This window comes from Lutzomyia longipalpis, chromosome 2, assembly GCF_024334085.1.
Source record: "Lutzomyia longipalpis isolate SR_M1_2022 chromosome 2, ASM2433408v1".
NCBI lineage: Eukaryota > Metazoa > Arthropoda > Insecta > Diptera > Psychodidae > Lutzomyia > Lutzomyia longipalpis.
Genome location: NC_074708.1, coordinates 19,434,337 through 19,985,611, shown reverse-complemented (window position 1 = coordinate 19,985,611; position 551,275 = coordinate 19,434,337). Strand labels below are relative to the sequence as shown.

The 551,275-nt window shown below is 34.5% G+C and overlaps 43 protein-coding genes and 8 long non-coding RNA genes across 90 annotated transcripts in view; 29 read left to right on the top strand and 22 right to left on the bottom strand.

Moving 5' to 3' along the window:
* Nucleotides 1-4,523: 4,523 nt before the first annotated feature.
* LOC129789465 (uncharacterized) lies at nt 4,524-6,791 on the bottom strand. Its single transcript, XM_055826292.1, has 3 exons — nt 5,368-6,791; nt 5,139-5,277; nt 4,524-5,067 (listed from the first exon to the last, which is right to left on the bottom strand). Exons 1-3 carry the CDS (start codon nt 5,827-5,829, stop codon nt 5,015-5,017), a joined length of 654 nt encoding a protein of 217 aa, XP_055682267.1. The 5' UTR covers nt 5,830-6,791; the 3' UTR covers nt 4,524-5,014.
* On the top strand, nt 6,511-8,370 carry LOC129789476 (uncharacterized). 2 transcript variants are annotated; one of them, XR_008750446.1, is made up of 4 exons: nt 6,511-6,622; nt 6,715-6,970; nt 7,146-7,995; nt 8,088-8,370. XR_008750446.1 is itself a non-coding variant. In XM_055826304.1 (3 exons), exons 1-2 carry the CDS (start codon nt 6,864-6,866, stop codon nt 7,536-7,538), a joined length of 465 nt encoding a protein of 154 aa, XP_055682279.1. In that variant the 3' UTR covers nt 7,539-7,995; nt 8,088-8,370. The 2 variants fall into 2 exon arrangements, 1 of the variants encoding a protein (XP_055682279.1); XM_055826304.1 differs by lacking the exon at nt 6,511-6,622 and having other exon boundaries at nt 6,864-6,970; nt 7,181-7,995.
* A 2,901-nt stretch (nt 8,371-11,271) lies between these two features.
* LOC129789453 (proteasome subunit alpha type-7-1) lies at nt 11,272-12,284 on the top strand. The gene is made up of 2 exons (XM_055826274.1): nt 11,272-11,470; nt 11,556-12,284. The coding sequence occupies exons 1-2, from the start codon at nt 11,369-11,371 to the stop codon at nt 12,201-12,203; spliced, it is 750 nt and encodes a 249-aa protein (XP_055682249.1). The 5' UTR covers nt 11,272-11,368; the 3' UTR covers nt 12,204-12,284.
* Nucleotides 12,215-13,292, bottom strand: LOC129789430 (uncharacterized). The gene is made up of 2 exons (XM_055826244.1): nt 12,502-13,292; nt 12,215-12,431 (listed from the first exon to the last, which is right to left on the bottom strand). The coding sequence occupies exons 1-2, from the start codon at nt 13,280-13,282 to the stop codon at nt 12,295-12,297; spliced, it is 918 nt and encodes a 305-aa protein (XP_055682219.1). The 5' UTR covers nt 13,283-13,292; the 3' UTR covers nt 12,215-12,294.
* A 118-nt stretch (nt 13,293-13,410) lies between these two features.
* LOC129789314 (protein FAN-like) lies at nt 13,411-16,733 on the bottom strand. The gene is made up of 6 exons (XM_055826075.1): nt 16,653-16,733; nt 16,347-16,592; nt 15,645-16,280; nt 14,389-15,462; nt 14,189-14,317; nt 13,411-14,119 (listed from the first exon to the last, which is right to left on the bottom strand). Exons 1-6 carry the CDS (start codon nt 16,664-16,666, stop codon nt 13,495-13,497), a joined length of 2,724 nt encoding a protein of 907 aa, XP_055682050.1. The 5' UTR covers nt 16,667-16,733; the 3' UTR covers nt 13,411-13,494.
* A 77-nt stretch (nt 16,734-16,810) lies between these two features.
* LOC129789418 (uncharacterized) lies at nt 16,811-19,430 on the top strand. 2 transcript variants are annotated; one of them, XM_055826228.1, is made up of 4 exons: nt 16,811-17,860; nt 17,951-18,325; nt 18,386-18,611; nt 18,857-19,430. In XM_055826228.1, exons 1-4 carry the CDS (start codon nt 17,659-17,661, stop codon nt 18,969-18,971), a joined length of 918 nt encoding a protein of 305 aa, XP_055682203.1. In that variant the 5' UTR covers nt 16,811-17,658; the 3' UTR covers nt 18,972-19,430. The 2 variants fall into 2 exon arrangements, with proteins under 2 accessions (XP_055682203.1, XP_055682202.1); XM_055826227.1 differs by having other exon boundaries at nt 17,951-18,611.
* On the bottom strand, nt 19,022-20,857 carry LOC129789438 (serine--tRNA ligase, mitochondrial). The gene is made up of 2 exons (XM_055826256.1): nt 19,932-20,857; nt 19,022-19,863 (listed from the first exon to the last, which is right to left on the bottom strand). Exons 1-2 carry the CDS (start codon nt 20,804-20,806, stop codon nt 19,452-19,454), a joined length of 1,287 nt encoding a protein of 428 aa, XP_055682231.1. The 5' UTR covers nt 20,807-20,857; the 3' UTR covers nt 19,022-19,451.
* A 140-nt stretch (nt 20,858-20,997) lies between these two features.
* On the top strand, nt 20,998-22,264 carry LOC129789421 (osteopetrosis-associated transmembrane protein 1). The gene is made up of 2 exons (XM_055826232.1): nt 20,998-21,107; nt 21,260-22,264. The coding sequence occupies exons 1-2, from the start codon at nt 21,049-21,051 to the stop codon at nt 22,161-22,163; spliced, it is 963 nt and encodes a 320-aa protein (XP_055682207.1). The 5' UTR covers nt 20,998-21,048; the 3' UTR covers nt 22,164-22,264.
* LOC129789312 (sorting nexin-25) lies at nt 22,168-26,692 on the bottom strand. The gene is made up of 5 exons (XM_055826070.1): nt 26,269-26,692; nt 26,074-26,170; nt 23,834-25,712; nt 23,090-23,767; nt 22,168-23,026 (listed from the first exon to the last, which is right to left on the bottom strand). Exons 1-5 carry the CDS (start codon nt 26,387-26,389, stop codon nt 22,922-22,924), a joined length of 2,880 nt encoding a protein of 959 aa, XP_055682045.1. The 5' UTR covers nt 26,390-26,692; the 3' UTR covers nt 22,168-22,921.
* A 337-nt stretch (nt 26,693-27,029) lies between these two features.
* LOC129789419 (short-chain dehydrogenase/reductase family 16C member 6) lies at nt 27,030-33,821 on the bottom strand. Its single transcript, XM_055826229.1, has 4 exons — nt 33,437-33,821; nt 30,882-31,190; nt 27,847-28,207; nt 27,030-27,537 (listed from the first exon to the last, which is right to left on the bottom strand). The coding sequence occupies exons 1-4, from the start codon at nt 33,466-33,468 to the stop codon at nt 27,271-27,273; spliced, it is 969 nt and encodes a 322-aa protein (XP_055682204.1). The 5' UTR covers nt 33,469-33,821; the 3' UTR covers nt 27,030-27,270.
* Nucleotides 33,822-34,614: 793 nt separating this feature from the next.
* Nucleotides 34,615-43,991, bottom strand: LOC129789428 (calaxin-like). 2 transcript variants are annotated; one of them, XM_055826242.1, is made up of 4 exons: nt 43,907-43,991; nt 41,406-41,763; nt 40,505-40,628; nt 34,615-36,180 (listed from the first exon to the last, which is right to left on the bottom strand). In XM_055826242.1, exons 2-4 carry the CDS (start codon nt 41,723-41,725, stop codon nt 35,701-35,703), a joined length of 924 nt encoding a protein of 307 aa, XP_055682217.1. In that variant the 5' UTR covers nt 41,726-41,763; nt 43,907-43,991; the 3' UTR covers nt 34,615-35,700. The 2 variants fall into 2 exon arrangements, with proteins under 2 accessions (XP_055682217.1, XP_055682218.1); XM_055826243.1 differs by lacking the exon at nt 43,907-43,991 and having other exon boundaries at nt 41,406-41,940.
* An 81-nt stretch (nt 43,992-44,072) lies between these two features.
* LOC129789410 (uncharacterized) lies at nt 44,073-58,940 on the top strand. 2 transcript variants are annotated; one of them, XR_008750444.1, is made up of 4 exons: nt 44,073-44,793; nt 54,458-55,443; nt 55,511-55,757; nt 58,702-58,940. XR_008750444.1 is itself a non-coding variant. In XM_055826217.1 (3 exons), exons 2-3 carry the CDS (start codon nt 54,502-54,504, stop codon nt 55,619-55,621), a joined length of 1,053 nt encoding a protein of 350 aa, XP_055682192.1. In that variant the 5' UTR covers nt 44,073-44,793; nt 54,458-54,501; the 3' UTR covers nt 55,622-55,765. The 2 variants fall into 2 exon arrangements, 1 of the variants encoding a protein (XP_055682192.1); XM_055826217.1 differs by lacking the exon at nt 58,702-58,940 and having other exon boundaries at nt 55,511-55,765.
* A 141-nt stretch (nt 58,941-59,081) lies between these two features.
* Nucleotides 59,082-60,673, top strand: LOC129789451 (mediator of RNA polymerase II transcription subunit 4). The gene is made up of 5 exons (XM_055826272.1): nt 59,082-59,249; nt 59,313-59,827; nt 59,898-59,997; nt 60,082-60,170; nt 60,393-60,673. The coding sequence occupies exons 1-4, from the start codon at nt 59,182-59,184 to the stop codon at nt 60,161-60,163; spliced, it is 765 nt and encodes a 254-aa protein (XP_055682247.1). The 5' UTR covers nt 59,082-59,181; the 3' UTR covers nt 60,164-60,170; nt 60,393-60,673.
* Nucleotides 60,674-70,072: 9,399 nt separating this feature from the next.
* Nucleotides 70,073-103,931, top strand: LOC129789351 (uncharacterized). The gene is made up of 2 exons (XM_055826129.1): nt 70,073-70,745; nt 99,018-103,931. The coding sequence occupies exons 1-2, from the start codon at nt 70,728-70,730 to the stop codon at nt 100,728-100,730; spliced, it is 1,731 nt and encodes a 576-aa protein (XP_055682104.1). The 5' UTR covers nt 70,073-70,727; the 3' UTR covers nt 100,731-103,931.
* Nucleotides 88,583-91,191, bottom strand: LOC129789509 (uncharacterized). Its single transcript, XR_008750463.1, has 2 exons — nt 90,878-91,191; nt 88,583-90,818 (listed from the first exon to the last, which is right to left on the bottom strand). It is a non-coding gene; the product is annotated as an uncharacterized LOC129789509 (long non-coding RNA).
* Nucleotides 92,882-96,839, top strand: LOC129789512 (uncharacterized). Its single transcript, XR_008750466.1, has 2 exons — nt 92,882-92,985; nt 93,058-96,839. It is a non-coding gene; the product is annotated as an uncharacterized LOC129789512 (long non-coding RNA).
* Nucleotides 103,932-104,662: 731 nt separating the features above from the next.
* On the bottom strand, nt 104,663-112,629 carry LOC129789332 (enolase-phosphatase E1). The gene is made up of 4 exons (XM_055826109.1): nt 112,404-112,629; nt 108,719-109,017; nt 108,098-108,536; nt 104,663-107,405 (listed from the first exon to the last, which is right to left on the bottom strand). The coding sequence occupies exons 1-4, from the start codon at nt 112,485-112,487 to the stop codon at nt 106,146-106,148; spliced, it is 2,082 nt and encodes a 693-aa protein (XP_055682084.1). The 5' UTR covers nt 112,488-112,629; the 3' UTR covers nt 104,663-106,145.
* Nucleotides 112,630-121,605: 8,976 nt separating this feature from the next.
* LOC129789293 (uncharacterized) lies at nt 121,606-145,101 on the top strand. 9 transcript variants are annotated; one of them, XM_055825999.1, is made up of 6 exons: nt 121,606-121,918; nt 122,313-122,474; nt 138,089-139,191; nt 139,389-141,058; nt 141,132-141,486; nt 142,538-145,101. In XM_055825999.1, exons 3-6 carry the CDS (start codon nt 138,136-138,138, stop codon nt 144,065-144,067), a joined length of 4,611 nt encoding a protein of 1,536 aa, XP_055681974.1. In that variant the 5' UTR covers nt 121,606-121,918; nt 122,313-122,474; nt 138,089-138,135; the 3' UTR covers nt 144,068-145,101. The 9 variants fall into 9 exon arrangements, with proteins under 9 accessions (XP_055681974.1, XP_055681968.1, XP_055681971.1 ...); XM_055825993.1 differs by having other exon boundaries at nt 121,631-121,918; nt 122,039-122,474; XM_055825996.1 differs by having other exon boundaries at nt 121,631-121,989; nt 122,147-122,474.
* LOC129789508 (uncharacterized) lies at nt 133,365-137,342 on the bottom strand. Its single transcript, XR_008750462.1, has 2 exons — nt 137,181-137,342; nt 133,365-137,103 (listed from the first exon to the last, which is right to left on the bottom strand). It is a non-coding gene; the product is annotated as an uncharacterized LOC129789508 (long non-coding RNA).
* A 739-nt stretch (nt 145,102-145,840) lies between the features above and the next one.
* Nucleotides 145,841-147,734, top strand: LOC129789462 (chromobox protein homolog 1-like). Its single transcript, XM_055826288.1, has 4 exons — nt 145,841-145,985; nt 146,154-146,267; nt 146,329-146,496; nt 146,644-147,734. The coding sequence occupies exons 2-4, from the start codon at nt 146,169-146,171 to the stop codon at nt 147,055-147,057; spliced, it is 681 nt and encodes a 226-aa protein (XP_055682263.1). The 5' UTR covers nt 145,841-145,985; nt 146,154-146,168; the 3' UTR covers nt 147,058-147,734.
* A 416-nt stretch (nt 147,735-148,150) lies between these two features.
* On the top strand, nt 148,151-157,089 carry LOC129789498 (uncharacterized). Its single transcript, XR_008750449.1, has 3 exons — nt 148,151-148,375; nt 148,458-148,683; nt 156,265-157,089. It is a non-coding gene; the product is annotated as an uncharacterized LOC129789498 (long non-coding RNA).
* Nucleotides 157,081-172,077, bottom strand: LOC129789413 (inactive hydroxysteroid dehydrogenase-like protein 1). The gene is made up of 5 exons (XM_055826221.1): nt 171,453-172,077; nt 160,850-161,083; nt 158,899-159,119; nt 158,021-158,248; nt 157,081-157,327 (listed from the first exon to the last, which is right to left on the bottom strand). The coding sequence occupies exons 1-5, from the start codon at nt 171,655-171,657 to the stop codon at nt 157,190-157,192; spliced, it is 1,026 nt and encodes a 341-aa protein (XP_055682196.1). The 5' UTR covers nt 171,658-172,077; the 3' UTR covers nt 157,081-157,189.
* A 7,838-nt stretch (nt 172,078-179,915) lies between these two features.
* LOC129789507 (uncharacterized) lies at nt 179,916-181,136 on the top strand. Its single transcript, XR_008750461.1, has 2 exons — nt 179,916-180,388; nt 180,738-181,136. It is a non-coding gene; the product is annotated as an uncharacterized LOC129789507 (long non-coding RNA).
* A 3,144-nt stretch (nt 181,137-184,280) lies between these two features.
* LOC129789470 (U11/U12 small nuclear ribonucleoprotein 25 kDa protein-like) lies at nt 184,281-189,768 on the top strand. Its single transcript, XM_055826297.1, has 3 exons — nt 184,281-184,893; nt 185,147-185,218; nt 188,187-189,768. Exons 1-3 carry the CDS (start codon nt 184,699-184,701, stop codon nt 188,490-188,492), a joined length of 573 nt encoding a protein of 190 aa, XP_055682272.1. The 5' UTR covers nt 184,281-184,698; the 3' UTR covers nt 188,493-189,768.
* On the top strand, nt 188,502-189,768 carry LOC129789432 (carbohydrate sulfotransferase 11). Its single transcript, XM_055826247.1, has one exon. The coding sequence runs from the start codon at nt 188,502-188,504 to the stop codon at nt 189,480-189,482; it is 981 nt and encodes a 326-aa protein (XP_055682222.1). The 3' UTR covers nt 189,483-189,768.
* A 903-nt stretch (nt 189,769-190,671) lies between these two features.
* LOC129789375 (probable cytochrome P450 4s3) lies at nt 190,672-193,872 on the top strand. 2 transcript variants are annotated; one of them, XR_008750442.1, is made up of 6 exons: nt 190,672-190,983; nt 191,073-191,526; nt 192,178-192,512; nt 192,572-193,102; nt 193,514-193,614; nt 193,677-193,872. XR_008750442.1 is itself a non-coding variant. In XM_055826165.1 (5 exons), the coding sequence occupies exons 1-4, from the start codon at nt 190,827-190,829 to the stop codon at nt 193,099-193,101; spliced, it is 1,476 nt and encodes a 491-aa protein (XP_055682140.1). In that variant the 5' UTR covers nt 190,672-190,826; the 3' UTR covers nt 193,102; nt 193,514-193,872. The 2 variants fall into 2 exon arrangements, 1 of the variants encoding a protein (XP_055682140.1); XM_055826165.1 differs by having other exon boundaries at nt 193,514-193,872.
* On the bottom strand, nt 193,098-214,448 carry LOC129789282 (MAP kinase-activating death domain protein). 7 transcript variants are annotated; one of them, XM_055825954.1, is made up of 23 exons: nt 214,181-214,423; nt 211,464-211,628; nt 211,050-211,390; nt 210,484-210,813; nt 209,851-210,354; nt 209,249-209,375; nt 208,325-208,357; nt 207,446-207,534; nt 206,313-207,387; nt 206,024-206,242; nt 205,681-205,749; nt 205,074-205,446; nt 204,770-204,990; nt 204,524-204,682; nt 204,007-204,453; nt 203,312-203,440; nt 202,670-203,170; nt 202,306-202,578; nt 201,896-202,063; nt 198,756-198,764; nt 196,302-196,374; nt 196,192-196,238; nt 193,098-195,084 (listed from the first exon to the last, which is right to left on the bottom strand). In XM_055825954.1, the coding sequence occupies exons 2-23, from the start codon at nt 211,578-211,580 to the stop codon at nt 194,260-194,262; spliced, it is 6,129 nt and encodes a 2,042-aa protein (XP_055681929.1). In that variant the 5' UTR covers nt 211,581-211,628; nt 214,181-214,423; the 3' UTR covers nt 193,098-194,259. The 7 variants fall into 7 exon arrangements, 6 of the variants coding, with proteins under 6 accessions (XP_055681929.1, XP_055681927.1, XP_055681928.1 ...); XR_008750434.1 differs by lacking the exon at nt 198,756-198,764 and adding an exon at nt 195,788-195,973 and having other exon boundaries at nt 195,003-195,084; XM_055825952.1 differs by lacking the exon at nt 198,756-198,764 and having other exon boundaries at nt 214,181-214,448.
* A 467-nt stretch (nt 214,449-214,915) lies between these two features.
* LOC129789504 (uncharacterized) lies at nt 214,916-216,631 on the top strand. Its single transcript, XR_008750458.1, has 2 exons — nt 214,916-215,365; nt 215,458-216,631. It is a non-coding gene; the product is annotated as an uncharacterized LOC129789504 (long non-coding RNA).
* A 299-nt stretch (nt 216,632-216,930) lies between these two features.
* On the top strand, nt 216,931-224,435 carry LOC129789304 (polycomb protein Sfmbt). Of its 3 annotated transcripts, XM_055826024.1 has the most exons (8): nt 216,931-217,087; nt 217,573-217,760; nt 219,497-220,073; nt 221,034-222,333; nt 222,405-222,594; nt 222,765-223,026; nt 223,095-223,438; nt 223,529-224,435. In XM_055826024.1, the coding sequence occupies exons 1-8, from the start codon at nt 217,075-217,077 to the stop codon at nt 223,874-223,876; spliced, it is 3,222 nt and encodes a 1,073-aa protein (XP_055681999.1). In that variant the 5' UTR covers nt 216,931-217,074; the 3' UTR covers nt 223,877-224,435. The 3 variants fall into 3 exon arrangements, with proteins under 3 accessions (XP_055681999.1, XP_055682000.1, XP_055681998.1); XM_055826025.1 differs by lacking the exon at nt 217,573-217,760 and having other exon boundaries at nt 216,945-217,087; XM_055826023.1 differs by lacking the exon at nt 216,931-217,087 and having other exon boundaries at nt 217,392-217,760.
* A 1,013-nt stretch (nt 224,436-225,448) lies between these two features.
* On the top strand, nt 225,449-253,559 carry LOC129789363 (uncharacterized). The gene is made up of 3 exons (XM_055826144.1): nt 225,449-226,067; nt 231,882-232,065; nt 241,612-253,559. Exons 1-3 carry the CDS (start codon nt 225,994-225,996, stop codon nt 242,890-242,892), a joined length of 1,539 nt encoding a protein of 512 aa, XP_055682119.1. The 5' UTR covers nt 225,449-225,993; the 3' UTR covers nt 242,893-253,559.
* Nucleotides 253,560-255,622: 2,063 nt separating this feature from the next.
* Nucleotides 255,623-258,645, top strand: LOC129789334 (dolichyl-diphosphooligosaccharide--protein glycosyltransferase subunit STT3A). Its single transcript, XM_055826112.1, is given in 7 exon segments — nt 255,623-255,746; nt 255,906-256,015; nt 256,106-256,434; nt 256,494-257,276; nt 257,351-257,713; nt 258,061-258,289; nt 258,292-258,645. Coding segments are annotated over 6 exon segments (2,037 nt in total). The 5' UTR covers nt 255,623-255,746; nt 255,906-255,918; the 3' UTR covers nt 258,528-258,645.
* A 3,391-nt stretch (nt 258,646-262,036) lies between these two features.
* On the bottom strand, nt 262,037-268,180 carry LOC129789378 (uncharacterized). 2 transcript variants are annotated; one of them, XM_055826170.1, is made up of 5 exons: nt 264,995-268,180; nt 264,198-264,844; nt 262,561-263,821; nt 262,414-262,480; nt 262,037-262,315 (listed from the first exon to the last, which is right to left on the bottom strand). In XM_055826170.1, exons 2-5 carry the CDS (start codon nt 264,269-264,271, stop codon nt 262,272-262,274), a joined length of 1,446 nt encoding a protein of 481 aa, XP_055682145.1. In that variant the 5' UTR covers nt 264,272-264,844; nt 264,995-268,180; the 3' UTR covers nt 262,037-262,271. The 2 variants fall into 2 exon arrangements, with proteins under 2 accessions (XP_055682145.1, XP_055682144.1); XM_055826169.1 differs by having other exon boundaries at nt 268,020-268,180.
* A 621-nt stretch (nt 268,181-268,801) lies between these two features.
* On the top strand, nt 268,802-269,858 carry LOC129789461 (ras-related protein Rab-21). Its single transcript, XM_055826287.1, has 2 exons — nt 268,802-269,020; nt 269,200-269,858. Exons 1-2 carry the CDS (start codon nt 268,889-268,891, stop codon nt 269,749-269,751), a joined length of 684 nt encoding a protein of 227 aa, XP_055682262.1. The 5' UTR covers nt 268,802-268,888; the 3' UTR covers nt 269,752-269,858.
* Nucleotides 269,761-274,970, bottom strand: LOC129789303 (GPI inositol-deacylase). The gene is made up of 6 exons (XM_055826021.1): nt 274,744-274,970; nt 274,653-274,674; nt 273,746-273,892; nt 272,660-273,681; nt 272,438-272,588; nt 269,761-272,364 (listed from the first exon to the last, which is right to left on the bottom strand). Exons 1-6 carry the CDS (start codon nt 274,854-274,856, stop codon nt 270,559-270,561), a joined length of 3,261 nt encoding a protein of 1,086 aa, XP_055681996.1. The 5' UTR covers nt 274,857-274,970; the 3' UTR covers nt 269,761-270,558.
* A 23-nt stretch (nt 274,971-274,993) lies between these two features.
* Nucleotides 274,994-276,646, top strand: LOC129789444 (F-actin-capping protein subunit beta). The gene is made up of 3 exons (XM_055826263.1): nt 274,994-275,166; nt 275,337-275,921; nt 275,987-276,646. The coding sequence occupies exons 1-3, from the start codon at nt 275,164-275,166 to the stop codon at nt 276,221-276,223; spliced, it is 825 nt and encodes a 274-aa protein (XP_055682238.1). The 5' UTR covers nt 274,994-275,163; the 3' UTR covers nt 276,224-276,646.
* A 1,299-nt stretch (nt 276,647-277,945) lies between these two features.
* Nucleotides 277,946-286,885, top strand: LOC129789285 (disks large homolog 5). Of its 3 annotated transcripts, none has more exons than XM_055825963.1 (10): nt 277,946-278,312; nt 278,444-278,557; nt 279,029-279,308; nt 279,380-282,550; nt 283,828-284,327; nt 284,394-284,945; nt 285,020-285,245; nt 285,315-285,553; nt 285,628-286,077; nt 286,192-286,885. In XM_055825963.1, exons 2-10 carry the CDS (start codon nt 278,467-278,469, stop codon nt 286,305-286,307), a joined length of 5,625 nt encoding a protein of 1,874 aa, XP_055681938.1. In that variant the 5' UTR covers nt 277,946-278,312; nt 278,444-278,466; the 3' UTR covers nt 286,308-286,885. The 3 variants fall into 3 exon arrangements, with proteins under 3 accessions (XP_055681938.1, XP_055681941.1, XP_055681939.1); XM_055825966.1 differs by having other exon boundaries at nt 277,953-278,312; nt 278,487-278,557; XM_055825964.1 differs by having other exon boundaries at nt 277,953-278,312; nt 283,828-284,324.
* Nucleotides 286,695-291,626, bottom strand: LOC129789382 (protein spaetzle 4). The gene is made up of 3 exons (XM_055826174.1): nt 291,020-291,626; nt 287,812-288,764; nt 286,695-287,698 (listed from the first exon to the last, which is right to left on the bottom strand). Exons 1-3 carry the CDS (start codon nt 291,044-291,046, stop codon nt 287,257-287,259), a joined length of 1,422 nt encoding a protein of 473 aa, XP_055682149.1. The 5' UTR covers nt 291,047-291,626; the 3' UTR covers nt 286,695-287,256.
* A 1,264-nt stretch (nt 291,627-292,890) lies between these two features.
* Nucleotides 292,891-295,155, top strand: LOC129789355 (conserved oligomeric Golgi complex subunit 8). Its single transcript, XM_055826133.1, has 3 exons — nt 292,891-293,048; nt 293,112-293,581; nt 293,883-295,155. The coding sequence occupies exons 1-3, from the start codon at nt 292,994-292,996 to the stop codon at nt 294,993-294,995; spliced, it is 1,638 nt and encodes a 545-aa protein (XP_055682108.1). The 5' UTR covers nt 292,891-292,993; the 3' UTR covers nt 294,996-295,155.
* A 19,490-nt stretch (nt 295,156-314,645) lies between these two features.
* Nucleotides 314,646-315,342, top strand: LOC129789506 (uncharacterized). The gene is made up of 3 exons (XR_008750460.1): nt 314,646-314,867; nt 314,946-315,043; nt 315,151-315,342. It is a non-coding gene; the product is annotated as an uncharacterized LOC129789506 (long non-coding RNA).
* A 26,864-nt stretch (nt 315,343-342,206) lies between these two features.
* LOC129789442 (uncharacterized) overlaps nt 342,207-551,275 on the bottom strand; it is an 885,568-nt gene continuing 676,499 nt past the window's right edge. The window contains exon 7 of the transcript XR_008750445.1: nt 342,207-342,239. The gene's annotated coding sequence lies outside the window, so the exon portion shown is untranslated. The remainder of the gene's footprint in view (nt 342,240-551,275) is intronic.
* On the top strand, nt 348,223-349,588 carry LOC129789505 (uncharacterized). The gene is made up of 3 exons (XR_008750459.1): nt 348,223-348,390; nt 348,532-348,772; nt 349,096-349,588. It is a non-coding gene; the product is annotated as an uncharacterized LOC129789505 (long non-coding RNA).
* On the bottom strand, nt 395,181-455,247 carry LOC129789292 (homeotic protein spalt-major-like). 13 transcript variants are annotated; one of them, XM_055825979.1, is made up of 10 exons: nt 454,327-455,247; nt 407,830-408,679; nt 405,224-407,511; nt 403,996-404,022; nt 402,738-402,874; nt 399,810-399,851; nt 397,559-397,871; nt 396,714-397,150; nt 396,264-396,446; nt 395,181-396,083 (listed from the first exon to the last, which is right to left on the bottom strand). In XM_055825979.1, exons 1-10 carry the CDS (start codon nt 454,430-454,432, stop codon nt 395,697-395,699), a joined length of 4,770 nt encoding a protein of 1,589 aa, XP_055681954.1. In that variant the 5' UTR covers nt 454,433-455,247; the 3' UTR covers nt 395,181-395,696. The 13 variants fall into 13 exon arrangements, with proteins under 13 accessions (XP_055681954.1, XP_055681955.1, XP_055681957.1 ...); XM_055825980.1 differs by having other exon boundaries at nt 395,181-396,080; XM_055825982.1 differs by lacking the exon at nt 454,327-455,247 and adding an exon at nt 414,288-415,164.
* On the bottom strand, nt 515,662-517,488 carry LOC129789445 (uncharacterized). Its single transcript, XM_055826264.1, has 3 exons — nt 517,064-517,488; nt 516,703-516,988; nt 515,662-516,610 (listed from the first exon to the last, which is right to left on the bottom strand). The coding sequence occupies exons 1-3, from the start codon at nt 517,262-517,264 to the stop codon at nt 516,282-516,284; spliced, it is 816 nt and encodes a 271-aa protein (XP_055682239.1). The 5' UTR covers nt 517,265-517,488; the 3' UTR covers nt 515,662-516,281.
* The window catches only part of LOC129789347 (uncharacterized), a 69,046-nt gene continuing 38,321 nt past the window's right edge, over nt 520,551-551,275 (top strand). Inside the window, exon 1 of the mRNA XM_055826124.1 lies at nt 520,551-521,166. Coding sequence (XP_055682099.1) covers nt 521,079-521,166 — 88 coding nt within the window. The 5' untranslated portion in view covers nt 520,551-521,078. The remainder of the gene's footprint in view (nt 521,167-551,275) is intronic.
* Nucleotides 522,319-523,110, top strand: LOC129789455 (probable RNA methyltransferase CG11342). Its single transcript, XM_055826277.1, has one exon. The coding sequence runs from the start codon at nt 522,347-522,349 to the stop codon at nt 523,061-523,063; it is 717 nt and encodes a 238-aa protein (XP_055682252.1). The 5' UTR covers nt 522,319-522,346; the 3' UTR covers nt 523,064-523,110.
* On the bottom strand, nt 524,353-525,218 carry LOC129789474 (chromatin complexes subunit BAP18). Its single transcript, XM_055826302.1, has 4 exons — nt 525,059-525,218; nt 524,910-524,998; nt 524,733-524,834; nt 524,353-524,646 (listed from the first exon to the last, which is right to left on the bottom strand). Exons 1-4 carry the CDS (start codon nt 525,074-525,076, stop codon nt 524,376-524,378), a joined length of 480 nt encoding a protein of 159 aa, XP_055682277.1. The 5' UTR covers nt 525,077-525,218; the 3' UTR covers nt 524,353-524,375.
* Nucleotides 525,399-525,857, top strand: LOC129789480 (mediator of RNA polymerase II transcription subunit 11). The gene has a single exon (XM_055826307.1). The coding sequence runs from the start codon at nt 525,399-525,401 to the stop codon at nt 525,810-525,812; it is 414 nt and encodes a 137-aa protein (XP_055682282.1). The 3' UTR covers nt 525,813-525,857.
* LOC129789401 (FMR1-interacting protein NUFIP1) lies at nt 525,803-526,971 on the bottom strand. The gene has a single exon (XM_055826200.1). It carries the CDS (start codon nt 526,969-526,971, stop codon nt 525,841-525,843), a length of 1,131 nt encoding a protein of 376 aa, XP_055682175.1. The 3' UTR covers nt 525,803-525,840.
* Nucleotides 528,968-532,151, bottom strand: LOC129789436 (clavesin-2). Of its 3 annotated transcripts, none has more exons than XM_055826252.1 (4): nt 531,895-532,151; nt 531,546-531,803; nt 530,001-530,157; nt 528,968-529,926 (listed from the first exon to the last, which is right to left on the bottom strand). In XM_055826252.1, exons 2-4 carry the CDS (start codon nt 531,768-531,770, stop codon nt 529,433-529,435), a joined length of 876 nt encoding a protein of 291 aa, XP_055682227.1. In that variant the 5' UTR covers nt 531,771-531,803; nt 531,895-532,151; the 3' UTR covers nt 528,968-529,432. The 3 variants fall into 3 exon arrangements, with proteins under 3 accessions (XP_055682227.1, XP_055682226.1, XP_055682228.1); XM_055826251.1 differs by having other exon boundaries at nt 531,546-531,800; XM_055826253.1 differs by having other exon boundaries at nt 531,546-531,783.
* LOC129789452 (uncharacterized) lies at nt 535,510-540,363 on the bottom strand. Its single transcript, XM_055826273.1, has 4 exons — nt 540,124-540,363; nt 536,719-536,956; nt 536,515-536,648; nt 535,510-536,448 (listed from the first exon to the last, which is right to left on the bottom strand). Exons 1-4 carry the CDS (start codon nt 540,209-540,211, stop codon nt 536,144-536,146), a joined length of 765 nt encoding a protein of 254 aa, XP_055682248.1. The 5' UTR covers nt 540,212-540,363; the 3' UTR covers nt 535,510-536,143.
* LOC129789333 (glycerophosphocholine phosphodiesterase GPCPD1) overlaps nt 544,085-551,275 on the top strand; it is a 10,831-nt gene continuing 3,640 nt past the window's right edge. Inside the window, exons 1-7 of one of the 2 annotated variants that reach the window (XM_055826111.1) lie at nt 544,085-544,760; nt 544,840-545,086; nt 547,055-547,362; nt 548,390-548,812; nt 548,899-549,714; nt 549,988-550,134; nt 550,459-550,558. In XM_055826111.1, the coding sequence (XP_055682086.1) occupies nt 544,849-545,086; nt 547,055-547,362; nt 548,390-548,812; nt 548,899-549,714; nt 549,988-550,134; nt 550,459-550,530 (2,004 nt within the window). In that variant the 5' untranslated portion in view covers nt 544,085-544,760; nt 544,840-544,848 and the 3' untranslated portion in view covers nt 550,531-550,558. The remainder of the gene's footprint in view (nt 544,761-544,839; nt 545,087-547,054; nt 547,363-548,389; nt 548,813-548,898; nt 549,715-549,987; nt 550,135-550,458; nt 550,559-551,275) is intronic. The other variant, XM_055826110.1, reaches the window with a different exon arrangement.

Genomic DNA, 551,275 nt, shown 5'->3' with positions numbered 1-551,275 from the left:
ATTCTGTGTAACAAAGAGCCATTTCAAAAATCCTCCACTGAAGAAAGTGATCATGAGGAGGTCGATATTATTGCCAATTCATTCAAGGAAATTGATTGCAAGATGAGTGAAAATGATATTTCTCTCAATGAAACTTGTATTGAAGATCCTGAGTTAAACGAAAATATATTGAATACGTTCTGTGAAATTAATCATGAAAATGAAATGTTAACAGAGCCCAACAGTGAAAAGAATCCTGAAGAGGAAAATATAATGAAAAAACATCTCGGTGAAAAAAGTCCTGAGATTAATGAAATTATGTTGCAACCTGCTGAAATAAATATTAATGAAATTGGAAAAATTCTGGGTAACACAGAGCGATTTCAAAAATCCTCCACTGAAGAAAGTGGTCATGAAGTGGTTGATATTATTGCCAATTCATTCAAGAAAATTGATTGCAAAATGAGTGAAAATAATATTTCTCTCAATGAAACTTATATTGAAGATGCTGAGTTAAACGAAAATATATTATGTGAAATTATTAGTGAAAATGAAATTATAAATAGTAATAGTGATCCCGAAGAGAAAAATGAGAAACGTTCATTACGAAAATATTGTCAATACACAGAATACAAAAGAATTGAAATTGACTATCAACTAAAAGAGAAACTAAAAAATGATAGTCATATAAACATTCAGCTCCGGGAAATAATGACTAAAGAGAATATAAGTTGTTTCATAAAATTCAGACAAAAGAAAAAATTGTCCACAGAAGTGATATATTATGCTAAATGTGGGTATGATACACACAATTTTGCTTTTAAATTTGTAATTACAAATTCTGAAATAATTATATATGTCAGCGGAGACATTTTATATCAACATGATGAATCAGAAGTTTTTAAATATCGCCAAATCAGAGGCTCGGAAAGAGATGAATACAAATTACTTTTGAGAAAAGAATATGCCCAAAATGTATTTTTGGACAATAGCTCGAAACTTGATGCTGATCTTGCAAGACGGGGCAACCTAGGTCACGAAATAAAATTGCCAGTTTTACAAAAAATTAAATCTGAAGGTAGAGGAGATCGTGATCTCGTTAGAAATTGTGATATTGTGGATTTGTATAAAAAACAGGAAGAATATGAAGGAGAATTCATTAAAAAAGTAATAAGTCCACTAGAGGTGTATTTGTTTTCCCCAGAGAGATGCAAATTGATTAAAAAATCGGATCGAATATTGTACTTTGATTCTACCGGATCTATTATCCGAAAGCCAACATGTCACAAGGAACATTTGAAAATTAAAAGAGTGATGTATTATGCTGGCATAATTTCTTGTGCATCAAATTATTTGCTACCAGTGATGGAATATATTACCTGCGAAAATTCCGCAGAAGAAGTTGAAAGTTTTCTGAATCATTTTCAGAATTCTTGTGGTAGAAACTTGTTTAAAGTTGTTGTCGTTGATTATGCATTTGGAATGATTCATGCTGTGATAAATAGTTTTAATAACTTGACAATAACGCAATATTTGGATATGGCATATGAGTATGTCACATACCCAAAAAATGAAAATAATAGAGATATAATTCCAAAAAATATTACACTTTGTGGTGTATGTTGTTGTCATTTGATGCATTGCGTTAAGATGCAAATTGATTCTCGGTTTGATATTAAGAAAACTCCAAAAATTAAAACGTTCATTATGAATATAACAGCAGCAATACTCGAATCAACTGATTTGAATGAAATTAAAAAAATTTTTAGAAATATGGCTATCGTACTTCTTTCAAAAAAGAAAACTAATCAGGTAGAAAAAATTTTAAATAAATTTGATACTAAATTAGACGAATATGGGGAATTTGAAGAGATAGATATGAAAAGCGAAATCAGAATAGAAAAAGCTACACACTATTATAATAGCAAGTTCTATGTTGTATTTAATGATATTATTAATAATACGCAAACTCAACTAATCGTAAAAGACGATGAAATGGAAGATGAAACACTTGAAAACAATAACATGTGTAACAAAGATTTTCTTAAATTTTACACGAAGCAGTATATGGCATATTTGCCACTATGGAGTAAAATATTGCATGATATCTATTATTTGCCAAGAAGATTCAACAATTCAAAAGTTGAAAAATACTTTCAAGAAACGAAAGTTAGAATGCTAGATAATGATAGAAATTTGAAGATAGGTAGATTTATTGATCTAACCTATGAGTACAATAACAAAGTAATGAAAAACGCTGAATACTTTTTTGCAAAAAAGTTCCCTAAGGCAAGTCAAGAAGATCAAAATATAGAAGAAGAAGAAGAAACTCAGGGTACAAAATCTGTAACAGTCCGAAAAAAAATTAAAAAAACACAAATTGAAAAGAATATAATTAGTTCACAGAAAAACAAATATGCAGATAAAAAAGGTGCTAAATTGAAACAGCAGTCATCTAAATTAAAAAAGAAAGATTCTAAAACGAAATCAGTGAAACGGAAAGTTTTAGATGATGATTTTGAAGACGATCAATTTAATGTAGTATGGGGACCAAAAAAGAAAAGAAGTAAAACAACATATTTTAATACCAGTGAAAAAATTCTCAAAAAACAAAAGAAAAATGAATATTTAAATTCATTTGCATCACAAGAATTAGAAACACCTCAGATGTGTCAAGATAAAAATGAATATTTAAATTCATTTGCATCACAAGAATTAGAAACACCTCAGATGTGTCAAGATAAAAATGAATATTTAAATTCATTTGCATCACAAGAATTAGAAACACCTCAGATGTGTCAAGATAAAAATGAATATTTAAATTCATTTGCATCACAAGAATTAGAAACACCTCAGATGTGTCAAGATAAAAATGAATATTTAAATTCATTTGCATCACAAGAATTAGAAACACCTCAGATATGTGAGAATAGAAATTTAAAATTAAGTCAAAAGAAAAATTATATCGCTATGTTTGATATTATTTCTAAAATTAAAAGCAAATCTAGAAAAAATACTGCTGTTTCTTTTATAGTTTCACGATATGAGGGTATAAAGAAAAGACCTCTTATGTTTCAAGCGGAGGATTTTCGATATATGAAAAAACCAGAATGGCTTAATGATATTTGTATTCATACCATTATCATGCTTCTTATTAAAAAGAAGTCATCAAATAATAAATATGTCACAATAGATCCAGTAAATTTTAAACTATATTTGGATGATTGCCATACAACAGATGAGGATAAATTCGTACTCAATAAAATCGGTGAAATTAATTTACAAGCTTCTAAATACATATTTCTGCCATATTGTTACGCAAATTGTCATTGGGTGATTTATATAATTGATGTTGAAAATGAAAAATTGATTTTCATTAATCCTACAGTAGGTTATAATTACCCTTCTGAAAAACACATTAAGAAAATTAATTTTATGTTGGCGGCAAAAGCCAATAAAAGAATAACTGTACAACCTGTAGCAAAGGATAATAAATTAATTGTAATACAGAAGGATGGATATAACTGTGGAATTTATATTCTGAGTTATGTTTATCAATATATAGCAGCGGATAGTGAAACAATTCCGAATAAAAATATAGATGATTGGCGAATATTTTTTACTTGCCTGCTTCTAGAAGAATCTGTAAATTTAGATAATCTTTGCATACAATGTGGATATACAGAAAATGAAAATAAACAAAAAAATGTGAAATGTGTCACTTGCCAAAGATGGATACATATACCTTGTATAAAAGAGCACTACTCAACTTACATTGAAAATGAAAAGCCAAGAAAAACAATTGCATATAAGTGTTTCATATGTGAGAATGAAATGAAAGATATATAAAATATTTTAATTTTATTAGTAGCCTTAGTTTATCAGACTAAGGGGTGGAGGAGGGATACAATATAAAAAAGTATTTATTTTTATTTTATTTCAAATATGTAATGAATACAACTTTAAGTAGGAGTTACTAAAGGAAAATGGTGAACGAGAATGGGATCACTTAGAGAAGCCGTAAAAGCGTGAAAGTCAAATAGGTTATAAGAAAAGCTTTAGTGAGCTGTTTGTTGTGCAGCAAAGTCAAATGGACACACCCAAATTAGGTATGAACTATACCAAAATTAAGCCGACCAATGAGCTTGCGGGTCAAATTTGTGAATCTTGAGAGAGGAAACTACACAGAAAACCACACCCATTGAGAAAGAACTTCACATTAATTTATAGGCCTAAAACTACTGAATTTTCAAAATTTTGTTTATAAAAAAAATAAAAAGAATCCCTAAATTGACATAATAACTTCTGTTTTGTTAGCTTCTCTCTTTGTTGTCTTTATGGTTCTTATTTAACAGGATGATTCACTATAAATTATGATGCTGTAAAATGATCTTTTAAGGAGCATTCTGAAGTGCATGAGGGTTGAGGAGATCCCCTGAAACCATGCGTGGCTTCATTTCAATTGCGTTCTAAAATTTCATTGATCCAAAGGATGACATCATGTGTATTTTCGTACGAACAAATTACAAAAAAAAACTCTTAAGTATTATACAGAATTTTTTATTTCACTTTAAACTTCTTTTACTTTACTTTAAACTTCTTTTATTTAACTTTAAACTTTTTTTACTTCACTTTGTGTTAACACAACAAATTGGCAAAATTTTTGTATAAGAAAAATTCAAAATTGAGAGAAAAAAACATCTACGTTTAGCATTATTTTCCATTTATAAAAAAAGAAAGAAAGAAATATTTTACTTCACTTTGTGTTAACACAACAAATTGGCAAAATTTTTGTATAAGAAAAATTCAAAATTGAGAGAAAAAAACATCTACGTTTAGCATTATTTTCCATTTATAAAAAAAGAAAGAAAGAAATATTTTACTTCACTTTGTGTTAACACAAGAAATTGACAAAATTTTTGTATAAGAAAAATTTAAATTTGAGAGAAAAAAACATCTACGTTTAGCATTATTTTCCATTTATAAAAAAAGAAAGAAAGAAATAAATGGAGTATTTGTTGATTGCAAGGCGACTTTACTCTTCATCATCAGCGAATAAGTCCATGTCGGAGTGAATGCGTGACTTTTCTGAAAAATAAATAAGGAATAATAAAAAAAAAATTTCAGTCATTGAAATTGCAAACGAGCCGATCACCTACCTGCACGTGTAAGAGACAATTTGTTCGCTTGATTTAAAATCATGCGACGTGTTTCGATCAGTTCCCTTACTTCTTTTATGCAGCTCCCGTACTTTCGCCTAAACATTCTCGCCTGATCCTTCCACGCATCAGTAGCAGCCTGAAAGTTAATAAAAAAAAAACTTTTCATTCTCAAAAAAATAAAAGAATAAAAAAGATTTTTGCCAGAATATGTCCCAAAAAAATTTACCCGGATTTTGGAGGCTTCGTCACGATTTGGCAGTGCCGGCCATTTCAGGGCTGAGGAGTAATACGGCTTTCCCCTCTGTGGCCGTGACTCCCCGCGGGAGCTGCCTTGGATAAGCTCCTGTATCTCCAGTTTAAATGAGCTAACTCTCTTTTCTGGAATCGGATTGGGTGCTTTTGCTTCCTTCTCACAGGATTCTTCATCAAGGAACTTTCTCAGCTCCGCAATTTCCTTTTGGGCATTGAGAATTTTCTGCTCCTTGAGCATCTTCCGGAGGGCTTCATTTTCCGTTTGGAGAGTCTCCACTTTCTTGCACAACTCTTCGCGTTTGTCCTCCGCCGCCATTTTTCCTTCAGTCTGATTTAACTCCACTCCTTGGGCTTTCATTTTACGTTTCTCCTCAATTAGTTTAAGCAATTCTTCCTTTTCATTCTCAAGGCACTTTAGTTCATTTTCTTCCTCCATTTTTTCTCAAAAAACTCACTTTTTTTTTTGCAAAAACGCGACAGCAGCAAAACTTGTTCAACGTGAAAAATTGCTCCACACTAAAGTTTTGACAAATTGTTTTTTTTTGACAAATTGAATTTTTGACAAGTTGAGTTGTTGACAAGTTTGGAAATATCAACAAAAAAAATTTCATGCCCAAAAATATCATCAGAAGCTACAGAAAGAGTCCCATTTAAAGCGGTAAAAGATGGTAAGGATGGAAAGCGTTGGAGGAAGTACGAACGATCACGTGTTCGTAGTGCTGATAAGTATGATAGGGCATATCGGAAGTCATCGAATAAGAACGCCACTCATTCACGGACTCATGGACGAGACGCGCAATGTGATCAAAGACTACGTCGTCGAGATCTTCAATGTGTACAGGGAAATAAAGAATATTGAATTCCCCCTTGAGAGGACCAACAATACCAGCCGGAGATTCTGCTATGTGGAATACAACAGCCTCGCTGATGTAAAGAATGTCATGAAGCTCAAGGATGAGGGGCAAATTGACGGGCAGGAGACTACAGCTGTTCACGTGATTGTGCCCACACAGAGACTCTCATTGAGACGTTCATCACCAATTCGCAACAATCGCGGTGGAGGTCCACGATGGCGCAAAAAATTCCCCGATGCGCTTTTGTCGTCATTCCCCCATACGTCGGAGCCCCCGTCGTCGTCGTAGCTTCATTCCATCAACGCAGGCACAGCAACATTTCCGGAAATTCTCTCTAATTGCATCAGCAAATCATCTCCCGGCGCAGAAATAAAGGTAAGAACACAGATGTCCTTTGAATGTGAGATTAAAAATTCAATGTGCTTCCAGTATAATCAAATTGACACATTTTTCTCTCAATCCTCCAGCTAGACGAGCAACGCATGAATGTGGTGAAACATCAAAAAAAAATACCACAAGTCGACCAGGGAAGTGTGATCCAATTGACCAGGATGCAACAAGATGTACTCGAGATAAAATTCCCCAAAATGTCGTTGTGAATTTTGGCTTGGAGAAGATGAAATCCAAAGTGGAGACAAGAGCCATCAAGTATATTGCTGCTGCTAGTGCTGCAGTTGCTGAAGTAATGAGAAAGGAAGAGAATGGCAATAATAAAGCAGATGGGTGAGTTATTTTTTTTTATTTCAAAGTGTTCTAAAACTTCTGTTTTTTTTTGACATTATATTTTTTATTTACAATAATATTTAATTATTTTTGTGAAAAATTTTGAAAAAAAAATTGTTAAGCACATGTGACATTAGCTCATTTAATTGACGATTTTGGTATCTAAAAACTTCAGGGTGGTAAAAATGTTTTGTTTGCCAATAAAAAAAGGTACAGCGCAATGGACGCGACAAGGAATGCAAGAAACGTGGCTGTCTGTCCAGAAGCAGCAAAATTAGTGGTATGTGAATCTCCATTTATCGTGTTGATGAGCTCATCAAGTGACTCCTCGTCAGGCTCCAGCAAGGGAATTGAGCGAAGCCCAAAAATATCACCAGAATCTTCCTACAGAAAGAATCTCATTAAGACGGCAAAAGATGGTAAGGATGGAAAGCGTTCGAGGAAGTGTGAACGATCACGTCGTCGTAGTGTTGATAAGGATGATAGGGCATACAGGAAGTCACCGGATAAGCCATCACGTGATGCACGCAATTGCTCACGCTCGGGATCGCCTCGCAGTAAGCATTGAAAGCCATGAACGACACTCATTCACATTGGACGAGTCACGCGCAATCTAATCAAAGACCACGTCGTGGAGATCTTCAATGTGTACAGGGGGGATATTGAATTCCCTCTTGAGAGGACCATAACACCAGCCGGAGATTCTTCTCTGTGGAATACAACAGCCTCGCTGATGCTACGAATGCCATGGATGAGGGGTAAATTGACGGGCAGGAGATTACAGCTGCTCACGTGCTTGTGCCCACGCAGACTCCCACCTCAGATCATCACCAATTCGCAACAATCGCGGTGGAGGTCCACGATGACGCAAAAAATGCCCCGATGCGCTTCTGTCGTCATTCCCTCATACGTCGGATCCCCCGTCGTCGTCGTCGTAGCTCCATTCCATCGACGCAGGCATAGCAACATTTCCTGAAATTCTCGCTAATTGCATCAGCAAATCATCTCCCGGCGCAGAAATAAAGGTAAGAACACAGATGTCCTTTGTATGTGAGACTAAAAGTCCAGTCTGCTTCCAGTATAATTAAATTGACACATTTTTCTCTCAATTCTCCAGCTAGACGAGCAACAGAAAGATTAGCAATCATTGAAATCTCGAGAACGTCAATGAGGAACTTGTGGATCAATACTTCGATAAGACTGATAACATTTGGAGCATGGAGAATAAGTTCGTGAGCTGGACAGTAAGATCAACGACAAAATGCCCATGGAGAGTTCGGTACTGTCGAAATTGCAGCCTCAGGTGCAGGATCTGATAAAGCTTATCTTATATATTAATTCCATGAAAAAAATGTATGCTAAAAGTTTAAAAAGATTAAATAAAAATGTTCTTTCAATTATTTTATTTATTTATCAATTCCTTCCCCTATTATATTTCTGCCTGTGCTGATAGCTCTACTTAATCTTTCTAACAAAGAGCCTGAAAGATAGCACAACTTCCGGGAAGCTTATTTTACTGTCCGGAAAAGCCCATTCAATGTGCCCCAATATTCCTTAAATGCGATTCAAGGATCAGCCGGATGTTGCAGAGGAAGTTCCTGAGATCCCTTAGAAGCTTCCTGGTGCTATATTTCTGACCATAGCACAACATCCGGCAAGTTTATACTTCCGTCCGGGAAGCTAATTTTGCTGTCCGGAAAGCATTTTTGTTTCTTGTCCGGGAAGCTAATTCTTCTATTCGGGAAGCTCATTACTCCTTGAATACAATTCAAGGATCAGCCGGATGTGGTAAAGGAGGTTCCTATGATCCCATAGAAGCTTCGTGGTGCTTCATCTTTGATGTTAGCACAACTTCCGGCAAGTTTATATTTCCGTCCGGGAAGGTGATTTTGCTGTCCGGGAAGAATTTATATTGCTTGTCCGGGAAGCTCATAATTCCTTGAATACAATTCAAGGATCAGCCGGATGTGGTAAAGGAGGTTCCTATGATCCCATAGAAGCTTCCTGGTGCTTCATCTTTGATTATAGCACAACTTCCGGCAAGTTTATATTTCCGTCCGGGAAGGTAATTTTGCTGTCCGGGAAGAATTTATTTTTCTTGTCCGGGAAGCTCATTACTCCTTGAATACAATTCAAGGATCAGCCGGATGTGGTAAAGGAGGTTCCTATGATCCCATAGAAGCTTCCTGGTGCTTCATCTTTGATGATAGCACAACTTCCGGCAAGTTTATATTTCCGTCCGGGAAGGTAATTTTGCTGTCCGGGAAGAATTTATTTTTCTTGTCCGGGAAGCTCATTACTCCTTGAATACAATTCAAGGATCAGCCGGATGTGGTAAAGGAGGTTCCTATGATCCCATAGAAGCTTCCTGGTGCTTCATCTTTGATGATAGCACAACTTCCGGCAAGTTTATATTTCCGTCCGGGAAGGTAATTTTGCTGTCCGGGAAGAATTTATTTTTCTTGTCCGGGAAGCTCATAATTCCTTGAATACAATTCAAGGATCAGCCGGATGTGGTAAAGGAGGTTCCTATGATCCCATAGAAGCTTCCTGGTGCTTCATCTTTGATGATAGCACAACTTCCGGCAAGTTTATATTTCCGTCCGGGAAGGTAATTTTGCTGTCCGGGAAGAATTTATTTTTCTTGTCCGGGAAGCTCATTACTCCTTGAATACAATTCAGGGATCGGCCGGAAGTGGTAAAAAAGGTTCCTATGATCCCATAGAAGCTTCCTGGTGCTTCATCTTTGATGATAGCACAACTTCCGGCAAGTTTATATTTCCGTCCGGGAAGGTAATTTTGCTGTCCGGGAAGAATTTATTTTTCTTGTCCGGGAAGCTCATTACTCCTTGAATACAATTCAAGGATCAGCCGGATGTGGTAAAGGAGGTTCCTATGATCCCATAGAAGCTTCCTGGTGCTTCATCTTTGATGATAGCACAACTTCCGGCAAGTTTATATTTCCGTCCGGGAAGGTAATTTTGCTGTCCGGGAAGAATTTATTTTTCTTGTCCGGGAAGCTCATTACTCCTTGAATACAATTCAAGGATCAGCCGGATGTGGTAAAGGAGGTTCCTATGATCCCATAGAAGCTTCCTGGTGCTTCATCTTTGATGATAGCACAACTTCCGGCAAGTTTATATTTCCGTCCGGGAAGGTAATTTTGCTGTCCGGGAAGAATTTATTTTTCTTGTCCGGGAAGCTCATTACTCCTTGAATACAATTCAAGGATCAGCCGGATGTGGTAAAGGAGGTTCCTATGATCCCATAGAAGCTTCCTGGTGCTTCATCTTTGATGATAGCACAACTTCCGGCAAGTTTATATTTCCGTCCGGGAAGGTGGTTTGCTGTCCGGAAAGCATTTATATTTCTTGTCCGGGAAGCTAATTTTTCTGTCCGGGAAGCTCATTCTTCTTTGAATACAATTCAGGGAGCAACCGGATGTTGTAAAGGAAGTTCCTGAGATTCATTAGAAGCTTCCTGGTGCCATATCTTTTGCCCAAGAGGAAATCTTAATCCCTGATGTGAACCTAAAGGCTAAAAAATCTCTAAGAATTTTTGACCTGAAAAACATGAATTTCATATTTTCAGCACTCTCAGGCACTTTTGCACATCCCATGAGCTTCACTGTGATCACAAACCTGATCAGGATGGCTCAGGAAGTCAAAAAATGCGCGTCGAAACATTAATTAAAATATTTTGACAAACCGTTTTTTTCAGTGTATCCGGGAAGAAAAGTGTGCTGAAAAAGTGTACAAACTTCAAGTTGCTAGTCGAACCCGATGTTAAAATATTAGTTCCAAAAGCTTCCACTGCTATTTGTTAGCACTGTTTGTTGAGGAGAAAATGAGACGGATGCAGGTGTTATTTCACCTCATTCTCTCTCTCTCTCGCACGTCACTATATATTACTGTTTCACTCACACGGAAAGTTTTTTGCAATTTTCTCGCGTTTTCCACCGAATTTTCCGGCGAAATCGCCTTTTTTGTGACCAGGAAGCGATGCCGCGTAGATTGGCATCGTCAGTTCAAAACACTCAAAATGCGCGCCAAAAAGTGTCGTGCAAAATCCGGAAAAAAATCCGGCGAGTCGCGCCCCCAAATTTTTACTGAAGCTCCCCGGGGGTCCCCTAAGCATTCCCGGTAACTTTTGAAGCCCCAAAAAAGTGTTTTTCTTTAAATAATCGAATTTTTCGAAAAGGGAAAAATCTCCGGATAATTAGAATCTTCCGACGGAATTCGAAAGATTATTGGTAAACCACGAAGTGGAACACCAACGACAAAAGTAATTTCGAATATTTTGTGAAAAAAACTTCAACTTGGTAAATTATTGCCTACTTACATTATTCCGGACTGTTTATTTGTCGCCTTCGGTGGAAATAAGAGAAATACTTAGAAAATGTCCTCACGCTACGACCGTGCTGTGACTGTGTTCTCCCCAGATGGTCATTTGTTGCAGGTGGAGTACGCCCAGGAGGCTGTACGGAAAGGATCAACAGCGGTAAGTGAATCTAACCTCAAATTCCATACAAATTTGCTGGTCATTTTTAGGCAAGTCATACAATCCTTTCCTTGATACCTTCCAGGTTGGAGTCCGTGGAAAGGATGTTGTGGTGCTGGGGGTAGAAAAGAAATCCGTGGCAAAACTACAGGAGGAGCGCACTGTGAGAAAGATATGCCTATTGGATAGTCATGTAGTAATGGCATTTGCGGGACTCACAGCTGATGCTAGGATTCTCATCAATCGTGCTCAGGTAGAGTGTCAGAGCCACAAGCTGAATGTGGAGGATCCAGTGACGCTGGAATACATTACTCGGTACATTGCGGGCTTGAAGCAAAAGTACACACAGAGCAATGGGCGGCGTCCTTTTGGTATCTCTTGCTTGATTGGGGGATTTGACTACGATGGTGTACCCCACCTGTATCAGACGGAACCGTCGGGTATTTATTACGAATGGAAGGCTAATGCAACTGGAAGAGCTGCTAAGACAGTTCGGGAGTTTCTGGAGAAGTACTACAAAGATGAGGAAGTTGAGACAGAGGCTGGAGCTGTAAAATTGGCCATAAAGGCACTCCTCGAAGTAGTGCAATCTGGTCAGAAGACTCTTGAAATAGCGGTGATGCGTCGAAATGAGCCCCTACAGATGTTGGACGTAGCTACAATCGAAAAGTACGTCACGGCAATTGAGAAGGAGAAGGAAGAGGAAGCAGAGAAGAAAAAGCAGAAAAAGTAGCTGCAGTAACTCTTTTCTACAATAATGGATATAATTTTTGCATTAATTTTGATTTCAAACAATAAAATTAAAACACAGAAACTCGACATAATTAATAGTTGTTCAGAACATCAAAGGTCTCCTGCAGGTTCAGTGAAAGATCTGAGTTCTCTGTCTTTGTTTCTGGCACCTCAATGATTCCTGAAGATACTTCAGAAGTTGACTGCTCTTCTGGACAGATTCCATCTGCTGTATATATTATATATGTTGTTGTCTTTTTAGTAAGTATTGAACTCTCAAAGGCAAACTGGGAACTTACCATTTTCAGCAGAAACCACTTCCTTTGGATAATCCACTTGTGATGCCCCGATCAGTGATGCAAATCGCTCTGGTACAGAACTTGATATGAAAATTTCAGAATTCACAATAACATACGTTGGAATGCAGCTTCCAAAGAACTCCTTTAACTTGTTCGTATCCACAATCCCGTATGATCCTGCTATATCCCCAATGTACACGCTATTTTCATTCCCGGTATTTTCTGACTCAACAGCTCCATTCCATGGCATGCTTCCCATTGAGAAGTTAATTATCTTCTTCCTCTGCACCTGAATCTGTAGGTTTTTACGCTGCTTTTCAAAATCCATCACCGTTTGTAAATTATTAAGTTCTCTTTCCATTCGTGGTACATTATGGACAATGCAAAAGCATAGATCTTTATCTCTCATGTGGCTCACGAAATTCTTCTTTAAAAAAATCATCGAATTTTTCTCCATGCGTTGTGTTGGGGCAATTAGCGTCAAAAGATTGGGATTATTGCGCTTGAAGAATTTATGAGTGAAGATCTCACGTGGATTAATTTCCATGCACTTATTTTCATTTAGCTTTGACCAACCAGTCCGCCGAAAGCCCCAATTCAGGAGTTCCATAGCAAAATCAGTTTGATTTTGAGCAGAGAAAATTGACTCACCCGACTGCAGGTAGTTGTCCAGTTTATCGAAGTCAATCGAGAACTTGGTGCCTGACTTCTCCCATGACACAGGGGAGCCTTTTTCGTTGACCAGGGCCCAAAGGTGTATGACAAAGTTTTCTTCTTCCATCTTTTACGGGCTAGATTGGTTTTTTCACTACTTTGTCGTCTTAGCGATTGTTTCACAGTTCATAGCCTCCTATGATTGTTTGATCACTTTTTAATTTTTCGCGATTTATTTGAACAAAAACAAATTAATTTGAGTAGGTATATTTTTAAGTCTTAATATTTATTAATCGCTCACATTAGCAGAAACTCATCCATGAAGATTGAGTTACACTACTATAAAGGAGATTTACTGTAGCTCGCTTGCCAGATTTTGATGCATGTATCCCGGGGAGAATCACAACCGGCTGTGATAATCTGAGATCTATCTGGTGTTCGTGTGATGCACCAAACGGGTCCACTGTGGGTTTCACATTCTAGAGACATTTTTCCAATGTGAACATCCCAGACGTAAATGAGCCCCCGAGTATCGCCAACGAGTACTTGCGTTTCACTGAGTGTCCAATTGAGACATGTAAAAGTACTGGCGAGCTCCTTCTGGAAGATCACTGTGCCCATTTGATGCTCAGATATGTAGATAACCCGGAAAATGCCTGCCACGTCACAGCTTGCTACTTTCGTTCCATTCCCATTGAAAGCAATCCCACTTAGTGGGGATTTTGTGGAGAGTATCACAGATTGTGCAGAACTTTCATTGGGGTCTGGAGATTTTCTCCCAATCGACGCATCCAGTGTCCACAGAATTATTTCACCTACATTATTTCCAATCACCACGATTATTTTTGAATCTCTGAATTGAGCATCCAAGCATTCGACCTTGTCCTCTAGTGACAAATATGCCTTCATTGATTCGGATATTCGGAATGTTGACAAAGAGTCCTTATCAAAGCCTTTCCAGATCCTTCAGACAAAAAAAAAATATCAAGTTTAATTCGTTGTTTGAGTTTTGCAGTATTGTTTGTAACTTTACTTGACACTGCAATCCCAACTTCCGGACACCACTAATCCCAAAGTCTTCAAATAGGCTAAGCAAGAAACTGCATCATCATGCGCTGTAATAACATTGGTTGGTCTGCCATAGTCTAAATCATAAGATATGCTGTAAAATTAAATATTTTAAGAAAAAATTAAAAAATAGACCGTAAAATGATTAGGAATTGAAAATCTTACATTGAATTGTCCCAAGATCCCACGACAACGACATTGACACCAGGAAGTTTGATGCAAGAACTGATTGGCATGGACGTGACTGGAACGCTTCTTAATTGTTTTTGCTTTTTGTAGTCATAGCATTTAAGCACACCATCCTTTCCCGTTGAGATTATGCAATTCCCATCGATGGCAATTGACGTAATGACATCCTTGTGCGCTGAATATTTGATGTCCAGTGAGAGTTGCGTGAGAAGAGGCTGCAGCTCATCTTCGTGGGACATGGGAGTACTAGGCGACGAGCATGGTACATTTGTGACAACTCGCGGAACATGCGGTCGCGTAAATAGTTGCTTGGGGATTTGTCCAAATTCAGATATCTGCACCTCAAGAGCATGTCTATCTGCCATGTCCGTTACACCGTCCAGATCTACGGCTCCCTCATAGCAGAGATGGTAGAATAAATTGTTGGCCTTTACGGCCTCCTCACCACGTTGTTTATAGCCGAATATTAAGTCAATCCAGTGGTGGAGATTCTGTGAAACGTACTCCGACTCAAGAGCTTCCCGAAGAGTTCGTACAAACATCTCTGGACTATCTTTTGCCCAAGGTGGCAGGATGACGTGATTAACCACCGTCCCGTCAGCGCGACATCCAAAATTTATCTTGGAGGAATTCACCAAAAAATCTCCCTTTGAATCCGTGTCGTAAAATTCGGGGATAAGTTCCTTAAAATCGCTCATGTTGTTCAAGCAATTATTAAAAACTTCCTGGACTTTGTTGAACATTCTATCAGGGTGATCGAATTTCCCATAGCAGAGGCATAGCATGAGTTTCGGATATTTCCGAACAAGGTAGAAGAGAACAAAACCGGGTGTTGAATAATGAGAACCGTAGAGAAATTTGGGTTCAGCCATCTCCTCAAAGCGCTCAATAAGCCTCTCCAGACGTTCATCATTTAAGGCTCCTATTGGTTTCGTTAGATCTCTGTAGATTTTCGGATTGCTCAAGTCTAGATGATCAGATTTATAGTCGCTGATTACCCAAGGAAATACAGGATATTGCGTTAAGTCCTGAAATGTGCGATCGGCCAAGCTGTAATTAATAAAGGGCAATAGGATTGATCAGATGAATGAAATCAAATTGCAGATTGCGATTAAGTCTTTTATACTTCTAAATTTAATGAAAACAAAGACTGGCATTAAGTTTGATTTATGTCTGGAGAATTGGGTGAATCACCTTTATACACTGTGAGTCATGAGTTTGCGTGCACTCACCTGTTGAGGTAGAGAAGATAATCGTAATTGGATATGAGTCCATTTTGCCATTTGAGAATCATGCTTTCTGGCTCTGGGTCTGTGTAAGAAAACTCATTCTGCTTTCGAGTGACATCGTAGAAGGATTCCCGGTCACTTTCACGTCGAAAAGAAACGTACAAGTGTTCATCACGTTCTTGATTTCGCCATTGAATGTCCAAGCCAACTTGCCGAAGAAGAAATCTACGCTTCAGGAAGCCATTAATCTGTGACAATTTGATTTTTTTGACAAAGTATGGATGAATGTTGTTATAGGGCTGGAAATATATTGCTTTACTGGAGAGCAGCAATCGTCCGGGATTCACCACAAGAGGTGTTATTTCATCCACTTGGAAGTCCGTGATTACCTCCTCGTAGACATCCTCAAGCCACAGAAGATCAAATTTGAGACGATTGTGCCTTGAATAAACTATTGTGGCAATCATACTATTCTGCTCGCATGGCTGTAAACTGGAAGCTCTGTACAGCTGACTGATTTTCGTCAAGCAATCATCCACCCCCACGTAGTTGAATTCAAAGAGGAATTCCATAGGTTGCGCACAGAATTTGTATGGTGCGATTGTGTTATTCTCCAGCATTTCAATGTATTGATTGCATCTGTAAAGCAAAATGAGAAATAATGATGTCACTGGAGTGTGTGAGGGAAAAAATCCCCGTCAGAACCTTATAATGAGTACGTTAGTTTCACATTTCTGAAGGTTTCCTGGCGGACAACTGATGTCACTGCATTCCCTGAAGGGAATCTTTATGATGGGCTGGGATATATCTCGAGGGTCGTACACCAGAGATTTGGAGCAAAGTTTGAGGCGCCCTGTCCGACGATTCTCATCCACGATGACCGGCTTCAGAATGTTCACAGAAAAGTCCTCAAAATAGACCTCTCCTGGTTCCAAAAGGAGCAAGGAAAACCTGTATTGAATTACAAAATGTTAGCTTTTGAGAATTATAACTGCAAATCCGGATGGGTACCTTTCTCTATCCATTTATGTTTTGTGTACTTTCTATAGTTGTCGTCGCGTATTGACATCAACCCCTTTGGAAGTCCCAAATATATCGCTTAATTCGATACATTCGATATGCGAAATCTTGGGATTCCCCTTTGAAGTTTTATTTGGGACACCTTACTAACCCAAAATACCGCCAAAATTATAAAATTTATTTAAATTTCTTTCATCACGGCAAGACAATGCGAACGTTATTGAATAACAAAAAAATCTGTAAAATCGCCCAAAAAAAGAAGCCTAATTTTATTCAATTAACTCAATTCCCATAATTTCTTCTACACACTTAATGGTCAATCTTGTTATTGACGAATTCTCCAAAAATCGACATTAATTAAATTCTCAACAATGGATCATTAAAATTAAAACCATACTGTGGGCTGAGACACCAAAACTAGGTGTTTGATAAAAATTTCTTGACAATTAAAAAATAAAATGCCAAGTGTTCAGATAACTTGCAAGTGCGATGGTTTGGGAATAAGATCAATGCTGGATCAATTTAAATGTGTTTCAATTTACGGATTAGTATTTCGCGCTACATAAACTATGATCTTGGAAGCAATTGAGCAAAATTAAAACGCCTCTTTAGACTCCTAAATTCTCTGTGACAGACAACAAATCATCATTGTTGGATAATTACTTGAGAATACCATTTATAGGATTTCGCTAAGAAGGAAATCAACCGAAGATAATGTGGTATTGTTTTCCATGCCAGCAGTCATAAAACATTTCGCACAAACTTAAAATGTGTGAACCCAAGTGATTGGGGTTCCACGTCGGTATGGTTTCATCGTTTCCAGGGGGATCCGGGGGATGGTCCTATAAAAGAAACTCAGCAGCATGAGGAGTTCTCAGTTCTCGTTGGATTCTCCTTTGTGTGCGCGGAAAAGCTCAGAGTGTGGAAGGAAAATTAAGAAAAGTGCTGGTGCGTTGTAGTTCTTTGGATTTTATCTAAGAGTGGGTGCACGCGAAAAATGTCGTACATTGGAAATGCCTCGGATGTGGAGCAGGAGAAAAATATCCCGGAATTTCGACGGAATCGGAGCAATACCAATTTAGTCACAAAGACAATCGGTAGCCCTAAAATATCCGATGTTATGTGGAATGATAAGCGCGATAAAAGTGAAGATTCCGATGACTCTGAAATCTCAGATTCACAAAATTTCCTCGCGAAAGGTAATGAGATCATAACAGAATTCTCTATTTTTATTTAATTTTTAGAGGTCAAAAGAATTTTTTTACGAAACTTCTTTCTTTGGTGTTCAGGTGCCTTCCTTCTCACGCCATCTCACGAATTGTCTATGGAGCGGGCGGCTCTAATTTGTGAAAAAATGAACTTCAAGGGATGCTTTAGTTTAACAAAGACAGCAACAGGAATCCTCTTTAAATTCTCTAGTCCGGAAGACTACCAAGCTGTCTTCAAGAAGGGCTTTCACAAAGTCACAGGGGCTAGATTTTATAAAAAAGTAGCAATTCCTTGTCGCCCCCAGAAAACATTCACACTCTTTGTGCTGGATGTGCCAGACGATCTCCCTGTGGATGATATACGGCACTCCCTTTACCGATTTAATTCTGTCGTCGAAGTGGTGAGACTTGTTATTCAGTACCCATCATCAGATAAATCCGGGCAACCAGTGGAAGGTAAAGGCTTTCTCAGAAAAAAAATTTATATAATTCTAAAAAAAATATTAAAATTGGCAGGAACATCAACGCCAAAACCACAAATTCCAAAGCCGCCTGTTAAGGATGAACAGGATGTGGCCAATACTAAAGATTCACCGCCCCCTCCAATTAGGATCACACTCGCGTCTCTTGAGGAGTTTAATACACTCCTCCAGAATGGATTGGATTTCTATGGGGCAACATTTTTCCCCACGGAAGCTAATTTGCCACTGAATGGGGCCAGAATCGCAACCAAAAGAGGACGGTGAGTATTCTTAATATTTTACATTTGTTTCAAAAAAATTATATATTAACAAGATGACCTTGTAAAATAGTAAAAGCATAAGGTAATGAAAAAGAGAGTAGTTTGTGCTAACCCATTAGAATATTGAATTCTGCACATAATCATGCCCATGTTCTGATAGAGAAACTAATTTAATACAAAAAAAAAGTATCTGAACAAGAGAAATTAAAAAGAAACCTAATTCGTGTGCAAATATCTCTCTACAGCATGCTTGATGGAAGTATACCAGGGCGTGTTCGTGAATTGCTTCCGGTATTTGATGCTGCTGGATTTTGTAAGATACCACCACCGGCTAGCAAAACAATAAAGCCTCGCCCATAATTTGATGATCGCGATCATAGAGATTGCCCCAAATGGATGAAAAAGAATCATCGTTTTAACAAATCTTTAATGCCTTGAATTCTCAATTTAATTTTTTGCAATTTTCTTTACCATATGACTCTCTTTATATTATATACTTTTTTTTTATATAATTGTAATTGCGCGAAATGATTCTCAGGAGAGACTTCCTGAATATATTGTATCATCGTATGACAAAACAATAGTTCCTCCACGAGACAGTATGTAGATCAGCAAAATATTACTTTTTTTTACTATTATTATCTTGCCATGATTATTTATAATCTTTATATTTTTTGCCCCGGGGACGCCGACTGACATAAGCTATTTTATTTTATAATGACAAGATTTATTTCATAATGAGTTTTATTTTCATGGATCAACTAACAAAAGAATTCTATTTCATTTCTTAATAAATCTATCGACAAATTGTTTACTGTGTTCGTGTCTTTTGGCCTCGGACTATCCCACAAAATTGGGATTATCAATCTTCTTTACAAGTTTTGTTTGTGGGATTGTCTTTCGGCGTGACATTTTTTCAAAACTTACATAAGGTCGCAAAGCATCAGGCACACAGATTGTTCCATCGGCATTTTGAAATGATTCAAGTATGGCAATCAACATTCGAGGTACTGCACAAGCTGTCCCATTGACTGTATGAGGGAACTCCCCGGAAGATGTCTTGATGGCTAGACGACGAGCTTGGTAGTCAGTGCAGTTACTGCAACTGGAAATTTCACCATAGTTCCCGCGACTTGCTAAAAGGGCTTCTATGTCATATTTCCTGTAGGCTGGTGCTCCCAATTCCACTGGGGGCATATCAAGTATTTGAAAATGAAGACCTAACTCCTTGAACAATTCCATTTGAATATGTCTATAAAAATGAAAAAAAATAATTCTATAAAAAAATAATTGAAAAAGAAATGTATAATAGGTACCTACCTAAATTCTTCAAGAAGTTCACTAGATTTGATAGGTTGAGCAACTCCAAACATTTCCACCTTACTAAATTGATGCACTCTATAGATCCCACGCTCTTCCTGCAAGCCAGATACTTCAGCTCTGTAGCATCTGGATACAGCCATGACCTTAATCGGAAGTGATTCTATGGGTAAGGATTTTCCGGCAAAATATGCAGCGAGGGACATTTCCGCCGTTCCCGATAGACACAGTGGAGATTGATCGAGTTTGTAAACTTGATTTCTCTCACCTGTGGTGCTGAAACCACATCCTTCAATAATTTGTGAGGGAACAATGTCAGGAACAGAGATCAATTCAAAGTTGTAATTTGAGAGGCGGTCCACAGTGAATTGCAGAAGCGCTTGCTCGAACTCTGCTAGATCTCCAAGCAAATAATAGCTTTTGTGTCCTGAAAAATTTCCTAAATTCTCCATACGCAAGAGATTATTCTTCCGACAGAGCTCCGCAAATTGCAGCGCCTTAAATGGAAAGGATCTCTTTTCATTTACAAACTGAACGATCTTTGGTTCATCTCCGTAGTTGATAACATCTGGATGGGTATCATTAGGAATTTTATAAAGTTCCTCTTCCAATTGTTTTTTTGTGGTTGATTCTTCTGCTGTACCATGAGACAATTTCCTGGCCAACTCGTGAACTTTTTCAATGTCACCAACATTTTTACGTCGAGCAATATTTTCTGCAATTTTTTGGGTATTCTCTGGATTCAGAAGATAGGAAAGATTGAATTCCGGAACTATATTACTGATTTTTACAGCACTTCCATGAAACGTTGTAAAGTATCTTTGTAATTGATAATATAAGTTTGGTAAGATTAAGCACTTGTTTATTAATTGCATTTTAAAACAAAATATTTTTACAATATTTTTGTAGAACTTTTTACCACATAAATATGTTTTTACCCGGCTTTTATCTTTTTCTTTAGCAATCCGAACTAACCACAAACTTTTTGTTTTTCATAACATAACCTCATACAGAATTGCAGAGCTCCAATACCAAAATTTTTTCTAATAAATAAATCTTTCTTTTTTGTATTTTTAACATATTTCTTAGTAATAAATTTATTTTCATTTTACCCAACATGAAAGAAAAATACATGTTTGTGATTTCCTGGGTAATTATCTTTCACCTGTCCTTTTGGTAAGTAAAAAAAAAACAAACAATTTCCTTGCGCTGATGAATCATGAAATGAGTTTCCGGAGTTTCCACTCGCGTTTTATCCCTTTCCTTTATCATAAAAACTATTTTAAAGATAATTCAATTAAAAGATGATTTTTTCATTATCATTCAAGTCAATGTGCAAAAAGTGAAATCATAGAGATTTACAAGAATCACATCAGCTGTGAAACCCTTAAGCATGAATTTCAAGATGCTGCTAAGGATTTCACCACAAAAATTCTTAATAATGCTGTTCCTGTGACCTACTGCAATAAATCAGTTGGGATGTACCTGAGGTTTGAAGAAACCTATAAGAACCTAACTACACACATAGATGCGAATAATGTCAGCTGCAAGTATCAATACTTTAACGTGGATCGACTAGGGGTAGTTGAGACGATGTACAATCAACTCCACAGTATGTGGGAGATGGGATTTTGCGATGATTGCTATGCTAATACAACTTCCGCCACTCCTTCAAATACCACGGGGGACTTTTACATCTATTGGGAACACATTCATCAGTGTATAGAAAATACTAGCCGGTCAGGTGATCCCTGCCTCATGTGCATGGGTCAGTATCAGAAGTTAAATGATTTTTACGATGGGATAAAAAGTGAGAAGAACGACAGGATATGCTTCGATTTGCAAGATGCAATGAATCGTACAAGAATCCTTTGGTCAGTGAAGCTCAATTGTTGCCGGGACAGAAACAGCTCCATGCTAACTGCATATATTATAGCTGGAGTTGTCTCATTTTTACCGTCTTTATTCTATGTATTTATCTATTTCAACAAGCGATACCATGAACGTTATGATTTCCTTTCGGATGGGCACGAAACACCTCCGGAGGAAGTTGAAAATACAGCTAATGCAAGAGATCACCAAGATCATGCAGATATACAAGCTGGACCATCGAGAGTTACTGCAGAAATGCCTCACAAAGTAAAAGAGTTGCTCAAGGAGAGAAGACACGATGACGATGAAGAACTCCTTTCTAGTACTCCTAAGAAAAGTGAAATACATAGCCAAAAGTAAATTATTTATACAAGCCAAGAGACTTTATTTTCTCTCATTTATATTTCTGTATTATTTTGAACACAGCGAAATAAAAAGTGAAGAAAAATTTCTAAAAATATTTCCATTTTCGTATAATAATTTGAATTCACATTGATTCCCATCAATATCATAGACAAGTTTATCAATCAAATACATATGACTAGATATGTTAATATAACATTCACTTTTCTTCCTTACTGCATAGCCTTTGTATGTAATTCTTTTACATATAAGATTTCCTTATATGGATTTTATTTATAATTCTTTCATCTGGCATGATTTGAAACAAATTGCTGCGGAATCATTTGGAGAAATTGTAACAAAAGAAGAGAATTACAGGTGAAGTGCTAAAGGACTTTCTTTTGTTATTTCTTTCTTGAATTAGTTTTGATAAAAAAAATCAAAAAAAAATCTAAGCAGTAATTTTAAAGGAAATTGAAAAACATTTGATTTAAAATTCTAAATACTCTTGGAATTTTTAAAGAATCGATTGATTCCGTCGCAATTTTTCATAATTATTATAATTCATAATTAAACCAAAATATAATTAATGTCATGTTTTTAGTGGTAGTTTGTATAGTTAAAGGTCTTCTCTTTTTTTACTAGGTGGATAATTTTTGGAATATGTAATTTATATGTTCACAGTTCACAAAGATATTCTAAAAGGAATACACGTTACATTCTTTTTGTTTCTAAAACGAGAAATCATGCCATTACTTAAAAAAAGGTACATTATATTAGTAGATTTTTGGTGGATTGATATTATTGGAATGTTTATTGTAGCTGGGTTTTAGCTGCCTGATCTCTGGAAAGAGTTCCAGCATCACAATCTCCAGCATTTCCTGTTGGGAAAAGAGATGCGCATGATAATTAACTTGATTTCAATTTTTTTTTGTAAAACTTACATAGAAAAGTTGCTTGTTGTAGGTGACATTCTGAATTGTCTCAAAGATCTTTATTGTACCAATTTTTGCCGTTTGAGCACCAACTAAGTTGCACAGCACTTCAGGAATGTTGTCGATTAAGAGAGATTTTGCAGCATTAGCTGTCATATCTCGCATGTCGTCAGTTCTTTCTGGGTATGCAGATGCAAGAATGCCGCCTGGCCAGAAAGACTTGAGAGCTGTTGAAGCGTAATGATGAAGCATGGTTTCCTCAAAAAGATAGTTGACCGTATCACGAATTTGGCGATTTATAGTACGTCCATATGTGATTTGCACGAAAGAAATAAGACTTTTTCTGACCCATTTGAAGACACCACCCATGTCGAATATCTCCCCCAGGAGGGCATACATGGGTTCAGCTATGGAATCCTTCCCACTTTCACAGTCGCCTTTATGAACATCACTATCTGTATTGTTTGCACCTTCGAGGTATGACGACATCTCATCTTCTCCACTATCTCTTGGGCAGCCCCAAAATGCATCTGATTTAGAATCCACGGGATTTCCTTTAAATAATGTTGATAAGGAAAATTTGGACTTCTTAGGAGACGGCGTTACTTGCTTTAGGTGGTCCGAACTGGGACTTAGAAATCCATAGAGAGCCTCACTTTGGTTCAGGTGATCATCAGCAAGTATAAACTGAAAATAAAAGTGTTTTGAGTGATCTTCAATGTTGTTGTTTACTACTATTATTGATTAACTTACATTGAGATACTTTTGTATCTGCCCTTTAGCTTTATCTAGAGAGCTTTTATCGTTCTTCTGAAAGAATAATTTGAATGTCATTGAGGGAAGTTCGAGATTACGAATTTCCCGACATAGTGGACGCAGTTTACGATGGAGTTCTTGAAAGTGGTTAAGAGATCGCAGGACAACCCATCCAGTGGACACATTGTCGCCACCATTCTCTTCACAATCCTCACTACACTGCCCATTGGTTTCATCAGTCTGAACCAAGATCATAAATTGCAGAGAATCCTTTTCTTCGTTAACATCAACACTCTGCACGGTAGCTTTCCATTGACCAAGATTTTCTGCCCAAATATCTGTTCGCATCAAATGTGCTTCTAGTTGGTGCCTTTCTCCCTTTAGCCAATCTACTTCTTTTTCCAAAATTGATAAAATCTTCGATTCGGGCTTTAGGGAGCATCTTAATGCTTGTAGGGCTTGATTTTTGTTGTTTAGTTTCTCTTGTAGCTGCTCAAGTTTTGTCCTAGCATATGTTGAGTGGTTAGCGAGATCAAGGACTATGTCACTTCCTTCACTGGTGGCACTACTGCTCTCATCAGTTGAATCTCCATAGTTACTGAGGGAAATGTCTTTTATATCATCCGATGTAAGTGCATTTCGTAAGTCCAGGTACTGCTGACTTTGTAAAAATGGTGGGTAATATTTTTCTTCGAGTGTCTGAAGGACAAATTTTTGAGCCTCGTAAAAAACTTCTGGCCCTATGTCCCCTAGGAGAAAAGCCTCCATTTTTTTCCGCATATTTTTATCAATGACAATTCCAGACTGTGGAGCACGAATGTAGGTGTAGAAAATCTCAGCTCCCACTTGATGTTCAGACGTTTTTAGAGAATGTTTTAGTTCCTCAACAGATGTATAGAAGCCAACTAAGGAGCTCACGTGTAGCGGTTCAAGGAAAAGTGTTAAATATCTTCGACCCACAACTGTTGACATAATATCAAGCATTGAGAGATTCAAGTCTCCGGTATTGAAATTTCCATCCCATCCCAATTTATTAAGATTCTTTTCCGTCTGGGCACGAGCAAGTGAGAGTTGTTGAATGTATTTCTTTAATTTCAAAGATGTTTTGGAAAGTGTACCTTCATCCCCATCGGGGTCCAATCCTTTAGCTCTTCGCAAATTTTGCATTGTTGTAGCCTGCATAATATCATTAACAATACTTGATCGCATCATTAATAACTCATCAACGCTCTGAGAATTGTTGATTATCTTCAAAAAGTCTTCAAAACTTGCTGCATATTCATAACTTCTCTTACTTATGGCAGCTGCAGCTAGACGCGATTCCATGTACTGGACAATCTTTTGATTAAGATAGTCCGGAGATGTAAGCATTTTAATTAGTGGATAAAATATTTTGTAAGAGAGTATTTCGCTAATTAGATTCTTTAGGGGTGACAGTGAATAGCCTCGTGGTAAAAGAAAGATCACCATGATTTCACTAATCTTTCTTAGAAATTCCAATTCTTTTTCCTCTGACTCCAAGTATGATGCCGTTGCAAAGGTAGGAGCACCTCCTCCATCGTTTAGTCTCGCCTGGTAGATCCTGATCTTTTCCAGGTGAACTGTAACACGTACTACCATATCCACGGCAAACATCTTTGGTCCATCTATCTTCACAGCCCTGTCCCTCAGTTTCTGAATTGCATTCCATAAATCTTCCCGCACAACATCCATAAGTGTCTTTGGCTTTCTGACAACATGCCCCAGCCAAGGTGAGATAAAATCCCGGATTGTGTATTCAATAATCTGTTGAAGGAGTCCATCCACTGTGCGCCCAAATATTACTGGCAAACTCGAAGCATTTTTTATGGGTTTTGGGGAATCGAAGATATTTGATCTGAAATGTAACAGTTAATTTTTTATAACATTAATAGATAGCTAAGTTTTGTTATTATAAATTGAAGAGAGCATTGTATTGACTGTTTTAAGCATAAGGACGATTAAAGATCATTATAAAATCTAGAGTGTAGCGATGGATTACTTTCAGAATTTACTACAATTTCTTCGATTTTGTTGCTTTAGAAAGGTTTATGGAAAATAATTTTAACTCTTATATCGTAATTAAAAATTGTATTTGAAGCTGAAGGGGGATTTTAAAAGTAAATTTTAGATAAGGGATCATTGGACTATCCCTACCTATACCCTAATAATGCTAGGAGCTACATGATAGGAGACATATGAGAGTTCCAGTTACTGACCTCGTCGCATTGTATAACACATTCGTTGGCAAATGACTAGCTTGAGGTTGGCTCTTCGATGATAGTAGACAGTGGATATAAATTGTTGCAGCAATCGCTATAAAAAAAGAGGAGGAAGATAATAAAATGGAATGTTGTTGGAAAATCGAGAGAAAAATGGAAGGCAAAATATTATGATAAGCATATTAGACTCACATAAAATTACAAGAGTGGCTGAATACAGCACAAAGAGGAAAACGTAGAAAAATGTGGGATAGTAGAAAATAATTGCCGTCAGCAGAGTCACTATTCCAGCGGTCCAGTAAAGTAGATTCATAATTTTCCGATGGATCTTTTATGCAAAATGCTTTTTTTATATGTAAGTATATAGTTCTGTCCAGACGTCTGCTTCGCATAAGAATACATGCAATGCAACTGATGTGAACCACACACAGACTTCACTTATTTTGCATGTTGCACCAACATTCTGCACATTATTTGATTTTTTCACACCACACAAATTATTGAATATTTATTATTTTGATATATCATTTAAAATACCTTTTGCCAAATTCTCAAAGATTCAATGTGTGTTTTGCGTGCTGAGATTATATATCCCGAAATACCAATGACAGTTGAGTCGGAAAGTCTCCGGCACAACGTTCAGATCAGCGCAGAACAGAAGCGTAGTTGGGAGTAGATGTACGAGGGCCCCTAAGTCATAACTATGATTTAGTAAAAAATTGTTTTTTTTATCTTATTTATTTTTCTAAAAACTGTTCATAATCTTCACAATGCATGAACAATTTTAGATCATTACCTATATACATAAAAAGAAATCCCAGATTATTTCATCATCAATTTTAAAATAGTTTCCAAATTGTTCTAAATCAGATAATAAATCAACAAAGACCATTAAATCAAGGTTATCAAGCACAGAAAGAAGGTGGAAAAAATCTTAAAGTCCATTAAAAAACTTTTTTTTAGGATATAACATTGTTTATTTATGAAGAATTCTTTAGGAAAACATCTTATTTTATTAGAAATTTATATTTTTTTATGTATACGTACATACATACATATGTATATATCGAAAAATTTACAATTATAAATAGAATACCCCGTAATTTGTAAACCAAGATCAAAAAGTAATGCTTTTATCGCTTTTATCACCCAAGCTTTCTAGAGTTTGTGACATGTAACCTATATAACGTATTTTTATTCAGTCAGGTCAGAATGTACGCCACTGTTGAAAAAGTCCTTTAGAAGGACACCGCATTTAACTGGGAATAGGCGCGTGAATCCATTAAGGTAGAGCAGATATTTAGGAATAGATGCTTCTATGAGTCCTTGTCTTTGTGCGGATATAATAGCAGCAGCCGCTTCATCTGGCCGAATGAGTTTCATGAGGTTTTTGAATCTCATATAGGGCTTTTTACATAGACCTGTGTCAACCATGTAGGGATAAATTGTAGTAAACTTTATCTGAAAGAAAAAAGGAAAGAATAATGTGCTTAATTATGGTGAAACAATAATTTTACTTTGAAGAAAGTGTTTTACTACATTTTAAGTATTTCCACGAAATTTGACTTCAAAATCATCTAAAGCAAATTCTGAAACAAAATTCTAATTTTGTGAAAATAATTTTTTTATGCTACATAATTCTTCTGTTCTTTTAACAAATTTTTTTTTGTCGAATATACTATGGGCAAATCTGAGTTAGTATTATGTAGGTACATACAATACAAATGTACATACAATACAAATGTACATAGTACGCAAATTCATACGCACCTGTTCCACTATTCCCTGCATGCGAATTTCTTCATTAATTGCCTCAGTAAGTCCACGAACAGCAAACTTAGAGCCGCAGTATGGCACGAGATTTTGGAGTCCAACAACACCCGCCATCGATGACAGTGAAACGATGTGGCCGTGATGCTTGGCAATCATATCGGGTAGGAAGGCCTGCATCATCCAAAAGTGCGCCAATACATTGATATCAAAGATCTTTCGAATTTCCGCCTCGGTATGTTGCAAGAATGGATGGCACGGCATAATGCCGGCGTTGTTCACTAAGATCGTAACTGTTCCTACTTCCGCCTTTACTTTCTTGGCCACATCGATAATTTGCTCGCGGCTTGATACGTCACACCTTCAGATAAACATCCAAAAAAAATAAAAGGTCATAATGCATACATTTTTTTTATCATTTCAAAAACCTCTCAAAAGCTCTATGTGCATCAATAATAATCAATAATGGAACCACCTAACTACAATTTTTTTGGTACATATCCGGCAATTTAGTGATTATTATTATTGTTATTAGCACAACTTGCACCTTCATAGTTGCTGACCTTCCGTTCGACGTGCGATTAACGCAATCTTTTCATTAAATTTTCGTCGCAGGTGTATTGATCTTGTGGACGGAGCTGCAATGAGGGAGTGCAATTCCTTTCTAAAAAGTTGTGATAGCTTTACTCTTAAAATAAAAGGTAAGATGAATTTGAAGGGAAAAATTCTCTTTCATGCTCAAGTGGAAATCATTGAAAACACCTTCTCATGGTTTATGAACAAAAAATGTTTCTACTATGCGTCGCCAGCAAGGTTCATCTTGCCTCACATAAACATTTTTTTTATATTTACATATTGGGCTTCATCTGTACCCACAATCTTCTAAGTTTTTATCTCTGTAGGTAATCAGTTTTTTTATCAGTAAAATATAATGAGCAGATGAAAATATACGAGACTTTCTCGCGAGGAGCCTTAAAAAAGAAAGAATCACAGCTAAAAGGAAAGGAATCTTTCACACGAATGAAAAATCATATTTTTTCATCTTTTATCAGTTTTCTGCAGGGGGTAGACAAAGTCCTTTTTGACCCGAACACAGCAAATAATGGCGGACGGTTTGCAGAGAAATTAAAGGGAGAAAATGACGTCACTTTATTTCCAAAAAGTGCATCAAAATTTTTAAAATCAGTTTTAGTGCATTAATCTTCGTGAGACACCCCTCAAAAGCTATCAATCGATAGAATATTAAATTATCTATCCAGTGGTGGTGGATTTTTTCAGATTGAAGCATTTTCCTGGGTGTCTCAGCGAGTGAGCAGTAAATTCCTATGGAAATAGAGTCTTTGTCTACCCCCTGGTTTTCTGATAATCAACTTAATTAAATCATTTTTATACAAGTGCATATAGGTCGGGTATTATACATGTGTACATATACATATACTTAAGTGAATGAGTTGGTTTCCCGTATTATATACATTTCAAATATATCTTATCAATAAGCCCCACATTATGTGTGTTACATATCTTTGACAAATGAACTTTAATATTTTTTGTTATTAAATATTTGAACTTTGATATGAGAAGCTTTAAGAAAAATCATTAAAAAAAATTTTAGAAAAAGAATAATATAAACTCTTTTTTACAATTGTTATCATCAGTAATAAGTGGAGATAAATTCTCACAACCTGGTCTCACTAATCAACTGAAATGCATCGTAAATATAAATCATGCGATAAAATAATGGACTATGAACTTAGCACCGTGTTTATGGATTATTGTCTCAAACACCCGCAATACGATATACACTTATTTCAGTACCATCATTCTGCACTTGTTACCGACTTGATTTTTTCCCACCGAATTAAAGGTCACTTTTAGTGCGTTCCTTGAATATTACTTTCAATTGATGACATGACATTCAGGCACTTTATGGAATATTTAATTGAATATTAACCAAATTTAATCAACAACATCAACTGATAAAATTTACATATAAAATAAAATCTATATACTTGCATAGTAAAAGGAAAAAAATGAGATTTAACGGAAAACAAAGTTTAAATAACACATTTTAACATCTTAGTAATGAATCATTTTCCAAAAAAATATTCTTTAGTTATCTTCTTTTTAACAATAAAAAAATCTGGAATTCTTCTGAGTTGGTTTTTACGCGAACTCAAGAACATACTTGTCTTTCCTCGTTAGCTCTATTGGAAAAATAATATGAGTATATGTGAGTGTTTAGTGTAAAAGAGAAAATAGACAAAAAATGGATGCAATCCGGCATGATTAATTGGTAATTATACTTTTGGAGGTCCACAATAATTTTGAATATCTAACTTGAAGTTTATTATAAATCATTTATAGTTCAATGCAAAACCATGCTCTTTACATTTTTTCTTAGAAATCCGTAAACTTCACCTTTTTTGCATTTAATTTGTGTCTTCCGATATTATTTATCATTCAAAGTAGCAACTTTGATGATTACTGAACATTTCAGCATTTTTTTTTGTTTCGTAATTTTTTTCTTACACTAAAGTTCTCAAAAAATAACTGTAGGTATAAATCGGGGCATAATGTCATGATTTCGAATACATTTCTTGGCGAGATATAATATTATGTGGAACTTGACCAAGTTCATTGAATATACAACAATATTTACATTTTATGATTTGCTTCTGATTAGAATGTAATATTATGTGATCATTCAATAATAATAATCTTTATTATCCTCGCTACAAACGAGTGTATATGGAGGATGTGATCATTCATGTTATGGTGTCAATTAAAGAAGGAAATAAAAATTCTCTGTAGTGTAATTTGGGAGATCAAACATATATATTTTAACCTACATATTGCTTCTATTCGACTTCAGAGTACATGTAATAAAGAATTATAAAAATATATCCTAGTATGGAATATTTAGTGAAAGTAATTAATTAAAATTATTTTTAAAAACCTTAAAAATTAAAAAAAACTTTTGTCTCACGATTGAATCATATTAATGGCAGAGTTTAGAATAATTGTTAATTACTTACACATATGCACGTGCTTTGCCGTTGCGTGCCTCAATTTCTTTCACGGTTTCCTTATTTCCTGCCTCGTTGATGTCCCAGCATACAACGGTAGCTCCCAAGGCAGAATACTGTAGGGCCAATTCCCTACCAATTCCATGTCCAGTTCCTGTAATTAAGACTATCTCCCCAACCACAGATTTTTCCTCAGGTGGTTTGAAAAGCTGGTAGATGCCCTCAAGAACAAAATAGGTCCATTGAGCATAAATCACTATTAAGTCAAAAATTAGTACAATTGCTGAATAAACACGTGCTCCAGCGTTTCTGGGTTGTCTGCAGGAAAAAAAATGAAAAAAAAATAAAGTTTTTTCAAACGTTTTAAATACCTACTATTACAAATCATATCCCTAAACTTTTCAATTTAAAAAAAAACCTGAGCTCCCTTCTGTCTTATGTCAAGATATCTCCCCTAAATTGGTACTTTTTAATTACTTAGTCGCCAGAAAACGGTCTCTATTATACCTACTAAAAGTTTTTTTTTATTAATTTTATTTTGACCTACTAAAAGTATTTTGGAATAATCTACCCTGACTACTTTCTTCTCAAGCTCTAAGAGGATGAATTCAAATGAAATTTGTTCAAAACGCTCACAATTGATTGCAGGCTCGTGTACTTAAAGCAGGTAGGTAGGGGAAGACGGGGTAATTTGGCCACTTTGGCAAAGTCATTAATGGGAATATCTCAAGTATGGTAAATGCTAGAAAATCCATTTCTCCACAGTTTATACTCCCCATAGAGATAATCAATCGTACCAAGTTTGAGGAAAATCCGATCATTAGATTTTCTTTTATTTGATAAAAATCATTTTTTTACTTTTTCAAGTGCTTTTGGCATTTTGAATGTACGCCATTTTCGAAAAATTTTTAACACTTAAAAATTAACTTTTAAGCCATTAAGGGTCATTGATCCATCATAAACACGATAGTGACATCCATTTTCCGATATCTCAAACAGATTTTCCTGTGGAAATGGTTTTATCCAGAAAATTGGAGTGGGGTAATTTGGCCACTTGAGTTTTTCCAGCACATTTTCCGACGCACATTTAAGATATTTATTGTGGTTGTGCCTTTTAATGTTTTCTTACAGATTATAAGCAAAGTAGGATAAAAAATTTTATCTAAAAAAAGAAATTTACGATAATTTGAAAAATGGCCTTTTTTAGACTTTGCCCGTTTATGGTTCAGAAAATGTTAAAGTTTGAGGCTCTGTTAAATAATTTTATCTGGCAAATTACTGGAAATGAATCTTAGATAAATAACCTATCTTCCAAAAAAATAATTGAAAAAATAAAATTTTTTTATTGTTCAAAAATTTTCATGTTTAATAATTTGTGCGCCAAAGTGTCCAAATTACCCGTGCTCGGGGTAATTTGGACACTAAGCTAAGGGTCCAGGAAAATGGAAAATTCACTCATTTCTCATCGAGATAGAGAAAAGTGTTATATGGGAAAGTTGTAGGCCGGAAAATTTCCTACAAAATAGGGCTATTTGGTTTTCTTCATACTACCATACTTGCTTGATATATCTCAAAAACCGCCAAAGTGGCCAAATTACCCCGTCCTCCCCTAGGTATGCAATATTTCCTTATTCAATAAAATGAATGTTTTCCTTGTACGTATATAATTCTCGGAATTTGCATTTCTCGCATTTCTTCACCTTGTTGTGCATTTTATACATAAATGAATATACTATGTACATAATGTTAGAAATATTCATCAAAGGTTGCGTTTTCATAAATTGAAGACTGTATTTATCATGTTTATTTTTTAGAGATATTGATGAAAATGTTTACTTTGAGAACTTACAATATATGTATATACAACAATCACAAAAGACATTTTTTGTCTAAATAAATTTCTAAACTTGAAGGCTAAAAGTTAAGTAACCATATTACGTTTCTAAACACATACTTATAATAGATTTAGAAAATACAGCAAGAAAGTACCATTTTTTTTATATAAATTCTAATATGTATTCTCTAATTAATTAGTTTTCTAAAAATAACCTTGCCCTCTTGTATGTAATTATGAAAGTGAATTCTTATAGAAAGTATCTTAAAAGTTCTTCTAATTATTTAATTTTAACATAGTACATATTATAATTTTATATAAAGTTTTGAAAGCTTGTAACAGAACTTTATGATTTTTTAAATCCTTGGTTCTACGTAGGTCTTATTCTAAAGATCCTAAAGAAAAAAGGAAATAGTATAACCACAAAAAATTCAAAAAATCTCTAATTTATGTTACAATAAGAGAAATACTTATTTACTGATCCACCAGTCTACAACACACTTTTGTAAAGAAAAAACTTTTGAATATACTCCAAACATTTCTTTTTTTTTATCGAAGCGCCATGTTACATATTGCATTAGATATTTCACAAATAAAAGATATATCTTATTTTTCCGGTCGGGTGTAAAAGAAAACATTTCCAAATTAGAACAGAGTGAGAGAGCGAGAGCGAGAAAAAATACGAAGAGGATTCTAAAATTAATTAACATGTTTTTTTCACTGAACTTACACTCCCACATGATTTTGTGAGTTTTGATCCATTTTTGTGTGTGTTTTTGTGCACTATTTATTACTTGTTCTTTTCCTTTCAATTTCAATCCTGTATTAAAGACACTGTTTGCACGGTTATTTATTTGGGTATATTGGAATCAAGAGTTGTGACTTAATCTAGAGTTTTATCACGAAAACTTTCTTATCGCATGGCATAAATACTTCACTGATAAGATATTTCAGAGAGCGGTAGTGTAATAACGCGATAATGAAGAAGAGTCCTCTAAAAATAAACTCAATTCACCGGCAAACGATGAGGAATAGCACAAAGCGATCCGCTGAGGGCAAGTTGAGTCTGTAAACTGAAAAGAGCCGCACAAACCGACTGCGAGAACTCCGCAGCTGAATCTTTTTTTTTTAATTCATCGCTCTATAGAACTGTGCAGTGGGACTTGTATGACGCATAGTGACCATCACCAAAGAAACAACATAGCCAATACACAGGCATATTGCTTGTAATGCCGAAAAGCTGCTACTTTGTATAATTTTTTCTAGCTTCCCAAATGGGTGTATGAAGATGAAATAATTATAAAGTACCTAAACACTATCGCAACGCGTTGGAGATAGCTCTGAAATTACTTAAATTCTAAATGAGTCATAAGTATAAAGAATGTTTCTATAAAATATGCAGGACAAAGTTGTTGTTAAGTATTGATTTTTTTTGCAAACACACAACTAGTACATACAAAAGCAGGGCTAAAAAAAAAGATACATTCTAAAGAGTTCTACAGTAGAAGCAACTATTTTCTACAAAAGAATTTCCATGGCCACAAAAGCTGTGAGGGTGTATCAATTTGACGCGTTTTGGTCACACTACATAATTTTTCCGTATGTCATGCGCTGGTACGTTCGACACAGAGAGAAGCTCCATAATCTACAGCAAATGACTGTTATTTATTACCGTGACAGTACAAAAAGTTTAAAGATTTTAACTAGACAATTCAAACAATTACACCGTGGGATTTTTTTAATAAAAGAAAAAAATAACTTTCTTTGACAAAAATTTAAAAAAAAATTTACTGAATTGTTTTTTTTTTACAAGAAAATTCTAATATTTTTAATGGCGTCAGAAAGGGGGGGGGGGGGCTTCATTTCAAATTGATAAAAATTCACAAAAGATTCCAAATACCTTTATAAACTTTTTCATTCCAATTTTATTTTATCTTCTCTTTATCACAAAAGCACGAAGAAATAAAATGCAAATTACTTAAAATGTATGCGGAAATAAGGAAGATTCCCAGTATTGTGCTTTACTTTTCTTACTTGTTTAACGAGTTACTTAGCGAACAGATTTCCCATGCAGTAGGTGGATTATTGTGAAAATTGTCCATCAACTTAAATAACCTTGATTCTTGAAGTTGAAACACTATATGATATTTTTTTTAAATAGTGGTACACATACAAAATTGTTCACCTTCAGATTACACGTTTGCTGGATTGTTTATACAACATGTTCGATAATTTTTTAATTCAACTCTTTTTTGGGAAAATATAAGCCGATTTAGGGAACAATACATATACATTTCTTTTTTTCGGATGTTTTATGTACGTACATAAATATAAAAACATATTTTTTAGTTAAAATTTATACAAATTGTACTATTATATAAGGAAAAATTGTGCAACTTTCCTCCAATGTTAAAAGTTGATGATCGATTCAGAATGCATTCATTAATTTATAATTTGAGTGAGACAGGCGTGTTGGTGTCACTATAAAATGTGGAACAAATTTTTTTATTACATAAATTTATTCTGAATGAGTATCATGAAATCTGTTTCTTTTTTATCCTTCCGTAATTTTAGTCATAATTCAAAAGGTTTTTTTATTCACGTCTAATGTGATTATCATGAAGATGAGCTTCTACATTTGGATGTAATTGATGCAGGAAATATTCTTTAAATGCCATTTCGGAGAAATTACATTGAGCACTTGACATTGAACATTTTAATAACTGGCTGGCTTACAAATATTTATCGTCATCATTGTATGTATGGGTTTAAATCAATATATGATGAGTTTTTCCTGTACGGATTTGCGTTTCTCAACAATAACAATTTCCATAATTAAACATTGTCTTTCAAATTATGCCTTATATACAAGATATATTCTTTTTATCGCAATGATCTGTTGAATTTATTAATTATGAACCATTTTTTTCTACTCAACATCGGTATTTCAATAAATTCGCCCAGAGATAGACTAAATCTTATTTTAACTAATGTTCATGCTTGAAGTGTGGACAAGAAGGATATCGTGGCACTCTCTGATGGAAGGCACTGTCCGAAAGCTTCCAGCAGAAGTGGCTCTTCTGTAACCGCGGTGGAAAAGTCCTGAAAGCTCACTTTTCCATCTTTATCATGATCAAACTTTCTCAGGGCTATTTCTACTAAATCACGTACACCCTCATCCGGATCTTCATCTTGCGGTTGCTTGATTAGACAATTTCGGAGTAAAATGAACATTTCATCTCGTGTGATGAAGCCATCGCTGTTAAGATCATATACACGGAAGCAGAAAGCAACTTTTTCTGCCTGGGTGCCACGAAGAAAAATCGAGAGCCCAACAATCCATCCTTCGAGCCTTAGTGGCATTCCTTCGAAACCAATGTCCCATGCACAAAAAATTCTTTCCATGAGAGTCTCTTCTGTCACAATGTCAAATGTGCTGTGAAGAAGTTCCCTGAACACTGCACGATCAATTCCCTAAATAAAAATAGAAAATATTCTTTAATGTAATTTTTTATGTTACTTTTCTTATACTGTGAGCTATGATTTTTTTCTCAAATACTTTTCTTTAAACGAAAAGTCTTCATTTATTCTCACATTATGTATATTGAAAGCTCAGGTAAACTGGGTAAAATAGTCAACAATGTCCTGATAGAATAAAATTAAAACTTTTGCTTACCAACATCAAAAATTTGTTAGTTACATATATTATTTTACTTTAAATTTTTCTGACATGGAAATCATTTTTCTCTAAAGTTTTAAAACTGCGCCCTACACATTACGTTATAGTTAAGGCCTTAATCTAACGAGTAAGAAGTTATGTTTTTATGTAGGATCGTTTAACAAATTTTTATCATCATAGACTTCATTCATAGAACATAATGCTCTGTATAGAAACCTACAAAATAAAATAGATTAAACTGAACACTGATTTTCACTGAAGATGTAAAAAAAATAAAACTTTCACGAGTAGTAGTGTACATTACAAGATGTCTTTTGGTATCGAAATGTACCTGTTGGCAAATATAATAGGTTACAATGCATTCGTTTTTGCATTGGAATATTTAATAAAGAAATCAAAAAGCGATAAGAAATAACTAGTATAAGTAAATTTGCATTTCTGGATGAATGATTGCGTGATGAGGGGACATAACGAATTGTACAACTTGGTATAACTTTGAATGCCGTCAGAAAGTAAGGGATGATTGTTTTCATTTAAATCTTATGTAATACACATTTGTAACATTAATATGTATTCTAACTCCCTCCTACAGCTTTAGATTGTATCAAGTATATGAATTTATACCTACTATCTATATAATAAAGAAAGGTCTGTTTGTTGGTAATCTTCCGTCGTGTTCGGCTATACAAATCCACACCGTTTGACCGATCGTGATGAAATTTGGTACAGAGGCTCCTTATAACAGGCGGTTTCGAGTGGCCGTATTCATTTTCCCCCCAAAGCCCCCCTTCAGGTAGCCCCCATATAACAGTCATGCTTTTTTTGCGAATTTTTGAATTTGGCGCCGGAAATGTTGTATGAAAATGATTTCTTCCCTTTGAATTTTTTTTTGAGATTGATGAGAGCTCTCCATCTATATAATAAAGAAAGGTCTGTTTGTTGGTAATCTTCCGTCGTGTTCGGCTATACAAATCCACACCGTTTGACCGATCGTGATGAAATTTGGTACAGAGGCTCCTTATAACAGGCGGTTTCGAGTGGCCGTATTCATTTTCCCCCCAAAGCCCCCCTTCAGGTAGCCCCCATATAACAGTCATGCTTTTTTTGCGAATTTTTGAATTTGGCGCCTGAAATGTTGTATGAAAATGATTTCTTCTCTTTGCAATTTTTTTTTGAGATTGATGAGAACTCTCCATCTATATAATAAAGAAAGGTCTGTTTGTTGGTAATCTTCCGTCGTGTTCGGCTATACAAATCTACACCGTTTGACCGATCGCGATGAAATTTGGCACAGAGGCTCCTTATAACAGGCGGTTTCGAGTGGCCGTATCCATTTTCCCCCCGAAGCCCCCCTTCAGGTAGCCCCCATATAACAGTCATGCTTTTTTTGCGAATTTTTGAATTTGGCGCCTGAAATGTTGTATGAAAATGATTTCTTCTCTTTGCAATTTTTTTTTGAGATTGATGAGAACTCTCCATCTTCTATATAATAAAGAAAGGTCTGTTTGTTGGTAATCTTCCGTCGTGTTCGGCTATACAAATCTACACCGTTTGACCGATCGCGATGAAATTTGGCACAGAGGCTCCTTATAACAGGCGGTTTCGAGTGGCCGTATCCATTTTCCCCCCGAAGCCCCCCTTCAGGTAGCCCCCATATAACTCTCATGCAGTTTTTGCGAATTTTTGAATTTGGCGCCGGAAATGTTGTATGGAAATGATTTCTTCTCTTTGCAATTTTTTTTTCTTTGGGTTTGATGAATGCTCTCCATCTCTATATAATAAAGAAAGGTCTGTTTGTTGGTAATCTTCCGTCGTGTTCGGCTATACAAATCTACACCGTTTGACCGATCGCGATGAAATTTGGCACAGAGGCTCCTTATAACAGGCGGTTTCGAGTGGCCGTATCCATTTTCCCCCCAAAGCCCCCCTTCAGGTAGCCCCCATATAACTCTCATGCAGTTTTTGCGAATTTTTGAATTTGGCGCCTGAAATGTTGTATGAAAATGATTTCTTCTCTTTGCAATTTTTTTTTGAGATTGATGAGAACTCTCCATCTATATAATAAAGAAAGGTCTGTTTGTTGGTAATCTTCCGTCGTGTTCGGCTATACAAATCTACACCGTTTGACCGATCGCGATGAAATTTGGCACAGAGGCTCCTTATAACAGGCGGTTTCGAGTGGCCGTATCCATTTTCCCCCCGAAGCCCCCCTTCAGGTAGCCCCCATATAACAGTCATGCTTTTTTTGCGAATTTTTGAATTTGGCGCCAGAAATGTTGTATGAAAATGATTTTTTCTCTTTGATTTTTTTTTTCTTTTTCGTTCGATGAGAGCTCTCCATCTATATAATAAAGAAAGGTCTGTTTGTTGGTAATCTTCCGTCGTGTTCGGCTATACAAATCTACACCGTTTGACCGATCGCGATGAAATTTGGCACAGAGGCTCCTTATAACAGGCGGTTTCGAGTGGCCGTATCCATTTTCCCCCCGAAGCCCCCCTTCAGGTAGCCCCCATATAACAGTCATGCTTTTTTTGCGAATTTTTGAATTTGGCGCCTGAAATGTTGTATGAAAATGATTTCTTCTCTTTGCAATTTTTTTTTGAGATTGATGAGAACTCTCCATCTATATAATAAAGAAAGGTCTGTTTGTTGGTAATCTTCCGTCGTGTTCGGCTATACAAATCTACACCGTTTGACCGATCGCGATGAAATTTGGCACAGAGGCTCCTTATAACAGGCGGTTTCGAGTGGCCGTATCCATTTCCCCCCCGAAGCCCCCCTTCAGGTAGCCTCCATATAACTCTCATGCAGTTTTTGCGAATTTTTGAATTTGGCGCCGGAAATGTTGTATGAAAATGATTTCTTCTCTTTGCAAATTTTTCTTTGGGATTGATAGGTGTGCCCAATCATACTTATAAATCATCACAATTTTTTCTCTCTAAAATTTGCGCGAAGCGCAAAACCCCCCGCGAAGCGGGGCGAGGAAAATTGGAGCGAAGCGACAATTTACCTCGTTTTATCATAAATTGTTCATTTAAATTAAATTTATAACATTACAATCACATTTTGTATGGTGTGGTATCGTAATCGAAAAAGGAATAAATTTCGTACCATATTGTTTGCTTTGCGTGGTGTTTCCTCATGAATGGGAACTCGTGTGAATGGCATGGCGTTTTCTGTGTTATTTAATTAGTTCCCTAAATTCATCACTCATCATTGATTGCCGCATTACCACAAGTTGAAAAGCAAATTGATGCCCTTTTCCACACCTTTCTTCAAGCAACTAAAGAAATTACTATGCCTCGATGAAGGCGCAGGATCCCAACTATTCTTTCATATTCATTTTTTTTCTGACGACAAAAAGGCGTGCGACATGAAATATCGTAAAAAATGTGGACAAAATGAATGGGAGTGATTTATGTAAAAAAAAATGTTTCGTCAATTTTCTATAGCATTTCGATACGTTGTTTATTTGATTATTCAATGAAGGCACAAAATGTTAAACTCCAACCCCTTTCTATTGCTATAACATAACACTGTTCACAACAACAAAAAATACCAGAAGATTCGATTTTGTTGTTTCTGGCAACAATACATACTGTGAGTCGTATAAAAATGTATCCATATATTAAACTATTTTATATAATCTCTAGGCAGATGTTAGCGAATATTTCGAAATTTCGACTGGAATATAAAGGAGGGAAATGCTGGACCAAATCCTTCCGGAAGCGTCAATCAAGGATATGGTGGATCAGTCCAAACGAATCCTTAATATTTCGGAAAAAATACATATCCATATCCTTGACTGACGCTTTCGGAAGGATTTTGTCCAGCAGTTCTCTATTAAGAATTCTCGTCATTTTCTATATAAGGCAATGCCAGATTTATCTGACTGACTACACCAAAATTTAATATAAGTAATTACAAATGCACACTTTCATTTATACTATCTATCTATAATAATATAGGTAATGCTGATACCATGGGAGTTGTTATGGTGTATGCAAATAAAACAAGGTCGTAAAATAGCATAAAATATTGATAAAATCAGATATCATATTGTGTTTTTGTGAATTCATTAGAAAAAAAAGAATTTCACTGCTTTAGTGAGAACTCACCTCAATCGTGGCATGAGGCTTTGCAATTATCGACCCCGGATTATTGGCTGCCAAAACTCTCGATGTAACGTGACAATTTGTAACTAGCTTTTTGTAAATACGACACAGCGCCTCCAATTCAACTCTATTGCAAGAAAATGAAAGAAATTATTTTTGAAACCAGTGTGACCCAAAATGTTTTTTCCCAAAACTACTTCTAATTTATATGAATCTATAAATTTTGATTAGTAGGTACATTATTTCAGGTCTATTTCATGATTAAAACTGATGACCATGCTTATTTAATTGGTGTTCAATAATTACATACATAGGTACACAGGTATTTTTACATAGAGAATATAACAGAAACTGCTCCAATTAGAATTAGCAAAGGGCGAAGAAAACTTTAGTGAATTACCTGTGCATGTTCAGAAAGTCATTTTTTAATCGAGTCTAAATGCAATACAATATGTGTGGCAATTACAAACTATCACTTATCTCCATAACTTACCCCAATAGGGGCAGATTCGGGTATCTATATTATTCATAACATAGATATTGTCTGTAAATTAAATTATCGAAATTGTAAAAAAAAATATTTAATAGTTCCACTGTTCAAATCAATCTTTTGGTTATTATGTAATTCTCAAAAATATTTACTTTCAATTATGTATTATCAGAATACACGAACAGAACATATGTATATTCAAGGTATGGGGTGGCATATAAAAGTGCACTAAAGGTGCCAATTTCACTTGCTCTTTTTCGCGTGGCTGTGTAAAACGAAAGAATAGCATCTATAATACACCTATCAATCACTTCTTGTTACACTAAATTGCACAAAACAAACATACATATGTACACTATATACAATATGTGTGATAAATTGCACATCGAAACAATAGGAAACTGTTAAATTTACTTTGAGAAATGCGTCTTTTTCTTCAATGATTCCACAAGTTTGGGATTTATCTTTCCAGACGCGTCCTCCATTGGTGGTTTGGGCTTCTTCCTCCTCTTCTTCGTGGGGTCCGCACTTGTAGATGCTCCACTCTGACTAGTAGAAAGAGTTCCTCTCTCTGTAGCACCTGCAGCCTTGCTGTTGTTTGAGGCACGTCTGCCACTCGCCAGGAAAATAGAAACACTCTTCATGATCATCGCCCCACTGGCTGCTCCACTTCGTGCCCCAGGCAATTGATTAGAGGCGCGCGCACCATCCAAAACTTTTCCCCACTTTGCCATCGCGATGCTCCCCGAGTTTCTGACCTACCCAAGGAGTGCTGGAACAATGCGAAAGACAGCCCATATGAGGAAAGATTATACCGTGCCACGGCATTATTCAATTTAACAAAAACGATGTTATTTTGTGTATCTCTGTGTGGGGTGTACCGAAAAAGGGCAAACAAACTTTTTTATAAGAAAAGTGCTCAGAGGTAGAGAAAAGTGCTATTTTGGGCCACTTTCAGTGCATATTTTTTCGTGAATAGATTTCTTGTGAGTTTGATCAATTTCACAAAAAAAGAATGATGTCTTTTGCAATGTCTGCAAAGAAGATGGAGGAAATCAAACCCACCATTGCATTGGGTCTTACGGTGAGTTATTTAATATTTCCGTAGAATCAACATTTGAAATTACAAAAAAAAACATTTCTCTTGGAATTGTGTTAATCTTGGGTATACAATTAATTTTTAAATTCTTGTTCCGTCTTTTTCTCTTTTTAGATTTCCCAAATTTCATAATCCTGTAAAAGATCCTGTAAATCTCAATAAAACATTTTTAAATTATTTTAAATTCAAATGTAGAAGATAAGAAAGATTTTTTTTATACCATATATCTAATGATAAAGTCAAATTTGTCAAAAAATTGTTCCTCCATATCATGTTTTCATAATAATATAGTGCAGCAAAAAATCAATAAGAAGTATAATAAATAAAACTTTCAAACTATTAGGTATAACATATAACCACATCCTTTTTGCAATCATAATTTAAACTTCAGACGGAAAGTTCTTATGCAACAATTTCAATTTTCCGAGAATTATAAAACTTTTTCGAGTAAAATAAAATATGTGTTTTGTGGAATGCCAAATTTTTATTCTCCCCCTCAACTTAAAAATTTCAAAGTTTTCATTTTTCTTAAAGAATTTGCTATTTATATCCATGTATTGCATTTTATTATGTATGATTTTAAACTTAGAATCAACCAGGTGCTCAAATAGATAGTGACACTCTAAAAATTGCCCAACTAACCTCAATATGACTTTCACCTCTTGAGGATGCCCTTTACACCGCTTTTCCTATTGTAGCCACACTGGAAAAGTTGCTACGTAATAACGAACAAAAGGTGATTTTCCCGCAAAGTATAAAAATGTGGAAGAGACTCACGAGCGTGGGACTAACACACGCGTAAAAGTTCACTCCTATTCACGTATTTTGGTGCACCAATATCCCGAGGAGTTTTCTTTTTTCTGGGTTACTCGCACAATTTTTTGCCCTTCTACCTAAGAAGACCATGTTGATTTTGGTCACCATGGAAAAGAAGAAATCGGAACTATTGACTGTGTATTGTTATTAGAACATCTTACATTTAAAGAAAAGTAAGGCTAACTTCATTGAAGAGCTTTTCAGTAAGTGGATATATTGCAATCCATTCTAACTATTGCAATCAAACTTGTAGTATAAACTTTTCATTTAGAATAAAAAAAACGTTATTTGACCCTTTAGCAAAAGGGGTCAACTTTGATTTTCTTTGTTTTTAAACCTTCAGGATCAATGAGACGTTTTCGCCTCATAGTTCATTTTTTAAAATACCTAATTTTTTTTATTATTACGGGTTCCATAATACCTAATTTTGACAAGTTAATTTTTATTTATTAAGCCCAGAATTAATGCAGGACTATGTCTTTGATCCCTGGACATTTTAATATCATAGGATAGGGAGGATCTGAAGAACGAAAATTCGATAATTTCGAAATTAGTATTTTTTGTTAAAAATATCTTATTTGAACTCCAAGAAATGTCCTCTGTGAGAACATTCATAAAAAAATATCATGATAAAAAGTGTACGTACATTATTATTTGTTTCACGTGGACACGAATAAACTTTTTTTTTTGAGCCACATGTAGGAAAATTTCTTTTGAAGCTGTAATATGGTGGCATACAGTTTTTGAAGTTATAAAAAACAGATAACAGAATTTTATTTTGATAGTTGCAGTCGTTACCTAGGAGTCTATAGATGCCAATTATAGATACAGATATAAATATCATTAATCATTTAAATTTTAAACAACAACAATGCATACCTTCTTTATAAAATACGTAAAGTCTCTTTCATAAATATCGTTTTTAAGTTTATGTGAGAAGTATTTCAAATTGCACTTAATCATACAATATTTCCACACGATGTGGAATATAAATTCTCACCTGTGCTAGCAAAATGCTATGCTCTCTGTCTCTCTTTTAACTCTATTTCATTCGAAAGAGTATGTCTCACATCCAGGGAACATTATCTCTTTCCAACACATATATTTTCCCACTATACGAATTTTATGAATGTACCTCTGAACAATACGAAAATCTCCAACGGCGCACAGTGTTTGCGCGATGTTGGTTAGAGAAGGAGTGCGATTCGTTGCTGTAGCTTCATTATGACTTCTCAACATTTTCCACTCACTATCGATTGAACATTGATTGTGTGAGCCAATTGACAGTGATATTGATGTTGGATTGCAAAAGTTTTGAATGAGTTGAGTCAATTTTGTTCATTAAATTTCACATCGTTAATTGTGAGGTCTGTGAGGTGAACAAAGAACAACGAATTTTTCTGTGTGGACTTTTCAAATTGCGTTCACCATTGGAATCCATGACAAAAAGCCATTCCACTTGTGACTGTATTCGTGACTTTGGAGTATTGTTTTTTTTTTTACTTTGGTGCACAGAACTTGGGCTAGAAACTTACCTGGTTTAGCTCGCCTCACATTTTCTGAGGATCTGGCACTGGGCCGACTTCCAAATGGTGGGAACCATGTACAAAATTCCTACAATTTAATAGTATACTGTTTAGCATTGTGAAATAATCTTATCCAAGTGACACAGAAAAAAAGCACGACACCGTCTGGACACGGTGTGTGTTGTGTTCAAAAGTGTGAAATGTGAAAAAGGTACATTTTTTCACTTTCAGACTTTTTGTGCTTTAGTTTTTTAATTGTTATTCAAAAGTTGCATCCCCCAAAATGGAACAAACTCTTTAAGTGTTGTGTTACAGTTCTGTAGAAAAGAAAACCTTCTTCACCTTTGACAAATCTTAAATGGTAAAGGAATTAGTTGACTACCTAATAGTTTTCTTTTCATTCAAGTTTTTCATCATCACCACATTCGTTTATTGGGTTTATTGAAAGTATTTTTTTTGTATTTTATGACATCATCATTTTTAACACTCACATTAATGTTACTAATAATTTTGAAACTATTTTCTTCAAATCCAAATCACGATACAAATAACGATATAACACAATGAAATTTTTCATACAAAATATCTTTAATATTGCATTACAAGCTAATACCTATCTAAAAGGTTCTTTATTAGCGTTGCTCAAAAGGTTGTTTTTTTTTTATAACAGAAGAAAAACTAACTTTCGAAATCTACATCGACACCTATTCAATTGATTCAATTGAGTTTATCTCTCATGAGAACATATTGCATTACTGGAGTCTAAAAGCTCAAAGTTGCAACAATAGAGCATAGCCCAGCATAGTGTACTTGTGTTTTTGCTCAATTTGCACCACATGCTTTCATAACATCCGGGGCTGTGTGGGGGAGAGACACTGTCATCCATTGGAAAACTATACTCACAGAGAAAGAGAGAGATTGTTGTTACAATTTTTCTTATCTCACCGCCATGATCTATCAGCAAACTTTTATATGTTTATACTTCCTCTAATGAAATTTCACAATATTTTCTCGTCTCTACAGGTAAATAAGGTGTACCTACAATAAAAAAAAACTAGATTAAGACACTTTTCTCATCATCTTTTAGCTAAACTTGTATGCAAGTATATTTATAGGTTTTTCATTTCAATATAAAGAAAGATTTCCGTTTGCAATAAAAAAATCTATAAACTTAAACATCTGTGGAAGATATAGAAAAGAGAATCCATAATATATTGCTGTACATATTAGTTTGTGAAATTATTTTTTGTTGTTGAAAATCTACATTAATTCATATACATATTATGCACTACATCTGGAGAATAAATTATGGTCTCTCTAATATGTATACTGACTCAAAAGAATTTTATTTAATTCACCATGAGTAATGCAACCAGAAAACCAAACAAACTTATTATTTTCCACTAAAATCACCTGGGCCTACAAAGATTTAGTAATTCACTAGCAACACTCTCGCAAAAAAAAGAGTTACAAGCAAAAGACAAATAAAATTAAAGAGTTTCGCACAGATTTACTGAAGGCTATTAAAAAATCGGTTAGATCAATGTTTTAAACTACAGGAAGTTTTGAAGAAAGAAAGATATGAACCTTTTTAAAACTGATTCAATCCTTAAGATCGAAGACCCAAAACCAGGGTAATGAGACTTTATATTAGTGAAAATTCGCTTTAAAATACATAATTACTTTTTGTTCTTGAGTGCAGAAATAATGAATAATAGAAATTAGCTCACATCTAAGAACTAGACTGTTTGAACACAGAACTGGTAGGCAGGCCTTTTTATCGCCAATATGCAAAATAGTTCACGTTTCATCGATAAGTAGATATTAATATGTACTCTCAATTTACATCCAACAAAAGTTCCCTCAAATTACATCCAACAGTTGAAAGGTTTCCACGATTAGTATCTAGGTAGCCATCCGTTACTTACACTTAAGGATCAGTAATTACATCAGGATTATACCATATATTGATATTAGTATTTCTGAACCACAGCTACAATATATTTTTCCCTTGTCCAAATATTTTTTACGGGTAGTGTACGTATATACACATACATTATATGTGAAAAAGAATAACTTATGGTTTCCGTTCTGTTTGTTATGTATCACAGGAAAACCAAAGGCACATGTGAAAATTTTTTGGATTGGTTAGTGAATTCGCTGAATATTTACTGTAATCCTGTTCCATATTATTATAATAACAATCTTTGAGGAAATCAAAAGATATTAAATTAAATTCATGCATCAGACCATTATTTCCATTGAAATTTATATACATAGGTACAATTTAATAATACAATACTTACTTTAAAAGAACATAAACATTAAAATCATTGACTTGTCTCACCCTGTAAGAAGTCATTTATTAATTTTAACAATTTTTCTTATGGTTTTGCGAATCTAATAGGTACTCCCCCATTATTACACACACAACAATTTGTTTAGCCACTTTAATAATAACTTTAATTATACTGACGTGTTAAATTTGCCTTTATTCCTGGCTTTATGTTATGGGGCTTATTAATTTTTTTTTGCTCTGGATATATACAATACATATATGTACTGGTTCAAGACAATATTCTTTTCCTTCATTATATTCTTTTATATAGGTACGTCAACAATATTTAAGAACACAAACTAACATAGCAGTTAGAAAACCATAACGGTTAGAGCATGCGATAAAGTACTGAGAGTTGTAAAAAAAATCATTGAATATTAATTATACATACATTCGCGATTTTTACTTTAACTGTCATTATAGACTGAAAAGATGTTCAATTACTATAGGCTACACAATATAAATTTTGCACACACAACCTAAGTTCAGAATTCATTTTCTGTAAACTCCAAGCATAAGTATATCATAAAACAGAAAATGTCATGGTGGAGCAATTAAATTTCTTTACGAGTCATGATGATTTTTTTTGAGAAAAATTATTGTAACTTTCATTTACTCAATTTACAGAGCAAGTAGTAACAGAGTGAGAGAAAAATGTTATAATTTCTGTAATTTCGTTTGTTAAAAAGGTAGTTAGAAAAGTTCGTACGGGGGAAATCATCTGAATTGATGGAACCCGTATTAATAAAAAAAAAAAAAAAAAAAAGTTCGTACGTTATACTTTACCTATCTCTACGTACTGTACCGTAATTATGTTAGTACAATAAAACACTTTTAATAGCCGTTTAATAAACGAATCTATCAATTAGTTGAATTAGTTATATTGATAAATAGTGGGAGGGGGAGTGGTGAGTGTCTTAAGTAATGAATGGTTACTAATATATAAGTATACTAATATTCGATTGTAAATAATAGAATATTACCTTTTGTTGGATTATTTTTTACTTTCATAATAATTGATCCCACAAATTTTTCGAGCAACCCTTTTTTTTTTCTTTAAATTTTATTCATCATTACAGTGCCTTTCTTTTATTAATTAAGACACATTTCGCAGACGAGTCTGAATAATTTCCCTTTGCTCAATGACAAAATAGTTAATAATAAGAAAGTAAAGTAAAAGTTTCTTTTAATAAAGAAAATATTTAATTTCATGGCCTAAAATTGTACGATTTTTCTTATCTTTGACCTGCAATGGATTGCTGTATATCGTTTAGATCTAAAAAAAAATATGTTTTTAATTCTATTTGCGAGTTGTGTTTTCGTCATTTCTGAAGACTTACATCGTTATTCATAGGTAACATTTCTATGCTTCAGAGAATTTAAAAAGCATTCTTCTTGTTGATTGATGCGATTAGACCATTTACAGTCGTTCATAATTATGTTCTTGTTTTATATGCATACTAGGTTTTCCTTCCGGATTTCCTAATTATAAATATGATATTATTAGAACATTGCTGATATTGCTACAAAAATTACATTTTATTTAGAATTTTTAGGTATTATAGTGGTTGAATTTACAGAATAGTTATAAAAAAAAATGGATGTGAACCTATTTCACTAAAATAAGTGTAGGAACTTACTAAAATATTCGACCTCATAATTCTCTTTAAAATAGAAGTTTTTTTTTAATACCTATAGGTCCCGGAAGCAGAAAAAACACTGCCAAAGAACATAATATATATGTATATGTATAACATAAGTATATGTATTGAAATAAAAAGTTCTTAAAAAGAGTGTTTTCAATTTAAATTCCTTATACTCTTAGATGCTGTGATATAAATATATGATTTTTCATGTTAACCCATGCTAACGAGGTCATAGATCTGCTGTAGCTAGGACCTTCATTTTCTAGAATTTGACTAATAAGCCTAAAAGAAATATAATTCCTGAAAATAAAATTTGTAGGCCCCATGGGGGCGTCGGTAGACACCGTATGATATATCATACGTTTAACGAAAGGGGGTTGAAAAAATCCAATTTTTTCTCAGTGTTGAAACAACGTCTTTAATTAATATAAAAGCATAAATTACATAATTTATGTTGAAATTAAGTATTTTGGCTAGATTTTGGACCACAATTAATTAATCGATCCAATAGAACACCAATCCTTGGGTTTCACAATCAACTCACCGCGTTCTTGTAGAGTTCTAGCTCTAAGAATATAGAAACTGAACTTGTCCTGAATCCCACAGTTATCCTCATCGCAAACAGTTGCGGAGCCAGGAAGTAAAATAACCATCTCATGTTGCATGGTTTGCTCTAGGACGGAGACTTCTGGTGAATGTGCTGACAAGTCTCCGGACAGAGCCGGATGTACTATCCTTCTTCGTTCTCAAACCTACCAAAATCACGATTTTTGCTATAATTTTTATATTTCCTGGTATTAGGTACTTATTAATACTTACGATGTACCTGATTTCGCACTTCCTGGCATTCCTTTTCACTGCAATTTATATTTTCACTCCCAAATCCTTACACCTTCCATCGCAGAAATAAACTCGCACTATAACTTAAAAAGTACCTCAATTCAACCAACGTATGATATATCATACGCAGATGTTTATCGCACAAAATAATTAAATAAATTGCTGCCGGAGACGGATATTTTGGTTAATTCACAAAGTTTTATTAATAAATAAGAGATTTTGCACAAAATATTGTAGACGAGGTAAATTGTCGCTTCGCTCCAATTTTCCTCGCCCCGCTTCGCGGGGGGTTTTGCGCTTCGCGCAAATTTTAGAGAAAAAAAATTGTGATGATTTATACGTTGATTGGAGCCACTCATCAACCCAAAAAAATTGCAAAGAGAAGAAATCATTTTCATACAACATTTCAGGCGCGAAATTCAAAAATTCGCAAAAAATGCATGACTGTTATATGGGGGCTACCCGAAGGGGGGCTTTGGGGGGAAAATGAATACGGCCACTCGAAACCGCCTGATATAAGGAGCCTCTGTACCAAATTTCATCGCGATCGGTCAAACGGTGTAGATTTGTATAGCCGAACACGACGGAAGATTACCAACAAACAGACCTTTCTTTATTATATAGAAGATGGAGAGCTCTCATCAATCTAAAAAAAAGAAAAATTCAAAGAGAAGAAATCATTTCCATACAACATTTCCGGCGCCAAATTCAAAAATTCGCAAAAACTGCATGACTGTTATATGGGGGCTACCCGAAGGGGGGCTTTGGGGGGAAAATGAATACGGCCACTCGAAACCGCCTGATATAAGGAGCCTCTGTACCAAATTTCATCGCGATCGGTCAAACGGTGTAGATTTGTATAGCCGAACACGACGGAAGATTACCAACAAACAGACCTTTCTTTATTATATAGAAGATGGAGAGCTCTCATCAATCTAAAAAAAAGAAAAATTCAAAGAGAAGAAATCATTTCCATACAACATTTCCGGCGCCAAATTCAAAAATTCGCAAAAAATGCATGACTGTTATATGGGGGCTACCCGAAGGGGGGCTTTGGGGGGAAAATGAATACGGCCACTCGAAACCGCCTGATATAAGGAGCCTCTGTACCAAATTTCATCGCGATCGGTCAAACGGTGTAGATTTGTATAGCCGAACACGACGGAAGATTACCAACAAACAGACCTTTCTTTATTATATAGAAGATGGAGAGCTCTCATCAATCTAAAAAAAAGAAAAATTCAAAGAGAAGAAATCATTTCCATACAACATTTCCGGCGCCAAATTCAAAAATTCGCAAAAACTGCATGACTGTTATATGGGGGCTACCCGAAGGGGGGCTTTGGGGGGAAAATGAATACGGCCACTCGAAACCGCCTGATATAAGGAGCCTCTGTACCAAATTTCATCGCGATCGGTCAAACGGTGTAGATTTGTATAGCCGAACACGACGGAAGATTACCAACAAACAGACCTTTCTTTATTATATTGTAGATAAAAGGGGAATTGTCACTTAAAAAACACACTTTTTGGTTCCCGGACAACATTGCAATTGGATACACTTAGATTTTTGTCAAAAAATAACATTATTTTATGTTTTTGACACCCAGGAAAATTAATATAAAGAGTTAAGGGTTTATAAAAGTGGAAAACACTAACCCGGAAGGAAATTTTTGCGAATTCGCGTCACAAAAATTAATCAAAAACCACCAATTTTGCGTATGATATATCATACAAAAAGTGAGGATGGGTTAAACATCATTACATTTTACTACACCAATATGATGGATGGCGTTCGTTTAAAAAAATACATTTCAATTAATAATTCGTATTTTTATAGAAATTATATAAGTTTTTAAAAGAATTTAATAGTTTTAGGAAGTAATTAATATCTGTCCAAAGACAATTTACTTCCTTTATTATATAAATATATTAAAATATATATTATAATATATAAATATATATGTATATTATAATATTATCGAATTCATAGAGTGTTTGAATCGAATATAAGAGGATTCATTTTTATTTAATTATGAATAAAAGTGTAGAATGCACTAATTTGCTAATTTTCACTATATCAAAGATTAGACATTTTTTTTTCTTAGATTTTTATCATTCTTAAAATTTGTTTGTACAAACTTTTCAAATATCAGAATTAAGTGCAATGCCACCTCCGCGTGTTAATTGTTTATTAACATTGCAAAAGATAAAAAAAAATAAAATGTTAGCTATGCAGATCAATGGAAAGAAAAACACTAAAATCGTTTATATTTCAATCACCTCTACCTCTCAAATCATCTCAATCCCCGTTAAGCTTCATTAAATCGCCGTGACTATTCACTGGGATTTGTTAATGCGAACTTTCTGTGTTACATAAAGCTATGTTTGCAATTTGTTTCCCATAGAGCGTAAATGGAATTCTCTTTCATTTATTTTAGATTGAAAATATCGAAAATGAGATAGCTGTGTGAAAAAAAAACTAATAAGAAAATACGGAAATGCAAGGAAATTGCAAAAAAAATTGAATATTATTCCCTACTATTACGTTCTTTTGATACATTTTAACTATATATACCTTATTCTGCGCCTTTATTTATATTTATTCGCCTGTAATGCTATCTATAAAAAAAATGAACACAAACATATCATTCTTAAGATTATGTAATAAATATGAGAATGAATGAATTAACTAATTTTTCGCCTAAAAGGATATCAAATATTATTTATTTTTAATTAATAACTGAAGTTCTTAATCTGTTTTCTTTATACATAATTTAAATCTTCTAAAAACATATATTATCTTGTATTTTATTATTATGATCATGCTAAAGAATTTCTACAAACAGTTTCAAGTCTATCTATTTTTCAGACAACTTTACTTTCTATTCATAAAAAAACTTAAATAATGGAGCAGACTTAATAACAAAAACGTTTAAATATTGAGAGTGAGCTGATATGCTGTCAAAGGTGTTCTTAATAATTGTTTGAAATATCCAGTCTCAATATAATGTTTGTTTACTTTTGAAACACCTGATTAAGCATGACGTACAAAATTTATCAACTGAAACATCTACATTCTTACATTTTTTTAACACATTTTAACTCTTCTATCGAATTAAACACCTTGCGTTGTTTTTTTTTTAATTCTTTGTCGAAATTTTAATCTTTAAATATTAGGCATACTTAAAAATTGTATTTATTATATTTACAATTTATGGACTTTATTGATGAAATCTATTTCATGAAAAAGTAATTTCTCTGAATTTGCATGCGAATTTAATTTATAATTTCAGTATTATGTGTATAAGTGCAGCACTTACGTTAACATCTAATGAGAATTTCATTTTCTCAAAAGTGGAACTAAATTACATTTTTTAAGAAGACAACTATATGCGCAATAAGTGCGTAAAAGTCATTGACATGGAGCATAATAGTTCAAAGAAAGATATTGTATTTTTTTTGCTAAAAAAAAAAAGAAAAAGCCAAAAATAATTTTATACTTTACGGTTAATTTAATGCCATCAATGTACCTAATGTTTATACGATGAAGTGTTATTTTTTTTTACTTTAAATTAAATTGCAAAACTGCGCGGAGAAATTGATGGGGGTTCGTGAGAGACGTAGCTCGATTAACATTAAATTGAAATAGAGAAAAAATAATACATATAATATGTATACGTATACCTAATATATGTTGCTATAGGCTTCCGGTGTTCGTCAGAGGAAAATTCCCGCTCACCCAAGGAAGCCTATAGCAACATAAAAAATCAATACGTCAGAATAAGAAAGGAAATATACCTAATATAATTTATTTTTCGATTGAATGAAAAAAAAAGTAAGAAAGAAAAAAAAACGCGGATTATTCATGGAGACTGAAGAGAGCCATTCTATTCGACACCCTTTCAAATCAATTGTATTTAATTCAATTTAAAATCTGTGTAGGTACGTACCAATATTATGTCTTGTGAACACAGCGATATATTCAAGTATGAAGCATCAGTTCCATCATCAACCACGAGAATATTTTGCTCAACAGCAGTGCTTTTGCCAACACTTTTTATATTGCTTCTCCCATTGTGAATTGAGTGAATGACCGCAAAATCATCATCCAGCCTCCGCGATCGTTGTTTCCATAAAAGCAGCAATTGTTGCTCAATCAGAAGGCGTCTCATACAATTTTTAACTCTTTTAATATTTTTGAAGATTTACAGTTTGTTTTATCTTGAGGTGCTATCTCTTAAAAATGACGCCATATTGCGTGAGTCATTTGACTAATCTGTTTTCTGTCTGTAAACGAAAAAAAAATCAACAAGTCAACACTTCGTTGGGAGGCCACGCAACAAATTTTTGCACTATTTCACACTTTAAGCTGTAAAATTTGCTAAGAAATATTCTTTTTGTTTTCTTCTTATCAATGTTATTTCTGAGCAGTATTTTACAAAAGAAAGTGGGGCAACTTGTTAAATGAGTTTTTTTTATGAAAAAAAAAATAAAAGTAATCTTGAAATACTTGCACATTATGGAAAACACTTAGTTCTTACCAACTTTAACGATTAGAATCTTTTGAAAGAGAAAAAGAATGATATTTTGAACATTTTTTTTTGTTCCTATTTAAATGGTCCCAACTCATGCTTTGTAATCAAGTTTGTTTGTTTCTGTTTTGTTTCGTTTTGTTCGGTTAGACCAGAATTTGAATGAAAAAGACAAATAAATTGTTTGGGAATCCATGAAATTAAGTATTTTTTCAACGTTAATTTAGAAAATAGGTAGGTGAATTTAAAAGAAATTCAAGTTTAAAATATATAGTGTGAACAAGTTCATTCTTGTATAATTTAAAAATTAATCCGAAAATTATCAGTTTGATAAATAGAAGAGAATTGGATAAATAAGTAAAAGATATTTTACTTCAGTAATAAATTGAGGATTATTAATTAAAAAAAAACAACTAGATATGTACTAATATTGTAAGAATTATTCTTGTATTTATTTCATAAGTTCCCTTGTAAAGAAAATCATTTTTTTGCTAGTTATTGATTTTTTTTAAGCTTGAGATAACATTTTATGTGAACTTTAAAATTCATGCTCTTGATAAAGCGCTAAATCTATCAAATGATTTTTTTAACTGATAAAATAGTTGATCTTATACGATCTTACCGCTTTGCAATAAAGGAAATGAAATATATATTTTTTGTTTCTAGACTGAAAGTATCCCTGGTGATCGTATCGTTGGTCCTGCTTCATTATGACTTGGCACTGGTGGAGTCATTGGTTCTGGATTACATTAACCCTTGGGACGGTCTTACATGCCCTACCCATGAGCTCTGTTACAAGTGACACACACTTGGGGCAGCTCAAGATACTCGAGGCACGTGAGAAGATTTACAGCAAACGAGAGCCCCTCAAGTTTCCAATTGCAGCTCAAACAGATGGGGATGATGAGGTGTTTGGTGTGGATAGAGCATTTGCTGCTGTCGAAGTTTCCGATGGTGGACGTCTCAATTGGATTTCTTCGCATCATTCCGAAAAGGAGAAGTCAATTAAGCGTACAGAAAATTCTACATTTGAGATAAGCTTGATAGACAACAATTTCACCCACTCGGATGCCAATCTTCACCGAAAGGCCAACATCACAGATAAGAATCCAGTAGATATGTCGAACAAAACTTATGAGGATCAAGCACGAAATTCAACAGAGTTTGTTGAAGCCGAAAGACAGCCAGATCAGACGGAGGAAAATAAAACGGAGAGTGATACTGTACGTCCTGAAATCAGTGTAATTCAGAATGATACAGTAGATATGGAAGTAGAGCTGCAAGAGAACGATACAATCGAGGTGGATCGTCAAGGGCGAAAGTCCAAGGTGCTCACTGAGTATACCGATGATCTCAGGATAGCTAATCTGACGACGGAAACAAAAAATTTACTTGCGCGATCCGCTGCATCCTCTGTGACTTCCGTTAATGATGATGAATTGGGCAGCGAATTATCCGTGCACGCTTTCTCAGCTCAGCACACCTCGTCCCTAAATGCTGGCGCAATTTCCGGCATTTGTTTGGCTGTTATATTCATATTTGTTGGTGCTGGGCTTACAGGGATGATTCTGTACCGAAGGCGCTACATCAACAAACCTCAAACTCTCAGTGAACCAGATTCAAGTGGATACATAGACGACAGTACAATAAGAGTTAGTTATTCTTTATATATATATTTTTTAAATAATATTTAATGACTAAAAAAAATGTTTTTTTCAGGATAATTCTGACGAAATGTACAGCTTGGACAATGATTCCTTCCTGAATTCTCTGGAGGCGATGACAATTCAAAATTATTGGACAGATAATGTGAAGCATACAAAATTGTAAATCATTCGATCTTGATACATATACGACATGTGTAGTTTTAGAAACTCAATGTTAGGAAAAATGATCTTAATATTCACCTAATTGTTAGGATTCAACGGAATTAAGTACAAGTTGATAACATTAAATTTTCTGTAGCGTCCATTATGGTGCTATGCAGGAAAAGAATGTCAAGAAATATGATCATGACATTTTTTCCTGACATTTTTTGTCATTCCCTCTCACTCCCACTAATGTATTTTCCTATCTTTCGTCTTTCTCCCACGCATGGTGACGACATTTTTTTTTTCATGGCATGCTTTTTTTCTTGCGCACAACATGTTTTTATTTCCTTGAATTTTCTCAACACTTGGGGATATTTTCCTCAAAGAAAAGTGGGAAATGCTTAGCTAAAGATTCCACAGTGCCAGGAAAACAGTAAAAAATGGAAATTTACTGTAATTTATGGGCCAAATATGTAAAAATGTGCGAAGTAAAAATCAAAACATTCTTTCCTTGACCAATTTTTATGGGATATTTTTCTGGATTTTCACCACACAAATCACTTCCTGCGGGCTTTATGGACCTTCCTACAGGTCATCTGCATAGGAAAGGTCTGCCTGAGGTCAGGGAATTGCTTCCTGGATCGTACAAAAAACTCCTGAACACAGAAAAACTGGTCCGGGAGTGAATGTTTTGCTGTAGAAACTGCACAGTTTTCACTTATTTGGCCGATAAATACATACGATTTTCCACTTTTCACATTTTCACAAGCACTTAGAACACTTCCACAAGTCGCTTTTCACTTTTCCCGAGCTAAAATATCACAATTTACACAGAAAATTGACGAAAACTAAGAAACGTGTTGACTTCGCAAGAGCTTGAAAAAGAATGTCGCAGGAAGATGTTTTTTTCTGACATTCTTTTTCCAGCTCTTGTGAAGTCAACGTGTTTGTTAGTTTTCTCTGCAATTTTCTCTGTAAATTGTGATATTTTAGCTCCGGAAAAGTGAAAAGCGACTTGTGGAAGTGTTCTAAGTGCCCGTGAAGGTGTGAAAAGTGGAAAATCGGGGGTATTTATTAGCCAAATAAGTGAAAACTGTGCAGTTTCTATAGCAAAACATTCACTCCCGGACCAATTTTTTCCGCGTTTAGGTGGGATTCCACCACCCAGGAAGCATTTTCCTACCCCCACACAGACCTTCCTTGTTGCAGATGACCTGTGGGAAAGTCCAAAAAACCTGCAGGAAGTGATTTGTGTCGTGAAAATACAGAAAAATATCCCGTAAAAATTGGTCAGGGAAAGAATGTTTTGATTTTTCACTTCGCGCATTTTCACATATTTGGCCGCTAAATGACCACAAATTTCCACTTTTCACGGCTTTCCTGGCACTGAGAACACTTCAGCAAAGCCCATTTTCACTTTTTCATGGAAAAATATCCCCAAATACTGAGAAAATACGAAATGAAAAACATGTTGAGTGCACAGAAAAGAATGATGAAAATGTCGGAAACATGCGTCAGAGAAAGACGAAAGATAGGAAAATACATTGGTGGGAGTGAGAGGGAATGACAAAAAATGTCAGGAAAAAATGTCATGATCATTTTCTCTTGACATTCTTTTCCTGCATAGCACCATTATGGTGCTATGCAGGAAAAGAATGTCAAGAAAAAATGATCATGACATTTTTTCCTGACATTTTTTGTCATTCTATCTCACTCCCACTAATGTATTTTCCTATCTTTCGTCTTTTTCTCACGCATGTTTCCGACATCTTTTTTCGTGGCATGCTTTTTTTCTTGCGCACAACATGTTTTTATTTCCTTGAATTTTCTCAACATTTGGGGGTATTTTCCCCAAAGAAAAGTGGAAAATGCTTAGCTAAAGAGCCCACAGTGCCAGGAAAACAGTGGAAAATGGAAATTTACGGTCATTTAGCGGCCAAATATGTGAAAATGCGCGAAGTGAAAAATCAAAACATTCTTTCCCTGACCAATTTTTACGGGATTCTTTTCTAGATTTTGACCACACAAATCACTTCTTGCGGGCTTTTTGTATCTTCCTACAGGTCATCTGCATAGGGAAGGTCGGCCTGGGGTCAGGGAAATGCTTCCTGGGTGGTGGAATCCCACCTGAACGCGAAAAACTGGTCCGGGAGTGAATGTTTTGCTGTCGAACTTCACTGTTTTCACTTATTTGGCCGATAAATACCCACGATTTTCCACTTTTCACACTTTCACAGGCACTAAGAACACTTCCACAAGCCGCTTTTCACTTTTCCCGAGATAAAATATCACAATTCACAGAGAAAATTGACGAAAAATAAGAAACGTGTTGACTACGCAAGAGCTTGAAAAAGAATGTCGCAGGAACATGTTTTTTTCTGTCATTCTTTTTCCAGCTCTTGTGAAGTCAACGTATTTGTTAGTTTTCTGCAATTTTCTCTGTAAATTGTGATATTTTAGCTTGGGAAAAGTGAAAAGCGGCTTGTGGAAGTGTTCTTAGTGCCTGTGAAAGTGTGAAAAGTGGAAAATCGGGGGTATTTATTGGCCAAATAAGTGAAAACTGTGCAGTTTCTATAGCAAAACATTCACTCCCGGACCAATTTTTTCCGCGTTCAGGTGGGATTCCACCACCCAGGAAGCATTTTCCTGCCCCCCACACAGACCTTCCGTGTTGCAGATGACCTGTGGGAAAGTCCAAAAAACCTGCACGAAGTGATTTGTGTCGTGAAAATACAGAAAAATATCCCGTAAAAATTGGTCAGGGCTAGAATGTTTTGATTTTTCACTTCGCGCATTTTCACATATTTGGCCGCTAAATGACCATAAATTTCCACTTTTCACGGCTTTCCTGGCACTGAGAACACTTCAGCAAAGCCCATTTTCACTTTTTCATGGAAAAATATCCCCAAATACTGAGAAAATAATACGAAATGAAAAACATGTTGAGTGCACAGAAAAGAATGATGAAAATGTCGGAAGCATGCGTCAGAGAATGACGAAAGATACAGAAATACATTAGTGGGAGTGAGAGGGAATGACAAAAAAATGTCAGGAAAAAATGTCATGATCATTTTCTCTTGACATTCTTTTCCTGCATAGCACCATTAATCATTATAATTTAAGTTTATTCCGCAGTGTACGCAAAGTAGAATTTTTCGAGAAATTGTGATAAATGTTTCCATGAAGATGTCAACATCTTATTATATTTATAAATAGAATTACATTCGCTATAACCGTCCTCTACTTATAATTCACACTTCCATGAACTTAAGCAGTTGTAGTATAAGTTATAATTGTAAAATGAATAAAATTATAAAAATAAATGTGCAACAACCGTTTTTTTCGTCTTTTCGTTTTATCTTTCGAATTCGAATACAAAAGTCGAACCTAAAATGCTTTTGTGGCTTTGGTGGGTGTCTTTGCTGAAAGAGCTTTTGAGCAACTAAACTTGACAGACGATAGGATCGATAAGTTTTCTAAACTAAACAACAAAAATCATCATTTTACCTCAAGTGAAAGACCTCATCTGTTCATTTGTTTATTTTCGCATTTATCTCAAAAATTAAACTCGACAAAACAATGTCCTTTCACTTAAGTACAAAGGAGAGACTACTTGCAATTGTAGATGATATCGAAATAATAGCTAAGTAAGTGTTTATTTCATAATTTTCCTCAAAAACATATGATCATAACCTTACATTCTTTGACAGAGAATTGATTGAGAATACAATCGCCCCAAAACATCAGAAAGTCTCAAGCACAGAGCATGCCCTCCTAGTGGATCTTCTTGTCTCGAAAGATACTGAACTTAAGGCAGTTCTGCAACTTGCAAGCGACCAGACAAAGATTGAGCAAAAGATGACTGCTCTTAGGGCTCAAGTAGAGCTTCAGGATCAAGAAATAAATCAGCTACAGAAGCAACTAAAGGAAGCTGAACAAGTACTATCTACAGCTCTTTTTCAAGCCAGACAGAAACTAATTAGTATTTCACGGGCAAATAAAAAGCCAGTCCCATCGGAGGAGCTCATAAAGTATGCTCACAGAATCAGTGCATCTCACGCAATTTCAGCTCCTCTTACATGGCAACAGGGTGATTTGAGACGTCCCTATCCCACCGATATTGAGATGCGTCTAGGTTTTCTTGGAAAGTCAGATCTCAACATTAATGGGCATAGTTTACAGCACCACAGCAGTCTAAATGAGATGCATCGGAATACGACAGGAGGTAAGTACAGACATTTGTTGGAATACTAATCCCAGAAAAAATTCTTTACTTATAAAATCTTTTATTAAAGAAATTCCAGCGTCGGCTCAAAACCAGTTCGCTTGGCATCCTTCCGGAGAACTTCACATGTCCGTTCTGGCATCAGGTGGATCTATCTTACTCGACACACGGTTCGATCAACTACATACTAAATTTCATTTAAATAACGTTAATTGTATATTAATAATAACTTCATTCCTATAATTTTTCCATAGTGCTCGTAAAAATGCCTCTCAAGTTGAGGTGGAGGTGATGTCTACAGAATCATCAAGTTCTAGTTCAAGCGATTCTCAATAGTAGGAAGGTAAGTTTGATCAAAAGCTCGAACCACCATAATTTATCATCCAATTGGAAAAGTAATGAGAAAAAAAATTTTTTATTTTGTCAAAATACACTTTATGGAAAATCTTTAAAAAGTCCTTGTTAGAAAAATCTTCACATTATTTAGAAGCTTTCCAATCATGCTATATTCTTCAAATTATTTGTGCTTTGCCAAAGAAATATATTTTTTTTCTTTTTGTTATAGCTCATCTCATTTTGTACTTCACCATTCCCCACGTACTCTCTCTCTCTCTGAACTGTTTTCAACACTTCGTATTTAATGCAGTATATAATGTATAGCAGAAGAATATAGTGTGCTATTCAGGAACGATGGCAACGCCAACATCAAGTAAAGACTTTTTAGTTCATCAGAGCTTCTCAAAGTTATTCAACAGCTTTCAGAAATAATAAAATAAACTTAGGATGAAAAATTACAAAAAGAAATCAACAATAAAAATTCTCACGTTGTATACATAAATATCCTGATAGCCGCCTATTTTACTTCTTCGAAACTACATCAGCGAGTATACATTATATTTCCGGATCATAAAATTAATTTATTTTTTAAGTAGTTTATTTTAAATAATTTTCGCAAAACAGTTGTAGCACAATCAGTTTACAGATTTTTCTCGTCGAAATCAGCAATATATAAAACATACACTTCAACACCTTCAACATGACGTCATCCACATATTTTATAGTACATAATTGAAATCTACAGTACTAAAGATGGAAAGTCTGTCTGTGACACATAAACCCCCCCGAAACGGCTGTGCCGATTTTGATGAAATTTGGTATGGAGGTAGAGGATGTCAATACCAGTTGCAAGCGCTATGTGGGATTCCGCCCCCTCCCTCCTTTATAGCGCCCCCACAGAAAAACAGTTTTTTTCCCTTCCCTTACTAATATACGCTCCTCTATTAATAAAGCTTTAAATGGATTTTTTTCACATGTGATTGGGAGCTCGAGTTGACTAGTCATGTATTTATGTTCGTACTGTGCTGAAATGTTACAATATCACATTGTCAGGATTTAGTTATTTGCTGATTTTCCTCGTAGTAAATCTCATATCTATGTTACAATATTTTTACGTAGGAATTCCTTCTGACTTGCCAACGCAGAGATTTTGGATTTTAAGGTATTATCCTAAGTTTTCTGATATTTTATATATTTTTTTCCGGTTACATGATAATTAAGAAAAACTGATTTTCAGTGTACAGAATAAAAAAAAAATTTTTACTCGATTACGATGTGATACTTATTATAAAAATAAATAATTAAACAATAATAATCTGAAAAAAATATGAACCGATAACCAAGTTTAGGAACCAGTGGTTGTAGCACATACAAAAATGTTCGTCAACCATTTCTACCATTCCAAAAAAGTCTTGATTCTCTCTTCACACTGACTGTGATTTGGCTCAGGCTGGAAATACAGAGTGTGCTTTACCTACATACATTGCTCAACATGAGCAAGTCGATACTGAAGCAAAGAGAAGAAAAATTTTTGACTCAACTCAACCTTCCATAACGTTATACAACAAAACGATTTTACGAATGTTGCAGAATTTTTTTTTTTAAATAGTTTTCAAAAAGTTTAAATATGCATAGAAATAGGGAACTCAGAGCATGTTGATATACTGGAAAATATCTCGAAAGCTTTTATCTTAAATTTAAAAAAAATATGAAAGGAAGAAAGCTCAATTTTTATACTCTAAAGTTTTATAAATACGAATACATTGATACGTATTTTGTAGTACATTGCGGTTCCAATGCAATGAACAAAATTTGATACGAAAGTTCATATAACGATGAAAAGTTTACATACATACATATATTCTCCATCATAGCATACATGTAGTGGCTAGAATGAGTTGAGAAAGCTTTTTAAATTGGGTCTAAATATTTTTCAGAGGTTTTGCCAAAATTTCATCGAAATAAGCACAAAGGAAATTTTTCAATACAATTAAAAATCCCTCCTTTATGTTCTCCGCAACGAACTACGTTTAAAACGATCGTTTCTTCACTCTCATGGCCAGCATGGCGCAGTAGCGAACGTCATCCGCACAGGGTGGCGTCTGAGTGCCTGAATGTGTAGGCAAAAAATTCATTTAGCAAATGGTTAAGAGAATTTTCCTCACACCCTGTTGGGAGAGAAGTCGATTTGATATTGTGCCCGAGGAATTCGAACCTGAGTCAGAGTATACGAACAGTCCGAATGAGTGTGCGTTTGTAGAGAGTAGATGTGTCAGGTATACCAAACAATGATACGCGGACTAATTCAAAATTTTTATCAACGAAAAATCAATACTATTCCAGGAATTTTCTAGGGATTGGTTTTCATTAAAAATTTAAAATGTTTTAATTGTCAATGGCTTGTAAAAGATAAAGCGAATAGAAATAGGTACCTAAGTTTTAAAAAAAATTAATCGTTTTATTATTATTATTTTATTATTTCATTATCTTAATATTTTTTAAAGGCAGCCTTACAAAATATTTTTTAATTGCAAGGATATAGTGGATTTTACAGGATGTTGTAGAATTTTTGATGGAATCTGGTTTTCTAGTCAAATTAAGGACCTTAACACAAAACTCATAGTCTATGAACGCAAAATTATAAATTCTTTCTCGAAATCAGGACTTTACTATACATTATATCGAGTACTGTGAGTTAATGTTATAGTTCGAAGATAAATGTGAGACAGTTGCAAAAATTTAGTAGAATATTAATTTTAAAATCTTACTGCTTCAGATTTATTTTAAATTTAAAACATCCACTAGTCGGTAATTTGTTAATATTTTATTTTAAATTAAATACTGTTCAATGAAGCTAAATTATTTGATTTCCGAAGCCCAATTGTGTTAAATCCCTGGCTTTCCTATGTAAGGTGCCTCACAAAACTTTGTGTACTGGGGATGGAAAATTCGCAGATGAATGGTTGGAATTTTCCATCTCAAGTAACTAGAACGAGCAAAGAGAAAAAAGTTTCATTTGCCATAAAGATTTTCTATCGTGTAATAAAAATTTCAAAAACAAAATTTATATCTGCAAAGATATTCGTTATTCAAAATCCCGCCATTTTGCTAAATATTTAATTCTTTAACATGTTGAGCGGCAAGCACAAGAATATTCTTTTAGAAACAAATACACGGGCAACACGGACTGTTGATAAATCGTGCTTTTCTGTGGCTAAACATTCTTTTTATAAAAGCCTCGATGATATTGTGAGGTCGCCACCATCGCCTTTGTAGCTTTTCTATAATATTTTTCCGTCTCAATGTTCAATTTATGTAAGAGTCTCTTGATGAGCATCCATAAAGCTTTGTGCTTTGCGCGATTATATGTAATGTAAACTTAATATTGGTAAATAGGTATGTGATAGTAATATTATTATTAATAATATTAATATTACCTACTTAGTATTTAAAATATAAAAGCATTTTATAAAAAAAAATATAGGGGAGGGCGGGGCTAATAAAGTCACTTAAGGGTTTGGAAAAAGCTTAAAATATCATATTTCCTAGCTAGATAGAACAAAATGATCTGAGAAAGAGTTGTAGGGCAGTAAATTTCCTAAAGAAATGAGCTATGGTGCTATGCAGGAAAAGAATGTCAAGAAAAAATGATCATGACATTTTTTCCTGACATTTTTTTTCATTCCCTCTCACTCCCACTAATGTATTTTCCTATCTTTCGTCTTTCTCCCACGCATGATGACGACATTTATTTTTCATGGCATACTTTTTTTCTTGCGCACAACATGTTTTTATTTCCTTGAATTTTCCCAACATTTGGGGGTATTTTCCCCAAAGAAAAGTGGAAAATGCTTAGCTAAAGAGCCCGCAGTGCCAGGAAAGCAGTGAAAAGTGGAAATTTATGGTCATTTAGCGGTCAAATATGTGAAAATGCGCGAAGTGAAAAATCAAAACATTCTTTCCCTGACCAATTTTTACGGGATACTTTTCTGTATTTCGACCACACAAATCACTTCCTGCAGTTTTTTGGACCTTGCTACAGGTCATCTGCATACGGAAAGTCTGCCAGAGGTCAGGGAATCGCTTCCTGGATCGTACAAAAACTCCTGAACACGGAAAAACTTTGTCCGGGAGTGAATGTTTTGCTGTCGAACTTCACTGTTTTCACTTATTTTGCCGATAAATACCCACGATTTTCCACTTTTCACGTTTTCACAGGCACTTAGAACACTTCCACAAGCCACTTTTCACTTTTCCCGAGATAAAATATCACAATTCACAGAGAAAATTGAAGAAAAATAAGAAACGTGTTGACTACGCAAGAGCTTGAAAAAGAATGTCGCAGGAAGATGTTTTTTTCTGACATTCTTTTTCCAGCTCTTGTGAAGTCAACGTATTTGTTAGTTTTCTGCAATTTTCTCTGTAAATTGTGATATTTTAGCTCGGGAAAAGTGAAAAGCGACTTGTGGAAGTGTTCTTAGTGCCTGTGAAAGTGTGAAAAGTGGAAAATCGTGGGTATTTATCGGCCAAATAAGTGAAAACAGTGAAGTTCGACAGCAAAACATTCACTCCCGGACAAAGTTTTTCCGTGTTCAGGAGTTTTTGTACGATCCAGGAAGCGATTCCCTGACCTCTGGCAGACTTTCCGTATGCAGATGACCTGTAGCAAGGTCCAAAAAACTGCAGGAAGTGATTTGTGTGGTCGAAATACAGAAAAGTATCCCGTAAAAATTAATCCGGAAAAGAATGTTTTGATTTTTCACTTCGCACATTTTCACATATTTGGCCCAAAAATGATCGTAAATTTCCATTTTTCATTGTTTTCCTGGCACTGTGGACTCTTTAGCTAAGCGTTTTCCACTTTTGTTTGAGGAAAATATCCCCAAATATTGAGAAAATTCAAGGAAATAAAAACAGTTGTGCGCAAGAAAAAAAGCATGCCATGAAAAAAAAAGATGTCGGAAACATGCGTGAGAGAAAGACGAAAGATAGGAAAATACATTAGTGGGAGTGAGATGGAATGACAAAAAATGTCAGGAAAAAATGTCATGATCATTTTTTCTTGACATTCTTTTCCTGCATAGCACCACTATACATTTCGTTTTATCTTTCTGGGAAATATGATATTTTGAGCTCTTTCTAAACCCTTAAGTGACTTTTTTAACCCCGCTCTCCCCTACTCTCTTAAATAAAAGAAAGTTTGTAGCTAATGAATTTTTATAATACAGTTAGATCGATCCTAATAAAATGGTATGGGTATAGGGATAAGGCTATTTCAAATTTTAAGCACTATATAGGAATCTGCCTTTTTTTTCTTCCATGAGCTCTCCTGTCTGTGTCTGAGGAAATTCTCCGAAAGCTTTGGTAAAAATAGTGTTTTCATCCTTGGATTGATGCACAACCTTGACGCCCCCGGAAGGAGCACTATAGCCCTACCAAAAGCCCATCTAATGATTTGAGCTTGCAGTTTTAGATAGCTTAAAATAAGTGTTAACCTTTTCGCGTTCTTTGTGTCATACGTGTAGACCCAAACGCGAAACATTTTATTTTCCCAAATTTTCAAGAATTTAATGATTTTGCCAAATTATAAATGCATCAAATTCACAAATAAAAATAGAGGCCAAAAAAGACGTACAAAGTAAAAAAAATGATGGATTAGAGAAGTACCTCTTTTTCAAGGAAAACTGATGGATTTTTGGAAATTTGTCGATCATAGCTCAATTAATAAATAATAAAATTTTTCACTGAAAAACTCTCTGTTTGCTTAAAACTTTTTATTCCAATTTCATTGAATGTTGTATGAAGCTTTACATTACACAATGTTTTTATCGAACCAAGTCCTTTTTGAAGGCGCATCTCCTTAGTATTACTCAATGAATACGCAATTCATGGCATTTCACATATTATTGACTAGCAGTGGAAGAAGTGCTTCATTTTTATGTGAATGAAAATTCCCTTATCGATGGCGAAACAAGAAAAAAACCATAAGTCCCGCCTAAAGGACTTACGACTTTTTCTTGTTTCGTCACCGATTGCCAACTTACCCAAACCGTAAAACAGTGGGTGCATTGATGTAAAAATAAATTTTGGGATTTCTTTAAGCCCGACATTTTCGGCAAAAAATCCCAACTTTGAAATTTTCAGTTTTTCGTACTTCTTGGACCCACTAGTCGTTTAATGTCTCCTTTTGCGATCTCAAAATATTCAGTGGTCTATAACACATATGTAGTCCTGCAAAGGTTTATCTCAATAAATAAGAAATAACCATCCACAATTAAGAACTTAAAAAAACGAATTATGGGATGGAAACGTCCTATCGGTTACTTAAGTTAGTGAGTTAAGTTTAACTATAATTTTTCGTTTGCGAATTCGCGAGAAAGTTACAATATTTAGTTAGGAATAATTCTTTTTGTCGGTAGTTTTGGCAAAACGGTCGGTAATTTTGGCAAAAGTGGCGGTAGATTTGGTAAAAGTGTCGGTTATTTTGGACAAAAAAAGCGGTAATTTTGGCCAAATTGTAGGTAATTTTGGCAAAAGTGTCGGTAGTTTTGGCAAAAGTGTCGGTAATTTTGGCAAAAGTGTAGGTAACTTTGGCAAAAGTGTAGGTAATATTGACAAAAGTGTAGGTAATAAAAGCAAAAGTGTCGGTAATTTTGGCAAAAGTGTAGGTAACTTTGGCAAAAGTGTAGGTAAGTTTGGTCAAATTGTCGGTAAAGGCTCCAACAGATGGACGAGAAATTCCTCGTGCGGTGCGGTGCGGCGAGGTTTTCAGCCAATCAGAAGCGAGAGATGGCTCACACACTCTCACCGCACCGTGCGAGAACGTTTTTCGGCCAATCCGAAGCGACGAAGGGCCACGAATTCCTCGCCGCGCCGCACCGCACGAGGAATTTCTCGTCCATCTGTTGGAGCCTTAAGTTTGGTCAAACTGAAGGTAATATTTGGAAAAATAAAATCAGAAAATAAAAAAAAACATTTTACATTTATTATAGAAAATTATTTTTAGATTTCGGTTCTAGGTTTGTTCGAAGGACATGGAAAAATTATTCTAATGTATGTAGATAAAAATATTATTTCCCTAAGAACTTTTATTTTATTTGAAAACATTTTTATATGCACAAGAAATTATACAAAAATCTTGGAACTTCCAAGTTGAATGAAGAAACGTTCTTACGCCGTTACCAGCTTTATTTTTCAATAATTTATATTGGATTATATTTACTTAAAAAAAGCATCCAAAATTTTGAAAAGGACATGTACATTTTTTTAATATTATTATATTTCCCCAAGGGGATGGTATAACCTCTATTCTGTGAAGAAAAGTCACTTTTTGTTGAACAAAATGTATGAAGAATTCTCGAATCTCGATCAATCTCGACCGATTCCGAGAAACACTTTAACTTTTTTTTTATATTAATAAGTCATTTCGATGATGTGATATGGATTAATATAATTTTTACAAGTTTTTTTCTTTTATCATTGAATTTTTTTATAGATACATATATTGTCCAATAATTGTTTTGAGGTAAATGTGAGCGTAAATATAATCTTCGTTGTATCACTGTATTCGCGTCATCGTTGTTTCTATGTGGCATAAGAACAGCATGCTGCTACATTGAGGGTTTTTATATCTGAGTACGAGATGTTCGCTGAATTATATTATAATGGAAAAGGTTATCGAGAGAGGTGGCAATGTTTCTTCCCCAAATGTACAATACTCAGCAGTCGTAGTCGTAGAGTCTGTAGAAGCTTTAGAGATCTTGGTGCTACGAACGCTTGCCTTTCTGTCCATATAATGTGGTTTAGGTTTTCGATGAATAAATAACGTCTTTTTCTAGTATTTTATTTATAACATTTCGAAGAAAATTATTCAATCACAAATAAACTAAAGGGAAATAAAAACTAAAAAGTAATAATAATAAATTTCCTTACAGCTAGAAATGAGGCTAGGATCAATCAAAATAATTTCAGTACCTTACATAGCCAACAATTTTCTATTTCGTTTGTTTGATGTTTGAATGTATACATTTGTACGTACATAGTCTTGTACAGTGGGACCCCAGTACAACGACTACTCGGAATTACTCTTCACACTCATTATTTTCAATGCGCGAGAGTAACTTAACCAAGTGGTCGTTATACTGAGTCCCACTGTGTTGGTTACAATCATATCGGACAAACAATTAGTGAAAAAAGGCATTACGACACACTTTGAGGGCTTGGTATAACCTAACCACATTCTTTGCTCAACATTTTTGGTGGCAGCACGCCATTTTTGATTCTGTGAAAATTTCCAATTTTACTTTTTTTTTTATTTAAGAAACGTCTCCATAAGAACGTCTCCAAAAGCGAACAGGATCAGGGAGGATGAAATGCAAAAAAAAATATAGCCAAGATTGGTAACCAAAAATTTCTTATTATAATTGAAAGAAACCCCAAAATATTATTTTTAATGCATTTAATCCGCTGGATTCTTTACGGCCTTTGAAGGGTTAAAATATCTAGATTGATATAGTGATCAATCTGAAGATTTAGTCTACCTAATCAAAATTTTTCACGTTAAATTATTTGTTAGAAGATGACAAACAGTGGAGCGTTATCTATCGCTTCAACTGAAGCGCAGAACTAAATTGATAAAGCTTCAGAAGTGAAGAGGAGCGAAAAATGTAAGAGGGAGAGGTTAAAAAGCAGAAAGAGAAAAAAAAAGCTAAAATTCCATGGTCACAAAGTACGGAACGCTGTCGTTTTGCTGTGTATATTCCTCAATGTTCCCAACCAAATGTATGTGGAACGTACAGAAGAGGGTTTCACAGAGTTTTCTGTCGGTTGTGCTGTTATATTCATCTCTCTGGCAATCGCTTTTTGCTATATTGTATATATGGTATATATACTATATGTATGTATGTATATAAAACCTCCTATATTGTTCATGTATGTACATTCACAGACAGACACTACCCACGAAGTTTGATTCAGTGCTGACTATGGGAGTTGATATGTTTCGTGGAAAAGCTGGTTACAATGCGGCATAGCATGCACTGTATAGGTTGAATACCACAAACTCAGCAGAGTAGAGCGCAAATGAGCGAAAGAGCCTTCTAAAAACACTGAACCTCACTTCGTGGATATTACCCGAAGTTACCCGAGAAAGAAACGACTGAGGTTTTCGTCGACTTTTGCTCACAAAGAGAATACCCGCCCGAAGGTGGTATTTGAGCAGAGGAAAATTGATCCATGACACTATTTTGAAAATTTCGGATGTTAGAACGTTTGAAGAAAAATCAGTACATGCCCAGAAAATTAATATAAATTTTCATTACAATTTTGTTTTTAAATTGATAATAAAATTGATTTTTCTTGCGCATGTTTTCAATGGTAGATTTATAAGTTTTATATAAATACAGTACATGTTTATTTATACATATTATATATTATATGTATTAAGAATATAAGAGGAATGAAAAATTTCACAAATTATTCGTTATTAAAATTGACGAAGATATTGTTAAAGATTAAGAAATTATGTTTAATAGAGGCAAAAATTAGATAAAACTTGATAATTCTAAAAGAACGGATAACCTCAAATTTGAATTTTGAATTATTGAATCGTTTCAATAAAGTGCAGTGAAACTTCTCTCTGATGCTTGACGTATGAACAAAAAGGCTAACATGGAGCGTGGTGTGTCTGTTTAGCCTCTATCTAGAGAGGCAAAACGTATACATATGTATATTATACGTTCGTATAGTGAGAGAGCAATATAAATGATAGTCAGGCAAAAATATCTATATGAGCTGGCTGTATGCATGGGTGTACCTATATAGTCGAGCATTCGTCGAGGCTAAATGTAGAGTGCGCTGCTTGTAGTTGAAGAAATGTGCCCGATGAACACAAACTCAACTCTTCGGGTATGGCAGACAACAGCGGCTATACGGTGGGTCGGAAAGCAATGGAGAATCAGTAAGACCTGTGCATTACATGGCATAGGTTGAGTTGAGAGAACGATGATACTTCAACGTAACTCGTACTAAAGCTGTGCATGTTCACTCGATTTTAAAGAAATTCAAGTTTTACGGAAATTTTGGAGGAAGACATTGTAATACATCAACATTAAATTCTTCAATAATTAATATAAATATAATGACAAATTGTGACAATTTGTATATTTTGAGGAAAAAATCAATTTGGATTTCTTCCCAAACTATCAGCCCCAAAGTTTAAGATATTCTTACAAGAGGGAATGGTTTCAAATGATTACTACCCTTTTGTGTGCCAGTTGTTTAGTGAGTGTAATTAAAAGACAAAAACTGCAGGTGATTTTTGGGTGAAGTAGTAAATTGATAAAATTAAAACATCATAGAGACAAACTAAAGAAACTTTCTGATGATTAAAAAAGCATTGCAACGAATATATATGTATATATAGAATACAATAAAATATAGTTGATCAATTGTAAAGTATTAGAGTGAAATTTAAAGTGAAGAAAACAAAAAAGCTAAACAAACGAAAAATGACTGGAAGAGCAGAGACTATACTTTTAAATGCAATAGACAGCGTCCAAAATTAATGTGGACAGATATACAGGTGAGTTAATCTGTATAAGAGAAGCTGGAAGGTTATTTTAAAATTTCACGTGCTCTGTGTGCCCCGAAGGACCGACCGACTGGTTAGGAAGACGCAAAACTTTTGACATCGCGCTCTTTTTGACAGTTCGCGAATAGCAAGAACTCCTACAGAGTGGTCGCCGAAGTGTGTATAGTGTGTAAAATTAATTACACCGCACTTGTTTACAAAGAGTGAACAGCGGCGAGGGTCTCGGTTCTCTGTTTGTCTCTATACCTCTTGCGAGAGTATTCCAACTTATCTCTCAAATCACTTGCTATACTACTGTATGTTGCAAAAATTGACACATTATTCTGATTACTCTTTTTGAGTAATTATTTATAAATTCGTCTTATTTTATTTTATAGTTTAAAAAAAGACACATACTATTAAGAGTACAAGTATAAGAAATTGATATATTTTAGTTAAAGTAAATATTAATAATAGTTGTACTTTACAAATAGTATTTACTATCAAGAATTTTTTTCACATTATTTTTTTTTTATATTTATGATCAAAGTTAATTGAAAAAGAAGCTAGTTTTTGTAAAATTCATACATCGGAAGTTAGAAGGTAGAAATCTTTCTGTACTTAAGGTGCCACAATAAAAATTAAAAAAAAAAAAGAAATATTCAGATCATCAGAAAATTCTTAGTATTATTACTGCATCAATTCATTCAAAATTATGTTATGTATATTGATTTAGGTGACAAAAGACACAACTGTCAAATTGAAGTCGTGATATGGATGAAAAATCTCTAAGAAAATAGTTGTAGATGTGGTAGTTAAATAGTTTTCTTGATTACATACTTGCTATAATCGAACATTATAAAAATACTCATCGTAGCAATTATCATGTTAGTCGAGTCTTGGCATGCGACAGACTCACATTTATTGATTTGTCTAATTTTTAATTAAACTCTCATATTTGAATTATTTAATATGTGACCGAAAATATAAAGTACTAATAAGATGAATACTTCAATATTTTGTTGAAGATAGTCTTCCCCAAGTTATTTTGGCTAGGGTATGATACACTAAAGAGAAGAAAAAAATACATTTTTCTTGCCGTGTGTGTGCGGATGTTTTTTTTCTTCTCGCCCTGTCTACAGAGAGAACTAAAGGAAAAAGTTCTAAAAAATATGATCTCCCGACTAAAAATCCCCTCCATCCCGACTGAAGAGCTCAAAGAGAGTGTGTGTTGGTGCTGTGTGAGAAACATACTTACGTAGCTCGAATGGAATATTTTTGAAGCCAACAAGCGATTGTATGGTACAAAACTCCGTGTCTTTTGTACATTTTATTTCACAAACGAATGAACGTATAGTGGAGAAACGAGCCAACATTCTGACGAAAAGTACATATGTATTTATACGTCTTATGTATATTATATTCACATAGCGGTCATGGAAAGTCCAGCAAGTTTTATTTTTTTTCCAATGAGACTGCCAACTAAAGACCTTTGGGTGTATGCATACATCTCTAGGGTAGATCGTCATTTACCTCTTACTATGGACTACATCTATATTGTCGCTGATCAGATTTCCAATATGAAGCAACCACTCTGGCAACCCTAAGCCATTCCATAATACTATGTACAGTACATATAGTGTACGAAGAATTCAATATGCAGTTGTATATTATATACTAGCTATTTACTACATAGAGGTCGGTATATGCTAAAAAAGTTATATAGCCTGGGTAGAGCATGTGCGAAAAAGATGCATTGATAGGTGTTGAGACTTGCTAGAGTAAGAGATATTGCAGGCGCCAATTTCTATTTGTTACAGTCTGATGCCGAGAGTGGGGGATATTGCTTTCAAAGCTTCATAGCATTCCTTCTCTCTCTGCTCTGTATAGAGCTTTGGGTCATATAGTGAAACCCAAACTCTTTAGTGTAGGGTAAAAGTAGAAGAGATGTTTCATAAAGCTTTCATACCAACCTTCACAATCTCTGTCTCACTCGCACTGATTGAAAGCTCAATGGCCCGGTTGCTAGGACTGCGGAGGTTTCCCCATAAGCTCTTCTATGTGCCATTCTAACCAGTGTATCCACATAACGTTACTATGGTGACAGAGTACATTTGTGGGCGTATCCAATACTTGGATTGTACATAGATGGTATTATCTATATATTGTATCCATTAGAATTTCATACAATTATATTGCTGGAATGGTGAATTTTCTATTAAAGCATCATTGTCTTCAGAATGATTTGGATCGGCCTAGCGATATGTTTTATTAGTTATTTCACATTAGTGAAATACAAACTATTTTTATTCATTATAAATTTAAAGCTCTTTCTTAATACAACGACTGATACCATATAATTACAATATGATCTCTGTTAGGAGTTAGAAGATTTGAAGTTATACTAGCTTTTCAAAAAAAAAAAAAAAAGAAAAGAAGACAAATTGCATGTTGATCCGGATGAGATCTTCCTCTGTCTGGACATTATTGAGAACTGAGAGGCATGTCGAAATTTCCGTATAAATAAGGTGTCACTTGAATTTTCCTTCAGTCATCCATATTCTCTCTTTCATTTTATATACCACCACCATAAACGTACATATGGTCTAACCACATCTCTTTCTTGCTAAATACACTGTATTTCGTTATCGAAACTTGAAACTTATGTAAGTTAGTGGTGTGTGCCTTGATGGAGCAAATACCTAGCATTACATTATGTTTGAAATCTACATGGTATGTGGTGGATATGGTATTTTGGCTGTATATGCTAAGAGATGCGATACAGCATCGTGAAGGGTATAGTGGTGGGATATATTTGCAATATTTTTTTTCAGAATGGCACAACATATGATGACGATGCTGTTAGGTGATAAAAGTATATAGAAGGGTGCTACGGGATACAGAAATGTATATTATAGCCACGGCATATGTGAGAGAATGTAAGCCTTATGGGTTGCACACAGAAAATACGCATTCCCCAAAATTGGAGGAGAATTTCTGGTGACGCTGGAGAGATGATGGACTATATACAACACATGAGAATGATTATATATTTTGCAAAAAGAGAGTTTATGGCACGCTAAAAAGCACATCAAAGACAGATACTATACAGTTGGTCTTGGACAGAGAGAGAGGGTAGACAAGGAAGCACAGGCAGACTGCGATATGCTTATAACTTGAAAGCAGCACGTGATTTCCTTGTTCCAGCTACTGCCACCAATGTCCATCTCGTGGCCAAACATTCTCGTGCGCTCATTCGTGGCGGAACCATCATATCGTCTGTGTCTCGACGAGATACTCGCAGATGAATATTCTGTCTGTCTATTCATTGTGCACTGACTATTATAAGGGCACCCAAAAATCCACAATATTTCTCGACGAACGTCGGTCACTAAGTAACCATAATGAAATCATAGTATGATGCTATTCTTTATCTGTAAATACATACATACTATCTCTTCTTATTAGTTTTTTTTTACAAAAAATAGATCACCAAATAACATTCTTTTCCGATATTCCAAAAAAATAAACTTATAACGAAGAGCGATGCAAAGATATTTGTTAACTAGTAATATTGTCACATTGCTAATTACAAACCGAAGCAACCTTTTATCCAAGCAACTATGTATATATCAAGAAGTTATACATTTTTTGTTGTATTTTTATATGTAAACGAGGTAAATTGTCGCTTCGCTCCAGTTTACCTTATCCCGTTTCGCAGGGATTTATTGCGAATTACGCAAATATTGTTAAAAGAAAATAATTATGATAGAACATAAATTTAATGGAACATTTATTAAAAATGTGAATGGAAATAATATCGCAAGAATATTAAATACGAGGTAAATTGTCGCTTCGCTCCAATTTTCCTCGCCCCGCTTCGCGGGGGGTTTTGCGCTTCGCGCAAATTTTAGAGAGAAAAAATTGTGATGGTTTATAAGTAGATTGGGGCCGCTCATCAAACACAAAAGAAAAATTTGCAAAGAGAAGAAATCATTTTCATACAACATTTCGGGCGCCAAATTCAAAAATTCGCAAAAATTGCATGAGAGTTATATGGGGGCTACCTGAAGGGGGGCTTTGGGGGGAAAATTAATACGGCCACTCGAAACCGCCTGTTATAAGGAGCCTCTGTACCAAATTTCATCGCGATCGGACAAACGGTGTAGATTTGTATAGCCGAACACGACGGAAGATTACCAACAAACAGACCTTTCTTTATTATATAGATGAATCCTAATTATGGAAGACCTTTATTTATTATATAGTTAATTTTTAAAGAAAATGACACGCCCAAAATTACATGATCCTGTTGAACTTTTACCGAAATCGGTTTAAAGTTAAACGGTCTTTTTTCAGATAAGTGAAAGAAACTGTAAGAATATCAGACTAATCATCAAATAGTTTATTGCAATTGTTAATAAAAATGTGTTTTTATGTTAATAATTATTCAAAAATAACTTAAATAACAACGAAAAGTTACAACAGATTTTCAAATCATTAATTGTACATATTTACATAAATGCATTTCGCTATTATATATACCTAATGTGTTTACATAGTATTTAGCAATATTACAAACATTTACAGCGATCATTTATTTTATCACTTACTTATATATCTTTCACATCACCCTCACACGGAAAAAACTGTAGTATGTGCAACAATACCTCCGGACGCACCTGACTTGGTAACAATTGCGGAAAAAGTCGATCACCCCTACATTTCGTACAGACGAATACAATCATTCTGTCTGAAGATGAACGTGTGTTTGTCTTTGAACCAAAAGAACTTTTGAGGATTGTAATAAAGTGTCTTAAATTATACAAGACAATTCATTATCTAAATAAAATGAAAATAATAATCTGTTAGTTGAAAAGTTTTAATGAAAACTTTCTACGTCATATACCTTAAAAATCATGGCCATTTCCTTTACGCAAATATAGACAAAAGATATTGATTTTATTTAGGATCTTCATCTATATTTATATTCGTGCATTCCCGATTATATTAATGCAATAATTAGTGTATTTTATCGTATGTATATTTTAAATCTCCTACTATATGATGACATGGTGATGTCCAAAGGATAATTGCAGTACCAAAGTACTTTACATCTTTTGGTTTGATTATATTACCAAATGAATCTTTTAAAAATAGTCAAATTTCCACTATATAATATTTTCATTGCGAGAGATTCGATGGATGCTGACTTTTCTTCACTTGTGTTGTATAATTGTATTAGTTTAGTATACGATCTCAATGGAGTGGAATTACATGATCGTTGAAGATGTATTGAACCGATATATGCATTCTTGAGTCTGGTTTTTTTTTCACCACATCCCATGTGAGCATGCTCGAGGGAACAAAAATAATATGTCCTTCTTGGTCGCAATGCTATTTGCGTCTGAAAGACCGAGTCTGGGGCGACTATGTTGGACTGGATAATATTGGGAGGGAGACAAAGAAGGAGCTTGCGAGTGACTCACGCCGACTAAAGCTTGGAAATATTGAACTGAAACGAACAGTTTAATACTGACATACCTACTGCATAGTAACGACCATGTAATTCATTTCCCCTTCACACAAATTCTTATGTGCACCTAGACGATATGTGTACATTCTCGCAGTGTATTAAGTCAATATGTACATACATATACATAAATGATATTCGTAAAAGAGACCAGTCGTCTTTAGTACAAAACAGTATAAGTCGTGCTGCGTATTCCTCGAGGGTGCACAGTGATGAATATTGTTCTATGTATATGCATCTATATACATACATGTATATAATACGATATATATAGGTGTTTATATAGATATTTCGAAATAGAAACTTTCACAACAATCGATGCCCAAATGGAATTGTTAGGTGTTCGACGTCTACAACTCAGCGCCGTCGTTTGCTATGAGAACGGAGACCCTATACGCCTGGAGAAATCCTCCACTTTTTTTTTCCTTTTTATCCTTGCCATTCGCCCCTCTCTTTTGCTTTACGGTAGGAGAGCTTCTTTAAGCATGGGATACATCAAGAAAAATCAAATGGAGGGAGAATTTGCGAGAACGACGGGAACAAGAATAAAAAGTAATATGTGACATTTTTTGCCTTTATCTCCTCTCCCTTTTCATCCCCTTTTTGCTAAAGGAAGACTGAGGAGAAACCAAAGGCCGAGAGCTGAGGGTGGAAATATTCTATACACCCCGTTAAACAATTGAGAACGGTTGTCGCGGGGAAGTTGGCGCTGAAAAAGAAAGTTTGTCCCTTTGCTGAGGACGGCAAGAGTATGTCTGAAAATAGAGTTGTTTAAGGTGGGAAATGCTGGGTGTACTGAAAGATCCGATCCGGCGCGTTGTCGTCAATACACTGAATAGCTTGGAAAACTCCATTATAATAGAGGGAGAGTGCGTGTGTGTGTGTAACTGTATAGAGAGAGAATATTTTCGGTTTCCTCTGATGAAAAAAAAAAGAATAATATGTAGTTAGTCGCTGTTACTCTGATCCGGGTATGTCCATCCACGCGAGAATAAGGAACGCGTGAGTGAGTGTATGCCATTTGGCGGCGGCGGCGCTCGATGAGATGCAAAGAACTGCTTTATAGTATGCGGGTGCTGGAACAACGACACCAAATTATGCTTGTGCCAAGATTTGCACCTTGGTGATGCTGGATGAGTAGTTTGGGAAACGATGACCTTACATTTCTCTCTCTTGTTTTAATTTTTGTTGAGGTTCGTGAAAGAATATTATCAGATATCAGAATTATTTATTTTTTAACTATGAAATTCTATTTTTTTTTTATCTAAGATCTTTATAATTCATGGATTTACGGTTAAATTAATATTTTATTAAATTCGATTTAAATTAATTTTGACGATTGTGTACTAGGAATGAATGGTTAGAAAGTTATGAAAGTTTTTCGAAAAATAACGAATTTGTATGAGGACTGAGGACCAACTCTCTAACCTCGGGTCTTTTATTTCGAGACAAGTATATTTTTATTAAAAGGAGATGTTAAAAGAATTAAAGAAAAGACACACTAATATCAATATTATTTTTTACCCTTTAAGGTCCGCGATCAATCTAGCGAGCTGATTGAACTAAAAATAATTTTTATGAGTTCCTTTGAGCTCAAATAAGACATTTTTGGCAAAAAATCCCAATTCAAAAATTTTCAGTTTTTCGTCCTTCCTGATGCTGTGAGTCCTTGGGGATGCCCTTCCGTGTTCATAAAATGATCAGGAATTATAAAGACATAATCTTGTACTAATTTGGACTTAATATTCATAAAATAACTATACAAAATGAAACATTTTCAAAATCGAGCCTTTGGGTCAGCGCATGACCCAAAGGACCGTTAAGGGTTAAATACATGGCTTAGTAAGACTAAGCGAAAAAAAACCTTACGTAATATGAATTATAAAAGTTTAAAGAGGATATAAGGTATATTATACATACACAGTCATTTTACCAAAAATTTCAAGCCCTAAAATTAGTCGATTTTTTTAGTTATTGATACATTAATATTAGAATAAATTCTTCTGAAATGCCTTTGCCCTGGCCTTAGCCGACAGATGAAATTCAATTTTGTATTTTTTATTAAAATGTGAAAAACCTAGGTATAGCATAATTTTAAAATTACTTAAATATGTTCTTTTTTATAACATTAGTACATACCTATACTAGTGAGACGATTTCTACTTTATGCTAATATTGTTAAATCTTTTCACCCCCCCCTCCTTTTCTATAAAATGGCACACTCATAAGAATCTTTTTTTTTATCTTCTATTCTTTCAATGAAAAGAGCAGCACAGTTTCTTTGTACCACTTTAAATTCAAAGTTGTCCAATCAGGCTCAAACTTTGTATGAGAATTTTACTAGAAGTTTAAAATTTTAACTCACTAAATGATAGAACTGGGATATTTTGAGGAATATGTTTATACAAACAATTAATTTTACTTCAGTCAATCTCTTACTCCCTTGCACTACTCAAAAACATTATATTAAAAAAACCTTTAGTTCTCAAATTTATAAGAGCATATTTTTTGATTGTTTTTTAAAAATAAATAAAAATGAAAAAATGTGTGCACATAATAATGCTTCAAATTAAATTTGATTAGGTATGTATAGTTTATTGATAGCTCCGAATACAACTTAACATTACTAGGTACCTTTCTAATGTAAACGATAACACTTTTTTAGGGATGATCAAATGATTTTAGAAATTCCACAGGAACAAGATATGAGAATTAAAAATTAAAAGTTATTTCCAAAAATGAAGATACTAAATTCTAATCAATATTTAGTCATACAAGATTTTTTTTTCATATCGGCTCGAAATTGTTTTAAAAATTCCTCGAGTTTCCAAAATAATTTTATAATCCATTAGGTATTAAAAACCTAACGAGAATTACTCGATATATGCAGTTCATACAGTTTTTCTTTTGAAGGAACTTGTAATATGTACTTAATTAAAATGATAATGATACCTATACATAATATTTTGCTACCTTTGACAACAAAAATCTTTAAAGATAAAATTTCCATCTATCGATATTTGCTTTTTCGTCCAACCATTTCTATTATTACCATGTGGATGATACAGTAGAACAAAAAAATAGTGCAATATGACTTTTATTTTTTTTTTCCTTCTGAAAAGTTGGTGCTGGTTCTACACATACATACATATTTCTACCACTACATTCAAAAAGGTATAGAGAATACCACGTCATGAATGACGCATTGACAGTGGAATGAGAATAGTCCACCCCCGCCTTGATTAAAATTTAAAACATTAACTTGACGATGGCAGAGTGGAGGAGAGAGAATGTGCGAGAGTCACTGTTCCCAGGATGGTGAACAGAATGGAATGAAAGAGGGAATGTGGAATACTGAACCCATACACCCGTGCACAATAGAATGAAAATCGGGTACGGTGGGTGGTGATGATGAGCAAGGGATGATGACGAGGCGGAGAGGGTGACGACATAGAGGGTGAGTCGGAGTTGTTCATGGCTGTAGCCAGGAAGGGTGGCTGAGTTGATGGAATATTCTGTGCGGATGAGAGGGAAAGACACCATCAGTTAGTTGGGGTGGTTGGGTAAATGTGGTTTGCAATCAACTCTCACGTACTGTAGATTATATATACATACTTTTGTATATACATTATGTATATATTTTTATATATAACACTGTATAGATATTCCCTCTGCAAGGATGAGTGGGAACAAAATGAGGCTACTCTGTGGATGAAAGAGATAGATTCTGTGCCACACCAACCATCATTGGTTAAACAGAGACAGAATACAACTTTTTCACTTTGGGGGGATGATATAGAAAATTCTACCAATGGCAAAAGAGTATTTCCAAGTCGCCCCCTTGTAACAGGACAGAAAAAAAGCTCAAAAGCGGGGGTGGCGCCCCCGACACGAAGCTCTCGTTTTATTAACGATTTCGAGCTTTTTCTACGAATTTCCTATCTATCGTTAGCACAAAAAATCATTCTCGCTATAGAGAATGTAGATCGTGCAAACTTCTGTGCTTTCTACTATTCTGTTCTTGTATCTGAGCATTGCATGGATGAATGCTACTTTTTGTGTGCACTACCTCACACCCCATAATGCTTTCCTGGCTTTTTCCGCCGTGAACTTCCCTCCTCGACGGCGTCGACACTGTCGACGGAGTTGTTAATGAAATTCTGTGGTAGCTTTCTGCGAAGAGGGTGGTAACTCATGAGTAGAAGGGTATATGTTACGAAAGAGATGAATGCATATATATAAAAAATATATGTATGTATATAGTTTCCTGACCTAAAGTTGCACTGCACTGCAATGCACTGTTCAATATTTTGTCTATGGTATTAGGCTATTAATTTTATATTTCTCAGTCAGAGTTTTATGATAGCGCACCTTTTTTCGATTTGTAACAAAAGTATTGACCTTGATGTTTTTTTTTTCATTTGCAATTCACTTTTCAGCATATCTATACCTACAGATCGTTAGTTTTTTTGGAAGCAGCGAAGATTTATCGACAGCTTGTTGAATGTTTAGGTTTTGAATGGGTCCGCCAAAAGAAAATTTGTACATCATAAGCTTGTCGCACAATGCGATTGTTTCAGAGGCACTTGATACTGTTTTCTGACAATCGGTATGATGCTCATCTCTCGCTTAACTGTTTGAGTTATGAAGAATCAATGTTCTGGAGAAAGCTTTCAGCTGATAACTTTTTAAATATCAATGAGTAGTTCCTGAACATACATTACTTTTTAATATACACAGAGCCAATCATAAAATAAGATATAATACATAAATTCATGTAAAAAAATTGAAATTTATTAAGAATATATTATTCTAATGATATTGATTGATCCATTAACCTCGACGAGTTTAAAAATAGTAGAGAAGACTATAGTTAACTCAAATAATATGGCTTATTTCGCAAATTTTACTTTCACTTAAAGAAAATATACTACTAAACATGTTAAGTTACTCTACTTGTCCATTCCAGTCTTTTATTTACAAGAAAAGATTTAAACATATCACTTATTTTCTAGCTCTAAGTAAACAGTTATTTTTAAAAATATTTTTTCATATCTTTACGGACAAAATTACAGGTGAAAATTAAATTTGCTCACATTGGTTGCTCGGGTTGCCTAGTGTACACTACTATTTTAATCTCAGAATTTATAAAGGACATGAAAGCAAATCCAATAACACACTAAACATTACTTCGAAGTCCAGTTCATATTTTGTGACTAAAGGTACATGGTGTAAAAACAATTCTTAGAAAAAAGTGGAAATTCGCGTCTTAAACTTAAATCTATTTGCTAAAACTACTATCTTACCTTTTTCTTGATACATTTAAAAAAAATCTGTCTTGTCTGTGTAAGGCAAATAAACTCCTCCGAAACGGCAGGGCTGATTGTAATGAAATGCTTTTTTGGAGGTAGAGGGGATCAATACGAGTTGCAAGTGCTATAAGGGACTTCGCCTTCTCACTCTATCATAACGCTCCCACATAAAAATAATTTTTTTCTCATTTCTTACGTGTTTATGGATCAAAAAACGCGTTTTATTCAAATGGCAATTTGCTGACACGTACTTGGGGGCACGGGTTGTATGGTATACGTATATTCGCTTAAATTAGACTACATATTTATTTAAATTTAAAAAAAGCGGAAATTATGTGTTTATTAAATAAAATAAAGCTATAACCATTATATTCCAGAAATGCTATAGGTAATTGTGTATTGTCAAACTATAATTGTACCGGGATATAATTTTTCTTAAGTTTTAAACAAATTAACGCTTTAGTAAGACATATTCCGTTTTGATTTTGATTTTTTAGTTATCAAAATATTAATACCGTATCTATATTTTTATCATAGAATATATAAATAATAATTCATCATAAAAAAGTAAACTAAATAATGCTTATAATTTGCTGGTAATATTGTTATCATGCATCTGGTGCATTTGGTTGATTTTGGAAAAGTCGAAAATTTTGCGATTACGGGTAGCAGATTCTTAGTGGGAAGTTTTGGCGCCAGTTTCCGGATGTCGCGCTTCTGTTAGAGCATAAATAAAAGACACGTCGTGCACATTGGAGCATACATATAGCATATATAAGTTCATTCAACAGGCGGTTGTTCTTAAGTAGGCAACTAATTGTGTTTTCTATATCTTCTTGCCATTGAGGGTGGGAGTTATAGTCGTTTATATGTTGTTTACACAATATTGGGTTTAGTTTTATTAAAGCGTGAGACTTTTTTTCTGTCATTTTTAACGCTTGGTGGTGTGCTCAGTTCACTGGTTAGCAAAGCACAATTATATAGGTGGTGAAGGGGTAAAAGCGTCAATGGTCCATGGTGTGTGGGTCAAGAACTCTGGGGAGAAGATGACCCCATAGGCATTCATTTGGCTAAGTTGTGTGAGAGAGATGGAGATTATTTCTTATATTTTAGCTAGGAGATGGTAAATATTTTATTCAAAACCGTGATACTGTGTAAATAATAAATCATTACGGTGTGGTGTTGCTTTTGGGCTACCCTGGAGCCAAACTCTACATAATGGTGTGGGAATACAGAAATCATTATCATGGCCCATCATCATCATCATCGTCATTCTACCAACCTACTGATTCTCGTCGCCTCATCCACCCCCATTCGGGTGAGCTTTCACATACCCAACTGAATATTCCACCCTCAATCCCACTGGTAAATTGTTGTTCTGGATACATAATGTATCCCCAACAACTCCCTAGACCCAGCATATATTCAAATACTTCATTCACATATTTCCATGGGTGGGGATGATTATGTATATATAATATTATATGTATGTACGTACATTTGTATACAGCTAGTACCTATATATGGGAAAACTTTCGTGCGCACACCCCATCTCAACCTTAGGTTCCTCTTTTTGTGTCGTCGTTTCCAGTGAGCTTTTCGAGTCTTCTATCCCCACACTACACCCCTCCCCACTCTTCGACCCAAAAAATTTTCCAATCTCACAAACCCCGTCTCACTTTGGTTGGTGCTGTTTAACCATTTACCAAATGAGGGGGTGTTTATGTACAAAGTATGATACGAACACTGTGCTAGCAACACGCTATGTTATGCGTCTCTATGGCAACCCTGACACGGCTGTACATCGCAGTAGGTTGTGGGTGGGTGGTTACTCTGTTCTAACCATGGTATGGGGTTGGCAGCTCAACTATGGATCTTATGTGTATATATACATATATACAGAGTTATATTGGGGTACATAGTGGAAACATTGCCATATAACGCCCGTGCTTCTACCTACAGTTTCATACAGTATAGAACATGGCAACAGAGAGTATTTCATGAGTTGTCTTTTGTGTATTTCGCTTGGGTGTATGGACGACGACGATGACGACGGCATGGAGATGGTGAGAGAGAGAAAAGAAGTGGGATTGGGCACCCAACCAGAGGTGGCCTCATTTTACGTTTGCCAACTTTTCTTCTCTCACAATTCCTCGCCACAAGAGATATATATACATACATTTTATATGATTTTTCTGTGAACTGAGATATTCACAGTATGTTTTAGAATATACAAAATGCGATGAAAGTACACTTTTGGCGCTCTAAATGCGTTGCAAAATTTTCCTGCATTGGTGGCGACACTGTCGAGACCGTCAATTCAAATTTTTTACTTGAAAACAGAGACATCCCACACTATAATAAATATATATCATATCATAGGTATATGTGATATAGGGTTAATTGAACATAGAGTAAGATTATACTTACAAAAAGAGAGAAATATCGAGTTTACTTCAAATGCCAAATATCTTATCGACTGACGTCGGCATTTCTGGGATTTGTATCCCCGCACAGCAAACGTAAAAAAAACCTTTACGTGATTTATCATATATTGATAAGTTCTAACATATAAATTGAATGTGGAACATTTTTTTCGATGGTAAGGGTGGGAAAAATGTAGACATAAAAAATGCCAAATGTTCTTGGAGAACGTGCTAGTTGGGTGACGCTGACGGGGATGTTGATTTCTCAGTGGCGCCGACATAGTGCTTCTATCGCTTCTATTGAGCGGTGCTTTTTCAGTACCTTACTCTTATGAAAAACCTCACAGCTTTAGTAACTGCAATGTCAAGCATTTATAAGGTACAGTTCCAAACTTTATGGAAGTTTAATATGATTTGGAATTATGTCTAAAATAAATTAAAATATTCAATGTATTTTTTTTTAGCTGTGATTCTTTCTTCAAAGAAGCACAGCTTCTGTGTACACTCAAAAATGCAAAGTCGTCAGATCGGGCTCAAACTTGGGATAAGCACGAATTAGGGTCCCCACATTCCAAAAAACGGTGGCGCCAAAAATCTTTCCGGCCGGCCGGCCGGCCGGAGTATAACGCTAAATTGCGCGAAAACGGTAATAGATAGAGACTTGCGGTCAACGGCAAAGTTAATATATCGGGTGGAAGAAATCCGATTATGAGGTCAAATTTTACCCCCCACCCCCCCGGCCGCCATTTTGAAGCACCCCTAAATTTTATTTTGGCTATATCTCAGCCCCTATTATAGCTAGAGGTCTGAAATTTTGATATGTTGTAGGAGCCATCAAGACCTTTCCAACAATACCTCATTTTTGAAAATCGGCCAAGCCGTTTAGCCAATATGGCCGCCACAATTTTTCATCGAAAATTGGCTATAACTCGAGAACGGCTTGACCGATTTTGATCAACTCGGGCTCAAATGAAAGATATTAACGAGCCCTACAACTGCTCGGAACATCGCAAGTTCAAAAAATGACCGCAAGTGGCGCTAAAATCGAAAACAAAATTTTCGATGAGTTTTCGATGAATATCTCGAGCACGGCTTTATAGAATTGCTTCATTTTTTGATATATTATAGTTGACTATAATATCTTTCATCATGCCAAAAATGAAGAAAATCTATGTAGCCGTTCCGGAGATATCGCGTTTTAAAGTTAACATGTCATATCTTGAGTTGCATAAGTCCAACGCCCCGCGAAGCGGGGCGTTTTATATATACATATATAAAAGTAAAGTAAAATATATATAAATGCATAGATATATACATTATATATACACACATATAAAAATGCAAAGATAAATATATAAACTGCAAAGATAAAAATTAAATATAACATGGATGGAACAGTATAAAGCGAAAGAACGGTAAGTAAAACTTACGGGCTGTGATTCTTTCTTTGTCAGTGAAATGTGAAGATGGCTGAAAATTGAGGATGGGCAAATTTTGAGGAAAGACTTACTCGTGAGCCGAATCACAGCCAACGCCCACCACGATTAAGGCTTTCTTCAAAATTTCTGCGCGTTGGCTGTGATTCGGCTCGCGAGTAAGTCTCTCCTCAAAATTTGCCCATCCTCAATTTTCAGCCATCTTCACATTTCACTGACAAAGAAAGAATCACAGCCCGTAAGTTTTACTTACCGTTCTTTCGCTTTATACTGTTCCATCCATGTTATATTTAATTTTTATCTTTGCAGTTTATTTTAATAATTTTAAACTAGAAAATGCGGTCCACATGTTTTATGGAGATATTAATACACTTCTATCAATAAAAGGTCTCTCATTTGTTATATCTAGATATCCGCTCAATACTTCTCTGCTAGCGAGATATTAACAGTAACACAGAAGGTTTGAGCAACAATATATTTTTTTTAATCTAGAAAAAAAAGTTTTGGAGAGAAAATCATAACATCTCCCAAAAAATCTTAAGCTCTATGGCTTTGTATTCTTATCATATTAGAATGAACCAAAAAATTGTATTTCTACAACCTGGCGAGATCTTTTTTTTTTTGAATAAGTTTTTTGTGAACAAAAACTTCTTTTTTCAATTTTTTTTCCTGTTATGCAGAAAGGTAGGTTAGTAACAAAGGTATCATAAGAATCAACGATACGATATTAATTCTAAGTTTACATCACATTTCCGTTTTCTTCCACATTGCCAAGTACATACTGTATTGCGTCCAAGTAATGAAAAATCGAGGTTGAAAGAAAAATGTATTAGAAGTCGACTAAGCAGTCAGCTACATGGGAGCTAGGTTTTGTTTAATCCATGAAATGGCATAGAACAACTTGGTAGGGGTCTACTAAGTATTGTCTAAAAATGAAATCATGAAGCTTATCTTATTCATCCTGGGAGATTTTAACTCTAGTATACAGTTTTTTTTTAAATTTAAATGTATTTTTGAACATATTTCCGTACTAAAATAAAATCCGATCCGAATGAAAGATCTATTACTCTAAAGCTATTTTGGAAGAATAATTTAAAATAGGATACTTATTTAGAACCAAGACTGATCTAACAAAGTGACTATGACCATCTTACGTGTTAGAATTAGTGGATAAGCATTTAAAAGTCGAATGTCTGATGTACATTCCTCTTGTACCTCTTGTGGTGCCCCCCTATTCAGGGCAATACAAATCTAAGATTTTGATACCTCTTCTCGAGGAGGCATCAAGCATGGAACTATCCTCCAAAACTGAACGGCATTGCCCAATCCATGAACATCCGGACATTGAGCGCAGCCGAATGGTAGAGGCATGAAACGAGTGGTCGATCGAATGGCATTTTATACAAAAGTGAGTTCTCAATACATTTTGAGTTTGTTGTGAGTGAAGGGAGGACAACTCATAAGGCATACTGAGAGCGATACAACAATGTGCTGAGCACAAAAATTTGATTAGGTGACTTCTCAGATTTTATTTCCTTTTGCTATGCAATGAGAATAAATTCTTACCCTCTAAAATCTAAGATTGGTAAAATAAAAGAAAATCTTTTACTCCAAAATGATATTTTCATTGAGACAGACTACATTTAGTATGTAGATAATTTTAATATAGCGTAATGTGTGTGGCGATGTTTTTAGAGACGTCAGAATTGTATTAGTTTCTTTATAAATATATTTTCCTCTATGTATGTATGTTCGTTGGTTCGTTCCCTTGCTTTTCGCTTGCTTGCGTCTGTTCTCTCTAAACGACTTGAATCGGCTGCTTTGTAATACGAGGAATTTGATCAGCGAACCCGATTCACCAGTGCCAGTATGTACCCGATGTGCCATCGTGTTGTGTCGTACACACTCAACAGCCATTCGGAATCGATGTTCGTGTATGATGAAATTCCAGCTTTCTACTGAGTGCGGGGAACAAAATACTTACGTATATTTTATTTTATGCGCAGAACAACGAATAGCTAGAGTTATGTAGAATAAAAGAATAAAGTCGGCGCATGTTTTTTTATTCACCTATTTTCTTTTGGTTTTAATTTTGTTTCTGAGTTTTGTTGTATTTTTACTCTTTACTTTTCTGAAGTTTCAAATGCAGCAACTTATGTCAAATTGGTTCTATCATGATATCACAGAGGGCAATAATATAATGATGGTCATTGAAGACAATTCGCACGTTGCGTGCAAGGAGCCGTGTACACGGTGGGTGATTTTCACTGCATTCACACTTTCGCTTATAGTGTTAAATCTTCAGTATAAAATATAACTTAAACGTAAACATTAAGGATGTTTCAGATATTTTTCAAAAAACTTTTTCTGACATTCATATCTTAAAAATAAAAAGGACCACCCTTCTAGTTTAGGTACATTTATAATTCATTATTATTGTCTCCTCTATATAATAAAATCTATTTAACCCGTGCCCCCAATCACATGTGAGCAAATTGCATACGAAGTTGTAATATGGAAAAATAATTTAGAAGGGGGTGAATAGATCGCGAAAATAGAACCTGTTATCCAGAACTTTGAAATTCGCTTGAAATCTTGAAATTTCAGTGCAAAATTCAAAGATTTCAAGGGTTTCTTGGTCGTTGAATTATTTATTAGGCAAAATATAATTTCAGAAAAATAGTTAATTTGTATGGGACCCATATTAGAGTGGGGTAGGGGATGTAAAATGTAACTATAGAAAAAATCTCAATGCATGCTTAAAATGAAAACAATACATTATCCTACTCTTCAGTAGATAAGAAGTGGGTAAAAATGATTATTATATGGGGTGATATAAAACGCTTACAATCCGTATACTTTCATACCGAATTTCATGACGATCGGCCCAGCAATTTCGGAGGAGTTCATTTGCCTCAAACAAACAAACATTTCTCCTATTAAGAAGATGCGCATTTCTTGGTCTTTGGTAATCGCTGTATCTGAATTTTAATGCCACGAAAAAAAGTCTCAATTTTACTTAGGCTCAATTCTCTGTATGAAGCACAAATAGCCCCAATGAAGCGGAACGAGGTAATTTGGAGCGAAGCGACAATTTATTTTGTGTACTTAAATTAAAAGAAAAAAACATCGTAAGCACCTACATAATATTTTATCAATATTCGGTCTATTGTAATATAATCATACAATTCGGATTTGACGGTGATATGCAATAGTTATGGATTGCAAATCTCATTTTTGGTCCATTATTGTAAACCTCTCTCACCTCTGCTATATCATCTCTTTCGCTCACATAATTCTGTCGAGTGTATTCGAAGCGATGACTTCAACCGGACGAAATCGTCGCTATACACTCACTCGTATCTATCTATACTCGCAGACTAATGTATTGATATAAATTCTATATTTTCTATACCGTATTTGTGCTTATTATATACAAGCACATAACCTATGTTCAGTCAGAGTTTATCCCAGAATTGTATTTGGGAATTTTGCCTTTTATTTAATTTGTAAATTATAAATAATATTAATCTGGCAAATAGTATCTATTCCAACTTTTAATATATACATATTTGTGTCGAAAACTCAGTGCTCAGTCAGTATAACTTATTTTTCTCTGGAAACTATGTCAATTAAGGGCTTTTTAGGCATCTCATTAATAAAACTATCAATTATATTTTTTTTTCTTGTTTCTTATATCGTGAGAAAGTTCCAATATTGAGTTAAAATAAAAATAAGAATGACATTAAGCATCGCTTTTACAAAATTAAACGTTACAACGCTCTTACAATTAAAATAAAATGCACGTATTTAAAAAAAAGTTTTATTTTAAATATGTAATTATTAACTTGTAGAAACTATTTATTAATTGGTGTTCCACTTCGTGGCCAACACCAATTTAATATAAAATTATTAAAGTTCTAAAACCTATAATAATATCTAAACTTGCACAAAAAAATATATATACAATATTTTTTATTGAATTTTAGTTCTTGTCTGAGTACAACCCTGGTAAAATTTAAGTATTTTCTGATACTGCACTATATATGTACACATATATAATTTCTAAGGATTGTGGGATTGTTTATTATATCACAGTAGGTATAGGTAATGCTTCCAAACCAATATGTATTTTATTTGTGATAAGACTATTATAATTTTGAGATCACTAGTAATGGAAAGATGGACATTTCATACTAATTTAGGATAATATTTAATGGACAACTTGCATTGCTGGTATTTTATATATAACATAAATTATTTTGGCTCATCCTTCCACTGTCTCCTTCCCAGAGAAGGAGATTAGTTGGTCTTACAGGTTAAAAAAAAAAAGTCTCTTGGTCAAAATGGTCATGATTGACCAAAGACCTACAGGGTAAAAAATAACATAAATTATTAGATACCTAATAAGGCATTATGTAAAAAAAATGAAGTGATACTATAAACTCTCGTAATAGTGTTTTCTTGCAAAAATACGAAGTATGGTAAGGGGTGGTTTATTAATTTGATGAAAATTGAAACAAGTTTAGCTAAGAACTAAAAAGCATCAATTCTAGAGCTATCGATGCTCATTGCATCTTCTTTAGTGGATGTGCAATAATATTTTCTTGAAAACTTAAAAAAAAACTGAAAATATAAAGATTCTTGCAAAACAAAACATGACAAGAAAACATTCATTGTCAGTGGAAGATGATGTAATTGAAGGAATGTAAATAATAGGATAGCTTTAAAACATAAGTTTTCTTTGATATCTATACGGAAAGTTTTTTCATACGATTTAAATAAAATTGGATCTTAATTCGTGGAGTAACAATAAACAAATAAGGACAAACATCCATTTTTTTTAACTTTACGTTTTTTTTTTTGGAAATATAGGGACCAAGTTTGAGCCCGAAAAAAAACACATCTAAATTTTTTGAAAAAAATATAATGCAAATCTTGAATTGTTATAGTAGTCTTTTTTTATTTTTACCTTTTTGCATTTTCTACACTTACAAATTAAAAAAAATATGACCGGTTTTTTTAGGAAAGCAATCCTATCATTATTATCCTACTGATTTTATGTATTTTTCGCTACTTCTGAGCTTATATAAAGATCATATTCCTATTAATGGTAATATGCATGAGGTTTCTTCTCAACAGGTGTCTATTGCAATAGTTAGGCAGCTCCTTTGCCGATTTTATTTGTTTTTTTTTCAATACATACACATTACACATACTAAATCCGTGATGTGGTTTTGTGTGAACATCCGCCAAAGTCGCCAACAGCATTTTAACGTAACTTGTCGGTGAGCTCTCTCAAATCAATGAGATAGAAGCATACGATTCAGTGAGGGTATACCATCAATATTGAATGAAATCGATTGTCTCCGAGAGTGCTGAGAAAGAGAGAGAGAGATTTTTATACGTGTATTGTAAAAAGATCTCAGATGAATACCGGAACCATGAATATTGAGACTTTTTTTCACTACAATCAGAAATATTTTTACTTTAAAAGCGAATGAAACGCTCTTACCCTAATCAGTTGAGAATGTACACTAAGACCTAAAGGCTCGTATGCCATTTATTTTCTGGTTAAATGTGGCTGTCGCTTCACCCTTTATACACTCGCCTTACATTTTACCCAATTGAGGTTCATATGTACATCTTAGCTGCGTGCATAAATGAGCAGATGTCTTACAGTGGGTCTTCTTACTTCCTGCCTACCATAAAGTATTGTTATCCAAAGCTCGAATTGATTTTGGAAAGAGACAGAAGACGCAAACCAAATTTTAGGATGATTTCAAAGGATACGCCTATGGTTTAAGGTTTTTTTTTCTATTTTGCTATCGCTTCCAAGTACTAAGAAGGGATCTTTTTTGTTAGAAAATTATTATGATTTCTTAACTTTGAATTTAATTATTTTACTTATTAAAAAAAAAAATATTACAAAAATTCGTATCGCTAAGAAGGACATCAAAGTAGAACTGTTTATTATTATTATTATTATTATTTTTAATGATTTTTATAATAAATTTCTTCTGCTTTTTAATTTTACTGTACGTACATACTTGGTTTTCTTACGGATCGATAAAGTCATTTGTATAAAATAACTTTTTCATATCATATTTTATACATATACCAACTTGAGCTCTTGGACCATTGGTCATGGAATCGTTTTCCGAAGACCTATGGGCGCTAAGGGGGGAAATAAAAAAACCAACTTGAGCTTCAATGAGTTTTTTAATATTCCGGAAGTTCCAGGGCTTAGTAATTTTTTTTTTGAAAAGGTACGTTTAGAAAATAATTTAAATTCGTTCGTTCTCAAAAGTCGATTTTTAAATTAAAAGGAAATATGAACGTATACTGAAAAAGCTCATTTAGTTGAAATGCGAACGAGAAAAATGTAGAAAGTGCACGAGAAGAGTTCTGTTAGAGTAAAGCTCTTAGTATTCTTGTATGTTCATTTCGTTCATCTTCCATACACCATTCTCATCGGCTCCGTTGCTATATAGAATATGCTATAGAAATATTTTCACCGAGTTCCCCAGGCTCATTTACCCCTTGCTCTTGCAAAGAACACTGAACAATTTGGTAAGGGTTGGTATACCCTTCATCCAACTTTCTGCAGCAGTGAGATTTCTCTCCATATATTCAATGTATTATATATAGAAGTAGGTAGAGGAACCCGACAACTACGCTGTACCACTTCAGAACTCCCCACACCGTACCGTTGATTTCGCAGTGGGAGTAGATGAGATGGTATATGTATGGGGTGGATGGTTTTAGAGAATGATGAAAATTTCTAGGGGTGACCGGAGCTAATCAGACAGGAATTTCGAAAAAGTTCAATAAGATAGAGCAAAGTCATTTAAGACAGTTTGGGAAAAGGCGACCTATTGAAAAAATATTTTTTCTCTCTAAATTCTGTAAACTTAAATTCATACAAAATCTTAATGAACCCTCGTCTCTCCTATACGGGTTGGATACGAGCAACGGTATGGGTATTGTAAGAATGATATGGAAGAATAGGTGGTGTAATATGTATAAATATATATATATATATATATATATGTGTACGTACATATATAATATACATTAAAATAAAATTTTTCTATAGACAAAAACTATATGAAACACAATAATGTTTTGTTATCAACACCTATCCTCGATGTCTCTAGAAATTAGAGAATTTTTAGGGATTCAAATTTGAAATTTCGTATTTCTTTGAATAATCAAAGAAATTTTCCTACACTTCAAGCTGTTGGCAATATGACTCAATGATAGATTATCAGGGCTCATAGATGCCTATAATAATAGATAAAGGTATGACAAATACACATATGTGTGGTGTAACGTGCGATTGTTGAATGGGTATTTTATATGTACTAGGAATCAGCTGATAGTTTTAGTTTTGTTTGATAATTAATATATTTAGTTTGCAATTTGATTTTTGTCTGCTTTTCCCTTATTTCGAAATATCCTAAAACAGCTATAAGCTCCCAAGAACTCAGCTCCCCATAGTTGTGGTCCGAAATTTTTTGGGACTTCGAATAGGAAAAACGAGTATGACTTTCTTTTAATATTAGTTTGCACTACTTACTAACTTGTGCCACCTTCCCATCCATTACCTTTTAGCTGTGATAAAGCAAAACCATGTGAGCCTCCATATATGCAAAGTCGTCAGATCGGGCTGAGACTTGGGATGAGCACAAATTAGCATAAGTAATTTTCAAAAAAATGAAATATGCTTCAAAATTTGGTTGTGTCATCCAACATGCATTCAGTATTTACTCATTGATCTTGTTGTTATTTCTCCATAAAAGTGCCTACAAGTTAAAGTATACCGAAAAGCAACGAAAGACTCATTCTATCACCTTTAGTTATTTTTAAACATTATAGTTAAAATGTCCACAAAATATTCCCTTAAACACTTATTGACCCACACACAACTGCGGCCCACATGCAAAGTTGCAATGAGATTTTGAGAAAAAGAGGAATAGGTATGTAGCAATGTGGTGCTGGTTGAATTTTCCCCATGTAAGCCTTATGGTGTTGCTGTGAAAAAGGAGGGTTCGAGGGTTTTCAGGGATTTTTTTGGGTTTCTATCCCCGATCCATTCCAACAACTGCCATAACCTTCCTACACTGGGACTGTTCATCTACCTAAATAAAAAGCAAGTTTTCCCTCTATGTACAGGCCCAAATTGGGAGCAGCATAGGGACTTTTCTTATACCTACTCACCCTCATTTAAGTATTTTTCGATAGAATATTCATTTTATTTAGGGACCTGATATAGGGTGCGCTAAAGAGGGTGAATGGGAAAAAGTGGTATGTGAATAAGGTTTTGAAGATGGTGAAACAGTGAAGAGTCGCATGGGAAATAAAACTCCAGTTTGCCTCTGGTGATAGAAATGTATGGGTGGTGTGTGAGGGGTACAACAAGCTGAGAGACGAAGGTATACGATGGGAGACAGAAAAAAAGGCAAGGGAAGGCAGAAAAAGATATGATTTTCATGGAAAAAGGACCAAAAAGGTTTCTCGGTCGGTCTATCCGTTATCCTTCGGCTTCCTTTCATACCTATTATGACCTGGACAGTGGATGAAGGGCAACCTACAGGATCACTTTATCCCTCACCACCCACGGCAAACCCTTACATGATTCACATAGTGATTTACTATATAGTTTCTCTGTAAACGCTATTGTACATGATTCCCTGTGCAATATATATTATATTTTATAATTTGTAGATTATTTTTTTGCTCACTGATAGTATGCCATCATTTTTATTGAATATGATTTTGGCAGCAATCTCTTTGCTATAGTTTTGGCGTTAAGAATAAGATAGATTTAGTCTGTAATGAGTGTAAACATAAACCGTTAGAATGGAACGAAGCTTGGACTAATCGCAGTATAAAGTGGCCAGCAACAACGGTTCAGAATGTTCTCATAGTGGAGTTCTTCTTCATGAAAAATATTCTTATTCCTGAGGCCTTCTTCTTTAACTTCTCCATGGGTGCTCTCAACTCAATTCTACCATCCGCTGTCGTAAGAGTTACTACAGGGTTACACAAAAAACAACATACAATTTAAAAAATATATATGAGTTCCGCTCTAGCTTAGGGGTTATATAGTCACTTATAAATTTAGAAAATTATAAAAAAAATCTATATTTAAGTATTTTTTTCATTTCATTTCATTAAAAAAAAACATAACAGAAATGGAACTAAACATAATTTAGCCCTTAAATTCCCTGCTTCTAAATAGTGTTATACATCCTATATTGATAAATATCGCGTAAATTAATAAATATTTTTTATGAAAGCTTAATATAGGATACAAAAAGCTACTTAAAAAAAAACAGTTTAGAGTAACCCTGTGCAAATAGCTGAGAGATCTCAACTCGCCATTGCCTTCAATGTTTTGTATCTCGCTATAGCTAACCATGGTATATGCTGTAAGTAATTTTGTGAATATTGTGACTGTGCCGATGGTAGAGAGAAACTCTTAGTTCAGAGCGTTGTCGCTTCTTTATTTCAGAAGGCACTTTGTGTTGGTTGGTTATAAAATGTTTGCTATAGCCATGGTCTCTTCAACTCAGAGAGTTTTATGTTGAAAATGCTAAAGCTGGCACACCGGCGTGTGGTGCTTGTGAGGAGAGTCGGCAGATCCGATGGTTGGGATGTGTGTGGAAAACAGAAAGACGAATATTTTGTGGTGTGTTCACTTTTTTGAGAATTGTATAGCTCTTTGGTTGCGCAGAGTGGTGGCTGGGAATGGAATGAAATTTGAAGAAGAGAAGACGATGAAATAGCTGATGGGTTGGAAGAGAGCAGAAAAAGTTCAGCGCACGGTGTTGCGTGTGCATTCATGAGAAAATATTAATATGATTATTACCATTATTATTGTTGTGTGTATTACAATGATGAGGATTTTGGTAAAAAAAAAGAAAACTAAAGTGCGAGAGAAGGCCCTTTTCTCCTCTCGCGAGAGTATGTCAGGAGATATTTGGCGGATTATGAGAGGTACAATGGAAAGAGAATGCTGAAAATTCAAATGAAAAGCATTACACGCTTCAAGTTCACTTCCTTTCACGTGGGTAGGTATGTTATTTCTCTTTTTTTTTTTGATAACTCCAGAGGAGAATTTAGAAATCACTTTGCTGTGGTTTACCCACGTGGAGAGAATATTGCAAGGAAAAAGAAGATAGATATTAATGTAGCATATGTATGCGAAAAGTATTGACCATAGAAAATTTTAAAAAAAAATAACTATTTACTAAAATATTTTAAACTGTTTTTACTGTATTACACCTCAATTAAGTAATCCTTAATTTTTTTTAATCCCGAAAAATAATTTTTAAGTTTGTAAAATATTTCGAAAATTAATATCGATAGAATATATTATGGGAAAATATTTCGCCGTTATTCGGGATATAGAATAATGTTGGAAAAGATGAAAATTAATAGTGGAATGCTAGATATGTCTCTAAAAATAAGGCGCGAAATCGGTCCGCCATAGGTTTGTATTCTCTTTTTAGAGAGTTTTGCGCCAATGATGTTGAGAATGCGAAGTCATCAACTTTATAAATAAATCCCAATACCGCCACTTCGTTCGAAATCACACTCTTGACTTCATGCGGATGTGGGAGGGCATTGAGGGATTTTTTTTTATCCTGCAGAATCTCTTGTTATTCCTTTTCTGTGATGTGGCATCACTCGTTCATGAGTATAACTCAAAATTACTTAAAATAATAATCAAGGAATTTTCAAAGACGACGATGACGACATATCGAGAGTGTTGAACAGAAATTCTCTCCGTCTTTTCTTTTGCTGTTGTCCCCTCATGCCACACGGGGGCCCTATAGATACAGAAGAGCTCTGCTGGATGGGAAGAGCATCAGCGAAAAAAAAAACAGAAATGAAGAGAAAAAGGCAAAGATAATCCAGATACATTACGAAGTGAAAGAGGTGGAGGGACGTAAAGAGGGAATGGGAAAACAGCGAGAGAAACTGACTGAGAGAGGTGAACAGAAATCGTGAAATGAACACGAAACTCCATGGCAATTGAGAAGCTCTCAAGAAAATACTGTCGAGTTGATGGGGGGACTTGGTAGCCAGCCTCCATTCTAATCCACACAAGCATTTTTGTATTTTCGAACTCAACAAAATGCGAGTGAGTGGCGAACATTGAGGTTATGAAACCGTTTCGCTGAAAAGTCATGCGGTAGAGTCACTAGCGGGGTAACAAAAAATAAGAAATACAATTTTCTGTACACTCCGCGCATTGGGCTCTTTCGCCTCTAATACCATTTTGCCACTTTCATACAATTTTCAGTTAAGCCGTTACATTTTCAACGTGAAAATGCGTGAAACTCACTACACAATGCAAAAAATAAAAAATAAAAACTTGACACAAAGGAAAGGCAGGAAGAAGAAAATGTCTGAAGATTCTTCGCTTTACCAAAAATCATTTATGGATGAAGAAATCAAAAACTAATTATTATGGATTTTCTTTAAAGATGGATTTTCGGTCTCACGCTCGGCTAATTAATTTTTATTTCTGGCCAACGTTTCGGACTATTTAAGTCCTTCCTCAGGGCCATCCATTCATCGCCTACGGTCGTCCCTTTACTAATTAATTATTATGAGTATACATAGATATTTTACTTAATTTATAAATTATTTTTCTTATTATGATCTCAAAGTTACATTTTTTTTTCAAAAGATATCGATTAGGTTTAATTGAAGCTTAAGATACAGGACACTGTGCAAAAAGATACATTAATTTAAATCGCCAAAAATTTTTGCTAAAAAGATTGGAATATTTGACGTATTATGTCCATGAATAATATAGATATTCATTGAATATTATTGCCCATTTAGAAATGTGTGTATAGGATGAATAGTGTGCGCTTAACTTTCGAAAATCTCATGAACTCTCTCAAAAACATGGTGAGGTGTTCATTGTAATTTAGGCGGTGTGTTGCCTTGTCAAAATTAGCCACTAAAAGAAGTGTTGTTGCAACACTGCGGTCTACACTGTTTGCTATTGTGAGGGATCTTCAAGGCTTGCAACTGTCCTTTCGAGATACTTTCTTTTAATATGTCCAACAAGTGTCCTTATTTTTTCTATCTTCCTATTTGCTTCATTTTTTCTTGTTGCTGAACGTTTTTTTTCTATATATTCAACACTGCGTACAATATTCATAATGTAAAAAAAAATATTTTAAAGAATCTCCCCCAAAAAACTTAAATTGATATGAAAACGTTTGTACATAGTATAGGTATGTGGAATGATTATTTAATTAAAAAAACTGATCTAATATCTATATTTTTAAGGCAAACTTTACGTTATTGGAAAAGCTCCATGATACAAAGTTAACTACCTTTGAAAGAATATGTATGACTATGTATTTTTACCCTAATCATGACTTTTTATATTTTTCGTTAACAAAAATGTTGTAGGTACCGAACAAATCATTTTCAAAATCATGCTTTCTGTCATTGTTATGGGAGATTTTTAACAAGAAATCAAGAATGGGCATTAAAACGATTAAGCGTCGTGCCGAGACTATTAATGTACACAGATTTGTACTATTTAAGATTTTTTTTTCTTACACACACATTGTTTACAATCGCTTAGGTAGAGTTCATTCATAATATTTTGGAAGTCATTATATGCGGCAAATTATTGCTCTATCCGATAGTACATAAATAACGTAATTATTGGTATTTTACTATACGGATTCCCTCTTATTCATCATTCATTCCCCCGGCACGACGTCGGTATGTCTCTTACAAACACACAAAACACCCATTGAGAATCAATGGAGTGACTTTAATTGATGTTTAGACAAGTTCTTTACCATCATTTGCCGATTTGTTATTAGTCAAATATTTTTTTTCCCTTTTATTTCATATTCCTAATACATCGTAAAAAAAACTGTATCCATTTATGTATTATGATATTTTATGCGTGTACGTTTTTGAATTAACAAGAACATTAATTTATCTAACTCTTATAACTCCTTTTAACACATGAAAACCTAAGTATTAAGTTCCCCCAAATATATAGCCTATAGCTTCTACTTTTTCGCAGGTGCTTGTATAAAATTGAATACGATATAACATCATAGACAAACTAAACAAATTGTCTTGGAATGTATTAATGCTATCAACCAGAGCACGTGTTGTGTATTCTTTTTTCCTGACCAGCGCAAATTTTTCTACCATCATTCTTGCGTTCATTGATAATTTTATACAATGAATCTGCTTCGTGAGGCGTGTATGTTTTATGGATTCGAAATGATCGCTTTTGTTATTAGATTTCATTCATTAGTAGAGTGTCTAAGTCGCTCACAATGTGTAGAGGTGTTTTGATAAGCACTACAGAACATTGGTATATTTTATACCTACATCATCTCTTCCTAAAATGATGTATAGGTATCTCTCATATTGATTGAATATCTCAATAGATCCTATAAAAAATTACATCAATACGTACTGATCATTTTAAAATCAGGCCATAAATTAATTTAATGGTTGTTTAAAGACTTTACGAGTTACTAAAAGTTGTACTTTTTCTACTTTTTCAGAATCCTTCTTCTTTAATGATGGGTCTCCAAGCGGCGGCCAGTAAACGAAAGTACGATGGTAGTGAGGGCGGCGAGGTCAGTGAACAGCAGGGAAGCTGCTCACCGGCCAAAACAAGCCGCTGGTCAGAAACGGGTGGTGTTTCAACTACACCTCCAACGATGACAACATCTGTGATCTCATCATCGGGGCTCGGTGAGGACAGCATTGCGCGTCTTGAAGCGGTCACTGTGCCCGGTGAGACGACATGGGCGGGTGAACCAATTGTGGATAGTATTTCCCGACTGCAGGCAGTAGCAGTACCGGGTGAGGGTACGTGGGGTGCCGATGGGGCAAGATCAGCATTGGCCACAACCCTCCTAGCAGCGGATGATCTCGAGGATGATGATGACGACTTCGAGGATGATTTTGATGAAGATGATACAGCCATTCCTAGCTACTTGCCGCTGAGATATCCATGTGCCCCACCACGGGGCTACGGACCACCGGGATCGTACTCACCACCTGCCAAAAATAGTTACTACACCGAATCCTATCCAGGGCTAACAACGTGTTCGCGTGGGATGTATGGTCGGGGACCAGGATATGCATCAGCTAGTGGTTGGATGGGTGGATACTACACCCCGCCAGAGGCGACGAGCCCCCAGCAAACAATCCGCTGTGCGGAAAATGGGAAGTCGTACCTGGAGTTAGGAAGTGCAAGCTATAGTTCGAATAATGGGATGTCAAATACTCGTTGTGGTATTAAACGGTGCTGTGATGGTAGAAATAATTGGTGCAATAGTAAACAATGTTACAAGGAAAGACGTTTAAAGATGATGAATCTCAGTATGTTTAAGTTATCACGCTTCCGTCAGGTGAGCGAACAGAGTCTCTATCGCTCAGTTCTCATTTGCAACACACTTAAATGCATTGAGCGAGAGATGGAGATGGAAAGTAAGGAGTTGGGAATGCATCAGCACCACGTGACAAGTCCACATCACAACCACCATCATCACATGCATCACCCCCAGCCACCACTACCACAACCACCGCATCCCGCTGAATACCATCCACAGTATCGGACACCGACCGTACACCATGGGAATCATGCATCTCCTGAGATACACTACGGTGGTCCTGAAGCACCTCCCTCTAGCTTCCAAGTTCCCTATAACGGACGTGCTGCAACACCAGCACCACCCAGTCTGCCATTCAATGACTCCTTACCGCCATATGATCACCACCCATTACGCGATGCTGCCCATAGCAGTGGCCGTGCCACACCCTTCCCTACAGCTGGTCTCCCAGACACGGACTCTGGGTATGGGGATGAGGATTGTACGCGACCTATAAACTGGGGATCTGTCCTAAGTCTGTCGTCACAGTCTGCCCTGGATCCGCTCAATAATAATGATCTCTTCGCTACATCATCAACCACCAGCACACTAGCTCTCAGTAGTAGTAACAGCAGCACCAGTAGTAGTAGCAGCAACAGTTGCTCCTTTGCTGCAGCTACTACTTTTTCCTTCGCCTCGGCTGCCTCGTGCACCGTTACAGCGACAACTAACTGGGATTATGGGTTGCTAGACATGGACCTCGGCTTAGGACCTGAACTCACTGAACTCCTGCCGAGTTGGAAACTGACACCACTCAGTGCAGACGATATACTCAAGTCAGTACCGGAACAGCAGGAAATGGACTCAGCTTTCACACACATCATGGTCGGGAGTTAGTAGTGTGAGGGACAAATAATTTACCCATCCCTCCATTTTCGATGAGTTTCCATTTTTTTTATAACCAAGACTCCTATCTTCATGTCGCAAAAAAGCGTATCAATATCACTCAGCTATATTACGATTATTTTGATTTTAAAATTGGTATTTTTATGGACAAAAATGTTAAAATTTTTTGCTTAGGCTCTGTGATCTGAATTTTGTTATATGTACGTCAAAATTGAATTTTTATCTACCCTAACTGAAAAATTGGAAGAACAATTAGCTTTATCAATTAATGAAATAAATACCGGAGATGATAAAATCATAAAAGGATCCAGAAAAAGACTCAAAATATTATATTTCCCAACTAGATGTAACGAAGTGGTTTGAGAAAAAGTTATAGGGTACCTATAGGTAATTTTCTTTATGAATAACATATTTGAAAATACTCAATCTTCAGAAATTCGTAAAAAAAGCAACTTAAATAGTTCCGATGCTTCCTATTTTGCTTGATACAGAACTTTAGACCCTTTAGTTTTATTTTACTTACATAATACATATTAAAACGATATATCAGTTACAGTAGAATAAATTATATTAGCCCTTTACATGCCATAGCAAGCTAATGCTTTGGAAGGTGTATCTGTCATCCCAAACTGATTTTTCTTTTTAACTCACATCGTGAATTTTTTTTATTTCTAAAAAAACCAGATCACAAAGACCGAAGCATTGTCCATAAAAAAAATTGAAATCAAACACACAAAATACGATTTTTTTTTTTGCATTAGATGTGCGACATAATACTACTTTTATAAATTGTCCCATTATACAGAAATACATTAAATAATCCATATAATATAGATGAAGACTCAAACATCTATGATAATTCTTCCATTTTTGTTTAAAAATTTACAAAAACTCAGTATTCTTTTTAAATAGCAAAAAATTATTAAAATGTATTTCTTTCAAATCATTATTTTTTTTTTTTAATGTAATTCATCTTACTTAAAACGGGTTAATCTTTTGACGCATTTTTTTAGAAAAAAGAAACGCTTAGTTTTACTTTATCCGACCATGATTCCTTAAACATACTTTTATGTTTAGAGTTTTTTGCTCAGGTTGTGAAGGCTGTGTCTACAAGCAAAAAAAAACTACAGAAATATGAAACGAAAATTGTAAGAAAAATGCAAAGAGAATTTTGTGACTCGCCATTTAATAAACAAAAAAATTACTGGATGTAAAACTTTTTTTTTTTCAAATTAATAATATGTAAATGTATCAATAGTTTTTTCCTACTTCTTATAAATATATATTAAAAAGAAATTAAAATACGTAACACAGCGAAGCGAAGATGGGAATGAAAATCAAAAATTCACGAAGTTGACAAAAAAAAGAACAGAATGTTTTTTTTTAATTTCATTTCTATATGAAGAAGTAAGAAAAAAATTATGTAAAGTGATAATTATCACGATGAAATAGTGAAGAAAAATCAAAGAAGTGAAGAAAATAAACCCCATAAAATAGTATACCTATTTATTCTAATGATGTACGTACACTTCCTTAATAAAATTTATTATTAAAAAGAATCATGTTCAAAAACAAAATACTTGAATTACATGAGACAAAAGCGAATTTTTTGGTAAATATGAAGTTTAAGAAAAAGAGAAAAATATCTGTTATACAGGATTATTTTTTCTTAATTTTTATTTCCATCCAGCCATTTTTTTTTAATACAACATTTTTTAACTTGTATACATTTTAAGCAATAGCTTCTTTTTGAAAAGCAATAATTGTGGTAAATTTTAATTCTTAAGCAATAAAATACATTTAATGTTTTTCACATTGAAAAAAAAAATTAAAAGAGCTTCTTCTTGATTTTTCCGTCTATTTTTAACAATTTTCTCATTGAGTATTTTCATTTCATTTTTTTTTTGACAAAAACATAAATTTTTTTTAAACTTGCAACCTAAGCGAAAAATCTCTTCGTGTGAAAACTATATAAATTATATACGAGGAAATGTGAAATTTAAAAGAAAACCCAGAAGAAAAAATGGAAACCAACACGCCAAGATAACAATTTGTAAATAATTTGCAAAATGTAAGAAAGAAGAAAGTACGAATTTGTAAAAAGAGAATCTAAAAATGTAATAGTTGAATTTTTTTTAATGTGTAAATAAAAAATATTTCCGCCACAATTGCTGAAATTTACTTATATTTAATGAAAATGAAAAAAATAGATAAAGTAAATAGAAAAAAAGTATTACAAAAAACGAAAAATATTTTCTTTTCTCATTTATGTGAAATTAAGCAAAGAAGTAAATATTCAAGTGAAGGAAATTGTGAAAAATCTATTTTCCTTTATTAATATGAGATGAAAATATTTAAGAAAAAAAAGAACATTAAAAAATACACTCAAGAGAAAATTTTAAAATTAAAAAGTAAAAAAAAATGAACAATCTAGTCCTACTTACCGATATATTATTATAAAATAAAAAATATATAACTAAAAATTATGATAAATTATAAGAGAATCTATTATATAAAAAAATCCAATAGCTGATAAGTTATATTATTATTAATTATTATTATTATCATTGAATAAAAAAGATTATGAAAAAAATTAACAAAAAAAAGAAAAAAAATTGCAAAAGGCATGCAAAATTACAGAAAGATTGCAAGAGATTATTTTTACGTCAATTACAAGGGCAAAAATCTTGAAAATTTCCCCTGAAAAAAAAAAAGAATTAAGTAACTAATTGAATATCCCACAAATCTCTCAAGCAACATAATTAGGAAAAATTTGACACACCAAATTAATAAAAAAAAACATGAAACAGAAATAAGGTTCTTTTACAAAAAAAAAACTAAAATCTCTTTATCAAACTTTTTATTGAAGAAAGATCTTCACAAAAATTTAGTGTATAAAAATTATTGAATAAAAATGCTAATAAAATTTGATGTTCAATAAATATGTACAATCCAGAGTAAAAAAAACATAAGGAATTAACTTTTGAAGTAAATTAAAAAAAAAAGAAAGAATCCATCGTTTCAGAAAGGTTGAAATAGTAAAAGAAAAGAATGGCTAAAAAAAATGTGGCGCAGTAATTGGATGCAAAAAATAAGCGGGAAAATTTCGAGAAAACAGAAAGCAATGTTTGACTTTTATGTTACTTTTGCAAAAAAAATAAAGAGAAATAATTGTTAAATTGAGAAAAAAAATCTTTCCTTCACATTTTTTTTGTAAATTTCTAAAGAACTTGGTAATAGAGTCACAATGGCGAACAGGTATAGGTAAGAGAATGAATTTAATATATCCCTCTCTAATAAAATAAAATCCAGTTTTAAAATATATTTTCCTTTACAGGTGGTTAGAATGAACTATAGAAAAGAATAACAAGCGATAGAAATATGTATTGAATATAAAAAAAAGATACATTCCTTGCCTTTGATCTTGAAAGTAATGCTTCTGATGATTTCCCCTTGCACATTATGGGTATTTTCTTATCTATTAAAATTGATTAAAAAAATTATTGTCATCATGACGATGATTACGGATTTTCAGAATCTTCCATGCTCAGCACATCACACAACATCCAAACTATTGTTAACATAATCGCACAATCAAAATTTGCCCATCGCCAATTTTCAGCCATAGCTTAACTGCAAAAGAAAAAATCAGAGCCTACTTAGCATTATTTGTTTACTAGTCAAAAATAAAAAAAAATTCACATAGAAAATCTATTTTGGATGAGAAAACTCTAGAAGTCTTGTGAAACACAAGAGGGCTGCCAAAAATTCCTACCTTTAGAAGTTAGTGTCGGAAAAGGTAGAAAAAATTCTGAAGAACACTACATCAAAATATCCATTAGACAAATATTTCTCAACAACAATCCGCAAACATACATATTTTTCCCATTTTTTTTTTAATAAAAAGAAGAGAAAAACAAACATTTTACTTTATTCGTATCGTTTATTTATACGTTCATATTTAAATATTTTTAATCATAATATAAAAATGGTATAGCAAAAACCATAAAGCAACATCTCATCGTAAAAAAAGAAACCATTTTTCAATTTCAAATAAGTTTTTTTTGACTGTCAATTTTTTTTTCATTTTCCTAATTTCGGAATGTCAACTTCTTACCAACTATTTTTTTCTTCATCTTAAAAAGAGGGCGCTACAAAATCTAATTCCGATGTAAAAAAAAGAATGTATTTAACATTCAACAAAAGATTATTATTATATAAAAAAAAATTGGGATAATGATTTGAAGTGACTACATAAAAAATTAAGTACTTATACAAAAAAATGTCTTACAATCTACTTACAGTTATATAATATTCATTTTTTTTTCTCTTGAGTCTAATATATCAGAAATTTCATTTTTTTAAAATCTTGTTTTCTATCTTATGCATGTTTTTTTTCTCATTTTTGGTGTTGAAATTTAGGATAATTTTCAAGGGATTTTCCTTTTTTTTGCTCATTCACATTCAGTCTGATCAGTTTCTGTGACTACAGGAGGATTTCATTGCGACCAGATTTTTTTCCATGGCAGTTATAAAACCCTAAATATTAGAAATGCGTTTTTTTGGCAATCAGTTTTTTTTTAATAAATAAAACACCAGTCTGTCTGCATATTTTTTGTGCAATGTTTTCCTCCGTGTCAGTGCAGTTTTTATTTATTTAATTTTTTTTTACTATTTTTAGTTAATAAAAACGAGGCCAAAAAATCAGTCAAAAATTTCATTCTTACGCTCAAGTTTAATATCTATTTTTTTTTATTTAAATACTACTTTTTTCATTTATTTTTCATCTCAAATATGATTTCTATTGTATTCGATTTTAATGATGGTCATGGAAATAGTCGAGAATAATTCGTAGTTCCTTTTTCTTTCATATTGTTCCTTCTCAACACATTAATATTACGTTTTTTTAATTATATAATTGTTTTCATATAAAAAAGATAAAAATTTAAATGACTTTTTTTTTCTAGAGAATAAATTTAAAAAAAAATTTTTTTTGAGCCTTGAAGATAAAACTGTTCACATTTTTTTTTGACAAATAATAATAAAAACATGAATGTTGTATTCTTCCAAATTATCTTGTGATCGATTAAAACAAAATAATATGATAAAAATTGTTACTTAAAATATTACATATTTATCACTCTTATCGAAGTTCATCTTAAATACTGATTTCAAATTCAATATCGTTCTAACTAATTATTTTTCCTTAGAAAAAGAACCATTTTGTATTAAATTCTTGTAAGAATGCGACATGAGAGAACATTTAAGGATTAGAGTAATAAATTTTAACACGGAAACAAATATTTACGGGCATTAAATAAAAACTACTATTTTTTTTTTTGAAATATCGTGTGAAGAGTGTGATTACGTGTTCAGCTGATTTTTTGCTGTTGTTGCGTCAAAACTTTACGATTCCGCCTCCACAGGCTGCGGGACGGGAGATTTGACCATCGGTTCCACGCATTTCTTTACAATGACCTCACTAACCTGATCGCTGCCAGTGGATGCATCCGGTGCGGCATCTTTTTCCCCATCTGCTGGTTCGGACACAGTGGCTTCTTTTTCAGCATTCTCATTGTGTCCATTCTTAATCTCACCATCCTTGCCATTTTCGGCCTTCTCTTCCTCTTTAATTCCTTTATCACCTTTGTCGCCGTTTACTCCGTCGGAAGTTGTACCCACGGCATCGAGAGCATCACCATTTATGCTTCCAGTTGCTTTCTCACCATCAAGTTCTTTAACGTTTTTCTTATCGTCAACTGCAGTTTCTTCTGTTATTACCTTGACTTCTTCTGGCGCATCTTTAGTTACTGCAAGCTCCTCAGTCACTTCTTCAGTGGGTTTCTCTTCTACTTTCCCATTGATTACTTCTTCTTCCTTCTTTTTCTCTACATTGACATTTGTCGTATCTGTGGCATCATTGGAGCATGTTTCATCTAATTTTGCCTCCTTTGGGATGGTGTTCTCCTGTACTGTGTCAGATATTTCGTCATTACTATTAGCGGGAGTTTTCACATTGTCCTCCTTTTTTGTAGAATCTGTTGCAGGAATTTCAGCAACAATCTCATCCACAGTTGGCATATCTGTCGCATCCTTTGAGCAAGAATCAGCCTTGACTTCAACAGATTCCGTCCCTGTTTCCTTCTCATCAACTTTCTCTTCAATAACCTTTGGCTCGGCTTCAGTTACTTTCTTATCAGCCTCTGCCTCCACATCTTTAGCTTCAGTAATGATCTCCCCAGACGGACTCGCAGCAGCAACTTTTTCTTCACCATCAACCTCCATCTTTTCCACGATATCTTCCTTTATCTCATCAGCGACCACAGATACTGCCTTTTTAGTTTCTTCCACAGCCAAATCTTTCTCTTCTCCCACGGGTACCTCTTCCACAGCCTTCACATCGTCAGATTCTTTCTTAGTCTCCTCAGTAATGATTTCTTCAGCTTGTTCCGTCTCCATTTTTTCATCCTCATCATTTTTCGGCTCAGTCTCTTTATCAGTTTTTGCAGCAGCAGCATCAGTCCTATCAGTTTCATTCTTTTCCTCAGCGGTAGTGTCACATTTGGGTTCATCGTCAGTCTTGTCTATTTTTTCAGTTACTTCTTCGTTCTTGTCAGATGCATCATTCATCTCTAGTTTAGCCAATTTTGCAGGTTTTGTAGATTCCTGAGACAAAAAACACATTAACATTCATATATTTGTATAAATTTAATTTTTTTTTTCAAATTAGAATACTAAGAATTATATTAATGCGGCTGTAGTTATTAAAATTAAATAGGCACAATAGAAGACAATTAAATGGATTTATACATTGTCAATAAGAATTTAATAAAACGGTAGGTATTTGTCTTTTTATAAATGAAATTAAATGTTCAATATACCTGTCATGATTAAATGATTATAAAATTAAAACTAAAATCATGATATTTTATATAAAATGATTTATATACAATAAATATATAAATTTAGGATGATTTTAAAACCATTCGTTCACTTTGGAAATACATTTTATTATATGAAATTTTATTTAAACACTTGATAGTAATTTTTTTTTCAATAAAATATAAGAAATTTTGTATTATGTTACGTAGATTCCGGATCATTCATTTTTTGAACACAATTGGTGAAATCTGGGAAATTATGGATTTTTCGTCTGTATAAAATTATGTAATAAGCAAACATGTAAATTATGCTTTTTAAAACTTTTGGTTTTTTTTATAATCCTTTTCCTTCACCCTAAGGTCTTTGGGATAACTTTTGGTGTTTCAATGTTAAAATTTCAGGTTTCCATTTTTTTTAATTAAAAAAAAAGACAATAATTTTATTCAGAGTTCTTCTTTTTTCTTTTTTAGATGTACCTGTTTATCCTCGACCTCTTCATCCAGAATCTTTCTTTTCCCCGTGACAACCTCCTCAAGGGTGATTCCCTCAAAGCTTTCCACTGTAGGGAATTCCTTTTTGTCCTCATCGGTGAGCGGTGCATTTCCTGGCCGAACAACAATCACAACATTCATTCCAGCCTCCTGGGCTGCCTTGGCTTCCTTCACAATGTCCGTGAGGAAGACAATCTCATTGGCAGCACATTCGATATTCTTGGCAATAGCCTCGTAACTTTCCTTTTCCTGCTTAGGCCCGATCTTCGTGTCAAAATACCCAGAAAGATGGACTTGAAGATCACCTGCGGATGTGTTACCGAAGAGCAATTTCTGCGCCATGACACTACCACTGGAGTAAATGTAGATCTTATGACCTGTCTTGGTCCAATTTTCAAATGATTTCGGGACATCATCATAAATGCTGTGAAAGCGGGAAGAAAAGCATATTAAGTGTTTAATGAAACATATTAAATGTCATGATGTTTCATTGAGGCATATAATAGTAAAACACGAAACAATTTTATGAACTAGCAAACAATTGAAAGGTTTTCCGCTAAAATAATATTTTGAATGCAAAAAATGTATAAAATGAAAACGACTTACTGGCCCTTGATTGATCCATCCTTATAACCACTCTCCCAAATCAATCCCTGCAACGTCTTCAGTGGCGTAACCTTTCGGTCATTTCCCATCAACCATTCGACATTTTTCACCACTGATTCAATGATCTTCGACTTTTCTTCGTCTTCTCCCAAGACAGGTACAGCTCCATCGACCTTTTCTTCGGTATCCTTTTCAGCGAGCTTCCGCAGTTCAATCACGCTCTCCTTCACATCATCCCTATCCCAGTTTTCCTGCAAGAACTTTTCCACATTCTTCAGGGCATACGGGAAGAGCGTTTCCTAGAAGAAAAAAAACGGATAGAAGTAGGTAAATATAATTAAACTTCTTTCTGAATATGATGAAAACATTTTTTTTTCTTTAATGTGCCTATTAGCGTTAAGGTATAGTATAAAATTCATTTGCATATAGCGCAGTTTTTGTAGCGTATTTTTGCGATTGTTCCCGTTGAATTGGCAGGAACTGTTTCTTTAGCTTGCATGTGTCTATTGTTAAAAACTTTTTTAGTCCTAATGAATGCCAATGAAGTATTGTTTTTTTTATAAGAATGTGGCATCAATATAATCTTTTAAGAAAAGATTTTCTAAAACACCTGTATCATATAAAACCTGTGTTATATATATGTATATGAAAAAAAAAAGATTTTGTTGGTTACGTTATTTGAATCAGCATAGTTTTCTAGTTACCAAATAAGAAAAAAAAACCTACACATGAAGCAAACAATTTGCTGAGCTCTTTGTTTTCTTTTACGGATTACAGATCAACAAATACCTTAAGTATTTTAAGATTAGCAAAGATTATTTTTCTTAATTTTTCAAATCCCTATAAAGAATCAAATTTGATTCTGATAAGGCCCGTTAATAAAGATAAAATAAGGATACAAACTGATTTCTTTTAAAAAAAATCTTTTTTTTTTGTTACGAGTAAATGTAAGTTTAACACATCCAGGACGGCTTGACGCACATCGGCGTCCACTGACAGTTCTCAATTCTATACGCTGTAACAATTTGCCACTCTTTTTGCGTTTGACATTTACCCGGTAGGAAAACTTCTCCAACATTTTTTCAGCCAATTTTGATTGCTGACTCGTGAGGTGTTCATATATGATTAATAAATTTTTATTTATTAAATTTCTGAAATGTGTTGGAATCAATTTGAAATGATTTGAGATTGATGTGACAAGAAAATGGAATATCTAGAATATTCTATTCTATTAATCTTGATATTGACAATAGAACGAATAGAACATTCTTAGATATTATTATCCTATAAAGATTATGAAAAATATCATGTCAGGAGAAATAAAATTTTCAAAAATTAAAAAAAAACAAGAAATAAGTAGAAGGATATTTAGAATATTCTAGTTTTTTTAATTGCTCTGTCACAGAGAAGATTTTAGCTTAGTACATGTATTATGAAGTTTTCAGAATTTTTAGAACAAAAAAATCAACCTGCTCGTTCACGTTATCATTACCATTTATTTTTAATATAAAATAATGTAAATGCTAGAAAATTCTCAAAATGGTTCAGAACGGATGGCGAAGCAATTTTTTTTTAACATATCTGGTATATTTTCTCGTTTCAACATAACCTAATTTTTATTCTGGTGCCCGAAAAAAGTGAGAATTATGGAATAAATTAGCAAAGAAAAGTTTCCAGAAGTTTCCCTTTAGGCTATAAAATAGTGTTCTAGCTGAAAATTCACATGGAAATTTATTTTTAAGTGTTTTGTAGCGGAAAATCTTCATCGCTTAAAACTTAAGGTGAGTTAGGTTATATATTTTGCGAAAAGAAAATTTTCCTCTTACATAACCTCAATTTAATTTTTGTGATAAAAAAATGCTACATAATGTTTAATAGCAAAAAGGAAACTCGTCTGAGAGATTTTCACTGAAATTATCCCATAAATCTGACTTTTTCCCACGTAAATATAAAAGTGCGGTTATGTTGGAATGAGAAAAAAATGCCAAATATGTCCAAAAAATTCTCTTCACCAATATCATACCATTTAAACTATTCCTCTGACTGTTCTGTGAGCTAGAATTTGATGTTCAACATACAACAGTTAGTGAAATCTTAAAGAAAGATTTTTGAAATTTAAATTGTATTTTAATTTGAATATTATTCTTTTTTTATTGTTTTGTTTTCGATTATTTTATATTAAAAGAATATTTGTGTTTCACTTAAGTGAGTATTCTCTCAAATAAATATTTTCTGATAACGTGCGAAGAACATAAGCACACTATGGTCCCACCGGGTAACATTTCTGGACGCCAGTGACTAATTGTTACATGTCGCGTAAAAAACTTTTGGGAAGTATTTTACCCGTCGTCAGTGTGTTAAAACAACTGAAATAGGTAGAAAAAGATTACTTTATCGGTCGATGTATGTGATTAAAGAACCATCAAATGGTTTCATGTGGATGCTTTGTGAAGATGTAGGTACATTTTTAATTTTTAGAGTGGAAAAATGAGCACTATCCTTTTTTTGGATTTCAGTTTTTCATATCAGAATGCATTTAAGAAAAAAAAGTAAAGAAAATAAAAAAAAACGCGAGGACGTTTTGCTTCTCTTCTCTATGTTTCTTTTTCTTTAAACACTATTTTTGTTGCCATTTTTTTTAAGTTTTGTGTTGCTCGTCTTTCTGGCCATATACGAAGAACGAGCAAATGCTCCGAGAATATGGGATTTATGCTCCACAAAAACAGGTTTTTTCGCAATTCACCAACAAAGATGCACCCAAAAGAGAATGGTGAATAACGCAGAATGGAAGGCAGAAAAAATACATTGAGAATATTATTCTCGACGTCTTGACCCAGGAATACATTACGAGGGCGACTTTATCAAATTGAATTCCACTTCAGCAGAGCTCTATGCTTTGTTGCTGGGCGGAAAAATGTGAATAAAAACCACAGAATCCGCCACCTCTTTTGCGCACTTCCTCATATTTTTTTTTCTTAGCAAGCAAAATATTATAATTGCGTGTCTCCAAATTGAAAAATCCGTGAGAATGAAGAGACTTTCTTTTTTCTCTACGACACCCCGAGTAGAAGTGGTCGGGTGTCCATGACCTGTCCCACGAACGGGATAGGTCGTGATTGCAGACACGCTATGCACGACGCTTCGGTTGCCCTTCCCACCTTTGCGATACCCCCATTTTAGCAACGTCCCCCTATGTACAAATCAATTTTCCAGCATCCCGACGACGAAATTTCAACAACTGACCCAACGCACGATTACACGACATTGGTTGGCCGAGGGATGATTACTGGAAATATCTGCATGAAATACGCGTATTAGGAGCAGCAGAAATACCACTCTATATTGAAATAAATGCGAAAAATAATTCATGAATTTACAGACACGAAATAGACAAAAAGTTCGACCATTTTGGATTGTGAACTACCACTAAACGCCACAGAGGTTTACATTGGGTAACTTTTCCATTGAATTTTCCAGCCTTTTCTACTGATAGTACATTAAGGAATCGCCCAAAAAGCTTCCTACTTTGATTTCTATCATTTTTAATATCATTTTAGCGTACATTCACCCTGATAAATGATATAAAATGCTATAAATGTAAGGAATGCCGGTCGCATGGTTGCTAGACCCAAGTTTTTTCATCACCTTTTGCAATACCCAGAGAATGTAAAATGATTGAACTTACTTTCACAAAGTCAATTGACGACGTAGTTCCTTCGATATCGCAGAGGATTGATTTGGAAGTCACAGTATTTCTATTCAGTTCCATATTGAGATGGAAATTTAGACAAACTTGGACGATTGAACCGCAGTTTTTTAGTTTTTTCTCCGAGAAAAGGTCTTTCTCCTGCGTCTTTAGAAGAATTTGACGTTTTCACCGTCTGCCATACACACGGTCCCACAAAGCTCGAATTCCTATAAGAATAACCCAGAAAGTGCATGAAAACGGAAAAAAAATTTATTTTAAATTTAATTTGACGGTTTTAATGTTTCATGCAACTTGTATTCATTTGCATAGTTCCTAAAATTATTATTAATAAATATTATATTCTGATGTAGGTATTATTTTCAAAGATAATTGATATTATTCCACCCAGAAAATAAAATTTAAAAGTTTAATCTGTGTTAAATTTGAAAGCCAACTACATACAACATATTTCATTTTTCGATACACTAGTCTAAAATCTGGTCTAAACTTAGCTTTCGAAATCGTATGTTAAAAGCCTCTTCTCGATTTGAAAGCTTTGCTATTTTATACATAGTAGTGCAAAAAAAAAGTACTTTAAAAAAATGTACAAAAAATAAGGAACTTGATAGGTGGAAATAGAACGGGTTTCCCATATAGGGTTTCACCTGTATACCACTTTGGTCTTATATTGTTTGAGTTTTTCATAAGTCCTTATCTATTTTTATTGGCACACCGTTCTTCCCTAAAAAAATTAATGATTCTGAAACAAAAGAAATCCCTAATTTATTTTCTTTTTGAACTCTACATCATGACAAGAATTAACTGTTGCTCGTTACAACCATCGATAATCAAAGGATTTTTTTTAAACACTTAAGTTTAATGAAAAAAGAAAGTAATGTTTATAAGGTGTTATAAAAAATTGGTGAAAACGAAATTTTTATGTTGCTATAACAACCCTTTTTTGTGTTTAGGGGATTGTATAGGAATTGCATAGTATAGTCACCATAGTAATCCATGTGCTATGCGTTACATAGCAAATACTACATAATATATGTAATATAAAGGCGTGCAAGCAAAGCGTGTGGAGTGAAGTTACTCACTCAGCTCAGTGTTTGTTTCACACATTGAAGAACTGAGACATGTCGGAAAAAAGACAACGGGTGACTCTCCACCGTCTGATGAAGATGGTGGGAGTGGGATAACAAATCTCTTGGGGGAAAATAAGTATGTAAAGTAATGCGCAATAGGGAGCGACTGGGAAAATCCCCCATAGATAAGAACTAGTGACAACTAGGAGACACAGCACCTAAACCGATGGTGCCAATCATGGGGTGAGTCTGAGAAAATATGGTTAAAACATAGACCATGGAAATTTATGAATTTTATCAATTACAATAATTGCAAGAATGTTTACGCGAAGGGTTAAACGAGGAATTTCCCTTTGATCTGTCGTAGCCTTAAGAAAATTTCTGGTCGATAAGGATATCACAAAGTATTGTATTAGTAGTTATATTAAAGATTTTATAAACTTAAGTTTCATATAAGATGTTTTGTAATTTCAATTGAGTAACCTAAAAGTGCTTGCAAGAAGTTTGAGTCGATTCTTGTGAATTACATTTTTCGACGATTATACTATATACCTAATGTATATAATATACTATTTACGGGGAATACCAACTAATAAGGAGTGACCATGAGGAAAGAAGATCTTGTTCATCTTGGCAAAGTACATCATCTAATTGAGTGATCCCATACGAGATTAATCGTAAATGGTAATCTTTGCTGATCTCTCATGCATTTGTACACACATGTAATTCGAAATACTCGAGGTAATCTACTCTATTTAAGAACTTATACATCAAAATAATATTTATCTCATTTATAAGACCAAGTGATGAACCAATTTTAAATTTGGTATATAAACACACTGGAAGTTCTATTTAGTACTAGCAACAAGAAGTGCTGGAGAGTGAAGATTGAGAGTACTTTTTTCCTCATGGGCGTCTCAATATTGTTCCACATTTTTTTGAGCTCTTACTGATTCAGGGTATTTTTGTGGGGTCGTTGTGGTCAGAAATCTAGGGGGAGAGAGAAAGAGAGAGAAAAAGAGAGTTATAAAATGCCCCTTGAAGCCATCAACGAAAAAACGCTGTTGATGCGATTTCTATTTGCCTTTTGCAAGAGAGTCGTCATCGTTAAGGCCACAGAGGAGCCACGTGATAAGCGATAAGCGTGCTCAATTCTTTTTCTGCGGGGCAACCACAGAGTGTCGTTGGGAGTACAGAATGTACGAAGTATATGATATATACATGATGTTTCTCTGCTTTTCTGTCGCTCTGTGGAGCTCACAGTCCACATCGCAGCCCCACCATCATCCTCACAGAGCCGTCATGTCCCTGAAAATTGTTGGCTGCCATATGTACATATGGCTAATTGTGGTGTTTGTGTGCCTTTCGTGGCAGATTCCGTGGCAATCAAAAGTAATGACTAAGTACAAAAACGTCGCACAGAGTTTAACTCATCATTATGTACAAGCAGCTTTTCTGAGATTGTATGTATATGCAATTTTCCTCAATTCTGGGTGTCCAAGCCTAGAAGACAACCATCACACAACATATTAAACTAAGCGAGATTATCGTCGAACTAAAAGAAAACATTTTTCTTCTTCTTTATCCTTCATTCTCCAATGCACATCATCTTATTGCCAACATAGACAGGAAAACTCTAGGAAATCTTCCAATTTCTCATATAGGGGAACGTGGTCCAGTTCCGGCACTTAAACCTTCAGTTAAGTGGAAGAAAAATAATGTTAAACAAAAATCAATATTTTTAAATTTGATACCCATTTGAAAGTTCATTAATTATCATTTTTATTCCCTTAACCCTTTACATTTGAAGTGTTACAATAAATGAATGGAATCGGAAATTTTATAAAACATTTTCACAAAAAAAATTTGGCCCATAGCTTTTTTAAATTTAATATTGGTCTCCGTCGAAAATGTATAGGCATAATGCTTATGCTATATGAGAGCTCATATATAAAAACTGCAAAGATAAAAATTAAATATAGCATGGATGGAACAGTATAAAGCGAAAGAACGGTAAGTAAAACTTACGGGCTGTGATTCTTTCTTTGTCAGTGAAATGTGAAATTGACTGAAAATTGAGGATGGTCAAATTTTGAGGAAGGCTTTCTCGCGTACCGAATCACAGCCAACGCGAAGAAATTATGTGAAAAGCCTTAATCGTGGGCGTTGGCTGTGATTCGGTACGCGCGAAAGCCTTCCTCAAAATTTGACCATCCTCAATTTTCAGTCAATTTCACATTTCACTGACAAAGAAAGAATCACAGCCCGTAAGTTTTACTTACCGTTCTTTCGCTTTATACTGTTCCATCCATGCTATATTTAATTTTTATCTTTGCAGTTTATATATATTTATCTTTGCATTTTTATATGTATACTATATAATGTATATATATGCATTTATATATATTTAACTTTACTTTTATATATGTATGTATATATAAAACGCCCCGCTTCGCGGGGCGTTGGACTTATGCAACTCAAGATATGACATGTTAACTTTAAAACGCGATATCTCCGGAACGGCTACATAGATTTTCTTCATTTTTGGCATGGTGTTAGATATTATAGCCAACTATAACATATTCTATAAAGCGGTGCTCAAGATATTCATCGAAAACTCATCGAAAATTTTGTTTTCGATTTTAGCGCCATTTGTGGTCATTTTTTGAACTTGCGATGTTCCGAGCAGTTGTAGGGCTCATTAATATCTTTCATTTGAGCCCAAGTTGATCAAAATCGATCAAGCCGTTCTCGAGTTATGACCGTTTTTCAATGAAAAATTGTGGCGACCATATTGGCTAAACGGCTTAGCCGATTTTCAAAAATTAGGTATTGTTGGAAAGGTCTTGATGGCTCCTACAACATATCAAAATTTCAGACCTCTAGCTATAATAGGGGCTGAGATATAACCAAAATAAAATTTAGTGGTGCTTCAGGGGGGGGGGGGGTGGGATTTGACTTTATAATCGGATGTCTTCCACCCGATATATGAACTTTGTCGTTGACCGCAAGTCTCTATCTATTACCGTTCTCTTGCAATATTGCGTGAAATTACGGCCGGACGGCCGGACGGACGGACGGACGAACGGAAAGATTTTTGGCGCCACCGCTTTTTGGAATGTGGGGACCCTAATTCGTGCTCATCATAAGTTTGGGCCCGATCTGACGACTTTGCATTTTTGAGTGTACACAGAAGCTGTGCTTCTTTGAAGAAAGAATCACAGCTAAAATAGTATAGGAAGTTTAAGTGAATTTTAGCTGTGTTTCTTTCAGACACAGCTTTTGTGTACCAAGCAAAATCGAAAGTCGTCAGATCGGGCTCAAACTTGGGATGAGCACGAATTAGGGTCCCCACATTCCAAAAAACGTATGCGCCAAAAAAAAATTTTTCCGGCCGGATCATAAACTTAAATTGCAAGAGAACCGTAATAGATAGAGACTTGCGGTAAACGGCAAAGTTTAAATATCGACCTGAAGAAATCCGATTATGAGGTCAAATCCACCCCCCCACTCCTCCGTCCGCCATTTTGAATAACCTCAAAATTTTGTTTTCGCTATATCTCAGCCCCTGTAATAGCTAAAAATCTGAAATTTTGATATGTTGTAGGGGCCATCAAGACCTTTCCAACGATACCTCATTTTCGAAAATCGGTCAAGCGGTTTAGTCAACATGGCCGCCACAATTTTTTATCGAAAATCGATCATAACTCGAAAACGGCTTGACCGATTTCGATCAACCCAGGCTCAAATGAAAGCTCTCAACATGCCCTACAACTCTCTAGAACATCCGAAGTTTCAAAAGTGACCGCTAGGGGGCCAAAAATCAAAAACAAATTTTTCGATGAGTTTTCGATGAATATCTCGAAAACGCCATTATCGATTTGCTTTATTTTTTGATATGTTATAGCTGACCATATTATCTAGCTCCATGCCAAAAATGAAGAAAATCTATGTCTCCGTTGTCGAGATATAACCTTCCAAAGTTGGCATGTCATATCTCGGGTTCTACAAGTCCGATTTTGATCAACTCAAGTGCAAATGAAAAGTTTCGTGAAGCCCTACAAATATCTAGAACATTGCAAGTTCGAGAAATGACCGCGAGAGGCGCTAAAGTCAAAATCAAAATTTTCGAAAATTTCGAACTCGAATATTTCGAAAGTGCCATTATCGATTTACTTCATATTTTAATATATTATAGTTGAGGTTAAGACCTTTCCAACGATAGCTCAAACTCGAAAATCTATGGAGCCGTTCCCAAGATATGGCGTTTTAAAGATTTTTTGGGGGATGACTTTTCTACTTTTCCCGACTTTGCGCGTATTTAAATTAATTCGCGTTCTAGTTTGCTCTCACAAAATTGGTACACTGAAAGAAACACAGCTCTCGTAAGCTTGGTCAGCTTACCCGTACATTTCCTATTTGTTTAGGCAAAGTGTTATTTATTTAGACATTTTTTTTTTAACAATTGAGCTTCCTTAAAAAAAAATCCACAATCCTTAATCAGTGTAACACAAAGATCCTTTCACTTATTCGTGAGTTTAGATAAACTATTTAATATATCTTGATAAATACGATAGAAAGGTTTCTATGAGAATATTTGCAAATAATTTCGCACTTGATGTATTCTGTTCTGAGAAGAAAATCACCTTGTTTTATTCTTCACCCACATTCGCTACACCGCTTGCAGTAATTTTGTTTTTGTAAATACCTATATATAGCGCTGCGCAGATGATAGAATTTCCTCGGCAAAATTTCCACGGAAATTGCCAACAATAGCCAGTGCACCATGGGAAAAGATACGGGGAATTGGCGATGATGGTATTTATCACGTTTTCTCAGCTCGTGCTCATTCAAATATATATGTACATGTGAGATTGCTGAATAAATTTTTCTCTACATGATTGAGTGGCCTTCAATACCTACCTCCCAGCAGAGACTTCCAATTTCTAAACGGATGTTCTTCTGCCCTAACATAATTTTCCAGAATTTCTTTGTTATGCTGTTCATTGCAGAAAATTGTTTACTAAAAAATTAGTTGATTCTACTGATATGTGGATTTCCCTACTCAAGTACTAATATGTAACTGCGATTCCTTTTAATCTTATTGTTTTGTTTTCAAATTAATTTAGCCTTTGCTGGAAAATAGTCTCCACACCAGTATGTAAAATAATTTAAAGAAATCATCAGTTTTATCGTTTTATCTAATTTAAATAATAAATAAATGGAAATTTTATATAATTTTTCAAAAACGATTCAAAATCTCAGAAATTATCTTAGCCCATAAAAAATCTATGAACTAAATTAAACAAAAAAAATTGTTCACTTAGGACAGTCAGAAAAATATATTTTTTTAAATTAGTTTTGGGTATTCTTGAAATCGTAATGAATCTCTCCCGAATAATACCAATTTTTTACCATCTGAATTTTGAGGAGCTTTAGACCATAGACTAATTCATATATGTTGTATATGTAGGTAAATACAAAAGTGTTAAGGCTTGCGCGCAAACTCATCTTTACGTGGGCGCGGGGGGGTGTATGGAAGTGAATAGCAATTTTCAATGGAGCATGCCGCTGAACGTTGTTTTTATGTAACAAATGCGCGAATCGCTTTTAATTGCCACAAATTTGTGTGGAAAATCGCGCGTTAATTTTCTTTTTATGTGTAGTGTTTGAAGGTCTCGTTGACTTCTTTTTTACTATCTTTCTCCTTCTCACTCACACTTTTCACCTTTCCATTTTACATGGGATTTCCACACAATGCATTAAAAAGTGCATCAATGATTGCCTTCTATTTCTATGAGATTCTCTATCAAGAACTTACAAATACATGGGGATACAGATCTTATAACTTGCAATTAGTTGGTATACCACAATCGTGGCATACCAAGTATTGTAATCGTCGGAAAAACCGACCACCTCGGATCGGGCTCAAACTTGGTATAAGCACGTTTTGGACATCCCACATTACGAAAATGGTGGTGGAAAATTTTTGATCCGGCCGGCCTGCCGGCCTGCCGTCCGGCCTGCCGTCCGGGACTCTAAACTTTGCCTTATAGCTTGAGAACGGTAACAGATAGAGACTTCCGGTTTGAAGTTTTCTATAGAAATGTGGGTGTAAATTTTCTTTTTTTCGCATTTTCGAAATCCAAGATGGCCGCCATCCGCCATTTTGAAACTTCGTCAACCAGTTCCCTTGTAGCTAGAGATCTGAAATTTTAGTATGATGTAGGGCTTAGTGAGACGTTTTCACCAACAATTCATACTTGAAAATCGGTCAAGCCGTTTAGCAAATATGGCGGTCTAAAGCAAAAAGTGTTTTTTCAATATAACTTGAGAACGGCTTGACCGATTTTGACCATCTTGGTATCAAATGAAAGGTATTGAGAAGCCCTACAACTGCTTAGAACATTTAAAGTTTCAAAAACATCCACAAGAGGCGCTAAAAACAAAAACAAAAATTGCCTAACTTTAAGGGGCAATATCTTCGAACCCCGATCATAGATTTCTTTTAAATTTTGATATGTTGTAGCCTGACTTAATATCTTTTATCAGTCCGAAAATGAAGAAAATCTATGTCGCCGTTTAGAAGATATAGCCATTTGAAAAATTCTTGAATTTGAAAAGTTCTAAGAGCCATATCTCTTGAACGGCTTGTCCGATTTGGCTCAACTTGGTATCAAATTAAAGGTTTTGCAAATCTCTACAACTTTCTAGAACATCAGAAACCTGTAGAACCATTCCATGAGGACAAAAAGTGCAAAAAAATGTTTTGGTCAAACAAATATCCGCCATTTTTGTTCTAGATGTGACCTTGAAAATTACTGATATATATGTCAACTTATAGCTTGTTTCAAGACCTTTCCAAAACTAGTCAAGAAATTTCTGTAGGTCTTATAGAACTTCAGATATGAGCATTTTTATCTTTCATATTGATGAATATCATAAAAAAAATCAACTTTGCCTACTAATTCTGCTCACAAATTAAATTACAACGCATAAACTGACCCATCCGCGTTGTGGTATACCAACTCTAATAACTGGACGCGTTATGATTGACTTTACAGTGGAGCGATGGAAAAAAAGGTTTATTTATAGTGCATGAAAAAAAGATTTTACATGTATTCAGCATTAAGTTCTTCATCTCTACAAATTCCACGTGATGCAGTCAGATCGAAAGGCTTCCAAAATACATATATTGTACATTTTACACACAAGTGTACATATTATTTAAAACGATTTTGACTATCCTCTTAATTAATCGTGAATTCTTATATAATTCTTTATTTTCCCCTAGCGTATTTAACATGGAAAAATATCGAATTTTCTTCTCAAAATGACTTACTTTTCCTAATAAATGTGACTGTGAAAAGGTATATGCTTTTGTTTTGTATAGTACATACTTCCCGAAGCGGGATAAGGCAAATTAAAGAGAAGCGATTTTCTTCGTAGCGTTCGTAGCATAGAGACAGGAATTTTCAGAAAATACGACATTGATGCTGTATTTTTTTTTTAAGTTCTTGAAACCCCTTATCAATTTGCAATTAATTTATTAGGTACTGGTTGCACAGCTAACATCATACTGAGAAGAAAATGTAATAATGGTAGTGCATTTGATGCATTCTAGAATTGAATACGTTTAGTTTGCCATTGAACTCCCACATGAAAATTCGTCAAATATAATTATCACTCAATACTGTGTAAGAGAATCTCCAAGTCTTTGTACCTAATCTTAAAAACAGAGTCAGTGGAGGTGGAATGGGTCAGAGAGGAAGTATTGTGTGCGATAAGGTCTTTTTCTCATATTCAGAATCTTTTCATGATAGTCTTAACTAATGATACTTCTAGTTGTTCATGGCTCCTAGATCAAGCTGCCTCCAGCCCATTGTGAAGCTAGTACCTACATTTATATATATATATATATATATATATATATATGTCATGAAGTTGAAAATAATATTATATTGGATTTTATATATAAGATGTGTGGTACCCGCAAGAATATATGGTTATGTGAATATATCATCCTCTGTGTGCTGGCTGCTGGCTTGATTGCTTGAATGTCTTCATCACTCGTGTGTCCAATGTTTGATGTTCCCTCAGTCTCACAGTCGTTTGAGAACCACCAAGGCGAGTACACGAAAAGCGCACTGTTTTCCACCATATCTACCAAAAAAAAAACATTCACTCTCACTCTGAGAGAACCTATTCTATATACAAAATCCTCTCTCTCTCTCTCACTCTCAGCACAGAACACTTCTGCGAAAGACACTTTTCTTGCATTTCCACACAACATCTCAGTGTTTCGTGTTGCAATCGCAAAGCAGTGCTGGACTCCTGACATCGAGATTGGAACCCCCAGGAAGTCTGTGTCAGGACTATTCTCCCCTTTATTATATTATTGCGAACATTTTTGTTTAACTCTTGGTAAATATAGTTTAAGTGTAGGGGAACATGGGGCAATTTGTTAATTTTAATTGAGAAGTATATTTTCCTTGGTATGTACTGAGAAAATATTTTAATTTTATAATGACGACTGTCTTATAGGAAATTTTCTGGGCTACAACTTTGTCTCACACGATTTCTTTCTATCTCAATGGGAAAATGCATTTTCAGTCCATTTTCCGAACCTTGCGATATAACATTTTGCCCCAGTTACCCCTATGCGCCTAGAGACCAAAGAAATATTTCTACATTGTTTACCCGCGATTGTGTGAAAGTGTGAAAAGAAAAGTGAGAATTCCGCTTAAATAAGTCTTTCTGGAAGAATTTATTAGTGACTTGTGTGCCTTTTTTCCGCTTAATTAACACACATACATAGAAGCTGCAGAGTGAAGAGGCCAGAAATTTTGTGCCATATTGCCTACGAAGACCCGTGTGCTCCCATGTGAAGCACACAAGAACAGCAGGAGCTCCACTTTGGCCATACACACGTGTGCTGCTCATCGCTACAACTCCCAGAAGATATTATTGGACGTAGAATGTGAGTTTTGAGAATCACTTTTCTATATAGCACTATATAGCTACAAGAAGCGACCTATTGAAGAGAAGAGTCCCAGTGTGAGAGAGATGGACTCTTCTAATAAAAATAATTAAATGAGCTCTCATAAACACTTCTGCACGTCGAATGTGGTGGCTTTTGAAATTGAGAGCAAGTTTCGTGAATTACCGACGTTTGGGTACATTACACGTCGCCTCATTGCGCGCTGTGAGATGTTCCTTTATTCCTTTCTTTTTCTTTTGAATTTTCCACTCAGAAATTCTTTTTTCTCCGCACCCAGTGGGTGATTAATATGTTCCCCCTTGACTTTCGCCACTGCTATCACTTAAGCATTCCGCGAATGTAGAGTGGATTTGGTGGCACCACAGCAAGTGTTGGTGTTTCTTTTTCAACGTTACAAAAGTCCGCAAGTACTGGACTCTCATAGTGCTCGTTATCACTAAAACCTCGACAATGTGTGAGTGTTAAGCTCGATTTGATGTGACTGATAAAAAGTCCCAAGACTGAACGGAAGGGGCATTTTTATATTCCTCATGTGCCACATAGTGCCTGTATGTGGCACACTTAGCTCTCATGTCGCCATCTCTTCAACTCGGGACACCAATCCAGCTACGGCGTAGATGGGCAACCTAGAAAAACCCAAGACCGGGAGAGAGGCACTGCTCTGCTTCGTTTTTCTCCTCCCAGCGCGCTTGTTTGTTCTCTGTTTAATCTTTTCTTGCACAACGGACGAACTGTGACTCTTTTGTATTTTATGAGTGTTCGTGCCCTGGATGATGTGATGAAGAGATTAGGCACTAAAATGGACTAGAAGATTCAACAGAAATTTTATAAAAAAAAATCTTTCTACATAATTTCCGGTCATACCCAGAAGAAAATTTAACACGTACATCTTATACATCGAATTCTAATAGGGTTCGCTATGATGGTACAGAGGAAAGACAATATGTACTCATAAATTAACCAAGAGAAAAAAAGAATCAACATAAACCACACTACACATATAGTATTTGAGATTCACGTGGTAGTTATTCATATATTTAAAATTACAATATTTTTGTAAAAAAAATAAGGTCATAATGTAGGTATCGAATCTATATCTATACTATTTTCGATATCCAATATATCTATCCTTCAGGTAGTTAAGGAAAGAATATCTTGTATTTTTTTTAAGTAGAGTGAACGTATAAGGGATCATTTAATCCTCAATAGCAACTATTTAGCTAACAGTAGCAGTGAAATGATGTCCATGGTAGTGCGTATATCGCAATATCTGTGACTTGTTGATAATGAATCTCCACTGTAAAGCAATAATATAGCAATGAAGACCACCGCACACTTAAGTAACCTTGGACTGAAAACCGCAGCCGACAAATACAATGCGATTACATCCGTTGCAAACGTTTATACAGAAAATTTTATTTGAGATTCAAGCTGGTGCAGTACCATGCTCCTCTTTTGTATGCAAGAGCCAAAAATTCATTTGTGGACATAATACTCTCTTCGATATCGACTGCCTTCGCGGCTCCCTCGTGCAGACGGGACAAAGTCCGCCATGGCAAAGATGGGAAAATTGCGCCTCTGCTGTAGGATGATGTAATACTCATTTCCAATGAGACCTCTCTCAGGCGATTTATTCTTGAGAAAGAATGTGCCATATAATCCTCTACAAGAGACCCATTTCTAAGAAACGTCACTTGCTCTTTGTAGCTGTGGCCGTAATGCCATTTATATAAAATTGATCAATTTACAGGACTTCAGATCTTTTAGGCAGAGACAGAATTATAAAGGTTTACCAGATTCTCCTCTCTATGTGCCTGTGATGTGTGCTGTGGTGTTGTGCATGTTTGTGTTTGGCAATTAATGTTAGTTGGCGGAGAAGCAGCAATATAATCGCGGAGTGTGTTGCGATGAGTCGCTGCTTCACAATTCTCGGTCGAGGCTCGCACACCATTGGGCATTGGGCAGGAGTTCATAACAGAGAGTTGGAAGACGCTGAAATGCTGAATAAGCACTAAGAGAGGTGCACACGGCGCACACAATTATTCAACTGATCGACGATTGTTGCCATAACTGACGTCTTTGCTAGGTGACCATGAATTAATGTTGTAAAAACATCACACCGAAGGCTATGGGTGCTCTGCAAGAAATTTTAACACAATTATGTCTGCTTCGCCATCGTTGACATTTGACCACCGGAGATCGCGAGGACCATCACAGACGAGGTTAAGTCAAGACCTTTCCAATGATAGTCTAACTGAAATCAAAGATGTAGGTACAGAACCAAAGAAAAACATCGCAATGTAAAAAACTGTTCCCGAAAAATTATCATAGACATTTATTGCAAAAATTTACTGAAAATTAAGTACAGTGGAGACCTTATAACATATACACTTCTCTAGCCTATTACAAATAATAAGTGTAAAGTTGATCGTGGCTATATGGATCCGGAAGGAATCCAACAGCCGTACAATTTAAAGTGCAGAAGAAGAAGAAAGTTGATCGTGCATTAATGTAAAAATCACACCTACTATATAATTTTATTATGCTACATAGCGATAAGCCAAACTTAAGGATCTCTAATTAATAGAGCACTAATTTTGTAAGAACACTACGAACACTATAATAAAAACTATTGATTACCTTTTCCCCATATTTTGCATACTCAGTAATTATTTATACTCAGAATTTGGGTACTCATAATTTTTCCCATCCTCATTATATATCTTTTACAATCAGAGTTAAGCTCTTATGGATTTTAAACTGATATAGAAGAAATGCCCTATGAGCAATTTTCACCCGTATATTCCCTTCATAGCATACGGTGCAATCTAATGTTCGTTTCTCTCGCAACTCTTCTTCATGGGCGTATGTAATGCCAGTGCGAGAGCAATGAGTGGCATCGAAATCGAAATTATGTCTCATTGAGAGAGAAAATATAGATGATACACCAGAAGAACACACAGCAACACAATGTGTTGGGTAAAAGAGTGGAGAACAAGTTTTGAACGAAAGCGAAATGCCAGTGGCCTAGTTTACATCATGCGCAGAGCGCGAAGTCGCGCGAAGATAATACTTTTCTGCTGTTGGGTCCGGGATGTTCTCTGTGAGCCGTGTGTGGAGGCCATACCATTTAAATCACTTTGGACGAGCGGGAAAACAGGCCGCCCGCCGGACACCCCGTGGCAGCCTCGATGAAATGGGAATTACACACAATACCGTAAGTGGAGAATAGCGCACAAAGCATCATCATCAATTACTCCTTCCTCCCATGATTCCCCGCTTCTTTCATGCGCGACACATCGGCGTGGTTCTTGGACTACTTCTTTGTACTCATCGCGTTGATCCTTGGTTTTTAAACTCTCACGTACAATAATTTGTTTAAATCATTATCAAATAAAATATTCAGGATAATTTTTAAGGTTAATACAACCCTGATTTATTTCTAAGAGAGACTTAGCACATGCAAGTAGGAAAGTTCTTAGCAGATATAACACTGAATAGAGTATAAATCCATCTAAGTTAGACGGAGATTTCATATGGCAATATTATGTTAGTCGTACCAAAATGTTAATTGTGTAGGGCTAAATAATAGGTAATTAAAAAAAAATATGAATTTCAAATTCACACTATCGAATAGTATTGATGTATATTACAACACCAAAAGTTTAAGACTGAACTGTGCAATAAATTCAATTTGAAAACAGCCAGAATTTGATTTGGGTTTTAAGTTTTAAATATTTTGATTTCGTGCAATAGTTACTAATCTGTGTGCTATCAGTGTTATCACTGGCTTCTCTTCTCCTTGTTGAGCTCAAAAAGATTTTTTTTAAACCTATGTTTCCTTCTTTCTTTTTGCTTTTACTTTCGCTATTGCAGACAATCTTCGACTGATAAGAACGCGTGGAAATTTTAGACAATACGATTTATGTACCAAAAATTCAGACAAGAACTCATGTCATTGAAAAGTTTTCACTTGTGCCATTAGCGTGTTATATTCTATTCAAAGCGAGGCTTAAGTATTAATTAAAGGTCTTTTTCTTATGTATGTAACATATTTAAAAAAAAAAAGTCTTAAGTACTAAACACCTACAAATTATATTATTTTTAGTACTCTTTATACTTACTACCCATTCGGGAGATTTATAATTCACAAATTTTATGTACAATAAGGCAAGAGAAAAGGCTTGGTATCATGATTAAGAATCTAGCTTCAAGGCAGCAACGTGATATTGTCACTTAGTTGCTTCTGCCGTCTTTTCACGAGGCGTGGTGCCATTTTGCAAAAAAAAACTTTATACCCACAAATGTTGTTGAACACCTCTTGAAGAGGCACTGACCAACAAAAAATATACCTACTTTCTAGGGAGGGGAGGAATACAAAGAGTCCGCGCGATCTATTGAAAAAAAAATCATCGTGAGCGAAGCTTCTTGACTTTATCGCAAACAAAAGTCTCTTATCATTGTTCCAACACGTGGGTCTCATATAACAAGGAATAAGTAAGTGAGTGGAGGATGTGGGGGGGGGGAGAAAAGTAAATGAATAATAAGAGTGGACCTGATGATCAAAGATTTTTCACGATTTATCATCTCTCTAGCGCTATTTTTTTCTTACCTATTGTATCATCATTTAGGTACAGATCGTATACATAGCGTTTCCCCCCAAATACAGCCCAACATCAGCCAGAAAATTTTATTATGTATTTAACCTTCTCACTGAAGGTGACTTCTTTGTCCATGAGGGCATGGGTATGATCGCTCTGAAGAGTGTTTAGAATATTGCTGAAAAGGCAATGAAGGAGAAGAGAAGGAAAATTTTTGAGATGTGAATCTTTGTTCGTCACACCATGGAATTTACTCTTTCGGCCACAGACTCCCTGAGACAATCAATCGGCAGAAAACGCAGATGTTGTGTACAAAACTCATATATGTACACGCTCTTATAAATTTGAATACGGAGCAGATATACGAGGGAAAGAGATATAAGGGGATATATTTTATAAATTGAAGCTGTGTCTCCTCTACGGACAGAGTTGAGGCGAGTGAACCAGAGAAAAAACAGAGCGCTCCATCGCTGACTCTATATATGTATACAATATATTTAAAATGTACACACAACAAGGAGCTCACAGACGATACTCAGCTGCGGAGATGTTCTACGCCAGAGTTCAATAAACCGCCAGCGATGCACTCTTGTGCCTCTGGCTTCACCACAGTTGACAACGGGAGCACTCAATTGAACACACATTATACAATATATGTATACCATATAGCAACTATAACCCAGAAAGATTCATTGCACACGCACCCACCGTCAATTGAGTCATACTAAGCCATTATGGAAGCAGGGAGAGTCCCATCTCAAATACTGTGATCCATATGGCTAAGAAATGGTGCCCGTTTGAATAGAATTGGCAAATCCAGAAAAACCAAAATTTATTACACGACGTATAATAATTAATACAATGCATACATAGGTGGTAAGTATCAACGTCTTTAACAGTACAACATATCGTATAACAAATAGAATATTTTTAACGATATAAATTGTAGTTTTACTGCAATTTACCTCACCCCGCATTGAGGTGATTTTTTGCCCTTTGTGCAAAGATAAATAATTAGGGATGATCAGATCATCCAAAGACATAAATTGTAAAATCAATAACTGATATTAATGGTATTAAAGAATGGCTATCATTGGCACGATGAAAAATTGTTGCAGATTGCAAGAATCATCCTTATTTAACGCTTGATATGTGTGACAGACGATACATCTGCAAAGAGGGTATTCCCTTGTGCACTGCTGGATTATGACTAACTTTTTGATGAGCATAAAAGTGAGAGGACCTCCAATTTTGTTATAATAATAATACTTTGCTAATTTATGAATGTGCTGATGCGGCAAGATTTGTATGGTGGTGCATCCCCTCGAGGATTCTAACGATAGACAACACTTTCATGCCCTATACAGATTCTTTTTAGTCTATTCGGCGACTTTGGGTAGATATCTATTGTATTTTCTTTTCGATGAGCATATCTGAAATAATTTTTGTGAGATACTCTCAATGTAAATCATTTATAAGGTCAATATTCATATGGTATTGGGCAGGCATATTCGAGGATTGGTGTCGAGGTTTAACATTCTTACTTGTCAACGCAGAGAAGAACCATCATATCCCAAACAGCTTTTATTGCACATATTATTGTTATTAATATTTTATTTATCTAAGAGACATCGCGCTGCGCAGCGCCATGGAATTAACCACAGCCCATGTCACATGATCCTCGCGGCATTTATTCTCACTATAGCTCTGCCGCTAGCAGAGGATGTCTGAAAATTGTGTGCATGTTGCTTTGGATTTGCGTTTTACTCTATGGTGGCAATATCTCAATGCTACAGATCAGTGGTGTGCAGCTTCTTGGTCAATCAGTGGAGCGCGATAATTGTCAAGTACATGTTGGTTTTTATGGACATTTGTTTGACTCTCTGTACGTGCCATTGTCATATGAAAATGTAAAATGATTCATACTAATTTATATTTTTCACATTTATTGGATTCCCTCTGCTCAAAACTCAAGATTATACAATACAAGACAATTCTTATTATAAAGTCTCATATGTGTGATTCATTGTTGCTTCGAACTCAAAGACATTACATATTATGTACAAACATATACATACCTATACAGCAAAAATTTTCTGGAAAAGTATGTAAAAGAACCATGATTTTTTTCTTGAGTTTGTGGTTCGAAGAACAGAGTATTACAGTGATAAGTTTTAAAGATCAAATCGATTATCGCGGAAAATCGTACCTACATAAATAGATTTTCTTATAAAATTGCATTTAAAATGAACTGCTCTTTATTTATCTATGAATTTTAAACAAACAAAAATTAAATTCCTTAATTTCTATAAAAGAAAAAAACATAATAATAATAATAATATACTTAGTCCGCGATCAGACAGTCTCATAAGAATATGTCTAAAAGGTCCAATATGAAAAAAGTGGCAAAGGATAGTGATAGATGTTCACTTATAGAGAATCAGTGTAAAAGTAATTTTGAAATTTATAGAGAAACTAGTCAACCCGAGCTCCCAATCACGTGTGAGCAATCACGATTTTAAGCTATAAAAGGGGGGCGTATATTAATAGGGGGGATGAATAATACGGTACCCCGAGAAATTCTAAAAATAAAAAAATCCCGTTATCTGACCCTTCAGCAGGTAGAAAATGGGAAAAAATCAATTTTTCTGTGGGGGCGCTATGTTGGGGGGAGGGGGCGGAATCCCATATAGCGCTTGCAACTCGTATTGACCCCCTCTACCCCCCTACCAAATTTCATCAAGATCGGCCCAGCCGTTTCGGAGGACTTCATGTGCCACAAACAAACTTTTCAGCTTTATATATTAAGATTTATTTCAAAACCATTGATAAGGTACAGATATTGGGCCTAATTCAGCGACCAAGAAACCCTTGAAATCTTTGAATTTTGTACTGAAATTTCAAGATTTCAAGCGAATTTCAAGGGTTTCTTGGTCGCTGAATAAGGCCCATTAGGGGATTTGGTTTATGCTGAAAGTGAGGATCGTGCAACCTCGTATTAGTATTTGCAATTTACTCTGGAATATGAGTTTGCCATGTAGAATTGAAATGCAAAGACATAAGCGACCTTAGACTCTTCGCGAGCAGCACATTATTAGTTAGTTCCTGCGTGTAGTGAGCAGAAATCTAAAGCTATAAAATAGTTCAAGACTTTGCGATGGCAACACGAATGTTATGTAAGAAATTTATATAGAAAGAAGAAATCTACATAAACATATGGATTGGTATAAAATGAGACACACGAAGGCATGATAATAACAACGTTAAACTTGAAAACAAACGTTTTTACTGTATATAGTAGAAAAAGATGAAAATGTTAATAGAATTGTCGACGACACATTTGCTGTTGGTAATATGCAATAGCTTGCAGAGTATCTTTTTGGCAGTGAGACATAAAGAATAATGGATGGTTAATGTATAGTTAAATTTTCAAAGTGTACGACGAATACCACATTTAAATACATACATATGTACAATGTGTTGCTATTGCTCAGGGGAGAAAAAATTGGAGGCGATAATTTATTTCTTTTAGCTCTTCTTGAAACCTTGAAGATTATCCGCGTCGTCGCCACAATCAAAAGTACCAATGGATACTTTTCATGAGGTGTTCACGCTGCTAAAATATAAAACCATTCAGAATTCTATTTGAATATTCAATTAGCGGTCGGTCGATGGATTTTTTGGAGTTCGCCATTGCGAAATACATGTCAATATTGTTATGTTTTTGCCTCAACTGAGGGACTTTCTGTGTCTCATATAGTACGTTAATGCACAAGAATTGATTGTCCTTGTAAAGCGTGGTCAAAAATGCCGTAGACTTAAATGATTCCACTCATAATTCACATCACAAGATAGCACAGCGAAGTGTCACAAATCGATAAGGCACTAAAGCTTATTTAGTGTTGTGTTTTAATTGTAGAAATTTAAACTGTAACATTTTTTTTAAATTACAGTCAGGTATTGATTAACGTCGCATGGGATATACTCTTTCCGCTCATTATTATTATTGGGTGGAAAGAGTATATCCCATGCGACGTTAACCAATACCTGACTTTATTCGTTTTACTAATACACTAATACTTAATATTCTGAGGATTTTCCTGAACATCGTGGCCAATTCGCTTTTAAAATCATCACAGATTAAAATTCATTTAAACTAATGTGAAGAAATTCTTCATTTTGTAGGGAATTTCCATTACCTACTTCAAGTTAGTCCAAAAATACGTTTTATTTTTGAGAGTAAATTGAAATCAAAGTTTTAGGATAAAACTATTAAAATTATTTTTTTTATTTATTTAGTTTTGTAAGACAGAATTTTATACAGACAGTAATTTACACAAAACGCGACCTTTCTCAGTTCGACTCCTTTATTCCACACAATCGTATTTTAGTGCGAGGGGGAAAATATTACATTTGTGGGTCTCTTAATAATCTAAAATATGTCTATAGCTTTGACCTTTTAGAAAATAGTTAATACTCTGCTTGCTTGTTGATAAGAGTACCCAAAGTCGTTGAAGCACAGCCACAGAGCTGATGTAGAGTTACATACATATATCGCCAGTGACTTGAATCCACCGACTATTGATGAAAATTGAAAAGTATTGATGTTGTACGAAAGTGGACGAGTATTGTTATCGTTATATGAGTGTCACAGAAAAGACTTAACATTCAGCCAAAGACACTTTTTAATATCATTCAGAAGGGTTTAATGAGCATTGATAAAATATTAAAATAATTCTTCATCAATAGAAAAAAAAGTTTTATACCATTTCAGTTAAATATTAACGTTAAGTACATTATAGAATGATTAAGGATTATTAAATCCCATATCATATGCATGTTATCAGTATATAGCTTTCCCTGAAGAATTCAAAATGTGTGAGTTTTATGTCTTCTCGGAGTGTGCCAGACATCGTGAATAAATTATACATTTGTGGTGCGCAGATCTCATGTTTCAGCATGTGATTGTCGCACTTTTTGCCGCTCGGGGCTGTTGCTCAATTTATTTACCATGGTGGAGTTATAGAGCTCGGTGGTCCAATTGTTTCCATAGAAGATTCTTCGCAACTTGTTTGCGTTACCTCTTCGCGTTTTTGTGAACCACATTCCGCCATCTTTACTCCCCGTACCTCTTCGCGACTGGGTGCCATCAATGGAATAATAAATGTTTTTCTTCTCCGCTAAATGTCGCCACAAATACGCCTCAAATTTAGCCGAACACATCTCTCGGAGATTATCTCAGTGAAGGTCGCATCAATGATGAAGATGACACACGCAAGTGATGGCCACGGTGCCACTAGGAATTTCCACACTCAATATCGTTAGACAGCCAAGAATGGTGTGGAGAAGAGAAGAAGCACACCTTGACGCTACTTAACTCAATGATTGTTGCATAGGCAAAGAGAATGGTCAGAGGAAGGTGGCAGAAGGTGATTTTGGGTAGGTGGAATGCGCACGGTCAGATGTTCTCTGTCTCATTCTAACAAGTACTTGTCTCATCCACATCTTAGACTTTGTGGGAAAAATTCTCAATTGTATTACAGGACATCTAAATCTTTGAAATAGGTACACAAATTTAATATTTTCCGGACTTATTGTTAGTTGGTATTTTGTTTAAAACATATTCATTAGTAAAAAAAATATTAAAGTTTAGCAGTAACAACATTTTAGGAGTATTTGTAATAATGAAAATCAAGTAGTTAAAACGACTTTTGTGCGAAATAGACTAGAATTTTTTTTAAACTTTGTTATCCAACCTAAGAGGCTATTGTAGAATTTTCGGAAGAATTGTTCAATTTACAAAGATATATTTTAAATGCATTAGTTTTACTAAATTTTGTTGACTTTGACAACAATTATTAGGTATCTACTTATTCTCTCCAAAATGGAACGAATAATTGTTTTAATTTAATAATTATAAAATGGAGAAAGAATTGTAATATATTGAGAGGTTTGCTGTACCCTTTTTCTTTGTACCTAATTTTTTTAAGTAAATTTGTTTCATAAAGCTTGTTAAATATTATTTTTTACCGAGACTAAAAATCCCAAAAATGTTTTCATAAATCAAAAAAAACTTAAGCTATACCAAATATATTATTATTAATCGTACGTATGTATAATCGATTTTTATCAAATCTCTCTTCAATTATACATAGAATACATTTTCGTTAAATCACGTTGACAAGAACTTTTATTAGACAAAAAAACCTATACAGCAAAATAAGTAATTAACTTAAATTTAAGATACTTTAATGGATAAAAAATTATATGAGGGTCGTAGCAGTGTTTATTAGTTATATATTTACAACCAAATAGCTATATACATACATAGGTATATACAGTGGTCGTGCTCTTGAATTACCTTTGCATTGATATGTTTAGAATTGAGCTCAATGAATTTATATGGTGCTCTTGCATTTACCGCATTATTTGGTTTTTCTTCTAAAAGATGTGGTCTAGAAAATTGAGCTTCTCAATGATTTTAAATACACATTCAATCGTCGTCTTACAGCGCAAGGAGACCTTGGCGAAAACTCCATAGCACCTTGAGAAAAACTCTTTGGCGAAGATGTCGGAGTTGCGCGCGACGCGATACAAATACAACACAAAATCATGTACTTGGCACATGAAAATTCAATGGCAGAAATAAACTCTTTTTATGGAAACGTGTGCGCGGAGAATAAAATGGTTTCTGCTGAGTGAGTAGATATTATGTAAATTCCCGGAAATCCCCAAAAAATTGGTTCTTCAGAGGCTGTTTTTCATCATCTGCCAGACTGCCGAGCATGATGTGTTTTCTGGGTGGTTTTACTGGCACTCTCTAGTACCACATATCACAAGTTTTACCTCGCCAATGTTCCATTACAATTGTATTGTGGAGTATAATAGTTATAGCTTAACAATTTTTATTTTATTGAGCTTACAGTTGTGTAAGAGTCTAACTATGCAAAACAAATAGAGTGACTTTGACGAGACCACGTCGAGGTCATGAAGCTGATGTTATGCTAAACATTTAAAGCCAAATACAACACACAATTTATAAATTTTAATTGCAACGATGATGAACACCATTGCATTGCATTAAGCAAAAATGCTTTTTGCATTTGATGCTTACATGTATGTATGTACAGTACATATTCCTATCTCTATCTTGGGAATCCTCAACCACAGGAGGAGCGAGATGATGTATTGTCTATCGCGGGTGGAGAGGTATTATTAAGAAAAAAAAAATGTGCATCTTCTAAGCGAAGGAAACAATAATAATTTCTGACTGTGCAATTTTCATTAATATATTTTTTTGCTCCGAAAGCTTCAACCATACAGCTTACAGTGAAAATGTACAAAGATATTTTTTTTGTGTGTGAATTTTCAATGTGAGCTTAGAACGTCATCTTCTTAGCACATTTTTCAAAGAAGTCCACCACACATGTGAGATATAATGCAAAACTAATGAAAAACACAAGTACAAGCTCAACTTATTCGATGCAATGCGTGCAAACTGCAAACGGTGCAAAGAGGCCGAGGTCAGAACACCAAAGCCGCAGTGTTTATGGCCATAAGTTGCAATTGTAGCTCTTCGTAGAGAGAGAGAAAAAAAAGTCCATAAAATGCAATTCGAGTGGGGAAGAAGTATTAGATCACCACGTAGAATCTCATAAAATTGTGGCAAATTCTACGAAGATTGTATATTCCAAAAGAACAAATCAAGGTTTTTGAAGTACAAAACCCATTCATATCTCCAAAATCATCAAGAAAAGAGCGTAAAAAGTGCGCGTGATTTAGAAATTCCGCCTGATGGTCCATTGATATGAGATTCTCATGCGATCGGATGCAAATTGATGGTTTTGCCAAGGTCAGCCTGCACATCGCACAGAGATAAGTCAAGTACATCTACATTGAATCACTCATATACTTGCATTCATAGAAATACTATATACATACATATCTCTCTTTCTATCTCGCGATCGTATGGCGTCAAAATGTAATGCTATTCTATGCACTCCATGCAGTGCATCTTCACTGCGTGCTACAATTTTTTATTCTTCCCACAGAAAGTGTGCAGCAATCGAGATAATTGATAGTAAAGTCTAAATTGATCTCTCACTATTGAATTCCATAGGAATTTTCTTTTAAAGCTCGCGCGATGCGTTTCCCCGAATGGCGTTCCAATTTATAGCTTTATTATTGTATGTCTGCCTAGGAGGATTGTGCTATGAAGGATTTTCTCATCCAAAAGACCTTCCTAAACACCAATGTTAAGGTGAAAATTTTTACATAGAACAAAATGGACAAGCAATATTGAAGATGAAGATGAGAAACATATTGTAGAGGAGGACGGCTCAATTCAGACCCTTCTTTTTTTTACATAAATAATTCTATTTCTTTTTATTTTAATACTAAGAAAGGGGTTCAGTAAACTATAATCTTAACACATAAACAGATTGGTATAACACGACACAAATTATAAAAAAAATTCTTTATCGTGTACCCACTTTATGAATGAATGAATGAATGAATTTATTTGGCATGCCCTATGGAACTACATTAGAACCTTAATGGACTATACAAAAAAATTTTACAATGTATTTGACTTACAAAACTAGGGGAGTTGCAATCGACCGGGGGACACGCTAACAGGGGAACTACGCCAAACTTTTCACAACATATTCCTTAAATTTACAAATATTTACACATTCTTTTACTTCTTCTTCTAACAGATTGTACTCTTTTATTGCTGTGTATTTTATGCTTTTTGATGCCATACTTCGTAGTTTTTGGCTTTATGTTGGCTATTACAGTTTTTTTTCTTGAATTGACATTTCTTTTAATTACAATGTTTGTTTGTGTATGTATTTCTTTTAGCACAATTTTATGCAAGTGCAAGAGACTATGCAATTTGATTAATTTATTTATTGGTAAGATATTAAACTAAGATATTATCATTTTTGGTTTTCGATATCATATTTATTTTCTATTAAAAAATCAGTGCATCGATCATTATTGTAGGTAAAATAGTTTAATAACAAACTATTTAAAAATTTTCTTTGTATTAAGAGAAGATTTTCTTTTTAAATTTTAATTAAATATCGCCAAAAATGTAGAAGAAATTAGAAATGGAGAAACATAAAACCTCAGAATTGGCTTTCAAGTTAATTTTAATTTAAATACTATATAATCCCCTTATATGTACATGGATAGTAAATTTTTCCCTTAATCTTTCTTAGGCTTTCCAGAGTTTTAGATATTAAATTTATTATTTTAGACTGAATTCATCTCAAAATTTGGGTAGCTACCAAAATATTTGTGAATAAATGAGTATATCTGCTAAAAACTCCTCTGTGATGGTTTCTTTCACTTATAAACCGCGAATTCGCTAGTCGTGGATTCAATGAGCACAGTGAGGCTATTTTGATCTCTTGGGAGAAAAGTGTTTTGATGTTTGGGAAGATCTCTATGTGTGTGCAAACTGCAAAATTATCTGCAATGCACATCGCTCTGCAACCCGATGATGGATGATGATGAGGAAGAGGATGTTTGTCGTTTAAGCTTATTTAACGTTACAATTTGTGTGACTGCGCTGTATTCTTTGTGTTACTCTTTAAACCACGTTGGTGAGATGGAAAATTCCTTAGGAGTGAATTGGAAAAAAAAATTGCAGGAGTGATTCTTTGAGTATTTTCACCCTCAGGTGTTAGGAACTATCGATTGAAATGAGCAGCGATAGTTAAAAATGGTGTCTCTCTCTCTTGTCGCAGCACTCTTCCACGAAATGCTGCTGATTCTGCCACCCTCGGAAGGTCTGTCGACTATTTATAGATCAAAAAGAGGACTGTGTGCGCGATAGGGAGCTACAGAGAGTGAGGTCGTCGACGTTGCTGATGGAACGTTTTTTTTCTTCTTCATTCGGCGGAATCACAAGAAGTGGCGTGAGAGGAGAAATTTTTCCTTCAACCCCACACGAAAGAACTGAAGAGCGTCGACGTAAACGAAGCATCAACAAGGTACTACTGTGGGTAGAGGGAGAGAGACATACAGAGGGGATTTTCCACATCGGAGGGTGAATTCAATTGGAAATCTCGGTCACCTTCTTAGTCCGAATTTCCATGAGTTACAGAGCAGACTACACGCGTTGGGATTTAAATGCACAACTGAAGAGGCCCCTTTCTGCCCCAATCTTAATACTCACGAGCTATTTTCGCGAAAATCTATTATTAATTCACCTGGCAAAGTGTTAGTTTTTCCGCACTCTTGTGCTCGTGTAGGTGTCGTGTGAATTTAAAATTTTATCGTAAATTGAAAATTGTCGCATTTCGAATAAATTTTCGAGTGCTTCTGTGAATTACCTATATTGCGTCCTTCAAAGACTATTTTCATTTACTCTGCAGTTCGCGAGCTGTGGCTTCGATAAGTTGATAAGCTATATAATATTGTCGCGGAGAACTTGAGAAGTTTTTTCTCTGAGCCACACTGAGCAACCGCAAAAGCGAGAACACAGAGCCATAAAAGTGCGATTGGTGAGGCAAAATAGCACAAGGAGCTCTCTTGGTGAAGAAATTGATGTGACGCGAGCATTTCCATTGCACCATTCTGTGCAAGTTGCAATCATAATCTCACAGTAATTTTCGCGTGCGAGAAACGTTATCAGTAATCGTCTAAGGGGGAGGTACCATACATTCATCATTAGTGCGATAAAACCCATAGAATATTTGCTCAACACTTTCGAGAAACATGGTATGTGTGGGTTGACAAAGAAAAATTTTCTTCAACAAAATCTTCGTATATATCTTTCCTTTTCGGTGCTCTTTCATTTTATTAATTTCCATTGTAAGATTTAGTGTGCCTTTCTTGAATGGATTATGTTTTTTTTCACGATTGATTAGTGAGGGGAATGCAAAAGAAAAAAAGAAGTTGGTTACAAGATGGTTTTCCTTCCTAATTTATCTCTGTGTAAGAAAAACTGCTTAAAGGTAATTTTCTTTTTGTATTTTCCAGGCGCATCAGCTAGTGTCGATAGCGGAATTATATGAAAAGCAAGGAAAATGGATGCCCCATCTATGGTGCAGCGCTCAGGGGATACTCTAATTGTACGGAGTGTCGTCAGTGGGGATCAATTGTTCCTGGAAAATGGTCTTGGTAACCCGCATACCCAAAGAGAGCTACCACTCCCCTTAAATTACACAGACGACTATCTTGGTGAGGCCATCGACGAAGAGAGTATTGAAGAGGACGGCGACGAACCACCTACAGACCTTGGCCAGGGCATCAAGGACGAAGAGCTACCACAGTGCAAAATTAAGAGAAACTATTCGTGCAACAGCTGCACCTACTTTACACAGAATCCACGACTATATCTCACTCATCTCCGGGATAAGCACGGCGAAAAGATCGTAATAAACGAGTGTAAGCACTGCTTGTACGCATCCAGGCACTACCAGAAGCTTGTCAGACACATGAAGATGGTGCACGGATCGACGGAAGGCCTAGAGGAGCATCATCAATCCCGCAAACGTGCACATCAGATAATAAGGGAGATCAAGAAGCGTCGTACAACATCTGATGATGCCATTCCACCCACCGAGTCTGAGGAATCAGCCACCTTCGGGACCAACACTATAACCCACAGTGTGGGTGAGCTCAATAAACTCCTCAAGTGCAGCGTTTGCGATTTTACCACACTCAGTCGAAGTCAGTTGACTGATCACGAAAGAAATGATCACATTAAGACGAAGTTCTTCAGGTGCAGCAAATGCAGCTACGTGACCCATATCAAGGCCCGCTTCAGCAAGCACGTGAAGTATCATTCTATGCCGATGATAAAGTGCGTCATGTGCGACTTCCGGACACCCTACAAGTGGAATCTTGACAGACATATGAAGAATCACGGCGGAACAGGACCTTTCAAGTGTGCAGCATGTAACTTTACAGCCGACATCAAGCAGAGTCTCACTGTGCACGAGATGAATCACCACGTGCCGCCGGTTGGACATGCTTCGGGGATGAGTATGCATCGACGAAAGAATAAAGTTGGAGGCACTGATATCCCAGATGATCCAACGGATGAGCTAATGTACCGCGAGAATGCTGACTCAGAAATGGTAAGTTATTTTTTTTTTTTTTTTTTTTTTTTTTTTTTTTTTTTTCTTATAACTTTACATTTGGCTATATGGATCCGGAAGGAATCCAACAGCCGTACAATTTAAAGTGCAGAAGAAGAAGAAGAACTTTACATTATATGATACTTTCCCTCTAAGAAATTGAATTTTTAACTTAATTAAAATAACTTTTTTTTCAGAATTTCGAAGAATCATTTCCGTTGGTAGCAAATAACAATAATAGGGATGTAAAACCTTACAGTACGGACGTTGTTACTGACTCTGGCTTTCTCTCGTCATCTCTGTCGGACCACACAGTATCCCCGCCGTCAAGTGCAAAGAAAGCACCGCGACCAATTCCCAATTTAATTCCCATCCAAAATGCATCAACCGCCCTCAATTTGAGCATAAGTCGAAAATCCGATGGTACATCGCAGTCAGGTAGCGATGCATGTGCTAATTCATCCACGAGTGCATTGAAGGATTTTGCGTCGCTCTTTGCGGGTGGAAAAGAGATGTTTACGGAAAGTTGTTTAATGAAAAGCGATGCACCTCCGCAAATGTCCCCGTCATCGTCCAACTCCTTTAAGAAGAAGCACGCGAGTTTCTTCGATAAGTTACGCGAAAAGTGCGTCACAAACTCTGGTGTTGGAACAAACATGACGTGCTCCTGTGGGCATGTTTCAAAGTGCCTCTCTGAAGCACTTATTCATCAAGACACGTGCAAGAAGCAGCATGAACATAGTCGCAAAAGCACCTCACCCATTAATCTTTGCATGAATGTTGGATCAACTAGATGCCAGATTTGTCGTCATCGGTGCAAATCTAGTGCTGATCTGATTGCCCACATGCAAACTTGCATTGAGCAGAAGAGCACTGGTGGGGACTTTTTGGAGGATTCAGTTTCAGAAATGGACAATTCTGATAAAGGGGAAGGACAGGACGAGGATATGGCTGACGATGTGTCGAGTGATAACCAGAAGGAACCCCATCCAATGGAGAATGTTGTATTTGTATGGAATAAAATTCCCGAACAACCAGATCAGTTCCTACAGCCCAAACAACAACATCCATCCCAAACATCAACGGGTAGCTCTGAAAATGAACCTATACCACGCGATGATCCCAACACCTATTGTGGAGTTGAAACAGCTCCAGGATATGGCGAAGTTACTAAAAAGATGCAAAAAATGGAGGAGCACACATCTCAAAATTCATGCCTAAAGAAGGTATTCAAATGCCCTCATTGCTCCTTCTGGGCTTCAACGGCTTCCCGATTCCACGTTCATATTGTTGGGCATCTCAATAAGAAACCTTTTGAATGTTCCCTGTGCTCATATCGTTCGAACTGGCGTTGGGATATCACAAAGCATATTCGACTAAAGACAATTCGTGATCCTTCACATAAGACAGCTCGTGTACTCATGAATGATGAGACAGGACGTAGGAACTATACGAAGTACAATAGATATATAACCCTGATGAAAGTTACAGACGAAGATGGAAATCTAAAGCTTATGAAATCCGGTGAGATGACTCCCAATCAGGAGGCAGCACTACAATCTCCCAATCTAAGTGCCACCGAAAAGACAAGCACAGATTTTATGATGTTGAAGAAAATCAATCAGAGTGAGAACATTCAGGTAGCTCCAGTATTGCAGGATGCACCTCCTTTCGTCACAATTGCTTTCAAGAATCTGGAGAAGAACAATCTCCTCTCAATTCAAGATCTCCCATTCATGATGACCACAGCTGGTGTCACGGGAGAAGGTACAACAACAGAATCTTTTGGAGCACATACAGCAAAGGCAGCTAATCAGGATACTGACTCCAAAAAAACTTTATTCAAGTGCAAGAAGTGCCAATTCAAGTAAGTACAATAATTTTTTTTAATTTTCGGCATAAAACGAGACTTTTTATGTATTTATTTATTTTTTTCTTAGGCATGCCAATCGTGAAACCGTGCTGGCCCACGTGAAAAGACACTACGAAGAAGCAGGCGTGTTGCTGGATAATGGTGCCTCAAGTGGGGACAATAAGTCAAGTTTAGGACTCTCGGATGACTTAAAACAATTGATGACCGGGCAGAAGTGCGAACCCCTCGTGGCGCCGCACATGCCAACAGCAGCAATGGTGCTGATTCCCAGCAATAACAATAATAATAATAATAATGAGAACGGTGAGCTGGATGAGGCAAGTTCTGGGGGTACTACGGTGATGCCTGGCTGGCGAGGTGCAACAGCAACCTATCGCTGTGGCCATTGTCACCAGGTTTCAAATTGGAAGCATGTCATCCAGGTATATACTAACCATATCATGCATTTAGTGAAGATCTGAACAAAAATACTTCCAAATTGGAGATTTTCTCTTTTCCTTTTTTCAGGATTTAAATATTATTTTAATAATTGCAAAAAAAAAAATCTTTTTTATATATAGTAAATTGTGGTGATTAAATAGGAAGTCTTCCATGGAAAGAGCGTCAAATCTTCACTGAAGTCAATCATTATTGCTTTTAACTAAACCAGAAGAGGGTTTTTTTCACGAAATATAACGATTTGATTTTATGATACAAAAGGTTTTCTCTCTAAAAGTAAAAAAGAAAAGAAAGTACCTTAAAAATTTTATTCTAATTTTGCAATTTTCTTTCTCTCTCATATGCACAAATTGATTGAGAGAGTATATATTAGCAAAACACTCTTGGTTCTGGGCTTTCTTTTAACTTATTATTTAACTATTTAGTTTGGATTTGATACATTCAGAGTGGGGTTCTAAAAAAATTGAGAAACTTTTTTAAAGGATTTCTCAAATATGAATAATTCTAAAGGAAAAAAAATAAAAGTTTCTTTAACATTACAAAAATTAACAAAACAATAAAAAGAAAAAAAATATCATTCAAAATTTAAGTTTAGGATGTTTAAAATAAAATTTCAACTAATAATATAGGCTTATCTTATCATTTTATAGCAAAGAAACTGATCTAGTTTTTTTTCCTTGAGATTTATTCCTTTTTTAGAACCCCACAAACAACATTTATTTCATCTTGGTCCTCATATTGCACAATTTGATATATTCTGGGTTTTTGGAAGCAACAATTTATTTGTTTAATTCAATTACTAATTTGGGTGCACCAACAATAAATTTTTGTTTATAGACTTTTAATAAATATGGGACTTATCGGAATAATTAACATAAATTGAAGAAAAAAAAGTCTCTAAAAAGAATTGATTTTTAAGTAAAGAAGGAAAATATTAGAGTAGGTTCTAATGCTTTTATTTTCTTTAATCTTTTTGGTTTTTCTCATTAGGTAAATTACTGAATGTTTTGCATCTTGGTTTCCTTCTCATTTCAGCGTCACTGTCGATTAAAGCACAATGGGGATATACAAATTGAATTGATGGAACCAAATGGGAAGGTAGCACTGCGGAAGATCACAAGTAGCACTCAAGTACCTGCACCGATACAAGATAGTCAAATGACGGAGAAGGAGAAAGCCCACCAGAGAGATGGAGAAAGCTCAGTGGAGGAACCCAATATTCTCAAGTGCCACACATACCCAAGTAGTGTACATTCTAAAGATAGTGGGGAAATTTATCAGGTTCACATGGTGAAACCCACTGAAGAATCTACATCTTCCAAGGCTAACGAAGCGAATGAAATTGCAGCAGTTCAAGTTCAAACCATAAAACCAGATCCGGATGAAGAGCCCAAAAAGATTGTTCCTCAGTCAATTGCCAAGGAAGCACAAGTTGTTGTCAAGAGCAAGAGATACAACTGTACAGCTTGTCCTTATGTCACAGATAGTAAATCCCAGTTTGTATACCACAAATCTTTCCACAAGCCACGCGGGGAACAATTTAAGTGTACCTACTGCACATACAACGTGACCAAAAAGCATCTATTGAACCAACATATAAAGCTACATCGCAACGAGGAGGTTTCAGCTGATAATGCCAATGATGTTCGTGCTACGGTTCAATATGATAATCCACAGACATTTGAGAATGTTGAAGCTAAAGCAAAGATCACTCTTCCAACTGGAAATGTTGAAATAATGGATGATCGACGATTTTTGCATTTCTGTGACAAATGCCCAATGAGATTTCTTTGCGATAAAGAATTGAGGAATCATGTGAAAATGCATGCAGCTGGAATGGCAATCCGATGTGCATTTTGTTCCTTTTCTGCACGCCAGGAAGCTCTCCTGCAAGCTCATGTGTTGGTTCACAATGATCAGTATCAAGTGGAAACGAAAGATCTCGAAGAAAAGTACAGAATATCCAGTGAGAATGGCAAGCCAATTTTGACTTCAAAAACCTTAAATTCGAATACTGTGTGGGTCGTGGAGAGTGCACAGGTAGCAAAGAGTAACCAGAATAGCACTGAGGAGGATCATGAAGCACAAAAGGAGCAAAAGATTACGCGTAATTGCCCAAATTGTCCGTTTGTGGTGATCCTTACGGCAGGGAATGAGGGGAATGGTGAGAAGCAACTTGAGGATCACATTCAACATCATCTTGGAACATCAAGTAGTGGAAAATATCGAGTTTTTTGCAATTTCTGTGACTTTGCCACTAATACGGAAAAAGCCCTAAAGGAACATACCAAGTGGCACTTTGCTGGGTCCAAGAAGAAGACTCACAATGTTGAATTTTTCACAAAATTCGACAATGTTCATATTTATGGTGAAACTAGTGAGAAGGAAGGCAGCAAAGCTGAAGACGATAAGAGTGGTACTATCAGCATTGATAATTCTAAGGTGATCTTTGCTGAAGCAAAAAATTCACTGGAAAATTCACGAATACCTCTGGCGGAGGAGAATAAGATTTTCATAAACTTAAAAACTGGTGAAATTGTCAAGAAACATGCTAGTAGATTCTAAAGAAGAAGAAAAATCCTTTTAGCTAATTATCAATTGCAAAAATTCTAGTTAAATAATTATTTTATTTTTTTTTCTTACCACACATTACATAATATCGCAAGATTTTGTGATGTAAAACTTTTTAATTTATCGTTGCAATATTTTTTTGTTCTAATAATGTAAATTTTTGAATTTCCATTGAGTTTATTCTATTCATTCTTGTGTTTAAGGAACATTTACAACACACAACACAAATAGGCCATTACCAATCATTTATAAAATAGGATATGTATACATATTTTGAAGAAATATTTTTTATTGGCATAGGGAAGGAGGCATTATAAATGGAAATAACTATGATAGTTTAGATTTTTAAACATTGTAACACTTCACCAAATCACACTTGAAGTCATTTTATTGTTAAATATTCAATAAATTAGTAATATTCTTTGTGTCATTGAAATAATGAAAATACCATTTTATTATTTAATTGAAAAAAAATATCATTATTTATAGAAGGATTATATAATATATACAAATTAAAATTTAAATATATATATTTTTTGTTTTCCATATATTAATTCAATTAATATCTCCTACCATAGAATACTTAAAAAAAACTTTTATATAAGTGATTAATAGTAAATTAGCAAAAGAAAAGCAAGGAAAGTGGATATTAGTGAACGTCGTGATTTAGTAAATGCTTTAACATTTAGGTGAATATTATATGTACCAGGAAAAAAAACAAATTCATCGAGAATTCACAGATACTAAAAAAAAACACGTATGGAACCAACTAAATAATGGAAATAGAATTTAGCAAAAATAAAATCAATTATATTGAGTGGATTTTGAGAACTAAATTTAGAGAAAAAAATAATGGATGAAATGTAGAATTAGTGAACACAAAATAAGATAAATTTTTACCAAAGCATTTTTGCCAAATGAATCCTAATGTAAGTGAAATATTTAATATAGTTATACTATAGAATTATGCAGGATATGTATATTTCAAATTATAAGCGGATGTTTGGTAAATAAACTCGCATCATATAGTTTCATTTTTCAATTGATTTTCAAAGATAAAATATTTTGCGATTTTTTATAGTTTTTTTTTTTTAACAAAAAAGAAAGGATTTCGTGTCTGTACAGCTATGCATTTCTATACCGTTAGTCCGATCGCGATGAAATTTGGTACAGAGACTCCCTATATCAGGCGCTTTCGAGTGGCCGTATACAATCACCCCCCAGAGCCCCCCTTCGTAGCGCCCCCATATAATTTTCACGCATTTTTTGCGATTATTGAATTTGGCGCCCAAATTGTAGTTCTAAAAGCAGCCACTAGCAATTTTGGGCATTGTTGGTTAAGGAGAAAATGAGACGGATGCATTTCACCGCTATCCGTCTCCCTCACACTTTCAGTTTTTCGCATTTTTCTCGCGTTTTTCGACAAATTTTCATGGGAAAATCAGTTTTTTGTGACCAGGAAGCGACGCCGCGTCAATTGGCATCGCCAGTTCAAAACTCTCAAAATCCGCGACAAAAAAAGCCGTGCAAACTCCACAAAAAAATCCGGGAAGTTGCGCCCCCAAATTTTTACTAAACGTACTTTGGGCCCCCCTGAGTCACCCGCCAACTTTTGACGCCCCAAAAATGAGTTTTTCCTGGAAAAATAAATATTTTAAAATTTTTCCGCACACCACAAAATTTGGCGGGAACTTTATCGTTTGCCACATCAGCATTCCTCTTATCTGTTTTGTAACTCGAGCGCCAAACTCGCTGATTTAGCTCATTTGCAGCATACTTCATCAATGTCGGCTGTCATATTACTGTCAAAAACAACAAAAATTTTTCTATAATTTGAGCGTGTTTCATCTGTGATTTGTGAAAAAATATCATTCTTAAATCGAAATATATCATTTTCCTGCTTCCTGAAGATGTAAGTATATCAATGAATTAATGGAGATCAAAAATAAACCAAAGATGAAGTTCTTCAATCTCTATTTCCCTTGTAATTTAACACAAAATATGGCGTCTCTGCGTAACAGCATTTCTTGTACTCTTTTTTTGGCTTGAAATTGGATTAAAGATTTTCGTATATTTTCAGAAATTGAGATAAATAATGGGAAAGAAGAAGCGTGAGAATGTTTCCTCGGACTCTGATGAAGAGAATGAATACCAAGTTGAGTCCATCCGGGAACGAAGAATGAAGAAAGGACGGGTAAGAAAATCCGAAACAATTCATGGGGATTTTTCATTTTTTACCCTGTATCATTTTATAGGTTGAGTACTACATCAAGTGGGAGGGATATCCAGAGGAGGAAAATACATGGGAACCCATTGATAATCTCGACTGTCCGGAATTAATAGCAGAATTTGAAGCTGCACGGGCTTCGTCATCGAAAGACGAAGGAAAAGAGAAGGGAGAGAAAGAAACGAAAGAATCTGCAGTAAGTTACTGTTGACTTTACTTATAAAGATATAGCTGTTGTTTTAACCGACGTGAAATGTATAATCTTGGTTTCCGGGTTTTTCGAAAAACCCGAAACCAAGATTATAAAGATATATTAAACTTATTTTTATTTCCACGATTTCAGCAAAAGACGAAACATCGTAAGTCCAGCAAGCGTAAGGCTGACGACGATGATTCCGATGATGAAGGTTCAAAGAAGAGCAAGAGAGTCATTAGTTCTGATGAAAGTGATAAGGAGGAAGAGAAAGAACCCAAGAAGTCATCAGAAAAGAGTAAAACAAAGAAGAGTTCCAAGACCACCAACGATGATAATCATCACAGGTCCAAGAATGGAGACACAAAAGACCTCGTTCCGGAAACTATCCTTGGTGCCACAGACATTAATGGACCTCTTATGTTTCTCGTGAAATGGAAGGGCACTGAGAAAGCAGAACTGATTCCTGCCAAGGAAGCGAATCTTAAATTCCCACAGGAAGTCATTGCTTTTTATGAGCAGCGATTGATCTGGCACAGTGTTAAAGATAAGAATAACGAGTAACTCTCTTAAAAGTTTCGTTTTAAAATACCACTTCTTTTGGAATAAAATTATTGAAAAAAAGAGAAGAAATGAAGACCATTTGAACAAAAAATGTTTTGTTAATTATATAACTTCTTGACGATATTGAAAAAAAAATAATCCATTAGAATTTTGTGGTTAATAACATTTCTTATATCATTTCCAACAAAGTGTGGTTCTGAGAAATTAAAAACTAAACTGAAAAATCAATGAGAAACTTTTTTTAATTGATTAAAAGAAAACTCATACATATGGTTAGATTTTTACCAATGCAGATTCTGTTCACTTTTGGTTACATATTAGTAAAATTGTAAAAGGCTTAAAAAAAAATAAGAAAACGTCATACATGTTCTAAAATTGTAGCCCTACTCCTGCATTGTAAAAGATCACCAATACATACATAGTCAAAACCCTGAACTTATCGACTAGGTATAAAAAGATTTAAAAAATATTTTAAAATAAATATATTAGATCTCTTTTTTTTATTTCTCATGGTACTCATGAAGAACCACAAAACTCATTGTCAGAATTCTTAAATAAAGTATAAGCGCGGAAAGGAGATGATACGATTAATTATGACAAATTTTAGGAGATATATGGTATTTTTTGATTTAAGAATATGTTTTTGGTATTAAAAAATTAACTTTTCAATTAAAAAACTTTGTTTTTTTTTTATTAATTAGGGATCTCTAATAAGGACGAAGAAAATAATTCTTTTAAAACCGTAATATTGACGAAGAATGTAGATGTGAAAAATTTTATTGTTTATTTCATTTTTTTGATGGTTCAAATTTTAAGGGAGTCACGCGTGAATATATTAGGTGGACAAAATAAGTGGGAAGTGTAACCGCTAATAGTAATAAAAAAAATGCGACGGGAGTCCATGGGATGGTCACAATTTATTTTTGTCCTGCCTTGTAGGCCAAAGACAAAAGCTCCGCGCTGTTAGTGGCACCAACCCGCAAGAGTGGCGGAGCATGACGTGGAGAAGAGAACTTGCGAGGAATATCGTTGGCACACGCTTATTCTCATGAAGAATTATGTTGCTGAGTATTTATTTATTTTTACGCACACTCAATATTCCTATTCACACGACACAGATGCCGAGATGGTGGTGAGGGAGTTTTTCACATGCCACAGCCAAACAGCTAGGATCTCATCCAGTTGGTGTCCACTGCACGACTGTTCAAGTTGTCCCTGCACCTCGCGGTGAGTTGAAGAGAGCCAAAAGTTTCCTCCCTGTGCAATTTCCCACATTGTTCATTTTACTCCCACCACATCGGCTATCCAGCTCCAAAATGTAAGAGATCTTCCAGGAACTTCTTCGCAATGAAAAAAAAAGTGTTTGCATAAAGTGTTAAGAAATTTTTAATAAATTGTAGCAAAATGCATGAGACCAGCAACCTTATAATCACCTATATGATCCTCCTTCTTCTCCTGGGACTTCTCTACATGCTATACGCAGGGGTCTTCTAAGATCATAGCAATATCCTGATGCTTAGAACATGTAAAACTCACCGACTCATCCCGTAATTCTTTCATCGCTATTCCATGGATAGTCCTACTCACTTCAAAATGAAAGAAAAAAAACTACAAAAAGGACAAAAAGTAAGTTTTCTTTATAAATAATTGGAATTTCACAGAAATAATAATAATACCTATATTATATTTATGGAAGTGGCTGAAATTCCTCTTTTTAACAAAAAAAAATAAAATAAGAATATTTTACAAAAATACTTTGCAACGCGTGACATTCATAGTCCTCATAGCAGTTTCACCAGAAAATCTTGCTTTTTCTCCCGCTCAAAAATAGTTACTTCATCCAGAGAAAACATAATATGAAAAATTGGCGTATTGCCGAGAAAAAGTGAAAAATTGTAATCAATCTTGTCTTTTTTTTGCCACATCCACCCACTCTATTAGAAATGATTGAAGCTCCCACAGAAAAAATGAAGAATAATTAATTAGAGTTATGTGTTTTGCCATTGGTGAGACGAATTAAGGTGCGGAATGTCTTCATTTCACATAAAGAGACCCAAGGAGTCAAAAGTGTCACGAAACTCTTCTAAATATTTCACTTTATAAATCAAAGGAGAATTCATCAAGAGCGAAATTCATGAATTGAAAACATTTCAGAAAAAATGTGAAATAATTAATTTAATTTACACTTCTATTTCACATTCATTGTTAATCTGTAGGTCATGGTATGTGTCTCATTGTATACAAGTAGCTATCAATTAAACTACTAAAATTGCTAGAGCTAATAAGTCCATATTTCTGCGATATTTAGTAATGTACCAAGGTTTTCTTCTACATAATGTAGGAATTAACACCTCTTTAAATCCATAATTACAACTTTATGCGGGCGGGGTATTTAAATGAGAGGGATTGTAGAAGAGTTAAAAAAAAAATAAGATCATTATCTTAATATATAAAGCTGAAAATGTTTGTTTGTCTGTCTGTGGCACATGAACTCCTCCGAAACGGCTGGGCCGATCTTGATGAAATTTGGTAGGGGGGTAGAGGGGGTCAATACGAGTTGCAAGCGCTATATGGGATTCCGCCCCAACCCCCCTTTATAGCGCCCCCACAGAAAAATTGATTTTTTCCCATTTTCTACCTGTTAAAGAGTCAGATAACGGGATTTTTTTATTTTAAAAATTTTTCGGGGTACCGTATTATTCATCCCCCTACTGATATACGCCCTATATTTATAGCTTAAAATAGTGTTTGCTCACACGTGATTGGGGGCTCGGGTTGACTAGTTAACAATAAAAGATAGGGGAATGAATGTAAAAAAAAATACAATGAAAATACAAGAACTGCGCAAAATGAATAAGTTAAAAATAAAAACCACAAAGTGATCATTGGTTGCAGACAGGATAGGTCATCGACTTACCGATCTACATATTTTGTGCGATCAATTTAATGTGTATACTAATTGTAATTAAAGAGTCAGAAAAAATGCAACACATTAATGAAAACAAATTCCTTCTCCTTGTATCTTCTTTTAAAAGAAAGTCTTTCGTTCTGCAAATAAATTCTTTTTAAGATATTTTTAATCTGAAAAGTGGAATTAAAAAAAAATGAAATTTCAATAAAAGAGAGCAACTCTTTTATAGATTTTTTTTTAATTATTTGGTATTATTTAAATTCAATGAGTGCAAAAAACAACGTCAATGAATGTCATCAATGGCCTTTGGATGCATTTTTCTTTTCTTTTATTGCATTATTTGGCCAAATTTATTTTTCTTTCATCAAGAAAATATATTTCATGATTTTTTTATTATCTCTTCGATCTCTTTCAAATGAATTGTTTAAATTTAAAAAGAGAACGAAATTTTGAGTTTAAAAATCCTTAAATAGCTCAAATTAATGTTATTTCATCAATATTATTTTTGACAAATTGTCCAAAGATTAATTTATTCAAATGTGTGTACAAGAATTTTTCATCAATCCCAAAGAGAAGATCAATCTCTTTACCATGTCAATCTTTATGTAAGCAAAGTCAATCATAACGCGTCCAGTTATAAGAGTTGGTATACCACAACGAGGATGGGTCAGTCTATGCGTTGTAATTTAATTTGTGAGTACTATTAGAGTAGGAATAGTCAATTTTTTGTAAAATTTAGCAATTTGACACATTAAAATGCTTATATCTTAAGTTCTATTAGACCTACAGAAATTTCTTGACTAGTTCTGGAAAGGTATTGAAATAAGCTATAATCTGACATATATTTCGAAACATTTCAAGGTCACCTCCAGAACACAAAATGGCGGATTTTTGTTCAACAAAAACAGTTTTTTGCACTTTTCGTCCTGAAGGAATGGTCCTAGAGGTTTCTGATGTTCTAGAAAGTTGTAGAGTTTTACAAAACCTTTAATTTGATACTAAATTGAGCAAAATCGGACAATCCGTTCAAGAGATATGGCTCTTAGAACTTTTCAAATTTAAGAATTTTTCAAATGGCTATATCTTCTAAACGGCGACATAGATTTTCTTCATTTTTGGACTGATGAAAGATATAAAGTCAGGCTACAACATATCAAAATTTAAAAGATTTGCCTAATGGGGATTCGGAGATATTGCCCCTTAAAGTTAGGCAATTTTTGTTTTTGTTTTTAGCGCATCTTGCGGATGTTTTAGAAACTTGAAATGTTCTAAACAGTTGTAGGGCTTCTCAATACCTTTCATTTGATACCAAGATGGTCAAAATCGGTCAAGCCGTTCTCGAGATATATCGAAAAAACACTTTTTGCTTTAGGCCGCCATATTTGCTAAACCGCTTGACCGATTTTGAAGTATGAATTGTTGATGAAAACGTCTCACTGAGCTCTACAACATACTAAAATTTCAGACCTCTAGCTATAAGGGAACTGGTTGATGGTGTTTCAAAATGGCGGACGGCGGCCATCTTGGATTTCGAAAATGCGAAAAAATGAAATTTTACACCCACATTTCTATAGAAAACTTCAAACCGGAAGTCTCTATCTGTTACCGTTCTCAAGCTATAAGGCAAAGTTTAGAGTCCCGGACGGCAGGCCGGACGGCAGGCCGGCAGGCCGGCCGGATCAAAAATTTTCCACCACCATTTTCGTAATGTGGGATGTCTAAAACGTGCTCATACCAAGTTTGAGCCCGATCTGAGGTGGTCGGTTTTTCCGACGATTACAATACTTGGTATGCCACGATTGTGGTATACCAACTAATTGAGGAGTTATGGGTGAGGAGTGTGGAATTGATGTGATTTCTAATGAAATTTATGAACTATGTGTCACACGCGAGGAGGAATCTTGGACAGGATGGCAGCAAAAATTCTTATTGGCCTCGGGGAAGCACAATTTATTTAGATGACGTGTGAAATTGAAAGAGATCGTCACAGAATACTATAAAGTATTTTTCATCCAGGCAGATTATGATTTAAAAATATCTGCACGGCAAAAAAATGCTGTCAATTGGAAGGGGGCTGGGTTGAGGGGAATACTGTGGCCAGTATATTATTTAGATGATGATGATGATGATGATCCCGATGGGTTGGAGGAGTGAGGCTCAAGGAGTGTGCCCTATATTCTGGATGCGCGTGTGAAAGCGACGGCGTGCAGACATTTTGCGCTACACTCCTCCGTGATGATCAGTGGGTGGATTTTGCCAGCAACGTCCGGGAACTCATCATATTTTTACGAGACGATCCAGTCATTATTCGGCAGCCAATTGAAACGGAACATTGTGTTCTGGTTCCCGGACAATTCGCGCTCCCGCAAATTGTTGCATTTTATTTTCTCGCGCGCGCCTCCATCGACTGTGAGTATCCTCGCGAACGTAGAGAACAGTAGGTGTATACTGTATACGATCATACCTTTTGAGTTTCGTACGATTCCTTTCAGGAGGAAAAATGAGTGAAACCAGGAATTTGATGACAACGTTCCTTATACTCACCATCCTTTTGCTGCTTTTATATATCTTTTACTCCAGTGTAGCATGAAGTCCATGTACACACCGTAATCTGTTTTTTTTCGGGTAATATTATTATGTCTCTATCGTTAAAGGTGCTTTTTTATATTAAATTTCTTTAAATCAAGCGCAGTGTTTTACAAAAAAAATTCTTGTGTCTGTGCGCATGTAATGTATGTTCATCTTTTATCCAGAAGAGTAGTAGATACATCATAAGAGAAACTAAATTTAGTCGAAAAGTGCAATATTATAGAAAATGATCTCAATGACTGCGCTGAAATTGTTCAGCATTGACGTCCAATATAATTGAAATATCCCAGATATTTTACTGAAGCATTTCCACATTTCCACTACATAATACTCAAGAGATGGAGATTCCTAACTTTAAACTCTCACAGCTTATGTTAAAATTTACGTAAATAATATATCTTTAAAGAGAAACAAATCTCAAGCAAACACTGTCGATGGATGGTAATGAAAACTCAATGATATAACGCAGAAATTATGCGGAGTTAGTATATCACAGTAACAATTTAAATCTAATGCGTTAATAATGAGACTCCTAGAAATGATTTTTTTCTTTTGCATGACAAACTAATAAATCAAAAAATAAGACGTAAAAGGTTTTACTAACATCTCTATTTACTTATTATTAGTATTTTAAATTTGTCGTTAGAATTACATTTTACTGCATAATTTATTTTCCCTTTTATTTTCTTTTACTTTAAGTAAAATCTAGAATTTTTTTTGCAATGAGTTTGATAGTTCTCTTGTGCGTTTGCTTTTACCTGGATTGTTTTATTCTAAGCTCATTCCCTCTTAGCATCGTCAAGATATTGAACTTTAAATTTTTTTAAAGCTAAAAGCAAAAATTTTTTCTGTTGAAAAAATTCTTGAATTTTTATACTTCAAGTAAATTCCGTGCAAGAAAAATTATTAATATATAAAAAAGATTATTTTACCTTATTTCATTTTAAATTTAAGGATTGAGGTTACTTCAAATAGAATTTTAGGGTATAAAATTTGAAGATTGGCTTTAAATTACTGGTCAAAAAAACAAATTCACTGTATTAAATGTAAGATTTTTTCTCAATGTGGAACTGAAGTCCCATTTAGCATATCATAATGGTCTTTCTTAACTCTATAATGAATTGTATTGCGATCGGTCAAGTTGTTCAAGAGGAATTTAATTCGAAACAAACACACAAACACTTGAGATATATTTATTTTTGGAATCCTGAGGTCATGCTCTGGTGAGGCTAAAAAAAATGCCAAATGCACACTGAAAAATAAATCATTTAAAATTAAAATAATAAATGATTAAACAAGGCTCTTAAGAATAATATATAATATTCATAAGCCATGCACCTATTGATTTTCGAATTTATTGAATTTCAAAAAATATTCTTTGATCTTAAATGTTGAAAGCAAATACATTTTTAAATAAAATTGGTCCTCTTAAAATAATACATATGAAAGAGAATTATTTGTGCGATATAAAGGCTGTATGAATTAACAGTTCCATTGATAATTCATTTTCTATATACAGAAAATAAAAAAAAGATTGTGAAAAGTATTGTGTTACTATGTAGATTTAAAAAGTTAAAAGTTCCACTCCATTTATTTTTCTCGGTTAAAGTAATGTATTAATATTGATGAAAACGTTTGATTAGTTAGCAATTTAATTTAGTGTTTCGTTACCGAAATTTAAAAATAAAAAACATCATCTTTTAATTGAATCCCTAAAAGATATTTAAAAAAAATAGTTGTTGGATAACGCTCAATTGTTCTTTAGTTGTGAATTCAATTTTGAACAAATGTTTTTTTTTAGTTGTAATTCATATAGAATAACAATATCTATCTTATTCTTCACAATCCTAATTGTTCTCTTCATCTTATACTTTAAACATGTCTTCAAAAGTTCTCTGTTATAAAAAAAAATAAGAGCAGTACCCCCCTTGTTTATCTCTAATACATTAAATAATTAAACAAAATAGTGCATAATGTGTGTTGTGTAATGCCAATGGTCTATAACGTCTTTAAAGTTTGGAAATTATCTTCGGTTTTATGAGTATAATATTTGCATTACACGTATGTATTTCATTTTCTCATCGACAGATTTAAATCATCGCAGCTGAATTCTCAATTGATGCTTCTTGAGTATCGTTAAAAAAAGCCACAAATCACGCGAAATGAGGTGCTCGTAAAAATTGTGGGTTTTTAGTGAGGCTGAATAATTAATAAAAAGTTTTGATGGATTTTTTCTTGCTTGAAAATGAAAAAGAGCGTGTATCTCATCTTCGTCTTAGCATTATATTTTTGAAAGTATTTAGACGCTTTTCCACCGAAAAGACTATAAAGAAATTATTGGGCGATCAAATGGGAGAAGAGAATCCCCTAAAAATATCTCTGGACACCGCATGGGGGTCTTCTTTTGCTTTTTGCGTATTTGTTGTTGTAAATTTTCCACCCACGCTGCTACATATTTTCGATTTTTCCTTTGCGTTTTTTGATATGAAAATGTTTTATTTTTAGATAAATTATTGTTTTCTCCTTTTAACCCATGGACGAAAAATCTCGTGTGCATACATACATTTAAAACGCCTGAGAATATTACGACTTTTTTCACATATATACATCTCCGTGAAAATATTGAGATGAATCACATGGTGCCCAAGACAGAGGTGGAATTTTTAGTTATTTATTTATTAGTTTTCAATTCAAGGTAATGCGTGCCATTGCAAATGCTCTTCGTTATGTCATCAGCGAAACTTTGCGTCACGATTGAGAGTTTCTAACGTATGAAAAGAATAGAATTATTTAAAATATATTACACTAGTCAACCCGAGCCCCCAATCACGTGTGAGCAAACTTCATTTTAAGCTATAAAAGGGGGGCGTGTATTAGTAGGGGGATGAATAATACGGTACCCCGAAAATTGTTAAAATAAAAAAATCCCGTTATCTGACCCTTCAGCAGGTAGAAAATGGAAAAAATCAATTTTTCTGTGGGGGCGCTATAAAGGGGGGTTGGAGCGGAATCCCATATAGCGCTTGCAACTCGTATTGACCCCCTCTACTCCCCTACCAAATTTCATCAAGATCGGCCCAGCCGTTTCGGAGGAGTTCATGTGCCACAGAAAAACAAACATTTCAGCTTTATATATTAAGATAACTAGTCAACCCGAGCCCCCAATCACGTGTGAGCAAACTCAATTTTAAGCTGTAAAAGGGGGACATTAGTAGGGGGGATGAATACTACGGTACCCCGAAAAATTCTTAAAATAAAAAAATCCCGTTATCTGACCCTTCAGCAGATAGAAAATGGGAAAAATCAATTTTTCTGTGGGGGCGCTATAAAGGGGGGTTGGTGCGGAATCCCATATAGCGCTTGCAACTCGTATTGACCCCCTCTACCTCCATACCAAATTTCATCAAGATCGGCCCAGCCGTTTCGGAGGAGTTCATGTGTCACAGACAGACAAACAAACATTTTTAGCTTTATATATTAAGATTACAAAGAGAATTGCAGCTGAAATACAACTATATTTGATTTGAAAAATGATATTAGTAGTATTTTTGCATATTTAATAATAATATGGTAATATAGGCAATAAAATGTATTACCTCTGATTTTCTATTTAAAAGATTGGGGAAAAAAGAAAAAAAATATAATTTTAAAATATACATAATACTTTTCAATTAGACTAAAACCTTTACGTTTCTTTTTATTTTCAGATGATGTAGTTGAAGGAGGGTGGGCGAAATTCGCCACTACTACCCATGGAAATGTCCAATCATCATCCTCATATTATTTATAATCAAGCACATTTACCAATTTTTTTTGCGACGTAATCCTCTAATACTCTGAAAAATTTGGTGATTTCGTACTAACAATTTGTGTCTAGAAACTTATCAAATCATACTTAACATTTTAATAACATTGAAACACCAATATTAATTCTATCCAAATTTGCTAAAATCAAACTTTTGAGAATAAAAAAAATTAATTAAAAATTATTTTTGGAACATGTAACTCATTTGCGGATCCTATCTTATGTATAAAAAAACATTTCTAAACAGCTAGATGCAGCATCTCACAACCATGTCAAAACGAATTATGTTGAATTTTTATTTGTTAATATATAATCTATATATGTTATCTTGTCATTAGGATAATTAAGGCATATTTTTAAAATATGTTAGTTATTTTTAGATCTTAGATTTTAAATTTTAAATATGGGAGACTCTTAGATTATCTTTACTTTTATTACTAAGAGAAACAAAAAAACATGTCACTTTTTTGGAGGGAAGAAAGAAAAAGAATGTTTAAGAAGCATTTAAGAAAAGGAATATATATACATATACAAGTATATTTTATAAGAATATTGTTTACATATTGCTAAGAGAAGCCAATAAAAATATAGCTATTTATTCTTATTGTATAAAAGAATAAAATGAGAAGTGATGAAAGAAGAGTTCTGTGTACGACGAAATTCATTATGAAAAACCTTTTTTTTTTTGAAAATTGAATTTCAAATAAAAGCGGCTTGATGTCTGAAATATTGTGGATGTTTATTTCAACTGGTTAATTTATAAATAGGTTTTATTAATCACAACAGGATCAACACAGTTTCTCTCCATTTTCTGTTCGTCATATCAATTAAAACGACGTAATTGTTTCAGTGTTGTCATCTCTCTTATGTTTCATTTGAGCATAGTAGTCTGCTGAGAGACTTGAATTCATCCTCGTGGCAATCATAAGTCTGACCCATTCAGGAACCATCTTCATGAAAGCATACTGAAAGTGAGAAAAGAATAATATTTTTATATTTCTCTTTTCGATAATACTGAACGAGTTTATCAATTTTAAATGAGACACATTAGGTATACATTAGAAAAAGTCCTTCAACACATTTAAAGAAATTATTCTGCTAGTTTTTCTCACTAACACATGGTATATATCAGTCAAGAAAAACATCACTTCATTCGCCTAAATCGAAAATTAAGAGAAATTTTCTTACTAGTGCTTTAACATGTCATAACAAATACATTAAAAATTGTAATGAAGATTGAAGGTTTTCAGAGAAAACGAAGCTTTCATTGCGTATCATACACAGAGTTAAAAAAAGACGATTGGGAAGTTGATAGGAAATTTTTAAATAAACATACACATTTAGTTTTAGACTTCTTTTCTTTTTGCTTTGACCTGCATAATTTTAATATTTCATGGCAAATTGTAGATACAGGAAACATCTGTTTTTTTTAAATTTAAACACTATTGTGCTTGAATCACATAGAGAAATGAAACAGAAATTGAACAGGTAAATACAATAGATGATGAATAACAGATTAATAAAAAAATGCAACGTAAAAAAAACTTTTTTTGAAGAATAAATACTTCAAAATCTTCCTTCATTAGCGAGTATGTTATAGTTATTTGAAAATTAAAATATTTGCATATGTAAAACACGCAAAATAATTAAAAATATACCTGAACCGCATGGGACCAATATCCTGTTGTCTGATCTGTCTTTCCTAAAGTGAAGACCATACTTCGTGTGTACATTTCGACATTGGGAACCATGATATTACTGGACATGAGTCTCTCGGAATATTGATTCATCTTTGTGACAACAAACATTGGAGAGACTAGCTGTACTGTGATTCCATACGGCGCCAATTCATTACGGATGGCTAGAGAGAAGTTTCGCACATAAGCCTGAAAAGATTAAACAATAACTTTATAAATCAACTCAAATAATCTATTTCCATATATAGAAAAAATTAATATAGTGCTTTATAGTACATAATTTTCTTGATAGTTCTGATGGAATGCGTTGCTCTTAGCAAATATTGTGAATTTTCTTATATTTCTTGTAAGTATTGTGTACAATAATATTTAATCAATATACTTTTTTTCAAATATATATTAATGTTCAATTAAGCCTTTAATCCTAATTAATAGGCATACAATTAAAACAGAAACAGAAAAATTACTAAAATGATTATGTTTTCCGCCAAGATTTCTAACTGATTCTGAAGTTATCGTTGGCGGCCACAAAAATTGTTTGTTGCAATAACTTAAATTGAACTGGTTTTCAGTAAATATTGATCGTCTATTTTCTTTGGATGTTGTCCAACATATTTGAATAACAAACAATGTGAAAATTCATTTTTTTTTAATTCGAAGCCTCATCTATATTTTTTCACATGTTTTCTGTTTAGCCCATTAAGTTCCCTCCGAAAATCTCAAGTAGGTATATAATATAATGCAAATATCATGCGATAATTTTGAAAATTTCATAAAGAACTTGGCACAGGGTTTCGCATACATTTTTGTTGAAGGATTTTTTTGGTTAAAGAAGTTACCTTGGTTGCTCCGTAGACAGCCATATACGGCATAGGTTGCAATTCACTACCAGATGATATATTAACGATGGCACCCTTTCGCCGGTCCACCATACCGCGGAGCAAAAGACGTGTCATCATCGTCACAGCACCACAATTGATATTCACCATATCCCACAGAAGATCCTCCGGTATATGGCCAATGTTATCAGGACCGTCGTACATGCGACCCACATTGTTAACTACAAGAATAAATTATAAGTGTTTAATTTCACAGTAATAGATTATAGATTCAATTTGCCCCAAATCGTAAATGAATTTTTTCTTTAGATAAAAAGGCACAATAAGATTAAAAATAAAAATATAGCATGGATGGAACAGTATAAAGCGAAAGAACGGTAAGTAAAACTTACGGGCTGTGATTCTTTCTTTGTCAGTGAAATGTGAAGATGACTGAAAATTGAGGATGAGCAAATTTTGAGGAGAGACTTACTCGCGAGCCGAATCACAGCCAACGCGCAGAAATTTTGAAGAAATCCTTAATCGTGGTGGGCGTTGGCTGTGATTCGGCTCACGAGTAAGTCTCTCCTCAAAATTTGCTCATCCTCAATTTTCAGTCATCTTCACATTTCACTGACAAAGAAAGAATCACAGCCCGTAAGTTTTACTTACCGTTCTTTCGCTTTATACTGTTCCATCCATGCTATATTTTTATTTAATATTTATCTTTGCATTTTTATATGTATATATAATGTGTATATCTATGCATTTATATATATTTTACTTTACTTTTTATATATGTATATATAAAACGCCCCGCTTCGCGGGGCGTTGGTCTTATGCAACTCAAGATATGACATGTTAACTTTAAAACGCGATATCTCCGGAACGGCTACATAGATTTTCTTCATTTTTGGCATGGAGCTAGATAATATAGTCAACTATAACATATCAAAATTTGAAGCAATTCTATAAAGCGGTGCTCGAGATATTCATCGAAAACTCATCGAAAATTTTGTTTTCGATTTTAGCGCTACTTGCGGTCATTTTTTGAACTTGCAATGTTCCGAGCAGTTGTAGGGCTCATTAATATCTTTCATTTGAGCCCGAGTTGATCAAAATCGGTCAAGCCGTTCTCGAGTTATGGTCGATTTTCGATGAAAAATTGTCACGGCCATATTGACTAAACGGCTTGGCCGATTTTCGAAAATGAAGTATCGTTGGAAAGGTCTTGATGGCCCCTACAACATATCAAAATTTCAGACCTCTAGCTATAACAGGGGCTGAGATATAGCCAAAACAAAATTTAACAGTTATTCAAAATGGCGGACGGAGGGGAGGGGGGGTGGATTTGACTTCATAATCGTATGTCTTCCACCCGATATATGAACTTTGCCGTTGACCGCAAGTCTCTATCTATTACCGTTCTCTTGCAATATAGCGTTATATTCCGGCCGGACGGCCGGACGGACGGCCGGACGGACGGACGGACGGACGGACGGCCGGCCGGAAAGATTTTTGGCGCCACCATTTTTTGGAATGTAGGGACCCTAATTCGTGCTTATCCCAAGTTTGAGCCCGATCTGACGACTTTGCATTTTTGAGTGTACACAGAAGCTGTGCTTCTTTTAAGAAAGAATCACAGCTAATATTCCACCGATTACATAACGTAAATAATTGAAATAATTCTTATACAAAACTTGAGTCCAATTTGTGATCGGTTTTCCAGACTTTGCCTTTTATTTTTAATTGATTGTTAGAAAAAAAAATTAATTGAAATAATATGAGTTAAACAAGTGAATATTTCCCAACAATCATAATAATTTGTTAAATTACAACTGGAAGTCTCACAACTCACATTTTACAATCAATGGTAGCTAATGCTAAGGCGTCATTAAAATCATCTATTCGTTTAAAATTTTAATTATCGTATGGTAAAATTTTTCTTATCAAAAAATAAAAACCCACTTACCCAGAATTCCTACGGGTATACCCCTCAGTTCCTCCTCGATACGAGGATAAATATCACGACCTTTGCTGAAATCTGCGGCAATCCATTTAGTTTTAACATGAAACTCCTGCTCTATTTCATTTGCCACCTCTACCAGTTTCTTCTCTGTCCTCGAAATTAAAACAACGTTTATGCCTCTGCTGGCCAACTCGCGGGCATATTGTTTCCCAATTCCATCCGTTGAACCTGTGATCACTATGAGAAATAAAAAAAAAATGTAAGCAAGATATAATCCATTTTACATATACTCTATGTTGGATAAACTACGTTTAACGTGACCTTATTTGTATGTACTATTTTTTACGAAAGAAGTGATTTAGCTATTGTTGTAATAATTGCCATTGAACAAAGCATTGGGCAGTGTTGTGTGAAGAGGATATGCAATTTTGCTACACACTGACCTTAACCGTCGTGTGGAAAAAAGCAAAGAAAAAGATGCCATATCTTTCACTTCAATACACAACATTAGTCTAGTCATGAAATTTTTTGTGGCACACGCGTATGCTTCTGATTTGTTTACTGAACAAGGTTATTACTATTTGATATTATTATCTGTATAATATGAATTTGTCTTCCTTTATGGGAATAAGTTCTGTGGATCTCTAAAAGCTTAAAGCTGGAAGATCGCATTCAAATTTTGTATGAATATAAATTGAATACAAAAGCAAAAGTAAAGCTAAAAATCATTGATCCATTTTTTTCAACCCTTATTATGTTGAAGTATATTCGTCTTGTCTTAAAATAAAATTGATTTGAGATTTTTTTTGATCTCGCACTTTTTTACACAAGAGTTCCCAACAACGTGTCTTTATTCATGATGCCCTGCCAAGTATCTTAAGCACCTCTATAGGTAAAAGACGTAAATTTTTTTTGTATTAATACAACTCGCTATATCAATGACAATAAAGTCTGAAAGCTCTAAAAGAGATTTGCAAATTCTGCCATCATAGGAATGTAGCAGAAATGCGCAAAAAAGTACATAAAATCAGTTAAGAAACCTTGTAAATGAAATAAAATTTTTATATTTTTTGACACTGTTTCTCAGATTTCTCAACATATTAGTCTAATATATTGTGGCGCCCCGAATAGGGGGGCACCACAAGGTGGCTCTGGTCAACTCCCCCAGTAACCTCCACCCTCGTCCTCGAACTAACCCAAGAGCACTTTGAGCTTGCAGCCATACCCGCACAAGGCTGAGCTCCGACTGACTCTACTCTCATCATCCCCTCTTTACTACTCTCACATAATTACTCTCTCAGTGCTCTCCTATATTCTCTTGAGGATTCTCGTACTCTCTCTCTCACCTATTTGAGGGTTTGTAACCTGGGGGCAGAAGCCGTTGCCGAGGGAAGGGCAGCCGTTACAGTTACCGCCAATCTAAGGGTACTCACTCTATGAGCTAGGTTAATATTCGCTGGATAGTGAGTCGGGTGCTACAATATATTACACAGTAAATGTACAAAAGAAATATGGAGAACAGTGGAATGATATTGAGCCACAGCATAAAATCATTTTTGTAATCCATTAAAAAAATACTATTATAAAATTTTTTGATAGCTTCACTTTGACCATAAAGATTTTTCGTTTTTTTTTCTAATGTTTTCTATTACAAATAGCTCTCTTTTTAAAGACATAAATTAAATAATCGGTTTGATATGTAAAAAAAAAAGTTTTTAGAAAGTATTATTTGAATTCACTAAAATCAAGTTAAAAAAACAAATGAAATAATTTATATAAAAATATGAAGATATGGAATGCATTTCAAATAATTTATATAACATTTAGTTTATATTACATAACACAATAAGAAAAGAAAACAATAAAATAATTTATTTTTATGAATTTAATTAAATAAAGTGTAAGAGAATATTATTGCACATTAAGGTTGCGTGTGTAGTAAATTTGGTGTCATGCAATCAAATTAAAAGATTTTAAGTTCCTAAAACCCTTACATCAGAATCGCACAAAAAGTTTATTCTAATCTTATACAGAGAAAATTTTTAAACGTATTACACATAATCTGTATATTGAAACATGCTCTTTAATAAATTCCAAGAGAAACTTCATGATCGAATGAATTCTCGATATTTTGCAGCACAACTAATAATTAAAACATTTAATATACACAATTCTGTAAACTTCCCATGAAAATTTTTCTTTATTGACGAAACCACATGGAAAAAGAATGAAAAAAATACAATAAATCCTTGAATTAACTGCACAAATGGTAGTTGCAAAATAATTGTATTTAATGTCACATAAAAAGTTCAATTTCAAAGAATGGATTGTTAGGAAATTTACATAGACAAAATTATAAATTATGCTTGACTTCTCATGATCGAGCAAGCCAATTAGTGGGTATCAATAAACTCCGTGCACTAACTATTAGAAATTACAAGTGATTTTATTTTATGTACCTATATTAAGAACTGGAAGTGATGGTATGCAATAAGCTCATCGGTTGTGTGATGTTTAATGCTCGAAGGTTGAACGTGAACTGATTTATTTCAACTATGTTTCATGTTACAAGTATGTTACATTTTCTCCCCTTTTAGGGTTTAATTCATTTTGACAAAATATTTCATTCTTTATAGTTTATCCTTGGTTTATCGCGGAGCCTTGCGCTTCGTCGCGGTAGAGGTACCTCAGGGGTAGATTTCATTGGGCTGTAGAAAACATCGTCTTCACTGGAATGTTCCGAAGTATTCTCATTGACTTCATCATTCCTATCGGGAACATCGGGAATAATCCAGCGTCGATGATATTTCTTCAACTGATCCCGATGGCACTTGATCGTAGCACCCTCCACATTTATCATATACACGACTTTTGAAATTCTCTTTACAACACATCCTCTTCTCCATTCTTCTCCTGTGTAGTATAGCACCTGATCACCCTTCATGAATGGCTTCTTCGATGGCGCATTTCTCCCCTCACTTCCCCCCGCATTTTCTGGAACTTCCTTAAGCTTCCGGTGTCTCACTGGGACTTCCTTCGTGTTGGGATTTAGGACGTGTAAGAGCGTCCGTGGTGAATATTGGAGAAGTCTCTGCAAAGGAGAGAGACCATGCTCCGTCGTGGGCGTGGTGTTGTGTCTGAAACAGAGATTTTCGAGATTAACTTTCAACGATACTCCTTTACATTTCTCATCTCTTAGATATTTCTTCAAGGCAATTTTGATCGTTTTGACATTACGTTCTGCAAGACCATTGGATGGTGGATGGTAAGGTGGTGAAGTAACTTGCTCAATGCCATTCTCTTGCAAAAACTTTTTAAACAATTTTGATGTGAAGGGTGGCCCATTATCGCTTACCAGCTTTTCTGGCAAACCGAAAATCATAAAACATTTTCTCAACACCTTAATGACCGACAGCGCATCCGTGCTGGACATTAATTCCACTTGAACAAATTGTGAGTGCTCATCTACTAGGAGGAAAAAGGTTTTCCCGTTCAAATGGAAAAAATCAACATGAACTCTTGCAAAAGGCTTGTTTGACTTGACCCATGGAGTAATGTTTAGATTTCTCGGCCTAGGAGCAAGTTCCTGGCATACTTCGCAACTTCGCACTCGGTTTTCTATATCAGAATCGATTTTTGGCCACCAACAGCAGCTTCTCGCCAAAGCTTTAACGCGCACTATACCCTCGTGTCCCGCATGCAACAACTCTAGAATTGGCTCTCTTAGCGCCTCAGGAATCAACGCACGGTTCCCGTAATACACGATTCCCTTCTTAACGTGCAGAGATGATTTAACTCTTGCGAAGGGTCTCATTCGATCGGGGCAATTTTGCGGAAATCCATTTGTGATGCAATGGATAAGTTCTTGTATAATGCGATCTTTCTGTGATGCTTGCTGAACCTCTTTTTCTGACACGGGCAAATCCCCAACGACATCACAAAAATTAACCATGTCATCAACTATTCCTGTCTCTATCTTTTGTGGGAATCGAGACAAAAAATCAGCATTTGCGTTATCCGAACCCTTTCTATGTACGATTTTTAGATCATACATGCCCAACAAAAGTGACCAACGAGCAATTCGCGCCGTGGCCACTGCATTTGATCTCTTTAGCTTCCCAAACAACTCACGAAGGCTCGAGTGGTCTGTGTAGACGGTGACTTCTCTTCCATAAATAAATTTATGGAATTTTCGGATAGCAAAAACCAAGCTCAAGGCTTCTCTTTCCACAATGGAATAATTCTTCTCGGCTGGTGAAAGCGAACTTGACGCAAACTCGATTGGTATCTCTTCTCCCTCTATTTCGTGAGCAAGCACTGCTCCGACGCCAACTCCAGAGGCATCCACACTAATAACCAATGGCAAGTCGCTTCTGTAATGTGTTAGTAGAGTCTCCTCACACAGCCATGATTTGCTATCCTGAAAAACTCTCTCATGATCATCCGTCCACACAAACGCACTACCCTTCTTGAGCAGGGAATACAAGACGGATAATCGACTGGATAGGTTAGGTATAAATCGCCCATAGAAGTTCAGCAAACCCAAGTACGACCGCAACTCCGTCACATTCTTCGGTGAATCCGCGTTTTTAATGAACTCAAGTTTGCTCTTTAGAGGCTTTATTCCATTGCCTGACAGACTATGTCCCAAATATTCAATCTCTGTCTTAAAAAATGAGCATTTACTTTTGTTTGCTTTGACGTTAAACTTCCTCAACCGATTTAGAACCCTGCGCAAGAGTTTCTCACACTCTTTAACATCCTTACCCCCAATGAGGATGTCATCGATGTAACAGGTCACCTGCGGTATTCCCTCCAAGATACGCTCCATTGTACTCTGGAATATTGCCGGGCTTGAATTCAAGCCATACACCAACCGCGTATATTGGAACAAACCCCAATGAGTATTTATCGTAAGAAGCTCACGCGATTCTGGTGCCAACAACAATTGTTGATATGCCCCTGCGAGGTCCAAAACGCAGAATACTGAACACCCCGTCAGACTTAAAAAACATTCATCAATGCGCGGCAATGGATAATGGGCCAACTCCACAAAATTATTCACCGAGACTTTGCAATCTACGCAAAGACGTAGACTTCCATTCTTCTTCTTTACCACCACCATGGGTGAAGCCCATTTTGCATATTGTACTGGTACGAGTATCCCGGTGTCGACCAATCTCTTCAATTCTTGCTCTACCTCTTTCCGTATTCCATAAGGAACTGAATACGGTTTGTGGAAAACCGGAGTTGCATCCGGCTTAAGTACAACACTTGCGGAAAATTCTTTGATTGGACTGCAGTCCGTAACGTCAAAAACGTCCTCAAATTCTTTCACAATGGATTTCTTCATCTGCTGACTACTTGATTTAATCTGCGAAATCTCATTGTTTTCCTGAAGGGAAAATGCTTCACGCCAATGAGGGAAAAATACTGCCAACCAATTTCTCCCTAGTAGAGGGGTAAATCTTCGATTTCCATCCACAACCACCAAGGGCACGCGTCTAATTCGACTTTTCTTACCACCCCTGAACTTTACGGAAACCATCATCTCTCCCAAAATTTCAAGACTGTGCCCGGACACCACTTTAAGATTTAGTGACAATGGCCTAAGGGGAAAGTCACTGAAAAATTCGTGATAATCATCCGCATGCATGACTGAAACGCACGCGCCACTATCTATCTCCATCTTGATTTTCTTGTGCTCTATTTTCATTGAAACCAATTCAGGTTTCTCATTCTCAATATTCCCCAAAGTTAGGTTACATACCTCATATCCAATACTTACGGATTCTCCAACGTTTGCACTCACCAACGGCGGCGGTTGAAACTTAGCCTCTCGAATTACAGATCCGAGCCTCAAATTTTGTACTTTCTCTCCCATGCGATCGGAATCGTAGCTGCTTTCCGTTGAGATTTCATCATCTGAATCCTGTATTGCCCGCAAGTGACGTTTATTCGCCCTTTCACCGCGTCGTTCTCGCTTTGACTTTTTTCCCACAGTGCACTCCGCAGCCACGTGATTCCCCCAGTTTCCACATCGGAAACACTTGATCGGGGATCGATTCCTTCTCTTTGAAGCCCTCCGGTCAGTACTTTCATCTCGTTGTCTGTACTCCCGGAGTTTTGAGTCACTGAAATTTCCTCTCTTTGAGTTTCCATTGCCTCCGTGACTCTTCCCTTTCGGTGCAAAGTTTTTCTCCTTCTGACTCGATTTCTTAATGGCCGCCACTGTTTTCGCAGGCTTCATCATTTTAACGTTCTCTTCCGACAACTCCATCGCTATAGCCAGTTTGAGCGTTTGATCAAAGTTCTTGTCCTCATCCAGCAGTCTCGCTTGAATTCTTGATGAACGTACTCCGCAAACTAGCTTGTCACGCAAAGCTTCTTTCAAGAATTGCCCAAACTTACACGAACTTGCCAAAAGTTGCAATTCACTCACGTAGTCCGTGATCGATTCACCTTCTTCCTGTTTTCTCCCATAGAATTTAAAACGCTCCGCCGTGACACTCTTCTTTGGCATAAACTTCTCCTTCAGGATGTCTTTCATTTGTTTGTACGTCAAACTAGTCACAGGATCTGGCTGAATTGCTGCTTTTAGCTTTTTCACGCATGCATTTCCCACAAAGAAAATGAACGCCGAACATTTCTTAGAATCTTCCGCGACGCCATTAAACGCCAACAGATGATCCATACGCTCCAAATAGTCCTCAAAATCATTCCCTTCCTCTGGTACGAAAGGCTCAATCGTCCCAAAAAACGATCCTCCAGGCCCTCCTATGGGGGCCTCGCGTGCCGTCCGTGGCACCGCACCACCTTGCTCCGCACGTTCTACACTCATTCTTCACACACGCGGTACAGAAAAAAAAATCCCGTCGTCGCCAATATTGTGATGTTTAATGCTCGAAGGTTGAACGTGAACTGATTTATTTCAACTATGTTTCATGTTACAAGTATGTTACAGGTTGATTTATCAAACAAATTTGTAAAATGTCTTAAAACTGGAATACCAATTTTTTTAGTGTCAAACTTTAAGTGAAAAATTGATATTTCGTGTTTTTTTTCTGCATCAATTTTTTTTACAAATTCAGTATATATACTTTTGTTATTTGTTACCTTTAAATATTATAGAACTAAAAGGAAAACATTAAATTATAATATTTAGGTATTAAATAAATGTTCTAACTTTAACTAATATTAAAGGTGCACTAAAGCACAGGAAGATCTCTTGAATAAGTATTAAATATCGTAAAAAGTTCTTCTTCTCATCATACGCTTATTTTTTTTTAATCTGAATTCAGTATTAATGTACTGGTAAGCTGACCAAGCTTACGAGAGCTGTGTTTCTTTCAGTGTACCAATTTTGTGAGAGCAAACTAGAACGCAAATTCATTCAAATACGCGCAAAGTCGGGAAAAGTTGAAAAGTCATCCCGCAAGAAATCTTTAAAACGCCATATCTCGGGAACGGCTCCATAGATTTTCGAGTTTGAGCTATCGTTGGAAAGGTCTTAACCTCAACTATCATATATTAAAATATGAAGTCAATCGATAATAGCATTTTCGAAATATTCGAGTTCGAAATTTTCGAAAATTTTTATTTTGACTTTAGCGCCTCTCGCGGTCATTTTTCGAAGTTGCAATGTTCTAGACATTTGTAGAGCTTCACGAAACCTTTCATTTGCGCTTGAGTTGATTAAAATCGGACTTGTAGAACCTGAGATATGACATGCCAACTTTGGAAGGCTATATCTCGAGAACGGCGACATAGATTTTCTTCATTTTTGGCATGGAGCTAGATAATATAGTCAGCTATAACATATCAAAAAATGAAGCAAATCGATAATGGCGTTTTCGAGATATTAATCGAAAACTCATCGAAAATTTTGTTTTTGATTTTTGGCCCCCTAGCGGTCACTTTTGAAACTTCGGATGTTCTGGAGAGTTGTAGGGTTTGTTGAGATCTTTCATTTGACCCCGGGTTGATCAAAATCGGTCAAGCCGTTTACGAGTTATGGTCGATTTTCGATGAAAAATTGTGGCAGCCATATTGGCTAAACGGCTTGACCGATTTTCGAAAATGAGGTATCGTTGGAAAGCTCTTGATGGCCCCTACAATATATCAAAATTTCAGATTTTTAGCTATTACAGGGGCTGAGATATAGCGAAAACAAAATTTTGAGGTTATTCAAAATGGCGGACGCGGGGGTGGGGGGTAAAATTTGACGTCATAATCTGACGTCTTCCAGTCGACTTTTAAACTTTGCCGTTTACCGCAAGTCTCTATCTATTACCGTTCTCTTGTAATTTAGCAAAAGGTTCCGGACGGACGGACGGACGGACGGCCGGCCGGCCGGCCGGCCGGCCGGAAAAAATTTTTTGGCGCATACGTTTTTTGGAATGTGGGGACCCTAATTCGTGCTCATCCCAAGTTTGAGCCCGATCTGACGACTTTCGATTTTGCTCGGTACACAAAAGCTGTGTCTGAAAGAAACACAGCTAAAAAATATATAGCAGACTAAACTTCCCATGGAATAAGAATTGCATAATGAAAATCCAATCTTTGTGGCTTCCGATGTTGCAGTGTGCAGACGAAGACTTTCGAAAATATCATACTTTGTATGTATAATTGTATGTATAAAACAACGATAAAATACCAACCTGAACGACCATTCCCCCTTCTTGATCAACGTGCTGAACTCGCTTTATTATCCGTTTGCCTTGAAATAATTTTTGTTGTTTTGTAAAAATTTCTGCATCACTACTCTAAGATAAATCTGTGAATGACGGCGAGGGAAATGCGCTTAAATAGTCAACAAGTTACTCGTGTCTTTCAGATATCTACTTATTGCATAATATTTCGAGAGTCGTCACATTCGTGCGGTAGAAACCACCCATCATGGTACAAACAAGACAAACAACTATCCAAACGAGGTAAATTATGTTAGAATGACAAAAGTTTCTTTTTGCTGCGATTCTTCAAAGACCAAAACTACTTTAGTTGAAATGGCAAAAATTAATATTGCCTGATTGAACTCAGACTAGGTATAAACTACATACATACTCAAGATGGAGCATTAAATGACAAATAAAATTATTTCAGAAAAACATAAAGAATTTACCGAAAATACACAAATGAATTTCATGCAAAGAAATCAATTTAATCAATAATAAAAAAAATCCTTACAAACATAATAAAGGATACAATTGAAACATACAGTGTATTCTTTATACACAAAACCAATCATTAGAGGGTGGTTTTCCTTTTTTTGTTGATTATGTCTCATCTTCCAATGATGTCATGAGATCTTTAAAAACAGAGCATAGAAAATAATATTAATTTAAATTGGAAAAAAATATTTTTGCAGTACTTTAATCTAGAAAAAAAGTTAAAAAATTGTTTTTCAAAAAAAATAACCAATCTAGGTATATAATAAAGAAAGGTCTGTTTGTTGGTAATCTTCCGTCGTGTTCGGCTATACAAATCCACACCGTTTGACCGATCGCGATGAAATTTGGTACAGAGGCTCCTTATAACAGGCGGTTTCGATTCGCCGTATTCTTTTTCCCCCCAAAGCCCCCGTTCAGGTAGCCCCCATATAAAAGTCATGCATTTTTTGCGAATTTTTGAATTTGGCGCCGGAAATGTTGTATGCAATGATTTCTTCTCCTTGCAAATTTTTCTTTTGGGTTTGATGAATGGCCCCAATCTACTTATAAACCATCACATTCTCTTTTTCTCTAAAATTTGACAATTTACCTCGAACCATATATACATAAATCTACGATTCTTTTTTTTCTTTTGCAGTTTTTAATAAAATTATGTCCTGATTTTCTTTGCTGGGTGCGTATATTTAATCAACTAATAAAGGTTAAACGGTACAAACCATAATAAACTCCACTGCGACAAGCTTTTTTTTAACGAACAAGAAAAAAATATATTGAAAGCAATTATTACCGCTAAATAAGTTTCTCAACTGCGACATTGATACTTACTCTTTATATGTGTGTGGGAAATTATGCAAGACAAACTTAATCCATCAACCACCATTCACACTGACAAGTCAAAATATAACGTGAGGTTAACTCTACTTAAATGAAAGGAAACTTAACGTTTTTTTTTTTATGTTCCTTATTTATTTAATTAATTTGAATGCATTAATTTTTTTCCTGAGAAGGAACGCAAAATATTGAAGAGAGTCTTTAAATTTATTTGTTTTGTTAAAGTGGGTTGGGTATATTTTAATAAACATGGAGGAAATTATATGTAGGGGAACGTGACTCATTAAGGGAATTAAATAAATTTTAAAATCATCATCTTGCCCTATGTTATCTAGGAAATATTCTGACTTACTACTAGCCTTAAGACCACTTTACTTTACTTTGATAATAAATGCATTTTCCAGCGCTCCTGAAACATTTTGCATGATCCACTATGCTTCAATCGTTTTTATTTTTAATTTCGATATGGACATAGCATTATTATTTTGTAAATAATATACAACAATAATATAATATACTTGCAATTGAATTCAAACTTGACCTAAATTATTGTGTATCCTATAAAAACAAACACACACAAAAATTGTGTAACAATTAACATTTACCTGCCCAATTCCCAAATTTTTCTGCAATTGTTTGGTTTTCCTGTGGCAGGAAGTACGGTGTAAGAATTGCTTTTAGAATAAGCACCAGTGACCTAAGATTGTCGTAACTCCAGCTTATGATAGCCCAAATGCCAGCAATTGATAGCAGTATCACTATCACCACATACACATTTAAAGAGAGGGAATTGATAAAACTCTGAAACATCTTATCGCATAAATGTACACAGAGATGGGGATCGTTTGAGTTTTCTTTTATCGCAAATCAACAACACTTGCCACTTTCTTATGAATTTAAATTTATATATTTTAAAATTGAAGAAATATTTATATTTCTAACTGAATGTCAATAAAAAGAGAATTTTATTTAGAAAGCTTCCTATTGTATTGAGGAATTCTTTCGCTCACTTATTCTTGCCTTGTCACTGAGAAGAAACTTAACTAAAAAAAATTACGTTATCGATTACACTTGCAAATGTATAATTAAATAGAGAACATACTCTACGTCACATCACACTATTTCACTATCCCATTAAAGAAGTACATAATTATCTGACGCACTTTTCACGACGGAGAGACCACTCAGCAGTCTTCTCCAGTCTCAATGTGTGATACAACTAACGCAGTTCGTCTGAAAATAGTCATAAATCGAGGCACACAAGTATGAGAAACTGACCCCCACCAATATTATCGATTGTACCTCCAGGAAACTGGGTGTTTCCTCTTAAAGTAGCTTAACTAGAAAATTTACGTTGCAACTACTGATATAGGTTTTCGCACAATAGGTTTTCTATTATTCTCTAAATATTTGAATATGTAAAGAAAATAAAATTCTATCAAAAAATTAAAATACTGTAGCATGAAGCACCCTGTAATACAAAACTTTCACTTTACCACCACCAAATTGCTATACAAGCTTTTTAACCAAGTCGTGCTTGTTTAATATTCATAATCCCATTCACATAATGTCTTGTGCGTAATACGAGCTGAAAAGTTCGTGTTGACACTTTACTACACCCCCTCACAACTGATGAGCTCTTTTTAATTTTTTTTTATTAATTTTTATGCAAACACCGCGTAATACATACCTAATTGTGTGCAACTTCTTAAATTTCACAACTCGAGAATCTATCAAATTAGCATTTTGCGCTAGTTATTACGCGAATGAATGAATATCAATGCTAATATTGTTTTCTTTCTCGCTCTCACTTATCTTTATCCAGTACTGAACTGAGGTTAATTCATAAAATACATCAAATATTTACACATGACTATAGCTTACATATTGTACATAAAATGTATATATGAAATACCTAATTAATCCAATAAATTAGAATGAGTTCAATTTGATTATAAATAAAGAAAAAAATGTACTAAAGTTCACAGAAATTATTTTTCTGCAATTTAGGCGTGAAAAAACACAAAATTTGAATATGTAACACATTGCCAAACATATGTAGTACATAGTTAGATTTCTCCGCAATGTAGGCAATTTTTAAAAGCTCTGAAAAGTGGTATGTATAACATATTCGAAATATGGTATTAGCAGTAAAAATCACGAATCCCAATACATAATATTTTTTTTTAGAGCTTTAATGTGTTGAAGCAGCACTGAAAGTTTTAGGGATGCGAACGGCAAGAGAGATCAGCCGTTCATCCCCATAAAAGGCCACAGAAGAAGCAGCAAATCATTGAAAACTATGGAGTCGATGGGCGTCTAGTAGACGATGAAGCTACAACCAAGGTTGGTAAATTCTGAGTAAATGATGTAACAACGCTTTACTACCCTCAACGACGGTCAAAGTTTTATTGAAAGATTAAACTCATTAAGCCTTGTTTATTATACCAAAAAAATCTCATTTTAAGACATTAATGTAATGTTTTAAAAAAAAACTAATCTAACAATTACACATAACATCGTTGAATTGTAAAAATTTTACTCCATCTGTATATTATTTAAAATTTAAAAAAAAATGGAATTAGAAATTAGAAATTAATCGAAAATTACTTTAATATTTTTAAGTATATGGTGTACTTTTTTTTGCATATGCACCTTGTACATTGCTTTATAGGCTTTCCATTTGCGTTCTTCTAGCTTAAAGTTCTCTCTCCTGGCACCCTCTTATTCATTCACAAGAGTGCAGATTTAAAACACCATTAGTAATTTACATAAAATATCCATAGCTGGAATATAATGAATGAGCCGACGATGGACCCATCCTCATTGGTGCTAGAACCATTTCACTTTTCGGAAGCATCAGTGCGAAAGAAGGAAATATTTCGAGAGGCGCTTTCGCAAATATGGGACTACGACGGCAAAAGCCAAAGCACTTGAGCCATTGCCAAACAATAATTAACTTAATAAATTGGCTGAATATCCAGCAAGATCTTTTTTTTTTGTTTTGCAAAAGAATTTAAATTATTCCAAATAATATTATAATAAGTAAATTTTATAAATTGAATATTTTTCCTGAATACTTTCTTCTCGTCCTCCCAACTTTAATATTTGAATGTTTCATTCTATACACTTTACACTTCCTAAAAGTATTATTCTTTATTGCAGATCCTTCCGAGGATATTTCTACTGAATATAGTTGCAAATAAAAAGAGCGAATTTATGTGGTATATGCGAGGGAAGAAATGTGCACAGTGTCATTGAATAAAAATAGAATAGTGCATGATAAAAGGAGGTAGCATATAAAGAGGAGGGTTAGAGCAAAGACAAAAAGCATTAAAACATTATAAATCTGTAATTTTTGTGTTGGAGCGCAAACAAATCATGATAAATAGCGGTGATTAGCTATCGGAACCTTCCAGCAAATTTCCAACTTCATCCTCCATAGCACCCGTGGCTGTACAGTACAGGGCGAGGAGGCCAAAATGTGTGCTATGCACACATTTTCACGTATGTTTTTCCTGTATGTCTCCAATGTGATGCAATCCGATGAACTTTGGATGCTGCACACCGAGACCATTTAACCCCTCTCTCACCATATCATTTCGACTTCCCAACAACCCACCATTCTTTCTGCTCCAATACACACATTTTTTTTTGACCTCAAACCCCATGAGGAGGACTATGGAAGGGTACCAAGCAGAGTTGGAGCCGAAAGATGAAATAGCTGTTTTGACACGGAGGCGCCTAACAAATGATTCTCAGTGATTCAAAGCAAAAAAAAAAGAATATTCAATGAAATGTACCTTATACCGAGAAAGCTGCAGTATTAAGCTTGGAAAAGATTAGCAGTTTATTCTCCATAAATATTCCAAATTTTATTGCGCCATACAAGTACCCCATTTTGAATTATCTTCAGAAAGCTTGCCAATTGTGCGGTTATAAAATTTTGAGCGCCAAATTGCCAAAAGCTCCACAGCGACAAGAAACGAGCTAATTTGTTCCTACTTAAATAACAAGCATTTCAAATAAAATTTGTGTCTCCACCATTGCAAAATGCATCCAACACTGGTATTATCTCGCGCAAGCATTAGGGGGTGGAATTAGCTGGAAGAATATCCTGAATACTGTAGATTAAAGGCACATACAGCTTTATTGGGGGTTTTTGTATGTACATTCCCGCCCTATTGCCAAATTACCCACCATAATACCAAAGAGTAATTGAGTAACACAGAATTACATATACACATCATTAAGTCAATCCTCAAGCATTCATGACTATCACAATGGGTCTACTAAATCTGTAAATTACCATGATGTTTTGCTCTAAGTTCTATATTGTGTTCTCCAAAAATTCAGACCAGCAAATTTTATGTAGATAAAGCTATTGGATTCTAAAGGGATATCTCACATCATAAGAAAGTATACCGGAAGTCATAGTGGAATTAAAGATTACAATCGATATTAGAAAACTTAATTGAACTTTATGAATAATTTTCGAATAAAAAATACATTTAAAAAATTTCGAAGGTTTGGTAGCTGCGTGGTACCTTTTAGACAATGAATTAAATCATTGTTATTTTTTAAGCAAGTAATATTCTTCTGCATAATTTTTTATGCCATCCTTTCAAGATAGTTTTTGGGGTCCTTGAATATTATACATTTGCTCAGTATATAACTTCTTATAAAAAAAAGAATCTAAAGAAAAATATATGTTGTGTTGACCCGTAATAGCGTCCTGAATTAATGTAAAATAAAGAACATCAGTTTTTGTTCAAATCAAAAATTAAAAACGTGATACCTTCATGTGTACATTTAAAAGTTTTAAGAGAACACAAAAAGAATATTGAGGTCGATGAAAACAAACATGCAGTTATTCAAGTTTTGGACAATTCCAGAAGGACATTTTTTTTATGTCTACACCTACGACATTTTCTTCACTTAGCCCCATAAATACTGCGAAGCCTATGGCAAGAAGAAAAGGGATGTACGGCAATACTGTTTATATGGAAAAAGAAATGCGCAATGTTGGATAAGCGGAGGAAGTCTTGTGTATAATTTATACTATTTTGTTATGTTTGCCAAATTGGAGACGAGTACAAAGTATAATTCATGGCAGCCCCGCCAACCCCATGAAAGCTGGATGCATAGCACCCCATATGCGTAGTATGTATGCATTATATGTATTTCAAATGGCACAAGTCGCGACCTTTTTGCTCACACCCTCCGATCCTCGACCCTCAAAACACATTCACACCAGCATCCACTCTACGTACCAGTATTCAAGTTATGGCAGGCTGTCGGCTTTGGGAGGATGTTTTATGGTGGGTGGATAGATGGTCTTTTTCTGTACGGCTAGATGGGCCGGGGAGTTGGAATATGTGGCATCATCCCACACAATCTTCCAACACTGAAGCGGCCGAGATTCTGCTTGTTCGTCTCGCCCAGCACACATTAAACTCTTCTTTCCTCATACTGAATGTTCCGTCTTCTGCTCCAAAAAATAGTTCTCCACACACAGTCGTTACAGATTTCAAGTTGAGGAGGATGGTGGCAATTTGGGGGGGTAAACCCCCCGGCGCGAGGACTCGAGGACGCCTCGACGACGAGAGGAAGACAGAATGAATAACATATTCACATACAGAAATAGTTAGAGAGCAAAACACACAATAGAGAAGCATGGTCGAAGCGGGTAGGGAGCGCCTGGAAAAACAATGTACACAAGAAACGACAACCAAGGAATATTTCCCGAAGAATAAGAAACATAAGTGAGTTTAAATACATATGAATACATTGGGGAAAGAAGAAGTTACAGCAAAGGATGAAGACGTAGCAATGACTTTTCAACATATACATAACTGTCCTCCACTCGGATGACTACCGAATCTTACTGCACAGAATTTTTTTTCTTCTCTAGAAATATGTGTACGACCTTCTCCTTCTTTCCTGAATCGAAGAGAATTCTGACAATATTGCCATGCACACATTCTTTCTGTAGGGGGTACAGAAAGTACCCACCCTTACAAAAATTCCATTAGATTGTAAGTCTTAAAGAAGAACAAATTGTCTTGAAGCTTTCAACATAGGTCCAGCAATGGCATTGGAAGTTAAATAATAGCAATAAGAGCTATGCGTAAATTTATTTATTATAGGATTTTCATAACAGTCTCACAACCATGTAGCTAACATGATATATAATATCAAGCATTGAAATATTGTGCAGCCCTCGCCTACAGTACTTGGTTCTATCCCCAAGCTAATCGTAGACTACAAAATAATTATATAAAAATCAATTCGTAATTGAGAATTTAAGTTTTCTATTTTGTATGCACACTACTTCTTTCTAGCAATCTAGGTTTTAGTTATAAACTATGTAGAGTTTATTTCAGAAATTTGATGTTGCGAGCAAGGTTCCTGCGGATAATTAAAAAGTCACGGCATTTTTTTGTCTTTCTCTAGCTCAGAGAATTTTAGATTTAATTTCAATTATTTATTCTAAAATTTAATGGATACGACTCTTTTCACAACTTATTTAGGTAATATGTGTGTAAGTATGAGAAGTAAGAAATTTTGATTTTGAATTGTCATAAATTCATGGGAAGAAGAATGAATCGATTGTCTGGTCAAATGTTACTTGCCGTATTTCACACTGTCCTACGCTCACTTTTAGTCGAATCGTCCTATTAATTTTGTCTGGCAATTGGTAATTTAAGGAATTCATAAATTGCAGCGATTATGTTGTTAACAATGTGTGTGGAGCCGGCCACCAGTTGTTTTCTAAACACATCCCCGAATATAACCCAACAGACACGGCTGGGCAGGGGAGTTTACACAGAGAACTACACGATAGTATCATGTGTAGTAGGGATCGTTTATTATAGGCATTACCAGCCCCATATAATACACTGGTGGCTTCAAGTACTTAACCCCCATTTTAGAGATATGTCTTATTACTGCTACAAACATTTACCATAAAATAGAAGTAAAAAAAATCTATTTGAAAATAAAGTTAAAAAATAAAAATAAAAATATTGAATAATTAAAAGAAAAAATCACTAATGTTGTAAAGCTTTACTTGAGCACTACTGTAATCAATTGACTCTACATATCTCTATTTCTCATTTAATTTTTTCAACTTTAATTCAAATAAAAAAATTTCACTCTTTACCTCTTTGACGATTATCATTTTAATGTCTTTAATAACTACATAATTGTTAAATATTTTTATGTTTCCTTATTCGTAATATACGTAATACATATACAAATAAAATCTTAATTTTAAGATCCTTAAAAAGGTTTAACTTATTTGTTCCAATTTTATTATATACGATGTGTACAGAACTAGGGCAAGATCAGTAATATACTTTGATGCTTTCTATGCTCGGAAATGAGTGTAAAAGTTTTGGCAGCATGGGCAACATATAGCCTAGCGGTGCGTAGATTTCTGATATTTCCTAACTGAAGATTGGAATAAAAATAATCAAGAAGACCTACTCCCGCATTTGGCAAATGGAAAGAAGATGTTTACATCGTTCAGCTGATTGTGAGTTCTTCGCTCTCTACTAACTTCCGACTTGGCCAGCGGCTCTCGCCAGATAGGTGCTAAAATTTTGCCAAGAGTGACGTACCACAATCGTTTCGCATTTGCCAGGAATTTTGTGGCTCAGCACCAGGCACGCGGCAAGAGGCGAGATGTGCATTCGAGCGTGTGCTCCCCATGATGTGTATTGGAGACTCGCAAGTGTCATCTTTCCCGTAGAGAAAATATTTTGGATTTGGGATTGTGTGATGCTTCTACTGGTACCTATATTATGAGAAAGATGAGGATGAGGTATACAAGCCGACTCATGGCCGACGAATTGCTCGTGATTCTGACTAGACGATGTCGTTGAGAACGCGCGATGCAGAGATTTTGGAGAGGCGCCAGTGTTTGGTGTTTGCGAATTTCTTGCCAGTTGCAGTACCAAAGTAGTGCTGGCACCGACAACGCGCCAATCGCTGCCTTCGGGCAGCGAGACAACTTCTCATGCCAGGGCATCCAAGTAGTGTGGACTTTTGTGATTTGTATTTGTGAATCTTGGACGTCACTTTTCGTGGCCATCGGTGTGAAAAATAAACGCAATCTGCACGTGACACAGCTCCTTTGGCTTTCTCATACATATATATTAAGCCCCAAAGATCAAACAAGATCATACATTTTTTTTTTGGAGGATCTTTCATGATTCACATTCAGGATTGTGAATATGGAAAGTGATATTGGTGCAGGAAAAAATCCATACAAACATCCAAACTATAAAGATATAAAATGATTATTCTAAGGAGAAGTAGAAAAACCCAAAAGAATTTTCCCATAAATTGTTATATAAAAAAAAAAACTAAATGCGGTTCCATGAACGAAATTTTATCCGACTCTCATCCCGCCTCCTGGATTTTGGGGAGAACAACACCATTCCGCCAAGTGGCGCATATAGAGGTACGCGTCGCGTGTTTGTTATTGAAATTATGGCCAAGAGGATGGCGATGAGTTGCAGCATCGCCAATAAATTTATTTTTGTCGTCCGACGCTGTCAGCTGAAAATCTACACACTTCTTGATCTTAACGGTCGCTGCCTAAAATCCCAGTTCCATGGTGTGTGGACGCATTCACTCCCAACACAAGTGAATTCCGCAGCAAGTGGGGCAGAAGCAAATCCTGCATAAAGTACATAGCGTTGCAGAGGAAAATTTTCTTTAATATCCCCTATCTTGTAGCTAAAGACCAGCAATTAATCTCAACTACAGTTTCTCATGCCGTCGATAGTGCCAGAAGGACCGCACTCAAGAATGTTTAAATCTTAATTCTTAAGACTTAATCAATTACTGTCTTATACGACATCCAGTATCCCCATATTTACGTATTAATTAGCCAGAAGGACAGCAGTAGAAGCATTAGAGGAAATAGAGGAAAAAATAGGCAAAAATATCTTTAAATTATGTCCACCCAGTTGGATGATGACCACGAAGCATTATGATAAAATGACGAGGAGGCCCAATCTGGAGAATGTAGCAAGGCAAGTTGAATTTGATAGTGAATATTTCCATATTGTAGTATTTAACTGAATAGGACATTTTGTATAATAGAACGTGAGATTTAAGTGATAGAAACTTGGGTGATATTGTAAAGTAACAGGGACCTTTTGTGTATTAATAGATCGCCGCAATTCCCAGACCATTTCTATTTTTGTGATTTACGTGCTTTAATTTATCTTCCTCTCGATTGCATAATTTCTTAATCTCTCTTACTTCTATGTAGATATTTACAAATTTTATGTATATAGAGTCACATTGCCACATCTACAGAGAAGTCTAAATGAAAATTCAATTCAGTCATACCCCGCTTCTCCTCGATTCAGCTCCTCTAACCTTCAACAGTCAGCATGAGTGAAAAGAGTTCAACAGAGGAGCTAAGCGAGGATGATTTTATAAAATTGTATATCAATATAAATAATAGTTAATGAATTATAGGGGCGCTTCTTTTCTTATTTTGATAGTTCCATGGAACAAGGTTAAGATGAGTGTGAATATTTCCTTGTTTCCTAACTCAAATTTTAGAGTAGGGGAGAGCGGGACAAAAAAGTCACTTAAGGGTTTGGAAAAAGCTCAGAAATAAGACTCGAGAATTGTTTGTGATGAGCCACAAGTTTAGCTTCCTTGAAAGTACAACCTCAATCGTATGAGCTTGGGTCTCTAATAATTTTCTTGTGCATATGGTGATTCATTTTACTAAATATAATCAAAAAAAAGTAATAGAATAACTTTAAAATATTCTTAAGTTAGCTCAATTTGGCTCAAGTTTAATAACCTTAGCCCATAAAGCAATTCGAATGCCTTAACTATATTTATTTTATTTGCAGAAAAAGAATCAGCAAACTTTTGCTGTTTTATGAAGTACATCTGCCTCTGAGTTGACCGATTTTGACCACTCGCTCAACCTAGAGGCGTCTACAAAATAATAGCACAGAACTCACCGTTCCACCTAACATTTTGCGCGCACGTGGTTAATATCAAGGTTGTGCGGGAGTATTCTGACAGCGGAAATTGCAACAAAATCCACAAGTGCGATTCGATTTGACCACTCGAAATACACTTATGGACATGGATAGGGATACATCTTCCAGATTGGACAACAAGTAAATTTCAGTAATGTATGCCTATTTGCAATATGACTACACAAGTTCTTATCTTATATACCCACTGATACTGTAAAAGTTTTAAACATTTTTCGTAGTAAAAGAAATGGTTAGGTGAAATCAGTACTGGTTGTTTTTATTTCAATGTTCATTTTGACAATGACTTTTAAAAACGTTATCCTCAATTCTTTTAAAGCTTTGAAAGAATGCTGGCGCCAAAAACTATTTTTCTAGAAGAAAATAGGTAGGTATACTCAACTCACCGTAGGCTTGAAGTGCAGTGGATAGAGCGCTTGAGAGCGTATCCAAAGGTCGCCGGTTCGAATATAGAACCCAGCAAGCGCGCTGACCAGTTGGATCAGGAGATTGATACACTCCTATCCGTAAAATAGCCCACACGTGGAAGTATCTAGTAAGCTGCCCACTATTTCTCTGCAAGGTGAACAACAACATCATAGGGCGGTCTATATCTATATCTTCTATGTATATAATAAAGGATTTCGTGTCTGTACAGCTATGCATTTCTACGCCGTTGATCCGATCGCGGTGAAATTTGGTACAGAGACTCCCTATATCAGGCGCTTTCGAGTGGCCGTATTCAATCCCCTCCAGAGCCCCCCTTCGAAGCGCCCCCAAATAAGTTTTACGGATTTTTTGCGATTATTGAATTTGGCGCCCACATTGTAGTTCCAAAAGCAGCCACCTGGCAAGTTTGGGCACTGTTGGTTAAGGAGAAAATGAGATGGTGCACGTCACTGATATTGTCTCCTTCCCACAATTAGTTTTTCGCAGTTTTATCGCGTTTTCCGCCGAATTTCCCAGTGCAATTACGTTTTTTCTGACCAGGAAGCGACGCCGCGTCGTTTGGCGTCCCCAGTTCAAAACTCAAAATCCGCGCCAAAAAAAGGTCGTGCAAATTCCACAAAAAAATCCGGGGAGTTGCGCCCCCAAATTTTTACTGAACGTACTTTGGGCCCCCCTGAGCCACACGCCAACTTTTGGCGCCCCCAAAAATGAGTTTTTCCTGGAAAAATAAATATTTTAAAATTTTTCCGCACAACTACAAACAAACATTTCACACACACATCAAAAAAAGCTCACCTACACAAAATAGCAGAGCGAGAGGAAAGTATTTTTCTCATGCCATCTCGTTTATTATATACTCAACGATTCTAAAATTTAGGATTCTGGAATCTGGGCTTTGCTGCGCAGCATATGCATTGACGTGTTTCAGCACTGCAGTGCCCTATAACAAACCCACATAGAGTACTCACAAACATTTTCAGCAGAGAATTCCATGATTTCCAATGAGCAAAACAGACAGAAAAGATAATTTGGAAAAATTTTATGTGGTTTTTTTCTTAAATAAAATACACCCGAGCAAGACAGGATGGAAAAATATTTTGTTCCCTACAAAATTCAATTATCTCTTCATTATTAAATTAAATTAAAATAATAGATTAAACTCAAAATTAGTTCATGTGGAGAAAAATGAATATCCATGAGAATTTCTCTGGATATCTTCCAAAAAAGAAAAAATCATTAGTTCAGTGTGAGGAAACATGTGTTGTTGTTTAATGTAATTTTTGTTGTGGACTTGTTTTTTGTCTTGTAAAAAATTGATATAAAAAACATTTCTTATGGATTAAAAGCTGAATCAGAAGCAAAAATTATCAAAAGCGAAAAATTAAAAAAAATTATGGATTCCGGAAATGTTAAGAACACACTTCAATTAAATTTATAATCAAAATTAAAAGAAAATCTTTAATCTAACAACATGAGATAAATGGGTGGTATTCTAGGATAGAGACACCTTTCAAGATCAAGATAAAAATCAAAATAAAGACCAAGACTGTCGGTATTCTACTTTACGACGAATTATCCAGGAAAGTAAAATCAAAATTTGCGTTATCCTACTTGTCAGTTTCTTGGTTTCAGCTTCGCGCCAAAGAAACTTTAGCGATATCTCTTTCTAGCGCATTAATTTTTTCTATTGCGCTTTCTCGTTCGCTCTCGGATGACAATTCAACGAAATTTAAACACTTCATGGGAATTTCTTCCTTATTGCCATTACATCCAGGAGCCCTGATTGTATAATCTCGGCTATTATTCCCAGGCATTATTGCTCCGGGAATAGAATGAATATTGTCGGAGAGGTGCTTTCTGCCTCCAGATTATGATGGGTATGTTACTGCAAAATTTTGAATTTTTCTTAGAAATCGTGGTCACTTCTTCTTGCTATTGATGGAGTGACCTCCGGATTAAGGATCTCATCCCAGGATTGTCATATCCTGGACAATCCTAGGATTCTGGGGCATTTTTTTAAATTTTTTCCAGGATTAGTGGTCACTTCTCATTGGTAATGATAAAGTGATCTCCGGATTGAGGATCTCATCTCCGGATTGTCACATCCTGGACAATCCTGGGATGCTGGTGCAAAATTGTGGGTTTTTCGCCGGAATTGTGGTCACTCCTGATTGGTAATGATGAAGTGACCTCCAGATTGAGAATCTCATCCCAGGATTATCAAGTCCTGGACAATTAGGGGATGCTGGTGCAAAATTGTGGGTTTTTCGCCAGAGTAGTGGTCACTCCAACATTACTAATAGGAAGTGACCATAAATCCGGCGAAAAACCCACAATTTTGCACCAGCATCCCCTAATTGTCCAGGACTTGATAATCCTGGGATGAGATTCTCAATCTGGAGGTCACTCCATCATTACCAATCAGGAGTGACCACAATTCCGGCGAAAAACCCACAATTTTGCACCAGCATTTCAGGATTGTCCAGGATGTGACAATCCTGGGATGAGATCCCCGATCTGGAGGTCACTTTATCATTACAAAGGAGAAGTGACCATAATTCCGGCAAAAAACAAACATTTTTGCACCAGCATACCAGGATTGTCCAGAATGTGACAATCCGGGGATGAGATCCCCAATCCGGAGGTCACTCCACCATTGCAAAGGAGAAGTGACCACAATTCTAGTGAAAACCAAAATAATTGCACGAACATCCCCTATTTGTCCAAGATTCGACAATCCTGGTACAACCCGGAGGTCACTCTATCATTAGCAAGATGGAGTGAACACAAATCCGGCAAAAACCCGTCATTTTGCATCTGCATTCCCTATTTGTTCATGAGTTTTCATATCTCCCATTCTGAATTTACTTTGCCTTTATCTCATTTGAAAACCAATTTTTCAAAGGACTCCAAAACCGTCTTGGAATTTCACATAAATCCAAGACAATTTACGTTATAATAAGACCGTAAATCTCTATTGTAGAATACAGAATCTTGGAATATTTTTATCCAAGTCTCTTTTGACAACTCATTTTGTAAATCTTTATTTTGATTTTGATTCGTATCTCAGAATACTAAAAGTCTTGGAAGTTGTATGAAGAAACAAGATTTTTAGGTTATGGTTCGACCGTAAATCTCTATCTTAGAATACCAAATCTTGAAATATTTTGAATTTCCAAGATTATCCTGAAAATTTCTTGGAATTTTAAACTAGAATACCAAATCTTGGTTTTTTTCTTTATTTTGATCTTTATATTTATCCCAGAATACCGCCAAAATATTTACAATATCTTCTTCTCGGTGTTGTGTGCGTTACTTGGTTGTAATTAAGATGATCGTTTGTTCTCCTCTTCAACTATCTCTTGGACAATAAATTATTATGAAAAACGATAGCCCACCTAGCTCACAGAGTGCAGAGGTTGAAGAACAATATGTGACAAATAGCTATAAGGTGAAAAGGCAACATGAACTTCTAAAATCTATAACCGAGAACAAATTGCGTGAAATCTTAAGCAGTGAACATCATCTCCGGGACGTACCATTTGACGTCACACTGGAGGAAGTGGAATCACAGGTGAGAGATAAACCCAAATATTTAACTGCTTTGTACAATTTGTGGGTTGAAAACTTAATGTTATGTTGAGAAAGAGAGAGAAGAGAAAGCACGTCACAAAATGCATAAAGTGGCACGAATAAAATTCAGTAAGGCAATGGAAATATGCAGTAGACAATGGAAACTTCCCAAACGCGCTGCTGTGGTCAAACCTCCAACGTTGCCGCCATCAATTTGCATCAAACCGCTAATTAATCATTTTCTTACCTTCCAGATTAGTCTTATCAGGGGTCAGTCGATTACAGTACTTGTGACGCGAGAAGCTCTTCCACCGTTCAAGATTGCGGTGAGTAATTAAAGACTTTTTAATTGGTATAACCAACATATGTTTGAAAAAAAAAATCATAGAAATCCGTTCATTTACCTGTGCTTTTGATTATCTGCACAATACCAAAAATCATTAGATCGGACAAAAAAGTATGATAATTGTATGCATATTGCATGCAATACACGTAAAATTGAGTATTTCCTGTGTCTGCTGTCTGGCTGACCATAGGTTATGTCGTACATAACGTATTATTTTTCCTAATTTTGATCTTGTGCCACATTTTGCTGTTTTAAGCACAATATTAGCAATTAATAGGTACTTATCCTTTTAGCTGTGATTCTTTCGATGATTTTATTTTTTTTTAAGTTGTTTGATAATTTTTATAAACTATAAGTAATGAATCTGAGAAGGTTCCAAATGCTTAAAACAGCTTCTTCTTTTCTGATCTTTCCCTGAGTACGGAGAGACAAGATTCTGTTTTTTTTTTGCTAATTTATTTCTGGATGTTCGGAATTCATCCAATTATGTAGATAATTTTCACGAAGATGCTGTTTTCATTCATTTTTACATGTAAAATTTAATTAGCGTAAGCCTAGGTGTGACAGCTCCTTAAGTCCATATATCAGTGCTGAAAAAAGTTGAATGCACAGTTATATTGTCAACGAGGTAAATTGTCGCTTCGCTCCAATTTACCTCGCCCCGCTTCGCGGGGATTTGTTGCGCTTCGCGCAAATTTTAGATGGAGAAAATAATTGAGATGAAAAAGGTCCAATAGAAAAATTATTCGTTAGTAAAAATCGCCTGGTATCAGTAGTCTCTGTACCAAATTTCATCACGATCGGATCAACGGTGTAGAAATGCATAGCTGTACAGGAACGAAATCCTTTCTTTATTATATAGATGGGCCATGCAAAATCTCCAACAGATATTTCAAAGAGAAAAAGTGAATTTCACACAACATTTATGGCGCCAAATTCAAAAAGTAGTCAAAAAAGCATGAATTTTATATGAGGGCTATGTGAAGGGGGGCTTTGGGGGGAAAATGAATGTCGTTGGTAAAAACCGCCTGGTATCAGTAGTCTCTGTACCAAATTTCATCACGATCGGACCAACGGTGTAGAAATGCATAGCTGTACAGGAACGAAATCCTTTCTTTATTATATAGATTATACTATGCAATCGTTTAAGATACAGGCAAAAATGTAATCAGAATCCTTTTCTAGCTACATAACTTCCATTATACTTCTACAGTTTGGCCAAAAAATTAGGGCATGATTTTACAAGCTACTAGCTTTTGATTAGTATGAGATATTTGAAAACTTCTGCCACCAAAGAATGCGAGGGCTCAAAAATTTCATTTCATTTTAATTCAAGTTGATACCTTAAAAATTGTAATCGCTAGAGCATTGAAACTGCACAAATTGAAACTGCGGCGTGACCAAAAAATCCTGGTTGATTTTCAAATATTTCTTTAGTTGAGATTTATCATTCCTGAAAGTTTCATTGCTTCTAGATGCCGACAAAAATGGGTTAACTTTTTTTTTTAATTTCTGTATCGTAGAAAATCGTGTATCGTGTAAACTTATTTCTCATGAATTTTGCTTTAAATATATTTTTTGTTGCTACTTGCACCTACCATTTGAAGTGATAAATGTATCTATGTATATAGCATAGGTATATGAAAAAAAAAAGCATGAATTTTTCAATCCCATCACATGAAATTAATGTAAACTGAGTCTGTGCATATCCTCTGAGTAATTAATGCTAAAGCTACAAATTCAATGATGATTCTGAGTGAAAAAAAATCACAGATGACTATCCCAGTCTCTATAGAGTTACGACCTTGGTGTGGGTATGGTGTTGTTTCTGTTCATTAGTGAGTAATGATTACACCCAAAAGACTCACCAGTTTCTGTTGAGCTGCTCGTCTGAAAAGTCCACCTTTTTGTGTGTTAGATTTCTATTTTTTTTGGAAACAATTTTGATAAGGAAATTACATTGGAACGATTATAGAGCTCTATTTGTTTGAAAATACTACACCGATTGCAGTGTATTAATGAGGTAATCACAAATTTATTGCTACTTAAATACCCAGAGGATTAAAGTCAAATTTTCCACTTTTTTACGATGTATTATCTGAACACACGTTTCTCTCAATCATTCGTACCTTGATGACATCACCTGGTTTACATGAGAAAATATTTGCCTCGCGCATACCCCCCTTTTTTTGTTTATTTATATGATAGCACAAAGGAACTTCTTAACATAATAATTTCCACAATTACGTAAACTTTTTCCCTTCTACGCCAGCTCTAGTGGAGTGATTTACTCTGTGCGACTTAAATCGCAAATGTGTTGTGTAAACAAATCATATAATTTTAATGGTCAGCAAGAACACATTTTATAATCTCTCTAGATCGCTCTATCAGACTGACCGGAGTATAGTAAAATTTTCTTCTAGAATTGCAAAGAGTGAAAAATTTCTCAAGAATTTCACATTTTTTGCGAATCACTTTATCGCTTCGTTTCCAGTGAAATTCCGCGTGATTGATTTGAATCTGTTTTTAGTCGGACCTTGCCTAAAACTATTTCTTTGGTGTGTTTGCACCTCTTCCTCACCTTTGTTCAGTCAGTATTTTACTCGTTTGGCCCAATTAAGTGTTAGCCACCTTCTACACTAAATACGAATATGTATAATAGGAAAATTCTTTCAAATTCTGCATATTTTGGTGAATTCCTTTCCTTTTCATATACTTTTCGTCTTTCTTTTATTTCATATTTTAACTTTACTTTTTTAAGTTTAAAAAAAACTAATTTATTAAGTAATTATTTTTTATGTAAATTGTGAATAATTATAATTCTTATTTTCTTGTGATTTTCACATAATCATATTTCATATCATATTTTTTATTATATAAAAAAAAATAAAACAGACTTTCATGGACTTTACGAAAGATTGAGTAAAGTTTTGTGTATGCTTTTACAGATTCCGCAATCTGGAACGACGGTTAGTGATCTTAAGAAAGCTATCGAAAAAACTTACCGTATCAACCAACTGCGCTCTATAAAGCGCGCACGTCATCCATATTTACCAAAAGAAATTCGGGTGGCGGCACAAGAAGAGGTGGATAAAACACAAATCTCTTGGAGGTATATTTGGCGGACTTACATGCTGGCTTATGGCAGCATTAGATTAGCTGACGATAATCAGCTGCTCGACACCTACGGGATTGGAAACAGGGACGAACTACGCTTTGTTAAGCGAAAACGCGATAAGTACACACGACACTGACCTCCACCAATGGCTCTTATGCGAAATTGTTACCATTTTTGGTTGATACTGCTTCTTTATGGCATGCGGAGGGTAATGTCTCAGCTAGAACCAAACAATAATCTCAAAATTAATGTACATGGCTTGGAATTAACTCAAGCGCAAAATATTCAGCGGCAGGAGATGCTGCAGAAGATGTGTGACTCTCTCAATGGGGCAAAAGTTCCCTCAAACGATGATCTCACGGAGCAACAAATGGAGCATTTGCTTGTGGATAAGAAACACAACTTCCTCTATTGCTATGTGCCTAAGGTGGCATGTACAAATTGGAAAAGAGTGCTAATGATACTCACAGATGCCTGGAATGGCACTGAACCACTTGATATTCCCGCAAAATTAGCTCACTCACCAGGAATATTTGTAAAATTCAGCGCTCTACCAGACGAGGAGAAGGCGCAAGTTTTAGCCGATTATACACGCTTTATTATCACTCGGCATCCCTTTGAACGCTTACTCTCGGCCTACAGGAATAAATTAGAGGGTAATCTTTCAAGTGCTCAATACTTTCAAGCTCGTGTTGGGCGCCAGATAATAAAGCATTTTCGCCCAAATGCCAGCAACTTGTCACTCGCTACCGGGAATGATGTCACATTCAGCGAATTTGCACAGTACCTGCTTACACCGGAGTTAAGTATGAATTATCAAGGAAATCAGTCATTTAACGAGCACTGGGAGCCCATTACCAATCTATGCAATCCCTGCTTAGTAAAGTATAATGTTATCGGAAAGTATGAGACACTAATTGAGGATTCAGCGTTGGCACTACACCTCATAAATGGAACGGTGACATTTCCTGCAGGTCAGAGGACATCTGGAACGAGTGAACGGATGCGAACTTACTTTGATACACTGCCTATTGGGATCTTGAGGGGTCTCTATCAACTCTATGAGAAGGACTTTAAGCTATTTGGCTACAGTCTAGATGATGTATTAGGATTTGAATTGGGATGACTTAGAAAATTGACTTTGGTTGAATACAACCATATACTTAAAAAATGAATTACAGGATCAACACGTTCATTTATCCAGAAATTATACTATGTGTGTGTGTGGAAGAGTTCAATAATTGTGATATCAAAATTGTTGAAAATACATGTTTTTATACCATTTCTTTTATTTTGAAGTTGGTAAAAATTCCCTAAATTGTAAATAATAAAGAAAATCTTATACAATATAAAAATATTTAAGATAATATACAAATTGTAGTACAAAACAAAATTAAAATATTTATCCGGAATATTTTTTGATATTTACATAGAGAGAGGTATAAAATGAAATAATCATAAAATCATCTACAAGATTTTTTTTACATCTACAACAATATATCACTCTAAAGTGATGTATATGCGGACAGCCGGATAAGATAAAATGGACTGGAGTGAAACGACAATTACCTATTTTGAATTAAATAATACTTAAGTGCTCTTTCACACCTTTGAACCTTATGATTTCGAAGCAATTTTTCCACTGAAGTTTCAACCTCGCAGAGCTCCACAAAATACGATGATCTTATCGGAAGTTATTGGTTTGTATTGAATTTTGTCTACCTATAAATACACTTTAATAGACAACCCAAAAGCTATTATCTAGGCCACGAAACCAAATATAAAATGATAGGAAGAGAGTGTAATAGTTGTGTGAAGAGGTGACTGTGCGAATTCCATTAAGTTGCTGAAGTGCCAAGAAAATAGATTGTACTACCTACTGGTTTATTGACGACTTTCTTTAACTATTCTAGGGCTAAATTGTAAAAACGGCTAAGTCGGTTCGGAGCTCATACAAAATTAGCCGGTTTTACAACGTAGCTGTCTTTTTATTGTAATAAAGTTTTTTTTATAACTAAAGTAACTCTTTATCAAATTAGTTGATATGGGAGTTTATAAAAACGTAAATCTACAAAATGCTCTATTTTATTTTGAGAAATATAATATTTTAAACTTTTCTTAAATCTTTAATCTTCAAATCTTTAATCCAAAATAACTTAATTAACCATAGATTTCTTTTTATTTTTCTGATCGCCTTAAAAACAAAACTTTTATTATCAGTCAGATTCACTGAATTTGTACTAAACTTCTTAAATTTAATCAAAATATATTAATTGCACAACAACTCTACCGTAGCTCTTCGTATGGAATGTACAAGGTGCAACAACAACAAATTGCCCCCTTCTTCGTAATATTTCGTACCAAAGTCCAACTCGTACAAGAAGTTGCTCCCGCGAGTGGGAGATATCCGTGACTGTGAGAACACGTCTTTAGTCTTCATTCCGTGCTCATACAGTGCAAACCGTACAAAATGATAGCAGTTGGATTAATATTTGTGCTTCTTATTTTATATCTCTTGAAGATAGATTTCATCAAGAGGTGTATGAGATTTAGAAAAATCATTGACTTCTCCTATAAATTACCTGGTCCACCACTTGCTGAATTAGCAAAAAAGGCCCATAAAGAAAGTTAGTATTTAAAATATTCACATAAAATTATGTAAAATCATGTGTGAAAATAAAAATTCATACTTAGCACAAATGTTGATTTCCCGCAGAGGTTTTACCATGGTTGATGGAATGCCGTCAGAAGTATGGGGAAAGATTTGTTATATGGTTTGGGAAGGATCTTGTGTTCTTCCTTACACAACCTGAGGACATTAAAGTCGTGCTGTCAAGCCAAGAAGTTATAAGTAAGTCCGGTAACTACCGTGTCATCAAGCCGTGGCTGGGTGAAGGACTACTCACAAGTACTGGAGCCAAATGGCAGAAGAATCGAAAACTACTCACACCTGCATTCCACTTCAATATTCTCAAGCAATTTCAGGTTGTAATGGAGGATTGCTCAGATATTCTTGTGAGAAAATTCAGTGAAGTTGCGAATGTGAAATCCGTTGATATCTACCCATTTATCACCCTATATGCGCTGGATGTGATTTGTGAGACTGCTATGGGCATTAAAAAAAATGCTCAAGAGAATAGTGAATCGGAATATGTGAGAGCTGTGAAAAAGTAAGTACAAGGAGAAGAGTTTTATATGTAGTATCTCTCGAAAAAGCATAAGATTTAAAGGACTGTAAAAAAAATATTACCTGCACATTTTCGTTACAAATTATGGACAATCTTTCAAGCATCTTAAAACTGTTTTTCAATTCGATGCATTCAGACCATTCTTTGATTCCATTGTAATTAAACTTATTAAGTTTCCTTTTTTTTATTTTTCTCTTATAATAGCATGAACTTTTAAAACCAAAATGATGAATGAATTGCTAATCTAAGATCATTATCCTCAATTAAATGTAAGATAAGAATGTAAAGATAAGATGCAATACTGCAACAATCAGCTTCACTTTAAACAAAATAAAATACTCATTTACACATTACGTTTACGCATCTATCGTCGTCTAAAGCACAAAATAAATAAAATTCATATGTTTTAGTTCTTTTCGCATATTATAATTCTTTTAAATTTTAAATAAATTAAGACATATCGGATACATTTTATACAACTTAGAATTTTTTTATTATCTTATTGGTAGATATAACATTGCTACATGTATTGTTGTTGTGTGGGAAGATTGAGAACATTGTACTTTAACCAGCAATCTATCTAATCTTTCTGATAAGAGAAGAAATTTATAATGAGTTCTATCACTTTTGCAGAATCTGCGAAATTACTCACAGGCGTTCATTTTCGATGGTATTGCGTATTCCCTTCTTCTTCAACCTCTCATCCTATCGACAAGTTCAGGATGACACCCTAAAGATTCTGCACAATGAAACACGACGTGTGATCCAGCTGCGACGAAAAGCACTTGAGAATCTAGATATTAATACGACGGAAATATTAAATGAAGCCAGTTCGATGCTAGGCATGAAGAAGAGACTTGCCTTCTTGGATATGTTACTTATTGCTCAACGTGAAGGCAAAGATCTGTCGGATGAGCATATTCGAGAGGAGGTGGATACTTTTATGTTTGAAGGGCACGACACGACTAGTATGAATGATTTAATTTTTGAGGTGATAGTCAATACAATTTTGAATTCTGTTTCCTAGGTAGTGCTATTGCTTTTACAATCTACCTTTTGTCACATCATCCAATGGAACAGCAACTAGCTTATGAAGAAGCCAAGGATTACGAAGGAAGGGAATTGGAAACGATGAAGTACCTCGAGGCAGTAATAAAGGAATCCCTGAGAATTTATCCATCAGTTCCATTCTATTCACGCATGGTGGAGCAAGAAACAAATGTTGGAGATTTAGTGGTTCCTCCTGGTGTTACTTTGTCCGTTCAGTCATATATCCTCCACCATGATCCTAAAATCTTCCCCCAGCCAAATAGCTTTAAACCTGATCGTTTTATCGACACAGAAAACATGCACCCATATGCCTATGTTCCATTCAGCGCTGGACCAAGGAATTGTATTGGACAGAAATTTGCCATGTTGGAGATGAAGAAAACTCTAGCAAAATTGCTGAGAAATTTTGAATTTCTCCCTGCAGATGAATACAAACCAATTCTCTTGGCAGAATTGATCCTTAAGAGCGACAATGGTGTACAAGTGCGAATAAAAAAGAGATCTTAAGGTAATTTACATTTTCTTTTATTGAATAGATTTTTACTTTTACATCAATAAGTGTAGAATCAACAGTAATTTTTCCCTATATACATATGTATCTAGTCTATATTGTATACTATAACTCTGGTCTATCCTCTCACCCATTATTACATTTCCCCCATATGTCATTTTAATTTGCGCTTAACCATTCCCTTTTCATTTCCTTAAATACACATTAATTATAACTCTTTTTTTTCAAATATAATTTCAAATGTAATTCAACAACATTTACCATATTCTCTAAAACATAAGATTGGGCTTTTGAAGTATAGGTATTTACTTTACAAAAATACATTACTTTTTGTGCTTGCTGCTCATTATGTAAACACACCCTTTTGTTGCTCAATAAATTTCATCTTGTTTCTTATCCACTGTGTAGGAAAAGTGTTCTTCTAATAAAGGCAACCAAGGTACAACAGAGAAAACATATTAGCTGCTGATAAAAAAATATGCATATTTTTTACAACATCACAAAGCAAAGTATTTATGATATGTTTGCACATTGAATTTTTCTATACACTTTCTAATGATTTTCTTTTTAGGAAACAATTATATGGATTCGACATGTAAATGGTTTTTTTTTCACTATCCATCTTTATATGTTTGAACATGAAATTGCCATAAAGCGAATTATTGCTGAATATTCTTTATGTCAAGATTTCCGGAGATGTTCTATACTTTGTAACAAAAAATAATTGCAATAATATTTTTTTATTGGAATAAATATTATAAATGAAATTTCAGTTTTTTTCATTAGTTTTTTTTTCTAATCTACATGTGAAACATATAGCCGGATTTAAAATATACTTTGTTATGTCGACTTAGGATATTAGGTATTTTTTATGTATTGTAATGTTATGCTGACAATAAAGATTGAAAGTTAAATAAAAAACTTTAGATATTCAACAAAAATAATTAACATAGGTACATATACTATTAACATGGTTTACTTTAAAACCGGCAATTTTATATAAATAAATTTTTCAATATATTTTAAACTACAAGTAGTATAAAAAAGAAAAATTAAAGTTATCAACTAGCCATCTAGTTCCATGGCATACAAATAAAATCACAAAAATCCCCATTTTTCTTGTGCTGCTCAATCCACTGTCCCTCAGCCCTCTGTCAGTGTCTTCTTGGCATTTGCGGTGAACCTCCGCCAGGACTACCACCCATAGAGGTTTGCCGTCCCATTAAATTCGCCCGGGAGGAATGTCGTTGGGGAATAACGAAAGGTGGCGGAGGTTGAGGTGTACATTGCGGTGGAATTGAGGTAGCAGACGCTTGGCGCATCAGAGGACGACTAGCACCAGTGCTAGACTGCTGCACAGTTCCAGCGCGTACAAGTGGCGGTGGAGCTTGATTGGTACGTGGCGGAATTGCAGGGGGAGGACCACGCATTCCCACAGATCCCTGAGATTGAACTCTAGGTGGAATTTGGGGAACTTTTGGTGTGGTTTTATTAGATGGGGGTTCACTCTGTATCGATGACTGACTAAGGATACGCGATGGAAGACTTGGTGGACGCTGTGGGGGACTCTTTGGCTTTGGCGGTGATATCGATGGTGGTGGAGATGAATACTTGGGTGATGTTGACTCCACTTGCGGTTGGACTGCAGTTGTAGTGAGAATGGGTTTCTGGGGTGGTGCCAAGGGTTTTATTGCTATCTGCTGCCCCTTAGTATTCTGTGCCTGTGGTTGCGGACTCTTAATTGGTGGTGCTTTCTGTACTTCCTTTGCGGATTGAGCTTTAGGAGGTTGAGTCTGTGGCTTTTGCTGAGAAACTGGTTGCTTATTCTGCTGAGATACTTGTTGCTTTTGCTGTTGAGGCATAACAACCGTCTGCTGCTGCTGCGTTAAATTAGCAAGAAGAGCCGGATTTTTCTTCTGATCTTGCCCAGCAGCAACATAGGAGAATACACAAAGTACAGAATAGCATATTTGGTCAGCCTGTAAGAACAAAAGAAAATTAATATGCATATTAATTTCCGCAAACTGATGCAATTTAAGCAATTTTCGTGCTTCTTGGAATATTTTTTTCTATGTTCCAAATTTGTAACATTAGGTAATATATATTACTTATAACAAGGTGTATAAGTATGATACAAGCACAAGCACTCAAAATTAAAAATACTTAATATACTATTAACTAATTAAACTAGAGACACTACATTTTCATTCAATTTTGAACAATACATTTCAGAGTAAAGATTAGTTGATTATATGACGCGATAACGTTATGGGAGTATTTATTCTTTAACATGAAGTTTAGATATCCGTTGCTGTTTGACTCATAAGTTTTATTAGAGACAAAAAGAACGTACTAAGATATTTTAAAATAAAATCATTTATGATTTCCAATTAGGTGAACATTTTTTTTGTGCATAAACATTTTCCTTATTGTGAAACATCACCTCCCATAATGTTTGCGTAGTATTTTGTTCACATTTTGAATCTAAACAAGCAAGAAAAAGCATGCATAAACAACAGATTTTTTTTTGTATTTTCTGGATATATGTTTTTTTGAAAATATGTAACATATTTCTACAACAGGTATTAATTTTTGTTTGCTTTCTTTGGCACAAATATCCATTATGTCTCGGCCTTAAACTTAAAAGAGATAAAAAAATAAAAGTGGGAAATACAGACGTACCCCACAGCTATATATGCATAATTTTGTGTGTCCAAATCACAGAAAGTTTTTTGTAATATTTAAACCACATTCGACAACAGAATTGCCACGAAAAGTCTAATATGTTGTCTTTTATGTAAAGTCCTCGAGTTTCCGTGTGAAACATATAGAAAACAATCTATGGAGACATAGAGCAGCTTCCGGAGCCTTTAAAAGTGTTTTAGAAAATTACTATATAGTAAGAACTTGTACATTTGCAACTCTGCAATTTTTGTATATTTTGTTTTATATAAAATTTTAGGAGAAAAACGAAAATCTTGCATGCAACAACATTGAGTTTTTTCCCAGATTTCAACATACAATAGAAATTTTAAACAAAAAAATTTAATTTGAATAGTATATAATTAGTTTTTCATTATACTCACCATTGATGATTTGTACTTGCGTTGAATGATTTGGCGTGTTTTTGGGTCTGGAAAAGTAAACAAAAAATTATTATAGAGCAATAACAAAAAAAATGAAAAAAATAACTTACTATATTCTTCGAGAATAAATATTCCACCTTTTTGGGTGAAGCACTTGCGAATATGGTCCAAACGTACGAAAAACTAAAAAAAGAAAATACACCAAAAGTGTTATATGCGTTACTAAAATGACTTATTTTTCAAACAATGATGGTAAATTTTGATTTACAGAGTAGAATAAAAAATAATCACAAAGCATGTGAATATGCAATAACTCAAGTAGATTAAAAGCTATACGAGAATTTACTATTTTCATTTACTCATGCAATCTTTATGTGCGAAACATGCAAAGAAGCTGGTTTTTACAGCAGCAGTTCTATTAAAAAAAACATTTTCACTATACTCTTTCTAAGTTAGGAACTAATAACAGAAACTACCAAGAATAATATATAAACAAAAAAAGAACAACTCAAAAAACAGGGATCTTAAACGAAACAAAATGTGATTTGAAAAAAAAAGGATACAGACAAAACAAATAAAACGGCGTAAAATTAAAAATAGAAGAAAGCTCTTTAATTCTCTATCACAAGAGTTTGAATCATGTAAAATGTAAAATGTAAGAAATTATTCAGTACTTGTGAGATGGTCATTTTTAAGTCTTATGTATTATATACTCCTATATAATAAATACATAATTAAGCACTCTTTTACTTTGTTTGACCCCACCAAATGTCCCTAAAGTCGATGTAAAACCAGAAAAGAGTTTCTTTTTAATCTTTCAGTCGTTATTTTGCATAATAAAAATAACCGCTAACATATTTCATAGCACTAAGGAATAAATTAATTACTTTGAGCTATTAGCTATGACAAGGCCAATAAAGTAGACTTATTGTGAAGAAAATAAATGAATACTAAAAACTTTTGTACACTATACTGAAAGAAAAGTATAGGAAAATTATAAAAATTTTTAATTTTATAAATATTTAATTGCTAATCACAAAATAACATGTAATAAAAATAAACAAAATAAACTAATGTAGAAGTAATTTGATATTTAAAAAATACAGTCCTACTCTTAAAAGTACAAAACGTAAATAAAATAGCCTAAAAAATCGTAAACATTTCCAATTTTTTATGCGTATATATAAATCTCATCAAATAAGATTACAATATGAGTTAAAGTTCATTTACAATTTAAAAAAAAAAGTAGAAAAAAAATTAATTTAAATACGGAAAATGTTATTGGGTTTATTAAGTAACAGCATGCAATTTCAGTAATTCTAACTAAAAAATAAGTAAGATATATAAATATATAATAATTTTAATGATTCTTCTACTATTTATGGAATGATCAATGGTAATGACGACTTACATTACTGAACATAATTAAAATAATTTTTTTTTAATTCTTAATGAATTTTAGCTTTGCTTTTCATTTTATATTTTTTTCCTGTTATATAAAATACTTTGTGTTTTTTTTATGTGTTGGTGTCATGAGATTATTTGGGAAAAAGTGTACGGGAATTTTGTGTTCAACATTTAAAATCCTGTTCTTATTACGTGCTCAGAAAAATCATAAAACCCATATTAGTTCTTCCTTTGATTATGCAAGTAATTTTTGCTACATGAAGGTTCATCATAATAAAAGGAAGTGTGGAAAATACGGGGGTACTGTGAGTCACGAAAAAATAAAGCTCATTTTCTAACAGAAAAGAGCAAATTGGTTTAAGAAAAGGTATTATGTCCGAATTTTCATTAATATAATTTCCGTTTGGAATAATTTTTTTTCAAGTTGACTCACTTTCCCCTAAAACTACGAATATCTATTTTTTTCAAATATTAAAGTTTCTATTTTGTTATTTTCTGTCAAATTGTTTAGATTAGCGCGATAAGAAAATGTATTTTTCCTTACTTTAGTTATATATTTTATTGAGAGAAGTTTTTTTTTAAATATTTATTTAGTGAAATGGAAAATAATTTATAAAACACACAGAAGATAATTGTAATTCAATTAACAAAGCTATATACCTACTGAATATTAAACTAAACACAATTTATAGAAATACACATAAGTATTAAATTGGATTTGTTTTCTTCAAGTAAAAGTGTAGCACAAAAGCTGTGTTCTTTTGAAGAATTACAGCTAGTACATTTAAAAATCAAAAATTGCAAATAATAAAAAGGTACTCAATACTCTAAATATAGCCAATCCCATCAATAAAATTTCTATAGATACAGCTAACATAGGGATATGGCGGAGTGTAGAAAATAGATGTTATATAATATATTTTATTACATAACTTTTTCTCAGAAACAAAATAAAACTGGCATATTTTTTTTAAAATAAACATTCACAATTAAAAAATACTCAAACTAATTAGAAATTCTTAATTAAATTGTGATTTCACAAATTTTCATATTGGCATAAAATCAGACAATAAACTGAATGACTTTTCTAATTTTTACGTCTTTTTTTGCATTTGCTTAAATGTTTTAGTTTGTAAATAAATTTAGCAAATTAATACCTCAAAGTCCTTTGAATTCAGGCGTAGACCAAAGTTCCAAGGATGATATCAGGATTGAAGTTTGTGGAAGTGTGACCAAGTCAAGCAGCGATAAAATTAATTTTTTTTATCAATGTTAGTTCTCTCGATTTGTGGGATTCTTTTTTTTTTTTTTGACTTGTTCTTCTTTGTTTTATAGTTATTATATTTTAAAGAAACAAAGCAAATGGAAATTAAGTTTCAGTCTTTCATTTTGAAATATTCAATACATTTGCTTTATTTATTTAGGTCATGCTGGTGTTGATCTTAACCTGCTGGCCGCCAAGACCTTGGAGCTTCCTTAGAGCGCCAAGGTGGGGTCGTTGAACGACCCCAAGAAGGAAGTCGATTTTCTCATAAACTATAAAACCGGGAACTGTCGGGTCACTACCTTTTGACTCCTTATATAGTCCTCTTGCCCCTTGCATCACAAATTCGCCACCCGGAAACACGCAGAAGAAGATATTAGGGAAAAACATTTTTCACTCATTTTTCACACTTTCTTCGTGAGAAATTTGCCACGAAGTTGACCGCAACTGCTATTTTTTTCACTACTTCCCCACATTCCCCTCACTTCCCGCACCGTGATAAATGGCAATATTTCTCGAATATTCTTTATTGTTTTGCACACTTATATGCTTCTAATTATGTTTTATGTTGTTTATGTTACTTATTCGCGATAATTCTGACACTGAGATGGTAAAGTGAGAAAGTAAACACAACCCTTCAACCCCCTTCAACCATATGATTTATGATGTGACTAACTTCATTCTGAGAAATTTTCCGCAGCATGGCCGTTACACCAATTTTTGAATTCCCTTCTTCTACATTTTCCTTAATAACTTTTCTTGTGGTGGACGGATTGAGCTGAAATTTTTACACAACCTCCCCAGATAACCAAAGCAAATGGATTTCCAATTAGAGTTTATCTTTTATATTTATTAAGTTATAGCACGAAATATAGGGCTGGGGTCGTTCAACGACCCCGCTTGGCGGCCTAGAGGTTAAAGAGTCCACAATATTTTTTTTTGTTTGTAAAATTGTGTGGTCACGCATAGAGAAGTTAACCATAACCATAGTCAACATCGAGTACCGCAGTAAAAATAAATTTTACATAAAATTTAGAACAATGGACATCCCAAGGACCATCTCAAAAGTTACGAACCCGAAATCTCCGGACGATTCACACAAGATTCTTTCAATTTATCTTTTTTTTTGTTTAAGGAAAATTTTAAAATCAAATTAAAAGAAAGAAAGTAAAATAATAGATAATATAGTCAGGAGATAGTATATAAATATAGAATAATAGTTAGATTATATATATTATGTATGTAATAATTAAAAAAATATATTAATAAAAACAACAATAGCATATGCACATTTATGATTAAATATAGATTAATTTCAAATATTAAAACTATTAAAAAATGAAAGATTTTTTAATTGAGAAACTCAAATAATTTTGTTTTATATATAATATATATTATTTGCCGTTTATAGTGGGGATGGTAATTTTGGAGACTTCAGGCATATTATGATTAACAATTTAAAAAAAAAATAAGGCATATATTATGTTTCGCTTAGGGCAAAAATAAACAATTTTTTTGTATTTATATTATAAAGTATGTTCTTAGTAACGATATTATACTCGATACGTTATTACATTAAGTGATTTTGAATTGTGTCATACAATAAATCCACAATATATCGTAAAATATATAAAACATGGAGAATCGGATAAAAATTAGCTCACAGATGCAACTTATGATTTGAGTTAAATATTCTTATTCATTTTTTTTTTTATTTTCTCAACAAAACAGTAGTTACGTCTCGTGTATGCATTTTGCATTGGCATTTTCCTTATAATAAAGTTTAATATTTAAAACAAAAATAAATAAACGAAAGAAAGAATATATTTTGAGTAGAAAGCATTGATTATAATAAAAAAAAATATTTGGAATAAATATTTATATTGGAGAAAAAAATATATCCATGAAAAATAAAATAAACTTTTTTTTTTAAAAGGTAATATTAAAGAATCATGCATTTCAATGCACTATTGAATATATAAATATGTATCATATCATAGTATGTATATATAGGTATTTAAGGAGTAATGTTTTATATTGAGATTAAAAACAGTTAAAATTTTCCATATGAACTGACATATTCAAAGGACGTCTAACGGATGTTTTACATAAATATAAACATGATTTTTAATTAAAATAAAGAACAAAAATAAAACAAGAAAATGTGAACCTTAATAAATTATGTTAGAAGGTCATATGTATAATGATTTTATAAAAATTAATTTAAAAAAAAATAGCAAAATTAAAACTTGTTAACATATTAGAGTTAAAATATTTATAAAAAAAATCATTTTTCGAAGCACGAGAAGGTCCTTGCAATGTCATGGATCTGGAAACTCTTTTAACACACATACATAATCCGTTAGATTTTAGAGAATATTTTTTTTAATGCGAAATCTTTCGAATTTTAAATTTTCTTAGGATACAAATACCCTTTTCAGCTATTTTTTAAATATATAAAAAAATAAATAATAATATTGGGATATTTTTTAGTAATTTTGAAAATATTATAACGAAGAAACTCGTAAAAAATCTAGTTATACATTTTTTACAAAAAAATCTTCATCATATTAAAAAAAAAAAAAAACAAAGACTGCGTATAGGTGTTTTGTGTATATTTTTTTATATGAAAAATATGAATAGAAGTTTGAAAAAATGTATAGGAATTGTAAGATAAGTAGGTACTCTATAGAGAATTTTGAAGAAATTGTTGGAGCTTTATCTATTAAATAAGTATTAAATGAAATACTTATTTGTTTTTAGTTCAAACTTATTAAAATACTATACATTGAAACAACCCTTACGCTAATAATTTAACATTAATATATTATATATTTTATGACTTTCTTGATAGTTTCGGTAGTAATATTTTGTTTTCGGTAGAAGAGAAAGCCAATATAAAAAATTTAATTTATGTGAATTTTTATTATTGTTATTGTGTGTGTGTTGTTTATGTCAGGATAAGAAAATATTTAAGAGACGGATATAAATTTGTGGAAATATGTATAATATTGATGTTTAGGCATTCCATACCTTGCTGTTGGCGAAGAGAAGACCAACACCTTCAAGGCACACCTGTAGCAAACCTCCTTCTCCAGTTGTCATATCTTGTACTGGAAATTCTCCACCCAGTTCTGGAAGAGACTCTGGTGGTCCACCACGCTCCATTGCTTCTTTAATGCAATTATATAGCTCCTTGCACTGAAAAGATACATTAATAAATTACAATATATAACTTTATTATTAGCCTAATTTAACAAAGCCCCCAACGAAATGTGAGCAAACAGTAAAAAAAAATTATATGAAAATGTAAACTATTAAACATTAATTATATGGAAGCTTTTATTCATTTTTTTGGTTGGTCAAAAGTGCAAGATTTTGTAAAGGGTTGTAATGAAAAAAAAATGATATGAAATTATAATCTATAAAAAAAATTAACTCACCTTTCTAGTGTGGTATTTATGGAGTTGCGTTTGACCACCATTGCGCCTCCATAGGCATAGGACTTTAGTTTTCGGCGAATATGTCATATTCACCAATCTCTCATACCACCATCTCTCAACGATTGTTCCTGTAACTGACCTAAGAACAAGTCCGTCATCACGAACTTCCATGAAACGCAACGGACCTGTGGAATCAACACCCTGTTGCACTGAAAAGCTGTGTCGATGCAAAAGCCTAGATCCCAAAGGTTTTAAATCAATGTCATTTCCGTTCTGCAATGGGACAATGATTATAGAAAAAAAATAACCATTACTGACATAGAAAATTATTACTGATCACATAAAAAAAAAGAAGAAAACTTACTAAATTGGAAATTTGATCGAGCAGATTATTAACTTCCTGGGAATAAACCAAACCAATGTGACTCTTTCCAAGTAAACGTCTGACTTTTCGTTTAATTTCTTCTTTATGCACATTCAGCATAACCAAAACTGCTGTTAAATTATACAACATAGTCGATAGAAGACGATCTTCGTCATGTTCCAACCGCTTCCGTTCAGAATCACTAAGAGATTTATATCTCTCCATCATTTCTCCCGGACCTTGATCCATTCCAATCATGTCGCGCTCCTGACTTACAGCATCAAGAAATGCATCCTCCCAAAATTGCATTTGATCCCACAAATTCAGTCTCTCCTTCCCGAGAAGACACTCAAATAAATAAACTCTTGGAGCGTCTGGAGATGGTGAACTGGAGGTTAGTAGTTGCCCTCCTGTATACCGAAATCCTGCACTAAGAGTTGATTTTCCGGACCATATACTACTAGAGCGATTTTTATCCTTCACACCAGTTTGTTTTGGATTCTGTAAGGAGCAAATAATTATACAATAGCATAAAAATGCTGATAAATGGTATAAAAGTTTCAAAGAATTAGATAAATTTCATCTCTTATTCTATTGCATTCTCGTGCATTTGATATGATTTTGGACAGAGATTTTACTTACATTTTCGTATTCTGTATCTGATACGGTTGACCGACATGAAATCGACGGTATGAGGCCCCCTCCAGCTTGCAGCAACATTGGAGCATCACTGGCCACTGAGAGGGCCCCAGATGACCCATGCACAGTGCCCTAAATATACACATACAACACATACAAAAATGCACACCATTTGTTCAATATGTGCAAATAATAAAGAATACTGAAGTGGAGTGGGTTCAATTGGAAAAAAGAATTTTCTGCAGTCTCTTTGCTCCCAAATATGGTAGAGAACTGATGCAGAAATAAGAGTAATAATAAATTTTTGATGTACAACTTTTTCTTATACGACTTTACTGATTTTGATTCACCCGATAACTGGCAATTCTAAAGCTTCTTCAAAAGATATGCGTAACCCATCACTCCAATCTCAAAAATCAAGAATATTTTTTTTAATTCAACTCAGTCAGTCAATTTCACTACATTTAATATTCTTGTCGCATGGCGACAATTTATCAATTCCTAAAATTAATTCCTGTTCTCTAAAAACGTTCAAGTTTTTCAAAAAAAAATACAAAAAATATTTTTAATTTCAAAATATTCTTCCAATATCGTAATAATTCAAATTATATACATCTAAGCTTTGAGTGGATTTTAAGTTACCAAATTGCTCACATAGAGTAAGATTGCGATACATATAATTGCTTTATTATACTCACATCAGAATCGAATGATGTTAGTTTGCTAAGAAGCAAATTTCTCTTCTGCGTAAGCATGTCCTTAAATATCTCCGTTGTTGATTGCTGAGCTTCAGCATGTGCCTGCGGATCATGCTCCGAGAGGCGCCTCGTTGCTTCAAGTGGAGCAACTGCGGAATTTTTCCTAGAACCAGCCTGTACCCCGGTCCATTCACCTTCTCCAACGGGTGATTGAAGGTTCTCGCGACTACCCATCGGACTGACGGATTGACTTGAGAGGAGACTTGCAGATAAATCACCACCACTTTCCGTTAATTCTTTACTCCAAAAGTGTGTATGAGCAATTTCCATCATTTGAAACACCGAAGCCATTCCTCCTAAGCCAAAATTCGAATATGTATGATCTAGCCCATGAGCTATGGCTTGGAGGCACTTTTGCATGCCACGATATACTGGCTTTGGGATGCACTGAAAAAAATTTACAAACAATATAAGTAAGAACAGAAACAGCGGCTCGAATTTAAAGTGAATAACTAACCACATCATCAATGTGATCATCCGGTGCTATTTTTCTGTCCAATGTCTTATTGATTTTCCCTAGCACAAGCATTCTGTACGACTCATCTTCCATGAGTTTTTTGAGACGATTGAGTTTCAACCAACCAACTCCTTCACCGGCCAATACTTGATTCATAAGCTGTAGAATGCAAAAAATCGTTAATATGTAGTTATAAAAAAATAAATAAAGTAAAATATGTTTTAAAAAAATGAAAACTGCACTCACATCTTTGAGAAAAGCTTGATTTTCAGAATTACTAGATGCCTTCTCTGCATTCTGCTGTCGCTGAATTTCTTCCTGTGTCTGCCGTGGTCCAGAATGCTTTATAAGGGGTGTACGCTCAACCAGAGCTTTCCGCCCGGGAAATGAATCAAATGGCAAGGATTTTTCTTTCGGTTTTCCACTCTGCTGTGCTGCTGCATTACCCTTCTGAGTATTGTGTTTCTCTGTAGAGACCGATAAATCAATATTATTCATTATCACACATAAAATAAATAAAAAAATGTACATTAATATTGTATTTACATACCATTTTTGCCAAATAATCCTGAAAACATGGTCGATGTGGAAGACGTTATGCTGTTAATTTCACTGCTGAACGACGAAAAAAAATCTCTCCCTGTTCCAGCTATCATATTATTCCCTTGAGTACTAACGATGGATGATGCCGGAGATATAGGAGCTGGCGTGGGCTGAGGCAGAGGTTGCATTTCCCCGGTGTTCTTCATTAAACCCTTTTTAGCAGCTGCCTCCTTAGCTGTCTTCGTGAGATCTCCAAAAGTGGATTTTCCCACGTATGTCAGATCATCTAGAGTTGTTTTGCTCACCCCAGCAGCTTGCTTCGAGGCCTCAAGTGCCTGTTTAGAGGCCTCTCCAGCGGCCTTTTTTGCATGCAAAGTCAACTGCAAATATACAATTGTTCTAAATTCTAAACAATGCCAAATTATAATATTTTAAATTTGTAAAAAAAATAAAATTTTTATTCTTTATGGCAAATGAATTATTTTCTATGCGCTAGTGATTAGATCGCCTCTAGAAAAAATATGTGCATTGTCAGATGATAAGCTCCAAATTGTTCGCCAAGAAATTTGCCAGTTTTTACTCTATCAAACAGGCTTCTTGCAACGTTCGCTTACCTGTTCTAGTGGAGCTAATATCATTTTTCTATCATCTTCTGCAATTTTCTCCTTTGTTTGACTCTTCAGCTAAGATATCACAGAGTTAAATATTCTCACACGCATAGGGTAAGAATATTATGCACAATCTATGGAGGAAGTCCGTGAAAAGGGAACTCCTTGGGTCGTTCTTTTTGTTTAATTTTGTTTATTACATTCGTTCTCATTGATGTTATTACCCATCATTTTTTTACAAAGTTTTTAAGAATATAGGACTTGCTCCAAATATTGTGCATAACGTCCTTAAATATTTCCACAATTAAATCTTTTCGAAATATGAAAAAAAAATTGATAAAATACTCACTTTATCTACATGCGCCAAAAGACCGTCTTGACTGCTCTGGCGTGTCGTTTCACGAACTAATTCTTTTGCTTGGGAAGCGAATTGCTCAAATAGAGATCCCTGGCTTGCCTGGCGTCCTGATCCACTTGAACCTAATGGTGGTGGGTGAATTGGAGGACTTTGAGATCCTGAACCAGAACTAGGTTGACGTGCCAAAACTGGACTTATGGGAGATGAAATCTTTAAGTGAAATGAAATCAAAATTATTATTAAATAAAATCGCAAGATATTTAAGAATAATGATATTTACGATATTCCTGGATAATTTTGCAGCGGCACCACGCCTTTCCGAATCAATAAGGCTTTCTTTTGATGTGTTTTGCCCTGATACTATAGTTCTAGGAGTTGTTGTCGAATTTGAGTCAGATTCATTCTCAAAGCTGCCTCCCTCCTCTTTTTCTTTTGCCACCAAAGTATCGGTCTTTACCTTTCCAGGAAATTCGAATTCGGAATCGCGATTGAAACTCGGTGAACTCAGATCCGATCTGCTTGATGACGACGACTGCGGGGAGTCCGGTCGTACATGAACATCTTGTATTGGTTCCATCCCGGGTGGATACTGTAATTTACTTGGCGGCCTATAGATTAACTTGTGATCCAAGTTTGATGACATGGTTTGTGGATTGTGATGCTGATGATAATGACCCCCATAAACATCATGCAGACTAGGTGATAAATCTGAAGAGACCATTTCAGAAACAAAATCACTTAGAGAAGAATATGAAGAACTCGTACTTTCGGCTCCCTCTGAATCTGATCCACTCTCATCCGTTGGTTGATTCTCCATTTGCTGAAGACTCCTAAGGGCGCCGTTGAGAGAGCTCCCGTCGTCCCACACCGAAAATCGAATAGCTGTAAGTGTGTGAGCAAACCACTTTGGCTTATCCCCTACTTGACAGGGATCCAGGACACCAGTGTGGACGCGCAGGAATGCCACATTGCTTGGCGTAAGTGACCACTCTGCCAGGAACTCCACTGCCTGTGTTCGAGCAAATTTTCCTAAGAACCCAGATGCTCTAGGCCTTGATCTGAGAAAGCTATTAATCTGAAAAGCTACGACGGGACGTGGGTACAATCGCAGGGTCCTCGTGTGCTCAGTAAAGTTAGCTAAGGTATTTTGGGAGTTAAAGAATCGCACCATCGCCACCCGTGTAGCTACATCTACGGAATCCACATCGCTTACATAGATAAATGGATTAATTATGGGTGGAGCAATTGGGGACGCTTGGCGTGGGGTATGACTTCCAGGAGCAGAAAAAGAATTTCTCTGGCTACTATTTGTTGAACCCGCTGTATTTGGGTCCTGTGGCATAATCGATGAAACCCTAAAAAAATAACTTTATTACAACTGTCTTGCTACCTATGCATATCAGTGTCTCTTACCCGAGTGCTGGTGGTGTCGCTAGACTATCCCTTATTGATGGCAGAAGTGGTTGATTTGCCACAGCACTGGTTGACATTGAGCTCAATGCCTTGTAGTAAAAAGATAAAATTTATGAGAAAATACAGATTCAAGGATATGAAAAATCTATATATTACATAGCTTGACTAATTGAAAATAAAAGCTGCTATTAGAGTTAAAATGTATGAAGAATTTAAGAGGTTTAGGTTTTATAAAAGAGAGATTTTTTTATAAGAGAAATCATTTATTTTTTGTAAGTACCATATCTTTGCCTTGTGAGAACATTTCACAAAAAAATAATAATAAAAGGTCTGGATTTTAGGAACATCTTTGAAGAAATTGCACGAAAAATATATTACCAAACGGAATTTACTTTTGTGCTTAAAAGCCTATAAGGCCTAATTATGTATCAATTTTCATTACTATATGTATTAAAGGATGAGTTCTTCAAAATATTGTTGTAAAGTTAGAAATCCCCAAAATATAAAGGGGTCGACCCTATATTAGTATTGGACGTAGAGCCATAATGTTTACATCATGAAAAGGGAGAAAAGTCAATCAGTAAGTAATAAATTTAAATCAGTTTTTTTTTCTTATTTATTAATTTTAATTAAACAAAATGTTTTTTTTTGGCACCGAAATCACGTGGAATGTAATGTATTAACCTTACATGTGTTTTAATCTTGAAAAGAATTTCTTATATTCTAAATATGGGATGAAAAAACAAAATATTCGTGCAACATATATATAGTGTTTAGAAGTGAAAAGCCAGGAATTGAGAATAAAAAGAAAGAAAAAGAACGGAAAAGGAAATTTCAACTTAAAATAATATAGCAAATATAGCAAAAAGTGATATTTACACCAGATCCAGCTTGATCCATCAGTTGCATAGCCTTCACGATGAAGATATCAAGTTATGTGTAAATAAGTGTTGTGTAGTGAGAAAAATAAGAAATAGAATAGAGAGACAATTTATTTTGTGTTTTATAAATAGGCGGTAGTAATGCAATTTATGTGCATTTCACATTATTGTAATATAATAAGCATGCTTAACTTGAATATCCATTATGTCCAACGTCAATTTTATATGTATGATCGCGTGATATGAGTTGTGTCTAAGTGACCTTCTTTCTCACATTTTAAAGGATTTTTAGAAAATATTTTTAAATTTAATAAAAATGTTCATTCTAATCATTTATTGCGAAATAATCATCAAAATTCCATTTCCTTGAAGTAAAATAAGAATTTGGTAGAATACCATTCAAATACAATCATATGGTTCCAAGACAGACTTCACTCATCAATAAAACTAACGCTTATGTACTAGCTAAGTTCTGACTCATTTCTTAAATTTTAATTAGTCATTTATGAAATTGGAAACCATAGGACAAAAATTTTGATTTATTTTATATGACCTTAAAAAATTTTACAGAACAATGTTTTATACTGAATCTCTGGAGAGCCTTTCGTTTGATCTTTTTTTTTCAATTTTTGCAACCAGATACGTAGAAAAGTTGTTGTATATTTTGAATAATGAAAAAAACAGTTTGATAAGTAGTTTAAAAAGTAGAACTAATTACAATAGGTTGTAAAACAAAAAATAAATAAAAAACACACACATTTGAAAAGACATTGCATTCATTTTGTCTTAAAATGAATTTCAATATTTGAGAAGTGATTAATATTGTACAAGATTAGAAAAAAAGACAAACAAGACCAATTAAATGGAGAAGAAATTATTGGTAAAAGTATGATGGAATATCATAAAATAAAATGATTCTTACTTGTTTTAAATGATTTTTGAGAATAGTTCCTTCTGGTTCAGGAAGTGGTGGCAGATCATCACCACAAGCTCCAGTTGATACCAATTTATTAGAATCCAAATCGACAAGCCAAATATCATCCGGAAGGCTATAAGAATCGAATTAAATTAATTTCAATGTACACTTTTATCTAACTTTAAAGTTTATGGACGTTACGGACGAACAAAAATGAGGATATTTAAAAAAAAATTCCTTTGAACATTACTATTTGAACTTTTTGTGAACTTAAAGTGAAACACTTTTGATCTTTTTATTTCCGGCTATTTCCTTAAGCTAAATTTTATTTATTCATATGTTGATCTAACTCTTATATGATTTTTGATAAGCAACTTATCTAAACTGAATGTCTTTCTAATGTTTGGGGTCATGATGAAAAATCAATATCATTTGAAAAATTCTTATTATAATGGAAAGTTCCCATTTCATCTTTCATTTTGCTAAACCGATTTTAATCTTTCATAATCGATGATATGTTATCAAAGGATCCTGTATTACTGCCCACAATAGAAAATGCTCACAATTACCCTATAGACCAGGTAAACTAATAAAATTTATATTTTTACCTAAAGTTCTTTTTATAAAGAAGAAATGATGCCGGAATACCAATGACAAATGGTGTAGGTGCCAGAAGGAGTTGCTCAGCGCAACTCATGCATGTAGGAAGAAGTGGTATTACCGGAAACATATACTCAAGTGGATAGATCATTGTAACAAATGCCATTACACTCATTGAAAGTGCATTGTAATCCCGTGATTGAAAGAGAACCTTATTCTCTAGTAGGATCAATGTTAGAACTTTAAGGCATGTGTCAACTCCGAGTAGTTCTAACGGCAGATGAAGTGGAAAATCCACAAGCTTAAATCGTGTATGGTCTGGTAGAGCAAACAAAAGAGGCTCATGAACACTATTTGAAAGGACCTCTACTTCAACTCGAGTAGAGCCTGGTACTGGTACCGGAGCCGATAGAAGACGCAGTATCCAGGTCTCAATTTCCTTCACATCGTGTATCACAATAGATGGTGTGGATTCTGTCACCTGACCGGTAAGTACGGTCCACACATTATCCCTGCAAAAAAATAAAATAAAAAAGTATATATACAGTTTAGTGTTCTTATTTTCTTCACAAAGGTTATTTGATTAGGTTTTTTTCGTTTTTTTTAAGTAACAAAAAAATGGCAACTGTGTATGTATTTACCTGCCAATTTGTTTAGATGCACCCACACGACGTGGACTTGAAGATTCATTACATGCATCTATAAGTTTCTTCAAGATAAAAAGACACTCGCGGAAGGTACTGAAGAAGGGATGATGAGACAGCAAACAAAGAGACGTGAGAGAATGGTTTCGGACTTTAGCTCTTCTGCGGCTGGCCCTAGGTGATGGTGAGTGACTTCCACCAGATTCAGAGTCACCTGTGCCAGGATGAGTTACACTAAGACGTGAATGCTGAGGCGGATCGGAATCACGACGACTTGGACAGTCTCGATCAGAATCACTAGGAGCAACATTGCTACTCCTATGATCGCTAGAAGACATTGAAGTGTTGTAGAATAATTTATTGCTAAATTACATTTTTTTTTTACTTTTTATTGTTATATTGCAACATTTCAGTGCTCATTTATGAAAACAATCAAATAGTTAGATATTATAGCGCAATAAAATTTTAATTTTAGACTTTCAATATTTTTGTATAAGATCATGATATTGTAAAAAAAAAATAGATCTGAAAATACAGATTATAAATTTGAATGAAAATATCACCTTGAAAAAGCAGAATCTGAGCTCCGCTCAATGGATTTTCGCCATGATTCACGTCGTAAAGCAGAATTCCTCCCACGTCTACTTCCTGTGATGGCAGCCGTATTTGTGGGAACGACTTTTTCAACAGGTCTATAAAAATTCACACAGATTCCATATCTTGTCTTTCCTGAGTCCTTGTCTGTTAGCATAAACACAAATGAGGATGCATCCCTTATAGCTGACCCAGTTCTTCGAGGTCCAACGCTTACGCATCCCTCGGGTTGGCAAAAATATACCATATCGAGTGGTAACGGAAAATCGGCATGATCTGTTGGCGGATACCGCCGAAGAAGCTCTGGAATCTACAGAAATGCGCAATATATAAAAATAAATCATTTATAAATTGTAGTGTTTTGTAAACTTAACACTAAATACCTGTACTGGTGGATCAGATGAATTTCCGGCACGTGAGACAGAACTCACGCGTGCCCCAACAATTGCCAAATAATCTATTAAACGTGGACAAAGAAATTGTCGCTGAATATCTGCCATGATATCTTCTTAGTTGATACACCGTATTTTCACCTAGTTTTTAAATTTCTGAAACAAAGGACATGAGAAAATTAAATTGCAGGGAAATTGCTTATCAAATAAAATCCAAAATATTTGTTCAATTATCATAAAATTTTCAAGGCTTAAGGGGGTCTCTTTACTCATTTACTCATTTTTAATGTTTACATTTTTTGGGTTTTTTTTTTTTAAATTTGGTTTTCCGATGTTGATTACATTTGTAGCCTAATTAATGAAGTGTAAGAAAATCACTTTTCGCCATCTTAGATACGACGCCATCTTGAGATATTCCGACTTTTCCACAGAACTACCCTAAAACATAAAGGTAGGTTTTTCTCAGGATCTACTGAATGGATTTTGATGGGGTAAAAAGCAAATGAAAGAGGAAATACCAATGCTGATTTTGATATACCAGAATTATTCATTTCAATTCTGGGACTGAGAAAAGTGGAAAAATGTGACTTTTGTTCTGATATTTAAAAAAAAATCTTTTATTATACCCATCTCCCTCGAGCTTCGATGTGAGATCACTATGTTCGGAAAACTTATGAAATAAAATAATATTTGAATTTGGCGCGCACTCGAAGTGGTGAATTCGTGTGGTGAAAATAGAGAATGTAGGGAAAAAAGAATGATTTGGCGGCAAAAATGACAGATCGGTTTTTGAAGGCAAGGAATACGGATGCAAACGTGCCTGCTCCGTAATAAAGTGTAATTTATCGCGTATAATTCAGGGAATTTCGCGAACACACTATTTAGAAAAACAGGCGCCTTAACTAAATGTCTATTTGGATAAATTTTGGTAAGTTTAATCAAGCCAGCTTACAACAAAGAGTCTGAAACTTTCCTACCGGAAGTCGTCATAAAATCATATGTCCATTTCTATCTAATAGAACCATGTTTTACTATCGTCAGTATATTACTACATAATGTTATTATTATACATATATTACTACATAGTATTTATTAATTAATTGGTATAGAGGTTGATGGAACATGAGGTGATTTTCTTCGTCTCAGAAATTTTCACGGCTTTTCTCTTTATGCACTTGTCGTCTTCTTTCTGTTCGCACACACTCTACTCTGATTTTGCACCCAAATTTCTAATATTCCCACATATTATAGTAAAAACACTGATATATTAGCAATTTTTGTAAGTATATAAAGGAAAAATCGATATAGAATTTCATTGAGATTAGATAATTTAGCCAAAAATTTATGAGGCTATTTCTGATAATCTTTTACATATAGACAAAACTCACTAAAGTTTTAGGTAAACTATCTTCTTTATCCCAACTAATGGAAAAACTACCCTTCGTTGCATAGATTGGTATTGTATACATCAATAATCGACATAAAACTAGTATGTATGCTAAAATAGTATTGCTGCAAATACCTAGTTAACGCTTTTTAAAATAATCAAATTTATTGAAACTAATCAATAGTCGTGTATTTGTATTATTTCAATACATTAAATTACCATTAATGATAGATCTGATTGCGTTGAGAGTCGCTATTTGTCCACTGTAGCCAAAATAGGCCTTTTGTGGAAGTCATGTATGCTAATTAAAAACATATCAACGATCTATGAAATATAATTATGTACCACATTAATAAATAGCAATACAGAAAGCAAAATTACACGATTGAATTAATATGTAGAATTAAATCAAGTCTTCTACACGGAATAAGATGTATCAAAATATTTTTAGTCAATCTACTAATATAGCAAAAATGGTTTTCATAAGGTTGGACCCTATGAAGTCTTTTAATTTTGAAAAGCACAAAAAGAGTGGTTTGAAAAAAAAAACAATATAAACTGGAATAAGTGATGAATAATTAACATAGAAGAACGAATTCAATATAAGTTTATAAATTATGGTGGTACCGAGTAAAAATCATAAGCAGAGACCTATATTTTTATGATGGTACCTCAGTTTCGATGACCTATTTCATTAGCTAATACGGTAGTTCTTTTATCTATAATATAAAATTCACATTATATGTTTGTATAATACCCGACTTAGTACTGGAATAATGCTAATTAAACTGAAAGTCATAAATATATGAAAACCCTTACCAATAAGTCATTGTAAACTCTTGTGTCAATTTTAAGCAAATATTTGCACTTCCACCATTTTGATATATAATACATATTATGTATGTAAGTATACATAACTGTTCACTTAATTCTAAATTATAAATAGAAAAGATATCCTTATTTGCTAGATATCTGATAAAATTAAATTCTCTTGAACTTATATAAGCATTCAAGGTGAAAAGAAATATATAGATTTTTTATGGTAGAAAAAGACTTTTGCAAGGCATGCGGTGATGAGACCAAGGAAAAAGACCTCTAGAAATTCCGCAAGACAATTATCGATTTTTCTTTTACGTACGCTAGAGCTAAATTGCAACATTGGCGTAATTCAGCAAAAGTACACCCCCTACTGGTGCAATCGATTGATTTTTCGTGTCACCATTATCATAAACATACAGAAAACCCTCCCCAATATTACTGTCTATAGCCAGAATCAACAGGAAATAATTTTTGCAATATAAAAAAATGGCGTTTATCTTACCAAGTCATTTCCAGGCGTACCAGTGAAAATGGGTTTTCATTCACAAATCATTACTTTCTATTGAATTATAATGTTGCATTTTAACAAGAACGCAATTTGTCACTTTTATCGTTGCTATTTTTCAGAAAAACCACTTTTTTAAACCAAAAATTGCAAATTCTTTCATGTAAGACTTAGGCACTATGCAAGAAAGTTCTTTTTTGAGTAATGGTGGAGCGAGCACCTATAAAATTTTCCAACCAGCCTGCAGGACATCCAAGTATCGACTGATAAGACCACGAGTGAAAATCATTTAGTTCCGAAATAATATGGTCGAAGTTTTACTACACCAGGCGCATGCGGGTAAATTCAACTGCCAGAATTTGAAATTATAATAGATAAAAGTTACTATAATTTACTCTCTGATATTCTCGCAATCCGCAGAACTTAAGCTGTCTGAAAAACGCAGCTTATTGAATATACATATTATTCTAAAAACCTTAAGAATTTGGAAATCTTTTCTTTTTTAAGCTAGAGTCATGAAAATTGTCATAAAACATAAAGTTTGTTTCTTTAGTTAACTTGAAAGGTTGAAAACTTATAATTTTGATTCAATTAAACACATATTTTTAAGGATTGAACCAAAATGAATTGAATTATAAAAACTGAACAAAAAGAAAATTCTCTCAAATGAATCTATTTTGAAGAACCGGATAAATATTGGACAACCTTTTTTTTAGATTATAGGCTTTTATTATGGTTTCTTGTCAACTTGTTAGCTATTGTGAGCTGAATCTTTTAAATGTTATTACTATCTTGCCTCTTGCCTCCAACAGGATTCACTAAATAATAAACTTAGACTAGTCAACGCTCTTTTCATCAATGTTTATCTAAGCTCTCTTGTAGCAAATGAGATATTATACTTGAACACCTTTATTTGATGTAAACAAGTGGGTCCAGTAATGTGTTCATTTATGCATACATACAACAAGTGTCTAATTTTGCTTCAACTCCTTCAGCTTTAAACTTTCTCATGAATTTATCTAATCCAACTAAACAATCTAAAAAAAAATCAGAGTTTACCAAACACACAGATAGTCTTCAAGCTGACCTACGCAGTGATTTTTAAGTGCTACGATAAAATGCTCTGACAGTATATCTAAAAAATTCCGATTTATTCATGGAATTGGGATCACAACTATATAAGTTAGTGACATTTCTTAATTTTAAATATGGTCTGGATCCCAAGTTAAGGAATGTTTCATATTTTGTTGTTGTTTTTTTTATGCCTTCCACAGTTTCAAGGCCCATAATGTCTCTAGAAGCGATTACTGAGATCGCCCGGAGGCATTTAAAATTACAGAAACGTCTTGGACATTTGATGAAGCAGATCTCACTTGTTGACTGTGGTGTCCGGATGGGTTTTATATGTGGACCACCCCAGCCGCATTTTTCAGACCTACTGAAACTAATGCATCAGTTACATCTTGAAAAGTATATTAATGAAGGATGCACCGTCGTCGGTTTCAATGAAGAAATTTGTATCGTAAACATACCAAAGATTCTTGATTCATTTAAGGGGAAACTCCCGATATTCATCAATGTTTCTGGTGAACTTGAAAAACCAGTCATTTTGGAAACTTCTTCTCCCAGGATGCAGCAATTCCTCAGTGAATTAAGAGAAAAAATCAGTAATATTGAAGAGAATCGCATAGAATTCTCTTCTTGCGTAAGTCTTTCTGCTGTTTTGGGCTTTCTTGGAGGATACCCAATCATCTATTGGTGCGAATCCGATGATAATTGTCTGTCTATGGTTCCATTGAAAAAACTCCGAGCATCCATGCATAGTGAAGAAATCCTGTCGTTCACAGTTCCTGAAATATTATCAAAAACTCCAAAAATTCATTATAGATTGCGGTTATGGAAAAGTTTAATGGAAGAAAATGGACTTTCTATCCAAGAAAGTTATCATCGAGAGTTGACTGTTTCACTCTAACAATTCATGTAACTTTTATTAGTTTTTGATAGTCTATAATTCATTTTTTAACATTATATCATTTTAGACTTGAAAGCTTTGCTGATTCTTTCAATTGCATTGTAAGAATGCAACAGATCAGCCGATAAGTCTACACATTTGTAACGTTGGCACTTCCAGATGTTCATTGACAAAATTCTTAATACAACATATAATTAATGTACGAATGAAAAGATTGAGTTTAGGCACTGGAACTTGGCTGATGGCTCTTTATTCCAAGCATTTCGGAGACGTGCGAAAGGTGTAATGTATCAAATATCATGCCGGACATTGCTCGAAATGTTTTCAAAGCCAATGGGATGACCCGGTATACCTAGGAGGTCAACTTTTTAAAATCATGATCAGCAAGTCTCATGGTTATGGTAGATCACTTAAGAAAGTAATCATTACACATGTATTGAAGTGATAAAAATAAATTGAAAATTAAAAAGATTAAAGAACATTATGCACTTGATATGGGCCAAGTACCTAATTCGAGAAAACGGAGAAAACAATTTTGGCCTACCCAGTCTTGACAAAAATAACTACTTGTTTCTAGTCGATCAAAATGCACGGGTAGTAGATAAAGCCGAAAATAAGTAAATACTGAATTATTCCTTTATTAAAATTTATTTTTCCCTTGAAAGGCTTGAAAGTATATAGAATATATCTAACCTTTCTAACGGTTTTCAGAGGTTATAACGGTGAATTTCAAAAATTTAAATTTTGACATCACATCAAAATCCGAAAATTTCGTAAAGTGAATATTTTTTTGACAACAAACAAAGATTTGCTTTTCCAATCTTTATTGTATTTTCGGTTAAATAGAGTATTTTATCAATAATTTATCAGTGTTTAATGAAATATTGGAGTACAGAGGGTTGAATGGTGTTGTAGATAAATGGATATTAATAGTAAGTACAATGTTTTTGGGTGGAAAATTTCAGCGTCTTCCCCCAAGCCGCTTCAAACACACCATCATTTTTTGCTGTAAAACCACAATATAAATTCATAAAATACGGTATTTTTGGGGTACTCTTCGGCACTTTGTGTTTATGGGAGTCGTTTGTGGGGGAAAATGTTTCTTGGTAGAAAATCTGGAGTATAATGAACGTATAAAAAATCAAAAGGAAAATGTCAAATATGTATCGATTTGCAATAAGAAAATTACTCGCCAATTACTTCCTTCCCCATCTCCATTCTGTAATATGGTTCTAGTTAGAATTGTAAAAAAAACACTCAGTTGAGCCCACAAAGAAAACACGGAGTGACCGGCTATAGAACAAGCAACATTCCTTTCTAACCTCACTTCGGGAGGGGGGTATCTTCTGCTGGAACTTCCGGATCACATTTGCTGGGAGAGCAGCACACACCCACCTGATGACCATTTCTTTTGTAGTCTACAAGGCAAATGTAATTGATATGAATCCAGCTGATTTAAGAATGGTGTGGATGGGACACAATTCTATTATAATGGATGAAAATGCAACAAATCCATTTATCGCCCAGACATCCCTGCCATCGTCCATGGGACTTTCTGTGATGGATGATCTTAGCCAACAAACGCAGTCTATGGTAAATTTTGAAGTAAGCACCCAACTTTTTTCTGTACATTGTAATAATACTAGTTGAAATTAGATAGACACAATTTTCTCCTGGATGAATGTTGCTATTATGGTGCTTTTTGCCTTCTTAGCATTTAATAGAATATAATGTTAAATACTACCACAGTCCAGCTGGACTGTGATACTATTACCTTATCTATAATTTTATGTACATATTATTACTTTATCGATCTTATTATAAACACAGCTTAAACGGATTTTTTACCAGACATTCTAATTCCTTAATTAAACTTTACACCAGAAAAAATAGATTGCCTATGCAATTCAGAACATTCTGTAGTATATTTTAATTTTTTTTTTTAATGTATAGTTTAAAAGTTGTTGAATCACGAATCACTATCCTGTTCATACATTGAGTACGATGAACGGCGAGTGCGATATCGTAGAATCGTTTTTTTATGCGTAGCTTAACACAACAAAGTGTAGTTAGGCGTTAGTTTGATTTCTGTTAACTTTTTCTTAGTGTGGTGATATCTCATTGTACCACAGAATTGTATGTGACGTACCCAAAAATTGGGAATCAATTCCCCACGGTTGAGTGAGTGGAAAATTATTTTTATTTTAAAAAAGTCCTTCTCAATATTAGCCACTGAAGAAGACTCCGAGTGTGACCGAAAACTCTGGGAAAACGTGTAATTTTTCTGGGTAAGGTTTTTCCTCAGACGAAGAACTCAGATGTTATGATTAAGATAAGAATTGAGGTATTTGGAGTAGTTGTCACAGTTTCCATATTGCTTACAGGATTGTGGCGCCATATAACTTACTTTTTAAAATACGATTAATTATCCTCTTTTAGCTGTGATTCTACAAAGAAGCACACAGCTTCTGTGTTAACTCTTAAAATTCAATGTCGTCAGATTGTGATTAAATTTGGAATGAGCACAAATTAGGATCGCTACATTCCGAAAACGTTGGTTTATTCCCTCCAGAATAAGAACCCCATATAACATAACGAGGGCTACATTGTAAAAAAAAACGACTAAGTCGGCTAACTTTGTATGGACTCCGAACCGACTTAACCGTTTTTTTTTAAGATGTAGTCCTCGATAAGCCTATACATAATTAATAGAAGATTATGCAAAAACTTTGGACCAAGTTAACATAAAAAACACAAAATTTCAAAAACTGCATGAAATTTTTTTTAGAATATATTTTTAAAGCCCTGTATGTACTTCCACGAAATTAGCGTTTAAAGCATAAGGCTATGTACAAATATGTACTAATTGTTAGTATAATTTTTATTAACACTGAAACAGCAATATATCTATAAATAACACAAATGCATGATATTTTTTAAACTGCTTGTCTATTTTTTTAACGAATTGTTTTCTTTTCGTAAAAAATAATCTTTATTCCATTTATGCGCTTTTGAAAGATTTAAGCGGATTTTAGTGTGGTTTGTAAAAAAAAATGCGCATTTCGTTGCAATAAACTCAATGCGAGGAAAGAGATGAGTGCAAGGGAAAAATTTTAAAAAAAAGATATTGTGTGCTGCATTTCTTTTTTCTCCCCTTTTTCGGGGGAAAGGGATCGCGTTGGTAGATGATTGAGAGTGCATTGATTGCTATGGATGAAAACACGAAAGGTGTGCGTGCAATAAAGGCAAAGAGGGCAGAAAAGATAATTTGTAAAACGTGGACGTATTTTTTCTCTCTCCTCTATATGGTATCCACACTAACATCATCGTATTATCATCAGGATGTTAGTCCCATGATGGGTGTTGTGTCGGATTTCTCAAATGGTCAGGCATCGACACAACTTTCGGGCGAGCAGCACCAGTCGCTGTACAGTTTACCGGCTCATGTAACCTCGGCGGGTCCGATTCAGGTGCAGGTGGCGGCTGCACCTGTGAACAATTGTCTTGACGCGACAGCGTACAAAATTAATCCCATACCGCTGTCTGAGCTCGACAACGAGAGTCTCCAGGAGCACTTTCAACAGCAACAACAGCAAATCCTCCTAAACAATGAGCACCAGGGTAATTTTCGGTACCGTCCATTTGGACTTGATAATGGGGTTGAGATGGTATCGGAATTCGATATAAGTGACTTCATAATGCAGCAGCAGCAACCACAGGTGGATAGCAGCGATGAATTCTCCATGGGAGCTGTATCCCCAAAACAACAATCAATTGCCACGCAAACAAGCCTTGATTGTAAAGACACATTTAGAAAAATAAGGCCTGTTAAAAGGCCGGGATTGGTTCTAAAGACACCTATTGCGTACGAAGGAAATGTCGATCCCTCAGAAATTCCTATACAAAAAGACGGCATGGGTAGGTTGTGTTTTTTTTTTATTTTATATTTTTATTCTAATTTATTATTAAATATATTTTTTATTTTATATTTTACATAGAAGAATATTCTATGTTATTATCTTTTATATTTTTTTATTGCAATTCGATATTTATTTTAACAAAGAAAGCAATTACGAAAATATTTGGGGGATTAAATGAATTATTTAAGAGTTTGAATTATTTTGTAATTTTTTATCTTTTATAATTTGTACAATGTAATCAAACAAAACATTTTTCTCCACTTTTGGGATTACACGCTGCAGTAGAAAAGTTATATCACATAAAGTTTCTATCATACACAACCATTTTCATTTGGAAACTGTCAATGCTGTTGCACCGCTTATTCAATGTTTTTTTTTTGATAATATAGGTTACAAGTAGTTAAACTTTAAATTCTTATGCAACAAATACTAGCTAAACGCCATAAAATAATTGTACATATTCTCTTAATCTTGTTAGTTAAACAAAACTTACCTGAATCGTCCTAGAATACAAAAAAAAACATTTCTCTAATTTAGTAGACAAAAGGTTTAAATTAAAAAAAAATGAATTGCTAAAAAAAACTTTTGGCTGAGAAGCATTCTTAAGGTTTTAGCTGGGTTCTTTTAAGATACCTACAGCCCTAATATTTATCAAATATGTATCAAAAAAGATTTCTTTGAGCTAAAGTCTTTTTTTTTTCTTTTCACTGTTCAAAGTATAAGTTTGTTTTTTGGATAAAATTTTAAGGATAACAGATTATTTTCCCTTAGATTTATCATACAATGATTTATAATCACATTTTAATTTACATTAGGATATTACAATTAATGGACTATTTTTTTTTTATTTCTAATCTTCCCCAAAATGTACGTTCTGGGACGAATCAGAATAATATAATGCCTAAGAAATATCACACAAAAAAAGTAACATGTCTCGATTTTAAATATTTGCTCGCAGCTGTTTGTGAAAAGTGTGGCGCCATTGGCGTAAAGCACTCTTTCTACACGAAAGAACGACGTTTCTGCAGCATGTCCTGTGCAAGGAACTTCGGCACGAGTTCAGATCGTAAAAGCATCATGGAAGCATCAACATTGGAAGATTTTGAGTTATCTCTGAAAGCATCAACTGTTCCCAATACAAATTACAAATTTATGTACAAACCGGTGAAGGAGTCATCGTCGAGCAGTAGTGAATTGTTTCGTGATGTGATGCCACAGGAAGAGATGCCACAATTGATGCCTGTTAAAATGGAACCAATGTGTGTGGAGGAAGAAAAAATTGAAACCGTACGACGACGTCCAGGTGATTCATTTGATTGGACTCCTGAATTGGGGAAAGAGGACTTTGTAGCGGCACCAGTTACGTGCTTTCGGCACGTTCCGGGGTACGATGTGTGGTCAAAAGTTTCAGTGGGTATGAAAGTGGAAGTAGAAAATACTGACTGTGATAAGGAGAGTCAAATGACAACAGCTGTTGCCGGGTATGTTCCTCATTCATTTTGGGTGGCGTCATTGCTACGTATTCAGGGGTACAAGGGGCTCCTCCGCTATGAGGGCTTTGACGACGATGCCAGTCATGATTTCTGGGTGAATCTATGCTCATCGGAAGTTCATCACGTAGGGTGGTGTGCTACACGCGGAAAGCCTCTCATCCCCCCAAAGACAATAGCAAAAAAGTATTCGGATTGGAAAACATTCTTGACGAATCGCCTCTCCAATGCTCGCACCCTTCCGACGACATTTTACAACAAACTCAGTGAGAGCTTCAAGTCACGTTTTCGACCTGGACAGCAGTTGGAAGTGGTGGACAAAAATCGTATATCCCAGGTGAAAGTGGCCACAATTCAGAAGATTGTGGGAAAGCGATTGTATGTGCGCTACTACGATGATGTCGATGACAATGGGTTCTGGTGTCATGAGGATTCTTCACTTATTCATCCTGTTGGATGGGCAACAACGGTTGGCCATAGAATATCTGCCCCTATGTACTACATGAATCGCATGGGTCAGGCTAATGATTCAATGATTGAACTTATGCCTGATGACACAACGCATGATCTCTTCAAGATGAATTTCACTTACGAAGAATACTATTTAGATGGCAAGGTGTCCTTGTTCCGAGAAGGAATGAAACTCGAAGCAATTGATCCCCTTAATCTCTCGTCAATTTGTGTTGCAACAGTGATGGCGGTTCTCAAATTTGGCTACATGATGATCCGTATTGACTTCTACGATCCTATAGCGAATGGTACTGATTGGTGAGTATATTTTACGTATGAGACATACCTTTATTCCACGACATTTCTCATATTTCTTTTTTCTTACAAAGGTTCTGCTACCATGAAAAATCCCCGTGTATTTTTCCTGTGGGCTTCTGCGCGAGAAATAATATTCAGCTGACCCCACCGGCGGGCTATACACCTAACAAGTTTAACTGGGATGATTACTTGAAGTCTACCGGTAGCCCGGCAGCTGGAGAGGAACTTTTCAACATGGAAGTGCCACATCACAAATTTCAAGTCAGAACCTTATATTTGCCTTATAGTCTGCCAATTTTTCAATCAATTCTTTTCTTCAAAAAGTTCTTTTTTTATATTTGAAAAGTATCTTCAACTTCATAATATGAAATTCCTTAGTTAAAATTGTATTAGAGCAGTATAAATTTTCAAAGAAAAAAATGCATTTTCAGGTGAACATGAAAATCGAATGTGCGGATTTAATGGATCCCCGTTTGGTGTGCGTAGCTACGATATCGCGTGTCGTGGGACGTCTGTTGAAAATACATTTTGATGGGTGGGAAGACGAATACGATCAGTGGTTGGATTGTGAATCGCCAGACATATTCCCTGTTGGTTGGTGTGTGATGGTGAAGCATCGACTTGAGGGTCCCAAATTAATGTCTCCATTGAAGCCAATTCCAGTAAAGAAACGAAGTAAAAAGAAAGGGAGAGGTGAGTAAATTTAGATGAGAGTTGTGAGTTGTGGATTTAATTGTTTTTTTGTTTTATAACTTTCACAGGGAGAAAAGGAATGAAAAATACCACATCTCCATCAACCCCGAAGGTGGAAAAAGAAAGTGTGAATAAAATAGCGAGGAGCATAGAAAGGCGACCGGAAGGTTCAAAATTCACCCAAATGCTATCCATAAAGAAGGAGCAGTCTCACTCGGAGGATGAGGAGGAACTAAGTGGTGGTGAGAGCGACATCTCCGAGCAAACAATTCAGACCGAACATAGTGATACATCATCTTCGTTTGCCACTGTCAGCAATTCTGAGAAAATCAAGCCGGTAGCTCCATCTTCGTCATCCACATCTCCACTTTCCAATCCACCGTCCGAAAGAAAAGCAACAAGCTACATCGGGGTTTGTATTTTTTCTTTCTCTATTTTACATTACATATTTTTTAAGATTTGAATTTTTAAAAATAAGTTCCTTTTTATTTGTGATCTACAGAACTCTTTAGTGAGCAGCCCAAAATATATCCCACGACTGAATGCTATGGGAAGCTGTCCAGATACCGCACCACCACCGGCAACGGGGAGTGATATGGAATTGTGTCCTGATGTATGGAACATCTTTGATGTTGCAACATTTCTGCGTGTAAATGACTGGACAGCATACTGTGACACCTTCAGTCGCAACAAAGTAGACGGAAAGCGTCTGCTGGAGCTGACAAAAGACGAGATAATCACGATGCTTGGAATGAAAGTGGGGCCCTCACTTAAAATTTATGATCTCATTCAGCAACTGAAGTGCAAGCTAAATCCCACACAATCCAGGCGCATCAAAAACTTTTTATAGTATCACTAAATAATTTATGATGTGTTCTTTTGTGCGCGGCAAAAACACAGTGTAAATTTGAGATCTAAAAATTGTTTTAATAGCTTTGTGCACCTACCTACCTATGTGTATGTATATAAAATGTAGTCGTAAGGGTGGGTATAGAGATTTAGCAAGTTGTCCTAATAAAACATTGGTATGTTTTCATGTACTCACCACCCACAGCCAGAACTTCAGACACGAGGCAAGAGATAAGCAATTTGTCTATTTTTTTTTTTTGATCAAAATCCAGTGATTTGCCTCCTGCGAGACTCACTGCAGTAATTTCTTTTGGACGTTATAACATCAAATGGGAAATAAACTGAATCAGGGATTAGTTGTATAAAAAAAAACAGCTGTGAGGAAGTGTGGAGTTGTAAATAATTTAAAAAATGCCATATATAGTGCAGTTGTCCGGAAAATCATTCTAAGGCATCCCTTTTTTTGTAATTGAAGTCTCAAAGAAAAAAATAATGTATATTTGCAGCACACTGAATGAAAGTAGAAAATATAAGTTATTTAGATATCAAAACTCTCAAAATGAGTGTCTTTCTTATGAATGTCTCTTATAAGATTCTTCTAACGCCTATTAATCTTACTTTTTTTTTACATTAAATTAGATGCATATTAGAAAAGAATTAGGCACCAAAACATACTCAAAATGAATAAGGTCCTTCACACAAAAAGGGCGTGTAAAATCCCCAACCATAAAAATTTCAAAAATTTAATCCCAACCGTCAAATTTTCTGCGAGCCCCAATTTCCGCACAAAGCGGCTCTCCGGAGCACCCGTAAGTGTCACAGGTGCCCCAAAAACGTGTTTTGTGAGAAAAAATTGGCGGAAAAACAAGGAAATCACGAATTTTGTTGAAATGCAAAAAAAAGTTCGTTAAAGTTCAAATTTTATTATTTATATACCAGACGTTATATGGCGCTGTTTAGTTTGCATAAGATAAAATGAGACAGTGCACGTCACTGATACTGTTTCACTCCCACGGAAGGTTTTTCGCAATTTTCTCGCGTTTTCCGACAAAATTTCATGGAAAAATCGGGTTTTTGTGACCAGGAAGCGACGCCGCGTCGATTCGCATCGTCAGTTCAAAACTCTCAAAATCCGCGCCAGAAAAAGTCGTGCAAATTCCACAAAAAAATCCGGCGAGTTGCGCCCCCAAATTTTTACTGAACGTACTTTGGGCCCCCCTGAGGCATCCGTCAAGTTTTGGCGCCCCAAAAATGAGTCTGCTCAGAAAACGTTATTTTTATGTATTTTTTTGGTTTCACCGCGAAAATCAGAGTACTGTGCCAAAACCCCTTGGCGGCTGCAAGAAAATACTATTTTCTGTTATACTTTTCCGACTTTTCCTTCCACAGAACCGCCTCTGATCCTAGGAAACCTTACCCGGCGGAGAAATCCTGGAAAACGTGAGAAAATCGCGAAAAACTAAATATTCCGCCAGTATTTTCAGTCAAATTTTGACTGTGCAAAAATGGCGTGCTCCGAGTATCAGTTAAATTTTGACTGTTTTGTATTGCACAGTAAAATTTTGACTGCCCATTGGAGGACGCCGAGCCCGCGAATTCGATGTTCGAAACGCAGAACAACCCATTTCTCCGGCGAGACAGAAATAGTTTGCTAAAGAAAAAGAAAATTTTGACCAAAATAAAACTGGTGTGTTGCACATAACTGTACCTATGGGAGCTCTGAGTAATTTTGCATAGCTATGAATTAAAATTGAATAGAGAAAAGTGGTGAAAAATCTATTAGATGTTTCCGCCCAGTTCGCGGAACTTTACAGTTCGGTGAAATAGCGTCATCCACACGGGCCTCAGCTGTTTCCCGCCACCAGAAATCTTCAGAGTCTTCGCGAGTTCACGCTGTTCGATGTGAGGTGCATTTTTTCGGTGGAGAAAAATCTCACAATTTTTGTACTATTCATCACTTTGACATAGTGAATCAGTGTTTGGTGGTTTTCTGTGTGTTGTGAACACGAAATTGCCCCAATCGGCTAATTTCTGTGACCTACAGAAGAACATTTTCCAATACCTTTTTCCCCGGGTCAAAAGAGAAAAATCTAGTGCTTGCGGCGTGTTGTGTGCAAAATGTCAATTGTGGGTAACAAGAGTGATGAATTTGTTATGATGGAGGCTCTCCAAAAGAGCGACGAGAAATTCATGTGAGTATAGCGAGTTTTTTTTAATCCATCTGTAGTATCCCGAAAAGGGAGGGGTGGCCTGAAGGAAGAATGGTCTTGAGTTTTTTTTTCTCCGCGGGCGGCGTTCGTTTTAGCGTGTGATCACACGGTATGCGCCGCAGCCAGTTGGCGGCCACACACTGTCGCTGCCGGCGACGCACACATGCAAGGCGTGCCTGAAAAAAAAAGAATACAAAATTTGAGGCATGAAATAGAGCCCTGATTGGAATTTGCCATTCTGCGTCGTATTTTGCTACACATTTACCTGCCGTGCGCGTCTCACATTACCCACAGTACACACACACACATGCACGCACCGCAAATATCTAATGCAAAATTCTTGACGTCGCTGTCTGACCATCTGTGGGTAAAAAATCCACATTTGTCGCGTGTGATAGAGAACAGGCGGCATATATTTGCATGTGGCGGCAGCCGCAGCTACATGCAAACACCCTCGCAGGCCTCTCCAAACACGCATTTTCTTCAGCTGTTTTGACCACCCTCGCAGCTTAATCATTGCGCCACATTCTGTGAATCTCCCAAACCGAATTTTATATCTACATAAAACGTTTTGCTGACGATTTCCGGGCACAGCCGCCTGGTGCGAGTGGCGAAGTAACCTTTCCGAGGAAGGTCGAAGAAATCTCAATAGATATCCGAGTAAAGCACAGCTGACTCAAGTCGAAAGTGATTTTTCTTAAATTAGTTGTTTTACCATTGTATATTGTAGCAGTTCATCTTTTATAGGTGTTAAGAAAGTTTAATAGATATATGCGTGCTTAATGTCCTCGTCATCAGTGGTCTAGAAAGCACATGTTCCAAAAAAAGATCACACAAAAAAGACAGATAACGTGCACATGTTATTGGGTACGATATTTTACAAATAAAAGATCACCTGTGCGTAGACTTTTCATATATTAGTTGATGTAGAAACGCAAAAGGTTCCTACCTGTATTAGGAATAAAGTAGTGGGACCTATTCAGCGACCTAAAAACCTTTGAAATTCTTAGGTTCTTAGGTTAATATCTTAGGTTGACTGGGTGAGGTTAAAGAAAAAAAAACTAATTTAAAATTTTTTTAAGACCTGTGGTCGGCTTTGTTTATTTTAGTATAGGTTATCTTAAGCAGAGTCTTGTGATTTCTTATTTGAATCCAATCTGATTTGAATCAGTTTTTTTTTAATCGTATTAAAAAATAATGTCAATGATGTTGTTAGATTAATACTGATATGATGGGATGAAAACTATCTTTATGTTTTCTAGATTTTAATACTAGCTAATAATTAGAAGAGGTTGAAATTACCAATTACAATTGCTGTGAAATTTTATAGAGGATTCTCACTTGAAAATACCCACACGCACAAACTCAGCTGAACGGTATCAAAAATAGAGATACTAGAAGGCAAGAGTGAGAGAGAAAGTCCACGAAGGCTTTTCATATCATCATCGATCGGTGCACCACCACAATGATGCAGGAGACCTATTTGCTAGTGTGCGAACGTGCTATGAACCAAATCAGGCGGCGGCTGAAGAGAGTCAACAGCGTAGCGTAGTTGGATTCTCGTACTTTGTCGTTTTCACTCGAGGACTGAATTATACTTCTTCCCCAGTGCAGATTACGTAAAAAACGGCAATATATGTATATATTTTATTCTCTCTCCTATTTGTTTTTCTTCATCAGCACCATACTTATCAAATGAAAGATGTATGATGATGCCCGATCTCAATACAACAGTCACTGTTTCTTATATATTCAGTTAAGTGCCATTTTGAGAGAATTCAACGTCGATGAATCACTCAGACAGCTGACTCTCGATTGTGGAAAATGGCACTTTTGTTCATGACGCAATTTCCGGCGTGTTGTATCTCGTACGTCCAAAAAGTCTCTCCTTTATGATACCATTGCCTTGTGACGTGAGTTTAAAAAAAAAACAGGGTGTTCAGAGACGCTAAGTGGGTTAAGCTTGAGAAAAGCTAAAGAAATTCGATCAATGCAAAAATGGGGTATGGGTGCAAAGATGGAAGAAATATCTACGTCGCTTTCCTGAAAGTAATTACTACAGCTGTTTAGACATATACAAAAAAGATGGGTACATACGTGTGGTAAATACATGTAGGGGTATACAATCAACGGCTTGTATCGCAAACCATACATATATTCGAGGCGAAAAAATAGAATGAGAGCCAAGAATTTCTGAGAAGGAAACCACACATATACATTTTGATAAATTATTTAAAGTCAGACGCATATAGTGCAAAACATTGTGTCCGAATGGTGCAACGTGACATAATTCTCTCGAGATGATCGCGCTTGGAGGTGTAGAGCTATTTCTACGTTCGCTCTCCCTCACAAAATGGGTGGCTATCTCGAAATAGACATCATTTCTCTCGCAAATGACCCAAAACTGTCTCGAGTCATCGACAGTATTACTAAATTGTACAGAGGCTGTATAGTACATTGGCAATAATTCGAGAAGGCAACACCGTTGACTGCTAGTTGCTTTTCCCGCCAAGGCTTGGTTTGCATTTTGCCCACTCAGCAAGTCATTTGTCGGGAGGTCTCTCGTCTCACGCGGATAGGAACAGTATGTGCAGAACATAATGTACGTAGGTTGATTCAAGAACCTCATGGGTTGTTTAAATATAATACATTTATTTTTTTTTTATTTTTTGAAACTTGTTTTTAATGTAGATATTCTTCAGGTGGATGATACCTTTTTCGTGATTAAGGCTAAAGAAAGTCAATCATAACGCGTCCAGTTATAAGAGTTGGTATACCACAACGCGGATGGGTCAGTCTATGCGTTGTAATTTAATTTGTGAGTAGTATTAGAGTAGGCATAGTCAATTTGTTGTAAAATTTAGCAATTTGACACATTAAAATGCTTATATCTTAAGTTCTATTAGACCTACAGAAATTTCTTGACTAATTCTGGAAAGGTATTGAAATAAGCTATAATCTGACATATATTTCGGAACATTTCAAGGTCACCTACAGAACACAAAATGGCGGATTTTTGTTCAACAAAAACAGTTTTTTGCACTTTTCGTCCTGAAGGAATGGTCCTAGAGGTTTCTGATGTTCTAGAAAGTTGTAGAGTTTTGCAAAACCTTTAATTTGATACTAAATTGAGCAAAATCGGACAATCCGTTCAAGAGATATGGCTCTTAGAACTTTTCAAATTTAAGAATTTTTCAAATGGCTATATCTTCTAAACGGCGACATAGAATTTCTTCATTTTTGGACTGATGAAAGATATTAAGTCAGGCTACAACATATCAAAATTTAAAAGATTTGCCTAATGGGGATTCGGAGATATTGCACCTTAAAGTTAGGCAATTTTTGTTTTTGTTTTTAGCGCCTCTTGCGGATGTTTTAGAAACTTGAAATGTTCTAAACAGTTGTAGGGCTTCTCAATACCTTTCATTTGATACTAAGATGGTCAAAATCGGTCAAGCCGTTCTCGAGATATATCGAAAAAACACTTTTTGCTTTAGGCCGCCATATTTGCTAAACCGCTTGACCGATTTTGAAGTATGAATTATTGATGAAAACGTCTCACTGAGCTCTACAACATACTAAAATTTGAGACCTCTAGCTATAAAGGAAGTGGTTGACGCTATTTCAAAATGGCGGACGGCGGCCATCTTGGATTTCGAAAATGCGAAAAAACAAAATTTTACACCCACATTTCTATAGAAAACTTCAAACCGGAAGTCTCTATCTGTTACCGTTCTCAAGCTATAAGGCAAAGTTTAGAGTCCCGGACGGCAGGCCGGCAGGCCGGCCGGATCAAAAATTTTCCACCACCATTTTCGTAATGTGGGATGTCTAAAACGTGCTCATACCAAGTTTGAGCCCGATCTGAGGTGGTCTGTTTTTCCGACGATTACAATACTTGGTATGCCACGATTGTGGTATACCAACTAATTAACTCCACATCTCGTTGTTAGTTAATATGCAATTTAGTTACGAAATAGTACGCAATTTTTAATTATATATTTAATAGTTAAATTACATGTCCTTTTAGCGTATAGAGTAAATCCCAGTTAATGACTTTGAGTTTTAAGAGGCACACAGATGCTGTCTGTATTCTAAAAGACACACAACCACGTGACATTGAACTGCCGTCATGTGGAATTCATTCATAATAATGGTTACTCACTGAAAAATGTGCTTTAAAAAATGCACCGGTATATGTTTACGAGTTATGGTATTTTGCCATACGATGTATCGGCAAAATAGTTGTATATTATATAAATGTATACAAAAAATTTTAATCAGAATGGATCCGTGTGGGTGTCTTAAGAACCGCCACTACACTTTTAAAATTAAACAATTTACATATGTCGGCACCTAAAGTTCTTAACAAAAGAAATGTTTAGGAATCAACCAGGCTTTTTTAATTCATGAAATTTCTGAGATATTTATTAATTAAATTTTCTAAGGCTGTTCAATAAATAAAAGAAAATTAATTGTGCTATTGAGTTTTTTTTTAGAAAAAAATTTGATCTATTCTGATACTTTTGTTTAACATTTCATCTCATTCAGGTCTTCTTCATTAACATTTTTTTGTCTTTCTACTCCGGCAAATTTATTGGCGCTGTTTAGTTTTTTTTTTTACAAATTGTAATTATTGACTTCAATTCTTTCAATCTCTCCTCAAAATTTTTAACTGATAAAATGGTTAAAAAAAATCCATAGCTAAGAAGTGCATAGTTGGTATTAGGCATTAATGAAAATACCAAGTATGTAGGTATTTCATGAGTATTTGATACATGTATTTATGGTGTGTGTTGTGTACGCAATGCGAAATGTCCTCGAATTCTTTTGCACTTCGTTCCATTTCTTTTCATTTGATGGCCAATTTCGTGTCATGTGTCTGGTTTTGTTTATTGTTTGGCATGAAATTGATTTTTTTTTATCTCTCAAACCATGCTCTATAATAAAAAAAAAGCGTCCTTGTCTCGTGATGAGACTGTATCAATACTTAAAAGTAAGAATTGTAGATAAATGTAAATACAATGTACCTTAGCTTACAAAATAATTCAAAATAAATCAAGATTTTGAGATCTTGAAATCCTTTTTTATCCACACTTTTCAAGACATGTGATCATGTCAATTTTTTCGTCTACTGTAGCTTTTTCCATATACAATCGTAGCGGAATTTTGATTAATTATTTTGAAAATAACACAGTTACACTTACTCTTCGCGTTCTCTTTGCAACATCTGTTGCATATAATTGTGTCTATTTCTTCATTTAACGCCTTCGTATTATCACGTTTCACAGATTATATATCCGAAAGGATATAATGACATTCGTGATAAAAATCATCAGGATCATCTAATTACACAAATCTGAAAAATATTTTAGGAGTCATAGTGCGATTAACTTATATTTGATGCGAATTTCTATTTTCTTTCGTTTACTCGCTGAGTAAGTGAATTGTCACCCATACACAACACCATAAATTTTATTAAATTTTTTTTTTTCTTATTTGCTACATGTCCAGTGTCTACATACGGCAAAACTTTCTCTTTATGCGTTCTATCATATGTTATAGCTCTTAATTGGATATTTATTAGTTGGTATTCCATATAAGAGTAACCAAGTAATGCAATCGAAGTAAAAACAAATATTTCAAAGACTCCTGAATTAAAATCGTCTACCAGCTAAAAAAAAATCAAAACTGTTCAAGATTTACTTTAGAATACGGGATAGTTATTGATCCAAATGAGTATATGCGATGTCATTTGTGATTTTAACTTTCTTTTTTCTGTTATTATTTTTTCAGAATTAAACAAGAAGACGGTGGAGGTGGTGAACTTCATAATACATCTACAATGATTGATAATGATAAAAAAATGCGACGTCAAATCGCAAATAGTAATGAGAGGCGTCGGATGCAGAGCATCAATGCAGGTTTTCAGAGCCTCAGGCTACTTCTGCCCCATCATGAGGGAGAAAAATTGAGCAAGGTAATTGAAATGATCATAAGATATTAAAAAATATAATTAAATGATCATCATTTATCACCTTATGAGAGAACAAAACATGATTGCATTTTATTAAATTGTTGCAAAATACGAGGTCATTTTTCACCTACTGGATGTACTTGACATTTACAAAATTTTTAGTTTTATTTTTTTATTCTTATGGCTTTCACGTATAGGTAATTGAAAGTTATGTCACTCTCTATTGATAGAAAAACTAAATTTTTTATTAATGATGATTTATTAAGATTTTGAAGCTTTGTCTTTTGATACAAAAAGTCACAAAGACTAGTATTAAAGTGTAAAAGAAGTTTTCTTTAAAATTTACACTGAAAAAGAAATTCTTTGTATAAATAACTAATATAGCCAACCTATCATCAGATTATTTTAATGCAATCAATAATTGTGTCAATGAACTCTGTGATGTGGTATAAAGAAAATAAAAGAGATATTTGTGAATGAGGTGAGAAAGCAACGAGCTCACCAACATATATGTATACGTAACGTATAATGTAATGTACTATTTGTTTTGAGATGTAAATTGGGAAAATTGATAAAAGAGTGATAGAGACAGTGACAGAGAGAGAGAGAGAGAGAGAGAGAGAGAGAGAAAGGGGAGTGTATTGAGTGTGTGTTGATCATTAAGTATAAATCGTATTACAAAATAATTGGCGAGACACAATTTAAAATGCATTTTTAGTGGCTGCGAGAAGCGGTGAATATGGAAGTGATTTTGGTATGTTTATGTACATACATATGTGATTATATATTGAAAAACAAGGCGGTTGTGCTAGTGGCAGTAGAAAAAGCGCTAAAACTGTTGAATGAAATGAATGAAACCCACTCAGAAAATGTACAATGAAAAAAATATTATGTACCTACTCTACTATAATATATTCAATTCATTACTCTACACAATGCACGAGAGCAATGTATACTACATACATATATGTAGAGTCGAAGAATAAATGTATCTAAAGAAGTATATCTACTAAAAATTAAAAAGCCTCTTTAGTTGGTATTTTATACATGTGATTTACAAATATTGTAATCGTCTCGACAAAATAAACAAAATTGAAGTCGAATGTTTTAGACATTCATTGACAAAGATTAGGTACCTCCTATTAAAATACTACACATGTACGTACTTATATTAATAACATTGTGACAGTAATTAGATATTTTTGGAGACTCATGTTCTTATGTACGTTATAGAGCTGAAGAAATGTATACATTCCTTCTGCTTTCTGCAATAAAAAAAAACTGTGACCCATTTCTCATCTCTAAAAAAAGTACACAACATGGATTTTCTGCGCTTTGACTTTTTATATATCACATTTTTTGCCAAAATTCGCAATTTTGTTTTATCTGTCATGCAGGTCAGTGGTAAATAATGTGTTTTAGAATATTCAAATGAGATATGTTTAATGTAATAAATGTATTATATAAGCAAAAAAGATGTATTAGAAAAAAAAAAAGATGTGTTAGATGTATTAAATAAGTTAGTTTTATGAGATCTTGGATTTTCTCAAAATTCTTCACCACCTTTGCCACTTTGCAAATTTAACTGGTGTGAAATTCATTCAAATGAATCAATAGGGTAGATATTGTGTGCAGGAGTCGTGTGCGAGTTAAAAACAACATACATACAAATTGAGTACAAGGTTATACCATGCGCTTTTGTCTTTGCTGATCACCATGTGAAAGTTTGGATAAACGAGTAAAAGTATTGAAATGGGTTTTTAAGGATAAGGCATTTGAAACAAGCTATATTCAATGTTCTTTTAAAGGTCGGCTCAATAAATGTCGATATACATGCATAGGTCATAGAGTATTAAAACGGTAGGATAATTTGGAAGTAGTTTAGTTACTTTTTTTGTCATCGACGAAAAATACCGTCTAAATTCAAAAGGATGCTTTGATCATCATAAATCGTCCTCTCATGATATATAATTAGAATAACGATCTTTGCTCCCAAGACCACATATTGTATATTACCAATGTTCATACACATGTTTGTAATATGGTATGACTCTAGAAGATAGGATTCGTAACGAGCGCGTCAAGTGGAGATTGCTCGTCATTGAAGAAAAGCTCACTGAGTCACAGTTGAGATATAGTGCAGCCATATAGTTAGCGCTTCAAGGATCACCTTGTATGAAGAGTGTGAAAAAAAAATCAAAGTGCAACAAATCCAACCAATAACCAACTGCTTGGTATCAATATTTGTGAACGACTTGAAGTTTCAAAAAGACCAGTCCAGACTTCTTGGCAATATTTTGTAGAAAGTTTACATCATTATAAAAAAAATGTTCATAGATGTTGATCATTTACTACATAGGTACCTACACAAAATATAAGCAAAAATCTTGGACGTTATATTAAGTTTCAATTTTGTAGAGCCGAGAATAGTATTGATTATTAAAAAAAAAATAAAACCTATGTTGTTCATGTGTACAAAATTACTAATTTTTGAACTTGAGATTTAACTATTTTGAATTTTAGTTGGTAAACAAGGAAACACTAAACTTTGCATTTGGCAGGAAACATTCACAAGAGGTATTCCTCTACTAAGCATCATAATGTACTACACTGAGCGACCTATATTATACAAAAATGGAATATGAAGATTTCTGTTTTAAAAAGAAAATTCTAAAATGTTGTACTTTTTGCAAGTACCTACCTACATAGCATGTCAAAGTTAAATGATATTCAGGAACACGAGTTCAATGACATAGCCTTTTAGGTAAAATACAGGGTGTACTTTCAGCAACTTATCTGCATAGAAAATATAGCAAGAATACTATATTCTTCATCTCAAGGGAAATCAAGTTTCTCTCCTCCAAACAACTGGGCAGTGGGTTCATTAAAATAAATTATTATATTATTCTACATATTGGAGAAGACTGAAATATGTTGTGCCTACGCTTAGTAAACTCGGTGCTTTTTTGCTTTATTCATTGAATGGACCTTATATGCACATCGAGTGAACTGTGTGTGTAGTGCAGAATCGCAAGTTTTATTACTACACCTTTAATACCAACATTGCCAAGTATTTGGTATTCCATACACATGTTATTATTAAAGTATTATAATTGTAGGAAAACTTGACCTTTCAGACTGGGCACATTTCCGATAGCATATACATTACAAGAAAAACAATATAGAGAAAATTTGACGAATGGTTTTATTTATCAACATATTAAATCACACAAAAAAAAATTGGTATAGTATTTTTTCACTTTGTTAAATATCAACTTCCATAACATCTGCGCATTATCAATGACTTGGAGATTGTATTATAGTCTGGAGGCGCTTATATAAAATCCATAAAAATCCACCGAGACAATCTCAAGGTAAGGAAAGACCACAATACTGAGACCTTCGCAGTGTCTGCAATGTTTAGGTTCTTTTTTTTGCACTACCTCAAGAGTAATAAACCTCTGCAAAATAATTTATTCCATAGTGCAAAGTTGCTCTTGATAAGAATACTAAAAGATGGTAATGAGTACACATTGTATGTTTTCATTCATACATAATAATCCACTTTGCCGGTTCTATGTTTTATTTTCTTATATATCTATTGACTGAACCTACTGAATGCATATACACATACCTATTCATACATTTACCATTTTGTACAATAATGCAGGGTATCAAGTTAAAATAAAATATATATAATTAATTTTAATGAAAATATATTAGATTTAAAAAAAAATAATAATATGTAAGTAAAATTAGTGAAAATCTTTTCTCTTTAATATACAGTAAAGTTGTTAGATTAAAAACTAATTAACTTAAACTCTTAAAATTTTTTTTAGTACATATTATACGTTTATACCTCTTAAAAATATAAGTTTTCTTTGTTTTTTTTTTAATACGGGTTCCATCCAGAAGTTGATTTCCCCGATAAATTTTCTTGTCTGCCGCTTTCTATCTATCGCCGCTTTTATAGTACAATCACATTTTATGTTATAGACAACAGAACTATCTTTCAAAAGTGGGCTCTGTGCTTTGGTGTATGTGCGAGCATACATCGGCAAGACTACATAGCAAGCTGAGACTTTAGCAGCATAGGGACAATATCTGCAACAATGAGAAGTCAGCGTTCGCCACCCACGCTATTAAGAAGAATGCTCATTTGACTTCAAGGGCGTCTCAGTATTGGATAGAGAAGCACATCAACACAAGCTTCTCTTTTGGAAAATTATTCATTCGTACCCAAGTAAAGCGTGAGAGAGCATTCCATCAACAGAGTGATGCAGATAAATTAGGTACAATGTATGAGAGTCTGAGAGACAGGAAAAGGCGCGAACATTGATAGCAAGAGAAAGTGCGTGATTAAAAGAGACTGCGTGCCCAACAAGAATTCAGAATGCGTGGTGCACTTAGTCAGTGCATAAAGGTATTCGAATGATCAAAACAAAAATTAAGTTCTAATGCTATCCAAACTGTTCAAACTTTTTCTTTTCATTTCACGTAAAATCCAAAAGATTCCGTCTTACATGTCAGATGCAAAATCTATCATTAAATTTTTTTTTGGGGTTGAATCCTTTTTTTATACTTATTCGCCTGGGTTATTATATGTAACAGATTTGGAGCAGTAGCAACAAAAGCATAGTAAGACTAGTGACGTATAATCTGGTAGTCATGGTTACCACCGTATATCGATCCACCTGACGACCGACTTTATTATACCAAGCCCCGGTACGGCAGCCGGGAAATTGAGTATCTCAACTATGTTGAGTTGGAAAACAGAGGGTTGCGATGGAAGAGTAATACTCCCGGCGGTTCCTAATATGCGCATTGAAAATGTGCGCATTTGAGCACAAATTGTGCATCATTTGGGATGTTGAGAGCTCATCGGACAGCTTGCAAGCTGTGCTCGTAAATATTTAAAATATTTTAATTCTGTATAGAATATATCGTATTGATTTTTCATAATCGTTACAATTTTTCTGCATTTACCTCTATCGTTTATAAAGAGCTTCCACTTTCGTAGTCTTCTGATTTGACGAAAATGCATTCACTAAGACTAAATTGAAGTGCTGTATTTGGGTATTCATAATACACAGAACATTATGAGAAATAATTAATGACACAATGGTGGATATGCCTTAATATTACACAAAAATAAGAACCGAATGATTTGCTGCTTTTTTTTTTAAATATTTATAGCAAGACATTCGGTTTTTGAAAATACATATGAGATATAGGTTATAGGAATGAGATCTATCCAATTTATTAGTACTGTTGATATATTGAAAATAAATTACATTACATATTGAACCTCCCAAGCTTAAAGACGAATTGGTATCATTGTGATTTTCTAATTGGTCCAACTACGATAGTTCGAACCTATAGAATCAAGTTAAGAACATTATTATTATTATTTTGCTCGTTTTCTAATTTGTTCTCTATCTCTAGAATTATTTGACGATATTTCAAAATTACCAAAGAAAGTCATATAGGCTACCAACTTTTCTCTAATGATCTTTCATTGTAAAATTGCCATATTCCATCATTTGAACCTTATAAAGAAAACCTGTGCGCTGTATCAAAAATTTATTTCACTATTCATATGGGGTGTCTAAAACAATATAAAACTATGTGTAAAGAAATATGAAATGGTCGAATTTTCTAAGAATTTTAGTAGGTACATACTTACCTAGAATGTAACGTATGTGAAATACCAACTAATAAGTCACATGATCTTGAATTTTGTTGAAATATACGTGTTTATGTGTATGTTTTGTGTAAAAGAAGTGACGTAGTGTTTGGTGGTATTTCTTCTGGAATTTTTAATCATGGCGGGAAAAGGTTGAAAGGCGAGAATTGATGTGGACTGGTACTTTTATGTGTACGCGCTTCTTGTCGATAGACTACTTCGGCTGTTGTACTCACTCAAGAAAGAGACTAAGAAGAATGTATATATTATACATATACGTATGATATATACATAAGAAACTCCATTCAGGTAAAGAGGCAACCGCATTCCAAGCTTAATTTTTTGTTGATGTTTTTACACTTCGATAGAGTTTCTATGTGTGGTACTATAAAGCTGAATGTTGGTTCGTTCATTTGGGCACCTTACATGATGTGCCGATTCGAAGATTGGTAGGGAGAGGTCAAAGAAACAGTCAAGTATTAGGCGAAAATATTATGTGTAAAATCTATGTATTTATTGACACTCACTTAAAAAAAAACTACTCTCAAAATGTTCATTCGTGATGTTAATTTATAAAAAAAAAATTAAAAAAAAATATTTAAATAGAGTAAGGATTATATGACAACGCTAAGACGCTATACTTTAAAATACATATTAGTTGGTGTATTACAATGTTTTAGAGAAAATTTTGGGAATTCTAATAACATTTAAATAATTTTATATACCTACCTAATAAAGATTTTTTTAGTTAAAAATGAGAAGTTATCATACACATTTCCAAGATTGTGTCCCCTTGTTTAAAAGGTCTGCGACCGCGCTACAACGTACTTATTAAAATGTTCAGGAAGAGTAAAGGAAAATATTAAATGTATAAAATTGCGCATTCTCTAAGGTACAGGTTATTGTTTTCAAGTTATACCTAAAAGTTTGTTTCAACTTATACCGTAATGAAATATTAGAATTTTCTTTCGGTCTTTGAAAATACTTTCACTGAAAAAAAATCCTTGTCCAATCGTAATGACAAGTCTTTCATCAATAGTGCTTTTATTTACTTTTCTCCAGACACATCCCTCGTGCCTCAGATCTCAAAAACTTCGTAAGATCATAAAATTTTAAGATTATGCAGAAACTCAGTCAATTCAATTCACATTATGTATAAGATAAAAAATATTATTGTTATTGCTAATAGTGAATTTTTCAAAAACACTCTACAATCAAATATTTAGTCCTTATTACATCCTATTATGTTACGTTATCATGTCTTTCATGAGTTTCAATTTTACATCTTAAAGTTTCCTCAAAATTTTCAAAAAGCGGAAATATAGTTCCAATAAGTGTTTAAAAGGATTTTGTAATAACTTTAACTCAAGTGAATTTAAGCTTGTACGTACATTGTAAAAAGTAAGATACAAAAGAAAACATACACGTTTTATTCATAATGAATTCTATGCACAGTAAGTTGAATTGAAAAGTTGCAACGAGTAAGAATGAATGAGACTAGCAATACCAACTACTTGATCTCAAAGGTATATAAGACAAATGAGGTAGCGGGGAGAGATTGAAGCTAATGAACGGCCTTCCAGTAATTGCACAATACAATCGTCATCAAATCATTAAATTCCTTCCCCACGTATTGACTAGCAATGACTACTATACCAAATATGGGCAAAGAAATTGCTCAGAATAGAAATTCTATGCCACCATATCGTTAGCCACCGATGGTTCTATGATATTGAAAGCACAGATATTAGTGAATGAAACAAGAAATAGGAGACACATGATTGCAGTGAGATTTGTATTAAATCAGCAGGTACCAATCTGCAGCCCATAGTATAGTTTAGTAGTATGTACAATACATTTTACACATAGACATTGGTATTGTTTTATTTTTAACCTGACTTTTATTAAACCGCAGGCTATATACTGCTTAAGTACGTAGAAAGAAAAAAATACATAGCAAAATACGATTCAATATAATACATGTGAAATAACAATACAAAAGAGGGCTATATTGATCGATAAGCTCTCCGTCTAGTAATAGTCAGAAATAATATTATTTTCAGAGTGATTCTATTTTCTCTCAGAAACGCAATATTTTTGTGAACAGCTTATTCGAAAATAGTGCAAAAATTGCATAAGCCTGGTAGGTTGGAGCTTGATACGATCCTGTTAGGATCATTGCACATCAGTTTAACCAATAAGTCATACACAATGATCGAAACTGCAACATATGACTATGTGAATTTTGATAAATTAAGTGTTTTTTTTAAATCTGGTGATTTACTCGATTTACTGATAATTATGATGCATCATAGTATTACCACATTTGAGGCGTCATTGTCCTGATGAATTCTGCATGATGTTCATCTACACTACTTTGCGATTGTATCATACCATGAATGACGTCATCACATGCATACTAACTAACACCAATGTACGGGGTACACTCGATGTTTCTGCCCTATCTCTCCCAATGGGTGCAGTCGCCCTCAGTTTTTCCCTCTACTATATGCAGGTATCAATAATCCGGCTATACCACGCACGCAAACTCTGTAGTCGACAATATTAAGAACGCGGCGGAATTGTAATAGTAAAGACTCCGCCGTCTTTCAGTGCATGCATATATGTATATAAATTCTATATTGGCGAAAAGGTGGGAAATGCTATGATAAAGTTATGAGCTTATAAACGAAAATGGGTTCTGGACAAAGCTATGTAGTCCAGATACATTGTATTACGGGATGAGAATGTATTTCAGATGTACTGATAGTGAAGAAACAGCTGAATTGTGCAGACGCCGGCGCGAAAATTTCTCGGTCCCCTGAAAAAATCGTTCAATGTATATGTATGTGAGTGGGGTACTATGTGTCGGAAATGGAAGCATCGCAATGCTTCTACGTGAATGAAAAAGTGTTAATGTATTGATGCTTGGTGGCATCAGGCAACGCCCTTATGTGCAAAGCATCTTTAATGGTACCACATGTAAGAATTTACAGAGGATGTTAGGCTACTATTCAATAATGAGTAGGAATATTGCGGTAACCAATATCCTATTATGGTTCCTTATGTAAATGTGTGAAAAATTTGCAAAATTACTAAAAATAAATTTGCTTTGGTGTGTTAAAATGGAACAACACGGTCGACATGTGGCCGTGCACGTAAATTTATCATAGTAATTGGGAATGCGCCGACGCCGACAAATCACCTCTCGACAATGGGCCAGCCAGCCGTCAGTCGTCGAGCCAACCACCTAGTCACCCTGGGGGTTATACAGGGTGAAAATCTGACAGACATTTTCTGAAAGAAGGGTTGGGGGTAATCGATCGATAGTGCGAAGCCATTCTGCGACGCCGACGCTTAGATAGAGAATGAAGAATATGCTAATATGTTCTAAGCATAACATTGTTTTTAATTATAATTACATATTATACTAAAAATTCTGAAATTGAATGAAGGTTCTATGGGCATATGTTTGATAAAAATATTTGTTTCTGGCAAATAAAATAGAATTTGATAGCTTTAGACAGGATAGTGGCCATTTAAGTTTGCAGTTTTAGTGAAAATTAGCAAATTTTCATGCTGGAAAAAGACGTTAAAATTAATAACTTCACCGGCTTTGAATAGGTCCCGATTTTTAATGTAGCATACACATGATATACTTATATAATACCTACACCTGTATATTTTCATAATGATCTATGAAAGATACAAAAAATAACGAAATATCGTATACGTTTATACAACCATTCGATTAAAAATAATAAATAAATATATAGTTTTAAATAATTCTAAACCATATCAATAACCTTTACAGATTACATTTGAATATAATACCAAATATATTTTTTTGTTTTTCTTTTTAGGCTGCAATTCTACAACAAACCGCAGAATTTGTTTATAATTTGGAGCAGGATAAAAGTCGTCTTATGTCCAACGTATCCTATCTGCGCGAGCTCCTTCTAAAGAACAACATTAACCCAGATCTACCGACTGTTACTGGTTCAACAGTTTCTACTACGACTGCAACAACATCCACAGTATCGGGCAAGAAGCGCAAATTGGACACTGTGATGACAATGCAGACTATTTCAGATTCATCAGACGAAGGTTTGGGTTCCATGTCTCCGGAACCTCTCACCTTTGTAACAGTAATGACGAAACCTAGTGGGCCCATAACCACAACGACATCATCGACTACCGCAACTACAAATAGCATCCTGGCCAAGGAAGTGGTGGAACTGAAGCATCAGCTGGAGATTGAGCGACGCCAAAGGGTGTTGCTGGAAGATCAATTGCGACAGGTGGAGTGTCAAGTTTACCCTGATCAAGTGAGTCGCGAGGAGCACATTTACCAGCATCAAGAGGTGATTGAGCACACTAACAATTTGCGAGTAGATGGGATGGATATGGTGGATGATATTGAAGATGGTGTGGAAGTAATTGAAGAGGAAGATGAGGATAACTCTACATCAATGTCCATAATCCCCGAGGATCCAATTACAAAATTATCACTTTCTCAATTGTCGGAACTACAACAGAGCCAAGATATGCATGTTCTATCGCTAGAGAGTTTACAGCCAACAGGACAAAATGTTGTTGTGTGTTCGTCACCAGTGCATGAGATAAGTATTGAAGAGACCCATGGATTGTCACCAAGTCGAGTAGTTGTGGAGTGCAACAAAAGTGACGTGGAGAAAGTCGAGATTAGTACGAAACAACGGCTACAGCCTATTCTTGAAGCAGTAATTAAGGCTGAGCCAAAAGTGGAGGTTGAACGTATCACCAATTCCCCTGTTAGTTTAACTGTCGTGAAGACTGAGCAGTCAACACAAGCATCTTCGCCACAATCGCGGATGTATCTCACATCGACGTCACGGCAGAACTTGGAGACAATTGTAGAGGCAATTAGACACCTTGAGGGTGATCATTTGTTTGGTGAAACGACACAAGAGCAACCTACGCAGGAGGCGCCTCTTGCACTCACAACACACAACAAGCAGACACATTTGCACCCACATCAATACACTCGAAAAATCCACGTAGATGTCAATCCATTTCTTCACTTCCGGACATCAACAAGCGCCACGACGCAGCACCTGCAACAGTGTCGACCTGGTGTGATTGTTGTGAAGCAAAACTCCTGATCTGGTGACGTAGTAAGTCAGCGCCATAGTGGGATAGGACAGGGATTGACGGCAGTGGGTGGTGATGGTATTGTATGCGTTGTGGATAAGTTTTGATGGAGAGAAGGTACGCGAGATATGTGACTAAATAATCCTTAAGTATAACCTTTATATTTTTTATTAATTATACATAATATAATGAATATTATTACTTATATATTTTATATAAAAAGTGACCGAATGTAGCAAAACTACACATTCAAATGTGCTTTTAGTCATTTTTGTAATTTAACAATACTACACTGAAATTCCCCATCAAAAAGATGAAAAAAAGATTACTCTGTGAGTCCCAAAATTTGCATTGAATGCGATGAAATCTCTCTTTCAATAAATTACATACTGCAAGAATTTCAAATAAAATCAGGGATGTGAACTTGATTATCTATAATTTTTATAAGTTCCAATATAAAAAGCATGGATGGAACAGTATAAAGCGAAAGAACGGTAAGTAAAACTTACGGGCTGTGATTCTTTCTTTGTCAGTGAAATGTGAAATTGACGGAAAATTGGGGATGGGCAAATTTTGAGGAAGGCTTTCTCGCGCACCGAATCACAGCCAACGCGAAGAAATTTTGTGAAAAGCCTTAATCGTGGGCGTTGGCTGTGATTCGGTACGCGAGAAAGCCTTCCTCAAAATTTGCCCATCCCCAATTTTCCGTCAATTTCACATTTCACTGACAAAGAAAGAATCACAGCCCGTAAGTTTTACTTACCGTTCTTTCGCTTTATACTGTTCCATCCATGCTTTATTTAATTTTTATCTTTGCAGTTTATATATTTTTATCTTTTAATTTTTTTTATGTATATTATGTATATATAATGTATATATCTATGCATTTATATATATTTTACTTTACATTTGTATATGTATATATAAAACGCCTCACTTCGCGGGGCGCTAGACTTATGCAACTCAAGATATGACATGTTAACTTTGAAACGCGATATCTCCGGAACGGCTACATAGATTTTCTTCATTTTTGGCATGATGAAAGATATTATAGCCTGCTATAACATATCAAAATTTGAAGCAATTCTATAAAGCGGTGCTCGAGATATTCATCGAAAACTCATCGAAAATTTTGTTTTTTAGGTTAGGCCCCCTAGTGGTCACTTTAGAAACTTCGGATGTTCTAGAGAGTTGTAGGGTTTGTTGAAAGCTTTCATTTGAGCCCGAGTTGATCAAAATCGGTCAAGCCGTTTTCGAGTTATGGTCGATTTTCGATGAAAAATTGTGGCGGCCATATTGACTAAACGGCTTGACCGATTTTCGAAAATGAGGCATCGTTGGAAAGGTCTTGATGTCCCCTACAACATATAAAAATTTCAGCCCTCTAGCTATAATAGGGGCTGAGATATAGCGAAAACAAAATTTTGGGGTTATTCAAAATGGCGGACGGGGGGGTGGAGGGTCGGATCTGACGTCATAATCGGATGTCTTCCACCCGATATATGAACTTTGCCGTTGACCGCAAGTTTCTATCTATTACCGTTCTCTTGCAATATTGTGTTATATTCCGGCCGGACGGACGGACGGCCGGACGGCCGGACACATTTTTGGCGCCACCGTTTTTTGGAATGTAGGGACCCTAATTCGTGCTCATCCCAAGTTTGAGCCCGATCTGACGACTTTGCATTTTTGAGTGTACACAGAAGCTGTGCTTCTTTGAAGAAAGAATCACAGCTAAAAAACAATTTTTAATTTATTGCACTTGAAAAGATAAAGAAAAAATACATTATGAAAAGGAATGTGCATGAGCTTATTCTTTGTCCCCAAACAGGACTGTCAAAAACTCAAACTACATAACAATACTGTCAATTTATATAACATGCATTTAAACTTTAAACTTTTGTATTTTTTATGCATACATATCTATATAATATACTCAACAGTGCCAAAAGCTACTTACATACAGAACTTCTTTTTCCGTTTATATGCCGGTTGCTGTCTTATTCTATTAGTTGGTATACCACAATCGTGGCATACCAAGTATTGTAATCATCGGAAAAACCGCCCACCTCAGATCGGGTTCAAGCTTAGTATAAGCACGTTTTAGATATCCCACATTACGAAAATGGTGGTGGAAAATTTTTGATCCGGCCGGCCTGCCGGCCGGCCTTCCGGCCGGCCGGCCTTCCGTTGGTCCAAACTTTGCCTTATAATTCGAGAACGGTAACAGATAGAGACTTCGGGTTTGAAGTTTTCTATAGAAATGTGGGTGTAAAATTTCATTTTTTCGCATTTTCAAAATCCTAGATGGCCGCCGTCCGCCATTTTGAAATACCGTCAACCACTTCCCTTATAGCTAGAAGTCTGAAATTTTAGTATGATGTAGAGCTCAGTAAGACATTTTCATCAACAAATCATACTTGAAAATCGGTCAAGCGGTTTAGCAAATATGGCGGCCTAAAGCAAAAAGTGTTTTTTCGATATAACTCAAGAACGGCTTGACCGATTTTGACCATCTTGGTATCAAATGAAAGGTTTCAAGAAGCCCTACAACTGTCTAGAACATTTCAAGTTCCAAAAACATCCGCAAGAGGCGCTAAAATCAAAAACAAAAATTGCCTAACTTTAAGGGGCAATATCTCCGAATCCCCATTAGGCAAATCTTTTAAATTTTGATATGTTGTAGCAGGACTAATAATCTTGCACCAGTCCGAAAATGAAGAAAATCTATGTCGCCGTTTAGAAGATATGGCCATTTGAAAAATTCTTGAATTTGAAAAGTTCTAATAGCCATATCTCTTAAACGGCTTGTCCTATTTGGCTCAACTTGGTATCAAATTAAAGGTTTTGCAAATCTCTACAACTTTCTAGAACATCAGAAACCTGTAGAACCATTCCATGAGGACATAAAGTGCAAAAAAATGTTTTGGTCAAACAAATATCCGCCATTTTTGTTCTAGATGTGACCTTGAAAATTACTGATATATATGTCAACTTATAGCTTGTTTCAAGACCTTTCCAAAACTAGTCAAGAAATTTCTGTAAGTCTTATAGAACTTCAGATATGAGCATTTTTATCTTTCATATTGATGAATATCATAAAAAAATCAACTTTGCCTACTAATTCTGCTCACAAATTAAATTACAACGCATAAACTGACCCATCCGCGTTGTGGTATACCAACTCTAATAACTGGACGCGTTATGATTGACTTTCTAATACAATATTTTTTTGATTATTGACAAAGTTCTGGTTTTTTTTTCCTGCAATTTTGAGATCAATTAACACGCTGACTCTTTCAATTCAAATCTAGTTTACCTAAACTACCATTACATACCTTCTATTGTATTACATAATTTGGGACATAAATAAAAAAATGACAATTTATAATTTAAAAAAAAAAATGTATACGGGAACATGGTCTTATTCGGACTCTAAAACATTCGTTTAAAATGGATGAAAAATGATATTTAATATCAGGGGGATGCCCAACCCCGAGAAATCAGTACTTTTCGTGAAACATCCGTTGATACTGATCAGACGAAAGGATTAATTTATAAAATTCCACTTGCAATCGAAAGTACATTTAATTAGCTTTCGATTAATCCCTATCTCATCATCCGGATCGACTTATTAATAAAAAAAAAGTTAAAGTGTTTCTCGGGAATCGGTCGAGATTGATCGAGATTCGAGAATTCTTCATACATTTTGCTCAACAAAAAGTCAAATTGTTTCACATAATTGAGATTAAACCATCCCCTTGTTAAATATAAATCAATATCCTTAAATTTGCTACCATTTAAAAGTCCATTTTAAGTAATAATGGATTAAAAAACACTAAAAGTTCAAATTGGACCACGTTTGCCTATGGAATTTTAAAACTTTATTTTATCGAATTGTTATTTCGGTTCATTTTTTTTTAATTTTAATGACTAACCAATGCAATTTATTGTGGTGAAAAATTTTATTCCTTAAACTAAATTTGAGCTCATCTTTACGGTTTTTAAATGCACATAAAATCTGTGCCCTTTCAGAGTAATTATAACAGTTAAATATAAAAAAAATAATCAAGTTCAAGAAAATGCTGAAAAATTTTCTATTTCGCGAAGATATTCAAGTTCACAAACATCTCGGGATTAAAATCATATTGAATTCAGTTATCCCATGAAAGAACGGAAATTTTAAACCATGTTTCTGTACCTAATATTGAATCTACGATTGATATTAGGTTTTTATACATAGAGGGATGTAAAAATTGTTATATAAACTCAAAATTCTATAACTAGGTTTTCGTATTTGAATCTTCTACAACTAATAAAGACCATTGTCTTGAAGTAAATATCGAGTACAATTGAACAGTTTTTATTATAACTAATGTTTAGACTAATTCACAGCTTGATTAAAAGTTTTCCACTATATTTTTTAAAAAAAAAAGTTACTTCAAAATCCTCTTCAATATAACGTACGAATCGGATTTAAGAATTTGATTTTCGTCCCACTAATTTTCTGATTTCTTTTTTTCAGTGGGTATGATTTATATGTATCAATGTCTAAAAGTCTAGTTAAATCCTATGAGGAATTTATTTTTATTTACAATAAAATAATTTTACATCCCTCTTATTTCTTTTCCGTTCTCAACGTTGTGAAATTAAAATCATATTTTGACTTCTCCTTTTAATAAAAATTTGTTATGTTTTGGTCGAGAAAAATCAAGGCTTGAAATCCTTGAAATAAATTTATTGCGACCGATTTTAAGTAAAATTTAACTAAAAAAGAATTGAGCACAATATTTAAAGTTATCCGTGGTCGCACATATGCCTATTTTCGCAACAGGTTAAACCTGACCGTCTAATTCTTTTAAATTGATAATCCCGGAGAATATTGCTGCAAGAAATTTTCAGGCAAAGAAAATGACATTAAACAAAATTCGTGTTTAGATAGCAAAATTTAAATTAAATGTAAAACGTAAGGGAAAAATAAGTACAAGTAAATCTATATTATACAATTGGCGATTTCACGCTCTAAAAAGAATTTTAGGCAAATATTTACTTTGTTTTAAACAAAATTTCATGGAATAATGTATTGGAAAAAATTCAAATTGTACAAAAGTTGTATCAAATTTCGATGTTATGAAGATAAACATTCCAAAAAAAAATTAAATTAATTCTAAATTGCTTAAAAAAATATTCAAAAGTAATTTCAATTGGAAACATTTTCTAAATGAATGTTAACACTAATATTACTCAATAAAATATTTTCTTATTGGATTGAACAACCCTTTTTCGAACTTAATAAGATTGAGTTGTTTTCTTTTTTCTAGGCATAAATAACAAAGTAAAGCAATAAATCCGGGAAATTTAAACCGGCGGTCAAAAAAATAAAAAAAAGAAAATAATCAGAAAATTTTATTCAAAAATTAAATCAAGTAAATTAATTTATTTAATAAAATGTTTTGGCGCCATGAATTTAGATCTCTTAACTGATTATCTTAATAATTGTAATAAATTGTGAATCTCCCAGGTATATTCTAAGTATAAAGAGGTTTAATTGAGTTTATCTAATGTTACAAAATTGCAATGTAACTTTTATAATAGGTAAATATTTGTATGAACAATAATTTACTTTACAACATAATGTACAAATATTCAAAAAAAAATGAAAACGAAATATAATCCAACCTGATATAAAACATTTAAGGAATGTGAAAATCATTCAATATAAGGAATATCGACAACTCAATTAATGCATCAAATTCTATGATTTTTTTCATGTGAATTCAATTTGTCCATTTACTTCTTTTCTTATGTCAAACAAATTACAATTCGATTCTTTCGAAGTTCATTTTTCACAAAAAAAAGAACGGCAGATTTATAAATTAGTTTAAAGAAAGTTTTTGAGATCTACCAATTTACCAGACAACGCATTGTATACTGAATTTTATACACATACGAAGTAAAAAAAAATACAAAAAATTAATTTATTAATTTCTATGAAATTTTCTAATTATTTTACATTAAAAGAATGTATTTTTATTTATATATTTTGAGATAAAGAAATATTTTTTAATTTGCAATATCATTGATATAAGATTTTTCAAAAATAATATCCCATAATACAGAAATGATTTTTTAACAGTATATTTGATAGCATGTTGAATAAGGTAGTTCAAAATACTGTTTATTTTTTTTTGGAAAGAATTATAATTTTTTATTGTATCAATAATGGAAACTTCAAAATAATTTGTTTGACATAAACTTCTAAAAAAAATCTTTTCATCGCTAATAAGGTGTTTCTTGTAAAGATATATTGACAAAAAACGATAAATATTTATAAAATATCCACTTAATGTAATCATATTCATAAGTAGGGGAGGACGGGGTAATTTGGCCACTTTGGCGGTTTTTGGGATATATCAAGCAAGTATGGTAGTATGAAGAAAACCAAATAGCCCTATTTTGTAGGAAATTTTCCGGCCTACAACTTCCCCATATAACACTTTTCTCTATCTCGATGAGAAATGGGTGAATTTTCCATTTTCCTGGACCCTTAGCTTAGTGTCCAAATTACCCCGAGCACGGGTAATTTGGACACTTTGGCGCACAAATTATTAAACATGAAAATTTTTGAACAATAAGAAAATTTTATTTTTTCGATTATTTTTTTGGAAGATAGGTTATTTATCTAAGATTCATTTCCAGTAATTTGCCAGATAAAAATATTTAACAGAGCCTCAAACTTTAACATTTTCTGAACCATAAACGGGCAAAGTCTAAAAAAGGCCATTTTTCAAATTATCGTAAATTTCTTTTTTTAGATAAAATTTTTTATCCTACTTTGCTTATAATCTGTAAGAAAACATTAAAAGGCACAACCACAATAAATATCTTAAATGTGCGCCGGAAAATGTGCCGGAAAAACTCAAGTGACCAAATTACCCCACTCCAATTTTCCGGAAAAAACCATTTCCACAGGAAAATCTGTTTGAGATATTGGAAAATGGATGTTACTATCGTATTTATGATGGATCAATGACTCTTAATGGCTTAAAAGTTAATTTTTAAGTGTTAAAAATTTTTCGAAAATGACGTAGATTCAAAATGCCAAAAGCACTTGAAAAAGTGAAAAAATGTTTTTTATCAAATAAAAGAAAATCTAATGATCGGATTTTCCTCAAACTTGGTACGATTGATTATCTCTATGTGGAGTATAAACTGTGAAGAAATGGATTTTCTAGCATTTACCATACTTGAGATATTCCCATTAATGACTTTGCCAAAATGACCAAATTACCCCGTCTTCCCCTACATCATTGTACAATGAAAAGAAGTGAAAGAAATAATTTAAAGTCAGGTTATACAATATTCCCCCAAAAAAAAACTTACAAAGTACAGAATAAGTTAATTGTTTTTTTTTTATTTTAAATTTTGTTCCTCTTTTTGTAAATACTGATTCCTATAATAATAATTCATAGCTACATACATATAATAAAAATAAAACTTCACTATTAAGAACCCAGTTTAAATTTACTTTATAATAAATATTTGTTTTAAATTTTTTCATAAACTAATAAAATATTTGGTGATGCATTCAGTACACGTAAAAAAAGCTCACACTTCGATAAGGTAAATATCCCCTTTAACCAGAAAATCCATTAAAAAATTATTATTTATACAATTTCGCATACCTATATAGAGACAAAGACATAAAAAACATCGAAATTGTTTGATCTAAAGATTTTTGCATAATTTATCGTCATAAAGTATATTTTTATGGGTTCTAAGTGAATATCCCCATTGTATTGAAAAAAATTATAATCATCTTCATGATAGTTTTATAATTTATTAATTTAAATTACACAGATTGTGAGAAAAATGAAAAAGGACTTTAGATATATTATTAAATGAAATATTATGAAATAAATATTATAGTAATAACATGTAGATTTTAAGGATTGCCCAAACAACATTGAAAACGTTTTAATGTCATTACTACCTACAATTTTATTATTATTTCAGAGGTTTCCAAATAATTTAGACTCTTTCATGTACTTTTCTTCAAATTTAAGGGGTGGATTTAACTGTGGCAAATTGGTCTAGCAATAAACCAATATATCAAACGGCAATTCGTTGTCAGAACCAAGTTCGAGCTTGATCTGTCAAAGAAAATTTACTCTCGAACAACAATTAATTTAATATTAATTCAAAATGATTTAATGTAATTTTTATAGTTTAAAATAACTTCAATTAGATTATTAGTTGGTGTTTTACTTTGTGGCGAACACCAAGTATTGTAATGACCGGAAAATTTTCATTAAAACGCTTTCAAAATTACTGGTATAGCAATCGTTCTTTTTTTAAAATTATATTGATAATTCACAATAAATCTACATTTTGCAAAATATACTAAACTTATTAAGAATAAAAATATGTAAAAAAAAATAAAAAAGAAAACGAACTACTAGCCAATATTAATTAGTTTAGATACCTACATTTTTAGAAAAAAAAAACTAAAAAGGGGACTGAAGAATTTTAATAAGAGGAAAGGAAATTGGAAATTTATTTTTACCTTTATATTTGGAAACGTGATAATGATGCAAAAATTAATTAAAAAGTAATAGAATGGTGGATAGAGTGGATCTATAAATTTTTTATAAAAGTGTAAGAAAATAAAATGCAAAAAAAAGAGCAAAGTGATCTAAATGGTTACAAAAATTTGATTTACTTGCTAAGAATCTTGCCTTATACCTACTACAAGAGGGTGAGATGAATTACTGAATGAAGAATTTATAGTTCCAAACTTTCCTTCTAATAGTTAAGTTAGAGAGAGAAAAAACTGATGAAGAAAAATTTCCAATTTTCTTATTTTTTTTTAAAGTAATTTTAGCCTTTTGCTTTGTCTTGCTTTGAAAACAAAAAAAAAAGCTAGTGCAAACGTTATGTTAGTTGGTATTTTAGTAAAAGATAAAGACTACTGTTGTAATTTCATTAGCTCTTGGTTGAAGCCATGTTGGAAAGGTCTTGAAATGTTTTAAAACATATTAGTAACCTTTACAACATACATATCTGTGAAGATAAGACTTTGAGTTAAATTAGATGTGATTAACTGTAATCTCCATACCACTGGCCACTTAAAGACAGTTTGTAATAATAGGAAAAGGTATTTGTTTAGATCAAGTTTAAATCCGATCTAAAGTGGACAGATGTTGTAATGATTACTGTAGTAGGTGGACCTATTTAAAATTTTAACTTTTGTGAAATACCAACTAAATCGAACGTAAAAAATCTCTTTTATAATCAACTCCTTTTGTTGCAAAAGAATCTTGGAATTCAACATATTATTTATTGACATTATGTGATTTTACATTATAATTGATTTTTAGATTTTTAAGTTAAAAACTATATCTAAAAAACAAATTATAATACATTATAGATATATGATTTTTTATATACATAGGCATATGTAAATATTATAGTATATGATGTCACTAAATGGTGAATGAACAAAAGTTTAGCCATTACGGTATACGCATATTAGTTTGAAAAATTAATATCTGTTTTATTTCCTTTTATTCAATTTTTATTTGAAGAGGTAAATGAAAAGCTTATTATGTTCTGTTATCGAGAAACTCTTTAATTTTCTAGCGTGTATTTAACAGGAGGAGTGTTTATGCTTCAATTTTATAAAATTTGTGGACTTGTGAATGAAAGTAAATTTAATAAAAAATGTACCATTATTTGTTAATGAAATAAAAAAGGATAATGCATAATTAAGAATATTACATAAAAAATATTATATCTACTATTGTATATAGAGATCATCCCCTCATTCATCATTAAAATATACCTACATACAAAATTTATAATAATCATCTTATCAATTTTGTTTTGCAAGATTATTTATACAACAACAAAATTTTACCCAGTATCTGGAAAATTTAACTGAAAAGACGAATAGTGTTGCAAACAAAAAATGAAATTATAACTTCATTAACCTGGATATTGATTTTTTTTTAGAATTTCATAAAGGTTTGTCATCGTGTAGTCAAGATAATTTGAAATCAATATTTCTGAGATTAGATCGCGAATAGACATGATCTTAGAACTTGGTCGTACTACAAGCAATTGAACTGTCTGTACTGATTTCAGTTCATTAAACAATAATTAAAAGGAATTGAATTCTTTTGAAAATTTTGAATCATCTGTAAATCTTCTCGGAGATCTCATTTCAAGACAGTTAACTGTAGGACTAAAGAGGTCGAAACTCCTCAACGGAGAAGACAAAAATATTATTATTCTTTCCAGTGTGAAGACATTAATTCTATTGTCATATTCAGGTTAATGGAAAAATATAGTCAGTATTCTACATAATTGAGAAAATAATCTTGCATAGCAAAACGTCGTACATATTTTCAATAATATGGCAAACTTACTTTTCTTTGCAACACTTTTGTGAAAAGTTGCAAAAAAAAGTGGTTTAATCCTTAAAAACTAATAACAAGAAGCATATATCTACTTTGTAAATTTTTATTTGAAGAAAAAATCATTAAAAGTTTCATTGATAATATTTATAATGAAAAATATTATAGAAAGAAAAGTCACATTGTACTACAAAACTTGATTTTTACTACGATATGTTAATTGTAATTAAAAGTAAATAAAATTAATATGGAATAGTCAAGCAATAGTAATTTATATTCCTAAAGATCCTGGTGTTGCATCAAACGTCATGTGCGTCATGTCATAGATCTTTCGGTAAAGTTCATTTCTTTCAGCTTTTAAGGATCTTTGAAGAGGTCAATGAAGCTCTCAAAAATAAGTATTCTTCTTGATTAAAAAAAGTGTATTAAGAGAGGTTTCTTGGCAAAGCTTTTCATATTGAAACATTTTGAATTTCTTCGTTTTTCTTCAATTAGGTTGGTATTATTGAAGTGTAAGAAAATCACTTTTAACCGTTTTTCGTGCGATGCCATCTTGGAATTTTACGATACTGTCTTTGATCACAAAGATAAATTTTTCTCAGGATCTACCGGAAGCAAATGAATGAGGAAATACCAAAGCAGACTTTACTGTATAGAATTTTGAATTTCTATTCTGGGGCTGAGAAAAGTTAAAAAATTGATTAGAATGAATAAACTCCTTTTTGTTCTGACTTTAACAACTATCCAACTGAACCAAATACCCATTACTAATTTCATAGCAGTGATGTACTTGGTACAATAAGTTATAGCAAATTAGATATTTTTCTTTCAATTTTTATAAACAAACATAAACGCTACTTGACAAGATTTTTTTTAAACTATCAAATAAATAAATCGGGGAAATCATCTAAACGGATGGAACCCGTAATAATAAAAAAAAAAAAAAATAAATAAATAAATAACAAAAAGTTTAAAGCAAATAGTTTTGTAGTGTCTGTCGCCAATTTAAAAGGTTTTTCTCAAAGAAAAAACAAATCTCAATGGATTTAAGATACGACAAACATGTAATGTATTATTTTCAGAAGAATCTTCAATATAAATTTTTAATAATTGCATATTTTTTTTTAAAGGAACTTCTATGGAAAATATTAGAGCGTGAAGTGGGTGCAAACGTACCGAAATATTTAAAGATCCTTCTTGAACATGAGGCTTTCAATGCCTTTGCCCTGCTCGCAGCAATGCCTAATGATATCAAGGAAAAACTTGAGAATACAGCTAAACAGGATTTTGGTGAATTTGATGAAATGCACCAAATGGAATTGCTGAAGAAATGCAAAAATAACGAAATAATGACTTTTAAGCTAAGAGAAGGCGATGTCGTCCTCCTATCGTTAATGAAAACTTCTATTCTTAGAAAGGGTGTAAACAACATGAATGAACTTTTACATGCCGAAAAGAAAAAGAGAAAGAGGCATATACTAAAGGATAGTCCTGCCGAAGAGAAAAATCCAGGAGAGTTTTCAATTCCCAAAAAGAAACCAAATGTGCCATTTGATCAACATGGTATCAATGCCGATCTTGAGGAATATGGACAAAAAATTGTTAGAATGGCCAATGGATGGATTGTGAATTCATTCACTTGCAATAAAAAAGAAATCTTCTTTATCAAAGAAGAAGACATAAAGTTTGTTGTAACAAACACAGCAATATCAACTAGCATACGTTGTCGTGTTTGCCATCATGATGTAAAAATTGTCACAGATAGCTCCGAAGGAAGACCAGTTAAATTTATCATATCCAACTTTTCACGGCATTGCAAATCACACGAAATGCGACAAATTTTACGACCTCGATTAAAAAATCCCGAATCGACAGAAATGGATACTGTGAATTACTATCAAATTCAAGAGGAATTGAACATTAAAGAGGAGTCGATTGATGGTGGTGATAGTGAGTGAAAGCTTTGGTGTTGTTATAAATTTAATTTTTTTTAGACCGTAAATTGGATTGGATCTATATCTTGTAAGAAGTTAATTAAGAAATAAATTAGAGATTAAAAAAAAGTATTTTGTATGCTTATAGAAAGAAAATTCAACATAATTTCTAGCATTTCTATCGTTTTCTAGACGTTTATCGATTTATGATTTTTTATCAGACATGAATGATATAAAAATTCCTGAAAATCTTGAAATTCCTGAATGTCTCGTTAATTAGAGAGCATTTTGATAAGAGATAATTTTTTCCTCATCTCAGGTGGAATATAGACAGTATTTTATGCATTTTATGTTTATAATTAAATAATCGGTACGTTTTCAGTATTTAGTAGTGATATTTAGGGAAACGTAATATAGCAAGGACGGTCAGTCGGGATGCCACGCATTTCAATGTCGGTTTAAGTTGTGTGTTTTGTTTTGGGATTGGCACCGGCAATTTTCATATTTTCTCAGGTAATTCCCAGAAAACTATATATAGGATTTATTTTATTCTTATATTATGTATAACAAATTAAATGTATCAAGCGTTTTGTCAATCTTATTAACCCCTATATGATAAAATAGCGAAGTATTGCTCATAAAACGGGTTGGGCTCTAATCACTGTCTCTTAGGATTTTCAGCATTATGGACACGTCAGGAGGACAATCAAAGATGAAGCTAAATCTGGAAAAGCAAGAGCATCTCGTAAAGTTGGCCATTCTAACGATAGCAGCGATTTTGTGTAAGTTTTAGTTTGGATTTAGTTTAAGGTTATAAGTACGTATACAAGAAAGGTGGTTGAGAGTTGGTTACATATTCTATTGTGTTGCAGCTTTTGCCACACGGCTGTTTTCTGTGCTTCGATTTGAGAGCATCATCCACGAATTTGATCCATACTTCAACTATCGCACAACACGCTTCCTAGCTGAGCAAGGGTTCTACAGTTTTCACAATTGGTTCGATGATCGGGCATGGTATCCGCTGGGAAGAATTATCGGAGGAACCATCTATCCTGGTTTAATGATAACATCAGCTTTCCTCTATAGGATAATGTGGCTCCTTAATATTACCATTGATATTCGCAACGTTTGCGTCTTCTTAGCACCTTTCTTTTCGTCTCTCACCACCATTGTCACCTATTTACTGACCAAAGAAATTCATGTAAGTTACTCATAGCAACATACCCAAAAAATTGAGGATAATGAATATTTCTTTTGCAGAGTACGGGAGCAGGGCTTGTGGCTGCTGCAATGATTTCCATTGTACCCGGATATATTTCTCGTTCTGTAGCTGGATCATACGATAATGAAGGCATTGCAATCTTTTGCATGCTCCTTACGTACTACATGTGGATCAAAGCTGTGAAAACTGGTGCAATTTTTTGGAGTACTCTCGCTGCTCTTGCCTACTTCTACATGGTATCCTCCTGGGGTGGTTACGTCTTCCTCATTAACCTCATCCCCCTGCACGTGCTTGCCCTCATGATTACCGGACGTTTTTCACATCGCATCTACATTGCATACAGCATTGTTTATTGCGTTGGAACCATCCTCTCCATGCAGGTTTCCTTTGTTGGTTTTCAACCTGTTCAAAGTTCCGAGCATATGCTGGCACTTGGTGTCTTTGGACTCTGCCAAATTCATGCTTGTGTGGACTTTTTGCGTTCCAAAATGTCCCATGAACACTTCGATATACTCTTCAAAGCTCTCCTTGGCTTCCTCCTTGGCGCTTCCCTATTTGTTGGTATAATACTCTCCATCACGGGAAAAGTTTCACCATGGACTGGACGGTTTTACTCTCTTCTCGATCCGAGCTATGCTAAGAATCACATTCCAATTATTGCATCTGTGTCTGAGCATCAACCCACATCATGGGCCTCCTTCTACTTTGACCTACAAATTTTGGTCTTTCTCTTCCCTGCTGGACTCTATTTGTGCTTCACAAAGCTCACTGATGCCAACATCTTCATTATCCTCTACGGAGTCACAAGCATATACTTTGCTGTAAGTAGCATTAATTATATAAAAGCGATACAAAATCCACAGAATGATTTACACCATACTAAATTTTTTTTCAGGGAGTTATGGTGCGTCTCATGTTGGTTCTTGCACCAGTAATGTGCGTTCTCTCGGGTATTACAGTATCACACCTGATGGCCAAGTACATCAGGAGTGTCGATAGTACGCAGACAAAGGTTCAAGATCCAAAAAAGGCGAAAAAATTCGAACAACAATCAACGGTTTCCAGTGAAACTGCTATTGCATTTGTATTTGTCCTGTCTTTCCTGCTCATCACCTACACGTTCCATTGTACATGGGTGACATCGGAAGCATACTCATCCCCCAGCATTGTTCTTGGGGCTCGTTCACATGACGGAGGACGCATAATTTTCGATGATTTCCGAGAAGCTTACTACTGGCTGCAGATGAATACTCCCGAGGTAAGATTGCTTTGATATTTAATTTCTTGTAAAATTAACGGATCCTTTATCAATATGAGTGATGATAAAATATATCTTGAGTAGCTCTTGAGTGAGTTTTTTGCGATAGAGTTTCAATAATTCTCGAAAAAAATTCCTCAGAAAAAGAATTACTATGACCAAAAACACTTTGATCTCTGATACCACCTAATCAGACGTAGAGAAGGTCATTCACATAAGAGACAAATACAGTATGTACGGTAGATAACTCTTTTATGTGTGAGAACTGCTCCGCGTATGAATAATAGACGAAAAATAGTAAATTTTTCAAATAAATTCATTAAAATGACGTTATCTGTTGATTTCAGGATGCAAAAATAATGTCATGGTGGGATTATGGATACCAAATAACAGCAATGGCTAACAGGACGATACTCGTGGATAACAATACGTGGAATAATACCCACATCTCACGAGTCGGTCAGGCAATGGCATCCACAGAGGAGAAGGCGTATGAAATTATGCGAGAACTGGATGTATCTTACGTATTGGTCATCTTTGGTGGTCTCACGGGCTACTCATCGGATGATATTAACAAATTGTGGACAAGGAAGGCTCTCCGACGCTCCTCAATTGCCTCATGTACAAAATGTGTTACTATCGCTTTGGGCAAGTTTACACCGAGGGTGGCAAACCACCGGGCTACGATCGGGTTCGAAGTGCAGAAATTGGGAACAAGGACTTTGAATTGGATGTCCTAGAGGAGGCCTATACCACGGAACATTGGCTGGTGCGGATATACAAAGTGAAGGATCTACGGAATCGTGGTGTGTGAAGCAAATACCCAATGAGGTTCCCTTGATTGAGCACATCACAAAAAAAGCATTTCTTCAAACCCAGTGCATTGAAAGTAACGAATTACAATGGCAAATAAAAGTCCAGTCTTTGGTAAATTTTATTTTCTTTCTTTAATCTTAATAATAAGACTTATGATACTTTATTGTTAACCACTTAAGGACCAATGGGATGCTTTCATCCGATAGCTCGTATTTGAAAATGCCTAATTTTGGATAGTTATTTCATGTGGAACTAAAACCTATGCAGGATTATAATATTTTTATGGTCCCTGAATCTTGAGAACACTTTAGGACATCACCAATGACTCACAGAACCAGGAAGGAGGAAAACCCGAAAAGAATGTTATGCACGAGGCATAGTGTAAGTCCCCCGCATGTAACCAAAATTGGCTTTTAAATTATTGTAGGGGATCATTAAAGATTCAAAATAAGCGTGGTCATTTCCCGGAAAAGCGCTGGGAAACCTACGAATTTTCCGGTTTTTGGTGTAACCTATATTGATTTATTTCTCAATTTCTATCAATTGTAGAATATTGCGATTGGTGTCAAATGAAAGCTATATCAATGCTTAATATTATATATTAAAACCATTTTCCAAAATGCACAAGAAGGTGAAAATTCGGAAAGATTTTCCGAACACGCATTTTTCTTTCGCCTCCCATTTCCACAATATTGCATGGGACCACCTGGAACATCCCTCATTTTGTAGCTTTTTTAATCCCCTTTCATTTGGTATAGCACTTGCTGGGGAAATCTGCTGGGAAAACTGTTTTTTTTTTTAGTGATTTTCAATGTTGGAAAAACTCACTATTCGAAGGCTGCAATGTTATACCGGAGCTCACACCGACTTAGCCGATTTAACAATGCAATACAATGTTATACAATGTTATGACATTGTATAACATTGCAGCCTTCGAATAGTGAGTTTTTCCAACATTGAAAATCACTAAAAAAAAAAACAGTTTTCCCAGCAGATTTCCCCAGCAAGTGCTATACCAAATGAAAGGGGATAAAAAAAGCTACAAAATGAGGGATGTTCCAGGTGGTCCCATGCAATATTGTGGAAATGGGAGGCGAAAGAAAAATGCGTGTTCGGAAAATCTTTCCGAATTTTCACCTTCTTGTGCATTTTGGAAAATGGTTTTAATATATAATATTAAGCATTGATATAGCTTTCATTTGACACCAATCGCAATATTCTACAATTGATAGAAATTGAGAAATAAATCAATATAGGTTACACCAAAAACCGGAAAATTCGTAGGTTTCCCAGCGCTTTTCCGGGAAATGACCACGCTTATTTTGAATCTTTAATGATCCCCTACAATAATTTAAAAGCCAATTTTGGTTACATGCGGGGGACTTACACTGAACCTCGTGCATAACGTTCTTTCACAGTTCGGAATTTTGCCAAAAATGTCTTATTTGAGCTCAAGAAAAAAATCCAAAAATTCATTTGATATCACCCGATGGAATCCTTACGGTCATTATCCTTTTACTGCCGAAATAAAAGTATCATCTTCACGGAAAGAAACGACAGAAATCACAAAAATATTGAATTTCTGAGGCTTTTGTGCAGTAGGTTTCTATAGTGGATGTGAGTTTAAAAGAAACGCAACTTTTTCCCAAAGCTTTCGGCATTAACCACGCCTTCCTCAGTGGTAAGTTTGTCAATTATTTGAACCCTTGTCAACAATTATTCATTGCTCCTCTTGCATTTTACATCGGTAGGGAAAGTTTTCACTAGATTTTTCTCAATTTTCCTTCTTTTCTTTCTCTCTCTCTCTGGAGCTAAATGCACAGTAACCATTCAAAAAGACTTATCTGCTTGACCACATGCATTTACCTCTTGATAGCGTTTTTACACCATCATGATTATGCGGTTGTGAAATTATATTTCCCTCGTTAAATGGATCAAAGATTCTCCGGATGATCCTACTCTTCATATGAAGTCTGATATGAGCTTTGTGGATGCAACAAAAGTAAAAGAAATAAAATTCAGAGAAATTTTCTACTGTAAAATGTACCATTTATTATTTTATTATTTTTATCTTCTCCTTTAAATATTGCAAATAAAACTTGTCAACCCTTTTTTTAGCCATCAAGTTCTTTTTTCCTTCATATGATGAAAGATGAAGATATTTTTCCTGTGATTTATACAAATTACATTATTTATGTGGAATGATTTTTTTTCTCAATTGCTTTATCATTTTTATCTATTGTATAAAGCTACAAAGATGATTTTTTTCTTCTGTGAGATTTTTTTTTCTATTTTTCTACAATTTTCATTTGCCTACACACTTATCAATATAAGGTATAGAGATATCGGAATAATCTTGATATAAATGTTTCTTTGATGTATTTTAATGTGCGGCATTTTGTAATTTCTTAAATGCACAATAATTTACCTAATGGCAGTCATTGGACATTAATTTTTTTTAGAAGAGGTAAAAACTTTTTCTTTGATATATTAAAATTTTACGCCATTACTTGTTTTTTTTTGTCTAATTACTTTACCATTCTCTCCGTCGATACATTACAATTAAAATTTATTCGAGCTGTGATTCTTCAAGAAACAGCTCTTGTGTATTTAATAGTTTACCTTCTTCATTTAAATTCAACGCGCAGACACATTTTTTTTACTATGCATACATCCAAATTAAGATGCCTCAGGAATATTTACATTTTTAATTACAATATTTACAATCTTTAAAGCAATATTGCAATATTCCGGAATTAAGTCGTAACATATCTCAATGTTTAGTTTAACATTCCTGAATGATTCTATTATCATAAGTTAAAAAAAAAATGAGGGATGATCAGATCATGCAATTTTTGAAATAATAATCAGTTAAATGTCTATAAAATAAAACCTTTCAATCTTTATTAAAAATTTCACTAATATATAAAAACAAATCTCATGTATTAATGTCCAAAATATTTGAATAAAATCTCAATTTAATCATGCTAAAACCCTTGTTCAAGACTATTGTTTCCTATAATATAAAATCCAGATAAAATGTAAGCATTTCCAAGGCATCTTGTAGACACGACTACAAGTTATTTTACTTTTATATTATGTATATCAAATACAAATTCATATTAATTATAGGTAGGTACTACAATTTGCGATAATTATTAATTTCCTTTAACATTTTTTTTTTGTTTCTAAGGTAGTAAAAATGTATAATTTGTAGTTATAAATTAATAATTATAATGAATAAACTTACAATCAGTCTCTAGTAGAGAGTCCATACTTTTTTTTAGTTATCTAAAATTTACACAAAGAAATTTGTATTTAAATTATAAATAAATTTATTCATTAAAATTATTTAACTAATATATTACATACTTGCAATTTTCTTTTTCTTTTTGTTTTTTTTTTTAATTAACTAAAAACAAACATGAACTACCACATATAACCTTTTCTCAATCATTTATCTCATTCAAAAGGATAAAAAAAAAATAAAATAAAATTACATCCATCTTACGCTTGTGTTAATCATTTCGTTCTATTATCATATAAATACAATTATTTATTATTTTATTTTCTATTAATAACACAAAAATAATAAAAAAAAATACTGAATTAGATAAAAGTGTGTAAAATTTTTTATGTATGTATAAATGTTGATTATTTTGTTTAAAAAATTTTGAGACTCATTTTTCATGCTCACGCAAGTGAAGGTAAAAACATCTATTCTTTAGAATGTTGATTTATCTCAATTTAGTGCATTCCTCACTTCATTTTTTCTTATTGATGGAGCTTTAGAGAGAAAATAGAAGAAAGAACATAAATTTGTTCTTAGATTATACACAATTTTTCTTTTCTTCTTAAATTTCCAGTCAATTTCCATTACAAACCCGTTCGTGCATAGATGACTGTTTCCACGCGTTCAGTGTGTATCCTCCCAGGGGATCTTTTGAAAACCTATCAGGAAAAATGTTTTAGTGTAATAAAATCAATTTTTTTTAAACAGAAAACAAGAGGGAAAATGAGTGAAAACTTACAGTTGATGAAATTGCCTGAGTCTGTGGTAGAGCTATTTGATTCATTCCAATAATCATGCCATTTGGAAGAACATTATTTCGTGCATTCGATGTGATCATTATATTCTTCGCTTCCAAATTGGGTAATTCCTCATACCCAGAATCTGAGGAATTATCACTAAATTTATTGCCGAGATTCTCCGTGGCACTCAAGATCTTTTCAAGAGTCTTCACTTTACTTGGTATCTTTGATTCATTGCACAGCTTCACGATATTCTTCACGAAGTTGTAATCTTTACCTTTTGTCAACTTCCCCGGTTCTCGTATTTTACTCAGGGCATTTGCACTCGCGGGAAGGGTTGAGCAACTCAATTGGCGAAACTTTGCCTCTTCCGTGGGTTTTGTTTGCCCCAAATTTGTCGTGAGTGTGGCAAATTCCATGAGATTTGGTCTCAATTTTGAGAATAAATGATGCTTCTTGAGCGCACTCAAACTTCCAGGCACCTTCTTTGGGGAAGTCACTGCAGTTATTTGTTCAGCCTGGTGATCAGTGCAAATTTGCATTGCAGTCTCATTGACAATGATAGATGAGAGATCTTTGTTCTCAAATACAGGCCCACAGCACATTTGTACTTTAGCCCATGTCCCATCTTCTTGAATTTCATTGAGAATACCCACCATTTTTGTCTTCTGATTCTGCATTGGGAAATATTTTTTCCGCAATAATGTTCTCCGTCCGATATTTGCCACCTTGTATCCAATGGTGAATTCATTTGTAACGAAATTCTTGAGATTATCGAAACTCCCCATGGCTGCCTTCTTACGTGCCTTCACGGTTTCCTCCCCATCACTTCCGTAGGATAATGGGCTCGATGGTGAAGAAATATCATCAGATGACCCATGGCTCCCGTTTCCATTTACCCTCTCCCCATTCGTAGTCTTTTTCTTTTTGTTCTTCTTGAAGATCTTACAAAATCTCTGAGCAGTCCCCATCCGTTGTGTACTCTCCCCACCATTTGTCTTTGTATCTTTGACCTTTAGCTCCTTCTGCTGCTGAAGCGACTCTTCCTTGCGTTTCTTGAATTTTGTCATTGATTTGAGACCCGGACCAACACGTGCATCCACCACATGACCCCAGTGACGTTCACTTCCTGGTGGAAGGCGCTTGAATCTCTTCACAAGAAGTACACATGCATTGCAGATTTCTCCCTTTCGTGGAGCAGTCAATTGGAAGCACTCAATAAAATCTGTCTCGTACTTCTTTGAGTCCGTGAATCGAGAGCTGAAAATGAATTTTTATTTTAATTTCGTAACAGAAAATAAATAAAAAATTTTGATGCAAGGGAAGTCAGGGGTTTTTTTTAAGCATAAAAATCAAGAGTTTTTCGTTGATTAGTCATCTGTCTGTAGTGAGTAATCATAATTAATATTTTATTATCTAATTATATTTTTTTAATCCTTGATTGAAATTATTGTAATAAAAAAGGTAATTTACGTAGATGCATTTACATAAAATCATACACCACAGTAGGTATATAAAGTGCAATGAAACACGGGACCTTGAAAAGAAACTTCTAAAGAATCAACAAAATCAACATAAAATGAGTTCGAAAGGCATAAAAGGGTAATCTAGAGGTATTATTGCAAGAATTTTTTACCTGCTTGATTTGGCTTTGCAGATGCAGCATCCTTGTGTTGAACGGTAGACTTTTGGTTTGTGGAATGAAAACATCTTTCAGACTTGCTCAATGCAGCGCTAATTGACAACACACAGTGTGACAAGGACAAGGACAAATCACCACTATTAAATCTCACTAACTTTCAATGTTGTAGAAAAAAAAGTAAACTTGTTTTATGCAATTCTACTTGTTCTACGTCAATGATCGACACTGTTTGAGATTCTTTTTTTTTAAGAATATTATCACTACTTTGATAGTGAATGTATGTGTGTGTGTTTGTTAGCAATTTGTTGTTTGCAATGAGCTTTAAAATATGTCAATACTTCTTCTCTTATCACTGAATTTTCTTTGTAATTTCTCCTTGAAAATAAAACTCTAAATGCTCCAACTGCAAGATGCACGTTTAAAGGCTACAAATGTCCTCTATTTTCTTGATGAGTTTGTTGCACGATTGTATTTATAGATTGTCCATTCCTTAATGCATGCCTTAGGATACGTCCATCCAAAAGTGGTGATTGTGTTGCAGGCAAACGTGCCAGATATTCAAGCAAATGACTCGTCGATGGGTACCCGTGACGGTAGCGTCTTCTTCTATTTCTTGAAGAACTCCCTCCAACAATATACAGCTGTAAAAAGAAAGAACAAAAAGTTCAAATATAATAAAATTCATTCAAAATATTATTTTACAATAATTTTGAAACACCCTATTTTTTCACTTCCTTATGGAGAGATCAATTAAATATGATATTGGGTGAAAAGATCATGTATGCTATTACCTCAAACATATCGAGGGCTATGAAAATAAACCAAAAATAGAGTATAATCTCCACTAATCCGTAAAATATAATCCACATTATGATAATTTCTTCCTATTAATGTTTTTTTTTTGTAAACGAAAAATATTGAAAAACTCAACTAGACAAAACAATTTGTCGTCACTCAGTAATTCACTCAAAATCACACCACAAATACGTGATAAAGAAGAAAATGAAATGCAATCTCTCTTTGTTAGTTTCCTCTTTTTTTCCTAATTCAATTCTATTTGACCACTGTTGCAAGATCTTAGTTAAAATAGATTATAAAAATAAATAGACTATGAAAGAAATTTGTGGGTGAGAGCTGTGTTAGGTAAAGAAATAACCAAGTAAAATTCCTCCGCGGACGATACACCACAAACTTCAAAGACAGACTGATCTCTCAAGCTTCAATACAACACAAAATAGTGTTGTCTCGTGAAATTTTCTCCTTATTTTTTTTTATGCAGTAAAAAAAGCCACGAGAGTGGGATTTAACTCACCCATAATATTATATAGAGAAGGAGACAACAAACCACGCATTTTTAATTAATTTAATGTACACTTATTGGAGATTTTTACTTATAATACTGATTGCACGACTTGTGGAAAATTATCCAGACACCCCCAATTAACCTCCAAAACTCAACGTGACCCTTGTGTTGCGTCCTTCCACCAAGGATCCACGTGGCGAGAGAAAACAAAACATGAAGCATTTCTCTCCTTTTCACACTTGCTACGTACAAACATCTCTATTCTGTTGGCTATACAAAATGGATTGGAGTGAGACAGCCACAACTTTGCCTAGTACATAGTAGAAGGTAGTATATATTAAACAGGCAGGCAGTATCAAAGCAGGGGAAAAGCAGGTCATTGATCTGACGTCACGAAGCGCGCTAGAATAGCCGAATGTTGAGCATTTTTATTATGCTCAATCTACAACACCACTACGATAGCGGCCGGCTATTTTGACATAAACAGGCGGCGGCCAAACATACGCCGTTTACCTTTAACTGCGATACGGTGTGTTTGTATCTCTCAGGAACATAATTAAACCCCTCTCTTTCTCTTTCTTAGCTTTAATATTTGTTAATGTATTTTCAAACAATATTAAAAAAAATATATTTTGAATTTTCTTTAAAATGAAAGTCAATAGGAAATTGTTGTCAAAAAAAAACACACATTGCAATTTTTATTGGCTATTTAGCGCAATTGCTGATTCAGATAGCATAACACATTATTTTTTATAAATTGACATAAATAAAAAATATTTCTTTTGAAATTTTAAATTAAAAATATTTTGGACATGATTAATTTATGGAGTAGTGTGTAAACATACTTTTTGTTAATAAAATTAAAGTCTTTTGACCACAAAAGTTGTAACTAGATCAGCGCTCTATAACGTTACCGTTTTAGACTGTTTAATACTTTTTTTCCCTAGTAAGTCGGGCTTTATTATTTTAAAGTCCGACAGAAGTTTTCTTAAAGAATAAACTGTGTGACCAATGTGTTAATACATGAATGACCAAGTGAATGTTTCGGACACTTAGGACAAGGTACATGACTCATACACATCGTTAGTTACTCAGAAGACACGAGTTCAAGGAGTCGCCTACCTGCGAATTTTTCTTGACTCTACCTACACAAAAGACACTTTTCAAGATAATACGACCCCGGGTAATGGGGTAAGTTTAAATTGTCCAAAAGGTCTTGCCAGACGAAATGTCCGAAGAAATCCTTGTTTACGACTTTTCCTGATTTGACTTTACCAAATGAATACCGGCTAAAAAAATTTGTTTGAGCCATGCCATGTGCATCTCATGGCATACCAAATGTCGCAGTGAGCCACGCTAGGTAGAGAGAGCTCAAGTGGGGGAGATACGAGCGGGAGACTCAATGAGTTTTGGCGGTGTTGCCTCGCTGCTGTTTTTGCGTCTCGCTTGTCTCGTGAAATCACAATGAAGCGGTCAATAACACAGAGAATGTGTCCTTCTCAATCTGCGTCTCGCTCTCGCGGCGGTGATTTTGCAAATTGGAAGTTTTCTCCCAAAAAGAAAAAAAAAAAAACAAAACTTTGCATCTGCTTCTTCATGCGGCCATTCTCTCTGCCGAAGAGGCACACACGCACAGACGAGTGAGCAAAAGGCGCAAGAGAGGGTCTCAAAATGGCTCACAAGAGAGAAGATGAAGGTGTTTCAGTGGCGAGACGACTAATTTTCTACATGGTCGAAAAAGAGAGAATTTTCGCGACTGGCAAAAATAGAAAGTATAATCCATTTTTTTTAAATTTTATTTTAGCGTCTCGACATTGAATGGATGTGAAGAGAGAAAAAAAATGATTTTTTGGACCATTCTCATGGGATGCATTAGGGCATCATGAAATGAGTTTTGGTGGTAAACTTTGGGGCAATATTTTAATGTTACTAGGAAAATTTGATATTCTTTTATCAATAAATTCTGGAACTTGTAATATTCAGCCATGATTGACAGGACGCAAACAAAGCGCATCTGAGAAACGTAAAAAGGCGTCCCCTTCAGATAGGCCCCGATTTGGATGCGAACAAGTGAAGAAAACAAAGACCCAAATGGCTAGGGGATGAGACATTTGCAATGCAACATAAGGATAGAATTTAAGTAGAGAACAAAAATATTCTGCCAATAGAGCAATTTTATACATCCCTTATCGAATTATTGGGGAAAAGTGCCACATTTCTGCAGATGATGGCCACAGAATTGCACTTTACGTTTCCACCACATCACACGCCCGGAACCTTTTTGCATTTAGACAGTATCGGTGGTGCCAATTCGCATAAAATACACTTTTTTAGAGCCAATGCTATGACCTTAATTTGCCACCGTGATAGGACAAGTGTGCAAATTTTGCAAGTACACCCCGCTTTTCTTGGGTTCATGCTCAAACTTTCAGGGAAATGTTGGCTTGCAGACTCTGAGCAACAAAAGACGCTCTTTTAAAATTAACTTTTCACACATAAATTCAAAGTAATACCTTGTGACAATTTCCAATATCAACTCCTTGGTCACTTGGTGCACGATTTACACGAATTTAATGGTAAATTAAGCAAACTACCACGGGAAAAATCCACTTAATTTTTCAAACACTCAGTAGACAACACCGTCCATAAACTCGGTTACAAAGATGGCGGATGGGCAAAATTATCTGTATATTATTGGAATTATAATTTTTTTATTTATTCATTGATAGTGTAAGCTGTATTTATGATAAATCTTTTTAATTTTTCTAATGAATATTGCACTACGTCTACGCGTAGATATGAATTTATTTGTGAACTAAGAAAGAAATACGACAGTATTGTTTGTACTTCCGGGAAGCGGCTTTTTGTGACAGCTAAACAGCTGATTGTCAAAATCTATTTACATCTGTCAGCTGTTACACTGATATTTTTTAGAACAAACGTTATTTTATATAAATATTTTGATTCTTTGACTCTTTTTTGTTATAGAAATTGTACAGAAGAAAGAACCAATAAAAGATTTAGTTCTATAAAATGAATAAGTGAATTAACTTTGATAAAATGTACTTTGTCAAATGGCCAAAATGATAGTGTACTAATTCTCAACACGAATAATGAGCAAAGTTTTCTTTTATGACTTTTTTTATTCATATAAATTATCTTTAATAATCATGAAATTAATTTTTAATACAGTGAAACACTCTCATAATTAATTTTTATACATAATAGTTAAAAATCGATAACATTTTTAGGTGTACGTTTACAATGTAAAGCAGTTTTTTTTTCAAATCTGATGTCTTTTGAAGTTTATTTTGTGTTGCATATTTTTGTGGTTAGTTCTTTGCAAAAAATTATATTTCCTGAATCAACATAATGTTATAAAATGTCGAATAGCAACGAAAGTGTGTACAATTTTAAGATTGTTCTTCTCGGAGAGGGTTGCGTTGGTAAAACATCACTAGTGCTGCGTTATGTTGAAGACAAATTTAATCCAAAACACATTAGTACTCTTCAGGTAAAACCTATTTACATATTTTCCTTTATCTCATTTTGCCATTGATAACAAATTGGACATCATGATGTACATGTCGTTGCACTTAGTCACCCATATAGGGGCAGGCAGGGCATTGGTGATGAAGAAGCCCTTCCACTGAGAAGAGAAGGTTTACTGATTTTCTACGGCTTCCTTTGCAGGCGTCATTCCTCAATAAGAAAATAAATGTAAATGGAAAGCGGATAAATCTGAGTATTTGGGATACGGCTGGTCAGGAGAGATTCCATGCTCTGGGTCCTATCTACTATCGCTCCTCCAATGGGGCTATCCTCGTGTATGACATTACGGATGAGGATTCATTCCAAAAGGTGAAAAATTGGGTGAAGGAATTGAAGAAAATGCTCGGAACGGAAATCTGCTTAGCAATTGCGGGTAATAAGACCGACTTGGCGAAGGATCGCAATGTATCCCTTGAAGTTGCGGAGCTTTATGCAACTGGCGTCGGGGCGAAGCACTACGAAACATCAGCTAAAATGAATGAAGGCATCGATGACCTTTTCCTTAAGCTAACCAACGACATGATTGAAGCCTACGAAGCAAAACAAGCCCAGAGCGCTGCCCTTTCGCCTTCAAATTCAATGAGACGATCCCAAGCGCTCGTTGTAGATGACAGCGATGATAGGGGGGATGCGCAGCTGGACAATAACTCCGGAAATCCAGGTCGCTGCTGCTCCGGTGGTACGGCCAGTTAAGTAAGCCTGTTGTTTTTCCACACAGTTATATTTACTTTAAAATTACAGCTTTTGTAATATTTAAAAACCCTTACGTAAATATTATATTTTATTAAATATTATAATAATGTCGTATTACTATCATTCTTTCCAATTCATCTTCCTCAATCTCACATAAAAAAAATCAATAGGGTCGTGATAGAAAGTGATTGATTTTATTCAAATTAATTCGGCATAAAGATTTTTTTAGCATGGCTAGTAAATGGCTATAGCTGCCACGTGCCTGTGAATTCCTCTCTGATCTTAAAAAAAAAATGAAAATTATCTCTTTGATGGTTTTTATATATATTTTTTTATTAATTTCATTTTAAATTTCTTGTGATAGGGTAATGACAAAAAATATTAGGTAGGTATCTATGTAACTTCAATATTGACTAGCTCACAAAACAGAGTCATTGATAAAAACTCAAAAAATTATTAAAATTGCAACTAAACAAGAAAAACTTAAGTAGTAATGACTTAACTATTGTGTAAATTTTAATTTGTTTTTATAAGTTTCAAGCAAAAGTAGAAAGCTTTAGTCACGGTAAATGAAATACTAAATTTATTTACTTCTTTCGCATTTCTATGCTTAAAAAAATAAAATAATAATAATTGACTGCAATGTAGTAATAAAAAAATATTTTCTAAGTAAGATTTCAACTAGCAAACAACTGAAAAACACTTTTTTTTTTCCTTAAAAGAGTTTCTAACATGGTTTACAATGAAACAGGCAAAATCAATACTGATTTGAGTGGTTAAAAATCAATCAAAAGGTCACTATTATGCTTAAATATCGCCACTGAGAAAACTTTTGACTCGATCGAGGTAGATCCTATCAGCGGTATTGATGGTCTCGCGTAAACCGTCTTGGATTCGTGTTGAGAAAGTCTGCTGAATACTGATGGTAGCAAAAATCCCACAAATGACCCCATTTATGCGATAAAGAGAATCCTGGCAATACAAGATGCAGATGGCAGCAGCTACATAGAGAATGCACCCCATAGTCCTGTACCCGTGGACACTCCTGGGCGTGGAGAGTTGCCAAAGGGGGGCAAGTGAGAGAATAACAATGATGGCAGGTATGAAGGACGGGTCATTTGAGAGCACCTTCTCGAATGGATAATTTTTGCTCCACGTGAGGGCAGTCGGTAGATTAATGAAGGTAAGCAAGAGGAGAATGAAGAAGAGGCAAAGGTGAAAATTTATGCTACTCAGACCCTCGGGGATTGCATCGTATTCCACACGGAGAACCTCTTCGTCCTTTTTCCGTTTCTCCTCATACTTCATTTGTTGCCTCAAGGAATCCTCAAGGAGTCTATTGAGTTCAGGATCCTCCTTAGTATCACTACTATTCACTTGACTATCTGTCGTGCTTTCCGCAGAAGTTACATTTTCTGCATTTGCTTCAATTGCTTCAGGAACGGGTTGAGGTTCAGTTTCCTCAGGATTACCTGATGCATCCTGTTCTGGAGACGCTTCGGAATTCTCCAATGATTCAACATTTGAATTTTCAATTGCCCCCTCAATGGTGCTAGCAATTGGATTTGTTTCCCCTTCTACGGCACCACTTGTACGTCTCCTCCACCGCCCATAGAGTTTTTCTGCAATTTCTTTAGCTGTATTGAAGATAAATTCCTCAAGGTAGCCCTCATACATTTTTGTGATGAGACCAAAGTAGATGAAACAAGCTAAAATTAGACTTAGAGCACCACAAGATGCTGTAGCAATTGAGAGAAGAATAACAATGGCAGAAAGGGGAAATTTTTCAAATGACGAAATAACAAGAGAAGCTGCAGAAGGAATGGGCAATTTTATCACACGTAGGAGAATCTTGTGGACAAATTCACCCATAAAGCAAATTACTGCCCATGAACCTGAAACTAAAATGTAGAGAAGAGCAACACCAGAACCGTGAATAATTACTGAGATGAGGACAGACTGGTCATAAGGATCGGGATCAGGGAGTTGCTTAGTCCAAAGGATTACCTTTATAAATACCCGCGATGCTGAGACAATGAAAAATGGAGTTGATTTAATTAGGGCACTCCGGAGAGAACCACATTTGAAGGGTTCTAAGCCTGGAGTTAGGGAAATTTGGTATTTCAGCGAAAGAAAGAGAATAGCTGCGAGATGAGCTATCAACCAATGAGAATACTGTTGAACAATCATCGCCATTGTCATTCCGAAGGAATTTCTCAAGCTAACTCTATAGCGGCAATTGGGATCTAAGTGCAGTAGCACAGTGACGGGATTAATGGTGGAGTTGTAGCCATTAGGCTTTGATTTGGGAACATACAAAAAGAGAGAATCGTGTGATGATTCGGTAAAATAGTGATAACGATCGAACCCTTCAGTCCATGGTACGCAGATTTTGGCAACGCTGTGATATCCCGGTTTCGAACAAGATTTCGGCTTAACTACTAACTCCATTGCTTGATGCGATTCCTCGAGGCCGTGAATTGATAACTTGTAGACGGAGCTCCCGAGAATTGTGTCCTCAATAATCGTCTGAGGAGTGTAGTGGTACCATTTCTGTATTGATGTCTTTACTTCGCGATCACCCTCTGCATGAATGTCAACATTTATTTGCACCTGTTGAAAAAAATTTCAATGTTTTACTTTTCTTCTGTAAAATGTATTCTTGTTAAAAAAAAAAGTAACTCACTGGCTGTTTTGTTGGCCAAATGCCAATAACTACGTGTGTCCACTCAGGATGTTTTGCTTTCAACTTCTTCAAATCCAACCTCAGATGAAATCTTTCGTGTTTTAGGGATGGAAGTTTTTCTGCATATTCTGTTATTGATACGGCCTTCGCACTGTGCAAGACAACAAAACAAATTAAGCGATAAAAAAGATGAAAAAAAAAGAAAGTAAAAAATAAACATACCAATATCTCATGGTTTTAAGAACATCAAGTGCTGCACAACCAAATACCCAATCCTTATCTGCGAGATTTATTGCTTCAACATTGAGCAGTTGGTACTGGGGTAAGTCTATGAGACGAATCATTTGGAATCGTGTCGTATTGAGACCATTCTTGAATTGATGAGTAAAAACTCTGCGGGAATCTTCAATCCATTCACCAACTTTGTCTCCACTCACGAGAATAACTTCCTTGTGATGCTTTTCAGCGGGGGATTTGTTGGTAAAATAGTGAAGAGCTTTGGCTAATTTTTCCTCTTTGTCGTCAATAAATTGATGGCCTTTCCCATATGCTTCGCGACCTTTTACAGGCCTTATTGTGCTGTAGAGAAATCTGTTGAGCACTAAAACTGATTGGAGGCACCAAACAGCACACAGATGATCCGTTGTGAGCCAAACCAGAGGAATTGATGTGGACATTGCATGAATATCACTATAAATACTATCTGAATGCCCCGCATGGACTATTATATCCCTACTTCCGCCACCAATTGATATTAACAACTTGTCATCGAATCCTTTTGGAGGTAAATTCTGCGGTGCTCTGGATACTTTGTTAGCACAGCAAGTATTTGTATGGTTTCCAATTAATCGAACTTGCCGGCTCTCTTGCATTTTCTCACGAATGCTGCGGTAGAAGGCATTAATGAAGACATCAAAATTAATCACGGGTTTATCCAGCGGTGCTGAGAGAGCTATAATTGTCCCAATGAGTGGTGCAACTTCGGTATTTCGGAGGAGAGCGTAGGCAATCGTCCCACCCATGGAGTGCCCAACTATTGTAATGCTTCGTGGTCTATTTGGCAATCTACTGTACAAATTGAGGATCTCCTTAATGCATTGTCCTACAAATTCCGTTTGCTCCTCTAGCACACCACCAAACAGGGCGGAGTACTCCTCATTTAGGTCTACCGTAAAGTAGTCCAGATGGTGAGCCCAATTGTTGTCTAAGCCTTTTCTCAGAGCTACAGAAGCCAGTGATCGTGCCTTTTATAGAAGAAAAATAAACTATTTATTCAATTGTCTTTTGAAAATTTCGAAATTTTCTCACCTGTTTGTATGAACCGGAATTGCCGGGGATAAAGAGAACAGGTGCCCCATTCCAGTCACCATTTCTCGCAAATTCCGTCAAATGCCCCTCTGCATATCCGTATAAATTATATTTAGGAAATCTCTTATTTTCTCTGAAGTTAATACGCTGGTATGGATGAAAGAAAATACAAACATTGGGGCTTTAAATAGGGCATGAAATACATTATAATTTAAAGACAAAGTGAAGTATGTTAGGCATGAATCCTATGAATCTACAATGTATTTAATAACACTGTCTCAAGACATGTAATCGAAGGGTCGTGAGAATATAGACAGTTGGTTTGAATTTGATTAAAAATTAAATGTCTTGAGCATGAATGAGTGAAAGTAAAAGTATTGATTTGACTAATTTATTATTCTTTTAAGTGTGAAAAGAGAATAAGATTGAGTAGAATTATTATCACATATTTTTTTAAACTATGTACAATGAAAATAAAATAACAGGATCAAAGAGAATTAAAAACATTCGGAAATTGATTAAGAAGGGTAGCTTCTTAGGTAGATCTCGTGCCTAATTATTGATTTAAAAAAAAACTTCATAAAGTTTGGAATTTTAATGAAAAGAATGATCTATGTTGCATAATTAAGCGACTAGAACATTTCGTAAATATAGTAATTACGTGAATTAATTTAAATCTTATAATCTTTTAGAATTTTCATGCTTGAATAGTACAAAAAAAAATTGATTAAGAAGCAGACAGTATGAAGTGATTGGTAAATTATTAAAAATTGATAGAGTTATCATATTGATTGACTTTGAGGACATCCATGAGACACCTTCGAAGGTGTATTACCAATGTAATACATCCTGAATTCCTTAATGATTTTCTCATGTTGTCTTTGAATATTGTTAATTTGTTACTTACCACAAACTGTGGATATTCATACCTAGAAGAGGAAGTGCAGAATTTTTATTATTCAAGAATTTTTCAATGAATTTTCAAAATATAAACTTACATGTACGTCATTTTGCATAAATTCTTCTCCGAGTTGGTGAGAAGAGTGAGAAAGCCATAGAGATAGAAGCAGAGGCACAGGAGGGAGATTACTAAGAAAATCTTGGGAAACATTGCGAGTGATTTAGAACAATTTCAAGCACTGACTGCCGTGGAAAAAGGAAAATAATCACACACAAAAAATTCTGATGAGCCGCATTGTCTTTATCAGGGTGTCCCAAGAAGGACGCCTTCACTCGCCAGCTTAGTGCATGTAAATATGGGACTCCTAATAAAATTGGTGTAAATGTCAAAAAATATATGTATCACAATTTTAAGGAGAAAAAGTGCACCGTGTGAGAGGAATTGTTAATTTTCCAGTCGTTCTTATCAGTTTTGCAAGTATCGTTTGCTCAAATCAATCTCGCAACTGTGATAAAAAATGGTAATGTATTCATTTTGGATGAAATTCTGGTGCTATGGCCAGAAATTGTGTGTCACGCCCCACCCGTAACAATTAAGGGAACTTGGAGTGCAAGACTCACAATTTTAGCGATGTGATTCTTTAGGCCTTATCTAATCGTATATTGTGGTGTACTTTTCCTCCTCGGGCAGACGGAACAGCAAATGGATTGTGCGCTTGATCTCATGAGACGCCTACCGCCGCAGAAGATTGAGAAAAATCTAATTGACCTGATAGATTTAGCTCCGGGGCTGTGCGAAGATTTGCTGTCATCAGTGGATCAGCCGCTGAAGATTTCCAAGGATAAGGAAACCGGCCGTGACTATCTTCTGTGCGATTATAACCGCGACGGTGACTCATACCGATCGCCGTGGTCAAATACGTATGATCCACCCCTGGAAGATGGGTCAATGCCATCGGAGCGTCTCAGGAAATTGGAGATTGAGGCAAATCATGCATTTGACCAATACCGCGAGATGTACTATGAAGGTGGCGTATCTTCGGCCTACCTGTGGGACTTGGATCATGGATTTGCGGGGGTTATTCTTATTAAGAAAGCCGGCGATGGGAGTAAGAAGATCAAGGGCTGCTGGGACTCCATTCATGTGGTCGAAGTGCAGGAGAAGAGCACAGGTAGGACTGCACACTACAAGTTGACCTCTACTGCTATGTTGTGGCTGCAGACTAACAAACAGGGTTCCGGTACAATGAACTTGGGTGGAAGTCTAACGAGACAGGTAAATTCATATTCTCATCTCACAGATTGTTATTTCTTTAAATAAAATTTAAAAAATAATTTCAGATTGAGCAGGATGCCAATGTGAGCGAGTCTAGTCCGCACATTGCCAACATTGGTAAAATGGTTGAGGATATGGAAAACAAAATTCGCAACACCCTCAATGAGATTTACTTTGGCAAAACCAAGGACATTGTTAACGGTCTCCGAAGCACCCAGTCTCTGGTGGATCAGCGTGCCAATGATGCCATCAAGCAGGATCTGGCCGCAGCGATTGCCCGTAGGAATAAAAGTGACAACTGAGGCTGAGCAATGAATTCGGATGATGGTTCAATTTATGATCAGTATAATTCATCTGCTGCAGACACAATGCAGACTTTGTCACCCTCTTCCCCCAATCAAAGTGCTTCGCCACCTGACTCCGTGGATAATTTCAGTGGAATAATAATTGAGGGACAATTGTAGTTTTTTTTAACGCAGAAGTCCTGGCACTAATTTTAAAATGAATTTTTAATATTATTTCATTCCTCATTCTTTAAAACCGACATAAATAATTTTTTTTGTAATTTTGCACTAGTGCTAATGTGTTCCGTAGAAATTCACATTACATTTTTCCTTTTTTTTTTTTTTTAATTTAGCTACATACGATTGATACGGAATATTTAATTAAATGTAACAAAATATAATACAGCGCAAGAATAAATTATGGATAATTGTTAAGAAAAACTGTGAGTCATAATTTTAGTTGTCTTCACCCAGCAGAGTTTCTTGACCCAATAAAGTTTCAAACCTATTCTGTCCGGATCTTCTTCAGTGGTCGTTTATAATTTCTCTAAAAATGTCTTTTAAAATGCTAGAACACGTAATACTGATGTGAGCATCGTAAAAGAGAGCATTTTCTTTTCACAGAATTTTTTAAAATATTTTAGCTGTGTTTCTTTCAGACACAGCTTTTGTGTACCGAGCAAAATCGAAAGTCGTCAGATCGGGCTCAAACTTGGGATGAGCACGAATTAGGGTCCCCACATTCCAAAAAACCAATGGGGTCAAATGAAAGATCTCAACAAACCCTACAACTCTCTATAACATCCGAAGTTTCAAAAGTGACCGCTAGAGAGCCAAAAATCAAAAAGAAAATTTTCGATGAGTTTTCGATGAATATCTCGAAAACGACGACATAAATTTTTTTCATTTTTTGATATGTTGTAGCTGACCATATTATCTAGCTTCATGCCAAAAATGAAGAAAATCTATGGATCCGTTCTCGAGATATAGCCTTCCAAAGTTGGCATGTCATATCTCGGGTTCTACATGTCCGATCTTGATCAACTCAAGCGCAAATCAAAGGTTTCGAGAAACCCTACAAATGTCTATAACATTGCAACTTCGAGAAATGACCGCAAGAGGCGCTAAAGTCAAAAACAAAGTTTTCGAAAATTTCGAACTCGAATTTTTCGAAAATGGCGACATAATTTTTTTTCATTTTTCGATATGTTATAGCTGACTTCAAGACCTTTCAAACAAAAAAAAATTTATGAAAATCTATGGATCCGTTCTCGAGATATGGCCTTCTAAAGATTTCTTAGCGTATGACTTTTCAACTTTTCCCGACTTTGCGCGTATTTAAATTAATTCCCGTTCTAGTTTGCTCTCACAAAATTGGTACACTGAATGAAACACAGCTCCCGTAAGCTTGGTCAGCTTACCAGTACATTTTTACTTTCATTTTTCATCATTTTTCTCAAATTTTCGTGGGACATTTTAATCTTTTTTGTCTTTTAATTTTCTAAATTCTATCTCTCATTTTTTTTCATTTTGTAATTAATCAAAGTTCATTCATGTAGTGATTTTTTTTGTATTTAATAAAATAAAACCTGAATTTTATGGAGCTTTATGAAAAAAAAATGAATTAGTTTTTAGCGGCTCTTCAACTCTTCCGGCTCAAACACACCGCCGTATTGCCATTTCCCATTTGCTGGCCCCAAATTGACCCCCGAACATTAAAGTATGTCATTAGTGTGTCCCACACAGAGGTGTACTCTTCAGTTTCGATGGGGAGTGTTGTCCCTATTTGTGCATTTCCTGCTTATTTTCTTTTTCTTATTGCAATTTCTAATCATTTTTCATTGAATTAACTTGTAGGAATTGCATGGGCATGACGCCCTTTTCCATTTACGTGTTTTTATTTCTTTTTTCAATAAGGCAAAAGTCTAAAAATAAATATTACGTAGCAAAAAAAACGTGAGACGTTCATAGGTATATTATTGGACTTTTTGTGTTGGAAAGGTGGATCAGTGACTGCTAAACCCTGGAAGAGATCATTCAGTAGTGGAGTCTCATGCCCACACTTATCACAATGAGTAGCTAGGATAACTTCTGGGGATAGTTCAAGGTGAGAAGATTTGTGATCACATCATGGGGCTTCTCAAAGTTCCTAAAGTCCGTCTCGACTAGTAAGTTGGACATTCTTGGCTGCCTATTGGGAAATTTATGGCGTTTTATTTTCTCTTGTGCCTCTTGAAGGCGATTATTTGCTCTCAGTGACTATGAACGTCTCTTCCTGCAGCGATTCTGACGGACTCAGTGGAGGAACCATGGCTGCATCCGGTGACCCCACCATGGAGAACAATGGATCAGGTGAGTTGTTTCTTCTTTCCCAAAGAAAGTTATCCCTAAACTTCTTAGCTTTACATCTCACAAAGAAACTAATTTGGCAATTCCGTGTCTTGAGGAGTCTCTCAAAGGTTCTTGTTATCGTTATTTTTGGAATTCTATTTTTCTCCTCTCTAGAGAATATTGTTATTAGTTGTGTTCAGCTCTCAGCAAAATTATCTCGTCATTTGCATTCCTTTAATTTCACTGGTAACAGGAACTTTTTACTTGACCCTCATTAAATATAAGAGAAACTGAGTGCGAATTAATTGAGTGAAATAGCGAGACTTTGTATTTTTGTTTATTTTACCTTTACTTCATGCACTGAATAGTGGTGAAAGTTTTTTTTCCAATGTGATAGATCCACAATGTTCTTGCGGAATCACTAACTAAATGATGCGTATGTATATGGGAAAAGATCTAACAGATATTTCTTCTTCTTCTATATAAATATAGTTTCGCCCATTGTTCAGGACTTTGGATCATTCGGTGCATCAGGCAACAACAATGCTCACGCGTATGACGCAATGAAGGATCAATTGGATGAGGCAATGACTGAAATTTCGAGCCTTAAGCGTCAGTACATTGATAGCAAGAGACGCTGCGATAGTGCTCAGGAGAGACTTGAGTACTATCGAGAACAATATACAGCTGCAATGAATCAATTGGAGACAGCAGTGCAGGAGAGTAGCTCTCTTCGTGCCAACTTTGCAAAGAGCAACAGCGAGAAGAATAGGTGAGAATTTGTTAATGAAAAAAATATCTGTGACGTCTTTTTTTTATAAATAAAATTTTCCCGTCATTCAGATTGGAGCAGAAGGTACATCATTTGGAGAAAAAACTCGCACGTATAATTGAATCCATGAAACTCGAGAATGGCAATAGTCAGACAATATGTGCTTTCTTGGAGCAGTACAATGAGCTGAAGAAAAAGTATGAGCAGAATAAGACGGAATGCGAAAAGTTGGTGAAAGATGCTGAGTTGTACAAGAAAAAGTGCGATGAACTCATCGATGAGCACAATAGTTTGGCAATTGAGAAGGATGAACTCAAGCACCAGCTACTAATGGCAATTCGGCAGCTGGATAGTGTTCAGCGTGAGCGTGATGAACGATCGCAGCAGCTAAAGCACAATGATGATGTCATCAAAGGGCTCAATCAGGTGTTGGAGTCAAAGTGCATTGAACTCAGACGTTCCACAGAGCAGCGTAATGCAGCTGAGCAGGAATTATCGTTGATTCTGAGTGAAAAGGACACGGTGCTGAAGGAGAATCAAAAATTGTCTGATGATCTTGTGATTGTTATGAAAAAGTCCACAGAATTTGAGGGACGCTACAAAGAGGAGAAACAGGCTTTGCTGTATGAGAATGAACGTCTCAAGAATGAGTTGGAAGCGTCGCTGCACTACAGAGAAGACCTATTGAAGGAATGCGAGAGTTTACGACAAACGTGTAAGGAGCAGACGCTAAAGGCATCATCCGGCAGTGGGGATCATGTGAAGCATGCGGATTTCAAGTCAACCTCCAATGAGAGTTGGAGCAAAGAGCTGACAGAGGAGAAAGACAAGATTGCGCAGGAATTGGAGGCGGCAAAGCAGGAGAATGAGATTCTTAGAAAGTCCCTCGATAAAGCACGCAATGAAGTGATAAAAGCTTCCCAGGATACAGATTTGGCAAAGAGTAGACGTGACTGGGCTATTACGGAGCGAGAAAAGATTGTCCAGGAACGTGACAGTGTGAAAATTCTTTGTGATGAATTACGAAAAGAACGCGACACAGCAATTTCCGAACTATTGGCAGCAATTCGTGATAGTGAGAACATCAAGAAGCAAAAGGATGAAGCTTGTCGGGAAATTGAGCAGCTGAGGGAACATCTTGAAGCACAACCACCAGCTCCCAGTCGAAATAGCGCACGTTGGAGCTGTGCCTCGTACGACGTGGAACCTTTCCGGAAGATGGATACAGAGATTATTGATATTGACATAAGTGGCTTGCCAACTGATGGGGAATTAGGTCTCGTTCTCGACGGTGGTAGGGATGATAGTCAGAGTGGGGGCGATAATGGGGTGTATGTGGTGTCTGTTGTCAAGGATTCCGTCGTTGATGGAAAGCTAAAGCCAAATGATTGCATTATCCAAGTGAATAACCTCGATTGCACTTCAGTCTCTCGAAGAATAGTTTTGGAGTCAATACGCTCTAGCGCTCCAAGGTGCAAGGTTGTTGTGAAGCGGCAGCTCATGAATGCCTCGCATCTCTATACGGCAACGCTGAATATGAAAACGGGACGATCACACGGGTTGTGCCTTGAAAGTGGAATTTATATTTCAAAAATTGAGCCCGGTTCTCTTGCAGCCAGGGACAATAATTTGGCAATTGGTGATCGCATAATCAGTATCAATAGGAAAGCTCTTGACGCTACCAAAAGTATTAGCGATGCTCTCCAGCTACTGGAGGAAACACGCAATGATACTCTTGTGTTTGTTGCTCTCAAACAAATTGGTCAGATGAACTCCAACAATCGTGCTCTGATGTACAATAAAATGGTCAATATTTGCACACAAACCGAAGAGCCGCCCACGAGACTGAGCGATAAGGGGGGCACAAAGCGAGGATCAATTCCTGTGTCCAACATGGAATTTCCATTTAAGCCAGCTGCAACGCCAACAGCAAAATCAACGTCCAAAATTACAGACCTCATCAAGATGACATTCCGCGGGAAGAGCCAAAAGAACTCAGCGGAAGCGGAGGAGACACTGACACAGGAAAATGATGCAATTCTCTTGCTAGATTCTGTTCTTAATAGCGAAAATACCTCCAAATCCAGTGTTCTCAAGAGATCAAAGCGAAAGAAGGAATCCAAGGAGAGCAAGAGCATGGGAACATGGCCAAGAGCTAATGTTATAGCACATGAGAATATTAGTGGGACAATCGTGCAGAATCGTAAGAAGGAACGTCCAGCATTGACGCTCTTTACCGGTGCCCTTCAGGCCAAGGAAGAAAAGAATAATCGCAAAGGGGAGGACTACTTTGAGTCCTGTCCACCGTCGAAAGCTCCGACAACAACTGCAAAATCATCAGTAGCAAATAATCCGAATAGGAACTCCAATCCTATACCGTACCATGTTCAATCTCCACCGCCAAATATTCTCAATCGACACTCTGTCTACCGCAGCATTGAACATGAGCCCATTGTGCCGATGGGTAGTAGTGGTCTTGGTCCTGGACAAGTACTCAGTGGCTCTGGTGGTGTCAACACATACGCAAGGGCACCCAAGTATTTGGATTTCGAACGCTATCAACCACACCATCATCATCATCCCAATCGAATGAGCCTCAATTTAACTCCATCCGACAATAGTCTCCTTTACAATCTCAATGAGAAGCTCCGCGGTGGGAATTTGCTACTAAATCAACAACAGGGTCAGCAGAATTCTCTGGATATTATTTCGTTGAAAAGCCAAAATTCCATCGATTCATTTCTTGCTCCCAAAAGTCCTCCATCTCTGGATCCTCCCACCAAACCGCCCAGTCGTGAAGCTGTTGATTACTATGCCTTGAAAAAGATGACGCGCAATGTGTCCAAATATCCCAGTGATAGTGAGAACCTCAGTCCGGACACCGTGGTAGCTGGTGGAATAAATGCTGGAAATACCAGCACTCTTCCTTCCTACTCTCGCTTTCAATCTATCAATGCACCACCATCGCGAAATCAAGTGCTCTTCCCAGTTGTTCCCATTCATCCGCATCATAATCACGGGTATAGACACGTGAGCCCTCTGACATTGCCACCCACAGCACATTCAACAGATTCAACGGGACTATTGGGTGGTGGTGGTAGCATTCCTGAGAAATCTGAATTTGACAGCTATATCCCCAGCTACCATCACTCACATGGAACATCAATTGACTACCAATACAATAAACATCGCTTCCAGGCAACCAAGGATCGGGATGATATGCAAGCTCCTTACTCGTCAGGGTGAGTAAATCTGCTCTTTTCTATTTCTTTTTATTCAAAATTTTCCATCGTTGTGTATTTCTCTTTCCCTTTAGAGGCAAAGTTAAGGATAAATGCGTTTCCTTAATTAATTTAAGGGATGGTCACGTTATTTTGGAAACTCGGGGACTTTCAAAAGCGATTTTCAAGCCAATTTTGAAACCAAAAATTCGAAATTTGCTTGCACTCTTGTTAAATGGCCAAATACTGATAAGAATTCAGTACTTTCGAATTAGAAAATAATTTTTTGTGCTCAAAAAAATTATTTGAAATTCTCACATTTTGGCCATTTTGTTCCTGTAGAGTTTCCAAAATAACGTGACCATCCCTTAGTAACTTTGCATTGTAATATTGCAAAAGGCCTAAACTCGAGAGTGCTTAAACGATTTTTTAAAAGAAAAATTGCTCTTAAATAAAAACATTTTTGAAGCGTAACGAATTAATGGCCATAATAATAAAGGAAAGTTTCTGCCATTTGCACTCGAATAAAATAAATTATATTTTGAAATTTTGATTTTGGGGTCGATTCTGATAAAAATCTTTTTTTTTCTTTTCTAACAACTTAAAAGATGTTGTAAGATTTTGACTGTTGATGTTTTCAAATTGTTATTTTGTTGTTTTATAAAAGATAAAAAAAAATAGAGAAATTATGTTCCAGAAAATAGTCAAAAAGTCATCTTAAATAAGTCTTGGAAAAGGAATTTTCCTTTAACCGTCCGTATACTGTGACTAAAACACTTACGCGCATTACTGTTGGGGTAGGTGAACGACCCCATAGAATTTTTCGCAAGAAAAGCAAATTCTTTCGTTCAAATGATCTTTAATAGACTCCCTGGTACTCCCTAAGAAGTCTTATGACCATTTTAGAACACAAAAATAAATTTTTCAATGGATTTTTTGATGATTTTTTCAATAAGTTTTTAGAGATTAGAATCGTCAAGAGACAAAGAGTAACAATAGAAAAAAACTGGAATAAATTTGACCGTTACACCAATTTTAGAATTCCATCTTACATTTTTGTTAATAACTTTTTTTCTGGTGATCGGATTGACCTCAAATTTTTACACAATCTTCTCAGATAACCAAGGAACTTATTTCCAAAAGCTTGGTTCTATACCTCTAAGCACTAAGGCGCAATAAATCGAAATATAGCTCTAGGGTCGGTCACCTATCCCTCAAAGTATACGGAGGGTTAAATGAAAAGAAATGAAAATGCAATTTTGGATTAATAATAGTATGTTCGTAAAATTCAATTTCAGTTACGAAGGAGGAACTTTCCCGCGCAAGAAGGAGACACCACGATTCCGTATACCATCGAATCCGAGTGTTACGAGCAAAGGGAGTGGTGTTAAGAATAGCACAGGATCCATTGAACATCACGGAAGTGAGCGTGGATCACCAATGCCGACATTTCAAGTTGAGGTCCTAAGTCATGGGTCAAATCTCAATAAACGCAACACCATGTCGGACTACTGCTACGGGCAGAAGCCTAGTCCTGGTGACTTGAGGAGGGTCACCATTGACAAGAGTGTGGAACCACTTGGGATTACGATTCGATGCAATAATAACGGTGGCGGGATTTTTGTGTCCACCGTCACGGAGAATAGCATCGCTAGCCAAGTGGGCCTACAAACAGGAGATCAACTGCTGGAAGTGTGTGGACTCAATATGCGTTCAGCCACGTATGAACTGGCAGCGAGTGTACTGCGACAGTGTGGCAACTCCATGACGATGCTTGTGCAATACAATCCAGACAGTAGTGAATTTCAAAATATCACTCATATTTTGGATGTATCGCTAATTGTGCCGCCAAATTCATTTTCAGAGTACGATCCCGATGCTGGGCATAGTACAGATGAGGATGAGAATATCAGTCTTTCGGGATCTTCAACACCACGAAATTCACCAAGTGTAGCCAGGACACTGCAACTGAGGAATCAGTCAGCAGCAAAGTCCGCCACAACTACTCAGCAGTTGATACAGCGTGGTATCTTTCCACCATCCACTGTGGCGTCTTCGGCTCAAAGCAAAAAATCACCATTTAGTGGCCCAACAGCCAGTCCAACGGTGGAAACGATGATGAAGCAGTCAGCTGTCTCGGTGGGGGCGAATGTGTATCAGGAAGAACCGCGGATGTTGATTATTGAGACAAAGAAGAAATCCTTGGGGATTAGTTTTGTGGGCGGCAATAAGACGGGTATCTTTGTGCATCGAGTTCAGAGTGAGTCTTTGGGTGATAATGCTGGGATTCGCGTCGGTGATCAGATATTGGAATTCAATAGAGTTGACCTTAGAGCAGCTACAGCCGAGCAAGCTTGGTTAGAAATTGCAAAGTCTGTGGACAAAGTTTCGGTTGTTGTGCAGCACAACATGCAAAGTATGTTGGAGATTTGCATAATTTGCATCCATCAAAGCCAAAATCTTGATTAAAATATAAATTTTTCTTTTCAGAATTCAATCAAATTGATCCCGATCAGGAGAGTATTGATTCGTTGTACATTAAAGTTGCATTCGATCGAACCGGGGATATTGGTGAATCTGATTTACGTTTCGTAAAGGACGATGTTCTCTATGTGGATAATACAATGTTTACGGGAACACCGGGATTGTGGCGTGCTTGGACACTGGATGAGTATGGACATCGTATATCATGTGGACTTATTCCAAGTCAAACAAAGTATTTCTCCACTCAATGTTTATGATACTTTGCGGAATTATTGCAATGAAAATTGTCAATGTTTTTTAGGGTGGAAGAGGAACAGCGACTACATCAAGATACAACGGATGCCGATAATACATCTAGAAGAAGTACAACATCCGCCAGACGATCTTTCTTTAGGCGCAAAAAACATCAGAGGAGCTCATCGAGAGATTCAAAGGAGCTGGCTAGTTTCAGCAATACACAGCTTAGCTGGTTTTCCGATTCGGGAATGCTCAATGATGAGACAACAATTAATAGTTACATTCGAATGGAACGATTGGACTGTAAGACAATTTTATTTTGCATATTTCTTCCATCGTGGTAATTTGAATGAATTTTAATCTTTCCGAATTTATAGATCCATCTTATAGGCCTGTTCTGGTGCTAGGACCCTTGGCAGAGTGTGTTGTTGATAAACTCCAGACGGATTTTCCGAAAGAGTTTGAACGATGCAAATTGCAACCGATGAATTGCTCCGAGGAGACCCTCGAGAAGAATTTACATAATAATGTTTACGTTGACTACAGACGTCGCGGTAACATCTTCGAGTGCACAACAATTCAAGCGATTAAGGATGTGCGTGATAAGAAGAGGCACTGTATTCTGGATATTTGCATTTCGGCCGTTGATAGAGTTCAGCGATGTCAAATTTATCCGATTGTGTTGTTGTTGCGCTTCCGATCGGCCAAGCAAATTAAGGAAGTTAAGGATTCACGATATTCAACGGACAAAATTTCTGCAAAGGCAGCTAAGGAGATGTACGAGCACGCACTCAAGCTCGAGACGGATTATGGACAATTTATTTCTGGTGAGTTCTCGTTGATTTTTCTTCTTCTATCCCCTCACATATATCTTTTTTTAAAATATTAGGAAGATTAATTTAGAGAAAGAAATAAGGTTAATGACTTTTTTTACTATGCAGCTGTGATCCCGGCTGGAGTTAATATTCATCACATGAGCTCCCAAGTGAAAGCTGCTGTTGAGGATGAGCAAAAGAAAGTTTTGTGGATACCCTTCTCTACGAACTTAGCGTCGTAGAAACAGACAGAGAGTGCCTTAAATGGGAATTAAATGGCCTTGCTCAAGTCTTCCACAAAAACGTTTTGTTGCAACTCATTTTATTTATGAAACACAGTGGATTTTTTATGCAAAAAAATCCCTTCAATGCAGGAATATATATATTTTTTAATTAATTATTTAGGGTGTGTCTTTAGCTATTTTTTTTTACTCTGCATCATTTTTTTTATGGTTCTGGGGGTTGTTTTTATTCACACAGTATTTTGCTTTAATGTATCACACACTACAAATTGAAATGACTTTATACTGAAAAAGAATTCTATAATTTATTTGGGAAAAAATGAAGAGACGGGAGAAATTTTTATAAGAAGAAAATTTTATATAAAAGTACATAAAAACTAAAATATATACTGTATTGAATTTTTATTATCATATAAATGTATTTACAAGAATTTTTTTAAAAGAAAAAAATTTTACAGCTCACTAGCTTAAAGATACAACAAATTAATTTTTAGTAACATAACATATTGAAGATTTCAATGCTTTTGATAAATAATTATTTTTTATATCTCTATGAATACATTTATTTTTTAAATTTATACTCTGTGTTTTACTACATACTTAAATTACAACATAATGTGAATCACTAGCCTTAATTTTTGCATATAAAAATGGGGGAAAAATGGAAAGCATTATGAACAAACAAAGAATTATTCTGAATGAGCACTTTTCCTTACTTTCTAATATTTTTTATCATTATTATTAAAATAGAAATCTTAAAGTATAATGTTAACAATCTCAATTTAACAAAAATGGAATGGATTTTTAATGTAATTGGGTGGGCTCCTCGCTTGTATTTTTTTATTTCGATAATCGACTAGTTTAACAATAATTTCGGGAGGATATCCTTACGACTGAAACTTTTCTATAAAGAGCATCGAAATCACTCCCATTTGTGTATTCTCCATTGCTAGTCAAATTCATCATGAAGCCCATCATCCATTCGATGGTGATACCAATCTTCCGTTGCATGTCCGTAGACGGCACGCTGTAACTCATTTTTTGCCCTCTCAATCGACTTGAGAACAGGTGATCGTGGACTACGTGATGTCACACGATAATCCCCGGGGATGTCGTAACATTTGCAAATGCAACAGGAAGGAAAGCGAAACCAATCAGAGAAGATGCCGCGACATTCATTGTGAGGATCGTAGGCGAGAAGACGATGAAGTCGATATTGCTGCTCACAACGACAGCCCTCACGACAGTACATCTGCTTATGTTCGTGCGTGCACTTTTCCCAATGGACGTACTGCTCAAATGGGTAGAGGTTGAGCAAAGCGAGAACTTCACCTCTTGTGTTATTTGCCCAAAAAGGAGCAACTACTTCTTCTTTTACAGGACAAGCGTTTCTAAAATTCGGAAAGAAATATTTTATATTTAGTTTGCGTTCTCTTCAGAGACTGATCGACTGATGACGGATCTTATTTTATCTCCATTTCAGGGTAATATCGTAAATACTTACACTCCTCTCATGTTCACAATTGGCGGCTCCTTCTGTACAGTATCCTGAAATAGTTGACTTTCCATGGGTTTCGCTGTGGACTTCTTATCAGGCTTTGTTGTTCCAAAATAATTTGCCGTAGCTTCATTTTGTTTGAGTGTTTCCTTGATATCCACAACACCTTCACTATCTTCCTCAACTTGGATATCGTCGTCTATGCGATCATTGATATTTTCCGGAAAGTCCGTCCGAGCGGGGTCGGTGTTGTCAAACATGGTGGTAGTCGTTGTGAAGTCTTCCCCATCAGATTTTGTGATTTTAAGTATGCTTGAAATGGTGGAAGATTCCAGAGTAGCATTTGAGAGATTTGGTGCTTGAACAATCTTGATTGTATCCCGTTGATCTTCCTCAGTTGCATTTTCGTACACACTATTGATCTCCGCCTCGTCATCTACATCCACAATATCGTACTTATTTCTGAATTGGTCACTAGTTGCACTTGGAGTAGATTCAGTGGTTGTCGTTGTGGTTGACGTTGTTGTTGATGTTGGTCTGAAGTGTGGCTCCATGAAGACAACATCATTACCCTTGCTATTTAGTGAACTCTGGTAGTCAGCGTAGAGATATTTGGACTTTCGATCTCCACGCCGAGAGTACCGTGATGCAGCCAGCTCAATATCTGCCAATTCGATGTCATTATTCTCAATTTCAGTTCGCAATACGGATATGTGCTTTATGTCTCCGTACATCCGGCGCATTAATCCTTGATTTTCATGTACAAACTGCCGTACTGCATGCCATGGATAGGCGGTTCCTGGGAGGTTGCAGTAGCTCTGTGTGGTGAGATCACATGGAATTGCTGTGAGGAGTTGTGCACGTCCTCGTCGTGATGCTTTTGGTCCACATGATGCAGCAGCATCAAATCCATATGCAAAAACAGTCAGAGGTGCTACTGTAACAAATATCAGGAAGATCTGAAAGAGACAAGAAAAAATATTTTATTTTTTACTGCGATCTTTAAGTTTGTCCGTTAGTATGTCGTTACTATTTATGTAGCAAAATTATGCATAGAAAAGACTGATGATCGTTTACTCTTTTTTTTTTTATTAAATAATCGGCCTAATTCAGCGACCAAGAAACCCTTGAAATCTTTGAATTTTGTACTGAAGATTTCAAGCGAATTTCAAAGATTTCTTGGTCGCTGAATAAGGCCCAATATTTTAATTTTTTTATACAAAAAAGCTCCATTTTGTTAAAAACAAACTATGAATGATTCAAACTTATCTATCATAGTCGTGAGAGATATATAAAATAAAAAGGAAAATGAGAAAAATACGCAGTCACGAAAAGTTGTGCTCATCTCACATTATGTAAAACCTTCAGAAGAGCATCATCTTGACAAGACATATGCAGTAAGAAAGATTCTAGCAGTGTCGATCTTCAAAGTTTGAGATCAAATATAAAGAAAGTAACACCGCGAAGATTAGCATCTGTGAGATGAAATCGTTTCAATGTATGGGATATTTTTTGAATGAGCGTGGGATACTATGTATGCCTAACATCTTCCTTCGATGGGGACTTTCGTTTTTTCCCTCAATGCACAAGCATTTCGCTTTCTTACACGAGATCCACGCACTCTGGTCCAATACACTTACACTGTGAGGTAGAAGCCAACATAATCAATGAGAGATTGACCCAAATAGGCTCTTGGTGCAAGATGTGCCCGAATAATGTATTTCTCTAGGTCAATGATCCGAACGAGATTCTCTCTTTCGTCGGCATTCACCTCGAAAAGGACCACGAATTTATCGGTCATCGAGCAGCATCACTGGATGCGGTCTCTCCAAATGGCATAGCTATAGGGTTCATTGTAACTTCTTAATGGATACGTTGTTATTCTTTCTCTCTTTCTCACTATACCTCATTAATAATCTAGGTGTTTTATTCAATCGCCCATAAATGAAATAGAAAACAACCTTCGATGCATTTATGATGCTTTTTCCTTTCCGAAAGTGTGCCCATATAGTGAAGAAATGTGACGCTTTTTTTTCTCAGGTAAAAATTAAATTTCTTCAATGATTCACTCATCTTGCAATGATTTTTTTTTACAATCAATAAAAGGTTTATTTTTAAAGAGCTCAATCTCTTTATTGTCACCTTTCTTTTTTTCTCTGTAGACTGAAAATTCATGCATTCTTTAGCCATTTTTTTGTAGTCCATTGCTTAAAATTAAATATTGATTAAACTCCTAGCTGTAATCACGAAGCACTATAGAGAAAATGAGCAAAAATCTTTTCTTTGAATTTTGTCATAAATTCTAAGTGTGTGTATAACTAATTGAATATTTTAAATATTGCGAAAGTCAAATAATAATATAAATATTAAAATATGCGCACACAAATTAAATTTAAACATTAATCTTTAGGTATTATTTCAGCATTTTTGATAATGTACACAAAGTATTTAACTTCAAAATTACGATTTCATGGAGATACAATTTTATGTTGGTGTTTAGTTGAAAATTCCAGAGAGTTTATCTTATGAGAAAGACCCGTTTGCAGAGTAATTTAGTGGAAAGGTGAATTTTACGCAGAGTAAAAGTTTCCGTCTTGATGCTTGATCTGGTTTCTAGCGTCATCATCGCAATTATCTAAAATGTGAATGGCGTTACGAGAGATGTCACAGATTAATATATTATTAATCTACTGGCAATCATATCATTCCATGAATGGCTACAAAGTAAGATCAATTCCATGAAGAAAATGAGTGTGTACATTCAAGAAAATTTCAAGGGGTTGGAGTATTTCTATAGGTACATTTTTGTAAATGTGCAATATATTGATGGAATTGAGGTGAAAATGGTTTGAGATGACTATTTGCAAAAATTCAATGTCTCAAAGTGGCTCAAAATTGTGGACATGGAAGGTTCGGTGAAAGTCTCTCTCTCTCACACATGGGATTTCTTTTTCACATTTCCTCAATGTCTTAACTTTCACTTAGACATATATGTATGTATAAGCATATATACATATGTATGTGAGGAGAAATATCGAAATATGTATAAAATTAATATTCTCCATACATTAATATTCACTAACAGTTTTCATGAATGAAATTTTCTTGCAAGAAAAAAAATCACTTTGCAAGATCAGGTTGGAGTGATTTTTTTAGTGTTTCTTTTTCACTGAAGAAACGCGTGTATGCACCAAAGTGGGCCGTTTGTACTTACATTTGTGCCACTTCTTCCGAAATCCATTTATCCTCTTTCTTTCGCTCGATCAACTGAAGATGCAAACGATCGAGAAGATCACTAAATAAATTTTTCAGTGATCTTGCACAGAGAAAAAAAATCAATTATTTAAAATTCACTTTTTGTCAGACAATTCTCTTAATTTATCAAGTTGAATAAATAATAATCTATAGATTCCTTTAAGGAGATCTAATGGCGATCACTCATTGATACACATCATCTTTCGTCACTGTTCAGGAAGGCACTACTAGACAAATCACATACGGAGAGTGATCACTTAATTATAGAGGCCACAAGAAAATCTTCGCCATACGCATTAAATGCGGCCACCATGGGTTGATCGATCAATATCAACTTGACGAATGAATATATATGATACTCGATGGTAACACGAGGGAGAGAACTGAAAGAAATGTGATCGTCGCGCGAACGTCTTCACTGCTCGACTGCTTAACTGTTGTGCACAAGAAAAAGTGTGTGCGAAGACTCTTTGTAGGTCAGTAGTGTTGGCCTGCATCCATCCGAAGTGAACCAGCCAATAAGGTAGTGTGATGCTCAGTGTGGCTCGTGCCACGTTTCCTCTGGACAGATTTGACCAATCAATGATCATTGTTGCTAGAAAAATTTTATACGATTTTCTAGAAGATTTTCTTTGGGAAAACACAACTGTGCTGAATACATGAGCATCACCTTGAGAATTACACTCCGGAAGATCATATTGTGTATTTTTGCCCACGCTTTTGCAAACAACGATCACCTGTGAAACCATCTTGTTCTGCCAGCAACACATATGTATGCTCTCCAAAATGATAGGTAGAAAAGAAAGAGCCAAGTCTTCAATACATTGTGGCAGCAATTTCTAAACAATCTCTTTATGAGTGTGAGATTAAAATTCAAATCTTCTTTGATTTTTGTTGTGATTACCGAGTACAGCGAGCAAGTGCGGAGGTGAGTGCAAAAAAAAGTCTGTTCATGGTGTGGTCAGGAATTACAATACATACATGTACATGAGACAGGTTGTCTAATGATTACACGCATTTCACTCAATATCTGCCACTGCTTTTGCTTATGCTCGGTGCACATCATCACTTGGCATTAATTTGCAAAAGCGGTGCAATTCATGGACAATTTGTCGCTCATCCAAGGTATGGAGTTTTACCTTCTTGGTTTAGTTCTGCTCTGCATTTTGTTTACATTCAATGAAAAAGATAATATTTATCTTCTACCGCTTCTACCGTTATAGTTATAGTACTCAAAATTAACTCTCTCTCTCATGCTATGAAGTGATACTGTTGCTACAATTATTAAAATATGATGCCAAGATTGCAATGAGATCTTTTTGATTTGCTATTAATTACGTTTTCCCTTTTCTTGCATACAACAGCGAAATTTTATGCTGCTCTGAAAACTTCGATTCTTAATATTTGGCTCAAGTTCGTCTTATATTTTTAAGGACTGTCTTGAAGCGATTAACTTTTTTAACCTTTTCGTACAAAATTATGTTTCCTTGTTAAAATATGAATACAAAATCTTGCACAACGGTATTCATAAAATTTAATTCATGCACTACCGGTGTGATTTATGCTAAAAATTAATCTTTAATTTTCTTCAAATTAAAAAATCTTTTTGTTTGATATTTCTTTTATCGTATTGGTATGTTGTGATTAAATAATAAACTAATTTTCTTTTCTCTATAAATACTTTATTTAGATTAATAAATTAATTTATGATGTTTCGCGGGAAAAAGTTCTTCTTTAAATTGCGCGGGAAGCAAAATACAAGATAGCCGCAAAAAATTTTCGGTGCAGTACAAAATTTTTCATCGAGCAACTCACCGAAATCATCAGGCACAATCATTGACATGTCATCAAATGTCATTAATGTGGCAAATTTTTCGTTTTTGTGAGAAAAGTTTTAAGGAAAATTAATTTCTAAAGTCTTTTCTGCTGGAAAATGGAATACGATAATGAGAAAGTATTAAAATTAATTTACCCCGAAGGTGTTCCAGGTAAGTCTTACATGGGAATTCTTGTCAATTAATAGAAATAAAATAAAAATAATAAACTTGTAGCGAACCTGGAAAATGATGAGCTGTTGCAGTATTTGTCCAAGTTGGGATCTTACAAATCTGACCAGCTGCGAAAGGAAGTAAATCGTTTGGTGGAAGAAAATAAAACTGTTGTCGAACAGACACAGGATCTGGCTATTAGCAATTATAAAACATTCATTTTAACATCTGAATGCTCTCGAGAGATATTCCGGGAGTTCAGAGAGACTGAGCACAAACTGGATGGCCTTATTGAGAAATTACCCAAATTCTTCAATGTTTGCGAGGAGTTTGTTAAAAAGTCCGATGACATCAATACATCCAGACAGCTGAATATAGTAACAATGAAACGACATTCGGATTTGATTGATATCCTTAAGCTTCCACAACTAATGGACACGTGCATTAGGGTGGGAAAATATGAGGATGCACTTGAATTGGCTTCATATGTTCAGAGAATGGGTGTAAAACATAGTAATATACCACTCATTAAGGTGAGATGTCCAGGGGCTGTATTCTCTAAGAGTGAAAAACTCTCGTGATAAACTCCCAAAGGCTTTTTGCAGGGAAAAGTGAGGTAAACTTCACGTGGGCTTGACCCTCTAAGAAAAATAATGCATCCGTAAAAAACTCCCGTGAAATTTTCCCGGTTTTCACGTTTCTTTTAAAGCTCTTAAGCCTTCAGGAGTTTAGCACGGGAGTTTTTCACTCTAAGAGAATTCATGTCCAGGAGATATCATTATGATTTTCAAAGATCTCAAAAAAACTTTGAAATATATATTTTTTATTCTTCAGTCCATTGCCACAGCAATTGAAGATTCATGGCATACGATGCTTAGTCAGTTGCTGGCACAACTGCGTACAGATATGCAGCTTCCGAAATGTCTTCAAGTTATTGGATATCTCAGGCGTATGCAGGCTTTTTCAACATCGGAACTAAAACTTAAATTTCTTCAAGCTCGAGATAGTTGGTTTACAGGAATATTGGCCAGCATCCCACAAAATGATCCCCAACAGCATCTCACAAAGACAATTGAGCTAACACGAATCCATTTGTTTAATATCATCACGCAATACCGTGCAATTTTCACTGAAGATGATGATCTATTTACTGGAAATGACAGCAGGGACAGCAGTAAAATTTTTCACGGCTGGCTTCATGAAAAAATCGAAGCATTTCTATTGACACTGGAAGATGATTTATTACGCGGAGTGAACTCTGTGGATACAGTACTAGGACAGTGCATGTACTTTGGGTTGTCTTTCAGCAGAGTTGGTGCTGATTTTCGAGGCCTATTGGCACCAATATTTGTTCGTACCATTGGTCAACATTTCCAGAATTCCGTGGGAATTGTAACACGGCAATATGAGCAAGATATCGAGAGCTATACATTGATAAATAAGATATCAACTGGACTTAATCGCGGGAAGAGTACATCACTGGATACTCTCTCGCCACCGGATTCACTTCTGGATTTCCATCCACTTGCCACGTACTGCAATGGACTACTTGGAGCATTCAATGAGCTGAGACTATGTGCTCCCCTTGGTGTGGCTGATACTGTGGCAAAGACTATCCAATCATCCATGGAACGCGTCTCTAAAGCCATTTTTATTTTCTACCGCCAAGAGCAACAGGCTTTCTCAGAAGCTGAACGAGACAATTTTATCAGGTTGTGCTCCTGCCTCGCATATGACCTCATTCCCTACATCCAGAAGTGCATCCACTGTCTCTTTCCACCCCACACCGTAGCACAGCACTTGGGTATAAATGTACAAATGCTGCAGAAGGCTTCACTGACCTATCTTGTCCCAAGCGACATCCTCAAGCCATTGCACCATTTACTCCCAAACCGTGTGGATGCAATCATCATGCAATCTGGAATGGAGAGTGTTGCTGTGAATTAGTCAATGGAATCAATATTGTAAAGTGATTAATTTTTACGGTTCAATAATTTTAGGAAATGTGGGAGTTTCTTCAGCATCGTGATAGGGGAGAAGCGGGTGGGCAGTAAGTAATAATGCCTGAGATTGGACTAAAAATGAAAGTAATATATTAGCGCCAGAATGATCCTCTTTTATTCCTCAAATGGCTGAAAGATATAAATCGGATGGTATTAAAATGAAAATTCTTAATCCTCCACTATTCAGCGCTCGTCCCTGTGCGAGGGTTTCGCAATTACCGTAATAAATTTCCCACCCTCTCCCACCGTCACGATGACTCACAGTCAAGTACCTCCATCTCAGGCTGACCCTTTCCTTGATGGTCAAGCGAGAGTGGGGAGGAGAATGGAAAATTATCCCGGAAAACGGAGGATGATCATTTGGCTCTTTTTAATGGTTATCGTCCGTCACCCACTTTAATGCGAACACGCATTTTCATCTCGATGGTGGGCTATTAATCATTTTGGGAGGCAGGTAAGGATACCGACATAGTTGCCTCTCATCAAATGAGACAATTATACCTTTGGACTCAAAGATTTATCGCACTTTCTTCAAAATTTATTCCTCATGCTCTAGTATTTATTATTAATGTTCTGTATTTCATAAAATTAAGGTGTCCGTAACAGTCATTGACCGCCTCAGTCCTTAAAATTAAGTAAGTCTATTGGTTTTATTATTATTTTTAGCCCAAGAATATTTCATTTCGAATTGAACATAATAAGGTTAAAAAAGATTTTTTTTACTGGTTATGCAATATTTTTTTAAATACTTTTTTTTCTTTTCATGATATTTATTGATTAAATTGATAAATTTAATACATACCACTATGTACATAATGTATATAATGTTATTAACTAATAGAGTAACGTTATATTATATATATATATATTGGTTTTGTTTGTTCATTCTGTTTTATTCAGACTTTTATTATAAAAGTCTCTTTCATTTAATTTCATCACATACTAAATTCATCCTTTCCATCAAATAGTGTGATGTTTTATAGCTGTAGTAAGTGGAATGGGTAGAAAATTATGACCAAGAGACATTCTCCCCAAAAAAAAATGATAGCGAGAGGAAATTGAAAAGGCCCTCCCACATTTCCTACCCTATTTATGGGGTATCTCTTGATATTGTATTTTCTATGGCGCTTTTTTATGGTCACTAGAGATAGCAGCTCGCAATATTATTGGTCCATTGGAGATGCCTGGAACTTGAAGTTATGATATTTTCCCCCAATGCTCGCGTAGCACGTGGATAAATTGAGGGCGGGTATATCGATTTGGAACGTGCTTCAATCATATTGATTCCGGAAACTTGGGTTATTTCTGCAATATAAAAAGAAACAGCCTTAGGGTGTATAACACATTTTCAGGATTGTTTCTTTTTGCCTTTGACTTGCAGACGGGGATGTTGCGGTTGATTTGATGCACATATACGAAGTTCTTTGGTTCAATTGAAATACATAACATACCTACATTTTAGCCATTTTAGACAATACACAAATAGAATTATTCTGGTAGATCGAATCTTTAAAGCAAATACATTTGATAGCTACTCTAATATTGTTAGGTCTTCTCTGTACCAAAAACACTGATCGTAAACTATCAGAATTTTGGGTATTGAGTAGCTATAAGGTAGTTAACAGCTCTTTTCGACGAGATTATTTCTTTCATTCATAGTTGCACACCTAACTAATGTTTAAGCAGGAAAATTCTACATACTGATTTTCCAATTTGTAGTTGTGTAACTCATACCTTCTTTAATAGTAGCGCTTAGAGATGTCTATTCAAATCAATCCGGTATAGCTTTTATTCGACCAACCCCACATAGTTTAGCAGTTTCGTTATAGGTTGTGTCTTTATTCATGTGCAAATGCAATCTCTTTGCTTTCGCATGTCCAAAATGTGTGTATATGGAAAATTTATTCTCTCTAAATATTCTCACCCACCCACGCACACAACCTTTTCATCTGGCTTGAGTTCACACAGGGCGGCTGAATATATTCACAAGCAACGCAGAGGAAAACCTCATCTCGTCGGCTGCATCGTGTGCAAACAGAAATGTGAGGCGATCCCTCCCTGATGGTATGACCCACCCGATTTATGGAGGGGTAGAACGGGGGCTTAGGGGGCGGTTTATAGTGTGGGTTGCTTATCCGATTTGGTAACCACTCTGCGATTCTCGCCCACTTCAATGCCATCAAGCATGGAATCCTCTAGTGTATGTATGAATTATATTCGAAAATGGATCTACGCTCTGCAATTCCTGCCACTCATCGTATCACTCATGCCTGGAGTGAACCACTGCACTTTTCCCACCCGCTCTGCCAGACACAAATGTGTATAGGCAAAACGCAAAATGGGCCCCATCGAATCTCTAATCTAAGCTCAATACATACTCGCTTCACTAATATGAAATTCAGCATTTTGGTTTCGGTCTGTAGTATAGGTCAGAGTTGTAATTATCTTGTCCAGAGTAGATTTCTTGTAAATTTTATGGTACAGCATATTTTCCACCACAGCATCATTTTGTCTAATCTATCTAGGATATTTTTTTCCAGAGATATTTCCGTATATTCTTTGTATTATGTATGTATATTGAACAATTAAATAGTTGATTATGTTGTTTGATTTCCTGAATAAAAAGAATTATTTATTAAATCCAAATGCATAATAATCGTTTAAATAGATTGGTTGATGTTTAATCATAGCCTAATTACTTAGGAACAAAATAAAATTCGATCCTTTTTTTTAGAATATGTAACAAAACAAAAAGAGGATTTTGAACAAAAATGTAAGTATACATGTTTAATGATTTATATAAGATAGATAGAGGTAGATGCTTAAATTTATTTTCAACTCTTCATTGACATTCATTAAGAAAGAGGGATATAATTCAACTTCTCTCACTCAGATTTGCTTATTTCTTTCGAGAATGTTTAATTGCACGGTGATTTACAAGACACATATAAGCGCCACAGTATCTTGTGGATTAATCTTCCTTTGTCCTATTTCAACTCTGTGGCCGTTTTAGTGTAGCATGGGCACGGCGATAAAGGGCGACGAGCAGTATGTATGTTGAAAATTAATCGATTTAATTATTTCCATAATTATCATTTTCCAGTGGTGTGACAGCAATCTCATTAGTTATGGAAATCGATCTGCGCCCTGATAAATGACACCCATTCATTGCTAGGGGTGCTTTTACGAGAAGTGGTGAAACTTTGTAGGATTTTCTATGTCCCCCCCCCCCAAATATCTGATGTCTTTACAACTTATTCCTTTTCATAGCCTTTTTTTGCTTAAAAATACATATTTTAACATAATAATTTGTTTCTTCGTGAATGCTATAAAATTCATTGAAAGAGATAGGACTGGGTGGCCTCTTTTGGGGTGGAAGAGGTGTAAGTTTGCTGAGTGAGGAAATAAATTTTGGATTTTCTCTGCGGAAGGAATCTACGCGTCCAGAGTCTCAAGAAGCACTTTCATGCTTGGCTGAAGATTTAAGTCTCATGCAAGAGTCCATCAAGTTCTATGCAGATATTTGCTCAAGGAAGTGAAGCAGAGATTCTTTTGGTAAGTTCAAAAGGAGCGACTCAGACACTGACCATCAGATAGACTTTATAAGTAACTCTTGTATCCACCAACTTTCCTTCCATTTTATTTCCATTCCCCGGGGCCATTGAGTGGTAGTGTGGGAAAGTGAAATTCTATTGGGGGTGGATAAGTATCAGTCGCCCCCACCTCCCCATTTGAAATGTTACCAGCACATTTCGAAAAACACCCTTGTGCTCCTTAGGGGTGAGGTATTAGGCAAAAAGAGCAAGAGGGTGAGCGAGAAGAAAATAAAATTTAATTTCGCTTGTTATTTCTTCCATTCACACTGCGATTCTTCTACAATATTTTCTTTCTTTCTTTCTTCACATAATTTTGTGCTCGTTACAGAAAAATATAACACCCACCCACTGCTGATGGAAAAAAAAGAAAGAAGAAAGATTTCTTAGCTTTCTTAGGCTCAGGACCAATGAATTATTACCCAATTTCTGGGAATTAATCGCCACCCTTACGAGAATACTAATTCCGATTTTTCCAATTTTCTCCATCTCAAAAATTTCACCACCACAAAGAAAATACACTAAAAGAAAATTAAATAAAGTTATCCATGGAGTTCTAAGTATGTGTGATTTTTAAGAAGAATTAAGAATTTGGGTCTTTTTTATGTTTATGATAGGTATACATTAAAGTGAAAGTATTATAATTTTATTGTTAATAATATTTTCCTATATTTTTGGTTGTATCTAAAAATTTTACTATTCAGTCATGAGATAATTATCATTTTTTTAAATTAATATCAATGTCTTTACAAATTTCCATTACAAAAAAACTATTATCATATTATATACATACATATATTTAATGATAAAGTCAATCATAACGCGTCCAGTTATAAGAGTTGGTGTCCCACAACGTGTAGAAGTTTGTTTATACGTTGTAATGCGATTAATGGGCGAATAAGTAGGCAAAGTTGATTTGTTTTTGTGAAATTCAGTAATTTGATGCATAAAAATGGTCATATCTCTGGTTCTTTAACACTTACAGAAATTTTTTGACTAGTTTTGGAAAGGTCTTGAAACAAGCTAAAATTTGGCATATAACATGATACTTTTCAAGGTCACCTCCAGAACACAAAATGGAGGTTTTATGTTTTACTAAAACGATTTTTTGCACTTTTTGTACTCAAGGAATGGTTCTAGAGGTTTCTGATGTTCTAGAAAGTTGTAGTGTATTGCAAAACCTTTAATTTGATACTAAGATGAGCAAAATCGGATAAGCAGAACAGGAGATATGGCTCTTAGAACTTTTCAAATTCAAGAATTTTTCAAATGGCTATATCTTCTAAACGGCGACATAGATTTTCTTCATTTTCGGGCTGGTGAAAGATATTGAGTCAGGCTACAACATATCAAAATTTAAAGGAAATCTATAACAGATGTTCGGAGATATTGCCCCTTAAAGTTAGGCAATTTTTGTTTTTGAATTTAGCGCCTCTTGCAGCAATTTTTGGAACTTGGAATGTTCTATACAGTTGTAGGGCTTTTTAATACCTTTCATTTGATACCAAGATGGTCAAAATCGGTCAAGCCGTTCTCGAGTTATATTGAAAAAACACTTTTTGCTTTAGGCCGCCATATTTGCTAAACCGCTTGACCGATTTTCAAGTATGAATTATCGATGAAAATGTCTCACTGAGCTCTACAACATAATAAAATTTCAGACTTCTAGCTGTAAGGCAAGTGGTTGACGGTAGTTCAAAATGGCGGACGGCGGCCATCTTGGATTTTGAAAATGCGAAAAAATGAAATTTTACACCCACATTTCTATAGAAAACTTCAAACTTGAAGTCTCTATCTGTTACCGTTCTTGAGCTATAAGGCAAAGTTTGGCGCAGAGGCCGGCCGGCCGGATCAAAAATTTTCCACCACCATTTTTGGAATGTGGGTTGTCTGAAACGTGCTCATACCAAGTTTGAGCCCGATCTGAGGTGGTCGGTTTTTCCGACGATTACAATACTTGGTGTTGGCCACGAAGTGGAACACCAACTAATAAAATAAAGTTGTTTTTTAGAAAGTGATGTGGAAAGTAGAAGAGAAAATTAGATGAAAAATGTACGGGTAAGCTGACCAAGCTTACGAGAGCTGTGTTTCTTTCAGTGTACCAATTTTGTGAGAGCAAACTAGAACGCAAATTAATTTAAATACGCGCAAAGTCGGGAGAAGTTGAAAAGTCATCCCCCAAGAAATCTTTAAAACGCCATATCTCGGGAACGGCTCCATAGATTTTCGAGTTTGAGCTATCGTTGGAAAGGTCTTAACCTCAACTATAACATATTAAAATATGAAGTAAATCGATAATGGAATTTTCGAAATATTCGAGTTCGAAATTTTCGAAAACTTTGTTTTTGATTTTAGCGCCTCTCGCGGTCATTTCTCGAAGTTGCAATGTTCTAGACATTTGTAAGGTTTCACGAAACCTTTCATTTGCGCTTGAGTTGATCGAAATCGGACTTGTAGGACCCGAGATATGACATGCTAACTTTGGAAGGCTATATCTCGAGAACGGCGACATAGATTTTCTTCATTTTTGGCATGGAGCTAGATAATATAGTCAGCTATAACATATCAAAAAATGAAGCAAATCGATAATGGCGTTTTCGAGATATTCATCGAAAACTCATCGAAAATTTTGTTTTTGATTTTTGCCCCCCTAGCGGTCACTTTTGAAACTTCGGATGTTCTAAAGAGTTGTAGGGTTTGTTGAGATCTTTCATTTGACCCCGGGTTGATCAAAATCGGTCAAGCCGTTTTCGAGTTATGGTCGATTTTCGATGAAATATTGTGGCGGCCATATTGACTAAACGGCTTGACCGATTTTCGAAAATGAGGTATCGTTGGAAAGGTCTTGATTGCCCCTACAACATATAAAAATTTCAGATTTTTATCTATTACAGGGGCTGAGATATAGCGAAAACAAAATTTTGAGGTTATTCAAAATGGCGGACGGGGGGGTGGGGGGTAAAATTTGACATCATAAACGGATGTCTTCCAGTCGATATTTAAACTTTGCCGTTTACCGCAAGTCTCTATCTATCACCATTCTCTCGCAATTTAGTGTTATACTACGGCCGGCCGGCCGGAAAAAAATTTTTTTGGCGCATACTTTTTTTGGAATGTGGGGACCCTAATTCGTGCTCATACCAAGTTTGAGCCCGATCTGACGACTTTCGATTTTGCTCGGTACACAAAAGCTGTGTCTGAAAGAAACACAGCTAATAATTAAAAATATCTCCCACATGTCCACATTGAATTTCTCGAGAAAATTAAATTATGCTACAATTCCCAATAAATTCTCCACCCATTCCATTGAATGTACAGTAAACCTTCCAATCCAACATACATACTTATATATATAAAGAATAAGATAGAGGGCAGATTGCACAAAGATAGAAAATAAATTTATATTTTGCGATAGCTGTTTACAATTCCAAGATTGTACTCCCCATAAATCCAAGTTGTGCCCCGAACAAAGCGAATAGCTTGAAACCATAATTCAAGTGCGCAGGAGGGTGGTGGGCATTCTGGTAGCGGGAAAAGCCAATAATCGCTGTAACGTTTCCCACCCACAATGTGCCATCGGTTTCTTTGTTGCGTGTGTTCACCATATACTGCAATTATTAAATATGTCCAAATTACTATTTCCTCATCCACCCTTATACATTCCGCTAGCGCATGCGCTCCCTTCCTGCTGGAGGACTTCTAACACGAGCCTACTGTTTTCTCGCTCTGCCCCGGATGACCTATGCCGTCGAGACACTCGTAAAAGGTGAGAGGATGGAAAGTTCTACATTGTATGTGTAAGTGTGGAAACGGAAAAAGAACGTTATGCGCATTTCAAGGAGTTAGTCCCCCGCATGTAACCAAAATTGGTTTTTAAATTATTGTAGGGGATCATTAAAGGTTCAAAATAAGCGTGGTCATTTCCCGGAAAAGCGCTGGGAAACATACGAATTTTCCGGTTTTCTGTTTAACCTATGTTGATTTATTTCTCAATTTATAGCAATCGTAGGATATTGTGATTGGTGTCAAATTAAAGCTATATTAATGCTTAATATTATATATTAAAACCATTTTCCAAAATGCACTAGAAGGTGAAAATTCGGAAAGATTTTCCGAACACGCATTTTTCTTTCGCCTCCCATTTCCACAATATTGCATGGGACCACCTGGAACATCCCTTATTTTGTAGCATTTTTAATTATCTTTCATTTGGTATAGCACTTGCAGGGAAAATCCGCTGGGAAAACTCGCTACAGAATGATTTTCCAAAGTTAAGCACGTTTTCGCGTTGGAGAAAAAGAGATAAACGATTTCTCCTCTTTGATGTTTCTAGAATGTTCCCCTAGAAAAAAATTGTCCATCTCTTTTTCTCCAATGCGAAAATGTGCTTACTTTTGGAAAATCATTCTGTAGCGAGTTTTCCCAGCGGATTTCCCTTGCAAGTGTTATACAAAATGAAAGATAATTAAAAATGCTACAAAATAAGGGATGTTCCAGGTGGTCCCATGCAATATTGTGGAAATGGGAGGCGAAAGAAAAATGCGTGTTCGGAAAATCTTTCCGAATTTTCACCTTCTAGTGCATTTTGGAAAATGGTTTTAATATATAATATTAAGCATTAATATAGCTTTAATTTGACACCAATCACAATATCCTACGATTGCTATAAATTGAGAAATAAATCAACATAGGTTAAACAGAAAATCGGAAAATTCGTATGTTTCCCAGCGCTTTTCCGGGAAATGACCACGCTTATTTTGAACCTTTAATGATCCCCTACAATAATTTAAAAACCAATTTTGGTTACATGCGGGGGACTAACTCCTTGAAATGCGCATAACGTTCTTTATTGTCATAACATTTCTGGAAGATTGTGGTAAAATTTTCCCTCAGTTTCATTCGTTGAAAAAATTCAGCTCGCTTGTGTGTGTTCTGGAAGATATGAGAATTATAAATCAGTTCCGCCCATTTCGTGAGAGTCGCCCCCGCTGAAAATTATGAAATGTTTCTTGCGGTTGTAGTCCACCACAGAGTTCAACAGGTCATGATTTTATTGCTTTTTAGTCATGTGGCTTTACACTTGATTTCCCACGCGTGCCGCTCTTTAACCAAACTAATTGTCTGTCAATCAATCTGCATTTTTGATCTTTGTGGGGTGGTTATGATATTCAATTGTCGGTTGCATGTTATGTGATTCAACCTTATATTCATGTTTGGCTCATTTTTTTTTCACTCCCACCCCTCCCTAAGGTCTTCGGGTCTACTGACCCATGTGGACCGTCAACAATGTTTGGCTCATGCTTACGTAGAAAAATATGTATGTTCATTAAGTCACGATCTTGCTTAATACATGATTTTGAGGTTTGGAAAAAAAGACAAGTTGGTATGTGACATACCGGAAAAAATGTTTAAATCAAAATCTTCGTAATTTATAAAAGGATTGAGTTCCCCACCCCACATTTACCTGTTTGTCCCTAAAACACTAGTCTGTAAAAGGGTGAAATAAATTATTATTATTTACCTGTTTGTATGTAAAATTTTTTTTGAATCGCCAGAAATTCAATGATCTTAGATATTTCACAGAGTTTTGGTTAAAGGATAAATTCTGTCAAAAATATCTTGTTTTACAATTTATAAGTTACGAAGAAAATTTTTAATTTTCTTATTGTATTTTTTATGATTTGAGAAGAATAAAAATAGTAGTTTTATGATCTTATTTAATATCATTTATTGGAAAATTGAGATCTCAATTTTCCTTAAATATTAACAGCATAAATTAATGATCAAATGGTTAGGGGAGAGCGGGGTTAAAAAAGTCACTTAAGGGTTTAGAAAAAGCTCAAAATATCATATTTCCCAAACAGATAAAGCAAAATGTATAGCTCAATTCTTTAGGAAATTTACTGCCCTACAACTCTTTCTCAGATCATTTTGTTCTATCTAGCTAGGAAATATGATATTTTAGGCTTTTTCCAAACCCTTAAGTGACTTTATTAGCCCCGCCCTCCCCTACTTTAAGGATTTTGAAATAGAGGGCAAAAAGTGAAGAAAAGCAAGAAAAGCGCATTTCACACTATTTAAATATATATAAAGAATCATGGCTAAAAAATGAATTTGAATTGAAAATTTGATTTAATTCTATTCTTATATCGTAGCAGGATACGATTAACACATACATATAATGCTAAAGGGGGACAAATTGAAGGGATTCATCACATTCATGTGCATATTGTTATTACCAATTGAAAGTGAGAAGTTCAACAGAGAACATAAGTGTGTAAGTAAGGGGATGAAAGATGACATATGCGCAAATATAATAGTAAAATTGTTCAAATTGAAAGAGATACAAGCCACAATTTGGCGCAGTTTTCCACACAGAATCATTCGAGATTGTCTTGCACCCTCATCGTGAAAATCTCTTGCGTTAACACACTTTTTATTTACTTTTCTTATACACTAAGGGTACTGAGGGGTGATTTGGCGATTAATCGGGAACATCACCCCTTGAATATTATAGTGACAGTTAAAAATTGAATAAAAATGTACACGCAGACAATATATCGCACCATCTGCAACCAATATCGCACAATTTCACGCATTGCTTGTTGGATAAGTAAATAATAATCTTCATCATCCCTCATCCGTTATGGAGATTTAATCTATTAGTCTTTCATTTTTTTCCGAGTGCCCGACACACGTCAACAATTCAATTTTCATCGTGGAAAATTTTCACGGTATAATCGTCAGCTCGAGTATTCTGTGTAGCATTATCGCAATTTAATCTACACACATCACAGATTTTCAGCATGGCACGAAAATATTGACACGTTCGCACCCTTTATGGGGCAATCTACCATTTTCGGCGATGCTTTTAGTAAAACGAGGTAAATTGTCGCTTCGCTCCAATTTACCTCGCCCCGCTTCGCGGGGATTTGTTGCGCTTCGCGCAAATTTTAGAGAAAAAAAATTATGATGGTTTATAAGTATAGATTTGGGCCACTTATCAAACCCAAAAGAAAAATTTGCAAAGAGAAGAAATCATTTTCATACAACATTTCGGGCGCCAAATTCAAAAATTCGCAAAAAAACACATGACTTTTATATGGGGGCTACCTGAAGGGAGGTTTTGGGGGGAAAATGGATACGGCCACTCGAAAGCGCCTGATATAAGGAACGTCTGTACCAAATTTCATCGCGATCGGTCAAACGGTGTAGATTTGTATAGCTGTACAGACACGAAGATTACCAACAAACAGACCTTTCTTTATTATATAGATGAGTATCGGATTATTTAATGTTGTCTATATGAAAATGTTATTCAATCCTCAATTTTAAGACGGAGCATACATAAATAAAAAAATGTGATTACAGCATTGAGGATTTGAATAATGTACACTGTGGGAAGTTGTCATGTTGTAATATATACAATATTTTTTAATCTTTTCAGAATTCTATGTATTACTCTATTTATAAGTTATACTAAAGGTACTTACATTTGGGGGGACGAAAGAACATGTTTAGTGTCAAAGTAGGATATCATTATGTATTTAAATTGTGAGAGATTCAATTCTATAGACCACAAAATTCTTTCCGGAAGGGTTTTGTAGAGTTTTTCTTGGTTTTCCAAAATCATTCCTTTTGCACAAAATACAAAACATTCTTAAATTAAAATGAAGCGTAAAGCTAATTAGGCATTTGAATGTGAGCGAGGGCGAAAAAATAAGAATTTCCGTACAAACTTTTTAATTTATATTTGGTCCTTTTGAATAGCTCTCGAAAGAGGAGGATCTCAACTCTCAAGAGAAAGTCGAAGAAAAATTCATTCCTTGGGTATTAAACATAATCATTTGACATTGTGTGCCTTCCTTTTTTTTTCCTCGGTCGTATTTCTTGGGAGAAGTAGTGTTGTCTTAGGGACGAGGGCAGTAAAAAAAAAATACAAAAATTACCATTCTTATTGTTCTTGCCCTCCTTTCAATAGATATTTTCCATCACCACCGAGGGAAATCTTTATGGAAAACAGAATCTAATTAACAGCGGAAGAATGAAAATTAAAAGAAAGAAAACTCATCTGGAAATATTACAGAGGATCCCATCTTTGGAGTTGGAGGTTTTTAATTGCACTTCGTTCCTATTGAGGAGGACTGTGAATAAATTAATTCCGAATCTTCTCTCACTTATTGTCCCCATTGCCAATAATATGAAAATACTCCGGCGCGTCCTTTTCCATTTTATGAATAAACTTTTGCGTTCTATTCCTGGTTTTAGTTCCTTTATTGAAATAGTAAATGATAATGTTGATTTTCTTATGCAAATTAGATTAAGAAATAGAAAAAAATCTTCTTTAGGAAATAAATTATTCTTGTTACCTTTTTAAACACATTTGAATAGAGATAATGGGCCTTATTCAGCGATCAAGAAACCCTTGAAATCTTTAAATTTTGTACTGAAATTTCAAGATTTCAAGCGAATTTCAAGGGTTTCTTGGTCGCTGAATTAGGCCCAATATCTTTTTTACTTTGAAAAAAAAATTAAAACTAAAAGAAAAAAATAGATATAGTAGGTAAGACAAAAGACTATAAAAGTTCAGAAACAATCCTTATAAATCTGTAAAAAAATATAAAAGTTAAAACAAATTTCTTATTTTACGCCTTCAATTAAATGTAACAACGATGAATTTTATTTTTTAATGTCATGTGAAAAAAATGAAAAAAAAGAATAACCCAAGCACCAATTTTCCACTGTCTCATTTACCCACTTGAAATACATAGGTATATATACCCTCTTCAAATTTTCAATTCATTATGAAATTTTTCTTTATATAGTAGTCTCACCCACCCTTCTTTATTTTACTTGTTAAAGATGGAAATATGCGACATCCTGTTGGGATTTCCATTTTACGGGTCGGAATGGCATCCACTTTTTGTGCTTATGATGGGGTGGCTCTCAAGTGGAGGTTCTACTATGGGGGTGTGGTGTATGAATAAGTGTCACATGAAAATGTTATGTATGGTGAAAATTCAATGGAGATTCACCCTGATTGTCGAGTATGAAGTGAAATAATCTGCGGAACAGCCTTTTGACCCTCTCACATTGAATACAGTAGGAGTAATTTACCATTTTATCAAAGCGAGATATGTGTACAGGGTGTATTTACCCTGTCTATGATGAAATTTATTCAGGGGCGCTATAATCCTCTTGCTCGTCTTCGCATGCCTTTTGTACGGGGTGATGGTGTTGGTCAGAATCCCAATTCATCGGATTCCGTCTAGGGGCATAAGTGTAGCATTTATTGGAGATTTTGAGGGTGGAAATTATTTCCTGAAATACAATATTGTATACAGCACACCCAGAAAGTTCCTTGCTTATACATTTTAGAACATTTAGATTTTAGAATTTGAATTATCGCACTTTTTAGGGTGACGATGGATCGTTTTAATTGGTGGAATTTTCCTCATCATTGTTCTTACATTTTTTTTTATCCAAAGCTTATCGGTATTCTCTTACATATTTATATACATATATGTACATAATATAGTATATTATGTTGGTGAGGAACAATTTTTTGTACTTTTTTTGCATTGCATACACTAAATACGGTATCTTTTATATGGAGAATAGTAGAAAGCCCCTCGTGGCATTTTCTTTTCCTCACCCATTTGGTGGTCGTGGCAAAGGGAAATCGAAGGTGGGAGGAAGGTGACTCGTTAAAAATTCATTGTGATGTATGGGAGGTAATTTTACGGGCCGCAGGAAAGAAGAATTATTGCGAATTAAACAAAACAAAGCGAATTGCGGGCTGCGTCCAGGCATCCTCATGATGGAACTTGCGAAGAGGGATGGTTGGGAATTTAGGATTTACATAAATGAATGCAGACAGCAAGGTGGGCTTTGGGGTGGGTATGAGTGAGAAAGAGACTATGGGTGGTTGTAGAAATAAAAACAACACAAAAATAATGATAAATGGTGGCACTTGGAGAGATTTATGTTTTCCGGAGACATTATTCTATCCCTTGGCTCTCTCTTCTTCTTCAGCCACTGACTGTCGGGGAGGGTGGAGATATATAGCGCCAGGCCAGGACGACTATCATCGGCGTCTGTCTCCTGTATATTGCAACAGACACTATGTATTGTAAATTAATAAATGTTTCACCATCATCCCCATCAATCAATTACTGTATGTAAAGTCAATAAATATCTCAGCGTGAATTTATCTTACTGATTTGTTCGCCAATATTCTTCGAGCATTTTCCCGCATGCTTTCCACCTTATATGACTGTTTGGGCGGGGTGAATGATAAGAAGAAAAAAAGACAGTAGAAAAATTAAAACTCATTCGAGATTGAAAACTTCGAGACATTGTATTTGTTTGCCACCGTTAAATTCCTGAATGATTTATCCTACCATTGGCAGCAAATACAAATGCGGAGTAAAAGGAAATCAATCACAATCAGTGACGATATCCTTTAATAACATTTTATTCTCGTCGAAATTTCCAATAGGTACAACACGAAACAATCTTGTACGGTGGGGGGTTGAAATTAAAATCCCCTGGTAGACAAATCGCCAATTTATATTCTACTGAACCACCCCTAACTTTTGGTTCCCCAAACGTGCGTATGAAATTCTTCTTCTCCACCACAAACATTTTTCTCTACGCCCCTTCAAATATTTTAATACCTTTTTTTTCGCTGTAATTTAAGAAAGATTTACCTATTCATGGCTCAGTAGGTTTTTACAGAAAGTGAAACCCCACGTTTTTTTTTATCATGTGGCCTTTAACCCCTACTACATTATTGCTTATTTCAGTGTAATTTTCTAGAGCAATTTCGAATAAATGGAAAATTTCCTTAATCATTTGAGAATTTCTAAATGCCATTTAAATTGTTCATGACTTACAATTGAAAGAAATCGTTCAGAAAATTATATTTATTAAATTAATTTATTTAAAATCAGATATTTTCGGTGAGGAAAAATCCATTTAAAAATAAATAAGTAGGTACTAAATAGAGTAAATATTTTTTTCATTAGATCTGTATGAAAAGGGTTTTGTGGGGAATATTCGGTTAGACTTTTACGTTATATTGGGTAAATAACTCCTAATATTTTAGGAAAATTCTTAAAGGATAGCATGACGGCGGTGTATTTATATCCTGTGAGTTTCATCAGCGATCCATCGATGATCTATAGAGCCAATGACCTTATGAGAGAACGAATTTTATATAGACGAGCTTTCAAAATCTGTAATTTGGATTTGATGTGCAATTCTTCGTTTTATTTGTATAACGTTGTCGTACAGCTGAAAGCCTGATGATGGTTTTAAATAAACCGAAACGTCGCTGAAAGCGTGAAGACGTGCGTTTTAATTGGCTGTCTCCGATCAAAAAACAACATGTATAGGTATGTACTTATTATTCTTAGATGTGGATCTCTTTAAGTGTGCATAAGTTTTTCCACTTCAATATGTTAAGCATGAAGGGAACATACAAGAATGTGTTAAAAAGTGGTGGTCAAATAATAAACGGTTAAATGACCAATGGATGTTCTTTGATGGTTATTTTTTATATGTTGAATGGTAGATTTGGGGTTAAAAGAGGAAGGATTTCTCGTTTCCTAGTAACTCCCCTTTGACCAAATCGCCTTATCATAAACGTTTTTTCAGCTTTTACTCTGAAGGAAGATGTTTTTGATTTATTTTCCAAATTTGAAGTATTTGGCAGAAATTCTATAATTGAAATGGAGTCCAATAAAGAAGGAGAGAGGGTGTGAAAATGATTTTCAATCTCATACTTACTTTATTATATTGATTCTATTGCTCTTTTATCTTTTTCAGTTAGGAGATAAAAGAGAGAGAGAGATTGAGAGCGTTTTCAGCTATTAATGAATGGGAAGAGCGGAGAAACATCTGCTAACATAAATTTGGGAAGAAATACAATTAGTTAATATGCTTGTGGTTAAATTTGTGGATGCTAATGTGACTTCTCTGTTCATATTAAGGTGTTCAAAAATTAAGCGCAGAACATTCCATATATAAAAAGGAAAATCCATTAGGGATCTCTGACTAGATTTCTTGTACACCCCAATATTATATATATCGCCCTTTCCAAATATTATAAAGATAACTTCTTTGTAATTCATTTGTAGTTAGATTCATAACACTTGGAGTCATCGAAATATATATAACATTTGACAGTCTATTAGCTGTGATTCTTTCGAAGAAAAGAATAGCACAGCTTCTGTGTACCACCTAAAATGCAAAGTCGTCAGATCGTGCTCAAACTTGGTATGAGCACGAATTAGGGTCCCCACATTCCAAAAAACGTATGTCAAAAAAAAATTTTTCCGGCCGTCCGTCCGGCCGTCCGTCCGGCCGGCCGTCCGGAACCTTTTGCTAAATTACAAGAGAACGGTAATAGATAGAGACTTGCGGTAAACGGCAAAGTTTAAATATCGATCGGAAGACATCCGATTATGAGGTCAAATCCACCCCCCCACCCCTCCGTCCGCCATTTTGAATAACCCCCAAATTTTGTTTTCGCAATATCTCAGCCGCTATTATAGCTAGAGGGCTGAAATTTTGATATGTTGTAGGGGCCATCAAGAGCTTTCCAACGATACCTCATTTTCGAAAATCGGTCAAGCCGTTTAGCCAATATGGCCGCCACAATTTTTCATCGAAAATCGGCCATAACTCGAGAACGGCTTGACCGATTTTGACCAACTCGGGCTCAAATGAAAGATCTCAAGAAGCCCTACAACTCTCTAGAACATTGCAAGTTTCCAAAGTGACCGCTAGGGGGCCAAAAATCAAAAACAAAATTTTCGATTAGTTTTCGATGAATATCTCGAGAACTACACTATGCATTTTCTTCAAATTTTCATATGTTATAGCTGACTATATTATCTACCACCATGCCAAAAATGAAGAAAATCTATGTCGCCGTTCTCGAGATATAGCCTTCCAAAGTTATCATGTCATATCTCGGGTTCTACAGGTCCGATTTTGATCAACTCAAGCGCAAATAAAAGGTTTCGTGAAGCCCTACAAATGTCTAGAACATTGCAATTTCGAGAAATGACCCCAAGAGGCGATAAAGTCAATATTTTGCATATCCAAAATTTTTAAGTCTAAATATCTCAAAAACTGTGCTATGCATTTCGTTAAAATTTCAGTATGTTATAGCTGAAGTCAAGACCTTTCCAACGATAGGTCATTTAAAAAAATCTATGGACCCGTTCAGGAGATATAAGGGTTTTAATTTTTTATTTAAGCAATACGCAAATTCTTAGGCGCCCCGCGAAGCGGGGCGCCTTATATATAAGGTATATGAATATAAATGGAGAGTAAAATATAACGGTAAAATATAAATATATATAGTTGCATGTTTAATTAGTACGCTAACTATTTGGCGCCCCGCGAAGCGGGGCGCCTTATATATAAGGTATATAAATATAAATGTAAATGCAAAGTAAAATATAACAGTAAAATATATATAGCTACATGGTACAGATTAAGGAGAAAAGGGAATGTACATGGTAAGTTTCACTTACGGGCTGTGATTCTTCCTTCAGAGGCCAAGTTAAATATATGCAAATGCAAAGTCTAATAGATAGCTGCAGAGTATGGATTAATCAGAAAAGGGAATGTACTGGTAAGTTTCACTTACGGGCTGTGATTCTTACTTCAGAGGTCAGTCTAAGTGTGATATTTGATATAAGTTTGGTGGTGCAAACTCTGGGGAAGGATGACTCGCGCCACGAATCACAGCCAATGCGCGAGTTAGCCTTTTCCCAGAGTTTGCACCACCAAACTTATATCAAATATCACACTTAGACTGACCTCTGAAGTAAGAATCACAGCCCGTAAGTGAAACTTACCAGTACATTCCCTTTTCTGATTAATCCATACTCTGCAGCTATCTATTAGACTTTGCATTTGCATATATTTAACTTGGCCTCTGAAGGAAGAATCACAGCCCGTAAGTGAAACTTACCATGTACATTCCCTTTTCTCCTTAATCTGTACCATGTAGCTATATATATTTTACTGTTATATTTTACTTTGCATTTACATTTATTTTTGATTCACTCTGGTGTTCATCCACTCTATACGACATTGCTTTCTTTCATATAATATTTTTCTAATGGATATTTCTGTGCTTGGTGCACCCAACAGAGATTCTTGAGCTAATGTGTGTTGACATTGTGTGTCTATTTTGGCTAGGAAAATACACCAACGGTGGATCATTGTGGGGCAATATTGAAAATTCCAGAGAGAAGAAAAAACTACCATTAAATCGTCAGTTACACAAATTCGAATTTTATTGTATTTACTTTAGCTTTACGACCTGAAACAGATTAACCGCACAAATCGATATTTCACTCCACGACCCCAAATATATTTTCTTATGGAACGTCCTAAAAGGAAGGTATTGTATGACGACTTCATTCTGTGAAATGAACAATGAGCATAAATCAATGATCTCTGTGACACTTTGTTATATGCCGGATTACATCAGGAGATAATTGTAAGCATTCGGATATCATCTTCCACGCAATGGTAGAATATTTGTGAAGGATTACAGAGTATTTTCTGCTAGTTCCTTCGCACCATAACACAAATGATCCAATGCGCGCGCGATTCTCGACTTGACAGATGAGGGAAATCCTGTAAGGCACGTGCCACTGATTTTCTATCGCCTCCTACTTACAATCACAAATTCTCATATTTCGTCCATTGGCTTTTGTACGAAGGGTATGCGTAAAGTTTTTCTTTTAATTATATAGCTAAAGGAAGCTTTCGCATAAAAAGAAACTTTTGTGGAAAATTTAGATTTGTATTGATTGTATTGTTGCTTATAAGATAGATTTGAATCAATTGGCTTTACCTTTAAAATGTTCTTTAAAATAATTTTTATTTTCTTGAGGTTAGCAGTTTTAATTGAAATACATTATTAATATCTCGATTTTTGTATATTTACAATAACCTAATATAAACTTACTTGGTATTATTTTAATTATTAATTCAGATATCTTTTTCTTACAAAATGATTCATTATAAATCTTATTATTAAAATTCTTTGTCCTGAATACATATGAAGGGCAAAATACATACATATACGTTGTATACGTTTATGTAGTACCTCACTGTAAGTCAAAATTTTAGTAAACTGCTACTAAAGTCTTTAGTAATGGAACAATTACTAAAAATTTTAGTAGTTATTACAGAAAATTTTAGTTATGTTGCCTGGAATCACTAAAATCTTTTGTCATCTTTACTAAAATTTCATTTGGCTCTGAATTTTTTAGTGAAAGTAACTAAAATTTTTAGTTTTATTGCCCTTTTACTAAAGTTTAGTAGGCAATTTAGTCAAATTCTTTACTAAAGTTTCCAGTAAAGACATAACTACTAAAATTCTTTAGTTATGTCAACTAGAATTTTAGGATTGATGACTACAATTATTTTGTCTTCTTTTACTAAAGTTTAGCCATGCCAATCAAAAATTTAGTTGATATCACTAAATTGACAAATTTTGATAACAATTAATTTTTTAGCAAAAAATTACAATTTTTATTTCCTCTTTATCTATTTATAATAATTTTTTCTGATCAAGTTAATTTGCGAAAATATTAGCAACGCAATGTCTTTTATATATTATCTTTGTTCGAATGCAAGATGTTTCAGCTCAAACTATTTTTATTGTTTTATTAGGGTGCCGGGGTCTCGAAAAAAATGCACGCAGAAGATTTCTTTGTGGCACATATCCAACACATATACCGGAGGCCTAATTTTTCTCACCCTTTCCTACCCACACACAAATTTTTCTCCTCACAATCAGCACCCTCTTAAGTATTTCACAATATTCAGTTCTTTGTGGAATTTTCCATCGAAAGTACGCAAAATATTTTGTCTTCAATCAGTGAGATATGTGAAAAGTAAATTTAATTAATTTTTATAGTAGTTTTTAGAGTGAAAATTGTGGAAATCCGATTGTTAAAAAAAAGGATAAACATGACAAGGTATTGTATAATTTAAATGAATAACAATTCTTTATATTACGAATTGATTTGCAATAAATAAAATTATCAACTTTAAATTCAACCAACTAATTATATGATTTTATTATCTTGCAGTAAATCAGACTACATACAATAAATAGGAGAGATATATGGATCTTATTCTCATCGAAGCCATCCGGTCTGTACTTTGATAATTTTCCGAAGGTAAATATTTGTCATGAAATTGATTAAATCCAAAAATTTATAAAATTCAAAATATTAATTCTTGTTCATATTTAACAGATTTCACCGAATGAGCGCATATAGCCCATCTTGCGCGCTGTAAACCCATAATCGAATTGTGAAAAATTCGGTTGAAGAAATAGGATAAACACGAAAAGGTACTGTATTATTTGTATAATTTATAATCATTAATTTACCAATCTGTTTCCAATAAATTTATCAACTTTTTATTCAAAACTAATTCTATGATTTTACTACCTTGCAGTTAGTTAATCAAACGACAATGAACAAAAGGAACATGGATCTTATTCTCATTGAAGCCCTTCTATCAGTACCTGGATAAAGCATGCTGATCACAAATATTGATTAAAATAGGATAGAGGAAATCAATTCGCGAGAATTGAAGTTTAAAGGTAAAAACATTGTTCATAAAATTATGTATTAAAAATTTATTATATCAGACAATTAATTTTAATGTAACGTTTTTAACAGATTTCGTCAATTGACATAAAAAGCAGGACTTTCTCGATTCTATGAAGAGGGGAACTTTGGAGGAAAATGACGCTGAATGTTGTGGACACTTCATAAAATTGCCCAACTTCACTGGACACATTCTCTTTTTGTTTTAACAAAACGGGGTAAAAGAGACATTCATTTTTTTTTAAAAATTGTTTTATGTTATCAAAAGTTCAATTATTTATATCACAAAATATGATTGATGTAGTTTAAAGGACTGTATTTTTTTTTAACAAAATGTCTTCTAAATGTAAATTAAAATTTAAGTATAACTGCCTATGTAAAAATTATGAATATTGTATAAAATGTACCTACTATGAATTAAAGTGAAATAAAAACGATTTTTTATGAAAATCAAATTTTTAAAATTTTGGTAAAAAAAACTGGATTTCCAGTTGGCATAGCTAAATTTTAGTAATCCAAGAATTTATAACAAATAGTTATGTGTACGAAAATTTATGTTGGCATTCCTAAACTTTAGTAGTATACAGACGTAAAACATTTTAATAGTCATAACTAAAAATTCTGTTGAGAGAACTAAAATTTTTCGTTTTGGGCAATTACTAAAAATTTTAGTAAAAATTCTTTACTAAATTTCTTTACTAAAGTCCAGTCAGTGCCAGTTTTAGTAATGATAACGAAATTTTGACTTACAGTATACTTATATTAAAAGAACTTCAATTAAATATAAATATTTTGACGCTAAGTACGGATTAATCAATAACCATAAATGTCACAGCAGTGAAGTGGGATTTTTGAGAAAAGTCACGTTATTGGCTTTCCATCTTAGCTGTATGGAAAATTATGGATTTCTATAAGTGTGAAAGTGGAGTGTGTTTGGCACTTAAGCGGTCCTTTCTCTTCTTATGTGACAAATGTTTCAAGGGGGAAGCAAACTGTAATGGCCCATAAAAATTTTCATTGGTATTCAATTTCGGAAAATTCATCCACGCGGCATGAAGTGGAGTAGGGGGCGAAAAATTGTGGAAACCACTTAACGTGATCAAAAAAGAAACAACTTGCGGGTGAACAATGCGGTGAGGAACTTCCAAAAATATATGTCTTATGCCTCTCACAATGATATTTTTGGAGACATTCCGTAATCGTTGGTGTTCCATTCATTTAGTGGTGATTGTTCCTTGGTTGAGATTCAAATTATGATGTTTTCTACATATATTGCAATTTCAAAGTATATTTTCACATGCATTTTGGAATTCCTTTAAGGCACGCACCTTTGCGTGGAAGGAAGTGAATGAACAAAATGCAGAAATATCCATTTGCTAATTTAATTTCAGTTATTCAAGCAACTTTTTTTCTTGACAGTGCTCAAATAGATACAAATCACCGGAAACATTTTGTTACGTTACGGTATTTTAATTTTAAGTCATTCAGCAATAAATAATTGCGCACATGAGTAACATATGTATGTACATAAAATGTTTATCAACTATAAACCATCAAAATGCTCGTGTATTTCGTTTATTAAACAAATTATGTAATTTGCTGTGTAGCAGTTGAGGGTGGGATGACACAGAGAGAAGATTGAGCCACTCTTCTGTGATTCGTGGATTCCCTATATTATCCCCCTTCCCACACTACACTCCGACAAGTATCACACTGAGGAGGTTTGCTGTCAGCTCTGCAACGTTCCGATTCAGTAAATTATAATTCAGCGCATTCTCCTTGATGGGCAAATTAGTAAGATTTTGAGGTATAATCATACGATTCAGCCGTGATCGCTTGTCGGTGTGTGCTCACTGACTGTGGGAATCTCACACAGTACAATCCCACTGCACCGAGTCACGATCTATAACAATGAGGAAGTTATGAAATTATTCCACTTGGCTGGATGCATCCAATGAGAAGTGATCTGACTGTCATGATTAAATCCTCCTTCACTATGTGAGAATTAGAATTTTCTTGGTGAGCTCATTTATACCTAAGGTATAGGTATATCTTTTTTTATACAATTAAATTCATCGAATTTTACAAAATCCATTGAATTTATTTAAAAAAGAAAACAATAAAATACTATAAGCTTTCTTTTACGTTCTTACCTTAATTGGATTTCAATTTAAATTTTTTTAACGATAACTATTTTTTCAGAAAGTCCTAAAGTTGGTTTTCCCTATTCATTCACAATTTTTAGTGGTAATTGAGCAAACAAGTAAGGTGTGCAATTCAGAATGAGCAGCCTTTATGAGTTATACTTTAAAATTGTGAAATATACTCGAGTTTTATAAATTGTCATGGATATGAAAACTTATATTTTAGTCGTTATCCAACTCTAATTATGAGCATGCAAGAAAATTACGTCAGAACCATTTTACAATATTCGTGGGGTATAAAATGTTTAAAAGTCGGGGAAACAGCTGGTGTGTTTATGTTTGAGATTTGCAATTTGAAGATACCTATTCTCAGACATAGTTGGAATGATAGGAAAATTATTGCAAAAGTAATAAATTGCATCATCGTGGTGTAAGCATTGACCGATCTCCGCCTCCCATCCATTGGAAACACTTCTAGATAGTCATCAAGAATAATCTCTCTGTCTGACAGGTTGACGTTCAATCATTCAATTGGTATAATTTTGAGCGTGGAATACCAATCTTCAAGCCAAATCGCAGATCCACGCAGCGCATAATTATTCTCTGATGTGAGAATAGAGCTAAATCCAAATTTCCATAGAATCTTCATTTCAGACATCCAACCGTTTTCATTTCCACCAATCATTTTGGCATAAACAAGACAAGGATGTGAATCTGTGGATCTATTATGCAATTTTTAAATATTCAAATTGATAATTTTAGTCTTCTTCCAGCTGTATTTCTATACCACTAGTTATTAAATATATATTTTTTAGACCTTTCAGACCCTCTTACAAACAAGTGAATAGGTGATAGTCAAATTGCCGACTCTCCGGCAATTGATCAAATTTCAGAAATTCACTGCAAAATTTTTCATTAATAATTAAATCTGAAAGCTGTAAACAAGGAACCTACATAACAGAATTTACATACCTACATGTTTAACTACTAAACGAATAGCGTAATCCTATGATTTCTTGTACTATTTTGGTCTGAACAAATTAATAATTACATTTAATAGAACATCAATGATAAAACTTCCTGTATGAGATAAGGAGCATTCTTTGGGTAGTGGAACGGGGACACTAAAGTGAAAGACATTGATGGGATTAAAATATTCGATTCTTGGATCACTGCTGACATCTAATTTCCATGCAAATTTATCGCAATTTCATTAAATTTAATTTTCAATGGATGTTTTTCCCATCCATATTAAAACAGAATGTATCGAATACGTCAAGATAGGGTGGTATTCGCCCGAGAAGTGGTTACATCATATGGGGGGTGGGAAGATAAAATTCAACCTATAGCTTCCCCGCCGCGATAGCATATTGGCCACCCACTGGCCACCCGGTATAGCTGTTTTTCAGGGTGTCAGTGAGCAATAAAACGAAATTGTTTGTGTGCACATTTTTCAGTAAACGCGTCTCGTTTACAAATTACAAAATTAATTCCACTTCTGATCATTTCGCCAATACTGAATTGAAACAAGGGTACACAGCTAAAAAGGAAATTTCCGTAGGGTGTAGAGAAACATTTTTATTGAACTTTTTATTTCGCTCTCGCTGGCTCATAAAAAATGATCTGTTAAAATGACCCCTGGATGAGTTTTCCTTTTGTACATACATATGTATACATGAGGTTTATACAATGTACCTATACGAAAGTATTTTATTGGTACTTCCAATAGACCTACCTTTAAAAAAAAAAACTATAAGCATTCACTAAAATATCATTACAGCCATTATCATTATCAGGTACAGCCATTTCGAAAAAGTTAACTTGCCACAGACAGACAGAATTTTTTTAATGGATTAACATGAAAAATTTTCATAACATTGTTTCATATAACGGAAATACCTTGAATCTCACAAAAAATTCCTGAATAAATGGATCGTTGTCTAGCCTTAACCCAAACAAACATTTGTTTTCATAGCAGAAAAATATTAAAAAATATTTATGAATTTAATCAGTGCTTGGAATGTGCTACACGCCATACAAGTATTGAGGGGCCTGAATGAAAGGGGGGCATCTGAAAAAAAATGAGGCGATGATTTACGAGAGAATTTTTACTATTAGGAATGTTTACAACAAGTAAACGGGAGTTTTTATTTCATTGAGATGGTGTCAGACATAAAATTTTCAAGCAATTTCCTGTGTTGATCTTTCAAATCGTTTATACCCGTACTCATATCACCCGCTACTCTATGATTTCATGTGTTTTTCACTCACCAATATTTTGGATGATCATTGAGTTGAGATTTCCAGACTGCTTGGATATTGCTGCCACACAAGTGGAAGATACGGAAACATAGTATTTTTTTTTGTTCACTTCCCTGGTGTTCTATGGTAACAGGTTCATGTGAAGCATTCGTCATAATTCACTTCTGTTCACGCAATATTGATGAGTTCCGCGGAAGGAGGAGGTTTATATGTGTAAACAGACCAGCCGACAAATAGACAAGAATTCTTTGTTATTGCTGCAGTCAACCCTTGTCTCATTATTAGCTGTGATTCTTTTTTTATTGGAATATCAAATTGGGTGGGTAGAATTTTAAGACACATCACTAATGCGCCGGTGTTATGGGGTTTCCCTCAAAATTTTCGTCACAGCTACAGCAGCAGTTGTTCCTCGCGTGGGGCCATTAATCATGTGAATAGGGAAAATCAACACAGTATTCGAAGAATTATGTGAAAAACCAGACACCAACTAAAGGATTCAGCACATGACACGTTTAACCTCTTAACCATGTTTTTATTTATAAAAATTAAATGCTTTAAAATACACTTTTTACGCTCATTTTAAGCATGATTTCTTTTGGGGGAAAATGAATATATCAAGACGCATCTCTCACTATTTACCACAGTTTCAACATAAAAACTTTCCAACAAATATCATACAAAATCAGAGCTTAGAGTCAGTGATGATGAAAAATACACTTGAGGGCTGTAGGAGCACGCGACAACTGTTTATCATACACAAAGGAAGATGTGAAGATAGTATGATGTTTAAATTATACAAATAACAACTATTGACTCTGTAAAAAAAAATACTCTCATCAAGGGCACCCTGTCTGATAGTTCAAAAGGGTTTAGACAAAGGTTTAAGTCGCTTAAATAACATATTATACATATTTTTTTTTATTTTACATATTTTATCAATCGACTGAATGAACATAGTGGATACATAAAAAACAAAATGTACAATACAAATGTTAAAAAAGTAGAAAGGGCACAAAATAAGTTAATTAAGTCAATTTTCAACCTTAATAAATTTACAAGAAGCTCATATATTTACAAACATTATAAACTGAAACCAATTAAAGAAATAATTAAATTGCATCAAATCACACATATACACAAAAAGAAAAACAATTATATACACACGCAAAACAAAATAACACTAAAAGAAACAGGAGTGACTAGACGCAAGACTATCGTTAAAAATATTTTCCCTCGAACAACAAAGTTTGGTATTCACTCAGTCAAATTTCAATCTATTACACACTATAATAATTTAGATGAAGAAATAAGAAAATGTATAAATTTAAAAGAATTTAAAAATCTAATATCAAAAGGATGAATTCTCACAATGTTTAGGGCTCCCGGTCGATCGCAACTCTTAAACTTTTCATATGACTGTAAAATTTATGTATAGTCCATAAGGAATCTTTATGTTCACTGGGCATTAATAAAGTAATTCTAATTCTAATTCTAATAATTACATATAGTGTATTTGATTAAATCTATTTCTTCTTACTTTTAGGATTTTTGATCGATTTAAATGAAATTTTAAATAATGCATAATGTTTTTTTTTTTCATTTAACCCTTGGATGTAAAATTAGTTAAGCTAGTTTGGAAAGAGTGGGGGAGATGAGGTCAGAAAGGGTAAGATAGCAAACTGCGCCACCATATTCCTTATCTGTAGTATTCGTTATTTAACCAAGGAGGTGGAAACCTATATAGTGATGGCTACTCCTAATGGTCCTCTGTAACACTTTACCGAATTCAGTCAAGATTGGCCCATTATGTGTTTAGTATACAAAATAGTACCTAATGTTTATTGAGATTAAAATATGAATTCACTTTTTGTAGAAACATTATTAATTATAGAAGGTCATTAACATACTTTTCCCTCTAAAATCTGAGAAGGTGCTAATATTTTCGAACCGACCAATTATGTATTATTTTTTTAATTAATAATAAAAAAAAAATATTTTTTTGATCATAACAATTTATGGTGTATAAGTAAAGTATATACATAAATATACAATATTTTTCTAACAGTGCTACCGGACCGCCTCTTTTATCTTTTGCACGCACACTACTATGTTGTTCACACTCATGGTATCGAATTACGGGGTTACCAATACCCCTTTATACCTACATATCAAATACATATTTCATCATAAAGTCGAGTGCCTTTTCTCGGGTGGCAAGAAAAAGTCACAGACCGTATGGGTTTTTCTCTACCTGTACCGAGATGGCGAAAGCTGTATCATGTATTTGCTTGAATCGTCATGACGGTTTAATTTGGATGAAAGTTCAATAAAAAATATTAATGATTTTTTTTGTACATAAATATTGAAATGAATCTCTAAGATTTTTTTTTATTTTTAATTAATCGACGCTTTCATAAATTGGAGCTCTACCCAAATTTGCACATGCGTCCCATTACATAAACAAAAACGCTGCTTGTAAATTATATGGTTTGTCCCTTTTGCTCACACATATTGTATACTCACGCCATCAAAATGTGAATGAATTTTATTATATAAATTCACAAACGAATTGATTTTGTGTCCGGAACAAATTAAATTTCGTAAATCCACTCTCCCCATTGAAACATTAGGGGGTAAATTGAATGAGAAGACGAGTAGGAAAATTGTCAACCACCCACCTCACTCATACCATTACTTACTTGCCTCAGGCATTCAAATTGCGTTGAGATTGGGAGTCTGCGTTTTCATGATTTTTTTATAACTCTCACTTGCAGGAGTGTAATTATTTTATCATGGTTCATAGTTTTGGGTTATAAAAAAACTGTATTATGGTATAACCTGGTGCATATCTGGATAAAGAGATTGATTTAGACATTTTTACTGTAGAGAATGATCATTACTTGTATCTAAAAAAAAATTGATGTAAAACAATTGTATGGATATCATAACAAGATTGTCTAAGGTGCTATTGTGATAACAGTGATAATTTATAAAATGATTAATAATAATTTATTGAATTCCTTATACAGACTAGTGTATCGGACTTATAAAATGATTAAGGATTAGGTTTTCCTAAACTTGCTTCTTAATCTGCTTTACAAGCTTAAGCATATGATACCTATTGAAATTGATATTCTCAGATGTCTATACCCCTTAAAAGTTAAAAATATGAGACTATGGATATGACGATAAGAACCACATTAGTATCATTTGCCGAAAATTTCTCTAAATGTTTAAAGTTGGATACCTACACTATATATTCAAAAGTTTGCAAAATTTTTAGCAACGCCAAATTAATTACCACATAGAAACTTTTTTTGTATATGTACATTTTGTGGATCGACTATTGCTCATATTACCTAATATTTTGAGCTTGAATTAATCTCATTTTTAGAGTAAATCGCGTTTTAAGATGATGATGCAATTTAATGTGTTATAGATATGCATTTTTATTAAGAGTGTGAACAGTATGGTTAGATTAGTTGATGAATTTGTCGTTTGTACTCATTTTGATTAGATTAGGTCGTCAAGTTTTGCCCCTCTTTTTTTTTACAACAGCTTGTAAATAAAAAATAAAAAATTGCTTACATTGAGCTTGGTATGAAATTTAAAATCGGTATGAGTGAGTTTGTGGCGATGAAAAAGGCGAATAATGCAAATGATACATGGTCCGCAGAGGTGTACGGTGCACGAGGGGAAATGTCATAAAAGGAGTGAATACTTCATCGTGGCACGCTCCAAAGGGGCTCCATTCCATCATCCCAATACTGGACCAGATTGATGTGTGTCGGGGGATCTAGCTATGAGATCCGAGAGATTTTGCACATCTACGAGTGTTCACCTGTGCTGAACTGGTGAGTCAAGATTTCTACCTCATTTTGCGTCATATCCAATACCTCAATTGAACGTGCAATCATGCTGAAATGCATTTGTCCCGGTGGCCGTAAATATCTTAACCATATCAACCAAGTGGACAAGGTGCTCAATACATACACCGTGCATGCGGTGGTTTTACTACTAAATGCGCTGAGTTGAGAGTCATAAATCAATATTTTTCCCTGTTTTGGGATCTCGCGATCGAGATGCGAAAATCATGAATTCATAACGCAAACTTGCGCGGGACATGATTTGTCTCTGGCTACAACTAAAGGTGATTGTATCTGGACTTTCCCATTTACGACACCTCGACAATGTTGTTAGTTTTGCAACAGATTATTCCCCTTCTTAATTATATTAAATTCAGTGCAAATAATGAGTGATTTACAGTTTCTGTCTGTGAGATATTATATTCCAACTTCTTGTCAAGAATCATATAGCTTTTGTTTGTGTGGCGTGTATAAAAATTGAAGTATAGTAAAAATAAAATTATTTTTTTTGTATCCAAACATCCATGTCCTTATACATAATACGTATGTACATACATATATGTATTTCGAATATTTTTTCATAGGATTTTTTAGGTGGCGCCTAAAATGTTTAGACCTTACGTGAAATTGAAAGAAAGGGTATTTTAATTGAAAATGTAATTGTACATATGAATAATGTGACTCTCTGAGAGAACCCTGCGATGACTAGAATTGATATGGATTTGAGAAAGAGGAGAACTCACATATAAATTCAAGTCCAGCAGTATTTGAGAGTACTATATAAGTCGTGACTAATTATATTAATTAAAACTATCGTAATTAATTATTTGGCTCAATGTAAATTCCATGTGATAGTGCTTGTGTATGAAGGAGAAAAAATAGTTAGAACTCTCTTTACATGCAGTGATTCATTTGCTTTTTAGGAAGTTCGAGTTTTTCTCTTAATTCAATTGACATAATTTGCCATATATTAAATAATTTAATTTACTTTCAAACTGAATACTATTTCTATAGAATCCATTTTGCAACTTTAACTTTTTAACAGGTTAATTGTTATTAACAAAATTCATATTAAAGGAATTAAAAAAAAAATATTGGGTAAAATAAGAATATATTAAATATACTAATTAATTATAGTTAAACTAATACGAATATGATTCATAATCTTTGGACATGTCGAAATAAAATTAATAAAATATATTCAATAAAGAAATTTTGTCTATTTACCTTATTGTTGTTATTTTCCATCAAAATCTAACGTTATTTTAATACTCTTGGTAGCTATTAAAGAAAACATATCCCTATTGTGTGTAATCTGAACCTATTGAAAGTTTCTTTGGAAGCATGTGGAGTAGATTTATTATATATCTGCCTTCTATTAAAATTCAAAGTAAATGTGACATAATCTTCAATACTGAAACGTGAAAGGAAGTGAATAAAATATCCTTTTTGCCTTTTTCACCTTACAAAATGATAAAGATCAATGAAAGAAGTTGGTTTTTATGTTTCTTTTTTTTTCTCTATCACGTTTTTGAGGGACTAACTTTGATGACACCTCAAAGCGCTTTTTTCATTTTTTAATTTATTGTGGCGCCTAAAAATTGTGATTCTCATAAATTTCAACGTCTTTCTCATAGAATGGAAAATTAGCACATTTCAGTTTGCCTTACGTTAGTATTTTTATTCTTCAAATATTTACTAAATTATGTAAGTGTTGTAGCCAATAACACAAATATGGAGAGCAATAAAAAATATTATGATCATATATGTATACTTTATGGCATTTCCTGGATTTTCTCACAACTAATATAAATTGATTTCGAATAAAAGTTACAAAACAATAAAATATTTTATTTTGTTAATTGATCTCTTGAGTTTTCAGTGAGTGCGAGCTAAGCAATTGAACAATTGGCAGTAAATTGTTGGCATGTGATTTATGGTTGGCATTTTTATTGCACCAACACGATAAAAAGATGTGTGCATGCGGTGTTTGAAAAGTATATACATATATGCACATATAGACAAAAGGACCTCCGCACTCTGGTATTTTGTCATAATTCACTCAACTCTACTTGTCAATCACTTTAATAATTGTACGAGGTGTCTTAAGGCAATTTTCTTCTCGTTTATGAAGCTAAACTTGCTATTCATAACATCCCATTGACTCACTTCTAAATGCTTTCGCACCCCACACGAATGCAAGTGTTATTTCTTGTAAAGTAACGATTGAGAATAAAAAAAACTTCAACGGGAGGAATTAAAGCAACTGCATAAAAGTGTACCAGAGTAGAGGGAAGTGATGTACTAAATAAAATCTTACGCAATCTAATGATTAATACGAAAAAAATATTTGGCCTATTTGGTGCAATTTCATTTCTTTATTTACGCATAAATACATATAGTTCATGATAAAATTATAATATGTAGTAGTTCGTATCTACAATATAGCGGTCTTTTATGCCTTTTCAATTTTGGAAATTTGAATGATTATTTTCCACTTACATTTATAATAAATGTTTAAATGAAAGCTAAGAAAAAGAAGGCAAAAAATTAAAACCGCCGTGTTCATAATTTGTCTTGAAATTAAATAACATTTCTTATATAGATTGAATGACATATGCAAGAAACTCATTTAAAATTAAAAAAGAAAAAAATCCAAGAAAACTTTTGGCATCGAGGATCATTTAATAAAAAAAGTGGATTGCAATAAATTAAACCAAGAGGTGAATTTGTCACATTTCACCCATTGGTTTCCGTCATGCCGTGATAGTTTCACTAATGTGGCTATTAATTATTCAATTCATAAAAGTCAACAATAGTATACTCGCGCTTAGACAATGGAGTTAATGTGGAATTCTGCACGTTAAATAAAAAAAACGAGGAATGATCTTTCGTAGATCACACGAAATTTAAATGTATACTGCAGAGTTTGCAAGTTTGTTTTGCCTAAAGGGAGAATAAAGGCATTTAATTATTAGAGGACGTAATTTGTATTAATGCAAAAAGTCTGTGTGGTACGTGCGGTACCTATTTAAATTTTCCATCGATGTTCGATCTCGCGCAGTCTTTCTATTGCATATTGATACATGTATAAGCGTTTGTTGGAAGTGCAGTGGAATTTCAAATATGAACCACCAACAGTGACAACGCATGTGATTTCTTTGTGAATTATTTCTTATCCATTTAACCTTATGACAATTATATTGCTTCTACAGCCAGTCACGCCAAACTGGCTTTTGTAGTGTGGGACAAACATTATGGTGAAAAAAAAAGCATAAAAATTGTTATTGTGAATAATATCAGAGTCGTTTTTACGATTTCTGCTTCCTATTTTAAATTTAATAATCAGCGTATGAATTAATTATAAAATCCTATATAAAGAAATATTGTAGTATTACACTCTTTTTAAAGATATATAATTTTATATAGAATCTGTTGTATTATATTTGCGTAGCGTATACGTATACATGGAGAATGGCTTAAATCTGTTCATGTATAGGTAAAGTTTTTAAATCATATTTTATTTATTTATTTATATTTTATTGCGGGTTCCATCCAAATCATATTTTGTAGAGTAGATTTAAGTGAAAATCCATTAATCAATAGTGATGTAAAAATGTGATTTTCAGTGTTCAATACGCATAGGACATTATGCTTCCTCGTTGACACATGAATGATTTCGAGAGGGAAATCTTTTCATCCCCCAGTTTAATTCATCAAATTGCAACCCTTCAACTTTTCCGTGATGAAAGACGCTCCCGCTTTTCCATTGTCTTGTTTTTGCCCTCTTTGATCGGGTTCGCCGGCAACAATATGGGTGTTTCAAAATAATCATTGAAGATATGTGTGTGGAGTGGAACAATGTGCCACATAAATTCCAATCCATCACGTCAGAGAGCGTGTCCAATTCGGTAGGGACTACTTTGTTACACTTTGACGGTCATTGAGATCATATGATCAAGCCACTCGCATATTACCAAGTCATCGTCTCATGCGCAGGTGAGATTTATCAAAAACACGATAAAAACTGTGCGATGAAAACCTCGTCATCACTATACCAAAAATAATCTTTGCTCTCCTGCATAACCGTCAATTTCGGCTTTTAGTTTTTTATGAATAAAAAATTGTTTTCGTATTTAAAATTATGATTTTAAAACTTTACGAATCATTTTTGCATTATCCTGTAACACATTTAATAATTACAAGAAATGAATATTTTTCAATTTTGACATATTTAATAAAGGCTCATTATATTTCTTTAATCCGGTTAGTAAAATTGGAGTACATATTGATGTTTGTTTAAAATGTACACTAGTAGTGGAATCTGTACTAAAGTTTAAATAATGTATTAAAATTCGATTATCCCTTATTCTGTTCATAAGAATGAATTGGTTTTAAAGAATTAATAAATTAAGCTTATACATATTACGCCAAAAAGATATTTTTATGAGATTAAGTATATGCATAAATTACTGATTTGGTGAATCTGTATAAAACTAAATTACAAAATTTACATAGACTAATGCGAAAATAGCAACTACAAGACTAAAAAATTAATTGATAATTTTATAGAACAGGTGAATTATTGTAAGAGATTTTTAGAGAAAAAAATGGAAAGCCGTTACAGAAATGGTCAAGATCGTTTTTGTAGGTGTCGCTGAAATGTGTGGACTCTTTTAAACTTTTCTTTTTAATAGAAAATTGATTGTTCAACGTGTGTCTTGCCCACCTGCGTTTTTGCCCCAGACTTGGGATCGTGTGGCGTGAATTAAAAATCTACTCACAGGAAATTACGCGTCAGCTTCGCTTCTTGTACAATTGTGAATTGTTAATTTAAGATTAATTACATTTAGAAAATGTTCTGGATATTATTAATAGTATATGCAGAGAGTAAAATTTTTTTCTTTAACTTCACAACCATCCAATCATTCATGGTTCGTCACACAGAAAATATTAGATGCGGTATCCTTTTTCCGATTTCATTAAATTGAATGAATGTTTTAGTATGAGATTATGGTATTCTTCAGGATGAGGATGTAGATCTATTTTGCAAAAATGCAAGTCATGGGTTATTAATTTATGATTTTATTTCAATTCGTTTTTTTTACGATTATCTTTTCTTTCCATGGATGTTTTTTCCTTCTTTGAAAAAGTTTTGATTTTACTCAAAAGCAATGGAAAAAATTAAAAGTTATGGTTGATCAAGAAATACTTCTTTTAGTTGCCCAAGACGCGTGTTTCAATTTAGAGAATAGACGAAATTGCAATTTATTCAAGCATCTCGGAGTAAGGTGGTTTTTGTGAATAATATTCTCTGGCACCTCTTGTAAATACCATGAAAGTAATTTTCAAATTAATAGAAGTTGATAACTTTTGTTGTCCACCCTGAAAGTGAAAAACGATTGATTTGAGTGACTTATTGAGTTTTTTTTCCATTCATGATTTCTCAAAAGCATCAGAAATGTCGGACCTGAACGTACTACATTGAATTTTAAATACGACTCACTTTTTGGTGCGATTTCACATTATAAAATAAATGAATTTCTGGAAAGTATTTTCCAATGTGAATTATATCGCAAGCAATTGTTTTATTCTATTTAAGATGAGAAGAATGAGAATGTAGAAAGAATTTCTTGTGAGTCCACTATGGCCCATTGACACCAAGTCTTTTCATATCACCGTATTTATTTTAAGCCATAATCGTGAGAAGATTCAGCCCCCCCCCCCAACATTCTCGTAGCGAGCTTGCACTATACAAAAGCTTTCATCGAATTAGAAAAAGAAATATTTTATCATATTTGCATTTTTTGTATGATAAGAATTTTGAGGTAAAACGACGTTGAAGCTGTTATTTTTTTGTGAACGCTGCAATATTTGTTTCAGTATTTGTAGACAAAAAAATATTCGTGGGACATGTGTAAAATCATACGTATTTTTGGAGAGTTACGCAGAAGTGAGGAATATTTACATTTAAAATGAAGATTGGTGCCCAGCCCATTCACCACTTATAAGGAATTATTTACCCCCTGCAAGTTGAGCTAGCTGTTAATATAGTGTTTCCTCTAACATATATTGAGGCTATTTTTCATAATTTATAGTTGCTTTTAGTCACTTTAATTTTGATAATTTTTTCCTTCTTTCTTCTAATTCAAAATGCTAATTTTCAGTCGATGGTCGTCGATTATAATTTGTCATATTTGCCTGACTTACGAGCCACTTCACGCTGCCTTGGTTCACATGGTTATAACTTTTATGTATTATGACACAGAAAGGCCGATTGAATAAATAAATACAAAATTGACACACCTGCTGATACAACAAGAGGGTCTCGCGCCTCTTTTCCGCCTTTTACATTGTGGGTGTCTGCTGATGTGAACGAGTGACTCCCTGTATTATATTTATATGTGCCCCAAAGAGCACGGCGGTTCCCGGCCGTATTCCATTTCGGCCAAAATGTATTCCGCGCGGGATTCCCGCTCAGGCACCGTATGGTGCACCATATATGATGGTATTGGGAAAAATTTGGTACCCAAAATCGGGTCGTGGCTCCATAGCAGGTAAAATTTTACGCCTAAATTTGGGAATACCATAGGGATATCCGTATGGTGTCTGGAAACAGCCTCTGCCACGACTGAAAAAACTCCTACATGTAGGCAAAATTTTTGACATTTTTTTTTCTCTTTCCCTCTCACTTATCTTTCTTTCTCTCAAACACATTATTTTCTCTACCTAATGCTCTCCTTTTACAATAGTGTTCCCTTTTCTATTTTGCCTCACCGGGAGGCAAATGACCAAATTTCATGGAGATGTACTTTGGCAAATATACCTCGTCTTGGCAATAATATTCACAAAGAAAAATTCACGCGTTTTCACGCGTGAAAAACATATGCGAGATTGATTTTCAGATAGGATATAGATTAGAAGAGTCATAAATGACCTTCTCATTTCATAAAAATTAATATTTCTTTGAAAAATTAGAAAATTAAAAAAATTAAAATTATACCCACATCATTATGCTTATTTAATACAACATTGCATTATGTTTCTTAAGCTAGAAACATTATTAAAATGGCATAAATCGCTTTAGTTTTTAATAAATAAAATTTTATAAAATATCCATGCCACGTGTAGCTAAAAGTACCCTCAAAAAGACAACCATTCGTCGAATACATGAAAAAGCTTTGCATTTCAGTACAATTTTCTTCAGCACATAAGAGCATTTTTTATGTTGCTGACGCATTTGCTCTAAGAAATCATTGGGAAACACATCTTGTATTCAGCATTAAAAATTATAATTGAAAAAAAAATCAGAATTATTAAAAATCTACCTGTAATTGGGAGAAGGTCTTTTCTTAGGCCTGCATTATTGTTCCCTTAGAAGAAAAATATGCTAATGCTAATTGCTAATTCTTCGAAAAGTCCAAAAAGTATCTCTCATATTGTAAAAGGATTACATGTTTTAAAACTTTTTCAATGAAATTCTAAGAACAATCAGGTAGATATCTAGTTTTTATTACAGGACCCATTTGCTAACTAAATCTTATGTAGGTAAAAATAATTAAAATATTTGTACCTAATATTAGGAAACTTTATAATTATTCAAATCAAATGATTATATTAAATTCATTAAATTAATAATGACATTTTTGAGAAATGCGATAGTGTTTTTATGTTGGTATTAAAAAAATAGTTTTTATATTTCATTTAAACTAATAATTCTATATATATTTTTTGGGTGGCTTTTTAGTTAAATTTTGAATCATGTTTTCTAAAAATTGGGTGGTCATACCCAAAAAATGACAGAATCATATAAACAATCCTTCCAAAATTATTTAATTTCAAGAAAATCTTAATAAATAGCGATTTTAGTACCAAAACGAGCATAAAATTATGTTCAATGATACTCAATATAATCCTTAGAATATGTTTGAATAATCTCTTTTGTCTATCTTTTGCGGAAAATTGTAATTTATCAAAGATTTTGGATTGTTTACAGTCCATCGCTTGTCCGGAGAACATCTTCCCGGATACATTCAAGAATAGGTTATGATACAAAATTATTTTAAAACACATCATAAATTCATAATTAGATTAAATTTTAACATAAATCTAGAAAAGTATCAATAAAATATTAATTATGGATTAATACTCTGAAAATGATTTGAATATTTTATGATTATTATAAAACCACGTGTTCTGATATTTTGAAACCAAAATTCACGCGTAGCCACGCCTGTGTTTTGGAACCAACGTTGAGCCGTAATCTCTAAATTTTTTGGATCCAAAATTCACGCGTAGCCACGACTCTGTGTTGGCACCAAAATTGAGGCATATACTCCGATTTTTGTTGGAACCAAAATTCACGCGTAGCCACGACTCTGTGTTGGTACCAAAATTGATGCGTAGCTACGACTCTGTGTTGGTACCAAAATTGAGGCGTAAACTCCGATTTTTGTTGGAACCAAAATTCACGCGTAGCCACGACTCTGTGTTGGCACCAAAATTTAGGCGTAAACTCCGATTTTTGTTGGAACCAAAATTCACGCGTAGCCACGACTCTGTGTTGGTACCAAAATTGAGGCGTAGCTACGACTCTGTGTTGGTACCAAAATTGAGGCGTAAACTCCGATTTTTGTTGGAACCAAAATTCACGCGTAGCCACGACTCTGTGTTGGCACCAAAATTTAGGCGTAAACTCCGATTTTTGTTGGAACCAAAATTCACGCGTAGCCACGACTCTGTGTTGGTACCAAAATTGAGGCGTGGAGCAGACTGATCACGACTGATTTTGTTAATTTTAGCTTATTTACAATTATTTTACTCTGAATACATCTGCTCCATCATATATTAACTAAAACTAATCAAAAAAAATTGCCAAATATTTTTAATTCTTCAAAATATTAGAAATTGTACTTCAGTCGTGGCACACTCCGTGAGTTGACACCATATGGATAGGTGTATGGTTATCCAAAATGGCTAGAGTCGCCGGCGTGCTCCTTGGGGCATCTTTAGAAGAAGACCGGGAGCGTCAAGAAAGACCTTTGGGTAGACAATCACCTGTGCTTGTTGTAAAATGAAAGTGAAGACAATGTATAAGAAATACATACATACTCCTGTTGACGTAGAATTTTTAGGCTTTTCCCTTCAAATATTTTGGCAGTTTGACAAACATTTCTCTTAAAGGCAGAAAAAAAAAATAGTTGCGCTTTGATGCTATTTAAATTTTTTCAAAATTCTTTTTTTGTGCTGGCAAAAATTTATAATTATTTTGTCATTGAGAATTTGAATAGAAAAAAGAGTCGTGGAAAATTAATTATTACTAAAATGTAACGATATACTTTAATACTCTGGTTGGAACTTCTATTATATCAAACATCCACTCCACACCCAGAATCTCCACTTCCGAAGAATTAGCATACCCAGCGCCTCTTCCACATATTCAGTGTTGGAGTTGTTATTAATTTTATCAAAAGGCAATCGCTTTTATTATTCATTTTTAATTTTCCACGAGAATTTATATTACATTTTCAGTGCTCTTGTTATGCAAATCAATAAAAGCATGAGAACACCGGATATGATTTGATGATGTGCTCCCGTTTCTTTCAATTCATTTATATTACCATTTTTAACTCATTGTTCAACAAAACTATTTCATTATATTTTTCAGAGTTAAACTGCATTGGTTCTCTTGCCCTGGAAATTATTGTTATTTACTGTATAGATAGCATAATAAATGTGAATATGGACAAAAAGAAACACACTATTACATTAAAATCATTTGCAATATTGTAAAGTTGCAGAGACATGAAGTAATTCAGCATGTGCATATAAATGAATTATGCAAAACACGTGACTCTTTTCTTCTGCACAAAGTGATGCGATGAATCAATTCATTTTAAATAAGAAAAATTGAGACTATTTCTGTTATTCTCTTCTATTGCGAATTTTCTGAATATATTAGTCCGCTCATGAAGAAGATTCTTTTTTTTTAACTTCTAAATTCTTTTTATATCTTTTTCAGCAATTAAGGAAGCCCTATAGCACTTACATTTTTTTTTTATCATATTCTCACATTTCTGTGACATTCTGTTCATAACTCTCGATCTCACGATATACATATTAGTTCATTGCAGGGATCAATGGGATATCCTGTGGTAATTGGCTACAAAAAAGAGGGGTGGAGGAGAACCGCTGGATACTTCCGATTCGTATCTCATTTTTCTCAAGTCTTCTGCGGAGGAAGCAAATAATTCAAAATGGATGGTAAGTGATATCTCATCCACTTTATTCATTCTCACGGTGTCAATTTCGCATTGCAAAACTTCCCAAAACGCTCAATTCACAGAATATAGTAGTGATTGCAGATGATGGCAAAGACGAGGCACATAAATAATTTTTTATAGCATTCTAATGCTAATAAAATTAGTTTGTATTCCACAAACATGGCAATATTAAGTATTCTATGAGAAATATTTATCATGCAAAATGATGTGGGTCAAGCCGAAGTTGTTTATATACATACATACATATATTCGTTTCCCGCAATAGTAGAATTAGTTGGTATTCTACATACGTGACAATAACAAATTGATCATTGAAAAACATGACATTACGAAAAATTTTAACGGAACATTGTAAAATGTTGAGCTGATATCAAATATTAAGGATAGATTAATAAGTCCAATATATTTATGTGCAATGTCTTCAGTGGCTATATATACATAGTGTCAAATGTTTAAATGAATTACAACGCATATTTAATACTCACATAGTGAAATACCAAAACTTTCATAACGTCTGAACATAAGACTATAGTGCTTTTTTTGTTCATAATTATGTTTTATTGACTGTGCTCAGAAACGAAAGATGAAAAATAGATGTGAGAATAATACAAATATATAATAATTTTAATAAGTTTCCAAAAGACGATTTAAAAAAATTTCCATAACAGCAAACAAGTTCCCCCATGATCATAGATTCTTTTAATATCAAAATAGGAAGATAAATGATGAAGCACCGTTAGTAAAAATATTACCATAATATTGTGGTGCGTCAATAAATTATGACAAATTTACAATATTAGAACACAAGTTAATATGCAAATTACACTAAATTTATTGACATGGATAGTTCACATGGAAAATTACATAAAATTTACCACTGATTTATTAATACACTATCGCATTTCGACAGTCGAGCAGTTTTTGGGTTGAAAACTTAAAAGAGAGAAGTGAAAAAAGAGATTTTGTGAGATAGCTCGCACTCAGATAAAGCTTTTAATTTTTTTCTTCTTAGATCTCTTAGCTTTAGAATGACTGCTAGGTTTTTTTAAGGATCCAGTAAAAGGTCTGTGATAAAATTTATCTTGAGAAATATTTAAACTTTGTCTTAAAATTTAAAATTGAAATAATTTCTTAATATTTCTTAATTAAAAATACCGCATTTCGTCCTACCGCATTGCAATTTGGGGTTTAATGAATATTTTGTTCTCGCTTGAAATTGCAATATTGTTGTGCGAATTGAAATGAACAAAGTGAATCCCTCAATTTGAATGATTTATATGGAATATTAAAATGATGCATCCCCATCATGGCCACCCCCATGTGGCTGAATGATTTGTACCATGGAGTGAATGAGTAAATTAAAATAATTAGTGTAAATGTATTTGGCATGATTTATTCTGCCGTAATTTATTTTCATGCCAAATTGTGGCTAATTTTTCATCTGTAATAGTATGTGGATTTGGTCGATTCAATACAGGGGAGATTCCCTTGCATTTCTCAACTGTTGGCCCATCAGCCATTATCCCCTTCTCATTGTACTTATATTTAGTATTTCTCCGAAATAATTGCAATTTGGGATGAAATTCTCTGTGAATGGCGATGCGCTTAAAGCGCACACACTTGCTCAGTTAGTTGAAAGGTTCTTTCCGTTTTTTTTTTTTGCATTTTTAGGATAAACAAGAACAATCGATAGTTATAATTTTTTCACACATAGGAATTATTTTTTTAATTTTATTTTATTACGCAATAAATAAGTAATAAGACAAAAATTAGAGGAATAAAAAAACACGTGTTGGTGTTTTTTCTTACTCTGTAATGTTCTATTAGACCAGATTCATTGAGAGATATGATATTTTGAGATTTTCTTAAAATTTTATATATGCCTAATGCTTCGAGATTGCTAAAAATATTCGCATAAAATGGTTCTGCCTTTCATCTTTCGAACTCACCATGTACAATATCTCTGTAATCTCATATAAACATGCATATGTCCAAGAATCTTTTGTCAAACTCCAAATAGAGACGGTTGAACACAAAACGAACCAACCTTTCCACGAGATAATTCCAAACTCTCTTGTATTTCAGCACCGGCTATATGAGCGATGTGCAATTAAGTGTATCTCGACCTGATACGTATATAAGTATAGTTGAGTTACATGTACTGTACTTGTACATATATACATTGTATACAATGCAGGGTTGATTGTTGGATGGAATGACGCGAAGTCATTTTCTCTTGAAAAGAAATGAAGAAGATGTGTAGGTGGCATAGAAGGTGGAAAATTGCAATCAAGGGACTAATAATAAAGAAATATTTTCACATTATAGTTCTCGAAACAGTGTCTCTGGACCCTCTGGATAGAAATTAGATTGGGGGTAAGTGCAAATTTATTTTTATTTCTTTATCTTATATGTATAAATGGCTAAAGTCCACGAAGTGAGATATGTGAGAAGGAAACTTTGGCTAATTACATAAAATATCGAATCTGTGATTCACGAAATGAGCAGGAGTCTCAGGACAGAAACTTGCAGTTTGCGTCTTAATTTTCCGGTTGCTAGTTTTTCAACTCCCTGTGAAACTTCATGTCCTTAAATGCAGGAAACTTTTCTTCGAAATGTCCAAAAGTATACCATTCTACCCAACATAATTCACTACTTACCTGGCTATTTCCTTTATATTGCGCAAAAAACTTTCAATCCGTTTCCATCTTACCAGAATACCAATTAATGTTCACCATTTTCTACTGTATATAAACTTAAGTAAGAGAAACGATGTGTAATTATAATTCTTTAAATATGAAATTTTTGTAATATCAAGAATTTTAGTATTATGTATAATATTATTTATTTTCCACATGAGATGACTTGAAATTGATTTCATCTCATACCTAACCAATAATGTAAAATACATAAATAAGGCTTTCTTAGACGTAGACAACTAAGATTTTTACTTCATTTATTGCATTATATTTAGGAATTCATATTTTCATGACGTTTCAGCCGTAATAATCAATTAAATAATGAATTTTCTTAGAAAATTTCTGCAAATCATTGTAGGAAATTGTATTTTGAATTTTAATACCTCCATATCGATTTTTTATACATATGAATTCAATACGATCATATCAATTGTGAGAAAGAGCGTGAAAAATTTGAGGGTGTTCATAATCAATTTTAATACCTTCCAGCTACCTGTCTTGGAAAATATGTATACCTTCATAATGTTACGAATATAAGCAATTTAGATATTAAAAGGTGAATTGAATGATTTAAAAATATAAAGAGGTAGGAAACACTATTCTTAAGAAAAAAACTTCGAGATGTTAAAAATTACACTCGTGCCTTGGCATAAGATAGTCTAGGATGTACTGCTCTCGCGTATTGAAAATAATGAGTGTGAAGAGTATATCCTAAACTATCTTATGCGAAGGCACGACTGTAGAGTATATAGGTATTCAAATTTATTATGTTATTAATGACACAAATGTAGCTGCTGTTTGTAAAATTTGTTTTCATTAAAATCATTTTTTTACCGTACCTACCGTCTTATTATTTAAAAAAAAAAACCATGAAAATAATAATTATGTTAATAAGAAGTGCAACATAACCAAATAGTTGAAAGAAGAGCTATAAATACAGAATTAATAGAATATTAATAGAATTTTATCAATGCTTAAATAGAGTCATCAAAAGACCCTTTCTATACCACTTTAACAATTAATTCCATAATGTAAAAAATACCATCACGAATATTCTTCCACTGTTATGAGGAAAAGTCAATGGAGAAAATTCGCGTGGTTATTTATGAGTTTAAGAGCGTGAAATGATTAAATGAATTTCTCACTCTCGTACAACATACTACATTTCGTGACTTAATATCGTTTTGTTGGACGTTTACCCTATTACATTATTAGTGCTTATAACTATGAAGATTAATAATAAGATAATACGAATATGAATTGGTGGTTATCTAATAATCATCCCTATTACTATCACAAAATTTTTTCCTCTCTTATGTACTGTACATTATGTACAGGGGTTGTTGAAGAATTTGAATTATATTACGCTCTTATATTTCCTTTGCCACTATTATTAGTGAAGTAATCTGTTTTTTTTTTAATAAATCGATTCATAACACCGGTTAATCGATATGTATGTCTTTTCTGTCAGGAGGTTTGCTTAAATTGTGGGCTCTTTTCTTACTTCAAAGCCATTGTGAGTATAACCATGTAGCTGTGCGATGGAGTACTCTGTGCAATTGAATTTCTGATCTAACACCTATATATTTCTTGAAAAAAAAATGTATACATTGTCGAGGTGTGTTTCTGTTGTAAATGTTTTATATTGTGTTTAATTTATTTATGATTTAATTAAAGAACATCTTCTTTAAAATATGGTGTTTACTATAAAATTCTCTCAGTTCCCCTTAGCCACTACCACTTATGCATGCCATAGACAAATAAAAAAAATGGGGAAATGTGAAAAATTTCACGGACTGTCGCCTTTACTCATTATACACGAGATATAGCTATATGTATCTTAGCACGTTATCCATGAATTTGAAGATTGCTCTCAACGCTTTCAACCCAAAAAGACGTGATGGGATATAGTAGTTTATTTCAGTTAAATGAAAAAAAAAGACGAGTAATTGTTATGTGGTTTTTAATTTTCTCACACTTCTCGAGTTGATATCCCTTTTGTAGTAGAAACAGTTTAGATAAGATTAAAAGACCTATTTTATTTTTACTATGTGTAAAAGTTCAATTTATTAGCTTCATATTTTTTTGCATTAAATAATAAATTAAAAATTCGTAGCTTATCTATTTATTTTATTAATAAACGGGGTAAATCCGAAGGGATAAAGTATCGGTTCAAACTTTTGGATGGTGTTTAGGACATACTATAGCATATATGTATACTAGCTGCAATGATTAATGAAGCGAGTATTTTTTCTGACTAATACTTTCGAAAAAATGTTTTCTTATAGCTTGTGAAGAAAAGTTAATATACATATACATTTAACAAAAAAATGCATTTTTGTTAGTTTTGGATATACATACATACTCATATTTTAAGTAATTACTGAGACTTACTGAAAAGCATTCCATAAAAATAAAACATGAAAATGTAATTTTAAGATAATATAATAAAGCAATTAAGTAACTTTTACATTTTTATAGACTTACAGTTTTAAATTTGGCTTAAAATAATATTCTCATAAAGTGTACTAGTTATGGTTTAATTTATGTTTTGCTGTAGATATATTAATTTACTTTTGAAAGAAAAAAGTTTATGTATTTAATAATTAATTAAGTTTGCTCCTATACTGCTATGAGTTTAACTCATATAACTTTTCTTAAGTTAGGTATGCCTTTAAATAAAATGTTCCCAAATATTTTCACACATATTCCTAAATACATTCTTACACATAATACTTGTTCAAGAAGAATAAATGTTTAAGAAAATATATTTTTTAATGGGAAGAACTAAAAAACTATTTATACAATTTTCCTATTGTACATACTCATTTAAAAATAATTATTGTAGGGAATTCTTTGCACAAAGTTTATTGGAGTAACGTTCCTTATGTAATTAAATTGACAAGGTCAGAAAGTTTTTGTGCATATTTAATAAAAGCTGTATAAGACAACATGTTTAGCCCGTAATTGCATATTTCTGCGTGTACCTACAAGTAAAAATATCTTGCGTATTTTGCAATTGAGAGATTCAACTGACCACGTATAACGGTTTTTTCTTCATATTGAAATAGCACATTTTTTAAGGAAAGTTTTATTTGCCACCAAATGTTATTTCGCATGAGAAGAATGAGATTTATGGGGGAAGCTGAATGAGGGGAGAGGGAGGAGGAAGAAAATTGGGCAAATGTATAGCGCAATCGTTACAGAATTATTAACAATTCCCCACAAAAACATCTACACGAGCATAAATTAAAAGAGTTAGTAATTTTATTTACACCATTTGTCAGTGTTCCTTTACTCGTTGTATACATTTTGACACATTTATAACGCATTAATTTTCCGTTTATGGCTCTCTTGGTGCTCACTGTGTGCACAAGAGGCTCCACCTTCGCCGTGTTGTTCCATTGAGCGGCATAGAAGAAGGTAAATTACCGCCTAAATAATTACTAAAACAGCCCAACAATCTCTCAAGTAAGTCTCTTTTCACACCACATATCGAGAAGGTTATTCATTTGATACTATTATACATATTGAATTAAATTACCATCTTTTCGCAGCGTCGTTTTGTGAACATGTGGAATATTAAATAAATTAATTGCAGAGCACGATGGTCATCAAGGCGCAAAAGAATTGGACACCGACCAGTGAAATGGATTCAGTGGCCGAAATTGTGCTCGCATACAAATTTCTCGAGTAATCCCCGGAGGTATCGCATACATAGCACACAAGAAGCGCGCTGGTGCTCACCTCAGCGTGGTGCACAAAAGGGGGCAGCTGAGTTGCCACCCACACACCAAATTTATGTGGCATAGATGTAATTTCTGAAACATAAAATTGCACGGAGTGAGCGAATAAAATCAACTCAAAGACTTTATAGTATTTCAATTGGTAAAACGTGGCTAGAAAGCACGTTTAGGGGTGGCCAGAGCCTTCCGTCAATGCAACCAGGGGGTTCGTTGATCTCTAACTCACAATCACCTCATGCGAGATGATTATGGCAATAAAACCCACATGAACATCCTTTCATATGCCGGTGATAAGCTAGACCATGCAATATTCTTTTTAACTCACGTTAAATAAATATAGGGTAGTCAGGATGAAATGGATCTTTTACATTTGAAACTAAGGAAAATGTGTAAAAATATTTCATGCTATTCTATTCATCATATATGTGACGCAATTTTATTGAGCATATTTCCATGAAACCATATGATATTTGATGTGATATGATAAGCAAATATAAATGTAAATGCAAAGTAAAATATAACGGTAAAATATATATAGCAGCATAGTATGGATTACTACAAAAAGGGAATGTACATGGTAAGTTTCACTTACGGGCTGTGATTCTTCCTTCAGAGGCCAAGTAAAGTATATGTAAATGCAAAGTTTAATATATAGCTGCAGAGTATGGATTAATAAGAAAAGGGAATGTACTGGTAAGTTTCACTTACGGGCTGTGATTCTTCCTTCAGAGGTCAGTCCAAGTATGATATTTGATGAAGATTGAGGTGAAATGTGGCAGAAAATTCAAGTGTGTCATAAATTGGGGGTGGCAAACTCTGGGGAAGGCTAACTCGCGCATTGGCTGTGATTCCTGGCGCGAGTCATCCTTCCCCAGAGTTTGCACCCCCAATTTATGACACACTTGAATTTTCTGCCACATTTCACCTCAATCTTCATCAAATATCATACTTGGACTGACCTCTGAAGGAAGAATCACAGCCCGTAAGTGAAACTTACCAGTACATTCCCTTTTCTTATTAATCCATACTCTGCAGCTATATATTAAACTTTGCATTTACATATACTTTACTTGGCCTCTGAAGGAAGAATCACAGCCCGTAAGTGAAACTTACCATGTACATTCCCTTTTTGTAGTAATCCATACTATGCTGCTATATATATTTTACCGTTATATTTTACTTTGCATTTACATTTATATGCTTTATATGTATATATAAAGCGCCCCGCTTCGCGGGGCGCCAAAAAGTTTCATTTCTTCTTTATATTTTTATGTATTTATATACTTATATATGTATATATAAGGCGCCCCGCTTCGCGGGGCGCAGGGTGCCTATATATTCCACTATTTGATCATACACTTATATGAATTTAAAATTTTAACATTCATTTACAAAACCTCACATAAATAATAAAGATCTGCTCAAAATCGGATTAGTAGAGCCCAAAATATTATATGCTAACTTTAGAACGCTATATCTCCGAAACGGCTCGATAGATTTTCTTGAATGACCTATCGTTGGAAAGGTCTTAACCTCAACTATAACATATTAAAATTTTATCAAAATTTATGATCTAGTTTTCGAAAAATTCGAGTTTAAAATTTTCGAAAATTTTGTTTTTGATTTTAGCGCCTCTTGCGGTCATTTCTCGAAGTTGCAATGTTCTAGACATTTGTAGGGTTTTACGAAACCTTTCATTTGCACTTGAGTTAATCAAAATCGGACTTGTAGAACCCGAGATATTTAATGCTAACTTTGGAAGACTATATCTCGAGAACGGCGACATAGATTTTTTTCATTTTTGGCATGGAGCTAGATAATATAGTCAGCTATAACATACTAAAATTTCATCAAAATCTATCGTACAGTTTTCGAGATATTCATCGAAAACTAATCGAAAATTTTGTTTTTAATTTTTGGCCCTCTAGCGGTCTCTTTTGAAACTTCGGATGTTCTAGAGAGTTGTAGGGTTTGTTGAGAGCTTTCATTTGACCCCAGGTTGATCAAAATCGGTCAAGCCGTTTTCGAGTTATGGTCCATTTTCGATGAAAAATTGTGGCGGCCATATTGGCTAAACGGCTTAACCGATTTTCAAAAATGAGGCATCGTTGGAAAGGTCTTGATGGCCCCTACAACATATAAAAATTTCAGATTTTTAGCTATTACAGGCGCTGAGATATAGTGAAAACAAAATTTAGTGGTGTTCCAAAATGGCGGACGGAAGGGTGAGGGGGTGGATTTGACCTCATAATCGGATGTCTTCCACTCGATATATGAACTTTGCCGTTGACCGCAAGTCTCTATCTATTACCGTTCTCTTGTAATTCAGCGAAAGGTTCCGGACGGACGGACGGACGGACGGAAAATTTTTTTGGAGCATACGTTTTTTGGAATGTGGGGACTCTAATTCGTGTTCATACCAAGTTTGAGCCCGATCGGACAACATTGCATTTTAGGTGGTACACAGAAGCTGTGCTATTCTTTTCTTCGAAAGAATCACAGCTAAAATATATATGAATAACCAATTTACTCCGCCTTCGCTTCGCGGAAATTTGATGCGTTCCGCGCAAATTTTGGTGCGTGAAAAAAGTATAGTAGAACCAATAGGACATAATTTTAATGTAACATTTTTATTGAAAATTTCCATATTTTCAAAATCGAGCCTTTGGGTCTGTATAATTGACTGGAATTACTTGGAAAATTAAAGTCAATCAATCATAACGCGTCCAGTTATTAAAGTTGGTATACCACAATGCGGATGGGTCAGTCTATGCGTTGTAATTTAATTTGTGAGCAGAATTAGTAGGCAAAGTTGATTTTTTTTATAAAATTCATCAATATGAAAGATAAAAATGCTCGTATCTTAGGTTCTATAAGACCTACAGAAATTTCTTGACTAGTTTTGGAAAGACCTTGAACTAAGCTATAATTTGATATATATCTCAATAATTTTTAAGGTCACCTCCAGAACACAAAATGGCGGATTTTTGTTTTACTAAAACAGTTTTTGGCATTTTTTGCCCTAAAGGAATGGTTCTAGAGGGTTCTAATGCTCTAGAAAGTTGTAGAGAATTGCAAAACCTTTAATTTGATACAAAGTTGAGCAAAATCGGACAAGTTGTTTAAGACATATGGCTCTTAGAACTTTTCAAATTCAAGAATTTTTCAAATGACTATATCTTCTAAACGGCGACATAGAATTTCTTCATTTTCGGACTGGTGTTAGATGTTGAGTCTAGTTACAACATATCAAAAATTCAAGGAAATCTATATTCGGGACTCGGAGATATTGCCCCTTAAAGTTAGGCAATTTTTGTTTTTGATTTTAGCGCCTCTTGCGGACACTTTTGAAACTTGGTATGTTATAGACAGTTGTAGGACTTCTTGAAACCTTTCATTTGAGCTTGAGTTGGTCAAAATCGGTCAAGCCGTTTTCGAGTTATATTGAAAAAACACTTTTTGCTTTAGGCCGCCATATTTGCTAAACCGCTTGACCGATTTTCAAGTATGAGTTATTGATGAAAATGTATCACTGAGCTCTACAACATACCAAAATTTCAGACCTCTAGCTACAAGGGAAGTGGTTGATGGTATTTCAAAATGGCGGATGGCGGTCATCTTAGATTTTTAAAATGCGAAAAAATGAAATTTTACATCCATATTTCTATAGAAAATTTGAAACTGGAAATCTATATCTCTTACCGTTCTTGAGATATAAGGCAAAGTTTGGCGCACCGGCCGGATCAAAAATTTTCCACCACCATTTTCGTAATGTGGGTTGTCTAAAACGTGCTCATACCAAGTTTGAGCCCGATCTGAGGTGGTCGGTTTTTCCGATGATTACAATACTTGGTATGCCACGATTGTGGTATACCAACTAATTACCTTAATACAGTCATGATACCATATAACGAACATGAAATAATTCGTTATATGCGACTTCAACTGTATTTTGGTATGACACACAACCATTCTTTTAATTTTTTTGATCAATGGATTCAGTTTTATGATTGTGTGTGTGTGTGTGTGTGTTGAAAAATTACCGAGCAAGGGAAATTATTTTATACGATTATAGGTGTAATGAATATGAATGTTTTACACAATTCACTCACTGTCATAAAAAATAAACTAAAATAAATTTTCCCGTAATATACAAATACATTAAATGTACCATTGCTATGTTGGGAAGTTTTAATGAGAAAAATTCAAACTATGATTTACACAATCACACAAATATAATTCGTTTTTCTATAGGAAAACGTTTTGATAATTTCCCCAAATTCGTAATATTGTACACGCACTGTACTAAAAATATTATTCACACACACTTTTAACACTTTTTTTAACACTTTTATTTTAATACTTTTACGTGGACAAAAAAATAAATTAAAACTTTGCTAAAAAAAAACAAATGACATGTTGCCGAAATCATCTCATGAAAAGCATATTATTTGAAAATAATTATTTCAGCATATTTGCAACATGTAAAAAAAAATATTCAACATTCGCAAGTTAGAGTGAGAAGAGATGAAGAAAAAAAAAAAAAAAACACGCCAAAAAATTTTGATTTGAAATATAAATTTAAATGAAAATTACTAGGAACTCACCTCTCTTCCTTTCCTCCCTGCCCTGTGGGATCCTTGCTGCATCCTTCCATGTCCTGGTACTCTCCTTTCCACGCACTTTTCACTCAAAATTAATTATATTTTTCACCACGCACAAAAATATTTGCTTATTCAAAATTTTCATAAAGATGACAATAACGGTTCACCGAATAAAAAAGTTCACTAATTTATAAAGACAGAATTATAACAAAAAATCCATAGGACAAATCTGTATTTTCCAAACTTTTTCCACGATATTATTTAAGTTAATAAAGATTTAAATTGATTTTTTTATTTGATCCCGAACCCATAATATTGCATTTTTTTTTTTAGGATGTATTAAGTTAAGATGTGTTTCTTATTTTCTTCTAAATAATCTCACTCAATAATGTAATAATATTAAATTTTAATTGCCTATATCTCCTAAACGGCTCGATAGATTTTCTTGAGTGACGTATCGTTGGAAAGGTCTTGATATAAGCCATAACATACTAAAATTTAATCAAAATTTATGATGCGGTTTTCGAAAAATTCAAATTCGAAATTTTCGAAAATTTTGTTTTTGATTTTAGCGCTTCTTGCGGTTATTTCTCGAAGTTGCAATGTTCTAGACATTTGTAGGGTTTCACAAAACCTCTCATTTGCGCTTGAGTTGATCAAAATTGGACTTGTAGAACCCGAGATATGACATGCCAACTTTGGAAGGCTATATCTCGAGAACGGCGACATAGATTTTCTTCATTTTTGGCATGGAGCTAGATAATATGGTCAGCTATAACATACTGAAATTTCATCCAAATCTATCGTATAGTTTTCGAGATATTCATTGAAAACTAATCGAAAATTTTGTTTTTGATTTTTGGCCCTCTAGCGGTCACTTTTGAAACTTTTGATGTTCTAGAAAGTTGTGGGGCTTGCTGAGAGCTTTCATTTGAGCTTGAGTTGATCAAAATCGGTCAAGCCGTTCTCGAGTTATGGTCGATTTTCGATGAAAAATTGTGGCGGCCATATTGACTAAACGGCTTGACCGATTTTCGAAAATGAGGTATCGTTGGAAAGCTCTTGATGGCCCCTACAACATATCAAAATTTCAGATTTTTAGCTATTACAGGCGCTGAGATATAGTGAAAACAAAATTTAGGGGTGTTCCAAAATGGCGGACGGAAGGGTGGGGGGGTGGATTTGACCTCATAATCGGATGTCTTCCACGCGATATATGAACTTTGCCGTTGACCGCAAGTCTCTATCTATTACCGTTCTCTTGTTATTAAGCCTTATACGACGGCCGGACGGACGGACGGCCGGCCGGACGGACGGAAAAGTTTTTTGGAGCATACGTTTTTTGGAATGTGGGGACCCTAATTCGTGCTCATCCCAAGTTTGAGCCCGATCGGACAACATTGCATTTTAGGTGGTACACAGAAGCTGTGCTATTCTTTTCTTCGAAAGAATCACAGCTAAAAAGAATGGATAACATATTGTATATGTATACTCAAGTTTGCTATAGATTGTCTCTACATCATGTCTTAAGACAATGTCCGTTTGATGTAAGCGATGTATGAAGTCCATTTACTTTTTAAATACAGATTTAATAGATTATTACTTAAAAAGTTGTTCTTGAACCTTAAGTGTAGCCTATAAAAGCAAAAAAAATATTCACACAGACTTATTCGTTGTCAAGATGGGGGTAATTCATTCAAGAAGGTGTAATGAATAATTTAAAATTATGATTTCAAAAGCCTCCCTCTTGAATGATTGCTCCACAACCCCGAGACATGTCTCGAATTTATTGGGAAGTCTCGCGCGCGATGAAATTACCAGCAGTAAATCAATTTCATCTTCAGCTACTTGGAAATCATCTTCGCATTTATCTCAATTTTCCCGTCTGCTGCGGTTGGTCAATAAATTTCTTCAAATATCATTTTCAATAAAATTCCTTGTGCTGGTGTCTTACCCTTCGTAGTAGATTCTTCATCCCCCCACATATGTGTGTGGGTGTAATGCAGAAAATAATAAAACATAAATAAAATACACGACGTCAATATTTCTCACATAAAACATAAATTCGTATTCTCCTTTCATTTATCCTTCAGTGGCTGTGGTTTCTCCACACATTGATTTCTCAAGACTCTTCATATCTCGATTCGATTGCTGAAGGGTGGAAAATTGCCTTGAGGCTATTTTTGATGTAGCCGACTTGAGCCATTTACTACACTGAAGGGATCAAAAGTTTTATTGAAACAAATAGATTTGATGATTTATCTCACAGGAAGATGGTCAAATCGGTGAATGGTTGGGTGGGAATGGGAGTTTTAATTAAAAATTTCACCAATGGATAAAAGGTTAATTTAGCGTATGATTTCTTTAATGTTGCAGCAATATCTGACAGAGAGTATATTAGGGGTGTAATTAAGAAGTCCAAGATTGCCCCTCTGCTACTTTAAATCCCGTCTAGTGCTTTTCATCTTTTACCATTTTTTTCTCGTCTTTTGCCAGCATCTTCCTTTTGCTATTCCAGTTAATTAAGATTGGCTCTATAGCAGTCTTTTCATTCGGGATTGGAGTTTTATAAAATTACAGGCATGAAGTAGAAAATTGAACAAGTGTCGGAGGGGATGAAATTGAATAGCCCAGGAACGATGAAAAATAATATTTTTACAAGGGATAAAAAAATCCTTTATTTTGGATTGATATATTTATCTTAATATCAATAGTAAAGAAGTATTAGTATATAGTACAATATGATATTACGAGTTAAAATCATATGTACAGTCAGGTATTACTTAGCGAATTTATTTAGTTCGTGGATTTTTGTACGTAGTCTAATACCACTCATTTTTTTCACATTAGAAATCATTTTTTGGGAAAATGTCTGATCAGGGTATATTCTTGGGTCTCTTGGGGACCAATTGCAATCAGAATAATTGGAAAATAGCGTAATTATATATTAAATAAGTGAAAATGAAAAATGTGTGTAGCGGAATTGATTAACGTCGTTCGCGATTTTTGGAGGAAAAACTCACCGATAAAAATCCAAATGCATTTTATTTAGCTTCTAAAACACACAAACTATCTTTTCACACACTTTTCAGTCTATTTTTAGTATGTTTTATTAATAAAAAACTAATTTTTCACTGTTCACGCAATTCTGATAAAATTTTCTCGGGCACCATAGAAGAGGTGAATTTTGGAAAAAAAATCATCACACTCACCACACCGATGTCTCACGAAAAGATGTCGGAGATGTCGATCGTGAAAATAAAAATTGAGGTTAAGTTTGATTGTTTTCATGCGAAGTTTGTGGATGTTTCCGGATGATTTTGTTTTTATTTTATGGAAATTGTGCTCAAGAAAGTGAAAAACGGCAAAGCATTGAATTTTTATTCAATGCAATGCTACCTTTTATTCGAGTGACGTGAAGGAAAATCGTTCATTTTTTCCAAGGAATTTGATCACCCCAGATGGACTGGAGGAAAGACAGGTTAGTGGAGACACTGAGCTATGTGCTATGGTTCAGGTGTGGAAGATTATCATCAATACCCACAAGCCGCCACAGCAAGCTAGACACAAAATATATCACACACTACAGTGCTGATTCTAATATGAAATGTTCTCTTTTTAGCTCGCAAGGATTTCAAGAGGAACTATTCGTGGTATTAACAAAAGTTACGCTCAGACCTCATCGACCTGGCCATCACTTAAGTCGACAAGACTACAAGTTTTCTTGAAGGAAATAGTCCAGGATCTGAAGCTAGAATCCGGCTGAACAACATTGGAAAACATAAATGCGACATAAAAGCCGGGAATCCCTATCACGCACAATCAGTTTAGCAGAAAGTAAATTGAGGCTCATGTCGGGATAAGTGAGATGAAAATACAATTTATTCCAGAAACAGTTGCACGGAAAAAGCCACTGAAGTCTCTGAAAGTTGTGCAGGCATCATTCCCATTGCATCAGGAAGATTCTAAAGAATCTTAGAAAATTCTTTTTCAACACCCGGCTAATCTTTGGTTTAGACTCCTAAATGAAATCAAGCATCAGCTGGATGTTGAAAAGGACGTTGCTAAGATCCCTTATAAACCTCTTGATGCAATAGGAAGGATGCCTGCAAAACTTTCAGAAACTTACGGCTTTTTCCGGGAACACATTTAACCATGAATTTCAGTAAGTTTAAAATATTTGCAGCTCAACTATTCATCTTCCTGTGCGGGGATTCAGAGGTTCTCCTTAAGCTCATCTGCTCACCAAACCCACAGGAGATTTTAAAGCAGTAGCTGAACAGCAATTTGCAGTCAAGGATCTTCCAGAGTATAATGGATCGCTGATCCTCCTTTTATCTCAGCTTTGGATTTGGACTTTTTGCCGCAATTTATGGCCCGGAATAGATGACGAGTGAAGACATCAATACAGAAGGAAAACTATCAATTTGATTTTCTATGTTCAAAGTATTATTTATTTTAGTTTATGTTTTACAAAAATACTCTATTAACAATTTTTTTTTAAATTTAATAAAGAATAAAATTTAATAAAGAGTGAATTTTCTTTATTCATGAAGATTTTTCTTTGATTTTTCACTGGCAGGAAATTTTTAAACTCGAGAGAACAATTTCTTTGGCATTGTTGGAGATTGCAGGATCCTCGGAGCTGAGATTGGGAAGGAATTGTGTCCCGTGACATAAAGAGCCCGCTGAAGATTGAAGGCAATGTGTGTGCTTTGCTTAAGGAGGTACCAAACAGCGTACTGATAGCCAACAAATCGTCTATCTCCACTCACTGATAATACTGAGACTCGCATCCTCTTCAATAGCACTCAGAAGAGTCTCTGTTTCGGGATTCTTTTATTACAGGAAGCCATGTTCCTTCCAGGAATTTCGTAATGGGATTGTCAATGTGCAGTGGCGTCACTGTTCTTCTTGTCCTCAAGAACACACACAGCGCATGAGAAGGTATTTCACTCCCTCTTACCACGAGAATGTTCCAGGCCAGAGGTTACATCACAAATTACACTCAACCCATCCTTGGCGGTTGACACCACGCGTTTCACTTCCAGACTGAACTCAAGATCATGGAGCTTCTTCAAATGAGCCGTAGCGTTAGTTTGGTCACCCGTAGAAAATTCTACAGTCCTAGTCTTCCGTGTGTCTCCCCTGTGGCCATCGTTTGCAATCCAGACGAAGTTCCACAACCCTATGAATGGATTCAGGATCTAGCAAATCCTTCCCCAAAGAGCACGGCGGTACCCGGCCGTATTCCATTTCGGCCAAAATGTATTCCGCGCGGGATTCCCGCTCAGGCACCGTATGGTGCACCATATATGATGGTATTGGGAAAAATTTGGTACCCAAAATCAGGTCGTGGCTCCATAGCAGGTAAAATTTCACGCCTAAATTTGGGAATACCATAGGGATATCCGTATGGTGTCTGGAAACAGCTTCTGCCACGACTGAAAAAACTCCTGCATGTAGGCAAAATTTTTGACATTTTTTTTCTCTTTCCCTCTCACTTATTTTTTTTCTATCTTTCTTTCTCACAAACACATTATTTTCCCTACCTAATGTTCTCCTTTTACGATAGTGTTCCCTTTTCTATTTTGCCTCACCGGGAGGCAAATGGCCAAATTTCATGGAGATGTACTTCGGCAAAAATACCTCGTCTTGGCAATAATATTCACCAAGAAAAATTCACGCGTTTTCACGCGTGAAAAACATATGCGAGATTGATTTTTAAGTAGTATATTAATTAGAAGAGCCATAAATGGCCCTCTCATTTCATAAAAATTAATATTTCTTTGAAAAATTAGAAAATTAAAAAAAATTGAAATTATACCCACATCATTATGCTTATTTAATACAGCATTGCATTATGTTTCTTATGCTAGAAACATTATTAAAATGGCATAAAAAGCTTTAGTTTTCAATAAATAAAATTTTATAAAATATCCATGCCACGTGTAGCTAAAAGTACCCTCAAAAAGACAACCATTCGTCGAATACATGAAAAAGCGTTGCATTTCAGTACAATTTTCTTCAACACATGAGAGAATTTTTTATGTTGCTAACGCATTTGCTCCACAAAAATCCGTATGAACAGCTATTGTAATCAGTCAAAAATTAAATAAGTGATATATCTTTTGTAATATGTATATATTTTTTATGCAAAAGGAATAGTAGAGGATATAGTAAGACAAAAAAGGCATTCCAAGATTTAGGAAAATCAATACATTGCAAAATGGTCTGAGAAGAAGAGAATATTTTAAGTCTTTTCTTAAACTTAGAGTGCCTTGAGTTAATTTTATCCCAAAATTTTCATTTTATTGCTGTTTTTATTTTTGAAGATTTTTTTTCTCACAATAATGTTCCTGGTTGCCTCACAATTAGTTACATTTTTTTAATACGTAAGTTCTCTGCCTACTCTGCAAATCTGAAGATAATAATACTGCATAAGATATTTTATTTCTGTCCCGAATATTTTTTTTTGTCAAGCTAGATTCTAGAAATATGTAAATTGGTTACTGCAAATTATCAGAAATCCAACAATAATACAATTTATCCAACACGAATAATAAAAAAAAAATAGAAAAATTATTTAAGTGTGTGTAATATTGGCAAAAATACATTCATACTTCTATAATTTTGTTGAAACAGTTTACATTTCACATCTTCAAGTCTATAATGCTTTCTCGATTTCTTATTAATATTTTCAACAGAATAAATATTTAAAAATGAAGAATCAATTGGGTTTGTAAAAAAACTGTTTGCCTTGTCTACGAGTTTGTCTCCAACTATTTTTAATTCATCGTTAAAATAATTTACATTTATCATTTCTACTATTTCATTTTCAGCTGACAAAAACCATTTGTTTTTATGGTCATTTTTTAGAGTAAAGCCTTTTTCTAATTCAAAAGTAACGCCTAATCCCTCACGTGTTAATATTGGATAATTTTTTGTTTCCTCCTTTTTTTTATTTTTGTATGTACTTATTTCACAAAATCTTTTAGCTACCTGAGCTAGAGGTCTGTTGCCAGATCTAACCAATTTTTTAAATATTCCTAAGTAACTTTCAAACGGATAAGTACTTATATTTTCCAGTTCTCCAAAAAGACGTACGTCGTCTATTACGTGAATTAAATTATGCACATTGCTCACGACTGAAGATGGTCCGTAAAAATAAGAATAGGATTTTACATATTCTTCAATTAATTCATGTGCAATATCTCTGTATTTTTGATAATATCTAGCTGAATATATGGAATAGGCACAAAATAGCAAACTGAAATGGTAGTAAACATTTGGCTTAAGAAAATCTTTTAGAATAACAATTCCCAGGTACAAAAGAAATGTACGATATTCTGTTCCTTTCCATATTGAAAGATATCTTAAAGTCCTAATTTGTCGATGAAGTTCAATAGGTCTACTCTCATTCGCAAATTTTAAGAGCTGACATATTTCAGTAATTTGTGCATTTGACCATTTTGTCCTATAATTAAATTTTCCGGTGGTCCATCCTTCTAGTTGACGCTTCATAATACCCAGATCAAAGAGGTGAAGATTATCAGAAACTGGAAAATGTTCCACCATGTCTATAGGTAAATTTTCCAATGGTGATGTGGTTTTATGGTGCTCTGGTTCTCTTCTTGAACGAAAACTAGAATCGTCTCGTTTGACTGCATCTATTCGTGTGAATACCATGCAATCAAAAAATGATCCACTAACCGTACATTTACTACATCCGGAATAGTGATTAAAGTACACTATTCCCTTAACAAATGATCGTGCAGGAGAATCACACACGAAACTATGAATTGTAACATTCAATTTGTGTGTATTAATGATGATTCCATTCGTCACAAGATTGTTCATTTCACCCACAAAGTAATTAAGGTAATGGTGTACGCTTTCTGGTTTACTTTCACCACAGTATATTGCGGCTAACCCCCAAAAGAATCATAACTTCTACATAGGGATATCGTCTACTTTTTTATTGCGCTTGTGAGGCAAGGTGCGATAACCCTTGTGCAGTTGTACAAAAGCATTTTTACTTTTCTTATGCTAAAAATAAACTTTTCATGTTATGAAGAGATTACTAAACATTTTGCAATGATTAAAAAAAATCTGTTTTTTTAAACCTTTCAGTTTGTTTTGTAAAATTCATTTAAAAATTTTAACTTTTATAACAAAAAAATATTCCTTTGGTACAAACAATCCCAAAAGTTCCTCACTTTGTACTGTACAGAAACACATTGCAAAATAATCTAAGCCACATGTCAAAAAAATTATTTTTTTCACCGAAATGGTTATTAAATAAATTTTTAAGCCCATGTAGATAACTAAATATGTTACAAAGCGCTATATATAATACTTTGGCGTTTATTTAAAAATATATATATGGTATATTTTATGTCAAAACACGAATTTTTATAAAGAACTTTGTTTGTTTACATTCACATTTTTTTCCGGAGGTCATTCCCGGATGTATCCTCAAAATAGGTTATGTTAAAAATTTTATTTTTCAATTATAAATTTTTTTAAGTTTTATTTTAAAAAAAATCCATAACATAGCTTAAATTTTCTAGAAAAAAAATCCTACACAAGAAGGTATAAAAAGTGTTTTTACACCACATTAAATTAATTTATAAATCATTTTTTTAATAATGAAATGGTATAAAAAAAAATGAACCCAAAACAGAGGCGCGCCACGCGTCTCTTTTGGAACCAAAAGTGAGCCGAAGACTCTGAAATTTTTTGGTACCAAAAGTCACGCGTAGCCACGACTCTGTGTTGGCACCAAAACTGATGCGTAAGCTCCGATTTTTGTTGGAACCAAAATTCACGCGTAGCCACGACTCTGTGTTGGTACCAAAATTGAGGCATAGCTACGACTCTGTGTTGGTACCAAAATTTAGGCGTAGCCACGACTTTGTGTTGGCACCAAAATTAAGGCGTAAACTCCGATTTTTGTTGGAACCAAAATTCAGGCGTAGCTACGACTCTGTGTTGGCACCAAAATTGAGGCGTGGAGCAGACTGATCACGACTGATTTTGTTAATTTTAGCTAATTTACAATTATTTTGCTCTGAATACATCTGTTCCATCATATATTAACTAAAACTAATCAAAAAAAATTGCCAAATATTTTTAATTCTTCAAAATATTAGAAATTGTACTTCAGTCGTGGCACACTCCGTGAGTTGACACCATATGGATAGCTGTATGGTTATCCAAAATGGCTAGAGTCGCCGGCGTGCTCCTTGGGTCTGCACTGAATCACTTGGTTTAACATCAAAGACCCTTCGTCGTGATGAGGTTTCTGGAGGAATTTCCACCTGTTTGAATTTCGCTTCTGACGCACGGTTATTCCACGTAACAACACAGCCTAATCACTATACCTTCCTGGCCACTTTGGTAGTCATTCTCCTGACAAGCTATAAGAAAAGTCCCTCCGCACAACGCCGTTCATCTGCCGTTCAGTTGACCTAATTTCATATCTTTTTTAACCATTTTTCGTCGATTTATTTTCACGATTTTCACAAATTTATTTTTATTTTTACACAATTAATTATATTCACACTAAAAGGATAAAAAATACAAAAATTACTTTTAATTCGCTACTTGATTTTCTTGAAAAAATTCACCACCATGGCTCGAGGTGAATTTGAACATTCGTGGTGTCTCCTCTTGCACGAAAATGCTAGAGAGAGATAGCTTAATACAATTTTATGCGTGAAAGACAGAATAAGCCAAAACGACGTAAATCAATTCCGGTACAAAATACGTTAATCAATTCGCCGTAATCCAAGTTTGACGTTATTCAAAACGTCGCTATGTAATACCTGACTGTACATTAAAAGCCCGCATATGTGTCAAATTGCATGCAATTAGCATTTTACAAGTGAAGTACCAGAATCGATTAGCTATGTTATTGTTTATGCAGAATTACCTACCAGTTTTTTTGCTGATTGTTTTAAATTATACTTTCTTATTCATAACATCATTTTTCCATTTGCTGCTCCATACATATATGAAATTAAATGAAACTGTCAACTCCATAGAGTATATACGTAAGAGTAGTCATAAAATTGTTACAAAAAGTTAGTTGCTTGCAAGTAAATATCTTCCTTTCTTGAACAATGTGATTTTCTTCAACATGATTATTGCATTATATTCTGTGTTCTATGCTAATTTCCAACAAACCGACAATAATCGAAAAAATCATCCGTTATTGTCTTTCATTGCGGTTCGTTCACAAGAAAATATATATGAAACTATGAGACAAATGTTTCATTGATTAGAAGAAATGGCAGAAATAGTTTGGCGTCATTTGGGATGCAAATAGTTGGCGTTTTCGCTGCTCAAAAAAAATTAATAAAAAATGCCACACAAATCATCGATGTATGGGAACCCACGCTGCGCAAAAGTTCAAATTTCTGCTAAATATTCACATCGTCGATGACCGACTAACCAATTGATGGGAAAAGAGAATGTATAGGAGGGATTGTTCGGAAGATACGAGACCAAGAAAATCCCATTTGGCTTCTCAATAATCCACAATAGCAGCTTCTTGTGAATACCCGAAAGACATAAGAGAAATTTATTCAATTGGTAAAATTAATCAAAGCTTCAGAGGTGAAGCGTAGCATTAATAATGAATATTTTATAAATTTCTGATTTTATAATATCTTGAGATAGTCCTGAGATATCATTTCTATAACAGTTATAAACCTAATGAGGAATGATATATTAAACATATTTATGTAAAATTGAATCGAGCAGAATTAGATATATTATTGTTATATGAATATGAAAAGAGTAGGTTTGCGAATTGTGAACATGACAGAAATATACATATGTACGTATATATTCTGTATTATGATGTATGGGGCATGGATGTGGAGGAGAATTTATTATGATGTCTCAAGAAGAGGTGTGGGTAACTGTTAAAAAAAATGTCCATTCTTTTGTGGACTACGCATTGTCTGACCGAAATGTGATGGTTCGCATATAAAGTGGAAAAACTAGGGAAGTTTCTTTGTGGGCCAAAATATGTGTGGGAAATGTAACATGCTGGTGTCTTCTTATATACGCAAAAATTACACTTAATGTAGTATTTATTCCAAGAGGAAGACAATTAAATTAACAATGCGAAATGGTTGAATTTGGCGGATAAAAGACACAAAAACACTACATTTCCACTCATCCATGTCAAGTCCTAATAATTACGGAGAGAAAATATATGATTTTTGCGTTATTTATATACTTACATACATACATATATACAGAAAAAATAATTGGCAGCTAAAATCCTCATCAATTTATTAAACCCACCGACGCCAAGAATAATGATGATTGGCAATCAATACAGGAAGCGAAGTGGAAATGTGCAGACGAACAATCAATTCGGACGTCTTGGAATCTTATAGAAACTTGAAGGGATTACTAAATGCACTTACTGTTCTCATGAGATAAAGTCAAATCATTGATTGATTCCCTCAAATTTTTTTGCTTTTCTCTATTGCCGTGACTTTCTACTCTCGCATAAAACATATTTTATAAAAAAAAATTTATTGCAATTTTTTTTTAATTCAAAGCAATTTTAATTCTAATTTGATGTTCTCTAATACTATGTCAAGTATTGTCAGGATCGGCCCAGCCCGCCCAGCCGCTTTGGAGAATTTTACTGTCAGTAAAATTACGACCTTCTTGATTGAGATAAGAACGTATTTTGTGATTTTATTCTAATCTCAATGTTAGGTGTACATTTTCTTTACTGAATTTTCATCATCTCCCTTCACCATAAAATCCTTTGGGGTATCATATCAATGTCTTGTCTAAAGTGAAAAAGAAAGCTTGAAAAAATATGGACATTCCATGTTACCTTACAAGTCCTACCTACCCCTTGTATAAAAATGCTTACTGTAGCGATACGTTGGGGTTAGGGGTTAGGAAGTTACAAATCTCATAGAATTGCATATTGACTCACCCCTTTATTTACCATTTCATAAATTCGCAAATTCCGTATTTCATGGTGGGTGGAAAGAAGAAAATGCGTCAGTTAGTGTCACAAAGTGATTTCATATGTATCATCATCGTAGCAAAAAAATTGTGTGACAAGAAATAAATTTGACAGCGGAAATATAAAAGGTATGCCTCCATCCTGACATGTAAGTTTCTCTCCTTTTTGACTTATTCACTAAATAATAATAGGTACCTACCTTCATAAAAAATATTATACAGTTTTACCAAGGAAAATAATGCAATTTCAATTGAGTACGTGAGTTATTATTTTATTATTTACTTATATTAAATTTAAGTTACAATTTGTGCTTGATGTTACTCATTTAATTCACGCACATACTGTAGAGAAATATTTTTAGCTGTGATTCTTTCGAAGAAAATTTTCTTTATCGTAGTAAAACCATAAACTAAACTTACTCAATGTTTCTTAGAAAATTGATTTGATGACATTAAATCGCTTTTTGTGTAAGTTATCTTTTTTACATCATATATAAAGATTATATTTATAAGATATTGATGATCATTTTTTGTCGTTTTGAAGAAAATGAAAGCTTTCCACATTTATTTTAAGGAAAACTGAAAGAAAGTCGGTCTGAGTGTCCGATTTATTGTAAAAAAAAACTTCTGGATAGGGAACAAAAAATGTAGACACGTTTTTTCACACAGCACAAATTTATTATGGAACTGTATCAAGGAACACAAAAAGGAATACCTACCAGTGACTTTTTCGATTCTTTTTATGACTCACAGCTATATGATTGAAGGTAGGCATGCTGAATAAAAAATACACATATAATCGATTGACAATCACGATTTATGGTTTTTGTCTCTGAGAGGCACTAAAACAATACCTACATATTATATATAATATTCTTTGTGATATTAGGCTGGAATGACCACGTTTTTTATAGTACATAATATAGGGGAACGTGGCCCAATTCGGACCCCCTAAATTCTGTTTCAGAAGGATTGGAAAAAGTCCTATAAAAAGGAATTAAATCTTCCCAAGTGTGGTACCATTGGAAAGGTTATTTAATAGGCTAACTTTGTTCCATAGATGCAAACATTCTAACTCTTACCTGTTCTGAGAAATAATGTAATTAAAAAAAGTTGCTAAAATTGCACTTTTTCACCACGGTGTTCTAATTGCGACCCCCCGAGTGTTCCAATTGCGACCCCCTGTTTTTGCCGTAATTTGTTGGTTTTTCACTAGTAGATCACTTTTATCACTACTATAAATAGGAAAAAAACACCATGAATTACCCGGAAAAGCCGGAAAATCAAGAATTTATTTTCATTTTTCCCCACATTTGTTTTGACATTTCGCCCTTGAGGTGACTACACACACTTTCACACACACAGACAATTGCGCACTCACTGACGTAATTCCCAGATAATCCACGAAAATTCTTCTGAGGAATGCGTAAATTACACTAACTGCACTCCCCTTTGGCTGTAGGAACATTTTCACTGCGAAAAAACTTTCAAGAAACGTGAAAAAATATTGATTTTCCCGAAATCAAAACACAGCGCGGTCTGTGTGAGAGAGACACTTCCACACCACTACACGCATGCGCGACTGCTTTACCGTGGTGAATGGTGGAAATAGACGGTCCAAATTGGAACATTTTGGGGGTCGCAATTAGACCATTCTGCATGTATTACATTTTCACTTAATTACTTAAAATACCTAAAATCTTTCAAAAAATTGTAAATCAAGTAATAAACTAGACCCTCTAAGCTACTGAAACGCGGCATAATATGAGACATAATAGTGGGAAAAAAACTCATATCAACTTAGTTTCTAAAATCAGAAAATGTTGGCCAAGTGCTGAAAATGAATTTTGATTTTTAATTCGTCCTGTTGTGTACCAAATTAATTTATTTTAGGTGCTAACATTACCTTACTATAATATCTTCATAATGTAGTGAAACTAATTTTATAATATTTCGTCATTTACGAGAAAAAGGGGCGGTCGCAATTGGGCGGCGGTCCGAATTGGGCCACGTTCCCCTATACAATAGATACATATATGTACGTTCACACATTTATTGATCTTGGAGTGATAAATAGGACAAAATATTAAATTTCTTAAATTGTCGAATTTTTAGCTGTGATCTCATAAATTTTATGAAAGAGGAGCATTGGAGATATTATACATGATCATAACTTTATTACCTATATCTTATGCAGTATGGTAGTCAGAGGCGTCACAGACAGCAGGTGAATCACGTTTCCGACAATTCTTTATAACATATTTTCTAGGAAAAAAGGACACCCATACCCAACCTAAAAAAAAAACAATATTTTTATTTACACCTATATTAGAGAAAAAACTGTATAAAAAACATATTATAGTACCATTGCAATTTATTTATCTTGTCTAACCTTGTGGGATACATACTCTAATATTTTTACACTATAAAAGCTGAACACTTTTATTATGGACTTTTGGTTTTCTTTTTAAAAGAAAGTTAAATTGATGTTATATAAAAATTCTATTCTAGTTCACATCTTTGATAAATATTATTGATATGTAGTGAAAAAAAAAGAATACTAAAAGCATTATGCAAATAAAAACCCTTTTGTTTTTGAAAAGAAAAAAAAATGCTAAAGAAAAGACGAAGGGAACCACTTTTGGGTGAAGACTACGGTTAAAGAGTAGCATATGGAAGGTAAGCATCTATTGCCTTGGCTGCACATGCACATACAAAATCTCATGCATTAGCATATTTGATCGATTATCGAGGAAAAATTGAACAATGCTTAAGAAGGAGTACTATATATGTAGAGGAGAGACGGCAGCAAGTGGCATTTTTCGCGCTTCTGCCAACAGTTGCATCTCTGGCATATTCAATGTGCGTCTTGGGACATAGTGTGCGCGGTCTGTTCGCGACAGTCTCGATGATTTCTGGCGGAGATAATCACATCAGGGACAGTCGGAATATATGAATGGTTGATTCAATATTTCTCTTGATGCTTGCGCATGAAGTGCCAGGGACCACCATCAATGTTTACCTTCCGTACTCTTCTATCGTCATACGTACTCTTCGCTCCACCTGAGAACAATGTAAAATTATTTATGCATTCAGCAACAGTATTTTTTCTCTCTATTGATCACATAAATATATATTTTATGATGCAATGGGGTTGTGAGGAAATGGATACATATCATAAGAATGCATTTCTGATATATTTGCGACGTGAAAAATAATCCATTTAGCATTGACTCATTATGAGATTATTTTCCTGTGTTCTGTAACTCAAAAGGTATCTCATAATCCGCATGAGACCATTGAACACCTTGTATCAAGTTCCTTGTATTTTCCACCCCTACCAATCCTATCCTATATTTTAGCTGTTTTTCATTGTGCAGTAATTAACCTCTCTGAGGATTATATTTCAGGTAAGATGATTAAAATTTTCCAATACATTTGTTTTTCATTTTACCCTACTACATATCCTACGCTTGTATATAAAAACCGTGAATATCAAATGAATTTTATGTTTCTGAAAGGGTTTAACTGTCTTTGTGGTCCAAATATTCTTTTTAGCTTCATGCATATTTTTATGTTTTAACATCTTATTCTTTTTAAAAGAAAATTAAAAAATAACTTCATTATCTTAATAAAGAGCATTTCAGAAAATTTAAGCTTTTTATTTAAAACAATTTTACTTGTCTCATGCAAAATTTTCTCTGACAGAGATACATATGTCCTTTTCGAACTGTACGAATGTAGTTAGGTATATAATATGCATTAAATTCAATGCTACGTCTTATGATAGAATCTTGTCAATCATATATTGAATTGCGGCACTAAAAAGCATTGCATTCGACACTTTTGTTGTTCTCGTCAAAGTCATCTTACTCAGAATATATGGCAGAGATTCCATGATGGGGTCTCTTTTGTGGATTGAGCATAAAGACAATATACCGAAGAATTGATATCAGCACCGCGAAATCTCTTTTTAGGTTTAATCGAGGAGAGGGAAATGGTTTGCAAGCAATGTATTGAGATACTGTAGACTCTTCGTCTCCAGAGAAGTGTCTGGTCTGGTGATTCTCTTTGGGATACCATTCACACAAAGGATTGAGAAAAAGAGGACTTTAAGAGAGAAAAATGTATAAATTTTGAAAATATAGAGCCACAAATCAAAGTGTCACTTATGGACGACAATCTCTTGGCTCTACCGATTGCCGAAATATTTCTCTCACCATACTAACCCAAAATATGTTCCATTGACTTTTTCTCCTGTTGTCATTATATGTATGTATAAATATAAGAATAGTTTCTCTTTGGGCACCCTTTGTATCACAATATTTATCACACATCCTATTGTCAGTGTTTTTCCAAGCTTTGTATGTATAGGTAGGTATTAAAGTGCCGAAAAAAATTCTATAAAACACATATAATTACTGCATATGTTTTAGTATTTTTTTATGCACCACCCACATTTATAATATTTATTATACTTTTAATATAAATTTAATAATATACAAATTTTCTGTAATGAAATTCACTACCATATGTAGTTCGGACTAAGAAAAATCAATATGATGGCTTTACTAACCTACTCCAATTCATGGCGGGTAACAATAGGTCATTGTTAATATAGTGAGAATACTATCTGCGCAATTCTCTTTATATACCTTGGGTACCTAAGAAAGAATTTATAAATTAAAATTATCATAACCACTTCCAGCACTAAAAAATAATTTTAAAAAAATAAAAGAACTTCTGTTCTGTTTCTTGTAAACTAAAAGGAACTGAAAGGTGAGACAAGGGAAAAAAAAACATATAACTTCTAAACGGTGCCGTTAAATTTTTAAAGGAGCTATAGATCACAATATATTGTCGAAGAGCAACCGAAAAGAGTTTTAGGAAAAAAGCGACAAAGATGAAAGATATATAATTGATGAGTGCCCTGAAACAAAGATGACACATGTCAAAATGTTTTTGAGTTACAGCACAGGCTACAGTTTGTAAAAATTGAAAAATGCAAAATATTTTCGACTCCCAATTGTTCACAAGATGCGCAAGATCCGCGACTACGTTTTGTTAACAATTCCCATCTAATTTATGGGTCCTCTTTGTGTTGGACTCACAATCAAGTACATGTATGTATGTATATGTATATACATATAGCCCAAATATTTATTTCTATAAATTTATGACAGTTGGGCTACGATATACGGCAAAAAAGAAACGTGTTGTGATTGCAATGATCATTTCGATGAAATATCAGATGTCAACGATTTCGCTGAATTCTTGGTAAGGACGGTTCATTCTTCAAAAGGAATTCCCAATAAAGCCACAAAGTCTCTCGAATTGAGATTTCATCTCTCTTTGTTTGCTCTGCTCTTCGGCGTTCACAGGAGCATTCTTGAAAAGGGAATAATGTGCGATTATTGATGATCGATGGCTCCATTTATTATTCCGCGTATGATCAAAACCAATTCATTGCTTACACACTATTTGAGGGCTTTTTTTATTTGAATTTTTAGTTAATTGGCAGGTATAATTTTTAAGTAATTCTCTTCTTTAAATAAAATAGGAAAAATTGGTGATTGATTTTTTTTTTATCCTTTTACAGCTGTAAGAGAAAATTTTTTTCACAGTATTTTTTATGGTTTTAAAATCACCTTGTTGAATTGCTGTTTACATTTAGTATAGGAGGGTTATTTTTATTTTTTCAATTTTATTACTTTGAATCTGATTGGAAAGTTAGAATTATCTACTTGTTTTCAAAATTGTTTTTTTTAATGTATGATATTGTAGGAATTTTTAAAGGGTCACCAATATTCAATATAAGTTTCACCATGAGTTTCATGATAAATTGAATAAGAGCTCCAATACTTCTTGTTCTCATAAATTGTATAGAGATATGTAGGTTTGTTTCGTTTAACGATAAATTAAAAGGTTGGAAATGTATTTGCTAATGTGTAAGATGTTGTATACTAATGTACATTGTATATAAGTTTGATATGTACGTATTTGTTTTTATATTGTATGTGCAATTATGACGCCTCATGTGGGTGGGTTTGAGCTTCAAATACTCAGTCGGTAGGTAGTTTCAATGTTTCTTTGCGATATCTGATGGCACTGTTGAATTAATATTTCCCTTCTTTATGTCTCTGTTGCTCTCGATCGCGTATTTTCCATTTATTACCTTTTTGGCTTGGGGGCGAGTTCAGCAGGCCCCACACAATACTGTCAAGATGCTACACTGTTGGGGGAGAAAAGGACAGGAAATCCGCCGTGATCGCGAATAGCATCACACATGTGATCATTAAAGGATTCTTCTGTGGTGCGATTGTTTATTTATTGTGTGCATACTTAATGCTGGAAATATGTTACTTGGCTTGAATTTCATGTTCGACTGCGCGACTCCATTACCATATATCTCCCCAGCAGCGCCAACAAAAGTACCACAAGATCTCTTCAGTGGCTCACTTTCAACTTGCACTTGCATCGGCGATCATCAGTTACGTTTAACAACATTGTGGCGACAATGACGACTCCATGAACTTGCACCCTTTACCTCCCGCACACTGTACCCTTGACCTATCTTCCTTTGTAAATTATATTATTAAGATAATTCATTAGTGAAATAACTACATATAACTTTGGTTAAGTAATAATAAAAAATATATAATTTATTAGTAATTTCAATTAACAGTTTTATCACGTAAAAAAGATCTTTGAATTACATAATCCTTACGGTATTTTCTTACTTTTCTAAAATCTTACAACTGTTTAATTATCAAAAAAAAACAGATGAAACATTATAAATCTCATTGTCAGTTCTATCGGTGCTACCATTACTCGTTTCACGTATTTTGATAAGTCAGTTATTGAGGTAATTGAGAACAACAGCCTATATACATAGGTACAACCATTCAATTTTTTTCATATAAAATTGTTATTTTAAGTATTATATTATCTTAATAATATATATTGTATATATTTGAAAATAATTGTTTAAAAATGATACTAAGTTCGTGATGGTAGTTTGTGGCAGAAGCTTCCAATTGGTAAAAATCGAATGTTTTTGTGCTTTTATTGCGCCTGTGAAAGGGCAAATGGCATTGTCAGACACTTTTACAGATGCTCTTGGGTGGTAGCAATAAGAGAAAATTGTGTATTGCCCACAGCTGATCCTTGGAGCGCATCACGTACACCATGTGCAGAGAAAAAGGAAGAAATTTCTTCCACCCCTCACCCCCTTCTATATATTTTGTCGATTTACCACCCATTTCCATTTGCTTTTATGGCCTGCAGAGAAAATTCTAATATGTACGTACATATATAGAATCACTTGACTTTGTCCTGCTGGTATCTGTGAAAGTTCACCCAATGACAGTTGAAGAGATTTCCTCAACCCTTTATCACTTTCACACGGCCTGCAGCAGGGTGGATGTCCATTGGAGGCCCTGATCGGGGCCAACATAACAGAAAGAAGTAGAAAAACACTTGATTGACTTCCCAGTTTAATAATAAATTTAATTGATGGATTGATGTGTTATTGTCATGTTTGTGTCATGTCCACGACTATGTATAAAAAACATTAAAATTAATTAACTCTCATGTTGTTGCTACTATTTATATGAAAAGGCACATACACATCATCATCCTCATCATCAACGAACTCCCAGAGTCTGTATTACTTTGTAATTTTTATTATGTACAGTATGTTATACACAGTCATACAGTACACTATGTACATTATTGTGTGCACAACAAAATGTCATCCATACAATAAAAGTAGTGCTCTTCTTCAGGGAATTTCATTGAGTTTCCTTATCAGCACTTTCATGTACATATGTACTTATGTATTTTCCTCGAAAAGCCAATTTGCATTTTGAGCTCTTAAAATATAGGTTTGTGTTACTCATTATCACTAAACAAATGACCGTCAAATATGTTTTTTTAATAACGTAACAGAGGAATATTAAAATCACTTAAGCAATAGAGAGAACCTGTTTCATATAGTGATAAAGCCACCAACAAAGTCACTGATATTTGCGAATTAATTGGATTGAGTCTCAAGGACGAAGAAACTCAACAGTATGTTTATGGCAGTGCTGGTCACACAATCACATACAAAGGGGTTGAAATCATAGCCGAGAGCTCTTCTCTGACAGCATGGATTCCTAGATAATTTTTGCTCTATAATCAAATGTTATTCATTATGAAGGGGTATAATATGAATTTTGACGCAAATTATCACCTTTGGTGCATTGAAGTGCACTCAACCATCAACATCGCAACATCTTTGCATATGGAGATGGAAGTTTCAAAAACGTAGCACAGCATCAAATTAATTATGATTTTCTGTATAGTCTATAATCCAGCCAAGTCTTCACATCGCAGAATAACAATTTGATACAAAACAGCGGAATGGTTTAATCATGAAATTCGATTTCCAGATATCACCGTGAACGCATTTTTGGGAAAAAGAGTGTGCTAATAATAGTGTCGCAAATATTTGCGATTAAAGTGCTCTATCCATTATCTTGGCAGTCTCCATAATATAAAAAATTCTTCGAGAAAGATATAAAAGTCTCATAATTTTAGTTTATTGCGGGACATACTGTATTTTTTTGAAGAAAGATAGCTAAAATGAAAAGACGAACAGCAATTTGTAGAATGATGGAAATGTATTAATTTTGTGTTCATCTGAAAGCAAAATAGGAATGGTATCTTCATCTCTTCTTCTTTAAGGAATTACTTTTGTGGTCAATGACAGATATTCTTGGGAGTCGTGCTTTATTTAAAATCAGCTTGCTGTTATGGCTGAGGCGAAATCCAGTTAAAAAAATCCATGTGAATATGTTCGTAATTCATATGTACAGAACATTAGGAGTTTGAATACCGATAAACAAATTATCACGCTTTCCGATAAAGTACCTACCAAAATCTAATTAAAATAAAATATAAACAGAAGAAAGGAATGAAAGATTTGAGATCAAACCTGTTTCTGTTCTTTCTCTTCACATACAGATTTTATTCTGTTTGGTATATTAAGAGTTCAGTGGTATTTTTAATGTTTCACCGGTGTGGTGATTCCTCTTTGCCTTTGCTTTCTTGTATCTTCTCATCCCAAGCAGTATTTTGCCACGAGAAAAATCAACGGATGAATCTCTCCTGCTGCGAAAGACGCTACCGTTCAGGGTATTTTGATGGCTTTGTGCACAATGGGAAGCGTTAATTTGAACCACTGAACTGGCATTTTTTTTATTCTTTCAATTAATTGTGATTTGATTAATGTAATGTTCTTCAATGAATTTCAATTTTCTACCACGAGCTTGTTTATTTTTATTGCTCTGACTCGAAGACATTTAAGAGTTACTGTATGTAATTCTTTAAATTATTTCGAAGACATTCGAAAGTTTTATTTTTTTTGTATAAATAAAAAAAATGAAAGCATTTTATCTTAAATGTGTCAAACCGTTCGTAAATTCATACAAAATTCATATGTACTTCATTGTGTGTATATTGTACAAAGTACATACATACATATAATGTTAAGTTAACCCCTTGAAGGGCTCGTGTACTAAGCTAAAAGTTCAATGTGGTACGAATTGGAGACATTAACTTCATTTGCATGCAAATTTGTGTCCCTAAGTAAACTCAATGTGGTGCAGTTTGCTGGAGATTATGAAAATGACACCGTGCGCACGAACAATTTTATTTGCCGCCATCTAAACCCATCCGGCTGCGTGTCAGATGAGCCCTCGCAATTTCCGCATATTAGACATCGAAATATATACATAATCAACTGTGGATAAAATTGCTTCTGGGAGAAGACGGAACCCTTTTATTATTTGTAATATTTGACTAAAGTAAATTTTCGGCAACTATACCTATACAATAATATATGTATTTCAATCCTTGGTGAAAAGGGGTAAGAAATTTCACGGTGTTGGCGCTCAATTTTCCAACATCATAATTTGCATGTCTCACCCGAGGGGGGATGATTAATAATCCGCTGATCGTAAATTTCTCACTTGCCCAAATTTGCATATCATAACACCGCATCCAATTGATTTTGATACGTAGTGTTAGTTAATTGAATTATTTTATTATTATTGGTTGCAGTTGTTTGAAAATCCCCTACGAATTGTTTGGATAGTATTATTTTCAATTTCAGTTATATTTGATTTATTTTTAAATGGGCATGGTTTCTAAAATATGTATGAAATGATATTACGTGTTCATAATAAGCAAATTCTTATTTTAATATTGATTTGAATCCTAATTATTTTCGTCCCTTATTCCCCACTTTATGCAATTCCATTGAAATGGTTTAATAATAGGGAAAATCAATGTTAATTTCAAAACGGAAGGGAGGAATTATGAAAAAAGTGCATGTCTGTGCCCACCGGAAGCAATTAGTTGGTATACCACAATCGTGGCATACCAAGTATTGTAATCATCGGAAAAACCGACCACCTCAGATCGGGCTCAAACTTGGTATGAGCACGTTTTAGACATCCCACATTACGAAAATGGTGGTGGAAAATTTTTGATCCGGCCGGCCTGCCGGCCTGCCGGCCGGCCGGCCGGCCGGCCTTCCGGTGGTCCAAACTTTACCTTATAACTTGAGAACGGTAACTGATAGAGACTTCGGGTTTGAAGTTTTCTATACAAATGTGGGTGTAAAATTTCATTTTTTTGCATTTTCAAAATCCAAGATGGCCGCCATCTGCCATTTTGAACTACCATCAACCACTTCCCTTACAGCTAGAGGTCTGAAATTTTAGTATGTTGTAGTGCTCAGTGAGACGTTTTCATCGACAACTCATACTTGAAAATCGGTCAAGCGGTTTAGCAAATATGGCGACCTAAAGCAAAAAGTGTTTTTTCGATATAACTTAAGAACGGCTTAACCGATTTTGACGATCTTGGTATCAAATGAAAGGTTTCAAGAAGCCCTACAACTATCTAGAACATTTCAAATTCCAGAAATGGCCGCAAGAGGCGCTAAAATCAAAAACAAAAATTGCCTAACTTTAAGGGGCTATATCTCCGAACATCTGTTATAGATTTCCTTTAAATTTTGATATGTTGTAGCCTGACTCAATATCTTTCACCAGTCCGAAAATTAAGAAAATCTATGTCGCCGTTTAGAAGATATGACCATTTGAAAAATTCTTGAATTTGAAAAGTTCTATAAGCCATATCTCTTGAACGGTCTCTCCGATTTTGCTCAATTTGGTATCAAATTAAAGGTTTTGCAAAACTCTACAACTTTCTGAAACATCAGAAACCTCTAGAACCATTCCTTGAGGACAAAAAGTGCAAAAAAATGTTTTAGTCAAACAAATATCCGCCATTTTTGTTCTAGATGTGACCTTGAAAATTATTGATATATATGTCAACTTATAGCTTGTTTCAAGACCTTTCCAAAACTAGTTAAGAAATTTCTGTAGGTCTTATAGAACTTCAGATATGAGCATTTTTATCTTTCATATTGATGAATTTCATTAAAAAAATCAACTTTGCCTACTAATTCTGCTCACAAATAAAATTACAACGCATAAACTGACCCATCCGCGTTGTGGTATACCAACTCTAATAACTGGACGCGTTATGATTGACTTTCTCAATTCAGCAGAGTGAAAATGATTGCAAGGGTAAGTGCTTCTGAGTCAATTCAAGCCTATCCCTTCGAGATTATTGTTTATTTTCAATATCATAACGTGATATTTATGACCTTGTCCGTGTCCATCTCAGGAATTATTGAAGACTGCTCGTAGAATAACTGATACAGAAATCCCGATAGATTACCATCTGAATTTACGATGTTCCATCTTTTATGATTTCCTATCTTTCGTATGAAAAGAAACAACTATGAGAGTCATGTAAAGATTGAGTGATGATTATGGTAGTGTATGGAATTCATAACTCCTGAAGGGTTTCTGGGATTTGATTTTCTCACATAATATTTTACTGACGATAAAAAAATAGTAGGTACGTTGGTGTCAATGTAGTATCTTCCATATCTTTTTTTTCGGAAAGGATTCTATAGACAAACAAAACAGTCTGAATCTCATATTTTATTGGCATTAAATAAGTTATCTTATATGATTAGATTTATTAAGTGAATATTTATGAACAATTTTCAGTACCAATTGTGTTCATAAGTAATGTATATTTTGAGCTAAAAATCAAAGATAAAGACTTAAAAGACTTATGTATATAACTCCGTAAGGGGGAAAAATTTTGATCATTAGCAAGAAATACGATCCGATAAAAATGATTCTACCCCTTCTGCCAATGTGTCTAATGGTTTGAAAAATTATGAAAGGGCTATACATTCCCTCCTTCTTAGTATGTATTGATATGCTATATTCCATACAAATCATAAAATGAGTCTATTTAAAATCTTCAGAAATCATTCCAATTCATTTGCATTTTGCTGTATTGAATGTTCTAACATAAAGCTGAATGAATAATAAAAGATATTAAATCTTATAAAGAACAATGTTAGAATGATCCATATACTAAAGTCAATTTTAAAATTTTAAATCTTGAAGCCTTAATTATAATGTAGATATGCAATAAATATTATAGATCTTAAAAACTTGTTTTTAGAATACAGACCAGGTAATATCAAAATATATTAAAATTAATTGTGTAAAAACGATGTAGTTTATAGTGATCAATATTCAACATAACTAGCTAAACTTTCTATTAAAGTACAATTCATATATTACTATTAGAGTAAACAGCCGTAGAAATTATTTTAATACGAATACAATAAATTTGCCCCACCTTTCCTTTAAATTCTTTTGTGTAATTGACTATTCCATTGCTTAATGAAAGAAAATTTATTATGAAAATTTTGTATAGCCATGCGCCGATATTATGGGACTAATTATGAAATGTAATTTATTAAGAATTACTACAATGTGACAGAAAAACTGGTTCAATGGGGCTGAGGGTGTTGATAAAACTATAATGAATAAACATGGAAGAATTCCATATTTTCAGTGATAATTAACGAGCACTCATCACGAATTTATTCAAACGTGTGAAATTGTTGACTTTGTCAGACTCGGTAAATTTTTTTATGATCCTGAATGAAACGTATCATGTTCATTTCCATGGATAAGTTGAAAGAGTGTTTAATTAAATTAATTTTCTCTTTGAGGTAGGCCTACAGATGGGGTGTTGGAGAAGGAATCATCTCCTAAAATTAGATATAGGCGCCTCTCACATTGTTTGTTTGCATTGAAATATGCTGTTTAATGCTCATAATTCATCCTCATAATATTTTTTACTGCGCTTTTTCATGTGTCTTATTTATTTTTCTACGCGTGCTTTTCACGCATTTCCCTCATGCTTTAGGCTATTTATTTGGAATGTTATACATACAACAGAGTCAATGACAAGCGGAAATAAATCATCTAGTTGAATATTTCTTTTATATCAATCATTCTTTTCTTCGGGTATAATTCTTTGGAAGAAAGGATAGACATTACTGAATAGCAAGAAATGAAAAAAAATCACCCCAAAAATTTCTGAGGACAGGAACCATATATGTATACGAACAACGCTAGAATTTGTTAAACATTCTCTCAAGGCTTTTAATTTTAAGATTTGAAAACTCTCTTGAGGGCGTATTGATGTTACAATTATGTTTAATTGTATATTCATTTTATTATTTTTACATGTAGGTATAATATTTTAAACACGGTTTAATAAATTTAAACTAATAGAAGAAGCTATCTAAATATTTTTTGTAAAAGTCTTTTTGCTTTTTTTTAAATAAATAAATAATAATAAATGATTATAGACTTGATTGATTCACTTATTAAAAAATCCCTATACTACATACATAACATACATATATTTTAACCTGTAATTCCAACTATAGTGAAAATTATATCCTATCGAAAACTTCAATTTTCCTTAGCAAGAAGTTTATTATTATTTAATTAAATTTCAACATTATGGTCTTTTTGCACATCTTAAAATTTATCTTTTCCATTTGTGAGATTGTGGGAAATTTTCTTGGCCATCATCTTTAACGAACATCTCAAACTCAATGTTGGACAATTCACTCGATTGTCATTAAGTAAGACGAGTAATTAAGTAAGAAGTGTTTATGATTTTAATTAGAATACACACATGTGGAACACAAGTGGCTATTTGTCTACTCTATGCAAAAATCCCGCAGTGGAATATGATAGGACACCAATTAAAGGTCTGGAAATGATGTTCTTTCATGTTGTCATAAAGATATTTTTGCTTTATTCAATTCATCCAGCTCGTGAGAAATGATAGTTAGAGGACCACCCAAAAAGTTAACTCTTTTTTCTACGTTTTTTTTTGTATCATGAAAATTATTTCTCGTACAGGAACTTTTATTATATAAACATACGAGCGTATATTTCTTCTTTCCACAACACCTCGTCCAGCGATATGGGTTCCGTTGTCGGGAAATGTTGAAACTCTTTACTACAGTTTATTTATGGAGTATGTAAAATTGCAAATTTGCATACTGAATATTCCAACTTCCACCCTTTTGGTCGTCGCTTAATTTAAATGTAAAATGCGACTGTCTATGCTACCGCCATCCCCCTAAAACCCCATGAATGGCTACCTCTCCTGGGGGTGTGTTTCATATTACTCCATTATATTCCACACAACGGAAGACCGTAGATTTTCTGCCTGTCCAAAAAATGCTTTTCTACCGTTTAAAAAAATAGTATAGGAGTAAAGAGTGGTCACGATACATGGATCATTTCCATCACAAACTCGTAAAACTGATGATGCTCTAGCATGACAGATAATATACTCAAAAATTATATCAAACCAATCTGAGCATAATATTAGGTAAGTTATACATTAGATATTTTTCAGCACATATAATATTTATTCTGCAAATTTTACAAAACAAGTGACGAGATATAAATCAACTTCTAAGAATACGAAAAATACAGACATAGAGCTGACTAAACAAAATTTTACGACAAACTATTTGGCATTTTATACCATTTTGCATTTTCGCCCGTATTTGGTGAATAAACGAAAATGTCCTTGAATAACAATAAATTCCCATAATGCATATAAACCGAAATGAAATGAAACAAAATAACACAAAATTTTATATCCCATCACCATTTCTTCTGTCTCCCTTTGCCCTCCTTTCGATGGCGACTTTTTTTTTACTCTGATATATACAATTGTGTTTTCCACATTCTCCTATGCGAATCAGGAGAGTATAGAGAGCGAGAAAAAAATGGTAATTTTTTGCATGTGAAAACGAGAAAATTGCAAACGAACGACGGAGAGAAAAAAAGAGTATCATAGAATATACTAAAGAGATGGAAAAGCGGGAGTGGAAATATGTCTCTCATAAAAAATTTCAATTTTATTTCGGTGAATAACGACACCCCACAGAACGAGAAAATATATCCGCTGTGGAGTTTCCCAATCTCTCCGCATGGAAAATCCTGGAAACCCAATCGAAAGGAAAATGTATATTGTGCTATTTATTCATATAAAACAGAACAGGATAACGTAGTACTATGGGTTGCGGAAAAAGCGAGGAGGAAAACAAATCAGGAAAAACACCAACACCACACCCCTTAGAAAAAAGTTAGGACTCCTTGTTCGGCGCTTTGTTGAACATATTTTAACTTAAAACGCAACCCCTCTAAGGATTGATGATTATACCGATGTTGGTGTTGATTGACTACATAGTCATGCATAGATCTATATAAGAATATTTTAAGTGAATTATTAAGTCAATTTAAGGACTGGAGGAATTTGAGAAGTTTATGTATGGTGTCTCAATTTATGAAGACAATCAATATTTTAATTCTTAAGAGAAGAAAATTAACTGATTTTTTGGATACATTTATGAGATTCATGGGGTAGATTCTGGTAAAAATTTTTTATTTTATTTTCTTTCAAATCGTCTTGAAAAGTGTTTTATTATTATTTTTTTCCAACTGTTAGTGGCAAACGCATTTATTACCTATTCAAATTATTTGATATAAAAACTATTTATTCTTTAATTGAAATCTCTCAATAATTTGAATTTCGAGCATTAATTAAAAAAAATGTCATTCATGTCTTCTGTTAAACCATTATAGTTCATACTAAAGAATCTTTCTTGTTCTTAAAATAATAATACATAAAAAAACAAGTCACGACCTTTTCTAACAGTCTAACAACGCATTCTCTGCCGTAAATTGTTGTTCTCAGTACTGTTTTCGTATCTTTTTCCCTTCTTGTAGCATATACCCTATTCCTTTGAGAGTACTGCAGCACATCTTTTTCTTGTATGTATATCGATACAGAGAGTGAAATCCATAGAGAACATTATCTGGTAGTTCATGTAAGTTGCAACTTGGAATAGTTCCAATGAGCGACAATATGCAAAAGTGTTCACAAAAGTTCTCTCCAATTGAAAATAGTCGGAGTGAAAGAATCCACGAGGAATTTGCTTCCAGTGTTTCTTGATCATGTAGAATTTTGTGTGACACATAAAATATTTCTATTTGTGCTTCTTGGGCGGCAATTTAATTCTGTATTGATGGTGTATCGCGATATATTCTTTTATATTTATGTATATAAACTTGTGTGCGGGAAACTATACAAATTAGCATTTAGCGCTTGTTGATTATGGCTAAAAGAAAACTATCAGATTCTTTTTTTTTTTCAAATTATACAGAGAGAGGCCATTTCTTCCAAAGACACTGATCAAAATTATCATCGATTAATGATTATTAATCAACTGCTAAAACACACACGGAGTTGAATGTGTTGTTGTCTCACAGATGAATTCCAACCATAACTCGCTTGTAAGATGGTCAGGTTGAATGAAAACTCGTCCAGTGGATGAATGCCCTAAGTGGATATGACAAATGCAATGACAAAGACCCACAAGAAGCTGTCCATTAGCGTCATGGAAATTAAAGTGTCTCTCATATGGTTTTCATAACAAATCCCATAAAATTTCTCACAGACCTCTCATAGTATTTTTGAAACAAAAATTAACCACTACAATACAAAAAATACCTGTGTCCATGTTAGAATTTATTTATACATAATTATGGAGGAGAGAGAGAGAGAGAAAAGTAAACAAAAAATACTGGTATTTAATTTGCTACTTATTTGGCCACCAAATTCATTTAAGTAGTCCAAAGTTGACATAAAATTCTGTCTGTTCATAGAGCATAAAAGTTAATCTTATTCGTATAATGGGATATACACGTTAAAAATATATATATTTTCGTTTCTTCAACAATATCCTGCTTAGAATGTTGATGTAAAGTTATTATAGTGTTTATTCAGTTGGTCTATCTTTCCTAATTTACAATATCCAATTTTTTTAATTTCTGTGAGAAAAAATCCCGGAGTACGTTGACATTTTCGCATATACACACATGACGATGTAAAAATGCAAAGTCGTTATTAGTTTAAGAAAGGATGTTATGCACAATACAAGGGCGAAGTACCTAATTGAAGGAAACGCAGAAAACAATTTTAACCCACCCAGTCTTGTAGGGAATCAAAAAAGGATAAAGAATCGCCAAAAATATTCACCTTTTTCCACTGGGGTCACAACGAAAAAAGGCAATAAAGTTTTGTAAAAATTCAAAAAAAATAGCCGCCATTCGCCATTTTGTTCATTTCAATGCATGAAGCATATGTTTCAATGCTTCGCCATGAGCTTGTCTATGAGAGTTTGACATTTCATTCATGTTTTTTTGGGAAAAAATAAAAAAATTGCGTATTTTTTAGTTTAATTATCGTGGTAAATGTGTTTTACGTGTTGTTCGAGAGTGATTTTTATATCTGAATACCTGAAGGATGAATTCCCGCACAGCTTGTGACCGTCTCAGCGAGCACATCTCTCGTTACAAAACAAAGCAATCCAAAAACAATGGTCGTGGATCGTCTTGAAGATGACTTTTTCACGAATTGAGAGATCCTCTGCGCTGGAATCCTTTGCGTTTCACACCACCACGACGGACAAGACGATGGATTGCTGGTTTTGTGATTCCCTGGATGTTGTCACGCAAAACCTTACGATGTTTCTGGGCACATCCTTTCCCAAGACCTTTTCCACGACCAATGTTGTGCTCGCTGAGACGGTCACAAGGTGTGAGGGAATTCATCCTTCAGGTATTCAGATATAAAAATCACTCTCGAACAACACGTAAAACACATTTACCACGATAATTAAACTAAAAAATACGCAATTTTTTTATTTTTTCCCAAAAAAAACATGAATGAAATGTCAAACTCTCATAGACAAGCTCATGGCGAAGCATTGAAACATATGCTTCATGCATTGAAATGAACAAAATGGCGAATGGCGGCTATTTTTTTTGAATTTTTACAAAACTTTATTGCCTTTTTTCGTTGTGACCCCAGTGGAAAAAGGTGAATATTTTTGGCGATTCTTTATCCTTTTTTGATTCCCTACAAGACTGGGTGGGTTAAAATTGTTTTCTGCGTTTCCTTCAATTAGGTACTTCGCCCTTGTATTGTGCATAACATCCTTTATAATGAAATTTTCTTAGCATAGAAATTAAAAAATTTTAGATTGTGACGTTGGTATACTGACTTTATATAAGTTTTTCAAGGCGTCGCTTTGATATAATGATATACATATTACATTATACATACCTACATCTCAAACACAATACTCTCCCTGTTTAGTCGGGTAATAAAAATAGAAAAAGAGATTCACTCATAATATAACTCACTCATTAATATAAAAGTGGTTGGAACTCTGCCCAAAAAAATTTATATTGAAACAATAAAGAGGATTCGAGAGATATATTTCTCTAAATTAATAGTGTGATAATACATTAGATGATGGTATCAATTAATTGGCTATGATATTTTATTTTTATTCTTATCTAGAATGGATTTAGATGGAAAAATTTAATGTGATTTTTATTATATCTTCCATATGATGAATTCCTTTTTCTCATCCATATTGACGACATAAAACATTAAATATTTAAATCTCACCAGAAAATTCTTCTTAAGTAGTTTTTGGGTAAAAAGTTCATTACAAAATAGGTCTATAATCATAAACTCTATTCTATTAGCTAATAAATTTTTAATTCTTAAATGGCAACTGATTATAATTCATTGATTGCATATTTGATTGATTATATGTCTGATAAAAATGATAATATTACTAGTCGTAAATATTACTAAATTACTAAATGTTTACCAATATTGGGGATTGATTTGTAATATATTAATAAAAGTTACAAATACATGTACATATATTATATTTAAGACTACATATACATATATTTTCGTCATATGTTATATGTATGTTGAATCATGTATTCCTAGTTTACTATAAGCTTCTTTTCTCCCTTTTACGAAGGACGAAAACAAACATTTTTACCACATAGAACATCGTAGCTGACCTAGCAGGAAAATAATGTGAGAAATGATATAAAAAGCGAATGTAATGTGGTCATGTTTTATGGTAGCCAAGCTCTAGCATATCCACATAATTTTCCATGCGTCTCTTAATGCGAAAGATATGTAGCACCGTAAAGAAATGTTACCAGATAATGTCATCTCTTACTTTCCAACCATAAGACATGTCTAGAAAATTATTATTTACTACAGTTTTTCAAAACTTTATTACTGTGTATATATATCTCAGTTTCAGTTATTGGTTAAAGAAAGACCAAGGAGATACCCAAATGGTCAGAAACTCAATTCCAAAAGTTTTTTTTTATTAATTATTATAGCGTTTGATTGATAAATCAGTTTTACCTCACAATATTCTTTAATCTGTAATCTAAATTAGTTTTGATATAAGTTGTATTAAATAATTGAATTTTCATCTCTTTGGGAATGTTGTGGTTAATCTTGAGTTATTTGGAAGGTCGCTCCGTTGAGTTTCACAAGAAGTTGAGGTCGTGAACTTTGACGGTATTCCACCACAGGAGTATGTTAAATGCCAAATGACTCGACAGCTCCCGGCATTGAAATATAATCCTCCCTCCGTGTGTAATGTTGCTTGAAGCTAACCCACACCATACCCAACTTTTGGAGTGCAAGCCACCCTCCCTGCGGGTTGATTCCTTGAACGCGGATTACAAGAACAACATTTTGAAACTGTGTCTCAAAATTGCTGGATCAGTCTGCCGTTTGCGAGTTCTATATCTTCACTTTGCTGTCTCATTGGGAGCGCGTAAGAAAGCTATTGAAGTGTCACGATTAGGGAGAGAAATCGTACGAGACGTGATTTTCGTATGTGGGTACTATTTGGAGATCATAACGTCTTTGATATGTGGCACGCGTTTCCCGTCATCAATCTCAAAATTTTATTGGATCACTACTTTATGAACGGGTAGGCCCTTTTTTTAATCTTTCTCAGAGTATGTGGAAGTGAATGATGATTTAATTAGGGGATTAGGGCATTCATGGGCATATGGAAAGTTTACAGACACATTTTTTGCGATTTTTCTTTATGAGAAAAATGTATTGTATGTATTTCTATGAGCCAATAAAATTATCATCCATCGGATGGAGTTTAAATGCGAATCTACAACAATAACTCATTAATGACAATTGAGGACATTTGACCCCGTATCGTATGGCAGAAATGAGGGAACTATCTGACCAGTGGTCATTCTTGCAAAGATGATGGCAGATGTCCCCTATTAAATTGGAAAAATCAACATTTTATTGCAATTCACTACGATATTCGGAAATTAATGTGTCTTCTTCTATGGATGGACGCTTAGGCTATTAGCTGAGAATATGAGGGGTGGATTTTAGAATAAGAGCAGTTCGCTCTCTAATGATACGGAAGCTGGTGCTATTATTTCTAATTGCACACTCGAAAGAGGTTTTATTGAAAAATTAATACATATACATATTCCTTCGAGAACGGGTGTCGATTTTCCTGCCGGATGACAATTGGAAAATCACACGATCTCGTAGTACAATGGTTTACCATTTAGGTCCTCAAAAATATTGGGAAATTGCAAATAAATGGGGGAGAGAGAATCCTAAATACGAGGGTGGAAGGTCATATGAAAATAAATCGTTGATCCAATAATAATAACATGACAATTGAACTCATATTTCGATGAAATTCTATACCATTCACCCACTATCGATCCGTCACAGTATGGCGACTTTGTCCATTTAATCCAAGGGTAATGCGGAGGGTTTCCCCCTGGAGAGGTGAGTCGATGTCCCATGAGACTTACATGAGCCATTAAAATAAATATTTCACTCTCTGGTCAAATGTATACCTAATAGTAAAGCGAGGGACCAAAAGCAGAAGTTTGCGTGAGATAGCTCTCACTATCGAAGCCATTAGCTAGCGAATGAATGGGAATGAATGAAAATATCATATTCTGAAATGACAAAAAAAATATTTTTCTTATTGAGGGTTTTGAGAAAATTCGGCAAAGCTAAGTTTTAAGAGAATCTATCTTTGTTTCCTGGAAATTACGGTAATCGTTCTTTTTTTTTTAGGAAAGTGAAAGTCTCTTGAGGAATCAAAAATAGTGAGGGTGCAGTGATTCCCAAATCCGCATACAAATTTCTTGTGAATTCCTGGTATTTCTTTCACAGAGCGTGTGCGAATGATATACATACATATGTACATAAGCTTTGAGTGTGGGGCCATCCAGAGTGAAAAGAAATATGTCGTGTGACTACAATGAGGGTTAAATGGTAAACGTAGTTTCAATATTAACAGTTTAATTAAAACAATCCAAAGTACGATATGACAATTTGAGTATGGCACATCTTTGGAGACTTGAAATTAAAGAGATTTTACTCTCTATAATTTCATATCTTGTTTAGAAATTTTTGAACAATATGTAATAAATTAAATAATATATTACATAAATCTTTTGTGTTCTGAGACACTTTGGTTTTCTTTGAGTCATAACAGCAATTTGTCGTAGTTTTTTCTTAAGAGAGAAAAGTAATGGAAGCGAGTGGAAGATTCTATTAATTTGTGGACGTCAGGTGAATATAATCATATAACATTGACTTTCCTCCTAATAGAATTGGTGCCAAGAATGCTGTCATTGTGTGTCTTCAGGTATTATATCCAAAATATACTTCAATCACCATTAATTTTGACCCACGATGATGCGTAACGTCAAAACAATGATTTCACAATGAAAATAATGACTGTTTAATTGAGTTGAAGACTCACTCTGCAAAACCACAAAATTTATAGGCTCCTCTTAATTGTCATGATCATTTTTCGTCCTGCAGATTAACACGTTGAGCAGACTACTTGTGAGCCAATTAGAATAGTATCTACTTCTGCAAACTTTTGTACGATCTTCTTTTTTTTTTCAAAGATATTTATCACTATACACGCTAGTATATAAAATTGTAACGACAATTGTTAAGAATTAAATAAGAATTTCCTGTTTGAAAAATTATTTATTGCTGTCCTGGCAATTGTGGGTTTGCAAAGACAAACAATGGCATGTCTCAATATTTTTTATATCAATCTTCCAATCACGAAGACGAGGAGATCTTCAAAAGAGACTTACCCCAAACTGAGGGGAAACGAAAATTGTATGACAGCGTGCCAACCGAAGAAACGCTCAATTAGCATTGCTCCTAATTAATGTGGCACTTCTTTATATTTCACTGAGAGTGGCATCCATTATGTTTCCACACCATTTAGCTCCGAGATCCGCCACAGTATACAAATTTTTTTATTGTCCCATAGGCGCAAATTTCTGCAAATACTTATACATTACATCTATACATGTATATATAGATATATACATACAATGTCATAAGTGCCCAGCTATCAGATACATTTTCTATGCAATATGTCGCAAAGGGCTACACGGACGCAATAAGATGGATGAGAGATGAATTTCTTTGGCCACCTCCTGAGCAATTTAATCTTGGAGGAGAAGCACCGAGCAATTAGGGAATTTTTCATTTAGACGCGCGCTTGTCGTGCAACTTAGCCGCAATTCTACCACACCGACCGGTACTTTGGCGAGTGTCAATTAAAATATGGTGCGTTGAGTTTTGCTCTCCTGATCGGCTGGCGATCAATTTTTCCACCATCGATGAATGGCACAAGCGGCGAGAATTTAATACATCGACTCGCCCCATTCGGCCGTATCAGAATCGATCCACATGGTTTATTATCGCCATTAGCCGAACGACAAGGGATATAAAGTAGCTGGAGATTCTGCACTCAAGAGTGGTGTAAGCCAAGGAGATCGCGAAAGACTCCGTGCGTTTGGCATTCCTTTTGCTATAAACATCACGAAGGTGAGGAAATAATGAGAAGACTGCTTGATATTCTCTCTTATACCCATTACGTTTCCTCTTGATAAAAACAGGGGGCAGAAAAATATGCACAAATTAATTTTCAGAATCATTGTGAAGTGGCTCGTTGCCCAAAATAGTGATCATGATCGCGAATGAGACACAAAAAGTCACAAGCCTTTCTAATATATTTAGTCAATGAAAAAAAATATTCACAAATAATTAGAGTGACTGTGATAGTCAACCCTTTTTCAGCATCTCAGCACCTCTCAGCTCTATGGCTTATCAGAGAATGCCCATGCATGATAAGCACCGCTAGGGCAATGCTTATCTCCTATCACAGCCCTCTTCAACACACACATACATACATACACAGACCATGGCTCGGGGCAATTTTTTCGGCCTTTTGGTCTCAATGCCTACAATTCGGCCAGCCCTGACATTGTTGCCGTCCCTTGGCAACGTCATGAGTCGAGGGTGGCATGTGAGGCAATTCATCTGTCGGCATGAGGGTCCTCACTCATACCCAACTACACTAGGGTCCACACTAGTATTCCATCCTCCGACGTCTACTAGGGTCCTCACTAGTAGATCACATTAGGGTCCACACTAATGTTTCTCCCTCTACATCTACTAGGGTCCTCACTAGTAGATAACATTAGGGTCCACACTAATGTTTAGCCAACATCATTCTGCTAGGGTCCTCACTAGCAACTAGCCCTATAGGCCAACGTCTATCAGGGAAAAACTCAACACGCATGCAAATCCATCATCGAAACCACATGACATCTTACTGACCTGCTCATCCTGGGTTTCTAACTATGGTCGGTAGTGAGTATCTGTCGAGTGTTCCCTTTGGGGTACTTGATTCCAGTTTCGGACGATGACATCACAAGAGGCTTACATATTTGTATACATATCTCCCTTCAGAACACAACACAGGAATTCAGTTCATCTACTTAATTCTCGTATAATTTCCATGAAGTAGTATAAATTCAAATGATAAGAGAAAGAAAAAACACATGTAAATGATGAACTCCTCATCCTATTCCTGATTGACTCGTTCATCTGGTGGCCTCCAGCATCATCGGTCCAGCGGTCTCTTGCATCCCTTTTCCCCAGAAGAAAAGAAGACAGACTATGACATAGAGAACACTACTAGATACTGAAATGGTGATGCCTTACTTCGTGTTTGCAATTGGTGTTGACCTATGTGTCAATATCCATAGGGGAATTCCCTTCCTCTGACGCATCTTCATAAGCCCATTCCTCCTCAATTTCAGCCCTGTTTCCCCACGGTTTGATTTTGTCGGCAGTGTAGAGGCCGTGGAAAGGCTTTTGGCTGAGCTGAGTTACCTCCGTGTCTGTGATCTCATACCGATCCCGATCCAGAACTCGATTGATTCGATACGGGCCACGATATCGGGGAAGTAATTTTCTTGATCCACCAGTGGGAGGTGGCTCCCACCGCACAAGTACCAAGTCTCCTTCCACATATTGTCGTGGAGCTACACGGGTTTTGTTGTATGTTACCATCTGTTTCTTCTGCAACTCATTCATCCTTTGGCACACCTTTTCCCGCAACTCACCCACATCCATTTCTCCTTTATCGTCCCGGTCAAGCTCATCACCCAACGTTGAATACAATTGATTTCCAGTGATGTCTCTAGGATGATACCCAAACAACATCATTTGGGGAGACTGTCCGGTGATGCGATGTGTGGTGCTGTTCAAACTCCACTGGACAATGGAAAGATGCTTCACCCAGTTGGCACTGCCTTCTTGGCTCATCGTCTTCAGGGCCTCAGTAATGAATCGAAAATATCTCTCCACTTGCCCGTTGGCTTTAGGAGTCTTCACTGCCACCATGGAGTGGCAGATGCCATGTTCCTCACAAAATGACTTAAACATTGATGAAGTGAAAGCGGTTCCTCTGTCTGACACGATTACTGAAGGCATCCCCAAGAATTCACTCACGTCTTTCAGTGCCTTGACTACTCCCTGAGTGTTTGGAGATTTTACCGCTCGGAGAATCACAAACTTTGTGAAGGAATCTACGATTGCTAAGACATGTTGAGCTCCGAATTGTCCCTTGGGGTAAGGCCCACTATGGTCGATGTGGACCACATTGAAGGGTATCGGTTTTCGATCCACAGTGTGTAGGACTTGGTGGTGTTCATCACGTCCTGCTTTGGCTTTGTTGCATGCCATACAGCTGTCGATGTACTTCCTAACCCATGGTGTCATTCCTTGGAACCAATAAACTCTGGACAACTTCTCAGTGGTTTTGGTTAAGGAGAGATGCCCTTGACGATCATGTGCCTCAAACACCACATGGTGACGTACTCCTTTGGGGACAACAAACTTCAAACCATCTGCAGTTTTCCGGAATACTCTTCCCCTTCTCAGAGCATAATTCCTCTCGATATCCTTCTTCTGTGGATCAGCCACTACAGATCCCTCCAGTACTCTTCGGATGTCCACTATCTTATCATCTTTGGTTTGCAAGGCTACCACCCAATCTTCAGGCTCCGTGATGGCTAGGATCATGGATTGCTCGTCTTGACTCACCGGATTCCGACTCAAATAGTCCACATGTTCCATTTGCTTGCCGGCGCGGTATCTCAACTCAAAGTCGTACTCCTGCATTTCCATGAACCAACGAGAGATTCTCGCCACCATTTTCCGTTTTGAGTATGCCTGCTCGAGTGCTCGGCAATCTGTGTGGATGATAAACGATTTGCCAATAAGATAAAATCTAAATCGCCGCAATGTTTCCACCACTGCCAGGGTTTCCAACTCATAGCTGCTCCAAGTAGCTTCGGCAGTGGTGGTACATCTACTAAAATACGAGACAGGCCGTGATAATCCGTGTTCCACCTGCATGATTATTCCTCCGAGCCCATAACTGCTTGCATCACAGTACACCTCGTGTTCTTTCTGCGGATCATACAATGCCAATACGGGTTTATTCACTAGTGCATATTTTAGAAGTTGATATGCTCTCTCGTGTTCATCTTTCCAATCAAATGCCGCATCCTTCTTCAAGAGTGCATACAGGGGACCTGCTATCTCAGAATATTTGGGTATGAAGCGCCTGAAATAGCCAGTCAAACCCAAATATTGGCGAACCATCCGTTGATTCGTCGGTCGTTCAGATTCCGAGATTGCTGCTGTCTTTGTGCTTCCTGGTCGCACTCCTTCTGCATCAACTTCATGTCCGAGATAGTGAACACTTGAATACAAGAAATGGCACTTTTTGATATTCAACGTAAGACCTGCTCCTCTTAGTACAGTCAGCACTTTCTTCAGAGAATCCAATCCTTCATCAACAGTGGCAGTGGCAACCAAGATGTCATCAACATAGTAGGAGATATTTTCTTTCAGGATGGGTTGTAGCACTCTGGTCATCATTCGGGTGAACGCTGCAGGAGAATTTGCCAACCCATACGGAACTCGTTTGTACTGATAGTGTCCCTGGGGTGTTACAAACGCAGTGTATCTCCTACTGTCAGGCTCCACTTCCATCTGGTGATACCCAGCCATGAGATCAAGGCTTGAGAAGCATTGTTTTCCCGCCAACTTATTCAGCTCCTCTTCTATGTTAGGGAGTGGGAAATGTTCCTTGCGTATGATTTTATTCATCTCCCTAAAATCCACACACATCCGATGCTCGCCGTTGCTCTTTTTAATCAACACAATGGGGCTCGCATATTCGGAGTCGGTTTCCTCAATTATTCCTTGCCTAAGCAAATCTTCGATCATGTGTGTCAATTCACTCTGGAGAGCATATGGGACTCTGTATGGATTGTGCCTCACAATTTTGTCTTCCTTGAGTACAATCTTCATGGGATACAGCGAGGTATGCCCCAATTCATTGAGACATTGAGAGAAGCAGTCTCGATATTCATTCAGTAGATTTAGCACCTGTTCCTTCTCCGTTGGCTTCAATGAGGGATTTATGTCCACCAACTCAGCAGTCAGTCGGGTGCCCTGTACACTTCGTTGGGGTGACTGGACTTCATTCTCCTTCTGTTGTGTCAATTCATCTCGAATGTGGCAAATTCTGACTTCTTCACTCCCTTGGGTGACCACCATCGATGATCCCTCGATAAAATCAAAGCCCAGTACCATGGAGCTCTCTATTGCTGCATCAGATATCACATGGATTGGCATCTTCCTTACACTCTCATTAACCTTAATTTCCACCATCAATGTTCCCAATGTCTTCTTGGTGCCTCCCCCGAACCCCAACAAAGTCTTCTTCTCACCTTCACCCTTCCAGCCAATTTTTCCCGCTTCTGATTGCCGAATCAAGGTGTAGGAACTCCCTGTATCGACAAATGCTTTCATTTGCCGATCATTCACCTGGACAGTTACCATCCTGACCAATTTATTTTTTGGTGGGGTGGCTGGTCTCACCACCCCCACTTGAAAATCCTTTTCTGCCCCTTTTTTCCTGCTGGTGCTTCCTCCTTCTTCGCCTTTTTGCGCTTCGGACAATCACGAATATAATGACCTTTCTCATTACATCCAAAACATCGGCCGTTCCTATCGGATTTTCCGGTGGCTTTACTCCCATTTCCTGCCTCTTTGCCATTATCGGAATCGTATTTGTATGGCCTTCGATTTCGATTGTAGACCTTCCTCCGATGGGGAGGCAGTGGCGAGCGACGCTTTGATCTCTCATGATGATCGAGCTCCTTCTCCTTCTCCTTATCCTTCTCCTGCTCTGGGGCTTTCGAGGATTCTCCCTTCTCCTCGACTTTCTGATTGCGTCCCCTCTCCAGCATTCTCATGAGCAGCAAGAAGTCATTGAGTGGCTGATTCAATTGGGTCATCAGTTGCATCTTCATCACCTCCTCATCCAGACCGTGGATCAGGTACTGTTTGGTCCCGTTTTCATCCAAACGGGCCCTCTTGCAGGCTTTGACCACTTCATTGAAATAGTCATCAATTGACTGGGTTGCCAACCTCTTCTTATTGCCCAGTTGGGTAAGGATGCCCGCCACATCAACTTCATCTGGGTAATATTTCATCAACATATTGCGGAAGACACCCCAGTCATTAATTTCCTCCAAGTTCATTTCATACCATTCCCGAGCTGGCCCTTCCAGGCACATCACTGCATAAGTGAGCTTTTGATGAGGATCCCAACGGTACAATTGGCTCTTCACCTCCACTTTGTGCAACCATTCCCTGGCAGTACTTCCAGTTGCCTCGCTGGGGTTAAATGTCGGCAGTATGCTCCGAATCTCTTTCAAGTTGAAGCTCATGTAGATCCTCGACGTGGAAGCTTCACCTCCACCCCCTCTAGATGTGCCCTGGGCAGGAGTCTCACCGTCATCACTTTCTTCAACCACACGTCTCTTGGGAGGCATTTTGGCACTCGTAGTAATCCACACGACCTTGAGTGCAGAGAAAAAAAACACAATATTCCCTTTAACGTAAAGCGAGATGTGAAGAAAAAAAACCCAATCTCCTAAACGATGCTGAATGTGATGAATTCCTTTATTTTTTTTCGTGTGATCTCTTTTTCCCTCAGCATTCATCAACCTTCCTTAATTCCTGATTTTCACCTACCTAGGTTGTCGTCTGAGTTTCACTTTAACCACTGTCACTCACTACTCGCAATTTTCTTCCACTATTTCCGTGAAAATGCTTTTCTTTTTCTTCACTGATGCAGATCTCACTTGTTAAGCCACTCAAAAAGCTCGCAAAATGATTTTTTTCCAAATCTCATTAACGGGACATTTTTTTTTCTCATCAATTTTTTTCTCTCTGATACGTTGCACTCACACAATTGTGTGGTGAATTCTCTCTTTTTTTTTCTCGTTTAATTCTCCCGTGGGCACTATATGAGAGATCCCACTTCTGAATTTTAGTCAATGAAAAAAAATATTCACAAATAATTAGAGTGACTGTGATAGTCAACCCTTTTTCAGCATCTCAGCACCTCTCAGCTCTATGGCTTATCAGAGAATGCCCATGCATGATAAGCACCGCTAGGGCAATGCTTATCTCCTATCACAGCCCTCTTCAACACACACATACATACATACACAGACCATGGCTCGGGGCAATTTTTTCGGCCTTTTGGTCTCAATGCCTACATATACATTATATGTGTGTATATAAAATTCCTTGTTCTTAAAATGATTTAAATTTTTTATATTCAATTTTTAGCATTCACAGTGTGAGTCTCTTTCGGCAGTTTGCAAATATTTATTTTATCTGATCGCGTATTAAAATGTGGGGACACACTCATTAAAATTGAAAAATATAAATCCACTAACTCGCGGGATTTTGGGAAACAGATAAACTATTTATTTTATTTCGTTCAAAGAAGTTTTTTTTTGCAGGTTTTTCATACACAAATGACTTATTAAAAAAATGATGTTTACAGTAGTGCTGTAAAATGTAAAATACGTATATCTGTATATGTATATCAACACTATAGCATTTGAACGTCCTTTTCGATTTTGATATATGAATAAGGATTTTGATCAGTAAATATGTGAAATATATGAATCTCATCTCTTTTTAGTTTTAACTCTTGTTCAACGTAGATATTATTTACTCCAGTAAAATAGAGTGATCATGAATAGTGAATTTTTTTCATTATAACATTTCTTTTGCATATGCATCTGATATAAATACCGCGTTCAGAAATGCGAGCACTAAAGTAAAAACATTTCGTCGATGTTGGAAGGAAATTATTTTATTGATACAATCTGTTTTAAAGTTACGACTTGAGTAAACAATATTTCCTTTCTTAGAAGATCTTGCCAGAGTGGATGGTCAGTAAGAGACCAGCTGCACACCCCTTATATCGTGTCCCTTTAAGTGTGTGCAATGTGCATTATTCTTGGTTTTCTTGCAAAAGTTTATGATTACAATGATGACAACCAATCTGTGATTCGGACATAGTCATAATTATTCATTTATTATAAGAGCATTGGGAGCATTGCATTGGTTTTAAGGCCACCTTGTTTCACTATACTGAAAGATATGATTTATTTTACTAGTTGTATTTGGAATAAATGTGCCAAAATGGATTTTCAAAACATCTTAAATGTTATTTAAATAATCTTGCGTATTTGCTAATTAGATCAAAATCCCTGAACAGTTTTCATTGAAGTTTATAAAGTTCATATCTATTTCTTTACACGTGAGAATTAAAATTAAATTCAGTTTCATTTTGGTGTCATACAAATTTATTTCGATTTCCAGATTATTTCTTTATAGAGTTTTAAAAAATAAATAAACATATGTATATATTACAGAATTAAACATTGGTACTTTATACATGTGTTCGTATATATAAAAAAAAAGTTTCAAAAAATTTCCATGCGGTCCACGGTTTAAAAAAAATAATACCTACTCTTTTAGATAAAGAGAACAAAGAAATAAAGGTAGGGATGTCATCCCTACAAATCTCTTGTTGAATTAATTTCCAAATGAATGAACTTTGGTATAGAGAACTAAAATCATCGGGGTGGTGATCATGAGAAATAAATTTCAGATCTCTTTTTTATACAATTATTTTCTCATTTAATGCTCACTCGTAGTGTTATGTTAACGTGTGTATTGTCAACAGTGCGGTAGGCTTCTGTGAAAATAAGTACTGTTGCTGGTATGGGATTATAGGGAGATATTAATTTTCAGTATAATGGGGGAAAAATGCTATTCCGTAATTTGATGTGTACCTATGTACATACATATGTATATATTACTGTATCCACATATAAGTTCATGTTTTGTGAAATATGTTATTTATTGACAACAAAATCTCTCCGTAATAACTTCACTAGTCAAATACAAAAATTTTCATTGTCAACTGGGGAATAGACTGGTCACAAATAGAGATGTATGACGGGGTTCATATTATATGTGACTTCTCTAAAAAGTCCATATGTGTTCAATAAATCCTCCCGCATAAGATCTACCTTACTTTACACTAGTCGTAATCTATTGATTCTTGGCCCTTTCCCGGTCGATTTTCCTTTAAGTAAAGGAGGAAAATTGTATTAATCGCCGGAAGCAATTTTATGTTATGCGCATTCAAAGAAATAAGCTCAAATTACCGCCTTTGTTTCCTCTTAATTATTGCCTTTTCACTCTACATATTAAAACTCACCCTTTTCTTTCTAAAAATGTATATAATGGCTTTAAAAGAGGAAGATATCCAAGAGAAAATCTTTAAAAAGTATGTAAGATGAATAAGATAAAAAATCAAAATACTTCAAATTAAACAAGTGTGGTGCCTTAGGGCAAAAAATTTAAATATATTGGATATATGGATGAAATTAGAACTTTTTCCGATATTGTATGTATGTATGTACGTACATAATGTATGTATGTATGTGTATATGTGTAAAGTATATATGTAGCTATATGTTCTTATATTTCATCCACATTTTTCATCGTTATAATGTTATTATTAGACGCGCACTCTCCGACGAGATCGTGCATCCCCTGTCGAAGTTCTGGACTAAGTCATCTTCGCAGGGCATATCCTCCCGGGGAGCATTAAATTAAAATATTAATGACACACGTCTCGGATGTTTAGACAAATCTCGAATATTTTCACTGTAACCCTCATGGATTGGGGTAAAAAAATATCTTCTATGACACAAAAATAGATTCATAAATATTGGCTGGGTATCATCCCCTAACGTAAAGTTGTCCGGAAATATCTTCGCTTCACTTTGTAATTTATTTATGGTTCTTTCATTGAAATCGACGCATCAAATGTCTGTCAACCACAACCAGCCCAGCAGCGGAAAGTGTTATAGAGAATTTTCAAGTATATTGCGGATCAATAAATATACCATCACCCTTTTCCATAGGGATACCATATAAATATCCTTTCAAGTTTAGGTCAAAGAAACGACGTTATTTTTCCAGACAAGTTTGAGGGGAATTTGAAGACAGGATTTTTTATTTGCGGTTTTCTACCCAATCTCTTCACGCTAATGTTTTTATTTTCATTAATTAAGACAATATTGGAAATAAAAATTAATTATAATTGGTTATTTCGTAAACATGTATACTTATATCTACAGATCTTTTTTTATTATACATCTATAAAGAACCTAGAACTGCAGAAAACTAGTTAGAAAAAAAAACTAACGTTAGATTACGTTTTAATGTGAATTCTCCTTAGCATTTTCTCATTATTTATTTTTCATAATATTCTATATCGTATGTGCTACAGAGGAACCTGAAAAAAACATTTACAAAAGAAATACTTAGGTAGGTACCTTACAGTTTATATAAATTACGGGTTTACGCAAGTAAGTGCAACTGATGTGAATTTCGAAATAGATTTGATGAGATTAACATCGCTTATGTACAGAGCAAAATCGTTACGTCCCTTTTGAATAGCATTAGGGTATGTATAGGGTATATACATATTCTATATTCATTCCACAGGGTTGGGTTATAATATTAATACGAATGAAATGCGAATGCAATTGAATTTATGTAAGCAATAAGTCAGAAATATGCCCCGCCCTGAGTTGAATGCTCCTCCCAAGTGTGTCATAACCGAAGATTTGGTTTGTCATCATATCATGAATTGTTATATTAAAATATGCTGCGCCTGAAGGAGCCAATATATGCGGCGCATACTCACAACACTTCTCCGATGAAATATGAATTTCATAGAGTATGAACGCGAAGAGTAGTCAGGCGAGAAAGAGTCCCACAGAGTTGAAACACGAGTCCAATTGTGGATCGATCGATGGAGCGCTACTGGGAGTTCTCTTTGCTATCCAGAAGTTGAGATTTAAGTGTGATACGATGAGATGTTTAAAAATAAACATAAAACTTATAGAATGATAATTGGATATGATTGAAGATAAAACTCGATTTTTTCCATCGTTTCTCATCACCATTTTTTAAAATTTTAATGCGCGTTCCAAATTCGGAACTGGGAGAAATTCAGAAGTATACAAATTTTTGAAATGCGCATGTTTTATTGAAAAATAATAATAAAAAAATTAATTTTTTACAGGAAATCTTTCTCTGCAAGTGTAAATTAATTTATAAGTACGGCATATTTGTAAAGTTAATAAATATCTTTTTGAAAGTTCTAGTTTAAAATTTTTTATAAAAAGAAAATGAATTTCTGACTAAGGAAGGTTTTACATCTTTTTTCGTGAAGGTGTAATTTTTTGCTTCTTTAGTCCCGGTTCCTCTCTCTACAACATGTTTGTGCACAAGATTATATTAACATCTAAAAATGGCATATTTCATCCCATTTCATTCATTTACATTATGTACAATATACCTATGCTGTGTACAGTATGTTCATATGTACATACATATCTTTGATCAAATTAAAAAAAAATCTTTAAAAATGATTTTTTTAACTGTCAAGAAGTAATAACTTAACGATTGCGAGGCAGTTTTTTGCACAAAAATTCCTCCAATGCTCTCGATAAACATGGAATAATAAAGGAATGACGGGGAGGAGAATACAAAATTAATACGAAATTTAATGGGCGATTCATGTCTTGTCAGTCGTTTATTTTTTTTTAAGTGTCTGCCTCATCCCGAATGGGCACAGTTTATTTTCTTCAATATACAGTTTGTCTTTGACTGCACAAAAGTGCTTCGTTTGCAGTTAAATTGATAAATTCCCAATAAAAAAAAGCTAATAAAGGTAATTTTATCAGCTTCCAGGGAATTTATTTCGCATTCACTTATGACATTGCAATGAAGGCTCTTGATATTTGCAAAGCATGTGGTAGCGTACATATTCTGGAATTTTTGGATTCAGAAGAATGAGAGAATGATTATGATTAATTCTTAATTATTTCAAACATTTGGCTTTTTAATTGACCACAGATTCTATATCCTATATACTATAAAAAGTATTTAAATAAAATTTCTTTACTAATTTTCTATCAATTTCAAGATTCTCATGCTACAATTTACTAATTTAAAGGCATTTGTTTTAGAAATCCATTTAAGTATACACATAAAAAATACTACCTTTGCTGCCTAGTAAATGCTAACCTGTTCACAGAGTGAGTATCCTTAAGAGAATAGAATAGGAAAAAGAGAAATAATAGTAGAATCGTAATTTAAACAACTGTTGTGAAGTTTAGTCATGAGGCTGAGTGTTGAGGTTACTGGGGGTAGTTGTGCAGAGCTCCCATGTGGCGTCAAACAATTCTATTACTGATCTGCATTATGGTATTAAACATAATTTAGATGCAGATTAAAATAACCAGATGAAAATTATAAAGCATGTGTGTACTTGTACTGTGCGTAATATGAGTAAAGTAAGATGCCACACGATGTTAGGTGTTCGGTATGTGTGATCTTTCTTACGACATGGCAATATCTTTCTTAATAACTACAAACGATGTCATCGCTCAATTAATCATAGCGCCATAATCTCACAAATAAATCGCATGCACTCAAAGGACGAAGCATGTTACAAAAGAACATCATAAATATTTAGGCGGTATGTTTAATAAGACATTCTTTCCATGAATCTCTTGGCAGCACCAGACTATTCACGAACGAGGGAAAAAGGGTCCGTCAAAGACGCAATGCAACGGTATAGCAATAAAACTGCGTTGAGGCAATTTGACAGAAATTAATTTTCGCGAAATAGCACATGAGACGCGCACCTGTGAGACTTTCATGGCTGATGCGATGTGGATTCTTGTCCCAAGAGCGCCATACAGCGTCCCTAATATGTTGTGGATGCCTCTGAAAAAGGGCTCAAAATAGCCTGCGTGGTGCAATAAAGTATTTTTGCAAGTATTCACATGACATGAGTGACTATTCGCACAACAGGGACGCATTTACGAGCATACTATATGTACGTACATATACCCTCGGCATTGTGTCTCCCTTATTATAAAGTGCGGAATTGTCTCTATGGACACGTCAGCGCATTAAACAGATTCCAGGCCATCAGTAGAAACATTTTTATCCAGATGCACTGTCAGTCGAAAAATCCATCGTCTTTCCATCTTACATACACATATACCGCCACGTTTGCCGAAGTAATCGCGCGCGCTTTTAAAAGTTCAGGAGGGCACGACAATTATAGCGCGACGACGCCAAGTTGTGCGAATACTGTGTACACTTTTGCAGTGAGATACCCTCTCAATTGCACCACGAAACTGATCGCACAATGCGTACACATATGATGATAATTCGCGGGACGAGGTATAAATATTATTCGAATGTCTCCCCGGTGGATGGATGATGGCACAAAAATGCCGCAGAGCGAGAAACAAAGACACTCGCGGAGTCAATTGCATTCAATTTGAAAGATTTATGTATGACGTGTCTGAATGTCTACACTGATCACGAAGATGATGACGTGGCTCTCAATACAATTCATTGGGGTATACATTTATATGTACATGTACATATGTACATATATACATATGCATGTGCACCAAACCGAGAAAAATCATCTCTCTATGTTCCATCTTGCTGTAGTGGGGGCGCCTAATAGTTACAGCCTCTTCATCTTACTATACCATCAGCGTAACAAACATTACTTTTCTTCCCGAAAAAAAAAGCAAGTGTAAGGGTACATACAATAAATAATATAGTCTTGGATGCTTCTTCCAGTAGCAAATGTATGTTGGGAAGCATGAAAACATGAAAATATTTCCATCTCTTTGAATTTGAAAATTAATGTTCTCTATACACCCAACAACCAGTACCGGTATCTCTCTTCGTAGTGGATTTCTTTTTTCATATATTTAAGGATGGGATAAATGTTCCCAGAAAAATGTAAATTGGCGTATCGTAACACATGAGGAAAATTATTTCCAAGAAATTATTCCACAATTTCCCTTTCATTTTTCTTTTCTAAAATTATGTTTAATATTCATCATATCATAAGAAAATTAGCTGATATATTTTTTTTCTATTATCAGGGAAAATTATAATATACAACCTCATATTGCTATACGTGTCAAATTATTATATTACGACATGATGTCGAATAATTCACCGTGTCCGTCAAGTATATAAATGCACGTGGGGCATATAATTAATTATATTTATAATTACACACGCAAAAACAATATTGTTATTATTATTATATCATTTTCAAGACAAAAGTCTGGCCACGGGAGCGTAAAATATTTGGTAATTTGCCAAATCTTCAATGTTCAAATCTTAACTTTATTATTTTCGAGAACTAATTAAATCAATGCAGAGTGCTCTATTGTTGCACCTATCTGACAATGTGCTGATAAACTTTGTCACTGCCGCGATAATGGAGCAATTCTAGCTGTTACTGACATTCTGGCGGAAAAGTCTGGGAAATTCGAAGGCAAAAATGAAAGAAGCAATTTTACAGATTTACAACTTTTTTTTATTTTTCACTTTTAAGCACACACGTATATTTTCAATTTTGTCACTCATTTCCACAATTTATCATTGTCTGACTTCACATTTCTCTGAGCCAGTCACAAATTATTTATCATTAAAATTCTATTATTCACTTTATGTTATTTTATTTCTTTTCTTTATGATTTTTTAAATACATTTTTTTTGTAATTTACTTTTCATCTTTTAATATATAGGTATATAATTATTATTTTGTGTTCCTTTTATCATTCATACTCTACCTCTCTATTTATAAATGGATTCTGTTCTTTTTTTCTCGTTTCATCAGATTTCTTTGTTTTTACATTTGTCAGAAAGAGATGTTTTTTTTTTCATATTTCTCAAACACTTTTATTTTATATAAGCTATATTTACATTGATTGAATGAGAAAATATAAATTTTGGAGCTTCCTTGTAAAGGATTCATTCAAAAATGTACTTTGTCTTAAATGTGTATTGAATCATTTTTTTTTATTTTGTAAAACGCAACATTTACCTTTCTTATTGTTTTTCAGTGATGTTTTATATACACATATAGACAACAAATATTAATTCTGTCTATTTATATATTATACAAAAAAAAAGAAAAGAAACTCAAGTCTTTCAAGGATGCTTTGTGAGTTACTTAGCCAATTATGCTATTGTGAACCTGGATCACACCATTTTATCGGCGCTTAACTTATATGTAGATAGGTACTTATATGTTAGAGAATCCACTTACACAATGATCTCTTAGAGCGAGTATGCATGGATTTTTAATTTAAACCTTTAAAAATAGGTGATGAAATAGGTAAATTGTATATAAATACGGCAATCTAATTAAATCCTTTCCCTTGTTTACTGTAAATCCTGTTATATGATGGTCTATTATTTTGCAGGATCACATGAAATGTGTTAAAATTGTGATTTTATTAATAAAAAAATGTATGAAAACGTAAGAAAAATTTACGTTGGGAAATTTTCATACATACATATTGTCACAATCTCTTTAAAGAATATGAAAAAAAAAATTGTTAATATTTTATCACAGAGATTATTAAAATAAAAATTTAGAAAAAAAAAAAATATTTGCAATTCCACGTGAAAAACACAAAATATTATCGGATTGTATATTACTGAAAAAAAAAAAATATAAAGAAATTTTATTCATATACCTTTTTTGAAATTTTATTTTTAAATTATGAAACCGTGCATGGCTAAATAAAATGTTCGTCTTAAATCTCCATTTTTTTTGTTTTTCATTTTGATGCATATTTTTTGATGATTTAATATTCGATAAAAATTTGTTTTATCTTAATATATAAAGCTGAAAAGTTTGTTTGTCTGTGGCACATGAACTCCTCCGAAACGGCTGGGCCGATCTTGATGAAATTTGGTATGGGGGTAGAGGGGGTCAATACGAGTTGCAAGCGCTATATGGGATTCCGCCCAAACCCCCCTTTGTAGCGCCCCCACAGAAAAACTAATTTTTCCCACTTTCTACCTGCTGAAGGGTCAGATAACGGGATTTTTTTATTTTAAAAATTTTTTGCTCACACGTGATTGGGGGCTCGGGTTGACTAGTTCCTAATATTTTTACGATAGCTATGTGGGTTTTTATTAAATTATTACCTATTTATTTACTTTTTTATTACATTGTAATTGTTTCACTGAAATTATATATATTTTTTAATTTTGCTTTTTTTGTTGTTACCTACATACTCCTAAATACATAGTTCTAATTTCATTCATTCCCGCTTCTATGTATATTGTTTTCATAAAAGACTAGTGATATATCAACAGGACGATTTGTTTCAAATTACGCACATTCAACCAACCCAATCAATCGCCTAAAATCCATCAGTATATTTTTTTATTAATTTAGGTCCTGTCAGCCAATTGATGGAACCTGTGTACTTTAAATAAAATTAATTAAACTATAAAATAGTTAATTAAACAAAATCTTTGCACTGTTTTTCAAGAAAATAAAATAACAAAATTCAATCACGTGAATTCCATTTTGGAAAGAAGTAATACGCGCACGATTCTTCAATTAAATGGGAATCCAATTTGGATTGTGGTGGAGATTTTCCATTAGATATGTTAAAATTTTTTTGTAGATATGAGATTTTACGCAGCGAGTCCTTCACCGCGAGTAGGGGGAGCTAAAAGAGCAATACCCTCCATTGCAGCCCCATCACCCCCAACAGTACCATTCGCTCCGGCGGACTTGCGCTCGTAGTGCAGATCCCATAATCTTTGTGGTGTACTTTGATCGCGACTACGTGGCGAAGATCCACCGTCGCCATCGCCACCACCACCACTAGGTGTTGGACTCACCGAAGATGGTGGTTTATCACTGAGGGGCGAAGGTGAGGGCGAATGGTGCTGACTACCTGGTACTGCACCCATCAATGGATGCCCACCTGGTATGAAGCCACTGAAGCCCAGTAGACCAGCATACTTGTTTGTAAGTCCAGGCGGAGAACTAAGACTGCCCGGTCCACCGCCTTGCTGCTATTCCACGAGTAAAACCACCCACATGAGATTACAGTAACCTACATCTTGTCTACATAAAGCATAAAAGCCACTTTCCACGGATTTTTGCACACTCTTGTTTGCACTTTCTTTTTTTATTTCTTTTAATATAAACATGCAAAACACAGCTATATAGTCTTTAGGAATAAATCAATCTACCTTTTGCTGCATGCCGTTAAGGAAGGGGGCCGGTAGGTACGGATAGAAGAGGTCTGGTCGTCGCTGGAGGAATTCGGAGTCCTGCGGGTTCAAGGGCAGTGGTCTGTTGAGTGGCAGCTCTAATGACATTCGCCTGCCGCGGCGAGAAGCTCCGTTCGACCACATATGGGTACCCATGTGAACCTGTTGATGAGAGAAAAAACCAACAATTCCATCTAAAGTCACGTTCCGAAAATCTTCCTTCGTATTATACTTCTTTATCGTATAAGACAGTCAGTAAATCTAAACGTGTGAATTAAGGAGAAATTAAAGAGAAAAAAAAGGAATGGAAAGAGCAAGTTTGTACCAAATATAGAAACTCAAATGTCCATGTTAGTTTGAAGCGCTTTTAAGGGTTTAGCCATTTTTTTTTAATATTACTTTGTGTACTACATAGTCTCTTTGTCTCACCTTGAGATTTCCTTTCGTCGTGAAAGCCTTTTGACACACAGAGCATCTAAAGGGCTTATCACCCGTGTGAGTGCGCATATGAATTTGCAGAGCAGAGCTCGAACTAAAATTCTTGCGACAAACACCACATAAATGCTTGCTGTTAGTGTTGTCACCCGAAGAAGCCGTACTGGATGGTGGCTGGGAGGCAGATGAGCGTTCCTCAGCAGCATGCTTTTCTGACCTTTCTAAGCGTTCAGACCGTTCCATTTCTCTCTGAAGTGGAAGAAGCCCAAGCTCAAGCTTCTGGCCCGATGTTGGTGATTTACTAGGTGCCGCAATAAGTGATATTGGTGGTAACGGAGGTGACGCTGATCGCTGAAGTGTGATTGGTGCTGAGGGCTGCGACACTGATGGAGTATTTATCACGGGTGTTTGCTGGGATGCAGATGATGAGGCTGCAATGGCACGGTGTGTGTCGTTTATTTTTGGGGGTTGTTAGAGCGCCAAAGCAATATAGCCAGTAAGGTAATTTTATTAGCAAGACAAGAGATTATATATAGATATATCATTCATAACAGGACCTCAAATGCAACCAAGCTATAGTATATCTTTCTTTTCGAATTCTTATGCGATAAGTCAAAATTGTCTAATTTAGGATCTTTAAACAAATATCGATAAAAAAGTTATATAGCAAGGCATTAGTAAATAATCAGTGGTAAGGAGAAGTAGGTATGCAAGGAACATTTTTTTGATCATATACTGTTTGTTTGCTTCCATTTTAGAACGAAAATTAAGTAGGAAACGAAGATTGGTAGACGAAGAAGTTTTGAAGATTAAGTAACAAATAATTAGGATGTACTTACTTAGGGGACGCTTTGGAAGTGACGGATGCTCCGGTTCCGACGGTGATCTCTTCATACCCGGTTCATGCTTAATTGTCTCCCCATTCGGAGAGCCATCATGTGATGATCGACGCAGTACATGAGCAGACAATGAACGTTCACGTTCATTATCCTGCTCATGATTGCTTCCACGACCATCCATGGAACTGCTACTGTTCTCTGACCGAGTCTCCTGGCGGAACTGTGACGCATCCGAGGATGCTGTTGAGTTGCCAAACATGTGCTGTGGCATATCTCTAATCTTATGCGTCAACATATGCTGCTTCATATTGCCCTACAAGAGTGATTTCATGAAAATCTTGAGTCATTGTCATTGGTCACCTAACATTTCAGAGCACAATAATCCGATTATTTCTTCCACTGAGGCATTCATCTATTCTTAACGCATCCCATCATCCAAATGCAATGTATATAGTAGCATATATAGACACTGATTCTTCGCGATGAAGAACATTGTGGTTGTGCCTTTGATGCAAGATATCGTGAGCATGATTAGAACGCGATCGGAATGCCACTTGTCAATTTACTTTTTTTTATTTTAAATTCTCTTTTTGCCAAATCAACCCCTTGACATTTCGTGCAGATTTTCAGCAAAATGAACACACAATGAGAGAAATGCCGCGATGTATCACTAAAATATTTTATTAGTCTATAGTCGCGACAATTGTTGGCAAATGCCCAAAATATTTCTATAAGTTATTCTTCTCTATTTCGACGATGCGTAAATACTTCATAACTTTTTCACTCGCTCAGATTTTTATTCAGAATTTGCTTCAAGATTTACTTATTTATATTGTTGTGATGTTGTGCACCTTAAAATAGCGCCAAGTGTTAATACATATACAATGGTTTTCAATGTATTTTCATATATTATAACTCTTGGAGGCAAGCTTCTTGGATTGCGGACAAGAACTTGGGGTAATTAATATCCCTTATGAAAAACCATTGTCGAGAGTGAGACATGCAAAATGTAGGTTGGTGACTTCTCTCTTACTCTCTCCAGATGTTTTTCCTCGGTAAATGTACATACAAATTCAAAGAGAGTCACATACTGGATCCCCAGACACACTCTTCCATATACATACACTTGTTATAGCCTGATGGGCTAATTTACGTTTTTCGTGGAATAATTTTCGCACAAGATGCTGCCGGCACAACAAATTGTCGTCAGCAGAGTGAGACCTAGACATGGATCGACTAGACAGCATAGCGTCTCTTTAATTGCATCACACACATCGTACAATTCTTCTGTCGCTCATTGAATGCTTGTGATTAGAAGATATTGTGTGATTATTGGATTTGATTCTTTTATCATTTTATTTTTTTATGTATGTGCTTTTTATCATCTATTTACTTAGGTAAACTAACAAAAAATATAAATACATCAGTATTTTTTTTATTTAAGGAGTAAATATATAAAACGGAGAGTCGGAACAAAAAGATTTTTGTTTTCATTGCATATGGATATCAAAAGCATTTAGATTATACATTTGCTAAATATGATAGTTGTTATTTTTTCCCTGCTAGACAAAGTAAACCTTCTGGCAAATTGTCATGGAGAAATATGAGCAGATTAATAATATAACTAGGTAGGTAGTTAGATATAAAATTTTCCCATATATTAATAGTGTATTTAAAGCTATTAACTGAATTGATATTAGTATATGTAAGATAACTGTCCAGAAGTGAATAACCGTGAATAACACATATTCGATAAATCTAGACAGAGAGCATTTAATTGGGTATTTGTTTAAAATTTACATGTTCACTTATGTATTAGTGTATAAAATATATATTTTAATTAATTAAATAAATAAAATCGGTATGTTATGCACTGATGTTGGCCATGCGGCTGTATAAAATTTTGATATCAATCTCAATATGCAAATGAGTTTTATAATTAATTTATTTCATTTTAGAAACGAATGATATAAATTTCACAGATTGATTTCCTTTTTTCACTATTTCAGCTTCCAAATTGGAAGATATTGAACAGGCTATATGAATGCGATAGGGAATAACATAAAATGAAGTTTTGAAAGCATTTTTTTTAAAACTTTATCTCTTATGCTTTTGCGTTGCTTTTTTTTGTCATTTGCCAAAACACAACATGAAAAATTTTATTATATGCCATTGTGTAAAAAGAAAAGAAAATGAGGCAAGAAACTAGGTTTTGAAAACTTTTTAATGAGATAAGCTTTAATAGACTTACTCTTTTGGATGTGTGAAAGGATGTATGGAGGAGTTCTTCATTCTATAATAGAAAATTAGAGAATAAATGGTCAAGGAGATTTTATTGACGTATTTCTTTTGTCAGTTAAATGGAAAGCCATATATGGTCAAATACTATTTGATATTTCTTTCTCACTTGCAGTTCTGTGAGAAAAACATTATTATGTAATGCAATACAGTTAATAAAAATTATTGGTATTATGTATATCAAAACCCTATAAAACCACCCCAATTTTTTTTAAACGAATACGTTTATAAAATTGTAAGGAAAAAACAGTAAAAAAAAGCAATATCTAAGAAATGTGAAAGGTGACCTGGATTTACCAACCATCCCACCCATCTCACCTCAAAATCATATTTTCGATATTAGTTATTGACTTTTTAATTTTTTTTTTCTAGATATTTTTGGACCTGTAGTAGATCAACCACCTCCATACATTCCTTCAGAGGATGTTTAACGTCGAAGGATTCAAGTTTCTCAAGACAACGTAATTTATGTATGATTTGTTCATTTTATTTGGTTCAGTATTGTTCTGTAGTTATTTATTGCATAATTATCTGATCACATGGCAAACTATTTTACAAAGTAAATATTACCTTCTTTATCATATCATCTTGGACAGTTATTAAGGTAATTTAAACTGCGTATAATAAAAGCAAATATCTCACAAATTTTTAAGTAAAAACTTTTTTCAATAATTTTGCTTTTGATACATGATAAAAAACAATATTAAAATTGTATGATTATAGTGCTACTAAAAAGAGAGTTATATATAGCGAAACAATTAAAATCATAATCTTAAATTTTCCGACGTTTGAACTCCCCTTCCGGTTGAACGTAAGTTCAAAAAGTTAAATCATACTATGAATTCAGAACACAGATTTCTACACATTTTCCTTTACTGTTAAAGGAATTCTCAGGTTTAAATTCTTGGACAATCCAATAAGTAAAGTTGGCAAAGAACATTAATAAGTTGTCACTAAAATATGAAAGAGATTAATTAATATTTTGGTACGTAATTGAATTAAATTGGGCTATTTGTCAAGTATTCTACAAACACCATAAGGAATATTTATCTCCAATTAGGATGAAAATGTCTTAATATGAAAATACGCGAAACACATCATAGAAAAGATGCTTTTGCATTAATAATGCATCTAATGTTAGCCAAATCAAAAGGAATGAATTGCATGTTCCACATATTTAGTATACAGAATTCCTGGCATTTGGCTAACTTCATCACGTATATATGTATATATGTATGTATATTCAGACTACAAGTTTGCTGGGAAACTCATATACAATTAAATGTGAAATAATTTTCCCTTCTTGTAAGTTCAACAATTTATATAAATAAAATTAATTTCATCATTTTCATCTAATGTGTCTGGGGATTCTCTGTATGCCTTATACATTTTTGTTCCCAAGGGTTTCACATAATTATTTCCACGCTTTTCAGCAATTACTATAAAGACATTACGTATTATATCGTTCTAATCTATACGTATGTGTATATTAGCATTTATACTACAGCCAAATTCGATATGAAGACACTTGACAGCACGAACATCTTCAACTCATCCTCCTTTTCTTGCACCACATGCACAGCACAGACATCGGGGTAAATTAATTATGCCAAATTTTATCATTAATTACCTACCGTTTGTGCATATAGTATGAATTTTAATAAAGTAAATATGAAAATGCATACGAATGTCTTGTTAGACGACTTGAATTATGATGCGAGTGACAGAAGTTTATTAGACGACGCGCCTTTATGGCGGATTTTCATTTAATCGTCTGCCCTCGATTTAACGCATACACAACACACTAAAAATGCCTTTCTTCACCAAATCTCGAGTTTCTTTTAAAGGTATCAAAAAGTCAAAAAGTCAAACTACTGAATCATTATAAAATTTTATTGCTTTTGCATAAATAATAAGTCAGTTATGATGCTCAGACGTTATGGGAGTTGGAATCCCATATCGAAAAAAATTAGCTATATGCTATCGCTGCTGTTAAAGTCAGGTATTGGTTAGCGTCATAATTGACGTACTCTTCTAGCTCATTCAAAATATTAAGCGAAAAGAATGCATCAATGCATCGAAAGCGATACTAACTTAATATCTTTTATTAGTCTAACTAGTCTAAAATTTGGGATGTGTTTGAGAAAATCCATAGCCACCTTTCAAATACAAAACTTTATATGATATACCATAATTTTTTGTAAAAAAAATGTTTGCACATTATAATAAATTGTAAACTTTTGTTATTTAGGTACTGACTTCATCTTTGTTGGGAATTTAATCACCTCAGAATAATTTTATAGAACAAAATCATGTTTTATTTTATTTATTTTTGAGACAGCCAGCAGATATTTTTTCAGAAATGAGATAATTCAGGTGAAGTTAGCGGGATTTTCTAAAAGCTTTTTAAGCAGCTTTTTCTTTTATTTTTTCTGCATAAAACCTATAATTCGAAAAACTAATAAGAACAAGTATAAAGAAATAACCTTTCTGTGTTTATTTGTGTATCTAAGTTGATACCTACATATATCCTTCTTACAATACCAACTAAACATGATTATAGAGGATTTTTTAAAAAAAAATTCCCCTCTCACTTGCGTGTTTTCTTTAAACTGAAAATCTCCATGGACTGAAAATATCATTAGTTATGCTTTTCATTAATTTATGACAAATTTATTTTTCTTTGTGACGTAAAAATTGCACGTACTATAGGTAGTGTGCATTAAAGTAGATAGCCTTAATAAAAGGCAAAAAAAAGCAGAGTAATAATAGAAATGCGATAAAGTTTAGTTTAATAATTAATTTATGAATCGCAAGAAAATAGCACATTGCTGTTGGTTTTTTGCAACTAAAAGGGAAATAAAGGTGACATGTGACTTACCTTTGTGGAAAAACCACGATCACAAATTGTACATTTAAAGGGTCGCTCTTTAGTGTGGCTGCGGTAATGAATCTCGAGTGCAGAGTTGCACGCGAATGTCTTAAAGCAAATATTGCACGTTGTATTGCCACGAACACCTGAAAGAGACCACAAAACAAAGAGTTATTGACAACGAGCAATTTGTTGGACTGAGAGAGGTGCTAAAGGGTCTGTGGGCGCCCCTCTGTGAGGTAGATTCTTGTGGGAGAGGTGGATATATGCAAAAAAAAAGTAGTAAAATAGATTCGTCTGATTTCTCCCCAATAGCGAGTGTGTGCCGGGAGCGTGAGATTGGCACGTGGCCAAGAAAAGGGAAGCATCGAGGAGTGTCACAGAGTGTTGGGGAGACGCTCACCACGCAATTCTTCGCGTCTGGTGAGAAAGTCAAATCGTCTGGCACCTGTTTGGAGAACCGCCGGAAAATTTTTACTGCCGCAGCCCCGACTAACCAAGCAAATCCGCAATGAGCACAAAGTGGTTGTTTATCGGCGTAGTTCTCTATCTTCTCACGCAGAAATTAAAATGTCTTTAACAGCATCTTCTCGCACTTACGACTCCCATTTAATTGCGAATAATTACTCGATTAGCTGTTGCCTAATGAAGCACTTCAAATTGAAATATGGCGTCGCCGGAGTCATCAAGTTGCGCGCGCTCAACATTATCGGCAAATCATAGGACTATTTAGTCAATAATTCCGCCAGTATGCTCAATTTAGTGTGACGAAAGTTAAAACGTGTTGGAATGGCGGGGTAGTGTGGGTTGAAGATGTAATACAAGAGAGTACATGAAAGTACCCAGACAAGAGGTTAATGTATACTTAGAAGATTATAAAATATTCGATATTCCATTGATTCAAAAAAAAATCTAAAAAAAAATTAATTCGCAATTTCAAGCGCTTTGGTTCGCTGCGAAGTATTTTATTTCAATAATACGTTCATTTTTTATTTTAAATCTTTGAAAGATTAATAAATAGGGCTAGGGGGTTGGGATTTGTTGAAGGCGAATAATTCTTAAGAAAAGGTGTTAACAAACTCTCGAGACAGACAGACAAGCCAACAACCTGAAAGACAGACACTCACATTTATTCACAAAAAATTTTAAAAAATATAATAATTAATTTATTGTTATAGGAAAAACTAATTTTAAACTTCTGCCTCTTATTTGATAACAATTGGGTAACCTCTCGTTCTTTAAATGATACTGTTTACAATGATCTTACCAAATCTTGAGTACCCGAAGAGATCATCTGAAAGGTGTAAGAAAAATTTGTCAAAAACTGCCTTTATCGCCCACATCACAACGATTAATGGTTTTCTATATCTTTATAATGCTCATCACAAAATACGTGTAAATTTCAGAGTAAATGAAGTTTGAAAGATCCTATGAATTGACTCTTGATCAACATTTCGCAGATGATCTTCTGATGGTCATTACTTCTTGAGTATTGTTTTTGGTGAGTGCTGTTATCGAAAAAACACGACCATAGCGCAATTAATTGTAATTTAGTGTACCTATTTGCGATAAAAGAGATAATTTAAATGAAACTGTGAGAGGTGATTTAGATTAAAATTATCGTCACACAGCTGCATAATTTGCATTCCTATACTCATACAAAGTCAATTTTGTATCTTTCTGCATTCATTTTTTGACGCCGGAGGGGTGTGATGAAATATTTAAAGCTTCTCTGATGTCTCATACGCGGTATATCTATAAATATTGTTGTGACTTCTTGAACTCGGTGGTTCATGAATTTGAGAATCAAATGAATCTACACAAGAAATATTGGGGCGGCCATCAAGGGCGTATTTGGAAGTCTCACATTTTCCAAAAAGCAACTCTGTCTCGTTAATAGCAACGACACAATTTCTGTCAAGTCGCGAATGTTTGCAAATACTTTATTGCCTGGTATGAGGCTAATTTTAGCGCCACGTCAATTGTGATTTTCACTCTTTTCTTCAGGATATCAAACGACAAATTTAAGCGGGAACACTACAATTACTCATAGAGAATGCATTACTGCTTACTGGCTAATTAAAGAAGGAATTCTGCCGTTAAATGCAAGAAAGCACTCATTGTCTTACAATTTAGTCGAATTTATTAGTTTGTATTATACAAAAAAAGGTAATGCCAAGTATCATTTTGTAATTTTGAAATAATAAATAAATATCAATTCCTGGGATCTGATTTCAACTTTGTATTAGAATTTATCAGAACTCCTAATAAAATAATGTGGTTATTACAAAGAATTTGAGAAATCGAATATATAGTAGCGTTTCCGAAAAAAATGCCGTTTAAAGAGATCTTTATTCTAATTAAACAATATTAAAATTTTAAATGAGTTTTCAAATCATTTTCTCGCATTTAACGACAGATAAATAAAATTATTTGATTTGAGTGTTTTTTTCTTTTTTTTTTTTTAAGAAATACATGTATAGAAGTCAACTTACCAGAAATGCCGAGTGGATTGAAGGGTGACGCAGGTAGAACAGACTGTGCCAGCGAGTTAAGCGCACTATTCATCATCGGTGTGGAGGAGGCAATGGGACCATGGGGTAGGAGTGGAAAATTGGGAAACATTCCAAGAGGGGGACCACTATGCATCATTGGTGGACTACAGTGTGGGGGCACACTGGTACGAGGAGTGAGGTCGAGGGCACCACCAGTGGAGTTTTCCGAAGGCGCAGGTGAAGGCTGAGTTGCTGCTGGGCTCTGAGGAGGTGAACTTCGTTCCCCATTACTGGCTGTATGACTTGGGATGAAGTGAGCACGTGAAATATCTTCCGTAGATCGTGCAACCAGACCAGATGCTGAGAGTTGAGATGCCATTGTTGTAATTGTTCGAACTTGGTTTTCCAACGCAGCCAGGGATGTTGGAAGAGAATTACCAGATGTACTTCCCATATCGCCGGAATTGCTGTTTTCGTCATCAAAATCCTCATCATCCTCCATAAAGTCATCATTATCACCTAGAGACGATCCTGAACCACCAACATGGCTAGATACTCCAGCTCCCAAAGGAAATCCAAATGGGCCCATACCAAATGGTCCTGGTGACAGTGAAGGAAAATCTCTTACTTCAGCTGCCTGGATTTGTTCTAGTGTCAGGTCTGTAGGTTCTCCTGTATGCATTCGGATATGCTGTTGCAACACTAGGGCATTAGAGTATTTTTTATGACACACTGGACACTGATGAAGTGTCCTCATTGGGGGCTTCATTCGATGTACACCCATGTGAGTCTTGAGGTTTCCTTTGGTAGTAAAAGCACGACCACAGATGCGACAACGAAACGGTCGCTCACCCGTGTGAGTCCGATAATGCATTTGGAGAGCACTCTTGCACGAGAGAACCCTGTGGCACACGACACACTGATTTGGATCTGTAAGTTTGTGTTCAATGTTATCTACCAGTTGCTGTAACTTTGATGTCTCTGATGTTTTTGTCACTTCAATGAGACTTTCCCAAGAGTTGTCATTACTCCCAGGCCGTGGCAGGAGAGACGAGTACAAAGCAGGATCTTTGGTGGGATCAGGTCCACCTGTGGAACCATGAAAGATTATTGATCCAGAGGCTTGACTGCTGGCGCTACTAGGCGGAGATCTAGGAGCAGGTTTTGCAGACAAGTTTTCAGGTTGTTCTTGATCACGACCATCGCGGTGTTCACTGTACTTACTATCCATAGAGCAATCATCGAATGTGGCCGGAGGAGAGAATCTATCTGTTTCCTGTTCAAAGCGTACCCTTGTTAGTGGTGGAGATATACTCTCACGTCCTCTTTCACGTGGTGACTTTTCCCTCGGTTGGTGTGTCTCCTGTGGCGGTGTCATTATATCTTCTCTAGGTTCTTGTTTCACTTTAGGCACCCGAGTTGGCGAAGGGGATTTCGCAGGCGGTTGAGAGGGTTTGCTCAGATCAGCTGGCATATCCTGTTCAGGATGCTGTGGTGGTGCCAACCCAAAGAGGGGATGAGGGTGGCCACCCATGGGTTTGAGTAGATCCAATGGCGGCCGATATAGAGGGAGACCAGGAAATCCGGCACCTGGTGGAAAGGGCACGGGCACTGATACAGGCAATTGTGGATGTGGCAGAGATGTATGCTGTGGAGGTGGGTGGCCAGGAGACAACTGAGATAGTAGCGGAGGATGATACTTGTCTAAGTGCTCTGGAATAGGATTTGGATTCATCTGGACATGCGGAAATTTTGTAGTATGTCGTTGGAAGTGCACCTTAAGATTGCCTTTCGTGGTAAATCGGCTACCGCATACATTACATTTAAAGGGGCGTTCCCCTGTATGTGAACGGATGTGGATCTGGAGAGCAGAGTCTGATCCAAAGACTTTGCCGCAGTATCTACAGCGATGTTTGAAGAAAGGTTCATTGCGATTTCCCTTTGAATCATAAGGTGACATTTTATCTTTCCGAAATGCCAACTCATCAGCTAAGTTGCCAGCCAGAAGACCTTGCGAGGCAGAATCAAGAACTTCCTGAGCTCGCTTCTGGAGCATTTCCAAAGAATTTGGTTCATCTAGCGAAGGTGGTGGATCGTGATTTGTTATTATACTGGAAGCTAAAGAGGAACTTATGTGGCACATAGGTGCTTTCATTGGAGATGGAATTCTAGGTGGTTGGTGAGAGGCAAGGGATGGAATTAGAGGTTGCGTTGTCGGTACAGGCTGCTCATCTCCTTTTTCGAGGAGAGATGAGGATTTTTTTACAAGCGGTTCTGGACTAGGATCCCTGGAAAAAGGCATTAATAGAGAAACTTCTTTAATAATTCTGGCCTATTCTTAAAAGACTTAACTATTATATGCATGTTTGCCATGCTATACCACCTAATTTCTTTTTTTAAGTGCATCTAGTTTTGGACAATTTAATTTTAAAATTAATTTTTTTAAACGAAACTAAATGTAAATTGTTGGGTTCATTCACAATAATTAATTCGGTTCCTGACCAAAATCAAAACGTAACATTTCGCTTTTATATTGTTTACTGCAAGGCTTGTAGATCTTACATGTTTTAAACGGGTAGGGTAGTATTATTTAAAAGTAAACTAACCTGCTAATTATGACTTCTGGTTCCAATTTGGACAGATCTTCATCATCGTGCTTCTCACTCATGTCATCCCGATCTGCTGCATCTTCAGATCCTTCCATTTCATCTTTTGCATCCATATGCTCTTCCTCATGACTGTTTATATCCGTTGCTTCTTTGCCAATATCAGAAGTTTTGGGTACATTCATTGATAATTGCGATTGTAATTGCTGAATTAATTGTAACTGAAATACATGTTGGTGTTGCAGAGTAAAGAGTGTTGAATGCAAAACTGCGAGTTCTTTGAGGGCAGCCTCATTGTTGCCATTATTGGCTAAAGCGGTAGCAGCAAATTGAGCTACCGCAACTTTTGTATTTTGAAGTGCCTCTAGAGTAACATGGCTAGGAGGAAAAGGACCTCCTGCCACCGGGCTATTTATATCTGATTCTGCAGGTATTTCGCTTCTTTCCATATTTTCTTCTTCTTCATCTTCAAGAGTATCATCTCCGGCTTCCTCATCACCTTCACTGCTATTATTATTTGCAGCATCTTGACTATGTCGTAGGGCTTTTTCTACACCACCAGAATCTATAGGATCTGTGGTATCTGGGGATTCTTCATCAGTGCCTAATTGTTCCGATTTAGCTATTGCTACCGGACTACCGGTTGGAGAACTACTATGGCCCGCCACTTCTGGCGATGTTGATGCTTCAACTTTCACGGGAATGCTGATAGGGGATATACTGCAAGTGTCCCGATGATCTAGAAGATCTTGATCGTCGGCAAATGTCTCGTGACATCGCTCGCATGTTAATCGAGTATTCGTATCGGTCAACAGAGCGTCGTCTTCGGAGCAGGAACCTGCACTGTCACCTGAAAAAGAAATGTTACATATAATATTTATTAAATTTGAATATGTTTCGCGAATTGTTACAGCAACAAATATTAGGAAAAGAAATTTGAAATTTAATATAATATAATGTACGTTACTAGTAGTTTGGCATGTATAAGACTTACTCATACATGTATTTTGGTGATAAAAGATACAATCTTTTAATTATCATTGAATTAAAAATTAACAATAAAAAATGAAATCTAAATTGTCAAAAAGAGAATAATTTAAAACTTGCTGCTAGAGTGCAATGAAAAACATGTTGACATTTTATCTTTGGAGATAAATAAATATTATAAAGTCAATATAAAATATATTCTCGGCATTTCTTACTTTGCTTTATTTTTTTTATGAGACTTTTGTGTGTATGTATTGTCAAGTCCAAGTTGCACAAAAACATTGTATTTTCTGATGCACATTTTTCATTCCTCCCATGTTGGGTGAAAAAGAAGTGTCTTTGGGTGAGGATAGTGTGAGAATGAGAAAAAAGTCATGGATGCGAAGCGAACGCACAAAATGTAACCAGAATCAACAGCAAAATGATGGCAAAAGGGGATGTTGCAAATCAGCGAGATTTTGCATCGTGGAATGGCTTTTATGCGAAATAAAGCAAAAGGACTGCATTTAGTGCCACGCATTGACGATATTTATGCAATTTAAATTACTACTATTCGTATAATAAAAGTTGCTCGATATCTGCCATGCAAATGGCAATAATAAATGTGCTGGTAAGCCGATCACTTACGGGAGCTGTGTTTATTTCAGTTGATAATTAAGTAAGGGGCCAACAAAAATTGAAATTTTGATGAAAAATGTATTTGAGGGAAGCATAAACCTTGCAACCCTATATGAAAGGCAAAATATCCTAAATGATTCAATAAGCATTATCGATTTAAGGCTATTACAAGGAGAGTATTTATTTAATAAAGTAGGGCCCTAATAATAATAAATTAGTAATAAAATTTCTAATAAACCGAAAATTCTAATTCTCCAGCCAATATTAAATCGCTATTTGCAGGAAATCTCGTAATATCCTTAGTCAGATCTAGAAACGTGAGCGATTTAGATGAACTATTTAATAAAATAATATATAAATTAAGAGAAAAGTATGTGGTTGAAGCTAAACATCGTTCGATATGTGCATGGTTGAGATAGTCACACACAAACTTTCCTTGTTTTAACAATTTAGCAGCATAACAGAAATGTCTCTATTTCACTATCCAAAAAGCGATCTTGTCTTTATGTGAAACTCTCACAATGCGGTGAAATGTGGCTGGAAGTACCGGAATTAAGAAATCTACTAAGCTTTAGGTGCTTCTTCAACAGGGCAAAAACGATATTACTTTTGTAACTCCAAGGAGGCCATATATGGGGAGCGAGTTTTTAATAAAATTAAAGCTCAACAAATAGAATTTAAAACGAGCGAATCGATCTTTTTTTTTACAGATTTTTGATGGGTGTTGCTTTCAGGGATATTTCTCTTTATTTTCTAACGACTCCCTTTTTATTGCTATCCAATATATCCAGTTTCAAAATCGAAAAAAATTAAAATTGTCTGACTTTAAAAAAAATCTAGCAATATTCTTTTTTTATTTTAATCTAATTTTATTTAGACTTTTTTATGTGAAGATATTTACTTCTCAGTTAGTTTTAATAATAACGGAATAACTCTCAGAAATCTACTAATGGGAGTCAGGTCTTTCATAGGCCTAAATGTCTACGATGCTTATAGCGAGGTATTCGAAGGGCATTACACTAAATAAAATTTTTAATTATTTGATTAAATTTGAGTATACCGAGTAATATCAATACATATACCTAGCCTATCCTAACGTTTTACTTTACTCCGCTTATTTACTTCCATGATTCCATTGCATTGCTTTGCTGTGTTACTCTTTCTTTGCTCATGCTAGATGGAAGACATACGGTAGAATATGTATGTAGATCGAACTTACATGTCCATGTGATTATGTTTACAATTGCATTCTACTTGAGATTTCAAGAACAATAGTAGTTGAATTTAAGAGATAGACATGTGGATGTGCGTCGCTGAAACAGAAGAAGATTGTCTGCTATCTTGACCAAATAGATAGAGCCATGAAATTATTTAACAATTCAGCTTCCGAAGTTGCCTAGGTTCTTCTTCTCGCACATAGTGGGCAAATTGGAATATTTCGATTAGACCAGCAGATGTGCTGAAGAGGTAAAATGAAAGAGGATGGAGCATAGAATACTTGCTGAATGCCTTTATGAATAAGCCACGCATGGAAAACAATCAATTGCCAATCTCTTTCGCTCATCGTGAATGCCGTCGGCTCTGCGATTGTGGAAAATCATTTGATTGGGTCGAATTGTGAACTGTGGAAAGGAGATCGGTGGAAGAATAACAAATTTGAGGTTTGAAAAAATACACAAATACAAACGAGATGTTCATAATTTTCCTTTTCTTAAAGAGTATAGAAATGATGATCGATAGATGCCAGAATATCATTGGTATGGTACATCGGCACATCCCATTGCAGTCGATTAAATGATTTATTTATTTGATTACTGTTGAGGAGATTGAGGAAGAATTTGAGAAAAATCACCCCATGAGAGTATACAGCCCATCAACTGGCACTTGTATATTTTTGTTGGCCAAAAAGATCTGTCGATGGGGCCTTTTTCCACTCCATTCCGCACTAAAAAAAGGGGGCGGGCGGGTGTTGTGTATGGATATTTCTCAAGATACCCACAAAGATCACATTTTTGGCATTTCGAATATTTATGTTTGAGTTGTGGTTTGGCAGGAAACTGACTTCATAATCATTTCTTTCTTTTCTGAATTCATTCGCAAGTGAGAATGAGGAGATTCCATTGGGCACCCACTAGAGTATACGTACATTCACACCATTTTTGACTCCGTCAAATAAAATTAAAATTTTTGATTTGTAAACTTTGCCTGCTTTCACAGTCAGTTAATACAACGAACAACTTGGCACAATGTGCCACAATTAATAACAGTGATATATACCATATTTTAGAGGGTGCGAATTGCTACTTGACGCTGATTTTACTTCAATCATCCTCAGTGTTTGTGGAAAATGTTACATGGTTATTCGACGTTGGCATCAATTGAAATGAGTTATGTTGTTTATTTCATGAATATACATAATTTTCTATTTAAATTTCACGAATTGATTTGAAAGAAAACAGAAGTGGGTAATGTGTAAGAATTTCTCTTCATAGAATTGATTTTTTTTTTGGAAAATTGGTAGTAATTTAGTATAGAAACTGATAGAAGACTGGACGATACTATTACTGAACTATTGGTTTTAGTATCTGTACAATATGTTTACGTATATACATGAAATAGCAATACTACATACCTCCTTATAGGACTATACAAAAACAGTAGGGGAGAGCGGGGTTAAAAAAGTCACTTAAGGGTTTAGAAAAAGCTCAAAATATCATATTTCCCAAATAAATCAAGCGAAATGTATTGCTCATTTCTTTAGGAAATTTACTGCCCTACAACTCTTTCTCAGACCATTTTATTCTATCTAGCTAGGAAATATGATATTTTAAGCTTTTTCCAAACCCTTAAGTGACTTTATTAGCCCCGCCCTCCCCTACATATAGACTTCTTTTCTCGAGCATGGTATAATAACAATGGGTCCCAAAACAATAATTTTTGGTTTTTGGACAAAAAAAATTTACTTTTAAAACAATTCTTGACGCATTTAATAGAGTTGGTGTCTAAAAATATATGGTAAATCAACTAGATAAACTTTAAGGTTTTAGATGATGCCTAATGCAAAACTACGTATACGCTACATATATACCTCAATTAGAAATTGTAGTGCACTAGTTGGACTTATCAATTTCTGATTTTCTTGGGCTTTATGAACTCAAATAGACACTCAACACCATTTCCACCTGTCTATTTTATCAAATTAAACATTTTTCCGAGTTATATAAATTCTACCAAAAAGTCGGTCAAGGTAAGTTGGAATAACAATATAACACATGCTAATCATTTAAGATTGAACATTTTGGTTAGTATATCTGTAGCATAAAATCTGCTTCACAATTTGCTTGACTTCTGACTATCGAGATATTATATAGTCGAGATATTGAGAACATCTGAAAAGTTTACCATATTATGCATTTTAGAGGCGTTATAATATAATAAATTACATAAATAATAAGGATGCATGGTAATACTATGATTTTCGAAAAAATAAAATCTAAAATATTTATCTAGATGAGAGACCGTCATATTCAATGCGTATTAATATAAGACCTAAAATAATCTTTAAATTCCGGTGATTAATTTTTTTTGCTGTGAGTACATTTATCTCTAGAATTTAACTCAATATAATTATGTCAAAGTATTTTTGTTCAAAATATTTAGAGTAGATATATCACGTTGACGGAAATATGTATTTAGCCAACATCAATTGAACATGCTGCTGGAAAACATAATATTCACCCTGGGTGTGATGACAATATTCCAATGGATGAGTTTCAGAGGGAAACACGCGAGTTCCTCTACCCCAGAAGGAAAGCCAACATTAATTTTCTGTTTACATTCCTGTCGAACCCTCTAGAGGTATTAATGAAAAATTCACTGCCAGATATGTATAACAGTTGGCTCCACATACTAAAAATACACGCTATATTTGGGACACATAAATCACATAAATTACACCAGAAAATTCCCCTGTTGAAGTATTTCTACAATTATTTCTTTCAAAAATGTAGACAGTACCGAAAGTAATTGAATAAATAAACACAATCATAAGACTTAAAGATAAAAATATTATTATTCAGACGCAATTGAAATTAATTTACACCCAAATTGATTCACAATCAAGTCTTTTTTGTGTGGAACGACAAATTATTCGTGACCAATAAAATTGAGGTCATTTGCGATTTTTTTTCATAATTAGTTTCATATAATTTGTGTGTGTCTTTGGATATATCCTCCAAAGTGCGTCTGAACGCGAGAAGAATTTCGTAAGTTTATTTTCTTAAAGCACGTTTGTATGGACACCTTGTTTAAAAAAAAAGTCCGGCACTTTTAAAATGTAGATTTTGAGTCGTGCAGAAAACATAAAAATTATTGTAACCGTGATATGAAAAATTAATTTGCGAGAAACAAATAAAAATTAAATTACGGCTACACTTTCTCATTTAAATTCTCATCGAGGTTTTGCGATATTTTAGTAAAATTCACTTCTTTCGGAGCTTTCACTTCACTCTGTGTATTGTATACATATTATGTATATATATATAAACTTCGCACTAATGTGAAGACATTAACTTATTTAATTAATGTGATTTTCTTAAAAAAAAACAATTTATTAAAATGTTGCCCAATGCGTAACGCTAAAATGTTTCATATAAAAAATGTTTTATCTCCATATCAGTGTGATTAGGCATATTTTGGAAACACTTTCACAAAATATAAATATGACATTAGGTTTTAAAAAAAAGTAGAAAAATAAGAAAGTTGTAATACTATCACGAATGGCGACGTTAATGATGTTAAAGAAACTTCTTAAAATGGTTTAAAATTAATTAAAATGACAAATTATTGCCTACCTCTATTTGGTCTTGGTTTATCTTTAAATTTCTTCAGTATGCCGTACTTCACAATACCGAATTGTATCATCTTCCACCCACCATACACTCGATAATGTCTATCGGATATGTTTTAATGTCCTTTGTGTGATTTTTGCCGATTTTGATTTTCCTCAGTGGAATTTTTATTAGTGGAAAATTAACTTTGTCAAAACTAATATCTATATTTAAATTAATTATTAAAAGTCTTTTCATTAAATTAGTGAACTTCTTCTATTTGATAACTCGCACGATTTCCGATCATCAAATTTGAATTGTTGAATCAGATGCAACTGAAGGTGAGTTTTAAGTGAATTGCACATTGTACAGTTTAATTTGCAATCTCTATTTAAATTACTTTTTCACTCATATTTTCACTTTCAATATATGTATATATCCAGGTCCATAGGGGTGAGATTTATGATCTTCACAACACTAAAATCAATGCCTAACACAAAATGCAGTCAATCAATAAATTGATTTTGGTTGTGGTACACGAAAGAGAACACCGAATTTGTCAAATGACGGTATCTAATTAAAGCACAATCAGTGAGAGCATCAATGTTCTTTGAATTGTGGTAACATGGCTCTAAAAGAATGTCAAAAGTTCACACGCAGAAAACACAACTCCTGATGAATGCCATGAATTTTCGCACGAGTCCATTGACAGACTGTGGGTTAGGAGACACAAAACTGGTGTCACAGGATTTTTTTCTTAATCCGTACAATGCACATAGATGTGTTACACGCAATATTGAACCACGCACCGTCTAGATTCATTCGAAACGCGCGTCAAAGCAGCACTGATAGACGGATTCAGTTCGCTGCCTCAACAGCCCGTCATTTCGAATTCGACTCTTCTGTTCTATATGCGGGGTACTACATGATACCTATGTTTATATGTGTGAGAAAACCAACACATTCATACTGTACACCGCTAGCAAATCCAATGGAAGGCAAGTATATAAGAAAATTTCCCCTCTCGCGTAGTACTATCCCCTCCATTTCAGAAGCATAACTCAATTTCCCGCAATTTCCGATGGTACAAGGCAACCCAAGTATAGCATAAAGTGGTATAGAATTGGGAATATGTATCTCGCTCTTCTTCATATTTCGTGTGGCAGGAAAATATCATTAATTTGCATATCCCTTCCACCTATAGAAACGAGAACAGGTTGGCCAGGTATACACTACTGACTATGTATAGAGGCATTTTCTGCTTCTGTAGGGGATTCTTCGGAGGGGGTATACCATCGAACGGCGATAGCGTTTGAAGTTGCTCATCGGGAGACTTCGTTGCCTTTATGAAAATACATATTTTATGTGGTGGCCGGACGACGAGTTTGCGCGTCGTTCGGCTCACTCAGACTCCTTCTTTGAGCACTGAAATATTAATAAGAAGAAGATGACAAACCGAAACTTTGATTATGACAGGCAGAGGAGGAGCATTTGCCGTCGGGGCGGAGCATATTTCTCATATGTTTATTATTGAGTCAGAACCGTCGAATGCCTTGTATGCTGCAATATGTAATATTCCACAAAAGTCATAATACAATCCCTTCCCTCAATAACTCTCTCCTCTCATAGTCAAAAACCCAACTGCTGACATTTTCTGGTCGCAGATCAAGGATTGGTAAAAATTGGTAAACATAACAATTCTCTATTCTAATCTATTCTAATTCTTATATCAAACCCAAGGAAAGTTCATTCGTTATCATTTACTCAAACAGTAGCATTTAAGGGAAAAAACATAACCATATATAAAAGATGGAAAATAGATCGTTGCATTTTTAGAAATAGAAAGAATCCAAAGAAATTGAACAACCATAATCTAAAAATACAACTACTCTGGAAAGGCAAAACAGTGTTACTTTCATATAATGACGCCTCGGATATACCACTCTCGCTCACTTCAAATAAAGAATGTGAAAAGTACATTCGAGTAGTTGATATACTGAGAGACCATTGTATACTACATACATAAAAAAAATATACTTAAAAAAAAGAATACCTAAAAGTATAGAAACTAACTAAAAATTGTAAATTAAATCTGTAAAGATTTTCTTTAGAAAATTTCCTGCACAACATTTTGTAATATGAAATGGAAAATATGTTTTTTTTTAGGTTTTTCTATTTCCTTATTACCCCAATTTTTCGTATAATTTTAGTGATTCTACTATGTCAGAGCCTTTTTACGGATAGGAGAGTATCAATCTTGTGATTCCACCGCTTGTATTTGGACCGGAGACCTTTTGGATGTGAACCTCCATATGGAAAACAATAACATCAAGAAAACTGAATAGGGGTTACAATATTATTAGGTAATTATTGTTGTTTTAGCATTAATTATTATTTTTTAGTAGGGGAGACCGGGGCTAATAAAGTCACTTAAGGGTTTGGAAAAAGCTTAAAATATCATATATCCTAGCTAGATAGAACAAAATGATCTGAGAAAGAGTTGTAGGGCAGTAAATTTCCTAAAGAAATGAGTTATACATTTCGTTTTATCTGTTTGGGAAATATGATATTTTGAGCTTTTTCTGAACCCTTAAGTGACTTTTTTAACCCAGGTCTTCCCTAACATCTATATTCGTTAAATTTCTCAATTCTACGTGACCCTCTGAGTATTGTCTAGGATATGGTTTAGATCCTCCACAGACTGAGATCTGAGAATATAAGATTAGAGTGTGTTTTGTATAGAGCTGTTAGTATAGATTAATTTAGTGCTATATCTATAAACTTTCAAAATAATATTTTCCAGTTTGGCTAATGTAAACCGTATTAAATTAATTTCCTTGTCGCAATTTGAATTGATTTTTGAAACATATCATCAAATAAAAAAGCAGAACCACTCACGGCATTAATAACGCACCAGATACCCTCTCGTCGGAAATGTTATATAGATAGTGGTAGGTACTACATAATATATAATAAATACATAGATACGTTTCGGGTGGTTGGGGAGCGAAAGCGCACGCTTTTTCAAGGGGGGTCGTGTGTTTTTTGCGTGTCGAAGGGACCATTTTCGATGGATAGCCGTCGAATTGCAATTGAAATCGACTACAGAGTGAATGAATGCGATATTTGTTTATTTTATAAATGAATTGTGAATAAATTCGCAAACACGAATTTGCAAAATTTATCAAACACAATGGCGGAATTTAATGCAATCCACGAGGTATTTCGAAGGTACCCCAAATACTCATTCAGCGAGGGAGTGTTTTTTTTTTGACGCTATCCCACGTGTTCACGGTCTTTAATTTATACATATTTTAGGGGTTCGAAATAAAAAAAAACACAAAAAAATCTTCTGAGTAAAAAGGGAAAGAAGACTGATGAAAATAGATCTATATAGTAATATGGGTAATATGGTAATAGTTTTACTGTTTCAAGACTATGTATTGTTAAATATTTTGAAATAGAAAATTCAAAATCTAAAGTATCGCACAAGTGCAAAACTTATCTGGTTAAAAGCGTGATGTCGAATTTTAGAGTGCAGTAACAATTTTATTAAAAACTATTGTATTTTTTTAATTCATTAAAACGAAACCATTGATGTGTAAAAATTATTGGGTGGGTAACAATGATATATAATATGCCATTTATTTTAGATTGTATGTACATAATATAGAAATGAATTTCGATACAGGAAAAGGAACGGACTCATTAGAGACCGACATTTCCACAACTGTTGTTTTATGAAAGTTTTATCTATTTTTACTTTATTGCTTATGCATATTTTAAAAAATTAAATATTCCTCTACTTCGAGGAACAAGCATATATTTATAAAAGTCACTGCGAGACTTATTAACAAGCGACAAAGTTGGACTGCGCACATGAATTAATGCATTAAATGGTTTGTTGGACTCTCACGAGAAGCAATAGCGTGGGCGATTGACAGAGTATCAAGTCCGTTGAAATAATTTCATTATGGGCGATTAATTCCATTCGATTTTGATTCAAATTTCACTTCATCTCCTTCCGATTAATTTTAGCAAAGGAGAAAGTTTACATTTTTAAGTGATCTTTTTGCAAATTCTTTGTACATTCACATTGTAGGACGTTTTTCCCCCATAACTCTTCACCTCACCGCTTTTTGAAGAATTTTTTGAGAGACGCAAAAAATGGTCATAATATTTGTGGATCATCTAACAAGAGGATGCGACAGTTTTAAATTTTGCGCACTGTGACCATCGCCGGAGATAATCCTTTTCTATCTCAGAAAACATCGGATTACTTATAGATCTTCTTTTTGCTTTCATCCTTCTGTGCTTGGGAACTCCATAGATGGATTACAGAAAACGTTCCTTTTCCTCCCACATGAAATGCGAGACCGCAATATTAATTTCACAATTTCCAGCCTTGTCGCTTGTCTATGAACGAGTATGGTTGTTAAATCATGTGCGAAGAAAGGAAGAAATATTGTTTTGTCACCAAAGATTTTCTTTCTCTCCATACCGAAAAGCAATGATGTCTGTATTACAAGCAATGTCAAAGCAAAAAAAAAGGATAGGAATAGGAATTTATTTCAATTGAATGTACTTTGTATATAATACTATACTATGTATGGTTTAGTTTGAGCAAAGTATGTAAGAATATAGTCTTACGGTATCATACATTATACAGATGTGTAAGTATTATAGAAAGAAATTTAGCAATTCCTAATAAATTGATTATCTGAATAATAAAGAAACTTCCCTTGCTCTTCTTTTTAAATTTAAAATAAGAGTTACAAAATATTTTCTCTAACAAGTTGATGGGGACAAGAATTTAAAATTGAGGTATATATGTGTATACTTAATACAAGATTTTCGGGCAATTTTCATTTGTACCATATATTACTTAATTAATCAATAATTTAGTCAATTTATTAGATTTTACACATTTATAAAATAAACTTTATAATAAATGAAATGACACGGCTTCATGGGACACAATCAAATGAAATTTGAATGTGAATTGGTGAATGATACTTTTGCGTAACAAAACAGGGAATTATTTTATAATTTTTGAGGACAATTTTTTTTGTTCTTCCCTAAGCTTCCATGTATGAAATGCAATATTCAAAGATTTATCCTCGGAGCACAATAGCTACTACAGGGGAAGATGAAGGAAATAGTGAAAAGAAATTGAAAAATAATATTTGTCAAGCCGCCAGCAAAATAGAATTTTGACAACGGCCTTTGTTCCTTTTATACATATACCTACCTAACTAAATACACTGCCGAAGAGGGAGGACTTGTCAAAGAATAAGACAATTTCCATCGAGGAAATTCAAAATGTTAGGTATTGTGATTTTGTCAATTGCATGTTAATATACAGAGGATCATAATGTAGAGGGATTTATCGGTTGTGGTTCTTTTGTTATTTTTACCTATGCTATTATCGAGTAATACTTTGCGAGTCTTCCCCATACTAATTTTGAATTATTGCAGCTCTACTTCACGCACATGCAGTGACAATTTTCCGCATGATGATGCAATGGGAGCACTACAAATCCCAAAAATAAATATATTACTTTCTGCAGTGGCATTTTCATTTGGATCATTATTTGTGTATTTGACGGGGTGATCAAATGCAGTCCTAGAAAGATGTGGACTCAATTCTTACTGATGGGTTGGATGGTCCTAAAAAGGAGAGTTTAGAAAATAAAGTTGATTCTACTTAAATGGAAAGGGGTGAACAGATCAGTGAACATTACCAGTACGAAAGCAAAAAAAAAAATGCTTGTTCCTCACCGGATTTTACATGAGAAAGAAGAGCAATGATCAGCCAGGTAGATGATCACCATGGTAAAGTGTTTGGTAAAAATATGACAGAAGTAGGGATAATTATTTGTTTGCTGTCCCAAAGCTCCTCTGAAAGGGATTCCATTTTTTTTTACTCTCAAAACTGATACACGATTGGATTTTATTATGTCTATCTCTCTTTTAAAAGGGCTCATATAATGATATAATGAAAAATTTCAATGATGGCGTCTCACTAACCCTTGACTGTATTTTTTATACATACATACATACCTACATATATGTATACTTTATGATAAAAGTCGGCATATAAAAAGGGAGGGAATGGGAAATGCTAGAAAAAAGACCACTTACATTAGAGATCGAGAGCTGTTGACAAATGTTCCATCTAACAGACATCAAATTGTCCTCTTACCTGAATGAAAGAAAAAAAGAGACGAAATGTTAAAATTAAAAAAAAATTGCTGACATTCTGTTGAATCAACATTTCATAAGCGTAATATACTCAATAAGTGCACTCATTTGGAAACTATTATAGTTATTTTTTTGAATAGGGGATTTAGCATCCCTTCATTTTTTCAATTCTTTATTCACATGACGCATGTTTCATATGTATGAGCTGAGCATACATATGGGGTGGGTAAAAATGTATATAGAAGTAGAATCAATATTTTATTTATTTTTCTCTGTATATAATACAAATCATTTTGAAAACTCAAACGTGGTTGCATTTTGGGATGGACATAGATAACACATTAATGGTGAAATACGCAAAAAGGAGCGGCCCAGAAGGAATTGAAGACGCGTGGAGGTGGATCTCTTGTAGTGAACTTGAAAAATATGCTGTTCAATAGAATTTATTGAGCATGGAATCTGTTGGGTTGTTTGCGAAATGGTTGGAGACTTTATGACAGTCGTGGAGCACTGATCAGCTGTCAACGGTGGGTCATAAACAAAGTCACGCTATACGATAAGGGCCCCACTATGGAGGACGCCGGCCGGCCATCGACCATCTCGCCCTGGAGCTAAGTCCACCCCGCAAAAAGACAACGCGTTCCCGCCATAATTTCACCAACAGATTGTATCAATAAAATAATTTCCAGTCGACAGCTTCGCGATGTTTTTGCTTTACTGCTCGCGATTGTATGGAATTTATTCTTAAAGGCACTTCACGGTTAATGAGCTCTCCATCCGTACGCAGAGTCCTCCAACACATTCTTACCTCACACTATTTTATTGCGCGTTCCGCAAGGGACACACACTGAATTGAAAATTTGTATAAATAATAAAGAAAGTCCTTTGCGGCAAGCGAATTGATCTTTCTCACAGGGTTTTTAGGCTCTTTTGGTATGCAAGTGGTGTTACTTTCTTCTGCATCTCCTTTGAATCACACCGACTCCCTTCCATCACACTCCCAATTGGTTATCTATCCTGTTTCAAAAACCTGGGGGACAATTAAGACCTTTTTTTTTATCTCATCGAAAAAAGAATTCACAGGGGTATTTCAAAAATCTCTTATGTGTTTAAGGTATTATTAGTTGGTATACCACAATCGTGGCATACCAAGTATTGTAATCATCGGAAAAACCGACCACCTCAGATCGGGCTCAAACTTGGTATGAGCAAGTTTTAGACTTCCCACATTACGAAAATGGTGGTGGAAAATTTTTGATCCGGCCGGCCGGCCGTCCTGCCGGCCGTCCTGCCGGTCGCCCAAACTTTGCCTTCTATCTTAAGAACGGTAACAGATAGAGACTTCCGGTTTGAAGTTTTCTATAGAAATGTGGGTGTAAAATTTCATTTTTTCACATTTTCAAAATTCAAAATGGCCGCCGTCCGCCATTTTGAAATACCGTGAACCACTTCCCTTAAAGTTAGAGGTCTGAAATTTTAGTATGTTGTAGTGCTCAGTGAGATGTTTTCATCAACAAATCATACTTGAAAATCGGTCAAGCGGTTTAGCAAATATGGCGGCCTAAAGCAAAAAGTGTTTTTTCAATATAACTCGAGAACGGCTTGACCGATTTTGACCATCTTGGTATCAAATAAAAGGTATTGAGAAGCCCTACAACAGTCTAGAACATTCCAAGTTTCAAAAACATCCGCAAGAGGCGCTAAAATCGAAAACAAAAATTGCCTAACTTTAAGGGGCAATATCTCCGAACATCTGTTATAGATTTCCTTTAAATTTTGATATGTTGTAGCCTGACTCAATATCTATCATCAGTCCGAAAATGAAGAAAATCTATGTCTCCGTTTAGAAGATATAGCCATTTGAAAAATTCTTGAATTTGAAAAGTTCTAAGAGCCATATCTCTTGAACGGTCTGTCCGATTTTGCTCAATTTGGTATCAAATTAAAGGTTTTGCAAAATTCTATAACTTTCCGAAACATCAGAAACCTCTAGAACCATTCCTTGTGGACAAAAAGTGCAAAAAACTGTTTTCGTAGAACAAAAATCCGCCATTTTGTGTTCTGGAGGTGACCTTGAAATGTATCGCAATATACATCAGATTATAGCTTATTTTAATAGCTTTCCATAACTAGTCAAGAAATTTCTGTAGGTCTAATAGAACTTAAGATATAAGCATTTTAATCCGTCAAATTGCTAAATTTTACAAAAAATAGACTTTGCCTACTAATACTACTCACAAATTAAATTACAATGCATAGACTGACCCATCCGCGTTGTGGTATACCAACTCTAATAACTGGACGCGTTATGATTGACTTTTTTTTCGATTATAAATTATTATATCCTGTAAGAGTTATGAAAAAAGAGAAAAATTTAAGCTTATAGTGATTAATTTAATGAAATAAGATTTAATGGAAAAAAATCATTTGTAAACCTGTAATAGGACATTTTTTACTTTTTAAATTCAGATTCACAAAAATTATGCAAAAGAAGGGGGTGAGTGGAAAAGTGTTTAGGGTTAACTTCTCTTCTTTGCACTAACCACCCTTATAATGAAAATCACAGCTAAAACATGAATATATTCTCGGTGTGGATACCTCACATAGAATTTTTTAAGGAGCCTGTGGTAGTTTCAGAAATTCGATGGATGGTAGCTTCAAATTTTTGGTGTGAGACCTACACAAAGGAAATGAGAAAATTATGTGGTTCAATGTCTTTTGTTGCATATCAAATTGCCAAATCAGCCAGACAAAACTGTTTTGTTGCGAGTCATATTTATCAATTTTAATGAGCATCCCTCGTTAATGACTCGATCAGATAAAATATTGAGTCCGTGTGCCGTAGACTGAATGTTTATATATAGAAAAGGATGTCGCGTGAAATTTCGATACATGAATCGAAACGCTGGATCAGGAAAAATATATACATACTATGCTCCATATGGATAAATTCCATGTACCTTTATGAAATTCCATATAATCGAATATCATTTGGTATAATCGAAGGTTAATACGTGGCTCGAAATTCGTGCAAGAACCAGAGGTAGATAAGAATACAAGAAGTGGAAGTCCACAAATAAAAACGATCGCGTTTTGTTTATACGACAGGGAAAAAATACTTCCAAAAACATGTCTCTCTAAAAACCAAACATTAAAAAAAGAATTTCAAAAAAAAAAGTCAATCATAACGCGTCCAGTTATAAGAGTTGGTGTCCCACAACGTGTAGAAGTTTGTTTATGCGTTGTAGTGCGATTTGTGAGCAGAATTAGTAGGCAAAGTTGATTTTTTTTGTGATATTCAGTAGTTTGATGCATAAAAAAGGTCATATCTCTGGTTCTATAAGACCTACAGAAATTTCTTGACCAGTTTTGGAAAGGTCTTGAAATAAACTATAATCTGACATATATTTCGATACATTTCAAGGTGACCTCTAGAACACAAAATGGCGGCTATTTGTTTTATAAAAACAGTTTTTGGCATTTTTTGCCCTAAAAGAAGGGTTCTAGAGGGTTCTGATGTTCTAGAAAGTTGTAAAGTATTGCAAAAGCTTTAATTTGATACCAAGATGAGCAAAATCGGTCAAGCAGTTCAAGAGATATGGCTATTAGAACTTTTCAAATGCAAGAATTTTCCAAATGGCCATATCTTCTAAACGGCGACATAGATTTTCTTCATTTTTGGACTGGTGCAAGATTATTAGTCCTGCTATAACATATCAAAATTTAAAAGATTTGCCTAATGGGGATTCGGAGATATTGCCCCTTAAAGTTAGGCAATTTTTGTTTTTTATTTTAGCGCCTCTTGCGGCCATTTTTGGAACTTGGAATGTTCTAGACAGTTGTAGGGCTTCTTGAAACCTTTCATTTGATACCAAGATGGTCAAAATCGGTCAAGCCATTCTCGAGTTATATCGAAAAATCACTTTTTTTTGCTTTAGGCCGCCATATTTGCTAAACCGCTTGACCGATTTTCAAGTATGAATTATCGATAAAAATGTCTCACTGAGCTCTACAACATACTAAAATTTCAGACCTCTAGCTATAAAGGAAGTGGTTGATGGTAGTTCAAAATGGCGGACGGCGGCCATCTTGGATTTTAAAAATGCGAAAAAATGAAATTTTACACCCACATTTCTATAGAAAACTTCAAACCGGAAGTCTCTATCTTCTACCATTCTCGAGTTATAAGACAAAGTATGGACCACCGGCAGGCCGGCAGGCCGGCCGGATCAAAAATTTTCCACCACCAGTTTTGGAATGTGGGTTGTCTAAAACGTGCTCATACCAAGTTTGAGCTCGATCTGAGGTGGTCGGAAAATCCGACGATTACAATACTTGGTGTTGGCCACGAAGTGGAACACCAACTAATAAAGAAGAACATCATTCTCATGAACTGGAATTTCATTTTTTTTAATAAAATTTTGATAAAATTTAGGTTAAACATAGAACATAATTAATTTTCATAATATCCAAATTAATCTCATCCCTCTTCGTAAATCTAAGTTAACGTAAAAGTTCCTTTATATTAAATTGTATCTTTGATTAAAAAACTTTGTTAATTCTTTGGATAATTTCTTATAAAATTATTGCAGACAATGAAGTTTGATCACATCTGTTAGGAGGTCCCGATTGACTGGTTGAATGATGCCTGTAAATTTTGTATTTTTCTGTGTCTTTTTTGGGATTTGATATTTTTTCACATAAATTCGATGACATTTTTTCTCAAGACCGAATGGGGAGATATGATCTCCAGGGCGATGATGATGACAATCCCATTCGGCGTCGTGTTAAAAGATCCTCGGGTCCATTCATGTTTTTCGCTCATAAATCAACCTCCGAGAGAACCTCCACGCATAACCCGATGACGCTCTATAATGATGATCACTATCCCGCAAAAGAGACACAGAAACCAATTTAACTTTTTGACTCTCATCAATGGACACCCGAGAATTTTCTATATATACATTGTGTATTATATAAAAAAAAAGCTTGGGGCAAAGAAACGAGTTTGTTAGACTAACATAAATTTATACATATCACGGGATAAAACTACCCGTGATGAGAGGGATGGGGGGACAAAAATAATTTAGAGGTGTTTATTCAAAATAATATTAAATCAAATGGAATAAATTATTTGGAAGCCTTTATAAAAATTACAAATCGATAAAAAAGTAGAGATTAAAATAGTTTCTGTTAAATAAGTATAAGTAGGTATATTAAATAAAACATTACTGGTTTTAAAAAAAAAGCAAAATTTCCTAGAAGTGATCCCTTGAGTTTTAAATATAAGTACACGCATATTTGTAATGCATTGTGCATACATATAACTGTGAGAAGTCTTAAGAGCCATTGAATTTAATGGCGTAGAACAGAAAATAATGGTCATATTCCTGTGAGTGTGAATATCGTTCACGTCACAAAAATCCAATGATAATACTAATTAGACGGCGACTAATCGACCATTTCCACACGCTTCTTTACAGCATTGCTCTGTTGTTACGAGGAATGCGATTGTGTAGCACTATAAATTTAAATTCTGACAAATAAAATAGTTTATGCAAATATCAACACTGAAAAGAACTATCTGCTTTGGGAGGCTAACAAACTCAAAATGATATTGGAATTAATCCAGGATTAATTATCGTCATACCTTCGTTTTCCTTCTTACTATCCAATGAAAATATTCTTGTTATAGGATGGTTTCTGTTTAATTATGCATGTTTAATTTTTTTTCTAAAGTATTTAGGCACTTAGGATAATGTAGCAAAAAGTAAAAATATTTCGTAAATTTATAGATATTTTTTAAAAATTTGAAAATTTCTTAAAGACGCAATAAAATCATATAATCGAGGTGACTAATAGAATCAAAAAGTCTCAAAATTTAATTTTTCGCAGAAGCATGTTTTGAAATAAAAGTCATCGCAGTGAAATAATGAGCTTTAGCTCGATTCCATAAAATCTTGTCATTCTTGGGGAAAAGATTAAGAGTGGACCCGTGTAGCCAAAAGCATTCTTGGCACTGATTTCACCAATAATTCGTCACGTCATAAGCCAACCGTCAAAACACTCAAAATAATTCCTCCTCGGCGAATCACCCGGGAAGTTTTGTAGATTTTCTTGACGTGTGAAGTACGAAACACTCATTCGCATAGATAAATTGTAGTAAATAACAAACGGGACAAATTGGTCAATGTATTTAGTTGTGGGTGGTGGGTGTTTCAGGGCAAGGGGAAGCTTGTTGATAAATTAACAAGATCTGTGATTCTCACTTAGCAGATTAACATCTTTACAATATGAAAGACTGTGGTTAATTTGAAAAGTTTCATAGGTCCGTCTCATGAGGTTAATCTTTGTTTTTCATTTTTTTTCTTAAGTCTTCCATACGTTTTTAATGTTTTATTTTTTATAATATTTTTTTATTTAAAAAATAAATATAAACCTACTTATATGTTGAAAAAAATAAAGGTTTGAGAGAATGGAGAGAGTATTTCAGGGAGTATTATAATTCGAGATAGGTATACAATATCGCGTCATTACCTAATTATAATATATCCAATTTAAACCTAAAATATATATATATATATATATTTTCAAAATATCTCAATTAATTTTTTCTTTTCATTGCAAACATTAAATTAGCCCTAATTGATGTTGTAATAACCACCGCTAAATTTATTTAAAATTTCTTTTCAAAATATTAAAATCATAATTGGTGGATGTCAGTCCGAAACTTTACCGCAAATAAAATTCACTCTAAAGCTAATTTCTGCCACGAGTGAAAGCTATTTCACTGAAATAAGTTCCGACTTTTTGTCTCACTGTTTAACTTTTTTTTTTACCAACCAGCAGTACCAGCAAGTAATGGTTAGTGCTCTGTTCCATGGAGCTATGTACAATTGCCTCAACCAAATGAACGACCGACCACCTGTCTGTCATCATCAAAAGGAGTCCACTTGTCAATTAAGAAGTTCGCTTCATCATTTTATGTGTATCACTGTATTTTCCTTGCAAAGATCAAAAAAAAAAGTTCCTACATAAGACTTTCATGAATATTGAATCTTTTTATGGTTAAAAATTGTCTACTCTTTTCTGTCCTGCATGAAGAAACAATAAGATGATTGTGGAGGATGAAGGAAAAAAATGGTTCAAAATAAATATGTAGGTATGTACATTTATAGGCCCGGAGAACAAAAGAGCCAAGAGAAGATGTATTTGAATGTAAAAACAGAAATTGTCAGAAAATGAAGTTAAATTGCACGTTTTGCTGGTATTGGGTGTGTATGGCAGAAGAAGACGGAGTTGTTTTGAGATGGCAAAGCGGGAAGTATGCATGGTGGTGCAAGATAAGACCATCGGTATTTAGTAGCAGTTGGAGAATGATTTGTGAAAACATGGTCTCGCGGAACTTTTAAAGCCATTTCCAAGGCTGAATCAGGGATTGAAGAGTTATGCACTATTCACACTAATTGATAACCTCATGATACTCGAAATGCAGTGAATTGATAGAGTTTTAGGATATACGACACTTTGTCCAACTTATCCACCTCATGAAGACTCAATTTATCTATCGCGCATAAGCGCTAGCATAGAGCAGAAAAGTTTATTTGTGTTCAAATGTCTCGACAACATACAATAATAAGCGATTGAAAGTACGATTAAACGTGGGAAAATGAGAACGAAACGAGACAATCATCTTGAAACGCCCACACTTCTTCTAAAGTGCAATGGTTTCATTACAGTTTATATACATAGACATGTATAATGTAAATATCTACAGTATATTATATACATATGTACGTACATATCTATTCAAATTGAGCATAAGATAGTAAGTGTAGGTAAAGAAAATTAATTCATAAGAATTTTGAAACTTTTTTTCAGAAAATATTGTAGGTATTGATTGGAACTTTAAAGTCTTTCATCAAAGAAAGCTATTATTAAAAAATATATAATGTGTTATTTATGTATAATTAAATCATATCTAAAATATGCTACACAAGTAGTTGTTTGTGTTTTAATCATCAAACTACCAAATGTATTATAATATTTATTGTATCCGAGAGACAGTCTGCATGTTACGCGTTTTCCGTACATCGCGGGGATGTCCAATGTGACTCCACCTTTAAGAGCAAATAATAATTTTTGCCATACTCCTTTTGTGACTAAAACATCCATTCAGTCGCGACATTGGCGACAAAGGGCATATTCGAGGATGAAGAATTTTTGGGCGAAACAGAGACAGAGACAAAATAAACAATCAAAATAATACAGAGGAGTTTTATGTTTGCGTTTCCATTGGATTTTTAGGTATACGCTACTCTTGTACTACGTGTCATCATCGTTTGTCCAGGAAGAGGAGGATAGTAGAACGAAAAATTACTCTTTAATGCTTCAGAAGTACCTACAACATTGTCTTCGGCAGTTTCAAGATCTTGAGAATAACTCTTTTAAAATCATGCTCACAATTGTTGTGTGCAGTTATGTTAGTGAATTTCTCTATAAGTCCACGCGTACTTGTCGTTTATCAATCAACGAATGAAGAATATATTTGGTCAATGGCCTCGCTCCCAGTATCATCAAATTGGCTCTTTTACAATTTAAATCAGTGTCGAATAAATTTGTTGTCAATTACACATGGCGCATCGTTCACGATTTTGTAACGATTGCTGGAGAATGCTATATGGATTTGTTGGATTATTAAAATACTCAAAGACTTTAATTACGAAAAAATATATCAAGCAAAAATAGACTATGTTTAGCTAAAATTGTAGGTAGTCTCATTCTTTTATTAGGTGTTCTTAAGTGGATTGTTCGGTTTTAGAGGAGAATGTTGAGATGTATCGCTTTCTTCTTGTTCTGCCGTCTAGGTGCTAAAACATTATGTTTAGTACATATCTCATCTAATACTATGTATAATAAATAAACTTTCTTTTCAATTGAAAAAAAAAACAACGATAGAAAAACATTGATTTATACTTTTGTTTCTTTTTTCAAATCTTCAAATCGCTAACCTCCATGGCGTCAGAAGAAATGTGTATAGCTTTGTGGTATTACCAATACTTGGTGCTCCAATACTTCAATAATCTTCAATGTATTTATGGAAATATATGAATATATAATAAACTGGGCAGTTCGTTTCTCATAATTTGACTTTTAAATGCTTATCCACTACCGGAGAGCTCCACGCGATACGTGGCCGTGAATATCTGTGGTAGGGAGACGATAAAACCAATCGTGAATACTCATCCGCGCAAGTCATAACTCATAAATTTATACGTAGCACTGGGAGTGGTCTGTGGAATATGGTAATCCACACTGGAGATGCATAGAAGAGCCGAGCATATCGAAGACACGAGGGAATTTGTTTATACTGCATTAAAATAGGTTTCCATTAAATTGCAGATCTCTGAATCTTCTCATCAGTGTCACTACATTTAACCACAATTGATTGGAGTTGCGCATATTTTAGTTGATACAAAATACATGCTACGCACATGCTTAAGAATTTAAAGTGACTGACAAACGGTTTAATTTTGATATGTAGGTATTACTTAATAAGTAAGTTTACTCTGGACAACTGAGAGGAAAATAAAATGAAAGTTTTTTATAATCAGTTCCACAAAAAAATATTTTTATTAAGAAGTTTTCTGAATTATGTTAATAATAATAATCACTAAATTAGAACCAAACCTGTATTAGTAAAAAGTTGCAAAATCCAAATATGATAACTCTTGGGTTGAGTGGTAGAAGTAGTAAGAGATACAAAAAAAAAACAAGCGACGAAGTATTTAAGTAGTCAACATACATTTTTGTTGAGAGATTAAATTATTCTACTAGTTGGTAGAATGAATATTTATTTGTGTTTTAAAGAGCAAATTAGTCTCAAGTAAAACTCAAAATCATAAAATCATTCATTTTCACATAACAAAATTAATTGTTACAAAATTCAAATCTTTCTTCGCGTAGCAAGATTAAATTATTGTAATAAATTTGAATCGCGACAAATCGTTGATTTATTTTTAACCACATGACCGTCTTATTGGCAGATCTTTATTGTACAAAGTTGTAAAGGAGACAAATACAAGTGCCACCCACCTATTTTACCACACAAAATGCTGCGAGATAAATTGCAGGAATTTTGGCACTTTTTCAGATCTAAATTTTATGCGGGTCCTCTCAAAAGACATATCAAGAGATAAATAATGTACACATTAGGTACATAAGCAATAATAAAGTCTTCTTAATTTCCTCATGTCTTTCGTTACATGCCATATGCTCTGCCTGTACCAATGAGCAATCTGCCACATTGTTTATTCCATTATTTATTTCTTTGTCTTTTGATGCAATTGAATAACGAATCGTGAAAGAATATCTGCATGAGCAATGGCTGAAATAACCGAAGTAACATTAGAATCGACAGATACCAATTAACAATGTATTAATATCTAAATTAGGAATTTGATATTCGACAAGAACATGTAGCCCATGTCACACAAATAGAGACTTTATAAATAAAGTTGAGCTACTAACAGTGGAATCGACGTATAATCTCTTCGGTAATTCTTGGAGCATGTCTATCGATGCACTCATTAATCGGTTTTCTTATTATAACACAGAAAAGACAGAAAGACCGAATGAGACAAGAAAATATTCTGATGGTTTTAGCTTTTATAAATAGTCGCACATTGACAGGGTTAAATTCAAAAGTTTTTTCGAAAGCAAAGATTAACTTGCTAAAGGTGATGATACAAAGTACGTATTGCATTCATTTCTAAAAAGTCACTACTTTAGATCAGTTCAAATCAAGTCAGTTAAGTGCGTTTTTTAAGACACTTACATGGGAAATAGTTATGTTGGTACAACAAAAATACCACTGTAATAAAATAAAACATATAATATTTTTTGTGCATTTTTCATTAAATATTAAATTAAGATTAATAGATCTTAAATTTTTTTGCTTGAGTAAAATTAAAACAAGTTTTGCTGATTACTCAATAATTTTGACGTTTAGACTTGAAGTAATAATGCTAGCTTTTCTTTTCAATACTTTAAGGATGAATACAATAGTGTTTAAAGAGAAACGGAATTTGGAGCAGAGAGTGTGCTAAAAGGAAAAAGGAAAATAATCAATACAAGTGGAGGCGATTGACAATTCAATTTGTGGAAGGTCGCGGTTCTTATCACTTTAGCTACATCGGCGCATTGTTTAACCAGCAAGTCCGGCTTCTTATTCTTCCTCTTTTTCATCTTATTCATTTCCACATTTGTTTGTTATTTGCACCTTAAGGGTCTCAAATTGCTGCAAAAAGATCAAAAAGTACTTAGCAAAAGTTTATTTTCTGTAAATTCTACATGGTAAGTTGTCACTTACTGGTCATTTTTTCTTTAATGCCTTTGCCAGTATCAAAAGTATGTTATATAGCTTATATAGCAATACCAGTAAGGAAAATAGAACTCATACCTATCTACAAATATTTTCTAGATATTGCTTGGAATGAATAAATTATATTGATTATTTGATTAAAGCACACTTTCGTTACAACATGCCTTATGTGTATTGAACTATATCAACTTTCCATGTGAAGTTTTGCTTTAGTTAAAAGAAACATCATTTTATGATCCATCCTACACCTTTTGTTGTTTATATTGCAATATCGGACAGAGATATATAGAGAGTGTCAATGATCTTGCGGAAGAATCTCATATATACTTTCCATGGTCATGTCAGGCGGTAAGGTGTACGTATGTACATAAAAAGTAAAAGTCGTGCTAAGAGAAACCCACATAGAGGTTTCTCGCTGGAGGATGAACTGGACAGGTGGGCCTATGACACAGTCCAATAGATGCCAGACAAGTGTGGGGCTAAAATCAGACGCCAAGTTGTCTATCTGACTTGTGCTGGAAATTACCTGCACTTTGCAATCCCTCCAAAGCTTTTCACCTAGTGTTGCACACATCTTCAGCACCTTGTTCAACGCCGCGGTCGTTGCTTTTTTTTTTTGGTATCGAAATGTATTGCGAGAGGAATTGACAATTCTGTTAACTCATTTCCCATGGCTGCGACGAATATCGCTGTTGATTGGGTGACAAAGAGAATTCGTCAAATTATGGGAATTAATTCACCATTTTCGATATAAGCGTGTGAATAAAACTCTCTCACGAAACATTGTCATCACTAATTGAATGAATTAATAAAATATTCCAATCAGAAACGAATCGACGTATAAAAAGGTGTTATAAAATTTGAATGAAAAAAAATACGCTTTTAATATGATGTATTCTATATCATATGTGTATATATAATACTATTATACATAAAAGATAGTGTGGTTTTGTTCTTTTTGAATTTTGTCAACACCTATTCTAAGATATGATTTTTGGAATTTAAAAATATTGTGATGGGTGCGTTTGCAACACATTTATTATTTATTAATTCACCTTAATTCAAATTCTCTCTAAACGAATAAAAGGTTTAAAATGCTTTTAATTTTTTACACTTATGAATTGATGATAATAATGAAATTTGCTTACTTTTGCCCGGGGGTTAGAATATGCTTTAATTCCACACATATGTATGTATTTTATATATTCATTATGTGGAAGCATTTTTTCACTTCAGCGCAATAAATGAACAATATAATTTTGGGAGGTAGTGGCTTCGAATTACAACTCTTGAATTTTAAAATGACGTTTATCTCTTTTTAATTTTTCTTGACAATTTAGAATTTTTGTCCCACACTCCATAAAGACGGTATGTTTGTGTCAACACTCACCCATTTTTCATTTCCATGATCTGGGAAAACGGTCTGAAATGGTAAAATAATAACAAGTCGAAGATACATCGTGAGGAGAATATAAAATGAGGTTGGAAAGTTGGTTTATTAATGTCTCTGAAATTTTATATGAGCTTATTTTTCTTCTTGTATCTTCTTTATTCAATGTTAAGGCGGTGATGTGTGATACCTATACCAAATTCTTACCCCAAAATGTGATTTCGAGTTGAAAGGAAGAGATAATTACGAGAGAAAAAAAATGCGTCGGCATTTTGGATCTATTTTTAAATAATATTTATTTACTCTTGAATTCATACAAATTCCTATATTATGAATATTTATGTGCATCTGGGTACTTTGTGTGTAGTGGTTTTTCTTTTTTTTTTTTAATATGTACAGGGAAAATGCATTTTGACAAAGTAGTTAGGCACTGAAGGATCCCTCCACATGAGTCAATTGATCTACTAGCTTGTAATTCAATATTCCAATACATTGTTTTGATATTTTTCACAATCATTTCCTCCAGGCTAAATAAAAAAAACAACACGAAAAATCATTCATTTAGAAAATTGCTCTATTTTGTGCCATGTGATAAATTTAGAAATTACCCACCAAGGAAAACTTTCTTCTCTCACTCAATTTTTCATCATCACCCTTAGGATTCTTCTGGTACGACTATGAAAGATTAAATTTCCTTCTGAGATTTAAAACACATTAAAGAGACATTATTTTGTTGGAAAATTCTGTTCAAAATCTCCTGTACGCGCGCTCCTCCAGTGCGACGTGTGAATGGGAAACATGAAACCACATGCAATTTTGGGGGCATGATTGAAGCCATTTCGTGACATTCACCCTCGTCTCATATTCTGTGACCCTTGTCACATTCACGATTTACTCTGTGAGTGGATATTGGGTGTTTGTTGGAGGAAGTATATTTTTCATATATGTATGTATGACTATGAAATAAGTCATCATAAGAGTATTTCACGCGGGAAATGATGCACATTTCAGGGACAATTAGTTGCATCTGGTTGACTTTTGGCACGCGTTTCACTGTCGCAAGATAATGATGACAAAATTCCACGGAACCCATGTTAAAATAAATCTCAAAGTTTCCTCGTATTTTAAATTTTAGATCATCAAAGAATACAAATATGGTTAAAATAGATAAAAATGACAGATATTATTTTCCTTACTTAACGATTGAATAAAATATATCGTACTGTATGTTTTATTTTTGTTCAAAGTGTATTAGCCTACACTATAAAGATCAATGTCTATAATTTAAAAAAAATCTAAGATTTAAGAAATCCTTGTAATCTATACAAAATATCTGGGTGAATTGAATATATAAGCTATTTTACCGAGACAAATAGCATCTCGTTCAGGCGAGTAGTGTTAATTACCTGTCGATATTGCCGATCATCTCATCAAATGGATGTATACATATAATATTTGCGGCTATGCAACAAAACGTTGTTCAGTCGAATATGAATTGCAATAATAACAATGGATAGCCTGGATAATTGAGTGGCTTTATTCGCCATTCCTCATTTCTTCCCCCGATTATGATGAGTTATTTGATTTTTACGACCGTATCTAACCACACCGAGAATTCATATTCATTGCAATTGCATGCCCTAAGGTGGAAAGTTATGCGAGACAGAGTTATACCATTTGCTATTCCCTGAAATGCCCACTCTGAGAGCAATTAATTCCATAACTCTTTGTGCATTTTCTCGGGATCACTTTCAATAATTTTATAGTGTTGGCGTGTCTGATGCTGCTAAAAATTCGATAGGGTTGTAAAATGAATACACTCGTGATTATTCTCTTTTTCGCCAACATTGCATCTTCATTGAGACTTGGCTAATTCCGCGCCTTGCAGCTGGTCAATCCAACAATGCCCCACTTAATTGTACATTCAGAAAAGAGCAATTTTGATACTTTAATGCGTCCCCTCTTTCAAAGTTTCACTCTTACCTAATTGTTTCGAAGAGGGACCTAACTCTATAAAACACCTTCCCGCACCCTCGGCATTCTTTGACCCAATTTCCCACTTTCAACTTGGACAGAAAAGGTAAGTGGGATACCTTTGACGCGTGCCACAGTGATTTTGTCATACAAAAGCCACCAGAATTTGCACCCCTGAGAGAAAAATGTGGGTGCGGGGATGATAAATGGCATTCACTCTTGCAACCATTAATTTCCATTGTACAAAACACTCAGCTGGAGTCTGGATCTTCACGATTTTGCCGCCTACCCGCGGGCCACGCACGAAACATTCATCAAACATATTGAATGACTTTACGATCCTGCAATTACGGCGATCCTCAGCGTGCAGATAATATTTTGATTACTGTGCCAAATGAAATGTTTCTTTAAGGGAGAGTATACCATACCATATGCACAATATTATATTTTATTAGCTTTATCCGGTTGGTTCTTTAATAAGGTAAATTGCAATATATATTTTATTTATTTTTATACACCTCTGCATGGGTCATGGGGTGCACCTAAAGAATTTCAATTACACTTTATTTCTTAGTGTTATGGTTTGCCTAAAATAAACCTTTTTCGAGGAAATGATTTCAAATAACTTGTAGAAATTATTTTAAAAAAAAACATTCTAGTTAAAAAGACTCAGTTTTTTTTAAATACATTATAAATGATCAAAAAAAAACTATTTTTTTAGTCAGTTTGTAGACAGGTTTAGGACGTATCTATATTTTGTAATGCCGGAAAAAAAATTATAAATAAAAAATTTTGAATTTAACATTATAATGTATTGTTTAGACACCCCATGAAGATAATATAATCAATCATATGAAATGTAATAAACTGAAATTAATTTTACCATCACCAATTAAAAGACAAAATATACTCAAAAATCCCTTTTACTTATGTGGCAACATAATAATTCAACGGTTTACCGGTTTACCACACTCACAAAATGGAATTTAATTTATATCTATCCATCATAAAATTGTTTAAGACATCAACACTATGCCCATGCCTTTGCGCGACGTGAGAAGAAGAGAATTATTACAGATAAACAGATAAATGTTTTACTGAAAGAGAATAACACGAAACTTCGACAACATTTTTATTAATGAGGGAATATTTCTGAACGTCTCATTTTTACGATTTGTTGGTTTTTCAATGAAACATTATCGTAAAAATTTTATTTATTTTCTTATAATTAAATCTATTTCTTTTCTATGCCACAGCTTTTCGGAATATTTTTCTTCATCATGGTAAAATGGAATCGGAAAGAGACACAAAAAAATTGAATTTTTATTTCAACATCGAGAAGCAATTTAATTGCTAAATAAGTAACTAATTAAAATCTTAACCTTCTCTCTTAAAAGTAATGTTGGATGGAAAACATGTTTAGTAGATTTCACTCTATAGAATAACTTCTATAAATTTACATATACATATAAGTGTATAATGTATATTTGTCTTCCTGGACCCCTTGACAGATGTATGCAAATTTCATTTGTAAGAAGAAATTCAGAAATATGTACAGACATTTTCTTGGAAAATAAAGTTCATGAATTGTTTCGAGTTACTTCTAGCTAGTAACATCAAAGATTAATTCATACCCAAATCTAAAATGTATAATTCATCAGATTTTTTTGTTTGATTTTCATTTGAGATGCACAAAATGAATTTTTACATAATTGTTCTAAATGTTCTTATACTAATGTATCGTCGTGCGTTTCTATTTGTAATTAACAGACAAGTTTAAATATGGGCTCCAAAAAATCATTTGTCAAGATAGGAACAATCTGCATCTAAATATTTACATGTTTTTTTTTTCTCTAAAGTATGTTCTTTAATTACTTCACAAATTGTTTAACTTTTGTTATAAATTTGTGCCGTTTTTACCTTGAACATACGTATATGTATAGACGTGGAAAATTCGATTTTGAGCTTAAGAAAAATAAACGAATCTTAAGGTAAAGCGTTTCGTTAAAGAATGATTTTCATTCGCTGAGCACTTCATGAAATATTACTACATATAGGTACTGGGTAGAGGTATAAAATATGTATAGTGTATAAGTTTAATGTTACGTATGTGTTTGTTTATTCTCTTTTACTCCTTTCTCTCCAGGGGGTATCCGACTCTTGCCACTCACGGTGCACTTCATGCCACTTTTTCATTGCCACTCTTGCCACTCTTGCCACTCGCGGTGCAGTCTCGCGGTACATTCAGGGCATAGTCGGTTACCCCCTGTTTCTCTCATTTTATAATGCATTCTTTTTTCAAATAAAGTAAATGCTAATTTTGAAAATGTTGGTTATCACAATGAATTTAAAACTCAATCAGTTACAATCAGTTATTAAAAAAATATATATAAATTCATTTGTAAAAATTTAATTCAATTACTTTTACGAGAAAAAAGAGTTTTCACATCCCAAATCTTCCAAGTAATAAGTAGTATAATAAGTAGTTGAGAAGATGTAGGATTATGTAGAATATGGCGCCAATATTTTTCTCAAGGGCTGGAGAAGATGAAGGGCGAATAGGTTGGCAAAGTTAAAATAATTCTGTGTGGACAAAACAGGTAAATGTAGTTCTTGTCATGTTAATTGATTTTCCTGGGGCAACAAAAGAGATTCCTCGTTGTTTTCGTTAATTTTGTTCACCCTTCTACCTCTAAATCGTGTTTGCTCTCGATATATGGAGGTGGAATTTAACGATATTGCTGTTACTTTTATGCATACATTGAATCTGTTTTGGTGGTTGCATAGGTTGATGAGAGCAGAGGACGAGGGGGTGAATTTGCAAGCAATGATGGGGCGGAGGTAGCCTCCGAACACGCGCAATAAATACCGTGAGATTTTTCTGGTGATTCCATTTCAATTGAACCGAGTGAGGTGGATAAAAGACAATTTTGCATATATCGCCATGAGTGTCGCGCCACAGTGGCAACGCAGTGCCAGTAGATATTCTTGCTCTTACTCAGCAAAGAATTGAAAACTTAGTAGTGAGATTCTTCTAACAATTTCTTTATAGCATTACATATTCTCTGCCTGTTTGAATTTTTTTCCTTTAATTTCCAAGCGTATTTGTAAAATAAAGGCTTTCAAAAAGTGTTGTTCAAACTAACAAACACAATGTGCCCATCTTTTAATAGATGTTTCAATAATTTAAATTTTAATTCTAGTTTACATTAAAAATTCAAAAAAATATATATATTTATTGTAATACAATATTAGTGAATTGTTACGAATAAAATATCATAGTAATTATATATAATACGTGTATTTTAACACAGATGTCGTTTACGGTCTCATCTAGTATTTAATACTTCCCAGAGATACCAAAAAATCGTGATACAAGATGCAGCAGCGACAGTGAGGTAAAAAATAGACATTTATTTAGAATTCGTTATAATTTTAACATCAATAAATAGTCTATTATGTGTCATGCCAATTTTAACTTCTTTCTCATGTCACTCCACATCCTCTTTCATATCCTCATCCTCATAAATATAAAGCATCTCTCTCACTTGTGCTGCGAATAAGAGATCTTATCAGACAATAAGTCGCCAGAACATTGTCCCTGACGTCTTTCGCATTGGTGTGTATATTTTCCTGAGGTCGCAGGGAGGTGTGTGCATTGAGAATCGATGACAAGGGACAACGGCACAAATAAATTTTGTCTAATGAGAACATACAAAAGAAGCCAGTTGCAAAAATCTGTCGATTTCTGATTTACAGATTTGCATACACAGCATTCTTCATGATCTTGTTCTCTCCTCCCGGCCTTGTTTTTTTTTTTGCTTCCTTACCCTCTGTCCCTCTTGGTCGGCAAGGAGTGCTTCAGCCGTGATGCAGGGAAGAAATGCTCGTGAGACATGGTTGAAATCATTAAAATGGAAACGAATCCACATAAATAATACGTATAGAGGAAAATTCAATGATGGTATCCAAAGTGGAGAAGAGCAAGATTTTGATATATTGATCCGCCTGGGATGATGGCGCTTCGTGTGGGTGTTCATTTTCCCCGAATTTATCCCCAAACGATTGCAATGTGCTCCGCAATAAATTCTACCAAGGCTGTCTTCGTAGTTCCACCACGGCTAATTGGATTGCTTGAAGAGCTTACTCTTTTTTATTTTATATTATACTCGCTCCCTTGACATCATGTCATCAAAATTGTATTACAAATCAAATCGATCCATCAAGAGTATGTTTTCTATCAATGACTCGTGATCTCGTGATATACATACATATGTAGGTATTATGTACATACATACGTATGTAGAGTAGTTGAACTAAAAATAAATCACTATGCTGTCCATTTTTTGACGAGAACGATTCCTAACAGCGTAAACACTTATATTTATGTAATTTATAAGAAACTACAATAAAAATTTTACCAATACACCTAAATTAAAATATATTTTTTTTACTCTCATAAAATCAAATTCAATGCTTCCGACCTCTTGTGATCATGCGCATTTTAAAGTTAGTTCATTCTTCCAAACTTCATGTACCTACTTTTTATATCTTCCTTCATATCCTATTTGTCTATTTCATTTAGTCCACATTTATTACAAGAAAGAAAAAAAATGAATCTAACAAAATGCTACATTATAAAGATCAACACGATATATAAAAAAAAATGTTGAAAAATTTAATGTGAGTGGAAAAAACTTTAATTGACATTCCTCATCTCATCCAAAGCTGTGGGAATCTCTCCGAGAAGACTCTTTTAGTCAATGACTTCAGGAAAGGGCAAAAATTCGCTTTTTTCTCTTAAAGAAACTATATATAGTGAATCGTCTAAAGTGACCATGGGATGGGAGAGAAAACAAAAATGTACTGGTAAGCTGACCAAGCTTACGGGAGCTGTGTTTCTTTCAGTGTACCAATTTTGTGAGAGCAAACTAGAACGCGAATTAATTTAAATATGCGCAAAGTCGGGAAAAGTTGAAAAGTCATACCCTAAGAAATGTTTGGAAGGCCATATCTCGAGAACGGATCCATAGATTTTCGAGTTTGAGCTATCGTTGGAAAGGTCTTAACCTGAACTATAATATATTGAAATATGAAGTAAATCGATAATGGCATTTTCGAAATATTCGAGTTCGAAATTTTCGAAAATTTTGATTTTGACTTTAGCGCCTCTCGCGGTCATTTCTCGAAGTTGCAATGTTCTAGACATTTGTAGGGTTTCTCGAAACCTTACATTTGCGCTTGAGTTGATCAAGATCGGACTTGTAGAACCCGAGATATGACATGCCAACTTTGGAAGGCTATATCTCGAGAATGGCGACATAGATTTTCTTTATTTTTGGCATGAAGCTAGATAATATTGTCAGCTACAACATATCAAAAAATGAAGCAAATCGATAATGGCGTTTTCGAGATATTCATCGAAAACTGGTCGAAAATTTTGTTTTTGATTTTTGGCCCCCTAGCGGTCACTTTTGAAACTTCGGATGTTCTAGAGAGTTGTAGGGTTTGTTGAGAGCTTTCATTTGACCCCGGGTTGATCAAAATCGGTCAAGCCGTTTTCGAGTTATGGTCGATTTTCGATGAAAAATTGTGGCGGCCATATTGACTAAACGGCTTGACCGATTTTCGAAAATGAGGTATCGTTGGAAAGGTATTGATGGCCCCTACAACATATCAAAATTTCAGCCCTCTAGCTATAATAGCGGCTGAGATATAGCGAAAACAAAATTTTGAGGTTATTCAAAATGGCGGACGGGGGGGTGGGGGGTAAAATTTGACATCATAATCGGATGTCTTCCAGTCGATATTTAAACTTTGCCGTTTACCGCAAGTCTCTATCTATCACCGTTCTCTCGCAATTTAGCGATTGATTCCGGACGGCCGGACGGCCGGACGGCCGGCCGGAAAAAAAATTTTTTGGCGCATACGTTTTTTGAAATGTGGGGACCCTAATTCGTGCTCATCCCAAGTTTGAGCCCGATCTGACGACTTTCGATTTTGCTCGGTACACAAAAGCTGTGTCTGAAAGAAACACAGCTAAAAGAGTCTATATATAAATAATCAGAAACGTGTGCCTCTTTAGTGACTGCTGGTTTGTCTTATAAATGGCAAAATTTTCAATTTTTTGTTCACTATTTTCCCCACATTAAATGACGGTATTCCCTTGTCTATCAATAGAGTTCTCCATGACAGAGATGCAACAAAAAAGTTACTAGGAAATAAAATATTGTGCTCTTATTTATAAATCTACGCCACAACAAAAATTTCACTAATAAATCTTTTGAGAAGAGTATAAGTGAAAAAATCCACGATTAACCATTTCTATTGCTTCATTTTCAACAAAACACTATTTGTATTTTTATAGTGTATTTTACATAAAACGGTATTTCAGAAAATCAGATAAATATTAAACAATAAGGAATCCCCTATTTTCTTTATTTATTTGTACACGATCTTTAGTGATATGTAAGTATGTATGTAATTTAATTCGTGCGTGGAAAATATAATAATTAAAATACTTACGTAAATTGAATACAGTCAGGTATTGATTAACGTCGCATGGGATATACTCTTTCCACTCATTATTATTAATGGGTGGAAAGAGTATATCCCATGCGACGTTAATCAATACCTGACTGTACTATAATTATTGTATTCAATTAAATAAAAAAAAATGTTAAAATGTTAAAACAAAATAAATTTAAAATGAAATATTTTCATCAAGGATTTAATGGTGAATTCTAAGGCAATTTGTAAATTTTCAAATTAATTTTTGCTACATTTTGAATTATTGTGTAACGTCAAGACGGTCAAGACTTGAACTCACCCCATCCCTATTTTCTCAGTGGCATTATCATAGTGAGCTATATTCTCATGTCAGTGAAGGAATTACAAACGAGACGGTTTTATCTTTGTTTTATTTATGAGAAGATATAAGTTATTGCTTGAATTTACCATGTAAAACAAAGAATTTGCATATCCTAGCTTACACCCTTACCTCATTTGAATGCATAATCGGATGAATTGGACAGTACGTAGTGTGAAACCAGACCGTAAGTTAAACGGAAGGCCCATTGTATTTTTAGTTTTAAAAATACGAATCCATGATTTTACATTTGAATTGTCAACGTCATAGATTTATCAAAAACTAATTCTTTTGATATTTCACATAAGTAAAAGAAATCAAGTACTTTAATGGGTGTATTTTCCAAACCCACTGATCGAACTCAGACTCTGTGAGCGCCAGGGTGAGAGCAGATAGTGATGCCAATATATCGTTTTTAGAGACTTACAATAGAATAATAGAATAGAATAATAGTTTATTATGTCCAGAGATACATTAATGATCTATAAGAGGACTATATATTACAATTCATGTAAATAAATTTTAAAGTGAGAATTTTAAGTTTTTTTTTAAAAAGAAAAAAGGATTTTACTTTAACAATACAGGATAGAGACTTGTGCATTAAAGTTTAACCGGACAATATTGATGTAAATTTTCAAATTTTTCTCTTTGCTATTTAAAAATTCGTGCTCATCCCAAGTTTGAGCCCGATCTGACGACTTTGCATTTTAGAGTGTACACAGAAGCTGTGCTTCTTTAAAGAAAGAATCACAGCTAAAAAAGACTTAATGATTTTTTCTTCAAGAAATGAAATTTTAAAAAAATAACTGGACAATTTTTCTCAAACAAAATATAAATTATTGAAAATGGCTACCTTCTACTATTTTGATCATTTTGATGATTTTGACCAACAACCATGTTTCAGTGTAGCTAGATAGCTTTTAAATATTTTACTATTTATAGAGCTCATTGAACTCTTTTCAACAATTATACCCCCAAAGTCTAAGATCGTAAAACATAAATCTAGCGCTTTTATTGATTTTTCAATTAAAATTAAATAAAATTTCTTTAATAATTTATTTCATTTCCACTTACACTGCATCTTTAAAAAAATTTAAGAAATGTGCTATAGTAGCAACTGAGTTATCACTAAACAAGTCATACAAAGTGATCCCCACAATTACAGGTGGGCCACGATAGTCGAAGGTGTTGTGGTCAGAAGAAGACCACAATAGAAGTCAAACATCTGCAATGTGGATTAAATTCATGAGTGATAAATATTCATGAATTTATTTTGCAATTCTTGTGTCTAAAGGGCGCGCATTTTAATCCACCTCACATCGGACAGTGTCAATTCAAAATCACCCTTGAGGGATGTAATTGTTAACGTTCTGACCACAAAAATATCCATCTGACAAATGTGTTCTTGCAATATAAATTCTTCATCGTGAATTTATTATCCATTTTAATTCGTATACTATTTGAACTGAAAGAGCACATATGAATTGCTTGAGGAATCCACGAAATCGTTGCAGGTGGTTCAATTAGCATAACCATTCCATCGACAAATATGTATATACGAATGACTTTGTTCAATGAGCATACTTATACATATACACAACTTTTGGTCTCGTGAAGTGAATCGCGGAACACGTTTCACACGATTACGTCCATTTCCGGAAGAAAATCTACTAAAAGATTAAATGAGTTGACTTGAGACCATAAAGAGTGTCATAAAAAGGTAAAAATTCCACCCTTGATGAACAATACCGCCAAACAATGTGAAAGAAATATTAACCGTACAACGCTATAAGGTGGAAAGAAATATGTGACCTCAATATGGGTGGTATGACACTCGTCTTATCCCCCAACAAAATGAAGTCAAATCGATGTGTCACCTTTGACTTGTCCCCCCTAAAATAAACACACGAAAAATATTGTGATTTTGACAACTTTATTAGCTTTCCATCACGCGATCGCACTTACAGTCACCCTTCAGTATGAGCTAATAAATGCTCACCCACAGAACCCATAAAACTGTTAATTTGTGGTGAGAATATTATGCGTCTATATTAAGGTTCTTTTATACTTCGGTCAATATTAGTTTATATTTCTGATTGATTTTAGCGAATATAAAATGTGGACTTTATTGGTTGAAGTTCCAGAGAAAGTAGAGACAGTTTTTCAGGCTATTTAAAAAAAAGAACTAACTTTAGTGATTCTTGGCCACTTTGAAGAATTCTTACAATTCCTATGAGAAACGTCCATTCACGTCAATCTTTCTTTATTCATAAATTGTTTTTTCGTTCACCTACATATAAGTACTTTGGATAATATCGAGCTAAAATTATGCCGTTTTAGCCTACCTAAAATTTCATCTACAAAAAAGAAGAGGTATTTAGAGATAATTTATGAGAAATATATTTTCTGACAAGAAATTAACTTTCTTCCGTGTAAGCACATAAAGGAAAATTAAGAACAGCTGGAAAATTTCTCAAAATGAATATCGTCATGATGTTTCCGTCATAAACACAAGAAGGAAGCAAAAAAGTGCTAAGCACGAGAATTTTCCCATATGGATGATAGTTTTTGTGTGAGAAACCCGCGATGATTAATGCCTCTTAAGCGATTGACTCTCGTCGACCTGCTCATGATCGAATGCTCTTGAATTCATCATCATGGATGTTAACCCCTTCGCTGTGTAACTCGGGGGGATTTTGTTGTGATGGTGCCACATAGTTAATCCAAATGGAGTATGCATTTCACGCGCACGCCATTCGAGCCCATTAAAAATGACGAGAAAATTATACACAAAACAAAATATGTTTGTGTATGATGCTATAAACCAGGCGCCAGAATCATCTCTATATTTACGATTCGGAAGCGCGTATATACGCTTGGATGTACAAAGGGGGGGCACCACGACAATGTATCAATTTTTTGACGCCTCGGTGCTCGCTATGTTGAGAGGGTGACTGATGGGTATTCATATGAAACATGACAGATGGGAAAATATTTTAAACACCTTGTTGGTAAATTGACATGATGTTCTTCACAGGTAGAGGCTTCTGGTTGCGTGCTTAATGACAATTTAAATCTCTATTTACTCGCACTTCTACTCTGCCAACACAAGAGGTGGGGGTTGACAAAATATGTAAACAATTCTTGGTTTAGTAAACGACTCTTTAAATCTTTCCCACTCACTCCATGAAGAGGCAGTCAAGCTACTTTTTGTCATCATTTCCTATTGGATAGAAAAAAAAAATAACATTTCCATTTCAATTTTAATAATAAACTATCCTACTGTGCCTGTGGAATTTAATATTGCAACACGCTTCAGTGTTTACATTTGGCGGTAGTAAGACGTGAGTTTGTTACAAATTTACGGATCTGACGAAGGAGTGATTTGCCCTCCTTCGACGCTGTCTTGTACCTTCACTCCCCATCCATATAGACAAGTCACATCCCTCGGTAGAAATTCAATGAATCCCTTGAATTTTTATTCATTTTTATGGGTGAGTCAAAGTTGTTTACAAAAATCAAAGTCATCACCTACCCCTCAACTCCTTTTTCTACAATGAATCCAGCCCGGAATATTATTTCAATAATGGATAAAACCCCTTCGAATTTACCCGATGAGTATGTCAACTGTAAATTGTTCATCTTCAATAGAAGTCGCGAGGCCAAAATGATTTATTCAAAATAATTACTCCATTTCGACATTATGGGGTAAATTCATGCAATAGAAAACTCTCGGGGAATTTTAATACATCAACCCCCCGTCTATTGTCTGGTGATAGCATCTCAACACTAGAAAGGCGGAAGATTTTCCCCTTTTCATAATTTTCCAAACCATTAGACGCATATTGGCAGAAGGGTGAAAACTTTTTCATCGGCTCACATTTCGCGCAAGACAATCTAAATATCCCAAACCCTGGCTGTTTGGGGTGAAATTTTAAGAAAATCTTGTGGCTTTTGTTTTCAGTCAATTATTAGGTATTGAAAAAAGTTTAATTGATGAAAATCGCAAGAGTTAAATGAGTGAAAATAACTTCATTTTAAATATAAAAAGTATTTAAAGATTTTTATCCTTAGATTTCTTTCATATATCAACTTTTTCTTATCTTTTTTTTTATTTTGAACACATCAGCACAATCAGTCACTGCTGATGGAACACCCCATGAAACTTATTGAATAGAGAAATAGTCTTTGTCTTCTAAGAATATGTTGTACTTGGCAAAATTCTATATGGGCAATTTGACGAGAGGGGATGATCGAAAATCATAAAAGAACATCTCTTATAAATCTTCTGAGGATTACTGTCTTGACCTCTATCGCAATAGGTCGATTTCTGTTGATCATCCAGAAAATTCAGGTAGGTATTTCCCCAATCTGAGCATTACGCTCATAAATCTTATTCGATTTATATGTAATATATCGATATTGATTTTTTGTCATAATGCATTGTAATATCTGTGGAAGATAACAAAAACAAAGCTAAACATAGGGAACATTTTGGCCCTAAAAAATCTGTGATGCGTCAATATAATATCAACCCCTTCTTATATTTAGTTGTGTTTTTAGCATGATTCTTTCATTCGAAGAAATACAGCTTCTGACCGTCCTCAGCTACTTAAAGTCAGTAGATCAGGCCTAAACGATGTATGAGCCTAATTGAATGTTAAATAATTACAAAAAACATACATTGTTTAAAAAAAGAACGGGAGCTAGAAGATTTTTCTTTTATATAAAGAAAAATTGTCATAGTGACATCGTAGATGAAGCTTACCACTACAGACATGTATGTATTTATGTATATATTTTCTACATGCCATACTTTCAAAACCTTTTTATAGAGAGACATTGTAGAGCATCGTTTTATGCATTAGACTAATGAAATATCGGATTTTTCACAAAAAGAAAAACATCATCGGGAGATGAAGGAGGAGTTGGAGGAGGGACAAGTGAAATTTTAAATTTTTGATTACTTTGCAATAACAAAAGTTCTAAAGTTGTGCAGAAAAGAAAAATCTTATTCTTGGACGTAATTTGGATTTATGAGGAAAAAGGGTTGTGAAGATAATACATATGTATATAAAACCACCCCATACGACAGGGAAATCATCGTAATAAATATACTGAAAAGCAACGATGTATTGTATGTTATCAAGTCATAGTAAAATAATACATTGAGCGAGAAAATCATATCGATCGTATTGATCTGCATTCATTTGGGACCAACATTATATTCTTCGAAACAAGCGCAAAGAAATCCCTAATGGTATAGGATGAATAACATACCACGAGATAGCCATCGAGGGACATTTGTTGATGGTGAAAAGACAAGGTGAATTATTTAATATGCAAGAACAAAATGAGACAGAAAGGAGGAAGACATTGGATAAAACTTGTACTGTAAATCTCTTCGACTTATTATTTATGACACCCGTCAACGAGACACGTTTATTTATGTCTTCGATAAATTATTTAATAAAACGTCTCTTTTGTTTTATGACAATAAGTCCAGAGTTGTATATTTTTATTGCCTCGAACCTGAAGCATAATATGATATTTAATTGCTCGTATCCGCTTCGATATGGATTATGATTGTAAAATTATTTTGCGGCAATAGAGAATCGAGTCGCCAAGACATTCCATTAAATTAACATGGCTCTTTCATATTTTTCTTTTTCTTGCAAGTATAAAATCTCTCATTAATAACATAATTCATTTCTTGAATCATCAAATGATTCAACTTGTTTTTATTTACCCCTTTTGAAACTAACCTTTTGCAGCATTATCTACTTTTGGAATATTTAATTAAGAGCTCTAGCCGGAAAAAAGCAAATACTAATTGAGTTGCGTAATTATTGTAAAAAGAAAATCCAGTCTTTGGGAATGACAATTTAATTTTAATAACACAGGTTATATAAAATCTCCAAATGTTATATATATTTGTGTAGGTAAATAGGGATACACTCTTGCACAAAAAGTTAGTGTCATATAAATGTCTTTAGAATTGAAGAATATGGTCAACTAATTTTAGAAAGGCAAGTATTATCTATCCAAATAGCAATGTGAATCATGTACCTATATGGCTTTATGAAGTAGGTAATGAATTACTGAATCTTATTAAAACCTAGCGTATATAAAGTTCAGTCAGTTTGATTGATTAGAAAGTACTTACAAAAATCAAAATTAACTGCAAATTTATTCAATTTAGAATAAAAAATCTATAAAAATGTAGGTAAGTATAACTGCATGATATTTTAGATATTTTTCATGTGTCTTTATTATTTTTTCCATCAGTGTAATTTTCATTTATTTGAGCCACACAGTGAAAAGGGTGCGAAATTAAACAGCCCTCCGATAATAACTTTGACAAAGTTTCCATTTAATTCAGAATTGGTCGCACAGTTCAATATTTACATTCACTTTTTGCCATGAAGCAAAATCCAACAGAGGATGGTGTGGGTAGATTGAATGAGCTGTTGGGATTTTTGGGGTTGAATTCTGTTCCAATTGCACATTGAATTCATTTTGGTTTTTTTGTATAATATAAAATTCAATATAAAGAGTGGTTAGTCGATATAAAATGGACAGTTTTGAATATATAAAATCTGTCTGGTCAATATAATAACTCATTTTGTAAGTATGTAACATATGTGTTAGTATATAAGTATCAATTAAAGAGTGTTAGTTAATTTAGATACATTTATCATAAAAATAGCCTAATCACTTCTTCCCCCATCTGATGTCATTGTATCGAATTTTTTTTCACATTTTCAGGTCAGACTTTTTAATGTCTTCTCCTGTATCTGCATTTGGTGAATTCGTTCAGCTGCGAAATGTTAAAATTCCACCCACGTCTTTCTGGAAATTGATATGGAAATATAATAGTGCGCCAGTTTCATATTAATTTAATTTGTTCGTACCACTCTTTCTCCACGCTCGGGGTTTTTTTCTGCCCTCTCCCTACTTCAACGTAAAATTCAAGCATTATGGCATTAAAATCACATGTATAAAATAATATAATTATTCCCATATAGCCAAGTTAATTGTTATTCGAGTCGCGATCGTCTATCGTTGTGTCAATTATTTAATGCTGCTGCTGGCTTGTTTTTCAGTGGAATTGGCTTACTGGTGCGTTATTGTCATAAAATGCAAATTGTGCTATTAATTTAATTTCATATATAAATTTTCACTTTATTCCATACATTTTGCCACAGAAGCCACATGTAATTTTGGCAGAGAATTCCCAAATATTGTCAAGGAGAGCTTTCACATTTACATATATACATATTGTACATTCATGGATTTTATTGGCCAATTTTCCCTATATTTTCATCCAATATCACCCCATTCGTTTCTCTTAATTATACATAGCACCGCGTGATTAAGTATGTGTCTACGTGAGCCACCTATAGGGAATACAGTACCCGTGGTGCTGAGTACAGAATATACATACATAATATGTACCTACATTGTACTTATGTACATATACTATATGTATGTATATATGTATGTGGAAAATCTGCCGATGGATTAAACGACTCCATATTGCAACTCATCGAAGCATATTTATCTAATTTTATTATTATGTCATCTCCCTTCGCATATTTTCCATCCACGTTACTCGACTCTCGCACCCTTTCATATCCGAGCAGAACAATTTGCGTGAGGGTGCCACCGAGGCGAGGGTGTGTCACGAATTAACCCCAAATCAGAATAAGTCGAATATATGGATTGAAATGTGACACAGAGTAGCAAGAAAGATGAATCTCTCGTATTTAGTGGCAAATATCGGACATTATTTATGACACCGGGTGGATTCTTGCTAATACCCTGGAAATCTCTGCAAGAATGTTGAATGAGGGAGAATATAAGGCTTTACGGGTAGGATTAGGCTTTATTAATAAGCCAATTATTCAATTCATATAATTTTTAAATCACGACGGATTGCAAAAGAAGTTTGTAACTCATGCCTTTTCATCTCTGTATTGTAATAATCATACATATTTTCGGAATTTTTTTTGAAAAAAAAAAACAGTGAAAACTTCCGAATGAAAATTTTTTTATAAAAAAAATGTGATCGTTTAAAATGCTATATCTTTTAAAATTTCATAAATTTTAGCTGTTTTGGCAATTTGTGTTTATTGAAAAGCATAGAAGAAGCAAGACAATCAAAAGAAACAGTAGCGTTTGACTTCTCAGCGGGAATCTCACAAAATTCTTCAGTAAAACTTCTTGGGAATCACACACCAAGAGATATTAGTTCATTCCCGCTTAAAAATGCTCTTCTCATGGCTATTTTATTGAACAGGTTCCTTCATTTCCTTATCTCTATCATCATCTTAAAGCCTCTCGTGTGCTTCATGTGTGTGTCACAGTGGTCCTTAATAAGAGAGAAAAAAACAGTAATATGAAATATGGCATTTTTTAGCCTTCCATATGGTTATACCATTTCCTATTGATAAATAAAAATGAAACGAGTGGCAGAGAGAGGTATCATAAAATAAAGAAATATTTATGGCTCATACTTTTAAAATACTTTCTTATGTTTCTTATCGATTTCATATTAAAATTTTGAGTGGTTTCTGAGTGAATTTTTAATTTCTTTAACGGATCTTTTATCATGTATTCTTGACATTCTCTCTGGCACTACCTGAGAAAGCGGTGAAATAGATATAAGCACGTTGGTCAGATATGGTGTGAATGTAAAATTGAAATTGCCACAAAATCCAAATACAATAAATTTAATTATTTAATAAGGCACGAAAGAAAATGCCATACAATAAAATTTCCAGTGTTTATAGGCAAAAGAGTCAATAGATGAATGAGTAAAGGAGATAGTGAGGCTCGTAGTGGTGCTTCAGAAAACTGACTGTGTGGCTATTTGCTGAGACAGCTTGTTCGGTAATTGGATGAGATTGGAAGAACAAGATCGGATCGCGGTGCGCGTAAAAACTGCCACCGCGTCAATTGAGGCGGTAGTAAGTTCCCGGTGACGATTTGAATAATTTATGGTCCTCACTTCATGAATGCTGTCTGTCGCCGGTGTCGCTCTCTCTTTCCATCTCGCATGCACTCCTTGTCTCTCACCCTGTCCGGATCATTCGCTATTCACACTCTAATGAACTGACTCTTTTACATGTGACGCCAACTTATGCTCCTCTCCCTCTATGGTCCATTGTGTCAATTGATTGAAAAACAATTTCAAATTGTAATACACGCCAAACTTCCACAAAAAGCCCAACCACACTTTACTACTGATAACATGCTCATCACATTCATAGTGAGGCGGTCTCATGTCTGAGTTATTAATTTATTATTATTCTTGGAAATATTTATCTATATAATAAAGAAAGGATTTCGTGTCTGTACAGCTATACAAATCTACACCGTTTGACCGATCGTGATGAAATTTGGTACAGAGACTCCTTATATCAGGCGCTTTCGAATGGCCGTATTCATTTTCCCCCCAAAGCCCCCCTTCAGGTAGCCCCCATATAAAAGTCATGTATTTTTTGCGAATTTTTGAATTTGGCGCCTGAAATGTTGTATGAAAATGATTTCTTCTCTTTGCAAATTTTTTTCTTTTGGGTTTGATGAGAGCTCTCCATCTTCTTCTTCTATATAATAAAGAAAGGATTTCGTGTCTGTACAGCTATACAAATCTACACCGTTTGACCGATCGTGATGAAATTTGGTACAGAGACTCCTTATATCAGGCGCTTTCGAATGGCCGTATTCATTTTCCCCCCAAAGCCCCCCTTCAGGTAGCCCCCATATAAAAGTCATGCATTTTTTGCAAATTTTTGAATTTCGCGCCCGATATGTTGTATGAAAATGATTTCTTCTCTTTGCAAATTTTTTCTTTTGGGATCGATAAGTGGCCCAAATCTGCCTTTAAACCATCATAATTTATTTTCTCTCTGAAATTTGCGCGAAGCGCAACAAATCCCCGCGAAGCGGGGCGAGGTAAATTGGAGCGAAGCGACAATTTACCTCGTCAATTATATTTAAGAATGAATTGCACGTATTTAACAATGTACTATTCAATGTACTGTCTAAGGGTTAACCCTTTGACATTCATGTGAAACCGAAACATAGAAATATTGAAACAAGTAGTCTTTTTATTAGGATATTAAAATCTTCTTTGACCTCTTCTACACAAACTTATGTATGTATCACGTTTGAGTAAGCGCAGCAGATGACCCAATGATCCTTGAAGGGTTAAACTAAGAGATAGTGTATGTATTTCAATGGACCGATGAGTTTGATGGTGATGAAGTATAGGTATAAGACCACACTACTACCAATTATTACCAACCCTGTTTTTAATTTTTTTTACAAAAAATTACCTATATGTAAAAGTTGAATATGGAGAAAAAGTATATAAGTGTATAGACATTAAGAGAACCATGTAAGTAAAAAAATGAAATAAACGTAAATACAGAAAATTCATATCCTTTTTCTTTTGATAATATTAACAAAAAACAAATTAAATGATCACCTATGTTTTATTTACGGGACAGCAATTTTGCAGTAAAATATCAGTTTTTTTAGTTCACTATTATCAAGAAACAAAAAGAATAGAAATTTTTCTTAAGCCAGATCCGTTACGTTTTTTTCGATTTTTTATGTAATTGTTTTATTTTTGGACGTGATATTGTCGCACATTCACTAAACCAGTCTACGGTATTTATGCGTAATTACTTAGATACTCAGCGTATTTTCGAGTTTCTGTATGTAAAAAAGTAAGATAAGTCCATAACTTCATATACCAGTCACCAGGTAGTCATTGATTTAGTATCCAATTGATGCTCAATTTAGGAGAATTTTAAGTTAAAAATAATAATAATGGGCCTAATTCAGCGACCAAGAAACCCTTGAAATCTTTAAATTTTGTACTGAAATTTCAAGATTTCAAGCGAATTTCAAGGGTTTCTTGGTCGCTGAATTAGGCCCAATATCATCTATCGATTTTCGTTATATACTTACCTTACCTTTCTTTATGAATAAATCTATAATTAATAGACAATTTTACTACAAGAATAGTTGATATTAAACACTCTTAGCAGACTTAGATATGACTTTTTTTTGTTTTTCATTGGAATTATTGGATTAAAAAATCCGGAGATGTAATTTTATTCCTGAAACATAGATTTTTAAGGATAGGACAGTTGGAAGAATCTGAAAACTACAGGTTTTGAAAAATACAGAAGGTACATATTTTAGTACCAAAGAAGCTGAACCTAGTAAAAGAAGAAATTCCAGATAAAACTCTTTGAAGAATGTTGCATAGGGGAGAGCGGGGTTAAAAAAGTCACTTAAGGGTTTAGAAAAAGCTCAAAATATCATATTTCCCAAATAGATAAAGCGAAATGTATAGCTCAATTCTTTAGAATATTTCTTGCCCTACAACTCTTTCTCAGATCATTTTGTTCTATCTAGCTAGGAAAAATGATATTTTAAGCTTTTTCCAAACCCTTAAGTGACTTTATTAGCCCCGCCCTCCCCTATTTTTACATATTCAATAATATTTGTTAAAGGATAAAAAATGAAAAAAGGTACATGATCCTAGAATAATACTGCTATGATAAAATTGAGCTTATTGAGATTATTCTTGACCTCTAACTTGAGAAATTATACCAAAAATAATGCCCGCCCAGACAGAACTTGAGGGTCGACGAGGTAGCGATACGTTTGCATTGAACACTGAATGGTATACTGATAAGGCACAATGAATTGAATTTACAGCCGCGAGGACTTGAAGTGTAGCCTTGAAAGACAATCCACGCGGCTATGGAGGTGTGTGTATGACATGGGAAATGACTTATTGCCGCACAAGTGGAAGTCTGTAGCGCGTTGTGCGAGCATCAATGCGGAAACAGGTTTCCAAGTGCCTTGTGTGATTTTTTTTTCATTTAAACCTCAGCCGAAGCTTCTCAAGTCCTCACATACATTTTGTGAACACTTTTATTGGCTGTCGAGTGTTAAATGCGTACGCTAAAATAAATAAAGTTTAATTTGCTCTGAATAATTTCACCAGACATAAATATTCATTTTTCCGCGCGAATAGGGCTTTGTTGATGAAAATGCACAGTAATTTGTGTATGATCAACAAGTCTTAATATCCAAACGTAAACTTTTAAAATATTAAATTATATTTCGTATATTTTTAATTTATTATGCGTAATGTAAAAAATAAGCCATTGATGTATTTAAAAATAAATCTAAAATAAGATTAATAGAATCTTACCATTTTCCATGTTTCCATCCTTGGAATCCTTAATGGGAGGTTTAGTGCAAAGTTCTTCATCGTCATCCTGGACACGGATTGGACGAGACTGCTTCCGCCGAGACATTATAAGATTCTGTCCTTTATTTGCCACTTTTGTATTTTTTTTTCACCGTAAAATTAACAATTTTTTTCGCAAAACACGCGTTTTGTGCTGTCAAGTGGTTTCTCTTTCATCCATTACACTATCAGTACCTTACATATATAACACATTAACGAGATTATTTAAAAGGAAAAAAAAACTTACTTAATGCATGGAATCACTGAGAAATTAATTTTATCATGATAATCACTATATATGGGATTAATGTATGAAAAGTCATTCAGTCTTTACACGTATTTCTTGTTGTTGTTATTTGACTAAAGCATGGCAGTTTTTAGTAAACACTTTTTTTTTTAAATCATAATTTAGCAAAGGTTCACAAATGTCATGGAATAAGCTTGATTATGGAATCTAACCGAGCAATCGATTAAACTGCAGCAAATTGAAGAAAGAAACTTCTTTTACATTCCGTCGGTAAGTGAGTGACGAAGAATGAGCTCAAAAATAGAAGTTTTCCCCATGCACAGGCCACTGTCCGGTGGGATTTTCTTAAGTTCCACCACACATGGAGCAGACGTTGTGGAAAAATATCTGTCGTGGTATCACAAAGAAGATCAAATCATAACGATACGAAAAAATCGTCCGTTTGAGACACTGTATAGCGAGAGCACTACCACCGAGACAGATTTTTCACCTCCGAGGACGTTCTCTCCGGTGCTTAGAGTACCCGGGCCTGGGGGTATTTCTCAAAAACTCACGGCAGCACGCGAAACGCAATCCGCAGCGCATAGGCCGAGGCGAAGAAGAGCGCGCAAGATGCGGCCTCTGTGCTCGGAACAAGTCCGGAGAAGTGGGGTCTTCCGTAGCTATTTCGTGCAGACATTGGGCGTAGCCGTTGCCCCGCTCCGACGCCCGTCGTGAGGGGAAATCATAACCAGTTCTCGCAGGGGAACTTTCTCTCTACACTTGACGATGTTGTATATAAGAGTCGCGAAGAGTGTGTTGGAAAGTCAGAGAATTGTATGCACTCCGAGTTTACCTGCGCGCGTATGTGTTATACTACATACATATGTACTTTTCGCGCAAAGTGTTCTCTTCATATGCCTCATCCTCGCTGGCAAAACTGATGAAGATGGCCAGGCCAGCACCTCAGTCAGCCATATGTGCTTTTCAGGTGGCTTGGGGCTTTGCAATATACACAGACTTGGTTGAAGTTTCATTTTTCCTGACAAACAACCCGAGTACTGACCGTTTTCGACAAAGACATCTCATTGCAAGATGTGTGGGTAAACAACAATAATATTAATTGCAATTATTTCACACATACCCCTTAAGAAACAACTGGGAAGTATCTTCCACAATACCAAGAATAAGGAAGACAAAAAAAAGAAAGCAATATATAAGGAAAAGAAGTCGGAAGGGACTTTTGTATTGCAGAACCTAGTAAGATGGGCAGTGCAGGAAGCAGATCACGATGAAGGTTGAAGATGAAGAGCGTGTAGAAGATGGACTTTACAATGGGTGAGCGTCTGCAAGACGTTTGAGGCGACCAACCACCCAAGGGAATTACAATTAAAATAACTTCTGCTGCAGGGTGTTAATTCGATTTACATAAAAATGTGGATTTAAATTAATTCTCGCGTCAGACTTTTCCACCACATCCACGAGACTTTTCCCACTCTTGACACCCAATGCAATGTTGCGGAATGTAGAAATTCTTCTTGAAGATTTGTCTGACGTGACAATTTCATCGAATTAAATCCACCATCTCCCTGCAGAGCTATAAGGCAAATGTCTCAACTTGACCAATAACTGATGTAAAGAAAAGACTGTATCAGGCTTAGGCACGCGTTTACCCACAGTGGGTGACATCTATGGACTACGTATGTAATAAAGGTGGATAATATAGTTAGCCGCTTCGAAAGCAAGTCTCCTTGATAAACGGCCGGAAATATCAGGAGGACGGATCTATAAAGTAAATCGCCACCATCCTTTCTCCGTATATACTCCATGCAGAATGTGGAGCACTCAACAGTGGATTCAAGTATCGGCAACGAGCCATGGGAACAAAGGAACATGTGTTCAACACAGTGGCAAACATACAATTTTGTTTGGCTTATATTGTGGAACTATTTTTTTTTCAAACCCACCAGCATCATCTCCGGAGATACTTCTTGTGCCATCCGCGGATGCACTTTTTGCCCTCATCGTAAAATCACACTTACACCAACCTGACTGAAGTTTGCGCTATGGAATTGGGTGTGAAAAAATTAACAATGTCGCATTTGTTGCTTTTAAATTTTCCCAAAGCTTGTTTCAAATATACTTAAAGATAATAGTTAAGAAATATTAATGTGATGTTTTGAAACATTTAAAAGAACAAAATTGGTAATGTCCGCCAATTTTTGGGCAATTTGTATGAAATCTTTGTTGGGTTTTTTTCTACATGATCCTAGTAGAATTATCCTTCTTTGAATATTTGATCAAAATTGTTTTCTTGATCTAAGGCAACTCCCATATGTTGCTGATTTGTCTCCTTTTCTGCAAATTTTCTGAGGGATATAGTAAATATAGTAAATAAATGTAATCGAGAATAAATTAGCGGATGACGCCGTAGATATAAAATAAATAATTCTAAATCAGATTTGTGAAAATTAATAATAAGAGTAAAAGAAACAAAAACAATTTTTTTTAACTAAATATAACCCAAATACTGCATTAACCCTGCCATCCTTCAATATGTTTGGTACAAATTCAGTGAATTAAATCTTTTTATCGTATCATTGTTTGATTCTCCGACAAAGACATTAATTTTAGTTTTATGGAAGTAAATATAGATCTCGATATTGCAGATGATTTCAAATATAATGTATTTCTGTGCGGTATAGTTGACTGGGAGAAAGAGCAAGCATGGAACTCGAGAAAAATCATGATCATTAAAAAGTTATAACCACTCTCTTTTAATTGATAAAAGTGGTAAAGCGACGTGATCTTTTCGTGATTCAGTGCAATAGATTAATTTACACACGAATATCTTTCGGCAATTTGATTCCACATCTCCCGTAAGAAATACATATTTTATGGCAAACCCAGCTGCGGTAGCGAATGGTGAATTTTATGACTTTAATATAAAAATTTTAATTATGGTTGTGTCAGTTGTAGAATGCTGCAAGCAGTTTAAGAAAGGAACACTTTATTGACTTATAGGAGTATCCCCATTTTTGTGCGGTTAACTGCAAAGGTAACCGTGAACCTGAGATTTTGTCCTGTATGACTCCATTGCGTAATTAAAATGATCATTTTTTTTGTAGATATGCACGTTTACGGAAATCACTGCAGGACATTTAGCCACTAATTAATATGCTATCTTTCTTTCCTATTTTAATGTATTCAATAGTTAAAAAGTTCCTGTTAATTCAAAAATGCAATTTTCTTAGAATAATTAACACTTGAGTAAGCGCAATGTACCTATCACATAATGTATTAACGTTTCACAAAAGTAATTTCTCAAAAATAACTAAAACTTATTTTTTCCTTGATTTTAACAACATATTTAGTTGTCGGAATAAGTATAAGAATAAAAGAAATAAAAAAGATTTTTTTCTATATAAAAATGAAAGAGGCTAATAAATTAACCTCTAGTTTATAATGCATAAAAACAGAAACAGAGAAAATACATATAACGCTTATTAAATGGAAAATGAAACCAAAAGACATTTTCATAAAATGAATCAATGAGTTTTGAATACATTTCAGTATAGCCGCCGTGAAGAATAAATTAATGTGGCGATTGGTACAAAGAGACGTCGTTTTGGAGGTTGTTGTAGACTGTTGAAAGGACCAATAACGATAGAGATAAATATTTGAATTTATTACAGGAAATTATAGCCATCAGATATGTTATTTTCAGAGCTTGTCATCGTTTTCTCGACCATCTTTCTTCTCTCCATTTTCAACACGACACATTTTGAGATTTTTTTTATTTACCCCTCAAAATGTTTTTTCATCCATTAAAATTAATTGACCAATGAGTTACTATTATTTGGTAGTCATTTGACTTGTCCAACTCGTGAAAATTAAATCTAATTCAATTGCTAAGATCAAATAATATTGAATGTAATTCTTTACGAATTTTTGCACGTAATTCCTTTAATGAAATTAACATTAATTTTTCCTAATATATCCCAAAGTAAGGACCTATTTTTATTTTAGGTCACTTGCAAGATTAATTTGCTATTTGATGTAAATAGAAGTGAAATAGAATTAAAATAGACGCCAATTTGCCGAGTAATTCCTCCCCTAAGATATTACATACCTACAAAAAAAACGTGAATGACGGGAGAATGAAGAAAAATGAAGAAAACTTTCTTTTATCTGTGCGTGGTGGACACAGACAAATACTAATAATATGTCCTCATCTTTCTCCTCGATCATTCAACCATGGAGAAGCCTCACACATGCCTTCCCTACAATAATGTGTCCCTAGACCTCCTTTAATGGTCATCTTTCACTACACTCACGGATCTAGAAGAGCTGATGAAATAATGGAAAATGGAAGTAAAAAAGATTTTTATCAGTGCCATAAATCTGTTTGATTCACATAAAAATGATGGCATTATCTCATCGCCAGATGACGATGCGGGGAGGGTGAGTTGGATAAAAGAAAAAAAAAACTCATAGACGGACATCTCCAGGGGTTTGAGGAACATGAGTTTCAGTATCAATATTTGATGAGTGCTTGGTCTCTTCTTTTTTTCGTTCTTTTTTAAAAGTACACTTGGAAAGAATTTGCCACGGCGTGTCGATCACGAGATGAAAGTAGTACCCAATTTCGAGGGGTGAATTCCATCACAACAAGTGGATCTCCCCCATCATATCATTTTCTTTTAATTTACAACCTTACCACGTCTAATTCAATCATTTTACACAATTTTTTTTCCACCAAGGCGCTTGCCCCCGATTGAGTGACTTAAATTCTTTTGGGGAATGAATTTACCCCCAACTCCACTTTTCCAAAACATCGAATTTTTCGCCTTGAGTATATATATCTCGCATCCAATTCGTGTTGTCGTCATCCTCCCTCCTGGATACATGCATTCAACGATGTGTAACTCTAATGGGGGCTCACTATTGCCTTGAGATGAGGGTCGCTTCCTCCTTTTACATAGTCGTGGAAGTGGTATTTGAATGTGGCAGGGTAAAAGGGATGAGATTGTTTGTTGGGTGCTCTTGGTACAACTTCTTATTCACACTCGAAACATTACTGTAGGTCAGTGAGCCACAATCCATATTGATTTTTCACATCAGCGAGAGTCGTTTACAATTTTGCTTCCAACTCAACAAGATATATAGCCGTGGGACATTGAACTTCCTGGAAATTTTCACAAAAGGACACCCTTATGGGTATGTTTCCTTTAAGAAAATATAGCCAAAGAAATTCAAACAATTGAAAATAATAAATTTACCACAATTTTATAAATCTATGCAGACTGATTTAAAATTTTGATCATTCTCATTTCATTAGTACGCTTTGTGGGCAAAAAATTCTCTCAACAATCAACACGTCCAGATAGTGTGGGACATTAATAGTAAATTGTTATAAATAAAGAGACATGAAAAAATGCCACAAACTTGGCGAAGAACAATACAAGTCACAGACAGAAGTTAAAAGTTCCCATAGTAAGCCCAGATTTTTGGAATGTGGAGGGTATCAGAAAAATTTTTCGGCGATCGCCATCATTGAGAGTGTATCTTTAAAAGTGACACATTGATTTGTGAGTCTATAAGTTTCTGAATTTAAGTATTTTTCGTCAAGATTGATCTTGAATACCTACACCTGGAGACTTGTATTCGATAAACTTATTACATATGAAGTTATGGTAAAGTATTAACATGCTAAGATTGTCGTTAGGAGGACACTATAGGAAACTCAAAAGAGGATCTTGCAATTTTAAGATTACTCATCAGCTACATACATGTTTGCTTTAATGCAATGAGGTGTACATTTAAGGTTCTCAGAAGCTGAGTTCAGCGCCTCGAACAATCCCATGATTGGCAAGATGCTATCTCCTATACCAAGTCGACGGAGTTGTCTTCGAAATATTCAATGGCGTTATAAATTGAATATTCTTCCATTTCTTGGATCATCTTCTCTGACTCCAAGTGTCCCTTCGGGGTGTCTCACGTGCGTTTTCCTTCAATTGAATTATGAGCCAAAGAAGAAATATGGAATGGAAGAAAATATCAATGAGAAAATACATGGCCATTGAACGTGTTACAATAACTCCTCTTAAGGACACACACAAACTTACTGAATGCATAAATAATTTTACATTGTTCTCTTACCACTCAAAAGTCATCGATCCACGGTGGTCGATTTTATTTATAGGCATCACGATGAAAAACATGTCCAAAATATAAAATCGATTCATTTATTGTCTCTTCCATATACTAGTAGAGCATTTTGTTTGAAAGGACATAATACAATTATTTTACATTTACATACATATATATTTAAAATCACATCCAGCACCTCTTTTTTTCAATAATAAATACATGATCGCCATGTCGGTAGAGATAAGCATAGACTTATTTGCAAAATTCTTTGAGATTCAACGTGTTATGATGATTTCTTCGCATTCTCTTACAATATTGTCCACTTTTCTATAAGCCTGATACTTGAGGTGTGTGTGTTTTCGTTTCGCTATCTCTTTTACACTCAGCCTGGGAATAAAAAATTCTGGCATTCATTGTAGAAAATTCTGTGGTATGCAAAAGTCCTGTTGGATGTCGTCGACTGAAATGCGTGAACAGTGAACATCATTTGTTGAGTGCTCTTTTGTATATAAATGCAGAGAAACAAATATTGCAAAAATAAAGCATTAAAGAAAGAATAATGCCCATCCATGGTCCTTTCTCGCACTCTCGATTATACTACAATTCTGTGGGAATCTCCATATTTGTGAAAAAATGTATCACAAAAATATTTTACTAAAGGCATCTACATATAATGTATGGGCAGTGCATACATATAAAATATATAATATTTACTATATGTCGATGATAAACTTTTGTAGATCAGGCATTGAAATTTGATTAATTAGTACTGAGATCTTAGTGCTATTTAGTTGGTATACCACAATCGTGGCATACCAAGTATTGTAATCGTCGGAAAAACCGACCATCTCAGATCGGGCTCAAACTTGGTATGAGCACGTTTTAGACATCCCACATTACGAAAGTGGTGGTGGAAAAATTTTGATCCGGCCGGCCTTCCGTTGGTCCAAACTTTGCCTTATAATTCGAGAACGGTAACAGATAGAGACTTCCGGTTTGAAGTTTTCTATAGAAATGTGGGTGTAAAATTTCATTTTTTCGCATTTTCAAAATCCAAGATGGCCGCCGTCCGCCATTTTGAAATAGCGTCAACCACTTCCTTTATAGCTAGAGGTCTGAAATTTTAGTATGTTGTAGAGATCAGTGAGACGTTTTCATCAACAATTCATACTTCAAAATCGGTCAAGCGGTTTAGCAAATATGGCGGCCTAAAGCAAAAAGTGTTTTTTCAATATAACTCGAGAACGGCTTGACCGATTTTGACCATCTTGGTATCAAATGAAAGGTTTCGATAAGCCCTACAACTGTCTAGAACATTCCAAGTTCCAAAAACATCCGCAAGAGGCGCTAAAATCAAAAACAAAAATTGCCTAACTTTAAGGGGCAATATCTCCGAATCCCCATTAGGCAAATCTTTTAAATTTTGATATGTTGTAGCCTAACTCAATATCTTTTATCAGTCCGAAAATGAAGAAAATCTATGTCGCCGTTTAGAAGATATGGCCATTTGAAAAATTCTTGAATTTGAGAAGTTCTAAGAGCCATATATCTTGAACGGATTGTCCGATTTTGCTCAATTTGGTATCAAATTAAAGGTTTTGCAATTCTCTACAACTTTCTAGAACATCAGAAACCTCTAGAACCATTCCTTTAGGACGAAAAGTGCAAAAAACTTTTTTGGTAGAACAAAAAACCGCCATTTTGTGTTCTGGAGGTGACCTTGAAATGTATCGAAATATACATCAGATTATAGCTTATTTCAATAGCTTTCCATAACTAATCAAGAAATTTCTGTATGTGCAATAGAACTTGAGATATAATCATTTTTGTCTTTCGAATTGATGAATTTCATTAAAAAAAATCACCTTTGCCTACTAATACTACTTAAAAATTAAATTACAACGCATAGACTGACCCATCCGCGTTGTGGTATACCAACTCTTATAACTGGACGCGTTATGATTGACTTTTTTTTTCACATACAAAGATTTTAAATGCGCCTTGAGTTATCCCAACAAAATACATATGGGTTTAAAAGTAAAAGAAAGGGGTGAGGGTAAAATCAAGGTCGAATGCTTTATCCTGAAAAGTTTAATCAAGGGTCGTTTGATATTTTAATTCGGTATCCCTTGTGTATCTCTTTTTGTATCCCTAATATTTCTCTTAAGGAGAAACAGGAGATTTGTAGCATCACTATTCCCAAAATCTCCATTCACAAAATGAATCTTAAATCATTTTGGTTAATTCATTCTATTTCAGTAGGAGCAATAAAATTATAACACGGACGTGATTGGCACAGTTGTCTAAATGATGATTTTTTTTTAAACCATGTTACTTTTTTATTTTCCTCTGTAGAATTTATCAACGAATATGCAATAAAACAAAAAAAAATAAAACTTTGCAAATAGGTCACAATATAGATGCATGATAATAAGTGCTATATGGAATTATTTTATATCATATACATATGTATATTACATATAATCACAATCGCGTAAAATTGTCGCGTCTCTCGCAGAAATGACCAACTAACCGCACAAGCTACTGAAATTTGTCACGTCTACGTGATTTCATTTCACCTTGGCGCGACAGTGGCGAATTGCAAATTCTCAGTAAGATTTACTTGTGAAAGGGGGAGGGAGGGGGAGAAAAATCGCGCAAAATGAATACAAAATTGGCATGATCTCAATATTGATTTGCTGCACTTTATTGACAATTGTTTCACATGGGAGAATTAATATACAATAACTGTAAAATGACTTTATTTCTTTTACGAGACGCTGATATATACATATATAGCTTCTTCGATAAATATATAATATATGAATGTATTGCCATGTCACAAAAATGGAATTCAAGAAATATTTGATTTCTGGGGATTACTGAGGATGGTGAGGTGACAAAGTGAATTCATATGTTTTGTCAGAATTGATGTTTAGAACGATGGAAATTTAATATGTTTTCCCTTTTATATTTACCTCCGTTCACAGCAACACCACAGCCGTCTTTGGCAGTGTAGGAGCATAGAAAGTACATGGGATGAGTTTTGGTGAATTTGACAGTGGAACTAGCTGTCTCGATGGATTTTGTCACATAACATGATTTTCCTCTATAGTGAGGATATATAGGTACCAAAAGAAATGTAATCATTGCTGTATTGCTATATATACATTTACATATATTCAGTATTTCATCAATTTTCCAAGAAAATTGATTTTCTCTATTCTTAACTATATTCATACATAGTTATGCTAGTTTAAAAACTTACTTTACTTTCATCATAATTGTATAAAATATAAATTAGTGCGTAATTATGTATTATGCATAATTTTTGTTAATTCGTTCTACATAGGTTTACTAATGTAGATAGTTCTCAGAGAACTTCTCACATATGTATATACTCTATGAAATTTGAAAAAATCAAAATGTAGGTAAATAGCAGTTTGTTGTGACATGATGAGCTTTAAATGTTGGGTGGGTTTCCTTCTTGTGGAAATTTGAGAAAATTTATTCACATACATATACATAAACTTTCAAATGCTCCACATTGACGATACCCACACATAAATAAAACACTCACCGCGCACCATTAACTATTAATCAACTCAGTTATTTAATTATTGACAAATTTATCACATCAATAACCGCCATTCTCCTCCATTCACTCATGGAGGAAGGGGTTTGTGTGCAATATCGTGTCGTGAGACCGAGACACTTGGGATACGTACCCAGAGAGTCATATGGGATGTGGCACTCGAAAATATTTCAGTGATGTTGAATTTTAATTGATTTTAGAATACTCGCGCAAGCATCAAATATAACCCGAGAGATCAATTACCATAAAATAGTATACTTGAGTGAGGTGATATACAAAGTGGAAGAGGATCTGTGGCATTTTAGAGGGGTGGTTCGTGGTACAACCAATCTCTCATATTGATGCCAGAATTTGTGCTCCATAGTACCCCAAAATGGGGATGAATCGCAATTCATCTCACGTTCAAACACTTCCCATCAGGTGAGGATCGCAATATAGGAGTGAATACTAGAAATTGATATACTCGATGTACCTCTGTAGTCAATTCTGCACCGTATATACCACGAGATAAAAATTGAATATTTAGTGATTTATGGTTTTTTTTTGCCATCATCCACATTCCATTGCCTATATGCAGACAAGTACATATTAGAATTGTCTCAATTTTGAACATCTCACCATCTGTAAAGCAGCACGAGCAGCATAGAAAATCAAATATTCCGCCTGAGGTAGGAATTTACGTGCACATTGTAAGTAATTTTATTGGAATGCACACCTCACTAAAAAAATTTATCATATACTTATTTTCTGCATTCACCAATGGATATTAATTTTTCTGTTACGATGTCAAACTGTTTATTTTATTCGTCCCCCCAAAAGCACGAAACGAAATTATGTCAAAAAAATTTATGCCAACAGCGAAAATGTTAGTGATGTAGTGTAGTGCTCAAAATGATAATACCCCTTTGATTTAGTGTCTGCAATGGGTCATAATTAATGCGCTTTCAAAATTAACAGACGAATTTTTAATTGGTGTCTTTTTGCTCTCTGTCCAAACGAGATATAAATTTAATTATGGATTTGTGGCGATTGCGGTATTCCAGGAATGCATAACTAGTTTCTTCGTTGCAAACATCATTCTCTCCTTCAGTTCGATGCTGTATGCGGTTGACTACATGGGGATCTAAAGAATTTCCGCGACAGACCATGCGACAGGAACTCGCGGAGCAGACGAATGATAGAAGTCTATCATTAAAGCATCAATTAAAATTCATTCGTGATTATCAATAATATTTTTAATTTTAGTGAAATTTTTCAAATATGTCATACAGCCAACATGATTCATATATTGTTTAACAATATATAATACCTTGTTTTATGGATTTGCCCATCTTTTGTATGCCGCCCTCATCTTTCTGTAATGTTTTTGTCTTACAATGTATTTTATAATTTTCCACACAATATTAGATTAAAATTGGAAAACCTTTACATTTTCTAGATGAATAAAAAATAAACCATGTTTGAATTCTCATTATTCACATCCACAATGCCAAACTTCAATGGATTCGGTTAGTGTGGCAAAAGGATAAAAGAGCGGAAGTGGTTTCAATAACTCTGTAATGTAACATACAGAACAATTAAATCAAATATAAATTTAATTAATGAATGGTTGGTGGTTTTTTGTGTTTGTTAATTCAAGAGTTGGACAGATAGTCTGGAATCAATGAAAAAAGAGGAATTAGACCTAAATCGTGTTGAGGAAAAAAAAAACATTACGAAATAATACAAAACATTGAAAAGGTATAGAAATTTTTATTATAATTATAAAATTTTTTATTGCCTTCCTTTGGAAGTTGCTTGTTGGTCTTGACAACTTTTTTTTTTGTTGTAAATTTTTCTTTTCAGACTTTAGCATTCGGATTTTAACTTGCGAAATTCCCATATTATTTTTAAAACAGCCATACCATTCCATGTTAAGCATTAATGGGTAAACATTTCCGTTGACAGAGATTTTGATTTGCTGTTCATTCCACATTTACGCAAATAAACAGAAAATTTTTCTTGATTGTTTTTTATGCATCTGCGTGTACATAATTCTCATTAAGAAATAAATACTATATTTCTATATATTCTAAAAAAGAAATCATTTTACAATTCTCATATTTAAACATTACAAATATGTATAAGTAAGTATTTTAATGCGCACACCCTATTGTTAAGTGCACCTTTTTTTATAATGTCATATATGCGACAATTGAAGTGAAATGAGTTAATTCATTTGCATTAATGGCTTTTCTATGTATGTTCCACTAGGTTTTTCTCGGCGTTTGGACTTTTAAATTTTTCAGAATATATTTTTTCACACCTTTTTCACATTACATTTTCATATGCAAACAAACAAAATATAAATGAATTTGTTGTGATGAAGCACACAAAGTACAAAAAAAAGGAAACTAAGGCGATAATTCTTTTTTATTGACCTCAGTAAATTATATTCTTCCAACTTGATACGATATTATGGCGGTCAAGAGGTGTGAGGGAGATGGTCAAAAGGCGACAGCCCGTGAAATTCACAATTTTTTACGAAAAAAAAACCCATTCCTAGTTATGTTTGAAAGTGGACTGTGTACGCTTCATATGTATATATGACCATTTCACTTTATAATTAGGCGATATAGTGACGAGATTAGACGAAATTAATGATAAAACACAGCGTGTGATTGCCGTTTGTATGACCCTAAACGGTCGAAATTCGTCTATTATCCGGCTTTGAAATTAATTTTCGTATTTTGGGGTAGAAAAAAAAATCTCTCAAATATTTATTTTCTTTTTCTATGCTCATTTGCGTGACAATTGACTTCATCATTCAGCAACTTAATGAGGGGTTGTGAGGTACGGGGATATGTTAGAAATGAATGAAATTAAATCTAAAAGATACACACAGACGCATTTATCACTCAGCCTCAGCGAAAATCATTTGTCAAATCCCCGAGAAAATTATTATAAATGATCCATTCCATACTCACATACCATTTTTGTATGAAACAGAGAGAAGTCAATCTTTTGGTGGTTCGAGTAGATTACATGTGTTTTCAGCACCTTGAACAATAAGTGGAAGGCAAATGATCGATTAATCATAAAAGCGATGCTTGATGACTCCATTTAGATCAATTTGTCAGAAGCGATCATTTGTCATAATACTCCGGCCCCTTTTTACCTCCTTTCACTTGGCTGAGCTCCCTTGTCATGAGAATTTCCATCCGTCGTCTCAACACTATCATCATCGGATGGATGAAACTGTATCATTAATAATGCAGCCACAAACTGTTGGTTTTGATGGAACACCAACTTCTCGCCAAAGATAATGTTTGATGTGAGGCAATAAGAAAGAAAAACTTTCTCAGGATTTCCTAGATATTTATCTCAATTTCACAGAATATGTTGTGTACAATTTTTTTTCTCTCTTTCCATCAGGATCTTTAAGGATGCAGCAAAAATTCTTGGCTATTTTGAAGCATCAATTCTTAGAATTTTCAAATTTTGTATATACAGCAATTTCTTTTGTGCTATAGTAAAATAGTTTATTAATTTTTGTACATATAAGAGAATTTCTAGTTTTGAGAAAACAATCCAGAATCGCATATTATTGAGCATTAAAAAAATGTATAATAAATCGTTGAAGAGACTTTCTTTTTGACCTAAGGATCAAATAGAATGATGCTAATGCTTCGTTGATGATTATAAAAAGTCAAAAAAAAATTAAATACTTCTTCATTCATAACTATATTAATGTAATAGTAATTGCAAGAGGAAAATTTTCAAACGAAGAAAATGTGTTTCCCTTGTACACCACAAAGGGCAAGAACTTTCCCACTTACCCTTATGTTCTGGTCGTCATCCACCCACATACTCCTTGTCGTACCTCAGGCTTAGGGGTGAAAAAGAACACACAGAATAAGAAATAATATTCCAATTCGATTTACCCATCAAAGTGGAGGGACACACTTGCATCCCATCGGCACACATAAATCACTAACTTTTATTACAGTCACACAACGTTTTCTGACAGTCTGCTGTGACTTCTTCACCCACACTACACCAAAATTACTGTTTATGGCATTTTTCATCGTCATCCCCCACCGCTATATACGAATACAACACTCTTTCCGAGTCCAAATACAAAATCAGCAAACGTCCAGAACCAAGAATACCGAAGGGACGTCCAAAAACAGATGAAGATACGGGTATACGGGGTGTGTCCAGGAAAGTCTCTGGAGAAAAATCTCATCACACCCGATATTCATTCTCATGTCGATTTGTTTATGAATACGGCACACGATAAGCGATTCATTCGAAGTATTGTCCTACTAGTCACACTATATATGTAGGTAATATGTATATCCCAATAGAGTAAGAACAGATTTATGAAAATTGACTTTCACTCTCAGTGTTTTATTGTTATTATATTAATTTTTCTCTGTGGTCTCATATTATGAATCTATCGAGTCTATAGATGTGTTGAGATACAGATTCTTTCGATTTGTTGTAGGTACATATAGGACATCCTCCAAACCAGGTTAAACTATGCAAAAAAAGAAAGATATTCAATCGATTTGATATTTATCTAAACTGATTACATCGAATTTGAAAAAATTCGCATCAAATTTAAGCCTTTCATTATGATTTATAAAAAATTCTACCATACATAGAACGTAGAGTCACAATATATTTTTTAAAGAAAAGCTTGTACAAAGTTTGCGTTTTATTTCAGAATTTATCCACTCTTGAAAATTTACGTAAAATTTTATTTTAAAACATGCAAGAGAATCCCTAAACATGTTGAATTCCTGAACGCTCCACACAGTTGGAGAACTACGAAAAAGCGCTAATGAATGAGTTAAAAATGTACTGGTAAGCTGACCAAGCTTACGAGAGCTGTGTTTCTTTCAGTGTACCAATTTTGTGAGAGCAAACTAGAACGCAAATTCATTTAAATACGCGCAAAGTCGGGAAAAGTTGAAAAGTCATACCCTAAGAAATCTTTAGAAGACCATATCTCGAGAACGGATCCATAGATTTTCGAGTTTGAGCTATCGTTGGAAAGGTCTTAACCTCAACTATCATATATTAAAATATGAAGTCAATCGATAATAGCATTTTCGAAATATTCGAGTTCGAAATTTTCGAAAATTTTTATTTTGACTTTAGCGCCTCTCGCGGTCATTTTTCGAAGTTGCAATGTTCTAGACATTTGTAGAGCTTCACGAAACCTTTCATTTGCGCTTGAGTTGATTAAAATCGGACTTGTAGAACCCGAGATATGACATGCCAACTTTGGAAGGCTATATCTCGAGAATGGCGACATAGATTTTCTTCATTTTTGGCATGGAGCTAGATAATATAGTCAGCTATAACATATCAAAAAATGAAGCAAATCGATAATGGCGTTTTCGAGATATTAATCGAAAACTCATCGAAAATTTTGTTTTTGATTTTTGGCCCCCTAGCGGTCACTTTTGAAACTTCGGATGTTCTGGAGAGTTGTAGGGTTTGTTGAGATCTTTCATTTGACCCCGGGTTGATCAAAATCGGTCAAGCCGTTTTCGAGTTATGGTCGATTTTCGATGAAAAATTGTGGCAGCCATATTGGCTAAACGGCTTGACCGATTTTCGAAAATGAGGTATCGTTGGAAAGCTCTTGATGGCCCCTAGAACATATCAAAATTTCAGATTTTTAGCTATTACAGGAGCTGAGATATAGCGAAAACAAAATTTTGAGGTTATTCAAAATGGCGGACGGAGGGGTGGGGGGGTGGATTTGACCTCATAATCGGATGTCTTCCGGTCGATATTTAAACTTTGCCGTTGACCGCAAGTCTCTATCTATTACCGTTCTCTTGTAATTTAGCAAAAGGTTCCGGACGGACGGACGGACGGACGGCCGGCCGTCCGCAAATTTTTTGGCGCATACGTTTTTTGGAATGTGGGGACCCTAATTCGTGCTCATCCCAAGTTTGAGCCCGATCTGACGACTTTCGATTTTGCTCGGTACACAAAAGCTGTGTCTGAAAGAAACACAGCTAAAAGAAACACAGCTAAAAAGATCACAAAAGCTCTATAGGGGAAATCATCTGAATTGATGGAACCCGTATTAATAAAAAAAAAAAAAAAAAAGCTCTATAGTGATGGTATGTGGCTTTCCTCCAACACAGGTCTAATGGTGCTATGCAGGAATCTCATGTCAAGAAATAATGATCATGACATTTTTTCCTGACATTTTTTTGTCATTCCCTCTCACTCCCACTAATGTATTTTCCTATCTTTCGTCTTTCTCCCACGCATGGTGACGACATTTTTTTTTCATGGCATGCTTTTTTTCTTGCGCACAACATGTTTTTATTTCCTTGAATTTTCTCAACATTTGGGGGTATTTTCCCCAAAGAAAAGTGGAAAATGCTTAGCTAAAGAGCCCACAGTGCCAGGAAAACAGTGAAAAATGGAAATTTACGGTCATTTATCGGCCAAATATGTGAAAATGTGCGAAGTGAAAAATCAAAACATTCTTTCCCTGACCAATTTTTACGGGATATTTTTCTGTATTTTCACGACACAAATCACTTCCTGCAGGTTTTTTGGACCTTCCCACAGGTCATCTGCAACACGGAAGGTCTGTGTGGGGTCAATGAATTGTCTCCTGGATCGTACAAGAAACTCCTGAACACGGAAAAACTGGTCCGGGAGTGAATGTTTTGCTGTCGAACTTCACTGTTTTCACTTATTTGGCCGATAAATACCCACGATTTTCCACTTTTCACACTTTCACAGGCACTAAGAACACTTGCACAAGCCGCTTTTCACTTTTCCCGAGCTAAAATATCACAATTTACAGAGAAAATTGCAGAAAACTATGAAACGTGTTGACTACGCAAGAGCTTGAAAAAGAATGTCGCAGGAACATGTTTTTTTCTGTCATTCTTTTTCCAGCGCTTGTGAAGTCAACGTATTTGTTAGTTTTCTGCAATTTTCTCTGTAAATTGTGATATTTTAGCTTGGGAAAAGTGAAAAGCGGCTTGTGGAAGTGTTCTTAGTGCCTGTGAAAGTGTGAAAAGTGGAAAATCGTGGGTATTTATCGGCCAAATAAGTGAAAACAGTGAAGTTCGACAGCAAAACATTCACTCCCGAACCAATTTTTTCCGCGTTCAGGTGGGATTCCACCACCCAGGAAGCATTTTCCTGCCCCCCACACAGACCTTCCGTGTTGCAGATGACCTGTGGGAAAGTCCAAAAAACCTGCAGGAAGTGATTTGTGTCGTGAAAATACAGAAAAATATCCCGTAAAAATTGGTCAGGGAAAGAATGTTTTGATTTTTCACTTCGCGCATTTTCACATATTTGGCCGCTAAATGACCATAAATTTCCACTTTTCACGGCTTTCCTGGCACTGAGAACACTTCAGCAAAGCCCATTTTCACTTTTTCATGGAAAAATATCCCCAAATACTGAGAAAATAATACGAAATGAAAAACATGTTGAGTGCACAGAAAAGAATGATGAAAATGTCGGAAGCATGCGTCAGAGAAAGACGAAAGATACAGAAATACATTAGTGGGAGTGAGAGGGAATGACAAAAAAATGTCAGGAAAAAATGTCATGATCATTTTCTCTTGACATTCTTTTCCTGCATAGCACCATTAGCAGGAATCTCATGTCAAGAAATAATGATCATGACATTTTTTCCTGACATTTTTTTGTCATTCCCTCTCACTCCCACTAATGTATTTTCCTATCTTTCGTCTTTCTCCCACGCATGGTGACGACATTTTTTTTTCATGGCATGCTTTTTTTCTTGCGCACAACATGTTTTTATTTCCTTGAATTTTCTCAACATTTGGGGGTATTTTCCCCAAAGAAAAGTGGAAAATGCTTAGCTAAAGAGCCCACAGTGCCAGGAAAACAGTGAAAAATGGAAATTTACGGTCATTTATCGGCCAAATATGTGAAAATGTGCGAAGTGAAAAATCAAAACATTCTTTCCCTGACCAATTTTTACGGGATATTTTTCTGTATTTTCACGACACAAATCACTTCCTGCAGGTTTTTTGGACCTTCCCACAGGTCATCTGCAACACGGAAGGTCTGTGTGGGGTCAATGAATTGTCTCCTGGATCGTACAAGAAACTCCTGAACACGGAAAAACTGGTCCGGGAGTGAATGTTTTGCTGTCGAACTTCACTGTTTTCACTTATTTGGCCGATAAATACCCACGATTTTCCACTTTTCACACTTTCACAGGCACTAAGAACACTTGCACAAGCCGCTTTTCACTTTTCCCGAGCTAAAATATCACAATTTACAGAGAAAATTGCAGAAAACTATGAAACGTGTTGACTACGCAAGAGCTTGAAAAAGAATGTCGCAGGAACATGTTTTTTTCTGTCATTCTTTTTCCAGCGCTTGTGAAGTCAACGTATTTGTTAGTTTTCTGCAATTTTCTCTGTAAATTGTGATATTTTAGCTTGGGAAAAGTGAAAAGCGGCTTGTGGAAGTGTTCTTAGTGCCTGTGAAAGTGTGAAAAGTGGAAAATCGTGGGTATTTATCGGCCAAATAAGTGAAAACAGTGAAGTTCGACAGCAAAACATTCACTCCCGAACCAATTTTTTCCGCGTTCAGGTGGGATTCCACCACCCAGGAAGCATTTTCCTGCCCCCCACACAGACCTTCCGTGTTGCAGATGACCTGTGGGAAAGTCCAAAAAACCTGCAGGAAGTGATTTGTGTCGTGAAAATACAGAAAAATATCCCGTAAAAATTGGTCAGGGAAAGAATGTTTTGATTTTTCACTTCGCGCATTTTCACATATTTGGCCGCTAAATGACCATAAATTTCCACTTTTCACGGCTTTCCTGGCACTGAGAACACTTCAGCAAAGCCCATTTTCACTTTTTCATGGAAAAATATCCCCAAATACTGAGAAAATAATACGAAATGAAAAACATGTTGAGTGCACAGAAAAGAATGATGAAAATGTCGGAAGCATGCGTCAGAGAAAGACGAAAGATACAGAAATACATTAGTGGGAGTGAGAGGGAATGACAAAAAAATGTCAGGAAAAAATGTCATGATCATTTTCTCTTGACATTCTTTTCCTGCATAGCACCATAAGTCATTTTCCACGCTCCAATTTTATACGCATCTCAGTTCCACACCATCGATTTATGAATGAAAGAGGAAAATATTATTATTGCCTCTATCGTCTAAAATATATTTCTTCTGTGAGGCGGAGGTAGAAAAAAATGTATTATTTCGTTGCATGACTCAACAGAAAAGGGGCCCTCAATGGTCAATAGGGGCCGCGCAGAAAGCATTCTCGGAGCGAACATACAAAAGTGGTCAGGTATACAATAAACAACCTCTGAAACAGGTTGATTTCATTCACCAAATTCACAGCACCATAACGTTCTCCATAACCAACAATAATATCCGAGTGTAATAATCACAAAATCGATTAATGATTTTCAAAATCATTTTATTTTATATTCCATTGAAAATATCCTATGTTCTCTCATGCCTCAGGTTAATTTTTTCCCTTCAATACGAATATTTTTCACGCTCAACTAAACACAATCTTTTCACGTCGACACCACACAAACCGTTTAATTGAGAGAAGAGACTTCTGTTTTCCATCTCTCTCACCACAATAATTTCCTCTTCAGATTTGTTTTCTTGCAGATGTGGTAAAATTTATAGAAATTGATATCTTGCTGAGAATTTCTCTCACACAAAACACTACCAGAGAGATTGACATCGAATTTCTGGTCCGTGGACGGTAAATCACTCAATACTTTAGATAAAGACACCGACACCTGTTTTAGTGTGAATAAAAACTACCAACTTATTTAAATCTTTCACAATTTTCTCTTGATAAACCGCAAATTAAATTCACTATACAAATAACTCTTTATAATCGCGAGCTTAATAGCTTTAGATGATCAAAAATTATTTAAATTTTTTGCCATGAAATGCAAAACTCTCAGAATGTAAATAAAAAGTTAGAATTTATATTATGCAAACACCATTAAAATATTTTTTAAATCATTTAAACATGCAAACGAAGACAAGAAGTTGAAAAACATAAAAAAAGAAATTTTACCAAGAAGTTCTATATGATGTACTTATGACAGCGATATTATTTTTTTACAGTACATAACTATATAAAAAAAGAGTCATTGTCTCATTCTTAATCACCCGAAGAATGAGAAAAAATTAAAGAAACAATAATTTGTATATATTTTTAAATCCATTATTCGATACTGAATTCAAATTATATTTTTATCTGTTTGTGCTTTAAACATTTAGCTAAAGAAAACAGAGAAGGAGAATGGCAAAAAAGAGAATGTATCATCAATAAATGATGATTTCGGCCTACATATAAAATTATACGATATTTTACGAGTGGTTTCTTTCCATGTTATTCCCATAAAAATTGAATATTTCGCTGATAAAAGAGCAATTTGCCCAAAAAAATTGGCGAATTTTTTAATATATTGTGTAAATTTCATATGTATAATGTCTCTGACTTCTTCAGCCATTTCGCATTAGCAATGTGGAACTCCAGAAGGAAATGACACCTAAAATCGATACCGTGAGACCGGGACTTTGGTGTTATGTTTCATTCATCCAACATTGTTTCGATGCCAGGAATAATTGTATCGAATGTATTGCCCATGAGAAATCTTGCACACAATTCCTTTATTTCGCAGGTAGTGCCACAATTGGAATTTTAAGGTGAAATATTCATTGGAACATTTTTGTTTATTTACCATTAAAGAAATAAATTCCAATTTATGCTAATGGCAAAAATTTTAAATTCGTTTCTTTTTTTAAATACATAAGTTAAGTAGGTAGGTACCTATACGATTATTATTCTTCTTATTGGTTCTTGTTTTTTAATTCAACCAATCAACCATGGATAGAAAATTGTTTTTCTCCAACACGTGCCTATTTTACTAGAAGTGGGTATGAATGAAGAAATATGTTTTCAAACATCCTGCCTCCTATTATCGATTACAGGCCTTTATATTGTGATATTAAAATATGTGCTGATATTAATAAAAAAAAAACATACACTATGATTTTTAAATTTTAAATAGCTATGTAGAATTTCCCCTTTTTGCGGATTTTTTTGTGAATCGGGTACAAATGTCAAGAAATAAGAGACTTTCTTGTATGAGATTTCTGGAGGGTATTCGTAGTGACGTATTCGTCCCCTGGGGGGTGTTTGTTACCTCGCATGGGACGTTTACCCACCCCATTATCGGTGTTTCTTCAACTAAGAAGATTGATGGTTGAGATTGATTTCGCACGTAAATCGCGAACGTCTGATGCATATTTTGGGGCGAGATGGTAGAATATTTTTCTATTCACTCTCTGACTTTTGGCCACTTCGTCTCTGTCAATTTTCCATCTGAGTCTCTTTGTAAATCTCCGGCCGTGTGTAACACTCCGTGGTAATAGCTAAAGTAATATGAATTTCTCCCAAAAACATCATGAAAGCCTTGTAGCATGGCAAAAGTCATAGTGTGATATTTTTTCTTCAATCTCAAAATGGAAATCTCAAGAGGGAGGTAAATAAAATACCGCATCCCCATAAGCAAAAACCCATGAGTTTCTCTCTGGTTCGATGAACAAAAAGAACTCTCAGGTGAATTAGCCCTCCTTCTGCGTCATCCAAAAAGTGGACGTAATGGTGATTTGCCATGAGTACTTGAGCATATCGAGGAGTTATCATAATTATCCACCCATTCCCCGTGGATGATTCTATCGAGGAGTGATGCTGCGATGACACGCTAGGACTTGTGGGTTCCGTGGGCAGAGAGGTGATCTCAATGGGGGGTAATTACATTCCGCTTAATTGCACAGTCAATGATTGACGACGACTGCCACAATCAACTAAATTGAACACACTGACGACAATTTATTTGACGCGTCCTTCACTCCACCTTATTGCACTGTCAAGTATCATCATCATGACTCCAGGAGAGGAAGATTGTCATTTGGCGGTCACAAGATTGACTCGTAACACCACTATATGGGGCTTCTGATGAAAATTCACTTTATATTAAGAGGAACCAAAATGACATCAAGTAGTCTTACCAAAATATTAACAGACTACAGTGTAGAATTCTCGCAGTTGTCTAATCAGATCTTTGAACACTGGATTGTCTTTATTCAAACCTCCTCACTTCCTGAGTACCCTATGCATATGTTAATGGATCACAATGGTTATTATTTATGTCTTCATCACCGACCCTGAAAGAAAAATAATTCATTTATATCCAGTATTCTATGAATCTAAATAATTTAATTCTCAGATGGTTCCGGATGTAATGTAAGAACGAAGTAAGAAGATGGCTCGTTAAAAATATTCAGATGAATTATTTGCGATATACATTTGTTCATATACACCTCAGCGATGAATATCAATGACACTGAATTCCAATGCAAGCGCAAATTTAAATTTGTATATGAGAGAGAAATTCACACTAAAGTAAAAAACGCCACGAAAAAGTTCATTTTTCAGTGCTTTTGTGCGGAGAAAAGTAGAAAAATATCTGGGAAACCCCGCGGTAATTAATTAACCATTCAATCCGACAGCCCTCGAGCAGGTTGTGACTGCAATGGACAAAGTGCGGACGCACAGTATTGATGATGAGGAGCAACATGATGCGATTAAATACTGAGATGTCTACCACCACAGAGGAAACGACTAATGATGAAGATTAATTAGCAATTTGCACAAGTTCTTCATATCCCCATGGGGGGATGTCATATAAAGTTCTCATCTTAACCCATTCACAATACATTACATGCTCCATGCTCACACACATCGTACAACTGGACAAGGTAGGAGACTCTACACAACATAAGCCCAAAACAGTTAGGCGCATTTCAACACATAATATTCCCGCGTGGGTATAAAATGCTTAATCTTAATTTTTTTTTCTACATACATATATCAGAAACTTATGTAAAATTTGCAATTAACTGTGACATTATTTAGAATGTATAGTGCTACTGAATTGTAATTTTATGAATAGGAAATTTTTTGTTGTAAATTTTTCAAGCTATTGTGAATATTTGGCGACTATATATCCCTCAAAAAACCGAGGACGGTTATTTTGACACGTATTAACTTTTCAAAATTGCATAAAAATAAAACTACTGCCCGCATAAAAAAAAATTAACAAAGAATATACAATTGGGCGACGTAAACGCACGAAAGAAGAAAAAAATTGAATAAAATCCAGCGGAACATTTAAAACTCATACCATTTATTCGTATCGTGCATTCTATTGATTTGTAAAGAGTTTTTTTTTCTTTTTTTTTTAATTTCACTAGAAAATATAAGAATTCACACTTTGCATTGAGATCAATTTGAAATTCTAAATTTTATTAAATAATTCAGGTGTGGAAAAACTTTCGACATTGTTTTCAATTTATAGTAGATATATAAAAAGGTATTTCTTCATTTAATTTCCATCAATTCGTCAATAGCCAAGTTGGAAATAAAAGCAAGCGAATCAAAATTGGTATTTCCTCACCTTTTCAAGCACATTTTTTACTTCAATATAAACTTGAAGGAAAAAGGTTTGATTTTTTTTCATTGTTAGGAACAGAATGCGTATCTTTATTTCAAGATGTATTTAAATTACCACCACTTATTTATTTATTTATTTGATAAAGGGGGTGCCATCATAGCTGATGATTCCCCTGATTACCACCACTTGAAATTAATACATATTTTGCGTTTCGTAATATATGCCCTAACGAGTGTGTAGGCCAAAGTGCAAGATACATATTAATTATTGCAAACGTGTGGTTGTGATCGGCTTATTTTCTTAAAAACAATAGAAAAAAATAATTAGAGTAATATTTTAAAGAAAAGTGCATTATGTACTTAAACAGCTTTGAAGTTAAAAAAGAATACATAATGTATTATAAGGCATAACATCCCAAGCCCCTTGAACGTCCTCTGCGATGCCTAAGGCTTGCAATGTAATAAATCCAATTGACATTAATTCTTATTTGTATTTTCATCATCACTTCTGTGTTTTCTAAAGCGATTCTTCTCATGAAGTAAAATGTATGGAGTGGAGAATATGTCAAGCGACAACGAGTGTAAACGAAGCGCGCTTTAAATCTTCTACCAACGAGTCCGCGATATTATAACCCTTTGCAATGATCTTGTCCCTCATCAATATTTCAAGGGATCCACAGTGGAAAATTTTCATGAATTCATCATTTTCCTACAGATGGAACCGGCATTCAATTACGTAGGGACATCTTGGTATTAAATGCAAATTCATTGTGATTGAAGATCGAGATCAACAGGAGGATCACCGACTCATAGTATAGGAAAAATATATAGGTAGGTACTTATATATTGAAGGGAATCTCGCACGAAGGTATTCGCAATGGGAAACCCCGCATGGATGGAGGTAATTTGCGCTAGAGAGCTGTGAGTGCCAATAATCGAATGGATCAACATGACAACCTCACAAAGAAACAATATCGTTTTGTGTGTATTGATAGTGCGTAGTCATGAATGCAAGATCGCGATCCATCGGCGTCTTTGCATTATACCCCTGCAAGTGCGAACGGGAGTCAGTCGACCGAACGATGGCGGCAAATCATTCATTTGTGTTGGACAATTGGGCCTAGAAGGGGATTCGAATTTCTGTTACACATAAATTCCATCCAATTACTCCACACGCCGGGTAATAGAATTGATTGACATATACATACATGTATGTATGTACTTAAGTGAAATTACTAAAGAACAGGCTTGCTCTATGAAACTAAGGTGAACTACAAGTGTGTGTATGTTTTTTTTGCTATTGCGGGTGGTCCTTTTTGGAAACATTCTCTAGCTGGGTTTGTTGCCCTCGCTGTAAAATTGTCTTACAATAAATCAGAGTTAAAATGAGTTTTTAAGCTTAAAGGTAGAAAAAACTAATAAGCACTACAAAGATTTTTTCCAGAAATTGTTATCAACTTAAAATTCCACTTGAGATACAGATAAACACTTATTTGTAAAAGGTAAAATATAATTATTTTTAATTCTGTATTCACAAAAATAATCATAAGACAATTTACATAAGATCATAAATTGAGAAATGGATCTTGGTGGAATTTAAATTTATTCCTTCTTTTTTGCATTTTCTCCACCACTTGTGAAATTATTAATTCCACAAGTAGAACATCAAAGCGCCATCCAAACCACAATTCACGATTTTCACATAAATAAAATTGACATGAGTGAGATTTTGGAGAGAAAAATCTCTTTTCACAAAAATTGAATCGTTTTATAGTATACACAATCATCTGGGCACGAAATTCAATAAATAACCACTAGCTCTTCTGGAAATTTGATAGTCCATGAGAATCAGAAAAAAAATGTTTTAACTTTTTTGTATCGTGTGAAGGAGTTAGAGAATCCCACTCCAATACCGCGATATAGACTTCAACAGGAAGCCATTCATAAAATGAATATTTCGGCACCGCATTAAACATATTAACACTCTGACATTAACGCAGCTTTTCATTCTTTATTTTTGTTGCAAACGATACCTAAATCGAAGATTCCGACTCAAGATAGGATATTATTTAATATGTAACTCAAACATTAATCCATAAAAACCAAAAAATAAAATTTAACATTATGGCATACACACTAATTATCCACACGAAAAACTTGTAAGTATGGTATGTACCTATATATTTTGTTTTATCGATGATTAAGAACTACATACATAATAATTCTTAATTAAGTGGAACATCTCTTGCATACACTTGCATAGTAGGTAACCATATAGGAATATGTATATGTATGTCTTCAAGATATCCTTTTGGATACACTGGTATAAATTAAAAATTCATACCCTGCTTAATATTAAAATAAAAATAAATGTATATGTATAGGTATGTGGCAATAACATAATTAAACATGTCTACCTTCTAAATAAAGTTAAAAAAAATCCATTGTAGAAATATTTAACGTAAATATTAGATTTCTTAAACTGAGAAACTCCTTTTCCATAGAAAGAATAAAAAAGAATTTTCACAAAAAAAAAACTAAAGGATATAAAAGTAAAATACATATTTGGGACAGCTATAAATTCATAATAAATGTCAAAATTTTTATATATCCTTTTTACTAAATAGTCGAAAAAAACAAAACGAAGATAAAGGACAAAGGATAAAAGGACACTGCAGTTGTCTCAGCTTGTCTGCATTCAAAATTTATGAGATACATTTTCAACAGGCGCCAATTTCTTCCTCAATTCCGTCTCTCACAAATTCTATTGCATTCACATACAGATTTTTATGAATATATACCTATATTTTTTTTCAGGTTTAGGTAGAATATTGGACGTTGTCCTTAAAATATATTTTTTTATTGCTATATTTTATACCAATTTTTTTTACAAATGGTATATAATATTACATTTTTAGCTGTGTTTCTTTCAGACACAGCTTTTGTGTACCGAGCAAAATCGAAAGTCGTCAGATCGGGCTCAAACTTGGTATGAGCACGAATTAGGGTCCCCACATTCCAAAAAACGTATGCGCCAAAAAATTTTTTTTCCGGCCGTCCGGCCGTCCGGCCGTCCGGCCGTCCGTCCGTCCGTCCGCCGTAGTTCAACCATAAATTGCAAGAGAACGGTGATAGATAGAGACTTGCGGTAAACGGCAAAGTTTAAATATCGACCGGAAGACGTCCGATTATGACGTCAAATTTTACCCCCCACCCCCGCGTCCGCCATTTTGAATAACCTCAAAATTTTGTTTTCGCTATATCTCAGCCGCTATTATAGCTAGGGGGCTGAAATTTTGATATGTTGTAGGGGCCATCAAGACCTTTCCAACGATACCTCATTTTCGAAAATCGGTCAAGCCGTTTATTCAATATGGCCGCCACAATTTTTCATCAAAAATCGACCATAACTCGAAAACGGCTTGACCGATTTTGATCAACCCGGGGTCAAATGAAAGATCTCAACAAACCCTACAACTCTCTAGAACATCCGAAGTTTCAAAAGTGACCGCTAGGGGGCCAAAAATCAAAAACAAAATTTTCGATGAGTTTTCGATGAATATCTCGAAAACGACGACATAAATTTTTTTCATTTTTTTATATGTTGTAGCTGACCATATTATCTAGCTTCATGCCAAAAATGAAGAAAATCTATGGATCCGTTCTCGAGATATAGCCTTCCAAAGTTGGCATGTCATATCTCGGGTTCTACAAGTCCGATCTTGATCAACTCAAGCGCAAATGAAAGGTTTCGAGAAACCCTACAAATGTCTAGAACATTGCAACTTCGAAAAATGACCGCAAGAGGCGCTAAAATCGAAAACAAAGTTTTCGAAAATTTCGAACTCGAATTTTTCGAAAATGGCGACATAAATTTTTTTCAGTTTTCGATATGTTATAGCTGACTTCGAGACCTTTAAAACAAAAAAAAATTTATGAAAATCTATGGATCCGTTCTCGAGATATAGCCTTCTAAAGATTTCTTAGGGTATGACTTTTCTACTTTTCCCGACTTTGCGCGTATTTAAATTAATTTGCGTTCTAGTTTGCTCTCACAAAATTGGTACACTGAAAGAAACACAGCTCCCGTAAGCTTGGTCAGCTTACCAGTACATTTTTATTTTAGATAAAAGCAAAATTATCAAATTTAGGTTTCATCTTAAAAGTTAGAAACACATGTAGCATAAAATATGAATATGTAGGTACTACAAAGTACACATATAGTAAAGAGTTGTAATAAATCATACCATTATTTCTAGGAAGAATATTGCAACATTGTGTGCTACATACATATATTAGTTTTGTAAGAAAATTTCATGCTGCGTAAAGGAGTGCGACTTTTAGCAAAAATTCGTTTGTGAATGTCTTTGTTGAAAATCAACAAAATGACGAAAATACAAGGTAAACAATTTTTTTCTTTTTATGTTTTTCCTTAACCGGACTAAAGAAAAGGGAAAGAGTTACAATTCCTTGGGTTCAAAGGGCGCAAGTTAAAAATGCAAATTCTTCACACGAACAAAACGAAGTGATTTGCTTATTAGATTTATGACTTTGTGACTTCACACTCCAAATTTAATGGTTTTTGGTCTCTCTTCCTGTATTTTTCCATTGAAAATTATTCAAACACAAGATCGACACACCGTTCCCTGTAATTTTTTTCTTATTTTGCCAGGCGAACCAGCAAATTTCATTTTCATTATTTAATTTTCTTATTTTAAAACAGAATTTTTTCAAGCAGAATTTTATGTGAGCTATGTTTTTTAATCCTGGACAAAATTCTGCATGTTATAAGAACTACTTCTTTGCTTTTTTTTTTAACAAAGAGTAAGTAGCATAGAGAATTAATTAAAATCTTCATCTGTTTTACATTTCAGATACATAATTACATCGTTTCAATTCCAATATAATTAGTCACGTTTTAATAGTTTCAATATGACTTCTTGAATTAAATTATCTCATTTACAAATCTATCGGTGGGTGATTCCAATTGCCACAAAACCAATTGTCCATTTCAAACATCCATTTCACATGTGGGTGTATGCAATGAATGCAAGAATTCTTTTCGATTCCCCTCATCTCGTGAGAAATGTTCATGGTGTTTATGTGAATAATTCCAGGTGTTTGGGGAAGGATTGAAGAAAGTGGGTAGAGGCGCCACATAAAGGCCACTTCCACGAACTCTGGAAATGTCTATACCTTTTTTGCGAAAGCTATCAGAAGAAGAAGGAAGGAGATTTTGGAGTGAAAAAACAATTCATCCAAATTCATTTATCTAAATACCAGAAGTGCATTCCAGTCGTGAAGACATGCGGTGGGCGCCACCGTGTTGTCCACTATATGGAGCTCCCTAACCCCCACTTTTCCTCTCTTTGGCATTCCCCATGTTCAAAATACTTCAATCGGGTGGTTGGTCCAAAAGGATCAGAATGTATTTTACAAAAAAAAAGGAAGCAAAATGTGCGTGGATAGCAGAAGCATTAATAAATTCATCAAAACTTTATTAATAATCACCATTGACGCATTGTCCTTTTCTATATACAGTACTTGCCATGGAATTCAGAACCTCATCAATGATTCTTCTCTGGTTGTCGGCAAACTCCAAATTATTGCTCCCTCTTCTCCCGTGGTCTTAATTATTCTCGCGGCTACATAAATCAATCGGCTTTGGATTGTCTATAATGCAGAGAATTCGTGTTGCTGCGTTACGAAAAACTCATCATATATGTATATGTATGTATACGTATGAATGATGACGAATCTGACCTGTTGAGAAAGGGAATACCCTGCAGGGGCAGAAGTTAGAGATCGTCATAATTCCGAAATAAGACAATTAATTTATACGCGGAAACTGACCAATTGACCAAATGAGACAAAAACAATCCATCAGTATGAGGTATCTTTTAAAATACCCAAATCCCAACCATAGTGCATCACCACAGGAATTTGTCTCCCGCAAGAGGATCGGACAACCCATGCATCACCCTGCAGGAGAAATCAACAAAATGACACACAGGTCCATCGCAGGCGAAAAAAATGTCATTCTCCTCATCATCTTTTAGCATTGATTCCACTTATGACTTTTCAATCGCATAATAAATCGATCCGCGCGACATTCGCTGAATCCTCTGATGATCATTTTGAGCGCGCTGGAGGCATTTTTCGTCAATCTGTCACCCATCATCTTCTTAGTCTTCTTACGGATGGACCAATTGGTGAGGATGCTAGAAAAAAAAGGAAGAGAATGATCAACTGCCATGTGAGTAGATTGCGCATAAATCAGGAAAGACGGCGCCCACCCGCGAACGTCGTCAAATTCATGATCATTATGTATATGTATACAAACATATCTATATAATATATACATTTTTTGGTAGGTACTTATTGAGAAAGATTGCTTGTGTTCACTACAACAAACAGCTCCATCTGACAAGATGTCTTAAAATGCTATTATTTTGATATAGATAGATTAAAAGTAAAATCAGCAAATCCTGTGCTGATCTCGTCGCAAGATCAATATCGATCTACAGAGGTGTCATAAATGGCAATTCCAGATCCAGATATTATCGACGAGTAAACGGGCATGCTACACTGCTTCCATTTATCAAACTGCAGACGTGCACAACATTCTCAATTTTCGCATTTATAGCTCATGAGCGGCACTGTAATACGACTGATTAAATATAATAATTGTAAGATAGAAGATGCAATTTTATTTTTTTTTAAAAATCAATATGAATGAATTGATTTGATTCTCAAAACTTGAAAAAGTCCAAGATTATAAAGAATTTTTTTTAATTACAGTTGAAGTCCTCATCAACGAACAATCGGATGTACTACTCTCGCGTTTTAAAAATAATGCGCGAGAGTAGTACATCCGATTGTTCGTTGATGTGGACTTCTACTGTACATAAAAATTATGTAGGTAGGAAGCGTTTGTAGTTAAATTATGTAAAAAATAAATAGGTACTTTCCAATGAATTTATAAAAAATTATATAAATTATCATTGTTTTTTTTTACTTAACGTTAATGATAGAAAATTTTAATTTTAATTAGCAATAAATACCTGTGTTTTCAGTACAAGAAAGAATTAATATTATTTTGAGAAAAAAGTTAAATATTAAAATAACGAAATTTCTCAAAAGAGTCAGAGCTTTTTTACAAACAAATTCTATTTAAAAAAAGATGTTTAATTTTTTTTTTATAAACAACCCATTCATTTACATAATAGGACATGCGTAGAAAATACTCATAATTTAATCTAATTATGACATATTCACCTAATATTAAAATAATAATTGATAGGACCTGTATATTAGTATATTTGAGTGAAGACAGTTAATATCTTTTTTTTTTTTACTAAAAAAAGAGTTTTTTAGTTAACTTATAGCCATCTGTTGTGGACTAGTCCAAACCTTTTTTATGATTGCTACCGTTATCTACAACAACTACTATCGTATGCAAAAATTACTTTTCAATGGTGCAAATACGATATCCTAAAATATCATCTAAATAAAATAAAAATATGCGATCTACAAAAATTCCATTATTTATTTTTCTAATTTTAAAACAATTACGTTTTTATATGTTTTTATCATATATTCTAATAACAAAACATTGAAGTACTTCTTCATAAATGTGATTACATTATGTTTAGGACTCAGTTTATAGGTAAAATGACTAAATTTTTAGTTCTTAAAAGTTGCTGGCAAAAATAAAGTGAAGTACGACAAGTACTATTGCAAACGGCAATACACTGACCATCAGCAGAAAAAAAGCATGTTTGTATGAGTGTGTGTTATAAAAGTGCTTCAGATATGTGTGCAGAGCTAAGAGTGGGAAGGGCGCATAAAAAACCCACATGAAGGCGGTCAATTGAGTTACACTGTAAAGATTCTTTCGAGAAAAGTAAAGAAATAATACGCGCAAGTACGCACAGTTCTGAACAAATATTTGAGAGGGTCGTTTTTTTGTACCCTGTATGTTTAATTTATCATTTTAAAGTCAACCCCAATCGTCATTGGCGAACCCAAATGAACCCTAATGCTTGCCTTGGAAAATTCATTTATCAAATTATACATTCAATGAAGTCAGTTGCTACCCCTGATCGCTATATGTATTAGGGGGAATGGTTGTACGAGAAAAGTTTAATTTGTTGTACACGCCGGAGTTATCTTTCATTGCAATGTTACAGTGATGGAGCACAGATGATGTTGATGATGATGATGAATATGGAAGCCGCTAACTTTATGCTATGTACGTACAATTTGATTTCGTGGATAAAAGAAGAGGGAAAACTCAACGTAATGCTCCAACAAGAGGGGTCTTTTTGCTTTTTCCTCCTACTCATTTCAATTCAATTTTTCTTTCAACTGAAGTATATCTTACTCGCAGATTCAACGATAAAGATTAAATTATGCAGATAATTTTTTCTCACCCACATTAAAATTTTTATTTGGTTTTCGAAACTTTTACCCAAGCCCTGTAATTAAAAAAAAAAGTATTGTTTTATCTTCCCCACACCCCACATTCACAAATTATCGTAAATAAATTATATAAATACATTATTTTGAGTCAAATAGCCATAATTTTATTGTTTTTTTTTTCTAAACCATGGTACATTTTTATTTTTACATCACTATTCACTACCCCAACCCACCCTAATATGGTCCCCATACAAATTCTCTTTTTTTCAATGAAAGCATACCTCTCGTTACAGTTACATTGATAGTTCTTTTTTTTAAGAATATGTTAGGCTATATGTATACTATTTTATTTATTCATCCTCAATTCGAGGGTTGGAAAATATACTATACTAACTCATTTTTGTTGATTTTCAGGAGAGCGATTTGAAGTTTGAGATTTACATTGCTTCTTATGTAAAACTTTTTACAGTTTTCGCTGTAACTTTGTAGGGAACAAATATTCGAATTTGTCCTTTTGAGGGAAGATGAAGGACATCAAAAGCTATCGAAAAATGCGTTAAAAATATACTATACTAACTCGACTTAGTATAGTGTATTTTCCAACCCTCGAATTGTATTAATGAGTGTGGGAGGAAAATTCGGTTGCAGTCTAATTGGCAGGTGTTTTTATTTTACATGTAGCTACGTTTCGGTCAGTTTGTGACCTTCTTCAGGCTTATTGTAGTGAGAACACCTTTTTATTCTTTTCTCCGTGATTGTTAAAATTTTTAACTGAAACATAAGAAGTAAAATAAAAAAAAGCGTATGTGCATAGAAAATGCAATTCATTATTCAATTATCCTTTTATGATACTTTTTTTCCATTCCCCCAACAATCTTCTAATGCCGAGAGTTGGAACATACAGTAATAAAATTGAATGATTGCTATATGTGCACCACAGGTCATAGGAAAATCCACCCTTTGGCAAATTTTTTCCCCGATACGGGAGCATCCCAGCAGGGATGTGCAATTCATGCAGAGAGGGTGGTTACTATAACTTGTTTATAATTTCACACTTTGTTCGCCCAGACAGATGTCACGTCTATTTATAATTTTGAAGCACTCAACGAGCATGACGAAAAAGAGGGTGACTGGTGCAATTCAATGCCAAAAACATTATTAATAAAGTATAGAAGATGACGGGAAAAAGAGAGTGTAGCGAAGTGAGAATACTCACTTTGGCAAGTGCATTTAACTCACATTTTCCTATTATTCACTTTGGAACGGATTAATTATTCAAATTGGGGGTAAGTTATTAAAATTCTATATCACCCTCTTCGGGTTGCAACCCCACTTTAAAATTTATTTAATGGAAATATTAGGAGAATGAAAAAAGATGACTGAATGGAAAGAGTGAGCAGTTTCCCAAAACAAATAGAGTGCTCGTGTGTCGCGAAGAAAGTGACACTGAGGGTGGTATAAGTGGGTGGGTTTGGAAATGCCTTAGAGAGGAAATAATAAAACGCTTTTCGGTTTGAAATGTACACAAATTGGGGTGAATGAAATTGCCTCAGGGTTGCGTTATTTTAAAATTTGACACCCCTTAAAAAGTATACACACATTTTCCGGCGGCGCTATGAGACTTTTATATTATACCTACATATCATCTTATACTGCTACCTATAATACATAAATATCAAGTTTTTTTGTAAAAAATGTAAATAATAAAATATTCTCCCTTAAGGATTCAGGTTTTTTGTAATACCTTGGCGGCTTTACGTACATACCTATAGGTACTTAATATTAAATTTCCCATGGAAGTCTTTTGCAAAAATTCGTAATAAATTTTTCGAGATTTTGTTTTGAGTCATCCCAAATAATCCCAAGCTTATCTTCCTAACTTTCTCTGTCGTTTTTCTTCAGCAAGAAAACCTTGATCATAAAAGTAGAATAATAAATAAAATCAGTTTGGAACAATCACTCCATACTGTGTGCAATAAAATCCAAGTATGTATATGTAATTCGGAGGCGCATTTATATACTCTGAAAAAAATAGTTTGTAGCGATGTTTGTCAAAGTTTGTTAAAGGATATTACTTTGGAGGTAAATATGGAATTTAATAAACATAATTTGTATTTGGAGATGATTGGTTGTAAAATGTTTGTAAATTGAGGAAAAAAATACAAAAAAGTACAAACTTTAACAAACATTTTACAAATTTTTGCAAACAAATTTTAATAAATTTGAAAGAACAACCTTTTTACAAACTTTACAAAAATGTTTGTATGCTGGTTTGTTTATAAAATCAAACATTAACAAACATTTTTGATAAAGTTTGTTCAAAAGTTTGTTATTTTGGTGCATTTACAAGCTTTATCAAACTTTTTTGATAAAGTTTGTTATTTTGTTAAATTTTCATTAGAGTGGACGCCGTTTAAGGAAAGTGTGAAAAACCGATAAAAATAATAGATATTTTTTGAAATTCATTAATTATTTTGTGAATAGTCCGCAACTGTATAATTTTTGCATACAGTTTGGAGTTCCTGGAGCATCTAAGTCATTAAATGGTAAGATATTTCAAGATAACCTCATTCATGAATGGCATTATCCTCGAGTTAAACATCTTTTTTATTTATTTATAGATAACGAGGTGATTGAGGAGTTCTTTCTTCTGATCAGCCTTATTCGACGTCGCATACGGATGGACGGGGTGACGGATATACAGAAAAATTTCTTCAGAGAAAAATCAGTAATGTAATTAAATAATACTTGGTTATAATGATTAAAAATGAATAAACTTTGTGGATTCTAATTTAAAAGAATGTTTTTTATTTTAAAAGATACAAAATAAAATAAACAAGCTTGTAATAATTTGCAAAGGTTTGTAAGGAGGGCTATGCGAATTTTTATACAAAATTTTACAAACAATAACAAACTTTTACAAACATGGATATTATATTTTGAAATAACAAACTTGGAGATTAAAAAGTAATCTCCTTTGACAAAAAAGGGCTTTGACTCCTTTTCACTTCCATGTTTGTTAAAAAATGTATGGGAATTACAAACTTTGACAAACTCAAATACAAACCTTTTTTTTCAGAGTACTTTTTTTTCTTCGTTTCCATCTACACTCCATATAGTTCACACAATCTGATTGCCATAATCCATGCAGAGCTGCTCCACATTTACAAATCCCGGACGGAAGACGGGGACACAAGATAGACAGGAAAAGAAGAGAATATAAAGCAAAATACCAACTGTATTCGTTTTGACATATCCCGAAACTGGAAAATAATCTCTTCCAATATCCTTCTGCCTCAACAATATTTCGTTTTGGTGGAGGCGGCTTGTGGGTGGTTGCGTGAAAATGAAAGGAGTGAGAAAGGGAAGCCCATACAATTTCCGGGCTTCCCAAAATCCAGAGACACTTTACTCTATGTATTTTATTTTATTGTTCCTTTTTTATCGAATTTATCCCTTTTCGGATTTTCAAATGTATTTGCAGTGTTATATATTTTCTTTCCGTGAAAATGGTATGTGATTCAATGTCAACATATAGAAATATGTACATATGTATGTAGTATGGTATTATATAGAATTGAGTTAGGTAGTTTATTATTTATTTAGTTTTTTTATATTAACACCTATATGTGTAACTCTCTGATTCTTATGGCTTTAAAATTAATTTTAGCAAACATTTAATCAATAGAACGATATAGATCTCTAAAATCTTTTAGATGATGAAAGCTTTCATATTAGTTGGTATACCACAATCGTGGCATACCAAGTATTGTAATCATCGGAAAAACCGACCACCTCAGATCGGGCTCAAACTTGGTATGAGCACGTTTTAGACTTCCCACATTACGAAAATGGTGGTGGAAAATTTTTGATCGCCCAAACTTTGCCTTATATCTTAAGAACGGTAACAGATAGAGACTTCCGGTTTGAAGTTTTCTATAGAAATGTGGGTGTAAAATTTCATTTTTTCACATTTTCAAAATTCAAAATGGCCGCCGTCCGCCATTTTGAAATACCGTGAACCACTTCCCTTATAGTTAGAGGTCTGAAATTTTAGTATGTTGTAGTGCTCAGTGAGATGTTTTCATCAACAAATCATACTTGAAAATCGGTCAAGCGGTTTAGCAAATATGGCGGCTTAAAGCAAAAAGTGTTTTTTCAATATAATTCGAGAACGGCTTGACCGATTTTGACAATCTTGGTATCAAATGAAAGGTATTGAGAAGCCCTACAACAGTCTAGAACATTCCAAGTTTCAAAAACATCCGCAAGAAGCGCTAAAATCGAAAACAAAAATTGCCTAACTTTAAGGGGCAATATCTCCGAACATCTGTTATAGATTTCCTTTAAATTTTGATATGTTGTAGCCTGACTCAATATCTATCATCAGTCCGAAAATGAAGAAAATCTATGTCTCCGTTTAGAAGATATAGCCATTTGAAAAATTCTTGAATTTGAAAAGTTCTAAGAGCCATATCTCTTGAACGGTCTGTCCGATTTTGCTCAATTTGGTATCAAATTAAAGGTTTTGCAAAACTCTATAACTTTCCGAAACATCAGAAAGTGCAAAAAACTGTTTTGGTAGAACAAAAATCCGCCATTTTGTGTTCTGGAGGTGACCTTGAAATGTATCGCAATATACATCAGATTATAGCTTATTTCAATAGCTTTCCATAACTAGTCAAGAAATTTCTGTAGGTCTAATAGAACTTAAGATATAAGCATTTTAATCTGTCAAATTGCTTAATTTTACAAAAAATCGACTTTGTCTACTAATACTACTCACAAATTAAATTACAACGCATTGACTGACCCATCCGCGTTGTGGTATACCAACTCTAATAACTGGACGCGTTATGATTGACTTTTAGTTGGTGTTCCATTTCGTGGTTTACTTTTGAATTAAAAATAAAGATATTTTGCTCAAATAAATTTATCGATCATGGTAAAACTATAAGTAAAAAAACAGATTTTTAAAACTTATGTTTAAGTAAACGATATAAATCATGATTGAGGTAATAATCCAGTATTTTCAATTAAAAGTCTACACGGACGACAACAATTTCCTTCTGATTAGAGATTAATGGTGGATCAGGGTGTGTTTCACGTCACCTAATTGGAATGCAAAGTACACAATTTCATTAAATTTAATTTTCATTTCATCTCTATGCGAAATCCAGCAAAATGCGTGTACCTATCTAACATATAGACTTTTGCCGAATAAACATGAAAGTCATTGCTGAGGGGGTGACTACGAGACGCTTCAACGGTCCCAACCCCCAAACGTAATTCCGAGCGAATATTTAACGATAATATAGCTTTGGCCCCGCGGGGAGTCATTGGGTACGGAGGTTCGTTCCTCCCATTTATATCGACATGTTTGATACACGGCCAAAAGGTAATAAAATCAAATTGTCTCGAGAGTTTCTCTCCCTTAAAATCCTCATGGTCTGGTTCGCATTATGAACGTTCTGTGTTTACAAATTACAAAATTAATACGAGTTTGATTACAATTTGCTATATGTACATCTAAACCTCTACTATTCTATGGTACTTTTTCTCCATATACTGGATATCCAGTATATGAGGAGATGGGGAAACTCACGAAGTCATTTCTTGGGTGATTTCTTAGGGGTGGTTTGCTTTAATGCGGCATCTGTACTTGTCGATCCCATCGATATGAATAGCATTCATTGTGGATGTGCGCAGAATTTACGATTCATGAGTGTCAAAACGCATTTATCTCATTCGCTATTTGAATAAATTTCTAATAACACGAAAATTTCTTTTTGTTTCCATTCTATTTCCTTTTCGTATATTATGTACTATTCTTCAACAAAATCCCACCAAGTAGCATTTCCATTTTTTTTGGGGTGGCATGATAAGCGGCATGGGGGTGGTTGAATTGTGCCTTATGCTGTATATCCACGATTATCTCACACTCCATAGCATATATACCATGAAAATGTTAGGATTTTGATGCGAGGATATGAAACGCGACCAGAAGAAAAATGGCGCTAAAAATACAAAACGATTTTTATCGGAATGCCGCGCCATTGCTATTTATATGTTATCCTCTATCGCAAAAAAGCATCCCCCTTTTCATACGAGAAATTTTCCTGTTTTCTCGGGGGTTGGCGGTAATACCTTAAATTTTATATCCCATGGCTTGACGACCCTCCCACATTTACATCCCATCCTCATCGAAGCGTCACAGCACTCTGTTGGTGTGTATAAGGATATATTTATAGGAACCCATAGAATAGAAAGATATCCCCCGAAATTGTGGATGCAAAAAACGTACTAGTGATATTGCCCATCGTAAATTTTGATATTCAAATGATATTCAGGATTTTTTAGGGTTGAGTGAAGATGGTGATTTTTTTTCAAATGTGTAGGGATGTAAAATAGAATGACAAAAATATAAAAGGCGCAGGCGTACTTGTAAAAATTACTGTTGACTGTTGGAAACTTAAACATTTTACAATGCAGCTTTCGATATTTGTATGTGCCCAAAAAATCGAAGCATTTGCAATTTCTTCACATTCTAACAGATTAAGTAATAAATTATAAATCATGCCCTATCTCTCTTTAGGCTTGAGCTTATTGCACGTTGTCACAACAAGTCATTAACTTCCGTCCTGAGGGCACAAGCCGGATAGAACATTATGAATATGTATTCCTCCCAGAGCATTAAGTAACAACAAACTTAGCATATATACCAATGATCACGGCACGTGTCGATTTGGCGATTATTATATTTCATATTATCGTATAACATTATGATACAATTTGGGGTGTGATTGAGTGAAAATTATAGTCACGTGCCAATGTCTTACGCAGCATAAGTTCAAATGAGAATTATTTATATAAAAAGAATAATAAATGCATTAACAAGAAAATATGATAAACGTTTACAAGCATTGTAGATTCACAGACATTTTATCGGGTAATCTCAGCAGCGGTTGAGCAAAGAGTCAGATTCCTGTCATGATAACATGGATTTTCTACTGTAATCTGTAATCCCACAAAATAGCATTGCAATGCGGACAAAGGGGAGATGCGATCTTCTTGTAAACTTAAACAAAATAGACATTTATGTAAAAAGAATTTTTAAATATACTATATTAACATTGTTTCTTTTTATTTTACTCATTGTGAATTTACTACACGATGAAACCCCTATTTCTATAAAAAAATGTAACTTTTTTTTTTTTAAATATAATGCAGTTCTTATAAATCCTATACAAGTATGTAGGTATTGAGATAGTAAAACAAAAGTGAATATAATACCCTAAAATATTAGGATTAGTAAATTTTATATTCTAATCATACAAAGACCTTACAACATTATAAAAGTACAGTGGTTACATTCCCATGGTTGTCATCGAAGACAAAAGAATAAGGGAAGGAAAGAAGGGTGCGAATTTTTTCTCACCCTAAAATCATTTCATATATGGCAGCCGCTTCTGTTCACTTATGCAGAAAGATTTCTAATCAATAACATATGTAAACACATAATTGCACTTTGTTCGTTCACTTCAATGTCGGTACAGTTGTCTATCAGCAGTTGAAGATTAGACTTGGGTGTAAGAGGCGGAAAATGGGGTAGATTCTCAGTTAAAATAAATGCATATTTGGGAATTAATGGAAAAATTATACGTAACTTATTGGTCTGAGAGATTTTTGAGATTATTTTCCCATTTTAGTGTAGCTATTCTAGTAGAAAATGGAAGTTAAAGAGACACATTAAAAAAAAAAGAAATCTTAGAACTAAATTAAGACTAAACTTAATTTAAAACTTTAAGAGATTTGAACTAAACTCAATACATATAAGTTTCTTAGGCTAAGTGGAAAATGATTAATATTGAATTTTTATAAGGTTTCCAGAAATTAAACATAAGTGCATTGTCCTTATGAATACATATTCAAGTACATTCAATAATGTGGATATCATAGGATAAGCGCTATGTGGAAAATATATAGCAGTCAGAATCACCGAATGAGATAATTGAGTCACAATAATCATCATTGAAGAAGTAATCTAATGGGAAATTCATTGAACGTTGAAGATTCATTCTAATGCATTAATCTTAAGGATATCTTCTGAGACCTAAATTAATAAGAAGACAAATTTTTATCTAGATCAATTCATCTTGGTGAAGTAATCATGACCAGGAGATAACTATGCCGTCAGAGCCGTTCTAGTGATATTTGCAGAGAAATGACCGCACCCCAGTGCACACAATTTTCCAAATGTGTAACCTCGAGGCTCCCATTCGCCTCCCCTTCATCCTGTTGTGATCATCACTCATGTCCCATTCGAATGTATAACCCTTCGCCTTGCACAGCCTGAATGGAAGAAGGAGGAAACAAGGGTCCACTTGGTATTCCGCTGGAGAACCATACTCTGTTAGTGTATTTGTGCGACGATATATACATATATGGAGTGGACTCGCTACTATCCGCACTTATGATAAGGCACTGCTGGCCAGTTGAGATCCGAGAGGGAGTTGCTAGGATACGGCCAGTGGCTTGTCTCCCCCTTCGGGTGGCCCCGACTGCCTGCTGGTCATCCATTTATTATTAGTGTACGTATCTCAGAGTTGTTCATATATGTGGCCAGCATCGCCACCACCCCTAGCATTTCTCAAATATATAGCGAACCGAATCGACTGAATCGGCATCGTTGTCGTGGTGGTGGTCAAATGGACACTCCATACAGTACACAATTCGACGATGAGAACGCGAGGATTGTATTCACTGCACACACATGGGGATTATCTCATTCCCGAACACGATAAACAAAAACATCGAGAGTTTGTCTAAAACAAAAGGATCCATTCACCATTTCTAGTACATACCATAAGAACAATGTCTCAATTTGTTCAAATAATTTCATTTAGAAATGGACGAATAATAGAAATAATTCAATTTTCACCATTCATTTCTACATTCGAAGTCTGAAGTCTTCTTTTTTAGCTGTGATTCTTTCTTCAAAGAAGCACAGCTTCTGTGTACACTCAAAAATCGAAAGTCGTCAGATCGGGCTCAAACTTGGGATGAGCACGAATTAGGGTCCCCACATTCCAAAAAACGGTGGCGCCAAAAATCTGTCCGGCCGTCCGGCCGTCCGTCCGTCCGTCCGGCCGGAATATAACGCAATATTGCAAGAGAACGGTAATAGATAGAGACTTGCGGTCAACGGCAAAGTTCATATATCGGGTGGAAGACATCCGATTATGAGGTCAAATCGACCCCCCCACCCCTCCGTCCGCCATTTTGAATAACCCCCAAATTTTGTTTTCGCTATATCTCAGCCCCTGTAATAGCTAAAAATCTGAAATTTTTATATGTTGTAGGGGCCATCAAGATTTACTGCAGACCAGGCAATGGCACTGGTCTGGACTTGCCGGTTTCTTGCGGCCCGGTTGCCGATGTCTTTTAGGGTAGGCTCTGTGTGTTACCCCATATGTGTGTCTTTTAGTTTCCCCACACAGTTTCCAACGATACCTTATTTTCGAAAATCGGTCAAGCCGTTTAGCCAATATGGCCGCCACAATTTTTCATCGAAAATCGGCCGTAACTCGAGAACGGCTTGACCGATTTTGATCAACTTGGGCTCAAATGAAAGATATTAATGAGCCCTACAACCCCTCGGAACATTGCAAGTTTAAAAAGTGACCGCAATGGGCGCTAAAATCAAAAACAAAATTTTCGATGAATATCTCGTGTACCGCTTTATAGATTTCCTTCATATTTTGATATGTTATAGTTGACTATAATACCTAACACCATGCCAAAAATGAAGAAAATCTATGTAGCCGTTCCGGAGATATCGCGTTTTAAAGTTAACATGCCATATCTTGAGTTGCATAAGACCAACGCCCCGCGAAGCGGGGCGTTTTATATATACACATATAAAAGTAAAGTGAAATATATATAAATGCATATATATATACATTATATATACATATAAAAATGCAAAGATAAATATTAAATATAGCATGGATGGAACAGTATAAAGCGAAAGAACGGTAAGTAAAACTTACGGGCTGTGATTCTTTCTTTGTCAGTGAAATGTGAAGATGGCTGAAAATTGAGGATGGGCAAATTTTGAGGAGAGACTTACTCGTGAGCCGAATCACAGCCAACGCCCGCCACGATTAAGGATTTCTTCAAAATTTCTGCGCGTTGGCTGTGATTCGGCTCGCGAGTAAGTCTCTCCTCAAAATTTGCCCATCCTCAATTTTCAGCCATCTTCACATTTCACTGACAAAGAAAGAATCACAGCCCGTAAGTTTTACTTACCGTTCTTTCGCTTTATACTGTTCCATCCATGCTATATTTAATATTTATCTTTGCATTTTCATTATTTTAGCACACTTACAGCCAAATGAAAAAAATCAATATATCCTGGTAAACGTACGTTACATAACGTAGGGTATTCCTGCAAAAGTATCGAATAAAATCTGTTTGATATTTTTGTTACATGTTAAATTAAGCCCAATTTTGGGGAGTTTTTTAAACGAGACGGAAACCCCCGCAATTAAAATTCCATTTTATATTGCACCCTAAATTTTTAGGCAATTGGCTAAATTTATACCCTCATACGGTAGGAAAGAATTTTTAGTATCTTGTAAAGTATAACAATTTACACATCATAAGGTCAATTTGCTTTACCTATATCATTAGAAGAGTTCAAAGAATTAAAGGAAAAAATATTAATTTGCAAAAAGAAATTTATTAGAAAATACGAGAGGTGTAAAAACATATTTGATAAAATCCAGTCCTAAAAATTGGTAGGGTTTAATACGAGTGAACATATTTATTATAATTATCGCAAAATAATATGATAGGGGAGAACATATGAATTGTATGTAAATAGAAAAGGATTTCCCCTCGACATAATACTTCATTTTCATTCCGAGGGAACAAAGTTTCAATTTCATTTGGACATATTCTTAATAGAATTGACAAATAGCGCATCAACAAATTGTTCCTTTATGATTTTCACGCTAACCAAATTCTCCCATTTGAAAGAGATGCATGTGTAAACAATTCTTCCAATTTAATATATGAGTAAGTTGGTTTAGTAGGAAGAGTGTGAAATTATACACTTGTCCATAATGGGATGCTACAGAAGGGGTCATCCCTCTATATCTGGAACTCATTTTTCCATGTATGGCAGACTTTTGTCACACACTGAGTGCTAACCGAATATTTATAAATATAATCGCACATGAACCAGGAAGGAGCCAGATGGCAGTTTTGAGACAATTTTCCAATTGAGTACTCACTTTGTTCAATATCATGTCGGTCATATGTTGGGAAAAAATTTAAAGTGATACTGTGTATATCTCAAAATAATAAATCATATAGAAGAGCCACCCATCGTCATTTTATCGACATAAGTACCCTTAAACGTTCTATTCATTATGTAAATTTGGTAACGAAACGTTGGGGGAAAGGCGTCAAGAGATAAGAGTGTGTGGCACAAAAGAATGAATGAAAATATGCGTGTGTCTCTTGATGAGATTTTCTGGTTCTTATTTGAGGGTGGAAAATGTTTCAACAGCTAGACTGGGTATAACTCTTCGTGACCCTCCGGTTTAACCTGCACCATTAATTTTACAACAGACCTTTTCATCTCTGTTTCAAAGATTTTCTTCTTGCGTGTTGTAATCCTCAGATATTATACTCTAGTTTTGATTTTAATTGAAGATTGGAAAAAAAATCCTGTAAAGATATAAATTAAGATTTTCTTCAGAAGATGAGCTTAAAGTTTTGCCCAATTCTGTTACACGGTTTAATTTTTGTTTACACATTTATATATACGATTTCAATCACACCAAAAAATAAAATAACCGATTCCTAATTTTCCAGGAAATTCCACGTGCACACCAAAAATTTAAACTTAAATCAGAGATATTAATAATAATCTGGGTGAAGGGGTAATATTGTGAATCTTATAACGAAAATGACATTGCTTTTAATTTAATCCATATGAATGTGATGTGGACCCCTCATATAGCAATTCACACTTTTGTTACGTTCAAATTCACCCCCTCTTATTGTATTAAAATGTAAAGTACTTTCAACAAAATGAAAACTGGATTAGTTCACGAAATCTTTTGCATTTTATAGGGTGAGATTATGACGAAAAATTCAATTTTATTGCATTTGAGATTTTTCGCTGACAATAGATTATATTAATCGTATTATTATTCAAAAAAAGGGTGTGTAAATCTTAAACTCTATCTTGTGCTTTTAATTTTTTCTACTTTTATCCACTGGTTTCTAAAAAAAATTATCATTTTCTATGTATTATGTAATATATTTTTGCGTGGTTCGAAGAAAATTGACTCATATTAAAACTAAATAATATGGAAAGGAGTAAGTATACCTATACTTCCATTACATACAATTATTATTGCAGAGTGTTTAGAAGAATTATACTTTTATTTACATTATATAATACTACATAGATAGAGTATGATGAGAAGGTGGTAAAAATAAATGGCAATAAAAAGTGTCTTTTATTTATATCGGTTCTAAATCTCGTCACCGTAGATTTGTCATTTGGATGTGGTCATTTATCATTTCATGGGCATTCATGAGACATTTCCATTTGAGCTATATACACGGGGAAGTTTTCAAAGTCACGCTTTTGAGGACTCTACAAGCGAAGAAACGAAAGCGAGATGAATGACTTCAATCATTTATCATTTTGGGTGGGATATAAAGTAATTTTAAATACAATACACACTTTCCTACAAAGGTTATTCTAGAATAAATAAATATAATAAAGTTTATAAAAATATGTATGTATGTACATGTAACAAAAACTAATACATTTGACGAAAATTTTCATTATTGGTTGATAAAATTTATTAAAAAGTATGTAGATAATTAGAAATGTTACGTAGGAGTCCGTATTTCTTATCATTTAGTCTTCATATTTTGTAAAAATTACGGACATGTCCCTTTTTCAAAAATAAATAAATAAAGTGTCAAAAAGGATTTTAGCACGGTTTTGCATATCCGTCAGATTCTAAGTCTTACAAATCTTTGAGAGAAAGAGAGAGCTATAAAAAGGGAAATGAAATTGAAACACCTTATATAAAATGTTGCGATTGCGATCCTAACAATAAATTAAGGTTCCACAGTAGCGCAAGTTTATATTTATTGCTTTTAATAAAATAGAGGTATGAGGGCTGAATGGGGAGAGTTAGATGGAGAAAAACGCACACGCCATTCAATGAATAATTCAATTAAACAGTCATTCATTCATTTCACGGAGAAATTCAGAGTGATTGGGAGAATAAAAATCAAAACGATTGTGGAAATAAATTGCTTTCTGTGTAGTTGCTGCATTAATCATGACACCGATCAATTGTTTTAAACGATTACATATCAAGAGAGAGAAATAGAATATCAAACAATGGATCTGCTGAATAAATCACTATCCTAGACGCTGTTCATTGCTGTAAGAGGGACAAAAAAAAAGTAGGATGGGGTTGAGCGGAAGGTGTAGGTTTAACTCGCCATGTTCCTCTTTAGATGCATCACATTTTTATCGTCAACCGAAATATCTCTTCTAGCTTTCATTTAATAATTTAGTCCAGTGCGATGGAGTGTTTCACGGGAACAATGGAATACGTTTGGGATGCCATGGCTAGGGTGACAAAAGTGTAAGCACTCCCGTGGAATTCTACCGACCCACCGCCAATTGTGCAGCGACAAGAAGTGCAGGGGATTGCAGATATGGGGCTTTTTGTTTTTGGGCACCACTTTAGCGATGCGCTCGTCCTGAGTTATGAGATCGCAAAGTGCAAGTCGTAAACTTTCTCAGAGAACGCCGTAAGGGTATTTTCCCGTTAATATGTTGCTCTCAGATCCCGTGGACTTTTTATCGGGTCCCCCCCTTAGCCTCATTCCATCACCTTCATGCCCTGCTCTCAGTCCAAAAAATGCTTCACCTCAAAACTGTTCAAGAGTAAAAGGAGAAAAATAATACGGTTTTCCTTCAACAACGGTGCTAAAAGAGAAAAATGCTCAAAATTAATGGCCAAATACTCCAGATCATGCTTTATGACCAAGGAAAACTTTCTGCAACATTCTTTCAAGTGACTAAGACAAAAAATAACATTATTTTGTAATATGCACTAAAAATAGTAGTTCTTACATTAATATTTATCACTGACAGGTCTATATGAAAGCCGTTTTACTTAAAATATATTCCAAATGGATCTCTTCCATAAAGCTAAAATGAATGCGAAAGCGTTTAAAATGTGTGGTATAAAAACAGCTTTATTTCCAATTTAATCTTGTCTGATAAATTTTACAATCCTTCCATCCTGATGAAAATAAATACATATATGTACCAAAATTGTATTGTATTGACTGAATTGTAAAAGGACATTTCGACTGAATGTACTTGAGTCCTTTATACTTGAGCGTGGTGACATATACATAATAATGTACATACAAACATATTTACATAATATAAAAGCGCATATAATTATTCTCTATCTAAAAGCGGCTGGCGCTATAAATGAATGAATTTGTATAGCAAATACAAGTAATGATGATTAATCATTCGCTTTTGGAATTTCATCTCCGTCATCATCATGCAGTATAGTAGTTCGATACCAACCCCGATTGAGCGGGTGTAATGTCAAAAGGGGGGGTGAAAAGATAGATAAAATTAATGGGAGGGAGAAGCGTGAACGACTATTGGAAATATTTGTCTAATTCAATGTTAAATTGAATTGGAAATTTCACAACTCTCCTATTTCACCTCACATCCCGCTCTCCTTGCGCGCTGGTGGTACAATCTAAACTATAAGCTTTCTATTTGTTGTGTTAGCATATATGAGAGACATTGAAAATGAATGAGGTTGTAAAGTGTTTTTAAGTGGGATGGAAGTGGGTGGCGTGGCATAGAGCGTTCGAAAGCAGGGTATGCTCTCCATTTAACCCAACATTGTCACCACTCAACCTCCTTCTCTGTTATTATTTCGAAATAACGCATATATGTATGTATGTTCCATGGGGCAGACTAGACTATGCCTCCTACTTATATTCTCCTACATATATGCAACTTCAGACAATTCCAATCCCACCCATTCATATCATTTCTCTAGTGTGCTACAAATTACATCTGATAATAAAAGCAATTAAAGCGAACGATTGTTGTAACATCGTGAATTATGTAATCAATTTTCGAAAGCCACTGTCTACACTCATTCCATATAGTACAAGCACCCCCGCATGCGATGGAAAACCACCCAGACGCCTGTTATTATTGCACCCCAACTAAAAACAGCTAATATATAAATTTCGCGATGATGATAACGACTTGTATTGCATGAAATTCCACGCTTTATTATGAAAAACCACTAAAAACCGCCCATTTTTGCCTCTCACACAATTCACTTGAAAATTTGTGAAGCACGCTAAATTATTTTATCGTTCCCAATACGCTTGGTTATAAGCACTCAACATTTATACAATATAATGTATGCTGTATTGTATACATATATTATAGCCTGCAATGAAAATATATTAAAATGTTTATTTTGTCTATTAAAATAGCAATAGCAAGTACGATTGTAAAAATTGTACAAAACTTACATAATTTCTTATCTTGTTTTTTTTTACAATAATTTACAATACTAATTGGTAAAACTGATTGCTTATGTCTGTATATTCTCCATTTAAGGTGTTTAATGGGAGAAAAGGTAAAATTTTATAAGTTAGCTTACCACTCTAACAGAATACATTTAATAATCACACATTTTGTTAAAGGGTTTAAAATTCCAAACCTAATAAATATCTAAAAACTGAGTTTTAATTTTCATTAATTAAATATTAAAAGTAATTATTACCTTTTATCGTATTTTTAATATGCATTTATGAAACATGAAACGATGTTTAAGTATTTTCCCTCATTTTAACACCATTTCCTTTGTTACTTTTAGTCTTATGTAACGAGAAATGATACACCCTCATTCGACTACTTTCCCGTCCACCCTAACCCTTTTATAGCACTCCTGCAAAAGAGACGCAGAAAACATTGCAGAGCGTAAGGGAATCTTTTGTATTAAATAATTTCTCTATATAATATGAAATTAACGTACGTAGTTAAGATGATTTCATTTCCCTTTGCCTGTGTGAGTATGAATGGAGCGCTTACCTTGGCAAAATTCAATTAAATTTAATTTGAACCCTCATTATCTTTAAGACGTAGAAATCTTAATGTAGATGCCATTGGAGCGGAGTGTCATAAACCTGTATACGCAGGAATATGAAGAAAGGGGATGTAATTTTGTGCGAAAGCTCTATTTTATAGTTATTATTATATAAAGTGTCATATTATCTTTCATCATAAATTTAACCTTGAAATTTATTTACAGAGAGTGAGCCAAAATAATCATACTTATTATAAAGATACTACTGGAAAGTTAAACAAACATCCTAAAACGATTCAAATTCAAACCAAAATGACTAAAAAAAACATCCATTCCCTGATCTCTTAGCTTGATCTATAGGGTAAGGACTTGCGTCTCTTGTGCACGGTGATCCTTAGTGGTCCTATTGTGTATTATCTTGTCTTCCTTTAAAATGGACAATGCGTTTGTTAATATATTGATGTATTGATATCATATTGTATATTCAACCATGCTTTCCTAAACTATTATATGTATCATATCGCAATATGTAATTTAGTATAAAAGTTTGTGGGATCATCAGAAGATTACTAATCATACTTATTTTTCTCCCAATAACACCTGATTGGTATCGTATCAGAATCCAAAAATCATCCAAAAGAGTTAGAAGTCAGTGGAAAATATTTTGTCTAACTTGATGAATCATATGAAATGTGTAGCTTTTAGAAGAAAACTTTTACCTTTTGTCTGGAAGTGGGCTGTTCCAATATAATTTCATTTTCATATTTTCCATACAAACAGTGTTCTATATGAAATCGTAAAGTGGAGGCGGGACTTTTCTACATTTACTTGCAAGCGACTAGGAGAAGGAATTTCTTATATACATTGCGATATCATTTCATATTTTCCGACACAGAGTGAGATGGAAAATCCAACCAATACACGCTATGCGCGCCAAGAAAAGTTATGACGATGAAATTTCATCCAAGCCGCACTCACCGATCGTCGTATTAAGGAGAATTTGTGTATTTCATACACAAAATATGCTTCTCCTTCTCATTCCCACCCACAGCGGCATATTTTGGAGAAAGTAGGACCAAATGTCGCATGCGCATCCGCAATATTATTCTGTGTGGGGATAATTTCGTTACACCGAGATTTTCACCGATAAAACTACAACATTGTGGAAGTATTCTCCAGCAGAGGAACTTCTCCTTCGGGTCATTTTGGATGTTCCTTTCACCCCACATGAGATGTCCCTCATCTTTGAGATGTCTGTTTCAACACAGAAAATTGTGTTTGCAGGCAATAGAATGAATTAAAGGCAATAAGGGTGGTTTATATAAAAATTACTTGTGTAGAAAGTCACGTTCTGCTGAGGAAGCTTTATTAGTTATTCCAGAGGATAAACTTTATCCATAACACGTTTCAAAGAATCGTCATGGCTAGCAAACCCCACTATGTGTGTGGATGGAAAAGAAATTTTGCTGTGGAAGAAAAATTTAATGCAATAAGACGAAGAGGAGCAGGCGAGAGCGAATCAGAGTAAAAGTTTTCCTTGTGATGATAAGAAATTGAAAGACGAAGTCAATTCCCCGAGGGAGTGAAATCCACAAGAGAAATGTATGAAGAAAATCTAATCAAACTTTCATATATTGATTCAACCTATACAATAAGTGGAGATTGAGTGCTTTTCCAAAAGGTGCATCCCACATATGAAGTAGAGAAATCCCACATTTTGTAATTCAACGTTCGCAATTCCTCGAAGGGTTGCCAATTCATCAGTAACTTGCATGATCTATGAATTCAATACCTATAATACTTACTTACGATTCATACAAGTATATCTCTTCCATTTTAATTAACCCTTTCAGGTCCGCGATCAATCTTGCGAGCTGATTGAAGTAAAAAGAATTTTTATGGGTTTCTTTGAGCTCAAATAAGACATTCTTGACAAAAACTTCCAACTCAAAAATTTTCAGTTTTTTGCCCTTCCTGATCCTGCGAGTCCTTGGGGATGTCCTTTTGTGGCCATAAAATGATCAGGGATTGTAAAGCCATAGTTTTATACAAACTTGAACTCAATATTCATAAAATAACTATATATGTAAAATAAAACATTTTCAAAATCGAGCCTTTGGGTCAGCGTATGACCCAATGGACCCAATGGACTTGAAAGGGTTAATAAAAAACACTATATTGAATAATATAGGCAAACGCCAAACATTGCTAAAATAAAAAGATTTCTTTTTAATTTTCCGTAGATAAAAATTCAATCTTAACGAAGCATTAAAAATTTTCTTTGCGTGTTTTATCAAAAGCACAATATTCTTGATTTTAGTGCTGAAAAGTATATTATTTTCTAAAACCACAATGTGTTTTATATAGTATATATATTAGACTAAACACTGTACATATTTGCCCAAAAGTTACCTCCTTCTCATGATCTCCAGAAAGTCAGTGATGAAGTGAAATACCGCAAGAGAATGGTGGCAAAAGGGTGGTTGAGTTATGTTGCAAATGTTTCTCTTTTCTTATTTCCTTTCTTCTACTAATATTTATGGAAAATATAAAGGTACATTTTTAGAATTGTAAACAGAGAGATAAGCTTCTATAAAAAAAATATTCCTGTGAATTATTTCATATAAAATTTTTATAATGCTCGGTTCTTGTATTTTTAAAAATATCACCATGAAGTTTTGTTTTAAATAAAAATTTGTATGTCTATAGTCCTAGAATCCTTTGAACACAGTATAATATTTATATATAGATACATATGAATATACATATATATAGCGGAAACAAAATAAATTGTATGTATTTTTAATTACAATAATACCATTTTACTACTTCACAATGCAATGGCAGGACCTCTAACCATTTATCTCCAATTACCTCCCTACACTCTACTCATGGTCATGGGAGTCATACGATAGGGAGAGAAAATAAATTGCCAATGCTGTCATGTAAAGTGACATCGAAATTGTCGCTGTAAGTTTCAAAAGATTTCAAAACTATACATACGGGGAGTTGAAGTCGCAAACTTTGACTTGGATGTTGCAACAATGCTATGAATCAGATGGTATTCTACATGCATGGCTACACCATGTATCATAATATGTAGTCGGAAAATGCACCTTTATAGATTGGAATCAAAATTGGTATGGATACACGTTTTGGGGGTAAAACATTACGATATAACGAATAAGATTTATTTAATGAATCAAAAATTAAAATTATATAAAACTAATCCTGTTGCTACCTGAAAATCTTATATTTCTGTTACATATTCTTATTTTAGCATTCCACAGATTTTTTAATATCAATTCCACTGATTATTCAAATAGCAGCGCATTGACTTTAAAGAATAGCATACATTTATAACGAATTGCGTTATCATTGACTTTCTCTAAAGTCTCTTGAACAAGCAGAGTCAACCAACCATCAGAGCATCTCATTGTTGTTGTCAGAATAGGATAGGAACACAACTAGAAATGTTGAGAGACTTTTAGTGAAGATTTTCTCACTACGATGAATAGTATGGTATAGCAGTCTCAATTTTGCATCCTATATGTACCTACCTACTTATGTATATCGAAACAGATGAATTGGGTGGCGTCCAAATATCTGTGAGTACCAAAAGAGACATTTTCCTTCTTTTCTTAAATCCTTCTGAAGACCTAGGTCGTATGAAAGATTAAGGATAGGTTGTGAATGAGCTAAATGAAATGCGTGCTTTTAAAAAAAAATCATATTCGTAGATGTCACCATATCCTTTTCAAAATTCAAATAAAATTAAATTTCAAAATGATTCTAAATATTAATTTAATGAATATTTTATATCTTTTGTCTTTTGACAATGACTTCAGGTAAGTATTCATACCTAGACAAGACATGCCAGCCGTATTCAAATTTTCAGCAATGTTTCCGGTGTAAGGGTAACTTCACCCACTGTCTCATTCTACCCTTCGCACATTTGACTCGAATCCAAACAACTCAATTTATCTAAATACTACTTGTTGTGCTCTCTGAGAATGTTTCCCAAATTAATTTCTCACTTTCTCCACTAAACCTCTTAATATGTCGCGTGCACTTAAATTTCTCTTAAGGGGTCTTTTAGAGTTTCTTTCTATGAATTTCATGTTCTCCCACACAAAAGAAAATGTCGTTATGGAACAAACAAGGAAGAACCTCTAGGCAAGAAACAACCAAAAAAGTCAAACTAATCCACAAGTGACACTTGCAGTCGAGAAAAATAGCAAGAGGGGGAGGTTATAGAGAGACTCACATAATATAACTGAGAAAACGACAAAGAGACAAAGCGAAGACAACACTCGTGGAAAATTGCAAAAGCTTCGGAAAATCTATTTTCTATCAATGCATGAATCCCGTTACAAAATAAACCGCTTTTCTGCTTCAATTGTTGCTGTACTTCTTGGTTTGGTTTTGGGGCTTATATACATAGGTATGTATATACGTACGTATAGCATGTAATTATGTATAATGTGATCGTTTGTATAAGGAAAATTGTATACATTATTTATTATTAATACATTAAGTGTATCAAATATTAAAACTTATTTAATTTTTTTTCTAAAGCTTGAATAAATATGGTTTGATAAAGAAAATATAAAACCACTCTTTGAAGGCTTAGTCTTCAACACCATCAATACTGATGTACCGTTCTCTTTGAACTTGAAGAGTCCACTTTACTAAGTAAATATTTCTGGCCTCGGATGGACTCTTGCTACCTCTGGACAGAGTACCATAGATAGCAGAAGAAGTAAATCTCCGGCGAAGCAAATAAAAGCTCAAGACTTTCAAGTTTTCGAGAACTGAGAATTTATTTCTTGTGACTAAACTTTCGTATTCGGGGTTGTTTGTTATTCGGATGGATGGGAAAAGTACCAAAGCATTCATCGTTTTCTTCTTGCTCCTTGAAGAAATTATATGTCTCTCACGTGCATACATATATATATTTAGAATACACATAAATGCTTTTCCCAATATGTAGTTGGAAAATACTTTTAAGGTATCAGCACGACTGAACTAATGCAAATTTTTGTGGTTGTATTATTTATTTATTAACGTATATCGTTGTTTTAAAAACTTTAACTTCAACTCATCTACCTCAATTCAAAGACAAAAGCGAAATAGAAATTCTTTGATTTTTTTTGTTAACTGTGAAAAACCATATCTTCAATTGATTGCTATTCGGATAGATTTTTTTTCGGCTTAGGTATATTGTAAAAGAGATATTCAACTAATATTTGTATTTTATATACTTTTCATGATGGACCAATGGCTATAAGCGACAAGATGAGAAAATCGCGAGTGTCATACAAAATTCCTACCCTTAGGTGCGATTGGTTCGTGGGGCGGCGCATTGCGGTCAGTTTATTTCTTAAGTTCTGAAATATATCGATACGATGGGAGCAGCAGAAGGAGGTACTATGTACATTATATACAATGGAAGAGAACATAAAATATCATCATTGAGCACACAGGGCTCGCAGACGATGGTCAGCGGGGTGGAGAAAAGTGGTTCGAAAAAAGAAGGAGATGGCGGCGAGTGGATATGAAGAGGTGAAATATTGCGCAATAACCAAGGAGGACGGACTGAAGCTATTGCCAACGAGAGCTTTCGCCCAAACGGAGAACAGAAAACCTCCACAATATTAATATCCATCTAGCCCAACACAACCATATTTTTCATCCCCTTGACGTACAAAATATCCAGAGAGGGTGAATTTTGTCTTTGTTTCATGTCACGGATAGTGTGTGTATGTATTTTGTTGCCTCCCTATCATTTTCGGAAATCCATAAATCGCATTGTATACAAAATACTTCAGTTGAAACCCCCCTTCATATCTTTTCACACACTCTCATCAGTTAATACGAGAGAGAAAGCATTCCATATTGCGAAAACGTATTATATATACGTATGCCCATGTTTCAAATGAATAAAAGCTTTCGAGAGGCTTTAGTCGGGAGTATAAGAGAGAGAAAATGTGGAGAGTAGTAATCTTTTGCTTTTTAGGGATGGGATAGATAGGGGTCTCGCAAGAGGGGTAGGGTTAGAATGAGAAAAGCTCTCTTTAGTGTAATATGAACATTTCTGAGAATTGAATAAATCCCATGCGCGCGCATTCCGTAATCTCCATAAGATATACGTAACGTATACATACAATTTTATGTGTTTCACAAAATTCACCATATATATTCACAATACCCTCATAAGTTCCTGCACTTGTATATATACGAATGAATTGATATTTTATCCTTGGAGATATACGAATCCCTATATGATTTACTTCGCGGTTTTCTAACCATTTATTTTATTCTTTTATACTCATTGCTGATTTTTTTTCTTTTCATTTCAGGGAGTTACAATTGGAATCCCATTCTATATAGCATCTCTCATCGCCTTATATTTCGCATTCTACTCGAAAGAAATGAAATGACTTGTAATTTGTCTCTTAAATCGATTTCAATAAATAATGATTTCCAGTTACATTTATCAACTGTTAGAACTGTCTAGAAATACAAAATAAAAATAAGAAAAACATTTGAAATGATTTTAATTGGAATATGACATACGGTAATCAAATTTATGGATTTTACATTCTGTTATGTATTTTACCCATTTATGATTATCATATAATTTGGGAAACATAATCTAATCGTATTTTTTAAAATATTTATGGTACTATGTATTTTTGGCATTTTAAAATCCACTAAGGGTTGTAAGTACAAGGTGATTTAAAAGTTAATACACATGTTTTATCGTCAATATCTTTTTTTACAAGGATAAAAAAGCAAAATGTTCGTATAAAATTAAAAATAAAATTTAAATATTTTCTGCTCTAAAAATATTATTTCATGATCGCTGAAGCTTTAGAATTAGATTCAAGAGCAAAATTGATGGGGAATAAAGGTAGATCTTCTGTATGCAAATCCGATAACTAAAATCACACTACCTGAGAATGATTCTGAAACCAACACATTCGTTGGGTAGAGAAAGGTGGATGGTATTCGAGAGCGACGAAGAGAATGTGTAGCGCGATGAGGTGCATTCATGTCATTCAAAATGAATATTCACCAATGTACAGTAGGGAATGTTTAGTGAATAAATTTCGACTGGAACGGGGTGGAGATTGAGGGTGGTATCCCCAGATATATAGGCTGATGCCACAAAATGTCGATTTGCGAAAGTGGATGGGTAAAAGTGGGTAGCGAATGTACAAAATCGACGGACGTGTGTGCATATGAATTGGACTAAACGACTGTCAGAGGTGTCCGGCAGCCCGGAAAATGAAGCTTTTCTACTACTAGTGCGCGCTTCTCGAGAGAGCTTGTCCAAAGAGAACTTTGGCATTTATTCGACGATGAAAGCTTTCTACTATTTGTTATTGAATGGCATGGGCCATATGGAGAATTAGAACACCTATTCTATTCAGTCTTGTATACCAGTGAACATAAACGACATAAACATGTATGACACAATGTACATATACGTTGTGTATATGTAGTACATTGATTGGATACCGTTTTTAGTATTCTGATAGACATTCAAAATTGAACGAATATACAAAGTAACACTCTATTATTATTTAAAGAATTAAGGGAGCTCAAGTCTTCAAATATCGAATAAAGAGTAAACTGTAGAGTAATGTTGGAAGAAATTTTTTTTAAAAAAAATGTATCCCGACGAAAAATAAATAAATCTTTTCTTTTCGAGAGATAAGTTTTCTTTTTCAATGTATGCATTAAAAGAAACTTTTACGAAAAATCTTATACCACAATTACTGTGCGACTTATAGATATTTCAATATTGTAAAAAAAATAACGTAAATGAAATGAACCGCAAGAAGAAAAGTTTCTGCCACTCCGTGTGCAAGAGAGCGCGAGGGTGGTAATGACGGAAAGACAGAAATTCATTTAAAACTTTTCGTTTGATTTTTCCCCAAAAGTGAATCTGCGGGAATGAAAATGCTACGAGAAAATATATCTGTGAGTGAGGGTGGAAAATAAAGGTGGGGTGAGTGAGTGATACAAAAAAATACAACTCGTACAACTCGAATTCATCATTTCGTGTCGGAAATGAAAATTCTTGCTGTATGTACTTTTTTTCCTCACCATACTACTTTATACATCGCCCACCCATTCTGGCCTCAATTGTTCTATTCACTGAACTTTTTCTTCCCAGTATGTGCTTGGGGATGACCACGTATTTCTTTTACAAAGCAATTTTCAATTTTCTGTGGTTGGCAGGACGATTCTATTCCCTATGGGTCGCTTTTGGTGCGGGCGATGGATGTGTTTTTGACCGAACGAAAAATCCACCACCTTCTTTTTTCCTTTCCACATCACCCCACCTGGCCCCAGAGGATAGATACTTTTATGATACTTTCGTGCTGGTTGCTTTTGTATGTCGGCAGAAGCATCAACAGTGGATTGTGCCAAGACTAAAGTCCCGAAATGATGGAAAAGCAATTTCGTTTTATTGAAGCGTGACAAATTTGTGACTTTCCACCACACATTCACCGCTACATCCGGGCATCACATACAAAGAGATTCTTGTTTTATTAATTTTTTCCTCGACATCCATCTCTACACATACCTTTCATATATGTTGTATATGTATGTACCTATTTTCCCTTATTTTATCTTTTTTGTGGATGCTTTATCGTTTAAGCTTTGGATGTGTACCTATATTTCCAGTGTAAACGGACTAAATGCATATATGTGTACATTAAAAATATAAATATTTTATATAACATTTCTGTAGGCTCATAAGCTTTTAAGTATAGATATCATTTTATAGGTAGGGGAGGGCGGGGCTAATAAAGTCACTTAAGGGTTTAGAAAAAGCCTAAAATATCATATTTCCTAGCTAGATAGAACAAAATGATCTGAGAAAGAGTTGTAGGGCAGTAAATTTCCTAAAGAAATGAGCTAAACATTTCGCTTTATCCATTTGGGAAATATGATATTTTGAGCTTTTTCTAAACCCTTAAGTGACTTTTTTAACCCCGCTCTCCCCTAATTTGGAGGTACGTAATGTTACTTTATCAAAAAGTTGTAACAGTAAGAGAAGAAAAGTAAAAAAAATAACCCTAAATAATGTTCAATAAAAGTGGGTGCCCAAAATATATGTATCAAGTGAAAAGCAAGAATGTCACTTTTGCATTTTTAATAAGGTTACATATATAACAACAACCTTTGGTGGAGGATTCGTCAAGAATAACATTGTTATACAAGTTTGTGAAAATATGTACCTATAAAACATTTCTCGATGAAAAACTGGTTTTCATTCTCTATGGGACCTTCGTCACAGAACTCATGAACCTTTTATGGACTATTGGGTGGGCTCTTATGTGGAGTGGACAAAAACATATATACTACACGCTAGACCACCCTCTTATTTTGCAGAATAATAAATAAAGTGTACATGTGAAAAGCAATCTTTTTCTTTCAAATGTCCAAGTTCCCGATGACTTGTCCCTTGAGGCAGTATTCCCCGAACTTGATTTCGAAGCACTTTCCCACCTCACATTTCGAATTTGTATCACTATACAACACCCACAAAAAGAGCATGTTTTTCATTGTAATTTCACAAAAGTTTTCTCCTTCTGTCTCCTTTATCTTTAATAATAAATGAAAATTTGTTTATTGTGTACCTAAGTCCCTAAGTACGGTAAATACACTTCAAACTGGATACTTCCAGATTTTGAATTCTTTGAATTAGAAAAAAAATGTCATACACACAAGAATAATGAGACTTTTTAATTTTTTTATCACCTGAGAATTGTAATATGATTTCTGTACCTATATATAAAGCTCAAAAAGATTTTTTTTAATAATGGCACTGTAAACTAAAAAACTACATAATAAAATGCAAATTATACATAATAAAATACATAACTGTTGTAAAAATAAAAAAATACTATCACAAGTAATTTAATGCGTCCAATTTCACCTTAACATGATATTACACAATATCCTTCTTATGTACATACATATATGTAATTTATGTAGCGCTATTTATATTTATATATTTTATGAGGCAATAAAGTTAGGAAAAATTTACGACTCTACTCATTTCCCACCTCATATCGAATGATATTTATTTAGCAATATATAAATCTAACGTTCTTGTCGTACTTTTCATGTATCCAGGGGTGAGAAAAGCTAGACAAAAGAAAGAGAAAAATTGGAAAATTTTCTAAGCTTTTCCTTGCCATTTTATAAAATGTAAGTATAATAAATTTATTATCGTGAAAATATTATCATAAATGGTGGTAAAGGTAATAACCAGATTTATTTATTTTATTTATTTATTTCATTAATAAAGGGGGTGCCATCATTACTGATGATTCCCCTGAACCAGATTTAAAACCCGCTAATATGATTAATGTTGCTTTGTAATTTAAATTCTATTAAGTTGAATTGCAAAAAAATCATTTTCCGTTTCTATATGTATTTTCTTTTCTTTAAGCCACGTAAACTACACGCATTGTACATACGCACTTAAATTATATACAGTGTCGAGAAAAATAATAGGACCACCAATATAGGTTTTAAATGTACCCTTGACTTCAATCGCCAATATCTCAGGCTGTGGGAGACAGATTTTGAAAAGTGGCATAGATTCGGAAAGCTACATTCATCCCCTTTCCAACGATGGTAGATTTTCGAAAATCGGCCCATCCGTTCAATTTTGGTAGATGATTGAACAGAAAGTGGCATTTTTAGTATAGGTCTACTTGAGCGACTGTCAAAAATCAGCCCCTCAACCGATTTTGATCACCCCGGAAGTTTTGGACAGGGGAAGAATGTAGCTTTCAGAGTTTTTTGAAATTTTGAAAATCGGACACCCAGAAAAAAAGTTAGACGGGTTTTTGTGAGTGGTCCTATTTCAATAATTTAAGGGTTAAAATGCTTCCTAATTTACACAAAGTTTCATAACAAATTTTTATTTTTTTTTTAGGAAAAATTTATTTTCGCAAGCTATAAGCCTTTTAACTTTACTCAATTAAATTCAAATAAACACTTAAAAAAAATAAAAATTTACAAAAACTTGTTATGAAATTTTGTGTAATTTCACCCTTAAATTATTGAAATAGGACCACTCACAAAAACCCGTCTAACTTTTTTTCTGGGTGTCCGATTTTCAAAATTTCAAAAAACTCTGAAAGCTACATTCTTCCCCTGTCCAAAACTTCCGGGGTGATCAAAATCGGTTGAGGGGCTGATTTTTGACAGTCGTTCAAGTAGACCCATACTAAAAATGCCACTTTCTGTTCAATCATCTACCAAAATTGAACGGATGGGCCGATTTTCGAAAATCTACCATCGTTGGAAAGGGGATGAATGTAGCTTTCCGAATCTATGCCACTTTTCAAAATCTGTCTCCCACAGCCTGAGATATTGGCGATTGAAGTCAAGGGTACATTTAAAACCTATATTGGTGGTCCTATTATTTTTCTCGGCACTGTATGTACGTATATAAGCTATCGATCCTCTTCATTTGCGTTTTAATATGGTAAAATCAATATTTTAGCTTGTCTTAGGTTCTATATAATGCACATCTCGAAAACTTACTAATTTCTGATCTTAAAAAATAGGTTCAGAAAAAAATGACGCATGATTGCGCCATTTTGTGTTCCACCTATTCTCAGAATCCCGCCCTACATAGATGATTTTTACGACTATATCCCCTTGAATATTCTGACCACAAATTTTTCTCATAATAACTTTCAAACCCTCGAAAAATGTTGCACCACCCTCCAATGGGTTGCATTATCCCTTTTCAAACCACCCTTGCTTCTTAAACACAAGCGCAATCCAGATATATACAATATACGAATAGGGGGTGGCTTTTGGCTACATACAGGCGTTATACTTCAAGTTTATAATTTCTTGTTTTTTTTTTTTTATTTTTGTAAAGCCAATATATCAGTATGATATATGTTCATTGGATATATGTATATCGAAAAGCCTTTCTATACTGTTTCTGTTCCATTTAGATAGAAAAGACAATCCTGAAGAGTTGCTCCTTTTGTTGTTTTTCGCATGAAGATAGAAAAAGCTTCTGCCCACCAGAGTCTGTGAAACGTGACTTGAAATATGAATCAGAGAGAGTATAGTACACTGATCAACAAGAATTATATTACCTATGTGCAAAGATTATTAAAGAAAAAAATAGCAAACTGGACCGTACAAATAATATCATTCGTAGCTTATTACATGAGTCGATTGAATCTAATAACACCTTCACTATTTTATTTTTATTTTTAAGAACATTATCTAGTTGAACTTATTTCTGGATATTTTTTCCTTACATTTTCCCGATTTCCTTTCCAAGAGAAAATTTATTGACCATTTCTATATACATACATTTATATTACATATAGTAAACCATTGTGGGGGAATGTGAGGATAGCAAAGAAAGAGAAATTGCGAGAAAGTGTCTGTGACCACTCGAGGGGGTGGATCAACAGAAAGAGACGTGGAAGGAGTAATGTATTTCATCTCATTTAATATTTCATGTTGCTATACATGAGGCAAGCACATTTATGGCAATGTAGAAGGATGTTGCTCAAAATAAATGACAGCAAACAAATGGCAGTCGAGAATCTTTACGATGGTCATTTGTATTCACATTAAATTATTCATTTCATTTTCCAACTACGCCAAACATTTCGTTATAAATAAGATTGTGTATAAGGAAAACCTCAGAAAAGAACATTATTTACACACATAAGAAATAAGAATTATATACATACACATATATTTTTCTTATTTTCATTATATTAATTTATATACCTACTGAAAGAAAAGATATTTTTCAAGGGTGGAAAAGAGATTTACTTTTTCCCCAACTGCAATATAGTGTGTAGTTTATAATTGCTTTTTTATATAATTAATTATTATATACAATGTATGTACTATATGTACAAAACCACAGAACTACAGACAGTTAAGATAACATCTCTCTTCATAAGTGTTATGCACAAAGTATTTTAAAGAGTAAGGTAATTCTTTGCCCTAATTAGCAAAAATTACCGTTTGCGAGCCTATCTCCATCAATATTTATTTGCAACACACCTATACCTACCTTACCATTATTTCTGCCCGTTATACAATATTTTATGATTGTTACCTATAGTAAAACGATGAGAGAAATTAATCATCTTCTTTTAATAATTCAATAGATTTTTATAATTTTTCACGTTTGTTCTTTTTCATTTTTATTGGATTACATGGTATTAGAAAGATTTTCGTTTTAGATTTTCGCGTAAAAAATGTGTATACGTAAAAAAGATATATACAAAATTTAAAAAAAAATGAATATAAATAATTTTTTTCTAACACTTATTACGTTAAAAATATTTTTAATTAGGATTCGGAAGAAAGTAGTTTGCTGACACGAATGAGTCAGTTTTCGTCAAACTTACTTTTCCATTACTTTCTAATGAGTAATATTTTGGTCTGATAGCTGCCTCACTGATCTTCATCATCATCCATTAATAAATAATAAATTAATTAAAACAAATTCCTCGTTTCTATTACACATGTAATATTTAGTGGTAAAAAAATGTTAACAATTCACTAAAAAATACCGTCAAATAAATTAGCGATATCGGGTCGAAATGGACTGGTCAGTTTAAGGGATTATGGGATCTCAATATTGACATGGAATTGGGATTTAATGTGGGCAAATCTCACGGTGAGTAAGATATGTCACAATGGATAAAGGATTGGAATGGGTTAGGAAAATTGAGGATCACTGATGTTGGAATTAGTTGACATGAGATGATGGGTAGTGTTCGTAGTAGTATCTGTAGGGATCGACATATTGGGCATTGCTAGCTGCCTTCACTGGACGCACGAGGTATGTGTTGCGCCTATTGTGATCACCTGAGGCGTGCACTTGGAAGCTGGTCTCCTCATGATGGTCGCTTGAGAATATTTTCTTAAGGGCGATAATTCCAGCGATAGTGAGAGCCACCTTGCTAATAACCAGAGCTTTCCCAGCGATGGCAGCCAGAGCCTTAAGACCAAGTGGTCCAGCGATTCCCATAGCGGTGAGAAGAGCGGCCATAACATATCGACCGACCTTCTTACCAGCTTTGCAAGGGAACAGCCAATATGAGATAGAAAAAAAAATTAAAAGTAATGTTAAAAGTGTTAAGTATATAGCAATATCTATCGATAGCTACCCTTTTTCGTGGCAATTTTGTTGGCAATACCGCCGCCGCCACCGCCACCACCATGGCCGCCACCAAAGTGACCATGACCGTGTCCACCAATTCCTTCGCCCCTCTGGCGAGCTTCGCTCAGGTCAACCTTTAATGAGTGTGTGCGGAAGAATTTATCAAATTTCTGCACCAAGGCACGATCGATGCCGTTCAGTCCGCTCAAGAAACGTCCCTCCGCGATAGACGGGGTCTGTTCCGTCTCATTCTGCTTGACAAACGATATCCCGTCAAGCACTGAGAGAGATTCCTATAGCCACAAACACATATAGAATTATGTAAAACACTTGTTCTCTTGTTAAGTAATTATGATCGTTTGATAAACCTGATCGACGGCTTTTGAGATGGCGGTCAGTGCCTTCCCTTTGAGGCAACCGACAATGTCATTCTTATCCTGGCAGTCGTCGTACACTCGTTGGAGTATTCCAAATTCAGGTCCAAGCCAACTACTCTCCGACGACGCGGACACAATTGACGTGATCAGTGCAACAAACACCAGTAATTCCACTTGCCACCGATTAGACATGCTGCTGTGTCCTTTCGACTGTGCAACAGCTCAAAAAAACTCAAAGCTCCAATCCACTAAAATAACTCCACAAATATCACACTTCCGATGTATCTCTCCGAAATATGCCTCTAAAAGATGTTAAATCCCAAGTGGTGGCAGTTGATACTGCTGTAGATGAGATCTCATTGAAGACTGACGCTGATTACGATATTTAACGGCTTTTAAATGCACCTGAATGCTCTGCTTAATTTCGATATTAGCCGTATTATGCATCCGCATGCAGTCCCCCTCCATCCAAGGAGATAGTCATTTTAGCGTGAAGACATGAGATGCATTTTCTTCCATATGCACTCATCATAAGACTTATCTGGTTATTAATTATTTTGCCTACCACCACCTCCAACATACAAGAATTAACTCTAAAGAGAATTCTTTCACTCTTTTTCTCTCCCGTCATGGCAGTAAATACGAAACAAATAACATCTTTTTTTTGAATTGTTAATCTTACATACATTTTATAAACTATGCCATTGTGTCTCTGTGTCTCTATCGTCTCGTCGCCTTGCAGCTTCTTTTATCTTTTACAATATATATAATTTGAAAACATAAAAGGAAAAGTTTTTCAACTTTTGAAAAGTGATTTTCCACAAACATTCTACGCAACCTTTTGCTCTTTCTCAATAGATGGATAAAAAAGAATTCTACGTGGTAAGTATACCTACCTAGTTGCTTTTCTTACTTTAAAATTTTTGCTTCACTGGCTGGCGTGAGAAAATAAAACCAAACAGTTTTAGCATGAATTAATTTTTGGAATACTAAATTTTTAATTATAATATTAATTCATGCTTGGCCTAGGTTTGCAGCTAATTCTTATTAGTTTAGAAATTGTTTAATTAAAAGATAGCACATTCACACAACAAACTGCCTAAATCAAGAAGGATTTATGAAGTACTTTACATAGAAAGTTCTTTATATTTCTCTTCTAACTCATCCCAAGTACTTTTCGATGCATTCTTTGTGTAAATTAAGGATATTGAACAAAATGAAATCGCAACGAGAAAAGGAATTATGGATAAATTTAAAAAAAATGAAAGTGAAATTTTATGATAAGAATTTAGAAAAAGAAGAAATCCCTATATATATTTTACGACGTTTATGAATTTTAAAAAGCATTATTGGCGTGTTTAGAGGAAAACTAGAAATTATGAGAGAGCAAATCTAAAATTAATTATTTGAACCTGATTGTATGGAATGGGCACAATCTCTTTATGAAAATTAGATTTCATTTTCACAATTGCCTTGTAAAACAATCTTGCACGAGTGATTGGGATGTATCACGAGGGGGTAGGTGAAAATCACAAAATATAAGAAATTCGTTAGGAAATCCATCTTTACCGATATAGAGAACACAATAGCGTCACGCTAGGAGCAATAGAAGCGCAGCAAAATCGCGTTATCTCCACAACATATTTTCTTACCTAAATTTTCTCCCCCATTTCATAGATATTTGCTCATTTGACCGATTAATCTCGCTGTTATTGCGTGTAAGAAAATTTCTCTCACTCTTCATCACTTCTCACCTCATAGAGAGCTAGCTCCCCTTTAGAGATTCAGCTTACTAAAGAGTTTCATTTTGTAAATGCATCACTTTGTTACACACCAAATATCATTGGTGGATTGAAGCAAAAATGCATCTTATTGCACCACTATTGGGGTGAAATGCAACACACCATCTCAGTTCTAATCTCATTATTATTTTAATTACCAGATGAACACTAAAATAAAATCATAAGTGCCGATGTTTTGCACACAAACAACCAAGCAAACATAATTTTCTTACAACTATGAGCACTGTCTGATGAATGGTGAAAAAGAATGCATCATACCAAGAGATATAAAATGAAGCTGTGTGCTCATGTTCATGATTTTACTATTGAAATCCAGCCACCGGAGATAGTGGGTGGGCAATGAAAGAATTGGAACGGCAAATTTAACATATTTAATGCCTCTCACTTGGCAATTGATAATAATTATATTTGCAGTAATACTCAGAAAGATATCTCAAGTAGTGACTGACAAGGTAGTTAGATAGACAAAGCAAATTAATTAATGCTAATACTTACTGATACTAATCTAATTTAAACAAGAAAGCAAATATTAATTTTTAAAATTTTTTATTGAAAATCTTCAGTTTCAAAAATGTATCAAGCATATCATTTATTAAATGTGACATAATAACGAAATAATGACCAAAAAGTGATTTAAAGATACTGGAAAAAGTTTTCATAATTTCATATTTGAGCTCGACTTCCAAATTGAATTTAGCGGAAAGGAATTTACCTGCAGACAAGGTTGCAAAAGACCGTCTTCTACATATTTTTTTGCAGAAGTCTAATGCAAATATAAAATTGTTCAAGCTAATGTTTCTTATTAATTTCTCCCATTTTTATTAATTCCTCTAAATTGTTCTGGTCTAAAACACTCAATATATAGTGCAATAGCTTCAGATATACCTATAATTAAAGTTTGTATCCCAAAGGTTAGTTAGAGATTCGAAAAAAAGGGAAAATTATGCGCTAAAATACTTTGATTGCTGAAATTCTAAAATTATATTCCCATTCGTAAAAAGAACCTTACGTTGTAGTACATTTTGATAGCCCCTTTCTCTGATACCAAAAGGAAGGTAGGCAAGCTATAAAATGATAGTTCTTTAATACTATAAAAGAATTCTTTGCTTTACTGTAAGTGTACTTCTCCAAAACGGCTGGGCCGATCACTACAATACTTGGCATGGGGTTAGGGGTTTTTATTACGAAACACTACCCCTTGCCATTTTTATAGCGCTCTTACACAAAAATCTATTTTTTTTTCTTTCAGCAAGCTTCAAAGAAATCACCTTAGGAGCTTAGGTAAGCATTAAGTACCTACTAAATATTTATTTATTAATTACTTACTGTACCTAGCCGACTTATTAAGTAGCTTGAAGAGAAAACGGCGTAGATATTCCAGATTTTTCACATTATTCTCACTATTTTACATTCCTGTAAAATAATTTATATTCGCCAGATAATTTTTCTATTATCTGCCAAACGATAAACTAAAGGAATTGATCAAAATACAGGTCAAAATATTGATCAAATCGAATCTTTTCACAAGTAAAAGGATTTCGTGTCTGTGCATTCCTACACCGTTTGTCCAATCGGGATGAAATTTGATACAGAGACTACTGGCACCAGGCGATTGTCACCAACGATATCCGTTTTCCCCTCAGAGCCTTCCTTCGTAGCGCCCCATATAAATTTAACCTCTAGGCCGCCAAGCGGGGTCGTTGAACGACCCCAGCCCTATATTTCGTGCTATAACTTAATAAATATAAAAGTTAGCGTTCCCATCTTTTGGAAATAAGTTCTTTGGTTATCTGAGGAGGTTGTGTAAAAATTTCAGCTCAATCCGTCCACCACAAGAAAAGTTATTAAGGAAAATGTAGAAGAAGGGAATTCAAAAATTGGTGTAACGGCCATGCTGCGGAAAATTTCTTAGAATGAAGTTAGTCACATCATAAATCATATGGTTGAAGGGGGTTGAAGGGTTGTGTTTACTTTCTCACTTTACCATCTCAGTGTCAGAATTATCGCGAATAAGTAACATAAACAACATAAAACATAATTAGAAGCATATAAATGTGCAAAACAATAAAGAATATTCGAGAAATATTGCCATTTATCACGGTGCGGGAAGTGAGGGGAATGTGGGGAAGTAGTGAAAAAAATAGCAGTTGCAGTCAACTTCGTGGCAAATTTCTCAAGAAAAAATTGTGAAAAATGAGTGAAAAATGTTTTTCCCTAATATCTTCTTCTGCGTGTTTCCGGGTGGCGAATTTGTGATGCAAGGGGCAAGAGGACTATATAAGGCGTCTAAAGGTAGTGACCCGACAGTTCCCGGTTGTATAAAAGGGTAAAGGGTTTGGATTTTATGGGGCTTGTATTCATATCGCCCGCAGTTTTTGTGTGGAGTGGGGTTCTATTGAATCCCCACTTTGATTTTGTGTGATTGAAATTTTTCGTGATTTTATTTTTTGTGTGTGTGCACTGCTCTGTGCACACATTTTTTGTGCGAAAGAGAGGAATTGGAAGGAAACCGGTATTAGGAAACGCTTGGCCAAGGAAAGGTAGAAAATCTACCCAGCAGGGAATCGAACCCGCTTCGTGGCGATATTGGGTATGATCAAATCGGAGCGTTAACCGATTGACCTATCGCCACCCCCCCGGTTGTATAGTTTATGAGAAAATCGACTTCCTTCTTGGGGTCGTTCAACGACCCCACCTTGGCGCTCTAAGGAAGCTCCAAGGTCTTGGCGGCCTGCATGTTAATATTTTTTTTGACTGCTTATCGAATTTGGCGCCACTTTTCGGCACTGTTTGCTCAAGAGAAAATGAGATGGATGCATTGCACCGCTATCCGTCTCCCTCACACATTCAATTTTTCGCAATTTTCTGGCGTTTTCCGACAAATTTTCACGGGAAAATCGGGTTTTTGTAAACAGAAAAGAGCTTTTGAATTTTTCGCATCAAAAATTCCAAAAGTCACGAAAATCCATTTCCCGGAAAAAAGTGCGTGTAAAATCCCCAACCGTCAAAATTTCAAAAAATTATCCCAACCGTCAAAATGTCTGCCAACCCCAATTTCCGCACAGTGCGGCTCCCCAGGGGCGCGGGAGCACATGTAAGTGCCTCAGGAGCCCCAAACATGTGTTTTATGTCCAAAAATTAGGGAAAAACAAGGAAATCACAAATTTTGTTGAAATGCAAAAAAAAAATTTCGTTAAAATTCAAATTTTAGTATTTTGGATCAGACAAAAACAAAACTGACGGCGGCAAAACCCCCCGAAATTAACTTTCTCGAAAAGCCACTCGAAAAATCCCCGGAACAGACGCAGAGGGCCCCAAAAAAAGTCTCCTGCGGCAGGAAAAGCCAGAAAATTATGTAGGAGCGAAAAAGAAAGAAAATTAACTTTAATACCGCCGCCAAAAGGTTTCGGCGTAGTACACTATATTTTGTCACATTTTTTTTTTTGGGACAATACCGTGCTGTGTGCGTGCGATGCAGGAACAACAGGAAGTGACAACACAAAAGGAAGATCCGGGAGCTGTGCTTTTTGGAAATTTCATCAATTATTACCAGTTCAACACACCCGAAGAGCGACTATCTGTCTTCCCATCACACCTGTGGAATAACTGGAAGAGTCAAGATGAGAAAATTCTCATTTTGGATGTTGGATGCAATGCTGGAGATTTCACGCAGCTCTTCTACAAATTCATCTCCAAATATTCTACGAGAGACATTTACATCCTTGGCATTGACATCGATTCCTCATTAATCGAACGTGCTTCCGAAAACAATGCTTTCGAGAAGAATATCACCTACCTGTGCTTGGACATTATGGAAGGGAACAAGGAGAAATTGTCTGATTACCTTGCATTTCACAACAGAGAAAATTTTGATGTAACCCTTTGTCTCTCCATTACTATGTGGATTCATCTCAATCACGGTGATGATGGACTTAAGTCATTCCTGAAGCAACTTTCCTCTTTGACGGATATTTTAGTGACTGAACCACAGCCCTGGAAATGCTATCAAACAGCTGTGAGGAGGATGACAAAAGCGAAAAGGAAATTTCCACTTTTCAAGGATCTCCAATGGCGAACGGGAGTAGATGCAACAATTAACGATTTCCTGGAGATGGAATGTCAATCTAAGAAAGTCTTTGAGTCCACTGAAACAAAGTGGAAGAGAAGAATTTATTGCTACAGATGCTAGACCTAATTCCGCGAGGATATCTGGAGTGAGACAATAAAAATAAATATAGCATGGATGGAACAGTATAAAGCGAAAGAACGGTAAGTAAAACTTACAGGCTGTGATTCTTTCTTTGTCAGTGAAATGTGAAGATGGCTGAAAATTGAGGATGGGCAAATTTTGAGGAGAGACTTACTCGCGAGCCGAATCACAGCCAACGCGCAGAAATTTTGAAGAAAGCCTTAATCGTGGCGGGCGTTGGCTGTGATTCGGCTCACGAGTAAGTCTCTCCTCAAAATTTGCCCATCCTCAATTTTCAGCCATCTTCACATTTCACTGACAAAGAAAGAATCACAGCCTGTAAGTTTTACTTACCGTTCTTTCGCTTTATACTGTTCCATCCATGCTATATTTAATTTTTTTATCTTTGCATTTTATATGTATATATAATGTATATGTATATCTATGCATTTATATATATTTTACTTTACTTTTGTATATGTATATATAAAACGCCCCGCTTCGCGGGGCGCTAGACTTGAACAACTCAAGATATGACATGTTAACTTTAAAACGCGATATCTCCGGAACGGCTACATAGATTTTCTTCATTTTTGGCATGATGAAAGATATTATAGTCAACTATAACATATCAAAATATGAAGCAATTCTATAAAGCGGTGCTCGAGATATTCATCGAAAACTCATCGAAAATTTTGTTTTCGATTTTAGCGCCACTTGCGGTCATTTTTTGAACTTGAGATGTTCCGAGCAGTTGTAGGGTTCGTTAATATCTTTCATTTGAGCCCGAGTTGATCAAAATCGGTCAAGCCGTTCTCGAGTTATGGCAGATTTTCGATGAAAAATTGTGGCGGCCATATTGGCTAAACGGCTTGACCGATTTTCGAAAATGAGGTATCGTTGGAAAGGTCTTGATGGCCCCTACAACATATCAAAATTTCAGACCTCTAGCTATAACAGGGGCTGAAATATAGCGAAAACAAAATTTGACAGTTATCCAAAATGGCGGACGGGAGAGTGGGGGGTCGGATTTGACTTCATAATCGGATGTCTTCCACCCGATATATAAACTTTGCCGTTGACCGCAAGTCTCTATCTATTACCGTTCTCTTGTAATTTAGCAAAAGGTTCCGGCCGGCCGGAAAGATTTTTGGCGCCACCATTTTTTGGAATGTAGGGACCCTAATTCGTGCTTATCCCAAGTTTGAGCCCGATCTGACGACTTTGCATTTTTGAGTGTACACAGAAGCTGTGCTTCTTTGAAGAAAGAATCACAGCTAAAATATTCGTACAGGTAGTCTTCAAATTTATTTCATCCTGCTACTTCCTCGTGCCCAGATTCAAACTCCAATTTCACATGTCCTGACAACTCCTCAACATCCACTTCGGATTCTTGTGTATTGAGCCTATTTAGGGTCATCATCACTTCAGCAGATTTTCCCATTAGACCTGGCTGTTCCTCAGATTTCACAATCACTTGTTGGGTGGTAATTTGCTGCTGCACTTGTGGCTGTTGGACGGGTATCACAGGGATCCCTGCTTCTTCGAATGCTTTCTTCTTTAGCGTCTGTCGAATTTGGGACCTGAAAGACACGTTATGCTGCTCACTCTCTTTTGCACTATCAAATCGATGTGTGAATGTAGAAAATTAGAGAGATGAAGAACTTACACTGTACGATTTTTAATGCGAAGACTAATCTTATTTAAATCCTCACTAAAGTGCGTTATTGCCGATCTGAGCATTTCAATTTCTTCATCTGTCCATTTGCTTCTACGGGGGTGCAAAAAAGAGTAACGAACAATACAAAATGCATTGTATTCATTGCAAATCTAGAATGCTACTTACGATGCAATTGTATCCCCGGTCGGCAGTTGCATTGTCAATTCTCCAAGTTTGTTGAAAGCGGAGCCTGCTGCGGTGAAAATCTCACCAACCTATTCAAATCGATTTTTAATTATTCATCCCACAGCTTAATTAGAAAGTATTTTGCTCACCTTCGTTGCAGAATTCATTTCTGATTGCAATTTATTTGCAGGAAAATCGAAATTCACAAATAATACGGTGAGAAAATTATGACAACCGCATCTAAACAACAACTGTCCCAATCTGATCAACTGCGCCGACGAAAATTCAGAGCAAAAAAAAACATGGAAAAATCCTTTACAAAACCCCTGAATATTTTAATGACGGCACACGACTCTTGTCCCAAAATTTTACGCAGCCTAAAAAATTCTTCTGTATATTGACCATATTGACATTTCTGCGTGTTTTGTAAACATTTATTCCACAATTTATGTAAAAACTAGTGAATTTGTACTAAATTGTCCCACTAAAATGACTCAGAGCCCTTTGGAGAAGATCCAAGTATTGGATCAGATTGAAAAGGAGATAGTGTTGTGCCTTCAGAGTGCAGGACAGGCACTTCTTGAGCTAAGCAAGGAAAAATCTAGCCAAAAGAATGCTGAAAATCACACTCAACAATTCCTCAAATCACTCAATGCCGTCGAATCTAAACTGTCTGAGCAGATCAACTACTTAACTCAAGTCTCTACGGGGCAACCACACGAAGGATCAGGATATGCCGCTGCTAAAGTTCTCCAAATGGCCTGGCACAGGATTCACCATGCACGTTCGAGGATTCGAGAATTGGAAGAGTCAAAGACAAAATATTTGCAACTTTCCAATAGGCAGCAGACCAACTATCCCAACGGAGGAAATACCCAACAAGGAAGCTCAAATATTATATGAAATGTTTATTTAAAGAAGATACAAAATGTTACTTTGCAACACCCAGGAAGTCTTTTTCGACGACATATCGAACACACTGAAAGAGTACATTCCTTTCATGTCTTATCTCCTTTTCCAGGAGCTTTGATAGCATCGTTGGAGGATGTCTCCTGCGAAGAAAATCATAGTTGAGTCCTTTGTAGATTTTTGTAGGTTTCTCAGTTCCATCTTTGGCATCCTTGGAGAATTTTCTCTTTGTAAATTTTTCAGGTTTCTCAACTGCTGTTATTTCTCTTGAATGACTTGCTCCTTTTTCGTTTTTCTGACTTGAAATTTTATGCTCTTTGGGAAGATCATGCTCAACTGTCTTGGATATTACAGTTTCATCCTTTTGTTTTTCGACCTCTTTACTTTCTCCCTCTGATTCACTCTCTGAGCCACTTTCATAAACACTCAAAAGCTGTGCTAGTACATTGTTCTGCACATCAACATAATCTTCAATGCTACTAGTGCCTCTGAACATTGACACCCCTTGATTGAGTTCTTCTTTCAAACAAGTCTCTTCCGGACTGGCAGGTACATTTACTGTAGGAGTTCTCTTTCTAAATTGATTCTTTGAACTTTTGAATTGTCCTTTCAATTTTTCACCAAAACGTGTTTTACGTTCAGAAATACGTTCACCCCTCTTATTCTTCTCTACTTGCGCTTTTCTCCTAAGTTCAATATTTTTAGCTGTTGGATAGTTCTTCCTGCGCTCCTCTCTCCACTTTGCAATATCCTCAGCACTTTCGATGCTCCCCAATTTGCTGTTGTGTATTTCGAGGTGTTTTGCCAGAAGTCGACTGTGTCCCTCGAATGCACATCCATCGAATTCACATCTCTTATGTTCAGCCTTGTGTTGTTCAAATTTTTCGATGCTGAAAAAGCTCCACTCGCATGTTTCACACCAGATTTCTTTTCTTGCCCGATTGTAGGGATTAAAGTTGCTTCTTCTGGAAGATGGAGCTTGATATGGTGGCAGGTACTGCGGCGGAATAGTTGATCCATGTGCTCCAAACATAGACGGTTGTTGAGGGATGAAATGCGGGGGATACTGTTTTACATGTGGCCTTATAAATGGAGCACTATAGGGAGCATTCTTTTGTAAACTTTCAATATCAAATTGTGGCGGATTTTCCATTTTATTTCCAAAATCACAACAAATCTTGACAACTAATTTTTAAGCTCGTTTTGTTTATGTGAAAAATGAGGTTATGTTTTTGTTCTTCGAAAGATTGAAATGAAAAAGAAGAAGAATTATATTAAAAGCTTTTCGTTCTCATGCTATAAAATTATTAAAAACTGTTTTCCTTTTAAAAATTTCCTATTTTTCTCCCGTTATTGGCTCATAATTGATTGACTTTTTCTTTCAATGTTGTGATTATGGAGCTTATTCTGGCAAAAATATTTTCTTTTCTATCTATTTCGTCTTACAAGGGATTTTGTAAGATTTGGCATTCCCACAAAAATTTCTTTTTCATTCTTTTATAGTAACACATACACAAACCTCCGAAATTAGAACAGGAAAACAGATGTCGCTGTTAAAATTTAAGTTTTATCAAACGAAGTGAAACCGAAGATAGACGAAGTGAAATAAGTTTATGTAAATAAAGAAAAAGAGGTTAAAATTAAGTGAATTTATCAACACAAAACAATCGATTATTCTGGAATTTTGGTAATATTTTATGTTTCCCCGCATATTGCTATTTCTTTTTTTACAAAGTAAAATAAAAGGAAGTATTTTTCGTTTTTATTCTAGATTTCGGTGAAAAAAATTGTTATAAATTAAAATCATCTGGAGCTTCCGGGAAGGATATACCCGGACTACTCCTAGGCAGAATGAATACAGGGGCACTCGTTTCGGATTCTGACGTGTGTTTGCGGAAATTTAAATTCTTCGAGCCAAATCCAGAGCCTCCTGAAATAAAGTTCTTTTTCATACTCTAACAATTTGATTTTAATTGTTTGGTAAATGTCCTTTAATGCATGTGAAGACACGGCATATGCCTCATGTTCATCCACTGAATCTAATAAATCATCAATTGGCAAATGGAAACGGAATTTAGATCAAATATTTTCTGCTAGGAAATATCTCTAGAAAGTAACTACGTTTATTGGCGTAAATGACGAAAAATGGTCAATTCTTTTCCACATAATTCACATTATTTTTGTGTTAAAAACAACCTAAAACAATTCTAAACACTCAGATTTATGTAGAATAATCGTCAAAGTAGTCGATTGCTGCCAACAATGACGATAAATCATGTTTCTATAGAAAACTCGCAAAAAGATTGAAAAAGCACCTCAGCAGGTCCTTATAAAACATATGATTTTGTAAGATTTTCTTACAAGTTATAAGAAAAAATTCGGCCGGAATACCAAAACCTTTTCTTTTCTATTATAGCAAAAATGTTTCTCGCGACGTGGTCTAAAAGTTGAACTGTGAAACTTTTTAGATCTTACAAATTTATAAGTTTTTTTTGTGAGAATACCAAAAAACCTTATAACTCACGAATTGTAAGAAAAGAAAAGAAAATATTTTTGCCAGAATTAGCTCCTATGTTGCAAACACCGAGTCCAGGAACCTCATCAACGAGGGCATCCACACAAAGTCCTCCAGGTCAATCTCCACGCAGGTCTCAGAGTTCAGCGCAAATTTCAAATGCAACGGGTAAAAATCGCAGAAAACCGGCGGAACCTAAAAAGAAGCACTTCCAAAAGACAACAAATCTCGAACAAATCTTCTAATTCAACGAGCCCCATTTAGCCGTGACAAGATGGAGGTCTTCAGGGTGGAGTGTTTCGCGCCTCCTGAATTGTGCACAGCGATAGGCATCTTCGAATAGATAAGATACACAAGATAAGTTTCTGCTGATTCTTGCAGAGCATTAAAAGCTTCTGGTGTCATCCTCAAATTCCCATGCTGCTGCAGCACTTGACGCACTTGAGGGGTGTGTAGAGTTGTTTGGAAAATAAATATTAAATTAGAAAAAAAAACATTTCCGGAAGTCTGTGGTGCCAGTAAAGAAATTTCATCCTTTATACACTCGTTAGAAAAACAATTAGAAAAGATTTCTACTGCACACGGCTAAGATGAAGATCAGTTGCAGCATCGGTAAGTAGAATATACCTAACTCTAATGTGTATTCATTTTTATTCTTTTCTTATTACAATCAAATAATTGCGCATCATCTCTTACAACTCTCATAAATTCCCTTTTTAACATTAAAAAAATTGGGTGTGTTTAATGAATTAATCTAAATTCATTATTGTGTATATAGTTGGGGAACGTGGCCCAATTCGGACCTATTAAGGCCTTTTTCAATCCGCTATTACTTAAAACTGATAAAACTCTAAACGTAGAAAGTTATGGGAGTTAAAAGGGCTTTAAAATGGTACCAAATTTAAGAATATTGCTTTTTATATTTTTCCATTTTTTTCTCATTCGGCGCAGACCTTTTGAGGTCGGAATTAGGCCACGTTCCCCTATGTATATTCGTTAAATAATTTATAATAAAATATGTTATAATATAATATTTGTCCCTGATCGTTGTGGTTTAATTAAAAAAAATCATGAAATTGTCCTAAGCACTTTGAAAGTTTCAAGGGATAGCATTGGCGTATCCATAGGAATTCCATTTTTCAATATGATCAATATGATCCAAAATACATGGGAACCAGTCCTTTCCGCAATAATTAATTGCAGGCAAATTCCCACCATAGTTTGCTGGCAAGTAGTCAGGATCCATGAATTTATGAAGTGATTTCATATCGTTACCGTGAAAGTGCATGCGTTTTCCAAGTTTCTCCTGAATGAATGGCTTGAAGAAGGTCCATACCATTTTAAAGAGGTACGGCTGCTTAATGATGTGCACTTCCTTTAGTCGTAGTGGCATTGCTTCTTGAATAAATGTTAGGAGTCTCTTTGAGAAAGCCGGAGACAGAGCTTTTATTTGTTTCATTGAAAGTCCTTCAAAGTCCATGATGACGACAACACCACGAATTTGCGTGGCTAATTCTAGCTGGGCTGCCAAATGCACTAAATAGAATATCCTAAACAGTTTATCCGAGTTGACGATCTTTGGATCCCATGGAGCTGAAATGTTATAAAAGTATTTTTTTTATTTATAACTATCCTTCACTCAACAACAAAAAAATAATATATCTTACCTCCGCAATTAACAATTAGGACACGGCGACCCTTGTGATCTAAATTAGTCAACACGTTAACAATATTGTGATCCTCAAAAGCTGATCTCTCATCTTCAGGCATCACGTGCTTCAACATAGCATTGTGAGTTTTCTTAAACTCCGCAATTCGACGCATCTATACAAAGAAACAAAAGTATACGGTGCATTAGAATAAACTAAATAAGAAGAAAATATGTATTGAGTTTGTCCAGGACATTGCTCTTACATTTTATGGGAGCAGATGTTAAATCAAGTAATTATTTTAAGTAGGTATGTTTATCAATAATATTGTTTCTGAGGAAGATCAGAAGTCATACTATAAGCAAACATTTTACGTCATTTTGTTGATAATATAATCAAATTGGAATAAAGCAGGAGAATGTACTAGTAATGTCCACAAAAAAAGAGAATTTGTCATTCTGAGGCCAAGTTGGTGTTTGTTATTCTTTATTGGAGTATGGCCAGCTGATTAATAAGTATCAAAATGTTATCGGCAGTTTCACCAGCAGCAGGGAGCTCATTCATAGAGTTTATGCCAACTAATATAGGGCATTAGAGTTTCCGCGTAAATATTTCTTTGTGTTAAGGCAGATATGTAATTTAATACTACTAAAATAGTGATGTCGTAAAAATCATTCCTGATAAGACAAAAGAAAATGATCTCAATCTAAAGTTCAACACAAATTATCAATCGATCATTTTCATATTTTAGCTTTTTGGTATAAAGATATGTTACAAATAAAGTTCAGGGAGGAGTGATTAATGACTTTGGAATCTTGTAAATTCATATATTACGGTGTGATTCCTCCACAACTTCCTACTGATACGACACCTTGTTACATCTCTTGGGGATCTCCACTAACCACGTAATATGTATTCGATTTTCCATATGACAATTCGGTCATTCCTTTAAGTTTTCTCATTTTCTTAAGATTATCTACAAGATTCTCAAATGTGAAAAATAACTTGTCTATATACAAATAGTTTGATCAAACTCTTGAAAACGTCTAAGTTTTAGATAGTTGTTAAAACCATTTTTTACATATTTTTTTCAAACCTAGAGCTATCAAAATGTATCCTTGAAAGTAGGTGTCACTAAAAATATATAAATTAAGTATAGGTATTTTAATTAAAAAGCATTGCCCTGCCTTAAAGTACACAAATAAATACCTATGTACATTGTAAGTAGTTAAACCCAAAAACACAAGTATCCTCCGTGCACTTTGCCCATGAAAATTTTATTGATACGATAAGATAAGGGTGACGTTGATTCTTAAAAAGAGGCTTGAGAGCTTTTTTTCTCAAATGAGCTGACTTGCGTTCAATTTATCAAGTAGGTATGGGAAGTTAGTGTGATTCCACGTTAGACATTTTCACGTAATCTAACATCCTTTAGCAACAATGAGCTACTTACATATTTCTTATCATATATAAGGAAATACCAAAAAGGGAAGTTAAGCTGGAATTGTTACGTTTAATACTACAATAATTTAGTAATGATTAATGAACTTTTTTTTAACTTACCATTTTTAACGCACTCTCCGGGTAGAAGTGGCAGGGTCTTAGGAAAATTAATAAGAAATCATCATCATCTCTGTAGTGGAGATCCGTTGCTTCGTGCAAAAGTTGACGGAGTTCTCGAATGGATTTCTCACGAATCTCTGGAGTTTCTCTTAGTTCTACTCGTGATAGCTCAAGTAGTGAATCCGATAATGGAGAAAGATTTAGCGTAAACGGAGGCACAGCCATTTCTTATATTTCTCTGCAAACACAATTCCCCTACTATTATTAAATATTATATCACTTTTGTTTATAGTTTTCATGTCTATTCAATAAAAAAAAAGTAGAGAAAAAGAAAACCAATTCCACTTACTTGCTTTTTTTGTATGCTATTGCAACCACGTTCCAAACAATATCGTGATAAAAAAACACTATTACTTAACTAGATAACTCCTTAATTTAATATAGAGGTGACCCAAAAAAAAGAATACTAAATTACAGATGATTGAGTATTTAGTGGCATGAAATTAAAATATTTAGCAAGTGAAAGAAAAAATTCTTTTATGTATTTGCCACAATTTTTCACCAAAAATGTTGTTTAAACTTTTCAATAAGACAACCTCTAAGCGACTGACGATAACTTTAAAATTGCCATTCGCTATACAACTAGGCATTGGGCTTTATTTTCGTTTGTTGATTAGCATTATCAACTTCTTGTATATATAACAACACTCTTACAATACGAATTTATATTCTCTAGCACTGATAATACATATAAGTGTAATCACATAGAAAAATTGACGACGAAAACGATTACACTTTTATTGTTCATCGATACATATTTGTATGGGATGTGACTAAAAGTGCAAAGTGCATTATCGCTTTTGTTAAAATAAAAATTTACATAATAAAGAATTGATTAAATAAACTTTATAAAACATTGTTAATTAAGAAACTAAAAATGGTTGATGCAATGATTTTTTTAAAGAATCTAATCAAATAATTTTTAATGTCATTTCATTCAGTTGCTTCTCCATTTATTACATTTTTCTTTGTTTCCCCAATATGGACAATGTTTGATAAAGATCATCTTATCAATAAAAACAAATACATGTACGGGTGCATGGGTAAAAAGTGTGAAAATGAAATTATGAGACAAAGAGCAGTCATTCAAAAATTTATTATTGTTAATTACCTTTGTACTCTCGACGAAAAAAAAAATTTCTATCACATATAACATTTATAACTCCCGCTTGATGACTTCAAATTTTAGTTGTGATTTTGTGATTAATTGAGTTTGCATAAGTTCATAAAATAAATAGTAGGTCTACATCCATATCAATAAAGATCTTTATGAAATAGAAACATCCCTATAATTATCAATTTTTTTGTTTAATAAAAAACGGTTTGTCTTTGCTTAAAATTTCTAGATGTGTAGTAGCTTTTTTATATAGAGCGTTAAATTATGTTGCGAGGGATCAACAAAGTATCACATAGTACCAAAATGCAATTTATTATTATAAAAATTCTAAGTTTTTGTGAAGTTCAACAAACCAAGCTTTTCCAATGCAAACTTTATAAACACCCCTGTATCATGTACTTCTTTTCATTTTAAGCTAATACATTACTTAAGGCTGTTAATTTTCTTAAATTGCATATTAATCAATTAGGTAATCTAGAAGTTAATTCCTCCTAAATCATAACATCGAAGCAATTGTACCGGCATAAACTATTTCAATGAAAGCTCTCCAGCCACAACTTCCAGCTTTTCACCTCTTATCGTTGTGTCCGTGAATTACGCGCAAAAGTTCTATCAAGTTTTTCAATAGATAAGTAAAAGTATTAAACAGAGTCGCTTGCACAATTATCTTAATGTGATGTATTAGTTGTGTTTCTTATATATAATAACAATTTTTAATGTGTGAAAATTGGGAATCACTGCAGTAACCCTAGAGAGTTGGTCTCTGGCGTGCCCCAGGGCTCGATCCTTGGCCCTATTCTCTTTATTATTTACATAAATGATATTCACGAAATTGGTTTGAGGGGAATCCCAACTGCATATGCGGACGATGTCGCGATCACGTACTCTGGCTCTGACACTAGTAGTATTCTTGATGATATAAGGGTGGACCTTGAGGTAATCAAAGCATGGCTTGATGCACACTCAATGTTGTTGAGCTCGAAGTCTAAATATATGTTTTTCTCTTTGAGATCAGAGCTTAGTGGTGGGACGATTTCGTTGCACTCGAGGTGCTGTCCTGGAGTTAATGATGGGTGTTTGGACTCGTGCGTGTCTGTTGAACGGGTAACTACATTTAAATATTTGGGGTTGCAGTTAGATGAAGCTCTCAACTGGAAGTCTCAGATTGCGGATGTCGCAAAGCATCTAAAGTCCACAGTTAGGGCGTCTTACAGGATTAGAGAATCCTGCTCTAAAGCTGTGATGGCATCCTTCTATTTTGCTCTCATTCAGTCCCGACTCCAGTATGGGTTGCCCTTCTGGGGCTCGGCCTACTCCTCGAATTTGCGTCCTATTGTCACCGCACAAAATATTGTATTGCGAATTATATCCTTTAAGGGTAGATTTGAGAGTGCGTCTCCCTTATACCTTGAGTGGGGGCTGCTGCCCTTGCAATCACTCTACGTTTTTAGAACTATGAGATTGTTCTTTCATAGATGTGGGAATCTCGTGGCCAGGCCGCGGGCTGTTGGTGGTCGGCCTGGGCTAAGGATTGATGAAATCTACCATGTGCCTCGGCCTTCTAGGGAATTCTTTAAGCATACTTTCGACTACCGCGCTCCAAAAATTGCTAATTCACTTGCCTCTCTTGGTTTGGATGCTGATGGAAATTTCTCAGGTTTTCGAACTTTTCTGGGGTGTGCAGGGGAGGATCAGATTCGGAATTTGTATCAGTGAAAGCCCTCGCCTTGAATTCAGTTTTTATTTCGAAGTTTAACTTTTGTGCACAGCCTCGCTTGCTTTCTTCTTTTTTTTCTGCTTCCTTACTACTCTCTCTCTCACACTTTTCTATTGTCCAATGCTCGGATGCTTGATCAAACTTGATACGCTGCCTTTTTTATCTATATATATATTTTTTTTTTTTCTCTCTCTTTTATTGTCTGATTTTTTTTTCTCTCTCTCCACTAGTTTGTATTTCTTTTTCAGTAATTTTAATTAGAATATTCTAAAACATCACTCAATTTACTTTTTCCAGAAAATATATAAATTATTCAAAACCACGGCATACAGCTCTATACCCAGAGCTAGCCTTCGTCTCTCTCAAAGCACGTTACAATTCAAATAAAAACCAATAATACATTGTACATACTACAAATCGCCTAAGCCAACTGTTGGAACTTAAATCCTACATGTATAATACTATTTGTGGTCCTCTTATTCTTTAAAAACTAATCTTCAAATAAAATAAGAACAATAGATTTAAATTCTCTTTAATAATTTGTTAGTCTCTCTTTTGATACCATCAATCCGCAACTCCTTTTAATGTGCCAATTAAGTGTTGTTAAATAGAATAAACCTGTTCTTGTAAATACATGATATATGCAATATACGCAATATACATACATACCTACGTTTTCCTTTTTTTTTCACTTTATATTAGGCGAGACAATGAAAAAAGTTTCTTCAAGCATAGGTATAGTCAGAATAAAGAAGGAAATATTCTCGTGGCGTTCACATGCTTAACCATTAGTTTACCAAATTCAAAAATCCTTAGGAATCCTTAGAACAAAGAGAGATATTTCTGTAATAATTAAATTATGTTATAATTAATTGAACGGTAAGGTCCAAAAAATGGCCCTCAGAAAGTGTTTTAATTTTATGAGCTTATTCAGTTGAACAATTAAAAGAAGAGGGTTTAAAGAACTTATGGTGAGACAACGTTTACTTGGAGCAAATCTTTGATCGTGATACAGTACACTATACTTGGCAATCAGATGGTTAACAAAAAGGGAAAGAAAAAACACGCAATTATTTTCTTTTTTATTATATTTTTAAAACCACCTAGGTATATTTACTATTGTATTTTATTTATTATAACCAGTGGATTGAGAGTCAAGGTCAACTGCATAGACAATCTTCATAGCTGATGGGGTTGTGTTGTGTCTGAGGATGAAGTAGTTTTGCTACATAAATTCTTGTAAATAAGATAAGTTCTCAAGCACCTTTAACAATAAAAAGAAAATTTTAATACTCTATGTCTCCAATTTTATCACATACTGAAATTTTTATTTTTTTCATCTTCTACTTTCTTGCGTTGTCTGACAGAGAACAATTATGGCAATCATCACGATTTGTGTATAATATAATTGAAATAAATTGTCCCTGCTTATTCCTCATGAGATCTACAGCAATGAAAGTCAACATTATTTTTTTATCTGATGATATATCGACGTGGAGAAGGAAAAAAATTGTCAGTTATAATTATGTTTTACTTGTTGCAAGTAAAAAAATATAAATACATAGCAAAGTTGTACAATTGCAATGATTCTTCCATTCTTTCGGTGCATTTTTTACACCAAACTTCAACTAAGGTATTTGATCTTACATTAGGTATGTATATATTTTTAATGAATTCCATGATTTTGTTTTTTTTTTTAATGAGTTAAACGTCTGGGAACATTTCATCAAATGTGGAATTCTTGAGAATATTATTTGCAATATCGAGGAATGTTTTTGACAAACTCTTTTCCAAACCAGGAATAATTTCACTAAGGAAGAGTTTGGAGTTATCATTTATTACTTGATTTCCTACTTGTCCAAGGACTGGATCCCCATTAAAGAGATTGTCCAAAAAGATCTTTTGGTCCTCAATTTTAATCTTGGCCTGAAGTCGATGAAATTTAACTCTCTCAAAACCATCTTCCATTACTTTGTTACCACGTAATTTAACAGCAGCCCTTGTTCGTGCTGAAAGTAAAATAAAAATATCCTTAGAAAATGAAATTACATATTAGGCTTTGAAATTATTCTTACAGAGAGTTCCTCGAACGTTGCCTTTGCCACCAATATCGAGAAGTAGGATACGAATTTTCAATGCATATTTTCCAGTAAAATTTAATTGAGGTAGGAAAATATTGAAATCAAAAGCGAGATTGTTGATATCAGCCCTAGTAAAAAAAAGAAAAAAATAGTATAAGATAAGGAAGGAATATTAAAAATGAATATAAAATATTTTACTTTAATTTCTCAACTACGAATTGACTTGGCCCATTGACGAGTAGATTGGTGAAAATTGCTCTGAATTCCTGTCCACGATGCATTTCAATATTTTCAATCATCATAGGCTCCAGCGGGGGTGTCTTGAAATTCTCACCCAGATCTCCGACTGATAGGTCAGGTCTTAGTTTGTCAACGGCATCAATAATGCATTCCTCAGGTCGGGGGAGATTCCTTGAGCACGTCTTTATAGTGGAGGCTGTGGGAAATGATTAAACAATGAAGATGTTTGTCATCAAGTTAATTTTAAAATCAGTGCAACAGTTATACGTGCGGAAGTGACACTCTTTTGATATTGTGTGTTGATTTTTGCATAATACTGTGCGGTATACAAACAATTCAACTTGGATACATCACTTCCTTTCTTGATCATACTCAATCAAGATCAAGTGCACCGGACCCATTTGATATACTGTGATCATTTCTCATGTCATTTTATGCCCACGAAGGTTGATAGTGAATCTGTTGATTGTTGTTTAAGTTATTGCGTAAAAATGGCACTCCTCAACAATTCGTAACAGTAAGCAACATGCCTATGAACATGATCCACAACCTGCCTCAATCCAATCACGCGTCTTATATGTGAGATTGAGTTTTTTTTGTGTAAGATCAAAACTCTCCATCTCATTATATACTTTCACTAGATAATCTCATATTAATTTTGCAGTTCTTTTAACCCTGTTTTGTTTATGAAGCAATTTATCACGGTTGAATGATGGTTCATAAAAAAAAACGAAGAATCACGACTAATAACATATGGGTGATCAGGGTGCCCAGACAACATCAATATCGCAATGATTATAGAGATAGAAATGTCTTCCGTTTAGATTACAGTCAACAAAAGGTATTTCCCTCAGTTGAACCATTACATATCATACCGTAATCAAGATAGCACTCATAATAAATAATTAAACACATATAACGTTTGACCTGATTTAAGGAAACAATAATTCGTTATTTTTAGCTATAATTTTTTGGGTGTTTTAATAAAATTTCCGAATAAATTAAAAAAAATTATATTTATTAAAAAATTAAACATTGCAACCGTCTGCCTATTCGATATGTACCTTAGTTATTATTTCTTTCATTTGATTTTGATGCGTTTAAAAACGCGGATTAAATTCAATTTTGTAATTTTACGCGATGCTTTCTTTAAAAATAAACATCAACGTGCAATAGTATTTGAAAAAGTATATGACTACATTTTACTATATTATGTGATTGGAATTTAAATAAATTCGCATTATATTTAGGAAATTTTCCGCAAAATTACACTCTTTCAATCTTTTTTTTTCTATTTATCTATGCCACAACTCCTGTAAAAGGTCACTCTCAGCTAGAGCTTTCATTCAGTGAAGAAATATGTATATAGGTAGTAAGTGCATCGACATGGAGACATAACTCTTATGAGGTGTCTTTTGAACTTTACCGGTTATTGAGTTTAATCATTGATGACGAAGATTGCAGACACTGGTAAATTTACGACCACACTCTGAATTTCTTTTAGTTTGTGTTGCTAGAGAACTTGAAAAAAAAGTAGTTGATGAGAAAAAAGTCACTAACCCCAATATTTCGGTTAACATAAAATTCATGACACTATACACTGTGGCAATGCTTATAAAAAAGTATTTCGTCAATACAAACACTTTCGATTGCGACCGATTTTCTAACACAAATCAATATATAAGTATTCCTATTTTTGCTTTCTTTCTCTTTGCAAGAAAGTTCTCTATTTTCTCTCAAATTACCATTTTACATAAATTGGTATTTTTTTTGTAATTTTTCTCATGATGTAAATGAACTCTTATATTGTATCTAATTTAGAATTGTAAAAGGTAGTTTTCAACTTTGGATTACCCTAACTAAAATACCTAAGTACAGGTTTCAGTGCACTCTGTGCAGAGAAACTCGATCACTTCCACTTTTAGCTCTATCATGCGTTGTCGTATTTCTAGTCTCAGCGGAAGTACAATTTATGTTGAAACATTCAAATATGCACATAATACACAGGCCTGTAGATTAGTAGCCAAAGGAAAAATTCTTACCAAAGTGTAGCACAAATCAATATTTATATCGCAATGCCACCAAGGTTATTGCGGCATTTTTATCCCATCATTACCGAATGAAAAGCTCGTAGTTGTGCAATTTATGATAAAAAAAAACCAAGCAAATAAAAGTATTATGTATAAAATAAAACGATTTACCCTCCGTACATTGAATTCAAATTCACTTCATTTTCATCCATTAAGTATATACGACACATTGCGATCATCATACTGAAGTAAGAGTCTCCCTCTCGGGATGATTACGTATTCACTCCATGTACTAAATTTAATAAATATACAGCAGCGCAGAAAACAATAGAGGATACACATTATTAATTCAAATTTTCTTATTCTCAAAATCTTCTTTGTCAAATTACACACCATTCTTTCTATACTACTTCTGTTTGTACTGAAAATATTTAAAATTGCTCATCATGTGAATTCAAAAAATTATAACCTCTAACACAAGCTTTGCAATATCTTGGCAAATAAATAATTGCACAAAGATGACCACAGACGAGCTCATGGTTTGCGGTACAAAATTCTGCTAAATCCCAAATTAAGGAAACTATCTAAGTCAATAAAAATACTACAGGTAATAATATAATATCTACAAAAAAAAGACTCTATACTATATGTTTATTAGGAAGCATATGGAAATTATGTAGAAAATTCATAAGTTTTTTTTGGGATGGAGATGAAAAATTTTTATACCATATAAAATTTTTCCTTTGTTTTATTAATGAATGAGTGATTAGATAAATACGAAATAATTCATGAGAATGCCATAATTTATCGAAAATGATATGGTATTTAATGGAATCTTGTTTTAAATTTCAGGAAAAATATTACCTATTAAGCCGTCTAACGTTTTATTTTTAAACACACTGTCTCCAAGCAACAATTAGCTGAGAATAATTTTACGGAAGTTGTTCTATCTAACAGAACATTAAAGTTAAATCATTCTGGGTTTGCAATAGCACAACGCTTAATTTACAAACCTACAATTTAGTCCTTTGATATGAGAATTCAATCAATTAGAATTTATAAGGAATTATTTTCAAACGGTCTGCAAATAACACGTTTTTTCTTCTTAAGAAAACTCTTATATATTAACCTTGAAATAAGAATGATTTGTGCAGATCGACAAAAAAGAAGTCTTTGTCTAGAAAAATATGGCCAAAAAAACATATTTCACAATTACTCATATACAATATTTTTACCATATATATATTGTGTTGTATTTTTTTTAATTTGAAATCAACACATAATAAGGAGATTCAAAAGATTCTAAATACAAAAAAAAACTTTGGTATCTTACGTAAATCTGCCTGTGTTCCAATGATTAGTCCAAGGAAGAAAATTCCCACAGTAGCGATAAATTTTCCTTCTTTTATAAAATCTCTCATTGTTTACGATTAATTCACACAGATATTTAATAATTATTATTTATTAAATGTTATTATAATAAATTATTTTTTTCACTGATTTGTTTGCACACGGAAAAAACTTCGCGTAATAGGTACCTGTTGTTGATAGGCCAACATCCACAACACAAACTGATTTCTTTCTGGACAAACTTCTCTTTATATACAAGACACTGTGACCGGTGCTCACTATTAAACAGATCCGCACTTTTTATCCAATCTGCAATTTCTAGGGGAAACGCGTACCTGAAGTATTTTACTGGTTTTCCAAAGCCTCGTTATCATTCCATCAAATAATTCTGTTCTCTATAGGTACTATTAAAAGATACCTACATCACTGGAATTGTAAAAGATGCACATTGATCCGCCTCTGAACAATCTCTGTTGATGTTGCGGGCATTATCGTAATTTGACAAAAAATACATCATCAAACAGATATTTTTTGTTGCAGTAATTTTCATGTAATATCTTTAGTGATGAGAGTTAATCCAACAGACTGTTTGTATATATCTCAAATTTAAACGTGTAATTAATTATGTTTTTTTTTCACATTAAACAAGTGCCAGCAATAACCAGATTTGTTTGATGTTAAGGTAAAAAGATTTCGTTTAGTACTCGTGTGAATTGTGTTTTGGCTTTTCTATTATTTTTTTTATAATGTAGACATTTAATAAAAGTTGTGGTGAAGTTTAGTGTTAAGAAAATATCGTTCACAGTTATAAAATAAGAAATATTAAAAAGCAGTATAATATACTATTGAACCTAATGAGACTAAATCGAATTATTTCAAATGGATGTTTATTCAAGGCCAACACCCAAGTATATATAATTCGCAAATTTAAAAAAAAATTGCAAAGGGGTTGTCGCATATTCTATATTATAAAGGTTTTTTTTTTATAAATAGAATATCATGAAAAACTTCATAAAGATTCTTCTTTTTATTAATTACAATACAGCTTTATTATAGCAATACCTTGGAGTAAAAAAAAGACAATAAAAATACATTCCAAGCTGTGAAAAAGCAAACCTCCAAAAAATAGTGAGATTAATTATTGTTTAAGTACCATTTAGTTTTTTTTTCTAGCTATTGCATTTGTTCATTATTGATGTACAGATCGTTTACAACACCCATTTTTATCCTTCACACAATTTTTCGTACATCTGTAAAAAAGAAAAAGTTTTCTTTCAAATTTTGCCACAATTTATTTTGCTCTTGAACATGAACTCTTCAATTTGTTGGTGTATTTACCTAAGTTTATTTTGCTTTTGTCACCATACATGTACTTCTGATTTTAATTTGTATTAGGATTTTAATACCTTTTTGGTTCCCTTAGCAGAATTAATTCTTCAAATGTATGAAAATACGATAGAATTTACTTACCTATCGTATTTATTAGTTTCTATATAATTTATTTATATAGTGAGAGGTAGAAATTAATTTTTTTTATTACGGAATTTTTTAACGGAAGAATAAATTTGTTTCCCGGGTTTCCCTTGAATTAAATTCCATTTATAGATACATACATATTGTTATATATAAACTATAATGCATAATACATAAGATAAAAGGGTTTGGGTAAAGTGATTCTTTTATGTATACTTTTCTATGTAATAGCCAATAATACCCTGCTATGATTTCTTCAAGTAACACGCAATTTACCTGAGTTGTAATGACATTTTTTAGCTGTGATTCTTTCTTCAAAGAAGCACAGCTTCTGTGTACACTTAAAAATCGAAAGTCGTCAGATCGGGCTCAAACTTGGGATGAGCACGAATTAGGGTCCCCACATTCCAAAAAACGGTGGCGCCAAAAATCTGTCCGGCCGTCCGGCCGTCCGTCCGTCCGTCCGTCCGTCCGGCCGGAATATAACGCAATATTGCAAGAGAACGGTAATAGATAGAGACTTGCGGTCAACGGCAAAGTTCATATATCGGGTGGAAGACATCCGATTATGAAGTCAGATCCGACCCCCCACCCCCCCGTCCGCCATTTTGAATAACCTCAAAATTTTGTTTTCGCTATATCTCAGCCGCTGTAATAGCTAAAAATCTGAAATTTTGATATGTTGTAGGGGCCATCAAGAGCTTTCCAACAATACCTCATTTTTGAAAATCGGCCAAGCCGTTTAGCCAATATGGCCGCCACAGTTTTTCATCGAAAATCGGCCATAACTTGAGAACGGCTTGACCGATTTTGATCAACTCGGGCTCAAATGAAAGATAATAATGAGCCCTACAACTGCTCGGAACATTGCAAGTTCAAAAAATGACCGCAAGTGGCGCTAAAATCGAAAACAAAATTTTCGATGAGTTTTCGATGAATATCTCGAACACCGCTTTATAGAATTGCTTCAAATTTTGATATGTTATAGCTGGCTATAATATCTTTCATCATGCCAAAAATGAAGAAAATCTATGTAGCCGTTCCGGAGATATCGCGTTTTAAAGTTAACATGTCATATCTTGAGTTGCATAAGACCAACGCCCCGCGAAGCGGGGCGTTTTATATATACATATATAAAAGTAAAGTAAAATATATATAAATGCATAGATATATACGTTATATATACATATAAAAATGCAAAGATAAATATTAAATATAGAATGGATGGAACAGTATAAAGCGAAAGAACGGTAAGTAAAACTTACAGGCTGTGATTCTTTCTTTGTCAGTGAAATGTGAAGATGGCTGAAAATTGAGGATGGGCAAATTTTGAGGAGAGACTTACTCGTGAGCCGAATCACAGCCAACGCCCGCCACGATTAAGGATTTCTTTAAAATTTCTGCGCGTTGGCTGTGATTCGGCTCGCGAGTAAGTCTCTCCTCAAAATTTGCCCATCCTCAATTTTCAGCCATCTTCACATTTCACTGACAAAGAAAGAATCACAGCCTGTAAGTTTTACTTACCGTTCTTTCGCTTTATACTGTTCCATCCATTCTATATTTAATATTTATCTTTGCATTTTTATATTTATAAACAAATTGACCGTTATGCTGGGTTTGATTTTCAACATATCAAATTTTCCCGCGCAATATTATCAATGCAGCCACCATTGCATTGACCAAATATAAAATGAAGTCATTACCGAAATGAAGCTTCATGTTATATTTTTTAACGAAAAATACTATCCTCTCACTCTGGCATTTTGTGGCGCACATTTAGGGCGCCAATTTCAAAAAGTAGTCAAAAAAGCATGAATTTTGTATGTGGGCTCTACGAAGGGGGCCTCTGGGGAGAAAATAGATATTGTTAGTGAAAACCGCCTGGTATCAGCATTCTCTGTACCAAAATTTCATCACGATCGGACCAACGGTGTAGAAATGCATAGCTGTACAGACACGAAGTCTTTAATTTATTATATAGAGAGAAGAGAAGAGAGAAGAAGTGTCAAACATACAATCCTGCTCAGCAAAATATTTTTACAAAAAAAATACATAAAACTTATCAACCTACTAGTATTTAAGAAGTCGTATATGTATAACAAATTCTCTAGAAAAACATTAAAGAACACGATAAAAGCCAATTCTAACGTTAAGGGGTTCGTTTTTATAACATTTAATGTGTCTTTTGTAATATTTGACATTTCTATTGTAACGTTTGACAGTTCTCTTCTAATATTTAATACTTTCTTTTCTAAAATATGACATTGCTTGTCTTACGTTTGACATTTTTCTTGTCTAACGTGTAACGCTTCTTAATTAAATTTTTTTTCTAACGTTAAAAAAATCATCTTTTAATTTTTTTTGCAATTTTTACTATCATATATTTGAGCATTCTCAGTATAAAGTATATCGCTTGCAATTTTCATACTTGGATCTAAGCTTCATTTCTGTTGGGACTTTTCGTTAAGTCTTGTATGAGAGTACAAAAAACGCAAAACGTGCTGTATATGTCGCATTTGTTGAAGTTTCTGGTTCGTGTGAGTATCGCACAGTAAAGTAAATCATTCTGATATCTCGTTTCTTAGTAAGAGCATCGTGTCAGTGTAGTATTTAAAATCGCAAAATGGCATCAGACAACTGCATAATTTGATTGAGAAAGAATAAGTGCAGTCACGCGTACAATTTGTGAGCAAATAGTAGTGAAAAAATTGTCACTTTTACGCACCTAATTCTCCATTTTACGCACATTTGTGTCCTCCTTTGTTACTCACCTCTCTTATAAAAGACACAATTTCAAGGAATCCCATTTGTGACGGAGTAATGAATGCTAATTGAAGAAATCGCTCAAGCAGTGGGTCAATGAATCTTTTGCCAATGCATACAATCTTTTGCAAAAGTTCATAGTTCTTGGTTGATAATTCTTTTTCTGAATGTGCTACAAAGTATTTCGAGAAAAACAAAGAAAACATCTTGCATACTCCAGTGAGGTCCTTTAGCGTAAAGAAAGGAACACTCAAGAAAAAATATATTATTCAATTTCTGCATTCAATTCAAATCTAATAAACACCGTCCATCTTAAAGTGTCAATATAACCCACACAAAATCATTTTAAAAGTTTTATAATCTCTACGAATAGTGCAAAAACAGGTGAGAAATTCGCAAATACAATATAGTGATTACTGAATCGATTCGTTATTTTTTTTTGCTTATGCTGTTTCTGTAATAGGAAGAAAAAATGCATCGTTGGTGGTATATGGAGGATAGTAACAAGAGCAAGGAGAATGATGTGGCAACATTCAGTGCCCCACGTTCCCGGCCAATTGTGCAACGTCAATTGGATGACCGGAAGTGGACCTATAAGGTTCACATCCCCATACCGCTTAATAATAACGAAGTTGTGGCTATAACAGGGGACTGCGAGCAGCTCGGCAATTGGAAACCAAATGATGTCTTTTTAATGGAAAGGGTAGAAGGTGAGCATAGTTTATGTTGTATAGACGGAAAACTCCAATTAACACGGTATTCTATAAAGTAATGTGAGCTACACACAATTTTGATACCTGCTGCTGTAAAAAGAAAAATCCCTGGCAGGTCAAAGAAATTATACAGACACTCTGTTGTCTGACCAGTTAATTGGAAAGTGTTATATTTTTACACAAATACAAAGATATTACATAGGTACATAAGAAATTAGCAACAAAGGCAGAAAGAAATTTTCACATTCAAGGTGATAAAAAGCTATCATTCGAATTACTATCGATCAATAATTTTTAATTAATAACGTTTATTGTCAACAATCAGTACTAGAAATAGGCACAATTTTTATTTGGCCATTAGGAGGTGATTCTTTCAAATAACAACAAATCGTCGTCAGTAATATACCAAGAATATAGGTAATTAAGAAGCAACTCAATTTAGCAGAACATAGGTAGCAAAATTACTTATAATAACATTTCGGTATACAAATATATCGTGGTATATTTTAGTAGACAACATTGCGGAAAATCAGCTGTATGTGTTTGAAGAGAGTCACACGAGGCTTGAGCTAAATTTATAAAATCAGATGATCGTTCACACCGAGGTTGACGCCACGTGTAAAAGATTTAAAAAAAAAACGCTTTCATGCCAAAAAAGCGATGATGTGACGCACTTTTATTCGAACACTTTATGAGTGATACTAGTATTGCCATGTTATCACATGAGCGCAATTTACGAATAGGAGCTGTTCTATATTATTTATTGGTGCTCTTGAAATGACACCACTTGATCAAATTATAAAGAACTAAGATCTTTGTCTTTATAACAAGAGGTTTAATTTATTTTTCAATCATATAATAACTCAATACTCAATTAAAAATTCAACAATTAAAAACAGGTGTAAATTTAAAAAAAAAAAGTTTTATAGGTAGTCATGCGAGTGATTTCAGAAGATCACGAAAAAATGCATTTCCTTTTAAAATAATAGAAAATAATGTCAAGATAATTACTATCTGCAATACAGATAATATTTTATCGAAATCGGTCCACTCCAGACCATCTTCTATACTATACACTAACACATGATGTAGTGATCACCTGATTCTTTGCGCGTTTCATAGAAATTTCATATCGAAGCAGTTTGGAGGATCAAAAAGAACAACAATGACAATTTTCATTATAAAATCACAAGCAAGAACGAAAAAAGATAATGAAAAAAAAATACAAAACCCAAAACCAACACAGAGTCAACAAGATAGAAATAAAAAGTCAAATGCATTTTATTTCTGTAAACTGGAAGATAATAAACATCGAGAATAGCAAACAATATTAAATTTATTTTCATAAATATAGGAATGCTATGCAGTACATTTTAGCAGCTAACCTTGAAATGTATCGCAATGTTTACAGAGAAAATGAAAAACGTGAAAATTCTAAATAATTAGATATAGATATGTATATAACTTAAGCTGGAAGTTAATTATTGAAAATATATACATACTTAGACGTCACTTAATCTGCACATAATTATATTATATTATTGGAGAATTGAGCTTGAAATTCCTGTGTTGTGTGTCCACTGATAAGCTTTTTCTAAAAGTATAAACACTTGAGTCGATACCACTAATTAGATCTCGTGTTCAAAATGTGATCTCCAGCAAAAATTGTTCCGTTTCGATGTGATTCCAAGTCACATAATGTGACTGACTTGGTACTTTATCACCATCGACTGAATCAACATGTGACCCAACACTTGGTCACTTTTTTTCATTAGACTTAACATATAATGTAATTTAAAACAACTAGCATTTTTACAAATAGCGACAGCTTTTAATGCAACAGTTTAAAATTTATTAACCCGAAAAGAATTGATTAAAAATTCGCAATTAATTTAAAATAAAACTAAATTTTTATGAATGGACCACATATGTATAGATATTGCTAATTGATTAATGTACTTTCAGACAGTGATATTTGGGTTGCGGTAGTTGACATTCCATCACAACGTGTTATCAACTATCGTTACTTAATTTGTGCCATTGATCCAACAACTCAGAGTGTCCATGTGCGGCAATGGGAAACGCACCTTAACCCAAGAAGTATCCCTGTGATCGCCAATACACTGGAATCCTTTGATACATTTGGAGATTACGAAGGAGTACAGAAGATAGATAGAGGATGGCTCACATCGGAAACCATTTTTCAGTTTTCTTTCTACAATAATCCATTCATGCTCACGGGAAAGGCACAAAATAAATTGATATACGTAAAGGTAAGATGTTCTTAATAATAGGTAACGCTATTATTGCTTGCTAGATTGCACCTAGAATACATAAATCAAACAAAAAAATATATAGGTATTATTTTAAATGGATATACGATAAAAAAGAGTTTTTAGACCAGTATTAAGAAACGAAAGGTTAATTATTTGTTAGCTTTTACAGCTTTATGTTATTTTTAAGGTATAGGGGAGACTGGGGTTAAAAAAGTCACTTAAAGGTTTAGAAAAAGCTCAAAATATCATATTTCCCAAATAGATAAAACGAAATGTATAGCTCATTTCTTTAGGAAATTTACTGCCCTACAACTCTTTCTCAGATCATTTTGTTCTATCTAGCTAGGAAATATGATATTTTAGGCTTTTTCCAAACCCTTAAGTGACTTTATTAGCCCCGGTCTCCCCTATGGATCACCTTGTGATGTTCAGTAGTATCACATTTTATACACAAAAAGTAGAATTGTGATGTCATTAAAAATTCATTGACGTATAGATTTTAATTTCGCTCAAAAATTGAGATAAAAAAAAACCTGTTAAACCATTCGGACACAGTTGTTCCCAATGTGTGTGATCATATAATATTGATGATGATTTTAACAATCTCAGAACATTTGAAAACAATATAAAGTTCATTAAAGTCAACAAAATCATCTTAAATTCTATTCTAAAAAAGCAATCATGTAAGAACCCAGATTTGAGGTCGCTTGACTATATTTTAAAAAAATCTAGTGAAAAATAAGAAAATCCGGCTGACTGAAGGGTTTCATTACTCATCTGTTTGTTCTGTAACACTAATGTAAAAAAAACAACACTTTCATTTCAAAATCTTTATTACCTTTGACTGTTATTTAAAAGTTTTTAAAATGTTATATTTATTTTACATTGAAAGATTTAATCAAACTACAAAAACAATTGGATAAAAATTTATATTTTTATTTTAAATTAAAAAAAAATAGATATTCAAAAAAATTCACAGGCCGGAGAGAAAACATGTGTGTTTTTTTATATTGTTTGATTTTAGTTGACACCAATGAATTTGCGTGTAAGCTCTGAAGCCCAAGATATCGCTGCCCTTCTTGAAGAGTCGCTGTCGAATGATACCCGTGAAAATGGCACAGAACAGCCAGCTTACGCTTTCACGGAATGTGTATCGCTGTGTAGCGATGAGGCCAAACTTGAGCCAGTTTCGCAATTTGGCCGAGCCTATCATCCGGATGATATTTTAATTTTTCACATTACTGTTACCGAACCGGAAAATGTGGCCTATTTAATCGATCTGTATACATATAGTTCTAGGACATGCCAGGGCGAGCCACCACGACATGTTGGCTATCACTATATATTGCCCAATTTATTGAAAAAATCCGAAGGGCAATTGGAATTGTCGGTGACATGCGCCTCTAAACATCGCCCTCTTGGAATGATGAGAATTGAATATGTAAAGGTGAATATTTACCTTCAATTTTACTTTTTAATAATTTTTTTTTAAATATTGCAATCAATTAATTAAATTTAATTTCGTATATACAGATTTCACCGCTTAATCCACAAAAGCTAAATCTTAAGACATCATACATTAGACACTGGAATCCCAAATGGAAAGGCCTTGAGATCGGACACCGTGGCTCTGGGACGAGCTTTAAGTCAAAAGATGGAAATCTCATAAGGGAAAACACCATTGCTTCACTAAAGAAAGCCGTCACACATGGAGCAGACATGGTGGAATTTGATGTACAACTGAGCAAAGATCTCGTGCCAGTAATCTATCATGATTTTTCTGTGTACGTATGCCTCAAGAGGAAGAAACAAATTGATACCAATGACATGCTGGAATTACCAATGGCAGAGCTTACACTGGAGCAATTGAATAATTTGAAGGTGTACCATGTTGAGGAAGGAAAATCCCGTGAACCGCGTTTCTTTGATGAAGATTTAGATGAGCACCAACCTTTCCCAACATTGGCAAAAGCTCTGGAAACAATTGATCCCCATGTTGGTTTCAATGTTGAAGTGAAATGGTCAATGCGCTACTCCGATGGTACATGGGATATCAATGTTAGAACAGATAAAAATCTCTATGTAGACAGCATTCTCAGTGTAGTGCTCAATCATGCTGGCAATCGACGAATTGTCTTCTCATGCTTTGATCCCGACATTTGTACAATGTTGCGTTTCAAGCAAAATTTATATCCTGTGATGTTTCTCACATGCGGTGATACAGCCAGATATCCAAAATACTATGATCCACGTTGCAATTCACACGGGACAGCCATTAAGAGTGCATGTGCCATGGAGCTTCTCGGTATTGTGGGAAATTCTGAAGATTTGCTAAAGAATCAAGAATCGGTAATACTTTGTTTCTATTATTTTTATTTTATTCTTAAATTATAATTACTAATTAGGATATTAATTAGGTAAATAAAGCAGAATAATTCGAAAAAATACATAATTGGATATACATTCGAACTATGCCAAACTAGTATAATATAATTCATTCTTGAAAACGTAGCACTTTGAACCATAAGCTAAACCTATTACCTAATGTCTGAAAATAATTTTATTTTATCATGATTTAATTCTTTTCTATTTTCTTCTTTAATTTTTATTAAAATCTTTTAGATTCAACAAACCATTGACAACGGGTTAATCATTTTCTGCTGGGGAGAGGAAAATAATTGTTCAAATACAATTCGACATCTCAAGAACTTAGGATTACACGCCATTATCTATGACAAAATGGACGTATTTTCAACCAAAGAACGAAAGGTAAGAATAAAAACACATTCACATTACGATACAGCTGATCTTTTTACAAGAAGTGTTACAAAATATATAGGGTATTTCTTAAATATTTATGTTTAAACACTTGCTATTATTAAATGTTTAAAAATTTCTTTAAAAAAAACATATTTGTTTTAAACGGTTGTAGAATATTAAAATTTTTATAAAATCAGAAATATGTATTTAGATATTACTTCGATGCCTTAAAGAAAACATAAATTTTTGATTATAATAAATAATACCTAATAAAAAAATAAAGGGTAGGTATTATTATTATTAATTAAAAATAAATTTTGAATAAATTTTTAGACTCAACCGGGCTCGAATCTTTTGGAATGCAAATGTCTTAAATGTCAAGAAGAGGATATAGTCATTATCTGATATTATTGAAGTTGGGATTTAGGTGAAAGTTAGTGAAATTAATTTGTTTCTTTAATCAAGTACCTACTACACATCTTTTCTTTTGTTTATTTTATTTTTCCATCATTGCAATTTAAATTTTCTTCATTCCAATAAAATATCAGAATGATTTTCCTCATTACTCTTCTCATTAGCCGTTAAAATATCATATTAAATGAGAAATTTGCTTGCCATATCTTTTGATATTGTAGAACTTAAAAATAAATAAAAATCATTAAAAAATATATTTGATATCCATAACCCAAGGAGCACGCCGGCGACTCTAGCCATTTTGGATAACCATACAACTATCCATATGGTGTCAACTCACGGAGTGTGCCACGACTGAAGTACAATTTCTAATATTTTGAAGAATTAAAAATATTTGGCAATTTTTTTGATTAGTTTTAGTTAATATATGATGGAGCAGATGTATTCAGATTAAAATAATTGTAAATTATCTAAAATTAACAAAATCAGTCGTAATCAGTCTGCTCCACGCCTCAATTTTGGTGCCAACACAGAGTCGTGGCTACGCGTGAATTTTGGTTCCAACAAAAATCGGAGTTTACGCCTAAATTTTGGTGCCAACACAGAGTCGTGGCTACGCCTAAATTTTGGTACTAACACAGAGTCGTAGCTACGCCTCAATTTTGGTACCAACACAGAGTCGTGGCTACGCGTGAATTTTGGTTCCAACAAAAATCGGAGTTTATGCCTCAATTTT

What these genes read in the sequence shown, in the direction of transcription:
- LOC129789304 (XM_055826023.1), top strand. Translation starts at nt 217,554, where the DNA reads ATGACCATTTCTTTTGTAGTCTACAAGGCAAATGTAATTGATATGAAT. An exon ending in ATAGCGAATGGTACTGATTG is followed by an intron (nt 222,334 to 222,404) that starts GTGAGTATATTT and finishes TTTCTTACAAAG; the next exon opens with GTTCTGCTACCATGAAAAAT. An exon ending in AAGTAAAAAGAAAGGGAGAG is followed by an intron (nt 223,027 to 223,094) that starts GTGAGTAAATTT and finishes TAACTTTCACAG; the next exon opens with GGAGAAAAGGAATGAAAAAT.
- LOC129789436 (XM_055826252.1), bottom strand. Translation starts at nt 531,770, where the DNA reads ATGGCTGTGCCTCCGTTTACGCTAAATCTTTCTCCATTATCGGATTCA. An exon ending in CGGAGAGTGCGTTAAAAATG is followed by an intron (nt 530,158 to 531,545) that starts GTAAGTTAAAAA and finishes TTCTTTGTATAG; the next exon opens with ATGCGTCGAATTGCGGAGTT. An exon ending in CCTAATTGTTAATTGCGGAG is followed by an intron (nt 529,927 to 530,000) that starts GTAAGATATATT and finishes ATAACATTTCAG; the next exon opens with CTCCATGGGATCCAAAGATC.
- LOC129789445 (XM_055826264.1), bottom strand. Translation starts at nt 517,264, where the DNA reads ATGTCTAATCGGTGGCAAGTGGAATTACTGGTGTTTGTTGCACTGATC. An exon ending in TCTCAAAAGCCGTCGATCAG is followed by an intron (nt 516,989 to 517,063) that starts GTTTATCAAACG and finishes TTGTGGCTATAG; the next exon opens with GAATCTCTCTCAGTGCTTGA. An exon ending in CAAAATTGCCACGAAAAAGG is followed by an intron (nt 516,611 to 516,702) that starts GTAGCTATCGAT and finishes TCCCTTGCAAAG; the next exon opens with CTGGTAAGAAGGTCGGTCGA.
- LOC129789312 (XM_055826070.1), bottom strand. Translation starts at nt 26,389, where the DNA reads ATGAATCTACTTTACTGGACCGCTGGAATAGTGACTCTGCTGACGGCA. An exon ending in AGCCACTCTTGTAATTTTAT is followed by an intron (nt 26,171 to 26,268) that starts GTGAGTCTAATA and finishes CTTTTTTTATAG; the next exon opens with CGATTGCTGCAACAATTTAT. An exon ending in GTGTTATACAATGCGACGAG is followed by an intron (nt 25,713 to 26,073) that starts GTCAGTAACTGG and finishes GTTACATTTCAG; the next exon opens with ATCAAATATCTTCGATTCCC.
- LOC129789378 (XM_055826170.1), bottom strand. Translation starts at nt 264,271, where the DNA reads ATGTTTTCATTCCACAAACCAAAAGTCTACCGTTCAACACAAGGATGC. An exon ending in TGCAAAGCCAAATCAAGCAG is followed by an intron (nt 263,822 to 264,197) that starts GTAAAAAATTCT and finishes ATTCATTTTCAG; the next exon opens with CTCTCGATTCACGGACTCAA. An exon ending in CTCAGGCAATTTCATCAACT is followed by an intron (nt 262,481 to 262,560) that starts GTAAGTTTTCAC and finishes TTTTCCTGATAG; the next exon opens with GTTTTCAAAAGATCCCCTGG.
- LOC129789430 (XM_055826244.1), bottom strand. Translation starts at nt 13,282, where the DNA reads ATGGAAGAAGAAAACTTTGTCATACACCTTTGGGCCCTGGTCAACGAA. An exon ending in AGTGGTTTCTGCTGAAAATG is followed by an intron (nt 12,432 to 12,501) that starts GTAAGTTCCCAG and finishes TAATATATACAG; the next exon opens with CAGATGGAATCTGTCCAGAA.
- LOC129789401 (XM_055826200.1), bottom strand. Translation starts at nt 526,971, where the DNA reads ATGGAAAATCCGCCACAATTTGATATTGAAAGTTTACAAAAGAATGCT.
- LOC129789428 (XM_055826242.1), bottom strand. Translation starts at nt 41,725, where the DNA reads ATGGCAAAGTGGGGAAAAGTTTTGGATGGTGCGCGCGCCTCTAATCAA. An exon ending in AAAAAGACGCATTTCTCAAA is followed by an intron (nt 40,629 to 41,405) that starts GTAAATTTAACA and finishes TTCTTGCAATAG; the next exon opens with AGTTGAATTGGAGGCGCTGT. An exon ending in AGCCTCATGCCACGATTGAG is followed by an intron (nt 36,181 to 40,504) that starts GTGAGTTCTCAC and finishes ATTTTTATTTAG; the next exon opens with GGAATTGATCGTGCAGTGTT.
- LOC129789303 (XM_055826021.1), bottom strand. Translation starts at nt 274,856, where the DNA reads ATGTTTCCCAAGATTTTCTTAGTAATCTCCCTCCTGTGCCTCTGCTTC. An exon ending in CTTAAAACCATGAGATATTG is followed by an intron (nt 272,589 to 272,659) that starts GTATGTTTATTT and finishes TGTCTTGCACAG; the next exon opens with TGCGAAGGCCGTATCAATAA. An exon ending in TTTGGCCAACAAAACAGCCA is followed by an intron (nt 272,365 to 272,437) that starts GTGAGTTACTTT and finishes TTTTTTCAACAG; the next exon opens with GTGCAAATAAATGTTGACAT.
- LOC129789465 (XM_055826292.1), bottom strand. Translation starts at nt 5,829, where the DNA reads ATGGAGGAAGAAAATGAACTAAAGTGCCTTGAGAATGAAAAGGAAGAA. An exon ending in ACGAAGCCTCCAAAATCCGG is followed by an intron (nt 5,278 to 5,367) that starts GTAAATTTTTTT and finishes ATTAACTTTCAG; the next exon opens with GCTGCTACTGATGCGTGGAA. An exon ending in ATTGTCTCTTACACGTGCAG is followed by an intron (nt 5,068 to 5,138) that starts GTAGGTGATCGG and finishes TTTATTTTTCAG; the next exon opens with AAAAGTCACGCATTCACTCC.
- LOC129789363 (XM_055826144.1), top strand. Translation starts at nt 225,994, where the DNA reads ATGTCAATTGTGGGTAACAAGAGTGATGAATTTGTTATGATGGAGGCT. An exon ending in AAGAGCGACGAGAAATTCAT is followed by an intron (nt 226,068 to 231,881) that starts GTGAGTATAGCG and finishes TTATTTTTTCAG; the next exon opens with AATTAAACAAGAAGACGGTG. An exon ending in AGGGAGAAAAATTGAGCAAG is followed by an intron (nt 232,066 to 241,611) that starts GTAATTGAAATG and finishes TTTTCTTTTTAG; the next exon opens with GCTGCAATTCTACAACAAAC.
- LOC129789410 (XM_055826217.1), top strand. Translation starts at nt 54,502, where the DNA reads ATGACTTGGCACTGGTGGAGTCATTGGTTCTGGATTACATTAACCCTT. An exon ending in TAGACGACAGTACAATAAGA is followed by an intron (nt 55,444 to 55,510) that starts GTTAGTTATTCT and finishes TGTTTTTTTCAG; the next exon opens with GATAATTCTGACGAAATGTA.
- LOC129789455 (XM_055826277.1), top strand. Translation starts at nt 522,347, where the DNA reads ATGCAGGAACAACAGGAAGTGACAACACAAAAGGAAGATCCGGGAGCT.
- LOC129789382 (XM_055826174.1), bottom strand. Translation starts at nt 291,046, where the DNA reads ATGGATTTCGGAAGAAGTGGCACAAAT. An exon ending in TCGGAAGAAGTGGCACAAAT is followed by an intron (nt 288,765 to 291,019) that starts GTAAGTACAAAC and finishes TGTCTCTTTCAG; the next exon opens with ATCTTCCTGATATTTGTTAC. An exon ending in ATTGTGAACATGAGAGGAGT is followed by an intron (nt 287,699 to 287,811) that starts GTAAGTATTTAC and finishes TCCGAATTTTAG; the next exon opens with AAACGCTTGTCCTGTAAAAG.
- LOC129789285 (XM_055825963.1), top strand. Translation starts at nt 278,467, where the DNA reads ATGAACGTCTCTTCCTGCAGCGATTCTGACGGACTCAGTGGAGGAACC. An exon ending in CAAGCTCCTTACTCGTCAGG is followed by an intron (nt 282,551 to 283,827) that starts GTGAGTAAATCT and finishes ATTCAATTTCAG; the next exon opens with TTACGAAGGAGGAACTTTCC. An exon ending in CTTATTCCAAGTCAAACAAA is followed by an intron (nt 285,246 to 285,314) that starts GTATTTCTCCAC and finishes AATGTTTTTTAG; the next exon opens with GGTGGAAGAGGAACAGCGAC.
- LOC129789421 (XM_055826232.1), top strand. Translation starts at nt 21,049, where the DNA reads ATGAAAGAAAAATACATGTTTGTGATTTCCTGGGTAATTATCTTTCAC. An exon ending in ATCTTTCACCTGTCCTTTTG is followed by an intron (nt 21,108 to 21,259) that starts GTAAGTAAAAAA and finishes TTATCATTCAAG; the next exon opens with TCAATGTGCAAAAAGTGAAA.
- LOC129789355 (XM_055826133.1), top strand. Translation starts at nt 292,994, where the DNA reads ATGGAATACGATAATGAGAAAGTATTAAAATTAATTTACCCCGAAGGT. An exon ending in TTACCCCGAAGGTGTTCCAG is followed by an intron (nt 293,049 to 293,111) that starts GTAAGTCTTACA and finishes ATAAACTTGTAG; the next exon opens with CGAACCTGGAAAATGATGAG. An exon ending in GTAATATACCACTCATTAAG is followed by an intron (nt 293,582 to 293,882) that starts GTGAGATGTCCA and finishes TTTATTCTTCAG; the next exon opens with TCCATTGCCACAGCAATTGA.
- LOC129789418 (XM_055826227.1), top strand. Translation starts at nt 17,659, where the DNA reads ATGTCGTACATTGGAAATGCCTCGGATGTGGAGCAGGAGAAAAATATC. An exon ending in ACAAAATTTCCTCGCGAAAG is followed by an intron (nt 17,861 to 17,950) that starts GTAATGAGATCA and finishes TTTGGTGTTCAG; the next exon opens with GTGCCTTCCTTCTCACGCCA. An exon ending in ATCGCAACCAAAAGAGGACG is followed by an intron (nt 18,612 to 18,856) that starts GTGAGTATTCTT and finishes ATCTCTCTACAG; the next exon opens with CATGCTTGATGGAAGTATAC.
- LOC129789375 (XM_055826165.1), top strand. Translation starts at nt 190,827, where the DNA reads ATGATAGCAGTTGGATTAATATTTGTGCTTCTTATTTTATATCTCTTG. An exon ending in AAAAAAGGCCCATAAAGAAA is followed by an intron (nt 190,984 to 191,072) that starts GTTAGTATTTAA and finishes GATTTCCCGCAG; the next exon opens with AGGTTTTACCATGGTTGATG. An exon ending in TGAAGGGCACGACACGACTA is followed by an intron (nt 192,513 to 192,571) that starts GTATGAATGATT and finishes TCTGTTTCCTAG; the next exon opens with GTAGTGCTATTGCTTTTACA.
- LOC129789470 (XM_055826297.1), top strand. Translation starts at nt 184,699, where the DNA reads ATGAAAAACGATAGCCCACCTAGCTCACAGAGTGCAGAGGTTGAAGAA. An exon ending in TGGAGGAAGTGGAATCACAG is followed by an intron (nt 184,894 to 185,146) that starts GTGAGAGATAAA and finishes CTTACCTTCCAG; the next exon opens with ATTAGTCTTATCAGGGGTCA. An exon ending in TTCCACCGTTCAAGATTGCG is followed by an intron (nt 185,219 to 188,186) that starts GTGAGTAATTAA and finishes ATGCTTTTACAG; the next exon opens with ATTCCGCAATCTGGAACGAC.
- LOC129789480 (XM_055826307.1), top strand. Translation starts at nt 525,399, where the DNA reads ATGACTCAGAGCCCTTTGGAGAAGATCCAAGTATTGGATCAGATTGAA.
- LOC129789282 (XM_055825954.1), bottom strand. Translation starts at nt 211,580, where the DNA reads ATGGCAGATATTCAGCGACAATTTCTTTGTCCACGTTTAATAGATTAT. An exon ending in TATTAGCTCCACTAGAACAG is followed by an intron (nt 205,447 to 205,680) that starts GTAAGCGAACGT and finishes GTATATTTGCAG; the next exon opens with TTGACTTTGCATGCAAAAAA. An exon ending in ATTTATTCTCGAAGAATATA is followed by an intron (nt 196,239 to 196,301) that starts GTAAGTTATTTT and finishes TTACTTTTCCAG; the next exon opens with ACCCAAAAACACGCCAAATC.
- LOC129789413 (XM_055826221.1), bottom strand. Translation starts at nt 171,657, where the DNA reads ATGTTTCAGAGTTTTATCAATTCCCTCTCTTTAAATGTGTATGTGGTG. An exon ending in TATACCCGTAGGAATTCTGG is followed by an intron (nt 159,120 to 160,849) that starts GTAAGTGGGTTT and finishes TTATTCTTGTAG; the next exon opens with TTAACAATGTGGGTCGCATG. An exon ending in CTGTCTACGGAGCAACCAAG is followed by an intron (nt 158,249 to 158,898) that starts GTAACTTCTTTA and finishes TAATCTTTTCAG; the next exon opens with GCTTATGTGCGAAACTTCTC.
- LOC129789419 (XM_055826229.1), bottom strand. Translation starts at nt 33,468, where the DNA reads ATGGATCAAAACTCACAAAATCATGTGGGAGT. An exon ending in TCACAAAATCATGTGGGAGT is followed by an intron (nt 31,191 to 33,436) that starts GTAAGTTCAGTG and finishes TTTTTCCTGCAG; the next exon opens with ACAACCCAGAAACGCTGGAG. An exon ending in GGCAAAGCACGTGCATATGT is followed by an intron (nt 28,208 to 30,881) that starts GTAAGTAATTAA and finishes GTTTATCTGAAG; the next exon opens with GTGTGACGTATCAAGCCGCG.
- LOC129789452 (XM_055826273.1), bottom strand. Translation starts at nt 540,211, where the DNA reads ATGAGAGATTTTATAAAAGAAGGAAAATTTATCGCTACTGTGGGAATT. An exon ending in TGGAACACAGGCAGATTTAC is followed by an intron (nt 536,957 to 540,123) that starts GTAAGATACCAA and finishes CATTTCCCACAG; the next exon opens with CCTCCACTATAAAGACGTGC. An exon ending in TTCGTAGTTGAGAAATTAAA is followed by an intron (nt 536,649 to 536,718) that starts GTAAAATATTTT and finishes TTTTTTTACTAG; the next exon opens with GGCTGATATCAACAATCTCG.
- LOC129789462 (XM_055826288.1), top strand. Translation starts at nt 146,169, where the DNA reads ATGGGAAAGAAGAAGCGTGAGAATGTTTCCTCGGACTCTGATGAAGAG. An exon ending in GAAGAATGAAGAAAGGACGG is followed by an intron (nt 146,268 to 146,328) that starts GTAAGAAAATCC and finishes ATCATTTTATAG; the next exon opens with GTTGAGTACTACATCAAGTG. An exon ending in AAGAAACGAAAGAATCTGCA is followed by an intron (nt 146,497 to 146,643) that starts GTAAGTTACTGT and finishes CCACGATTTCAG; the next exon opens with CAAAAGACGAAACATCGTAA.
- LOC129789314 (XM_055826075.1), bottom strand. An exon ending in ACTAACGTACTCATTATAAG is followed by an intron (nt 16,281 to 16,346) that starts GTTCTGACGGGG and finishes TTTGCTTTACAG; the next exon opens with ATGCAATCAATACATTGAAA. An exon ending in GGATCTTGGGACAATTCAAT is followed by an intron (nt 14,318 to 14,388) that starts GTAAGATTTTCA and finishes TTAATTTTACAG; the next exon opens with CATATCTTATGATTTAGACT.
- LOC129789453 (XM_055826274.1), top strand. Translation starts at nt 11,369, where the DNA reads ATGTCCTCACGCTACGACCGTGCTGTGACTGTGTTCTCCCCAGATGGT. An exon ending in TACGGAAAGGATCAACAGCG is followed by an intron (nt 11,471 to 11,555) that starts GTAAGTGAATCT and finishes GATACCTTCCAG; the next exon opens with GTTGGAGTCCGTGGAAAGGA.
- LOC129789293 (XM_055825999.1), top strand. Translation starts at nt 138,136, where the DNA reads ATGGATGCCCCATCTATGGTGCAGCGCTCAGGGGATACTCTAATTGTA. An exon ending in TGCAAGAAGTGCCAATTCAA is followed by an intron (nt 141,059 to 141,131) that starts GTAAGTACAATA and finishes TTTTTTTCTTAG; the next exon opens with GCATGCCAATCGTGAAACCG. An exon ending in ATTGGAAGCATGTCATCCAG is followed by an intron (nt 141,487 to 142,537) that starts GTATATACTAAC and finishes TTCTCATTTCAG; the next exon opens with CGTCACTGTCGATTAAAGCA.
- LOC129789474 (XM_055826302.1), bottom strand. An exon ending in ACCGGGGATACAATTGCATC is followed by an intron (nt 524,835 to 524,909) that starts GTAAGTAGCATT and finishes GCACCCCCGTAG; the next exon opens with AAGCAAATGGACAGATGAAG. An exon ending in CGCATTAAAAATCGTACAGT is followed by an intron (nt 524,647 to 524,732) that starts GTAAGTTCTTCA and finishes CGTGTCTTTCAG; the next exon opens with GTCCCAAATTCGACAGACGC.
- LOC129789476 (XM_055826304.1), top strand. Translation starts at nt 6,864, where the DNA reads ATGAAATCCAAAGTGGAGACAAGAGCCATCAAGTATATTGCTGCTGCT. An exon ending in GGCAATAATAAAGCAGATGG is followed by an intron (nt 6,971 to 7,180) that starts GTGAGTTATTTT and finishes CAATAAAAAAAG; the next exon opens with GTACAGCGCAATGGACGCGA.
- LOC129789461 (XM_055826287.1), top strand. Translation starts at nt 268,889, where the DNA reads ATGTCGAATAGCAACGAAAGTGTGTACAATTTTAAGATTGTTCTTCTC. An exon ending in AACACATTAGTACTCTTCAG is followed by an intron (nt 269,021 to 269,199) that starts GTAAAACCTATT and finishes CTTCCTTTGCAG; the next exon opens with GCGTCATTCCTCAATAAGAA.
- LOC129789432 (XM_055826247.1), top strand. Translation starts at nt 188,502, where the DNA reads ATGGCTCTTATGCGAAATTGTTACCATTTTTGGTTGATACTGCTTCTT.
- LOC129789292 (XM_055825979.1), bottom strand. Translation starts at nt 454,432, where the DNA reads ATGTCTCGGCGGAAGCAGTCTCGTCCAATCCGTGTCCAGGATGACGAT. An exon ending in CTTCGGGTACTCAAGATTTG is followed by an intron (nt 402,875 to 403,995) that starts GTAAGATCATTG and finishes GGTCTCTTTCAG; the next exon opens with GTGTTCGTGGCAATACAACG. An exon ending in ACTTCCAAAGCGTCCCCTAA is followed by an intron (nt 397,151 to 397,558) that starts GTAAGTACATCC and finishes GTGCCATTGCAG; the next exon opens with CCTCATCATCTGCATCCCAG.
- LOC129789451 (XM_055826272.1), top strand. Translation starts at nt 59,182, where the DNA reads ATGTCCTTTCACTTAAGTACAAAGGAGAGACTACTTGCAATTGTAGAT. An exon ending in GCATCGGAATACGACAGGAG is followed by an intron (nt 59,828 to 59,897) that starts GTAAGTACAGAC and finishes CTTTTATTAAAG; the next exon opens with AAATTCCAGCGTCGGCTCAA. An exon ending in TCTATCTTACTCGACACACG is followed by an intron (nt 59,998 to 60,081) that starts GTTCGATCAACT and finishes ATTTTTCCATAG; the next exon opens with TGCTCGTAAAAATGCCTCTC.
- LOC129789444 (XM_055826263.1), top strand. An exon ending in GTGGAAGTCTAACGAGACAG is followed by an intron (nt 275,922 to 275,986) that starts GTAAATTCATAT and finishes AAATAATTTCAG; the next exon opens with ATTGAGCAGGATGCCAATGT.
- LOC129789438 (XM_055826256.1), bottom strand. Translation starts at nt 20,806, where the DNA reads ATGCAATTAATAAACAAGTGCTTAATCTTACCAAACTTATATTATCAA. An exon ending in GAACTTCTTGAAGAATTTAG is followed by an intron (nt 19,864 to 19,931) that starts GTAGGTACCTAT and finishes TCATTTTTATAG; the next exon opens with ACATATTCAAATGGAATTGT.
- LOC129789332 (XM_055826109.1), bottom strand. Translation starts at nt 112,487, where the DNA reads ATGGAACTGAATAGAAATACTGTGACTTCCAAATCAATCCTCTGCGAT. An exon ending in CGTCAATTGACTTTGTGAAA is followed by an intron (nt 109,018 to 112,403) that starts GTAAGTTCAATC and finishes TTTTTCTTCTAG; the next exon opens with GAAACGCTCTTCCCGTATGC. An exon ending in GATGGATCAATCAAGGGCCA is followed by an intron (nt 108,537 to 108,718) that starts GTAAGTCGTTTT and finishes CCGCTTTCACAG; the next exon opens with CATTTATGATGATGTCCCGA.